The 576,716-nt window shown below is 39.0% G+C and overlaps 5 protein-coding genes and 2 long non-coding RNA genes across 15 annotated transcripts; 4 read left to right on the forward strand and 3 right to left on the reverse strand.

Annotated features, from left to right (window-relative positions):
• The first annotated feature begins 251 nt into the window (after window positions 1-251).
• DSTYK (dual serine/threonine and tyrosine protein kinase) lies at window positions 252-66,528 on the forward strand. Its single transcript, XM_051998542.1, has 13 exons — window positions 252-1,459; window positions 30,772-31,160; window positions 45,125-45,803; window positions 47,363-47,595; window positions 48,018-48,101; window positions 48,992-49,168; window positions 49,755-49,884; window positions 50,205-50,361; window positions 50,763-50,895; window positions 53,837-53,950; window positions 57,960-58,074; window positions 61,468-61,602; window positions 62,043-66,528. Exons 1-13 carry the CDS (start codon window positions 1,183-1,185, stop codon window positions 62,228-62,230), a joined length of 2,811 nt encoding a protein of 936 aa, XP_051854502.1. The 5' UTR covers window positions 252-1,182; the 3' UTR covers window positions 62,231-66,528.
• Window positions 66,529-67,713: 1,185 nt separating this feature from the next.
• On the reverse strand, window positions 67,714-77,934 carry LOC127562661 (uncharacterized). The gene is made up of 3 exons (XR_007953746.1): window positions 77,693-77,934; window positions 71,122-71,222; window positions 67,714-68,930 (listed from the first exon to the last, which is right to left on the reverse strand). It is a non-coding gene; the product is annotated as an uncharacterized LOC127562661 (long non-coding RNA).
• A 354-nt stretch (window positions 77,935-78,288) lies between these two features.
• On the forward strand, window positions 78,289-113,281 carry RBBP5 (RB binding protein 5, histone lysine methyltransferase complex subunit). The gene is made up of 14 exons (XM_051998543.1): window positions 78,289-78,391; window positions 82,932-82,957; window positions 83,270-83,442; window positions 86,313-86,453; window positions 86,825-86,987; window positions 89,621-89,730; window positions 96,475-96,594; window positions 96,863-97,016; window positions 97,124-97,195; window positions 101,133-101,250; window positions 106,748-106,817; window positions 107,137-107,366; window positions 107,854-108,045; window positions 111,112-113,281. The coding sequence occupies exons 1-14, from the start codon at window positions 78,373-78,375 to the stop codon at window positions 111,138-111,140; spliced, it is 1,617 nt and encodes a 538-aa protein (XP_051854503.1). The 5' UTR covers window positions 78,289-78,372; the 3' UTR covers window positions 111,141-113,281.
• Window positions 113,282-115,047: 1,766 nt separating this feature from the next.
• On the forward strand, window positions 115,048-116,198 carry TMEM81 (transmembrane protein 81). Its single transcript, XM_051994119.1, has one exon. The coding sequence runs from the start codon at window positions 115,062-115,064 to the stop codon at window positions 115,848-115,850; it is 789 nt and encodes a 262-aa protein (XP_051850079.1). The 5' UTR covers window positions 115,048-115,061; the 3' UTR covers window positions 115,851-116,198.
• Window positions 116,199-123,612: 7,414 nt separating this feature from the next.
• CNTN2 (contactin 2) lies at window positions 123,613-180,800 on the reverse strand. 3 transcript variants are annotated; one of them, XM_051998546.1, is made up of 23 exons: window positions 180,596-180,800; window positions 161,459-161,605; window positions 154,449-154,593; window positions 154,060-154,235; window positions 152,921-153,016; window positions 151,299-151,508; window positions 150,669-150,768; window positions 149,829-150,004; window positions 148,654-148,790; window positions 147,909-148,038; window positions 146,006-146,156; window positions 145,663-145,790; window positions 145,077-145,252; window positions 143,713-143,833; window positions 143,093-143,251; window positions 140,969-141,118; window positions 136,961-137,031; window positions 135,965-136,199; window positions 135,433-135,548; window positions 132,592-132,778; window positions 132,215-132,327; window positions 129,594-129,762; window positions 123,613-128,617 (listed from the first exon to the last, which is right to left on the reverse strand). In XM_051998546.1, the coding sequence occupies exons 2-23, from the start codon at window positions 161,511-161,513 to the stop codon at window positions 128,508-128,510; spliced, it is 3,111 nt and encodes a 1,036-aa protein (XP_051854506.1). In that variant the 5' UTR covers window positions 161,514-161,605; window positions 180,596-180,800; the 3' UTR covers window positions 123,613-128,507. The 3 variants fall into 3 exon arrangements, with proteins under 3 accessions (XP_051854506.1, XP_051854505.1, XP_051854507.1); XM_051998545.1 differs by lacking the exon at window positions 180,596-180,800 and adding an exon at window positions 162,116-162,318; XM_051998547.1 differs by lacking the exon at window positions 180,596-180,800 and adding an exon at window positions 162,044-162,130.
• Window positions 162,466-177,759, forward strand: LOC127562663 (uncharacterized). The gene is made up of 3 exons (XR_007953747.1): window positions 162,466-162,710; window positions 163,408-163,533; window positions 177,517-177,759. It is a non-coding gene; the product is annotated as an uncharacterized LOC127562663 (long non-coding RNA).
• Window positions 180,801-207,211: 26,411 nt separating the features above from the next.
• On the reverse strand, window positions 207,212-459,403 carry NFASC (neurofascin). Of its 7 annotated transcripts, XM_051998553.1 has the most exons (33): window positions 459,223-459,403; window positions 355,255-355,329; window positions 337,570-337,678; window positions 311,586-311,766; window positions 303,867-303,884; window positions 302,718-302,823; window positions 299,116-299,312; window positions 298,288-298,410; window positions 296,434-296,604; window positions 282,173-282,284; window positions 280,757-280,941; window positions 279,054-279,185; window positions 272,275-272,418; window positions 271,105-271,216; window positions 270,526-270,692; window positions 268,872-269,019; window positions 266,369-266,493; window positions 265,473-265,517; window positions 263,419-263,520; window positions 260,897-261,094; window positions 259,696-259,766; window positions 256,464-256,686; window positions 254,927-255,042; window positions 252,894-253,098; window positions 251,154-251,276; window positions 249,707-249,880; window positions 246,991-247,005; window positions 239,138-239,398; window positions 234,009-234,125; window positions 232,228-232,380; window positions 220,997-221,128; window positions 218,641-218,710; window positions 207,212-213,302 (listed from the first exon to the last, which is right to left on the reverse strand). In XM_051998553.1, the coding sequence occupies exons 1-33, from the start codon at window positions 459,345-459,347 to the stop codon at window positions 213,071-213,073; spliced, it is 4,467 nt and encodes a 1,488-aa protein (XP_051854513.1). In that variant the 5' UTR covers window positions 459,348-459,403; the 3' UTR covers window positions 207,212-213,070. The 7 variants fall into 7 exon arrangements, with proteins under 7 accessions (XP_051854513.1, XP_051854508.1, XP_051854510.1 ...); XM_051998548.1 differs by lacking the exons at window positions 252,894-253,098; window positions 254,927-255,042 and having other exon boundaries at window positions 459,223-459,400; XM_051998550.1 differs by lacking the exons at window positions 252,894-253,098; window positions 254,927-255,042; window positions 459,223-459,403 and adding an exon at window positions 402,655-402,813.
• Between the last annotated feature and the right edge of the window lie 117,313 nt (window positions 459,404-576,716).

Raw genomic sequence — 576,716 nt, forward strand, 5'->3', positions numbered from 1 at the left:
GTAGGTATTTTTATTATTCTCATTTTTCAGTTGAAACTGAGGTAGACAGCTATTATGTGGCTAAGGATCACCAAAATTTGAACTCAAGATTTTTAGACTCCAGATCACTGCATCATCTAGCTTCCATCACTGGGACTCTGATATCCTTAATTACAAACTTCTCTCTATTTTAAATATCTTCAAATATGATTTCTGTGAGTATGGTCCATTTTTGGCTCCGGTCAGATTTCTGAGTTCCCCCTCTTACTAAAAACAAACAAAAAAAAGAGGGAAGAATTTAATTGGATCATGATAATTACTAACATTTATACAATGTTTTATTGCTAAGCATTTTACACATTTGGGCCTCAAAAAATCCTGTGGGAAACTGAGGCTAATAGAGATTAAGTTCAGAATCATACAGCATAAAAAGAAGCATTTGAAACGAGGTCTTTTAATTCAGGACCAACGCCCCATGTCAGCTGTTTGAGGACAAGCACAGTCTTTGTATCCCTTGTGTCTAGGAAAGTGACTTGCATACAGTTGTTGCTTAATAACTGTTTATTTAATTGAGTTGAGATATTGAAGTTTTTGGATTAGAAAAAAAGAACATATTTATAAGCTGGATTCTGTATGCTAGTAAATTGTTTAACGCTTTGTTGTGGGGGGGTGTATGAAGGACACACTTGAATTTCCATTATTAACATTTTTTCCTTCACTTTCTTAAGTCTAGATAATCAACAGAACAACAAATTAAGCTGATTTCCGAGACGTAAATGCTCATACTGAAAATTTAGCAGTCCGCCCAAACTGTCTCCAACCCTCCCTTCTGCAGCCTCTCAGAAATTCTGCGGACTAAGCTTTCACATTTCGGTGTTAGAACTCTCAAAAGACCTCGGCCTACAAGTCCCAGGGTGCCTCGCGAGGCAGCGTCCCTCACATCGCGTCCCCTTCTCTCCTTAGGGCAAGGGAATAAAGGTTCCGTTGTGGGCGCACTGCGGGCTGGTTTGTTATGGTCTGCGGGTGACGGAGGCTCGGGGGTGGGGGGACGGCGTGGAGCCGGTAGGCGGGCGGGCGGGCTGGGGCGTAGCGAGGCTGGGGCTCCCCCTTCTCTCCACATTGGGGGGCGGGCAGAAGGGAGGCGGGAGGCCGGGCAGGCCGGCTGCCTGGGGCCGAGCCGCGAAGACCGAGTGGTCGGAGGAGATGGAGGGCGGCGGCAGCGGGGGTGGGACGGCCCCGCGCGGGAGCGGCCCGGCCTCGGGCCCCGGCGGCTTCGGGCAGGTTCGGGAGCTGAGCCGGGCCTTCGCCCACCACCGCCTCCACCTGAAGCGGCTGCAGCAAAATCTGAGCGAGACCCAGAAGTTCTTCCGCGACATACAGTGCTCCTATGACTGCAGCTTTCCCCCCTTGTCCCCGGCCCGGGGTGGCGGCGGCCCCGAGCAGGGCCCGGCCGACGGCGATGGAAGGATGCTGCACGCGGGTAAGGAGGGACCAGCCGCGGGGGCAGGCAGTGAGAGATGCGCGGGGGGAGGCAAGGAGCGGACGCCGCGGAGTGGCCAAGGGGCGGGGTCCTGCGGAGAGTCTGGGTCGGGGGCGAGGACGGGCCCTAGGGCTGCTCTGTCAGGAGCTTGGGCGGGCCCTTCGAAGTATCATGGGCTAGGGTTGGTGCTGCGGGGTTCCAGGGTCCGGGGCCAGGGAGATCTTGCGGAGAGGCAATAGTCAGAGTCGAAGGTGACCCAGCGGGGTTCCAGTTCAGGGGCCAGATCTGGTTCTGTAGGATGTCAGAGGCTGGTGGGTGGGAAGGGGAAGCCCTAAGGACTGCCAGGTCCGGACCCAGGGCGGGCCCTTCGATCGAAGTGCGAGGAGGAGTGCTCTGAGGAGTGCCAGGGTCAGAGGCGATGGAGGGGAGTTGCTGGGGGTGGATTTGTGGTGTCTGGAGCAGTCGTTTCCCCAAAGACATCGGGATTGCCAAAGGATGGTTTCCTGGGAGGAAGAAGTGTGGGGAAGAGGGATGGTTGAGTTTGGAAAGAAAGGGGCTGGAGTTAGTCCTGCTGTGATTTGGGTGTGGGATGGGGTGGCCTTGCTACAGACTGGAAGAAGTTGGTAGGGTGTGCAAGTTGCCTCCAAGTGAAAAAATGATTCAGTGGTGCAGTCAGCTACATAGCATTTATTAAGTGCCCACTGTGTGCTAGTCAGCTATATAGCATTTGTTAAGCGCCCACTATGTGCTAGACACTTTGCTAAGTGTTGGAGCCAGCAAAACAAGGCAAAAGCCGTCTGAGTGAACTCCCAATTTAATGGGAAGACAGCAGGCAGACCACTCTGAACACAAGGATAACTTGGAAAGAATTAGCTACTAGGGTTACATGTTGCTCTAGAAAGACATCTGGGGAGAGTGGGACTTTGGGACTTGAAGCCCAGAGGTTGGAGAAGATGGAGTGGTGACCCGTACGCATCAGGGAGCCCCAGCATTCATGGAGATGGAAGGGAAGTGGAATGAAGCTGGTAGCCATCAGGCTGTGGGCCGTATTGTCGTGAAGGAATGCGGAGTCTGGTGTTGGCGGAAGGGCATGGATACTTGAGAGAATCCATGATGTTGGGTTCTGCTGGTGCAGATTGAAAGCCTTATCATCACCCCATCCCATGTGATTCTTTTTGGGAGCTTACATAAAAAGGCTGGGCCAAGAAATCAGAGAGCTTCAGTTCTTGGGGTATATAGGTGGCAGAGTGAATAGAGTTGTGGACTTGAAATCTGGAAAACCTTGTTCAGATGTGGTCTCAGGATATTCATTAGCTGGGTGATCCTGGGCAAATCCTTTCATCTCCATTTTCCTCAATTTCTTCCTCTATAAATAGGAATAATAATAGTAACATCCACCTCTCAGGATGATTGTGAGGATCAAATGAAATAATGTGTAAAGTGGAATGTAGAAAGCACTGTGCAAATGTTAGTTATTATTATTGGATTTTAAAAAAATATTTTGTAGATAATTGGTGCATTTGTTATGCTTTGTTCTCTTTATATGACCTGGTTACCTGAAACATTTTAAGAAAGGAGATTTGTTTGGTGCTAGTGAATTGCCAGAAATTATGCCTTTTGTTTTGGAGGAAAGTGTGACCCTACTCTTTTGTATTTGATCCCTTTTTTGGGGTTTTGTCTTCTCCCATTAGAATGTAAGTTCCTTGAGATCATAGACTGTCTTTTTTTTTTTTTTGCTTATACTTTGTATCCTTAGAGCTTAGTACAGTGCTTGGCATGTAATAAGTGATTAATGAAACATCCTTTCTTTTCTTTTTCATTTCCTTCCTTTCCAATCTGACTCCCAAGCTGCTTTCTCAGTCTTTTAGGTATCATTTCTTTTCTGGACAGTACAAAAGATCCCAACGCACTTAAACATGACCAGAGTTTTCAAGGGGGTGGTCTTCAATCTTTTTCTTTTTTGTTTCTTTCAGAATCTGATATTGGGGGAACCAGCCTCCTTTGCCCCCAGGATGTATCAAATATAAAATTTGAATTATGAAATAATTGAATGAGTTCTGTAGATTGAACTTATGTGTACCAAGAATAAGAACAGCCAAGAAGTCTGTGAAGTTAGAGGTTAATAGTATTTTAACACAGAAACAGCCAGATTTTTAGGTGGTATTTCTTAGTAGTATGTCTGCTTTGATGGAATTAAGTTGTACATATGTCATGAATTTGTATACAATAAGGGGTGAAAGTTAGAAGGTACTTAGATTGTCAGATGGCAAAATTTTAAATCAGTCCTGAGTCATCCTCTTTTGTTTGGCTAATGTCAATGATATTTATATTTTATTTTAAAAACTCCCCCCCCCTTAATATTATTTTTTCACCAATTTCATGTAATGATAGTTTTCAACATTCACTTTTTAAGATTTTGAGTTCCAAATTTTTTCTTCCTCTTGCCCTCTCCTCCTCAAGATGACAAGCAATCTGATATAGGTTATACATGTACAATCATATTTAATGTATTTCCACATTAGTCATGGAGAACTTTAGTTTATACATGATGAAGAATATTGTAGAGGAAGAGCTAGTTGTTGTGAGGTTGTAGTTTTGACATCTAATGTTCAGATCTTTACTGATCTGAAAATGAATGTAGAGAGAACTGCCATCCTGCTCTGCTTTATTTAGAGAAGTCAGTATTAAGAAAGACCAGATGAGAATTTTTTTTCTGACACCCCAGAAAAGAAAATTCCACAGCCTTTTTCTTTTACCCTTTTTAAGGTTCTTCTTCACTGACAAATTCTTCCTCATAGCTCATTTAAATCAACAAACATTTATTGTAGTCCTTCAATGTGCCAAGTGCTGGGACTACAAAGACAAAAATATAATGGTTCCTGTTCTCAAGCAATTTACATTCTCATGGGGAGAAATAACCTGTGTGCAGATAAGTGATTATTATAAATACAAAGTCATGGGAGGATGATCACTAACAACTAAAGGATTTGGGGCAGGCCTGGAGCTCAGCTATAAAGGAAGCTTCGGATAGATCCAGACAAACATGATGGGACAGAGACTGTGCAAAGGTGTACTGGGGGCAGGAGATAGTTTTTCTTTAGCGAGAAAGCAAGGAGGCAAGTTTGGCAGGAATGTAGAATATTTAAAGAAGAATAATATGAAATCTATCTGGAAAGGGAGGTTGGAACCAGTTTTCATTCCTATCCAGAAGAATTTATATTTTTTCTTAGAAGCCTTTGGGAACCACTGAAATTCTGTACAGGGGAGTGATAGAGTAGACTTGTGCTTTAGAAATCAGTGTGGCAGCTGTGGAGAATGGATTGGAGAGGGAAGAGATTGGATATAGGATGGCCACTTATTAAAGCTGTTCTCATATTTTGGACCAAAGGGGATGAATGGAGAGAATGGATGGAGAATCAATAAGACTGGGTCTGTGGAGGATTTAGGGAAGATTACATGGTTGCTATTGTGGGTGAATAAGATTGTGATGTCCTACAAAAAAGTGACAGTTGGTTAGAGGAGTGGGTTTAGGGAAAAGATAATTAGTTCTGTTTTGAACATGTTGATATTGACAGATATTGACAGGAAGGAAATGAAAAAGAAAAGAAAGGATGTTTCATTAATCACTTATTACATTATTACTCCTGAGACAGACTCAGGAGAAAGTTAAGGATTGGACAGGGAGTCTTTTGCATAGAGATGATAGTTGAATTAAGAGATCATCTAGTGAGAAGAGTATAGAGAGAAAAGAGAAGGGAGTTCAGGAAAGCTGTGAGGTGTGGATTGATAGGGGACTGGACCTAAATGAAGATCCATCAAAGGAGACTGAGAAGGAGTGATCATCTAGGTAGAAGGAGAGAATCAGAGAGGGTAATGTCAGGAAACATTAAGAAAGAGATAGGATTCAGGAGCCTAGGATCGTGTCCAACTGGATTAAGTGCTGCAGAGAGGTCAAGAAACCTGAGGACTAAGAAAGGCCATTGCATTTAGAGTTGGAGCTCTTTGGTGACCTTTGAGATGGCAGTTACATTAAATTGTGGATCAGAAACTAGAGAGTAAAGTGTTGAGAAGTGAATATGGAGGTGAGGAAGTAGAGACAAGTATGTATATATATTTAGAAGTTTGGCTGTGAAAGGGAAGAGAAATAATGTGATACAGTAGGAATAAATGAAGATTTTTTTTTTTTTAAAGGATGTGGGAGATCAAGGCATATTGGTAGGTAACAGAATAGAAGTGCTCAAATGAGGAGAGATTGAAAATTGAGGTGGGCAAATTCATGTATTTGAAGCCCATTTCCCCATTATTTGGAAAAGTAACTTTAGTTTTGGAAATTGCAATTTAGAAAATAAAATCATCTCTGGGAATAGACGAGGGGAAAGGAGAAGGTGATCAAAGTATCTTGGACCTTTGTTTTTCCTTTTAAAAATACAGTATTAGAGGTAGGAGGTCTCACTAATTTCCTCTAGGGAACTGGATTTGAGCTTTAGACCTCTTTAACCTCTGGAATCTTCCATCTAAATACAAAAGCTTGTGGTATTAGAGAAAAGGCGGGATTGGAGCTATTACGTTTTGTTCCTCCAATAAAGGATATTCATTTCAGTTTGTAGTGTATTAGAATACTAAAAAAATTATGTCAGTCAATTATCAGGGGTTTGTTAAATATCTATTGTATGGCAAATATAGTGCTTGGTGTTGTGGATACAAATAAAATTAATAAAAACAATCCTGACTAGAATGAAGTTTAGAAAGGAAGACCAACAAGCACCCCTATCCCTGAAATGTAACATGACCAGATAGAATTACAGAATGACAGAAATGGAGGAGTTTATTTAGTCCAACTCTTTCATTTTACAACTGAAAAAAAGTTTAAGGCCCAGTGTGGTAAAATAACTTCTGCCATACAGAAGTTAGGCATGGACCCACACTTAACACCATATACCAAGATAAGATCAAAATGGGTCCATGATCTAGGCATAAAGAATGAGATTATAAATAAATTAGAGGATCATAGGATAGTTTATCTCTCAGACTTGTGGAGGAGAAAGAAATTTGTGACCAAAGATGAACTAGAGACCATTATTGAACACAGAATAGAAAATTTTTATTATATTAAATTAAAAAGCCTTTGTACAAACAAAACTAATGCAAACAAGATTAGAAGGGAAGCAACAAACTGGGAAAACATCTTCACAGTTAAAGGTTCTGATAAAGGCCTCATTTCCAAAACATATAGAGAATTGACTCAAATTTATAAGAAATCAAGCCATTCTCCAATTGATAAATGGTCAAAGGATATGAACAATGTTCAGATGATGAAATTGAAACTATTACCATTCATGAAAGAATGTTCCAAATCATTATTGATCAGAGAAATGCAAATTAAGACAACTCTGAGATACCACTACACACTTGTCAGATTGGCTAAGATGACAGGAAAAAATAATGATGAATGTTGGAGGGGATGTGGGAAAACTGGGACAGATGCATTGTTGGTGGAGTTGTGAACGAATCCAACCATTCTGGAGAGCAATCTGGAATTATGTCCCAAAAGTTATCAAACTGGGCATACCCTTTGATCCAACAGTGTTTCTATTGGGCTTATATCCCAAAGAAATACTAAAGAAGGGAAAGGGACCTGTATGTGCCAAAATGTTTGTAGCAGCCCTGTTTGTAGTGACTAGAAACTGGAAATTGAATGGATGCCCATCAATTGGAGAATGGGTGGGTAAATTGTGGTAAATGAATGTTATGGAATATTATTGTTCTGTAAAAAATGACCAGCAGGATGAATACAGAGAGTCTTGGAGAGACTTACATGAACTGATGCTAAGTGAAATGAGCAGAATCAGGAGATCATTATACACTTCAACAACGATATTGTATGAAGATGTATCCTGATGGAAGTGGATTTCTTTGACAAAGGGACCTAACCCAGTTTCAATTGATAAATGATGGACAGAAGCAGCTACACCCAAAGAAAGAACACTGGAAAATGAATGTAAACTACTTGCATTTTTGTTTATCTTTCCAGGTTATTTTACCTTTTGAATCCAATTCTCCCTGTGCAACAAGAGAACTGTTTGGTTCTGCAAACATATATTGTACCTAGGCTATACTGCAACATATTTAACATATATAGGACTGCTTGTCATCTAGGGGAGGGGGTGGAGGGAGGGAGGGGAAAAATCGGAACAGAAACGAGTGCAAGGGATAATGTTGTAAAAAAATCACCCTGGCATGGGTTCTGTCAATAAAAAGTTATTATAAAATTAAATTAAATTTAAAAAAATTTTCCGCCATAGTAATGGTCAGCTAGAACCCGAATCTTGGTTTTCTGAGTCCAAGTTCAGTAGTCATTCTTTTACTGTCTTACTGCAGATAAATGTGGGAATTTGCTGACTCCAAAAAACTATTCGATAAAAAATCTCTGTGAGAGTATTTACGAGATATAATTAGATTTTGTCACCTTTCGAGATCTAGTTCAGCTCATAGTTTTTTCCTCTGAGATCCATGTAGAATAAGAACCTCAGATGTTCAAAGACTCACCATTCAATAATTATCTGGCTGAACTTTGAGAGATTTTACCTATTTTCTCTGGTGTGGAAAAGTGCTTACAAGACACAGTTCTGTATTAAAATTGTTGAGGACAAAGCGCAACTTTGAAATGAAGTGTAATAACAATAGAAATACTATTTACATAGCATGAGATACCTCTCTCTGGGCCTTTTTATTTTAAACTGGTGCCTGTTATAGAGCTTTGCATATTGCTGAGGCATTTACTCAATGACCATGGAGTGAGAGAATGCTAAGGAAGGAACAAAAGATAAGATCACATTATGACATGCTTCAGGGTCTAGGTAGAAAGTTTTGAACATATTGGTCATGTATACTTATTGTATATCTAATTTATACTTTAATATATTTAATATCTATTGGTCATCCTGCCATCTAGGGGAGGGGGTGGGGGGAAGGAGGGGAAAAATTGGAACAAAAGGTTTGGCAATTGTCAATGTTGTAAAATTGCCCATGCATAAAACTTGTAAATAAAAAGCTATGGAAAAAAAAAGTTTAGAACACAGATAGTTTAGGTACAAAAAGTTTATTGGATAGTCAAGTTCTCAGCAATTTGGCTACTAAGTGAGTGAGTAGAAGATGAGATTGGGAGTGGGGAATGGTGGGGCTCTTTTTTATTTTTTCCAGTTTTTTCTTACATCTCTATAAGATAAAGATGGCCTGGGCTACAGTGGACAACCGTGGCATCTTTAATGCCTGACCAAGTTGTAAGCACCCTACAGCACCTGCTTCAGCCGCCTTTATGGTCATTGGAACAAATTGGCCATGAAAATGGCCACAAAATGAACATTGGTGTCCATTTTACTGGACAAAGTCTTCACATGCTTGGGATAGATATCTCTTAGCTCACTACAGGTTTGAGGCCGGTTACGCTTGACCTGATTTAGCCCACTGAATTTTGTTGACTCTGGAAAAGAGGATAAGACTGAGTACTTTGGACAACTCTGCCTCCCTTAAATCCAATTCATGAAACAGTCAAGACATCATTTGTGAGATAACTGGTCCTTTTTGAAATGAAGGACAAATGGTATAAAAGCAGGGCAGTTATCCTCTGTCAGCTCTACTTGCTAGGGTAAGGAGGGAAAGAAGGGGAGTGAAAGTTAGGAGATGGATATTCACAGACTGCTGTGTATTTGAAGAGACCTCAAAGGCAAATCATTAGTTTAAAAACTATATCTGTAGTAGATAAAAGCAAGGGCTTATAGTAGAAAATAATACAAAAGTAGGGTATAGGCTTCTAAGTAGTACAAAGAATGATGAAAGCTAAAATGAACTAGAACCAATGGGGGAGTATTGCTATATGTTGTTTGTTTTTCATGTTTTAGGAATAAAAGGAGGCTCAAAGAAAGAAATGACTGCTGATTAGTGTGGGTGGGATGGTGATAATTGTCAACAAAGAGAAGGCAACACTGTTATCACCTTTATTTTATTTCTCCTACCTTTGTTAAGGCTAATAAAATGGCTGATATAGAGCTGAATTCCAAGATACTCCTAGTAAGGAATCATCTTGTCATTTTTCAGTTCAATCCACCAGTTCTTGTTGCAAATATATTACATTTTCATATGGCTTAGAGTCCAGGAGTCCTCAAACTTTTAAAATAGGGGGCCAGTTCACTGTCCCTCAGACTGTTGGAGGACTGGGCTATAGTAAAAACAAAAACTTTGTTTTGTGAGCCTTTAAATAAAGAAACTTCATGGCCCTGGGTGAGGGGGATAAACGCCCACAGCTGCTGCATCTGGCCCATGGGCCATAGTTTGAGGACCCTGGCTTAGATTGTGGAACTACTATGAATAGTCTCTGAAAGACTGAAGAATAGAGTTGCCACCAGCTCAGAGAAAGGCAAATAGCTCTAGGAATAGAAGACAATGAGATAGTAATAAAAATAGCATTTATAGATCTCTTTAAGTTTTGAAAAGTGCTTTACAAATATTCTTCTATGTACTTTTAAGCCAGTGAGTCTGACTGCTGGCACAATTATGTGACATACCATGAAAGGGAAGGTAGGTAAACATCTAGAAAAGGAAAGAGTGACTGGAAAGAACCATCGTTGTTTTATCAAGAATTTGTCATCCAGACTCATCTCATTTCCTTCTTTGCCAGGGCTAGTAGAGAGATGGATTAGGGGAATGACATTGATATAGTTTATTGGAATTTCAGGAAAGCAGTTGACAAAATTTTTCATGCCATTTTCATGGACCATGTGTAGGTATAGTGATAGTACAGTTAGGCAGATTCAAAGCCTGTTAGATGAACCCAGAGATAACTCATTAATGATTCATTGTCGGTTGGGAGGAAGTCTGTAGTGGAATGACTCGGGGAACTGATCTGTCCTTGGCTTTGGTGTTTAGTATTTGTCTTAGTGTCTCAAACAAAGACATGGCAAGCTTTGCCTGAGGTGGCAAGCTTATCAGATTATCAGATGACATCAAATTGGAGAGGCCTAGTTTGGTATGAAGATCCAGAAATATCTCAATAGCTGAGAATTCTGGGCTAAATTGAATGAGATGAAATTTAATAGGGAGAAGTGTAAAGTCTTACACTTAGACACTTATTTTAAAACAATCCACCTCATGAGTATAAGATAGGGAGATGTGGCTGAACAACAGTTTGCTTTAAGCTCTAAAAGTTTTTACTAAATTGCAAACATAGTATGAGTGAACAGTGATATGACAGTCAAAAAAGCCATTATCATCTTAGGCAGTATCCAGGAAAGTGATGATCCCATTATATGCTTTCCTAATTATATAACATATGGAGTATTGTCTTCAGTTTTAGGCATTACATTTTAGGAAGGACTCTGATAAATTTAGACAGTGCTCAGAGGAGGATGACTTACGGTATTAAAAATTTGTAGGATCATGGGTCCTAAGTCAGTCAACATTTATTAAGCACCTACTATATAATAGGCACTATGCTAAGCCCTCAAGATACAAAGAAAAGTCATGGAGCTAACAGTCTAATGGGAAAGACAGAATGCAAACAACTGTACAGTGTACAGGATAAATCAAAAGTAATCAAGGGAAGGAAGGGACTAGTATTCAGAGGAATCAGGAGGAGTTTCCTATGGAAGGTGGGATTTTTTAGCTGAGACTTGACAGAAGTCAAGGAAGTCAGAAGACAGATGAGGAGAGAAAGTATTGTGACCATAGGAGAGAACCAGAGAAAAAGCCCAAAGTTGGGAAGTGATGGGATTTCCAGGGTCATTGGATCAACAGTGTAGGTTGGTGTAATGGAGCCACTGGGGTATGAGCTAATACGACCATACTTGTGCTTTTAGCAAGATCACTTTGACATCTGAGTAGTGGATGGACTGAGTAGGGAGAAACTTGAGGCACTCAGAACAAACAGCAGGCTATTGCAGTTCTCTTCTTGGATGACATGATTTTTTTTTTTAATTTTTTATTTAATAATTACTTTATATTGACACTCGTTTCTGTTCCGATTTTTTTCCCCTCCCTCCCTCCACCCCCTCCCCTAGATGGCAAGCAGTCCTTTATATGTTGGATATGTTGCAGTATAGCCTAGATACAATATATGTTTGCAGAACCGAACAGTTCTCTTGTTGCATAGGGAGAATTGGATTCAGAAGGTATAAATAACCCGGGAAGAAAAACAAAAATGCAGATAGTTCACATTCGTTTCCCACTTGGATGACATGATTAAGGAGGTTTGGTACCAGCATCTGGCATTTTCACAAGAGGCAGGGTTATATGTGAAAGAGGTTAAAAAGAGAAAGTCAGTAGGACTTAGCTACAGTTTGGCTAGAGGGTGAAGAGTTAAGGATGGCATTTAGGTTGTAAGCCTGAGTGACTGGGAACATGATGGTACCCTCAACTGCAGTAGGGAAGTTAAGAAGAGGAGAGGATTTTACAGGAAAGATAATAAATTCAGTTTTGGACATAGTGAGTGTAAGATGTCTTTTGAGGTGTTTGGTATGGTCATTTGGATATGTGAGATAGGAGATTAACAGAAACGTAAGTACAAGATAAGTAGACCTGAGAATCATCAGCATATTGATGATATTAAATCCATGGAAGCTAATGACATCATCAAGTGAAGTAGTAAAGAAGGAGAAGAAAAGAAGGCCAAGGATATGCACTTTTAGCAGGTCTCATCTGGATGAACATCCAGCAAAAGAGATCGAGAAGGAACAACCAAATGGGTAAGAGAAGAACCAGAAACCTAGAAAAGAGAGAGTGATTGACAGGGTCATAGTCTGAAGAAAGGTCAAGAAGGATGAAGAGTGAGAAAAAGTCCCTCAATTTGGCCATTAAGAGTGTTTTTTTTGGAGAGAGCAATCTCAGTGGAATGATGAGGTCAGAAGCCAGACTTCATCGAATTAAGAAAAGAGTGAGAGGAAAGGAAGTGGAGGCACCTGTTGTAGAAGGACTTTAAAGGGAGGAGAGATATGGGACAAGAGCTAGTAAAAATGGATGGATAAAGTGAGAATTTTTTGAGGATGGAAAAGACATGGGAATGTTTGTAGGTAGTAGAATAGCAACCAGAAGATAGGGAAAGACTGAAGGTAAGTGAAAGAGTACAGATGAAAAAGGGGGCAATCTCCTTGAAAAGACCAAATGGAATGTGATTGCTTGGGCTTGTAGAGGAATAGGCAAGGAGAAGGACTACTTCATTATGTGAGACAAGTATGAAGGAGGAGATAATGGCAGAAGGCATATGGGTTATTGATAAAAGATTAAAAGCAAGGAAGAAAAAATAGTTCTCAAGTGAATAGATGAAGGAATTTGGGAGAAGAAAAAATTTAAGATAGGACTTGATAGTGGATGAAACAAAGCAGATTTTGTAAGAAAAATTTCCCAACAATTAGACTTCTAATGCCAAATAAAAGACATGTGAAAGTAGTGGATTTCTTCTCATCACAGCACTTCTTGGCAAAAGCTGAATGACAATTTGTTGGGTTAAGGATAGATTCTTATTCAGCTACAAGTTAGACTAGATAGCCTTTGAGTTGATTCCTTTTAGTCCAAAGATTCTGTGATTCTTGATAAAGCATTAAGGTAAAAGGGTTGAGCTCTTCTTCAGAAAAAAAGAGATAAGATTTCTAAGTGACAGAGGTAATACTGTTTGTTGTCTTGAGGATCTGTAGGGAATCTTGATTTTGTAGTTTATCTCAATCACGATCTTGGATTGAGGAAATTAGGATGGCTTAAAAGTATAGTCTTAGCCAGGCATTCCATGTGTGTTGTAAAATTTTAAACTATATTATTTATAGAAATCAATCAACTTTTTATTTTTCTTCTAGTGAAATAATTATGATAGTTGTCATTACCTCCATCATCATCATTATCATTGAATATTTAAATGTACATTTCATAAAGAAGCCTAGAAAAACCTAGTCTGTGTTCTCTAAAAGAATCAGACATCAGAAACATGAAGCCAAAACATAATTACATAGTAGAGTTTTTAATACCATGAGATTTTATTTATTAAAAATTGCCTTTGAAGAATTCAATGAAATATGACTTCAATTCAACTAAACTCTTAGTATTGCCACACAGAGTAAAAACTGGACTATAAGATTTGAAATGGATAAAAACTTGTATTTTATTTCCTTAAAATTTGTATATGAAAATATTTTAAAGGAACACACAAAGGTCAAGTGGAAATTGTGATAGTCAGAAAACTTGGGTTTGAATTATTCTTTGCTATTTGTTACGTAGGCCTTCAATAATTATTTGTTCATATTTTGTTCAAATTTCTAAGGCTGCAATAAAAGCTTGGAATTCTCTCCCTGGACAGAAAGATGGAAATAATACTTTCACAAAACTAGAGCAAGGTCCCAATGAACCTTTTGCAGATTTTGTGGGACGTTTACAAACAGCTATAATAAGAACCATTGGAGATAATGCAGCAACAGAAATAATGACTAGACATTTGGCTAAGGAAAATGCCAGTGAGGTTTGCAAAAGAATTATAGGGGGACTAGACAAAGATGCTCCTTTGGGGGAGATCATAAGACGCTGTGCCACAGTGGGCACAAATGCTTATTATGCCCAAACTATGATGAACATGGAAAGACAAGGTCCTTCTTGGCAGAGGAATTCTAGAGAAACTCGTCGATGTTTTCAATGTGGAAAAGTTGGACATTTGAGAGCTCATTGTAGAAATGGAGATAGAATGAGAGGACAGGGTGAGAGAAAACCCAAAACCCCATGTCCAAAATGTAACCGAGGCTTTCACTGGGCCTCTAAATGTATATTGACCCAGAGGAAGGAGAGGCAAGGCCCAGCTCCAAAGTATCAATCAAAGGACAGGTGGGGCATGATAGCAGCTGAGGTTACACCCAGAGAGACTTTAGAAATTCAGGACTCTGATGTCATCAATCAACAGAAAAGCAATCAGGATTACAGTTGGGAAGAATATAGGCCTTTTAAGACAACAAGGCAATATCCAGTGCAAACAGCTCCAATGTCCATATATAACAGACCTTATCTAGTTTCCAAATAAATACCATTTTCTTTTCTTAAATTCAAACCTTTTATCTTTCAAAACATATGCGTGGACAATTCTTTAACATTAGCCCTTGCAAAATCTTGTGTTCCAATTTTCCTTCCCTTCCCCCCAGGCCCCTCCAGATGCTAAGTAGTTCAATATATGTTAAACGTGGTAGAAATATATGTTAAATCCAATATATACATACATATTTATACAATTCTTGTGCTGCACAAGAAAAACCAAATCAAACCAGTTAAAAAAGAGAAACAGAATAAAATGCAAACAAGCAACAATGAAAAGAGTGAAAATGCTATGTTGTGAACCATACTCAGTTCCCAGTCTCTCTGAGTGTAGATGGCTCTCTTCACTGAACAATTGGAATTGGTTTGATCATCTGGTTGTTGAAGAGAGCCGTGTTCATCAGAATTGACCATCGTATAATCTTCTTGTTGCCCTGTATAATGATATCCTCTACTAGTTTTTTTTTTTTTTTTTTTGATAGACTGCAGTGGTTGTATCTTTCAGCCATGGTAGTGATGCAACTAAGAATGATGTTGTAGCCATGACTTTGCTATGAACATAAAAGTAGCTGCTCTGTGCATTGTGATTATTATTCTTATTTATTACTATTATTGCCTTTGATTTATATAGCATCTTTTTTTTTCAAGTTATGTTCCTCTTTTAAAAATGTTTTTTATATATATACATATGTATATATGTATACATATATACATATATGTGTGTGTGTGTGTGTGTGTATATATATATATATATATATATATAGAGAGAGAGAGAGAGAGAGAGAGAGAGAGAGAGAGAGAGAGAGAGAGAGTGTGTTAGTTTTTATGTCATCTTTATTTCTGGAAATCTCACTTCTTCTCTCCCCATCCCTTGTAGCAAGGAATAAAAAAGAAAGAGAAAAAAACCTCATATTTTAGTATAACTTACATGTACATAAACCAAGTTTGAAAATATTCTGTAAATTCAGGAGACTGGACTAGATTTCCTCTGAATTTCTTCCAGCCTTAGAAACAGGGTCTTACGAACTTTGGAGTGGTCAGTCAGTGCTCATTGCCCTTTCTTTACCTTTGCATAGAAAGAAAGCAGGTTGCATTTTCTAATATCTCTTTTGGAGACCAAACTTGGACTTGATGATTACATAACATTCAGTTATATAGCACCTCTAAATATTAAACAGATGGTCCCCTCTCCTCCCTGCCACTCCACTGAGTGTATGCCTTGGGGGAGTGGTAGAAAGAAGTTTATCCAATCTGTAAGTAAACAGAGGTCTAGAAAGATTCTTTCCCACCAAGACTGTCAAATGAGATAGTCTTTGTAAAGCTCTTAGCAGAGCATCTGGCACAAAGTACATATTTATTGATCCTTATTCCACTCTCACTAATCAATAAGAGCCAGAACCAGATCAGCAGTCTCCAATTCTTCTCTGGCAGTGGTTTTTATTTCCTAGTTCTTCCCATCTTTTTTGCTTCCCTAGCTAAAGTAATTATCCCTATATAAAGGCATAAAAATGTTCGCTGGTAGCAGAAAGAATTTGTTAGTAATGAGTATTGAATTTAGAGTCAGAAAGTTGGCTTGGAATCCTGGTTCTACCATTTGCTTTTTAGGTAACCTTGATTGTCAGTTTACCTCTTTGGACCATAGTTCTTCCAACTGTAAATAACTAGATGATGGCTTAGACCCTTTCTAGCCCCAAATTGTATGAAAAAGATATAACCTAGGGCCTAAAAGCTTGCCAGAGGATCATAATTTACTTCAATGGAAAACTTCTTAGATTGCTCTAAGTATAGTATGAGGCTGCTTCTTGGTGTAATTTCCATTTCATACCTTGTAGGGAATTGAAGACTCCATCTTGCTGAGCCTGTTGCATCCTCAAGCTCCCTGTGAGGAAATGACCTACCAAAGCACAATGGCTCTTTGCTGCCAGTTCCTTTCTAATCTTCCTTTCCCAGAGACAATCTATTTCCCATGATTCAGGATAACCTTGATTCCTCCCTTCAAAGGAGATGGGATAATTCCTTCTATTCTCCTGCTACTGCAAGAGAAAAAACCAAACAAACTACCTTTATTAAAAGCTTTGTGAAATGATAGGTTCACCCCTGCAAAATTTTCCAAAGTCATAAGCTACAAAAATTCTACTTGACTCCTAAATTTGCTTTTTTTTTTTTTTTTAATATACATTTGGCAGTTCTGCCTTTTCATATTCTACTGCTTCCTTTCTCCTAAGGCTAAGAGAAACAAAAAATATTGCCTGTTGCAGAATCTTAAACAACCAAACAGATTTTTATGTAGAAACCAAACTTAGAGGGCATTGAAAGTTAAGGTATGAATTTTATATTAAGCTTACTTGTTGCATGTCTTGGGACTACTTATTTGTACTTATTTACATGGTTCATAGAAATTGGAATGAAATTATATATATGAAATGAATCATATTGCTCTTTGATTACAAAAATCACATTCTTTAAAATTTTATTATAAATATAACAGGTATCAACAAAAATAAAGATGTAAATAATGCAAATATAATTCCCATTTCATTTTACAAAGAAGTAACCAGATTAATAGCAAACCAAACATATATTTGCTCTCTATCCTTTTCTAAGTTTATCTGAAAAAAAAATTGTCAGTATGTCGATGATTCTGATTCTGCCATTATTGTTTTGCATAGCTTTATATAGAACTTATTCCCTTGTATTTTTTATATTTACTATTTTTAATGATATTTCAGTGATGGTGTCTACTATTTTTAAATCACATGACTATTCTAAGAATTAATTCATCTTTTCTCTATATTAATGTAGAGATTATTTTCAGATTTTTGCTTTGACAAAACAGTTGTGAATATTTTTGTATAGCTATATAGATCCTTTAGGATGATTTTTAAATGATGAAGCTCTAAGAGTAAAATCACTGGTTCTGAGGGTATAATTAGATAAGTGAAACTTACTATTTTTTGCCATATTCTCTTAAAAATTTGTACTAGTTTATGATCCTACTAACAATGATTCTGTTTTCCTGTAACCCTGCCAAGATTTTGTTCTTTGTGGGACTAGCTTACTATTTTAGGAAGTGGTACAAAAATGCTTTTGACCTGCAATAGTACATAGTTTGATTCATTTTTTGAATAATGAAGATACATTTATGCTAGCCCATACATATACTGCCACTCCTGTTGACCTAGTAACCAATTGTATGATGCAGTGGAATCTAATTAGTTCCTTGTTTGAAAGTAACTGACTTTGTGACCAAGCTATCAATATTAGCCTCATTAGTTCTAGAGCATTTTACAATCGGATCAATCAAAAAGATATTTATCAAATATCTACTATGTGCTAAGAACCATGTTGGTGATAGAAAAAGAGGCAAAAGACAATCCCTGTCCTCAAGGAGCTTACAATCAATGCAGAAGAAAATATAAACAAATATGTACAAAACAAACTACATTCAGGATAAATAGAAAATTATTAAAAGAGAGAAAACACTGAAATTAAGGGTGATTTGAAAAAAGCTTCCTGTAAGTGGATTTCTTTGACAAAGACTCAGTTTCAATTGATAAATGATGGACAGAAGCAGCTACACCCAAAGAAAGAACACTGGAAAACGAATGTGAACTATTTGCATTTTTGTTTTTCTTTCCGAGTTGTTTTTACCTTCTGAATCCAATTCTTCCTGTGCAACAAGAGAACTGCTCAGTTCTGCAAACATATATTGTATCTAGGATATACTGCAACATATCTAACATATATAGGACTGCTTGCCATCTAGGGGAGGGTGGGAGGGGAAAAATCGGAACAGAAGCGAGTGCAAGGGATAATGTTGTAAAAAAATTACCCTGGCATAGATTCTGTCAATATAAAGTTATTATAAAATAAAATAAAATAAAATACTTAAAAAAAAAAAAAAGAAAAAAGCTTCCTGTAAGTAGAGCTTAAAGATAGCCAGGGAAGTTGGTAGTTGGAGCAGAGGAGGGAGAGAGATTTCCTGGAACCAGGGAGAGAGTGTCTTGTTTGTGGAACCACCTGGAAGAGGCCGGTATCACTGGATCAAAGAGTACACATGGGGATAGGAGAAGGTAAGATATAAGAAAAATGAAAAGGTGGGAGGGGATCAGCATTTTGGGTTGGATCATGGAGGCAATAGGGAAGGCCTGGAGTTTATTGATTGGGGGCAAGCTGATGATATGATTGGACCTGCCTTTTTAGGAAATATCATGTTAGTGGCTAACATGGATTGGAGTGGGGAGAGATTGGAATGGCAAGCAGATTTACCAGCATGCTCTTGTAATAATCAAGGTGTGAGGTAATGAGGAGCTGCAAAGAGTGACAGTATCAGAGGCAAGAAGGGGGCATATTTGAGAGATGCTACAAAGGTGAAATTGACTGACCTTGACAATCCTGGGACAACTGCTAGATTGCAGTCCTGAGAGATCGGGAGGATAGTGTTGCCATTTATAGTAATAGGTAAGAGAGGAAGTGGGGGAGGCTGTAGGAGGAAAGATAATGAATTCTGTTTTGATCATGCTGAGTTTTAGATATACACTGGACATTCAGTTAAGTGGCCGTTGGAAATGTGAGATTTGGATATCAGCAAAGAGATTAGAAAGGTAGATTTGGGAATCATTAGTGTAGAGATGGTAATCTATGGAAGCTGATGAGATCACCAAGTGTAACAGAGAGAGAGAAGAGAGCCCAGAGCCAAATTTTGAGAGATACCTCTGGTTAGAGTGAGTGCTCTGAAGGAAGATCCAACAAAGGAAATAGAGAAGGATTTGTGAAGTAATAAATAGGTGGAAAACCAGAAGAGAATGGTTTCTCCAAACCCATTAAGAATCAAGGAGGAGGGAGTGGGCAACAGTGTCAAAGCTTCAGAGAGGTCAAGGAAAGTGAGGATTGAGAAAAGGCCATTGGATTTGGCAACTAAGAGATTATGAGTAACTCTGAAGAGAGCAGTCTAGGTGGAATAATAAGGTTGGAAGTCTGATTATAAAAGAAGAGAGAGAAAGAAGAGAAACTGGAAGCCCCTATGCTAAATGCTTTAGTATGATGGTTAGCAGGGAGGGAAGACTCCAGCGTGAATTACCTTCTCTAGCTGACAGTCTTGGTTGTGGTGAGAAGTAGAGGTGGTGGTGTAAGGGAATCTCTGAGGAACAAGGACCTTTGAGAAGTCAACAAGCCTAGTCTTCCCTCAAGCTTTTAGCTGTTGAGGATTTTCAAGTGTCTTTCCCTTCTTTGCCTAAACAGCTCCACTGGCAGAAAACTTGCTGCCTCCCAAGTTTCTGTAGTTCCACAAATACAGAGTTTGGAGGTTATCCAATCTAACCCTCTTATTTTACAAATGAGGAAATCGAGGCTCAGAGAGTGAGGTCACCTGCCCATGGTCACATTGTAATGATAACTTGCTTTGAGGAAGACTGAGAGATGAAAATACCCAAATGAGAACTGACTTGGAAGCACCACCTGTCATATTAACCTAACCCATTACAAGACAGAGGAATCATTCTAATGATTTTGTTTGTATAATTCAACTATGGTATATACAGGAAGATCATTTTTCTGAAATATTTTATTTTCATGGAGACCGAATGTAAACCAGCACATGCTATGTTCACTTTTTTTTCTTTTTTGTCTGTTTTTTTTTTTTTCTTGTGTTTTTTTCCCTTTTGTTCTGATTTTTCTTTTCCAACATGATTGATAGAAATTGTGTATTAAAAATTAATATACATGTATAACTAGAAAAAAAGAAACAATAAAAAGGGAAAAATATAAGGCAAAAACAAAAAAATTATCTTCAGGTATCTATAAGTTCTTCTCACTATAAGTTGGGGTGCCCATTAAAGAAAGTTGTGTATTTTTCTGTCAACTTCAGCAGGCTCAGTGCTCTAGGCAACTAACTTTAAGATTATGTAAGTTTCAAGAAATTTGCTGATCTATGTTTAGAGAGGAAGTTCTCTAGTGAAATCACAGGTCCATTCCCTATTCTGCCCTTCAGCAGACTTTGTGAGCTAGTTGGATATATCCTATGGCCTTTATACAGATCCATCCCAACCTTATTAAGTTATGTGCTAGCCTCTTTTCTTGGGATATCATTGGAGTTGGGGGATGGACATTAGATTGGGCTTTAGGGTTGTTTTCTTTTTTAATTTATCCAGATTAATAGTGTAACAGCTGGATTGAAAGATGGTGTCTAGTACAGTTAAAGCATTTATAAAAATACCTTGGATTCCTTTTGAAAATTTCACACTTTTAAAAATAGAATTTTATCTCCTATTCCTCAGATTTGAAAAGGATCAGAAGATAACTTAAGCTCCTTAAGACCAAGAGCTTTTGTGTCCATGCAGGCTAGACTGGTTTGAGATTAATCTTCTTTTTCATCCTCTCTGCCTAATGAGGAATGAACTATGAATTCATCGTTTCTGTGAATCTGCTTATCACACCAAGCTTTTCAGAAAAGAAATGAAATCTGTTCAGAGAAGCAGCTTTCTTTTCAAAGTTAGAGGGATTTGGAATAAACCAGTATGGGATTTACTTTTTTTTTTTTTTTTTTTTTTTTTAGGAATATTCCATACAACTTTGGTTCTGGCTTTAACCTCAAAGAACAAGGTAACTTATAGAGGAACAAGCAGGAAAAAGTTAGAAAATCAATCCTTCCTGTTCATTGATGTGCCAGAGTTAAGTAATGTGAGAAAATTGTTCTGAGATACCAGTGTGTTTGATGCACAGGAAACCCCTGGGGGACTTGCTTCAGCTGCTGCTGCCCCAACAAGGGGCCTTCTCTGTTGGTTCTCCCTGTGTTAGTGTGGGAAGGGAAGTGGGGGAAGCCTGAGGCATAGAAGTGGCCCAGTGGTGTGTGGCAAGGAGCCCTTGCCCTGCATTGGGCCTAGAAGGTATATTCTGCTGCTTCTGATTCTGTGAGAATCCCTATAGACCAGTTCAGGGTTAGGCTTTGTATCAGTGAGGATCCACTGTTCAGTTATATAATTGTCAGCATGCATATGGTGCTTTAAAGTTTGCAAAACACTTTACAAACATTATCTCTTTTATCCTCACATAAACCTGGGTGAAATATGTTTTATTATCCCCATTTTACAGATGAGAAAACGGTGGCAGTGAAGTTAAATGATTTGCCCAGCTAGTTAATTCCTGAGGCCATGTTTAAATTCAGGTCTTTCTGACTTTAGGTTCAACGCTTTAACTATAGTGTCTCCTACCTGTCTCAACCAGTTATTGCCTACTAAACACTGACTTGTTTTGGACACTGATGATTGAAGAATGGAGTTACTCTAATCAATTGAGCAGATGTGGAAGTGAGAATCTGGATTCTCAGTCTGACTTGGGGTCAGTTATTTAAATTTTCTATATCTTAGAGCCCTAGATGTGGAAGATGTGGAAACAGCTTTAATAAGGATGTTGAAGACATAGATAATTAGGTTCTTGTTTACTTTCCTTAGTAGGTGATGCTATAATTTTCCTATTTAATAAAATTCCCTATTTTCTTCTTTTCCTGAGCTCCAGATTTTGCTGCACTTTGTTGAGTGATCCTTTGGGTTATTCTTCTGAATTATGGGATAAGATATCTTTGGGAAGCCAATTTACATATTTTTCATGGAAGTTTCCTGGGGCTTATTTCAAGGGAATAGCTTCTTTTACTTTATCGTTTGAAATGCACTCCTATGCCCCATGTGCCATTTTTGGTCCTCTTATTCTGCATCTGCTTCAGTAGCATGGAGGGAGCATCTGGAAACCAGCCTCAGATCATTGTTGCCTGCTGCTTGAATTTTTTCTGAACTCAGATAATTTCTACAGGGTAGGGAGCTTGGGAAGAATCTATCACCTTCCAGATGCTAATAAAGATTTTTGAAAGCCAACTTAAAGAGATACTTGATATATAGATAGAGATGTTAATTACACACACACACACACACACACACACACACACACACACACACACACACAAATATGTGAATATTCTAAAGAACATGTGAAATATATGCATTTTATTTGTTCTTTAGAATATATTTTTTTCCTTACAGGGTTGTACTGATCTAAAATAGAAGATACCAGTGTAACCAGGCTTTCTAATTTCACTGGGCATTGGAAAAATTCAGGGAAAACAAAGTTTTTATGAACTTAGAAGCTCAGTACCCACAGAAAGGGGGCCAGAAAGCTTTACTGATCTCCTACTGGAATGAGCCCTGTGGAAGCAAAGAAAAAAAATGGGTGTTTTGGAATAATCTTTGTGTCTTTTTGCCTGTGAATACTTGGCTCCAGGTAGATTCCTGTGGATAGCCCTGCTACAGCAGATCTGTCAGGTAGTTTCTCTACTATAAAGCAAAGGTGTTTTTGTTAGGAAGCAGTAATATTGAAAGAAGTTAAAACTCAAAAAGGTATTTGATAGAAGTGTTTCTAACATAAACATTGCCTGTTGTAAGTTCAATTCAAACTGTGGTCCACAAAAAACATTTTCTATAATCCATACTATCTGAAAACTTAAGTTTCCTAAAACTTAGGTTATCCTAATTTAGGTCCATTTTTTTGTCCTTCAGAGTTGGCTTACTTTCCTGATAATTCAGGAAACTGTGAAGATAGCATAGCTTAGAGTTCAGAGGGCTTGTTTGAAAATGATAAAGAAATTCATTTCTTAGTAGGATTTCTGCCTACCTCATCTGCCAGGGATTTTGTGACTTGCCCTTTTGAAGTTTGTGTAGGAATGATGACAATAGGTTGTGCTGCCAGCCAGAATAAATGTCTGCATTTTGAAATATTTCTTTTCCTTCTTTTTTGGCACTCTTAGTTCATGAGAAACAAAACATCAAAACTTATATTTTTTTAAATGCTAGGGCCAATTTAGTTCAGTAGGTTAGAAAATGTTACCATTTAGACCAAGATAGCTAGTTCTATCCCTTGTAGGCAGGGTTACTCTCCTCATCGTCATAACCTATGTTAAATTGTCCAGCATCTCACACATTTAGACCATTGATCAGAAGGAGAATGGTACAATAAGAATGATTCAGTGTAGATTAAGTTCCCCTTTTTATAAAAAGTGACTGCTTTATTTGCTGACTTATACCAGTAACTTAAAGGAAATAGGTCATTAGTTATCACATCGGAGGATAGTAGTATGGTTTCTTTCTTTTTGTATTTAACAGGGAAAATGTTAACTTGAAGCTTAAGAGTAACATTCTCTGAGAATTGATATGAAATGCATTTTTTAAAAAAACTTTTTATTGACAGAACCCATGCCAGGGTATTTTTTACACCATTATCCCTTGCACTCACTTCTGTTCCGATTTTTCCCTTCCTTCCCTCTACCCCCTCCCCCAGATGGCAAGCAGTCCTTTACATGTTAAATAGGTTACAGTATATCCTAGATACAATATATGTGTGCAGAACTGAACAGTTCTCTTGTTGCACAGTGAGAATTGGATTCAGAAGGTATAAATAACCCAAGAAAAAAAACAAAAATGCAAGCAGTTTACACTCATTTCCCAGTGTTCTTTCTTTGAGTGTAGCTACTTCTGTCCATCCTTGATCAATTGAAACTGAGTTAGCTCTCTTTATCGAAGAGATCCACTTCCATCAGAATACATCCTCAAACGATATCGTTGTTGAAGTATATAATGATCTCCTGGTTCTGCTCATTTCACTTAGTATCAGTTCATGTAAGTCTCGCCAGTTCTCTCTGTATTCATTCTGCTGGTCATGAAATGCATTTTCTTAAGAAAAATTCTGTAGAATTTCAAGTGGCATTTCAAGGCAATCACAAAGTAGAAATGAGATATTAACCATTGGTGACTGGCAATCCTGGGGGCTCTTTCATGCCCTATTTTTGCTCTTGATTCTTGGTAGCTTTATTTTAGTCCAGAGAGTCAGCCACACTGCTCTGGTTTGCTTTGGGAACTTTTCAAGTATGAAATTGCTGGAGGCCCTAGACTGGGAAATGTAGTTTAGTTATTTTTCCCCCTAAGTATTAGCCTTACCTTCTGAAGTCAATGTAGAGGTCTGTGTAAAACTTGCCTAGACTCAGGAGGCATTTTCTGAATTTTCCACAGCTGTTAGTGCTCTTCTGTAGCCCCTCACTCTCTCCCATCTCTGGAAATAACTTTGAACTTTTCATCTTTTATTTTATTTGCTTAGCTATTTAAATGTTGACTTTTCCCAGCATGCTATAAGTTGTTTGAGGGCAGGGATTGTTTCATTTGTGTTTTGTTGGCCTTGATTGTTGTGTAGTGCCTGGTATTTTGCAAGAACATCCTAAATGTTTGTTGAATTTAATGGAATTTATTATTCCGCTATGTAGATTTTGACAACCAAGGTGTTATTTGGTCCATTTAGAAATAATCCCTTTTGAGATACTCAACTTTTATCTAAACTTTCTTAACAGATCCAATCATGGCTTTCTTTGATCTTCATAACAGCTCTATATAGCAATACTGGGAGTATCAAGTAGACAGAGTCCAAGGCTGAAGTTAGAAGACTTGGCTTCATATATCAGCTTTGCCTCTTAATACCAGTAACTTTGGTCAAATCAGTTAACTCCCTTTAGTCTTATGTTTCTTCATCTGTAAAATGATGGGGTTAGACCAGAGGACTTCTAGGGTTTCTTCCAGCTCTGAATCTTTCATCTAATGAACTCCATTCTACAGATGGGGATATCAAAACTAGGTGGAAAGCAGGATTCAAACTCAGTTCTCCTTATAACTCTCATGCTCTATTATAAGAAGACAGCTTCATAAGTTTCATAAGGCAGCTAGGTTATGTAGTGGATAGAGCACTGAACTTGGAGTTAGAAAGTCCTGAATTCAGATGTAGCCTCAGACAGTTATTAGCTGTGTGATCCTGAAGAAGTTACAACACTGCCGTCTGCCTCAGTCTCCTCATCTGTAAAATGGGGATAATAATAGCACCTACTAGCCAAAATTGTTTTGAGGATAAAATGAGATATATATATTTTTAATTATAACTTTTTATTTACAAGTTATATGCATGGGTAATTTTTTATCACTGACAGTTGCAAGACCTTTTGTTCCAACTTTTCCCCTCATTCTCTCCACCTCTTCCCCCAGTTGGCAGGTTGAACAATACATGTTAAATATGTTGAAATATAAGTTAAGTACAATATAGGTATACATGTCCTAACAGTTATTTTGCTGTACAAAAGGAATCAGACTTTGAAATAGTGTACAATTAGCCTGTGAAGGAAATAAAAAATGCAGGTGGACAAAAATATAGGGAACCACTATGTAGTGGTTCATAGTTGTCTCCCAGAGTTCTTTCGCTGGGTGTAGTTGGCTCAGTTCATTACTGTTGTATTGGAATTTATTTGGTTCATCTCATTGTTGGAGAGCCATGTCCATCAGAATTGATCATCATATAGTATTGTTGTTGAAGCATATAATGATCTTCTGGTCCTGCTCTAAAATGAGATATTTGTAAAGTACTTTACAAATCTGAAAGTACTGTATAATGTTAGCTATTATTATCATTAGGGGACAAAAGTCCAAACTCTGATTTTTTACTCTGAATTTTTGTTAATTTTTCTCTGTGGCTAACAATATGCTTATTGCTTTGATAACCTTTGAAGAGACCTTTAAGCTTTTTCAAATATAAGGAAACTTTGAGAAGATCTAGCCTACTTCTCTCATTTTATACATGGAGAACCTGTATGGCACTTGACTGAGGGACTAGGATGAGAGCTTCCTATTCTGTTGCTTGGATAGCCACAGTTCTGTTCCACTAGCAAGAGAGGTCGGTGGAAAACATTTGGGAGTTGGCAATGTTAACTGGCCCCTAAGAAATCATGCTGTTACCTTCTGGTAGTACCATATGTGGATGCTGTTGTATTAATTATAAAGGAAACCTTATTAACTTGGAAGTTCTTTAACTGTGTGTAAAGCGGTTGTTCCAGGTCAGAAACAGGTTTTGTTCTTCTATTCCACTGCCAGCTTGCTTGAAAGTTTTAAACTGTGTGTCTAAAGTTTTTTCATTTTTATTTTTAATGAATAGGAAAACTCCTTTATTTAATTCAACAGTCCTTTGGTCTGTAGTTATAGTGGGCCAGCAAGGATCCTTAGTATTTTAGGTTTTTAGATAATTTACAAAGTCATTCAAAGCAGTAGTGAAAATCTCTTCCTCTACTAAACTTTTGACCATAGAAGCTGCTAAGGAGCAACTACATTTCTATACTTCTCCCCGATTTCTTATAGTCAAGAGATTTAATATTTTTATATTTATATATATATATATTTTATTGAAGTTTTTCATTTTTAAAACATATAGAAGGATAATTTTTCAACATTGACTCTTGAAAAACCATGTGTTTCCATTTTCCCTCCTTCCCCTTATCTCCTCCCTAGATGGTATGTAATCCAATATTATGTTAAACATGGTAAAACTATATGTTAAATTTCTAGGTTTACATATTTATACAATTATCTTGCTGCACAAGAAAAATCAGACCAAAAAGTTAAAAAAAAAAGAAAGAAAAAATAAAATCCAATCAAACCACAACAAAAAGAGTGAAAATGCTATATTGTGATCCACCTTCAGTTTCCATAGTTCTCTCTGTGGGTGTAAATGCTTTCCATCACAGGTCTATTGGAACTGGCCTAAATCAGCTCATTGTTGAAAAATCCATCGGAATTGATCTTTGTATAATCTTGTTGTTGCCGTGTATAATGATCTCCTGGTTCTGCTCATCAGTTCATGTCAGTCTCTCCAGGCAAGCATCCTGCAGATTGTTTCTTATAGAACAATAATATTCCATAATATTCATATACCACAATTTACTCAGCCATTCTCCAATTGATGGGCATCCATTCAGTTTCCCCAGTTTCTTGCCCCTATAAAGAGGGCTGCCACAAACATTTTTGCACACGTGGGTCCCTTTCCCTCCTTTAAGATCTCTTTGGGATAGAAGCCCAGTAGAAACCCTGCTGAATCAAAGGGTATGCAGTTTGATAGCCCTTTGGGCATAGTTCTAGATTGCTCTTCAGAATGGTTGGATCAGTTCACAGTTCCACCAACAATGTATTAAGTTTTCCCACATCCCCTCCAACATTCATCATTATCTTTTCCTGTCATCTTAGCCAGTCTGAGAGGTGTGTAGTGGTATTTTGTTGTCTTAATTTGCATTTCTCTGATCAATAATAATTTAGAAAATTTTTTCATATGACTAGAAATGGTTTCAATTTCTTCATCTGAAAATTGTCTGTTATTATCCTTTGACCATTTATCATTTGGAGAATGGCTTGAATTCTTATAAATTTGAATATCTTTGTTGCTTCCCAAACTCTTATAAATTCACTTAGTTAAAAAATAATACAAATGAAAGTGGAAATTTCCTTATCAGTAGTCTCTAGTCCGATTCCTCAGTATATTTGTTCACTATGGTATTTCAGTATCAGGAATTTGGGGTGTTAGCTTATGCCAGATGAATAAAATGGGTGTGTCTGCTGTGGTTTTGGCAGATGGACTGTGTTTTTCTGCCTTCCCCATATACTGGACACCGCCTCAGAGAATTTTAGGCCTCTCCCTGATAATCCTGAGCATTAGCATAGTTGTAGTTAGTGTTGGTTTCTTAACTATTCTATATTTTAATACCTTGTAATCACAGATCTCAGTTTTAAACCTATGCTTTTCATACCATGGAATCTTAGGTTGAAATAGACCCTGTAGGTCATCTGGTTTCTCATTAGAAGTCAGTTAGGTGACTAATGTGGAAATATGTTTAATATGATTATACATGTATAAGCTATATCAGTTTGTTGTCTTATGGAGTAGAAGGGGGAGGACAAAAAAAACTGCAATCACAATTTTATAAAACAAAATGTTGAAAAATATCTTTACATGTAATTAGAAAAAATAAAGTACTTTTAAGTGTGTGTGTGTGTGTGTGTGTGTGTGTGTGTGTGTGTGTGTGTGTGTATGGAAAATGAAGTCAGGGTGTGAGTAAAAAGCCCAGACACAAGCGAAAAAAGATTAGGTGAATTACAGCAGTGCTGAAAGCCAAATGGACATCTTGATGGCTCAGGCCGAAGCTTTTGTTGTATTTAAAATTCTGAAATACAAATAAGGGATCACTATTTTCATGCCCTTATTCATCTTCCATTTTGAAATGATAGATAGATTTAGGAGGACTGTCTCTTTTAGATTTTGCTGCCTATTTGGTTGCTTCAAATTGTGTCTCTCTGTCTTGCTGCGTGTAAGACTATTTCTGGCCACAAGCAGGTTCTGATCCAAGGGACTCTTATCCCCACTTGAAATGTGAATATGAGAATAAGTAGGCCTGTATCCTTTCCTCAAGTTTTCAAGGGAGAGACCATATCTTGTCAGGATGTTTTGCTCACCTTACACAGAGTAGGCATTAGCCAATGTTTTTTTGTCTTCCGCAGAGCTTTCCTCTCTGCTGGGCAGTGAGCATGCCTGGTTTTCTTAGTCAAGCTACTCTTTTCATTTCTATTATTGCTGATGAGTTTCTCCCGCCAAAGCTGTGAGCAGATTTATTGAAAGTAGAGCTTTGGCTTTGTGCTCCTAATGTTGTTGCAGAATTATGTGAGAGAGAAGGAGGTGGGGGGATCAGCTAGAATATTTTAGAGCTAGACTATCCTTTGGAAGTGTGACACCTTACGTGAAGCAGACTTTCCTTCACTGTACAAAGTGAATAGTTGGGTATTGGTCCAGTACTATAGCACAGGCCTGATACTCTCAGATGGAGCACCCTGTCAGCCGGCACATTGCAGGCAGGGATCTTGTATCTCTAGAATTGTACTTTTTGTGCGTCTAAAGGCAAAGAAGTTTGCATTTGCCTGTTGGTCCTCACCTTGTGTGACAGTAAGGGAAATGTGGGGTGGAAACTGGGGACCCGACTCAGAGTTAAAGGCCATACCAGTTTTCACAAAGCTGCCCCAACTTGTTTTGGTGTTTAAAGATCTTTCCTCTGTTCTTGTATTGTTTGAACCTATTTGGAAAACAAAACAACTATCCAGAGGAAAAGTGATTTTTTTTTTTTTTAAAGAGAGAAGGATGATGAAGAAGAGGAATTTTTGTTTTGTTTTGAAAATGATTGGAGAGAAAGATCATATTTTCTAGATTTGACTGATTACTGTTTTGGAGGTCACTGCCATCTTGTTCTCATTCAGAGTCTTTGCTAACTCTACGCTGAAGCAATATAATAATCTCATGAAACTGGTTTGATTGTTAATTGGTCTGTTTTTGATTGTAGAAGGGGCTAATGGCTATGTTGCCATCACTGCATGTCCTGGAAAGAACTGGGAAAACCTCCAGAACTTATGTTTCACTAAAATTTATCCTCATTTAAGTGCAATAGGAGTGTATGCACATGCATTTACATATGTGTTTGTATATTATACACGTACAAATACATACATATGCATATACAGGCACATATATGACACATATCTGTCATATAAATGATGACGATAGCATAAACTTTTCAGAAGCAAATTCATAAGGAATGAAGATATTATATGTATTGTATTCATACATTAGGTTATTCCTGTTGAATAGGTCCTTGGTTTTCCCATTGTTGGACTTGAATTCTCCTTAGAAGTTTGCATGTTTTAATCAGTTTATTCTTCTTGAGAAGCTGGATTCTGTTAATTTTGTATTTGTTTATGAATTAATTTTTGTGACAGACTCGCTAGACCATTCATGTATAAGATAAGAGTAGGTTAGCTCAGGGCTTCTTAAACTTTTTCCACTGTGATCTCTTTTTATCCAAGAAAGTTTTATATAGGGTATATAGGTTTATAAAATAGGTACATAGAGCAAACATTTATTGATAATAAATCACAAAGAAGTTTATTTTAAAACAATTCTTTGGTATACTTTTATTTTACCATTTATTAAAGATTAAAGCAAATTTGCATACTAATGAGTTAGATGTGCTTGTTTATTATTAAAGAATTAAACCTTGGTGAAATATTTGATAATTTTAATGTCTCGAAATTTTTTGCTATCCCCACATTGTTTTGTGACTCTATGCGGGATCATGACCCATAGTTTAAGGGGCTTTGGGTTAGCTTATTGTTACTTTATCTTGGATAGAAATCACAAATTATGATCAAGAATAAAAATCCTATGACGTGTTCATGGAATCCCTTTGAAATTTTGATAGGCTAGGTTATTTTCCTGATGGTTTTAAAAACTGATAAAACCCCAGTGGTTTCTCATTCTAAATCCTGGCATCCTAATGGAATGTCTGTTTCTTTTTCCCTCCCTGTTCTCTCCCTGTTGACCCCTAGGGCACCTGAGCTGCATTTCCTTCCCTCCCCGTGAAGAAGAGTTCCTCCAGTTGATGGTGAACTGCCTTCCCTGTATCTTCATCCTGGGCCAGGACTGTAATGCAAAGTGCCAGCTGCTGAACATGTTGCTGGGGGAGCGGATACTGCCCACCCCGAAGCGGGGCAGCGAGGAGGGCTGTAAGCGACGGCGCCTCCGCTTCACCAGTGGGAACCAGACACGGGTCAGCCTGGCGCTGCCCGGCCACTATGAACTAGTGCACACTCTGGCCTCGCACCAGGGCAAGTGGGAAACCGTTCCTGAGGAGGACCTGGAGGCCCACGAAGAGAGTGAGGACCCCACCCACATCTTGGCAGAGCTGGAGGTGACCATGCCCCACGTTTTACTGCAGGTAGAAGATGCTCTCACTGCTCATGTACAGACAGGCACACACACACAGAGCTCCTACAACCAGCCTTCTGGGTCTGGCTTCTTTTTTTGCTTTAATATTTAAAATTTTTTCATGTAACTTCCTTTCCAAATATATCACTTCCCCTTCTCCTATCCAGCAAAGTATTCCTTGTAACAAAAAAAAGGGATACCAAAAGCAGTTGGGCCAACATGCACAATATATCAGTGACCTCTGGCAGCATGCTGCACCTTCTTTCAGTAGCCTGGGGGGTAACGCCGCTTGTTTAACACTATTAATTAATTAATGTATTATGTGTTCTCAAAGACAGCAGTCAGAAGTTGAGGGGAATATGACCTGCTAAATAGAGGAGAATTAAATGGGTAAAGAACCTTGCTTCCATTTTGATTTCAGGATTGCTGTTATGCTAGAAGACCTCCTTTGAACTGCTTAGCCCTTTTGTGCATGTATTCTCTTTACTTTGAAATAAGAGGATGTTTTTCTGGAAACTCTGGAAGAGTAAATTTATGTGTTTTTTTGAAGAAAATGCTGTAAAATTTATTCTTAGCTACCTTTCCAGAAAGAGAGATAAGAAAGGGTGATATTGTTAATGATCACAATTAGAGCTTAAGATTGGGAGCCGGAGTTGGGAATTTTTCCTTGGAACCAATCTTGGATTACTCATGAATTACATAACTTTGACATATCCTCTTCTTTAGAAGGTGTTTTCAGAGGATAGACTTTATATAGCTATGAAGTAAGGGGGGACTATTTGAAAGAGGAGTCTTAAAATTCAGTTAAATTCAGCAGTAATTAATGTCTATTAGATGTGAGACAAAATGAAGATTGACCCAAATTCCTGCTCACAAGGAGCATATATTCAGATGCTTGGACAAGAAAAAATGCACTTGAGGCATATTGGAGGAGAGAGGGAGAACTTGCGAAATAATAATAGATATTTTGTGCAACTGGATGAGGCCAGCTGCCTTCTGAAGGGGGCACAAATCCCTGTCTGCCATGGCTTAGTCTCCAAGAGTTGCCATGTCCATTTGGGTTAGTCTGTACCTATCCCTGGTGTATTTTAAGTACCCAGACCAATATAACAGATGAGAGATTGAATGTGATGGCCTACTAAAATGCAGATTTCTATCAGGATAACTGGAATCTTGGTTTTTCCTTTCTTACCAAGTTTGTTCAAGTCACTCTTGATTTCTATGACTTATCTCTATTGACTCATGTGGTTTGTCAAATTTCATTTTTTAATAATTTTTTCAATCATTTGTATTTATTTTCTTTGCTGATTCAAAAAAAATTACAAACATTTTGTAATAAATATGTATAGTCAAGTAAATCAAATTTCTGAATTGGCCATGTCCACACACGTATATTTCATTAGTATTTCTGTTTGTCAGGAGGTGGCATATAGTTCACCATCAGTTCTCTGGAACTGTGATTTGTAATTGATCAGATCATATTTTATTTTCCAAATACATACAAAAATAATTTTCAACACTCATTTTTGTATGACTTTGTGTTCCAAATTTTTCTCCCTTCCATACTTTCCTCCTCCCCAAGTCAGCAAATAATTTTATATAGATTAAATATGTGCTATTCTTTTAAATATATTTTCACATTTGTCATGTTATGTAAAAAAGATCAAACCAAAAGGGAAAAAAACATGAGAAAGAAAAAACAAACAAACAAAAAACTGAAAATACTATGCTTTAATCCATATTCAGTCTCCATAGTTTTCTCTGGATATGAATGTTATTTTCCAACTCAAATCTATTGAAATTGTTTTGAACCACCACATTGTTGAGAAGAGCCAAGGCTATCACAGTTGATCATCACATAATCTTATTGTTACTGTGTACAATGTTCTCTTGATTCTGCTTGCTTCACTTAATATCAGTTCATGTAATCTGCTCATCATTTTTATAGAACAATAATATTCCATTACATTCATATATCATAATTTATTCAGCCATTAATTGATGGGTATCTACTTAATTTCCAGTTCCTTGCCATTACAAAAAGGGGTCCTACAAACATTTTTGCAACATGAGTCCTTTTCCCTCTTCTATGATTTCTTTGGGATGTAGACCCAGTATTGAGACTACTGAATCAAAGGGAATGTAGTTTTATAGCTCTTTGGGCATAGTTTCAAATTGCTTTTTAAAATGGTTGGATCATTTTACAATTCTACTAACAATATATTAATATCCCAGTTTTCTCATATTCCCTCCAACATTTATCATGATCTTTTCCTGTCAGTCAATCTGAGAAGTGTAAAGTAGGATTATCTTAATTTGTATTGCTCTAATCAAGTGATTCAAAGCATTTTTCATATGACTCGAAATGGCTTTAATTTTTTTCATCTGAAAATTGTGTGTTTATATCTTTTGACCATTTATCAGTTGTAGAATGACTTATATTCTTATAAATTTGAGTCAGTTCTCTATATATCTTAGAAATAAAGCCTTTGTCAGAAACACTATCTTTGAAAAATTTTTCCTAGCTTTCTGCATCCCTTCTACTCTTGGCTGTGTTGGTTTTGTTTGTGTAAAACCTTTTTATAATGTAATCAAAATTATCTATTTTGCATTTCACAATGCAAAATTCCTCTGGTTCTTCTTTGGCCATAAATTCCTCCCTTCTCCACAGGTCTGATAGGTACTCTTTTCCTTGCTCTCCTAAATTTGCTTATAATATCATCCTTTATGTCCAAATCATGAACTCATTTTGACCTTATCTTGGTATAATAGGATGTTAGATGTTGGCCGGTGGCTAGTTTCTGCCACACTATTTTCCAATCTTCCCAGCAATTTGTGTCACATAGTGAGTTGTTATCCCAAAAGCTGGAGTCTTTGGTTTCTCAAACAATAGATTTCTGCCATTATTGACTGTTGTGTCTTGTATACTTAACCTATTCCAGTGATCCACTATTTTTCTTAGCCAATGCAAAATTGCATACAAAATGGTTTTGATGACCACCGCTTTATAATATAATTTTAGGTCTGCTATGGTTAGGCTACTTTCCTTTGTATTTTCCCCCATTAATTCCCTTCATTTTCTTGACCTTTTGTTCTTCCAGCTGTATTTTGTTATTATTTTTTCTAGCTCTATAAAGTAATTTTTTTTGGCAGTTTGATTGGTATGGCACTGAATAAGCAGATTAATTTGGGTAGAATTGTCATTTGTATTATATTAGCTTGGACTAACCATGAGCAATTGATATTCTTCCAGTTGTTTAGATCTAACTTTATTTGTGTGAAAAGTGTTTTGTAATTGTGTTCATGTAGTTCCTGGCTTTGTCTTGTTGATATTGTTTACAGTTATTTTATATTCTACATATATGTGTATATATTATATTGTTATTTTAACTGGGATTTCTCTTTCTATCTCTTAATGCTGAGCTTTCTTGGTAACATATAGAAATGCTGATGATTTATATGGGTTTATTTTATAAAATGCAACATTGCTAAAGTTGTTTCTAAAGTTGCTTCTCTAGGATTCTCTAAAATGCCATCATATCATCCTCAAAGAGTAATAATTTTGTTTCCTCATTACTTACTCTAATCCCTTCAATTTCTTTTTCTTTTATTGCTAAAGCTCATTTCTAGTAAAATATCAAATAATTGTGGTGATACTGGGCAACCTTGTTTTACCTCTGATCTTTTTGGGAATGCTTCTAATTGATCAGAATTCTTAAGTTATTCAGAGGGATTTATCTTTACATTGTTATTATTGCATAAATTATTTTCCTGCTTTTATTCATTTCTCTGAGTCAGTTTATATAAATTTTCCAGCTTTCTCTGAATCCACCCCATTCATTATCAAAATATTGTGGAATTCCATTACGTTCATGTACTATGACAACAAAAACAACAATAATTATGATTAGCACTCTTATAATTCTTTAAAGTCTGCACAGCACATTGCATTTGTTATTTCATTTGATCTTCACAACACCTTTGAGAGGTTAAGTGCTGTTGTCCTTTTTTTATAGATGAGGAGATTGAGGCTGAGGAGTAAGATGACTTGTCCAGTCAGTGAGTGTCAAGGGAAGATTTGGATTCAGATCTCCTTGACTTTTAAGTCTAGGGCTTTTTCAGTCCTACCACTTAATTGCATTCCTCAGTTGATGAGCATCTCATGAAACTTTTTTTTGCCAAGTGCTGCCTGGATATCACTTTGTTCTTCATAACTATTGATGTGGAAGATATCAGAGTGGATTCCCTTTTTTGCTGTTTGATCTGTTGACTGGCTTGGACTACTTAAATAGTTCAGATATATGTGTATCTTCTGCTTCCCCACTCCCAACCCCAAGGATGATGAATGGTTCTTAATCATTTTGTTCAGTGTTCAGGCAGCAGTTTAAATTAGACCAGTCCCTGAAGTTCAGCCTCTGCATAAGGCAGTTAACAGCCCTCTTGCACATTTCTCATGGTAGTGACAGAGATCTCTTTGTTTGGCTTAGTTATATTTAGGACAAATCAGCTCCAAATAGTTCACTTGATTTGGAAAGGGTGGCAAGTCAAGGAAACATTTGATTAAAGGAAGCCAATATTGAATAAGGGGAAATGGGATGTTCATTTTGAACTGTCAAATAATCAAAGCAGAACTTCCCACCACCCTTATCCTCTCATACAATACTCATTCTTCTAATGCCTCACTTTTAAGTCTTCATGAATTAGCAGTAAATGGTTTGTTCTAGACTAAGTCACATGACTAATTTCAGCAGTTTACTTGCAGCTATCTAATAAATTTGAATATTTTATTATATTTGTCAACGTCACTAAGTTTATATTAAATTCTTAATATTAATTAAGATAGCCTTAGCGAAAATTAATTCAGCACATTTACTTAATACCCATTACATGTTTGGAACTTGAGTAGATAGCTGAAATTAGCTATGTGAGTCTAGAATAATCTGATTATAACTATATCTGAAGTTTTTTTTTCATAATTATAACTTTTTATTGACAGAACTCATGCTTGAGTAATTTTTTACAACATTATCTGAAGTCTTTAAGACAAAAAAGAGTGACTAGGTAAACATAAAATATGGAGCAATGTATCCTTAAGGAAACTCTAGACAGGGCATTTAAGAAGTGCTCCAAGTAACTCTTAAAGAAAATTATGCAACAATTATGGATTGGCCTTGGTAGAAGGAGTTTCCTCACTGACCCTTCCCCATACTAATGAAATCACAAGCCTAGACCAAGAGAAAACCTACAAAAGAATCAATAAACAGCTAACACACACAAAAATGCAGTTGTCTTGTGTTTTATTTCAAATCCATCTGCAGTTTAACTGAGACTTCTTACTGGGAAGTTCTGTACCAGAAGGACATAAGAAAGGGGTGGGGGATTTGAAATCTTAGCTGGTGTTTGTTATCAGCAGGATGGGAAAGCACTGCAGGTGGTCTGCAACTTGGACCTGTTCATGCTTTGTTCTTCCAGTTACATCCTGGTTTACTAAGACATTTCTCTACTTGAGAAACCATTTATGAATTGCTCCATTTTGTTCCTTTTCTCATTCTCTTGTCTTAAACCATTTCCCCCCATAGTTTTCTATCTTGAATCCTCCTTCTTCTTCTCCACTCTGAGACTATTTCCTTTCGTAGTGAGATTTCAAATTAGAACTGCCTGATTTTGAGTCTTGGCTCTGCCATTTATTTGGGCAAGTCACTTAAATTTTATCTGCCTCTGTTCCCTTATCTGTAAAATGAGGATAATAACCACCCTGCTATCTCACAGGGTTATTTTAAGAAAAGTCCTTTGCAAACTGGGAAATCCTATAGAAATATGTGAAGGTGCTGGTATTATGGTTATTAAGAGAGCATGAAAGGGGGAGGACCAAAGAGTTAAGCAGAGATTATATTTGCTTGTCTGACTTGGATTTTTGACAAGCTGTTAGTTGGGATTCTTTGATCATTTCTGGGGCAGGCTTATTATGTTATTTTGGTGCATTTGCTTTAGCTGATCTTTTTTTACTTCTCTTGCCACCAACCCATTTATTGGAAGCAGATGCTTTCTGACTAGTAAGCCTGCCATGTTGACTTGGCTGTGAAGTTAAAGTGCAAGATGGGGCATATTAGGATAGTTTAAGGTGGTTCCTAAGCCAAAATATTAGAAAGATCTCAATCAGTATATTAATTTGAATTCCTGTTTACATTAATACTTTCTAATTATATGATTGTTTGGAATAAAAGTTTCTCTCTTCACTAATGTCTCTCAATGAAATTATAATTTTGCATTTCCCAGAAGTCTTTTCATGCACTAATGTCTGTCATTGGGCAACAAGAGATTATATAAGTTAACAATAGATTATTCTTTGTGGAAGAGTTATAAATATACTCTTACTGCTATTTTGTTTTTTTCTGCTAGTAGCCTCTCTGTTAGTCTTATTTTGATCATTTTTAATCCACTGCTAATCAGACAAGCTCAGGAGGTTTTATACTATAATCAGTTAAAGAGTAAATGGGGCAGGGTTGGAACTAGGAATGAGGAAGGTTATAGTATAAAGGAATGGTCTTTCTGGACAAAAGATTTTATAACATTATTATCTTCTATAAGGCTGGCATGTGGGAAAAGGATTTCTTGACTCCACGGTGCAATTTCACTACTGGGTGAAAATTACAGAGAGACATGTTTAAGCTCAATGTAAGAAAGCATTTCCTACAATTTAGGTTATCCTAAAATGTGGCTAATTACACTCTGGAAGCAGTGAATGCCTCATCTTAAATGTTAAGGCATAGGCTGGACCATCAAAAAGGTGTTGTTATTTTGGTAGATTTTTCACTAGGTAACTGCTAAAAACCTTCCCAGCTGGAAAAGTATGGGTTTCTAGAGGGTACCCCACAGTAAAAAAAATAATGTTGGAGAAATAAAGTAAGAGGAGGATATAGAGTTAAAGCTAAGAAGGAATATTACAAGAAAAAAAAGACAAAGGAAGAAATACATATGTAAGAGAGAAGAAAAGAAAAAATATTCAGAAAACATACTTATATAGAGAAACCTTGACTGTGAGAAAAAGTAGAGATGTTTTGAAAAGAGATAGGGAAGTTCAAGCATAGGCTAAATTATAGATTCTTAGAAAGCAGGCACCTGTCTTCTCTGTTTTTCTATTTCCTTCTTTCCTTCCCTCTTTTCCCCAGTGTATAACATTACTATATGACATAGTATAGTAATCTTAGTGAAATATCTTACAAAATTGACCATCTATAGGATTGAAAGAAGAATATTTTTCTTGCTTTATCACAATATTATTCTCTCTCTCTCTCTCTCTCTCTCTCTCTCTCTCTCTCTCTCTCTTTTTTTTTTTTTTTTTTTTTTGGCAAAATGTTAGTAAAACCACTATCACCTAAAGGAAAGGATAAGTTTTCCTAATATGTAAAAGCAAAGAGATTGAAATTTTAGTTTTCATTTTTAAGAGTGATTCTTCTAAAAGATAAACTAAAGAAAGATTTCAATTAATCCAAACCTGCTTGTATGTCCAGTCTCCTTTTGCTACTAATACATTTGTTTTTCTCTCTTAATACTAAGTTCATATCATTCTACATCAGCTTTCTTTTCACCTTTTTGGGGGGGCTGGATCAGTTAAATAGTAGATACCTGCTAGAATCTTGGTATGCAGTACATGTACTTATAGACCGTAGAACCCCTACGCGGGGATCATAAGGTATTAAAGATGCTGTTTTCTCTTTGACTTCCTTTCCTGATTTGCTGGACTCCAAAAAGGAGAAGCCGAAGAGAATGGAGTCTTATTTTATAGGGATGTACTTTGCAGTAATGGTGGCCAACTTATAACTTTTTCATAGATTGTCTTTAAAGATGTTATAAAAAGTAATTTTCCCCAGTATCTCACATCCATTCCCATGTACAGCAATTCACCTTCTTTGAAACATCTCCTTTTTTTCAAACTTGAAGCTTACTTACATTTTTCTCTTGTTCTTTTCTCAAAATAATGAATAAATGAATGATTAAAGCATTTTAAAAGTACTTACTATTATGTACAACACTGTGCTAAGTACTAGACATACAAATAGAAAAATAAGCCCATTGCCTGCCTTCAAGGAAGTACCATTTTAATGGGAAATCAACACAGGGAAAGGCTCAACTGAAAGTCAGATGGAAAGGTCCCTTGATCCTTAGAGTACAGCAACAAAAGAGATGGTAATGCTATGGATATAGTGATGTCAAGATGAAGAATATTGATGATAATAACAAGAGCTAACATTTATATAGAGCTATAAAGTTTACAGAGTGTTTTACCTATGTTAAGAGTGTTAGGATTCATGGGATCTCCAAATGGGATTCTGGAACAGTATCATGGGTGTGTCAAAAGAATTTGGAAGCTTAATTTTTAAGCTAAGAGGCAAAGTTTTATTATAATTTTAATGTCAGTTAAAACAGATTAAATTTCAAAAGAGGAAGATAGCAGAGAGAAAAGAGAAAACAGGTAAATTTATAGGGAAAACTGATAGAGGTGGAATTGGGGAGTGCAGAACAAAGAATAAAGCAGGATAAGTGACATCATGGGATTGGGGCTCCACATGATTGGTGGGAAATTTCTAATGGGAGCTAACAATAACCCCTTTTTTTCTTTCATGAAACTAAGAAGTTCTCTTTATTTGAGTCCAGGTGTAACATAGCCACCCAGGCTTTTGGATAGCAAACCAGAGGTCCTTGAAGGATAGTTTAGTGTCCAAACTCCCTGACTTTCACACACATTTTTCAAGTTTGTGCTACATCATTCCCAATAGCTACACTCCCCTCAAGGCTCATGGCCTAGTTTTTCTTTCCTCTTTTTTTTTTTTTGAGAAAGTTTTGGGGTTTCTTATATTATTAGGGTTTCTACTATGTTGGAATACACGGGAGCCACTTGACAGTGGCTGCTGGAGATCCAACCCAAACCTGTATAATGGATCCCCTCTTGTGAGAGGATGATACAAGGAGACTGAGAGGCAGTTGCTGTTTTCTGACCTCTTTACTGAGAGACCTTTGCATTGTCTGACCTCTCTCCTCTTCCCTCTGCCTCCAATTTATTTCATTCCCAGGCTGCAACACCTGTGTCAGCAAAGGCTGCCCTGCAGCTCCTTCAGATGCTATGATCCACAGCTGTGGAGGCTCTCGAAGAATCGAAGAATTAACCTGTCCCTTAACAATTCCCTGTTTTTTGTTTTTTGCTGTTATTCCCCCTTCCCTCTCCCCCTCCTCCCCCCAGCATGGTCAGCACACAGGAATGCAAGCAGCACTATTGCTTCTGGATGGTTGTAGCAGGTGTTGATCTTATCATGGAGGCAAACTTTCAAACGGAGGAGAGGATTGTAGTCAGAACAAGCATTTCAGTCTCTCATCAGTCTCCAGCTTGACCCTTTGATGTGTTGGCCCACTTAATCACCCCAACTAAAACAGTCTTATCAGGGCTCTTCTTCCCTTTCCTTCCCTGAGGGTTACCGAAGGAATTCTGGAAGGATCTTTCTCGCGAACAGCTCTGGAACACTGCTGGTTCTTCTTGTAATTCTTATGCTTATGCCCCACGTTGGGCCCCATAATGTTATGTTCTGACTAGCTTTCTGGAGGGCCTAAGGACCAGCTTTGGTCTCAGCAAAATAATCACCACAAGAATAGGCAGGAATAAAGTCCAAGTCTTTATTGTGCCCTTCATAGTCTGTGTCTGTCATAGTCTGACCCAGTCTCCTCTGCCAGTCTGCTGATCTCCTCCATAGTGCAGGAGGCAGGAGAGCCACCTCGAGGCTGGTCAAAGATAGAATGTCTGTGGCTGACTTTGTTCTCAGTTTAAATACCCTAATACAATTACATCAACTGAAGAACCATTATATCACCATGCTAAGTATATGTAAACTAGATAACCATCGTCTCATCAATTCCTCTGAGTTAACACCTTGTTTCAAATATACTTCTCCAAAGTTCTGCCCTTTACACTACTATATCAAGAACATTTGATCTTCACAACAACCTTGTGAAGTAGTGGCTGTTATTATCATTTTAAAAGGAAGAAGCTGACTCACAGAGCTTACGGAACTAGCTTCAGACTTATACAGGTAGGAAATGTCTGAGGCAGGATTCAGACTCTGGTATCCTGGACTCCTTGATATACTCTGCTGCCTGATCCTTCAAGATTCACTGGATCTTATAATTCAGAAAAACTTGTTATTGGTGCTGGGAAATGATGGGGTGATTTTGTTATTATGGGTGTCCATTTCTTTTAAAATAATTAGCATAAAGTAATGTGTAATTCTCTGCCCAAAAGAATGCTTGTCTTCCTCCCTGTTAAGTAACTCTATAGAGCAGAACTTATAAGAGATACTGCTTTTTCAAATAGCTGGCAATTATGAGCTCTGTCCAACACCTTTGCATTTGGGTGTTACAAATGTCTATCTGCTTGCATAATGATTTTTATAAAATGCTGAATACTTGACACTTTTACAGATCTTATTTGTGTCCTTCTTTCTGGATTTACATAATTGACTTTTTCCATCACAGGGAGAAAAACTGGCTGTCAGTTCTTTGTGGGCTCTTGGTTGTCTTATGAAGATCTTGGTAAATTATGAATTGAATTAGACAAAAGAAGCCTTTAGTGGGAGTTTTCCAAAGTAATCTTCTCAGGAAGGATTTGTATTAGGAAATGCATATCATTTTTGGGAAAGTACATGGAAAGAGACACTGGTCAGCTACATAAGTAAGACCTAACAAGAGTCAAAGTGTTTTTCTTAAGAGGCTTACAGTTAGCAGATATGGAAGTGGTATTTAAGTGTTGTAGGTAAGTTATAGGAATGAACCAAGTAAAGATTCTTATAATTTCAAATAAATATCAGGGATCACCATTTCACTATATACTTGTAGCAGGTGGAAGGTAGGAGGAGAGTTGGGGTAGAAGGAAACTAGAAATGAGATTGAGAGAGATCAAGTTAAGAAATTGCTCAGGATGAGAGCTGTGCCCTAACAACATTACTTCTACAGATTGGTTATTGTCCCAAGCCTTCAGAAACATTCATAATTCCAAGATATCTGTCATCTACCCACCTCAATCTGAGTCAGTAGGTATCTTCTGTTTATATCATCAGTTAACATAATTACCTTCAATTATATGACTGGTGTCCTAGACAAGAAAACATATGATTGGGATTCTATAAAAGCTGGTGCTTTAAAAAAAAGACACACAATAGTAATTTTTTTCTCATTATTAAAAATGTCCTGTGTCATATTTCTCTTTTTTTCACTTCACTTTGAGGGACAGCTAGGTGGTGCAGTGGATAGAGCTCTAGCCCTGAAGTCAGGAGGACCTGAGTTCAAATCTGCTCTCAGAAACTTAACACTTCCTACTGTGTGACCCTGGGCAAGTCACTTAATCCCAATTGCCTCAGGGAAAAAAAAAGTGAAGTTTGAAGTTTTCTGAATTGTATTTGGCTTATCAGGGTAGGCCTGCCAACAACATTTATAGTTCCATAGCAGCTCCAATAACCTGGGAATTGATTTATCTGTGGGATTAAGAAGGTGAGTTTTAAAAACAATCTTTTCAGGGAATTTGGTTATGACTGTAAATGAAGACTAGAAGATAACCTTATGATACCCTGAATATTGTTTTTCTCTGATCAGGCTAAAGATAAAATCTTTTACTTAATTCTGCTGTTTCATTTGTTTGGACAGAGTACAAATACTAATTTCAGATAAAGAGGGATCTTCTGAATTGATGGGATATGTCAATCTATACATTCTGTTTGGAAGATTAATAGGAAAGAAAGGTTTTAAGATCATATTCCTTTCTCATCTGGACCATCACATAGCCTCGTACCTCTCTGGCTCACTTCTGACTGTATTAATTATTATTTTTCACTCCCGGTCTCCTGGAGACAGCTCTGGCTTCCCCTTTTGTTTACAGCTATTGGCATGAGTCATCCCTTCATGGTGAATATTGCAGAATCACATATCCCATTCCAATCTAATTTGTAAACTTGCCAAGTCAATGCCAGCAGTATGCCTTGTTTTTTGACTTTCATGATAGTCAGAGCAGACAAACTTCACTAAATTAATTTAGGGACTAAGGAGGTAAGAAGGAAATTAAATAACAACCGTTTCCTATACCTTTTGTTACATACTGGATGTGTTTTGAAAGACTTATTAACCTGTACCAAATGATTTAGCCTAGAGGTCACCTGGGGAATTTAGAAATTTCTCTGAGCCCATTTTATGATGAATTTGCACACATGTGGGTATTCAATTAATTTGTTTTGAAGAATTTCTATTCGGAAGATAAAATTTCTGATTCTGATTTACATATACACATATGGTATATGTATATCTTATGAGAAATCTGTAGAAATCGAGAAATTTGTTTTTTTTTTTTTTTCTTTTTTAACTTAGGGTTTTTAATCTTCCCTCCTTTACTTCTGCATTTACCTTGGAAAATATCCCAGTTTGACTCCTATGTGGAAATTCATTTTATTTCTAAACATATAGGGTTTCTTCCCAGGGCATTTATGTATTTGCCCCTTTTTACTATCATTTGAATTTCTTTTACTGAAGCAAATTCGGCACTATTTCAACTCAGGGTGTTGAAAATGGATTTGCACTAAACAAAAGGAAGAAGTGTCAGAATAAGTCTTTTAAGCAGAATAGCATTAATGCATTTTGTGATACATATGGGTCAGCCAGTCTCATTTTGGCATGGCAATGTTGGGTGAAGAGTTGGTGGATTTGTGCTGTTTGGCCCTAGATTCCAAACACTGAGATTGCCAGAGCACATTTCAGCATAAGGAAACTTAGTCAAAATGGCAAGTTGAATAAAACTACCAATTTGAGAACTGAAATAAATTTGCTTGAAGCTTCTTTGGGGTGAACAGAAGGCGAAGACCTTTAGGTTTTATGTGGGGTGAGAAAGATTGCAAAAATTCCAAAGTACCTGTTACATGGAAAGAAGAATGAATGAAAACAATAGCGTGGCATTTCTCCTTGTTAGCAGTCCAGAAAAGAAGCACAAACTTAGGAATAGAGACTTATTTAAGGGGTAGAGGAATAGGAAGTTAAGTCAAAAATATTTACTGCCCAAATAAAGTAAGGGAGAGATACAGTATCTGTCTGAAAGAGAGAGAATATTTGTCTTTGCAAATCCACTTTTATTTGAAATCCAGATATTTAATAACTGCTAGGGATGTGAAGTTTGGACAGTTCATTTCAGACATTGTGATACGCAAGTTTGCAAACCTTGGAAACTTCATGAGCATTACAGTGGGCATCACATTCCGTTGTATGTATGATACAGCCTCCCAAGTTAATGCTCCATAGCTGGAACTTGCCCTTGGCAAGGACTTTGGAAGAATCCTAGGGAATTCAGTCAGCTGTGAAGGAGACAGGAGCTTTGAGATACTAGCAAGAGTAGGAGAATCTGGAACTACCCCAGATAGTCTTTGAAAGTCCTCATAGATGCCTCATTCATCTTTCTGCTTGGCGTCATCTCAGAGTAAAAATAAGAAGCTTGGGTTGAATCTGCTGAAGTTTGAAGTTACCCATAAACTTCCAAAAGAGGCTGGTTTTAATTTCTATAACAAATGCCAAGATCTGTCTGCCTGAGAATTTTCTTTCTTACCTGTCTTTCATCCTGTCCTTTGTGCAGTCTTTTCTTCTTCCTTCAGCCTCATTTGACAGCTGAGGGCACCAGTGGTAGATTAAGTAGGTAGGAGAATTAGAGATTAAATGCTATTTTAGCCTAAAGTGACCAAAGGGGCCTTCTCTCTCCATTTCATCCTGCTTTTTGTTGTTGTTATTTAAACTCTTGATGTGAATGGATACCTAAATGGGCTGTACCAAAAACTGTTCTTACTAGAAGAATGAAGTGAAAAATTGACAGACCGTAAGTTTAGGGCAGCCGGATTCTCGCTTTGGGTTAGGGACATAATTAGGAATAGAGTAGTGTTGATCTGGTCCCCTTCCACTTTCCAGGAAGTAGACATTGTGGTCGTGCCATGCCGTGGATTCCATCCCCCAGTGGATACTCTGAGTGAGTTAGTGAATGGTGTCCTGCCTGTGATGATCTTTGCCATCAACAAGGATGAACTCTCAGAAGGAGATGAGGAGGAATTGAAGGACATCCGGGAACGGCTTGCTCTGCCCATATTCTTTTTCAAAGTGCCGAAACTGGGCTCTGAGCTGATTTCCCCCAACTCATCCCCCAAGAAAAGAGTGGAGACTGAAAGATCATCGCTTCACCGACAGCTGGTGAACCTGAACTACCTGAATGATAGTCACTGTAACTGTGGGACTCCCGCCTTCGATGCCAAAGTGCAGAGTGTGTTGGTGGAACAGAGTGATAAGTTGCGACAATTGAACACATTCACTCACCAGGTGCTGCAAACGCACCTTGTAGATGCAGCCACAGTTCTGAACTTGGTGCATTGCCAGTGCTTGGATATCTTTATCAACCAGGCCTTTGACATGCAGCGTGACCTGCAGATCACACCGAAGCGGCTCGAGTACACTCGGAAGAAGGAAAATGAATTGTATGAATCACTGATGAACATTGCCAACCGCAAGCAGGAGGAGATGAAGGATATGATTGTGGAGACTCTCAATATCATGAAGGAAGAACTTCTTGAAGATGCAGCCAACATGGAGTTCAAAGGTAGGTTTCCAGGTAATTGCCAGGGAATTCGGTAGGCGGCTGGGCATACTACATCTTCAGACCCTTTTGTTGGATTTGTAGAAACAAGGCATATCAATTCATCAAGTCAAAAAGGATTACTAGGACAACTTTCCCTTTCCCTTGCTTGCAGGGATCATCTTGCATTTAATAATTTAGCAAGATGAAAACGTATGCTTTCTGAATGATCTCTCCAGAAAGTTTCATAACTGTGTGAAACATAGACATATATCTGAATATTGGAAAATTCTTCTTAACATCTAGTTTTAATTTGTAATATATGCCTGTTTTTCACAGTTCTCAGTAGAAACAGAAGATAGCTGTTCACTACTCTTTACGTGTTTGAAGATTGTTATTAATTCACTGCTCTAGTATATCCCAAACTTTTATTCCTCCTGCCTTTTGACTTTCAGCTTCATACCCCATAAAGACTTCCTTAAATCCTACCTCAAGAGGGTATCTTCAGACCAGAAGTTCAGACTTCATTTCTTTTCCTATTCTTTTTGAATATTAATCAAATTGGATGACAATTCTAATTCAGTGGGATTATTAAATTTGTTAGTTATATTGGCTATTGGTTTACTATTTATGGAATGCTGGGTTGTAACCCTCAAATAACATAGGCTCTATTTAACCTTAGTTAAAGTAGAATGACACAAAATTCTACTTTGTAATATCTCTTTTGATATCATTTCAATGTAGAAAATTATTCTCATTAAATCCCTATATTGGTTAACTATTTTTGTTATAAAATATTTGTAAAGTTATTTGCAAGCCTTACAAGCACTGTGGAAGTTTTTTTATTTTTATTTATTATCATCACTCTTATTATTCTGGGACCCCAGATTACACCCTTAATTCTAGCTAGGTGTCTTGCCAACATGTCCTGTTATTAATAATAAATGTATCTTGATTGTTAAGAGAATTTGTCAAGGAAAGATGAATAATTTATTACAATCTTTTACCACTATAAGTAAATATACCTATAGGGGAAAATTTCATAGACAATATTTACCAATAATGGATCAGGGATTTTTTTGGGTATGTGGAAAATAGCATGTTATTCTTTCTGTTTCATATAGAGATACCACACTTAGACTTAAGGAATATAGATTAGCAGGCTAGGTTTCCTAAAAGACTCTTCAGAGACATAAAATAGTGGCTCTAATGAATTGCTCTTGTGGAGAAGTGCTGAGGCATGTTTGGGGATATAGGAAGGAAAGCCAAGGTGATTAATAGTAGTTTTCTAAATATTATCCCCCTTTCTTATCAAGATTCTGTCTCCTTTATTTCCTCTATAGAAAGAACTTTGAATATGTGGCCCAGTAAGAGGATATGTGATGTTCACAATTTCATAGCTTTTATTTATGTAAATAATCTTCATGCTTCATGCCTGGAGTTGTTCTGTCTATTACCCATGCGTTCTTGTAACTACTGTCAGTTATAAATTCTTTGGAACTTTTGACACAGGTGACCATTCTATTTAATATGCCCTTGTGTTTCCCCACCTGCTGACTAGCTCTCACCTTTATCTCCTATAGATGTCATCATCCCTGAGAATGGAGAGCCAGTGGGCACCAGAGAAATCAAATGTTGCATCCGTCAGATTCAGGAGCTTATCATCTCTCAGCTCAACCAGGCTGTGGCCAATAAGTTGATCAGCTCAGTGGACTACCTGCGTGAGAGCTTTGTGGGAACCCTGGAACGGTGTCTGCAGAGCCTGGAAAAGTCCCAAGATGTATCGATCCATATCACTAGTAACTATCTCAAACAGGTATCTAAAAGAATGATTTTTAAAAAGAAATATTGGTGACAAATGAAACAGCATTCACACCTAATTCCTAAACTTATAGCTATGGACTTTCTTTCCACCCAATCCATTTCCCCAGAATGACTGATGCCTTCAACTTGAGTGTCATTTTCCCCATCTATCTGTTTACCGCCTAGGGGGAAGGTCTTTATAAGCATTAAAATAGCAGAAAGGTAGAAAAGGGAAGAGCAAAGAAGCCCTGAAGCTGTCAGATCCTTTCATGAGATAATACTCTAGCATTCACCTTGATTTTATTAAAATGGCCTGAAGGACAAACTTAAGGCTTTGCATGGAAGCATGCTTTCGAAGCAAATAGCTTTATTTCCTTTTTGGAAATGGATACTTCATTCACGGAACAGTGACTTGGCAATCTGTGCTCTCTTTAGATCTTGAATGCTGCCTATCATGTTGAAGTGACATTTCACTCAGGGTCAACAGTAACCAGGATGCTGTGGGAGCAGATCAAACAGGTATGGGTGACTGATTGGATCACAGGAGCATTGACTTAAAGTTTGAACTCAGAGGTCATGTGGGCCAAAACCCCTCACTTAACAGGTAAGAAAACTAAGGCTCAGAGAGGACAAATGATCTGCTCAAATTCACTGGTAGCAATTGGTACAGCTAGGATTCAAACTAAGATCATTTTATTCCAGATCCATCTTATTGTTTAGTCATTATTCAGTCATATCTGACTCTTCGTGATCCCATTTGAGGTTTTCTTGGCAAAGATACTGGAGTGGTTTGCCATTTCCTTCTTCAGCTCATTTTACAGATGAGGGAGCAAGGCAAACAGGGGAAGTGAGTTGCCCAGGGTCATCAGGATCTCAGGCTGGATTTGAACTCAGGAAGGTGAGTCTTCCTGCCTCCAGCTCAATGCTCGATGGAGCATCTCCTGCACCTAACTGCTTTCCACTAAATGTCCTCTACTACAGGACTAAGAATTATTGGCCCAGCTCTCCAGGAACTTTCTCCACAGACCTCTACTCTTCCACATTAGATCTCCCTTTTCCACCAACTAAATGTTTCTTACCTGGACCCTGTTATATCACTTGTGATGGTGGGTGTGGTCCTTGCTATAGAATTTAGGCTAACTGAACTCCTGAAAGCCATACCTCTTGCTTCCTGCTACTGAATGGATTTTTCCTGGGACTTATGAGTTTGGAGGCTAACCTCCTACATTCTCTTAATCTTTTCTTGGTTGATGTCCCCAATGTTTATCCCAACTCTTCTATATTATAAAGATTAGAGTCCCAAATGTTATAAAATTCCTCATTTTTGGTGCCCTCTTTTATGGATATTGGGTTTTCCTGTAGTTTCTGCCTGTTATTCATTCTTGATTTCACTGATTATGTCTTGATAGATTATCCAGAGAATCACATGGGTAAGTCCTCCTGCTGTCACTCCAGAATGGAAGAAGAAGGTGGCCCAGGATGCCATTGAGAGTCTCAGTGCCTCCAAGCTGGCCAAGAGCATTTGCAGCCAGTTCCGGACCCGGCTTAATAGCTCTCATGAGGCATTTGCAGCCTCCTTGCAGCAGGTAGGCTATGGAGGAGGTGATGCAGTTGTTTCAGAGATAATGATATCTCTGTTTATCAGTCTTTGTTGACTTGACTTTGTTCTACTCAGAGATTTGTTCATTTGTTTCCTTTAAAATTATGTAAGTGTTCTGTTGATGCACTTTATAAAATATTACTCTTGCTTCTTCATTACTTTTCTAGCTTTTCAGTAGAACTCTTTCTTGTAATAAAAACAAGTTGAAGCAAAACAAGTCAATTCAATGGCTATTTATGATAGCCTGTGTTTCATTCTGCACCAATCACTTGCTATCTTTTTAATCAAGAGACAAGAAGCATGTTTCAATCCTCTGTAATCATGATTGGTCTGCTTATTTTTTACATGTGTATTTATAATGTTTTAACCCAATTCATGGGGAGGGAGAAACTCAAATGATGGCTCTTCTGAGGTTATATATAGCGAGTAGTGTCAGGAGGTCAGCAGCCTGACCCAGGAGTCAAGTATCCGGGTTTGCGTGGTTTTGTGGCCCCTGCTTGTTCTTTCAAGGGGAAGGCTTTGATCAGAGTGGCAGTTAGGTCATGGTCGTGTCTCTGCTATTAACTCTCTAGTTGGAAGCTGGTCATTCGGGTCGTCTGGAGAAAACTGAAGACCTATGGCTGAAGGTTCGCAAAGATCACGCCCCACGCTTGGCCCGCCTGTCTTTGGAGAGCCGGTCCCTGCAGGATGTCTTGTTGCATCGTGAGTCTTTGTCATTTCCCCTGAATAAGATATAAAGAGCTAATCTTGTTTGAACTCTGGCCAAATTACCAACCCCAGGGATCTCAAGGAATTCTTTCCCATTCTTGTGAATCGTAAGCCATTAATTTATTTTTAAACTACCAGTTCCTCATTTGAAAATGCCATTTGTACAATTCATAGGATAGTAATATTTTCAGATAAATCATTTCCAAAGGTCTTGGAATGACACAGTTATGTTTCTCTAATAGACCTGTTTCTCTACTAAGTAGGTACTCAGAGCCCATTGAGCTCTAGCCACTCTTCCTTTCTTTGCCTTTCAGGTAAACCTAAACTGGGCCAGGAGCTAGGCCGGGGGCAGTATGGTGTGGTGTACCTGTGTGACAACTGGGGAGGCCATTTCCCCTGTGCCCTGAAATCAGTTGTCCCTCCAGATGAGAAGCATTGGAATGATTTGGCATTGGAGTTTCATTATATGAGGTGGGTCATAGTTCTATCTATCTGGGCAAAGTTGCATAGAAGCATCCAGAGGTCTGGCATAAATTCCCTACTTAAATGTAGGAGGTGTCTGCTAGTGTCCTTTCTTTGCATTTCTTAATGCTGGGTTGTTGTAGACCAGTAGTTAAAACTGGACTCCCTCCAAGGCCAAGGCTGCTTTGGGAGCCTAAACCCTTCCTGTTCCAATTTCCTTTCCCTATCTTTCTGTGTTACCTTCCTCCTTGGTCATAGAGGCTCAGCTACTTTAAGATGCCTATCCTGGGAAGTGAGTCAGATTTCTGTCCTTTGAACCAATTTAGAGGTCCTTTCTTCCCTGAGTCCTGGCATGCCTTATAGGAATGGGGCATGTGGTTTGCATCCCAGACCCCTCTCCTTCTTACCAGGTCTCTGCCCAAGCATGAGCGTCTGGTGGATCTTCATGGTTCCGTCATCGACTACAACTACGGCGGTGGCTCCAGTATTGCAGTGCTGCTCATCATGGAGCGGCTACACCGGGATCTTTACACAGGGTTGAAGGTGAGGGCAGGGAGATAACAGAGGCTGGCCTGACTACTAAATTCACAGCTCTCCTTCTTACTCTTCTTCCCTTCTTTCTCAGAGCTCCCAGGTTTTTTACAAAATATTGTTGGTTTTCTTGATTCCCCTGTTCCAAGAGACCTCCTTGGATATTTTAACCTCAGAGATGGTTCCTGGCTATAGGGTATATGTAGTATATCAAGACTACTCCATCTATAATTTTAACTTTCAATGGTGGTAGTGAAGCTCAGACTCCTTAATGTAATATACAGGCTTCTTATAACCTTTGCTTCTAAGTCTCTTTGTTCAGTCAAAAAACATTTATTGTTTTACTACATATAAAATACTTTGCTTTGTGTTTACCCATATTTATCCACATCTAGAGATGTGGCTCTATCCACAAAACTTCTGAATGTGTATTGCCAAGAGATATTGGTAAATTCCTAATCACCCTGTCCAGTTATTCTTTCTTCAAATTGTTGATGAGCCTTTTCTTTTCAAACCTTTTTCTTTCCTTTGGCCATTTCATTTCTCTTTATGTTGTTCTTTATGGATCTCTTATAACTTTAGCTGTCGCATTTATGCAGATGATTCTCAGAACTTTTATCTTTAGTCCTGGCAGCTCTGCTGAGCTCTTGTCCTAGTTTTCCAGTGTCTGCAGGACATTTCCTCCTGGATATGTATCTGGTACTTAGTACTTTTAAGCTCAAGACTGACATCATTTTCTTCTGAAAACTAACTCCTCTTCAACTGCTGTTTCTATGTATAGCTATTATCTAAGTTCTTCAAATTCAAAACCTTAGTCATCTTTGACACCTTTCTTGCCTTTATCTTTCACATCAGGTTGTTTGTTAAGTTCCACTGAGTCTGCTGAATCAGTGTCTCTCTTATCCATCTTCATCTTTCCATTCTCAGAACTATCATTGTAGTTGAGGCCCTTGTTACATCTTATCTAAATTATTTCAGTATCCTCCTAACTGACCTTCCTATCTTCAGTCTCTCCCCTTTCCAGTGTAACATGTGTTTTTTAAAAGCAAAGCTCTGATCCTTTGACTTTCCTCAGTGAAAACAAAACCACCCTTTAATATCTCTCCATTGCCTGTTGAATAATATCTAAACTCCTCAGTTTGGCACACAGTTTGCACTTTGATTTTAACCAACCTTGCTGGTCTTCTTTCTCTGTATACCCCTGCCTTTGCCCTCTACATCAGTCAGATTAGACTTTTCACTTTTAACATAAATGTGCTTTGTTTATGCTGCTTCCTCTGTCTAAAATGCTGCTCTATCCCTCACCCTCCCAATTTCACATCTTTTTAAGGCCCATTTCAATGACCACTTCCTGATTCCCTCAGCCAGATGTTGTCTCTCTCTTCTTTGAACGCCCATCTTTGTGTCTTTTTCGTGGAATTAATCTTCTATTCTGCCTTATTTTTCAGTTATCTGTCATCCTCTTTTCTATTTTTTTTAAGCTCCTTCATAAGAGTAGGGATTACACCTTACTTTCCATATTTGTTGCTTATGTTTCTCTGCTCATAGTAGGGTGCTTAATAAATACTTGTATCATTATGGTGCTACAAACAACACAGATCTTATGGTCAAAAAAGCAAAAATCTAATTAAGGAAAAGATATACCATAGGGAAAAACAATAAAAAATATGAACCAGTATATGGTGAGACATTTGAGCATGTGATTTGCAGCTCAAACCCCTCTCCCCTCTACCAGATTTCTACCTGAGCATGAGCTGGGATGGACAAAGAAAACTTCATGTATAGGTAGGTTTAAACTGGCCTTGAAAGGATAGATAAGATTTGAATAGGTAGAGAAGTCTAAGCTCCCAGCAGGAGAAAGAGTGAACAAAGGCATAGTGGAAGAAAAGTCCAAAGTTTGTTGTGGGAAGCAGGGGTGGGGGAAGCTGTTAAGAGATATCTAAATCAACCTGAAGTGGGCATTTATTCAGTGAAATAATAGGAGATTCTCTAGAAAGATAAACTAAGACTCAATTATGGAGGGCCTTGAATGCCATGATAAGGAAGTCTTTTTAGCATTTGAAAGTTTTTGAATGAAAGAGGAGAGTTATAGCTAAAATTGGGGTTAGATGTTGAATTTCCTTTGTCCAGAGCAACAACAATAAAGGGAAGTACATAGCTTTTCTTAGTCTGCCTACAAAGAAGTTCCCTTTCCCACTCTAGTGAGAGCTGTGAGGGAAGAGGAAAGCATTTACCACAGAGCATCTGGGTGGGTCCCCTTCCACTGAATCCACATGGTGCCAGGCTTATGGAGGGCCAGGGGAAATGTACAAATGCTACAAGGGATCAGGAACTTTTCTAACCATGAAGCTGATCTTTGGTTTAATGAGGGAAATAATTTTCCAAGAGCCTTTTTTCTCTCTGTTTCTGAGAAGCTAGAATTAATTCCCATCATTCCTTCTGGTATGAAACAGAGAACTTCATTAGCACCTCATGGTGATGCAACATCTACTACAGAGTAGGGAGTCCTGAGTAGGCAACTGGAAAGTGTTATGTACAGTTTGGACTTTTGTAACTCACAAAACCATATCTGGGTCAGCTGGGGTAAAATGCAGAAATGCTTACAGTTAAAGTTGAAGGGCAGTTCTTGTTGTTGATCTCAGTTCCCTTCTTGATCCAGGTATTTATCAGTGAGACTGTCCCTTCAATCTTTTGATTGTACCTGAGTAAGCCAAACATAGGGACAGCTTACCTTATTGTGACTCCCAAAGGATTTGATTTGTATTTGTCTTTCTTAAAGTTTCCTGTTCCTTGCTGTACTCCTTTCTTTTTCTTATATACCCACCTTTATTTCATATTTCTTTATTAATAGTACATTTGTCTTTGAACCCCACTGAAGGCATCTTCATTTATTTGAACAACCAGGAAGAGAGGAGTTATCCTGAAAGTCACAAGTGAATTTTGTCTTTTACAGGCGGGGCTGATTCTGGAGCTGCGCTTGCAGATAGCCCTGGATGTAGTGGAAGGAATACGCTTTCTGCATAGTCAGGGGCTTGTTCACCGTGATATCAAACTAAAAAATGTGCTGGTAAGGGCTGCTCCCTAGAATACCTGGTCTTGTGGGCTAACGGGCCTGAAAAAAGGATTTGGGTGGGAGAAGTGAAGTAGAAAGGTTGCAGTTGTACTAATCACAAGCTGGATCTTGGATTTGTAGCCAGAGACACCTGGGGAGGGGGATGTGTCTGAGTGGCGAGAATCCAAGGTATTTTCAATGTGCCTCAGGCCTTTCCTGTTCTGCTTTAGCTGAAAATAGAAATTGTGTTCAAAAAGGGAGGAGATGGATCTAGGTAGCTTAACAGACAAAAACAATTATAACTTTGCTTTAACCTTGTTATCCCAATTACAAGAATTATCTTTTGATTCATTCTTTTTTTTAAAGTTTTGATTTTGCATCATCATTGTCATATATTTCTAGTGACTCTTGATATAGAGATAAAGAGCTTTTTGGGGAAGAAAGAGGTCCTCAAAATTCCATAAAGTGTAACCTTATCTCTAAAATTTTCCCAGACAGCTAACTTGTGAGACTTAGTCTTTTTGTATTTTTAAAGGTTAGCTCTGGGACTTTGTCCAAGTGATCAGGAGTTTCCTTTTGCTTTAACTTTGTGGTATATATCTTGGGCTTAAGGAATCAATTAGCATCAGAAATGCTTCTTTAGATAAATTTGTTTTGCAAGTAAGTGAGAAGTTCAGAATAACTGGAAGATAAAAATGACCAATTCTTTCTTTCTTTATTTATTTTTATTATAGCTTTTTATTTACAAGGTATATGCATGGGTAATTTTTCAGCATTGACAATTGCAAAACCTTTTGTTCCAATTTTTCCCTTTTTTCCCCTACTCTCTCCCCCAGATGGCAGATAGATCAATACATGTTAAATATGTTAAAGTGTATGTTAAATACAATATATGTATACATATCCATAGTTATTTTGTTGCACAGGAAGAATCGGACTTTGAAATAATGTACAATTAATCTGTGAAGGAAATCAAAAATGCAAACAGACAAAAACAGAGGGATTGGAAATGTTATATAGTGGTTCACACTCATTTCCCAGAGATTTTTCGCTGGGTGTAGCTGCTTCTATTCATTATTGAACAAATGGAACTGATTTGGTTCATCTCATTGTTAAGAGAGCCACGTCCATCAGAATTGATCATCCATATAGTATTGTTGTTGAAGTGTATAATGATCTCCTGGTCCTGCTCTTTTCACTCAGCATCAGTTCATGTAAGTCTCTCCAGGCCTTTCTAAAATCATCCTGCTGGTCATTTCTTACAGAACAATAATATTCCATAACATTCATATATCACAATTTATTCAGCCATTCTCTAATTGATGGACATCCACTCAGTTTCTAGTTTCTAGCCACTACAAAGAGGGCTGCCACATTCGTGCACATATAGGTCCCTTTCCATTCTTTAAGATTTCTTTAGGATATAAACTCAGTAGAAACACTGCTGGATCAAAGGGTATGTACAGTTTGATAGCTTTTTGAGCATAGTTCCAAATCACTCTCCAGAATGGCTAGATGTATTCACAATTCTACCAACAATGTATTAGTGTCCCAGAAAAATAACCAATTTCAATAAACTAATGTTGTTTTCTTTTTCTTTTTTTTTGGATGGGGTCATGAAACTAGTAGGTCAGAAGAATGCTATAGCTATAGTTCATGCAAATTTTAGCAAAATATTTAATCAATGATAGAGTACCCTAGTGATCTGTGCTTAGTTTGCCCTGCAACATTTCATCTTTAATAAAGGCATAGACAGCATACTTGTTAAATTTCCAAATGATTGTTGGATGGGATAGTTAACACAATGGATGATAGAGTTAGAAAAGATATTAGTAGGCGAGGCTATTGGGTCAGAACAAATAAATCTTAACATTGGGCTCAAAGAACTCACTTCACAAATGAATTGGTTAGACAGCAGTTCATCTGAAAAAGGTCTTGGAATCTTAGTAATTTAAGTTCAATATGAGTCAATAGGGTGAAATATGAATTCTTAGGTTTTACTGAGACACCTGCCTACTAAGAATAAGGAGGTGACCATTTTGCTGTTCCCTACCCTGGTTCAATTACTTTAGTATTACATTAAGACTACTACTGTAAACATAGGATAGTTTATCTCTCAGACTTGTGGAGGAGAAAGAAATTTGTGACCAAAGATGAACTAGAGACCATTACCAATCACAAAATAGAAAATTTTGATTATATCAAATTAAAAAGCCTTTGTACAAACAGAACGAATGCAAACAAGATTAGTAGGGAAGTAACTAACTGGGAAAACATCTTTACAATTAAAGGTTCTGATAAAGGCCTCATTTCCAAAATATATAGAGAACTGACTCAAATTTATAAAAAATCAAGCCATTCTCCAATTGATAAATGGTCAAAGGATATGAACAGACAATTTTCAGATGAAGAAATTGAAACTATTACCACTCACATGAAAGAGTGTTCCAAATCACTATTGATCAGAGAAATGCAAATTAAGACAACTCTGAGATATCACTACACTCCTGTCAGATTGGCTAAGATGACAGGAAAAAACAATGATGAATGTTGGAGGGGATGCGGGAAAACGGGGACATTGATGCATTGTTGGTGGAGTTGTGAACGAATCCAGCCATTCTGGAGAGCGATCTGGAATTATGCCCAAAAAGTTATCAAACTGTGCATACCCTTTGATCCAACAGTGTTTCTATTGGGCTTATACCCCAAAGAGATACTAAAAAAGGGAAGGGGACCTGTATGTGCCAAAATGTTTGTAGCAGCCCTGTTTGTAGTGGCTAGAAACTGGAAAATGAATGGATGCCCATCAATTGGAGAATGGCTGGGTAAATTGTGGTATATGAATGTTATGGAATATTATTGCTCTGTAAGGAATGACCAGCAGGATGAATACAGAGAGCTTGGAGAGACCTACATGGACTGATGCTAAGTGAGATGAGCAGAACCAGGAGATCATTATACACTTCGACAACGATATTGTATGAGGATGTATTCTGATGGAAGTGGATTTCCCTGACAAAGAGACTTAACTGAGTTTCATTGGAGAAATGATGGACAGAAACAGCTACACCCAAAGAAGGAATACTGGGAAATGAATGTGAACTATTTGCATTTTTGATTTTCTTCCCGAGTTATTTTTACCTTCTGAATCCAATTCTCCCTGTGCAACAAGAGAACTGTTTGGTTCTGCAAATATGTATTGTATCTAGGATATACTGCAACATGTTTAGCATATATAGGACTGCTTGCCATCCTGGGGGGGGGAGGAGGGAGGGAGGGGGAAAAAACGAAACATAAGTGATTGCAAGGGATAATGTCATGTAGAAATTATCCTGGCATGGATTCTGTCAATGCGAAATTATTATTAAATAAAATAAAATTTATTATAAAAAAAAAAAAAAAAAAAAAAAAAAAGAAAATGATATGAAAAAAAAAAAAAAAAAAAAAAAAAAAAAAAAAAAAAAAAAAAAAAGACTACTACTGTATTGGGTGTAGGGTACCACATCTTCAGAAGGACATTCCAAAGCTAGAGAGCATCCAAAGAAAAATAATGAGGATGGAGGTGGAGAGCAAGGAGCAGGAAATGATCTTAATTTCACATCATCATGATTGATTGAAAGATTAAATGATGTTTAGCCTGAAAAGGTGGGGGAAACATGAGAGTTATGTTCAAGTATTTGAAGACTTGTTACCTGAAAGAGGAATTATATTTGTTCTCTTTGGCTCTGTGAGCAATGGATAAAAGGGAAAAGCAAATCTGAGCCTGATATAATTGATAACAATTATACCTATACAGAAATGGAATATTGTGGAAGGTAATGAGTTTTCTCTTCATTGGAAGCTTTAAGCAAAGGCTAAATGAACACATTGGGTTTGTTGTAGAGGAAAATTTTTTTTCAGGTATATATTGAAGCAGATGATCATTGTGATCCTTTCTACCTCAGAAATTCTGTGGTAACTCAAAATGTAGAAGCTTAAAGGGGAAGGATATTTTCATTTGACTCTTGCCTTGCTTTGTTTGTAGCTTGACAAGCAGAATCGAGCCAAGATCACTGACCTGGGTTTTTGCAAGCCTGAGGCCATGATGTCTGGTAGCATCGTGGGTACCCCAATCCATATGGCCCCAGAGCTCTTCACAGGTAAGGCTGGTGGAAATAATGGGGTTAAGGATATGGTTCAGCAACTTTCTTAAGTTTGAGTACCACCAAAAGAGCTAATCCATACTCTTGAATAACTGACATGCCATCAACATAGGTAAAGGAGAAGGAAGCAAGGGGAAGAGTAAAAGAGAGAAGAGGAAGAAGCTATAGGAGAAGAGAAAGCATAGTGAGACAGCAAGTGAGAGAGGAATGTCAAGGAGTGGAGAATCATCAGAGCAACAATATACCACAACAGATATTTCATATTCTCAGATATTGGTTTCAGATGCTGCTGATGCATAATCAGTGAATCAAACACCAGCCATTATATTCAGCACACATTCTATGGTTCCAGGATTGTGCAAAGGTGTTGTGGAGGAGAAAATAAAATAAAAGCAATGGTCTTTATCTTCAAGGAGCTTATAATCTGGCAGGAGAGACTGCTAAAATAGGTGAAATAATTAATAACCAATATTAAATGCCACAAATAATTAAATACAAGTTATGTATGTCATATTGTAATTGAGTTATAAGATCAGAGAAGAGAGTGATCATTGAAGCCTAGAACACTGGAAGAGAAGACTTTATGGAGAAGGTAGAATCTGAGATGAACTTTTAAAGGATACATAAGAGATTTCTTAATGACATAGAGGAAAAGGGAAGACATATTTCCAGGGAGTTGGGATTAGGAGAAAACATTAAGGACAGTAAGGTGACGAGGCTGGTTAGAGTAAGAGGTTCATTTTTAGAAAGTCCTGGGAAAACCAGTCTCATTTTGGAAGACCTTGAAATTCAGACAGTGGACTATATTAGGTAGCTTTGTTTGTTTTTGAACAAATAAGTGGCATGATAAACAAGTTGTGGGATAGTGGGGAAAAAATTAGGCCGAGAGAATGCCATCAACCACTTGTATGGCATGGGACAAGTTATCATATCTCCGTTTCATCATCTGTAAAGTGGAAGGGTTAGATTAGATGATCTTTGAGGTTTCATATCCTCATCTCCATTTAAGTTCTAATATTCTCTGTTTTTAGTAATGTATAATGTGGATTAGAAGTTGGAGACTGGTGCAGAGAGACAAGCTAGGGAGGTTATTATAGAAATAAAAATATGGTGATTAGGTTGGTAGTAGTTAGAAGAGAAGAAGGGACAACATCAAGAATAATTTTAAAGGAAAGGACAGGATTTGCTGACTACTGGATGTGAAGAAAGAAGGATGTTTCAAAGCTGACTAAAGTTTTGAGCCTGAATACTATTCAGTATTCAGTAGAGCTAGTAGACAGAAGAACTAGAAGGTGGGGGGCCGCTAGGTGGTGCAGTGGATAGAGCATCAGCCCTGAAGTCAGGAAGACCTGAGTTCAAATCTAGTTTTAGACTTACCATTTCCTAGCTGTGTGACCCTGGGCAAGTCACTTAACCCCAATTGCCTCAGCAAAAAAAAAAAAAAAGAAGAAGAAGAACTGGAAGGGGGATCTAACATTAGAATTTCTTTAGTTGGCGTCTCTTCCAGAATCTCTTCCACAGCCATTTACACAGTGGAATAATCCAAGACTCATCTGTCTAGAACAGGCCTGTATCTTGCCTTGTCATTTCTTCCTTCCAAATTGCCTCTCGAATTGGTCTTTGTACACTAGGTTTCCATTCCATTGTCATTATTTGAATCCAGGCTTTAGTAACAAGATTGTTACTCCTATCTCCTATCGAGCTTTTATCCCTTGAGTAAATTTGCATTTTAGTTTTTTCTGTGGGTTTCTGTCAAAATCTCTCTCTTTTTTTTTTTTTTTTTTTTTGCTGAGGCAGTTGGGGTTAAATGACTTGCCCAGGGTCACACAGTTAGGAAGTATTAAGTTTCTGAGATCAATTCAGGTCCTCCTGACTTCAGGGCTGGTACTCTATCTACTGCACTACCTAGCTGCCCAGAATAACTTAAAAAAAAAAAACATTTTTATGTAATTATTTCTCATTTAACAATTATTTATTTTCTCTCCATCTCATCTTTATCCCTTCTTCTGTGGGGAAAAAAATAAACTTTTATAACAAATGTGCATAGTTAAGCAAAATGAATTAACCATGTCCAGAAATGTATATCTCATTTTGCATCCTAAGTCTGTGACCTTATCTTCTGCCCTCCAAAATCATGGTTAGTCACTGCATTACAGAGTTCTTTTCAAAGCTGTTTGTAATGTCGTATAAAATTGTTCTCCTCAATGTTTCATTTCACAAGATTAAAACTTCTAAAACACCACTTTCATTATGTTATTGTTTTGCTCCAGACATAACAATAAATAGGTTGTTTACTAAATTAAGTCCAAAACTTCTGTGCCTGAATTTTAGTATTCTATGTACTCTGGTCTCTTCCAGCCTAATTTGCCATTACTTCTTAGTATATACTCTTTTTATTTTAGCATGATCTTTCTGTTTTAAAATTCAGTTCAACTTCAGTTCCAGAAAAATGCATACATTTATTTATTCATTTATTTAAAAGAAATGTTCCATTTTATTTTTTCAGTTCTGTAAACTTGATAGAACCACTTTACATGCAACAAATATTTTATTTAATAAAGTTTGTTTCTTTACAAAGAACAAACTCTGTCTCAAAGACATTTCAATTCAGGGCACAAACAGTTAATTTGTTTGAAGAGACAGCAAACTGGTACAGTGGATAGGGTGAGACCTGAAGTCTGGATGATCTGTGCTTAGATCTACTACTAGGTGTGTCACTCCAGAAGGGTGACCCGATCTTTCTGTCTCTCAGCTTTATCATCAGCACCCATCTTCTAAAGTCATTGTGAAGATCCAATGAGAAGATGTATCCACAAATATTTATAATATCTGTTATTTACAGAGAATAGTGTTATATCATGGGAGAAATCTAAGGTTGAGGTAGAAAAGGATTCCTGTCCTCATCAGAGTTTACAACCTATTTTGGGTATAAGACATGTCCTGTAAATTTACTATGTAATACTATAAAAAGTGATCGTAGGTACATAATTATTTTAAAAAAACATTTTGAAATGCTAATTAATAGGTATTTAGACTAATGTTTTTTCTGCTATTCCTTTTTCCCCCATTGTAAGGGGAATATACACTATTGATTCTTTCCTCCATGCTTTTGCTCATTCTGTTGTCTTTATTAAACTTTATTCCTGGCTGTTGCTAATTGTTGGTGTCCTTTTATCATGATCCTTAGTTTCATCAACTATGAAATGTGGATTAAAAAAAAAATCTGCCTTGGCAGTCTTGGCAGGGTTGTTGTGACAACTCAAAGTAACAAATGTGAAAGGATTTCGGGGCGTGGGTGGGGGGAGACAAAGTCCTATATGAATTTGCCATTGTGAGTGTACTGTGCTGCTGCCCCAGTCCCTGGCTTACTCTCATCCTCTCTTAATGTAGGGAAGTATGACAATTCCGTGGACGTGTATGCTTTTGGGATCCTCTTCTGGTATATTTGCTCAGGTTCTGTAAAGCTCCCTGAAGCATTCGAAAGATGTGCCAGCAAGGACCACCTCTGGAACAACGTGCGCAGAGGTAGGATGTCAAGCCCTGACAGTTCATCCTGGTTTCCTTTTGTTGATCAGTGTCTGGGAGGAAGGGCTGCCTTAGATGAGCTTCTCTGTTTCCTGTACACCCTGACACAGGGGTGAGTGGTGGCACCATTCTTAGAATTCCCAAGCTGTGAGAAAATCATTTTCTTTTCTCTAAGACATTTTGTATTTTTCCAGAAAAATGATGGATATTTTTCCCCTGAAACATGCAGAAAAGATAGTTCCTTTTCCTCCAGTAGTATTCTAATTTCTCATTTCCATTATGCAGTTCATATCTAATACAAATCTTACTTTAACTTTAAAAGGCATAACCCTCTTCCTACTGTTTTTTTATCTTAAACTCCATTTGGGCACAGAAACTGATGAGTGTCTGTTGCTTTCCTACATTCTGACTGTTGTCATGTCCACATTTCTTCGTTTCAGGAGCCCGTCCAGAGCGACTCCCAGTGTTTGATGAGGAATGCTGGCAGCTGATGGAAGCCTGCTGGGATGGCGATCCCTCTAGGCGTCCCCTCCTTGGCATTGTTCAGCCCATGCTCCAGGGTATCATGGACCGGTTGTGCAAGTCAAACTCTGAGCAACCAAGCAGAGGACTGGATGATTCTACTTGAAAGGCCCCTTCTCTGTCTCATTCTCCTACCCTCTCTCTTCCTCTTTCTTTTGTTTTTAAACTCCCTGGTCATAGGAAGCACTTGGCATCATAGGAAGCACAGGAGGGAACTGTTTTGGCTGTGTAACCTGAGATAACTTCAGACTATCGTGACTTCAGTCAGCTGTGAGAAGCTGGATTGTTCTCCCAGCATGTTTGTCCATTCTGTATTCACCAGTGATCCAAGCTGTCCCTTTGAGCATAGACAGTCTTGATCACAGATAAAAGCTGAAGAGTGGGAGATTTGGCCATGGGAGCCAGAGCAAATTCCACCTCCTCATTTCTAAGATCTATAAAAATTTTCCAAAGCACTAGATGGGGTATTATGATGTCAGTAATATAGACATTTGGCTGACTTTTGTTGTATCAGAAATTAATTGGTTGGTTCCATCCAGTGGTCAGAACAGATCCTCAGAAATGTCAAGTTTAGGTGATATAATTCGGGGAGAGGAAAGGTGAGAGAAGACCAGAAGGAGAAAGAGAATTCTATAGACATGTGTCTGATTCCTGCTAACTGTAACCAGAGCTTCTTGATTGCAGTAGCATAAAGCCTTGAGTTTGTGTGACTGTAAATAAGGTCGGCAGTGTTCTTTGCACTGCCAGATGTTTACATTTGGGGAGGAGGTGAGATCTTGTTCTTTTGGTTTTGAAGCTAATTTCAGATAATAGTGATACTTGGGGGTTGGAGGGTGGTGATATCCGAGTAGATCTAACCTAGTTTAAAATGTTTGGGTAAGACCCAAGAAATCAGAAACACTTGGAGTTCCTTGGCTCTTATAGGGATTATCTGTGTTCAGACCTCCTGGAAAGATAACCAATTTGTGTTTTTTAAATATTTGAAAAACAAATCTTTATTTTTTGAATTTAACACACTGATATTTTAAAATACTGCTTATTGTCAGATGTTTTAACCAAGCTTTCTTCTATTGCTTCTTCTTCTCTCTCTCTCTTAAATATTATTTGCTATAAGATAAAATAGCCGATGAGAAAGAAAAGAGCCCTGTAGCAGGTTCTTAAGTGTGCACAATTACTGCATAGATCTGTCTGAGTGGGAGGCTCCCTCCTTCCCTCTTTTTGCAGTTAGCAGTAGAACATAGAAATGTCCTTGAGGAGTTTCCACACAGAGATAGTGAAGGGGAAGAGATCTAATTCCTGGTATATGAAGAATGCTGTGGACACTTCAGTTATACTCAAATTTTGGCTTCAAGCTTTTCTGGATCCTAGTGTATCAGCTACCCAATCCTTTCTTTTTTTTAAATAAGAAGAATAAAGAGAAGACAGAATTGACATGATTGGTTGGCTGGAAAAAGCTTCTGTCTGTTACTCAGTCTCTGTTTCCCAGCAGCTGTAATCTGTTTTGCTGTGTTCTGTTCTTTAAATGTCTGGAATACTTTTGCAACTAGGGATCTTTCAAGTTGGCATTTCTTGCTGGAATTTTCTAATTAGAAAGATTGTCTTGATTATTAACAGAGCAAAAAAAAAAGTGTTAGAACCTAGAGTTTAAAGTCTAGTCTGATTGACTCTTTAGCCATCCTGAGCAGGGGCTGTGCAGTTCCTCAGATGTTCCAATTATAAAGAAGACCTTTGAGTTGCAATTGAAGACATTGTCAATCATGTATCTTTGAGTCCTTAGACATCACATTTCTTGTAGTAGACTATCTAGTGCAGCTCCTCTACTTAGGTAAATGACTTGGAACTTCACCATCTGCTGTTATTTCAGGATGTTATTTATATTCTTATCAGTATTAACAAGTATTTTTGGGGGGCTCTGTAGGTACCAGTATCTTTGTGAAAGAGGGAACCTAAGTCTTCAATTAGGGAAGGTGGGGGTTTGTGTTTATTCTCTTGGAAAGTAGAGAATATACAGAAAAAGATAATAGCACAGACATCTGTTTTGTGTAGACTTTCAAAAAAGTCTTGTACAATTTCTGCCTTATAACTATGTTCCATACATTTTAATCACTTGCAATTAGAAGAAAAAAATAAATGTCTAGACTGAGTTTAGCATTCACAGTGCAGACACCCACAGCCTCTTATGTTCTTAGCTCATGGCTACATTCATACATATCAGTGTATTCCTTCTCCATACACCAGATTTTTTGATTCGATCCAGTCTCTGTTGGTTTGGCCTTTTGATTAATGTTTCTTTGCTTGCATACTTCTCTATGTGTCTGTATGAGCATATGAATGAACATATATGGTATATATCTACATAAACTATAAATATGTATACATGCACATACATATAGGTATACATTTCCCCCGCTGGGAGCCAGAATGAGAGTAAGGACAAAAGGAATCTGAGAAAAGCAAGGTGCATACTGTCCAAGCCAGTCAGAATCTTGGATGCTTGGAGGATTACTTTAAACACTCGGCAAGTTTACTATAGGAAGGAATATGTTCGCTTTTGTTTTTTTGTTATTGTCAGCTATATAATTATACTGATTCTCCTTCATCTTCTGATATTACATTGTTGTTGAGATGAATGAACATCATGAATTGTACTGTAGTAGATTATTCAATGACATCTTTTCCTGAATAGTATTTTGGCAGGTTGTAAAGACTTGGGTTACATACATACCCACTCTAGTGAAGACAGTGTTTGTTTGGGCAGGGAAGAGGAGGAAGTCATGGAAAAATTATCCTTTTCTATACTCTCTTCTAAATAAAGTAGCATAGCTAATTAGTTAGCTTCAGCCTGAGAATATTCACCTCACATTAACTGTCAAGGGTCTTCTAAGTCAGTTGAAAATAAGGAACACTAAGAAGTTAGGAATCTCAACTGATAACCTTGCTCTGATTCCTAGAAGCAAATACAGACTACTGAAAGTTGAGGAATGCTTACAGAAGGTGCTACATAGAAATATCTTGCTCTCTTGCTCATAGGACAGAGCAGCCTCCTTTCCTCAATAAACCTTCCACTTTTCTAGAAGCCAGCCTCATTAGGAAGGTGCTAGCTGTTCAGAGACTATCCAAAGATGGAATTATTTTCTAAAAGATTATCTTTTAGGGGACTAAATGCCGTTCCCAAGTTATTTTAAATTTCAGAATCTTAAATGTTTGAGGGATGGAAACGAGAACGTTAGACTTAGAAGTTAGATGAGTCACAGCTGTTGACTATAGTATTCTGCTCTTTGCTACATTTTAATGTCTTTGAATAGACTTTAAGAGAACAAAAGGACCTCACTTAAGCTTTTAGAAAGGCTCTGTTCTCCTTACAGGTAAAACAGGGTGATAACAAGTGCAGAAGGGTGGTAGGGTGCTCAGCATCTGATTGTTCTAAACAATTTTTTGGAACCCAGAGGTTATCAACTGCACAGAGTAAAACTTTCTTCATTGGCTTATTTTTTTACACTTAGAAGCAGAAGAAGAAGTGTTTCTTCTGGCTTTTTCAGGAATATTGATGCCCTTGTAGCCATTTCTTGGAGAGAATGGGTGTTAAATATTTGATTTATATATGGTGATGCCAAAGTCCTGCCTTGTTAGTGTAGGGTCAGCAACCCTTCCCTGGTCACTGAATAGCTGCTTTTCTATCTTTACTGGTTTTCCCCTCCCCCCTTTTTGGAAGCTTAATTTCTAGATTTGCTGGGAAAACAGCCTTTTATCTTTTCTAAAAATAAGAATATTTTTTGCTGATTCCCAGTGGGTCTAGAGTTAGGGCTGGGGGAGAACTGAAGGAATTGAAAATTCCCTCAGGACTTCAAGTAGTACTACTGCTCTTAAAGAGGTTTTATTTTTAAATTCATTTATGTGCTTTGTTAACATTAAGTTCAATTACAGTAATCATAGTGGTTCTGTTCGTATGTGTGTATGTGTGACATGCACCTGGTACTAAAGAAGGGCAACTTACTGAGAGCCGAGGAAAAAAAATGGTCAAAACAGTTTGTTGTATAATGTCTTTGTTTGTGTAATGCTTTTTGTTTGTTTTTGTCTTAATTTTAAAGGACTGATGTTCATTACAGTGTTAAAGGAAAATGTAACAAACTAAGTGTTTAGGATAAAAGTGCAATAACAAAAGAAATTACTTTGGAACAAACTGATTCTTATGACCTACTTTGTGGTATACCAAGTTCTTTTCATAACATTGTTACTGCAGGGCCATATCGTGTGTTTAATTTTTAGAGACGCGACTGTAGGTTAAGACTTCATTTAATGTAATTTTGAATGGTCAGGTTTGGTTTTTATAGATTATTCTGTATACATGTTGGAATACACCAAACACCAGATGTGCTGTATAATAAAGGTTATATTAACGTTTTAGGTTTGCTTCTGTCTTACCCTGATATTTCTTTCTTTCTTGAATCCATTTTGTAACCTTGAATCTACTAGTAGAGTTTGGAGTAGCATCTTTTCTACTATCTTTGCAAAGTCTCTGGTCAATCAAGCAATACCTACTAATCAAGGTAAGTGTTGGGGACACACTCACACACACACACACACACACACACACACACACACACACACACATCCAAGTGAGTTAATCCCTGCCTTTGATAAAATAGATTATCTCTAAACAGAAGACTCAGACAATGTTTCTCATCATCATAAATATCAGCTTACTGCTCTATAATGGGTTTTATTTATTTAGTAAACATTTTGGTACCTACTTTGTGCAAATGATTTCATCTTTAGGGCTAAAAATCACTGAAAATATAGCCACCTCTCTAGCCCAATATTATTGTTTTATGGATAGATAGCCAAATAGAAGCATTGAGTGACTAGGTGCTGTTAGGCCTGATCAGTTCTGGAGGGCAAAAGTGAGTTGTATGAATTTCTTCTCCATTGGCTTCCATGTGTAGTTCCTTCTTCGTGCCAAATTTTTTTATTACTTCACTATACACTCCACTCCTTAGGTTTTTGGAGAAATGGAGTCTTTTTCTGCCAAGGTCTCGTATTCCTCCCTCCACCTCACTTTGATGGGAAACTGCTCTTGGGTAACCCACATGACTTGCTGGCTCAGCTGATGTCTCTAGGCTATAACTAGAGCTAAGGACTAGGGTAGGTATTCCTTTGGACTTTAAAACACATTAAGTGCAACAACTTTTTATGGTCACTTTACTAAATGTGTGTTTAGTGCCAGAAAATTCTTTTCTCCTTGGAATGGAAGCATTTCTCTTATGGTGTCATATTGTATGTTACAGCCAGTTTGCAGCATTTTTTTTAGATGAAAAAAAACTTTGATCATCATGACAGGCCTTTTTAAAAATAAAAAATAATAATTCTTAAAATTTTCATATACTTAAAAACTGACTCTTGATTAAAAAAAAAAAAAGGGAATCTCCCCAATTTAACGTAATCAATATAAAAAGACTATAAATCTCTCTCTGATGATTTCTTGAATGGAAGGACAAGGCAATCAATCACAAACCTGAGTGGAAGAAGAAGTGCTTTTTTATATTTACCCTAATATAAGAGCATAAAATTAAAAAGTTGCCTCAGACAGAATTGGATTTATACATTGTTTATTCACCATGAACACAAAGCAGGAAACAAGTCTCCATGGCTTAATGAAGTTCTTATACAATGTAACCAAGTTGTAAATTTTGTTAAGAGCAATACACTAAATTTGTAAAAGATGAAGTTTAAGCATACAGATTTATCACTTCATACTGGAATTGGATTTCCACTTGAAACTGAAATATTTTAAAATTAAAAGATTTAAATATGGTTAAATATTTTCATGAGGAAGTATATTTATTTGTAAATTGTAGCCTCACTTACATCTGAATTAAATTTGAGTCTTAAAGGTATTATGACCTCAAGTTTGCTATCAAATTGACATTTAAGAAAAGGTTAAAAAAAAAAAAAAGACTACTGACTATAAAATGCTACCTTCACTTTCTGAATTCTTAAAATGAATCAGACTTGGAAAATGAGAAACATCACAAGCATTATTTGTGAACATTTAATGATTTTTTTTTTTGCATATGCAATAATTATTGTCCATTAGGTGTTGGGGAAAATCTGAATTAGATACATTTGTAAATTGCCAAAACGTGATTTCATTTGCATACTACACTTGAGGGTCACTGAAGAAGAAAATTGATGATTTAATAGTAACTTATTTTGATGGTTAGAACTCATTCTGGACTAAAAGTAAAGATAGAATATTCATCTCTCCAAAAAGACAATGCAAATTTTACTCCCTTTTTAACTACATTGTAAAGCAGCATTTTTACTGAACAGTAAGAAAATCAAAGTTTAGAAAGTAACTGGTGTTTGGTCTTGCTTTTGTAGTTACATCTTTAAATCCAAGGGCAGAAAAATTAGTGAGTTCTCATTCAATAACAACAATCACACTGATTATCTTCAAAGATATTTCGCATAACATTTATATATCTCTTTAAATATAGTCTTACTATGAATTGATTTTATTTCAATGATTAAAATGAATGGGAAAAAAATTGCAATTTAATAAAAACACATTCCTGTATGATTTTAGTGGTCGCCAGGAAAAAAGCAGAAACACTTTACAACAGGAATAACTCTGCCACCCTTGGACAATAAACCAAAGGTACAATTTTCAAACTGTCTCCTCTTGGCTGTAGGTCTTGGAATTCTTTATTCAGCCTCTGAACTATGTTTCTGTTTCCATCTGTTCATCCTGAATTTTGACCTCAGCACTTAAATTTTCCAGGTTCTGCACTCCAGCAACGGTTTCACTAGAAAAGCAAACCAAAGACTTAGCTTTTCATACTTATTAATTTCTGAAGAGAAATGGTTCATAACCTTAATATTAAATTTTATAAATTCCCAATACGATAATAACTTTGTTAGCATTTACATCGAAGGAATTCAATGTTGAAAGGAAAATCTTCACCTTTAGCTTTCAGATTAACTGTTGGCTATGGAGCAATTACTATCCTGCATATGGGAAGTTCCAGCACCGTTTCTTACACAATGTTTTCAGATTCCATATTTTTTGTCACATTCACCCTATTCTGGGGGGGAAACATTAATTCATGATCCCTATATTAAAATTTTTTTAACCACAATATCTACAAAGTTTTAAATATTCTGAATTGGGATGCTTAGTTTCATACAGTGACTTTTTTTGGCAGTGGTTAATAAGTTTTAAGAGATAGCTTCCAAAACATACCAGTAACAGAAGGACTGTCATTTGCCCTGGAATGTATGAACTTGGAATATATATATGCATATATACAAACATCTCTTGTTCTCCTTAGGAGAACATATATATATATACACATTTTATTATTTCAAGCTAATCAGAACAAAATTTCAATCCAAGTCCCCAACCCTAAAGTCAATATTCTTTCTATTCTTAGCAAAGATATCTTTCTCCGTGGTTTTTCTCTCCAATTCCTATAGTTGCATACAGAACTATTAAGCAGTTTTAAAAGTTAAATAACGGGAACTATATTTCCCAACAAAGAGAAAGATATCTTTGTTAAGAATAGAAAGAGTTAGAGGACCTGAATTAAAAGCTATTTGTGTAATGGCGGCTGGATAAGAAGGTAATAAATTTCCTGTCAAGAGATCCCCAATCCCAAGATAAGTACCTGTAGATGTATATAAATTTGCTTAGGCATTTAGAGTCAGAAAGATCTGAATTCAAATCTAGCCTGAAGACTAGCTGTGTGGCTCTGGGCAAATCATCTGTGAAATGGAAATAATGATAACTGCAAAATGCTTAGCAGAATGTCTGAAACAAAGTAAGTGCTATACAGATGCTAGCTATTTTTATTATCATTATTGGTTTTTCAAAAGTTTACAAAGCACTTAGCTTCACCCAACTCTATGAAGGGATAGAGCAAATATCACCATTTTATAGATCCCCCCCAATTCCCACCAACTTTTAATTTTATTTTAAACCATTTTTGTCAGTATTTTAAGTACAAGGTTGGTAGTTTATTATTGTTTTACTTTGCATGATTTCTAAAAATTAGAGTTTGTCCGGACAACTTTTCATATTACTAGCATTTCATATTTTCTCTTTAAAATTATTCATAACTTTTGATCATTTAGTCATTGGGAAATAGGTATTTACTCTAATAAATCTATCAGCCCCACAATCATTGATTATATAACCCATTCCAATGCTTAATTATGGTAAGGAACTTGAATCCTTAAAGCTATACCAGAGGAGGACAAACTCTGGCAGATTCTACCAAGTTAGGCTAAGCATATAGTTCAGGTTATCACTAGAATCTTGGCCATTGAGTGAAAATTTTTTTTAGGCCAGAGGATTTTGTGACAATCATCTAACTATATATAAAAGAGGTGATTAAGAAGAGATAGATTCACAGTGCACTGCTAGTGGAGTTATGAATTGGTTTAGGGATGCTGGAGAGCAATTTGGAACTATATACCCAAAGAACAGTACCCTTTAACAAAGACATCCCCAAAAGAGGAAAGAAATTCATCCGCTCAAAAATATTTATAGAAGTCCTTTTCATAGTAGTAAAAAATTAAGGAGATAACCCACCTACTTTAGAATGACTAAATAAATTTGGATATATGAATACAAAGGAGTATTCTATGTTGTGAGAAATAATGAAATGTACAACTTCAAAGGAAACTGAGAACAACTGTATTAACTGATACGCTCAAATAAGCAAAACAACAGTTGGTTGACATTCTACACTCTGAAATCTGAATCACTGATACTACTTTAAATCCATCTATTTGAATATTTATTAAATGCCTAAGTAGAAAACACCTGAAGACAGATAAAAACCTAACTGGGTATTTAATATATTAATTAATATTCAAGTCCTTTCTATCATTATTTGACATCATCCCCACTAAGGACAGTATTGATACCTACTACATATAAGATTTTCCCTGTCTTAATCAATGGCCTCATCATGGGAGATGCAGCAGCATTACCTGGATCACTGAGGGCTGGTTTACTTCTTACTGCAGCGAATTGTAGATCTTGGAGGTGGATGAAAAAGTTGAGAAAAATGCTGAGTATAGAACAATTTTTCCTGTAAAGGACAGACCAAAAATGGAAATAAAATGAAAGAGGTCTTTGTAGTAGGAAACAATAGGGAATATCATTTAAAAAGTATGCATTGTTTGGGAAAAACCAAAGGCAAGAGACTTCTGGGAGCTAATTTGACAGATTGGGAGAAAGCACTGGGCAGGATTAAGATCTTAGTCCTAGACCTGGCTCTGGCACCATTAAGCTATTGTGGTTCTAAGAAGACAACTTTTCCTCTCTGACCCTTAGGTTTCCTGATTTGCAAAATAAGGAGGCCATGAGGTTTCTTCCAGCTCCAAAATCCTGTCTTCTACATTCTACCTATTGCTGTTTACTCACCTAAGTGTCAGCCTACTGGGAATAGGAAATATCACTTGTTAATGAGTCACCAAAAACAAAAAAGCATGAAGAGTAGACAATAAAGGTCCTGAAAGGGATAAAAGTTTTAATCCAAGGAATAAATTATGATGTAAAATTGTAGGAATGCTCCTTCTGCCCTTACTTGTCCTCTCTGCCTCATTTTAATAGTATTTCAGGATGTCAAAGTCAAGTTAGTCCTCTATCCTAAAGTACTTTTCAAAGTTTCACTACAATTGCTGAAATGATGATACTTCACTACTGGAAGGAAGAAGGTGGGTTTCAGGGCAGGCATGGTATTTTTTTCTAGCTTGGTTCCCTCCTCCTGATTTTCTCTTCTCTTCCTGGGTCCCAATGACTCAAAAGACTTTGCAATGGAATAAACTGATTTCTGGAAGTCTTTTCATTTGTTCCTTCTTCTCTAGTCCCACTGCTACTACTCTATTCAAGCTCTAATTATCCTTTCCCTGGATTTTTGCAATCATCTGTTAATTGATGTCACTGACTGGTCTTTTTCTCCTCTATTTTACACTACACAACATTGTGACCAAGTAGTCTTCATTTAGTACCATTTTGTCATTTTCTGGTTTAAAATTTCAGTCAAAGGAAAGCTGAAAAGGACATTATGAGATCATTTAGTCCAAGTCCCTACAGATGAATTAAAAAAACACACGTTAGAGATGGGACCAGGATCCAGCTCTATCTGATCCCCAATCCAAGCCTTTTCAACAATTCATTTTTGTATCACAAACATCTTACTACAGTGTACTATGGGAGTTGATATGCAGATTATTGAATGAATAAACATGCTGTCCCTTCTAAATTTCGGAAGCTGTGCTATTTGACAAGAATAGTTTTAAAGGATGAAGGCCAGACAACATCTGTGCCCAAACCTTAGTCTATTTGATCAGATTCTGTTGGCTAATGTTTGGGAAACTGAGGACTTTTTTATTTAACTTTGTATCAAATGAGTGATTTCATTTTTTTTCTTGGCTGCAGCAGGAAGAACTAGGAATGACATATGAAAATTACTAGGAGGAAAATTTCACCTCAACATAAGGAAAACTTCCTAACACTCACAAGTGTCCAAAAATGGAATATGTTGCCTTAAAGAGGAGTTTTTCATCAGTGGAGGCCTTTAAGTGAAGACTAAATGACCACCTGTAAGGGGTACTATAAATGGGACTCTAGTTCAGCTTAAACTAAATAAGCCAGAAGATTTTTCTTATTGTGATATAATTCTGTAGTTGGCATTGGGTTAATATTCTTTCTTAGTCTCCTTTCCCCCAGATCTTTCTTTCTTTCTCTGTAACTTAGAGTTAAGCTGCTTTTACTGTCCAAATCATTATTCTCTAATTGTTGATAATCTATGACTTATTGCACAATCTAATTAGATACTATGGTGTGAGTTCTCAGAAAGCCTTTTCTCTGATTCAGTTAATGTGTTTTTGGTATCTGTCAGCTCTTTTCAGCACTAAAATTCTGCTGTAGCATTCCTTCCCCCAGACTCATTCACTGTGATTCCTGGCAGCTGCCCGGGAGTGTCCTGGAAATATATATATATATATCTAGTACTTTGAAGTTTACATACACACACATATGGAAAGAGACATTCAACTATATATATATATATATATTATACATATATACATATATGTATGTGTGTGTGTACATATATATATACATATATATAAACTTCAAAGCACTAGATATATATAGTGCTTTGAAGTTAATATGGAAAGAGACATTCAACTATATATATCTAGTGCTTTGACGTTTATACACACATACATATATAAATAGGGAAAGACATATTCAACTCTTTATATATACACACACATACACACATAAAGGTATATATTTTAAGGATATACACACACACACACACACACACACACACAAGAATATACCTACATACATACATATAGGAGAATACTAGGATGTTGAATGATCTTGAAATTATTCCACATGAGGATTGACTGGGGGTGCTTAGCCAGGAAAAGAGAAGAGTAAACATGAAACCTGTCAAATGATTGAAGGGATTAGATTGGTAACCTTGAACAAATCCTTTAACCTCAGTTTCTTCAATTATAAAATAAGGGGATTCGATGATGGATATGGTCTCTCCCAGTTTTAAATTTTAATTCTGTGACTTTTTAGATTAACCAAGGAATATAGGGCTAAAAGCAATTGATGAAAGTTACAAGAAAACAGGTTTCAGAATCTAAATATGAAGCAAAATATCCTTAAAATTAGTAAATTTTCAATTTCTGTTTTTAAAGTTATTTCCCCTAGTAATAGAAAATATCACTAAAGCTAATATAATTAGCTCATAGTTATAGAACACCTCAAAGTTTACAAAATGCTTTCCCACAAAGGAAGGTAGACAGTCTTATTATTATATTTAAAGCTATACAAGTAAGTAGTAGGACTAAAGTCTTTTGACCCTGTGTCCAGGATTTTTTCCCACTCTATTATGGCAGTTTGTGTGGATTTTTTCTTTGATAGATATAAGTTTTAACTACTGGATTGTATGTAAACTTCAAAGATATATTTATATATATATACCTTAAAATATATACCTATACACACACACACACACACACACACACACACACACACACACACACACACACTTCCAGCTTGTTGATGTTCCTTCTGAAAATATGGTGCCTAAAACTGAACTCAATAGTCCAGAAGAGGTCCAAAACAATGTGATTGTGGTAGGATGATTATCTTGCTTGTTGGGCTGCTATATCCTACTGTGGTTGTGGTTGTGATTTCTTAGAATCCCCAAAAGCTTTTCCACAACAGCCATTCTAGTTCCACATCTCTATTATCCTGTATTTGGTTTTTTACCCCCCTCATGCACATCTTTACAATCATCTCTATTAAATGTGATTTTGTTAACTAAAACCCATTGCTCCTGAATACTGAAATCTTTTGGGATTCCAAATTTACCATTCAGTTTATTAGTATATCTGCTTTGTGCTGCACAAATTTGTTAAGTATGCCACCTAGACCTTCATCTTAAATCACAAATAAGAATGTTGAGCAGAACAGAACAGTGAGAGATCCCTGATTGCTGGGAGGCTTCCCTCCATGTTGGCAAGGATCCATTAATCAACTCTCTCTGGGATCAGTTATTTAACCAGTTCTGAACCCAAGCCCATATCTTGTCCATAAGGAAATAAGAAACTTAGTCATGATGGGTTCATGATGTCTTTCCATGTCCAAAAATGGAAAACTGGATAGTCTGGTACAACTTGTTCTTAAGTCAATTCATGCTCACTCTTATGATCACTTTTTCCATTTCTAAATGATCACAAACCATTCTTTTAACAATCTGTTCTAAAAATTTATGCAGAATTAATGTTAACCTCCCAATCTTCCTGCTTCGAACATTCTGCTTATTTCTCTTTTTTTGGCACCCAAGCCTTTTCCTATCATTTTTCAAAGATAATGGATAGCAGATTAGTTATATTTATAAGTTGTTTCAGAATCATGGGGTGTAGTGATCTCAGATGCAGTGACCAAAATATCCATGTGACAAACAATAAGTATTTACTGAAGGCCTGATTATCTCTAGTGTATTTTGTCATCTGTTTCTATATAACACATTCTATTTCTGAAACACATGTAGTATTTGGAACCATACCGGTCTTGGATTTAGGACCTGGATTTGAAGCCCATCTACTAGGAAATGATGGAACAAATTAAAGTATATGAATGTGATTAAATACTATTGTGCTGTAACAGATGATCAAAGGGATAGTTTTAGAGAAATCTCAGAAGAATTGATTCAGAGTAAACTAAACAGAGTAAACTAGGGAGCAATTTATTTAACAATACTGTAAAAAATCTTTGAAAAGATTTGTAAACTCTGATCAATAGGATGATAACCAACCACAATTCCAGAGGACTCATTATGAAACATACTATTCACATCCAGATAGGTGAGAGACTTAGTTATTTGTTTTGTCTTATTTTGGGTACAGACTATCTAGTAACTTACTTTGCTTGACTATTGTTGTTAAGTCATTATCGTTGTATCTGACTTTCAGTTGACCTGTTTTGGGGTTTTCTTGATAAAGTTATTGGAGTGATTTGCCACTGACTAGTTATTTGTTTTGTCTTATTTTGGGTACAGACTATCTAGTAACTTACTTTGCTTGACTATTGTTGTTAAGTCATTATCGTTGTATCTGACTTTCAGTTGACCTGTTTTGGGGTTTTCTTGATAAAGTTATTGGAGTGATTTGCCACTGACTTCTCCAGCTCATTTTACAGAGGAAGAAACTGAGGCAAAGAGGGTTAAGTAACTTGCCCAGGGTCACACAGCTAGTAAGTGTCTGAGTCAGCATTTGAACTCAGATCCTTCTGATTCTATGCAAGATTTATCTGTTATCTTAGCTGCTTGACTATATATGTGTTTATAACAGAGGTTTGGTTTTCCCCCCTTGCTTTCTCAGTGGGAGGGAGAAAACTTGGATCTGAAATTGAATAAAATTGAATTTTAAAAAATTCAAGAAGAAATATCCAAGGGATTATTCAGAGAAACCTGGACCGACTTGTATTAACTGATGCAGAACAAAGTGAGCAGAACTATCCGAACAATTTATATACTGACAACAATCAACTTTTAAAAAGTGTAAAAAAAGGCTACCTATCTCCTGATAGAGAAGAGATAGACTCAGAGTACAGAATGCACCATAGTATTTTTAGAAGTGACTAAGGTAGTAATTTATTTTGCCTATATATGTTTATAACTGAGGAAGGAGAAGAGAAAGTTATTTGGGGAAAAAAAATTAAAAATAATGGCACATACTTTAAAGGGCCCTGTTAAAATCAAATGATATAATGTATAGAAAGCACTTTTTAAATCAAGTAGTATGTAAATGTCAGCAATTAGTAGCAGTACAGACAACACTGCGTTATGACTATTGCATGAGAAGAGCATCTCCTTTGAAAACTGGATCAACAGAAGATACAGTTCTGAAAACGTTTGCTGTACAGGCAGAATTCTCCACAGAAAATCATCAATATATTTTTCATCAATATTCCAAAATGAGGAGGTCCTACTCTTTTTTTTACAACCCTACCTATCTGGTTTAGCCCTCTGATTACTGTAAAAGGGGACACCTAAGACATTCCCTTTTACCCATTAATAGGCTCTTCATGGTTACTACAAACGATATACTACACACATACACATAATTTTCTAACCTCCATCAAAATGCTATTCTGATGGCTACTCAGACCAATGAAGCGCAAGCTCGGGCAGCACGAAGCCCCCTCCTTCCATCTCTCCAGGCTTCTCCAAACCTCCCCCTCTCCCAAGCACCCTCCCAGCCAAGGATACTGGCTTCCTCCAAGTCCTAGTTAAAGGCCTGCCTTCTGCAGTCAAGCTTTCCCGTTGCTTTTCATTCCAGCGCTTTCCCTAAGCTGAGGAGCTTCTACTGACGCTCTAAGTAGCCGGCTAGGGGGTCCCCTCACCCAACTTAATGGTGGCTCCCCAAAGGGCTCTTTCACTCTTCTCTCTACCTCCTCAGCCCACTGCCCGGCACGTAGAAGCGCTCCGACAAGCTCACAGACTGACAAGCGCGGCCAGGTTTATCCCTAGGAAGAGTCCCTACGGGGAGGTCCGTCCGAGACCAGAAATGACACATTTCCTTACTTGTGGCCACCCACGAAGCTCATCCAAGGGCGAAGGGATTCCGAGCCCAAGAAGTCAATGGGCAGGGAACGGGACAAAAACTGTGGGCTCGAATCCCAGCTCCGCTCCTTCGTTGGCGTAGGACCTATGAAGCTCAGTTTCCACATCTACCTAAGGGGGATTCATTCTATCTCCTCGGGAGGACTGAGAACCAAGTGCTTGGTGGGCACACGTTACGGGACCCAGCAGATCCCGGCCTCCCTCTGGTCTACATGAGGACGAGGGAGGGTCGCCCGCCGCCTGTCTCGGATGGGGCAGGGGGGAGCACTTTCCAATCTCTCCCTCCCTAGCTCCCCCTGCCCCCATCGCCTGGGTCCTCCTCCTCTCAAGCTGATCACGGATCTTTCCCTTCTCCTCCCACGTCCAGGACCACCCTCCTCTCCCTCGGACCACTTCCTCACCGTGTGGTCCGCCACTGCAGCGATGCTCGGACAAAGGATACGGTCCTCGAACCTTCGCCTCGGCCGAGAAGTGGCTAGGTGGCCCTCCCTCTCCAGGAATGTAGCAAGAGAGCAAAAAGGAGGCTGAAACGGAGCGCCAACACAGCCTTACTCTCACTCGAGGGGCGGACAGCTATGCGCACACAGGCATTTCCGGCCATCAGTCTGTCACTCGGGAGCTTTTCCGGTTATCCTTCCTCTCTTCTTCTCCCTGCGTCTTTCGGTTCGGAACTGCTGCGATGGGGTCTCACGTTGCTACACGGAACGTTTTCACAAGGCATCTTGTGTGTCTAGATTTTTTGCCCTATTGCTCCAGTCGCTTCTATTAGCTCAGCCACTGATATCTGGAACCTTATATAAAGGTCATGAATTTTATTTTGGCAACTTCTTAAAAACTCTTATTCAGTTTCTCATGCGAAGCCTCTGGGCTTCTTTCCAGTTCAGGCATTGTCTTAGACAGCTCCACTTCTCAGCCCGGGAAAGGAGCAGGAAGCGGAAGCGGGAGCAAGAGCGGCGGGGTCCTTCGACCTGGCGAAGTCCCCAGCGTCTGTGAACATTCGCTGCGTCCGCTCCCTAGACGCGGCCCCAAGCGCGGGGTGGGTGGAGGCGGAGTCCGATCCTGGCCGCGATAGTCCGCCGGGATGAACCTGGAGTTGTTGGGTGAGAAGTGCCAGACCCTTCGGGCTGGGCACCGCGTGTGTAGCCTGCTACTCTCAGCCCGGGGCGAGTGGCCGCCGCCGAGGGGAGGCGATTTGCTTAGTCCTTCCCGAACTCTCGCCCTGTAGGCGGCTGTGGAGTTTGTGCCTCTGCTGGGCGGGATGAACCTAAAGTGTGGCTAGGGGTTTGTCTGGCGCTCTCTGAAGGTGCCCCTCCACTTAGTCTGTGCCTGCGAGTGTTGTGGCTGCTTCGAGTGTCCGCGCTCAGAGAGGCAAAGACGAAGTGGTTCGAGTGCAGTCTGAGAGGGTCGTCCTTGAGACAGACGGGGTGTTGGGTGTGAGAAATCCCTCCGCCCTTACCTCAGTTAGCGAAGCAGGCGTCTGTTAGCGCCCGGGAGTGTACTATGGGCTGGGATACAAGAAAGGCAAAAGCGAGTCCCTACTGTCGGGGAACTCCCAGCAACAGGGAGAGAGAGGCACAGACCACGAACGTGATGCTTCCGGGAGAAAGCGGAGGGACTCTCAGAGCGAAGCCGCTTCAGTAACGGGGCTGGGAGAGGCATCTCGAACCCAGTGCGATTGTCATCGAGATTGGAAGCCAGGGAAAGTTGGGGCTATGAAAATGCAGAGCTGAGAAACGGAGTGTGTTGTGGGAGGAACGGCCAGGATCACTGGATTCCCCAAACAGTCAAATCTCAATAGGAATTTTTTTAAATAAATAGGTTATTTTCCTCTCTTCAAGTTGTCCTTTTCTCTTTTGTCCACTTTTTTTTCACAAAGTTTATTTCCGACGTTTTCATCATTCTGCTTCCCTGTCAGTGTATCCTTACTTATCCTCTTCTTCCTTCTTGTCATCACCCTCCTTGTCTGTAAGAATGGGGAGGAGAGTAAGGTATAAGAAGACTTGAAAGATAGTAAGTTCCGAATTGTGAAGGGCTGTTAAAAGTGATCAGAAGATGTCATATTTGATCCAGAGGCTACAGGGAGTCCCTGGGGTTTATTGAATTGGTGGATGCGACAGAGGGCGAATTACTTGGATTGCTGAATGGGGATGGACTAGATTGGGAGAGATGGAGAGCAGGGAGAGTTGATGAAGGCCTGTTCCGTAGTTTATGGCAGTGTCAGAGGAGAGAAACGGGTATGTATGTAAAATGGACAGACTTGGCAACTGATTGGATGTGGAGGATGAGATATGAAGAGTAACACTTAGGGTGGGAGTCTGGGTGACTGGAAGGATGGTGAAATGGGGATGGGAAGAGAAAAAGGCAAGGTAAAAAATAGGTCTTGCCCTCCTGGAGCTTTATGCTTCGAGATGGCTAAAAGTAGTTTGAACTGCCTCAAGAGGTCATTAGTATTTCCTTTTTGGAGGTCTTTAAGCAGAGATTAATGATTTCCCCCCCCCCCCCCCCACCGTATTTATAATGGAAGAATTTGTTAAAGATGAGACTTGGTCTAAGTAGTTTCTGAAGTTCCTTCCAGCTCATAATTCTGTCACAACTTTTCCAGTTCATATTTAATCTCTCTCTCTCTCTCTCTCTCTCTCTCTCTCTCTCTCTCTCTCTCTCTCTTTCTCTCTCTCTCTCTCCTCTTTCTCTCTCTCCTCTCTCCTTCTCTCCCTCCCTCCTCCCCCCTCTCTCTTTCTCTCTCTCTATCTCTGCAACATCTATTATTCAAGTCTCCTTCTCTCTATTTACCTTCTCTTTTAGATTATTACAGTAGCCTCCTAATTGGCCTTCCCAATTCAAATCTTTCACTACCTTTTATATTCTGCTGCTCAAGTGATTTCCCTTAAGTGTAGGTCTTTCCTTATCCTTATCTCCTCCCTCCCCTTTCCTTATTATTGCAAGGATTAAATATTCCTTTGTTTGGCTACCCTTCATAGTTCTCTAGTCTACTTGCTATTTCTCACACATAGTACTTTATCACTCTTTTTGTACTTTTTTCTATAGCTTGTCCACTATATCTTGAATGCTTTACTTCTGCTACTTAATTTCCCTAGCTTCTTTCTAGACTCACATCTTCTGGTCCCTCCATTTGCTACCACATTCCTCTCTTGTCTACCTTCTATCTAGTTTCACTATATTTTGTGTGTATCTATATCTTTAGATGTTGAGCTTTCAAGTGAAAAGAATGACAATTAATGGATGTTACCTCCAGGAAGGTTAATGGTCTTCCCAAAGACTCATTCCCATGTCTTAAGAGTTTTCCCTGTTTAACATTTTCATCAGTTTTATGAGTAAAGATATTGAAGAAATACTTTTCTTGTTTTTAAATAACCTGTGCTTGTTGAATGACAGAATCTGTATCTAAAAAGATATCAAGACAATGGGCCAAATCTAAATTTTATTTTAGGATTAACTGTAGAATACTAAGTCCTTTTCTTTTCCTTAACTATTTCCTCCCATTACTTATCTTTACTTTGTATATACTTTTAAATTTACTTATTGTTTTCCCTTAGGAAAAAATCCTTAAAATTCTTAGAGATGGGAAAGTTTTCTTTTTGGCTTTGTTTCCCTAATGCTTATTTAGCACAGTGAATAGCATATCTTAATGTTTTTTGATTGGTTATTGTTTAATTCTAAAAATTATATGGAGATATGGCTTTCATGTGGAAAAGATATAAGGGCTTTTGCTAACTGCAAGTTCAATATAAATCAGAAACATAATGTGTGAGACAAAAATGCATTTTTTTTTTCCATTGGAACTTAGAGATAGGATTGGAATGGTAATGGAATCATTAGAGTTTTAGCTAGATGTGAAAGAAGTACGTAGCATTTAGATAAATAGAATTGGGAGTCTAGGATGAATGCTAATGTGGAAATGCAAAGTAGCTATAGGAATATGTAAATTGGTTTGATAAAAAGGTTTTAGGGGGAGATTTTAGGCCGAGAGATGAACGACTTGGATTCCTAAAATTCAGATAAAATTGATGACCTAGATGAAATGTCTTCGCCAATGAGTTCAGGTAAAGATCTGAATACCGTATATACTCGAGTATAAGCCAAGTTTTTCTGCCCAAGTTTTGGGAGAAAATCCCCTCTTCAGCTTATATTCGAGTCACTAGATAAAACATGTGTAAATATCCCTTTGAATGCCCCCCTGCTGTGTAGTATACAGCGCGAGTGCCAACTGTGATACTACAGGGCCGGCCGTTGCTACGGTGATGCGGCTATTCCTGTAGTATCACAATCGGTAACCGCTCTCCTCCTCTGCGGGCACCAGTGCGCTACCTAAACCTACTGATATAATAAGTTTTCTCAGATTTTTGGATTAAAATTAGGGGCCTCGGCTTATATTCGGGTCAGCTTACACTCGAGTATATACGGTAGATCTCCACAGGAAGTAAGTAAATACCCAACAAAAAGGGCAAATCCAGAATTGATGTTAGGAGAAGCTTCCAAACAAGTAGAGTTCTCGAAAAGTATAGCTACTTTGGTAGATAGTTGGGTAGATACTCCCCTTTAAGGATTTTCAAGCAGAGGTTTGGATGCCCACTTGTTGAGTCTTGGTACTTTGGGGATTCATAACCCCTTTTTCTGACATGAATTGGACTAGATGGCAACTGAGGTTTTTTTGCTGTAAAATTCTGTGAATTATTTCATTCATGTGGATGGTTACTTTCAATAATGAAGATTGAGAATTTTTCATATTTTAGTTTTCATGAGTTGCTTAGCTCAAAATTACAGTGCTTTCTGATGATAAACCTTTTAAAACTTAGATTAGTTATTGAATAGATGAACAGTCCATTCCTGATCCTGGCCTTGGATCTTTTCTGACTTAGATTTACCAGATCTTGTTGCTCTACTGAGAATGCTGGATCATCTCTATGCCATGAGAGTTCAGAACAGAACTTTAGCAAAAGGAGGCATACTTTTGAGGCATTATATTATAGTTTCTAGAAAAAGTAATATGTTGTCATGCTATAGTTTGTACTGGATAGACTCTGGAGTATTGCATTAGTCTTTGGGTGCTTTTAGAGCAAGGATTCTTAAGCTGATAACTAGAGAATACTCAGGGAATCTATGAATAGATTGTGGGGCTCCTTGAACTTAGATGGGAAAAAGTTACATTTTTATTTTCACTATATTTTCACTGAATTTTATTATTTTCTTCAGTTATTTAAAAACACTCTCTGAAGGGATGCATTGACTTTTAAACTATTAAATGGTTTCTTGATACACAAAAGGGTTAAGAACTACTATTTTAGAGTAACTTTACAAATTAGTGAGTAGGGAGATTGAAGCATGGTCATATGAGCAGAATCGTAAGGATGTTTGGCTTAGAGAAAAGAAAATCCTGGGGAGACTTAGTAGCATTGATCAAAGATTGAAAGACTGTCATCCAGAAGGGAGGTTAGATGTGTTCTTTGAAGATCAGAAGGTGGGGTTTATAGGGGTAAATTTTTGGGTCAGAACAATAAAAACTTTTTAGTAATTAAAACTAAGTGAAATATACTTCCTCCTGAGAGAGTACTCCTTCACTGGTACTATAAAATATGTTGCTGCTATTTTAAAAGTTAATATACTTTCTTTCCTTTGTTGCAGAGTCCTTTGGACAGAACTACCCAGAGGTAAGCTTTCAATGTCTTCCTTGATCTTTCTTACTATTGATCATATAATGCCAACTTTTGAGGAAAGCACATTTTTAGATTCTTATAACAATATTTTGAAATATCTAGTATCATTATGGTTTTATTCTAACTCTCATTGGGAGCTAAGTTATTTCATTTGAGTGGTAGGGGAAAAAATGGATGGACAGTTTTGGTCGGAATTCTCAAAACTTTTTGTGACTGTTTAGGAAAAAATGTTTAAACTGAATGAGAAGCCAGAGGAATTGAAGTAACTTGCTGTTGCTGTTTATCTATATTTGCATTGTATTTTAGGAAGCTGATGGAACTTTGGATTGCATCAGTATGGCCCTGACCTGTACCTTTAACAGATGGGGCACACTGCTCGCTGTTGGCTGTAATGATGGCCGAATTGTCATCTGGGATTTCTTGACAAGAGGCATTGCTAAAATAATTAGTGCCCACATACATCCTGTCTGTTCCTTATGGTAAAACATCTTTTATTGGCATTTTTAACTGGAGTTGTGTATTCTTCTCCCTGTGACTACAAAGACTATAACTGAGTAGGATTTATGGTACTGATTGAATCCTTCCTGGTTTGGGGAGTTGGGAATGAGGGTAGCCAAGAAGTTTGTGTATAAATGGAAATCACAATTGGTTTGAATGAATCAAGATTAAGCAGACAAGTTGAGGACCTAGAAGGAGCAGAGGTGAGAGGTGATGTTTGCAGTAAAATTGGAATCAAAATCTGAAATCACAAAAAATCTTGAGGGAATCTTATGAGAAGCAGGACTTGCTTATTGGGAGCTAGGAGTTAGTCATGGGATTCTTTACCTGGAGACATGAACTTGCTTTGATAACATTTTGGTAACTGTATTTCCAAGTAATTTCCTTTGTAATCATTCTGAGATGAATTCATTTTTAGTAGGTTACTAAATTGCCAAAGAGATCGATAACAAAAAAAATTAAGAACTCCTGAGAGTTGCAGCGGTTGTGCAGTAGCAAGTAGAAACATCACAAGGGTGTGGCAGTAGCAACATGCTAAGTAGCCTAGCACCCAAGTATGGTAAAGGGACTGAACACTCAGACAGAAAATAGATCCCAAGGGGACCATTGTGCCATCCCTGAGAACAGGAACAAATTCCATCTAACAGCTCTGTCTCCCATTACTTCTATTCAAATCATAGTTCTAGAGCAGAGAGGTATATTTGCAAGGGATCAGATGTTCTAACTATGTAAAGAATAAGGAACAGGTCCAGAAACCATAGCTTTGTGGTTCTGAGCTCAAAAGCAGAGAGGAGACTCAGTTCTAATCTTCACTCCTACATATAAGCCTGTATTGGAATAAACCAGGATCAGGAAATCAAAACCAATGGGGAGCCAACAATAGTTCAGTCAGTCAGAATTTATAGAATCTCTCCTTGGATTAACAGTGACTGAATAGACAGCAGGATATAGAAATTCAACCACACATGAGCCAATAAATCCAAATTATGTCAGGAATTGACAGTGTTGGAGAACAATGAGCAGACCTTTTCCCAGATTGTTGTTGGAAGAACCAAAAGCTTAAAAGCCTCCAGACTGAGTTATGAAAGCAGTAGCAGAACAAAGTAAAAAAAAGTTCAGGACAGACATTCCTTATTTCCCCTTTTCTCTGGAATTGAGCAGGGCTCAGTACTGACATAAAACTCAGTTCAGAAAATGAACAAACTCAAAAAGAGCCTGACTATAAAAATCTGTAGTGGTGATAGTGAAGCTTAAGACAAAAAATAAAACAAAAATAAACAAAGCCTCAAATAAAAATGCAAATTGGACATAAGCCTCAGAAAAATTCCTGGAAGAATTAAAGTTTTATGGTGTTTTTTTTTTTAAATAGAAAAACAAAGATTATTTTTAAAGTCAAATAAGAATGATGGACAGAAGTAGCTACACCTAAAGAAAGAACACTGGGAAACGAATGTGAACTATCTGCATTTTTGTTTTTCTTCCCAGGTTATTTTTACCTTCTGAATCCAATTCTCCCTGTGCAACAAGAGAACTGTTCAGTTCTGCAAACATATATTGTATCTAGGATATACTGCAACATATCTAACATATATAAGACTGCTTACCATCTAGGGAAGGGGGTGGAGGGAGGGAGGGGAAAAAATCGGAACAGAAACGAGTCAAGGGATAATGTTGTAAAAAAATTACCCTGGCATGGATTCTGTCAATATAAAGTAATTATTAAATAAAATAAAATAAAATATTTTTTAAAAAATAAAATAAAAAATAAAAAGCTTTAAAAATTAAAAAAAAATAAAGTCAAATAAGAGCAGTTGAGGAAAAATTGCAAAAAATGAGAGCTGTGCAAGAAAATTTTGAAAAGAAAATTGACAATTTGGTAAATAAAGATGGAAATAACTCCTTAAAAAGCAGAACTGGCCAATTGAAAGCTATTGACTCCATGAGACATCAAGAAACAATAACACAAAATTGAAAGATTGAAAGAAACATGGAGTGTCTGCTCTAATACTCAATACAAAATAGAGTGAGTCTATTGTCTTTGGATGGTCTTAACAGAAGAATAGAATGATGACAAAAGAAGAAAACACTGGGAGAGAAGAATGGGGGAAATCTCATATAAGTGAAGCACATGGATAAGTTTACACAATGCAGAAGAGATTTTGCTAAGGGGATAAGGGTTATGGAAGTGAGTAACATTTAGACCTTGTTTTCTTCTTAATTGATTCAAGGAGGGGAGAATATACATATACACCATTGGATATAGAAATTCATCTTAGAATGAACTGAACAGTTCTGCACACATATATTGTATCTAGGATATACTGTGACATATTTAATATGTATAGGACTGCTTGCCATCTGGGGGAGGGGATGGAGGAAGGGAGGGGAAAAGTCGGAACAGAAGTGAGTGCAAGGGATAAAGTAAAAAATTACCAGGCATGGACTCTGTCAATAAAAAGTTATAATTATTTAAAAAAAAAAGAAAGAAAGAAATTCATCTTACCCAATAGAGAAATGGGAGAGAAAGGGGCTAAAAGAAAGGGGGGAGGTAGGAATAAGAAGAAGGGTAGATTAAAGGAGACAGTGGTCTGAAGTCAAAACAGACTCTTTAAAGTGGAGATAGAGTGAAAAAGAAGGATAATTATAAGAGAATAGGACAGAGGGAAATAGCTGGAAATAACTGAATAGGACAAACTCACCCATAAAATAGAAGAGAATAACGGAATAGATAGTTGGAAATTTTGTGAAAATAAAAAACTGGAAGCTTGTATGGAAGTTACAACAGTAACTTAAATGTAAAAAAAATGCAAAATACATACAATTTAATGTATTAACTTTTTTTTTTTTAAAGCTGGAGTCGAGATGGTCACAAGCTTGTGAGTGCATCAACTGATAACATAGTGTCACAGTGGGATGTCTTATCTGGGGACTGTGATCAGAGATTTCGATTCCCTTCACCTATACTGAAAGTCCAGTATCATCCTCGAGATCAGTAGGTTTGATCAAAATTATCTTTTGGGTTAAGGCTTTATTAATTTATATGGGTTAATTATGGATTGGTGAACATTGATTTGGAATTGACATCTCAAATGTTTCCAGTTGATTTTATTCTATGGACTACTGATGCCTTTAAGAGAAGCAGCTGATGATAATTTGTAGTTTTATAATTAAAATAGACCAGTTTTGAGTTTCGTTTTTTTTTTAACTTGAAAAATGGGCACATAGAAGAAGTAAGCCTGATTCTTAGTTGAGAGTTTTAGATGGTTGGGATATTTGAGGGCTCAGTAATGTTTAAGGAGAAAGGGGAAGGATTAATCTTTAGATACCAAAGCACTAACCTTTTGCATTTGTCTTTTTAAACAGGAACAAAGTTCTTGTATGTCCCATGAAATCAGCTCCTGTTATGTTGACCCTTTCTGATTCCAAACATGTCGTCTTGCCAGTAGACGATGATTCTGATCTGAATGTAGTAGCATCTTTTGATAGACGAGGGGAATATATTTATACAGGGAATGCAAAGGGGAAGGTAAGTATGCAAGGCAAGATCTTCAGAATTGAGACAGCCTTGCAAAAAATATTCAATTGTAGAAATTTGATACTCTGTCTTCAAATCAGCATTGAACATTGACTCCATACTTGCTTGGCTATTTTAGCTCAGCTGTATTTTCTTGTATTCTTGATATCAATGGAACTAATAGCACAGATCTGCTTATCATAGCTATGTTCTGAAATTCCCCTCTCCTATTCAGTTTCTATTGTCTGTTTTCCTGGAAAGAGAGGCAGAGATATAGTAAAACTTCATTAATTCAAATTCCTGGAAGCTGAGCTAAAGATTACCTTTAGATCTTTAGAAAAAGTGTTTGCCAAATAAAATAGTGTAAACAAGATCCAAGAGGATGTGTGTAAATCACCGGAGAATATTATTACTATTTAGAATTAGATTAATAGCATATTTATAGTCTTGTTTAAAGTATGTACATGCTTAAAAAGTATATGAAAATAACACTTTTTTTGGGAATCTGGACCTGTGATTTCATTGGGAATAGCTAGTGAGTACAGTTGCTTGGAGTATTTAGAAAGATATGTAGTGATTTGCCCAGTGTATCAGAGGTGGGACTTCCTGACTCTGAGGTCAGCTGTTTACCCAGTATGCAAATCTAACCAAAAAAATTTATTTTATCTTTAAGCCACTTGTAGTTCAAATAATTTTCCTTCTAATAAAGTAGTGTGTTATTGTGTATAAGGTCCTATGCTAAAAAAAAAAAAAAAGGTCCTATGCTAAGTGATTCTCAACAAATCTTAAACTTAATTTCTCTGAGCCTCCATTTCCACTTCTGTAAAGAGAGATTTATGGAACCTTTGCTATAGCAGAATTTATTGATTTTTTTTTTTTTAAATTCTTCTACCTGGTTTTTTTTTGGGGGGGGAGGGGGAGGCAGGGTGTTGAGGAGGGAGATTTGGACACTTTGACCAGTGATTTCATGGTTTCTTTTGAAAATACCTGTTTTGAAGTTCTGAATTGATCAACAATCTTGCTGATATCTGATACTAATGTTCCTGTTGCTTCTGCTGCTATTATAATGATGATATATAATGTATTTATATAACAAGTTATTTTATTCACCTAGAACAATCCACAGAATCTTAAAATATTAAAAAGCAAGCTAGTTTGCTTCTATCTGTATTCTATCAAAAAATATGAGGATTAGATTGACAGTACAAAATTTTTTTAAAAAGGAAGAAAGGTAGAGCTTTCAAGGAATATTTTTAAAGAAATGTTTCAGAAACTATCTGTGGCAGCTTGAGGAAGTTAATGAAGTCTGCTGAAAGGCTGAAATTCCTGAGAGCTTTAGTCAGTAATTGGAAATAAAATCCAAAACAGATTAGGAATCAAAGCAATACAAAAAAAAATTAAACAATTCCATATCAAACAAAAACTTTATTTGGGAAACTTGAGAAGCAAAAAAGAAATTAAGAGAAGGACATATGGCCCTTGTAGTAGAGGGATGTGGAGAAGTTCTGGTGGAGTGGTTGTAGTCATTACCTAATAGAAACATAGTTTGGAACCATGAAAAACAGCTTGTATACTTGTAATATGAATCCAATGGCATACCTTTATTTAATATGTTTTTAAAGTGTTAGTTCTAGAAATATTCTTTTTTTTTTTGCTGCGGCAATTGGAGTTAAGTGACTTGCCCAGGATCACACAGCCAGGAAGTGTTAAGTGTCTGAGACCAAATTTGAACTCAGGTCCACCTGACTTCAGGGCTGTTGCTCTATTCGTTGTGCCACCTAGCTGCCCCAGAAAAATGAGGGATAGAAGTTTGCCCAAGATCATTTCTAGCTGAACTTCTTTGGGAAAAATGATGATAATTATAATACCTTGAAGGAAAACATGGCATTATGGATAAAGAATTCTCAGAGCCAAGAAGATCTGCACTCAAGTCCCACTTCTGATATTTGCTGGTTGTACTGGGCAAGTTAATTGCACACAGTTCGCTAACATTTAAAATTGGAGAGAAGGGGGCAGATCTGCATTGGTAGAGGAAATACTTCATTGAGAGCTCCCTTTGCCAATGAAACCACAGGTCTGATTAAAAAGCAAAAAAAATATGATCACATTTATCTAGCACTTTAATGTTTGCACATCACTTTTATAACATCCTGAACAAATAGGCAGAAGTATTGTTATCCTGATTTTACAGATGAGATTCAATAATTAGTTATAAGTATAAGAACTGAAATTATAATGTTTCTTGTGACTCATAAATACAGTTTAGGCAAAAAAGAAATGTGCAATGTAGCAGTCTTTCTAGGGTTTTATTCTTTCCTCTCATCTGGAAGCAAAAAGAATGCAATTTAGACAAACCTAATCATTTGGTGCTTGATCGGATTTCACATCTACCTTTGAACATTATTTCTTACATATTAGTAAAAGAAATACTCAAGAATATTATAACTGCCTTTTGAAGAAAGATCATTACAGTGCTAACTGACAAGATTGATATGGTATATATAACTCATAGGATTTAGATTTCTCAATGAATACTGACTGCTAGGTAGATTTTGGGGAAGATGATCCTTGATTTACTAATAAGAGTCAGGTGAGGCTGCCAATAGGTCTTCAGGACTCTGATTTTCTTCTTCTTTAATCTTTAGATCTTGGTCCTAAAAACAGATACCCAGGATCTAGTTGCTTCTTTCAGAGTAACAACTGGGACCAGCAATACCACAGCTATAAAATCAATAGAATTTGCTCGGAAGGGGAGGTGAGTCAGGACCCTGGTTTTACTCAGGGCAGCTTTAGTCTTATCTTTTTATTTTGTTTTTCTTTAGCTTTATTATAAAATGTTGAAGCTCCAGTAGCAAATTATTCATTATGTTATAAATATTTTCATATGGTTTTAGTGGAGACAGTGTGCCAAGGTTTCCTTTTATTACTTTATTTTATATAGACGTTTCCATATTTCTGAGCATTCTTTGTTGTTTTTCTGATAATATGATATTACATTTAGGCTGTTTTTAGTTTTTACATTCTTTATTTTAATGTTGGCTACACTCTGCTTCTTACATTTAAAATAGAGCTAAATAACTTTTCTGGTAAGGTTTTTGTGTTGCTGAGATTTAGGCATACAGTATAGGTCTCTTTTGTTATCATTTAAAGATTCACCTGACCTTTAGATACTCATTATGAGCATAAACTAATCTTCATAGAAACAGGGTTTTTTTTCCCCCTTTAAATTAAAATCCCACTAGTGGACTTAACTAGGTCAAAGGATATACCAGTTTTTGGCCTTTTGTTCTGTCTCAATCACTTTGCTGTCTAGAGTTGGCAGCAGTTTGCTTTGCCTCCAGCAATATATGCATGTGCCTGCTTTGAAGTTCTACAATATTGTTTTACCATTTTAATTTATTTTTAGGATAGTTTTTAAGTTGATAAGTCAGTTACTAAGTGCATGGAACTTATGTAAACATATATAAATAACCTTACTTTATCTCTGGATATTACTTATTTTTGCAAATGAAACTATTATAAGGCCTTTACTCAGTCAAAAATAGATTGTAGAATTGTATTTTCTATTTCAAATTTTTTTTGTAATATAGATGAACAGTTTCATAAAAAGAGTTTTTGTACTCTATTCTTACAAAAATTCCCAACACTTCTTGCTTAACGTTTCCTTACTCTTTATTTTAAAAACTTTATTTTTATTGGTGACATTTTTATATTACATTCATTTCCAAATGTATCTTTCTCCATTCCTTGCCCAATGAGGCAAGCCATTCTCTTGATTAAAGAAGATTTTTAAAATGTTCAGCAGCATTAAATAAAATATTAACCTTGCCTGACAGTATCTATGTAGTAATCCATACTCATAGACCCTCATTTCTGCAACAATAGGAGAGAGGTGTGCTTTATTTTAACTCCTTAGGCACCAAGATTTGTCATCAAAATTACACAGAACTCAATTTGATTTTATTGTTTTTTTATTTGTTTGTTGCATTATTGTGTTATATTGTTTTTCTGGTTCTGTTTGTTTCACTATTCATCTGTTCATATCAATCTTCCTATGCTTCTCTGGATTTTATTCGTATTTCTTTTTTATTAATGGCAAAGTAATATTCCATTTGCTCATAATATCCATTCCCCAGTAGATAGGCTTCTTTTTGTTTTTATATCTTTACTACCGTGTTTCCCCGATAATAAGACACTGTCTTATTATTATTATTGTTGTTGTTGTTGTTGTTGTTGTTGTTATTATTATGGACAGAAAACCACCAGAGGGCTTATTTTCAGGGGAGGGCTTATTTTAACGAACATTGACAGCAATTTTAATAAACAGGTAAATGTGAACCAAAAAAAGTACCTTTATTCAATAATGATCATGTCATCTTCAACAACATCGTCATAAGTGTCCATACCCTGAATTCCGTCCTGGATGTCTTGCGCCTCTATTTCCTTCAGAAGAAGTGGACCCAATCTGTCATGTCCAGCAATATAGCTCTCTTTAAATGAACATGTCTTGTCCAGGTAACCTGCTCGTAGTGCCTTGGCAACACAATTGTCAGTAATTTTATCTCATGACTTCTTCACCCAAGTCACGACTTCTTGCAGACAGGGCTTCACAAAGTTTCCATGCTGATTTCTTTCCATTCTATTTTCAATGTAGTCATTGACTTCCATGCGCAAACGTCCTTGAATGCCTTGTTTATTGCAATATCAAGTGTGTGGAGATAGGCAGTCATTCCTGCAGGAATCATTACTTGATCTATTCCTCTCTCTGCAAGGAAGTTCTTCATTTCTTTAGCGGTGAGTGCTGGCTGAATCCCAGATTATCAGACCTCTTTGGTTACCTCGCATAACAAGTGGCAGCATTAAATCAACCCACTTTCTTATAATGGCTTGTGTATTTCGGTTTCAAGACCATAAATGCCTGATACACATTCAATCTTATCTTTCTTGCCCTTACTGATGATTACAGGTGTGGCTTTCTTTCCATCCAAACGAATTGCCAAAACACAGGTGACCCATGCACTTTCATAGCCAGTGGTGGGAATGGAGATTGACGTTGCACCCCTGTGATGAATTGTTGTTTGAGATCCTTGTCCCGTAAACACTGCAGTTTCATCCACAGCAATCATATTGCAGGTTTGGTACTTGGAAATGTCGATCCTATCAATAAAGGACTTGAATGCAAGTGCACATTTAATAACTTCAGCATCTTCCAGCTTAAACAGTGTTGTTGATCTTCTTAGGGACAGTTCATACCATTGAAGGAAACCGTCCAACCAGTGTTGTGATGCTTTGAATCCTTCTGAGACCATTTCAAACTCTGGTACCATCGAAAGGGCAAATGCTTGAATATCAGCCCTGCGCACAACCAAGGCCTTTGCTCTTCTGTCAGCAATCCATTCACCAATGAGGGTCTCCAAGTCAGGATATAAGGGTTGCCGACCTGATCTAGACCTGCACTTTTTCCCTTTTCCCTCATCCACCTGTTGATTGAGGTTATTATAATCTGCTCTCCATTTTCTGACCATTCAAAGATCCAAAAGTTTTTCTTTACAGAAAACTGCAAGATTCTTGCCATGTGACTCCTCTACAATTGCTTTCTTGTACTCAACAGTGTAGCTCTTCCTTTTGGTACTCATGTCTGGGGGTCAAAACAGACAGAATAATAAAATTATGACCACCAGTCCTTCTTTTCACTCCATCATGCCCCTCAATAATGTTTTAATCCCATCATGCTCCCTGAGTGCTCCTTCTATCCTCCATCATGCCCCCTGAGTTCTTCTTTTATCCTCCATGATGCCTCCTCACTCCCGCTTATATACCGGGTTTTTATGTTGTCCTGCCTCAGCTCTCCTCCACGGCACTGCTCTCAATGGCGCCAGCAAGCAAATCACTGGGGAAGAACAGGATGACGCACTCACTGCTGCAGCTCTGATTGGATGTAGCTCGGAGCGCGGTGTGCGTTTTACCCGGGGGGTTGGGGGGGTGCATACAGAGGGTACTGTAATGTAGCGTGTAGCGCAGGGGATCACCATCACTATAGTAGCAATCTCAATAGGGCTTATTTTTGGGGGAGGGCTTATTTCAGAGGAATCTTACACTTATAAGGGGAGGGCTTATTTTTGGAATAGGTCTTATTATCGGGGAAACATGGTACTACAGAAAGTGTTGTTATGCATATTTTGGTATATATGAAATCTTTCTGTCAGTTATTGGGTTATTATAGACTTAACAGTAGAATCTCTGGGTGAAAGAGTATGGACGTTTTAATCACTTTTTTTTGTATAATTCCAAATTATTTTCTAGCAGGATTGAACTGCTCTCACATTCGACACAGCTCTAAAAATTTAGTTGTCTGTCCCACAGCCTATTAAAAACAATTACCTAAAATGGATAGACAGGCACAGCCACATTAGCAGAATAGTGATGGCTGATCTCTTTACTACATGGATTTCTGGGCCTTTGCTCTTGTTGTTTTTATTATGTTGAGACTCTTGAGCTTGGCCTCTGGGCCCTGACCATTTGATGGACTTGGTGGTCTAAATCTCTAAACTTTATACTTTTCAGGGATTGCTAGACTTTATATAACCATTTGCAACAATCTAGTAATTTATTGCTTGCCTGTGACTCCAAGAAGAAAAATGCTAACAATGTTAATAGCCCAAATGCAAAGGCTACACATCAAAGAAAAAATATTGTAAGGAGCCAGAAGAGCTCAAGTTTCAAGGAACTATACCTAGCAATTATCTAAGACCTGGTCACTACCACAAATAGAAGGACATCTTGAAATACATGGCTAATGAGAAAAGCTTAAACGCAAGAACTCACTCTACAAAGCTGAGTATAATCTTATGGAAAAAACAAAATTGCCTTTAATGGAATAAAGGACTTTCAAGCATTCCTGTTTTCCCATTCAGTTGCTCAAACTGCTCTCTTTTATCACCTGTAGCTCTACTATTAACAATAGTCCCATACTTCTCATGACTACTATATGCTTAAGCTGTATGGCATTTCTTTTAGGAGTTTGATGCATTCTTTATTTTGTTCTCTGGTTTTAATAGATTGCAACAATTTTCATTTGTGTTTTCTTGAAATATATTGAAATATATAACAACATGGTTTTTAAAGGAGTCTGATGAGTTCTAGATTTGAATCTACTCCTTGACCTGTTTTCATGGTCAATTGTTTTTGATAGCAGATATCTTAAATTTTTTCAGTCCTTAGACTTTGTTCTAATATTTCCTGCCATTTCATGGAGTCAGTGATTTCTTTTTAGTCCATTCTGATTTTTAGAGAATCTGTTACATAAATAAGATTTTTGTCATTTTCTCTTTTACACTATTGTTTCAATTCTTTACTTCAGATCTTTTATTTCATTTTATATATGTAGATTTATTTCTTCTAGATAGTCATGTAGTTCTTGTGGAAAATCTACTTATTTCCTTAAATCTCTGCTTGTAATTGTTAGAGAATTTCTTTTTCTAGGGTTGGATTTTTGGATATCTTAGGATTTATTATAGTTATGTATCTTTGTATCTTTTTCAGTTTACTTATCTTTTCAGTCTTCGTTTTGAATAGGAGCTGGGGCTTTGCTTTCCACACTTTTTTTTGGCTGGGAGTTATTATCCTTGCTTGAAATTTTCCTGGGTTACCTAGTTATGCTAGCATCCACCTCATGAGGAAGGACCTCCTGGATCTTTGATTGCTATGACTCCTATAGCTAAGGACTGAGCCCAGGGGTCCAGGTTGTCTCAGTGCTATAAGTACAAGTACCCACCACTGATCACTCCTATTTCTGGTTATTTCAAGATACATACTGAGTTTTTTGTTTTGTTTTTTTTACCACTTTGTGTGATGACCAGTTATTTAAAATCAGCTGGAGTCAGGAATTCAGGTTAAGGGAAAAATCTTCAATCTTTATTCTTTTTGAGGTGAAGGGGGATTGCGATAGCAATGTGGGCAGCTGAGACAGGAAGCCAGCCAGCAGAGGTGAAGGGGGATTGCAGGTAAAGGGGGGTCACCATAGCAATGTAAGCAGCTGTGTCAAGAAACCAGCCAGCAGTCTCTCTTTCCGTTTCCTTTCCACTCCCCTGCCTCTACCCACTAAAATCGTCATTTCCTATATAACACATCAGGACTTGCACAAAGAGTGGGCGGGGGCCATTCTTTCTCCAAGCATATATATTAATAGAGTATGGTTCAATTATTATTTAGCCTCATGTGCTTGGGACCTCAGTGCATCAACTCAAGCCTCAGCCCATTACAACTTTGGGACTTTATTAGAGGAAGCCCTCTATCATTGATACCTTGAATATTTCACATAAAAATTTTAGCACTTATAGGAGTAATGTTTGATTTACTTAGAAAATTATTCTCTATAGAACTTTTTTAGCAATGCCAAAATGACAAAGGTACAACTATTTTTTAATGTATGTTTGTGAATTTAATAAGTAAATATCTAACTTTGGAGGCAATTATATGGTTAGCACATGCATGACATAATGAGATATAGAAGTAGAGGAGCTGAGATTTGACTTTAAGGAGCTTCAAAAATAAGGGGAGATGAGACAAATATATTCACAAGGAGTTCTTGTGACAAATACTGGGGGGTAGGAACTTAACCGGAGAGGAGATTAATATGATTCAATAGTATGATTTGTTTTGTCAGAAAAATAATATAATCTTAAGTAACATTGATCTCCATTGATCAAAACATTTCTGCCATATTGTATGGGGTATCTTGTATCTTAGGAATGATATTGACAAACATCTAGATGAGATTGAACAGAATGATGGAAGGACTTGAAATTTTATCATTTGAGCATAAATTGAAGAAACTCAGAATATTTAGCCTAGAAGAGAAAGGATTTAGTGGGGATCATGAAAGCCATCCTAAAATATTTTAAGAATTGGTATAGAATAACTATTAGATTAGACTGCTTTTTTGGTCCCAAATGACCCGATTAGAACCAGTGGGTGCAAGTTACAAGAAGTCTAGATAAAAAGCTATAGACAAACAGTTGTCTAAAAATGGACTTCTTTATTAAGGTAGTAATACATTTTTGATTATTGGAAGTGTTCAGGCAGAGGTTAAATGTTATAGAAGATGATGTAGGACAGAAGTATCAAACTCATGGCTAGTCTAATCAAATTAAAATGTATTTGGGAAATGTTTAGCAACATAAATAAAAATGTAATACATATTAAATATAATATATTATCAATAGATATATAATAAAAATATAATACAATAACAGTTAATTTGTGATTTTGTAAGTCAATATATGACCTGCAGAAATCCTTTCTTTTAAATTTTGTGGAAACTGTTATAGAAGGAACTTATATTCTGAGAGTAGTTTGATTAGGTGATTTTTAAGGTCCCTTCCATCTGAGATTCTATAATTTTTTTTCTCTAAGTGTTAGTCTCAGGGAATCTTCAAAGTAACTCATTTAGGATCTCTAGCCTTAATTTGTTTTTTTCCTTTCCTTCCTTTTCTTGCAGCTGCTTTCTAATAAATACAGCAGATCGAATAATCCGAGTGTATGATGGCAGGGAAATTTTAACCTGTGGCAGAGATGGAGAACCAGAACCCATGCAGAAATTGCAGGATTTGGTAAACAGGTACATACCTCATATTTAAGAAGAAATGTTGCTAGAGGTAAATTCACATAAAGTAAAAGTATCATGATCAGTGTAAGATCAGTATACCTTGGAGCTGTTCCTAGTAGGGATAAATTCCTTTCTGCTGTGTTTCAGAGCCCTTGAATCTTTTTTTCTTGGCATTTTAGTATTTGTTTCACTTTCCTTATCCTAAGTACAGGAAGAAAAGGCTGGGTATTTTTGTATAGTAACTATATTCCTGTGTAATTTTTCTCCCCTTGACTTCTAGGACACCTTGGAAGAAATGTTGTTTCTCTGGAGATGGAGAATACATAGTTGCAGGCTCTGCCCGACAGCATGCCTTGTATATATGGGAGAAGAGTATTGGTAATTTGGTAAAGATTCTTCATGGAACTAGAGGAGAGCTTCTGTTGGATGTCGCTGTGAGTAAAGTGGAGATTTTTTTGTCTTGCACATTGTCTAGAAAAGTCTTAAGTGTGTTGTTGTTTTTTTTTTAAATGTTGCTTTTTTCCTCTTTATTTAAATACAGTGGCATCCCGTCCGACCTATAATAGCATCCATTTCTAGTGGAGTGGTATCTATCTGGGCACAAAATCAAGTGGTAAGAATTAATTTTTTTTTTGTAATTATTTACTTTAAAGACAGATCTCTTCCAATTCTAGTATGTTAGTTGTATAGTTTTCTTACATACCTCTTTGGCTCCCTTGTTTCTTTTTCTTATTTGAAACTGACTGGTTACATTTTTAGCTTTAGGTAAAATATGTAAATGAAGACAACTTTAAAGTTCAAAAAGTGCTAGGTTTGTAACCAGAGATCTAGGTTTGAATGCTACTTCTCCTGCCTGTGTGATCCTGAGCAAATCATTTAATGACTCAGGATTTTTCAAATGATGGCACTGGACTTTAGAACCCCTGAGGTTCCTTCTAATCCTAGTGAGTTAGCCTGCAGATATTTGTTAAATGCTTATTATGTGCCAGGCACTGTGCTGGGGATGACAAAGGCAAAAACCCTGCTTTCAGGGAGTTCACATTCTAATGAGTGAGATGACATAAATCATCTGGTATAAAACTAGATAAACATAGAGGCAACAGAAAGTCATTATTGAGGAAAGACACTCAAACCTGTGAGGACCAGGAAAGGCCTCTAGCTTAGATTGGGCTGCATTTGGAGAGAAACTCAGAGGCAGTGACAGAAGGCAGAGCATTCCAGGCTGGGAGGACTCAGAGGGAGAGGGGAAGGGACGGGATGACCAGGGCAAAGGCATCAATTTGAAAGATAAGTATTAACTTATAAAGCATATATATTTTTATTTTCATGTATTGAAAATTACTGAAGTAGAAACTTACATATTTTAACTGTTCTTTTTTTTCCTCATGTATGATTTCCTGTTTATGATTTTATCAGGATAGTTTCCACCTTAAAAGGAACTCTCCACCTGTATAACCCTAGCATCTTCTGTGCAGCTGTGTGGTCTTAGGGAGGTTCAAGGAGCTCTAGAAACCTTTAAACTGCATTTGGCCAGGGTCTTACACATCAAGTGTGTAAGAAATAGGACTTGAACATAGCCATTCTTATATGCTGAGTTACTTGTTTCTGCAGAATTCTTTTTTGTGGTGCTTCCTTTAGGAGTAAGTACCCTGGGGAGTTTTGATGTTTAAAGAAATTTATTAAGAAATTTTAAAAGTTTTAAAAAGAAAGAGGGATAATACAGAAGGTTGTGGAAGGAGAATTGACCCACCCTTGGCAATTGATTAAATAGGATCCAAAGACTAGGAAAGAATCTTTCAGAGTTGGGTGAATGGCATGTTAGTCATTGCTTCTATTTGCTCACTTCCCACTCATTTTTCAGGCCTTTTTTGTCTGACTGAACTGAATCTTCAACTAACCTGTTCTCTCCAGATCTATCAGTTATCTCAACTAAATTACACCTTTATGATTTTGGGCAAGTCAGGAGAGCTCTGAGCCTCAGCTTCCTTAGCTCTTTGGACTAGTTGGCCCCTAGGGTTCCTTTGCTAAAAATCTCATGAACTTTTCTTCAGTTTTTCCCTTTTCTACAATTGACCATACTCTTTTCCTGCCTGGCCATTCCTCATTCTCCTTTTTGGAGACCACATTAAGTGTGGCCATCTTCCAAGTGACTATCCTGGGCTCTTCTCTCCTTCGATGATCTCATGGGTTCAGTTGTCATCTTGGACAGATAATCTGCCTAAATCTGCAGATATGACATATTGGATGGTGTGGCTTCAGAGTGAGGATGATTTGGGTACAAATCCTCCCTCTGTCACATACTGAATGACTGAATAAAGCAATTATTCCTCAATGTTATAGGAATTCTGGGTATCTTAAGTTGCAAAACAATTGCTTATGTGCAAGGGAAAGAGAGTTTTTCTCTCTAGGAGTTCCCTACACTTATGAAATCACATATCTATAAACATTTCCCAAATGGAGAAGACTCTCCAAATAGATACATCCAGTCCGTATTTATCTCCTGAAATCCTTCATTACAAATTGTATTGGACATTTCTACCTAAATGTATCATAATCATCTCAAATTCAGCATATCCAAACAGAACTCATATTTCCTCCTAAACCCATTATTTTGTGGATGATGTCATCCTTCTAGGTGGGTTTTTTTTTTTTTTAATCTTTGTTTAAATCTTGAATTTATCCTTGACTTTTCTCTTTTCCTTAATCTTTTTTCTCCACTCGGTTGTCAAGTTTTGTTGATTTTATCCTTACTATATCTTTTGCTTTTCTCTCCACTCACAGATCTCTTTCCTAAGTTTTAGCCCTTACCACCTCTCCCCTGGATTATTGAAATGCTCTCCTAATTTCTCTCCACTCTCTCCTCTTCTCCATTCTGTCTTGCACACAGCTGTCAGGTTGATATTTATAAATACAGATCTGATCATATCACTCCCTTTCTCAGAAAGCTTCAATTGTTCCCTGTTTTAGAATAAGAGACAAACTTCTCAGTCTGGAATTGAAAACTTGCCTGGAATTGAAAAGTCCTGACCTGCCGATAGTCTTATTTCACATTATTACATTGCATTCACTCTCTGCCTTGTTAACTATTCCTTCTAGAAGACATTCTCTTTTTTCAGTGCCCGTCTTAGGTTCCCCTCTTACAGAAATTAATTTGCATTCCCTCCTGAAATAATTTTTCTCTTGTTTTACTTCATATTTGCGATTGGGTAATGCAGTGAGTGGTTCAGCATGCTGCATGTGGAGTCAGAACGACTTGATACCAAGTTTATCTCAGACACTTACTAGCTTTTTGACCCTGGATGAGTCGGTTAACCTTTAATCTCACTTTAACGTTTAATCTCACTCAGCCTCAGTTTTCTCATCTGTAAAATGGGGATAATAATAGACCCTGTCTCACAGGGATGTTATGCGGATCAACATGGGCAGCACATGAGAAATGCTATTAGAAAAGATATAACTTGTGTATATGTTATGTATCTCCTTGCCTCCCCACCCCAATGTTTAGTACAGTTCCTGGCACATAACAGATAATTAATAAATGTTGATGATTTCATTTGAGTCAGTGCAGGAAGCAAGAAGAAGCTATTACAGAACTGTGACTAATTATGACTTTAGGATACTAATAATGAAGCATGACTTTCCACCTCTTGACAGAGAGATCTGGGAATAGAGGGGCAAAAGGAGATAGCTATTTTCACTCCAGTATGATTTATTTTGCTTACTTGTATTTATTTTTTTATGAAGCAAATTTTTGATTTTTTGGCGGGAGGAAAGGGATGAATGAGATGAAAAAAAGCTATCATAAGACAAAAAATACAAAGTTTAGAACAGGGAACAAAACCCAGCAATTTTGTTACTTCCTTGTTATATTTATAATACATGCTTTTAAAAAACTACATAAAAGAAGTTCATAGTTTATTTTTTCTTTGTATATTGTACTGTTTTATTTGTTATTTGTTGAGTTCGTAATAAAAATGAATGTTTCTTTTTTAAAAAGGAATAGTTAGACAGGAAGAGAACCAAGAGAGGAGAACAGTGTTACAGAAGCGAAGAGAGGAGAGTATCTAGGAAGAGGGAATGGTCAATAATGTTTGAAAGCTGCAGAATGATCAAGGAGGATGAAGACTGAGAAAAGGCCATTGAATTTAACAACTAAAAGATTGTTGGCAACTTTTTAGGAAAATTTCGCACAGTGTTTGGCTGACAAAGGATACTTCTCAAACTTTATGCCTTTATTTTGTTCTAAGAATGACTTTAAGTCATGGAGATAAGTAAACTTGTTAGAAAAATCTATTGTAGTTGAACTGGAACTTAATTCTCAAAAGTAGAGAAAAATGGATTTTTGAAGATCAACAATTTTTTAGATGTAAAGTAACTAAAGGGAATAATTAAAAAAACTTTTTTCTTTCAAAACTTGATGGCAGGTTTTGTAACTCTGTAACTAACATAAAATAAGAATTTACAAAGTCAATTTTTGGTTGCAGGCGATATTTTATTTTCAAATTATATAGCAATGTGTCTGAAGAAGGTGCTCTGTGTTTGTGGCATAGGAAAACTGGAGTGCATTTGCACCAGACTTTAAAGAGCTGGACGAAAATGTGGAGTATGAGGAAAGGGAGTCAGAGTTTGACATTGAGGATGAAGATAAGAGCGAGCCAGAACAAACAGGTATTTTCTCAATCCATGTTTAAAATTTATTTTTATTCTTTATGTTTTTTTATAAATTCTACTCTTAGCTCTGATAAGTCAATGATCTGATCAAGTACAGACAGCTGATTCAGGGATAAAATCATTTACCACACCAGTAACAAGTCTTTCCCTTTTAATTAAAACATACTTAGTTTTATTTTTTTATAGTATTGGTGTTTGGCATCTACCAGGGTTTTTTTTTTTTTTTTTTTAAGAAAGTTTTTATAGATCTAATGCTTCATGGTGGTACTGTAACACATGATAACCAAAATGCCCCATGACAGTGTTTCTTGTAGCTTTTGTGTATGCAGTAAAATTCAGTCTTCTACTTCCTTTCTTTGCCTTTTCAGGCAGTACCTGTGAGCCATGCTAGTATTTTGCTTTACTTTATTTCTGATTTTCTTTATATCAGCTAATTTAAGATTGATATGACTCAGCTCTTCCAGCAATATGTTCAGTTTTTGATCATAGGACAAAGGTATCATAGAATGTCAACAGTCAAATGGAAGTTTTTTGATTATCCAGGAACCCTGATTTTCTGTTCCCTTTCCATCTTTCTGCCATTGTCACTACACAAACTAATGTGAGAAAAGGTCAGTGTTAAATGACAAGAGCCATTTAAATTTTTTTCTTTGTTTTTATGGATTGCCATGGCCAAAACAAATTTCAACACAAGAAGACCAGCTGTTGGTGAGGTGATTTTTTGAAATTAGCTACTTTGATACCCAAAAAACAGATTTGAATTATTAGTAGGCCATACTTGAAGCCTTTCCAATTTGATAGAATCTGCCAGAGTTTGTGCTTCTTAGTGGCACCAGGTTTTGAGAACCTCCTATTGTGTGATGAGGCATCAGTGTAGAACTTTACAAAAGTAATAAGTATATGGCAGCTATTAAGATTAACCTTCAATTATTTAGACAAATTATTGAAAATCAGAAATGACATGCACTTTTAACTATACTAATTTCATCCAGAAGGTTAATCATTGTAAATTAATTGCCACAGCAAGCACAAAAAAGCACCTTAGTCAGCAAAGATCAGACTTAACTTACCAGAGTGAGTTGACTACCAGAAACACCACCAGTTTGGAATGTAAATTCCACTGTAAAATTTTATAAATAACGATTGATGATTGTAAGCATTATCATCTCATGAATTAGAGAAAAGTATGGAAAGTTAAACCAGTTTACAGAAAGTATGGCAAAATAACAAACTAAATAAAGTCATCTTAAGGGTATTCAATGATAAAATGAAACAACAACAATTAAGAAAAATGAAAGATATATACAAAAACTATTTCAATAAAGGTTTTATATGAACTAATGCTCATCCTTTTTTTTTTCCCCCAAAGTAAGGGCCAGGGAAATAGTATACACAGGGTCCTCAAACTACGCCCGCGGGCCAGATGCAGCAGCTGAGGACGTTTATCCCCCTCACCCAGGGCTGTGAAGTTTATTTAAAGGCCCAAAAAACAAAGGTTTTGTTTTTACTATAGTCTGGCCCTCCAACAGTCTGAGGGACAGTGAACTGACCCTCTATTTAAAAAGTTTGAGGATCCCTGGACTATACAGAATAACAACATGACAAAGGGTGACTTCATAAACAAAAAGTAGCAAAAAAAAAAAAAAAATCATCTTTCGTATCTGGGGATAGAAAAGAATTCAAAACCAGACAGGACATAAAGGGAATTATAGGATATAAAATTGGTAATTTTGGTATAAGTAAAGCCAGTACAGCTAACTTTGGAAGAAAAATTGATAATTAGGAAAATTTTTTGCCACAAGTTTCACTGATAAAGCTCTCATTGCAGTTTTTGTAAAGATGCCATACACATCTGACAAGTTTGTGTATTTCTTTTCACATTCAATAATTAAGTGGCTATCAAATCTTAACTTTGTTATAATTTAAGTCCTTAACTTCTTTCTTGTTTATTTGATTAGATTTTTGTTGGACTGAAAGGGGGAGGTTGAGGTCTTTTATTATCATAGTTTATCTTGTTTTCCTTATAACTTCTTTTCCTTTTAAGTATTTAGATGCTATGCATTTTATCATGTTGTTGTTTTCTTGTTTTATCTGTTTTAATCAAGTGTCTTATTAGTATCTGACATCATGATTGCTACCTCTGATTTTTTATATTTGGCAAAAGCAAAATAATTTTGCTCCAGCCCCTTATTTTAACTCGGTACATCTTTGCTTCAAGTATTTTTTGTAACCATCATCTTGTTAAACTGCTTTCTGATGTATATTATCATTTTTGTGTTTTATAAATTTATCTCATTCACATTTGGAATGATCATTGTGTATTTCTTTCCTTCCTATTATCTTTGTATACTTTTTTTCTCTCTTTACTTCCATCCCCTCTTTACAAAGAAGAAAAGGGTGGCAAGAGAGAAAGAGTATGCTTAGTGCCAGAGCTCCTTCCTTGATGTAATCTGCTTCTAGGATTCCCCTCATTAGGTTCTTACCCTTCTTTTTTTTCCTTTTAAACTTTACTATCTTTTCTACTATTCTTTACTGAAATTTTACTACTCTTCACTTTTCTAAACTGTTAGAGCTTATTTTGCAGATAACTAAATCCTCCCTGAAACTATTCTGTTATTCCCCCTCTTTGTTTGTATAGTTTTTTTACTTGTATACTTCATTTATGTGAGATAACTTTCTCTATATTTCTCCTTTTCCCCCTAGTATTCTCTTTTCATCTCCCTTTCTTTTCCTTTTTTCTTCCTTCCTTTCCTTTTCTTTGTTTTGGTGATTTTATGGTCACCAAAACATAATAAAACCACTCTGATGTCCTCTGTCTTATTTTACTTTCTCTGTGACCCTATATGATTCTGAGGGAACACTTGTATCATCTATTAGACTGTAAACATTTCACTCTTGTTTAGTTTCTTTTGATTGAGTACAAACTACTTTTATTTGGGGCTTTACTTGTAGATGTTTTGGAGCCATTCTCTTCTTGTTGTAGTGAGATTCTTATTCCTCCAGCCTTCCAGAATTTGGACTTTATGTTCAAGTTAAGCTTTTTACACTTCTGGAGGCAATGTCTGGGTCTGACTTGGTCCTGTTTTGTATTCTCTTAGAACTTGTTGCTTTTTTCTCTATGTATTGAATGAGGGTCAACCCAGACTGGGGATTTTTAAGCTCTCAGTGCACACAAAGTAAGCTATTCTGGGGCAGGGCCTTTTAGCTTGAGAAATTTTTATGTGACCCCAAGTATATAGATATACAAATCAAACATTTACTGATAGTAAATCATAATTTTAACCCCATGTGGGGTCAGATTGCTACTCTCGATCTGAGTCTTGTAACCTTCTCACCCTAGTTTGGGTCTGGGTGACACTACTTTAGACTTGGCCCTGGTTAGAGCTCCAATAAGCTGCTGCTGTGCCTGAACCCCATTAGCTAGCTGGCAGCTTCAGCTTCATGCATGAAACTGCTTGACTTCCCTTAGTATGAGTTCTTTTCCCTTTTTTCTTTTTATTTCTTTTTTTTTTTTGCTGAGGCAGTTGGGATTAAGTGACTTGCCAGGCTCACACAGCTTAACAGATGTGTTAAGTGTCTGAGTACAGATTTGAACTCAAGCCCTCCAGATTTCACGGCCGGTGCTCTATCCATTGTGTCATCTAGCTGCCCCTCCTTGTTTTCTTAACTGTAAGCCTCAGGCCAGGATGGAGGTTGAATCCAACACCCCATTTTGGGATCAGAGCCAAACAGGTGCTGCTCATTTCTTTGCTTCTTGGTCCTGGTCTACCACTCCTAGATTTCAATCTACTTATTCTGCACTGCATTTCCTTGTAGCAGGGTGTTTTCCATTTAAATATCAAGGCCATTCTGGATTTCCTGGAATATTTAAAAGCAGAAAAAATTATTTAATAGCCGTCTGAAAATAAATATTAGGAGGACCATAATATAAGTGTATTCTTCCTAAGGTATTCATCACTGTGATGATGGAAGAGATGCAGTAGAGAGTCTAGGTAAAGGAAAGATTCCTTGTAGATAGTGATAGCTACCAGATACTATTTTCTGATGACATTTTGATGATTACATCAAGCTCTGATACATTGCGGAGTCTTCTGGAAGAGGTCTATAATTATTCAAAGGTCTTGTCTTATCCACACAGCAAAGGCCAAGTGAAGGAAGAAAGGAAGAATTTTATTGGCCACGTTTCAGAATCAATTTAGATAAACACCCCACAGAGCTTGTCCAATTATATGTACATCTGGAACATACTATAAGATGAATAGTAAGTTGAACGGGAAAAGGAAAGCATGTTGTATTACTTTTGGGAAATTGCAAAGCTCTTTTATTGATTGCAATTTTCTGATGAAAACAAAGATCCATTTTTTCAATATGAATATTTTACCATTGTCGCTGTATGGTCACAAATCTTAGAACTCTCTTGCTCTAAAAATCTAAAGGTGAGTTTCACACAGAGGATGATGGAGAGCCATATGGTACTTTTCAACAGGCTGCAATGTATAATCAATAAAGAATTTCAAAGACGACCAGGGATGAATGTTGTCAAGGAAAAAAAGATGGGCTGGTCATGTAATAAGGGCAAATTATAGTATAACAGATAGACAACCAGAGTGCTCTATTGGTATTCTCAGGATGTCGATAGAAATTGAGAATAGCCTTCAACATATTGGGATGAAGTTCTAGGAGAACATGGACAAGAGACATATAGCTTGCCTAGATGGTTTGCATTCCTGTGTCATTGGAGAGAACTCCCAAATGGATGAGATCACAGATCTCTTTGAGTATTAAGGGAAATTATTACTATTTTTTGTTACCTATCTTTTTTCTTTCCCTTTTTTCTCCTAAAGACTCATGCCTTATAACAAAGAATAAAAAGGAGAAAAGTTAAGCAAAACTAACCAGCACACCAACTAACACTGATATCCTGTGCAGAGTTCCACACACCTAGTTCCCTATAACTGTACAAATAAGGTAGAAAGCATGGTCGTTAAAATTTTACAACATTGATTTTCATTTGTTGTTTCTCTTTAGATTATTGTTGATATTGCATCACATTATATTGTCAATTATATTAATGGGTTAAGTGACTTGTACAATACTGTATAGTGCTACAGATTTTCACTTGGTCATCTGGTAGTGCTGGACTAAGGTTCATTTACAAACACCAATCTCAGATTTGCTATACCTTTTACTTTTATAAGAGAAACTATATGGTAATGTCAGTACATGGTGAAAAATTAATCTTAGATTACACAGATTGTGTTTGTAATTATAGCTCATGTTCACGTAGCACTTAGAGCTTATGTCTGTGGAGCTCTCAAGGTTTCTAAAACATTTTCCCCACAACAAACCTAATGTGTACTGTATCATAGTATTTTCATTTTATTGATGAGAACACTGAAGTGTTGTTTTATTTTTTACCTGTTAAACCCTGGATTTTGTCTTTGAAAAGGCATTAGCTTGAATGCTAATTTTTCATTATTTAACTGTATTATAGGTGCTGATGCTGCAGAGGATGAAGAAGTGGATGTCACTAGTGTAGATCCTATAGCTGCTTTTTGTAGCAGGTGAGTCCAAATGGCCTTATATATTTGTTTTCAGAAGTAGAGCATTTTGGACTCCTCCTACTCTTGGTTCTTAGTCAGTTATCGGTATTCTGCCACTGAGCTTCTCTAAGCCATTACTTCCTCTTCATCTCTCATGAGATTTTAGACACTCGGTTTTTTGTTCATCTTCAGGCCTAATAGAGTTGATTCTAACTTAGGGAGGGTCTCTAGCTTATGTCTGAAAAACTAGTTATGTGCCTTGTTCATAGTTGGCACTTAATCAGTATTTATTGGTTAAAACTACAAATGGTTTTAAGTATCTTTTTCCCCCTTCTTGCAGTGATGAGGAGCTGGAAGATTCAAAGGCTTTGTTGTACTTACCCATTGCACCTGAGGTAGAAGACCCAGAGGAAAATCCTTATGGACCCCCACCTGATGCTGTCCAAACTTCACTGATGGAAGAAGGAGCTGGTTCAGAGAAGAAGAGACAGTCCTCAGCTGATGGGCCCCAGCCACCGAAGAAGAAAACCAAAACCACCAACATTGAGCTGCAAGGAGTACCTAGTGATGGTGAGACCCGTTTTTTTTGGTGCTGAAGAGACTGTCCAAGTTGTAAGGAACATGAAGAATTGTTTAGTACAGCATCAGCATTTTCCTGTGGCCTTTATGTATAGTTACATTGCTACTCAGTCAAGACTAATTCCCATTGCATTTTCTTCCCACTCTTAACAGAGCTATTAGAATCAAGCTTGTGACAGCAATGTAATGGTAATGTGGACCCTAGCCTATATTTGAGTTATTATGCTGTGTGAACTTGTTCATGAGAAACTGGTTGGATTTGATTCTTTTTGATGAGCAGCTTTTCCTCAGCTCATGACTGTCTCCTTTTCATAGTTCTGTAAAAAATAATAGTTAAAACAGATTTAGTCTCATCTTTTGAACACAGGCACAAAATTTCTTATTGGCAGTGGCTCTGTGTACAGTATTTTTGGTGGCAGGCTAGAGATTTAGATTGATTTATGTGGACTCCTTCCCTTACCTGTTTGTCCCTTTGCAGAAGTCCATCCGCTACTGGGGGTGAAGGGGGATGGCAAATCGAAGAAGAAGCAAGCAGGCCGGCCTAAAGGATCAAAAGGTAAAGAGAAAGATTCTCCATTTAAACCGAAACTCTACAAAGGGGACAGAGGTTTACCTCTGGAAGGAGCAGCGAAGGGTAGAGTGCAGGCGGAGCCCAGCCAACCCTTGACAGGTAAGGACCCATGGTGGGCATACCCGGCTTGCGCGGCAGCCTTGCTTTGTACAGCCCCCGACGCCTGACCGCAGCTCTTCATTTCTCCCTCCCTTCCTTACCTACCAGTGGCATTCATTCCCCAAAGGTTAAGCTGCTGCCAAGGGCAAGAAAAATCATATTTTGTTTGTTTTTCCTTGTCTTTGTTCACTCCCAAGTTTTTACTCAAGTAAAAAGTAGACAGGGAGCCAAATGGAACCCTCTGCCAAAGTCCCAGTATTGTTTGTTTGTTCTTCCCCCCTAGTAGCCCAGTGCCAATAATGAAGTTGGTGGTTGTACACTCCAGAATGGCTAGGAAGGAAGATGAAGTTTTTGAGGTACATACCATCATGATGTCAGGACCTGAAAATGGGAGGAGAAAACCTGGGAGGAGCTGACCAGAAAAGCAGCTACTGGGATGTAGAAGCTGCAGTGTCTGTGTAAGATCTTAATGCTTAAGCCTTTTAAAACTGGCTTTCTCAATAGAAAGGCCATCTCACTTTCAGGGTATTTGAAATTTGGGAGGGATGGCCCTTTTTTATTAGGAGTGGATCTCTGGATCTAAATTGGGTCTTATATATTAAAGGGAAAATGAATTCATTCTAAATGAAAAGGACTGTTTCAATTTCCTTCTAAATATTAGTAAGGCTACTTTCCCTAAGCCCTCATTTAGGACAGTTTCATTAATTGAAATGCCTGTTGAGACAGTCTCAGGGAATATTCCTGTTTTTGTGACTAGCTGTAGTATCTGTTAATTTGGTGTCATCTTCTCCTCCAATCCAGAGAGCATGTTAACTAAAAACCAAAGTTGCTATTATGAGAACAGTCCTGTGATCTTAATATTTTATGGTCTTTAAAGAAGAAAGGAATAATACTATTATTCAGGCTGGAGAGGTAGCATGGTATAGTGGATAGCCAGCCTTATAGTCAGGAAGGTATGGATTCAAGTCCTGCCTCTGACCCATCCTGGCTGTGTGACCCTGGGCAAGTCACAAACTCACAGGGCCACAGGCACTTCTCTCAAACAGCTTCAGAGCACATGCCCATTTTCATTGGTAGAGGTGAGTTCCTCCCAGCAGAGATGAAGTCTGTTCATTTTAATAGTATCCATGGATCCTTCTGAAATCTGATATTTGGTCGAAAGGGTTTTTTTTTGTTGTTTTGTTTTGTTTTGGTTCTCTGTATCTTTTTCATGGGTACTTGAAGAAAGAGTAAATAAAAAGTTTCAGCCCAGCATAAATTGTACTAGTCTTGAATGATTTGGGAGTCATGTGACAGAGTTGCATGTTCTGAGCTCCACTGCCTTAAGGTTTACTTTATTGTAAAACTTACTTTAAGTTGTACCCTATTGTATATGTCCTTGGGAGCAGCAGCTGCTTTTTTTTTTTCCCCAGAGTTCTCCCTACTTCCATTGCTGGTCTTTTATAACCTGTGTTGCTCATTGCTTGGCTCTGCTTATATGTTTTATTGCTTAATTGTCTCAGTGACTTGTAGTGTGCACTCAGGACAAGAAGAATTTAAAACTCAAACTCAGAATTGGACTTGGCATGAGGTAGTACATTGAGCATCTTAAATGGTTTTAATGCAGTTGGCTTGCCAACCAAATCATTTCTTTAATCAGGAGCTAGCTATAGTGTGATCAGTGAAAACTGAATCTAAATCCAGAGAACTCAGAGATCTAGTAAAGAATATTTGAGAAGAAGGGATCTGAATTTCCTGATTTTCTAAAGGGTTTTTGGTTTATTTGATGGTCTGAAGTTTGGGTTTTGGTTAGATATTTTTTTCATCTTTGAGCAATAATAGCAAAGGGATCCAGAATAGAATGAGCAAAACTATTTTCACAATGACAGGGAGATGGTGTTGAGGCCTTTGGAATCTGTTTTGTTCATTTCAGGGTTTTTTATTCCTGCTTTAAGAGGTACATGACTATTTTCTTCATGTTATGATATATAAGAGAAGATGGTATCAAAACCTTCTGTTCCTACTGAAGTGTAAGAAGTATAAACTGAATTTCTAACAGTGTGACATTCAGCAAGATGACTGAGTTTGAATCTCATTTAAACATCAGCCTATTCTTCAGCAAATGTAAATATAGTCTTTGTTGTCAATATATCCCATATCCTGCTGTGTCCTTCTGTGGCTGAAACTTTTCTTTTTAACTTCCTGAGTCAGTTTTGTAGATGGGTTCCCTTACATCCTAGCATGAATCTTTTTGAAATGACTTTTTCTTCATTGCCTGCTTTTCCATTTCCTCACTAGCGTGTGAAGCAGGGACAAATTGATTTTGTTCTTTTTCTAGACTTCTTTGCCAACATTTTGGCTATCCATTTAAGGTTGTCCTCAGAACTGAACATCAGGGAAATGCTCATTTCATTTGAAGAGTTTGGATTTTGTTTGCTGAGTTATTAGTAAATTTGAGTCGGAACCTTTCAGACACGCTGCTTAGGTGATTAGAGGCCTTGGGAAAGGTTCGCAGCTGGCTCTTGGCTGCTTATTTAGGGAGAGATTATTTGGATGCTAATTGTGAGGCTGCCCAGCTTCTCCTCTCCTTTCTCCCTGCTTGCCTTGGGTCCCATGCCGTCTGTTTATACCCTTTGTCAGTGTGGTTGGGAACTTGGAAGAAAGGGCCACCACCCCGGCGGTACAGCCTTTCTATGGCTGTGGCTCTGGAAGGGCTCTCGGAGGCCTTTGGCCCGACCTTCTACTTTTACAGATGATGGTGGGGAAGTGACTTGCCCAAAGTCACACAGGCAGTGACCCGAGGGGAGAGGATTAGATCCGGGCTCTGAGCCAGAGCCTGGAATGCTTTTTCCTTCTGCCAACGTGACAAACACTCTTAACTTGTAAAATGGCGTTCTGCTTATGGGCAGGTCTCAGTGAAGGGCAACCAAGAAATTAATTCTATTTCTTTTTCTGGATCAGAAAAGTAGTCTTTTGCCTGCTTCTGCTTCAGCTTCTGCTTGTTACACCTCTTCTCTGTTCTCCGTTCTCACCAGGTCCCGAGATGAATGGGTACTAATGGAACTTTTCCTATCTTAATTTTTCCAGCAGGGGGAGCCATCTCAGAGCTGTTGTGAAGACAACCTTTGGAGTTTGCCATTCTTTACCCACTCTGCGGTCCTGCGGCCTCGGACCCTGTGCTTGGACGGATGAGACTGACTTTCATATAAGACCAAGGTTGAATGAAGGGAATTATGAAAGAAGAGTGACTTTCCCCAGCCCTCCCTCTCAAAGCATAACTCTGAATAGACTCAGGAAAAGAGGACTTGCAAAGCCTTGAACGGGAGTCGGGGCTCGTGCAGATGGAATGCTTCTCGGCTTAGTTATGCTGCTGGAACACCATCCACGTTTTCTTTGTGTGACCTCCCTTAACTAAGCGTCACTTGGGTGCGACCTTTCCCATCTTCTGCTGTGTCATCCCTCAGCGCATGTCCTCGAGTGAATTGTTGTTCTGTGTAACTTCTCCCTGTTGTCTCCTAGAAAAGGATGTTGCATACTCTACTCTTTTCTCTCTCTTTTTTTTCCCTAACCCAGTCAACATGTAAAGGCCTGTATTCCAAGATAAATCATCCTTTTTAAGAACAGGCAAGAAAATGAAGTGCTTATAATCCAAAAAGCTCAGGAAAAATATAGAGCCATCAGAAAGGGAAGACAGAGAAGAAACTCAATTTGACTATCATATAACCTTTTCCCCAAGAGATGGGGATGTAAAATGTTCTTTTTAAAAAAAACTTTTTGTTTATTCCATTTTAGCCTTCAGCATCAATTTAATCTATCTAAATCATGTTTTTGAAGACAGGGATTTTCACCTGTCCCAGGCAAAGTAGCACATAAGAGATTTTTTTTTTTTTTTTGGCTGCCATGTGCAGACTTATAGAGAAGAAACCATACAAAGGTGTCTCTGAGCCTCTGAGTATCTATGCAAGGTCTAAAATGGAGCTGTCCAAAATCAGATCAAATCAAAGTTCAAAGTGAAATTTTTTTTCGTTACTCTCCATGCATTTGCCCTTTCCTCAAAACATCAGTGTTGCCCCCTGTTTGTGTCTATGTTGTAAGCAGTTTGTTTCTTCCTTACAGTACCTCTTTTTAACATTTTCTTTTGGTCACTTCCTTTCTGTGAAAGGCTTCTCTGTTTTCTCAGTTTCTCCACCACCATTCATGAAACAAGAGTGGCAGATGAAATGTGTACACACACAAGAAACCTTTATATTTTTAAAAATTGCCCACAGTTCTTTCCCTTTCCATTGCTGGTACTTTGTGAACCTGCGTAGCTCATGATTTCACCTCTTCTGTTTATGTTGTGTTGCTTACTTTCTCAAAAGTTCATTTTAGGGAAGGAAAATATGGAATGAAAAATCCACAAACCTAGGTGCAGTATTCATCTAGCTATATCTATTTTAATTTGAAGGTAGTTATTTCTCTTTACTAATTGAGGAAAGCTTTAGAACAGTTTATGCTATAGCATGAGGAGGAACCCACTGAGCTCATTGATGAACCAAGAAAGAGATGAATCAGGTTATTTGATAGGATGTTTGAGGAATAGTAGGAGAAACAAAATATGTCTGAAAGAGCCTTCCTTAACTTTTCACTTGTTCATGTAAGAGAAAAGTCCATTTCTCAAAGTATGTGACAAAAAGTCCATGTTCTTTGATGTAACTATTCTTTCCAGAACCCCTTGTTACCCAGACTTTTAATGTGAGTTTTTCAGTAGTAAAGGAAATTGTGTAGACTACTGGATAAACTTTTGTTTTACACCATTAGAACCATTGTCATTACTTTGGATTGTATTCTGTAATAGGTTGCAAATTCACATAAATGCTTCTCTACCTTGTCACCATTTACCATGTAATTTGAATTTCCTTGCCAGGGTACTTGGGTATTGAGATATTTCCCTTCCCAAATCTGAGAGTACCAATCTAAGCTCCTTCAAGTTGGCCCTTGACAACATCTTCATGATTTGTTTTTGTGACTCAAACTATTTTCTTCCATTCTTCAGACTTGTCCTTTTCATTTGATTGCTTCTCCGTTTGTACAGTATATGTATATTTTTTTCCTCCTTTTATTTACCTCCCTATATTTGTAATGTGTTTTCCTTCTTGTCACTTTTTTTTTAATTTTCAAATGCTCTGTAGTTTTCTAAAAGATGAAAATTGGTCACTTGAATAGTTCTTACTAAAGTGATGATGCTTTGTAAATAAAGACACTTGTTTTACTTAAATAGTAGTTGTAGTTGTTTACAAAGAACGGTTGCTCTTCAGCATGTCTGCCATTTTGTTTCATTGCACAGAAGACACAGGCTTCAGTTTATGAATGTATGTTAAAATTATAGGTGTGGAAGGTAACATTGTTCGCCTGGATCTGTGGGATGGTCCACTTCACCATTTTGAGCTGACGTATCTGACTCCGGATATCCTCCTCTATGAGCGGGAAGCTTTCCAGTTCATCTGGACCTTTGCCCGGGGCATCATCTCCATCAATGATAACTTATTTAAATCTTTTCGGCACCATGTCCATTTGGTGACGCTCAATCCTGCCCAAGAGGCCGATTCAGGCACCTATAGGTGTGATGTTACATCCTACCTGTAAACAAAAGTTATTCTTTGGTTTTCTAAAACAAATCTTATTTCAATCCTAAAGATCTCCTTGTATGTACTTCTTATCCTTTTCTAAATATAGTGTCAATTTGGGACTAAACTTTCATCTCCTACCTTTACTTTCACCTTCCTTTCAAATAAATTATGTGAACATTCTTTATATCCTTAACACATAGGATTTTTTTTTTTAAACAAAACCAAAAAAACCCAAATTCTTCAATATTTCTTTAAACTGAAGGTTCATTCTGAAATGTTCCTCTTTAACTTTTCCCATTCCCCTGACCCTGGGAGCCTTTCTGTGACATCATAACTGTTTCATAGCAACCATGTCATAAGCATATCCCGTTGGCTGCTGTTCACAGGTTGTAAGAAATGTAGAGAACCAGCAGGAAGTCTGGCAGAAATTAAGTTTATTTTCAAATAGAAAATAACTTCATTACTTTGGGGATAGAACAGTGCCAAGAAAAGAAAATGGCAGCTATGTTAAGTATCCTTGCTTTGCTGATAAACATTTTGATTCATAAGTGGTATTTCAGCCTGTCTCAACCAATTTTTAGTTTTATTTTTAGTAGCCTTTCTGTGTGACCTCAAGCAAATTGCTTCATCTCTCTGGGCATCTGCAAAATGAAGTAGTTGAGCTTATATGATGATCTCAGTTGTCTCTTCTCTGGTCGAGTATTCCTAGTGACATATACTTAACAGAATCTTTTCACATGTGAGATTTGATCCTCAAAAGACTTGTTAAGCAGAGCCAATGGTATTTTTTTCCCTGCTTTGCAAAACAGATTTAAGCGATTGCTAAGGTTTTATAGCTTTTTAGTAGTGGAGCCACATGTAGAACCTAAGGATTTTGACTATTCCAGTGTTCAATACAAGAGAATTTTAGAATCTTTTAACTGTAAGGCTTATTAGTGCTTCTTACAAATTTAATGAGTAAGAATTGTTTGGCTGGAGCTAATTTGGTACCTAGAAACCTATTTATAGATTCTATTCAGAGTTTCAGAGCTACTGAAAAAGAATACTGCTTTCTTTTACACAGTCATAGTAATTTCAGAATGCATTTCAAATTATGAAGCCTTTTGTTGCTTTTCTCCCAAAGAAACCCCATGTAATTGCAAGGATATGAAAGACATATCTGATGCATGGTAAAATGGTCAATAATAATAAGTATCAATATTGCATGTGGTTTATTCTGCCTTATATGCCCTCCTGTTGTTAAAAGATTGGACTTTTGTTTATTAGGCCATATGCTTTTGAAAAAACCCACACTTTTTGCCACCTTTCAAAATTTAGAATGTGAAAATGAAGAGAACTTTAGCAGAAATTTCAGAAATGTTTTTGATGTTTACCCAAAATGTCTTCATAGGCTGTTGACTGAAGGGCTATGAAGATTCTCATTTAAACATGAAGATTCTAGCTACTGGTGGTTTCATCCTTGGAACACTGGTATTTGCTGTCTGCCTACCGATAATAGTGACCTTCAGTCAATCATTCACAATCCCTGAAAAACTGAAGTTGGCTCATGGGAGAGTGATCATCAACACCACAGCCTGTACAGTCACCTGTGGCCTGGGCTACAAGGAGGAGAGCACTTGTGAGGTGGGCCCCGATGGCGTGAGGAGGAAGTGTGAGACTCACCACATAGAGTGCTTGACCAATTGGATCTGTGGGATGGTCCACTTCACCGTCCCCACTGGAAAAAAGTTTGAGCTGACGTGTCTGACTCCGGATATCCTCCTCTATGGGCGGGAAGCTTTTCGGTTCACCTGGACCTATGCCCGGGGCATCATCTCCATCAATGATGACTTGTTTAAACCTTTTCGGCGCCATGTCCATTTGGTGACGCTCAATCCTGCCCACGAGGCTGATTCAGGCACCTATAGGTGTGATGTCCAGCTGCTGAAGAACTTGAAATTTGTTAAGAGAATCTACTTTGCCCTCAGGGTCATTCCTGCTTACTTGGTGAACCTCAACTTTGATCAGTCCCTGACTGAGGTGCAGAGATTAATAGATAAGGGGATGGACCTGGATCTAGATAAAGATATCTATTCCCCACGCCCATCGTGGAATAAAAAGGTCTTGCTAGCGCTGGGGATAGGAATGACAGGGGGGGTTATTATAAGTGTGCTGGTGAGTATCGCTGTTCACTATTGGCTGAAAACTTCCAAAAGAGAGGTCAAGACAAAGATATAACTGGTTGCGATCCTTGAAGCTGATAGCAGTGCTAACCTTTTTTAGAGACCCTTGATTCCACTCATGGAATCCCCCAAGAATCTATGGGAAAATGAAATTTCTGATGTGCTTTGTCTCCTGCCAAATTTCTTCCCAGTATTATGTGACTGGTTGGGTGCCTGAGTCCCCTGTGCCCCAGGGCAAAGTCCAGATCATCACCAAAGTCGCTTTGTTTTTTGCACCTGTTAAAATTTGCTATAATTATCTCCAGTGTTACTGCTTCTTCCCAGTGTTGGATGTTTGAAAAGGATTGTTCATTGGGCTTTTAAGCTGGAAATTTTGTCTCTTTCCACTTTAATAAAACCTCTGCCATGGATGCCTCTATTGGCGTGGATTTGAGCTTTCCTAATCTGAAGGTGGCGACCCTGATCTGCTTAGATCAGTTAACAAGCATTTTTGAAGTGGCTTGCCTCATGCAAGGCACTGGAGATTGGAAGACAAAAGCAGCCCCAGGCCTGGAGGATATTACATTCGGGGGAGAACTTTACAGGAATAGGAACAAACAAGATACAAAGGGTTCCCCTAACAACTGGGGAACTGGAAAAATCCTCCTGCAGGCAGCGGCAGTGTTGAATCTGAAGCAGATGGGATATTCCAAGGAAGGAAACAAACATTTATTAAGGGACATATATGCAGGGGCAGCCAGGTGGTGCACTGGAGTCAGGAAAATCTGAGTTCAATTTCCGCCTCAGACACTGAAATGCTATGGGATTCCGGGCAAATCACTTCACCCTGTTTACCTCAGTTTCCCCATCTGTAAAATGAACAGGAGAAAGAAATGGCAAATTACTCCCTTATCTTGGCCAAGAAAGCCCCAAATAGGATCACAAAAAGTTGGACATAAGTGAAAATGACTGAATAATTGACTAAGTTCCATCTTTCTCACATATATATCACTTAATCCTTTGGAAGGTAGGTGCTATTTCTCCATTTTATAGTTTGAATAGTATCCAGGATCTGGACTGGATTTGAAGTAGCATCTTCCTGATTGTCGGCTTTATCCAGGAGAGAGCATTCCAGATATGGGTGTAGGGGCAAGGTAAGCCTTTGCAAAAAACAAGAGATGCAGCAGTGCAGAGTACTCCAGAGGAATAGTGCATAAGAAGGAAAAGGGAGCAGCAGGCTGTGAAGACCTTTAAGTTTCTAGTTGATCTTAAAGGTAAATAGTGAGCCACTGGGGTTTATTCTGGGAGAAAGAATACAAACCTGAACTTAAGGAAAATGACTATAACTGAATGGAGAGTTGCAGGATGGAGTGGAGACTGCTTAGAAGTCCACTACATTAGTCCAGGCTAAAGATTATGAGGTCCTGTATTAGGACGGTGGCTCTGTGAGTGAAGATAAAGGAGTATAGGGAAAAGGGAAGTAGGAGATTGGACAACTGGGATACTGAGGATGACTGAGATCATCAACCTGAGTGACTGCACTTGGTGCTGCCCTAGACAATGATAGGAAAGAGGGGAGGTTGAGAGGGAAGGATATGGTTGTGGACATATTGAGTTTGAAATCATTTTAGTTTAGTGCCCTTGTAGGGATCCCAATACTGAGGCAAGGCTGGTGTCCCCCCACCCCCAAGCCAAGACCTTATCTGATGTTAGGGGGAATTTCCTCCAAGGACAAACACTTCCTCTGCTACAGATGTCCTGTGGCCACTCAGATTGCCTTGGTTTGCTTTCCCCAATTAATCTCTTCAGCTCTAACTTTTTTAGCCAGAAAAAGGCTTGTGTTGCTCTAAGAGAACAAACATATTGACTTCTTTTTAGCAGGCACAGCCCTTGAGGGTAGTGCAGTACCCATCTCAATCCATTTGGAATCCATTCTTAACAAGGCACTCAAAAATCCAATGTCTCTCCTGAAAGTAATTGGATTGTAGAGCCATGAGAAAGAGAGGCAGGCTTCTGGATGGCCATAGGCTGCTCTAATTCTACTAAGTGAATTACTTTTCTCTCACAGATTTCTCTTGCTAATGTTGGAGGAGGGGGAAGTCTTATGATCTCATCCCCAGTCTAGGGAAGAATGAACTCTAGCGGGAAGGGCGGAAATATGGCGGTTTCCTTGATTAAGGATGAACTTGAAACATCTATCATTATCCACCCTACCTACCCCACCATCTCCACCTGTCTCAAGAAGGAGGAGCTTAATATCGGATTATAGTAATTCAGTCTAGGACAATCTAATGGATGAGAAAGTGACAGCCCTATACTACATTTCAAAGAAAGACCTGGAGGGTGTGACTTGCAGTTTCTCAATATTTCAAGGTGGTAGTGAATTCTAAGAGGGAAGCAATATGGTGCCCAGGGTCAGCAGTCAGGAGAGTCTAGTCCTTGATCTACCATTTATTATGACCTTTTCCTCCTTGCTTTGTATTATTTTTCATTTGGTGATCGGGATTCAATTGTCAATAATTCTAAGGTTTAATTATCCAGCCCTGATCTCCCTGTTGATCTCCATCTTGAACTGGATATTCCATAGATACTTTAAACTCATCATATCTAAAATTAAATTCATTATTTCCCCCCACAAATCCTCCATTAGCTTCCCTTTTATAGTCACCCAGGCTCCCAATATAGGTGGTATCATTGTGCACTCTCAGCCCCTCTCAGTGGGGTTGCACTTTGAATACAGCCCCTTCTCCCCTTTGGCACTGTCACTGGCCTGGTACAGGCCCTCATCACGTCATCTCTGGCCTAACAGGCTGCTGGGCGGCTCTCCCCACCCCAGGCCATCCTCTGCTCAGTGGTCAAAGTGATCTTTCTGAAGTCTGACACATCATTCTCCTCAACAAACTCCACTGGCTCTGTCACCTCTAGGATCACACATTAAATCCTCTGGTGCCTTCCTATTTTTCTAATCTTACAGAGCCTCCTGCTCTTGGTCTGACTAGCCCCACAAACTGGACACCGTGCATTGACCCTGGTATCCTGATGTCATTTTGGTCCTCTGAGTACAAAGGACAACAAGAAGTTCCGTTATACCCACCCACAATCTCTGTGACCCAGTCACACTGGCTTCTTGCCACTTCATAAAAGATCCTGCATCTCCTGACTCTGGGCCTGTTCTCCCATGCTGGAGAATTGGATTGTAGAGCCAAGAGGAGGGAGGAGGCTTCTCCATGGCCATAGGCTGGTCTAATTCCACTAAGATGGAATCTATCCATCTATCCTTTATCACCTATTTGTCTATGTCTGCCAACTGTATATCAATCTATCATCTGTATCATTCATCTATCTAGTCTATATCAATTTATCATCTATCTGTATCATCTATCTCTCAGTCTATCTTATCTATATCATCAGTATCTACCTATCATCTATCTATATATCTCATCCATATCTATCAATCTATTATCTCTCTATCTCTCTATCCTTTATCATCTATCTGTTTGTGTATCTATCCATCTATCTATATCATCTCTGTGTCTACCTTCTATCTGTTTATCAATTTATATCTGTATCTATATCAATTTTATCTATCCTCTATAATCTATCATCTATCTCTATTTCTATCCCTCATCTATCTATGTATCTATCATCTATCTCTATCAATCTAGCATCTATCTGTCTCTACCTATTAATCTGTATTTTGTATCATCTATTTATCCATATCTGTTTATCAATATCCTCTATCTATACTCTATCATGTATTTATCTGTGTATCTATCCATTTATCTATCATCTTTCTGTGTCTATAGTTCTATCAATCTATCTATCCTCTATAATCATCTATCTCTATTTCTATCCATCATCTATCTCTATCAATCTAGCATCTATCTGTATTATCTGTCTCTACCTATCAATCTGTTATCTGTATCTATCTTTCATCTATGTATGTTTATCAATATCCTCTATCTAATCTGTCCATCTATACTCTATCATTTATCTATCTGTGTATCTAACCATTTATTTATATCATCTTTCTGTGTCTATCCTCTATCTCAATCTATCTATCCTCTATAATCTATCATCTATCTATATATCTATCACTCTATCATCTATTATATCAATCTATCATTTGTCTATCCATCCTCTATCTATCAACTATATATCTATCATCTGTATCTATTATCGGTCTCTACCTATCAATCTCTTATCTATCTATATCATCTATCTATATCTACTTATGAATATCATCTATCTATCTATACTCTATCATGTATCTGTCTATGTATCCATATATCTATATCATCTATCTATCAATTATCTATATCAATCTATCAACTGTCTATCATCTATCTATAGTTAGAGCAATCTATTATCTCTCTGTCTATCAATCCATCTGTTTATCTATTTGTTTTGCCTCTTCTAAACTTGGTCTGTTCCCCTGTGCTCCAGTCCCATATCACAGACTGCCTATTGAATCTTTCAGAATGGATGGTACCATTGCATCGCCAGCTCAACAAGTTCAAAACAGAATTTTTCTTCCTCCATAAACACTTCTCTTCTGAACCTCTATATTTGTATTCAAAGGTACCACCATCTTTTACACGGGATCTCAGATTTAGAGCTAGAAAAGTCACCAAAACAACCCCCTAATTTTACAGTGAGAAAATTGAGAACAAGATGTGACTTGTTCAAGGTCACATAGGTAGTACACATATGAGACAAAAATCTCATGTTCTTTACTACAAAGTTGTGTCCAGTTGGGTCACCTAGCTGCTCCCACCCTTGATCTCATCCTCTTCACTATTGCCCCCCCCCATTTTATCTAATTAACTGACAAATCTTATTTCTTCATTTCTTGTATCTATCCCTTTTTCTTAACTTCCACATCTACCATCCTATTTTGAGACCCTTATCTACTCTTAACCCAGACTATGGCAGTAGTATCCAAATTATCCTCTGAATAGCTGCCAAAGTAATTTTCCTAAAGTTCAGGCCTGACTACTTCCTTCTTCAAGGAACTCCATTGGCTCCCTATTACCTGTAGAATAAAAGATACTTTGTAAAATGTAAATTGCTAAATTCCACAGAAAATGATAGTTGTTAAAATGTTATTAGAATTTATTTCTATCAAGAGAAGGTAACAGAAAGCACCAATACTTATAGACCAATATTCCAACTTGCTTATTTATATAAATATTTACTGCCTGGTTCCATCCATCCAAATTTTTAGACTTTATTTTATATTTTGCTTCATCTTTACCTCTTCAATTGGCTTTTTGGCTGTGTCTTATATAACACACTCCATTATCGATCCCAGTTTCTTTGCCCACTACTTGATAGGGAGTCTTGTCTCACCTCAGCCTCTTAGAATATCTAGTTTCAGCTAAAATTCCATCTTCTAAGTGAGGATTTCCTGACTCCCCACCACATCCAGCTGATGACTCTGTAACCCCCCCAAATTATTTCATATTTTGGTGCCTCTATGTGTATATGTTGCTCTCTTGATGAAATTGAAGCTTTCTGTGAGCAGGGATTATTGCATCTCTCTTTAATAACATTATTATATCTTTATTATGTCTCTCCCGAATATAGCAGAGAGCATGGCATGTGATAATGATCAGTAAGATTACTTCTCCATGTGTCTATTATAGCACCTGTAAATAAAAGTATTGCACTAACTATGAATCTCTGACATTCTAGTCATCCTCAATCAGTCTCTGAAAAGGAAAAGGGTAGGGGAGAAAAAAGGGAAACAGAGATTTTCTTTCCATTAAACCGATGGAGAGGTTAAAGTGATTTAATTTGATGCAGCCCAAATAGATGGAACATAGAACTTGAAATCAAAATTCAAATCCTAAGATACTAATTGTGTGGATCCTTGGCTTAATCCCTTCTCAGCTTTAGTTTCCTTAATTGTCAAATGGAGATAATAACAATTCCTAATTTATGGGGCTGGATTCAATGAAACAATAATTGTGAAATACTTTGCAAAACTTAAATTGCTAAATTTCACAGAAAATGATAGGTTATTAAGGTATTATTGGACCTTATTTCTATCAAGAGAAAAAGTAATAGCACCGAACAGCTATATAAATTATTTATATATATAATACATACATATATATATATATATAAATTTCCCATCTATATAAATTATATATGTACAACTTTTCCATCTATATAGATTTTAGTGAGAATTACCTACACATATCTAGATCATCCTTAATGAGGATATTTGTAGGGAGTAGTCAGGCTTTTTGCAAGCTATATTCCCCAATAGATTAAATTTTTTACTATCATACAATTGATTGAAAAATATAATAATGGCTAAATTCATATGGAACTTCAAAGTTTGCATCTCATTTGATCCTCACAACAACCCTGAAATATAGGTTCTTTTATTATCCCCATTTTACTTGGGAAGCCAAGGCAAGCAGAAGCTGAGTGACTTATTTACCCATGGTCACTCAGCTAGTAAGAATCTGAGGCTCAAATTTTCCTGATGCTAGGTCCACGTTCTGTCTACTGTGCCATATATCTGTTTATTGCAAATAATTTCTTATCTATTTCTTATTAACAATTCAGTAGTATAGTTGGTTTATTTAAGTTTAATAACACAATTTATCATTAAAAATGTTCAAGTCAATGCCAGAGTAGGGAAATGGTACAACGCAACTGTCCTACTTTCTTAGTTCTTTGTCTGGGGACCTTGTTTTTGCTTTTTTTTTTTTTTTTTCTAAAAATAACATTTTAGGTTCTTGGCTGGAAAAAAAAAAAAAAAAGGCCCTGATTTGTAATCAACGATTTCCACCCTGAACAAACGCACTTAATCTGTGTCTGGTGCATTGATGGAGAGGCCAGTCTGTCTTGGTTCCCTTATCTTTGCTGCAAAGGAGAGAAGATGAGGTCTTATCTCTGAGGTGGGTTCCCTGCCCCTGACCCAATTTTATCAAGCTAAGCAGGACATGGAGTGGATGGAGGTGAAGAAGAATGAGGGAGGCACTGAAATAGCTCAAGCAGCAATGCTCGAGTTCCTGCAGCTCCCCAAGAATCCTGTATTAGTTTCTCCCTCCTCCTCACCCCCAAGGCATTTTATTTTTCCAGTAGGGAGTAGGCTCTGAACTGAAAACATTAGCCACTCACAGACCTGCATAAGAATAGGGCCTTTCCTTATGTAATAACTGGAAAAATACAGACTTTTGCTGGGCTAAATCTTCGTTTGGTTGCAGAGTGCAGTGTAGCAGGCAGATCTATGTCAGCTGGCTGCCCCGCTCCAGTCCCTTTGGGCTCAGTTTTCCCTTAAGACTTAAAAGCGATGCCTGAAATGCCATTAAAAAAAAAAAGTTTAGAACCTTAGAACTAGTCTTTATGGGGATTGGAGTGTGGAAGTATCAGATATAACATTTCATTATAGTGGTTGCCTTACAAAAGCTCTGGAGGAACTTAAAGTATATTTCCCATTTTAAGTAAGGAAATTGAACTTCTGATGAGAAATGGTGATGAAAATAAGGATACCTACTCTAATTTATATAGAGATTTAAGGTTCAGTCCTTCCAATACTCCCGGAGGTTGGTCCTATCCTTTTTCTCCATTTTACAAATAGGGAAAGTCAGCCCGAAAGAGTGACCCAGGTGGGTTAGTGTCTGAGGCTGCATTCGAACTTATCTTTCCGATTCCAAGTCTGGCACTCTGTCCCCTTTGCTACCTGGCCCCCTAAGGTCACACATTAAGAACTAGGATCTGAACTCCTGCAGTGATTATACCATAGCACAGGGCTCTCTCGTTGGGGCACTGTCAGCTATGTCCACAGGCAAAGGCAAAATAACACCCACAGTGGTAGCTAGTAGCTGCCAAACAGGTTGAGGATCGATCTTTATTTTAAGAACTGTCTGCTAACAGAATCAATAAATAACTTTCATTACAGTCAATAGGAGAGACACACAGTGGTGCAGTGGGAGGGGCCCCCACTTAAACAGAAAAATACCATACAATTAAATAGTCCAGAAGAAGTCACTGCCCCTGCCCTGCAGAGAACTCTGTAGAGAGTAATCCCTGCTGGAAAGTGGGCTCTGACCAGGAAGGGAGGACAGGTAACCTGGGGGGATGAGACAGGGGACCACCCAGGCGTGGGCTTTGAATGCTGCGTTTCCCCCTCAGGCTATCTAGGACTCAGGAAAGGGATTCTTAGACCCATTTCTTCCCCCAGCGGCTCTTTCCTGAAACAAAGGCATGTATCCAGCCCAGAGAGGGAAGGACACAACTTCCTAATAATGCCGTATGTACAAGTGCTTGAGACTCCCTCCCGATTTCCAAAGTGAGATGGGAACACTTTTGCGTGACAGGCCAAGTCGGGGAAGACAAGCCCAATTCCCATTCTGTTCTAACAAAATATATGGACCCATAGGTCCAATGCACTGTTGCAGCACCTGTAGTCCTTTAGGGAATGGAACTCAACAAAGAACCTGCTCCATGATCAGGAAAAGTTGACTTACGAGGCAGGAGCTGGCCCATATTAGAGAATGCTGCAAAATGATGCTGCAGGTAATGAACAACCATGAGCATCCTGGGCCTGAGAAGGAAGGTGTGTATGTGGGGGAGGCAGGAGACCAGCAAAAATGGCACAGAAAATAGGGGGATTGGGAAACGGTGTAAATGGGGAAAGGGAAATGAGAGGGGGAAAAGGAGAAAGGGAAGGGAGAGATGGTGGAAAGGTGGGAATGGAGAGATGGCAAAAAGGGGGAAGGGAAAATGAGAGGGTGGAAAGCAGGAGAAGGGGAATGGAGAGATTGGTGGAAGGGGGGAGGGAAAATGAGAGGATGGAAAGCAGAAGGGGAATAGATGGTGGAAAGGGAGGAATGGAAAGATGGTGAGAAGGGAAAATGAGAGGGTGGAAAGCAGAAGAATGGAGAGGTAATGAAAAAGGGGGAGGGGAAATGAGAAGGTGGGAAGAAGGGAAAGTCGAAGAGGATGAAAGGGAGGGAAAACATGAGAACAATGGAAAAAGTGGGAAGAGGGGAGGTTGGGGAGAGTCCTTGTAGCTGGGGAAGAGATGATAGGAATCAAAAGACTGCCTCAGCCTTCTCAAGCTCTGTGACAAACCAGGGGATCTGGCTGTGGGAATCACTGGATCCTCAGTCTTGGGAATCACTGGATCCTCATCTGAAGGAGACATTGAGAGGACATTATGGGCCTGTTCCTAAGCAGGACTATGGACCGCGTCTTCTTTTCCTAAAGGTCTCTGGAGTAGGACGATTCCATAGCTTTCCCCCAGACATTATTCCAGGGTCCAGCAATTTTACCGTTGTCCATTCTCGCTCCCTCCTGCTGTTTCTTTGCTAGAGAGCCCAGCTAGTCAGCTGGAAGAATTGATCAGCGTAGAAGCTCTCCCCTGAGTTTGTAGAACTGAAGATAGCAGACTGCGGGGACTGTTCTCACCACGCCAACCTTTCAGAAATCAAGGAAACAGCCCAACAAGCAGGTGCTCTCTGCACCCCCAAAGCCCAGATTCTCTTCGTTCCCCTAAGTTTCTTCAGTGCACACCTGGAGAGAGCTGCCCTCCACTCCCAGGAGAGGGAGGTAACATCTGGAATGTTAAAGCAGCAAGGAAACCAGCAGGGACAGAAGGATACCTACCTTTCTTTGCCAAATGTACATAGCTGACATCGGTTCCTTTGGCGCCCTCCCTCCCCTAATCACTCTCCTTGGAGAAATCTTTGCAAGTGGTAGGGGGATCAGAGAGAAAAATCCCCATTTCCCAGTCCACAAGGCACTTGTATAGGCAAACTGCAAGATGGGTGGTTAAAAAAAAAAAAAAAAAAGGGAAAAAGCACCTGTATTTTTTTTTTTTTTTTTTTTTGTCTTCTCTTCCATGGCTGCAAATGGAGTGGGAAGGGGAAACTTCTGACATGGAACAGAACTAGGGCTGGGATTTGTGGAAAACTGAGTGGGAGCTAATAGGCAGCAGGGAGCTGCTGTTCTCCCAAAGTCTGTTGTCCTCAGACTGGCTGGGTAGAAAGTACCAATGGACTCTTCTGACTGAGGGGGCAAGACCCAATACAAGCCATCCCATTTTGTAGGGGTCCTGATGAATGAAGAATCCACAATCTGCCTTAGCCACATCAAACTTTAGGCAGGGGGTCCAACCTGCATCTGCCCTCTGCATCCTAACCTATTTCCTTGGCTTCCTTTGCTCGGTTAAATCCCTTCCCCAGGTCTTCGGAGGCATGGTATCCTGAAGGCAAAAGTCTATTCTTAGGGACTCACCTGGTCTTTTGGTTTAGACATGGTGGGGTCTCCTGGGATGCAGCCCCCAAACACACATACACAAGTTGTCCCTCACAACTGCTTCTCTCCAAATGCCTCCTTACCTGGGAAGGTGGCAGAGCTGCTTGCCTGAAGCAGGCAAAAAGCCCCTGCCCAGCTTTGCCTAACACCTGAGGGCTGAACCTGTTTCCCTCTGGCTTCCTATGTCACAGTCCCTATGGATAGTGAAAAAAAGAGAGGGCCCAAATGAACCTGGGCAGCCCCCACCTCAAGCTCTCTTCAACCCCTAAAGAAACATCTTGCCTCCAGCTTTTTTTCTGAGGGAAAGAGACAAATTTAGCCACTGGCCAAAAGTGAGGGGATTGAGAGGGGAAGCATTCCCCTTGGGGGGCTGGCTACCCCTGCTCTCAGCTGAGAGGCCACACAGAGGTTTCCTCCACCACCTCCTTTTCAGTTGATCTGAAAGATCCACAATCCTTACAGCATTGGTAGGTGGGCTGAGGTGGTGATAGGGAGGTGGGACATCAGATTCTCCATTAATTCTGCCTGGCTCCCAAAGGAGCAGGAAGGGGAGAGGGGGTCAAGTTTACCAAAAGAAAGCTGTCATTAGCAGAAGGAATGCAGACCTGCCCTGAAAATAGAGCAGGATCTAAAAATATATAAAAAGGATACTAAAATAGAAATTTCACTGTAATAACTACAGAATACAAACAAATCCTCAGGGGAAAATGGGCCACAGTGAGTGAACCTCAGAGGGGCAGATGCCTTCCAAAATGGCAGACCCTGTGTATGTATGGGGTGCTCAGGGAGAGGCCTGGGGGGATGCTAGGCTGGGGGAAAATCAGTGTCTTGGTATTGTGCCCCTTTCTCAGCTGACCTCAGAGGAGAAGGTGAGGGGAAAAGGATGGCCCTTCAAAACAGGTCTACAGCTGTGGGGACAGAGGACATTGAAGACCAAGATGTCCTCACGAATCCACCCATATGAGTAGGGGTAGAGAGGCTGAAGCAGCTGTACCCCCCCAGTGACTAGGGACCCATCCTATGATTAGACCCATTCCTTTGCCCATTAACCAGATTTTTAAAAAACAATTGTAACTGTGGAGACTTAGAGGTCATCAAGTTCAAATTACTTGGGATGGGAAAATTGGGGCCCAGAGGAGTTAAACTTTTCTGAGTAGGCTGCAGACTATTAGTCCCCCTTTTCTCACCTTTCCTAACATTCCCTCAAGCACAAGGTAAGCCTTTCCTTTTCATTGGGGCACTCTGAGGCAACACAAAGGTGGAAGGAGGGATGGAGTGAGGCCATTAAAAATACCTCAACAAGTCTGACAAAGGAACTTCTGGCACACAGCTCTCTCTACCCACCAGTCTGGCTTCTGACTCTAGAATCCTGGGAACTAATCCTTCCAAAAATAACCCGGCTGGAGCTCTGGCCCCAGGAGAGGAGAGGAGAGGGGAAAGGATCCTTCTCATTGGACAGGGAACTTCAGATTTGGAAGGAAGGTCCTTAAGAATTACTGGGAAAAAGAAAGAAGCTGAGGCAAAGTTGTCAGTTTTCCATGTCCAACTCCTAGAACAGGACATGGGGTGGGCACCTCACCAAGACACAGCCCTTCAGTCATGCAGTCCCCTCAAGAGAAGCCTGTTTGCTTTGTCTGCATGGATTTGCAAATGTGATAGCTGGGCTGTCGTCCCCGGGGGTAGCTTCATTTTTAATCTGGGGTTGCCTTTTGGCTGAGATCATTCTCCCAGCAGCTGCAACCTTATCTTCCTGCCTCCCTCTTCCCCACATTACCCGGAACTCCCTTTGGATCCCGAAGCTCCTAGAATCCGGGGATCTGCAGTTTTTCTTAGCTGCCTAGAAGGATGAGGAAACACCAAAAGTGATCTCAAGCTCTTCCCCCCATTCAAGGTGGGGGGCGAGCAGTCCTTGGCCCATTGCTTTCCCCTTCAGTTGGCTGGGGAATGTTTGTATCAGGGTCTCCAGGTCCACTTCCCCAGCCCTAGATCCATTTCGGCCTGTATCCAGGGGCCTGGGCGGGCCTGAACCTCTCTGGATTCAGATATATCTAGGGTCCCTAAAGGGTGCCATCTCTATTAGTCCAAAGAACATGTATTAAAAAACCCCATCCTTATGTCCATTTAGTTCTTTCCATCAGAAAGCCCAGTGATCATGTGTCATGTGGACTTTGAGTTCAATATTTATGGGTTTTTGTGCCCGTTTCCTCCTGGTTATAAAGGGAAAAAAATCCTTCCTTGGGTTCCAGTCCCTGGCATATATGAAATGTCCTACCCTCCTACAGAAAAGGTATTGTTTAGAGTTTGCTGTTTAAAACCAATCTTCTTGGGCATATAGTGTATTGAGGTCCTTAGCATCGGGAGAGTGTGCCAGGGGCCAGCTGGCTCTGTTCATCCCGAGGTATCTGTCCTGTTGTCCAGGTCTGGGGTAGGGGAGGGAACGAGGAAGCCAGGATCAGAGCCCCAAGCAGCCAAGGAGGGCCAGCATCGCCAGTGAATGGAAGAGGATGGTACCCAGATGTGGGGCCAGACAGACTGCTGAGTTCTCCACCATCATACTTGTGCCTGAAAGCAGCAGATAGAAATGTTCGGTGAGACAAAGGGGATGTGGACTCTCCAAAAGTCCTGTCACGTTGGGCCAAGGGGAGGACCTCCCCTACCAAATAATCTCCCTAGAGGTAGTCTGGAAAAGCCCTGCTTCGGTACAAGGACACTGGACTTGGAGGGAACATATTCAGACTCCAATATTGGCTTTCTATGGACAGAACTCAACTCCTTGAAGTTGTCTGAAAAGTGGGGATATAATAGTGTTGGTTGTTGAAATAAATCATTCCAGTTGTGAGGATCAAATGAAATGATGTCTATGGTTTGGGGATTAGAAAACTCCAATAGAAACTATTTTTATTACAAGTCTGTCTAAATTTGTGGACAGGATCGGCTGTTTAAACATCTTTCTGTGAATACTAGAATTTTAGAGCTTGAAGGTACCTTAGAGATGATTTAGTCTAGCCCTTTTATTTTAAAGATAACAAAATTAGAAACTCCAATAGAAACTAATTTTATTAGGAGTCTGTTAAACTTGTGGACAGGATTGGCTGTTTAAACATCTTTCTATCTGTGAATATTAGAATTTCAGAGCCTGAAGGTACCTCAGAGATCATCTTATCTAGCCCTTTTTATTTTAAAGATAAGAAAAATGAGATAAGGGCATATGGCCAATTTGTGGCGGGTCTAGAACTGCGCCAGGTAGGTGACTGTAGACTTCAGTCTTCCTTATTATTCTATAAATGGGAAGCCTTATACATTACTCTCAGGCTATTTTATTATTTTTTATGTTTAGATAGGGGAGAAAAGTCTTGAGCTCCTTAGCAGAGGGCAATGTACCAACTGGGCTTTCTCTCTCCCTCACGGGAGACAAGGCTGGGTTGGCCAGCCTGACAGACACACTCTGCTTGGTTTGTAGCCTGGATTGGCCTCTGATGGGTGGAGGAACTGAAGGAAGAGACACAAGGGAAGAAGGGAGAAAAGTGGGTAGCAGCACCTCCATTCCTCACGATGTGAACCTCAGCCGGAATTCCGTCACCTCCTGGTCCCGTGGCCCGAATCTGTACTAGGGCATGGCTGGAATCTTCAGGGACGGAGATCTCTATCCAGTTCTTGTTGGCCAAATGGAGAATGGGGGCTGAGTGTAAATCATTCCGGTACAGCATCTGGCAGGAAAGACCTCAGGGTTGCTCTCTGGCTTCCGGAGCCAAATATTATCTTCAACAACTTAGGAAAATGAGTGCTGTTATTATCCCCATTTTATTGATGAGGAAATCGAGGTAGGTGGCAATTGCCCAGGGTCACAACCTAGGCAAATGTCTGAGGTTGGATTTTAATTCAGATCTTCCTGTCTTTAGGCCCATTGTACCATCTACCTAACATTTAATGGCATAGATTTCTTGAAATCCTTCTCTTTGTCAGGATACCCCAGATTCTGAATTTCTCTTCTCTTATCAAGACTGGGTCCTTCTTCTTAGATGGACTACTCAAAGAGTTGTGGAAAGGATTTCAGAGGTCATCTCTCCTATCCTTCCCTATTTCTACCTATCCCTGACCTTTCAAGGTTATTCAACCTCTTCTTAAAGACTTCTAGCAACAGGGTTCAAGTTATTTCTCTCCAGCCTATCCCACTTTTGGATAGCTTGAAACAGTAGGAATTATTTGGAATAACTTTGCATTTTCAGTATGTTCTTCTTGTCATATATATTTTTAATGCATTATTATTTTTTTTCTTAGACAATTGGGGTTTAAGTGACTTGCCTAGGGTCACACAGCTAGGAAGTGTTAAGTGTCTGAGGACAGATTTGAACTCAGGTCCTCCTGACTTCAGGACTGGTGCTCTATCCACTGTATCACCTAGCTGCCCCCAGTGATGTATTTTAGAAACTTCTTATAACCAGTGAATGGTAGATGGGTGACATGGTAGATAAGAGTATGGAGTATGGAATGTAGAGTCAGGAAGGTGTGATTTCAAATCCAGCCATATACACTTGTTATATGATCATAATTAAGTCATATAACCCTCTGATTGTCTCAGTTTCCTCATCTGTAAAATGAGAACAATAGCACCAACTTAACAGGATTATTGTGAGACTCAAATAAGATTAATATTTGGAAAGTGCCTCAAAAACCTTATAATGTACACATGCGTTTATATACATTCATATATAATAAAGTTTTTTTTAATACATATAGTGGAAGGGCCCAGAGTGACCTACCTTTATTCTATCACCCCCCCAACCCAAGCCATGTTCTTGTGGGTTTTGCTTTCATTCCTTTCCCCATCTTTCAGTTGATTTTTTAAAATTTTATTTTTCCCCAATTACATGTAAAAATAAAATTTCACATTTTTTTCTTTTAAATTTTGAGTTCCAAATTCTATTCCTCCTTCCCTCCTCTCAATTCCCACTCTATGAGACAACAATCTGATATGTTATATGTGTACAATCATATAAAACATTTTCACATTTTCATGTTAGTCATTTTGTGGAAGAAATTTTTTTGTATGTTATCTTCTCTCATTAGAATGTAAATTTGACAGGGATTGCCTTTTTCATATATATTTGTGTCCCCACTACTTAGCATAGTGATAGATATGTAAGTACTTAATAAATGTTTATTTCCTTCCTCCCTTCATGATAGAGGAATATAAATATTCTCTCTCTCTCTGACTCTGTCTCTATGTCTGTCTTTGTCTCTGTCTTTCTCTGTCTCTCTTCCTTCTTTTCCCTTTCTCTGTTTTCTTTCTCTGTCTGACCAGTAATAACTCCCTGACTCAACGCTAGTGGCTTCCTGTTCCCTCTAGTATAAACTCTAAACCCCTCTAATAGTTTGTAAAAGTCCTTCACCCCCCTGGGCCCAAGCTCTCTTTCCAGTCTGGACATTACTCCTTGTCTTGCAGCACTCTGTGTTCCAGTCGACCAGACCTTTCATTTGTTTCTTTGTCTAGCCACCCCAGATTTCCCAGATTACACGATGTCCTCATCTCCACCTCATAGTCCTTCTCTCTTCCTTTAAAATATACTTTAATCATCATTTTCTGAATCCACATTCTTTTGATTTCTCCCAAATACCAGTGGCTTCCTTCCTAAATTATCTTGCTCCTAACTATTTGTCTATATTTGTATGGAATGTATGGTGAATATTCACTTTGTATTTATGCTGTATATTTTTATATATATTTGTCTCATTAGAGACTAACTAGTAAAGAGTGTTTTCCTCCTTTAGTCTTTTATCCCTGTCTGGCACATAACAAGAGCTTAAAAATATTTGATTGCTCCTAGTGCTGCCCACTGAAAGAATTTAAATGAAGAGCATTATCAGTGAATAAGCACGTCCTAGAATTTTCAGGACAACCGCAAACTTCTGGGATACCAGAGCTACTGTCTGCCTGCCTCTAGCTGTTAACCACCCCATGCAGTTACTTTGAGATTTCTTTTCTAATGCAAATTTAACCCCACTCCCAATGATCCATTTTGGTTTCTCGTGACCCTCAGAATCAGTAAATGTTCCCAAATCCCTCTTCCTGTACTAGATAGGTCCTGGTCCTTAGTGGAAGCGCAGAAGAAGCTGGTACTTTCCATCCCTACTCTAGGGGTTCCCTGGTAGGGAACTCACCTTGTAGCCAGTGACCGCAGACTCGTTTCGTTGCGGGATGACTGGATCCCACTTAATGTTGAGACTGGAACTGGAGAGTGTCCAGGAGATATTCCCTGGAGGTCGCCTGGGAGCTGAAACAGATGGGGTGGGAACAGAGAGCGGTCATAGGAGCGGAGAAAGGGGGCACTTTTTTCCTCAGTCACCCTCCCCCAGGCACATCAGCATCTGCCTTCAGCAAAGATGCTCAGAGGCTCCCCTTTCATCAAAAGGGCCCAAGGCCTTGGTCGCTGAGGCTCAATGTCACCATTTGTGGACCAGCACCTGCGCGCTCAGCAGGGATGGGCCCTCCCCAGTCCCTGGGCTCATCCAGGTGAGCGCTCGGGCTATAGACTCACGGGGCTTCATGGTGGTGGCGTTGGTGGAAGGGCTGGCGGGCCCCGTGCCTGCCCTGTTGTAGGCCCGAACTGTCACGTGGTACTTGGTGTTGGGCTGCAGGCCAGTGACCCGGGCAGTGGTGTCCAGCCCGGCCGTCCTGACACGATCGGCTGCTGCCTCTTTATCTCCGTCTTTCCAATAGCGGATCTACAGAAGCCGGAACACCCAGATTATCCCCAAACATTTCCCCAAAAGCCTGGCGCGGGTGACTGAGCGGTGACTCTAGGGCATCCTGGGAGATGGACAACGAATGCTCAGCCTCATGTAATGAAGGTCCCAGGAAATCATGCAATCCCATAATGTTGTAAAAAAATTACCCTGGCATGGATTCTGTCAATATAAAGTTATTATTAAATAAAAGAAAAAAAATCAAGCCTAAAAAAAAAAAAAAAGAAAGAAATCATGCAATCCCAGAGCAGGAAGGAGTCTTAGAAATCAACTTTCTCACAGATGAACAGACAGAGGTCCAGAGCGGTTTCTCCAGGAAGCGTTTCCTAGGAGCCACATCCATATCATGAACTGGACTATGATATACTTGTCAATTATCCCATTACCCCAGTTATCCCACTGCGTTCACTAACACTAACTTTGGGATAGTGCTCAGCACATGCAAACTAATTTTTAAAATGTCTATTTATCATTACTACCATCCATAAGTATTCCATTTTCAAGTTCAAGAACTCTAACCTTCCTTTATCATAATCTTTTCTCTTTTTATCCCTCCTTTCTTTCCATTTTTTTTCTAGACTTACTCTTCACCTTTACCATGACCTCCAGTTCCTCCATCTCTTAGACTCTCAGGCTATTTATCACTTTTGCTCTAGCTACACTTTCTCAAGTGTTCAATTCTATGCCTTATACTTGAAAACCCTTTTTTTCTATCTTATTGTTGATCATTCTTTGCTAAATCTTAACTTTGAATTACTTCACTATTCATCTTCTCTCCTACTATTGAACATTATATTAAATGGAACTAGGGGAAATGAGAAAATTTGAGTGGATCCAAATAATTAATCACAACTAGACTCTTACTGTTGTCAAGCAATTCTTTCAGTTGATTTCCTAATCCCATTCAAATCTCTTCTCCAAGCCTCTCCTACTGTTTTTCTCCCCATCTCTTCTCAGCTAAAGATCTCACCTAATATTTCCTCCAAAATTTGAGCACATATATCTAGAATTCCTTCTTCCTGACATCTCTGATTATCTTCGCCTTCTCAATATGTTTATTCCCATATCCTCCTGTCTTTCCCAAAAGAATGCTCTCTCTCTCTCTCTCTCTCTCTCTCTCTTTCACTCTCCTTCCTCTTCTGTCTCTCCTCTCTCCTCTTCTGTCTCTGTCTCTTTGTCTCTCCTCTCTCTCTTCTGTCTCTCCTCTTTCTTCTCTTCTGTCTCTCTATCTGTCTCTGTCTTTTCTGTCTCTTCTCTCCTCTTGTCTCTCTCTCTTTTTTCTCTTCTGTCTCTGTCTCTCTGTCTCTCTCCAATCCCATATCACCAACAGCATCTTTCTCTGTTTGCAACCTTGGTATTATTCTTAACGCTGCCCTTTTCTCCATACTTGATAAGATCCAGTGGCTTCCTATTACTTCTAGGATTAAATATCAGCTGTTCTGTTCTTAGGCCCCTTTGGATTTTTCCAGTCTCACCCTTTTCTTCCATCTCTGAAAGTCTACAACCCAGACATACTGGCCTGCTTGATGTTCCTCACACAAGACATTTCAACTCTCTTGTCCCTGTGCTTTTGGTCTGGCTGTCTCCATGCCTGGAGTGCTTTCTCCTATGTGCCACCTCCTGAGGAGGTCTTTCTTGTTTATGGTACCCTCGCCTCTGAGTCTATTGTCCATCTATTTTGTAGTCATTTTGCATCCACATATATATTTTTATATGTACATATATGTAGGGAAAAGTGTGTGTGTGTGTGTGAAGAGGGGGTTATCTTTCCTATTAGAATGGAAGCTCCTTGAGGGTAGAGACTGTTTTTGCTTTTTCTTCTATCCACACAGTATTTAGCACTGTATCTACTACAGACTAGGTGCTTAATAAATGCTTGTTGGTTAATTAATATTCAGGAAGAGAAAATCACAGAAAAAAATGACCTTCCCTTATACTGGGCAAGATGCTTTCACATTTTTCATCTTATGGGGCTCATATAACAATGTAAGAAAAATGGGATAGGAATTATGTTCTTTTTACAAATGAGGAAACTAAGGTACCAAAAAAATGAACTTGAATTCTCTCAGGTGCCGGGCGCCAAGTAAGGTAGAAACCAGGACTTGAACGTACTTGTCTCTTGACTTGAAAACCAGTGTTCCTGTTGTATTTTCAAACCAATGGTAACTGACTATTCAACTATATTCAGTTTTGCATTATCCACAACATGGGGCATTAAGAATTAATAGCAGAGTTCAAAATTTGGATGGCTCTTTTATCTCATGGAAAGTAAAGTGGATAGAGCACTGGTCCTGGAGTCAGGAAGACCTGAATTCAAATTCAGCCTCAGACACCTACTGGCTGTGTTATCCTACAGGGCTACAGGGAAGACACCACTGAGTTCTAGAGTTCCCAGGTGCAGCTCTGGCAGAATAAAAATTTTAAGGGGATCATGGTGTTTTTTGAAGGGATCCAAATTCACCTCCTCTCTCCTGTCTGTGTAGGGCCAGAACCTCCTGGGTCTCATCCAGGGATGTGGAGAATTGGATAATTGGGATGCGGGAGTTTCTGGTAATGGCTTCACATCTTGAGGGATAGAGACCTAGCTATTCCTCCTACCTGCCATCTGGTTGAAAGCGGGGAGCAAAGCTTACCTCATAACCTAGGAGGACCCCGTTCATATCGTCCTGATGTACTGGTTCCCACATCACATCCATCTCCGAGGACAAAGTTCCCTTGGCTTTGACTTTGGCTGGGGCTACCCTGGGCTCTGTAGATCAATATGGGAAGTGATTAGGTTGTTGGGGTTACCCAGTGTTGTATATATGAAAGCCCTACACTTAGAACTGGGGTCTTTCCTCTGCTACAGATTTTTCCCTAGGGTCCATTTGTAGGAACCAACCCTTCCCCAGATCCTTGGGGATCCTAAGGTAGAACTCCAAAGCAGCCAGATAGTCACACACTCGCTGTGGAACCAGGGCATTTTCCTGGTAGCCATCTTATATTGCCCAGCCATTCTCACCAGCTGCATACAAACAAGGCCCAGAGCTAATTCCTTTTTGAAGGCTTTAGTGTTTTCTCAGGACTTGACTGATCAGGATGGGAGATTGTTGGGGAAGAAATATCAAATGCTAAATGCAAAGTCAGCTTACAAGAGAAGGTGGGAACCCTGGGGCTGCAGCCTACCTTCCTCAGCAGAGTACACAGTGGTGGTGAGGCTCTCAGGTCCCTCTCCCTGGCGGTTGTATCCCCGGATCTTTACTTCGAAGGGCGTATAGGGCCGGACACTTTCATTACGATAAACAAAGTGTAGGGCGTCAGCGTGGGAGACCTTGGCCTTCTGCCAGTCTGAGCTGCCCTGTCTGCGGAAGGACAGCAGGTAGCCAAAGCCTTCTCCATTCTGGTATTCCCGTAACATCGGCTGCAGAGGTGTAAGAGTATGGGGTTAGAGGGCGCAGGACCTCATGGGGAATTGGGGGCAAAGGACCTGCCTTAAAACCTGGCATTGCTACCTATTATACTTGGGCTCCCTATCTTTGGGATGAGGGAGTGAGATGATGTCTTTGGTTCCTTCCAATTCCAATTAACCCTCAGGATTATTTATATGATTTATATGTCTAGGATGGGCAAGACCAAAGACATTGACAACGAGTTCTGTGACAATGGCAGAGTATAAAAGATAAAAGTATAAAAGTATGTGTACTGAGTAGCCTTCAGCTGTTACTTGGCAATCCCTAGAATTCTCCCTTCTCTCTAGCTCTCATGTCTCCTAAAATTCTGCTTGCATGAGGAGAAGAGGAGGTCAAAGTGCAGTACACTAACTGGCTCTGTATTCATAAGGACTCAATTTCAAATCATTATATTTATTTTTATGTGTATATTTATATTATTTATAAAATAGATGAACCAAGGTTTTGGTTTGAAAGATGGTATACCTATCTAGTTTTATAAAAACTTATAAGACATTTAAGGATTTTCTATAATATCCTATAATATCCTATAATGCCTCTGCTACTGGCTGTGTGATCCTGAGCAAGACACTTAACCTCTGTCTGCTTCAGTTTATTCATTTGCAAAATGAGAGAGGGGTAGACTCAATGACCTCTAAGATTCCTACCAGCTCTAAATCTGTGATCTATGAGCAGGACTTATTCCTAAAGCCAAGGTCTCTCTTCTGCTCACCGTCCAGTTGATAATGAGTTCACCAGGGGCACCGCCTCCTCCACTGAGTCCTGAGGGTGCTACCGTGGGAGCTATAGGGAGCGTTAAGAGACATAAATATGAGCTGTTAATAACACACCACTAGGGGATGCGGGAAAACGGGGACACTGATGCATTGTTGGTGGAGTTGTGAACTGATCCAACCATTCTGGAGAACAATTTGGAACTATGCCCAAAAAGTTATCAAACTGTGCATACCCTTTGATCCAGCAGTGTTTCTATTGGGCTTATACCCCAAAGAGATACTAAAATAGGGAAAGGGACCCGTATGTGCCAAAATGTTTGTAGCAGCCCTGTTTGTAGTGGCTAGAAGCTGGAAAATGAATGGATGCCCATCAATTGGAGAATGGCTGGGTAAATTGTGGTATATGGATGTTATGGAATATTATTGCTCTGTAAGGAATGACCAGCAGGATGAATACAGAGAGGCTTGGAGAGACCTACATGGACTGATGCTAAGTGAGATGAGCAGAACCAGGAGATCATTATATACTTCGACAACGATATTGTATGAGGATGTATTCTGATGGAAGTGGATTTCTATGACAAAGAGACCTAACTGAGTTTCAATGGATAAATGATGGACAGAAACAGCTACACCCAAAGAAGGAATACTGGGAAATGAATGTGAACTATTTGCATTTTTGATTTTCTTCCCGAGTTATTTTTACCTTCTGAATCCAATTCTCCCTGTGCAACAGGAGAACTGTTCAGTTCTGCAAATATGTATTGTATCTAGGATATACTGCAACATATTTAACATATATAGGACTGCTTGCCATCTTGGGGGGTGGTGGAGGGAGGGAGGGGAAAAAATCGAACAGAAGCTAGTGCAAGGGATAATGTTGTAAAAAAAATTATCCTGGCATGGATTCTGTCAATACAAAGTTATTATTAAATAAAATAAAATTTAAATTAAAAAAAAATAACACACCACTTTCTGAACAGCCATATTGAGGAAATCATGTAGAGCCAGCTTTTAAATTGTGGGTGACAATCTCTTATGGGGTCTTGTAATTGAATGTAAGGGTCACAAAATTATGATTTATTTTTCAGTAAATGTTTGATTTGTATACCAATTTTATATACCTATATACCCAGAAGTCACGTAAAAATTTCTTGGTTGAAAAGGGGTCACGAGTTGAAAAAGTTTAAGAAGCTCTGGTATAGAATTCTTAGAGCTCTATAGATAGGATCAACAACTGTTAGTGGGCAAAGAGGGAGCAAAGAAGCTCTACCTGAGCCTTCTAGGATCCAGCTGGACAAATTCTTTGTTTTTCTAATCGGCAGAGGCCAACTAGAATTACCTCTAAGCTAACTAAGAAGAGAGAACAACTTAAATGGCAATTAAATTAAACAAATAAACAAGGAAAACCGTTTAGTTTTGGTCCTAGAGTACATTATTTCCTCCTTTTCTTCTGCTTGAGCCAATGAATTTTTATTCGTTTCTTTTGGTTTTAGATCACATACATTTCTCAGTACATCCCTTTCCTTTCCCTCCCAACAGCCATTTCTTATAAATATATAACCATGAGGGTTGAGTCCATCAATCAAGTTATTCTATCCCATTCTGTGTGGGAACGTGTTTTGCTGTAAATGCTTATTTGTTACAAGTACTTCATTTTCATTTTATTTTTCAAAGGCGAGAGGGAAAGAACATTGATTTTTGTAAATTGAAAAAATGTAATTAAAAAAAAAAAGAAAACCATTCCCAAATCCCTCAGGGTTGACCTCAGACCCTTGATGGAACAAGCACCTGAGCTCTAGGCACCTCCCTGTAGTGAATAAAAAAGACTCAAAAAAAAAGTAGAGGGGAAAGGTCAACAAAACTAATTAACACAATGAAAAAGTCTGATGTTCCATATAATGTTCTATACTGCAAATTTCCACCCCTCCTAAAAAAAAAAAAAAAGGGAGAGTATTTCCCTCCCCATCTTGCCTAGTCTGATATTAAAATGAGACTAAATTTCCTGAGCTAACAGGGGGCAGAGAAAAGGGCAATTAGATGCACATAAAAAACCTATATTTTAAGACTATGGTTTTGGTATCTGTGTAAAGGATGAACTGGAATGGAAAGATACTTGAAGATGGGAAACCTATTAGAAGTCTTGCAATGTACAGGTGAGAGTTAATGAAGGACTGAATTAGTGTGGTCTAACTGTAAGGATGGATTAAAAAGAAGTGGACGGATTTGAGAAAATGGTGAAGACAGAATTAGCAACTTTTGGTAGTGATTACATACATTGGGTAAAGGAAGAGAGAAGAGTTGAGTTAACTCTTAGGTTGCAGGGGTAAGCTGTTGAAGGTAGAAATGGCAATATAAGATAGGGTGGAGGAGCCCAGGACTAAAATGTTTCTTCAGATAAACCACGAAGTGGAAGATAATTTAACATTATAGAGAAAGCTGGTAGAAGAGCTGGAGGGAGAGGTGAATGAAGACAGAGATGGAAGTCTGTGAAATCAAATTGTGCAGAATATGGAATGGATGATCACCAACAGGCTCACCAAGTTCTGGACTACCTCTTCAAAATCTGAAAGCAGTCAACTAAGAATCAGTGAAAGGAAGTCTTGCTTCCAGAAGGTGGCAACTGAAAATGGTAGTACCAGATCAAATAGGAAGATGTTTCAAAACATAGAGAACCACAGAATTACATAATTTCATAGATGGAAATAACTTCAGTGGCTACGTGCTTCATTGTATACATAAACCAAGATGCCCTCTATAGCATACCCCTATCTCCCCCAGTCCCTAAAAGGCTCACTGAGCCTCCACTTGAAGATTTCAACCAGCTCCCCTTGCCCCCCCAAGGCAGTTTCTCCCTTTGGGTGGCTCTAATTTTTAGGAAGATATTTCTTATAAGAAGCAACACTTTGCTTCTTTGCAACTGAATGGCATTTGAGAGTCTGAGAGTTAGAAAAGATCTCAGCAGCTATATAGGCTAGTCCAAACACAAAAATAATCTCTAATGTAGCCTATAGAATATGTAGCCATCTAACCTCTATCTTTTTGTTTTAATTCTGTCCTATAAGGGGCACAAAAAACAAGCTGAGTCTCTTTTATATGAGAGTCCTTCAAAAATATGATAATAGCCATCTTTTTGTTCCTACACACACACATACATACATACACAGTCACTCTCTATCTAGACTATCACTCACATTTTAGGAAAAACACAGATAGGAGAGACATAGCTATTTTCCAATATTCAAAGGCCCATGATAGGAAATACTAGTATGATAATAACACTTAGCATTTACATAGTAATTTAAGATTTGCAAAGTACTGTGCTAATATATTGCATCTGGCAGGAGAATTATTCTTGTTTTGAATAATTAAGAGCAAAGGATGGAAGTGACAGTGGGGTAGATTTCTATGAGGTAAAGAAAAACTTGAGAAAATACAATAAAAAAAACTTCTTAATAATTTAGAGCCATCGTGGATGGAAGTTGGATTCTCCATTACTGGAGGTCTTTCATGCAGAGATGGAATGAGTACTTGTCAAGATATTGAAGAAGGAATTCTTTCCTAGATAAGAGCTCTCTTCTACTGCTGAGATTCTATGACTTATTCTTTCTGTGAATATAGCTGGTAAGGAGTGGATAGTGGAGGGGACAGTGTGATTCTTTATCAAAACATTCTTCTTGGACATTAGCTATCTGAGTGGTGAAAAGTAGGAAAGGGAGATACAGCCTAACCTCCCTCTCTCATCAATTTATTTCAATGTCCCCGGGCTCCCACCAATATTACTGAATCAAAGAATCCAATAGGAGGAGCCCTCACAGATCATCTAGGTCATCAGATCTTCCCCCCAAGACAGGCAAGCCCTTCAGTGAACTCCTCTTTAAATCTACATTCCAAGAGTCCTAACTCATATCCAGGGCTTTTTCCTTTTCACCCCTCCCCTACTGGAGTGCCAATGTCTCTGTCACCACCCTCATATTTCTTTCCAGAAAGTTCAAACCCCAAACCTGATTCTTTAGTCCGGATTTTACTAGAGGGTCCACTGGGCTCTCCTGTGCCTAGGATGTTGCTGGCAAGGACCCGGAACTCATAGTCCATCCAGGGGGTGAGACCCAGAACCTGGGCAGTCTCTGCATTCCCCTCAATATTGGCAGGATCTGTAAGGCAAGCAAACCACAACATTCTAGCTATCCACCATTCTCTGAATATAGCATGATTTAGTGAGAAGATCATTGGACTAGGAATAAGGAGATTCATCTTCTAGTCTGTTTTGCCACAAGTAATGAAAATAATACCAATAATGAATTATGTCAATAAGAATTATAATAATTAACATTATCAATAAATAGCTAGAATTTATATAGTGTTTTAAAGATGCCCAAAACATTTTACACATCATCTCATTAGATGAAGACTGTATCAATGGGAGTGAAAGGGGAAGCAGGAGTAAGATGACTTAGAAATAAAAGTAAAATAAATATTTTTATTAAAATATTGGAAATATGCCAGTATATATTTCACAATCAGCTCTCCAAAAGGCTTTAACTATGACACACTTGAAGTTTATTTTGTATTGTTAACATTTTTTTCTATCACTTTTTTCTTTATTAAATTTATTTTATTTGAAAAAAATGGAGTAAGAAAAAAAAAACAGAAAAGGAATACAAAACAAAATAAAGCAAAACAAAAGAGAACATTATCATGTGCCCAGTAGAACATCAGGGAGGATTCAAAATATATAAAAACAAACTGCTAGATTAAGATGTATGTGTATGTATGTGTATTAGTATAAGAAATTATATTCATGAATGTGCACTTTTTCTTCCTTATAATCCATCACTTTCCATCTAGACATCAGCAAAACAATAAAGACCCAATTTGAAATATTTGCCAATTTGGGGGTATAAATGCTTGAACTTGTCAGTTGGCTGTTGTGAGTATTCAAAATGGTTCCAGTACATCCCAATTGAATTGAGCCTCACAATAATCCTGGGAGATAGATGCCATTATTATTTCCATTTTACAGATGAAGAAATAGAGACTGAGAGGATCTGAGAGTTAGTGAATGAAGTGGGAATTCAAATTCATATCTTCCTGTCTTCCAAGTCTGACACTCTATCCACTACATCGCCCAGCCCCCTAACTTGCTGTGTGAAATTGGATCTTACTTTGCCTTTCTGGTTCTTACTTTCCTTCTCTCTAAACGGAGGACATTGTAGGCAGTTTCTAAGATTCCTTCTAGCATCAATGCTCTAGGTGTCTATAGTTCTAGGTGTTTGCTCTGAAACTTTCCAGATATGCATTTTAGTTCACAACCATTTCCCATTTGAGATACCCTCCTTTCCTCCTGTTCCCTATTTCTACAAACCTCATTCATTCCTTTAAGGTCTAGTTTAAATACTGCTTCTTTCATGAAATCTTCCTTGATTTCCTCCATGAGGATGTGATGGCTCCTCTTATGAAGTTTCATAGCATTCTATTTATAGATACCATGGTAGAGTAGAGAATGCAACTTAGAGTTGAATCACAGGACCAAATCTCTAAAGGTTTTAGGTTATATCTAGCCCAATCTACTCATTTTACAGATGAGGAAAGAGAGGTTCAAAGATATAAAGTAGGTTTTAGTTTTGCTTCTGTTACTTATGGACTTGGACAAACAGCTTTTTCTCTCTGTACCTGAGTGTAACCTCATCTAATCTGCAAAATGGGAATAATGGTATCTGCAATCAATCTATCTTTGAAGGATGGCTGAAAAACAAATAAATAATATTCATGTGAAAAGGAGACAATTATGATCATAAAATTTAGCACTAACTGCTAAAGGAGGAAAGAAGAGGAAAAGGAAGAGGATGAATAAAAGAAGGAGGGGGAGGAAGAGGAGAAACAGAAGGGGCTAGGGAAGGTAGGAGTAGTGCTATTTTCACTAAGTTTCTGAGAGCATAAATAGTGTTTTATTTATCTTTGCATCTCCCTCAGCACTTTCTACAAGTTAATGCACACACTAGGTATTTAATATGTATTTAATGAATGAATGAATGGACTTGATGAATACAGAGAGTTGTGATGGAAGATGGCAGGAAAAAGGCTGCTAGATGGAGCGCTTAGAAGCCCATTTCCAGTGTGATACTTACTGGTGCGGACCTGCTTCCATTTCCCATCAGGCAGGGATCGGGCTTGGAGGGTGTACTTGGCGATCGGACTATGGTTGTCAAAGCCTCGGCTCCAAGTCAGTTGGACAGTGGTGTTGCTGATGTCCCTCACCACCACTCCACCAGGAGGACCTGGTGGACCTGGTATGGAATTGGAAGAGGATTAGGCTTAAAGATCCAGACCCCAGGCTGATTCAGGAGCCCGTCTTGAAGAAGTGCAATATCTTGATGAGTCATCCCTATTAGGATGTTTTAACAGGGGGTGTTTAGGAAGAAGGAAGCAGTCAGTATGTGTTTGTATTGTGTGGTGGGTACATACTCCAGAACAAAAACCTAAAAGGGACTTAGAGATGTCCAGCCAGGATACAAGATTATGGGCAATTTGTCTCCATAAGCTCAACTCCTTAACAAAATAAATTTTAAAAAAATTGTGGCCCCTGAAAAACCAGCCTTCACTCCTTTAGGGGCCATAGGAAAAGTAGCAGGAAACACCCTATTTTTGAGCCTCATTAGGAGAAACCCAGGTAAGAATTGGTGGAGGGAGGAGTGGAGATGGTAGCAGGGAACTGGCTCTGAGGGATAGCCAAATCCAAGTCAGTCACCTCGGACCAGAAGGGTCGCAGTCTCTGATGTGCTGTCTACTACAGTCTGGGCCATACATGTATACTTTCCACCATGGCGCAGCTGGGCATTCAGGATTGTCAGGTCCCCAATAGTTTCCTTCTGCATAGAGAGGAGACAGGGAAAAAATTAAGGTCAGAGGACGGCATTTAAAGGTGGAGGAAGTCCTGGGCTAAGAGGCAGGACACGTGTGGCTTGATTTTCAGTCCAGTGTCTTAGGTGACCCTGGGAAAAGCTCATGAAGCTCTGTAGGACTCAGCTTCCCCATGTGCTCAATGAAGAGATCCATACTAGGATAAACTAAAGTAATATATGGGAAAATATTTAGGATTGCAGTTTCTTAAAAATATATAGCTATTTTCCATTTGTTCACTTTACAAGGGGAAAAAGAAAGCATACAGTGTGGTGGTGAGGCAGAAAATCCCTAACTAACTACAGATAACCAAAACAAACTTAAGTATTTTGATTAGTCATTAGGCTAATAGGGACGGGGCAGGCATGTGGCAGCAGCTAGAAAGACCTTCCTGTTTCTATTTAGTCTAGGGTGGTACTAAAAAATGCACTGATAGTTGCCTGATACTAAGAAAATAGATACAAAAGCATGCTGGGTGGCAGGAGGATTTTGTATTAGATACAAAGAATCCACAGAGTGTTTCATTTACTAGCAGAGCCTTAAGAGATGGCTGGGTGAGAGAAATGGAGATCATTCATAAAAGGAGAATACTAGAAATTGCCTTTTCCTTTTTTAAAAAATGGTTTATTTAGTTTTTAAAAATAAAATCAGCCTCTAGTTTTATTAGTTCAATGGTTTTCTTTTTAAAAAAGAAAAATTATTTAAAAAATAGAAAAAAGGTGGCAGCTAGATGGTGCAGTAGATAGAGCACCTGTCCTGAAGTCAAGAGGACCTGAGTTTAAATATGGCCTCAGACACTTCCTAGCTGTGTGACCCTGGGCAAGTCACTTAACCCCAATTGCTTCAGGGAAAAAAATAGAAAAAAAGAAAAACACAAAAGGAAAACAAAATAAAATGGAACAGAAAAGAACATTATCATGTGCCCAGCAGAACATCAGGGATAGAAACTCCCTTTTCAATATAGCTCACAACAATCCTGTGAGGGAGGCAATAAAAATATTACTAGCCCTTTTTTAGAGATGAGGAAATTGAAACCAGAATTAAGTGACATACCTATGTCATGCAGCTACTAGATGTCAGAACCTGGATTCGAATTTAATCAATCAGGGTGGGATGAGAACAACGGTCAAGGATTAATGCCTCTCCTTGGTCCCTGGTCTTCTCAGTAGTAGGGAGGGGTCATTGAGAATGGCACTTGGCCTTAGGACTCACCAAGCTGGCTCTCCGGTAGTGGCCACCAGATTTATCAAAGTCAATGGGGAAGCCGTCTAGAGCCCAGGTGAAGGTGAGGTCCATGGTGGGGTCATGGGAGGCATGGCACTGCAGAGTCAGGTTCTCACCCAGATTGATGTCAGCGCTGGATGGTGCCAGGGTGATCTTGGTGGCATCTGACAAGGGGAGTGGGGGGGTAGGGGATGCCCAGGCAGAATGGAGTGAGAACATGTCTTAATCTGCATTACTGGGGTAGCCTGGGACAGGGCAAGGTAGGAGAATGTGCCATCAGTCCCAGCAATGGAACAGTTATGAATTGGTGCTCTTGCTTCACACAGCTTGGCAAATCAGGGTTCGGGCTTGGGACAGGATCAAACGTAACCCCTGGGTCAGCCCCCAAACCACCCCAGAAAGACATAAAACCAAGGATAGAAACTGGAAATAGAACTGGATGAAGAGGTGACACCTGATGGTAGCTGTACCAACTTATGTTGGTGCCTTATAATGTTTATTGAAATGAATTGAATCATTAAGGTTAACAGTAGCAGGATTGTCCCTCCTTCCTGACTTTCATTGTAGTCCCTACCTCGAACAGAGAGGATGCCAGTGCTGTTGGCTTTGCCCATGAAATTTTCTGCAAAGCAGGTATATTTTCCTTCATCTGACCGACTGATGTTCCGAAGGATCAAGGTACCATCTGGTGTGATGGTCACTCTGCATCAGAGAAAGAATGAAGAGAGCTAGAGATTGGCCCTTCTAAGGATATCCTGGGCTTGAAAGGGGTAGGACTCACCCCTGAGAACAGGGAGGAGGAAAAAAGATAAGGAGGCAGAGAAGGAAGAGGAGGTGTGAAGAAGGAAGAAGAGGAAGTAGGAGAAGAAGAACTGGGGTGAAGGAAGAGAACAAGGAATGGTCCAGGAAGCTCATACCTGCTACTATTGACTAAGATTTCGGTCCCTTTGCTCCACAGCACAATGGACTTTGGAGCTGACCTGGGCTGACAGGGAATGATAACTTCTCCCCCTCGAGCAGCTGGGATCAGACGCCTCACTGGATTCAGCCGGAAATCAGGGGCAAAAGCTGAAAAAAGAAGGAATTTTAACAGTGAGAACTCCCATAGTGACACTACTTAGAGCAAATAATTTAATTCACTTCATTTCCTAATATAAGAACAAACATCTTAACTAGAGCGCTCCAAAGTGGGATGTGCTGCCTTGGGAGGCTTCCTGTCACTTGAGCTATTCCAGTGAAAGTTGAATGAACACTTGTTGGGAATGCTTCTCAGTCAAGTTCAGATTGGATCTCATGACCTCTCAGAGAGTCTTTGCAAACTCTAAAATTTATGTCCAATGCAGTCACTATTCATTGCTATAGGAGATTTCAAAGAAAGGAGAGATCATTGTTGCCCTTGGGTAATCAGGGAAGACTTTATGGAGGTGATGAGAATTTAGCTGAGCTTCTTAAACTTTTTCCACTTGTGATCCCTTTTCATCCAAGAAATTTTTATATAACTCAGGATATATGTGTATGTGTGTGTGTGTGTGTATATATATATACACACACACACATATATAATATACACATAGAATATATACATTATACAATATATTTATATAATATATAATAGGTATACAAATCAAACATTTACTGATAATTAATCATAAAGAAATTTATTTTAATACAATTTTTGGTATACATAAAATTTTACCATTTATTGAAGATGAAAGTCAATTTGCATACTAATGAGATGATGTGCTTGGTTTTTTGTTTTTTGTTTTTTTTGCTGAGGATTATAGGGATTGTAACCTTGCCCAGCCAGGGTCACATAGCTAAGAAGTGTTAAGTGTCTGAGACCAGATTTGAACTCAGGTCCTTCTGACTTCAGGGCTGGTGTTCTATTTATTGCACCACCTACTTGCCCTGTGCTTGTTTATTTTTACATAAAGAATTAAATCTTGACAGAATATTTGATACATTTTACTGTTGTCAAATTTTTTGTGACCCCCCCACATTCAATTTTTGTGACCCTATACAGTTTAAAAAGCATTGGATTAGAGGATAGTAGTTTAGAGGTAAAAACACCAATTGATCAATCCCCTCACAGACTAGAACATTAGAACTTCATAGACGCTAGTGATGTTTGCATAGTAAAAATCTATAAGACTTATATGGTAGAAGAGGTAAAAATTTTCCTCTTTCCCCACAGCTGCTAAGCCAGTTGAAATCTGTTTTCTATGCTCACCACATCTACAGAAAGAACTATGAAGTCTGAATGCAGATCAAAGCATAGTGTTTTCACTTTTTTGTTGTTTTTCATGATTTCCCCCCTTTGTTCTGAGTCTTCCTTTATAACATGACTAATTTGGAAATAAATTTAACATGATTGTACATGTACAACATAGAGCAGATTGCTTGCCATCTTGGAGAGAGGGGAGGGAAGGGAGAGAGAGAGGGAAAAAAAGGGAGAGAGAGACACAAACTTGGAGTTCAAAATTTTATAAAGATGAAAGTTGAAAACTATCTTTACATGTAATTGATAAAAACAAAATACTATTAAGTAAAAAAAAACTATTTTCTTAACATTCTTACTTTATTTTCTGTGTCTTATTTTTAATAAAATTCACTCAGAAGTGACAAAATTTTAACAAATGATCAGTATTTATATGTATTTAATGAGTTTAAATTCATTTTGTGAAATCACAACTCCTGAAGTCCTAGTCTCTAATGCTGCCTGTACAAACTGTAGAAAAATTATTGCACTTTGACTGGATCATGAAATCTGTGCTTCCTCCCCAGGTGGAAGTGATAAAACTGAGAGATTGCAATTTTTACCTTGTACTGCCAGTTCAGCACTAGCATAGATAGTTCCATGCTTGTTTTCTGCTACACACTGGTACATGCCAGAGTCTTCCAGGACCAGTTTGGAGAATTTCAGATCCCCACCAGAAATCTCCACACGGTTCTATGTATGGATTGGAGAATAAAAAGGAGTAAAAAAGGACATAGTCATACCCATAAAAGAACCAGAGCAAGAGACCAGGGACTGAGATCCTTATGAAAGTTTTTTTTCAAAACCATTAATGTAAATCATTGGAAGATAGTATCAGGCAGTTATTTTTAAGTCATTCTGATTAGTTTATGGAATCAAAGCATAATGTTTAAAATTATAAAGATAACTCAATTCAACCCCTTCATTTTACAGATGAAGAAACTGAGACCCACAGAAACAAAGTGGATTATTCAGATCCACAGAGCTACTTAATGGTAGCTACCTGAGGTAGAACTATAATTTCCAAGCTGGGCATCTTTTCATTACACTGCAGGATGGGCCTTCTTGACCCATTCACTTGCTCATGGCTCTTGGCTCATGCTCACTAGCCAGCCTGAGGGAGTGGGCAAGTAACTATGTGCCAGGAACTCTGGAGCCTGCAGGACATAATCTTGATTTTCTTCCAACCACTCGTTTTGATAGGGTTTAACCCTCTTAGTAAGTGGGATTGCTTTGAATGTATCTCAGGGAGATATCTCCCCTGCTCTTCAGAGCAAAGCTACCTACCCACCTCTAAAACAATCCTACCTGGGAGGACAGGGGATCCCCATTCCGGAGCCACCGAATAGTGGGCCTTGGCTTGCCAGCAGCTGCACAACCCCAGCGCAGATTGGAGCCAATGTCAGCTTCGGTGTCTGAGATGACTTTGAGCCACTCAGGCTGAGCTGTGGGAGGGAGAAATGAGTGAGAGAGAGTTACAGACAGACACACACACACACACACACACACACACACACACACACACACAGACACAGCGAGACACAGAGAGAAAGAGACACACAGAGGGAGTCAGAGACAGAGATACAGAAGGAGGGGAGAGAGAGAGACAAAGAGAAAGAAACAGAGAGACAGACGGGGGGGGGGGAAGAGAGAGAGAGAGAGAGAGAGACAGACAGACAGACAGACAGAGACAGAGACAGAGAGAGCAGGTGCACGCGAGCTTTGTGGAGGTATTTTGAGGCTGTAGTGCCCATACTCGACAGCAGAGGGTATTAGAAGGATATTTAGAGATTAAAATGCAAGCAGACTGCAGGGGGAAGGAGGAAATAGGTATTTTTAGAGTTGGTATTTAGTAGTTGTATCCATAACAAAAAATCAATTTTAATCATTGGGATAGGGTCTATGATTTCATTACTATAAGGAACTCCTTGGTGAGGAGAGTCCTTCTAGGTTGGTACTTCCTCTGAAACTTAACAGTTTTATAAGTATAGAGGAGCTTTGAGCAGGTATTGAGGATATCAATCAACAACATTTATTAAGTGCTTTCTCTATGCCAGGCACTAACACTGGGATCAAACAGCCATTATATGTCAGGGGTAGGGCTTGAACTCGGATCTTTTTGGCTTCAAGGCTGTTTCCATCCACTGATTCTCTCTGCCTCTATAATTGCAATAATAGCTGACATTTATATAGTAGCTAATAACTTGCAAAGCACTATTTACATACTGCAATTTATAACAATTTTGCAAAGATGCTGTTATTTTCCTGACTTGGAACCCTACTGTGAATGCTTTGTGAATTCCTTTCTATGATGTATCAGCTGATGAGACAAGCCTTCTGTGGAGGCCTCTGCTCAACCATGGCCCCAACCCCATAGCCCTGAGCATGAACCACTTTGGGATGAATGGAACCAATCAGCAGCCTCTGAACTGTGGCGGGATAGCCAAGGCTCCTGAGGAAGAAGTCTGCTCCTGGCCCCTTACCTTGCACAATGATCCGGCCTTTGACAGTGTCCCGGCCTTTGGTGTTCTCTGCTTCACACTCATAGGTGCCCTCATCCTCAAAGCTGACGCTGGGGATCTGCAGTGTGGGCTCGGCAGTGGCCCATTGTGGGGGCAGAGAATCATCTAGTTTCCTCCACTTGATCCGAGGGACCGGGCTGGTAGGAGGAAAGAGAGTGGGAGGGAAGGGAATGCCGGGACTAGGAGCTGGACTGAGCTACAGCACAGAGCCTTTTCTCCTTCCCCCTGCACCCAATTCCCTACACCTGTACTCAGAGGACCTGTAAGGTTGGATGTGGAACCTGGGACCTAGGGTTGGGTTGGCAGAAGAAATCCCTTAAGCTAGAGAAACAGAGGGAGAAAGCCTGGCTGGGGGCTCAGGAGAGAATAGGATGCAGGAGAGGGGAGGGCACAGCAAGACCCAGATCCCTATTTAATTTCCCTTCTTTCCTCTCTTCTCTCCTAGGTCCTGACCAGGGATCAGAGAAAGTCTTAGTCAAAGGTAGATTGGTGAAGTTGCCTCCATTGCCACACTCCAACACATGCTCAGTTCCCTTCCCCTTCCCTGGAGTTCCCATTCACAACTCTACTTTATGGCATGTTTTCTTATCCTTTGCCTCCTGTCCCTCATCATCTTGTCCCTCAGGGCCCTGATCTCTAGCTTTCCAGGATGACACTAGCTAACAGAGGGACTAAGGTGTCACTGAGTACGAATAACATAACAGATGGATACAAAGAATAAAGAAATTACACTGAATCCTAAGGGCTGGAAGAGGGGGGCGTTGGTCAGCAAACTCCATATCCCTCTTTGCCATTACTCACTTCCCAAAAGCAAAGCACTCCAGGGTGACCTGCTGTCCAACCAGTGCATAGGTCTCCAAGGGGAATCTGGCCTTGATGCTTGGTGAAGATGGACGGGAGTCTAGACGGAGAAGCCATGCAAATGAGATGCAAATGAGCCCATGAACCAAGAGCTTTGGATCTTAGTGTTTAGAAACCAGCTGAAAGGGTTGTTTATTATTATTATCATCATCATCAATAATAATAACAACAACTAGAGTTTATAAAGGGCTTTATGCTGTACAAAGAACTTTTCATATATTATTTCATTTGTTCTTTTATGTGAGAGTGGAGGGAGGAGTGGAGTGGGTGACCTACTTTAACTCTTAGGCAAGTTAGGTAGCTTTCCAGAGGGAGTCAAGGACTCTATTCAGAGACTTTACCTACTCTCCGAATTCCCCCAGAGGGTAGCCAGACACATGACAAAGGTTTGGGGAGGAACTGGCTCTCTGGGTATTAGCAGAGGAAAGAGAGAGCCGCAGGCAGAGGCCAGACCAGGTCAAGTGGATGATTAGTCTGCTCTGGAGAGTCTCCTTTCCAAGCTCAGTAGTTTCTCCCTGCCCTTCCCCCAACCCATCTTTTCCCACATGTGCCAGGTTCCCTGAGCCTGACCTTCTGCAGCCAGGTTGAGTTGGGCAAACTTGCTAAAGACACTCTTGGTTATGAAGTCCATGTGGCTGGTGGCCAGGCAGGAGTAGTTGCCCAGGTCAGAGGCATTTGTCCGGGCGATGTACAGGTTTCCCGTTGTCTGGGACACAAAGTGCCGCCCATCAGTTGGGATGAAATTGGGGAACTCATTGAGAAGCCAGCGGTAGGATAGACCTGAGGTGGGAGATAGGGAGGGAGTTGTACCTCCGACACACCTAAGCCTCTCTTGACATACAACATATAACACCTGGGTAGGGGAGGGGAGGGGTATGAGGACAAGATTCATTTAATTATTACTCTTGAGTTTTCAGTCTTTCTTAGAGAGGTTGCATTCAACAATTCAAAGCATTTTAGAAATACTTTGTCAACAGGAGCTGTTCTAGGTGCTGAAAACAATAGATTACTAGATTTAGATCTCAAAGGACCCTAGGATACATTTTATATTTGAAGGAACTAAGGAAAAGTAGGAAAGCAACTTGTCCAATTTCACATAATTAATAGACCAGGATTGAAACCTAGCTTTTCTGATATCAAAAACAACATTGCTTAGTATCATCTCTAAAATATAAAACCAAAACAGACTCTGCCCTCAGAACACTCACATGACAAGCATAAGGAACATGGAAGCAAAGAAACAGTGGTAGGAGACCACAATGTGTGTTGGATAAAGATACAAAATAAGGAAAAGTTCCTAATATGTGTCAGGTATTTATGGATACTATTTCGCTTGACTCTCACAACAATCCCGGCATGTAGGTGCTGTTATTAGCCCCATTTTACTGAGGCAAACAGAGGTTAAGTGATATGTCATCCTGATGCTAAGCCCAGCCTTTATCTATCCACCTCCTGCTACTCTGAATCCTAAGCAGGCAAATCAGGTTACTGAGTAGGTCACAAGTAGGCTTCTCAGAGAGGGTAGCAGTTGATTGTCACGCAGAGGATCTATCAATAGGCAAAGAGGGATGGGAGAACACTCTGGGCATAGGGGATGGTATGAGCAAAGGCAGAGAGGTGAAAAACTACTGTGCGAGGCAGTGGCGATGGTAGCAGTTGTGGTGGCAGTGGTAGGGATAGTGATGGTGATGGCAGTGGTGGGGATGCAGAAAGTTGCCAAGTTTGGCTGGAGTAGAGGGTTCATGGAGGGAAGTAGTGAGAGATACAGATGGAAGGGTAGGGTGAAACCCAAATATGGAAGGTCAGTTTATGGAGAAGATATGGTTATTGATAATTATAATAGCTGACATTTATATGTGTTTTTCATATGCTGCCTTATTTGATCCTCACAACCTTGTGAGGCAGATACTATTGTCCCCATTTTACTGATGAAAAAATAGGTTTAGAGGGAAATTAAGGGTGAGTGACAGGATTCAAACCCAGTTTTCTCTAACTCCAAGTCTAAAGATCTACTGTCTGTAGCACATCACGGGGCACTAGAATATGCTCCCACGAGGAACGCCTGAACCTCTGCCACTTCTTTCCTTCTCCTAAAATACACTCTTTCCAAGGATGTTGGCCAGTGAGCTTGGGTTTCAAAAGTGTATCCGGTTTTGTTCTTTGTCTCAGGCCTGAATGACTGGATGACTCACCTGGGTAGTGGGCAGGTGGGTTGCAGGGCAACATCACCCCCCAGCCCTCATGGGTTTTCACAGGATCTCTTTCCTCCTTGGAGAATTCCTGTAAAACTAGAAGACAACATTAGGGGGCTCATTACCATTTTTTAGTAGCCCAGACATCATGATCTCTGACAGGAAATCAGCCCCTGTTAGTGCCTTAAAATGAAAGGCTGTGGGATACAGTAGAAAAAATACTGCTGTTTATTATTTTTAAATATTAATTGATTTCATTAAGTGCTCAAATTTCATGTAAATATTTTAAAATATTCATTTAAAAAAACAAATATTGAGTTCCAAATTCAAGATGATATTATTTAGAGTCAGAGGACTTGAATAGAAATCCCAGCTCTGTCATCTATTGAGAATTTTTGGTCCCTCTTTATTTTTCCTTTTAAGGCTTTTCAGAGAAAAAGATATTAATTTACACTAACGTGTTAGTGACTCAGTATTTTACTCTTTCCAGGAGATAGGTTGACCTCATTCCCCACTTAGTGAAAATCAGTGGAGAGAATAATGTTCCCTGTGCCTGAAGCTAGTTCAGACTTGAACCCCATTCTGTGTTTTCTCACCTATAGGTGATGGAGGTGGGGTGGGGATGGGGAGGAGGTGGGGAAGTGGGATAAGAAGAGGGAAAGGGAGAAGAATTTGCCTAGACTTAAAGAGAAGGCAATACTTAGTCCCAAGGACACACTCATATTTGGTAACAGCTAGCTTTTGCATAAAACTTTTGAGGTTTGCAAATATCTTTACATATATCATCTCATTTTATCCTCATGACAACTTTGTGATAGATACTATTATTGTCCCCATTTTACAAATGAGAAAACCAAGGCTAGAAGAGGTTTATCAACTTGTGCTCAGGATCACACTTCTAGCCTCAGAGCCAAGATTTAAGCTCTGATCTTCTGATTCCAAGTTCAAATGTTATATTCGCCTGAAGGTGATATTTTGGGGCTCACTGCCCTTCACCTCATGCCCTTTAGAACTGATTCTACCAACAAGCGAGGTCGGTCCTAATGAGCACAACTCATCCCAAAGCAGCGCCCTGCTCTCATCACCTCTCTGAGGGCATAACGTCTCCTTGTATCCCTTAGACGTACTACAAGACTTACAGCCAAAGCGGAGCACAGCCTCTCTGCTGACTACGGTGCCCACTGGGTTGGTGGCCAGGCACTGGTACACACCAGCATCCCTGGTCTTGGTGGGATTCATGATGACCAGGTTGCCTCCAACCAGCTGGTAATGGGGATCCTGCTCTAGCTTCATCTCGGTGCCATTCATCTTCCATCTATTGATAATGGAGAAGAGAAAGAATGGGTGGCTAGTTCTGGGTCAGGGGTCACTTTGAGTCCAGGGAACAGGCTGGTTCTGGAGGAGTCTCCAAGGGGTTCTGTGACTTGGACTTGGACCAACTCTCATGAATGGTTGGGATTGTTTTTAAGGAATGAAGTGCCTATTGTCTGGATCAAATCCTGACCCAAACCCAGGGACAGGGTCTCACCTATATGTGGCTGGAGGGCTTGCCCGGGCACGGCAGGCCAGAGCTATCTTCTCTTCTGATGATTCCTCAGGGAATAAGGAGCTGACAGGCTGGTCCTCAAAGATAGGCCCAAAGATGGCAGGAGAGCCCTGGGCTGGATTCCAAGCTGGAAAGGTGGAATAGTAATCACAGAGACTTAGGAGTGGAACCAAAACTCATTTCTCCAAATGAGGTTAGCCCGGTCTGAGAGAGGCAGATTTTGGTTCTCCCTGAAGAACAGCTTCCTAGCAAGAGAAGCTATCTAAAAGTAGAATGAGCTGCCCCAGAATCCCTGGGGATTTTCAATAGAATCTGCTTGACCATTTGTCAGGGATCATAGAATCACCAATCTTGAGTGGTCCTGAGAGACCAACCTGTTCATCCCAAAGAAATGAAATCATTATGTAAACAACAATAATAATCACCAGCTTATACACACATACATAAAGAAACCACTCTGCAATTACAAAAGCACTTTTCTCACTTGAATCCTGTAACAATCTATGGTTTAATAGCATAAGTATTTCCTGTTTCCATTTAACAAATGAGGCAATTGAAGATCAGACTAATCAAGCCCCCTCCCTCCAAGTCCTACAGTTAGCAAGGATTAAAACTTAAGTCATAACATCTCAGAATCTCAGAGTCTGAATAAACTTCAAAGATTCTCCGCCAACTCATCCTCTTTCCTTGAACAAGCTCCCATTGCAACATGACCTCCAGCTGGCCATCCAGCCTTTACTTGAAGACCCCTAGACTGAGGGGAAGCCCACTATTGCCCATTCTGCCTTTGCATGGCTCAAATCATTAGCAAAGTTTTCCTTACATTATATCTGCTTTGTAACTTCTATCCATTCCCACTCCTTCCTTCCACTCTGTGGGTCCAAGCAGATTAAGCTTAAGCCTTATTCCATGTGACAAGTCTTCAAATACTTGATGACAGTTATTGGGTTCCCGTAAATAATCTTTTTTTTCTAGTATCTAAAGAACTTTAGGATCATGAATAACTAAGGCTGAATTATAGCTCTACTAATATTTAGTTACATGACTATAGACAAATTCAAGCCAACAAACATTGATTAAGCACCTCCTCTGCGAATTTTTTACGCTGGTGAAATTATAGGTTTGGATCCCCAAAAATTTATGTCAGCTACTGTGACATAAATACAAAAATTAAATCATCTCTGCTCTTAAACAACTTATATTCTGGGGTGGGAGAGGTGAGTTATAACATGTACACAAGTAAATTCAAAGTGATTTCAAAAGAAAGCGACATGGGAGATCAGTTAATAGCTAACATTTACATAGTGACTATTATATGTTAGATACCATTCTAAGTGCTTTGTGATTATTTCTTTTGATCCTCACAACAACCTGGGAGGTGAATGCTATTATGGTTTACATTTTACATTTGAGGAAACTGAAGTAGAGATTAAGTGCTTGACACAGAAGTAGTAAGTGTCGTATTTAAATTCAGACCTTCCTGATTCCAGACCCACCACTCTATCCAATTAGCCATCTAGCTGCTAATAAACATCCTCAGCTCACTTTGCAAGGAAGCTAAGGATTCTATGAAAAAATGAGGAGAGAGTCCCTAACTTGTGCAAAGGAATGTCGATTGGACACTTAGGAAAGGAAGCAGGTTATTAAGGAAACATCCAGGGCTCTATAGTGCACAGATGCTGATTCTGGAGTCAGAAAGACTTGAATTCAAATTTATTTTTGAGACATACTAGTTGTGTAACCTTGGGCAGCAAGTTGCTTACTTAACCTCTCTCTCAGCCTCGGTTTTCCTCATAAAACAAGAGATGGTCACAGATTCCATCTACCTCTAAATCTATGATCTTATTAACAACATAAGACTAGAAAGGAGGAGCCAATGTTAAATGCTAGGCAATTAAAGATAAAAATTACCTGTCCTATATATTTTTACTCTAAGTTTTGAAGATGAAGTGGAATGCTGGAGGGAGTAGAGATGACCTTAAAACAGCAAACAGGAATTCTTGGGTTCAAATCCCACTTCTACCACATAATATCTATGTGACCCCTTAGCAAATTATTCATGTCAATCTCAGAATCAAGGGTCACTATTTTAAGGCTCACTGCTGGTTGCATTTTGACTTAGAAAATTATGTTCTATTATATTTTTATTTATTTTGTTAAATATTTCCAATGACATTTTAATCTGGTTTAGACCACAGAGTGCTGTGATTGCCGGTTTGATACTTCCCATAGGCTTTTTTTCCCAAACCCTTTTTAAGGAGTTAAAAGGGATACTCTTACACACTGGATTCTCTAACACCACTTCCCTTCTTCCCACTACTCCCCATACCCCTCTCCCCCCCATCTCTCATTGCCTTTTTTTCCCCTAATTCCAAGTCCACAGCTTGTTCTCTCCATGTCATGAATATGGTTCCAATGGATGGGATATTTGCAAAGTGAGAGTCAGATTTAGTTTTATAGTTTTTAGGGTTTGTTTATTTTTTAGTTTTTTATAACTCTGGTCTTCACCTGGATGTGGTTAGGAAAATCGAGTTCTAATTCTGCATTAGACATTTACTAGTTTTAGAAACACCCTAGCTAGTGTGAACCTGGACAAGCCACTGAATCTTTGCCTACTTTGCTTTCCTTAACTACAAAATAGGGACAAAATTATTGTAGCATTCAAATGAGTTAATAGATAGAAAGTGCTTTGTAAGTCTTTAACAACTGAGAAATCAGAATTGACTCTTTTGAACTGTGGTGCTGGCAAAGACTTTTGAGAGTCCCTTGGACAGCAAGAAAATCAAATCAGTCAATACTTAAAGAAACTTAATTCAGGTTATTCCTTGGAAAGTCAAATAACTGAAGCAAAAGCTTAAATACTTTGCCCACTTAAGGAGAAGATTGGACTCATTGGAAAAGCCCCTGGTGTGGGAAAAGATTGAAAGCAAAAGAAGGGGATGGCAGGAGGTGGCAGAGGATGAGATGGAGAGGTAGTGTCATAGAAGCAATGAACATAAAACTTAGATTTTGAGAGATAGAAGACAAACCATGGGGTCACAGAGTCAAGACTGAACAATAAGAAAAGAAATATAAATGCAGCTAGAGCAATTATTATCATTAATAATTTATTAAATGATAATAAATAATAAGAAGTTACAGCTAAAAGAAAAGGTTCCTCATGGAGTGGGAATCACCAGCATTCTGAGATCGGGGAGGAATCAGCTCAGAATTGGGGAGTCCTGCATCTTCTATATCGGGGCTTTCTCCTCTCTGTATTGTTTGGTTGCTTCTCTGGTGTCCGACTCTCGGTGACCTCCTAACTCTGTATTAGTATCCTTCAAAAGCAGTCATTTGCCTTTCCAGCCATCGCTAGCTCTGGATAGTCCAGGCTGCCTCTCCCTTGTGTCAAGATCCCTTCCCTCCTCCCCTCACCCCACCACCATCAAGGGGAGAGGGGAGGCGGCTCCACTAATTGGCTCCCACCCCTCAGAGCAGCTGGTTTCAATGCCTGGATGGCTGAAGGGGGAAGGGGGATCCCTATTAACCAATTAATGCTCCCCCCTTCCAAGCCCACATCCAGCTGTCAACCCAGCTCCAGGGGTGTGGGGCCAGGCTCCCCACTCTCTTGCAGCTGAGACCCAGCCCTAGTCTCTTGGGGAAGAGGGGGGCAGCTGCTTAGTGGCTCTCAGAAGAAGGAAAGAGCCCCTGAAACTCCCTCCCCCAGCTCTTTCGGGGCTGTAGTGCTGGGAGATAGGACTCAATCTCCCGGGCTGGAGAGCACAGCTTAATCCCGAGTTAATGACCGTGGCCCAGGGCAGGGAAAAGGCTGCCCCCGGCCGGAGATGGGAAGAGTCATGGGGGAAAGGGGGGAGTCTGTCAGGCTGCTGAAAGCATCCTAGAATAATAACTACACTCGGGTCTCCAAGGATGGTGAGGAGGGGGTCAATGCTTATGCTTATTAATAGGGTTGGGCTGGGGGAGGGGAGGGAAAGCATGGATGCTTCATTTATGCAAGATCTTACTATTCATTTATTATGAAATATCCCATGCTCACTCACACAGACACCCAATACAGTGACACACATGTGCACAGAAAACACACAGGTACACACATTTGTATAAGCCGCACAATACCCTTTCACAGTCAATGTACACAAACATACTCATGTATGCATGTGCAATGACACATGAACATAAATTTATTTTCCAATTCTCATGAACGTCACAAGTTTGTGATTTCATCAGCGTGGCAGCTTCTTTCACTTTCTCGGGCAGATCACAAACCATAGGAAATTAAAAGGTAAATCTTAGAAGACAGAAGACATTAGAACAAAGTACAAGCTGTGACGCCTCCTGGACAAGTCCCTTAAACTTTCAATATCCCAGGCAGCTAAGACTACGGACTGTGGAATATTTCCTCCTTGGGAATTCTTTTAACAGTGGTTCTCAAAATATGGTCTAGAGAATCCTGGGGATCTCTGAAACTCGTTTAGAGGGTCTACAAATTCAAAAACAGTTTTTATTTCCAATATGGTAAATGTCTATAATATAATCCAGATAAACAAAAACGCTTTGGAGAGATCTTCAATAATTTTTAATAGGATAAAGATCTAAAAACAAAAGTTTGAGAACCACTGCTCTGTACTGATGAAATCATAGGTGAAATCCATCTCCCACCCCTCCAAAAAAAAGTCTTTGCTAGTGGCTGGAAGATGGGCAGTGCAGTCAACAATGGCATTCTTAAAGAAGACCTGAGGTTCAAATGTGGCCTCAGATATTGAGTAACTGTGTGATCACTTCCCTTCTACTTGCCTCAGTTTTCGCATTTGTAAAACGGGGATAATAATAATATAACCTATCTGCCAGAGTTATTGTAGGGATAAAGTGAAATAATATTTGCTCCCTTTGTTTACATACCTGCCCTTCTCCTTATAACACATATGGATGCTCACACTTATTGACTCATATACACAAAGTACGTTCTTCCTAAACTCCAGAGTCTTGCTGCAGTTGATCCTCTGCCGTGTCCGACATGCTGCCCCCTTCCCTATTCCATCCTATAATTCATCCGCAGTTATCTCTGGCAGCCTTGGGCAGTTCTCCACCATATTTATATATAGATTGGAGCTCTCCGCCTCAACCGCAGTCAATGAAAGCTTCAGGGATGCTTGAGGAGAAGAGCATGGGGAATCCACAGATAGGGAGCAAGTCCTTATTTATGATCTGATCTATCTGGAGGATGATGCTGGGAGAGCCCAGGCAGGATTTTCCATTTCCTCCTCACTCCTCCCCCACAGAGATTAGAGAAGATTGCTGGAACTGCCTTCTCTGGTACAGCTAAATCTATGAGATTGGGGAATAGGTCAGAGAGAGAAGCAAGGACCCATCCTTCTGTGTCTCTGGGTTCAATGGGGGTCAATAGAGGGCCCTAGCAATGGATCATGGAGGGGTCCCGGTCAATAGAGGGCCCTAGCAATGGATCATGGAGGGGTCCCTCACATGACTAAACATCTTAAGGTGCTTAGCTCCAAACAGTTCAGCTCTTGTTCCCCTACAGACGAGGCAGCCGAGGAGCCTGATGTTTCCCTCTTGCAGTCTATCATGAGTCTCCAATAGCCTCCTCCATTCTTTCCTAGGGGAAGCTCCTTCTTCCCAATTGAGCCTTGAGCTAGATGGAGCTCAAGGGCAGGATTTAGAATCTAGTTACTTACCAGCTCTTATGAATTCTCATTCTAGCTGCTCTTGGGCTAAGAAGCAGAGAAAGATGGGAGAAGCTGAGAACTCCTACAGATTTGGGTCAATCCCCTTCTTTTCCAACTGACTAACTCTAGCTCCTGAACTTCATTGGAAAAGAAATGAGATTTTCAGAAAACATGGAAATCAGTTTGCTCTAGGGAAAGGAAGTAGGTGGATATAATAAAAAATTCAAAGAGCCTTTAAGGTTCTTAGATATATAACCTAAGCCTTAGGTTGGGGAAGGGTTAGAAGTCTCTATCCTAGAGTGAGAGAGAAGGAACTAAGAGATGGAGGGATCATAGGAGTTGAAGAATATTTCCCATCTCCCATCTTTTTTTTTATGGGAGGGGTCCTTGTCCCCCTTTTACAATGTAAGCAAAAACTCCTGAAAAAGAATGAGATTTTATACTGTCTATTGGGGTACCTTGGCCTAGGTCTCCTAGGAAAGTCTTTCTAAATTTCTTTCATTATAAGAAGACAGATGGGAAATCACCCCAGGAACTAGGGCTTCTCCTTTGGGTTCAGAGACAAAGTACCTTATCTTTCATATCTCATTTTAGGGCAAACTTACCACCAGAGCTCAGCTTAGATATTTTTTCCACTTAATAATATTTTATTTTTTCCAATTACATGTAAAGATAGTTTTCAACATTCAAATTAGTTTTAAGACTATTTTTACTCAGATAGGATCCTTTATATCTATTCCCTTTCCTAGGCCCCTTTGCTATCCTATTTATAATTCTTACACAATCTTGGGTCAAAAAATTCATCCTCTATAGCTTAGTTCATTGTCTAGCCATCATGCTCCTGTTTTTCCACAATTCAAATATTCACATTTCCACACATTCTCCCTATTTATCAAGATGGGAATCTTGTCCTCAAGGATCAAATCTTAGCAGCGTTTTGGTTCTGTGTTCATTTGTTCCTGGTCCACCCCTTCCTCTCCCTCCTCCTCCCCCATAGGGACACAGTAAATTCTAATGGATAGCATTGTAAATCAGGACATCTAGATTCTAACCCTTGAAGTTAACCTCTAAGGTTAAATCACTTAACCTTTCTAGGTTTCAAGGTCCCCATCTATATTATAATATACTATATATGGTATATGGGGAAAAAATATCCTCACTCCTAATCTCATAGGGAATTCATGAGAACAGATAAGATCTTTGGAAAGAAACCTGCTATAGAACTGCAAATTTAGATAACGAATAGCATCATTATTTTGTTATTATTGATAATATCTCTTCACTCTGAGCAGAGATGAAATCTCTTACCTGAAAGAGAGAGCATGGCCAAGCATGCCATCAGCAGCTGCTCAGGGATCCCCATTGCCAGTCTGAGAATGAGGGAGCTGCAGTGTGGAGTGTAGAAAATTTTAGCCAAGGACTGAAGAGGTGTTGGGACCAGAGGAGGAGAGGGACCTGAGAGAAAGGGGAAGAACAAACAGATGAAATGAGTCAAGGAGCTGTCCCAGCCTTTCCACTCACTGGCTGGTGCTCCGGGCCCCTCCTAGCCCCTCTTACTGGTTGAGAATGGGGAACTGGGGAGGGGGCTGGGAAGGGGGAAATAGCTTCATTAATGCTTTTCATTCAGAGCTGGGGGAGAAGGCAGGAATCATAGAAGCACTAAGCCTCCCTGGGGAAAGTGCTTAGGCTATTACCAAGTAGCTCTTTCCTGGACTGAGTGCTTCAGTACACATCCCCTGGGTGTCTGGGCCCTCCCCTTCCTCCCCTCCATCTCTTCCTCTCCTTCCCCCACTCTATTCTTTCTTTCCTAAGGTAGCGGATCGTGCCTTTCCCAAATTCCACTGAATAGTGGTCTGCTCATGAAGTCTATGGGAGTGGAGGAAGGAGGCTCACCCTTCACTCTCTCCTTGCACTAGTCTTCGGCACCCTTGGGGGTGGGGATGGTGGTAGGGAGGGGATTCACACCTGTGTATAAGGAAGGGGTCCCATTCAGTTGCAGGCTTCCTCTGAGACCGTGTCCCAGATCTCAGTTACTCCCTAGCACTAAGACCTCCTTGGAGAGCTGCATTAATGCTTTCAGGCCCCAGGTTAATGCAGGCTTTGTTTTTCTTGTAGTGGGGATGGGTTGCATCAAATGTTCACATCTTCTCATCCAGGAATCCTCACAACCCCTGACCCAGCTCCTCTTATGACCAATAGCATCATTTGTGAGACACCTGCCTCACCTGGCCCCTTATGACTAACAGTGCACATTTGTGAGACAGTTGTCTGCAGAGGTAGTGACCAACATCACCCGTGTGGGAGATGGCAAATGCTTGTGTCTGCACCCAAGTGGGAGGCAGCCAGCAGCCTGAAGCTAAGGAAGAGCTAACTAACTGCCCTCCATAGAAACTTGTGGCCTCTGTATCCTTTGTACCGAGTTCTAACTAGCTGAACAGAAAGAGTGAATGCGAAGTTCAGAGAATCTTGACAAAAGCTAAGAAGAGTTTAAGGACAAAGGGGCCACTGCCAGGAGATGCTGAGAGACTCTTTACCAATGATGTTACATTCTGGAACAAAGGTAGGGGATACTGAGGAACAGAACCTTCTCTCTGTAAGCCAGGCTTTGACTTGAAAATAATGAAAAGGGAGCCATAGGACTCATATTTTGTCTGTTTCCACACTTTTCAGAAGGATCTGGGATCCTACAACTCAAGATGATAACTTCTGGGTCCCTCTAGGGCTTCCCTCTTGAAAAAATTCATTTTCCTGACCTGGGCTTTTGGGATCTAGGCTGCTGAAAAGCCATATAAAGTCCCAAATGGAAATCTTAGCTGATCATAGACCCCATCCCATCCCGCATGTTATCATGAGGAACATCATGAACAGGCGTGAAGTTCTCCATCTTCTATACCTTTCCTGACTTCTTCAGGTGATGTTGACAAACAAAGGCAAAGCTGGCGTCCTGCTGCTAATTAGTTCTATGCTTTGAACACTTAAAAAATTACTTTAAGCATTAGTTTCCTCCTCTTAAAATGAAGGAGTTGGAAGATTCTTTCCAACTCTGCTACCCTATGAATTGGAGCGGGGGGTGGGGGGGAGAACAGTAATAGTAAAGTTGTCTAGAAAAGATGAGGCACCTGGATGAATGAGAGGTGATTACTGATGGGATCTAGAGGCTCATTCTACTCAAAGTTGGGTGAGGAAGGTCCTTAAAGAAGAATGCAATATCAGTGTTTACTAATAGGAAAATGTCTTCTTCTCTGCTCTCTTTCTAGGTGCCCTTTGGAGGAGGTATACATTGAATCCCCATTTTCCAGTTCTCCTAGACCCTTTGATGATAGTTCCTCAGCATCTGCATCTGTGGCCTGGAGGAATCTTGGGAGAAGCCTTGGGGAAATCTGGTAGGAAGGATGTTAAAAGGAAGGAGGGACTGGGAGGAGCTGAGAAGGAGGCCTGGGGGAGATGGGGCTGTGTTACATAGAGCAGATGGGAGCTTCCCAGCCACTCTGGAAAGAATAGTCCAGGTGTTCCTCCCCCAACTCCTTCGGGTTTACTGAGTAAAGAAATGTCCCAGGCAGAGAGAAAGATAAGTGCATATAACTGAGATCCACTTCATCAAATTTTCCTTATTCTCTAACTGTTCTGAATTTTGGATGGAATCCTCAAATATTAGTGCTAGAAGGAAAATTGGGGATCATCCAGTCTATATCCTTTGATTTTTACAAATGGGGAGAGTGAGGCCTGAGGAGAGGGGAAAATTTGGCCAAGATCATCCAATAAGTTAGCATGCCAACCTCAGTTTTTGCTGCCAACATTCTCTACTTCGTCCTCTGGGTGGTATTACCTGGCTTTCCTTACTGAGATTAAGGGAGCAATTAAGTTTTTCATTTAGGCAGAGAGAGGTGGGGAAATCTAGCAGGGGTTTGGGGGGACAAGGGAAGGTAGCAAACTGACTCGATAGATAATGGGGTTCGAGCCTCAAGCAGCCCCTAGCCCATCCCAAGGTGATTCTAGGATACAATTTTCAGGCCTTAGGTATTATATATGATTCCATGTACCTCCCTCTATGTATATCCTCATAATTTCATTCTTGTGTGAACACATCTACTCTAGGATCATAAATACCATCAGCCCTCCATTATCTAGCTCGAACCTCGCTTTCCAGGCATAGGGAACACCATCTCCTTCAGGAATTCTATAATTGCCGCCAAATTAGCTTATTATTAGTTTATATTTCCAATATATGACATTCACTTCTAGTTCACTGACCATATCTCCTTCCTGGTGCTCCCTCCTAACTTCTGTATCTTTGAATGACTAACTTCCTCAAGTCTCAGTTCAAGGGACATTTCTGCCTGACCCTTATTCTGATCCCCTCCATTATTAATGCCTTTTCTTTAAGGGCATTAATCAACTTTGTATATTTTCTCTATATCTATATTATTTTTCTCCTGAGTCCTTCGGGTCTGATTCTGTTTAGTTTCTGTCTTTGAATCCTCATTGGCTAATACAGTGCCTAGCAGACGTATAGCCAGCATTTAAAAATGTTTGTTTAATGTTGCGTTCTGGAAATGGGGACAGTTGAGAGGTTTGGACCCTGTGGAGAGCTTTCTGGCCTAGGGTGCCCAGTAAATAATTGGTTTGCTCTGGACAAAATTTCCAAGGAAAATCTTGGCACGAACAATCAGGCCATCTGCAGAGAGCAGCCCATGCCTGGAGATGATGTCACCAAAACAATGGCCAGTTTGCCCAGGAAGCCCAGCTGGTGGCCTGGCCAGTGCTTACAAATGGTTCATGTGTTTAAGGAGCCAATAGCACCATCTTCCTAACGACTTCTCCGCCTCCAGTCTGAAGAGGTGAGCAGAAGCAGGAAACCTGATTCCCTCCCCCCCCTTTTCATTATCTATACAATTACCTGAATATCATCCACTTTCCGTGAATAATTATAACAATCACAGTAATACCTAACATTTATATAGAGCTTTAAGCTTTGCAAGCACTTTACATATATTATCCTATCTGATCAACAAATTACCAGGGCTCCTGAATAATCCAAACTCAAGGATCATCTTCAAAGTTCATTTAATCAAGGACTTTCTCACACACATTCACTAGAATTTGAAAATTTACAGAGTGCTTTTCTCACAACTACTCTGCAAATTAGGTTATATAATAATGCCTAAAACTCTTGTGAAGCACTTTACAAATATTTAATTTTATCCACACATGTGCCTTGGGATGCAAGTGCTGTTCTTATCTTCATTTTACAGATGAGGAAACTGAGGCAAAAAGGTGAGATGATTTGGGCAGGGTCACTAAGCCACCTAGCTACTTTAATTAGATAAGTGAATAGGGGACTGAACTTGGAGTCAGGAAGAGACTGAGTTTGAATCCTGAACAAATCCTTCTCTTTTTTGGAGGCAGTGTGGGTTAAGGATTACATAGCTAGTAAGTGTCTGAGGCTGGATTTGAACTCGGGATTTTAACAGTTCTCATGAAATTGATCAGAGGACAGCTCCTATGAAATTGGCCAGCATTTATCTATTCCTTGTGGCACAATGAGAATCTCTTACCATAGACCTAGGAAGGTGAGGGCTAAGCAGTGGGCAGTGATTGAAAAGGATGGGGGATTAAGTGGGGAATGGGGATGGAAAGAAGGGAGGAGAGACTTGGAAACATCAATGGCCTGCTTCATTGGGAAAATCAGGGCCTGAGGTTTACTCAACTGTATAAATTATCAGTTTCCTAAGGTGCTGGTCAGGCAATAAATATATATTTTTGTTTATTTTATCCAGCATGCTCATTCCCTGACCCATCCCAATACACACACACACACATACTCTCAGTTGAAATCTGAGTTAATTACAACTTAGACTAGTTTTGCACTTTAAAAAAAAAGGCTTCTTGGGGACTTTTTTTTTAATTACACTCATTTGAAAGTTCCCCTCCTGCTCTCTATCCATAAAACTTTCCCTGCAATCATTACAATGCTTAGGATGGACCAGTTGGACCTGGCAATGCTGGAATACTCTGTTAATGCTCTCTGCATATCTATGCTTGTAAAAAAAAAAATGAAAAGAAAGAAAATGGTTCAGCAAAATCGATCTGCTTGTTGACCACATCTGACAATACATGCAGCATTTCGTTCCCATAGTCACCCACCTCTCCTGCAGAAAGAGAGCGCTTGGACAGACTGAGACCCGGAGAATGCAGAATGGGTGTGTGTCTGTGGGGCAGGAGGAAAGATCTCACTCCGTGGCTCAGGAACTTGGGTCCTGAAGCTTTCAGGGCTGTGCTTTTCAGAGGTGTTATGGAACCACAGAATTTTAGGTCTGGAAGGGACCTCAGCGGCTTCTAGTCCAATACATACCCTGAAAGTAATTCCTATCACATTAATTACGTGGCCATCTAGCCTTTGAGTAGCTGGGTAGTCAATCAATAGAGTCCTGGGCCTGGAATCATGAAGACTCCAAATCTAACCTCAGACACAGCTGTCACCGTGGGCAAATCACTTCAGTGTAAAATGAGCTAGAGAAAGAAACGGCAAAACTGCTCCAATATCTTTGCCTTGAAAACCCCAAATGGGTTCATGAGAGGTGGACAAGACTGAAATGATTGACCAACACCTGGCCTTTACTTGAAGACTTCCAAAGAGGAGGACTCTGCTATTTGCTTGGGGAAGTCTATTCCATTTGAGGGCAGATCTACTCATTAGAAAAATTTCCTTAATGCCTACAATTGCCTTTTTTAATTGGGTACTTTGTTTCTTTAGGGATCAAATTCTGCCTTCTCCTGATAGTATTAAAGATAGAAGACTTATTTCACAATTTCTTCCAACCAGTCTCTTTTCATCTAAAATTGAGAGTTCATATCTTTCATCTTTCTATCTCCAGTCTCTGGCTTTCCCTACAGTCATCCAAGACCAGCTCCTCCCTGGAGGAGTTCTAATTCCTTCAGTACAACCTGTATTTTCCTACATCTGTGCTCACTGTTCCCAGCTGCATTTAGATTCGGCTCTGCTAGCCTAAATTGTTTTCATCCTTCAAAGTCCCAGGCCAAATCTGTCAGTTAATAAATGTTCATTAAGTCCCTACTATGTGTCAGGCACTGTGGTGAGCACTAGGAATAGAAAAGGAGGCAAAGTATAGCCCCTGGTCTTAAGGAACTTACACACTAAGGTGATGGTGGGGGACTGGAGGAGCTTGCCATTTCCTTCTCCAGTTCATTTTACAGGTGAGGAAACTGAGGCAACGAGGGTCACATGGCTAGTAAGTATCTGAGGCCAGATTTGAACTCACGAAGAGGAACCTTCTTGACTTTATCCATTGTTGTCCTACATGAATTAAGAAAAGGCGAAGGTTTCCTGGAGAAAATGGGATTTTTGGGGGGAGCTTGAAGGAAGCCAGTAGGTAGAAAGGAGAAAGGAGGCAGAAGAGAATTTCCATTGGGGGAACAGACAGAGAAAATGTATGGAGCTAAGAGATGGAGTGTCTTGTTCATGGAATAGCCAGGAGGTCAGTATTACTGGGCATACCTGGCTCAGGTATAAGGTGCAAAAGCACAAGAAAAGTACATATGTTGGGAGGGAGGTGTGTGTGGTTTGAAGGGCTTTGAATGTCCAACACGATTTTCTATTTGATCCTAGAGGTGATAGGGAGCCGCTGGAATTCCCTGAGTGTGGGGGGAGGAGAGAGGACGGTGAAGTTCCACATCTTTATGAAGCTTTCCCTAATCACATTTGGCCCTGCTCTGAATTCTTATCCTATTATTGAATACCTATCATTTTACATTTGGCATTCACATATATATATCATCCCTTCAGTTATGATGGGAGCTCCTTGGGGGTCAGGGAATTAGCTTTATACATCTTTGTATCCATCATAATACCTTGTTCTATGCACTTAGTGGGAAGTACAAGGAGCAGCTAGAATGCTAGAGTCAGAAAGGCCTAGATTCAAATCAAGCCTCAGACACTTAACTAGCTATGTGGCCATAAGGAACTCACTTAAAACAGGTCTTCCTCAGTTTCCTCATCTGTAAAATGGGGACATCTACAGCTTCTACCTCTTAGAGTCTAGAGAATAAAATGAAATATGTGTTTGTAAAGCACTCTGCAAACCTTGAAATGCTATTATATTTAACAAATGCTTTTACATTTCACAACTGGTTGGCTGATTCTAGCTAGAAGATCCCACCTAGAAGCTAGGCAGGCAGTGTGTTATAGTTGAGTGAGCATTGGAAGGAGGTACCAAGAAACCTCAGAATCTAAGTCAGAGAGGACTTAGTCTACTCTAATGCATACCTGTGTAGAAATCCAGGCAGTCATTCAGCCCCCACTTAAACAAAGATCTCCAATAATGGAGAAGCTGCCACCTTGGACAGCAGTGATCCACTTTGGGATGGTTTTAGAAGACAGGAAGGGCTTAAGTTCAAATTTTGGCTCTGACTTGGACAGGTCACTTTATCTCAGTTTCCTCACTTGTAAAATGGGGATAATTGAATGAATACTAGCTGTTTTAATGAATATAGGGAGTAGCTTGCAAACTCTGAACACTATGTAAACACGAGAAATTATTATCATCATCTTTGGAATAAGATTCTGGAGCCTTAATTCTTCCAGATGCTTGGAATCGGTTCTGCAGGGAAGTACCTTGGAAAACCCAGATTCTCGACTCTCCGATCTCATAGAAAGATTTGCCTCTGAGGCCAGATTGGGTTCTGCCTCCTATTGCTTCTACACAAGCTGGCGGGGCAGGCCATAGACTCAGAACTGTGTTCTGGAAAGGGCCTGGGGTGCTAGCAGCTGGCCTCGAGACCAGGCTGGCACAGCTGACCTGTAGCAAGGCAGGGTTTGGGCACAGGCTGGCACAGACGGGCACGAGCCAGCCTAGTCAGGAGCCAGGCCTGCTGAGGCAGAGCAGCACAAGGGGGAGAATCTGGTTGAGGGAGCTGTTGCAATTTTTCCTGAGCTCAGGATACAACAGCTTTGGAAGCCAGCTATAGATAAGAGGAAAACATGGTGCATCCATAAAAAGGTGGGGTGGGGGGGCAAGGACCCAGTCTCTTCCTCTCTCTTTCAGAGCCAGATTTAAAGAAAAGGTGAATCCCAACAGGCAGCCCTTAGTCTATCCAGCTCCTGGGCTTGTCTGTGTGCTGGGGCAAGGAAGAAGTGCCTGAGGTCCATAAAGGGAGATTGGGGAGCCAGGGGAGATATAGTGGTCAGGGGCTTCCAAAAACCACTGAATAGTGACAGCAACAGACCAAACAAAGTACCTATTTATTCAGATTTAGAAAGTCACTATGTTCCTCACCAGCTCCCTTAGGGAAAGATGCTCATTGTGGCCCTTCAGGATCTCATAACTTGGTGAAGATGGATCAGATGAGTATGTAGGTATCCAGGAGACAGGACTAGCTGTCATTTTTGAGTATAATCATCCTCCTTTTTGCCCAGAGTTAAGAGGGCTTAACATGGTGGAAAGAATATTGAATAGAGAGTCAGGAGAACCACTACGCTTATCAATGTTCCTAAATCACTGATTGTAATTTGGATAAATCCCTTCCCCTCTATGCTCTCAGTTTTCTTTTCTGTAAAATGGGGTGGTGGAAAGAATACTGGATTTAGAGTTAAAAGACCTAAATCACTTCCCCTCTCTGTTCTCAGTTTTCTTTTCTGTAAAATGGGGTAGTGGAAAGGATACTGGATTTAGAGTTAAAAGACCCAGGTTTAAATCTCAACTTTATTATTTACCTTCTGTGTGATTTTGGACAAGTTGTTCACATCTCTGTGACTGTCAAAATGGGTTGGTCTGGTTAGATTGACCTGTAAGGTCTCTCCCAGTTCTAAATCTATGATCCTAGAGACTAGATGACCTTTTCAGGTCCCTGCTTATGACCTCTTTGGCTTCTTGGCTCTTGACCCACACACTAGCTTCTTGAGACCCCATATATACACATTGTTCCTTCCATTTTCCTTTTTTCTAGTGGATTCACTCCAAAGTTTCCAGCACACATGCAAGATTAGAACAATTAAGAAAATGCATGTTTCTATGCATTCATCTACATGCATGCAAATAAATATTGATTGAGCCCCATTATATGCTTGGTGCAGAGGAAAAGTACTATGAACTTGGAGTCAGCCTGGTTTTGCTGCTCATTAAACGGTCTGATGCGAGTTCCTCAACTTTACTGCACCCTAGCTTCTTCATCTGAACATTATCATTTATTCTTGTACTATCACTGGGGAAGAAACCTTTTTTGTTGAGTATAAATGAATGATTTTGGGGTGGAGGGTGACCTTGTGGTACATGCCCATTAGTGTTCAGTGTGTTTTATTCATGCATTTGTCTGTGGAAATCCATGTGGACTGTGGGGAATCCATGATTAATGTGGTTATACATGCCCTTATCATCTGCATCCATCCATTGTGTGCCAGTGTATCTCCATGTATACCCAGAGATATTGATGGGGGCCTGTCCTTTTGTTTGAGAGTGCAGAAGCCCTTGTTCCAAGAGTTTGTGGACTACATGTGCCTTGATAGGATCATCAACTTAAAAAGAAAGCTACTTTAGAGATCATGTGATCTCCCAATGAAAATACAGAATAAGTGATAATGTCTCACACATGTAGAGCCTTTTATAATTTATAACAAATTTCCTTACCACAGCCTCATTCTGAAAGGAGAAGCAAGAAGGTGTTATAGGGAGGGCACTGCTCTGGAGCTGGAGTTTCAGCTCTGCCTATGTGACCCTAAAGAGGGTAGAAGTGGGAGCAGTTCCTTCATCTGTGAATTTGTAAAATTTTGTCAATGAACAAAAAAATTCAATATTCTCTTTTTCCTACCTCTGCCCCACTGAAAATAAAAATAAAAACACAAATATGCATAGTAAAGCAAAATTAATTCTCCATATTAGCCATGTCCAAAAACATATGTCTCAATCTATCCCGTCAAGTCTTCTACCTCTCTGTCATGGGGTGGGTCATCAAGTCAACCACACATTTATTAAGAGTCTCCTATGTGCCAGGTACTATGCTAAGTTCTGGGATACAGAGGGAGCTAATCAGGGAAACAGCAGACAAATAATTATGTACAAACAAGATTTGGACAGGATAAACTGGAGATTACCTCAGAGGAAAGATACAAAAGAAGGTTCTGTGAAGAAAGGGGACATTAGCTGAGACTTGAAGAAAGCCAAGGGACCCAGGACATGTTTCTGGGAAATCATTCCAGACATAAGGGACAATCAGGGAAATTGCTTTGCTTAAGGAACAGTGGGGAAGGCCAGTGTTAACGGATCATACAGTATTTGTAAGGAGAATAAAGGATAAGACTGAAAAGGTAGGAAGGGGCCAGATGAAAAGCTTTAAAAGCCACTGGCAGCTAGGGTGCCCAAAGCATAGAGCATCATTCACCTCCCTGAGTTCAAATCTGACTTCAGATACTTAACCCTGGTTTGATTCAATTATCTCATCTATAAAATGAGCTGGAGGAGGAAATGACAAACCAGTATCTTTGCCAAGGAAACTCAAAGACCCAAAGAGTCAAACATGACTGAAAAATGACTCAGCTCAACTTAGAAAGCCAAAATATTTGTATCTGATCCTGGAGGTGAGAGGGAGTCACTAGAGTTTATTTGGGTAGCGGGGAATCATGGTCACACATTCACTTTGGGAACATCATTTGGGTAGACAAGTAGAAGACAGGAAATGGAGAGATTTGACACCAGGAATGAGGTGATATGGGTTTTCACTAGCATGGAGGCAGTGTCAGAAGGGCGATTTTATCAAGGTAGAATCAATGAGACTTTGCAATGGGACTTAGGTGGTGAGGGAGAGTGAAGAGCTGAGGATACATCTAGATTGTGAGCCTGGATAACTATTAGTATAATGGTGCCCTTGACAGTAATAGGAAAGCTGTTTTGGGGAAAGATAATGAGATTAGTTTTGGACACGTTGAGTTTAAGAAGTCTCTGGGGCATCCAGTCTGAGATAGCCAATAGGCGGCTGGAGATGTGAGATTACAGGGCAGAAAAGGAGTTAGGATGGATGAGGAGATTTCAGAAACATCATCATAGAGATGATAATTGAATCCTTAGGAGCTGATGAGATCACTAAGGGAAATAGTATAGAGGGAGAAAAAAAGAGCCCTGGGGAATACCCTTGTTTGTTAGCTTTTGAGACTTGGATGAAGGTCCAACAAAGGAGACTGAGAAGAAATGGTGAGATAGGTAGGAGGAAAACCAGAAGAGAGAACAGTATCTGGAAAACCTACAAGGAAAAAGGGTAGCTAGGAGAGGAATGTGATCTCAAAGTCTGCAGAAAGAGGAGGAGGGATGTTTCAGCATGGGTGCTCTGGGATTGTGTGGATGGTCATAGAGTTCTTAAATCTTTCAAAGTCTCTTCCTTTACCTGTAATTTAAAAATTATCAGGCTCCAAGTTTTATTTTAGCTCAAAATCATATGATCCTAAGTAGGTTGGATTGGGATTGTTATCCCATTTTGCAGATGAGCAAAGAGTTACAGACATATTTGGCAGTATTGGGATTGGAATCCAAGTATGATTCCTCTTTCAGTACTCACACCATCATACATAATGCCTATTAGCAAACATTTATAAAATTTTAATTTTATATAAATTTATATAATTTATATAAATATATAAAACCAAAAATAAAAATATAAATAAATGAAAATTTTATATATAAAATTTTATTTTTCCTATTTATGTATAATTTTAACCTTTATTTTTTATAATTTTAAATTTCAAATTTTCACCCACTTTCCTTCCCCCCCCTTCAATTTTGTGAAGGCAAGCAAGTTGATCAAGGTTATTTATATGTGTTTAAAAAGTGTTTTGAAAGAAGTTTTAGTATCTAACCTGCTTGGAAAGGTCAAATAATGAAGTTCAGTAGCTTAAGCAGCAACTTCTCATCTTTTCCTGGAAGGCTTTCCTATTCTCTCTTAATTCTAGTACCTTTCCTTTGTTGTTTATTTGCTATCTTGTATATATAGCTGGTTGTCCTAGCTATCACACTATGTCTCCCCATCATACTATGAGCTTCTTGAGAGGAGAAATTGTCTTACCTTTCTTTGAATCCCCAGTGCTGAGCATAGTGCTTGGCTGCTTAATAAGTGTTTATTGACTGGCTGACATAGTGATATAGTCATGGGAATGTCTGAAGAGAGGATATATGAAAGATATTAGGAAGGTAGAATTGACAGGACTTGACAACTGGACATTGATGATAAATAGGAAAGCGTTTTCAGAGGCAGGGGCCCCAAATAGGCATCTTTTGCTAGACAGAACTTTCTTGGTTCTGTATTAGGTCTTTCAAAGAATAGTTCCAGAGAACTAGAATGGACCTCAGAGGGTGTGATTAATCCAATCTGGGCCAACAACTCCAGTTGGTTGAATAGCAAATACAAAGTGTTGTCTCCTGAGATGAACCCAGTGAGTAACTTGTCCCAAGTCAAGATCTCAGTTGGGTCCTGCAGAGCCCGCTCCAGTCACTGAGATAATTGACTCCAAAGGTTCTGGATATGTATGCTGAGTAGAGTGTCTCTCTTAGAGCTACACTTCTCAGTAAGAGTTTGAATTTCTAGAAGCATTAAGAATTACAAAGTACAGAGACTGCAACAGGTCTGTGAAGTAGATGATGATAGATATGTTGGTGACCACCCAGAGGAGGGAGGCAACCTGGCTGGTGGCCTTGGGTTCAGGCCATATGAGACTGTGCCTTGATAGGATGTGAAGATGTTGGGCCTGGAAAAGGAAAGAGTGGGGGGGGGGACATGGCAGCTGTCATCAGTTATTGGAAGGACTATTAAATACAGAAGGATTAGGCTTATTCTTTTTTGTTCTAAAGAGTAGAATCTTGAGCAATGAAGTTGTCAAGAGGTGAATTTGTGAAATCTTATAAAAGTGAAAGTTGAAAACTATCTTTATGTGTAATTAGAAAAAATAAAATACCATTAAATGGGGGAAAAAGAGGTGAATTTGAACTTGATATTAGGAAAAACTCCCCAATGATCAAAACTAACCAAAAGTAGAAGCTGCTGTCTCCAGAAATGTTGGGTCCCTCATCGTAAGTGATATATAAGCCCAGACTACATAACCACTTGTCAGACAAATTGTGGAAGGTTGTTCAGATTGGGAGAAAGCATTTATTAAGCATCCTACCATGTGCCAGGTGTTGGTCTAGAAACTTTACAAATATCTCATTTGACCCTCACAACCTGGGAGGTAGGGGCTATAACCCCATTTTACAATCAAGGAAGCAGAGGTTAAATGATTTGCCCAGATGGTGAGTTTCTGAGGCTGGATTTGAACTCAAATTTTCTTGACTTGGATCCAAGCCCAACAATCCTGACTTTAAGTGATGATGCACAAAGAAAGCCTATTTGGCAAACTTCTCATCAAAAACCATTATAATAGTAAGAAAAGGACCTCCATTTCATTCAAACTTTACATTTTACAGAAGAGAAAAACTAGGACTTAGAGGACCACAACCAGATAATGATAAAGCAAAGAGTATAGGTCAGTTCTCACGGAACCCAAGTCAGAACTCTGTAAAGTTATGGACTTGGGCCTAAAGTATGCTGGTATAGGTTGTTAACCAATCAATCTATTAATCAATCAGTCTTCAATCAATTAATGAGCATTTGTTGTCAATTAGGTGCCAATCATCATGCTAGCTACCGAGACCAAAAAAACACTCTCTGTCCTAGACAAACTTATATTGTCCTGGAAGAAACAACATTCAAATAAATACACTCACACTCACACATATACCCATGCTTATATATTTTAAAATATGTACACAAGCAAATAGAAAGTAATTTGGGGGAAGACCAGAAAAGCCTTCATGTAGGAAGTGGTGTCTAAGAATTAGAGATGAGAAAGGAATGCCTTCTGGGAACAGCCTGTGCAAAACTGTGGAGGTGGGAGATGGGATTTTTTTTTTTTAACAAAGAATAAGTGGGCTACTTTGACTAGAATGTAGAGTACTTGAAGAACATTGTAATAATAAGCCTAGAAAATAGGTTGGAGCCCATTTATGAAGGACTTTGAATGCCAAGCAGAGGAGTGTAGAGGGTGAATTGGGGTCAGGGGGCGGGGGGATGTCCTGGATCTACTAAGAAGATTTGAACATGCATGGGGCTTATTATCTGAAACATATGTGACATTTGGCTATTTTGTATGAGTTGTGATATGTCTACTCTTCAGCTCTTTATTTAGTACAATTAGAAGAAATTTGTAGAAAGAGAAACTCAGGTTCCTTCTGAGAAAGGACTTCCTTAGTCTTGAATGATGAAATACTGGAACATACTTATGTGTAGTCTCCCATCCCTGGAGAAACTTTAAGTTAGCATAAATCTTCATTGTCCAGTCTTCATAGACATATTTTAGAAGAGGTAAGAAAGGGGAAAGACCAGACTACATCCTTCCTCTTTTTTTTCTTCCTTCCTTCCTTCCTTTCTTTCTCTTTTTCTTTCTTTCTTCTTTTCTCTTTTTTTCTTTCTCCTTTCCTTTCCTTTTTCCTTCCTTTATTTCTCTTTCTCCCTCCCTCCCTCTCTTTCTTTCCTTCCTTGTTTTCTTCTGTATTTTCTTTTTTTAATGCTGTGAACTTTTTTTCTCTCCCTCCCCAATCTGACCTAGAGATGGCTACTATTAGACACAGATATATATACACACATGTAATTATAAATACATATTTACATATACATATATGTAATTATAAATATATGTGTGTATGTGTGTAAACATCTATCAGTTCCTTCTTTGGAGGAAGATATGTCTTCATATGTCCTTTGTAGTTGATTTGAGTTGTTATAATTACTTAGTCATTCAACCTTCTCTTTTCACTATTCATTATTTCATGAACTTTCTTTTTTAAAAAAATTTAATTCATTTAAAAATTTTGAGTTTCAAATTTTCTTCCTTCTTTGAGAGGCAAACAACATAATGTCCAGTATACATGTATATATACATTATATATATTATGCTTTTATTTTCTAACCCTGGCTTTTTAAAAGTTTCAAAGTACCTTTCATGAAAGTTTCTTTTAGTTCCCAAACATTTTATGAATAACATTTATGTCCAAGAGTTATATTTATCTAGTTTATATTAAGGAATAATAATAGTTTACATATTTAAGAATTACAAAATGACTTTCCTTTCAACAAGCCTGCTAGGTAAGGAGCATACAGATATTATTATCTCCATTTTATAGTTGTAGAAACTGGGGAAGGGAAGTCAAATGTCAGCCATTAAGTATTGGAGCTGTCATTTGAACCTCATATCTCATGCCTTTCCGCATGGATTCTGGAGATGTGCAGCTTGCCAGCAATCCTTTCTGAGGGTAATTAAATCCTAGGAACTGGAAAGAACTTTGAGATTAGATATTCCACAATCCCCCAATTCATTCTAGATGGATAGTTTAGTAGCCTATTCTCACACTGACTCTCCCTAAAAAGAGATGTCACTAGCTCCTAAAGTATAACTACCTTTATAGTCAGAAAGCTCTTGCAGTCTTTGGTTCTTCCTCCTACGTTCACAATTTTTGGTTTCTTTGTGACATCTATTATCTCAGTGCTCTAGACAACTCTATAAGAGAAGGGACTTAGTGTGATGCCTGAAATAATTTCATTGTTGTTCAGTCATATCCAACTCTTTGTGATCCCATTTGGAGTTTTCTTGACAAATATACTAGAATAATTGCATTTCCTTCTCCTGCTCATTTTACACTCGAGGAAATCAAGGCAAACAAGTTTAAGTGATTTGTTCAGGGATCACATGGTTGGTAGGTGTCTGAGGCTGGATTTGAACTCAGAGCTTTCTGACTGCAGATCAGTCATTCTATCCACTTTTCCATTTAGCTGCTTCCTACCTCCAGCCCAGCATAAACTAGATGCTTAATAAATGCTCACTGACCACTCTTTATTGGGAGAGTTTCCCATCTGGGTGTTCAATTTTCTATTCCTGCCCCCTAGATGGGACTTTATTGTGCTGGGAGGAGGGCATTGAAGCATGGTCTATTTTGAGTAAAGAAACCTGTTTTCAGATCTGGGCAGCTTTTTTTTTTTTTTTTTTTTGAGGATGGGAATAAGTGAGAAAGGTAGGCAGAGCCCAAGAAAAAGACATCAATCAGAAGTGGGTGGGTCTTTCATGGAATCAGAGTCAGGAAAAGAGATAAGGGGGTACTGAAGCATCATACACATATGTACAAAGACACAAATATAACTGCATCCCTCCTCCCTCCCTCCAGAAATACATCTATTCCTTCTAGTAGTCAGTAGTATCTTGGTGTTGGGTCAAAGCAACACTTCAGAGACACTTCTGCCTCCTTCCCTGTCTGCCTTTGTCTCCTGCCTTCTTTCTTTTTTAGTTCAGACTCTCCAGGGAATGCCAAGCTGAAGATGGGATGAAAGGGGACTGGAATTGCTGGGATTTTATCACAAAACAAAAATAATGCCACCTGAATAAAACTACAGGTAACTTCTAGATGGTGTAAGCAGTAAAAGAATAATATGGAGAATTGTAGAATTAAGGGAAAATAGGGAAAATAGCTAATAATGATATTAAGTCATTTGTATTTAGCATTTTTCATTAGGTTTTCACAACAATCCTGAGAGGTGGTCAGGCAAGTATTTGTCTTCCCCATTTGACAGAAAAGGAAGAATCCCAAAGTGTCAAAAAAAAAAAAAACTTGACTGAAGGTCAAGTCATTAGGAAATGGAAGAACCAAGATCCAGAACTCTTGATCCAAATCCACTGATCTTTTACTATACCATAATGTAACAAATATAAATGCAACTATGGAAGGATGTGTAATAATGCAAAGTGAAGAAAGCAGAGACAATAGAATTTTAAAAGAATCAGTGTGCTTTCAGGCAGACAATGGATTGGAAACCAGAAGTCTTGAATTTGAGTCCCATCTTAACCCCAAATGAGGTGTATCTCTTCATTTATCTGTGACTTAGTTTTTTCCATCTATAAAATGAAGGGATCAGATCAGTCTCTAAAATTCCTCCCAATCCAAATTCTCTTTAAATCTATGATGCCTATGTTTATATACTAACTACACATTGACATTTACAAATCTATATAAAAATATTTTGAAAAGTAAATGAAAGAATCATAGACTAGAGCTGGAGGGAACCCAGAGGAAATAATGGAAAATGTAATTATTGCTAAAAAAAAGTTTAAAGTTTTTTAAACTATTGATTTGTCTGTTAGGTTATGCTAGGAAAGAAAAAAAAAAGAGAGCTTGGGGGATGGGGATGGAGGGTAGGGGTGAGTATATTGCCTCATTGCTGCAGCCTAGCTGTGAAGGGATAACTGACGGGCATTGTAGGGAGAATGGCTATCTGCTTCTTAGAACTAGCTGTCAGACCAGAACTCTCTTCCTCACAGGTACTAGGAAGAAAGAGAGTTGCAAGGTTCTCTGAGTCAACTTTTAATTATTCAGAAGAACCTCAGAAGAACCTTTGTTCTGTTCCTAGGCCTATGAACTGTATTCCTGTCTATTTTCAGAATGGAGTTCTTAGATCTCAAGAGCAGCTCTTTTTAGAGATGAGGAAGAGGAGCCCAAAACTTATGATAATAATAGGATTTGGGCATCATCTCCCTCCCTCTTCTCCTAAAAGAGCATTGATTTGTAGTTGGAAGGAGATCTTAACGATCACTTAATTCAAAGTTCTCATTTTACAGATGAGGAAACTGAGGTTTAGGGTTTTCTTGATGAGGGTTGTGCAGATGGTAAGTGGCAGAGGTCACATCAGAACCTCAGACCTTCTATTCCAAAATCAGAGCTTTCCACAGCATGCCTTGTGCTGCCTCTTCAAGTGCTGAGTAGATTGGGAAACATGTTGGAGGCCTTGGGAAAATAGGGGAACAGAAATAGAGCAGGGGGCAGAACACAAGAACAAAGGGAGTCCTGTTTAGGGGAGCAAGTAGGGCTCCGAGCACATCCTCTCTCTGTGCTCTCTTGCACACAAATGTTCACACGATCCCGTCCCTATCACCCCTCCCCCTTCCTCTGGATTCTCAAACCTCCAAACAACCTTGAATGACATCTCTGGTTCCTAGACCTCAAGCTCACCCCTCCTGTAGCCTGGCTTTGAGTGCTTTCCTGATCCTCCTTCTCTTCCATCCTAGTCCTTTTCAGCACTGGGTTCCTCTCAGATTCTATCATTCTCCCTTACCCCCTTGTTGCCACCCCACAATCGGAGGACCCCATAGTGCCACGACTGTAGGCCCCATACCAGAGTTTCTTTAGAAGGGCTATGGGCATTGGCTGCAGAGGCTAGTATTCATCACTGGCTCTTTTTTACATATAATAACAGCTACTTGCATTTATATAACATTTTAAAGTTTGAAAAGTGTTATTTCATTTGATCCTCACAATAACACAGGATTGCAAATAGCATTATCCCCATTTAAAAGATGATGAAACTGAGGGAACCAGGTTAAGTGGCTTGCCTAGAGTCACACAGCTAGCAAGTATCTGAAGGAAGAATTGAGTGTGCTCTTTTTTTCCCCTGACATATCCCCCTCCCCCACTCGTTTTCCTACCTCTAGCCCCTTCTCTTATAAGGAAGTTGAAGCTTCCTGAAAATCTTTCCTCTTCCCACTAGGTGTGGAAGAAGAGAGAGGCAGGAATGTCGGGCTTCAAGACGCCCCCCCCCCCCAATCCTGTTATACACGTATGTCAAGTGGCTTGGGTTCACTTCTCTTCCTTGGGTCCCTTTCTTTAAAATATTTCTTTCCTTTTTAAAACTTGAACTCCAGTCTGTAGTGGACACCACTTTCCACTCCTTGTCCCGCCCCCACCCCCACCCCACTCCAATCACGATCAACCTTTTCCCCATTTTGCAAAACAAAACTTAACCCACCCCCAAAAGAAAACAAAACAAAGCAAAAAGCCTTAAACCACCACAAAACTAAAAAAGAAAAAAAAAAGACTTTGGAAGGAAGTGCTTAACTAACCAGCTCCAGACCCTCAGAGAAACCTCCTGTTTTTCCCAGGATGTTCTTGGCCAGCCTGGGGTACTAGGCACCTGGAGTTGCTGTTTGCTGGGATACCTGGCATCTCCGGGTATGGAGTGAACCTTAGGGTTCCCCTAGGATAGCTGCCCCTTAGCTGGAGGGCCTCCCTTATCACCGGCTGCCACATTCCGAGACACGCTGCCGGGAACCGGTCCCCAGCCTCCCTCAGTCAGTCCAGGTTACACGAATGAGGATGGAGAGGGACTGGGAAGACCTGAGTATGCTGCTCCCCTCTCGGGGTCCCCCATGGCGGGGATGCAAGGATGCTAAAGGAAGTCAGCCAGGTGCCTGCAACCCCTTCTCTGCCCACGCCCCCTCCCCAGCCCCAAGTTTAACTGAGATTTTTCCGAGTCTGGAGCCCAAGCTAGGACCATCTTCCTGAAGCCCTGGGGGGTACCCAGAGGCCTGGGACGTACCTGGGACGCAGGGTGTGGATCAGAGGCGAGCCGACGCAGCAGCCAGAGTCCTTGAGCCCGGAACCACCTTCTCTCCCCCGCCCTCCTCCCTCAGCTTCTCGCCGTCCTGCCGCCGCCACCGCCGCCGCCGCGGCTTGTGAGTGTGTGTGCGCGCCCCTAGCCACTGCAGCATCTCTGCATCACGATGTGCTCCTCCCTCTCCCTCTCCGTCTCCCTCTCCTTCCCCCCCCCCTCCCCTCCTCCTCCACCTCTCTCCTCTGTCTCCCTCTCTCTCTCTCACATGCTCTGCTCGCCGGCTCTCTCAATTTCTCAGCCAACGTTTCCCTGTCCCCTGAGAGGGCTTTCTCTCTCCCCCACCCCATTGTCCCCCTCCCTGGTCCCACACCCTCTTATCTTTACCTCATTTGCTGTCGTCTAAGGACCAGTGAACGAGCCAGACTCCCCGCATCCTCCATAATTCATGGGCAGCACCAAGCTCGGCAGCGCTGCTCTTGTCTGGTCCTCACTCCATCCCCGCCCTAAGCTTCGCTTCTTGCTCATCCCCAAATTGAGTCTCCCTCTGTCGAAGGACTTGAGACTTCTTCAGTCTAGTTCTCTGAGAGCCTCAGTGTTGGGTAGTGGTGGTGATGGGGGAGGCAGAGGGGAAAGCCCTCCCCACCAGTCTTGGAGTTCTGCAGAGGCAAAGTACCCAGGCTCGTCTTAGAAATGTACCCCCCAAGAAGAAATCACCGAGGGGAGAAGATTCAGGGGTGGGTTGGGGGGACCCGATAGACATCTTCCAGCATCTGAAGGGCTGTTGGATGAAAGAGAAAGGATCAGCCCCATTCTGCTTGATCCCAGAAGATAGAACTAGGGACAATGGGCTCGAGTTGGGGTTGGATGTCAGGAAAAACTCTTAGAGCTAAGCAAAAGTGGAATGTGTTTCTTGCTGCTTTTTCCCCCAGCGGAGGTTTCAGAGATTAGACAAGCCCTGGTGTGGGATATGTCAAAGTGCACATTACTTTGGTTAAATTACAGATTTTAGATGTGGAGAGGCCTTTTCATTTTACAGATGAGGAAACTGAGGCACAGAAAGGGTAACTGACTTTTCTAGGATCATACAGTTAAAAGTATTAGAGATGGGATTTCAACCCAGATTTTTCTAACACCCAAGTCCAGTCTCCTATCCATTACACCCCACTGCTAATGTGGAATAGATGGCTTTTGAGGTTTTTTTCATTTCTTGAGTTCTTTGAAGGCTGTTCTGTATTGGGAAAGTTTGGGGAAGGAGTGACTTGGTTAAGTGAAAGAAACTTTGTATTTAGGAAGGCCGATTCTGCTGAGATCAGTTAGTCGATGAACATGTGTGGTGATTTCATTATGCACCACCACCTCTTGGGGAAATTAATGTGAAGAGTCTGGGACAGAAAGAAAGAAGGGAATATTCCACTCATGTCTGGACTCCTTTAGCTGACTATCAAAGTGTTCTCATTACCCAAGTCTTCCCTGATGGCTTCTGTATTATACTCTGAGCCAAGAGAAGATCAATGATTTGCCAGCCCCAGTAAATTTTATGCCACCCCAGTGTGTTGAGTCTTGAGCAGGATTCTTGCTTCCCCCTTTTTGTTTTATTTTTTTCCCAAATTGAATGCGGCCATCAGTAGGTGGGTGAATAGGGAATGCTTCTCCAAAGTCAAATCTTGAAGACTTGGATTATTTATCTTAATGGTAGTCAAATGGAGTAGGGATTGTCCAGGGCCCATTATGTATGGAGGTGGAGGGAGTGAATTAGGCAGTTTCTAATTTTTGCCCCCAAGAGACAAAGGAAGTCTGTTCCCCAGATCTGTTTTTCATTTTCCCCCTGGTTTCTGAAGAGAACATTATCCTAGTGTTATGTCATTTCTGCCTCTCACTGACTGAGATCAGGGCTTCTGATTTTGCTAACAACTTTTTGCTGAATAATTCTGAAATACCACACTGAAAATCTCCTCTTCTAATAGAATCTTATCCTTCTCTTCTTCTTAGCTATGGATCCGTCTTTTCTGTCTGTTCCTGGGAGTAGACATTTTGGCTCCCAGTCGGCATCATCAGCCTTCTTGATGCCATCCATGCCAACCCAGCCCCTTAGCCCAGAGAGAATCTGGTGATTCCATGGAGCCTGCAGGGCCATGCCAGAAGTGCATGTGGCACTCATGTAGAAAAGTGCCAATGAGGATAACTTGGCTGCAGGACTAATGGCTCTGAATATGTTTATGGATTTTTTTGCCCCCCCCCCCCAAACTCTTACCATTTAAAAGCTAACCTCTTTCCTTGGGTTCTCAAGTTTTAGAACGGGTGCAGGGATATAATCCTTGGGCAGATTTGAGAATGGCCCCTGTGGAACAAAGCTGAGAGGGGGAAAATATGGTTATTGGAACAAAGATAATTTGAGCTTTTGGGATTCTCTCGGGAAGCAGATCACTGGCAGAGGAGACTGTGGCTTTTGACTTGTGCCAGATGACCACATGTGCTTATTTTTTAAAACCATCTTGCCCTATCTCTGGTGATCTTGGTAAGGAAAGTGAAGAAAAGTGAGTAAAATCAAAATTGTTTTTTCCCCCTAAACTGAATCTGGCCATAGGTGGGTGGGTGGGTAGGGAATGCTTCTCCCAAGTCTATCCTCTAAACTGTTTCCTCAGTTCTCTAAATGTCTAGGGAAAGGAGGAGAGGATTTGCTGGGAATCCTGAAGGTCCAAAAACAAGCTTTATAAAATTCCCAAGGAAACAGGAGAGAACTCAGCCTTTCTGATTTACTGCTGGGAAATTGGTTTGCAGTATCATAAAGAAGTTAGTGCACCAGGTACATAGTTGTGGGATTTCAGCCTGGAAAAAGAATATATGCTGTCATCCAGAACAAACATCTTGCTGTGAAGCCCAGAAATGAACATATTTACACTAAATGAAACAACACATTTACACTAAAATCTAGCAAATAGCATAATTATAATTTCAACCCTGATCCTATGGTGAATAGGGCAGTCCACTAATGCATTGTTGGTGGAGCTGTGAATTGGACCAGATCTCCTTCTGGAAGACAATTTAGAATGGTATGCTCAAAGTTACTAAAACTACATATTTCCTTTGACCTAACCTATATCCCAAAGAGATCAAAGTGGAAAAGGTCCTGTATGTACAAAAATATGTGTAGCAGTTGTGTGTGAGTGTCTGTGTGTGTGTGTGTGTGTGTGTGTGTTGGCAAAGAAGATGAAGCCAGGACAGCTAGTTGGTGTAACGGATAAGGCACCAGCCTGGAAGTCAGGAAGAATTGAGTTCAAATTTGACCTCAGGCACTTAACACTTCCTGGCTACATGACCCTGGACAAATCACTTAACCACAATTGCTTCAGAAAAAAAAAAAAAAGAAGAAACCAAGGGAATGCTCATCAATGGAGAATGGTTGAATTAGGGTATTTGATTGTAATGGAATACTACTATGCTGTGAGAAATGATTAAAGGGATGGTTTTAGAGAAACCTGGGAAAACTTGCACGAACTGATGTGGAGTAAAGTGAGCAGCACCAGCAGAACAATTTGCATAACACTGTAGATCAAACAATTTTGAAAAACTCAAGAACTCATCAATTCAATGATCAATCACGACTGGAGAGGACCCATGACACATGCATGCTTACATAGAGGTGATGAACTCAATATTTAAAGTGGAGCACAGATATTTGGACACAGTCAATGTAAAAATTACTTTGCTTGACTCTGCATATTCATTATAAGAGTTTTATCTTTCTTTTTTCTTTTTTTTTTTTTCTAATGGGAGGACAGGAGAGAAAATAAATGTACGTTAACTGAAAAATCATTAAATGAAAAAAAAAAAGTCTAATACCAACCAAGAGAAAAACCTTTCTTGTTTTTTGTCTGTTGGCAGACTGACTACTCAATGAGTATTTTGGGTAAATACTTGGGAGGCTATTTGGCCACTAATGAAATATTTTTGGCATAGAAAGAGAAAAGGACTCTCAGGTCAACTTTTACAGTGACAAGTGGCAGAAAAGAAAGCATAATTGTGGGATCTAGACTTAAATCCTGACTGCTCTTGATTAGCTATATGATCCTAACTAGACAAGTGTTGTTCTCTTTGAGCCTCAGTTTCCTCATCTGTAAAATAAGTTGCACTAGATGGGAAACAACATGATCATAATGATGATAATAATAACAGTTTTAGAATACCTACTATGTGTCAGACAGTATGCTAACTGCTTTATAAATATTTAATTTGATCCTTACAAAAGCCCTCAGAAGTAGCAGCTGTTATTATTCCCACTTTACAAATGGGGCAGACAAGCTCTTTTTTTTTTGTGCTGGCAAAGAATTGGAAATCAATTGGGGAATGACTGAATAAATTATGGTATATGAAAGTAATGGAATATTATTGTTCTATAAAAATGATGAACAAGGTGATTTTAGAAAGGCCAGGAAAGATTTACACAAATGGATGCTGAGCAAAACAAGCAGAACCAGGAATATACTGTACATAGTAATGGTAAGATTGTGCAATGATGAACTATGAAAGACTTGATTCTTTTCTTGGTTCTTTGGTGATTCAAGGCAATCCCAATAAACTTTGGACAGAAAAACATCATCTGTATCTAGAAAGAGAACTAAGGAGATTGAATGTAAATCAACACTTGCTATGCTTTTTTTTTTTTTTTGTATTTTTTTCTCTCATAGTTTTTTGCTTTTGTTCTGATTTTTCTCTCCCAACATGATTCATAAAGAAATGTGTATTTTAAAAGTTAATATACATATATAACAAGCAAAAAATAAAATAATTAAAAAAAAAACAAATGGGGCAGACACTGGTTGTGTTACATGACTAGCCTGGGATCACACAACTATTAAGTATCAGAGGAGGGATTTGAACCCTGGCTCTAGGCCCAGCTAGCTCTCTATCCTCTATGTCACCTAGCTGCTTCAGGGGAAAGAGCAAGTTCTGGAACCAGAGGAGCTGGGTCCTTTGATAACTATGATGTGCTTAACCTTCAAAGACCTCAGTATCCCACTTTTGATGACTATGATGTGCTTAACCTCCAAAGACCTCAGTATCCACATTTGTAAAAAAAAAAAATGAGTTGGATTAGCTGTTCTCTGACATTTTTTCCAGCTTCTGATATCTGATCCTATAATGTGTAATGCTCTGTTCAGTTCTAAATCCTAAGATTCTATGTGTGGGAAGTCAGCTATATAAGAAATCCCTTTGGGAACCTACCACCATTATTAGAAATCCTTCACCTGGGGCAAATTCAGTTGATGAGGGCATGTGGAGGAGGAAGCATGCAAGCAGTCTCTGGGAGGGGATAATTCAACCATAGCTACAGTTGTATTGGGAGAGAGTATGACCTGCACCTTCTTCATTTTCCTCACTTCCTATGTCACTTGGGGACCTCATTAATTTATGTGGATTCATTTATTTCTCTCTAGATCATCAGCACATCCATATCAGCAGCTCTAACTTTTAACTTTCAGTTTCACATCTCCAGCTGTCTATAGGACTGGCTGTCTTTTAGGCATCTTAAAACTCAATTGTCCAAAACAGAACTCTTTTCTTGACTCCCCAAGTCTCCTCTCTTCCAAATTTCTCTATTACTGTTTAGGGCACCACTATATTCCTAATCATCCAGCTTATAAACTTTCATCATCCTCAACTCTTATTCTCTCTCACCTTATTCTGTACCCTCCTATTCCATATTTTGTTGTTTAATTGTTTTTCCAATTGTATCTGATTCTTTGTGATCCCTTTTGAGGTTTTTTTGGCAAAGATACTGAAGTGATTTAGCCATTTTCTTCTCTAGCTCATTTTACAGATGAGGAAACTGAGGCAAAACAGCCATTTTGTTCTCTAGTTCATTTTATAAATGAGGGAATTGAGGTAGTCACTGAAGTTAAGTGATTTGTCCAGGATAACACAAGTAGTTCATGTTTGAGATAAGATTTGAACTCAAGTCTTCCAGCCTCCAGGGCCAGCACTTTATCCACTGTGTCATCTTGCTGTCTTAGTTAGTGCTTATTAAATGCTTATTGATTGACTGGTCTGTCCTTTCCTTCTCCTTCCCTTACCTGTGATGGTCTGTGATCTTAGTACCTCTTCCTTTCCTGGTATCCACAGAGGCTGGTGAAGGACTACAAAGTGTTTAGGGGTTAGTAATCTGTGGACCACTCAAAATGGAATTGTACCCTCACCTCCATCTCCACCTCCATCTCACCACTATTAACACCTAGGACAAAGTTTGAGTCATCCTGCCTTGGTTATAGATAGAACCACAGGATTGTGACCAGGACACCACTTTATACCTGCCCTCTAGAGGTTGAAGCCCTCTAGAGTTGGAAAAACAACTAAACAACAAAATATGGAGTAGGAGGGCACAGAACAAGGTGAGAGAGAGAATAAGGAGTTGAGGATGATGAAAGTTTATAAGCTGGATGACTAGGAATATAGTGGTGCCCTAAATAGTAATAGAAAAAGATGTGCTAGCCTATTCCTCTGAAGTTAATTATTATGTATTCTTGCCATTCAGTCTAAGGACACCTGTTCCTTAGATTTTGTCTACTCTCTTCCCTACTAGTTTCTATACTAAGCAGAAAAAGGCAAGGAGACCATCAGGTGGCTAATCAAATGGGTCACTAATCTGCTTGTAAACATTTGGTGCCCTAGGGCAGGGGACTCAGGAAGGCATCTTGAGGACCACCCAATTCTTCCTTCTCCATCTGCTCCTACTCCCCCTCTCCATCCTCATTCCTCAGAGCCCCAGAGCCACTAGATCAATAATAGCGAAGCCAAATCAATGTCCATAAGGTTAGGGAATAGCCTCTGGGGTCCAATCCCTGGGCAGGGATGATGGTCAAGATAATGTGTTTCAAACATGACTACAATCGACCCCTGAAGCTTGGGGATCCCCTTCTTCCTCTCTTCCTCCCATTCTCAGCCAAGGGGGCAAACAAAGGGCAGTTCTATCAAGTTTCTTAACTCACAAACTCATAGACTCATAGCAGAGACTTCAGTGATTATTCAGTTGAGCTCCCTCATTCAACAAATAAGAAATTTTTAAAAATCGGGGCCCAAATTATGTACAGGAGTCCCAAGAAATGAGCTAATTTTCTAGTGGGGGTTCCTTGCCAGCAGGGAATGGAATCATCTTGGAGACTCTTTCATCATTATTTTCCCTCAGTCTGAGTGGTAGGAATGGGATGGAACATTCCTGGGGCTGCTGTCTTTAGACTGTCTTCCCTTTGTTGATTAGTGCAGAAGGATGTGATCACAATGTATACTTTTCAGTGAATTATACTTTTGTCTAGTCTGGAGGGCCTGGGGTTCCTTTATAAGGAAATACAAGGCTTACAGAGATAGTGATTTACCCCAACCCACAGAATTAGCTGCAAGCTAGCGCCACAAAACTGCCAATGAGATTTTCTTTAAATAGAAATCTGACCATCTCACTTCCTTGCTCCCTAAACCTTAGTTGTTTCCTATTGCTTCTAGAATAAAATAAAAATGACACTGCTCAATTTTTTAAAAAAAATAGATTTTTATTGATATCTTTCTTTCCCCATTGCCAAGATTTTCTCCTCTATTCTTTTCTCTTGTCCCAGAGAATCATCCCATGTATTAAAGATTTTTTTAAAGAAGAAAAGAAAAAAATTCAGTAAACTATGTACGTGTGGAAATGTTCTTTTTTGTCTTTATGTATTTAACTTCCAAATTGAATTTAAAATTTTTTTAATAGAGTAAAAACCGATTTTGTTGTTTTTCAGTCATTTTCAGTCAAGCCCAACTCTTCATAATTCCATTTGGGGCTTTCTTGGCAGAGATACTGATGTGGTTTGCCATTTCTTTCTCAAGCTCATTTTATAGCGAGGAAACTGAGGCAAGTAGAATAAAGTGACTTTTCCAGAGTCAGACAGATTGTAAGTGTCTGAGACCAAATTTGAACTTAGGAAGATGAGCCTTCCTGATTCCAAGTTCAATCTTCTATCCACTGCACCAACTAACTGCCCTGATAAACTGATTAAATTTGATGTCATATCCAATGTTCCATCCTTGTAGACTGTGTAAAGCTTGGGTAGGGAAAGTAAGGGAGGTAAAGGGGGGGTGTCTCTCTATAAAGGAAATTTGTTTTGCTTTGGGTGGGGAAGATGAAGAAGATGAAGCAGGGTGTCTCTCTCTACAAAGGAGATTTGTTTTGCTTTCAAAGTCCTTTAGAACCTGATCCCAAACTATCTTTCCCACTATATCTCTCTCTGTACTCTCCAATTCAGCCAAACTGGCATATTGCTTGTGACCTTGCGTATTCTCCATGCCTAGAATTCACTCCTTCATCTCACTTCAATCACTTCTACATAAAACTTATCCTGTGTCTCCCCCTGTCTTTTGCCCCTCACCCCAACTGCTAATGTCCTTCATCCCTGACTACTCTGAATTGAGCTGTTATGAGTTTATTTTGTGTATATATATATATATATATATATATATATATATATTCTGTATATATTTACAGATTATGTGTTGTCTACTTCAGTAGAAGAATATAGGTCCTTAAGAGCAGGAATTGTGTGTTGTTTTTTTTTTTTTTTTGGTTTTTTTTTTTTTTTTGATCTTTGTATCTCTAGCATTTAATACAGTGCCCCACACGGGGTAGAAACTTAATAGATGTTAGCTGATTGATTGATAGAGCCAGAACTCACATCTGATTCTTTTGAGAACTAGGCTAGTATTCTTTTCATTACATTGGCTGCTGCCTCTTCTGTTAGTTATTACCTGGAAACAATGGGATTCAGCCTGGTACACCAGCCTGGGATGACATTGTGCATCCACCTTCATCCTCACCTCTGATTTTTGTAGTCAGGGTCTCTCATAGCCCTTCTCTCATCTAGAGATTTTGTTTTGTTCTGTCTGTTAAAATTTAAAAAGCAGATGCTTATTGTATTTTTGGCCTCCTGATAGGTATGAGAGGGAATGGAGGGAGGAAAAGAATTTGGAACTGAAAATAAATTTTTTAAAGTACCCACTATTGTGCTACATTGTAGGGGATGAGATATGATCTGCCTTCATTTCTTATCATCTCATTGGGGAAATATAGCATACACAATGTAACATTTAGATAGGAAGAGGAAAGTAATATAAGTGAAGAGCCAAGTTCTTTAACTTATAAACTGATAGACTGTATCAAAGTGTCAAGTGCCAGAACTTTAGAATAGGTAAAGTAACATGGATAGGTTACTCGCCTCAGAGTTGAAAGGTCTGAGTTAAAAGTCCAGCTTCTGACATGTATTCAGTGACGTTTCTCTCTGGAAGCTCCCTATACTGATAAAATCACATTTCTTGTTAAAAACAAACAAAAAAAGAATTATAACAAGTGATTTCTAGGGATTGTAGGCTCATAAGTTTAGAACTGGAATAATGTAGAGTCATCTAGTCCAATTCCCTTCATTTTACAGATTTGTAAACAAGAAGTTAAATAATCCAACCAAGATCATAAAGGTAGTGATTGCAAAGCTGGGGTTTCTTTTCTAAATTTCTATGGCAGCTTGGACTAGGATTGGGAGCACTTCATGGAGGAATTGGGGTTTTGAATTGATCTTTGGGTGATTTGGATGAGTAAATTGGAGGAATAGCTTGGGTAGGAATGAGCCAAGTCCATTCTCCTTTGTAAAAGGTGGGAGTGGAGGACATATCTCCAGGACTCCTGAATGCACTATTTATTTTTTAAAAAGTAGAAGTAGTTGGAGAGATCTTAGTCTTCCCTTGACTATTCTAACCAAAGTCATTTGAGATGTCTCCCATCCCCCAGCTTATAATAGACAATGCTAATGTTATTATTAATATTTAATAATAATGGTGCTAATAATGCCTTGGGTTTATGTGGCCTCTCCAAAGAGCTAAAAAAAATCCGACTCTTGGTTCTATTAAAAAACAAAAAACAAAAAACCCAATATAGCCATAGTAGGAAAGATAGGGAAAAGAACAGGAAGATTCAAATAAACCGAATCCAGTAAAGTTAAATGAATTGACTAACATCACACAGTGCATTAGCATCAGAGCTGGGCTACTAGGATCTAAGCCTTTTCTATTTTTCATTCTGAGTTTCCTGACCATTAAAGTTCTAACCCTTGCCCTATCAGACTTTTTCCTGCCAGATGAGTAGGTCATCATCTTGGAAGGCAATAGCTGCCCAGATGCAGAGTAAATAGAAGTGGGGAAACTATCAGGTTCCAAATAGAAGCTTAAAACTATCACATCTATTAAATTTATTAAGCACTGACTATATGCTAGGCACTGGGGATACAGAAACAATGATGGTATAGTTTCTGCCAGTCATATGCCTGTAAATGTTTAACAACCAGCTTTCTGGGATGGGGCTAGGGATATATAGGCAAGACAACTTTTAAATTTAATCTGAATTAACATTTTCTTCAGCTCTTAAATCTTGATAATTAAGAAAACAATAAAAAAATTAAGAAAAAAAATAACTTGTAGTATGTTCCACTTTTTGAGGTTTAAATGCTAACATTGAAAATTGACTTTCAAAGTAAGAGGTAGCTCCAGCAGCCTCTAGTTTCAGCATTTAAGTAGCTTATAGGGGATAGGATAGGGGAACAGCATGAACATAAGTGCATATAGAATATATGTGAAAGCTACACAAAGTACATTTTTTCTTTTAGACAGAGGAGAGATATTAGTTTGGGGTGGAGGTGTGTGTGTGTGTGTGTGTGTGTGTGTGTGTGTGTGAAAAAGAGAGAGAGAGAGATCCAGAAGGCCATATCTTGAAAATGCTAAACTGAGAACAATCCATTACCTTAGTAAGGGTATTGGGAAGAGGTATCATGGGAAAAGGGAGCTTTGACTTAGGCATTTCCAGGAAGGTGAATGAAACTATAGGGCAATAGATTATCATTCCCTTTTTGTTAGCAATGATAATATTGATCTTGTTATTGTTTCCTGAGCAAGAAAGTAGTAGGACTCATAAGATGAATGGGGAATGGCTAATAATAATAATGTTTATTGTTTATGTAGTACTTTACAAATATCTAATTTTATCCTTACAACATCCCTGGAAGGTAGGCACTATTATTATTTTCCTTTTTATAGCTGTTTAATTATTTTGTCTGACTCTTCAGGACTTTATTTGGGGTTTTCTTGGCAAAGATATTAGAGTTGTTTGTCATTTCCTTTGCTAGTTTATTTTACAGATGAGGAAACTGAGACAAATAGGGTTAAATAACCTGTCCAAGTTGTCTATCTATCTATCGAGAATTTGTAGCAGAAATAGAGTTCTTATCTGGGATCTGTGAACTTGTTTTTTTTTTTTTTAATATGATAATTGTATTTCAATGAAATTGATCTCTTGTAATTCTATATCTTTTATTTTATTCATTTAAAATTTATTCTGAGCAGACATCCTTAGGCTTCACGCAACAGCCAACTGGGTACATGACAATAGGTTGTATTCCTGTCTTTGCAACTAATGATAGTGTAACCTGGAGACAGCTAGTTGCCTAGTGGGTAAAGCAGTAAGTCTAGTCAGGAAGATTAGTATTCAAATTCATCCCCAGTAGAGAATCAAGGATAGAGACAAAGAAATCACTATTTTATTTATTTATTTTTTTATTATAGCTTTTTGTTGACAAAATATATGCATGGATAATTTTTCAATCTTGATCTTTTCAAAAACTTCTGTTCTAACTTTTCCCCTCCTTCCCTCTACCCCCTCTCCTAGATGGCAATCAGTCCCATACATGTTAAATATGTTAAAATATATGTTAAACACAATATATGTATACATATTTATACAGTTGTCTTGGTACACAAGAAAAATCGGATTTAGAAAGAAGGTAACAATAACCTGGGAAGAAAAACAAAAATGCAAACAAACAATTAACAGAAAGAGTATAAACTCTATGTTGTGGTCCACACTCATTTCAGAATGTTCTTTCTCTGGGTTCATTACTGATCAATTGGAACTGATTTGGATCCTCTCACTGTTGAAGATAGCCACTTAGTCCTCATATCAGAATTGGTCCTCATATAATCAGAATTGGTCCTCATATAGTATTGTTGTTGAAGTGTATAATGATCTCCTGGTTCTGCTCAAGAAATCACTATTTTAAAGGAATGATTAGGAAAACAATTAGTTCATACAGTTCTCTTGTTTAACAACTAAAAAATGTTAGTAGCAAGTGAAGATTTATAGTGGACTCTAGAAAACTCATTTATAAGACTGAACCTATTAAGGGAGCCCTTGCAAATATTTCCAAAATGATTGATGAAATGAAAATACATGCTGGACCTTGGTTTTCAGATGTTGATTTAAGTTATATATTCTTTGCAGTACCTATGCTGAAGGAAGCCAGAAATAATTTGCCTTCAATGTGGGAGAGGAGGCATAGTATACATTCTGTATTTTGACACAGAGATATGTTAATAGCTCAGTGCTTTATCATAATTTCGATAGATAAGACTTAGACACATTTGACAAGCTTATTCCAACTCTTGTTAAGATACTAAAACTTACTCTCACAGCAGTAGAGGGTTGTATTGGAACATTTTGTTCCCCCGGTTTTCCCCATAGTGGTGATCCAAATGGCAGGAGGCAGTGGAGGGAGTCCCAAGGGGAAGTCATATGAGAAGATCGGACAGACTGAGAAGTGGCTGCTATACTGCCCTAGGGGAAGGCTGAGTGGCTATAGAATGTGGCTCCCAGGAGGCTGGCTGAGGTCAGCCAGGTTGGTCCTGTAATAAACCGTCCCTGAAGTTATTGGGCCAAGGGACAATTGATCCTTCAGAAGTGGAGGGATCCATTAGCAGCCTCATATCTTGTTAATATGCGTAGTAGAGAGCTCCCAGACTTGGAAACTGAGTCACAGAATCTAAAGTCACAGACTTTAAAGCTGAGAAGTTATCTAGCCCAAACTCCATCTGAAACATGAACTCTGCCTCCAAAATACCCCTTGCCCATGGCCATCTGGTCTCCATTCGAAGACTACCAATTATGGGGAATGCAGAGCTCTTTCCTTCTTTGTACTGGATCTGATTAATAGAAAGTTTTCACCAGCATCATAGAGGCAGTATGTCATAGTGGATAAAGAGCCAGTCTTAGAGTTCAGAGGATCTGCTCTGCGTTCAGATCCTGTCTCTTGATATATACTAATTGGTGACCCCAGGCTTATCCTATCAGTGTTTGGTTAAGTTCCTGCCTGAAACTACCACAATAAGGCCCAGCCTCAATGACAACTTTTCTCTTGAGGTTCAATCTCCAGACTCTTCCATGTCTACATTATCTGGGCTGCCACATAAGCATTCTATTTTCCTCTAACACCCCATGATATTTTATGTGTATGTATAGATCATCTATACCTAGGCAACATTCTAAGACTAAAGGTTCCATTCTATATTAGTAAAAGCAATTTCCTTATCTAAGATTTCCATATACCATTGATATCACAGATTTAGGATACTCTTCAATTGGGCAATGGCTGAATAAGTGATGGTATATGAAAGTAATGGAATGTTATTGTCCTATAAAAATGATGAAAAAATTTATTTTAGAAAGGCCTGGAAAGATTTACATGAACTGATGCTGAGCAAAACAAGCACAACCAGGAATACATTATACACAGTAACAGCAAAATTATGTGACGTCCAACTAAGAAAGACTTGGTTCTTAGCAGTTCAGTGATCCAAGGCAATCTCAATAAACTTAAATAGAAACCATCTGAATCCAGAGAGAGAGAACTATGGAGAATGAATATAAATCAACAGATGCTATGTTCACTTTTTTCCTATTTTTTTCTCTCATGGTTTCTCCCTTTTATTCTGTTTTTTTCTCTCCCAACTTGATTTATAAAGAAATGTGTATTTAAAAATTAATGTATTTGTAAAACCAGAAAAGAGAAAACATTAAAGGAAAAACAAATCATCACAGATTCAGGAACCCTTACTAAAATTAAGTTAATATTGGCAGCTAGCTGGCATGGTGGATAGAGCACCAGCTCTGAAATCAGGAACCTCTCATTTTCATGTATTCAAATCTGGCTTCAGACACTCCCCAGTTGTGTGACTCTAGGCAAGTCACCTAACTCTGTTTGCCTCAGTTTCCTCATCTGTCAAATAAGCCAGAGAAGGAAATGGCAAACCACTCCAGCATCTCTGCCAAAAATTCCAACCCAGATGGGGTCATGAAGAGTTGGGCATGACTGAACACACAAGAACAAATTTGGTCTTTTTTCTGCACAAAGGCAGAGGCTCTAGACCATGTGAACTATACTTTTATTTGTCTCCTAGAGCTTCTGTAATCTAAGGAGGTGAGTTGATCCCAAGGATATATTGGCCTTGGGTTTTCTACTTGTTGGGGGGCAAGGTTGGGGACTGATGGACTTGCCCTAGAGTGGTGGTGGTGAATCAGATCTGACACAGCTTTCTAAAGTAAGGATTCTCAACTGGGAGCTTTGTTTTTAATATATTGGTAACCATGTTTCAGTATAATTGGTTTCTTTGTAGTCTTGTGTATTTCATTTTATATATTTTGAGAAATAGTCTGGAGGCTTCACCATACTGGCCAAGGGGTCCAAGACATGAACAAAAATCTCTGGTCTAAAGGATCTTCTATTGATTGGTTTGGGCCATTTTTTGTTAAACATACTACAAGCCAAGGAGGCTTTAATTGAAATGGAGGTTAGTGTGGTGGAAGTAGACAGAAAAAGATGAAGGTAGAAGAAGAGGAGGAGAAAAGATGAAAAGAGAAAAGAAAAAGAGTTAAGGGCAGAGGGGGAGGGAAGAAGGAAAAGGGAGGGAAGAAGAAAGATAGGAGAGACAGAGAGAAAGAGAGAGACACACAGAGAAAAGACAAACACGGGGTGGGGGAGGGAAACAAAGGGAGAGGAGACAGAGACAGAGAAACAGACACACAGAGAGACAGAGAGAAAAAGAGAGAGACACAGAGAAAAGACAAACATGGGATGGGGGAGGGAAACAAAGGGAGAGGAGACAGAGACCAGAGAAACAGACACACAGAGAGACAGAGAGAAAGAGAGAGAGACACAGAGAGAAGACAGACATGGGGTGGGAGGAGGGAGACAAAGGGAGAGGAGACAGAAAGAGAGAGACAGAGAAAAAGACACACAGAGACAGAGAGAAAGGAGACAGAGACAAAGAGAAGACAGAGAGACAGGCAGAGAGAGAGACACAGAGAGAGAGAAGAAAAAGAAGAAAGAGGAGACAAAGAGACAGAGAGATAGGCACACACACAGAGACAGAGAAATAGAGAAGACAGAGAGATAGGCAGAGAGAGACACACAGAGAGACAGAGACAGGAGAAAAGATAGACAGAAAGAGACATACACACAGAGAAAGAGAGAGAGGAAACAAGATAGACATAGAGAAGAGGGGTAGGAGAGACAGAGAGGAGACAGAAAGGGAAGACAGAGTCAGAGAGAAGACAGAGAGAGACACAGAGACAGAGTGAAAGAGAGAGGAGACACAGAGAGAGACACACAAAAAGAGACACACACAAAGACAGACAGAGAGACACAGAGAGAGGAGGAGGAAAAGAGAGATATCCAGAGAGAGAGAGAGAGAGAGGAGACAGAAATGGATAGACACACACAGAGACAGACAGAGACAGAGAGAAAACAGATGGGCAGACAAGGAGACACACAGAGACAGAGACACAGAGATACAGAATGAGAGGGAGGAAGAGAGGTGGAGGGAGTAAGAATAGTACATGGGGGAGAGGACTGATGTTAAGAGATTATTCACAATTCCCTTCTCTGCCATTCTCTTAAACTAGTATACTGTCAGCGCTGGAAAGGGACCTTAGGGATTATATTCACCCACTCATTTTACAGAGAAATTAAATGAGGCCCAGAGAATGAAAGTGAATTGCTCACAGCAAGTTGGTGGCAAAGCTGGAACTGGGGTCCAAGACTGGTGTTCTTTCCTCTGTACCAGGCTGCCTTTTCCCATCACCGCTCAGTCCTCAGGTCCCTGATGTTGTTTGACAGACCTGAAGAATCACTCTGGGCAGCCATAAAGAAAAGTGTTCCCTCCTTCCTTTGAAACTCTTAAGGAATAAGACAGATGCCCTTCTGTAGTGCTTTGGAGGGGTTCAAAGGCAGAGAGCTGGACAGGATGATGTCCTCTGCTACCTCAAAAATACAGAGCTGTTCCCAGCTTTTTCGGTTTTCCTGGGGTTGGTAGAGAAGAGATGTGGGAGGTATCACATAGGTCCGGTGAATGGGTTGCTGAGCCCTTGGAAAGGGAGCATGAGGGAGCCTCGGGGAAGGGGCTGGCTGTGCTCCCACTCAACCTTCTGGAGGCTGAGAGGAACAGATGCCGCAATCTGCAGATAAGACGCTCCTGGCACTTTAGGAAATCCCAGAATCCACCAAAGGGTTGCTGCTTTCAGGGCAAAGAAGTAGACAGGGCCTGCTCTGTGCAGCTGGGCTGGCCTCTGGGGACAGGGGAAGAGTGATGAGCTGGGGGGCTTCGGAGGCCACCTCTGGCAGGGGAGTGACAAGGAGAGGTCTCGGTGCTGGAGAATGAGCAATCATTTCAGTGAATGTGGGCTCCTGTCTGTTACTCGGAGTCGTTAAAATGATAAGGCTGCCTAGAAGGCATCGCAGCATTTCCCTGCCTCGGGACTGAACCAAACCTAGCCCAAGTGTCTGTGTGGGCTGAGGAGCCGATCAAAACACCTACAGCTCTGGCTCCCTGCGGACTCCTTCACCGAGCTCACACTTTCCCCCTGAGAGAGGTAACAGCAGGTGCTTCAACCCCTGGATACTCTTAGTGACCTGAATGTACCTTGTCTTCTTTAGTGGAAGGGAAATAAGCCTCTCAGAGCTGTAATTGTAATTCTCGTGCAGGAGGCAAGTACCTTCCCTCTTTCTCCATTTTAAATGCAATTGTAAAGACAAATTCAGTTGAGGGTAGGGCTTGGATCTCAGGACACAGGGCCCCATTGTAGGAGATACTGTAGGACACAGGCCCATTATATAGAGACAGAGACCCTGTCTCATGATCAGAGACCCCTGAAAATGTCAAAGCCATGGGAATGGGGGAGCAAATGTGTCGTCTGGTATCTTGAGATATTATATATGTATATATATATATATATATATATATATATATATACACATATATATATATATATTTTGCTGAGGCAATTGGAGTTAAGTGACTTGTTCAGGGTCACAATGTTAAGTGTCTGAGATAACATTTGAACTCAGGTCCTCCTAATTTCAGGACACTACATCATTACACTGTCTACTACACCAAGTAGCTGCCCCTGTAGCTTCTTCTATTAACTAATTATTCTTGCTAACTAAGTGCTGAATTCAGTGATTTTTACTTATCCAAAGGAGCTGTCAGTGCTCTCTGAATTTTAGTGACTTGGGGCAAAGCCCTGATTGCCCCACCTTAGTTATGGTTCTAGATTCTACCATAAGAGCAGACATTCGTAGAGAAGTATGTTCACAGAAATAAGGCTCATGGAAGAAGAAGCGTGTTGTAGAGGAAAAAGGTCAGGGTTGGGAATCGGGAGTCCTGGGGTCTCTACCATTAACTAGCTGTGTGATCTTGGAACATTCCTCTTGTGTCTGTGGGTCTCATTCAGTTAGTTCACCAGTCTCTGTAATGAGAGGGGTTGGAACAGCCGATCTTTAAGTTCTAACATGCTAATTATTCTCAGTCAAAAGGGAAACAGATTAACTTGTGGTTTAAGAGATGGCAAAGAAATCAGACCTAAGGAAAGAATGGAGTTTGTGGAGATTGGAATATCCATGCTGGAAGAGACCCTAGAGACCTACAGGCTGGAGCCAGCTCAGACCAACTCATAAAAGCCTATTGTTAAATTTTCAGTGTGTCCAATTACACCTCCAAAATAAGTAATTGCCACCAATCAGGGCTTGATTGATTGCTTTGTTGATTGTTTAGACTTGGAAAGTTTTACTAATGCAGATTCAAGTTTAAAGTGTGTATTATATGTCCTCTTGTTTTTAAAATAAGTTTTTATTAACATTTTCTGTTCCTTACATTATCATAGTTATCACTACTCCACCTCACAGTCATCCCATATAACAAATAGTATTTTTTTTTAAGAGGAAAAAGAATCAATAGAACTAATCACCCCTCCAACCCCATGTTAAACATTTACTAGCACACTCTTATACTGCTCTATAAACAGTGCTTAAGTGCAGTGAGTAGAAGACTCAGAGAATGAAATCATCACTAGGCTGGAGGTCTGATGACTATATGCTAACAATAATAACTGACATTTTATCTCACTTTAAGGTTTGCAAAATGCTTTACATTCATCATTTCATTTGAACCTAAAACCAGAAGTGATCTTGTCTCATTATCTTTTTTTTTACGGAGAGAAATTACTTTTCTCACCAAGATCATGCTACCATAAAATAGCAAATCCAGGATCGGAGTCATGTCTTCCTACCCCAATGTCAACATATTTTTCACTTGTCAATCTTATGCCCACTTGTCTTTAAAAATTTTTCTAAGTGAGGTTCCTGCTTTTCTTAGAAGGAAGCTGAAAGATGGATGGATATCAGGAAGAGCATTCCCATCCATAGAGACCTGGGATTAGTGATTGTTTCAGTTAAATCTTTCTCGTCCTTAAAAGTAAGCTCTGTTCTTTGTGCCAGGCTGACTTTTTGCCTGTCCCTGGCAGTGGGCCATGGGAGCCTAGGCTGAGATGCATACAGAAAGGGTAGGGAGCATCTAGGGACTTGGAGAACCGGCCAAGATAACCATTTCCCAGAGGAGGAGAGGGCCTGTCCGGGAAGTGAGCTGCATCATCGGTTAAGCTCACGGGTTAGAAGGAAAAGGCAGAACAAAGGGTCAGAGAGCAGTAGACGAATACAGGAGGTCAGGTCTCTAATTTGCTTGAGTGCCATCCTTCTCCCTGTCAAAAACCTCTCTGCTCAGGCTGGACAGATGAGCCAAGGTAGAGTCTCCTAAGGGGGAGGAAGGCTGGAGGAGATGGGAGGGGCTGGCTCTCCCTTCCTCCTCATTGCACGGAGATGTGGTTTTTCTTTCTTTCCTGCCTGGTCTCCCAGGGCCCCATGGTCCATTGTTAGCCAGAAGACCTCAGGGGGGTGACTTCAGATGGAGGGAAGTGTATGTGTGTTTGGGGGAAAAGGGAAATCTATGAACCAAGAACCTATTTGGCTAATGAAGTCGTAATTACTCCCGGGCTCACTAATAGGATGAAAGTAGTGGGTAGAGTTAAAAGCCACTGATGGGTCCGGGGAGAGACTGACAAGACAGCTTTCCCAGAGACCTGAATAGAGAGTTAGAAATGGAAAATGTGTGTTGGGGGATTGGGTTGGGGGATTTAATGGGCAGCCTCATCCTGAGGGTTCCTCTGCTCCTGGGGATTGGGTTTGTGTACATTACAAGCTTCGGGCAGGATTGGATTCTTGGGTCCTACCATTCTTACCTTATCCATTCTATCCACTATTCCCAATACTGTTGAGTCTCAATTATCCACACTAATGGAGGAGAACAGTGCTAGAGAAAGTCCAAAGCAACTGGAAATTCCCAAACCATTTGTTTTCTGAATGAACTAAAAAAAATTTTGCAGCAAAAATTGCAATTTTGCTGAAATTATTTTGTCTCTACATCACATCCAATTGAATGTGCAATTCCCAAGCAATAGTTCATAGAGAATGGGAAGAAGCTTGAGCAAGGTCAAGGGTGATTTTGGGGGGGGGATTGGTAAGGGTTACTGAATTAAACAATTGCCATGAAGGATGACAATTATTATTATTTCTTCTTCTTCTTTTTCTTTTTTCCTTCTTCTTCTTCCTTCTTCTTTTCTTCCTCTTTTTCTTTTCCTTCTTCCTTCTCTTCCTCCTCCACTTCTTTCTTTCTCTTCTTCTTTTCTTCTTCTTTCTTCCTCTTTTTCTTTTCCTTCCTCCTCCTCCTCCTCCTCCTCTTTCTCTTCCTCCTCCTCCTCTTCTTCCTTCTTCCTATTTTCCTTTTCTTCTTCTTTCTTCCTCTTTTTCTTTTCCTTCTTCCTTTTCCTCCTCCTCCTCCACTTCTTCTTTTTCTTTCTGCCTCTTTTTCTTTTCCTTCCTCCTCCTCCTTCTCTTTCTCCTCCTCTTCTTCTTTCTTTCTTTTCTCTTTCTTCTTCCTTCTTTTCTTCTCCTTTAAAAATTTTTTCAATAATATTTTATTTTTCAATTATATGTAGAGATTGTAAGATAGTTTTCATCATTCATTTTTGTAAGACTTTGTGTTCCAAATTTTTCTCATTCCTTTCCTTACCTCCCCCCCCCCCCGACCAAGACAGTAAGTAATCTGATATGGATTAAATATATGCAATTCTTTTAAACATATTTCTATATTTGTCATGATGTGCAAGAAAAATCAGACCTAAAAGGAAAAAACCTTGAAAAAGAAATAAAGAAAAAATGAAAATACTATGTTTCAATCCATTATCAGTCTCCATAGTTCTCTCCTTGGATGCAGACGGCATTTTTCCATCCCAAATATACTGGAATTGCTGAAGGATCTTCTTGTAAGTAATTAGAACTATTAAATTCAATGTATCTGGTATTAATCATTGGGAATTCAAAGGCAACAAAGGCCCAGCCTTTATACTCAGGAAGTTTATAATCTACTATGTCAGATAAAACATGCGCATAGATTTGAGTCGTATAGATTCAATTCAACGAGCATTTATTAGGCACTTACTGTGTCACAATGCAGTCACAAGTGGAGTCCCCCCAAAACCTCAGTCTCATTCTTCATACCCCTTCCTACACTAAGGAGGGGAGCAATATTCATCCAGAAAAGTAAATACAAAATAATAGGGAGTGAGAGAAACATTAGCAATTGAGGGAGACCAGGAAAGACTTTCTGCAGGAAGAGATACTTGGGCGATGCCTTTTGTGAGCTAGAGATTACAAGAGGAAGAAGTGAAATGAAGAGGGAATGTATTCTGGTTACTGGCCACTCAACCTGGAGGCAGCTTGAGATGTGGGTTGTGCTGTGGGAGTCCTCTGTATCGAGGGTTTAGTGAACCCAATGGGATGGATGAGATCACTAAAGAAGCAAGTATACACATGAAAGATGGCCCAGGACAGAACCTAGAGTGACAATCATACCCTGCAGGTAGAAGGAGGATGATGACCCATAGGAAGGAGATGAAGGAAGAGCAGTTAAACAGACAGAAGATCCAAGGAAAAGTACTACTGATCAACAAGATTGGAAGCTGTCAAAAAGGATATAGCATGAGGAGTGAGCAAAGGTCTATGAATTAAGTGATGACATTTGAGAGAACAGTTTCAATAATAGGGTAGTAGGGTTAGAAGCCACATTTTTAGAGCTTGAAGGAAACCTTGGAAATCATCCTGTTGTGCCACAGTTCCCTTTTATTGTCCTGACTCAGTTTCCCTAATTGCCCTGCCTCAGTTTCCCTATATTGTTCTGTCTCAGTTTCCTAAATTGTTCTGCCTCAGTTTCTCTGATTGTTCTCTCTCAGTTTCTCTGGTTGCAACCCCCGCCCCCCTTTTCTGCCCATTAGAACTGAGATAATTAGGGCTGTGGAGAGCTGATATTCCAGAAGATAAGACTCCAGATGTCCTATATCAGATATCTAATTGGCATTGTTTATGATTCTAAATTTCAGACTTTCTGGCTCTAGCTGGACACTTCCTTAACTCCCAGTTTGTGAGAATTTATGGTCCTACCCCCCCCCCCCCAACCTGTCAGAACTGGATTGATGGTCCTTGCCTGGAGATTCCCCATCACCAGAGTTTGGGCTCTACCCCCTGCCTTTGTTTAGCTACCTGAACTAAGAGCTATAAATATGTCATTGAGAACTCACATTCACTGTTGGATGCTTTGGACATCAGCCCTGAGGGCATCAGGCTCCCAGCACAATCTCTCCTTCTCAGAAATACAAATAAAATATTAAAAACTCTCTAATCTCTTATGTTGCCTCAGTTTATCCAGCAAAACATCCAGTCCCATCATCTCATTCTATAGATGAGACCCTCCCAGAAAGCAACAAGGCCCAAGTGCTACAGGTAGCAAGTAGCAGAATCAGAATTTGAATTCAAGTGCTCTTTTGCACTTGAGTCCTGCAAGTCATTTTCAGTAAACAGTAAAATGCCCCTGGATTTTGGTGTAATTTTAGAGGAAAATAGGGGTTCCAAGGGAAAGATTTAAAAAAAATTTAAAATTGTTTAAAATTTTTATTGTTTAAAATTTTAGTGTTAAAAATTGTTTAAATTTATTTTAGTTGTTTTGTGGGGTCTAGCTCTTGACTTACAGGATGACTGACAGGTTTCTATGCAACCGAATCTTAAAAGCTTTGCAGATTAGCAATAGCATTTTCTCAAATCTCCCATTTCAAGGGAATGCTGCTCCTAAGAATTAGGAATATATATATTACCAAACCTTATTCCCAATGGCTGGTAGACATTGTACTATACACAATGTTGTGTTATTATGAGGATCAAATGTCAATATATGTAAAGTATTTAGCGCAGTGCCTGGCCCATAGTAGGCTTTTAATAATTGCTTATCCTCTTCCTCCCTCTCTTCAGTTCAAAGATGATTTGTACCCTAACCACCCTCATCCACCCAGACTCAAAATACCACTACTATAAAGAGACTTTGCAGATCAGCCACTGCCATCATTATTTTTTAGAAACAGAAACTGGTATCAGAGAGGGAATGACTTGTTAATAGCAAAGCTGAGATTACAAACCTAAGCTTGTCATAGGATCATAGGTCCATGGGATGGTCCTCAAGAGTGACTAAGTCCAATCCCCTCATTTTAGAGGTGAAGACCCTTGGGACATGAGACATTAATGAGTCATATAGCTGGGAAGCCACTGTGGCAGGATTTGAATTTGGATCTTCCTGGGTCTGAAGTCCAACATTGTCTATAGCACTGCTGTTTCCCTCTGGCACTTTGTGCTCAATATTACTCTTCAGAAGGATCCCACATAGTGCTTTGAGAGCCATTGGCAGGCTTTTCAGCTAATATTTATTCACATTATTTAACGAAGACACACTGAATACACCTCTTGACTTAATCCCGGACCCTCTCAGCTCCTTTCTTCCTCAAGCCAACAGCCTCATCTATTATAGAGGACTTGGTGAGCCTTCGTTGGGCTGTCTCCCAGTGGGACAGTGGCTAGCATACTGTTAGCTGGGGCTTGTTGGCTTCAGCCCAGCCTCAGCATGCTCTACCCTTGTAAGGTTGGGGCTGCTGTTGACAGCCAATATGGGGGATGGGGGATAATGGTCCCTGTTGGGTCACAGCTGTGGCTCCAAATGGTTTTGAGATCATAGACCAGACGCTGGTCCAGCAGGAGCTCACATCAAACAAAGGAACTCCATTGCATTAAATCGGGGGTGTATGTGTATGAAAAAAATGCCCCCTCCTCTCTCTTCTCTCAGTCTAGTAGAGTGCCTCCTGGGGTAGACAAGGGGGGCTTGATAAGAGAAAGATGGTAATGAATTCTAACACCCTTAGCCCTCTGGGGGAAGCTAAGCAAGAAGGGGCCAAAACCTTAGTTTTAAGAAAGATTGGAAGATGGCTTGCCCCCTCCCACTGGGCCTGCTAATCCTGCTCCATCCCCAAAGTATTTGCATTTCTAATAGGTTGAAAGCCTTGTCTTTAGAATTCTAGGATGATAGATATTCTGAAGGAATCCCTGGGGCCTTGGAGGAAGCCAGCCCGCTCTCAGTCTGATCTCAATGGGATGGAGTTTAGGTTTTTAAACTAGGATGCTAGCTACATTTCATCTCCCTGTTCTTCTCTCTTTCCTATTCCATATCCAGTCTCTTGCCGATTAGATACTCTCAAGGCTGGTTGCGAGAACGTGAATTTCCCTAACCTATTTTATTATAGAGATCGTTCCATGAAGTTAGAACAAGGGATTTGGGATTACTTTTCCCATATTATTATTGGGGAAGCTAGGAATCAGAGTTTTAAAGTCAATAGTAGAAAGAACTCCAAACTGGGGAGTCTATTGTCCTTTCTACTGATATTAGCTCTCAAGATTTTACTCTGTGCAAAAGACTTTTGGAGGGTGATTAAATCCAGGGTGTAGGATCACATAGTGTGTGTATATGTATATACCCATAAAATAGGGATGTATATTTATATAAGCACGCATGTACATATATAGGTATAATAGTGTGGGTATGGAGATACACATATACACATATGAAATATACACACTTAGACATATTCTTTTTTTGGGAGGGGGGAAGAGTGTGAGTCATTAAAGGGAATCTGCTGTTTGTAATCTTAGTTTGTCCAGCATTTCCAATTACCCCTAGTTAAATAGAAATGTAGTTCCAGGCTCTTCCCAGAAACAGTGTAAATCCTTTTCTATCAGTTTACATCACAGGGGAGGAAAGGGAAGAATGTTGCAGAGAATATAATAGGGCTTTTCTCTCCTATCTTAGAATGTCAGGCTTGGAAAGAACCTTAAAGATTATTCACTCAAATCTCCTTATTCTACACGTGGGGAAACTTGATTAGATAAAAGCATAGCAGGCAAGCATCTTGAATTTGAGGATGACCTAAAGGTGGGAAGGATGGCTCGTACTTTAGATGACAAAAATCAGGATCTGATAAGATCCTGACAAGTTAGAACATTGAGCCAAATCCAGTAAGATGAAATTTAATATAACTGTTACAACAATTTGATTTAATATAATGATAATAACTTAATAAGATTTTTAATGTAAAGTCTTGCACTTGAGTTCAAAAATCAATTTTGTCTATTGAGATTGGGGAGGCATGGGTAGAAAACATTTTATTTGAAAAAGATCTGGAGACTTTGGGTGGAGGAAAACTCAATTATCAATCGATGGTGGCCAAAAAGTTTTAATATGTTTTTAGAGACTGCATTTTAAGGAAGGCATTCTGTCCAGAGTTAGGGAGGTGAGGGCTCTCTTGTGGCCTATCCTGCTTAGATTAAGTTTGGAATATTGCATTCAGTTCTGATTCCCTTTTTAAGGGAAGTCCAATTGGTTCTGAGGAGGACAACTCAGACTGAACCATATGCCATATAGGGATTGCCTGACAGAAACAAGGAATGCTTTTTTTAAAATTATTTTTTCACCAAGGGATGTTTTAATTCTTTCTTCCTTTACCTCCTAAATTGTGGGTTAATTTCTTTCTTTTTTTTTTTTATCCAAGACTAGTAGTCTTTTTTGAACTGGAAGGAATTTTAAAGATCAGTTGTCCTTTGACAGATCATGAGCAGAGGCCCGGAGAGAACATCCTTAAGATCCCACAGCAGAGTTACAGGACTATGAACTCTTAATATCGTAGTCTTTCCACATTTGCAGAATGAGAGAGCTCTATTGCTATGTTATGTCGATATGTCTCTCAGCATTGAGATTCCTGCCACAGAGGGGACTCTGACCTTGACAATTAATATATACTAGATCCACAGAGATAGGCAGCAGTCTTAATAAAGCCAGAAAATGGTCCTAAAAGAAACAGATTTGTCTCTGCCTTGACTTTCTCTCCTTTTTCTCATGAGGTGGTGGCCCTCTGTTGTGGGGGAGAAGACTCTTAGTGTGCCTACTTGTAGTAGATGCTTGCCATCTGGGATCAAGGAATGATGGGGAATAGGAAGAGAAGGAGGAAGGTTTGGGCCAGAATGGATGGTTTTTGCAATTGTCCAACTTACTGAGCTTGATACGGTCCCCCCTTCCTCCCACCCAGTCTAGTGTTCACTTGATTGTGTTCACATGTTCATACACACAGAGACTCATGGGATAAGCCTTTATTAACTCATGTCCAGATTTCTTTCCTTTGCAAACACACATATGCATATCACATCAGGGGTGCAGCTTATGCAAATGAAAAATGACTGAAGGGTAAGAGGAGGCACTATGCTGGTCTCCTTGCCCTGAGCTCCAAGGTGGTGGGTGAGGTACTTTTTGTTTTCTTTGAAGGTAAAAGGCTGATGTTCAAAGGACTTTAGATTAGTCTGACCTTCCTCTTGGCTTACTACAAGGGAAAGAATACTGAGCTGAGCCTTTTTTTTTTTTTTTTTTCACTGTTGGGTCTATCTCTCCTGGCCAGATCTCATTGCTGATTGACACAGCAGCCATTTTTGACCAGAACCACCTTATCCAGCCTGCTTCCCCACACAAGCTCACCATATTGGTGCAGGGCTTAGTGACTTATATCTGATTGGTTTTAAATATAAATCTTCCATCTCAGAACTCCAAAGCTCAAGGAATCCACTGGGCTCAGCCTTCCTGATAGCAGAGAACACTGGCGTTCACCATCCCATTGGCCTCTGAAATTAGACTTAAGAAAACCTGGGACTAGATCCTGGTTCTGCTCCTGTGTCTTAACAGGTGACTTCTTTAGGACTTAGTTTTATCTGTCAAATAAGCAGGTTGGATTAAGTCAATCTCTTCCAGCTCTAATATGGTATGATTCAAAAGTCACCTAAAGTCTGAATATTGAAAGTTTGCAAACAAGGGTGCCTTATTCTGCACCATACATGTGGAACATCTTCATTGATTATCTAACATCCCTTCATTAGTTTAAAGAGAGAAAAAAGACAAACTCAATGTAGGGAATTGGTTTTGAACAATTTTTATTATACGTTTAGTGTTCTCTATACAAAAAAAAATCAGTTGGGTTGGTTTGTGTTTTTTGTTGTTTTTGTTTTTTTTTTACAGTGATTCCAAAAAAAGTCTGAATAATTTGGCCTTTTCATTGCTCATGCAGTCAGTTTATAAGTCCATGAATTAAACGGTTCTCCATGGCCCAGAAATCTTCCCTGCTGTAGGTCACTCGTGACAGCCTCTGATACTCATCTACTGCTGACAAATTTGGTTAATGCAAAATAATTCAGAAAAAGGGGGGGGATGTGTATGTGAGAGGTGTTAAAATGAGGTCTGCCATGGAAGGTTAAATATTTAATGAATGAAAAAAAGACCAGACAGATGGGAGAGTGAGAGACTGAAGGAAAATAAGGGGGAAAAACTTCTCCCCTGCAAAGAATCAATGAGAATTTGCGGTGCAAAGGGTGGGGAGAAAAAGAAGCCCAATACGCTTCAATGAGGGAGTAGGAGGGAGAAAGACAAGGGAGAGGGATACTGTGGGCAGAAGTGAGCAATGAGGGTTGCAGGGACCAGTACAGAATAAAACAGGCCCTGTGATAGGTAACTGGTAATCCAAACAAGAGGAGCTCATGGAGAAGTTGGCAAAGAGCTGGGCAGCTGGGCAGAAGGACAACACTGACTGAGGAAATCTTTTTCTGGGAGCAGAAAAAGACATTGGGATGGGTTCATCCATTTTTTGCGTGTGTGTCTGTGTTTGTTTGTGAAAAGAAAAGGGTTGACAGTACACAAAACTCTGAACTTCTTTTCCCAGATTTTTGTGTTTATTGCTTAACTGAAGTCTTTCTGTCTTGTGCTGATTGGCTGGAGTGGCCCAATGCAGAGCATCCCACTGCCCCTACGTTCCCTGTGGCACAAGCCCAGAATGATTGGAGTCCTGTCCTTGAAGTGTAATGTATAACGAGGGCCAGATATGTAACAGAACAAAAGATTCCATCCTGATAGGAGGCACGCTATACTGAAAACCAACGTGGTGGATGAATCAGTCCATGGTGTGCTCTCCCAGCTAAATGACCTTCTTTTCCTCTTTAAGCCATCAGACTTATTCATTCTCTTCTGTTGTCCTGGGAGACTTCTCAAATGCAAGGTTGGGCTAGCCATGAGTCATGAGAGAATAAAATCAAATTCCTATAACCAGAAGACTCCTATCTGCAATCCATCCTCAGGAGGGGAAAGTCCGTTTAAGTAGGAAATAATTGGCCATCGAATCCAACTTGAATAAAGGGCTTCTTTAAATCAAGTGAAGCTGACAACCTTGTCCATCCTTGATAGAATACCCACGTAATACTGATGTGATGTAAGCAGGGCACAGGTCCTAGGGTATGGCTGGGGCCCCAGGGACCTCTCCACTGCCTGAACCTATCTTGGGAAACACTGCTCTTACACAGGAGAAAACATATTAGTCCATGGGCCCTTACTAGATGGTTTATATGAGGGTCACTTTAAAGTCTGGGTACAAATTGACCCTTTTGATGCCTTGGTTTGAACAAGGTGAAAGTTGCCCCAGAGCCAGCCTGGAGTTGAGTGCTATACATCCCTCCTCTCGACATTTCAAGTTCTTGGAGTCATTCATCCCACATGTCACTTATGAATCCTGACCTATAAAGTCTTGCCATGACCTCCTGCTTCTCTCGAAGGCACATTTCCCCTAAACTGGGCTATCTATGTACGTTTTGTGCAAACTCTGTTACCTTCTTCCGCACCTCACAGAGTGCTCTGCACCCAATATAGGCGTTTTTAAAAAGTTTGTGTCCCAATCTGATGGAAAAAAATCCTGAAATTGGAGTCAGAATAACAGGGTCACTCAAATCCTGGATTAGACACATAGAAGTGATGGAATTAGAGACACTGGGAGAATTTAGGCAAGTTGTTTCTCTGGGTCTCAGACTGCTCATCTGAGAAATGAGGCGATCAGATTAAGTGATCTCCCTTCTAAGTGCTAAATGTAACTGACTTTTTTTAGGCTTTCTATGTATCTGTGTTTTTGGAAGAAAAGAGACTTAATAATGCAGCAGTATTGGCTAATGTGTTGGCTGGGTCTGGGGCCCACGGGAAACCTGCACGCCAATTCTAGGGCAAAGATGAACCCCTTGTCCCCAAAGACCTGGGTATTGGCAAAGGATTCTGATCCACAATGGTCAATTCTTACAATGTGGATGCATCTATTCTCCTTGGGTCTTATGGCTCTTCTGGTTCCTACTCTCTCCATGTGGACTGTACGATAGATCCTCCCTTCAGATAGAATATAAAGGGCTCGTCTCAAGACTTAATACTTAGTTGGGACCAGAAAAGGCCTGAAATGAGTTGAAGACCGTTTTTCTTTTCAGCTTGACCTCAATTAAAACACAAGACACAGGAAGGCAGATTCCTCTCCCTTCTTCCTCTCTCACATGTATTCTAGCCAAAAACCCTCAAAGCCTTTCATAGTAAGGCTAGGAGACACAGAGAAGGAACAGATCAGCACCTCCTGCCACAACAGTATCCATGCATTACCTCTGAAATCTCTTGGGCAGAGGGATGAGGTATAAGCAACTCCATCAACCTGACCAAGGTGACAAGGCTTTCCCCTAGGAAGGGAATCCAGGAGTTCCCCTGCAGCCACTCTTCTGGTCACCTTCAAGCTTGCTGTAACATGGAGTTCAGCTTGTCCTCTCTGGCTTTTCCGCGGGGCTTGGAGCCAAAGAGCTATTAAGCTTTCACAAGATGGACTGTGGTCAACAATTAAATATCCACTTTGTTCAAAGACGGAGGAAGTCACAGCTCTTGTGGTGTAAAGGTGAGGGAAAAGAGCCTTCTGAAGGGACTGCAGCACAGACAATTTGGGAAGGGAGGGAACAAGACATTCTGGGTAGCTGAATTTGGCTTTCCTCCCCAAGGGTGAACCTGGTGTCCATACTGCTAAAGCCCTGCAGAGATGGCCTGCATTCTCGCCCCCACCCCACCCCTAATCCCAACCAGATTGGCTGGCTGAAGCACCTGGGTTATATTTTTTGTTTGTTTGTTTTTTGTTTTCTTTTCTTCTAAACTCCTGGCACCTGCTGTAGTTGTGTGTTCTGAGAGACCCAGCCCAGCAGTGAACGCTGGCCAATACTATTTGCCTGCTGACCTGGGGCTGATGCCAGCATGGGATTGTACCTGACCTGGTGATCCCTGATGCTCTGCTTCCCAGAGGCAGCTGCCCACCCTGCAGGTGACCTGGGCTGCCCTTGGTGAGCCCATGTGCTTTATAGATTTGATGAAGCACATGGAGCATGGGTCAGTCAGCTGGGTATGGAGGGAACACTTGCTTCCCCAGTAGCAGGCTAGGCTGAATCCCCAACCTTGAACAGGCCTCTCACAAATGATTTTGAGTGGGACAGCACCTTTATTGCCTCAGCAGTGGGGAAAATTACGGTTGTTGGAACACTAAAACAGGGGACCAAAGGGGACTTTGGTCTTCCCCTCCCTCAAGGTCCTTGCTGTAAAGGTTCATAAATAGTCTCATGGAGGAAGAAAGCCTTCCCTTTGGGCTCCCCCATGCCTCCAATAGAATGGCCTGTTGCCTCTATGTGGGAGCGAGGGTGGCCCTGAACTTGTTTCCCCCAGCCTTTTACCCTGCCCCATTTCAACACTGGAAAGCATCTTCCTTTGGAAATAGATCTGATGCGATACCAGTCCAGTCCATGGGGCACGTGATTGCTCTCAAGTTTGACTAACGCACCCAGCCTAGCTTTCTGACGTGTTTCCCTACCTGCCCTGCGGCACAGGGAAGTTTCAGCTTCCTCTGAATGATTTTCACATCACACAAAGAGCTTTGCTGTAATACCTTTGGGGCTTGGAGATGTGGCAAATGTCGCTGAGAAACCATGGGTCTGGGGGGTTTAGCCCTGTCACCATCACGGCTCTTTCACCAACCAGCGGCTGGTACAAGCTTCAGTATGGTACTGGATCCATGAAGGGCGAAATAGGAAAATCCTCTGGAGATAGGCTACAGCTATGGAACAGGACTGGCTCCCACTTGCCGCCTCTCGCACACGGGCTAGGTAACTTTGGTTTTTTAATAAATGCGCTCGGAGGGGACTAGGAGGCAGCCCCGTGAGTCGGTGCTGCTGGCGGAAACGGCTCCACTCACCGTAGGTCCGGGGACGGGGCTAAGTGGTCGTTTCTGCTGCTGCCGTGAAGCATTGCATAGGTGGCCGGATTCTCCATGAGTCGGATGCCTCAGAGGCAGTGGGGCTTGCAGCGAGGGACTGAGTCCCCAGAACTCCGAGGAAAGCTGGGAGCTGGGTAAGGCATAGGAGGAACTTTGCAATGAGAGGGGTTCCTATCTGGGCGGAGGTGGTAGAGTGCTGTTAGTATTGTTACCTTGGGTTCTTCTGATATGTAAATACCCCAACAGAAGGATAACACCAGTTTGGTCTGGGGGGAGTGGACAGTCTTGTGGCTGAGCCCACCAGTAACCACCGTCCACATGACGAGTCAAATATGAGTCTTGATAGCCTCCTGAGTGGGGAGCATGGAGATGATACCCAGTGCACTGGAGAGGAAATAAGGGAGAGCCTTCTCAAACTGGCAAAACTCAGAGATGTTCTGCTGGGACAAAGTCCAATCTCCCTCAGGATGGCCATGCTGGACTCCTTCTCATCTACTTCCGTGTCATTTCTGGACTCTTTCTCATCTACTTCCCATGTCAGGGATTGATTTATCTAACTTGGATGTTCTTCATCTAATCCGCTGTCAGATTTGGAGCTTTACTGGGGTGGGGGGAGGGAGAGAGGAGGGAGGTCAAAATCCAGAAGCTTCTTCCTTTTTTTTTTCTTCTCCAAGTCCAAACACGCCTACCTTCCTTAGGTACCCAGATTTAGGATTTATATCTGTCTAGAGAGAGCTGGTTGCAGAAGTCCAAGACCTTTCATTCAAGCACCATCTTCTTGTTCCTGCAGTCCAAGACCTCTTGATCAGGATAAAAATAACTCCATGTATTTTGAGGAAGATGGGGAGTTATATCCCCACAGCATAAGGAAGTGCCCAGCTCCCAACATGAGCCAGAAAGAGGAATGAGACCCTGTTCATCCTCTCTCTGTCAAAAATACTGTTGCTTTGCAGAAAGAAGGCAGACCCAGGTCAGTGTGAACAAAGGCAGAAGAGGAAGGGTGAGGGAATGGTGCGCACGTGGCTGGAAAGGCATCCTTTGGAAATAATGGGGCCCAGAAGTGTCTGAATACTAGAGATTCTCTGTCCTATTGCTGATTGATCCTTTTGCCAGTCTCTTGCTGATCTCTGGGGAGAGGCTGTCCCTCCATTCTCTTCCTGGGATTTATCTCCAAAAGAAAAACAAAAGTGGAAACTTTTTTTTTTTAAAGAGAACAAAGGTGAAAGTGGAGAGGTGCAGAGTGTAAAGGGGAGAGATGCCATAACTTCTTAGAAGGAAACTAGAGTGAAATGTTGCCAATAACTTGTGTGCATATTGAGGATGAGGTGGAGGGGACAGGGGTGGTTCGATCCTGGAAGCTCACCGTCAGGTGGCTGAGCCTCAGGAGCCTGTTCCCTTCTGGCTCAGCTCAGGTCTGGTCTCCAGCTCTGTGGTCACCCTGTTGGCACCCGGGGGTGGAGAGGGAGGGAGAGAGGGGAGAGGAAGGGGGGAGGCTTTGCTGTCGGCTGGGCTGTCACAGGTCCACGCGGCTCAGCTGATCTCCCGACACTGGCGTCTCTGATTGCTATGCCCGCCCTCGTCCCTTTGGGTGGTGGTGGTTTAGTAGTCAGTCTGCAGTGGGTTTTTTCCTTCCCGCCTCCCCTCCCCCCATTGACTAGAGTGGCTGCGTCTGTGTGGGTCCCCTATGCCAGGGAGTAGATGGCATTGACGGGCGATGTGGCCTCTGAGCTTTCATTCCCTTCTGTCTCTTCCTTGTCCTTTTTGACTGTGTATTGGCCAATAAAAGATCCATCTTCATTAAACTGTCCTTCTCCCCCCTCGCCATAGTCCACCAGGCTGTCATCGCTCTCTTGCTGTTTGATGGTACCATCCAAGGATGTCTGGCTTCCTTGTAGGGGCTTGTTGTCCTCGTCACTGGTAGGGGTGGGAAAGGGGCAGGCAGAGAGGAAAGGGACGAGAAGGAGACAGAATATTAGAGGGGCAGTCCAAGATGAGAATCCCTTACAAGAATCCATTTCATTAACTGCTTACGTTGTGCCAGGTATGGGAGAGGGGACAGAAAAAAGAGCAAAAACAGTTTCTGCCCCCAAGGAACTTTTTTTTTAAATTAAAGCTTTTTATTTTCAAAACATAGGTATATATAATTTTTCAACATTAATCCTTGCAAAATCTTGTATTCCAATCCCCCCCTTCTCCCTAGATGGCAAGTAATCCAATATATATTAAACATGGTAGAAATATATGTTAAATCCAATATGGGCTTATATATTTATACAATTATCTCACTGCACAAGAAAAATCAAACCAAATAGGAAAAAATGAGAAAGAAAAAAAAATGCAAACAAACAACAAAAGAATGAGAATGTTATGTTGTGAACCACACTCAGTTCCCACAGGCCTCTCTCTGGGTATAGATGGCTCTCTTTATCACAAGATCATTGGAACTGGAATCAATCATCTCACTGTTGAAGAGAACCATGAAGGATCTTATATTTTAATTAATGGGGTAGACAACATGCAAATAATTAAGTATATACAAAATATATGCAGTTAGAGGATCTGCCTCCAGCTGAATACCCATTCTGTATTTGGGAGGGGTGGATGTCAAGCAATTACAATGTGTGAACCCATGGCACCCCATTTCAAATGAGAGGAACCACTGTTTTTTCAGAAAGGGTAAGACAGGAATGAATCCAGCTACAAAAAGAAGCAGGAGCCCAAGGCCTGAAAAAAAATCTTCCTCATCTTTTCCCTTGGAGCATCACACTGCTATCTTTACAGAGTTCTACCTCTGGTAGAGACAGAAGCATCTGTAGACAATGGAAAGTTAGTAGCAAATGTGTCCCAGTTAGACGAGTAACTGTGAAACTATTAATATTAACTAAGTTCATGAATATGAAGGATTTGGCAAAGCAAATTAGCATGATATTAGGGAAACTGGCTGATGGGGCAACATTACAGTTTGTGGGGGAGGGGAGAACTTTCCTCTCCCTAAAACTGTTTCTGATCCTTTCCCTCTCCAATTATGATTTTCCCCCTGACATCTCCTTCCTGAATGGAATGTTGTTTAGAATTGAGTGGAGAATAGGGCAATTCCTAACCCTGATTTCGTTACCCTAAATCCAAAGCATTTGAGGTGATGGATTAGGAGTGGGGAAGGGGAAAGGGAAAGAAAGTTTTTTTTCATGTCTTAGGTTCTTTTAAGTCAGAAAAGAGATTTCAGCCTGGAAAGAACAGACCTCCATCCTGACAAACTCAGATACTGGGAAGGTATCAGATTGAGCTGGTCCTCCAACTGCCTGTCTTTCTACCTTTCAAGTGACTTCCTGATCCATGTGCTCAGACTCCAGAGGGAATAAAGAGATCAGAGAAGCAGAGGGAGATGACATTCCAACTTCCCACAAAAGTGAGATGAAAGGTGAACATCTTTTTCCTCCTTTTGTCTTTCCCTCTGAAGACTCAGTTTGGTCCTGGGGCCCCAACTCTAGTCTGGTCTGCTCCGGAATGACAGATGTGGTCAATGTATGCAGTTAGTAAGGGCAGGGAGGTGTTCTTTCCCCAGCTGGGTCTCAGTTTCCTTATCTGTGGAGTGAGAAAGTTGGACTAGATGGCTTCTGACATCCCCTCCAGCACTAGATGGATGATCCTATGGTCTGGTCGGGGGCTGCCCAAGTTGGTTCTATGGCTGTGATTCAACAGATACCATGTGGGATTGGGGCTGGCAGAAAAAACAAAGCCAGGCAGCAGGCCAGAAAAAACACCCCCTGCACCGTTGAACCGAAAATGGAAAAAACAAAACCTCTCTGTCTTCTTCAGTTGCACCTCGAGGGAGATTGGGTTTCACCAAGGGTGGCTGAGGAACAGCTGGAGCAGGACAGGGAAGAATGGGAAGGCGCCTCCTCCTAGCCTTTGCCTTTCAGGGAACAGGGTTTCCTCGTGGGGTAGATGGATCTGGGCTCAGAATGCCCTGCAGTGGGCGCCTGCCACGATTGTTCTGACTGCCAGGCGCTCCCCTGATGGCAGCTTTGTGCACTAGGACAGCCCAGGGTTGTCTGGGCAGATGAGGCACAGAATAAAAGGTGGGAAGAGGAGGGCAGGGCAGCATCTGGAGTTAGGATCCTAATTAAGAGGATAGGAAAAGGAGAGAGGATGGACTGTCCTAGCTCCACCTCCCCACCCATCCCCCAAGCTGTCTGGGAATGGGATGTCTCTGTCCTCTCCAGCTATTCCATTGTCTCTGTTCTTTAGGTTCAAAGAGGGTATTTTATACCAATAAGGTCCAGGACCTCGAGCTTAGGCACTTGGATAGGTGAGCGGGTACTTTGAGAAAGTCTCTATTTATAGGTTTCATGGGCTCATGGGCTAGAAAAGACGTTTCCAGGTCGCCCAGTCCAATCCTCTCATCTTGCAACTGAGGGAACTGAAAGCCAGACAGGTGACTAACTTGTATCACACAGGTAGGAAGTAGGAGAGCTGGGATTTAAACCTGGATTTTCTGGCTGCAAACCCAGCTGTTTGCAGTCTGGCCAGTTTAGCCCTGGTCAGAACTGAAAGCCATTTAGGGTCATTCCAAAGCTCAATAAGGTATTAACATGTATTTTGAAAGGGGGCTGTTATACAACTGTCCATTTATTCCTCCCTTAGGAAAAGTGTAAATAAGGATTTATTTTATTTGTCTAGAGTCAGACGAATCTCATACTAGTTTTAAATGGGTAGACTGCACACCTGGGTTGTGAAGTACAGCACCAAGGCTAGCTATTTGTGGGGATGACATGTTAGGGCACAGATAAGCACTGAAAGTCTGTACCCCTACGCTATATTTCTCTGTCATTACCTCATGTTGTGACTGCAGGCAATCCATTGTTCCTCAAGTTCTTTATTTATAAAATGAGAAGGTTGGACTAAATGATTTTTTTTAATTTTATTTTTAAGTTACGGAATGAACAAGCATTTCCATAACATAGTTTAATAAAAATGACTGCATATGAAACTATTACATACACTTGCCATTCCTTTTAAATGTGTAATAAAGTTATCGTCGGAATTTCTTTCTTCTTCTTTCCTTTCCTTCCTACCCCATCTAGAGATAGCTACCATTAGGCACCGATATGTATAGATATATAAAATCATTCTATATACACTTCTGTTTACCACTTCTTTCTCTGGACACAAATGATTTCTAAGGCTGCTTCCACCTTCTAAGTTCTATGACTTTATGTCAATATGCTGCAATATGAGTCTCAGATGTTGCCCACTAAGGGCAGATTTGGTTGGCACTCTACTTAAGTTCATTGGACAGTGCAATTCCTCACACAATATTGTAGAATTCTAAGGTTAATGCCTCTACCATAACAAGATATTATTTCCACTTTGCAGATGGGGAAACTGAGGCTCAGAGAAGTCAGGTGACTTAACCTTAGTTCTTCATCTGTAATACAGGGATTATCATGAGGACTGAGTGAAATAGTCTATATAAGGCCCTTTGCAAACCCTCTAGTGTTATATAAATGCTTGTTATTATTACTGTGCTGCCTCCCTCTTTTCCTGCTGCTTAGCTGATGAGGGACACATTAATTGCCAATAATCTGTATTCTAGTCAGACTTGTTTATGTCTTGTCAACCTTGCAGTGGGGTTGGCTGCGGGGTGAGACAATATTCCAAGTCAGAGTTATTTAATCCTAGATTTTTTAAACTAGAAGAAACTTAAGGAAGTTCAACGTCCTCACCTTACAGCTAAGTGAGCAGTAAAAAGGCTTAGACAATGTCACACAGCATGTTACTCTCACGGAAGGGCAAGAACACAGGTTTCCAGAGCTCTTGCTACCACATTATATTTGTAGCCAGCAAGTATGAGTCTTTCCCACATGCTACCCCACAAGGACCATCTGTTCCCAGGATCCAGCCACTGCATACCCTTGTGGGACTAGATGGTCTCCAAGGTTTCACCTACTGTTGAATCCCACAATTCTAGTGGGGATACTATCCCACTATTAGTCAGTGTGTCTGTCTTAGAGGATCTAACCACTGAGGGTAGGTAAGCTCTCCTAAATTATTCTGAACAGCATCACACGTGAGAAGATACTCCTTAATTCAAGCTTTTGGATGAAGATGAGAATAATGTTAACTCATATTTGTATAGGAAGCGATCCTGCTTTCCCAAATCTGGTACTCCACTCAGAGATGTGCTCCCGGAAGAAATTCTAAGGGCTGAGCTCATCATAAAAGATAAATGCTTGAATTGAGGCCAGCTTCTGTGAAACTGCTCTGTTTTTTTTTTTAAGGATATTGGCTCCCAAATGGGGAACTCGTTATCTTTCTAGACCTCAAAAGGCATCATGATACAGTGAAAAGGAAACTAGGGCCACATTTCTATGACTTGCTGGGGCTCTTTAAAATGATTTAATTCAAATCAATCAACATTTATCTCCTGCTATGTCCCTGACACTATACTAAGCCTTGGGAGTAAAATCCCCAAAGCAACAAATAACAGTCTGCTCTGGAGGAGCCTACATTAGCGTCGGCATATAATGTCTAGGCTATACTACAACCTCTCTTAGGGAAGGACTGGGGTTGGTCCTGGAACAGAAGGGCAGGAGTGTTATTATATTATTTATTATAAACTCTATACTCATATAAGGCAGGCAATGTTTGCAAACTCCTTACTTGGATCAAAAGAAAGGACCATAGCATTTTAAAGTTGGAAGGAACTTAGGAGAAGACTGATTGTGGAACTTTATTTGGTTGATCAATCAATCAAAGAAGTATTTTCTGAGTAGGCACTGTGCTAGGCGATGAGGACACAAATATGATTCCTGTTTTTCAGGAATAATAAGGGATTTTTCTCAAAGTCACAAAGGAAGCAAGCTGGGATTCACACTCAGCTCTATTTCCTCCTAGTAGGGTTCATCATTTGTTTATGATTTAAAATGTGGAAGTGTTTCAAGTCTTCCATCTGTGTAGGGGTGAGGTCCTAGGCAGTGTCTCCGAGAGGTGCTTTGTCCTAAGCAGTTAAGATGAGCAGGCTCTCTGAGCAAACTCAGTATCACTTGTCCTTTTCTCAAGGTGTTTTCAGAGAGGACAGAAACAAAAGCCTTATCGGAGAGAAAATCTATTTGGTGGCCTTTTAGCCAATCTGTGCAGTTCTCTTAAAGAGACAAAGGGAGGTTGGGGGAAGAGGAAAGGATAATGAGTGAGGGAGGACAATGAAAGTCATAAAGACGCAGCTTTCATTTTGGGGTAAGAGAAAACATACCTGTAATCAAAGGAACCATCCTCTTCTTTCTGGTCTTCGGGATCAAGGGGAACATCCTTCTTTTCTCGAACTGCAATCAGCAATTGAAGCAGGTCAGATACAATGCATGAAATGTAAATGCTTACCATGCTTCCAGCTACAGTGCATGTAGCTTATCACACATGCATTGTCATACTTTGCCAAGTATTTTTATATATCAGGGATCCCACACGTGTGAATATTCACAATGATCCTTTGAGGCAGGTAAGTTCAAGATTAAAAAAAATTACAGAAGAGGAAATAAATTTAGTAAAGAGAAGTAATAGACCAGGTCTCCTGATTCCTCTCTACTCCTCTTTCAACTCGACTAATCAGTCAATCATTAGACATTTATTGAGCATCTACTGTTTACCAGCCACTGTAGATAAAAAAACAAAAATGAAACAGGGAGCTTGTATTTAATTGGATTTATCCTGCAGCAGAAAAACGGGGAAATTAGTCTTAGGAAGAATTTTCTGAAATGGGAAACTTGTTGAGATCTTTAGATCTTCTTTCTGAGAAATCTTTATTGGAGCTCTCTGAAGAATTTATCTCTGTGTAGGTCCTTTAGATTACCCTAAATCCCATCTTGGGATATGAAAGTGAACTTAGTGATTCCACCTAAGTGATGACACCTTGGTGTCAAACTAACAGCCAGGTTAACTATTCAGTAAGTCAATCAAAGAGCATTTATTAATACATTCTGGCTCACTTTGTGCCAGGCATTATGCCAGGTGCTTGAAAGACATAAAAATGAAATAATCTCTAATCTCAAGCAATTTACACATGTTTTTGAAAGAAGAAAAATGTTCATTGACAAATATTTTCGCCTATTTCACATAATCAAATCTCTTTTGGACTCAATCCACTCCAAAATCAATCCACTCTAAAAAGTACTTATTACATAGTAGATAGAGCAGCAGGCTTGGAATCAGAAGGCTCCTCTTCTTCTAAATCTGCCTTCAGACACTTACTAGTTGTGTGATCCTGTGCAAGTAAGTCACTTAAATCTATTTGCTTTAGTTTTTTTATCTGTAATATAAGCTGGAGAAATGACAAACCACTTCAGTATCTTTGCCAAGAAAATCACCAAATGGGGTCAAGAAAAGTGGGACATAACTGAAAACAACTGAACAATAATAAGCTATTAGCAAGGCACTGGATAAGAACAAAATTAAAACTTTTCCCTCAAGAAGGTAACATTTACTTCTAAGATCAGATATAGAATTCTTTAGAAAGGCAAGCACATATGGAGAATCGGACAGCAGGACTGAAATAAACAGGAGGAGAATCTGCTGCCATTGTCTTAGTTTTCATGGAACACTGGGGAGGGTTCAGTATTTGTTGGAGATGGATGATATTGTGTTCCTGGAGGAGGAGGATGTTGCTACTGGAACACGAGATTAGGATGCTGAAGGAATTCCTACCTTGCTCCCCCTCCAATGCCTACAGCAAGTAATAGTGTATGCTATAGTTAATTGGGTATCCTATCCCCTGTCTAGACTATAAGAACCCCAAGGGTGACAACCATCAAAATCTCAAGTCTAGCACAACACACTTAATAAATATCTGGAATGGAATTCATTTTGCAGCTCATTGGGATTTTTCTGGTCTATGGCATTTCTTACAGGACCACAGGGTCAGAGATTGAGAGCTGGAAGGGACTGTGCAGACTTGTACATCACATCATTCTGGATCTTGCTTGCCCTTCCTCTGATAGATGTCTGTCTCCTGAAGGTAGAATATCATTCTGAAGAGCAAAATCTCTCTCTCTCTCTCTCTCTCTCTCTCTCTCTCTCTCTCTCTCTCTCTCTCTCTCTCTCTCTCTCTCTTTTTCTGCCCTTCCCTTCCACCCCCACCCTTTCTCTCCCCTCCCCACTTCTGTCTGTTTCTCTTCCTCCTCCTCCTCTTCCTTTTTTTCTCTCCCTCCCCTTCCCTTCCCCTCTTAAGTCTTAATGATATTCAGGATGAAATAAAGCTAATTCCCTAACAGATGGGGGTAGGGGGTGGGCAAGAAAGGTCATTCCTAACAGGAGTCAGTCATCTCCCCCAACCCCCCCAGGGCTGCCTGGATCTCTTTGACAGCCCACCTTAGGCGAACTTAATTAACTCAAGTGCTTTCTGACCGCCCTTAGATTTAGAAATTAGACAGGAGGGTCATACTTTCGTATTCAGCAAGGCTGGGCTCATCGAGACAGCTGAGCTCCCCTGGACCTGGCAAGTTGGGGAATCTTGCTCGATTAAGGGAAAGCTTAATTGCTTCCCGTCTAGCCTGCCTTCCCTTTCCCGCCATGGGGAGGGAGTGGAGCTCTGTTGCTTTTTTCCCTGGGTCTCTTACCTGGGTATTTTCCTCCTCTACTCCTTTTGATGAAGCAGACGATGAGTAGGATCAGCACCAGCAAAGCAATCGCACACATGAGCCCGATGAACCATCCTTGGGTGGCGATGTCTACCTGGTTCTTGGTGAAAGCTGGTTGGGAAAAAGGGACAGTAGGGCAGGGGAATATCAAAAGAAAGCAAATCAATAAGCTCTGATAAAAGAGCTTGGGGAGGAAAACAGAGAAGACTCATTCCATAATCCATGTGGATGCTTTCTCTTGGAGACTAAAGCTAGGGGTTGCCCAGTCTGCTGGCCCAAAGTACCCATCAAAGAAAATGTCCATTAAAGGAATAAAAAAAATCCATTAAAGAGCTAAGGTCAAAGGGTGAGGAAATAAGCCAAAAGAAAGGGAAGGGGCCAGGTGAAGGCAGCTGGAATAAGAAGCAGAAAATAAAGCAGGACCTGGGAACAGCATGGGGTTAGAGGTGATATTGTCCAAGAAAATGACAGGTCTGCAGTGGCCAATCAGGGCACTCCATCCTGGTGTGGAGTGAGGAGAGCCAGGGAGAAGAAGGCCAGAGGTGCGCTGATGGCAATGAAGTCTAATGAAGACCCAGGGCAAAGAGCCACAGTTGTAGCAAACTTCCCATTGGGGGTAGTGCTCTTGCAATTCCCATTCATATGGGTCCCCCAGGTTAATGAAATTCTTTCCTCATAACACCCCTGTGAGGTAGGTAGACCAAGCATTGTCAGTCCCATTTTACAGATAAGGAAACTGAGATTTATAGAGATGAAGTGACTTGCTCATGATCATCTATCTAGTCATAATTTTAAAATCCCTTATAGTCATATAAAACTTTAAACTTTACACATCACTTTGACTTAAATCCCACTTGATCCTCACAACAATTTTCTTTGAAGTAATTTTCTCCTATCCATTCTTACATAAGGACCCAAGGCTCAGATACCTGGAGTAAGTTGACCAGGTCAGACAATTGGGCAAATGGCAAAGCTGGAATATGAACTAGATTTCCTGGCTCTAAATTCAGGGCATTTTGAGCACCAGGGAGCCTGTGGGGAATTTGGAGGCTGGGACTCAAAAGCCGACTCCAGCAGAAAAATCATGGCATCCGTGAACAATCTCCCAGAACTAACTGGTCACTCCAGGGAGGGAGAAGATCACAAGCTTTTTCTTACATTCACAATTTTGCCTTCAGAGGCAAGAGGCTTAATTTGGGGGAGTTTCTGTGCCTTTGACAAGCTGATAACTTCCTTGAAGTTAAGAAACCCCTTTAATATAGTGCCTAGAATGGTGCTAGGGGTTCATAGTGGGGACCTGTGAGATTTTCTTAAATGACTGGGCAGGAACTGTCAACCATGGCTTATTGCCATTCATAGAAAGACCTTTCACCAGGCTTCTTTGATTAGCTGATTGAGCCTCCTCCTGCCACAGATCTGGTATGAGGGGAGTTATAATTATTCCTGGTGACCCTGTACCCCAAAACACACTCCTGTGGTTTTCTACAGAAGTCAATTCAAGAGAAGTCCTAACCCATCGTGACCCAACCCTTGCCATACACAAACCCACACCAATGAGTTGGGTTTTGTAAAGGTTCTCTTATTAAGGTTGGCAAGAAATGTTGGATCTGGAGGTAGATAAGATAAGTATGTATCTTAGCTCTGATACATACTACCTGTGTGACCTTAGGCAAGTCACTTAACCTGTATGAGCTGGTTTCCTCCTCTGTACAAAATGAGGGAGTTGGACTAGATGATCTTCCAGCTCCATTTGAAGGCATGAATAAAGGTAGTCACAAGCTTCATGACTTAGGAATTGGTGATTTGGCTGAAAATCAGAGGGCTGATTGGATTAGGATCTGGGGCCATTCATCCCAGTCCCCAGATTAAAACAACTGGTGACCAATTTATCATGGCAATGATGATTTTCTTGAGGCCTGGGAGAACAGAGAGGAAATGAGATAGACACAGAGCCAATCCAGCAGGCAGAGGTTCCCAGGTCAAACTGGTCTCATGCACATAAGGCAACATTTCAGATAAGTGGACGGCTCCAGTCAATATTCCATATTGTCCCCACAATGTAGACTGGGAGTAGACTTGGAGTAGATTGTACCATTTAAGTCACATCACTCAATATCTCCATTCTATCTAACATTTCCTAGTTAAACTAGACTTTTTCCACCTTGAAGTCTACTTTAGTGTTGTTCAATCTAACACTCTAGACTACCCTCCCTCTTACTTAAGACCGCTCATGGAACCATTATCACTACTCAGTCATTTCTCATTGACTTGACAGCACACACAAGCTTCATAGTGATTACTCTACTCCTCTTGAAAAAGCCTTGCCTCCTACTTCCTGGAGAAGAGTAAAACCATCTAGATTAAATTTCCAGGTCTTCACTTCAACACATCACTGTCCCTAAAGAGGAGGAGCTTTTTCTCCTTCCTCACTCCTCTAACTATATTTCTCTTCCCACCTGTTCATGACTTTTTTCACAAATAATCCCATTGCCTCGATTTTCTTTCACCCTTTATATGGCTTTTCCCCTTATGTTTCCCAATATGTCTCTATCATATCTAACATCTTAAATCAAAACAACAAAAAAAATTTCACTTGATTCTCAGTAATAATTACTACTCAGTTTTTTCCATCCTTTTATTGATAAACTTCTTGAATATGTGGACTAAACCCATTGCTTCCATGCTGGCTGCACCACTTTAATGAGGTTTCCAATCACTTTTTCAGTTGTTTCATCTCCTTAGTCATATCTGATGCTATCAACTCTGCCCCCTTCCCCTCCTTCTTGACTTTATGACAGAATACTTTCCTTGTTTTCCTTCTATCTTTGTTTTCTCAATCCTTTTTTGGCTTCTCCTCTCCCCCACTTGGTGCTCTCCCAAGGATCTCTCTTTTTCTCTCTCCAATTCCCTTCCATGAATTCATCCATATTCATGGCACAATGACAGTGGTAGATGACATGGCATAATGAATTGAAAGCTGCCCTGTTCTTGTCTGCCTGTGATTCTGAGCAAATTCTTTAGCCTTTTCCTCAGATGACTCCTTAGAAGTCTTGCAGAGCAGGTGTCCACCCAGTTGATGGGTGGACACCTTCCACAATGAGGGTCCCCAATATCAATGGAATTACAGACCCAGTAAAAAAAATGTAGTGTTTTTAAATCTTGCAAAGGGTTTTTCATCCATTGGCTCATTTGATCTCTATGTGAATGACTAAGATCTGCAATGCAAAATATATCCTTTTACTAATCCCATATTTTTAAAGTCTAGACGCAGGGGTCCTCAAACTACGGCCCGCGGGCCAGATGCAGCAGCTGAGGATGGTTATCCCCCTCACCCAGGACTATGAAGTTTCTTTATTTAAAGGCCCACAAAACAAAGTTTTTGTTTTTCCTATAGTCCGGCCTCCAACAGCCTGAAGGACAGTAACTGGCCCCCTATTTAAAAAGTTTGAAGACCCCTGAGGATCTCCCCATTTGTTATCACCTCAAGCTCAATATATTCAAAAGTGATTTAATGATCTCACTTTCTCCATCCTCTTTTGCTTTCAAATTACCCCATTTTTTTCAGTCATCATTCTCCTGGATTGCTAGTCTAAAAAATTCTTCCCTCTCCTTAATCTACTATTATCTAATCTGTCCCCAGATTCTGTTGTTCCCTATTTCTCCTTTAAAATGTTTCTCAGTGCCTATCTTTTCCCCTATTCATATGAACACTGCCCAAACCTAGACTTTCATCTCTTCATGGCCTTATCTTCTCTTTCTCTTGGGGTAGATTGTACCAGTTAAGCCACATCACTCAATATCTCCACTCTACCTAACATTTCCTAGTTAAACTAGACTTTCCATCTTGAAGTCCACTTTCGTGTTGTTCAATGCATATTCTTGTCAAAATAATCTTTTAAAAATAGCTCCATCATCATATCATGCCCCTTTTCTAGAATCTAAAATGACTCTTTTCAACTTTTTCAACAGACGATTTCCATAATCTGATATTACTCTACTTAGCCAGCCTAATTTCTCACAATATGTCAACAAGCATTTATTCTAACTTCTCAACACAGGCTTACTATACAAGGCAGATTGAGATCCTTGTTTTCCACACATGCCAGATTTATTTCAACTTCTTCCTATTGGTGCTTCTCCAACTGGAATTTGCTCACATTCCCCTACTTCTATCCAAATCCTGTGTATTCTTGAGTTTCAGACCTACGTGAAATCTTTCACTGGCCTCTGAAATTTACAATTACATTTAGCATTGATACCAACCTATTTATCAGCGAATTTTGCTTTTTAATTGTTCCAAGAGTGCTAATTCTATCTTCCTAACTAAATGAAAGACTTTTTAAATTAATGATTTCCCCAAATATAACATGATGTAATGAAAATCTAATATAGTTTATCCCTTAATAGAACATTAATTCTGCCTACCCCTACCCACCTTATAAAAGTGTTTCCACACACTATCAAAGTGAATATGGCTATCTCTCTGCTTAGTGGGAAGAATGATGGTTGACTGCTTCTAATTTCCCAAAGGCTACATGACAAGATTGGTTTAAAGTCAGGACCATAAAGATAATGAAGTGAGGTATAGCTCTGATTTATTTTCAAACTGAATTGGGAAGGAAAGCAGGTCTAAGTTTAAAGAAAGACAATCTTTCCTTCAAAAACTCTGCTTCCTGCAGGGGTGGCCCCTTTCCCTTTGGATATAGTGTCGCTGTGCTTCAGGGATATGAGGGAGACAGAAAAACAGAAGATAGTGTTCTATCTGATTCCTAATCCAGACATATTAATCTAGTTAAAGGGCTAGAGAATCCATTCCTGGATCTGTTCCTGTGCTTGTCTTCTTAAGAAGTAGAAGCTGCTACAAAGTAAGCCTTCCATAGACCATTTATTCAAGTATGAAAAGGGTCTTATTATTAAGATGATCTCACATCTTGGGCTCCAAGAACAATTTTCCCAAGGAAAATCCAGTGTTAAGTAAATCTCAATGCTGACATCAAATTCAATGGATTGATTCCATTTATTTAAATCCAGGAAAGCCAAAGTTTTAAAACTTGGTTGCATCCAATCTTGTCCTATCCTCCAGTTCCAATGGATACAAACTAGGATGCACTCCATACCCTCACACTAAGTGTAAAACATAGCATCTGACAAACTCAAGTATTAACTTCCTCTTGCCACAGAGAAGATGGGACACGATTTTCTAGATTTGCCACACCCTCTGCATTAGGGATGGAAAATTCACTGACAGTTCTAATGGCTTCAATTCTAACTAGATTAAACAATGTACACAAATTTGAGGCCTGTTACTTAAGATTCAAAGAAAAATGCATTTTAGAAATAGGAGAGGGTCCTTTGACTGATGTGGTAAAGCTGAGATTTATTCAAAGAAGTGCTTTGGCTTGGCTGATTTCAACTAAGCATCATTTCACATTTCCTCCTCTCCAACTTGCCCTACCTCACCCTGGGTTGATGCAAATAATAATAATAATAATAATAATAATAATAATAATAATAATAATAATAATAATAATTTCCCCCCAGTTGTAGTGAATGAATGAAAGATGTGGTCAGGCAACCACAGATAACTCTTGACTCCCTCTGCTTTTCTGTGGTCCTGGAACAGTACTTAGGGCGCTCAGCCAATAGAGTGCAAGTATACCCCAATGATGTCCCCTTTGTCCCTCTGCCCAGAAAGAAAGGACAGAAGGGCTTCTGGAGTCAACCAGGGTTATATGTTAATGGCCTCGGGGGGTCCCACTGGCCTCAAGAGTTTTGTGGAGGTGATTAACTTTACATATGGGATCTTTGTGGGATGGGTCAGAGAGTCTGACGCTGTTCTTAGTGGTTTCCTTCTTCTTCCTTGCTGAGCTGCTAAGGGACATTACTATTCATTAAATGAAGGATGTCTTGTGCCTACCTAAATGATCAGTGGCTGGGGCCTGTCAACCTTTGCTCTCTTTTATCTTTATGAGCATATGGAATATAGAAAGCCTGTGCACACCTAAATGTGCAGACAATGCTCCCTTGTGTATGTGGATCTACGTCAGTGGTATATGAAGTGTGTTTAGTCCTTGATATTTTTAACAATAATAATAACAACAACAGCTAGCATTTTTATAATATTTTAAGATTTTCAAAGCATTCCACCAATATCTCATTTAATCTTCACAACAGCCTTTTGAAGAATGTGTTATTATTCCTATCTTAAAGATATGGAAACTGAGGCAAATAGTTTTTTTTTTAAAGTACTTGTCCGGGATCACACAGCTAGTACATATATAAAACAAGATTTGAACTCATATCTTCCTTACTCCAGGTCCAAATACTCTGTTATTATATTATAATTTTCCCAAGGGTAGACACTGTATCTTTTTTTTTAAATAACTTTTTATTGACAGAATGCATACCAGGGTAATTTTTTTGCAACATTATCCCTTGCACTCACTTCTGTTCCAATTTTTACCCTCCCTCCCTCCACCCCCTCCCCCAGATGGCAAGCAGTCCTATATATGTTAAATATGTTGCAGTATATCCTAGATACAATATATGTATGTAGAACCAAACAGTTCTCTTGTTGCACAGGGAGAATTGGATTCAGAAGGTAAAAATAATCCGGGAAGAAAAACAAAAATGCAAATAGTTTACATTCATTTCCCAGCAGACACTGTATCTTACATTAGGTCTGTATCATTCCTATATCCTAATACAGTACCTGACACATACATATTTGATAGATATTATAATCACAGATTTAGAGTGGATTAGAATCTTAGAGATCATTTATTCTAAACCTTTTAATGCAGAAACTGCTCTACTGTTCTTTCTTGGTTTTCTTCTTAACCAGCTCTTCCTTCACTCTGATCTAAGCTTTCTTTCTTGCTTTTTCTCTTTTTTTTCTTTCTCTCTTTTCTCTTTCTTTCTTCCTCTTTTTTCTTCCTTCCTTCCTTCCTTCTTTCCTCTCTCTTTCTGTCTTGGTCTGTCTCTATCTCTCTCTGCCCACCTCCCCACCTCTGTCTCTTTCTCCCTCTCCTTTTCCCCTCTTCCCCCCACCTCTCTCTCCCTCTCCCCCTTTCCCTCCTTTTTTCTTCTATTCTTTTACTTAGTAATCTCAACGTTCCCCCTTATTCTCTTCCCCGCCTAGGTTTAACATCTATATACAGATATATATCTGTCTCTATATCTGGTTCTGGTTCCTCTTCTGTAGGTCTGCATCACTATATGCTTGCCAGACATTTCAAACTGGATGATGGATGTCCCATGGGCATCTCAAACTCAATATGTCTAAAACAGAATTCATCATCTCTTCTCCAAAACTCAATGGGATTTCATAACCTTTTGAACTTTCCTTTTACCACTATCCTTCTATTCTTAGGCTGACAAACTCACTCAGAGTTATTCCCAACTCCGCATTCTCCCTCACCTTTTATATTGACTCAGTTGCTTGTTTTTTCTGTCTCTAGCACCTGTCCCCTTTTCTTTACTCAGTCACCACCTAAATCAGGCTTCATCACCCCCCACAAGGACTGTTGCAATAACCTCCTCATTAGCATTCTCATCTTGAATCTATCTTCACTTTCCTGAATTTTTCACATGGCTTCCAAAATAATTTTTATAAAGCACAATATTCTTTCACAGATGACGTCAGGGAGGCCCAGGGACGTTACCTGATTTGTATATGGTCACACAGGTCTTAAGGATCATAAGCAAGATTTGAACCTTTATCTTTTCTATAGTACAACACAAATTTCTATATCCATGCTTTCAAGGCTCAGAAGATCTAGACACCCAGCTTGTAAGGACTGCTTGTTGATTGATTTTACAAATGAGGAAACTAAGACCCATAGATATTAATAGATAGTCACACAAAGTCCATTTAACCACTCTACTAAATAATGTTCTGTCTCATCTCTAGGATCAAATACAAACCTCTCTGTTTGAATTTAAAGCTTTTCATACTCTGACCCTAACCAACTTTTCTAGCCTTAATATATCTATACCTATCTATCTACACACATGGACATAGATTTACATATTTCTACATATACATGCACACATATAAATATATATTACTTCCATTCCCACATTCTATTCCCGGCCAAACTGGCCTTTATACACTGGTCCCTCTATTGTCAAACCTCAGGTTTGTCCCTCTCTGTCCCCAGAGCCTAGAATGCATTGTGCCTTTACCTCTCATCCTTATCATTTCCTTAAAAACTCAGTGCAAATGCCTTTTACATGAAATCTTTCTTAATTTTCTAGTTTCTAGTGTTCTTTTCCCTTAATTACCTTGAGTATATTTCATATATATATATATATATATATATATATATATATATATATATATATATATATATATATGTTTACACATTGTCTTCTCTGATATAATATAAGCCCCTTGAGGGCAGGGACAGAGTAATTTTTGTCTTTGTGTCCTCATCACCTAGCACAACATTTGGTACACAGCAGGCATGTAAGAACTGTTTGTTGAGTGACTGATTTTACAGATGAGAAAACTAAGGCCCAGAGGTGAAGTCAAGGGTAATAAGTGGCAGAATAAGCTCTGAATCCAAGTCACATCTAACCATTTCTTGTGTGTGATAGCACGCTGCTTAATCTAGATTACACAATAGTCACTGTACTTATAACTGTGGGACAACTGGGCAATAAGTGTTTGTTGCATGGAAACTTCCCTCTCTAGACTACAGAGGCAGGTTTCTGGGAAAACACTGGAAAGGTCTGCTTTCTGTGGTCACTTTGAAAGCAAATTGTGCTTGCATTTACAAGGTAGGCCTCCTCTAGGCAAGGCTAGGTACCATTTTCAAGGATCATTTTTCTGATGTGTCAACCTAGTGTCAAGCAGGTCTGTTTTGGACCCAAACCAAACATATGCAGCAATGAACACAAAGCTGCAAAAAGACCAGAACCCCTGTTGGTTTGGAGTCCAGCCAGCTGCACTGCTGTCAAACAGCCAGATGCCATGCGGGTTTCCCCAAGCCTCTCCTCCACTTCCCCCACTAAACTTTTGAGACAGGACAGGGCCAAAGATATACTCAGGATGGGCCTCCAGGCTACAAGAGCCGTCTAGGTGTTTCGATTTTCTGAGCCTCGAGGGCATGGATATAGAAGTTTGTTTTGTGCTATGGAAAAGATGCTAGCTCTCAAGTTGGAAAATATAGATTCAAACCTTGTCTGTGACCCTTAACATACACACGCTCATTGGACAAATCACTCTGTGTCCCTGGGCCTCCCTGGCCTTATCTATGAAATAGCAGGATTGGATTTAATGGCCTTCTTGAGGTATCTTCTAACTTGAAACTTGCGATTGTATGATTTATGCCTAAATTGGGAGGGATTTGGCAGACATTTATCTCTAATGGACAATGAGCTTCCTTTAGTAGTTAGACCTTTATTTCTCCCAAATGATATCCTGGGATGATCATCTGAGCCAAGAGCATTAGTTATACATGGGAAAAGGGAAAACATTTTGCAAATCAACTTTTTGTCCTATACTGAATTTTTCCTTCTGCTTATGAATCTTTATCTTCATCTGAGAAGGCACTAGAGGACAGGACTGATTCCTCCTCCTTCTGGACTTCTCTGTAATCCCTTACACAAAGATGTCATGTGGACTCTCAGGCTGATTTTGAGTTACCATTAGCTGGAAGTGATCCCATACTAGCCTATCACTTTCTCTTCTCCATTCATGGAGGAGTTGGACACACCATAGTAATACAGTATGAGGACTTTATCTATTCATTGGTTTGGGCAGGCAGGTGCCTCATTACCCTTTTCTACTCCCGAGCTGCAAAAAGTCACTTTTCAGCCATGCTAACTTTGGGGACAAAAGAGACATGCAAAATTAACCACAAAGATGGAGTATTTGGAGAAAGTCAAGAAGTGAGAAGAATAAGAGGATGGCACAGAAACTGGACTTTGTTTCAGCTGATAGGAGAATAAAATATTATCCCGAGAGCCCCAGAATACAAATCCAATAAGCTCTTTGTATTCAATGGGTAGAATTTTCAAGGTGGCAGGATTTCTGAAAATTCTACCCATTGAATATGAAGGACTAACTGGATCCAATGAGCAGAATTTTCAAAGTGGCTGGTTTGCTGAAAATTCTAGCCATTGGATCCAGTTAGCCCTTCATATCCAATGGGCAGAATTTTCAAAGTGGCAGGATTTCTGAAAATTCTACCCATTTAATATGAAGGACTAACAGAATCCAATGGGCAGAATTTTCAAGATGGCGGGACTTCTGAAAATTCTACCCAGTGGATATGAAGGGCTAATTGATACAAAGGGGAGAATTTTCAAGGTGGTGGGTTTCCCTTTGATTTAAGGAAGCTGGTTCTAACTATGAGATTTGTCCAAAAAAGGAATGGGGTTGCCTTGCTATACAATGACTTCCTTGTTACAGGAATTGTTTAAGCAGAGGCTGGATAGTGGGTGTTTATGTAACAAATAAAGAGATTGTGCCAAGTGATCTCCAAGAGCACTTCCAACTCTAATATTTTACAGAAAGGCATTTTGGCACAGTAGAAAGAATATTAACTTAGGAAGGAGATGTCCTGGGTTCAAATCCTATTTCTGACCATTCACCATGTGTGTGATGTTGAACAGATCACATAATTGCCCTGTATCTCAGTTTCCCCAACTATAAAATGAGAGGTGGGGTGGGATTAAATGACAACTGGGACCCAAGATCCATAAGCCTATGACTCTGCACCATAAATAGCAATCAAATATGTGTGCACAAGAAAACAGTGTGGGTACAGCAACCCACAAAACCATACCTGGAGATAGTAAGCAAACATACACATCCTCCTCATACAGGCGCAAATACATACAAAACCTTTTTTTAAAATACAAGTATATATCAATCGTTCTTCTCTGGCTCCATAAGTCAGCTTTTCTTTCCTTTTTCACCTCCAATCATCACTTGCAAGGTCAATACCATCAGTCCCCTTCCAAGTCACACACACTCCCACTGCCTCTTACTCCATCTCTGACTTTATTCGCTCTCTCCAGTTTCTAGGAACCTTTAGATTTTTGTAGGTAGGACAAGAAGAGAAGATAGCCATGCAAGATTGGGGTGGAGAAGTCCTAGTTCTTCTCTCCATGACAAGTCACAGACAGAAAGCCAGAGATGACAATGGAATGCCTCATGCTTGTGGGGGGCAGCTCAGACTGGCCAAATCCCCTCTCACCTGAGTCAGTAGCAGTCTGAATAGTGACGAGGGAACTGGTGATAGCGGGTCTGTTTTGGGAATAAACCCGGAACGAGTAGAAAATCCCGGGATTGAGGTTGGTCACCGAGATAGACTGAGCCTTAACAGAGGAAATTGTTGTTGACTCTTTGCCTGAAGAATAGAAATCTTAAGTCAGCTTAGGGGCTTTGGAACGTGCAGCCAGAGACATGGCGTGGGTCCCTGGCCACCTGTCAAGGATGAGGATAGGGTGCTACTTATAGCTGGGACACTATGGGGCACCTAGATGCTTGGGCCAGCCCCAAATAGACACTGCCAGACTGACCAGATGATCCCTAACTGTCTCAGTATTGGCTCTCTTCAAAAGATCCACAACCATCTCTATCCTGCAGTGAGAATGAAGAGGGACATTGTGTTTTTTCCCAATTTTTTCATATTCCTTTGACTTTTTAATCCCAAATTTTTTGTATGGTATTGGGGGGTGGGATGGGAAGGAGACTGGACCCGGGATTTTACTTATAAAGGGAATTCTTAGTGAGGAAACCTCCTTTACCATTGTCAACTGGCACCTGTTTGGCAACTTAAGAGAGTTGCCTAGTTATCTGAAAGGTAAAGTGACTTGCCGAGGTCACACAGCCAGTATGTGTCAGAGGTGGGTCTTGAACCTGGGTCTTTCCAATTCCATCATGCTGCTTCTCATTACTGTAATTTTAATGATAAAACTTATGGATAATCCCTCATTCTTATTTTGGTAACCAGTTTAAGACAACCAACTCTCCATTATTCAGGGACTGATGAACCTGTGTGGTATAGATTAACTCAGCTTCTCTGCCTTCCCACCTTCTACCTTTTGGCTGCTCAGATGCATTATCTACAAGGATTGTTAGAGAGGCTGATTTTCTAAATACTACCAGGTAAGAGTGTGTGTGTGTGTGTGTGTGTGTGTGTGTGTGTGTGTGTGCTGGGAAGCAATGTTAGTAGAACTTTGAAAACATAAACAAAACTAGGGAATTGGAATCATCCGTAGATTTTAAAGCTCCTCACTATCTTTGACTCTCTATATGGAAAAGTTGACTAATTTATCCTCTGCTTATACCCGGGGTACTCTCTGAGTAGGTTAGAACAGTTAGAGTATGTTGTTATATGTTGTAAATGGGACTATGCTCCCAGAGTTGACCCGCTTTGGACAAATCAGCTTTATATAAAGTTTAAAAGTCTATCTCCTGTTCACAGGTAACAACCCAGAACAGCTGGGACTAGATCAAAAGAGGGGTTAATCCTTTTTCTTTACAAAGCAACTTTTGATCCATTGAGGGCCATTCTTTTTTTCTGTGGGAGATCACTTTCCTTCTCAGGACCAGGAGTCTGCCCTGTAGAAACTTAAGAAAAATCAGACTCCCTGCTCCCTCAGGAGCCCAATACTAAGACAAGATCCAGCTTATTTGGGGCTGATGATCTAAAAGAAAAAGACCTCATCCCTATGCAATGAAGAAACTCTGGGAAGGGTTGGTGGCCATGCATGCTTAGTAGGCTCCTAAAGACTTCATTAGTCTTATAGTTTGTTTTTTTTTTTTCCTTCTGACTACCATTATTATTTCTCCTTCCCCCCTAACCCAAATATATATATATATACATATATATATGTATATATGTATATATATATTTCATGAGGCCATAATTAACCCCAGGTTAAAAGGCCTTTCTGAACCTCAGAGACTTAGAAGCATCTTTTAAATGGCATCCACCACTATCCCCCTGCTGCCATGCAGGCCAATGCTTACTGTCTGAATACTCAATCACAAAGTCAGTTCCTGGCTCGAGATTGTGGTCCCATGTGAGGTTGGCCGATTTACTGTTGGCCTTCACTGTGAAGTTCCATATGGACTGTCCATAGGGGGCTGGTGAATAGGTTAGAAGAGGAGTTAGTAATGATGGGGGGAGGCAGGGCTGGGCACACTCACAGGCCAGGGTCTGCTGGGAAAGAACAGAGAGTCAGAAATTGCCTGGTATTATATACATGGCTCCAACATAGTTCTAAGTCTCAGCCTTGGGTGGCTGAAAACCGTAGTCCCAGTGTGTGTTAGCATGCAGGCTGACCCTGGTGTGGAGGGATAGCTGAGTAACCCTTATGTGATGCAAATGGGGATTAAACTCAAAGCCTGGTTTCTTATCCAAACCTCCCTATAGTGCCTGGGTTTGCTATGGAAAGGTTTGGAATCTCCAAACAGGTTCCATTTTTCAGAGGAAAGGAGAAAAAGCCCCCCCCCCCTTGCTTGGGTTGGGCATAGAAGGGTTGGGTTGATAATTCTTTGTCCATAAAACTACTAAAGTTTTTTTTTTTTTTAATGATGATCAGAGTGGCTGTTTCGATAGCAAATGTAAGTCATGACCTGTGATGGGGTGGGAAGTGACAAGGTAAAAGATAATTTCTTAGACTGGGATTGTGAATATGTGTGTATGAAGGGAGACAGGGCATGAAGGGAAATGAAAAGCTTTTCTGGAGTACAATTTGGCAGCATGAAAAGTTACCCAAGTAATCACATCCTTTGACCCAATAATTCCATTACTCGGGAAACCCCCGACAGTAAAATTGAACACAGCAGCAGCAGCAGTAGCAATAAAAGATCTTGTTTTTTCAAAGATTTTCATTGTAGGCAACTGCAAACAATAAGACACAACCTAAACATACAACAATAGGGAAATGGTCAAAAGAATTTCAGTATGTTAATGGAATGGGATGTCTCAATGCCATTAAGATGGACAGGCAGGAGGAATGTAGGGAAATCTGGAATGGCCTTTATGAAATAAGGCAAAGAGGAAAAAAAGCAGATGCAGAAGATGGAGGATGTGATCATAGCTTTATAATCATACGGGGAGAATGAGGCTGGACAAAGAATCCTGTTGGGGATTTGGAGGAAAGGATTGACAAAGTGTCATGATGCTACTTTATGGCTGGAGAGTAATTCATTTATATGCAAATAGCAAAGTTAGTTTATATTGATGTATGATAGTTGTAATAAGACATTTAAAGCTATTTTTATAGGGAAAAATCCAGAGAAACACTGGGAGAAAGTCCAAACCAGATAGGCTTGAGAGAGGCTTTCGGATCACCTTAGGAGATCATACCTGCTCAGAAAAAGCTTAGCCATGAATTCTGTTCCCTTCCTCATCATCACCCAAAGGTTTTCTAATGATCTGGGACTGCACTTTGAAAGATCTTAAACTCATCAGAAATTCCTTCAAGTTGGGGTGAATAAGATGAGACCCTTCCTCCTGGCAGATCACCTCCACACTAGCCCAGAACATTTCGCTGGAATACTTTCCTCTACATTGGATTCTCCCCACTCTTGCTTCTTAAGACAAGGATGGGTATGAGTGGGTATGCTCACTATGCATTGGACAAGGCATCAATTACCCAGCTCCTAATAGCTGGGAGCTCCACTATCAAAGCCATTGCATCTAAGACATCGCTAATCTTCAAACACAGTCATTTTTCAGGAGACCTGGCAGTCTGATTACCCCATTTCCCAGCAAAGATTTAATAGTGGAATGCTAGCATGAAGTCTCATATTTCAAAGACTTTACAAGCGTGGCTCCTGTATATTTTATTAGCATGCAAGGGGGTACTGTCACCTACTCACTTTTCAAAAATAAATGAACCGAGTGCACTCAGTACAGTCTGTGTGGCACATAACTCAGCTTGCAGGGTTCAGAAGTTACAACGGGCTTCCTGGTCTTTGCTAAAGTAATACCCTTCCCCCGAAGCCTCCAGGATAGCATTTGTCCAAGGTGAACAGTGGTTGATGCTGGGCAAATCATCAGAAATTTGGTTTCATAGATAGAACTGCCTGGAACTCTCCAATGGGATTGTCAGGCTGGTTAACATTCCATACTTCTCTTCAAGACTTTCTGCCTGAAGTGGTTGTGTTGGACAGTTTCTAACTCTGAATTGCATGCTTTGAGGAAGTCAAAGTAAGAACCTATTCTTATTTCTGGTGACAGCAAGAAAGGAGTGGTTTCTGTGGTTGGGGTAAGGATGTACATTTGACTACATTTGACTAAATGCCTCCAGGTATTTAGACCTGGAATGGGTCTAGAGACAGGAAATGAAAATATAAACCAGAATTTGGAGGACCGGAGGAGAAGTCCAGGTCTGGAAAGATGGAGGTGGATGGGGTGGTGGGGAAAAAAATATCATCAACATTTACGGATTACAGAGAGTGATGATAATAAAGTGAACTCAGACCAGTTCACCAAATCCAGAATACCAGAACCAGAGGGTCCCCTTTGGAAGTCTGAAAGGAAGTTTAGGACAAATGAAAGAAAAATCTTTCAAACAAGTCTATAGAACTTGTTGTCCCTCAAGCAATAGTATAGGATGAAAGTGAAAATAGCTTCCCAAAAGGCTGAGATGAATTGGTAGATGAAAGAGCCAGATTGGGGTATGAAGAGAGGTTAGTCTAATTGAAGGACATTTCTAATGTCTGAGGTTAGGTGGAGGGGAGAATAGTCATGGATCAGTCATAGACAGAACCTGTACCTTTCCACAGTATTGGTCCATTATGGCAGTTCAGTACTGATTTTCTGATGTCACCAGAGGGTAAGGTTCTTCCTTGTTCACTCTCTGTGAGCCTTTTCTGAGAGTGCAAGGTAATTGAATGATATCAGGCTCAACCTCAGCAACTGAACACTTTTTGCTATCACTCAAAAAGCACACTAATCCACCAATTAGCAGATGGCAGCTCCCAGTGATCTTTCAATCACTATGGCTATCACAGTAATTATCACTAGGGCTTTCCCTAGTCAATTGTGTGTTCTGAAAACCAACATTATTTCAACACTTAAGTGCTACCCTTCTATAGAGACAGCCTTTTCAAGGTCAAAGAAATGGTTAGTATTGTAAACTGATTTTGAGCTAATATTTTACCTGTCTTCTGAGAGCATAAAGCATTTTATTTGCCTAGTCCTGACTCACCAAAATCCTCAAAAATAAGGCAGTGTGGTACAATAATTAGAAAGTTGGTTTGCAGTCAAGGTCCTGTGGGGTCCAAACCCTACTCTGGACACCTTCCTAGCACTGTGACCCTGAGTGAGTGCTTTAAGCAAATTCTTCTGTTTCCTTAGACTTAGCATAGTGTCTGGCACACCAACAATGCTTGTTGACTGAGTTCCACACATTGGCAAAATCAGATTGTTCACATGTGGCACGATGGCTGCCCTTAGTCTACCAAATGGGGTCTGGGAGCAGGACAGAGATTCCCTGAAAGGTGAAGACACCTTTGCCCCAGGTCTGACAGCTGGCGAAGATTGCAGTTGGGACCAGAACAGGCAAATTTGCTTCCTTTTTCTTTGGCTGCCCCCTACCCCTTCTCTCCCACTAGCATCACTGTCTCTCTCATGCTGACTTTCCAGCTGGCACATTGGCTCCATGAGAGACCCTTCCTTTTGAGGTAATAGAAGGCTGTTTGATGCTCAGTTAGAAGTATTGCTGAATTCCCCAAGGAGTTTCCTCATACTGGAAAAACAAAGCTTCCCGTCCTGACTCCTTTATGTTTCATCCGAGCAGGCTGGGTCTTAGATTGATTTTTATGAGCAGCCACTAAAATGGCCATCATTTTACTTCCACACATTACAGAGTATAGGGAATATCAATGGAAACAGCAGCTTAGCACTGTTGGTCATTACTAGATGCTTTGATGGTAGTACCATTTCCTGGCACTCCTATGATTGATTCTTTTTAAAAGGAAAGGGAGGGGAAATGAGAGCCAGGGATAGCTCTACGAGGGGCACAAATCAGGTGCTCTGGGTGGGGCTTGTCTTTTGGGGACACCTTTATACATAGCTCCACTCTTGCTACAGAGACACGGCTGCTGGTGGTGAGATACGGCAGCAGAGAGCCTCTCAGGCTCTCCAGGATGAGACCCCCAGCTCATGCATTGAGAGGGTTACTCCTTGCCTAGGAGTCCTACAACTGGGATGCAGGATCCTATCTGTGTTTCACTACATCTTGTGCCCAATGCAAACTCTGTGGCTTAAGACAGTCTGGGCATGTCATTAGTTCACTTTGGGCAGGACTAAAAAAATCATTCCTCTCTGTATGGTAAAATTTCACCAACATGTTTTACTGTTGCATCACAAAATAAATACTTAGGGCCCACAGAGTATGGCTTTTTATGCCATTAAGAGAAGGCCTATTTAAAAGAGACTTATAGGACTTACAGCTGGAAAGTACCTTAGAAATAAAGAATCTAGTTTTTTATTTTACAGATGAAGTCCAGAAAGCAAGTGATTTACCTCAGATCATATGGGAAATAAGCAGCAGAAGTGAGATTTGAACCTGGGGCCTCTGCCTTCTGCTACATCTCACTGCTCCCATTAAACCCCGAATGGATTGGGCTCCAAGTGGCTGCTTTTCTTGCCCACCCCTCGGTCCAGCTTTGCTCTGGACAACTGGGAATCTCTGGGTAAGGACCTGAGCCTGTTATATATCTGAGGTGGAAGGATCCTACCCATCTGTCTTTCATCAGCTAGAGAAACTAATGATGATGATTGATTGATGATGATGATAATAAAAAATAATGATAGCTCAGGTTTATACAGTGCTTTAAGGTTTTGCAAAAGGGCCAGGAAGAGCGAGGGATTATGATGCAGATTAGGCAGTAAGCCTAGGAACAGAATTCAGGTTCTAGGCCTTTGAGACATTTTCAGGCCAGGAATTCTGGGGCTCCCTGGACACGGGGACATGAATCGGTCTTTATATACATGATTCCTTGGACTAGAACCACTAAGGGGTGTCCACATACATCATTCCAGCTCAAAGACTATGTATGTATTTCTACTAAAGAGTAGAGTGAAGGGATGGGAAGGGGCAGAGGCTACAGGGGAAAGAGAAGTGTGTGCTCAGCAATACCAGTGTCCTGTATCTTAGTCACGGCGGATGGAGGGCTCTCCGTGGTAGTGGTGGCAGCGGTAGTGGTAGTAGAAGCAGTTGTAGCGACGGTGGTGGTGGTGGTGGTGGTGGTGGTGGTGGTGGCGGCGGCAGTGGTGATAGTAGTGGTAGGTGCAACAGTGGGGACTGCCGTGGCCGCGGCGGTGATGGCTATGGCAGTAACATCAGTACTGCTCACCGCACTCGTCGCACTGACTGTAGTTGGAGGCAACATGGTGGGAGCTGAGAGGGAAACGTAAAACAGCCGGGTCTGGTTGGTTTGGTAGTCTCCAGTCTGAACACACCCCCACAACTCTGCCCCAAGAGGCAGGAAGCCCCAGGGGAGAAGATGTGGCTTCTGGTGCTAAGATCCCCCAAGTGAAACAAAGGGTATGTTGGATGAACCATGATGGCTGAGAACACAACCATGTGGAATGATGAAAATGAAGCTCAAGAGTGTGTTTCATTTTCTTCTCGATGATCTGCATTGGCTCAAAGCACCCAGCATGCACCCAGCCAAGACGGGAAAGGGGGTAAAGGATGCACAGAATCTTGTAGACCCAGGGGAATGTGAGAAATCACAGGAAAGAGCAGCCAGGAAGACACAAGACCAAACCCAAGCAGGAGCCACATCCCAATCCAAGCTCACTCAGCCAGTACCAAGGGATAGGAAGGTAAGGGGATCCTCAGTTGGGTGGCCCCTGGGGCACACAGTCTGCCATGCCCAGGGTACAGTCCCTTGGACTTTACCGCCTCTGTTCCCCAAAATACACTCTACAGGATCTCTTTTGGACAAAACACAGCCTCAAAAAATTGAGACTTTCTTCTCCATTCTCAGAAATGGGCTAAGTTCAAAATCCTGCTTACATAAATTGTATTACATTTGATGATTTTTGGCCTCTCCCAGCTATTTTCCTTGATCCAAGGCAGTCCAAAATCACATTACCTTTCTAGGCTTCCACATTTCCTCTGCTGACTCAGGCTGAGCTTGCAACCCACTAAAACTCGAAGATCTGTTTCAGAACAACTGCTGCTGTTTATCCATGTCCTACTTCCCACCCCAATCTCATATTCATGAAGCTGATTTTCTTCATACTTTGTACATTTCTGCCTCTAGAATTTCACCTTATTAGACTCAATCCAATGTCCTTCCCTGCCAACATCCTGGCTGTCATCCATTCTGTGATAGAGCCCTTCAAAAACTCAGTGGAAACTGGTCAGGACCACTGTGGTCAACAGGTCTGGGGACACTTTGAGGAACTGTCCCCCCCATATGAATGATTTTAGTTCCTGCTGCAAATGGATGAGAAGTATCTGCAGTTGGAAACAATACTGTTCAATGGCCATCTCCCTGTCTCCCTTTTAAGAGAATTCACTCAGGAGTGATGTCACATGTAAAGTTTCTACAGACCGTTCTCCCAGCCCTGCCTGCTCCACAATGAGTACTGGAGAGCAGCACTAGGCTGTGGAAGAAGGTAAAGAGCTAATACTTTGCTTCTTTTCTAGTTACTTGAGGCAACTGAAGGCTTGGGAATATTACAATATTCACTTCTTGCGGTCTCTGATCTAGTATTTATCATTTATGCCTTCAGGTGACCAGGAGTGAGAGATCCACAGAAGCTGGGCGGCTCTCATCTTACCATATGCCCAAATAACTCCAAAGGACCAAAAAGACAAAAACATGTGGATTGCCTCCTCCTACCTCATACCCCCAGCATCACACTGTCCTTCAGCAGAGAGGAAAAGAGTAGGCAAACCTCCCAGCTGGGGCTTTTCCATGTTGGGAAAGAAGAATTTAGGGATCCCAAACTTTCTTTTCTTAACCCCACTCTACACAAAGATCTCTTTCATTTGCCCAGGTCACCAAACTACAAAACTTGCATAGAGAAAATAGAGGCGGTTCCTGGGCCCTGGAAGGCCTGGCCCCAATTGGGAAGATCAGAAGTGTTTATTGGGCCCTGGGGGTGCAGACCACAAAAGGCACACTGGGAGGCCAGCCAGTGATGTGAGAGTCCATAGAGTCTTCCTGAGGCTCAAAGCTATGTCATTACACTCTCCTCTGCCCCAAATAACCCTCAGCCAGTAAGAAAGTCTTAAAAACACACACACACACATATATACATACACATATATTTCATATATGTATATACACATACACACATATATATAAAAGACACATATGCATATGTAATTTATATATACACACACATATGTATATAATACACACACATAAATGATTTCAAACCCCATTCCTCCACTCTCGCGCTATTTTTTTTTTTAAAGACTGAATGAATAGCTACTCTTTGCCAAAGTCTGAAATTATAAAATGTTTCACGTATATTTTATCAGAGTAGCAATGTCAGGATACATAGTGTATCACCTTCCTTCATCTTTGAAAATAGATACAATGACTGGAGACTGGAAAACAAGATTAGCCCTGCTCCAAGTTTAGTAGGGGCTGACAATTTTATCATGAGCTAGGAGGTTAGTTGGGTATTCGAGTAGTCATTTTGAACAACTTCCCTAGCCTCCAAATAAAACTGCCTCAAAAACCTTATATTTTTAATGCTGGGATGAAAAAGCTTTTACAACCATCTGTCCCCAGGTCGGATGTCACAGAACAAAGGTCATCTAGTTCAGTCTACACATCTGAGAAAAGATGAAATGACTGGGGACCTGGGGAAAGCGGAGGGTCAGTCCTTCAGGTCTACACTTAATAGAGTCCTGCCACACAAAGAGTCAGTCTCGAATACATCTGTGACCTCTGCATCATGAGGCTGGGGGCGGGGGTTGGTGTTAAGTCTAACTCATACAGAGGCAGAACCAAAGAATTTCAGAGTTGGAAGGAACCTCAGTGGTCATCCAGTGTGGTGATGTTAAACTCAGCTCCTTGCCAGCCCACGTATTTACTGAGAAAATTACAACTCAGCATTATCTATGTCATACTGTATTTTTTAAATTTTGTTCAACATTTCCCAATGACACAGCCTTGCAGGTGCTGAGTCTGCCACCTTTGCTTAGCATTATGCTTGGTGAAACTTCCCAGTCCTTACAAGAAGGAAAACCTCACCAGACAAAGCTGACAAGTGTGCTTGAAGACTTCTAAAGAGGAGAAGCCCATCACCTTTCAAGGCAGACCATTACACCTTTAGGCATCTCTAAGTATTAGGATGTTTTTCCTGATGCTTAAAATATGATTTTAAAACCGACTGACATTAAACTTAAATGTTCTCTTTGTAACTTCTACTCATTAGTCTCAGTTCTATCTTCTGGAGCCAAACAGAACAAATCTAATCATTCTCCATATGACAACCCTTCAAATACCTGAACACAGCTATCTTGTTTCTCAACTCAGTCTTTTCTCTTCAGACTGAACATAGCAGTTCTTTCAATTACTCCTCCTATGAGATATTTTCAGGGTCCTTCCCTAGCCCCTCCACTAGGGCCCTCTTCAGCTTATTAATGTCTTTCTGAAACTATGGATGAGGTCTGATGAGAGTGCAGTACAATGGGGTTATCCTATCTCAGTTTCTAGAAACTAGGCCCCTCTTAATGGAGTTCAGTATCATTTTACCTTTTTTGACTTCCATAGCTCAGAAGGTGAGTTTGCAACCCACTAAACACCCATCTTTTTTTTTTTTTTTTAACGAATTACTGCTGTCTACCCATGATCTATCCCTTTGATTTTATTATACTCATGAAACTGATTTTTTTGTACCTATGTTTGAAATTTTACATTTATCCCTACTGAATTTCACCTTATTAGATTCAGTCCAATGCTAACCTTGTCTAGATATCAGCTGTCATCCACTATGTGATTCAGGGATAGAACCCTTCAAAAACTCAGTGGGAACATGACCGGGATCATTGTAATTAGCAGCTATGGACCTGATTTTTATGAGATGTTGATCAGAAGTCATCATTATTCTAATGGGTCCAATTTGGGAAGGAAATAATTCTCCCAAGACAGGGGCTAGAACAGGCATTCTTAATTTGGATCCATGAACTTATTTGTTTAATATTCTGATAACTATATTTAGTATAAAATTTAATCAATTTGATTTTTTCCCTAATAACATTGATAATTGTATTTAAGAATAGCTGGTTTCTTTTATAATCCTGTACATTTATTTTGTATTTAAAAGCATTATACTCAAAAGAAAATCATAAGCTTCATCACATTGAGAAGGGATCATGACACAAAATGTTTAAGAACTCATGGCTTGGAGAAAAACAGAAAAAACAAAAAAAAGGATAAAGGTTTCAAACACAGACTCACATAGAACCTCAGAATGGGGAGGGAGCTCAGAATGCACTCAGTTCAACCTGTAATTAAAAATCAATCCCCTTTATTCTATCCTTTTTCAAGTGGTCATTTACCCTCCTCTTGTCAATTGGCAGTGAGTAATCCTTGCCTAAAGGTAGCCAGGTAGTACCATGCTTAGAGAACTGAATCTGGAATCAGGAACACCTGAGTTTAAATCCAGCCTCAGATAATTATTAGCTATGTGACTCTGGGCAAATCAAACTTCAACTCTGTTTCAGTTTCCTCACTGTAAACTGTAAACTGCTTCAGTTTCGTCACCTGTAAAACAGGAATAATGGTAGCACCTTACTTTTCATGGATGTTATGAGGATAAAATAAGATATTTGTAAATCATTTAGCACAGTACTTGGAACATAGTAAGCATTTAATAAATGCTGATTTCTTCCTTCCTTCCTTCCTTTCTTTCCTTCTCTCTTTCATTCATTCATTCATTCCTTCCTTCTTTTCTTCCTTCTTTCTTTTCCTTCCCTTCCTTTCCTTCTTTCCCTTTCTTTCTCTGTTATAGAATCAAAGAATTTCAGAGTTAGAATGAACCTCAATTCATTGGTTCATTAAATCCATGTGCCTCCCTCCCCCAACCTATGAGTGTACCACAAGGCACCATCCTGGGCCTTCTCTCTCAGTCTCAATGGCTGCCATGTCTATGCAGATGACTCCAAGACTTGATTTCTCTTCTGGGCTCTAGGATCACATTGCCAAGTATTTACTGCCTATGTCACTACTTGTACCACAGGCAGCTCAAACTCAACATAGCTTTCTCCCCAAACCTCCCTCCCTCCCTAATTTCCCTACTTCTACTGAGGATACATCATTTTTTCCAGTCATCCAGATTCAAACCTTCCACTTCATAACTCAATTCTTTACTTTCTCTTACCTTCCCTCTCAGTCAATCAGTTACTAAGTCTTTTTTATTTTATTTCCATGACATTTCTTCCATCCCCTTCCCCCTATGTAGCCACATTTCTACTTCAGTTCTCATTACATCTCACCTGACTACTGAAATAACCTTCTAATTAGTCTCTTCTTACCAGTCCACACAGCTTCCAAATTAATACAGGTCTGAACATGTTATTCTCCTGCTCAAAAAGTTCTACTGGTTCCCTACTTTTTCGAGGATAAAAAACAACTTCATTTCATCGGCATTTGAAGTCTTTCTCCAGCCTATCTTTCCTAGCTTTTTTAAAAATGTCTTTTCCAGTCGCACACATTATGTTTTCACCAACACAGTTTTCTTTTGGTCCCTTGTATAGGAGACTTTTCTTCCCTGTGCCTTTGCATAGATTATTTCCTTGCACCGTCTATTTCTCATTTTTGGAAAGTCCTCCTTCCTAATTCACCTCCCTAGGAATTCTAGTTTGCTTCAAATCTCAGCTCAACTATCTCCTCTTATATGCGTCTTTTTGTGATCCCACAAGATGCTCCCACTCTCCTAAATCACTTTGTATTTATTTCCCAAATATTTTGTACTTGCTTGATATGTACAATTTACATCCCCCAATAGAATTCAAGCTCCTTAAGAGCAAGGAGTGTTTTATTTATGACTTTATATTTTCAGTCCCTAACACAATGCTTGGCACATAGTAGGCTTGCAGGTTGAGCAAAGTGAATCGAAACTTAGATACATCAATGATGAGCTTCTCTCTGGCCTACAAATTCATAAAATATCATAAAAAATTAGACAAGGATCTCTATCTAGTCCAACTTGGTCATTTTACAGATGACAAAACTAAGCAGAGTGAGCGAGTGACTTCTCTAAAATCACATAGCAAGAAAGTAATTGCAGTTAAAGCACAAACACATTGTGATTTCTGGTTTAGTGCTCTTGCTGTTGGAACTCACTGCCTCTTTAGTTTCCTCTGCTTTCTCTTCTTTTGCACAGCCTTCCCTCACATAAATGCAGTTTACTTGCATATCTAACATGGCATCACCTCTTTGATGTCATGCTCCTCTTGGAGAATGAAGGACAAACAACAACCATAAGAAGGATGCTCCCTTAGACTGGTGCTGGTATTGAATGGCCACCAGTGCCCTATGCAGACTTTGGTAGAAGTTGAGCTCTCTGGGAAAGCTCTGGGTAGGAAGGGTGCATGGTAGCAGAGGCACCAATCATGGCCTTCAACCCTGCTCTTTTATTCCCAATTGCCTCAGTTCAAGAACTTCCTGACTATGTCTGTCTGTGCACAGATCCTGGTTGGTTCTAGGGATTGGTGGAAGGAACAATTCCAGGAGGAGATGAATCTCTAGCTGACAAAGAACAAGACTAGAATACAAACAGAAGGAAGCAGGGAGATGCAAAAGCAAAGAGAATCAACCCAAATGAAGGTGGGGAAAGGGAGAAGGATAGGAACTAACCCAGTGGTAAAAGGTCTAATTTTTCTTTCTGAGTGGAGTAAAAAATAATCTCTTTAAGAAAACTCTATTCCTGGCTTCCCAGTCTGCTCTTTCAGGGTTACTTCCTAGTGATCTATACTCCCACTGAACTGCTAAGCCCTTTTCCCAGCCCTCATATACTGTCAGTTCTAGATCCATTTCCCTGATCCAGACCAATTCCCATTTCCTACATGGTAAAACTGAGATTCAAATGGGAATTCAGGCTAAAGCAAGGAAGGGACCTTAGGAGACATTTGCCTTATTTTTTTTAAGTCAGAGTTTAGTGGAAGACTCTTGAATAGCTCTCAAAATCCCAGAGATAAGAATTTGTAGGGAGGAATTGAAATTTGGCCACTCTGGCTATCATTTTGACCAGATACCATCCTTACTCCCACTTTTTATTCCCTCCCATTCAAAAGCTGCCTTTCAGTTTTCTAGACTGGGGGCTTTCGTTAAAGCAGTTTGGCTTCCTTGGGAGGCAGAGAGCAGTTATCACTCAGGGGCCAATAGGATTAGAGCCCCCATTAAGACAGGCAGGGAAGGCCCTATTCAAGACTGCATTCAAGGAGGCCTCCATGAGGCAGCCCCTCATCTAGCAGCAGAACCAGCACTGGGCACCCATGCAGCATGCACACTACTCTTACCCCATTTCCCCATTTCAGTGGCTGGGAACAAGACCAGGTGGGAAGGGCCAGGGATGGCCTAGTCCCTAATACTATCTGTGACCCTGGAGGGCATTTCTCCTCCACACTCTAAGACTGCCTTCTTGGACAAATTCACTAGTTGCTCAGCCAGACCTCCACAATTGATGGTCAGTAATCTCCAAGGTATAAAGTAGAGCAGTCAGCAGTCCTAAGGTCAAAGGTTTGGGGGAAGAGATCTGTTCCCTTCAAAGCTGTCCTCTTCTCTGTGTGGTCTCCGGGACACTGATCCATGGCTTAAGTAAGTGTTGGGTGGCTTTGAATGCTCCCCTGGACAAGGCCCTTTCCTCTGGGCTTTGTCTCCAGCCACTGAACAGGACAATTGTAATCCATGCTTTGGCATTAGATCCTCCCTGGCCTCCCCCACCCTGGATCATCCTGGGCTCCTCCTGCACCACCCCATGCCATGCTGGTTACCTCCTTGGCTGGTACGATACCTGGGGTTGGAGTAGCTTCAGAAACAGCACCCAAGTGGGGGGGAGGAAGGAGAGAGAAGGGCAAGGGAAGGAAGAGAAAACAGAGGCACAGGTGAAATCACAGGACAAGCACATGGAGAAGGTCTGGGGTTAAACACTGCATGGTGAGACTGAGGGGGACAGTGGTCTGTGGCCCCTCTTCCTTCGGGCCCATATGCCAGTCCACTTCAATACCAGCTAACACTTGGCAAATACTTCCAGCTTCCCCCAATTGGTCTGAATGGTCGCGCCAGCTCTGAACATGTTTGAACAGAATTTTTTTCCTCTCGGGTTATGGGGCTATTTCATGAATTAGGAGTTGAGGTGGGGTATCTATCTATTCTAATGTTCTCCCAGCAGATCTTAGAGCTCAGAAAGTCACAAGAATGGGTCAAGAAGCCCCTTATCCTCCTGTTCCTATTACCCATAAAAGTGCCGACCTTGTCAAGGTGTGATTTAGAGGACTGGGAAAGTACCCCATGATATTAGAGATAGAGAGCCTCACCATAAGAATGGATCTTACAGCACTAAGTGGAATAGATTGGGTTTGGGGGAGGGAGAGAGAGGAGCACAGCTGGCTTGGGCTATTCCCAGATCATCCTTGGGACTTTTGGTAGGACAGAGATGCTGACAGTGGCTCTGGAGTGCCTTTGCTTGTCCTTTGCCCCTGAGTTTTTTCTCAAACCCATTAGATTGAGGGCCCTAAGTTACAATCCAGGATTCATGGCAAAAACCCAAGCCTGAGAGAAGGTCTTGCTTTGTCCTTTTATCCCCTAGAGCTGGTGAACTTTTTCTTTGCTAGCCACAATGGAGCTTTATCTGCTTTTCTGCATCTGATCTGGGGGTGGGCTGGGCAGGCAGAGGAGGAGGAGGAATGTTTATCTCCTCCTGGGTCCTTCTCTGATGTGGGCCATCAAGCCTGCATGTAGTCTCCACCTCCTCCAGGAAACGTGCCTGCCAATGCTCAGGGGCAGAATGACCCAGCCTTCTGATGATTACTCTCTCCAGACCAGGGAGAGCATTCCTCCATCAGCTTATTTCCAAGTTATCTGTGTCCTTTGTCTACCTCATCTCCTGCCACCGCCAGAGCTGAACTGTTGAACTTTGAACATGATTGAACAGATTTTTTTCCTCCTGGATTCTGATGCTATTTCATGAATTAGCTAGTTATCTTTCTAGGAGTTGAGGTGCAGTATTGGTCTATCTCAGTGTTCGCCCCGCAGATCTTAGAGGTCAAAAAGTAACAAGGATGGGTCAAGAAGCCCATTTCACTCCTGTTCCTATTACCTATAAAAGTGCTGACCTAGTTAAGATGGTATGACTGTGATTTAGTGGGCTGGGAAAGTACCCCATGATATTAGAAAGATGGAGAGCCTCACCATAGGAGAAAGGGGTGTGGGTCCTATCCGGTATCTAGGGCCAGGCAAGTAAGGGAGTCAAAAAGCTCTTTAGGGTTGGAAATTTAAGGGATTTCAAGGAGTCCTTTCAGATGAATTTGTGGGATGTCTAGATAAGTCCAAGGACACTGATAAGGGAGGCTGGAAGCTTCCTTGAGCTTTTGGAACAGTCCTGGATGTTAGTCTCTGGAGGTACATAAGGATTTTCTTCCTCTATAAACTGGATCAGACAATTTGGTGGCTTTCAGGACCTCACATAAACCCTATTCTTCTCCTGGATAAGACCTTTTTGGCAACAGAGAGTGGCAGCTCTGAGTCTGAGATCCTTGGCGGACAGCTAAGCAGCAGCTGCCCCTAGTGAATTTCCCCTCAAGACACAGCTTGGATCTTGGTGTTCAGCCAGACTCATCCTGTAGGGTAACAAAACCAACGTTGGTACCTTACACTACTAAATGATTTGGGCTCTTAGGGAAGTTGGCTTGGGAGATGCCCATCCCCCAGCCCACTTCCTCCTCCTGCTTTTTTTTGCCCATTATAATGTGACCTTGGAGACCAGAGACTATGTTTTTTCCTTTCTTTGGCTCCCCACTGCTTAGTACAGTACCTGAGATATAGTTAGCATTTAATAAATGCTACTTCCTCTCACTCAGGTTGCAGAACTGCCTTCACCCATTTTTTTCCTGAAGAGCAGCTACAGAAGATCACTTGCAACCTAGACCTTCAATCTAAGCCCATCACTGCTTCCTATCCATCCAATTCCAAGAAGTCCCATACTAAGGCCAGAGTTGATCCTGGCTAAGTACTGGATCCTATGAAAAAGTTTGGGGTCTCAGGATCCACACGAATATTATTATCACTATTGTTATTTCCTTAGATTAGTGAGCACACACATTACTCATGGTATTCCTGTAAGAGATTTATTTCCAAAGCAACTTCCCTCGCCTATCAATTCCTTTCATCCTCCTCTTATCCCTATGAGAAAGAATAGACATTAAAGGACCTTTCTAAAGATCTACATCAGAACTTAAGAGTTGTTCTAGAAGCCAAGTAGCCTAACTCAGGCCCAGTATGGAGTACTCTTTAACAGGTTGAGCAGATATAATCTCTTTAGCTGAGAAGAAATCTTCTGGGATCTTGTTACCAAGGATGTAGTAGAGATGCTACATGTGGATGTAGGAGAAAAAAATGGTTTGGTTCATGTCAATAGACAACTAATTAAGTCAGGATCATTAGCTTCTGCTTCTTGCTGTATCATCCCCTTCAGATGCTCATCCAACCTCAAGTTGGATCACCAAACTTACCTTCATTTGGTGGAGCTGGAGACTCCTCCGTGACCACTTCTCCGGGACCCACTTGGGTCCTGGCACTGAGTGAGAAGCGGTATCGGGACACAGGGTCTGCTCTCTGTATTGAGAACTTAGTCTGATTGGGAGAGAAGGTCTCAATCACAGCCTTCCCTGTCTTGGTTCCATTAACTGGAGAGAAAAAAACAGAGCAGAGTGTTTTTCACTTTGAGGGTCCTTTAAAAGAAAACTGTGGAAGTTGGCAAGTGACTATGGGGACTAGAAGAACTGTCCAGCTTCAAGGCAGTTGGGTTTAAAGGCAGGGGCTTGGCCACAATGGTTTCTTGAGTTCTCCGAAGCCACACAGTTCCCATTTTCACCCTGCTACCATCATCCCTAGTAAGCAACTGCTCCTATTTAGACTAAGTCTTAAAGTCTCTCTGGACATTTAAGCATTATAGAGGATACATCTAAGTTCTGAATTTATCGGTTTCTAAAAAAAAAAAACCCAACAAAACTTAATACAAAGTCATTGGGCTTGATTTCAAGGATTACTGGCTTCTTTCTTAAAGGGCCCATTCAATGTACTTTAAAGGATTCAGGGGTCAGACTTAAAAGTCCCATTCTGAACAGTACAAAAAGTCTATTGTTAGACAACTGTAATGATCAAGAAAGTAAAGGAGCCTTTAAGCTTCCTGAAGAACTACTGTACCACCTATTTTTAGTTCTTAGAAACTCTGGAGATCTCAAAAATAATGAACTCTTCTGATACTTTGGTACCCCAGGGAGGTAACTTCGATGGAGGGCAAGAGAAGCTAATCCCAGATTTCTTCTCATTCCACTTTTCCTCGGCACCTGGGTTTAGATCACTTTCCTTTGCTGTGATCTCTCTCCTGCCCCCCATTTATCTGTCTGTCTCTCTTTCTCTCTGCTTCTCTATTTCTCTGCTCTGTATTTCTCTTGTCTGCCTGCTCTGTCTTTCTGTCTCTGACTGTGTGTCTGTCTCCACCTCTCTCTGTCTCTATATCTCTCTGTATGTCTCTGTTTCTATATCTCAGTGTATCTATTTCTGTCTCTTCCTCCTTCCCTCCTTCCCAACCCTTCCCCCGCCCCTTCATCCCTCCCTTTCTACTTGTTTGTATGTTTCTTTGAAAGCCCTTGAGTCTTGGGAGCCTGGATCTACTATAAGTCCTTTTCTCTTCCATTCCATCAGTCTGGGAGTTTTCCCAAGTCAGGCACTATTTATTTTTAGACTGGGAGTTTCTCGTGGGTGCAATCGTTTCTTCTATCAGACTGAGCCCTTTGAAGTATCTTTCTTTTAAATCAAAGAAAGTGGTACTGGCTCTTTCACAAAGAGGCTACTCAGTACATGGGCTTCAGTCTGATTCCTTGGCAGTGAGAGGTTAGAATGGGGATGGTCTTTTCCAGATAAGGAGGAGGCATGGGGAGGATGAACCATACATACAGGCAAGATATTTAAGATTGTATCCTGTCAGGATCCCATTGGGGTGTTCAGGGTGATCCCATTCCAGGTTGATTGTCTCCAGGTTGGGCTGTCGGACTCGGAAACGTCTGGGGGCACTGGGTACTTGGGGAAGGAGGAGAGAGCAGGGGAGAGGAGTGGAGGGGCAGAAGGGCAAAGGGAAAGACAGGAAAAATAAAACACAAGCATGAAGGTAACTGAAACTGCCCAGTTTCTAGATCAATATATGTTGGATTAACTACTATAGGAATGAAGAATTAAAAACTAGATGACCACGAATTGGAGGCAGGGGCCCCAGGCTTGGGAGTGGTGTTTTGGGACACATATAACTTTGAATCTTTGCCACTAAGCTCAGGGATCCTTAAGAATCAATAACCAACTTGCAAACACTTAAATGAGGATTGACTGAGTGTTGATCATGCCCCTAGAAGGATACTAAGTTACTAGAGAATTCTTTTGAGATTGAGTAGGGTAGCTGTTCCTTTTTTTTTTTTTTTTTTTTTTTTAGCAATTCGGTGTGAATTTACAGTGAAGATCTGTCACTGGACAGAAACATGAGATGTGATTACTGGGAGACAAGAAGCTCATGGCGGCGTCTTTTGAAATTAAGAGGAAAAAGGGAAGTGAAGGGATGGGAGATCCAAGATGGAAAAAAGAAGGGAAAGAAAAAAGGAAGAGAGAAGAAAAGGAAAGGAAGAAAAGAAGAAGTGAAAAATCAGGAAAGTATGGCAAACAGAAAGAAAACAGAAGAGGTGAGAAATCAATGACTATGAGCATGTTCTCAGATAAATTCTAGTCTCCTAAACAAAGCTGGTCCCATTAACTAATAGGCTCAATCTGGAGCATAATGTAATATAACATAATATATCATCATATATTAAGAATATGGGTTCAAGAGCATAGTATAATATAACATAATATATCATATCATGTATCAAGAATCTGGGTTCAAATTTCAGCCCTACCATTTGTTAACAAATTACTTAATTTCCTTGTGCTTTAGGTTTGTCATCCACTTATAAAATGGAGATATATGATAGACATCATTTCTCTCAAAAAGGTGCTTTTGAGCATCAAGTGAGATAACATAAATAACTGATTTGTAAACAAAGTGTTAACACAAACATGAGTGATGTTCTGACTAGTTCTGACAAGGGTTTGTTATGTGATGTTGGACAAATCAACTGAATCTCTCAGTTTCCTTATCTATAAATTGGACAAGTGGCTTCTAAGATTCCTTCCAGCTCTAATAGGTTGTATCTTGCTACACGATCCCTGTGCAGGGAAGCGCAAATTAAAGGCTTTCTGGTGATGGGAGAGAGTTCAGGAGATTGTGTTCTTATGATACTGACAAAGCTGCTGTATCTCTTTTGAATTGGGGTCCTTCAGGGATTCATGGTTGAATGAGCTGTTTGTCTCTGGTCATAGAGAGCCTGGGAGCCAGTTGAGGATCTGGGTGGTTCCCTTGGGAGTCAGTCTGTAATCTCAGATCTGGAATTGTCCCATCCAGTCCCGAGCAGCTTTCCTCTCTACGGCCCTTCTGCTGGAGGTCACCCAGACCAGTCAAGGAGATTCCAGAGGGTCACGGGTTCCCCCAAAGTCACGTGGATATCGGCTTGCATTGTCCCGTGCCAGCTGATACGGAAGCAATACCGACTTGACCAGGGCTGGTCAGGGTGGTCGCCCTGCTCCTGCCCGAGTGGTATTGCCATGGAGACCTACCTCCTTCTGGGGTGGTGAACTCCTTGACTTCACTGCGAGGCCCATCGCCTCTCCCATTGACCACAACCATCTCCAGTTTGTAGTTGCTGTAGGGGAACAGGCTTGACACTACACCCCGGGCTCGGTCACTGGAGAAACTGGCAAATTGTCTCTTTTGAGACACCCAGAGGCCCTTCAGCAAGCTGCTCTCCCTCCAGAAATAAGCCTTGGGGACAAAGGCAGACCAATGAGAGGCCTGCCGTCCCAGCTTTCTGGTTAGTTGTTAGTGGTTGGCATTGGCTGCCTTTTAATTTGACTCAGAATTGTCTCCAAATCCCAGAATCTTCCGCACAGCCTCAGCACCCAAACTTGAGGGTGGAGGTATAGCCGTGAAAAGGCTGAGTGAGCACACGTTTATGGCAGATACGTGAAATATCTTGTTGGTCTCATTCATTTTCCGATCCATGTCACCTCCTGGGAACGGTGGGGAGGCAGGATGGCTAAATGTGTGCCTCTGCTCGTCCACACTGGGGACATATCTATAAGGCTCTGTCAAGCTCTGTTCAGTGAGTCAGCCACAGAGTCATAAATAAAACCCAGGAGTCCAGAGCAGAAGGAACTCTGCCTTGTGCTCGAAGATCACACCTCAAACTAGCTAAGAAACAAGTGGAGGATTTTAGCTGAAAATCTGAATTTAGGAAGATACCAACTTAATCCCTCGACACCAAATGGTTTCTATTGAAACCCTTTGGTGATATTTAGGAATAGGCTAGACAACCGCCTATCTGGGATAGGTTAGATAATATTCTTTCTAGAGACAGGGAGATGGACAGGAAGATTATTAAACAGAATCTTCCTTTATTGGGGTTACTGTGGATATATCAGACATAGGATTCAACTGAATGACTTCCTAAGGTTTTTTCCCCTAATTCTAGGATTCTGTAATATGATATTGTAATAAGGGAAAGTGAATGTTCTAGATTTACAACAAGTGGTGGAAAGTAGTGATCACCACTCCCTGTCTCCATACCTTGTCCTCCCTCCTTCCTCCCTTGCCAGTGTTATTTGCAGCTTTCAGGGCTCATTAGGGAGCAAGTTCAGGCTTAAGTGGGAAGGAGGTCAGAGTTAGGAAACTTTTAATGCTCTCTCAACTCTGGGCAGAAAATCACCAAGAGAAATGGATTGGGTGAGTATGTGAGCAAACAAGCTTTGAGTTAAGAATTTCTCTCAATGTCTTTTCTTACCCTACTTACCTACTTTATTTCCCAGGAATGGAAAATAAATTCATTCCCACCCCGGCTTGCCCAACAGCCAACTCTGAATGATCCCACTGATCACACACCAGACAATGGGAGTCCAAGGTTGGTCTCCACTAACCTTTAGTTATAAACCTTCCCCACCCCATGCCCACCCCTACTTTCACCTGAGCTATACAAGAGGACTCATTTGAGAGTTTGCCCCTCTTCCCTACTCTGCAGAAGGACTGGCTAATGAGCAGAGGTGTTGCAAGAAGTCTTGGACCTGGGTTCTACATACTCCACCCAATCAGTCCCTGGATAATTGAGAGTTGGCTGTGATTATACCAAGGAGTTGGAGATCTTTTAGCTGCGTTCTCAGTTAGTTTGGGATTTAAAAACATTTATGTTGGGGGAGGAGAGGGAGGTGGGGAAAGTAGTCCAGAAGCAATTACAGAGATGGGGTGAGGAGTGTCTCAGAGGTAGCACAGCATCATTTTCACACCTATATGAGGGCTTACACATACCCCGTGTATAACATGTGATAAACTATGCTATGCCAATCCAAACTGACTCCTCGTCACCCTCTGCTAGATAAATCCATCCCTCACGAGAAGCCTTAAAGGAGACTGGTGATGACCTGGATAGTGGTCTGAAAAAAGAATCCCAGGTACCCATTTTTGCTAAGATTAGCTCTCCCAGCTGGGTTGGCAAACCTGCCCACCCCATCCAGAATTAGTGTACCAGCCATCTGCTGCCCCCCAGTCCCTGGTTAGTCAGCAGGGCAGTTAGGCAGGGCCAGAAGGCTGGCTTGCTCACTCGATACTCTCTAAGCTGACCCTGGACCGTGTCCAGGTAGACTCGGTTCCACTGAAGGCCGATGGCTGTGCTGTTCAGGACTCGAACTTTTACGTCAGTGGGTGCGGCCCTGGGATCTGAAATGTGGGGGAAGAGAGATGAGCCCTTGATTACGCAGATGGAGTCACAGTGACTGCCTGTGGCCCCTTGAAATCCTTTCTGGACTGTTTTTTCCCACAGTGACTCCCCACAAGCCTCCAGCAAACTGTGAAAAAGAATCCTGATGTCAGAGAACGGGCTCCCCCAATTAAACCAGGAGGTCATCAAGGGCAGGGAATATCTCTTCTTTCTCAGGGTTTCTTCCCCAGTACCCATCCCTGGCATCCGAATGTAGTAAACTGCAGGATATGTGTGTGTGGGTAAACTTCCTGATGGAAGAGCTTCTTTCCTACCTGTTGAAGATTTCCTTACCTTTCCCACAGTGTCTATAGCCTTCAAACATCTCATCATGGCCAAGGCTACCCTGGAAAGGAACCCAAACCTCCCATCCCCTCCAATGGAGATAATGGCCTTGGAGGATCTCTTTCCTCCTAGTAAGAAGGTTAAGTTATTCCCACTGGGCTCTAAATGGCAATCTCTGCCTCATCTCCCCATTTAAAAACAAGCATGAACAGAGATCTTGGTGGGTAACAGGTTCATGCCTTTCGACAGAGACCTATGTTTTTCTATCTGGAGACTGTTGGCCAAGAAGGCAGAGAAGAACAAAATGGATCCCTACCTGTTGATTTTCTCTATTTGTGTTCTCAGATGGTCTCTAGAAGCTCAGTCCTGAGTCAAGCTTTTCCAAGAAGTATGAGCCTCTTCTCCATTCCATTTTGTCAGTGTGGACATTCCAATAGCCACCTCCCAGATCAGACCTAGTCCCAACTTTAAATCCCTCTCTAAAGAGAGACATCCATCACAGGATGGGGGAGACAGCTCATCTCTCTATATGACACCAGATGATACTCTGGAGACCTTAATATTTCCCTACATCTAACATTGGGGTTAATCCATGAGGTCCCAACTTTAAATCTCTCTTTAAAGAGAGATGTCCAAGATAAGAGGGGGAGACAGCTCACTCTCCTTATGATACCAGATGATACTCTGGAGACCTTAATATTTTCTGGGATTAATCCATTGAAAGACCAACAAGTCATCCTGGGGGAGAGTTCAGGGGCACAAAGGCAAACACACAAGTGCTCAGGATCCTGATGCTTTCTTTGCAGATCATCTGTAAGACCTGGATAGACCCTAGCTTAGTGCTAGCCCTCAACTGTCTCTGCTCTCATTTCTGCTTTGATTTGCAAGCTCTTGGCTTGAAGTCATGATGGCATGCACATAGGTGCCCGGACCATGGCTGGAAGCAAGCCTGGCCACCATGCTCTTAGACGGCCTTCATTTGGGTCTCCGTGGCTAAAAATCTGAGGGTACTTCCTCTAACCAGTGGCTTCCCCCTGGAGAACAGGAGGTGGGGTCTGAGGGGTTTTGGTGGGAGAAGACAGAGGAGAGAACTCACAATCTTCCCCAGAGTAGCCAATGACGGTGTCTGGCTCGGGTCCCTTTCCAAAATCATTCTCCGCCTGCACTCGGATCTCATAAGGCACGTAGACAGGGGTCGGCGACACCGTGTAACGGGAGCCCCATACCGTGGCGTTGTTCCAGCTCTCCCTTCCTTCTCGCCGCCGCCACTTAACAATATAGCGGAGGTTGGGTCCGAATGCAGACGTGGCGTTCATGGGCTGAGCAAGAAAGAAACAGAGCAGACAGAAAGGGATAGGGAGGAATCTGGATCACACAACTACCCCCTGTCCTGCTGCCTGTGGCCAATACTCTTCCCTCCCCAAGTCTCCGACTTATAAAATAAAATAGGAGCCAGTGGCCCCTTCCCTCAATGAAAGCCAAGAATTCAATATGGACCTTAGTTAGCACTCATCTCAACAGGAAAGACAAGACAGTGGCTCATGGTCAGGAAGACCTGGTTCAAATCCTCCTAATAATAATCCGTACTGGCAAAAGGAGTTTCTTGAGTTGGACATTCTCTAATCCATGAAATCTTATCTTGAAGTCCTATTCCACTGCAGGGGCAGTTAGGTAGTCCAATGGGCAAGTTCAAATTCAGCCTCAGATACCTATTGATTAGGTGACTCTAGGCACGTCCCTTCACTGTTCCCAAGCTGATGAGAATTAAATAAAATAATGAATCATAAAGTATTTAGCATAGTGCTTGTTACATAGTAAACACTATATAAATATTAAGTATTATTAGCTATTATTATCTGTGGCAAAATTTTAACATAAGTTTACCTTTTTTTTTTTTTAACCACCAAGAATACTTTCTTTTCATTTGTGTTTAGGAAATGTAAACTTGTTCTTAACAGGAGTCTAAGCAATTCTGACTTTAACAGGTAATATTAAAAGCTAGGATGTGTCATGGTAGATAGAGTATTGGGCTTAGGTAGGTCTGGAATCAGGAAGATTCATCTTCCTGAATTCTGAGTTCAAATCTAGCCTCTAACAATTACTAGCTGTGGGAGCCTAGGCAAGTCACCTAACCCTGTTTGCCTCAGTTTTCTCATCTGTAACATGGGGCTGGAGAAGGAAAAGTCAAACCATTCCAGAATCTTTGTCAAGAAAACCCCAAATGGGTCTCAAAGGGTTGGACTTGAATGAAATAACAACACCACCATGGAGGAGCACAAAGAACTTTGGATTTGGAGCTACCTGGCCAGGATTCTAGGTGACTCTCATTTACTGGCCACATCACTTAATTTCTCTGAGAATTAGTCTTTTTCTCTACAAAATGAAAATAAGATTTAAGCTACCTGCCTCTCAGGTGTGTCTTAAGTATCCAGGGAGATGATGTAGGTAGTGCTTTGTAGCCATTTGGAGAAGATTTGGATCTGGGGTTTCACTGGTTCTTAAGAAAGTCTTTGATGAGAAAACTCTCTTTATCAACAACTCATAGTCTCAGAGAGTTATTTTGGGGACAGAGTCACCCAGCCAGTGTGTTAGAAAGGAGACTCAAACTCAGGTCTTCTTGACTCAGAAGCTTACCTCTTAATATGGTCCTTTATAGATATATTCTTTTAATGATATTAACTCAATTTTGAACTACTAAAAGGCCTATTCAAGAGCCCTATCAATATTATAAGTATCATCCTTATTTAACAGATGAGGAAACTGTGTCCCATGGAGAAAGAGTCAAATGGTGGAGCCAGTATCCAACTCCAATTTTCCTGCTTTTACTAAACTGTGCTGTCTTTTTCTATCTATACATTTAAGATGTTATTATTACTATGATAAGGAAAATTCATCTGCTACCTACCAAAAGCAAAAACATGAACCCAAAGGCCAAAAAAAAATACTTTGGATTATTCACTGTTTTGGTTTAACCATGCTATTTTGTGGTGGTTATTATTTAAATCATGTCTCACTCTTCATATTCCCATTTGGGGTTTAATTGACAGAGATATTAGAATTGTTTTCCATTTTCTTCTCCAGCTCATTTTATAGAGGAGAAAACTGAGGCATACAGGGTTAAGTGACTTGCCTAGGGCCACACAACTAATATATATCTGAGGCTGGATGTGAACTCAGCTATTTCTGACTCCAAACCAAGAGTTCTATTCCCTGCATATCACTGCCCTAAGTATGGATGTTAGTACATCACCCATTAGTATGGATGACAGATAAATATTTTTGTTGGTTCCTTTTCTATCTTCCTGGCCATTCTCTTGTCATACTTTTTAAACTCTAGCCATTATCTTCATGTCTCTATATCCCATTCTCCTTAAACACAAACTTGGACTCTGTCTTTGGGTCTCCTGGCTCTAAGACGTGATCTTCCATCATATTTTGTGGGGAATCAGGTCTCCATGCTACAACTCCACCCTGTATCTCGGCACACAAAGCCCACTGCCATCCCCCTTTCCAGATTTCCTTTACGTATAGTCTTTCCCCATGTCTTTTTGTATTTCTACTTCTTAGCACAGTGCCCCACACATAGTAAGAGCTTAATAAATGCTCTCTGTGTATATGCCTTTCTTATCTCCCCCGAAAAGATATCAGCTCCTGGAAAATAAGGGCTCATTGTTTATTCTGTATTCCAAACTCTGGGTCTTGCCTTTAGGGGTAAGGCTGACAATTAAGATTCAGAAGCCATATTATTCTTTTGGGGGCCTTAGAGAATAGGTTGCAGGTCTCTTGAACTATATTTTGTTAGATTTTCTTATCTTAAACATGACCAATGGGAACCAAATGTTGAATGTGATATCAAGCACAGGTGGATGGGATTTTGTGATTCTTTGCTTAGAAGGAATCTTGTGAGGTTATCTGGGTTATCTTCTGCCTCTGGGCAGGCTTCTCTTGAAACCATTCCAGAGAACTGCTTTTATTTTGTTCCTAAAATCTTCCCAGAAAAATATTCCAGACATGTTATGGAAATAGGTCCACTGTCATATTCCAAACAACGACAGAACATCCTTCTCGATATCTAACCTGAAACCCTCTTGGTATATTGGAACACAATTCCCTTGGGTCTTACTACGTGGAGTTCTTCTTGGCCACATCTTTTCATCAGGGACCTTTGTCCCTTCTCCTTTCTATTACTGTTAATTGTTTGTTCTCTGAAATCTCATTCTGCCTTTTCTCTTGCTCAATAAGGAGAGAAGGTAACATTCTCTGGAGAGGGGCTGATGGTCTGGACTACATTGGGTATGGGAGAGGCTACAATGAAAAGAAAATCTTACCGTCCATGTGATTTCCATGTTGTTCTTTCTAGACCCGGCTCCCTTTACATCACCCGGATTGGACTCTGGGGCTGAAATCCAAATAGATATAGTTTACATCTAATGAATACCTCTCTCACTTTGTTACCCAATTCAAAACTCATTCGCCCCAGGAAAGTTCTCTGGATTGCTCTCATAATTGTTTCTCTGTTTTTCTTTTGTATAGATATCCTGCATTACTGTGCACCGGTTCAGATGTTGCCTTGTAAATGAATATTAACTTTCTTTCCTGAGCACATTCTTTGTTTCCCCAATTAAAGCTGGCTATAGCTAGGGGCTCTGTCATTTTCCACATTATTGTCAATCTTTTTCTCTTTCAGTTCTTCACTTTAAAGACTGAAGGAGTGCACACTGTGGGGCATGTTTTGTTCACTGTACAACCAACTCTTCAATGTCCATTTAGGGTCTATCCATCTTTCTGCTTTATTTATTGGAAATGTTTAAGTGCAGACTGGCTTCCTCCTGACACCTGGGATGTTCTGAGGAAATTCAAATTCACTGAAATAAAATATTTAGAATACATAGTGCTTAGCGCATTGCCTGACACAAAATAGGTGTTCAATCAATGTTGGCTGATTGTTATTCAAAATAATTTAAATCACTTATGTATGGTGTCACAAATCATTTGATACAAGGAATTAGAATTAAATTGGATCTCAGAAATCATCTAACACAAACTCCTCATTTACCGAGGCCTCAAGATGATTTGCTCAAAGACACAGAGCTAATAAGTAGTTGGCTTGCTGGGTTTGGGGAATTCTAAGTTCAGTGCTCTTTCCATCATACAGTGGGCCCCACTTCTATTTCCACCAAACATGATTAATCTCTCTCCTTTCCCTTCCTCCTCCCACAACAGAATGTCTCAATCTGATCATTGTTTGGCTAAAGGTAGGGACATAGAATGCCCTGTAATATGCCAGATGCTAGAGAAGGCTACAGACCTGGAGGCAGGTAAGGTAGGGGAAAAGAAGGACTCCACACAGACCTACCCAGTTTATAATCAATTATACCTAGTTGTGAATTTTCAGTGCTATTTTTCATTAGTGCAGTTATTAAGTGTGCATATTGTTGTCCCACCAAATAGCTGACCTTTGCACAATGGCCGCTCAGATATTAGGGTTCTGTTGGGCTGGGAGGGGGAAGGCGAGCTTCAAGCACTCACGTGCACCACTGGTCCTGTATCGCTCCGATGGGAGGCTAGGATGACTGCTTCCAACATCATTGACAGCGATGACGCGGAACTGGTAGTTGACATACGGGGACAGCTGGAGGACTGCTGAATTGACGCTGCCTGGGTGTTTTGAATGGCTATGCCAGACACCGGGCTGGAACTGGTCTTCTTCAAACTGTACAATGTACTCTGAGAGAGGAACGGTAGAGAGGGGAGCTACTGCTGGGGGCGGAACCAGAACTCTTCCTCTCCAAGGAACTATTTATATTACATGCATTTATCACACCCCCAGGAGAACAAGAGTAGGCAAGAAGGATTGTTCCCGAGATAGAGAAGGAGAGACTGAGACTCAGTTATATAAATTAGAGTCTCTGAGTAAGGAGGAACTTTTGAAATCATCTAATCCAACCCAGTCTTGAATTGGAATTCTTTCTATTTTCATTGAAGCTTTTTATTTTCAAAACATATGCAAGGATAATTTTTCACCAGTGACCCTTGCAAAATCTTGTGTTTCAACTTCCTCCCTTCCCCCATTCCCTTTCCTAGAAAGCAAGTAATCCAATATATGTTAAACATGGTAAAAATATGTGTGTGTGTATATATATATATTTATGAATCCAATATAGAAAAATATATATATATATTTATGAATCCAATATAGACATACATATTTATACAAGTATCTTGCTGCACAATAAAAGTCAGATCAAAAAGGAAAAAAAATGAGAAAGAAAATAAAATTCAAGGAAACAACAACAAAAGAAATGAAAATGCTATGTTGTGATCCACAGTCAGTTTCCACAGTTCTCTCTCTGGGTTTTCTTATCATCACAATATTCTTGGAACTGGTCTGAATCATCTCATTGTTGAGAATTGCATCCATCAGAATTGATCATCCTATAATCTGTTATTTTACCGTGTACAATGATCTCCTGGTTCTGCTCTCTTCACTTAGCATCAGTTCATGTAAGTCTCTCCAGGCCTCTCTAAAATCATCTTCCTGATTATTTCTTATAGAATAATCTATTCCATAATAATGAATAGGAATTCTTCCTAAGACATGCCCATTAAGGGAGCTGTCCAATGATGAACAGGGCTGCCTCAGGTAAGGAATGGGTTCTTTATCAATGAGAGCATAAGAGAGGTAGCCGGGCATGTTATTGAGGTCACTTACCCATTAGACTAAATAACTCGAGCATCCTTCCTATTCTGAACTTCCAGTCACCCAAACTCATTTGAAAATTTACAGTGATGGAGATGATTCATTCTAATTCTAAAGAGCCCTGATCACAAGGGAGTTTTTCTTCCTCTCTTTAACCTTTACATATTGCTTCTATTTCTGTCCTTTGGAGCCAAGTAAAATAGTTCTAATCTCTCTTCAACATATTGTTGTTCAGTCATGTCCAGCTCTTTGTGATCTCATTTGAGGTTTTCTTGGCAGAGTCACTTCTCCAGCTCATTTATAGATGAGGAAACTGAGGCAGACAGGGTGAAGTGACAGGCCCAGGGTCACACAAGATTAAGTATCTGAGGCAAAATTTGAACTCAGAAAGATGAGTCTCTCTGACTTTAGGTTGGGCACTGTACCACCTAGCTGCTCCTCTTCCACCTGACAGCTTTTCATATGACTGAGTCTTCTTTTCTCTAAATAAATGAGCATAGTTTCTTCAACTGTTCTATATATGGCATGGCTTCTAGCTTTGAATTTCAAGATTAGTTAGCTATCTTTCAAATCACAAGAGTCTTCTAACCTAATATGGGCTGAGGGTTTTTAAAATTTCTGGACTTCGCATTCTTGACAAATTATTGTCAATATATTATTATATATTTTTTGTTTTATTTTATTTTATGGATTTTTTATTTTTGAATAATATTTTTTGTTTATTTTTATATATTATTATATATGTTATATAATATTATACCTTATATATTAATAATAATATTATATTGTCAATAAAGTTTTTGTTTATGTGGATTATAGCTATTGATATTCACCTTATTAGATACAAAAAATCTTAATGTTATTATGAAAATAATGTTGTCCTTGCAGATCCTCTGAAAGGTATCAGGGATGCACCGATTGTACTATGAAGACTGCTGGTCTAGGAAATGGACTAATCCATTCAATTCTGCCACCGAGTAGCTTTAGACTCACAGAATACCCAGAATATCTGTTAGTGGCAGAATATTGTATTTGCTGGATTTTGCTGGAAGACTTACAGCTTGGAGGATGTCTGAGTAAAGAACTGAGTAGGGGGACTAGGTGCAATGAGTTAGGGGGATCCTAAAAAAAAACTTCATTCATAACAAAGGCTTTCACCTGCCATTCCTGAATAACTCAAAGTGCTCCACATAGGTGTGGCAGCTAGTCCACATACAAAGCAATTGTCCTCAATGTACTAATAGGGTATAGACTGTGGAGATGATTTGCCTGAGTTCATGAAGCAAGGGAGAGACCGGACTGGTTTTGGAAATCCCAAGTTCAGATGTCCAGCCTCCCTCTGTGCACTGACCTGTGATGGGGCTGTTGTTGTCATCCCCAGGGATCCAGGTCAGTCTCACACTTCTTTCCTCAAGGTCAGTCAGCTCTAGGTCTCGAGGAGGATCTGGTCGCTCTGCCAGCAGAGAGAAAGCATACCTATGGATCTCAGAATTAGTGGGATGATCTCCCACCCCCACCCTCCTCCTTAGTCTGTCCCCAGTCCCAATACTGGTGCATGCAGAATGGTCCATCACTGGCCTAAGGCCATCACCCCCAAGCTCAAATTGCTACTTGGTTGTTCTCCTGGGTCAAAGGAGGAATTGAGAAAGACTCCAGCTTCTTCCCAGCCCTTCTCCATTAAGAACTAAAGCCACAGAATAAAAACGGGTAAGATAATGCTCCAACCAGGGATGAAGGCAAAGAAGGGGGACAGTGCTATGTGGGGGCAGATGAGAGTGTTAGGTGCCTTGTGAAGAGGAAGACAATGAGAACATCTCTCTCCCCACCCCCGATGAATGTTTTTAGAGACTACCTCTGTAAGGTGTTAAGAACTGCTGCATCTGACCCTTTTCACAGGTAAAACTGGGCCAGGGGAATGAATGAAGAAAGGGGGGAGTATGGATGGTGGTGCTGGGATGTAACGTGACTCTCCCTATGGGGAAAAATCACTCTTCCTGGCTACATAACACCAGCCCTCTGCAGAATTTGGACAGTACAGGAGAGCCAGTAAACTAAGCACCTGGCAAGAGATCCAGAGATTGGTAAGGCACTGGGAGGATGGTGCAGAGAGGGAGAAAGGAGACAGTCACACAAGGGAGTTCTGAGGCTGCTCAGCAGGGGATACTCAGCACAACCCATCAGTGGAAGTCTACACTGGGGACACATTCATTCTAAGGGTGCAGGAGGGTGATGATTCCCTGAGGTTCTTGTTCTTTGCTCTGCAAGGTTTGAAGGAATCGTGCTTGGGCAGAAGCAGGTGTTAATGGTAGCCCCTGGTTAAAACAATGTAGGTCCCCCAGATGCTTCCTTCCCTTTAACTGTTAGTTATAATAGGTGATATTTATACGGCTTTAAGCTTTGCAAAGCACTTAAGGAGGTTGGGGAAGATAATATTATCTCATCTGATTGATATTATTACTCTCCCCTTTGATTACTATTATTCTAATATTACTATCACTCTCTCTTCCCCATTTTATTAGATAGGGAAACTAAGTCTCAGAGAGATTAATAAACTTGCAGCACATACCACTAGTGGAGTCAGGTTTGGAACCTGTCTTCTTGTCCGTAAATTCCCCCTTTCCCTGCCTTATGTGCAACCAGTGTGATTTGGAGGTAGGTGTGGGGAAGCTAAAGTGAAGTGGTCAAAAGACTTTCACCTACTCTCTGTCTTGTCTCCAATGCCTATTTTAGTTAGATATGAATATGTGTATATATATAAGTATATAAATACATCTATGTGTACAGAATATATGTATGTGTGTATTTAATACATATATGTATTATATATGATTTAAACTTGAATATAAATATTTTATTCCATACATATTACATATATAAGTTTATTTTATAAACATAAATTGTCCCCATTAGACTATAAGGTCTAAGGAAGGCAGGAATCACACCTTTCTAGCTTTGCACCTCCTTTACTGCCTCATATAATATCTGTACAAGTGATCTTTCATTAATGATTGTAGAATAGAATGACCCTGAATGAGAAGTTGGGGAGAAGAGGAGATAGGGTTCACCTAAGAGATATGGTCAGGGTGGGGAAAGTCCTTTGGAGTGAGGGGCTTTGGAGAGAGGATAAAGGATCGCTTCTAAAAATGATCTGAAGCTTATGGAGGGCTTACAGCTAAGGGTTAGGGACAAGGATAACCTGGAATAGACAGGTGATCATATGGAGAGAAAGAGAGAAACGGAAGCTTAAAAAGAGATGAGAATGAGAAGTTGCCTTCCTGAAAGTAGGATAAATCAAATCTCCTCCCGAATCTCCCATCTTCCCACTTCTTCCTCCCACCAGGCCCACTTTCCCCTTCTCTTAGTGAGGGCTACAGTGAGGAGTCTACTGAGGTTACTACCAGTTACCTTTGGGCAGGGGAGCCATACGGTTAGTTGGAGCAACCTGAGCAGCTGCAAAGGTAAGACAGGTTAACCAGGTTAGTGGTATTGTTTAAGTCGATCTTAACAAGTGGATCTTGTCTCTTGCTTGATTGGGCAGAATGTCTTCATGTTGAAAGCCTCAGGGCCTTCATCATCTCTGCAGGGAGGGTTAATGACAGTTTTAAAAACCCACTTCCACCAAAACTCAAGGGGCTTGGCAGAGGTGACCATTAATTCCATTTTACAGATGAGGATAATGAGACTGAGGACCCTACGACTATTCAACTTTTAGTCACCTCCATTAGGTTGTGATGGAAGAATTCAGGCTCAGCTGGAAAAAAGACCACCATCAGGCATTATCCGTGAAGAAAATTTGGAAGACAATATAATTGGTGACTGCCTTTCCAGGGGGATTTTTCCCCAAGAGAACATATCCCATCAACATAGTTGAAAGGATGGGGCAGAGATTAGTTCCATGGGACTTTAGGAAGTTCCAACAAAAAACAGGATAGAAATGGGAGGGCAAGCTCTATGGACAAACCCAGAGTTCATTCTTCCTTTAGTCAAAGGCTGTTTAATAGTTAATCAGCTTAGTTGTGTAGGGTTAGCTGTAAGAGGGAGGAAACAAAACAAAATGCAACAACCCAAAGCAAGAAAATCTTCCCCACTTCTCTGCACAGTCAGGCATTGCTTAGATAATTATTTTGGGTTTTGTAAATTCCCTTAGATGCTCTGAAAATGTTGCTAGATCAAACAATTCTCATATTGAATTAGACCTTATTGAATGTGGGCACAGCACTCTGAAATTGGCCCATGTGTGTGGGTATACAATGGGGGAAGGGGAAGGTTGGCCAGTGACCTACAAACACAGGGGCAGTTACCTAGCACGGTGAGATAGGCCTTGGCTATGTCCCGGTCAAGCTCGGTGCTGGCCATACAGGTGTAGCTTCCTTGGTCCCGGTCAGCCACACCAAAGATGGTGAGGGTGTCCTCTTCCTTCTTCATCCTGAAAAGGAGAAGAGATAGTAGAGTGACCAGGGAGGGAGGAAAGTAAACAGGTACTGAGGGGTTGATTTTAAGGGGAAAGCCTCTTTTTTAACTTCTTTTATGGAGAGAGCACTAAAAACTAAGCTCAAATTATAATTTTCTTTTAGGCGTTGAATTCAGATCTTTGAATCTTTTTTGGAGGAGGGAGGGAAGGGAGAAGTGGTAAAAAAAATATTTAATTGTTTAAGCTCAAAATATAAAAGGAAACCAAGATGGTTTTTCCTCCTTTATAACTACTCTGATCTTGTTCCCCAAATCCCACCTTTATTTTCACTTCTTTGCCTGTCATCATGGTCCTACACAATGAAATGACACCCTCCTGATCCTTCAATGCTCCAAACCCAAGTGTTGAGGACCTATTCAAAGGATCACTTCCCCCTCCCCCATGAAGTTCTTTTCTAATTAGTTAAACTCAAACAGCTCTCCTCTGAACCCCCATGGCCGCTATGGTCTGCATCTTATCCAGTACTGTTCTCTGCTATGTTTCATGACTTTCTGGGGGGAGGACTATTCTATACCAAGCATACAGTAGGCCTGCAATAAATACTTGTTGATTCATCATTGAGAGGCAATGTGGTACAGTGGAACATGCTGAATTTGGAGTCAAAGGACCTGAGTTCTAGTCCCGGCTCTGCTATTTATTACCTGTGTGACAGTGAGTAAGTTATTTTTGGAGCCTCATTTACAACGAGGAGGTTGAATTTGATGATCTCTGAGGTTCCTTCCAATTCTAAAATTATGATCCTATGATCTCACTTCTTCCCACACCTCCAGCCCACAATAAGCCTTAAGGATTTTTTTCAGGCCTGCATCTCCTCTCAGCCCTTAGGTAGAGTCAGGTCTAGCTCTGAGTTGCGTATATAATTACCTCTAGATCTAAGAATATTTACCATTGATGTCTTTGGGAAAAGGACACTAGAGATATTTTAAGGCAATAATTATCATGATCAATTAAGTGTCTGCAAAGGATCTGAGTATCGTACAATAATAAGAGGCTTGGTGCAGAGGGATGGTTAGTTGAGGAGGAAAAAAAAATATTTTTTTTCAGTTACCAGTAGAAGCTAACAAGAACAATTAAAAAACAAACAAACAAAAAACCCTTCAGGATACCCTGGCTGATCACTTAAGACTCAGTAGTCATTGAGGTTCCTGACTCCAAGATGGTTAAGAAGAGAAAAGTTGCAATGATAAATTACAGACTCTCTTCACTATTAAGAGGTCCCGATAATTAAACAAATCAAATAAGCCAAGGATGGCTTGAATATTCATTCTACAAGATGACTTTGTGGGAGATGACTCAGGTCAACCCTGCCCTCTACTGGAGAATAGGGGCATTGCTAGTGGGTCTAGGGATACTGCTAGTGGGTCTGAGAGATGCTGGAAACACTGGCCCTATGGAACCACCAGATAATGTTAAGTAATGCAAATGAGGATCGGAGATTCACTGACAGGAGACAAAAGGAGAAAAGTGACAAGGGAGAACATGAGAAAAACAAACAGGAAGAAAATAAGGGCAAGATAGAAGAATACAGGAGAAAAAGAGGGAGGAACAAGAGAAAGGGGAGAGTGAGAAATATGGTGAAAGAGGGAGATGGGAAAAGAAAAGGAATAAAGGGAGAGGCAAGGAAAAGAGAGGCAAGAGAGAGCAAAGAGTGAAGGATAAAGGAAAAAAGAGGAGGAACAAGAGAAATAGGAGAGTGAGAAATGTGGAGGAGAAAAGGGAGGATGGGGAAAGAAAAGGAAAAGAAGGATGGACAGGGAGGAGAAAGGGGCAAGAGAGAACAAAATGAAAGATAAAGGAGAAGAGAGGGAGGGGCAAGAGAAAGATAAAAAGAAAGGGAAGGAATGAGGAGGGAGAAACAGAGAAAGAGGGAGAGGAGGCCGTGGTTCATAGGTACAATAGAATGAATCCAACAATATTCATCCTACCAGCCCTTCAGTGAAACCTATGACACTGCATGTCCATCACTGAGTTATATACCATGTATCCCTTGACAGAAACCTCAACATTTCAGAGAGCCATGATATTTTCAGGGGAAGGCTTCCTCTCCTACTGTGGAAATAGCAACCATTTTATACTTTAGTAAATGGCCCAATCTTTTGCTGATGAATATTTCTGACCATAGTTAGACTGACCCTCAGGAAATAGATACTGAAGGTTGTCATTAGACCTATAGTTGAAGATTTTCCAGCATAGTTGAACCTGTTGGAGTTTGTACTCTGCTAGCATGTCCTTGGAGAACCTACAATGAGGTCTCAATAAAAATTTAGTGGAAAGTTAGGTGGGGAGAAGGCCATCCAATCTGGCCCAAGAGGCAGGAGGGAGGAATGGGGGACCTGTTTCCAATGTAGAGCGGCTCATCATCCTTCAGCCAGTTGACTGTAAGCTTCAGAGTGGGGTCATGCTTCACTCGACACTCCAACACGACGTTTGAACCTCTCTTGACCACCTGGTCCTCAGGCACCCGAATTATCCGGGTGGGGTCTGTGGGGAAGTACAAGAAGCCCATTGACCCACCATCTTCAGGATCACAAACTGCCCTAAAGCCTCAGGCCTGTCACATAGATTGAAAGAAATCAAATTTAGGCAATTTCTGAATGTCTGTATTAATAGAGGCGAATCACAGTATTGTTCAGAACAGTGGGCAATCCAAAAATAATGTTTGGCTTTCTCTCTCTTTTTGGAAGTTCAGTTGGAAATAGCAAATTTTTTTCCTAATTTTATTTGGCCCACAATATCATCATGAGTCTGCATTCCTGGAACCCCTGCCATAAGTTAAAGGAGGGAGCTCAGGCTTGTTTCAGGGTGGGAGAAGGTGGCCTAGGATTAAACATTTGCAATGAGGAATCCCCAAGTGGATCATCCACACATGGGCATTGGAGAGCCAGTAGATATATCTCTAATTTGGTCTTGATTCAATTCAACAAGCATTTATTAAGTATCTACTATTTGCCGGGCGCTGTTCTAGGTACTCAAAATAAAACAGAAATGAAACTGTCCCTGGCTTCAATAAACTTACAAGTTAATGGGTGATGTAACATGTACACATATAAATATAAAATACATGCAAAACCATTTCCCTGGGAGGGCACTAGCACCTGGGGGTGGAGGGTGGGAATCAGAGTAGCCTTCCTCAAGGTTCTACAGTGTAGGAGGTGGCACTTGACTGGAACTTTGAAGTAATCTTGGAATTCTTTGAGGCTGAGATAAGGGCATTCTGGGCATGGGAGACAGGCAAAGGCATGACTTAGGAGATGAATGTCATATTCAAGGAATGGTAAATAGATCAGAGTGTCTGAAATTTCATGTGCATGGAGCAGAAACTGTGTAATAAGCCTGGAAAGTAGGCTAGAACAAGAAAGTTAAAGACTTTTAAAGGAAAACATGTTATCCTAGAGGTAAGAGAACCATAGAGATTCTTGAGTGACATGGGAAGATCTGTATTTAGGGACTGTCATTTTGGTGGCTGGGTGGAGCAGTAGCAGAAATTAAAGATAGGAAGTACAATTAGGAGCCTATTGTATGGTTTAGGTGAAAGGTGATGGCTGGGTGAGTGGAGAAAGGGGGACAGATGTGGGATATATTGAGGAGATAAAACTGTCAAGACTTGGCAACTGATTTAAAAAAAAATGAGAGGTAAGGGAGAGAAGTAAGGGAGAGACTTGATGTCTCTGAGTCTGCCAATTCTGGTGACTTAAAGTATAGTTGCACACTCAATAGAAATGGGGAAATTTGGAAGAGATTCTGGGTAAAGATAATGAGTTCTATTTTGGAAATGTTGAGTTTGATAAGCCTATGTGACATCCAGTTAGAAATGCTTAAAAAAAGCAGTTGGTGAAGAGATGAGAATTGCTCTAAAGACCTCAGTCATCTGCAGGGGTAGCACCTGAATTTGATGAGTTGGCAAGATAGACAGTGTGGAGGGAGGGATCTCTGGGGTGCTCTCATCAGCAGGGGGTGAGTGAGACTGATGTTCCCTAGTGCCTCTACCTTTGACCTCCAGGCGGACTTGGTTCTCTGCTTTGCCCAGGATGTTGGTGGCCACACAAGTATAGATGCCCTGGTCTTCTTTTCGGGCCATGGTCATCTCCAAGCTGCCGTTCTCATGGACTTGGTAGTTGCCACCATCCAGGTTGCTCCCCTGCCCATTCTTAAACCTCGCAACACAGCAAAAGAGACCACAGCATAATGAGGCAGGAGATGAAAAGGGCAGCTAAGGACAGGGAAGGGAGAAACAAGTAACCAGCCCACAGGGGAATCATTACAGGGCAACAGAAAGAACAGCTCTCAGAGGAGTAACTGGGAGTCTAGAGACCTAAGTCTTTTGTCACTAACTCACTGTGTAATCTTGAAAAAATTATTTCTCTTCTCTGGATCTCAGCTTTCTCCTCTGTACAACAAAATTAGTGGTCACTAAGACTTTTCCAGTTCTAAAATTCAATTTTTAAAAATTTTTCAGTATTTGCTGAGACTTACACTAGTCCCATGCAAAGTTTTGTGGGTTACAAAGGAGACATACATGGCAGGTGCTGCCCACAGAAGGTGGGGCCAGACATGACCAGAGCTTACCATCGGAGGGTGGGGATTGGGGAGCCAAAGAAAGGACAGTCCAGCCGAGTCCGGTTATAATGGATCACCTTGATGAGCTGGTTCCGAGGGGACAACATCCGAGGAGGTACATCTGAAACCCATATTGTACCTGTTTGAGACTACTGGGCTAACTGGCTCCTTCCTTCTTACATGCTTTTTTGGGAGGCAGGGGAACAACCCTTGATCTTGGACCATTTTCCTATCTCCCATTTATCCATGTACCCTCTTCCATCAATTTCACCAACCCTAAGGAGCCTTTCAGGATTGGGTGAGAATGGGATAGGGTGCTATCATGGTATTTGAAACAATTTTTCAAAATTAGGACTAGGGAGTAGACTTATGATTTCATTGGTATAGAGGATGCTCAGGTGAGGAAATTTCCTCTACCAATGCAGGTTAGATTTTCTTTCCAAGTTATGTATAAGGTGAGGTGACTTGCCCAGGATCCCAAAGCTAATACATGTCAAAAGGTGAGACTTAAAACTAGGTCTTCTGGCTTCATAGCCATCTCTCCATTCACTGCTTCTGGTTTTCCAAAATTATTCAGTAGTAAATACTGGATGAAATACCCCCTACACATTCTTTCTGAAGTCCATGAACTCTTCTAGCTATTTTTTCCTTTCTTCCTCTCACTGCTTTTAATTTCTGCACTGAGTACAGAAAACATATTCAGTCCATCTCTAATCCTGGGTTCTGGCACCAATACTCAGATTAAGAAATTCAACTCACAAAAACTTAAAATGGCAAGATACATCCACTATCCCATATTCATATGAGTGGACAGTAGACCAATGCTTATTTTCATGGCTGAAGTAATTCTGCATCCATCTGTCTACTCAAGTCTCCCTTTAGTAGAAATGCACAATTCTCTCCCTACTCCAGAAAAATCTCACACACACTCCCACATTCAGCCCTGTTCCAACCCAATCACCAAATAGCCAGGATCTATGCTGGTCTGGTGCCCTCCCCTTAGAACACAAAGGACCATCTTTTTCTCTTCTATGAAATAGCTAATCACAAGCATGCTATTGCTGTAACTGAAAAAGAAGAAAAGGAGCTAGTCTTTCTTGGATTGGATCACCCAATTCTCCCTCTTTCCCCACTGCTTTCACATGTCCCCAAGTACCAAGTTACCTGTTGCATACTTACCCAGAACACTGACGAAGGCATTGGCTAGAAGGTAACCATGATCGTTGGATGCATTACATTGATACACTGCGCTGCTGCCAATCTGAGTGTCCCGGAATATGATGGTGTCTCCAGCTACCTCACGACTTGGGTTGGGCGGTGCCACTAGAGATGAAGGAGAGAGATTCTGCAAGTTGTGATATATGGATGCAATGGAATACTATTGTGCTATGAGAAATATTGAGCAGGTGGATTTCAGAAAGACCTGAAAAGATTTACATGAACTGATGCTGAGTGAAGTGAGCAGAACCAGGAGAACATTGTACACAAAAACAGCCACACTGTGTGAGGATCAACTGTGATTGACTTAGCTCTTCTTAGTAATATAATGATCCAAGAAATTCCAAAAGACTCATGATGAAAAATGCTATCCACATCCAAAGAAAGAACTATGGAAGCCGACTGCAGATTGAAGCATACTATTTTCACTTTTTTGTTTTTTGTTATTGTTTTCCCCTTCTGTTCTGTTTCTTCTTTCACAACATGACTAATGTGGGTATATATTTACATGATTGCACATGTAAAATCTATATCAGATTGCTTGTAGTTTTGGAGAGGGAGAAAAAAGTTGAAATTCAAAATCTTATTTAAAATGAATGTCTGAAAATTAGCTTTATATGTAATTGGAAAAAATAAAATACTACGCTGAAGACCATGGGTTTACCTGTTAGGACCTCATGGTATGGGGACCTCTGTGTGGATTAGACTGGGACTCAGAGCACCCAGATTCTGGCCCCGATTCTGCTAACCCTCTGTGATCTTGGGCACTCAGTCCAAACTTTAGTTCCTTAATCTGTCAAGTGAGAATAATAATCCCAATCAGCCTTTATTAGAAGGTGACTGTAAGAATTCAGTGAGATAATATAATTTAAAAACTATGAAAAGTAACTAAAATGAGACAGTGTGAGGCAGTACAAGGATGGATTTGGAAACATAGGGTCCAGATTTGAATTCTGACTCTGACACAAGCTACTGCAGAGCCATCGACAATTTATGTTACCTTTGTAGTCTCAGTTTCCTCATCTAGCAAATGAGGAGGCCAGATCAGATGGCTGATGAGATCCCTTCCAATGCTAGGTTTATGGTTCTATTAGCAGACTGGTGATGAGATGAAAGCCTTGGATTACTTGCGATATTTTCAGAGCATTCAGTCTTATACTGAAAGGAAGAGGGATGCTGGAACTGGGATGTTAGACTTTGAACTAGGAGACCCAAACTCAGGTCTCCTCTCAGAAACACCTGGCAATATGATCTTGGACAAGTCACTTAAAATACCAGTGATTTTTGAACAGTGGAGTGTTATCTTACTTGTTGTTGTTCCATTTCAGTCATGTCTGACTCTTCCTGACCCTATTTGGGGTTTTCTTGGCAGAGAAACTAGAAGGGTCTGCCATTTCCTTCTCCAACTAATTTGACAGATGAGGAAACTGAGACAGATAGGGTTAAGGGACTTGCTCAGGGTCACACAGCTACTCAGCATTTGGGGCTGACTTTGAACTCAAGAAGATGAGTCTTCCTGACTCCAGATTGATCACTCTCTGCACTAAGGTATCACTTAGCTGCCCACATACCTCATAGAGTAGTGAGAAAAGCATCCTACTGACCTTAAGGCATTATATAAGTATGAACCATTATCATTACGATTATTCTTCACTTCATTTTTCCTCATATTGATTGGAGTTCATAGAGAAATGGTCCAAGGAAAAATTGTTCTCTAGCTCTATTATTATGTAATTTTTCTCAATCTATTTGATAGGGCTCAGACAGAAGCAGTCCTGAGACAAGTTGTCTTCCTGCTGATTATCTTTCATATTCCATGTTCTATGAACCACTGCACAGATGGAGAAAAATAACTGCTTTTTGTAGTTGAATAAAAGTATTCTGTAGGCTCATAAAAAGCCTGCAGTAGCAGGCAGGATGTACCTCCATCTACTCACCCCTTGATTTTGATTTTATCCCCTTTATATTTTAATATAGAGTCCTGGAATCTAGTCCAAAGTCCAACACCACGTTAAATTTGAAAACATTTTGTTCACATAGCTTGGAGACTGAGGATTGGTAGTGACAATGAATAATAATAACATTAGTTGGCATTTATATAGCATTTAGGCTTACAGGGGATCCTCATGAACCCTGGGATTGGGTATTATTATTATTCTCACTTGATTCATGAACAAATGGAGGAAACAATTTCTTCTTTAAGTTTTCATAGATCAATGATACATATAGGAGGAGATTGTGGGCGATAGTTGGGTCTGTAATAATGCTCCAGTTTTAGTATAGTTTATTGGTTGAGCCCACAAGAGGGTTTTGAGGTCTGTATTTGTTGTATGGGGGTTTGTCACATATCGATTCATGAAAAAGTGAGCTTCTAATGCATAATTCTAGCTAGCAAGTCATGTCTTGGTGGATAGTTAGTGTTGATGTGTCCCACAGTTTCTTCAGCTTTCTTTCAATAATTCCCTTGATCATGAATGAATACAGCTAGTAGATAAAGCACTGGAGTTAGGAAGATTTGAATTCAAATCTGGTTTTAGACTAGCTGTGTAATACTGGGGAGATTATTTAATTTGTCTACCTCAGTTTCCTCATCTGTAAAATGGGGATCTTAATAACATCTATCTCTCTGGGTTGTTGATGATCAATTCAGATAATATCTGTAAAATGCTATGGAAACCTTAAAATTAATATGCTCAGTCATTTTCAGTCATGTCTACCTCTTCATGACACCGCTGGAGGTTTTCTTGGCAAAGAAATTGGAGTGGTTTGCCATTTCCATTTCCAATTCATTTTACAGATGAGAAAACTGAGGCAAACATATTAAGTGACTTGCTCAGGGTCACTAGATGCTAGTAAGTATCTAAGGCTGGATTTGAATATGGGAAGATGATTTTTTCTGATTCCAGGTCCAGAACTCTATTTCATTACCTAGTTGCCCCAGAGTGTTATATAAATCACTATGATGATAATGATGATTAAATCTGGGCTTCTTAAGAATAGCAATTCTGGGGCAGCTAGGTGGTATAGTGGATAGAGCACTAGCCCTGAAGTCAGGAAGACCCGAGTTCAAATGTGGCCTCAGACACTTAACACTTGCTAGCTGTGTGACCCTGGGCAAGTCACTGAAACCCAATTGCCTCAGCAAAATATATATATATATATATCTCACTTCTGGGATAGCAAAATTTAAGATTCCATAGTTAAAGAGTGATCCGAGCACACGGGGTTTCATAACTCAGGTGCTACATTGGCGGGTTTTTGTAATTATGTGTCTATTCTCCCCAGTTGATACTGAGTTCATTAATGGAAGTGTGACATATATTTATGTGTGAATTGTGAGGTATATATTATTTATATATTTGTTTTAATATAGGAATACCTGTGGTGACATTTCTTTTGCCTTGCTGTCAAGTAAGTGGCTAAAAAAAAAGAATAACCCTTTTGTGACATTATTATTATATCTGCTTACTTTGATCTATAGAAAAGCAGCAGTGTGGAGTGGGTGGCAGGAAGAAAATCTGGGGCTCAGCTATATCCCTAACTCAGTATATTACTTTATAGGGACAAGTCTCTTATTTCTAATTTCCTTCAACTAGAGGAATGGGGAAAAATCCCCTTTTGGGGATTCTATGAAGAGAGAATGGAGTACTCATTTCCAAAATAAAAGTTCTATAGAAACTTTTGAGACTGTTGGTATTAAATTTTTTTTAGCATTTATGAGGTGGTATCCCCCATAATGACCTGAGTTAACCCACACAGCCACTCAAGACTTTTAAACACAAAAATTCACAATTGCTGGAAGACTTGGTACTTGGGATCAGATAACTTGCCTGGGATTTGACACAGACCTGGATGGAAGTAAAGCTGTGTGCAGGGACCCAGGAGTCTGGCCTCCCAGGCGCCGCTCTCCAGACAGCTATTTTGAGCCTAGAGACTAGAGAATCAGCAAAAGCTGAATTCAGACCAGGTCAGCATCTCCATCTCCCCCTCCTCCTATCACTAAAAGGCTCCAATGCCATCAATTCCTTGCCTGCCAGCTCTAGAAGATCCATAGAATTGATTTTTCCTCTCATCAATCTCCCCCAATACTCAGAGCTATCTGCTTCCTCAGTGAGAGTGGTAGGTGACATTTCTAAAGCTGACCCTTCATCACAGTCCCTGGGTGTGGGATTTATTTATCAGTAAAGCAGAGGGTCAGAGATATTTGCAGCCTTCAACAATAAAGTGCATGAGGATGTGGGAAATTGGGGAGAGGGGGCACTTTCCATGGCTGAGAGCTGTACTTGTTTTTTTTTAGATCTAGAGTCCACTATAGGGCTCTGAAGTCTAAATTTGGCTCCTGTAGCAAAAAGAATCTGTTCAAGTAGGGTTGTTTTTATAGCTTACTTGCTCAGAAAAAATGAACAATGATTTCTCAGGAAATGCTATGACACCATAGCATCTAGCTGTGAGGAATCCTGAAGGTCATTTGGTGTGATGGACTAGGGCATTAGGAAGACCAAAATTCATTGGATTATGCCTCAGACTTCTCAGTGTTTGTTTGTCTCCTCATTTGTAAAACGATAAGATTTGCCTCTGAGTTTCCTTACAGCTTTCCCGAAGATGGGGGAAATCAATGACTGCCAACCAACTTTTCCAGGAAAGTTCTTCCCTAAATTCAGCCCTAAACATGGGGTTTATAACCTGGGGTCTGTGAGTCTTTTTTTTAAATTAACATCTGTATTTTCATATAATTGTTTTTCTCTGTTATCCTATTTATTTTATTCAGTTAAAAAGAAGTCCATAGAACTATGTCCAAAGTGCTATCAAACTGTGTACACCATTTGATCCAGCAGTGTCTCTACTGTATCTCTATTCCAAAGAGGGAAAAGGACTCACATGTGCAAAAATGTTTGTTAATAGCCTTTTTTATAGGGGAAAGGAACAAGGAAACTGGAAACTGCCCATCAGATGGGGAATGACTGAATAAGTTATGGTATATGAAGGTAATGGAATATTATTGTTCTCTAAGAAATGATCAGCAGGATGATTTCAGAAAAGCCTGGGAAAAGTCACATGAACTGATGCTGAGTGAAGTGAGTAGAACCAAGAGAACATTGTACATAGCAACAGCAAGCTTATATGATGACCAACTGTGATGGACTTGGCTCTTCAACGATGAGGTGATTCAGTCCAATTCCAATAGATTATGATAGCCATCTGCATCCAAAGAACTATGGGGACTGAATGTGGATTACAGCATAGTATTTTCACCTCTTTTGTTATTGTTATTGTTTGCTTGCTTGTTTTTTCTTTCTCATTTCCTCCCTTTTTGATCTGATTTTTCTTGTGCAGGATGATGAATGTGGAAATATGTATAATTTGACCTATATTGGATTACTTGCTGTCTAGGGGAGGGGAAAAGAGGGATGGAGGGAGAAAAATTTGGAACCCAGGGTTTTGTATTTTTTTGAAATTTGACATTTATCTCTTTGCATATATTTTGAAAAATAAAAAAACTATTATTATTTTTTAAAAGTCCATAGGCTTCATCAGATTACCAAAGGGGTCAAATTCAAGACTAATACTTTTGCAGTGCAGAATATCATTTTCTCTCTTATTCTGCCCTCATGAAAAAATGGAAATCAGTCACTCACTCTTCCCAGTATGTTATGTGAAGAAATGGAATTTCTTGATGAACTTTAGGGGGAAAACTGGTCATGGTTATGTTTTGAATAGTCTCTGTTAGGTTTAGTGTAGTTATGGGAGCTTCATCACATGGTGTGTGTGTGTGGGTGATATATGAGACCATTCTGGCTTGGGGAATGGAAGAATTTGTTTGGCAGTCTTTAAGTTTCTAATTAAGATATTTTAGATGCCATGTGCCAGGGGATAGAGGTAGAGCATTACAGTGCTAAATGCAACTAAGTCTTAATCTGTCAATCAGCATTTATTAATTGTTCACTACTTGTCATACAATGTGAAGATAAAAGACAAATAATGTCTGCCCTTAAGGAACCTGATTTTTTTTAAGGGAGAAGAAATAATACATGCACATATTAATATATACAAATGGATACTGGGGAATATGGGATAGAGGAGGACCTTAGCAGTTGGAAAAATTAGGAAAGGATTCATATAGGAGATAATTCTTGATTTGGGTATTTAAGGAAATTAAGGATTCTAAGAAGAGAAGTCAGAAAGGAATGCACTGCAGCCAGAAGGGACCTCCAAGGAAAAGACAAGCAGATAGGAAATAGATTATTGTGTATGAGGAACATTTCCTACTACTGGTCAACCAGCCTTGGCTTGAAGACCTCTAAATAAGAAGGGATATACTACTTCTAAAGAAAGGACAGAATAGTTTTGATTCAAATTCTGTTGGGAACCCAAGGGGAGAGGACTGGAGAATGGGACAAGTGTACTTGTTAGGAAGCTTTTCTTTAAATTAAACTAAAATCTGCCTCTATCCACCATTCCTAGTTTTTGACTCTAGGACCAAACATTACAAGTCTAATCCCTTTTCTATATGACAAATCTAACATGTTTGCCAGACTACACTCAATTCCTTCAAAAAATTTTCCTATGGCACAATCTTTCATTCCCTCAATATTCCAGTGGCTCTCCTCTCTGACTTGTTAAAAATTAAAATAAAAAATGTGGTACCTAAAACTGAACACAATATTGCAGATGTGATCCATCAAGGACAAAATATAGTTCTTTTGAGCACCCAGTCTGGGAAAAACATCATATCGCCTTACCTTCCAAAGGATCCCCATTCACCAGCCATTGGACAGTGGGCTTGGGATTCCCATTGGCCCGACACACCAGCCTTCCATCTTCACCGGGGGCCAGGATAAGGTTCTTGGGTTCATCTAGCCAATAAGGGGCGGCTGAAAGACAAGGACAGCCATGGGCCAGCCAGTCAGATGGGATGGGGAAGGAATAAGAAAACCAAATCAATGGCTCCTCTAGGGAGAAGCCCCAGACCTGGGAGCACTGCTACTTAAACTACAGCCCAGGTCTCCCTATAATAACCTGGTATTCCTTTTATTGACAACAATCAGCCTGCAAACAGACCGTTGGTCAGGGCTCTAGATGGCACAGAATAGTAGTTTATCATGTCTACGTAGGTTAGCGAATGGGGGAACATGCATTAAGCTGGACAGTCTGGGTCTTTATTTGCAAGGCCATTTTGCCCCTCCCCAGCTAGCTCCTTAGCTGCCTGTGGGTAGAGCCTCAGCTGGTTTTTTTTTTTGCTAATTCCTTTCACCTTTGAATTTTGCTTGTGGTGCTTGTGGCACTAATGAGACTAAGATCACAAGGCCAATTACCTTCAAACCAAGAAATGCCATGCCATGATTAATGGACTACCTTCCCCACCCTGGCCAGCCAACTTTGCAGATGTGATCTCTAAGAGATGCTGGATAAGGAAGTGTGGATGACTCAGTACAACGATAAGTACCAAATAACTACATAATACAACTGAGTACTACTTTAAGAAATATTCCAAGCCCACGTCTTCCTGAGAACGGAGAATTCCCCGTGTTTGTATGTGAAGTGAAATCTTGCCCCTTTCTTTTATTAGCTGAGTTATCAGTGACATTTCCTTTATTTATTTCCTAAAAGAAGCATAGCACTCACCCATAAACACAGAGAAAATACCAAGAGACAGCACACCAAGGAACAGGAACGCAAAATGAAAAAAAATACCAACACAACATGCCAACAGGCTTTGTGGTTGTGATTCAAATGGTGATGGTGGGGTAGAAGGATGGTGGAGGGAAATCTGCCTTAGAGGAGGAGCCACAGTCAATATGGAGAAGTGGGTATAGATATCTCCCTCCCTCTCCCTCTCTGTAGTCTTTCTCTGTGTCTCTCTGTCTTTTTCTGTCTCTGTCTGCCTCTCATCTCTCTCTCATCTCTCTTTCCACCTGTCTCTGTCTCTCTGTATATCATTTTCTTTGTCTCTCTCCACCTCTTTCTTTCTCTGTATTTGCTCTCTCTGTCTCTCTCTCTCTCTTTGTTTCTGTCTCTTTCTACCTCTCTTTCTGTGTCTCTCTGTCTCTTTGTCTCTTCTCTCTTTCTATCTTTCATCTCTGTCTCTTTCTATCTCTCATCTTATCTTTTCCACCTTTCTGTCCCTGTTTCTCTCTCTCCACCTCTCTTTTTCTGTGTCTCTCTGTCTCTTTGTCTGTCTGTCTATCTCTGTCTCTGTCACACACACACACACACACACACACACACACACACACACACACACTGCATCCCCTCCATCCACTCAGTGGTGGGCAATGGTGACTGCTGGTGGATGGATGCTCCACAGCTCATGGGGTGTTGGGTGGCTCCTCCTGCCCTTCTCTCTCAGGAAGAGGAGGGATGGTGGTAGTAGTGGTGACAAGGCTGGGGGGAAGGAGTTGTTGGACAGGCAAAATAATCATAATGAGAAATACACACAACGTACCCTTTACTCTCACCGAGATCGTGTGCCGGATGCTGCCCATCTTGTTGGAGGCCAGACAGAAATACTCCCCAGAGTCCTCCTCTGAGACATTGGTGATACGCAGGGCCTTATTAAAGTTTTCAAATTTGACCTTGCCGGCTGGAAGGTCCCCACCTTTCTTGTACCATGCGATGTCTGGTGCTGGTCTAGGAGGGTCAGATGCATCGGGAAATAAAAAGTGGACATGTTAAGCTCTTGCTGGGATTCTATAGAAAGCTAGACTAGCTACCCCTACAGTTTCTTCCAAAGCTCCAGTTCTATAACGTTAGGAACCTATAACAGGGGCCCCTAAGCAGCTGGATCGATGAAATGACCTTTCCCTTTATCTTTTTTTTGGAGGGAAATTAGGTGTTTATTACTCTAGGTGGAGTATTGGAAACCCCCAAAATAGCTTAGGTGAACACTTTGTTAGGAGGAATCAGGTGACATTGGGCATCATGCATCTAACCTGGGAGGAAGAGGGTGGGGTGAAATATTTAACAAGGTGCAGGCTTGCCAAGGTGTAGGACTCATGGGACTGGGAAGCCTTGACCCCATGAACTAGTGGGAAAGAACTGGACTTGAGATCCAGTCAGGGAGTCACATATTGTAGCTAAGCCCCATGTGCTCAAGGAGAGACCTCCAGACTAGTTAAGCTGTTCTAAGAACATTAATCTAAAGCTGTTGCAACAGAAGTCTGCACAGATAATGGGCGTCTTAGGATAATATTCTCGGGCTCTAAAACTTGAGAATTTTGGACTTCAAAAGAACATATTATTTTAATTTCTTTCCCTTAGTGACTAATGATATCTTTCTGGAAAAACTCAACTTGTTTCTTGGACGGTCTAGGAGAGAAAGGGAGCATTTATGTGTGAAGGTTGGGAGAATGCAGAATGGAAGGAAACTTGAAATCCCCAGAGATTAAATAAAGATTGATGCTTAACAGTAAAAACATAAGAGGCCCCAATCTCCAATTCAGAGGTACTAGTCTGGTATTGAGTTTATAAAGAAAAAAGAAAAAAAGAGAAAACTCTAAGTAGGATTGGAGCTAAGCACTCTTCTGCCTGATGTTTTCTTTGTAAATGAGTCTCCAGTTTTTGTTTTCCTTGGGGTGCTTCTAATTTCAATTCCAAGGACTAGATCTCCATTTATCAGGGTACATCAGGGCAGAGATTGAGTTACATATACAAGGTAACCAGCAAATTGGCACCAAAACAAGGCAGAATTTCTGACCCTTCTTTCTCTCTTTACTCAAATAACAGGGTCATTAGGATGGGTTTGGTGGGCTAGCTCAAGCATTTCACTTCAATAACACTAGAGAATGAAACCTGGTTAAAGCCCCTTTCTCAGATCTCTGAACAGAGCCAGAAAGAAGGTACAGACACAAATGGTACATACACCCCTGAGGCGATGCACTCCAGCAGCAAGTCCATGCCCCTCAGAACCATCTGGCTGCTTGACGTGCCCAGGGGATACATGAAGCTGGGCGTCCTCTCTGCGACTCCTCGGGCTGAAAGGGGACAAAATATGCTCTTATGAGTAAAGTCCTTGGAAATTTAAGTAGGTGGTATACTTTGGCTGGAGAGAAATCATTATTGTGCCTGTATCTTCTCCCATCTTAAGAAACTTTGCTCTGGATCTTATCCCATTGAACCCTTTTCCTAGATGTAGGATACCAAAGGAAGAATGAGACTCGCTAGTCGGCTAGGTCCCATCTGCTCTTCCTTCTCAAAAAAGACTCTCCATTCGGATGAGACATTTTGTGAAGAATCATCCTCTCATCATCCAAAATACACCTTTACTCTTCCAAAGAGCATGAGAGCAAGGAGTAAGGGGGTGTTGTATAGTAAGACCCTACCACCAAGAAGCCAAGCCATGTTTTGCCCATTAGAAATTGTTGTGATATATCCTCATCCCTGCGGCTTGCCCTTCCACTAGAGAAAGGAAATGGTAACGGAAAAGCTAGCACACAGATTACACAAAGCATACATGCTTAACATGCTCTTTGGGACCCTGGAGACACAGGGCAAGGATAGAGCTTCAAGGACACAGACATAATCTGAGACATCAGGCAAGAGTTATTAATGGTTTAGTGTAGAAGTGGAGAGTTAATAGGCAGGAATGGCAGGCATTGCATCCGCTCTGGGACCAGAACCAGTCTGTACTTTTACTAATGGCTTTGAAAGGGGGTGGAGGTGAGAGAGGAGAGTGTTAATTAGAAGTAAGATGATGAGGAGGGGATGTAAGGGGAGATAGCCATTCCTTTGGAGAATATGATTTACTATTCCTCTAGGCTTGGAAACAGCTTCCATATTAAAAAGCTCTGAAATTAATGAAATGACTTTTTGTTGTGCTGCTATTTTAAGGACCAAAGTCTCAAAGGCTTCAGTGCTGCTTTCAGGCTATAGAAAGGATGGTGAGATGAATGGAAGGAGACCTCAGAAGTGGATCCTCAAGTCAGGAGAGTCCACATAGCTCCACCTGGGCTGGGTCTTTCTGGCCATTGCTTTTTGCAAAGGATGATATTGAGAAAATTTGTAAAATAAGTTTTGCAAAGAGAACTTTGCAAAAGGAAGAATGGTATAAAAACACCTCCTGATAAGGAGCCACAGATAACAAGATAAAAACTAGGGGAATTTCAGATCACTCAGAGAAGGCTAGCTTGGAGTTATGGCATTAGGGAGGGGGTTTCAGGAAAAGCTATTTTCTTGGTGGGAGATACAGCTTAATGGGCCCCATCCTGAGCTGCCAGCGGCTGTTAAGTCCCTCAGAGATGTGTGAGGCGAAGAACAAAGTTGTTCATTGAGAAGGATTTAATCATTTCTGTCATGGAGAGGGGGCAGGGTGGTCTGCAGGGACCCTCTGCATCTGGGTAATTGGCATTCCCCAATCAGAAAAGTGACTCAAGTAATTTGTTATCCTGGGCTGTCCCTGTCCAGAACCAGTGGGGGATCCCAGCCAAAGAAGCCCCAAGCCCATCCTGAGCCCTGTTTGAGGGGAAGGATCATGGGCACACTAAGAGGTGAACTGTCCTGGTATAAGCAATGAAACCTTCCAAAGTAAGGAGGGGGGAGGGAAATAAACCCACAATGGTGGAAGAATTCCATGGCACTCGTTTTGTTTCTCCCTTTGTCAAGAGGACAAAGGAAGATAATTATTCAAGTTTACATCAATTGCTATCTTCTTCCATATTCCCATAGCACCTCACAATTTGAGGTGTCTAAGAATACATCACAGAGGCTCTGAAAGAGACCAAATTAAACCAGGTTTGTAGGTAAAGAAGAAATCTGTATTTTATACTAGAAGTGTGATTCCTCTTTTGGCTATGGGTGATTTGTGGCCATAAACCGTGAGGTCAGGAATGGTCTTGGGAAAAGCTGAGGCACATTTGTAGGGGAGGGGATATATTTCACACTTGGTGGGTTAGTGAACTTCTGGACCTTCTGAAAGACTGTTAGTAAAAATAATAGGAAACACTAAAATGTTGTCTTATGGACACTTCTTAGCTGCCTCCAACTCATATAGGATGGATTATCCTCACTTAAGTCAACTGTTCCCCCCTTCCCTGGACCTCTTCAATGAGTTAATTCATTATGTTGCTAATTGGTTATTACATACACACTATCTTGATTTTCATCATCTGTCCCTTTGGATCTAGGGGATGTTAAGACCTAAAGGAAGCTCTCACTCCTGCTCACTGCACTGGATCGGAAGTCCCTTCATCATGATGGTGTAAAATCAAAGGTGTTCAGGAATGTAATGGGCTGAGGCTTGAGTTGATGCCCTGAGGTCCCAAGCACATGAGGCTAAATAGTAATTGTCCATACTCTATTAATATATATGCTTGGAGAAAGAATGGCCCCCGCCCACTCTTTGTGCAAGTCCTGATGTGTTGTATAGGAAATGACGATTCTGGTGGGTGGAGGCAGGGGAGTGAAAAGGGAAGCAGAAGGAGAGACTCCTGGCTGGCGTCTTGACACAGCTGCTCACCTTGCTATTGTGACCCCCCTTCACCTCCAATCCCCTTTTCACCTCCGATCCCCTTTTCACCTGCAATCCTCCTTCATCTCTGCTAGCTGGCTTCCTGTCGCAGCTGCCCATATTGCTAGCGCAATCCTTCTTCACCTCTACTGAGAATAAAGATTGAAGATTTTTCCCTTAACCTGAATTCCTGACTCCAGCTGATTTTAAATTCATGGTCACCACATAGGAACAGCAGAATTTTAGAGCAGAGGCTCTTGCTTCATGGTCTGGGAGTTCTCAGATGATAGGATTATAGGATTGTAGAGCTAGGCTGAAAGGATCCTCAAAGGCAAGATTGGAAATTGTCTTCAGGTAAGAGTCTGTAACCATCAAACCTAATTTGTGACTGTCTAATGATGACTATGAAATGGTGATAGACATACATTTGACCACTAAGGCATTAAAAATGGGAAAAAGAAACTATGACCTGTGGTTATGTGCAGCAGGAGAGATTAGGGGAGATTCCAGGAAGCATGACCCATTTGATAATCTTGGAAGCCATTGGGAACCAAGAATGTTTGTTTCAAGTGCCCTCTAGGTGAGGGGCTGCTGCTAATTGTCTCATAATTCAATATTTCTCCTACCTGAGAGCAAAATTCTCTCTAAGTCTCAGGAGATGGTTTTCTGAATTTCTGGGCCAATACTTAATGTCTTAACCTTCATTGACAAAGCTGAGGTGTTTTGATTCTCAAAGAATCAAGGTCCCATACTTGGGGCCTTTTTAGCCTTTAAGACCCCAGGGTTCTCATCATACTACCATAAGGCATCAGAAAGGGACTTGGGTGGAAGTATCATCACATAAACTTTAAAAGACACAATAATACTCAGAAAACAATTGGAGTTCTGGTGAGAAAAAACAAACATTTACATCTGACCAGTTCACCTGTGTTAAAGGACCTGAAAACATGGTAACATATTAGTCACCAATACTACCTATGTAACTCTACCAGACTTCCTCTTCTCTCTGGTCCCCATCTCAATAGCAATATGACTGGTATTAGTGCCAGAAAATCCACAAAAATATGCAGAAACACAGGGGGGAAAGAGCTTGGTGAAGTAAATGGCTTTTTTTTTTTTTTTTTAAATAACAGAGGCACATTTTCAGAGCAAAGTGATGCTGAAGGAGGCAGCTGACATACCCTGATCAGGCCTATTTTGCAGCAACTTCCCAAATCAGAGATATCTTGCAACCCAAAGCAAAAGACCAAGTAGGAGAACCTGCTGAACTTAATGAGCCAAACTGCACACGATTCCTTGCAAGTCTTCTTTAACCACTCAGAATTCTCATTCCCTTGGCTAAGATTCACTTAGTACTTGCTGGTTCTAAAACAAATTGGGAGAATTGAGTTGGAAAGAAGAGCCCTGTGGATTAAAAAGCCCTCCAGTGTGTGAAAGGGCATCTTTATTTTGCCCTTAAGGGATATAGAGGAGCTAGAGAAGAAATGTGAAGATAATTAAGATTTGAGAGGAGGAGATGCTGGAGAGCTAGACCAAGAGCTAAAAAGACCTTCGAGGTCATCTGGTCTAAGGGTCTCATTTTACAGAGGATAAAATGTGAGCAATTACAACTGGAGGGATTCGGATGAAACTCTAGCATCAGAGTCGATGGTCTTGGAAGCCAATGGATGGACCCAGTGGAGGGAGGGTACATGATCTCCCTCCCTGGAAAAGTCAGTATATTCTGAGGGAGTTACAATATATATGATTAATATCTTCTTGAGAGAAAATGGCAAACCACTTCAGTATCTTTGCAGAGAAAACTTCAAATGGGGTCACAAAAAATCGAACACAGCTGAAATAATTGAACAACAACAATCTGCTTGAGAGGAAGAGTGATGTTCAAGACACCCTCTCTTTTGTTAGGGGTATTAAAGCTCCCTGTACAACAATGATTGGGGATGGTCTAGCAGTAAGAGGAGAATCCAGTGATTCCCAGAGGCACAAGATTGCATCATATCACTTTTCCTGATTTTCAGGGTTCGAGTGCTTTTGCTACTAAAGTCTTTGGCTTATCAAATAGTTCAATATCAGAACCCAATAATGATTTTATTAGTGGAAGTAATATTAAAGAAGAAGCAGAAAATGGTCTGTTTTACTGCTGTGCCCATCTACTTTGCAGCTGAAACCTTCTCCATATGTTGTTGTTCCATTAGATTACAATCTCCTTGAGGACAGGAGCTGCCTTTTAAAAAATTTGTATCTTTAGCATTAACACAGTGCCTGGTACACAGTAGGAACTTAATAAATGTTTATTAAATTGAATGCTTGTCTCCTCCATTAGAATGGGAGCTTCTTGAGTGCAAAGATTCTTTTTGGATTTGTATCTCCAGCACTTTTGAATTTGTATGTCTAGCACTTGGTAGGGTCCTTTGCACATATATAATTAATAAATACTTCATTCATTCATTCATTCAATGACATCTAACTCACCACCTCAGAGGATCCTGATCCTGAGCTACAGCATGTCTATGACTTGAGAGAGATGATCCTATATAAGTACATCTGATGTCCTGCCTATTCCTATATTTGGTTAATGACCTTCAAGTTCTACAGAGGGGACCTGGACTATCATCAGGTAGATGTCCTTTCCACACTTCCTTAGCTCTTAACAATTGATAAGCAATTAAGAATTAAGCAATACCCCTTCTGCTGCAGAGGGATGACCCTGATTGCCTCAATCTCTATTTACACCATGGAAAACTGATTCAGGTAACACATTTGGAAACCAAAAGGATAGAGCTTAAGGAATCTGAAGGACAGACAACTAGCAAGAATTCTGGATTCAATCCATCTCTACAGCTTTTGAGTCTTTAGACAGTATCTGAGTCACAGGGCGAGAAAGGACCTTCAGGTGCTATTTCAAGTATCCCTCCTCTCCATTCCAACTACTACTTTTAAATTTCCCTAAAGAAGAGAAGGCTACAACCACATTTTTGCTTGTTCCCTCCAATGTCCAATATCCCTCACTGACAGGAAGTTCATGCCCAACTAAAATCCCTCATACTGTGGCTTAGGTCTACATCATCTTATCTAGTTCTAAGTGAGAAGGAATTAGGCAAGATCCTCTGCACAGCAACAAGAAGGTCACTCTCCGTCTTTTCTCTTCCAGTTGTCTTAATCTTTCTATCCTCCACAGATCTGCCCCCTTGCATCTCTTGTATCTGTTTCCTTTCTTTGACTCCTCAAGCGCCTCACCTCCTCCTTAAATGATTGGATTTCAGAGCTGCACATAAAAGGCTCAGTCACCAATCTCTGAGTGAATTATATATTTGTTAAAATCTCCATAGGCAGTCAGGAATAATTATAACTATTTTATAAAATGCTTTATAGTATAAAGTACTTTTATATTTATACAGTACTTTACATATATATTACTTTAAATTTTCAAAGCATTTTATCCATTTGAGCCTTATAATTACTCTGTAATAGAGTTCCTACAGATATTATCTCCATCATATGGAGGAATAATAGGCTCAGAGAGGTTAGATAATTTACCACAGTTAGTAACTAGGCAGAACTCAGCTCTTCTCAGATAATCCAGTACTCCTAGGACAACTTCCTCCAGATGACACCTAGGAGTAATTTCTGGTCCCTCTTTGATCATTGTCAGTTGGCACATGGCACCTATTTGGGGAGAAAATTTACTACTACTGCAAATAAAGAACAGATTTTTTTTTCTAGGTAAGCAGAGAGGATTTAGGAGTTTCTGTACCACTGCCTTTTTTGATAACAGTCAAATAATCATGAGTTCCCTATACTCCAGTATGCATCTGACCATCAGAAAGAATGCAAGTCCTTTCTATACCTTGTACCTGATACTATAATCATTGTTTCTTACCTCACCAGTGTCTTTTGTGGTTGGATTCACTCTTAAGCATCTTGTATCAAACAAAGAAGTTCAATCTCTATGTTGATACCTGTGAGTGAGTGAGTTTTGTACTATCCCACCCCAGAGCAGACTGTGGTCCTTTTTCCTTTTTGTTTCCTGTGCATGCTATTGATCCCAACGGGGTATAGATCAAAGTATGCAGATGAATTGATGCAAGCTTATAACAGCTACTAACAACATTTGGGACATATGCCCAGTTGATGTGATTAGTAAGTTAGTAATATCATATTTGAAGGAAAAAATGTATCTTTGGGAAGATTCTGATTTGTAAAAATGAAAGGACTAGATTGGATGATATCTTAGGTCCTTCCATTCCTATAATCCTATGTTTCAACTATCAAGTGTAATGCATTATACTAGGTCCTTTTCAGAAAGAACCCTATTATAAGCCAATGTCCAAAGAGCTTCTAAGACAATAGCCATTGATCTCATCATCTCTAAATGCTCAGGCTTCTGCAAACAAAAGTCTTGACCAGTATATTCCCTGCTTCCTCCTGCAGTGTTATAATTTTCTTGGGCAGAACCTCAATAGAGCTGGAACTATTTGGTGCTAAGCCAGAGCTGCTACCTTTCCTTCCTCCATTCCAGACCCCCAACCACTGTTTATATTAGCACATCACAGTCCTGACACTTCCAATCTACTCCAAGTCCACAATGACACCCCCAGGGAGTCTGCAGCTTGAATCGAGCTTCTGAGCTATAATTGATGAGTGGGAGCCAGCTGCTTCCCCCCAGACCTCAAAGAAATGCTCTTCCTTTGCCCACTCAAGGCAAAGAAGAAATTGCTCACCCTCAGGGTGAGTGCTTTATAAGTGAAGATAGTTAATCACCTATTTTCCCAGATTGGGTAATCATTTATATATTGAAATAAAATGTATTGTATTTATACATATCACAGAATATTTGAGTCTATGAGACTTAGATATTATACAATCTAAGGCTTTTTAACCTGGGGTCTTTGAATTTTTTTCTGTGATAAACATATTTCAATATAATTATTTCCTTTAAAAATTTGTATGCTTTATTTTAAGCATTTAATTAGCCATAATTCTGAGAAGGGATCTATACTTTACCAGACCACCCAAGGGGTTCATGACACAAAAAAGGTTAAGAACTCCTGATCTAATTCAACTCTCTCACCTTTCAAATAAGAAGTCTGAGACCCAGAAAAGAGAAGTAAATTGTTTAGTGTCTCACAGATAACAAATGGCAGAGGTGCCCTTAAAATCCAGATCTACCCCAAGCTCAGTGCCCTTATCCCTATAGCACTCTTGCTCCCTAGAGTACCTGCTTCTTACATGGAGTATGTGTGGAGTATGGGGAGACTTGAGTTCTGAGTACTTACCCTTAATTCTCTATTATTTACACTAAAGAAAGAAGAAACATGGATAATAGAAAAGAATGAAATTTTTAACTTCATCCCATTTTTAACTTGAAAGTGAACTCAGAAGTAGATCTGAGATCTGAATACATTCTCCCTACTGGTCTTACTCTAAACAGGCATGGGACCTAGCTATGAGATGGTGATGAATTGGTCCCAAGACACTAAAGTAATCAGCAAAGTAAATCCATTTTCAAATAATGAAAGACTGACTTCATATATACTACAAAACTCCCAGTGCTCTCTCAACACCAGCAAAAATCAATTTCCTCTTCTTTCTTTTGACTTAATGAGACTGGCAAGCTCTCAGGTCTTTCCAAAGAAAGATGGCAAGCACTTGCCACAAATACCCAAGATTTTGCTGAATTCTACAAACTTGTGCAGACATTGCCCTGATTTGAAGCACTCCTAAAGCACAACCCTTTGCTCTGATGTAGGAGACACTAAGTTGCGAGGCATCTTGCCATCCGATACTATCTGTTCTCACCCCACTAAAAAAAAGATACAAATGAATTTTCCAAAAGGAAACAATTAAGAGTAGGCAGCTGAGTGCCCTTATTCTGTAACCCAATGGACTCTTGGACTGGTTAGCCCACAGATGTTCCAGAGTCGTCAGTGAGGTTAGAAAACCCAAGTTAGCAAAGGTGTAGTTACATACAGCACAGGTGTATGGTTACAGTCTCTTGGACTCACCACTGTATATGTCAGTATGATTTCTTAAGGACGAATCATTATGGGGATGGTCTGTAATAAACAAAAGAACATGAGCAAACAGGAGGCAACAGAAAAATCAAGGGCAGCATAAACAGTAAGAGGCAGAATAGAAAGGAGAAGCCACAAAAAACAACCATTTTTGAAGACCAAAGCAAAGGTCTCTTGCAAAAAAAAAAAAAAAAGATATGAAAAGAAATTCAGAAAAGAAAGTCTGGGATTTTTTTGGTACTGAACAAGCAACACAGCCCAGCTCCAAATGGGGTGAAGGAAGACGAAATCATGCAAGAGATGAAGATAAGGAAAAATGACAAAAAAGTGGAAAGAACATTTCTGAACATTGAGGGCAACTGTCACCACTACCATCATACCAGACATCTGCATAGGACTTTATGTTTTCTGAAATGGTTTACACAAAGTTGATGTGTGTTGCACAATAGGTCAGTGGGCAGGAGCTATTATATCCATTTCACAGATGAGAAAGCTTGGGTTCAAAAGAATTAAGCCTGCTAATGGATGTGGATTTTAAAGCCTTAGGTTGGAGGTCTAGCTTTGCTACTTATTAAGAAGAAATCCTCGGAGAAGTACTTAAACTGTGCCTGAGTACAAGAAAGCTCATACATCATAGCATCATTGTGTGAGAGCATATGAAATATATGTGAAAGTGCATCATAGGACTGTAGGTGGAAGGAAGCTCAGGCTAAATCATCGAGTTAAAACTGTCTCACTTTATAAATGAGAAACATGCCCAGGGTCATACAGCTCATAAATATCTGCGGCAGGATTTGAATTCAGGTCTTCTTGACCTCAAATCCACCACTCTATCCATTAACCACCTTGTATGTTTTATAATTAAGTTATTATGATTGTTATTATTAGTCAGACTATTTTAAAGTCAATAAATGTTGATTTTTTATTAAATTTTATTAAATATTAAAATTAAATATTGACAATAAATAAGTCAATAAAGAACTACCTTCTTTTTAAAATGTGATAACGATAGCTAGCATTCATGTAGCACTTTTAGCTTTGCAAAGCTCCTTACATGTGTTGTGATCCTCACAACAATCCTATGGAGTAAGGTAATATTGTCATTATTTTAGAGACTGAGACTGAGAGAGATGATGACTTTGCTCAGAGTCACAGCTAGGAAGCGTGTGAGGCAGGGTATGAATGAGCATTTTTCTGACTCTACTGGGCTACCCCTAAGAACAGTTCATTATTTATAAAGTCCTCCAGTTCCTGGGAAAGTGGGTTGGTCACCTCGTTGAAGGTAGCCAGAGATAAAAGATGGCCTAAATAGGAGAAGTATTGATGGGAAGAGACACCCAAATCCTATCAGATGAAGATTAAGACCACAGGGAGCAGGAAAGTGTCGATGGTAGTAGTGGAGAAATCCTTTTTTAAATAAGAAGAGATCAAGAGTAGCCAGCATCAGCAGTGGGACTGAGATCCCTTAGAAACATACTCCAACTATGGGCTGATGGAGAACTCACGAATAGCACCCCAGTTCTCCTCTGGGTTTAGCTGCTGCCTAACAGAAGACTCTCAGCAGAAAGATGTCCCCATTAAGAGGATGTCTACTATTTCACAGACAGTTTTCCCAATAGCTGCGAGATTTGAGCTTTAAAAATGGGGAGAAACTTAGGGAAGGTTGGAAGTAGGAAAGTTCTGGTCTGAGAAATGTTTGCAAATGAAGTCCTGGATCCAAGAGCCGAGAGTAAAAAGAGATTTATTTAGGATAAATCAAGCACAAAGACTTGGTTTCCAATGAACAAACCAACCCAGTTTGCTTTTATTTGAAACTAGGATGCCTTTCTGGCCCTAAGGCTCCAGACAGGCTCCCAATCTCTCCTCAAAGACAGGGCCACACTGGTCCTTTGGAAGAGGGGAGGAGAGTCATACAAATGACCCTAAATGTCCTTTTTTTTTTTAACCACTAACTCTTTCTTGGACACTGGTTTCAAGTTCTGACAGTGGCCAGTGTAATTGGGAAAGAGTAGGGGTGGTGATGCTGATGTTAGCCAAACCATCATCTCAGAGAATCCAGGAACACAGTCTGCTGCCAGAAGGGGCAGATGGATGTGCCAGAAAATTTGCATATTTGGATTGAGATCAAAATCTTATTACAATTAACTTCAATGGAGGTGTCTCAACGCCTTCATTATCCTGAGATTTTGTTGTATTGAAATATTCTTCAGAAATATAAGGGTCAGACTCCTGGCTTTGAAGGCTTTGCACTATTTGAAGTTATTTAGTTGAGCAAAATTTGTGATAAAGGATTAGGTCCTATTAATTAGTCTGCCCTGGAAGAAGTTACTGAACCTTAATGGGGAAAACTCAGACCCATTTTTTCCCTGAGCTTCAGGTTCCTTTAAGTATTCATTCAACAACTATTTATTAAATTTATTACTGTGTGCAAAGCAATGTGCTAGACACAGTGGGAGATAGATCACAAAGTTTAGATGAGACAGTCCTGCCTTTCTGCAGCTTCCAGTCTAGTTGTTAACATTATCTAATGTGACCCAGAAAAGGGGAATACAGAAAAGTCAGGACTGAGAGGCAGGGCAGTGTGTAGTATGGTGAGAGCTGAGATTTGGTGACTATACTGGGAAGGAAGGTTATCTAAAAGCCCTCATTTCTAGCTATGAGAACTTTTCTCTTTTTAGGGCTCCATCAAAAGTTCTTAAGGAGAACATAGCTCGGCACCCGTTGTTCAGCACATAACATACAATCCCAGAAACCAGTCTGAGAGCATCCTTGCCAGAAAGCTAGACAGAAGCGTGTCCTTGGAAAGACCTAGGGCTGACTAGGGACTGGGCCAAGAACAAACTCGTACGCATCTTTTTGAGAAATTGGTTCCCTTTAACCTTTCTTCAATCCAAAGTCAAATAAAAGTTGTATTTAGACAAGCCATGCCCTTTCTCCTTTTCTAAGCTGCAGGTAACTAAATATTGGCTGAGATGAAATATTCTCTGTACAAATACAAATCTGAGCCAGTGGGTTGAGAAATGGTCCCTTTGAGCACTTCCTTTCTACTTTGCCAACCCCATACTCCCAGCCTTTGTTTTTAAAGATCTGAGAAAAACTCTGTGCTTTCAAAATTTCTTTAACTTTCATGTACAAAGAAGGCAGAATGGTGATGTTCTGGATAATGGCACTCAGAACTGGGTTGTCTGAGAAGGTCAAAGCTACTTCCCAGCCAGGTCTGTCCCTAAGAACACACTAGGAAGCTGCAAGAGTCTCATAGCCAAAGTGGGAGGGAAGAAATACCAATGCTCTCTTCTGTGGAACAGGGGTACCTCCCTTCTAGTTCTAAAGAACAGTTATTCTAAGCTCCACTTCTAAGCTAAGTCACCCATTTCTGGTTGTATTCTACATTCTTCTTTTCTCCTTTTCTTGCCTTCTTAACTTGATTAAGCAGGGGGATTTCTTAGCACTACTAAGTTCATTCCCTCATATCCCTCCTTCCAGCAGAATAGCTCCCTCCCACTTTCTCTGAAACCTTGGTGGGCAATATAAAGAAAGTTTTAAAAGACAAAAGAAAAAAAGGTATTCTTATTGAATACATACAGCCCATCATGCATTTTCTTTTCATGTGCTCAAACCAAGGTCATTATCCTCCATCATCCCAGTAGTTTGAGGAGTGCATGGATATTCTTATTGAATACATACAGTCCATCATATATTTTCTTTTCATATGCTCAAAATAAAGCCATTACCTTCCATCATCCCAGTAGTTTGAGGAGTGCATGGGTATTCTTATTGAATACAAACAATCCATCATGCATTTTCTTTTCATGGGCTCAAACCAAGGCCATTATAGATGAATACATCCTTTTTCTACCTCATGGTCCCATGGCTTCAAGGCTGACTCCTGCCTCACTGGGGATGCTCCCATGTCCTAGGCCTATACTGCATTGTCCTTCAATCTGCCAATTGGTGGGCCCCTGTCCTGGCTTGGATTGCAGAGGCATTTTGGACAACCTAGATTTCTTCTCTGGGAAGAGGTTTCTTCCTGGACTTGGCAAAAGTAGGAGGAAACTAGGGAGGGATGAGTGTGTGAGGAATGGGGAATGAGGCTGGAAAATGAACCCAAAGAGTCCCCACAGCTATTCTTAGATCATGGCAATTACAAGGACTCTCCAGTTTCCCAACCTGCTCCAGCTGTTTTAACAAATCCCCATGAAAATTGGACCTGAGCCCTTCCAATGCTACTGTCCCCAGAGCACACATTACAGAGTGACATGTCTGTCTCTCTCAGAACAGAGTGATTGATTAAGGATTGACTAACCCAGCATCACAGAGTAATGTACACAAGGACAAAAAGAAAAGATAGAAAGAGACAGAAACAGGCAGAAGAGGATGGGACAGAGTAGTGGACAGCAGAGAGAAGGAGGAGAAGGAAGAACAGATAAAGGGCAGCATGAAGAGGAGACAGAAAAGCAGGGTCTGAAAGCAGAAGGACATGGACAAGTGGCAGGCAGAGCAGGAGGATGAACTAGAGCAAGGACGCCATCAGTTCTGGGTTCTCACTTAAGGTCCCCTAGTACAATCTTCTTTGTTGTTTTTGTTTCCAGGCAACAAAGAAATAAAAAAAAATGAAATAAGAGCCCCAGACTATGGGTTCTCCAAGTCTAGTCAGGAGGGTGCTTTAGCAGACAGTCTCTCACCCACCCCCTATCTTGGCAGCCCCACAAGCAACCATGGTGACTTCAGAAAGCAGGGAGAAAAAACATCACTCTTCTAGAAACCTGTTTAAGTCAACCCTGCTTCTTTATTCTGCTTCCTTTCCTGCCTCCCCCAGGTCCCCTTAGAAGGGGATTGTTTAGACATAGAATAGAATGTTCGCGATCTGAAGCTGTGGATCTTGCAGCTTAAGTATTTCGGGGACATCCAATCTTGGATGGACAGACAGGGGAGGCAGGCCTTTGAAGGTCCCTGTGGCAAAGGTTTGATAGGAGCCCAACTTTTCCTTGCTACTCAGCACATCTCCAGGCTGTCTGCCCTCAGGCAGCGTGGGCTCAAGGAACGCAGTGTTTTATATCAGTCAGATAGAACTGGGAAGGAAACACCATAACGACCAGGGTAGTCACGGGGAGAATGATGATGCATTCTAAAGCCATATACAAAAGGACTTTTGAGGAGAGATCATTAAAAATTGGCTAATCCTATTTTTGGCTAGACATGAAGCATGTGATAATGATGCTAGGCGACAATTTAGGAAAAGGTTAAAGGCCAACTTCAGCATCAGGTCTTGGAATATGCCATTCTCTGGGCAAAAAAAGCAGTTCCAGGAACTATGACCATGGGAAGCCTGAGGAAGACCCATTGCATCCAAAATAATCCCGATCGACTTTGGACAGAAAGTACCATCTGCATGCAGAAAAAGAACTATGGAGACTAAATGTAAATCAACACATGCTATGTTCATTTCTTTTTCTTTTTTTAATCTCTCTCATGGTTTCTCCATTTTGATCTGATTTTTCTCTCCCAACATGATTCATAAAGCAATGTATTAAAAATAAATAAATTTAAAAAAAGAAAGATTAATTACAAAGAACTAGGGGACTAGGGAGCTCCAGCTTGATTGAAGCCTTATCCCTTCTCCTCCCGCCTCCTCAAGTCTCTTTCCAGGCTTTGGGTCACACTTACTGGTAAGGACCTTGAGCGTGAATGGATTTTTCTGCTGGATGGTATGCGTAAAGTGGAAGCGGGCATTGCAGCTGTAGTCAGTCTTGGCATCCTGAAGCATCACATTAGAGAAGTACAGATCCCCATTCTGGCCTTGGGAGACACGCTTGTCCTGATTAATAGGCTCCATGGCTGAAATAAGGAAGCACTTGGTTAGAAGGTACTTAGCCCAGATTCTTTCCATCGTACATAGGCAGCCATGGAACCAGGGGCTCAGAGGATCATGGCTCCCTGGACCAATGGCAAGATCATGTGGAACTGAATTGATTCTAGGATTTCAGAACTGGAAAGGACATAGAAGTCATCTAGTCTAAATTCCTCGTGTTCTGATTCAGAGAGGTTACACAAGTTAAAACCAAGATTGGAACCCAGGCCCTCAGACTGTAAATTAAAACAACATTTTGTTGACTTTTATTGTTGTCGTTTAGTCATTATTCAGTCATGTCTGACTCTTTGTGACCCCATTTGGGGTTTTCTTGGCAGAGATACTGGCATGGTATGCCATTTCCTACTCCAGCTCATTTTACAGATGAGAAAACTGAGGTAAATAGGATTAAGTGACTTGTCCAAGGTCACAGAGCTAGTAAGTATTTGAGGTTAGATTTGAACTCAGGAAGGTAGATCTTCTTGAACTCTTTATATTTAAATCTCAAAACTGATCAAGAGTTATCCATTTGGGTGAGTAATAACTGATTTAATAGTTAAAGAATGCTAATTCCATTCATATTTATGAAATGAATGAATGTTATTCCCTTTTCCCTTTTAGCTCCCCCACCCCCATCACAAGTGATATGTCTTCCAGGAGAAAATAAGATTCAAAAAACAATGCTCTTGGTGAGACTATATATGTAAGGTTGCAGTCTCCTAATTTTCTAATAGTTCTTTCCAAGTATTTTGTTCTCAATTAATAATGATAAAAATAACATCTAGCATTTAGTTGATGCTTTAAATTAAAGTATTTTGTATAGGTTGTCTTATTTGATTCTTACAACTACTCCATGAGGTAGGTACTATTATTATTTTCATTTTATAGGTGAGTAAACTGAGACCAAGAGAAGATGTCACTTGCCCAAGGCCACACAATTAATGTCTGAGCTAGGTTTAGAACTCCTCTTCCTCTTTTCAAATTCAACAATCTATCCCTTGCCTCACCTATGCTGCTAATGATGCCATGGGAGTGAAGTGTGATCCCCCGCATGGGCCTGTTAATTCTACACAGAGAATAATGCTGGCTCACAGCCACAGATTTTGCCTCAAGACCAGGTAATGTCATGGTCACAGGGGAAACAGAAGAGAGAGGGAAAAAATAACTCAGAATCTGTGCTCCTTCATCATTTGTCATTAGCAGGTCTTCAAATAAGGATATTTTCCCATTCTCTCTACAAAACATATCTTCAACATACATCTCTGTATCTTACTAGACTCACTTTAGTGGGGAGGAGGAACCAAGGGATTAAATAAATCATTCACTGCTGAAACAAAGCAATAGCTGAGGCATAAATAGCTCCCAGAATGATAATTCCACATCCCTCTGCTCTCAACATGTCCCTCCCATTATTCCTCTATAGAAAGTAGGAATATCTCCACCTCTACCACAGTATGTCACAGGATGGCCAAGCCCAGCATTGAATGTCTTGCTATTCATTGAATGTGGTGATTTACTATTAACTCATCTCTTGCCATCTTATTCATTGGACTCTGTTTCCCATAAGAGTCTTCCCACCTGGAGGACCATGAGGTGACTTAGATCCTCCTAATTCACTCCAAACTACCTCCCCTCTTTCCTCTGCATCTTCCTCTCCCAGTGAGACTTACAGCTGCTCATCCAGAAGATGACAGGAGATGGCAGTCCAGGAGGGGGGTTGCACTGGAGGGTCAGGGGGGCTCCCTCTTGAACCACTACAGGATCCAGGTTTTCCTTGGGCCACAGGGGTGACTCTGTGGGGAATAGAAGGTGGTTGATGAGAACAGGATGGGAACGGGGGAGAGAGAAAAGGTTAAAAGAAGAGGTGAGAGGGGGTAAGAACTGGAAGAGAGAGGAGAGAAATGAGGCAGGGAAACAAGGAGGGTGAGAGAAGGGCAGAGTGGGAGGGCAATGAGGGCAGGATGAAGCAAATGAGACAGAGTAAGAGTAAAACTGATCTTAACTCTGAGTTGAATTTCTTCTAGATTATCCCATCTCTTATCCATTTGCCACTTAACACCCAGTATCAGTCAGAGTAGGGTATCAAGATGTTTTTATATTGACTTCTGAAACTTTTTTCTTCCTCTTAGCATTCCATCCCCCTGAATCTCCCTGTCTCTCTCCCTCTCCCTGTCTTTTTCTCTCCCTCCCTTCTTTTCTTTCTCCCTCCCTCCCTCCCTTCTTCTCCCCCTCTCTATTTTACTCTCACTCTCACACATACACACACACAATGGTACACAGAAAGTGAGGGTCTACTGTCTGGAGGCAGGGGAATGGGTGAGATGGCCTCAGTGATGCTAAGAATTAGAATTGTATAATTAGTTAGGAAAGCTAGATAAAGGGTGGAGACCATTTTTCTTGGCCAGAATGATCTTTCCCAAACCATCTCTCCATGGTTTTCCCAAGGAGCCACATAACCTAACTTTATCTCTGCCAGATGCTACCCCAAAGTAACTCACTTGACACCTGCAGAAAGATCCTGTTAGATAGGGCCGTCCCAAACTTGTTGCGTGCAAAGCACTGGTATTCTCCCTCATACTCTTCGGGTCGTCCACCACTCCGGAAGTCAATCACCAGTGTCCCTGACCGGCGAAACATTGACACCCGAGGGTCCTTGGCCACGTTGAAGAACCGGCTATTTCGTGTCCATTGGAAACTGTGGAGTGAAAGGAGACAGTGGCAGAAGAACAAGGAAGGGACCAAGGCTCTAGACTGAGAACACTGGGCATCACTTCATCATTCTTGATGCTCTTCTTCTAATGTCAGTTCTTTGAACCACAAAGCTACTTAATCTACTTCCTCTTTAAAACAGGGAGCCATCAAGTTAATGATGAACTTGAATGGGGAAAAATTTACATCTTTTATTTTCACTAACTTTTCACTAAAATTAATTATTAATAGGACAACAATTAATTACAAATTATTAATTATTCATATTCCACATTTATATTATCTATCATGTACGTGAATTATGAATGGATAAACCACTCTTCTGAAAAGGGTTCATAGATTTTTCCAGATTGTCAAAAGAGTTTATGTCACCAAAAAAAAAAAAAAAAAAAGATGAAGAATCCCTGCATTAGAGAGGCAATCAGACATAGTTTCACTTGCCTTGAATTAGGGCCATCAAAACTAATGCCAGAAGCAAGATCACCTTTGTCAGTATTCCTGCTGGGGCCTCTCCCCCTTCCTGGGAGGAATAATTTTTCTTTGCTTGAGGTTATTGAAGAAATAACCTGGATCCTCCAAACATTCAGCAAGCCCCTTATTTGACCTGTCCAATGGCCTTCTGATCTTAAATGAACCCCCAAAGAGTCACAGATTGTCAGAATTGAAAGGCGCCTAGAAGACCATCTAGTTTAATTCAGAGAAGAGGCTAAAAGAAACTAAGTGAAGTCACACAGCCAGACAGTGGCAAAGCTAGAACTCTGGACTTATCTTCATCATCCTATGACTGTAAGCTCGTTAAGCACAGGTTCTGTCTTTTGCTTCTTTTTGTATCCCTAGCACCTAGCACAGTGCCTAATACATAGGCGACACTTAATAAATGTTTATTTATTAGTTAATTTTAGATGACAAAAATGTATTGGGCAAGACAGGGTGGAATTCACCAATGGAGATTTCCCTCTAGATTGACATTAATCTATGGGTATTTTTACTTCCCCATAGTATTTGATATTTTCTTCTCTTTCCTTGACTCAAAATACCACACTCCCTTAGATTTAGAGTCAGAAGGCTTATATTCAAATCCTACTACTTACTATCTTCAATTTATCCTGAATATATTTTATTTGTACTGTTGGCAAGTTGTTTTTCTCATTAGACTGCAATCTCCTTGACCAAGGGCATAACCACTCTGACCTTCCGTTTCCTCATCTGTAAAACGAGAGAGCTGGACTAGGTAATTTCTAAGGTGCCTTCTATTTCTCCATCTATGGTCCTATGATCTCTTACTTCGCTGCGTTTCCTACTTATGCAATGCTAAATGAAGCTGAAGAAAATCATGAGACCATGCTAACTAGGTCCACTACAAATTTATATTACATAATCTCAACTTGGCTGTCAGTGCAGTAAGGCAATCCTTTCCCACCTCCCAAACCCTTCTCTTTACTAAGGCCAGCTTTTCTTCCTGCACAAGTGATCCCTTTCCTTTCTGTCTTCTTTCTCTCCAGAAGATTGTCTCCTCTATTATCCCCATTCTCTTACTTTCCCTGTCTACTGGCTGCTTTCCCACTGCCTATGTATGCTCAAAAAACTCTCCCTTGACCATCTATCCCCATTAGCTATCATCTTCTCGTCTTTCCCTTTCTTGTCCTTGAGAAGGCCTTCTACAATTGGTATTTCCACTTCCATTCCTCTCAATCTCTTTCTGAAGTCTGATTTCTGACTTCAATTCGATTCAAACAGTTCTAAACAAAGTTTCTTTGCTCTCCTAATTGCCAGATCTAATAGTCTTTTCTCAATCTTCATCATTCTTGACCTTTCTTCAGTTTTGGACACCATCAATCATTCTCTTCTCCTTAGTTTTTCATACTTCTTTCTCCAGATTCTCCTCCTCCTCCCTTTCTGACTACTACTCCATCTCTTTTGATAAATCTATCCAAGTTGTACCCATTAAGCATGGGTAGTCCCTAAAGCTCATTCCTGGGCCCTTTCCTCTTCTCTCTCTACATTATTTTCACTTGATGATCTCTTCAGCTCCCATAGATTCAACTATCAGCTTTATGCTCATTATTTTTTGATCAATTTATCCAACCCCAAGCTCTCTCATGAGCCTCTAGACTTATATGTCCAACTGAATACTGAACATCTTGAACAAGATGTTCCTTAGACATCTTAAACTCAACATATCCAAAATGGAACTCATTATCTTCCTCACCTCCCAAAGCCATCATCTATTCCTAATTTTCCTGTTACTATCACCAACTTTTCTGTCACCCAGATTTACCACCCAGATGTCACCCTAGAAACTTTTTTTGACATATCCCCCATGTGTGGGAAGCCCCCTGGCTTCCCTGGCTTCCTTCAAGAACCAGCTTAAAACTCATCTTTTTCAAGAAGCCTTTCCCAATTCCCCTTAATTCTAGTGTCTAGTGCCTTCTTTCTGGGGATATCTCCAATTTGTTCTGCATATAGTTTATTTGTACTCAAATATTTTCATGTTTTCTCTCTCATTGTTCTCTGAGCTCCTTGAGCAAAAAATATAGATTTTTTTTGTCTTTCTCTGTGTCCTTAGCACTTATTATAGTGTCATATAAAATTCTATGTATTATTGTGTAGATACTTAATGCTTGCACAGAGCAGGTACTTAATTAATGCTTATTGGTCTGACTTTTTATTTCATCACTTCCTTCTCCTTCTCTTAACTCCTTAGTAAGGATATACTTACTATATAAAGATAAACTTGGCTCTTTTTCTCTTATTTGCTCTCCCTTAACATATATTCAACCCTGACTCATCTTTGGAATTATAGATTTATACTGCAATTGCTTTGATGAGACCACAGTAAAAAGAAATGAGTTCTATCATAAGAGCCTTCATTTATAAGTTAGGAAGAATTATTTGCTGGTTAAATGAAAATGACTGATGAAAGATAATAGAGTATCTATAATAATGATAGTCAATATTTATATAGGATTTTTAAGGTTTACAAAGCCCTTTATAGACTCTCCAGGTTTCATAGCTCCCCTAGGAAGCCATTTTTTTGGATGAGAAAACTAAGGGATGTGGGAGGCCTTAATCCAAGGTCATGTGGCTAGTGAATGGCAGGGCCAGAACTCAAAACCAAGTCCTTCAGATGCTAAATACATAACAGAAAGGAGAAGGTTCTGCAAATCAAGAACCCTGGATTCTAAGATGAACCTTGCTACCTGTATAACCTGTTTAAGCTTCATTCCCTCATTGGTAAAATTAAAGAGCTGAATTAAATAAATGATTTCTAAGTCCGTTCTAGGTCTAAGCTCTCATCTAGATAGTATGGAAAATCCCCCTTTCAAGGTCCCTTTGGTCCATTCTCCCCATCCCCTCCAGACCTTCAGACTTTACCTGTCAATGAACTTACCTGGGGGCAGGGTTTCCTTTAGCTTCACACTCAATGAGGATGTTATCCCGAGGGTCCACGATGTAATTTTTCACTGACTGCTTGGTGATGGTTGGGGGCTGAGATACTGTAATAGTACACATAAGAAAAAGAATGGGCTGTAGTGGTGGAATCTCTGACTACTTCTGGGCGGGGATGTGAGAGCTACTGACAGAGGAATTGGTGTTTATACTGAGGGATGTCTGGTGGTGTACTTCAGAGTCTTCTCTGAAGTCAGGTTCACAGATGGGAATTCAAGGAAGGGGAATACAAGGACCTAACAGATACTCCCTCTAGGAAGGAACAAGTCCTCTCAGAGCTTTGCAAACTTAACAGGCATCTCTGGCACTGAAGTCTCCATTCAGCTGTCAGCTAATTCTAGATTATGGAATTCAATCATTAATATGGAGTTGGAAGTGACCTTGGAGGTCATCTCAATTTATTGATAAGGGCCTGTGAGTTACCTAAAGTCATGCAGACCATGAGTGCTGGGGGTACCATTTGAACCCAACTCCTTTGAATTCAAAGCTGATATTCTACCATATTGTCTCTGTCAGATAGTTACCAAGTGGTAACTGCTCCATAACTGAGGATAGAGCCAGAGCTGCCTTAAGTGTCCCAAAGAACTTGCTGAGAGGACACTCCCTGTTTCTGTGAAGCTAAAGCTAGTTCCTCTCTCTGGGTCCTTGGATGCTGGAGCTCCCACATACTACTCTATGATTCTTGTACCATGTCTCCCAGACTCACCAACTTGAGCCTTTACCTAAATCCCATTTTTTTCTTTCCTTGCTTACAACAGGATGATTGCATCATAGTCTTTCTTTTCCTTTCTATCACAGGAAGAAAGGGGTCCACTGTGACTGTCTATGTGTCTTGCTTTTCCACTTCCCCACAACCCATGTAGGGACTTTGACCAAAGTGACCCTAGCCCAGGGGAGGAATCCCTGCCCAACCCTGAAAGTAGATACAACTTATGGGAGCTTTTAGCAGATAGTATTTTTAGGAGTCAGGATGCTCGGAGGGTTCCAGAGGATACTTGCCCAAGAAAGTGGACCCTCCTTCCCTCCACCCCCAGCAGGCAGCAAGCAGTGACCAATAGTTCAGACCCAGAAGACCAAGGGTGGAACTTACGCTCATTTTGAATGTTTGCTGTTAGTTCCGATGGGTTAGCATTGTAGGGGTAGGGGAGAAAAGAAGAACAATGGTTATCATAATGTCTTACATTTCTACTCAATCCCAGCATGCAGGGACATGGGGTGGGGGTGGGATGGGAACAGAAGGACAAGAAAGAGCTGGATTTTTCTCTTTTCCCAACACAAGGATCAGTGAAGGAACCAGGGAGGATACACAGGGAAGAGAAGGTTGATACACTGTGTTATAATTCTACTGCTCACATCCTATAATGAGGGGTAGGGAGAGCTGTAGAAAGTTCTTTGGTGCTGGAAGTCCAAAGTCTGACAAAGTAGGAAAAGCTGACATTCTCAATGAAGTGTGGATGCTAAATTGAACAAAATCTCTGAGACAGCTGGAATCTATTATAGACACCCAAATGACAAAGATTTTATCAGTTGATCAGAGAATGGATGCCACCATGGTGTAAGAGAGGGTGGGAGTTGAGCAATGTCAAAGTGAGGGAAGGTTGGTGGTACCAGGTTGAAGATGAGACATCCCAAGAAGACTGAGGTCTCAAGGACCTCAAGGGTCCATCTTCTCTCCTACATTTCTTTCTTCTCTCCCAGAGGAACTCAGGAAGAGTTCCAGAACTCCCTTCCTCCCACCAACCTTCATAAACAACCTCTAAAGACCAGGTGAATTGTGGTAATGTAATGTAATTTTGTTCTAATGAATAGTGTGTCATGGATATTTTATTTCTGTTTGGAAAGACCTGGAAATAAAACAAAACTGATACCCAATTTTTTGTAGGGCTCTGATCCCATTCAAAATAAGGGAGGGGTCCCAGTTCCTTAATCTTTTTGGGTTTAGTTTTGAATCAGCACATTAATTTGGAAATTTTGTTTTGTTTGACTGTCTGGGATGTTGGAAGTAGTCAGCAATTAGGGGTGATATGCTTATATTTATCACTTCTGCTAGGTGAATGCAACATAACACTTTTATTTACTTTTGACACGTTGTTTAAAAGTTGTGATACTATGCTAAGGTTTTAATTTTTTTCTAAGAGGGATTATGGTAGAAGCTAGAAAGGCTGTTAGAGTATATGGAACAGCTGTCAGGATATTTCTGTTGTCAGATTGTGTCCTAGCTTGATTTGAAGGAAAATTATCAAGAACTCAGAAAATATGGGATGGAGGGGTCAGTAAGGACCAACAAAAGATAGAGAAGCGGGAAGAAGTCATGGAAAGAGGGAAGAAAGAGGAGATACCCAGGATGATTAACATAAAGCCAAACTAGAAATAACAAAAGAAAGATTTCTAATAATGAGAATTACTTGAAGGTGGAATGGTTGTGAAGTCTTAAATTCCCTGTCTCTGGAAGTATTCACAGAGAGGCTATATAGCAAAGATTTTCATAGAATGAAAGAATGTCTGAGATGGAAGGGATCACCCACAAGGAAGAGATGCCATTCAAGCCCCATCCATTGCTCTTTCTGTTCCATTATAGTGCTTCTCCCCTTGTGATGGAGGTGATTCCTGCATGAGGTAGGGGAATCAAACAGATGACCTGCGTCTGAAATTTTATGAGTTTATAAGGAGATAGAAAAGTGAAAAAGGAGGATTAGTGAGAGGAGTGAAGGGTTTGTTACTACACCATATACTGTAAGAAGTATGATCACATAAGGAAAAATTTAAAATATTAATTTTTCCATCATAAAAGGCCAGAAAGGGTGAACTTAGGTTACAGAAGAGAGACTTTGCCATATTTTACGTTTTGCCTAGGGTTAGTCCTGGAGGAAGAAAGACAGAGATAAAATAAAGACTTTGGGGAGAGAAACAAGCCTCCACCATTACTGAATGAATAGTCCAAAGAGGTCTTTTTGGGGGAATCGACAAAGTCTGTGGACTTCATGCTAGAGAATAAACTAGAAGAATTAGGAAAATGTCAAAAGCCAAAGAGAGTTAGGTATAAGAGGGTGAGGTGGAAAAATGGCAATATTTCCTAGAGAATTATGGCTGAGATGGGAATGAGGCCATTGACTTTTCCTTTCCCTGAACTTTTCCTTTCCCTGTCTGATTTACTCTTGAAGGGACAGTATTTTCCTGGATCTGAACATTTTTTGTGATTGTTTAAGAGTGGTAACTAGCTCAATTTCTAGATAGAAATCCAAGAAAGAAGGAAACTGATCTCTCAGTAGCTAGCATTTATATAGCACTTTGAGGTCTCACAGAGCACTTTGTAACAACCCTGTGAGGTTATATTATGATTCATGTTTTACAAATAGGAAACTGAGGCTGAAATTGGTTAAGTTATCTGCCCAAGATCATACAACTGGTGAATTTCTGCAGTACTCTTATCAAGTTACCAGCAAGCTGTTTCATCTGTCAAAATGGGAGAATTGGACTTAAATCAGTCAGAAGAGTGCTGGACCCAAGTTCAAATCTTAATGCAGAGACTTACCAGCTGTGTGACCATGAGCAAGTAATTGAACCATTCTCAGCCTCAGTTTCCCTATCTGTGAAATGGGCATAATAATAGCACTTACCTCACAGGGTTGTTATAAAATACCTAACGTCACACGACAAATAACTAATAACAGGACCAACGTAGGACTCACTCAAGTTTAGGTCTCCAAATTGTTCTTTCCACCACTCTGCACTTCCTCCCTGCCAGGGATTCTGGTTTCTAGAGAACATATATCTTCCATTGCTACAGGTATCACAAAGAATGATTTCAAGGTCTGGAAATTCTGTGTTATCCCTTTTCTTCTATATGTTCATTAAGAAGGAACTAAGTGTCAAGCTTTTACTTTATATATGCATAAGAGACCAGAGTTAGAAGGGACCCTAGACATCATTTAATTCAACCTTATTTTCTCATAAATGAAGAAGCTAAGGCCTATGGGCTTAAATGGGCTTCACCAAGGTCACATAGCTAATTAAAGCACAATTGTCCAGTGATCTTTTCATTCCATCTTGCTGCCTCTTCTGGAGCCAATCAGGACATCAGGCAGCCTCTCTCTCTTCCCCCGATATTCAGGGACCAGAGAAGCAGGGGATGGCTGGAAGGCCTGAAAGCACTATTATTTTTCTGATTATACTACCTACAAAAACATCCATGGGGCAGCAAAGAATACCAAGACATCCAGGGCAGGGGGAGGAAGAACAGCTGGCTGGGGGCTTCTTGCTCCACAGGGGAATGACATCTGGAGTCACTGAAGTATAATTAAAGAATTAATTACCAGGGCTGAATGGACCCCAAAGAAAGGCCTGCACTTAATCTACCATGTGAAAGCTGTCTGACCAGAAGATGAGGATTATAAATAAATTCACACATTCTGTACAGCCAAACTCCTTCCTACGTGTGATTTGGAGACTCCAAGGCCATACCACCTGCCCCTCTCTCTTGCCATTGGGGTTCCTTTATGGTCACGTCAAGAAAAGAATGCCTTTGCCCTTGGAATTCCCAAAGGGGAGGAAGAGTTCTCCAATCGGGCTCTGTGGGGCAGGGGGGTAAAGACAGATGCAAGGGAGACCCATGTTTGATTTCTTTTGTTCAAATGCCTCCTTTCTTTTCCTGAGTTAGGAGTCTGCTCTGATGTGGACAGTGTCTTAGGCTGTTGCTCAGTGGGAGCCCATTTCTGAAGGTCAGGCTTGGGGTTAGGGCACAAAGTGAGCCTCCTGCCTGGACCGCCCTCTCCGTGAGGACCTAAGAGAAAAATGCTGAGTCTCCGGAGGGAGTAGGGGGAGGAAATGGGGGAAGGACGCCAGCGGACTCGCTTCTTGGCAAACTACCCTGACTGGCCAGACCATTCTTTGCTTTCTGCAAAGGTCACACTGTTCTGCTTGAGGTTGGTGAGGGAGGAAAGACAGTAGGATTGGGGAGCTGACTCAGTGGGCTAATGCAGAGCAGGGCATTGCATGCATCAATGGGGATTTGTGTGGAGACCCTGGGCTCCGTGACAGTGGAAAACTCTGGATCCTTGGGCCAGACAAGGAGCAAAAACATTACATCGTCAAGAAATGGGGAAAATGGAACTGCTAGCGGCAGGCTCTGGGGTTCTCTGGGGCCATGTCACTCCAGAGCCCCTGTAAGCCAGCAGAGATCACAAGGCAAGATTGATACTAGATCCCAAGCACATTCTATTATGTCTGAGGCACATAGGGTGGCTGATGGACGGACTCGGCTAACTCTGGGATGACATCTGTTGTTTAAGGTCCAGAAGGAGGAAAAAAAGGGGGGCCTCCTCAGAAAGGTTTTGGGTCTTATCTGGGGGATCAGGTTTCTGTTGCCTTGCATGGTTTTGCAGCTGCCAATTTCTTTTGTGTGGAGGTATCTCTCTGGCTGATGGCCGAGGTCTCTCTGTAGGACTGCAAATGATAGACACCGAGTATATGGGACTGCCCACGTTTAGGACCTGTGGTTTGCCTTGCAGTGGGGCACAGGCTCAGCTAGACCAGTCTCTGGAGCAGAAAGGGCCTAGTCACTTATCTAAGGGCTCCCCCAGACATCAAGAAGGATGAAATAAAACCAGTAGGAGACATGACAGTCCAAGTAGAAGGCCAACACTAGATGGAGAGAACAGTGTTGTTCATCCTGACCCTTTACTAATTTTCTACATGAGCCATTTACTTTCTCTGGGTCTTGGTTTTTCTCTGTGTTATTTTACTTTGAATAAAACATTATAAGGAACCTTGGGTAAAGGGGCAGGTAGAGAAGGGATCTATCATCCTTTCCTCTTACCCAAGCTTCCTTAGAATATTTTATTTAAAGTAAAATAACAGAATGAGATTATTCCAAATATAAGGAAACTCGAGATTTAGCTATAATAACCCTGTCATTAATTTATTTGACCTTGGACAAGTCATTCAAAACTTTTCTGGGCCTCAATTTATAGCATGGACACCTTTTGAGAATAACATTTTTGAATGTATAAAATGAAACATATAAGAATACAAAAGAAATTGAAAGTTAGTTTTAAAAAATCAAGATGTCTTTTTTTCCCCATCCAAATTCATGGAGCACCTGAAATCTTCACCCCTTACATTAAGAATTATTACTGGATGACCTTGAAAGTGCCTTCAGCCTTATGATTTGGGTGTTCTTTGTCAGAAAGGTGCTACTATGGAGATTGCCCGTGGTTGTATTGGCTGCCTCTACAGAGATCCAGCTGTTTTAGCAGATTCTGGAGCAATTTATTTATAGATTTGGAGGCTCTGTGCCCACAGGCCCCAGGGAAGAAGAAGGTGGCAGGTGAGAGCAGAGATGGGGAGGGGGGAGATGCAGAAGAGAAATGAGCCTTCACTACTTTCTAGATAACCTAATTTCCTTTGCTCCCCAGAGACATGGCCTCATCGAGAGCCTTATTATACTGTCTGCCTAGGTCTGTTAATGAGAAACTCTCCTTGAGCCACTAGCATCCACACGTTATGGGAAGAGCCTCTCATTAAAACCACCAGAAGTACAGAAAGAGACACTGGGATTTGGTGGATAGAGTGCTGAACTTGGACCAAAAGAATCCTGGAGTCAAATTCAACCTCTGACACTTATTAATTGTATGATCATAGGTAAATCACGTAATTTCACATAATCCTTCTGAGTCTCAATTTCCCATTGTGTAAAATACCACATTCTGTAAAAAATACCACAGGGTTCTTGTGAGGATTAATTAATGGGCCATGTAAAGCATTATATAAATGGCAACTATCATTATTTTAAGAATAGTGGCAAAGAGAACCCGCCTTAGAATTAAGAAGAACTGAGTTCAAATACAGGCCTTGACATATACTGGGTATGTGACTCTTAATAATCAATTAATCTATAATCAACTCTCAAAGATAAGTTACAATATAATTATCTATGAATGTTTCTCACTAGAGGTTCCCTAATAATAATAATAATAATGATAATGTAGCTAGCATTTATTTGTATAGCACTTCAAGGATTTACATATGATCTTAATAAAACCCTGTGAGGTAGAGAATATTATTACCCTTATTTTTACAGATGAGGAAATTGAAGCTGGCATAGGCTAAATGGACTTGCCTAAGGACACACTGCTTATACATGTCTGAGGCAGGACTTAGACTAATTCCAAGTTGATAACTCTACCTGATGTACCAAGCTAACCAACTAACTTTAAAAGTTAAACCTAACTTTAAAAAACTTGTCCTAAGTCTGGGCAAGAAAAATAATTCAAGACTCTAGGTCTGCCCTAGAACCATAGACAGTCTTTTACCAACAGAACTCACCCCTTAAGTGGAGTCTCTGAGGCTGGAAATTTGAAGAAATGGTTCTTATCCTTTTAATGGATAATGAATTACTAATATGGCTGGCTTATGTGAGGATGTGGACTCTGGAAATTGGTGGATAGGGCAGAATGGGGAAAAAATGATGATGATGATGGAGAAGATGACAACTTCAATTCAGTTAAGGAAAAGTCAGGGAGGGGTCAAGAATATGGGCCTCTGCTGAGACATCTTGGTGGCTAATTGTGCAGAAAGGCCAGAGACCAAGGAAGAATTCTGACAGCAGGTTTCCTTTCTTTCCCATGAGTAAATCTTTTTTCTGCCTGATACCCTTTCAGCTACAGGTGGAGAAGGAAAGGTTGACATTTTAGGTATTGTGCCTTACCATCTTCTGATAGATGCAGACTTTTGGGCAAAATGGCTGAGAATCCTGGCATTGAAGAGCTAGAAAGGATCTTGAGGTTTCTTTCATCATGACCTGATTCCCCCCTCCCACTCCCAGCATGCACACCCCCCCCAACACAAAATAAAACAAAATTCAACAACACTTAATTAACAACTGGTATCATAGCGAAAGAAGCTCAACAGGCAAGGTTAGTCTGGGTATACAGTACAAAATACTTAGGAGGAGTCACCAAGTTCCAATATGGGTAGCATTTCTATTATGTTGCTGTTTGAACCATCAACCTTAGGCAACTGTTGGGAAGAGGATGAGTAACTGCCAAATAAGCCCCTTGCCACTATAAACACTGGCTTGATTACACTGAGGAAACAATTACATCCTCTGAGGATACAGTAAAATGTGGTTCACTTCTACGGTTATCACAGAGCTGATAAGAAAGAAGCTCTTGTTCTCCTGATATCAGTATTATAACTTGGCTCTCTTGTAATGTCCCATCTGGTGGCAGTTGTTAGCCAAGACAAACCCCTTCCCAGTTGTCCCTGCCCTCCTCTTCTGACTCCTTAGGAGCCCAGATCCTTTAGTTTGAGCTTCAATGATCTCAGGAACAGGGAAGGCACCTTCTCTCCCAAAGCACCAGTGAGACGATGTGTGGGAGCTAGCTGAATGTGCTGAAATGTTACTTGAAAATTCCGCTTTGATAGCCGAGCCAAGAATATTTGTAGGACTGGGGAGGGTAAAGTAGGACCTGGCTCAAGCCTCTGGGTACTTTCTCCTGGGCTTGTCCAATTCAATGCCTTCCTTCAGGGCCAATGATCAATGTGCTCATCCATAATATTTGGGAGGCTACATTTTCATAACTTCTGTTACACAATAATTTTTCTGATAGGCTAACTACTAATTGGTCTAAGAGAAAACCAAGCTTATGTCCTGACTATCCCTGTAATTACTACCCCGTACTGTCACAGCTCATTTTCTCCCCAAATCCCCCTTCCTTCCTTTTTATCTCAGGTCCCCCATGTTTCCCTTTCCCCCATGCATGCATAACAAAATCACTGGGAGAAGAGAAGAGGAAAGATCAGGACTCACGATCCAGAGGCACCTCAATGGCCCCAACGAAGCTGAAGAGCCAGAGGCTGAAGGTCGCATGGATCCAGAGAAATGTCCACACAGCCATTCTGGGTGCTGGGCCCCGATCCCAGCTCCCCTTTCCTCTGGACCTCGCCGTCTCTTGCTGCTGCTCGAGCTGGACTGCCTGGAGAGAGCTCAGCTGGAGAAGGAAACACATCCATAAGTGACTGTGTGTCATCCCTCCAACAGAGTGGGGAGGGGCACCAAGAACCCCCCCCCCCATGTTCTTGGGCTGGTCCCAGAAAACAGCATCTTCACGCTGAATGGTCACGGAAAAAGCCCTGGCCCAGACAAGAAATCGGGCTTGCTGAAGCAGCGCTACCTGTTGCTTCTCCTGCTTTCAAAGTTGGTTTACTTGGAACTCTGTGCCTTAGGAAGGAGAACAGGAGTCCTAAGGATGTCTGAGCTAAGAGTGTGAAAAGGAGGATGATGAGTAGGCAGAATAAAGAAGAGAAACTCAAAATGTCAGCTGCCTCAGGCTGGTGCAAACTTGAATGTGGAATGAGTTTTTTTTTTTTTTTTTGCCAATGAGCAGAGGTTTTTGCAAATGCTTTGACCAGCTGCAGTAGGTATTCCTTGGAGCTTGCTTTAGGAAGTTTGGAAAACTCTGTGCTGACTCAGCATGTATAAGCCTGAATGGATGGAGGTAGCACTCCCAAATAGTTGGATATTCCAGTTCCTAGACCCTAGAGGCCATCCTCAGGCTAGGTGCAGCTAGATCTGGGGCACAGGGTCACCCCTGGAATGGATGTACTAGAGAATCCCTTTGCCCTTGCCCTGCTGGATGCAGCTAATTTGCTGTTCCATTAGAATGGGACAAGAATGGAGGTCGAGAGGCAGCTCCCCAGCTCCATCCTGAGAATGGAAACCTTTTCCCCAGTCCTATTCCACTCAGCAGCTACCCAGGGCTGAAGTCTACAGATTGCCCTTACTTTTATACCCACCATTTTCCCCAAGGAGTCAGTGGTACAGGACAGGCAAAAGGGAGGGAAGGATTTGTGGATCTCATCTGCTGATAGGGAGGTAGGAAGGAAGCCCAAGACTTGGAATTAGAAGACCTGAATTGGAATCATGGCTCTGCCATCTCATACTATCTATGTGGCTTTGGGCAACTCCAATTCTCTTTGGCATCAGTTTTCTCCTCTCCAAAATGAGGAGGGTCCAGTATGGTCTTTTTCAGGTCTAAATCTCTGCTTCCATGTCCACAGAGTGCCTGGGTAGCAGAGAGAGATGTCCTGCTTCTGGTTCATTCTGGCCAAATGACCCTAAATCCTTTCAGACAAATCCAGACCACCATAAGTTGTAGAGCAGGGGCCAATCTCCGTTGCTGGAGGGAGACACCGGAGAACCATAGGTACAGTTTTTCTACCTTCTATCCCCCTCCCCCAAAAGGTCCTTCAAGGAAATCTACTTCCTGATCTTCTAGATTAGGATGGATCACAGAGAGAGGTGCGAGGAATCTCAGAAATCACCTAACACTTCTAATTTTATGATGAAACAACCAAGACCAGGAAGGTTAAGAGGCAAATACCCATGGTCAAATGGCTACCCAGAGGTGGGATTCGATCTCAAGTCCTCTGATTCAAGAGTCAATGCACTTGGGACTGTGTTAAGCCACTTCCTTCCAAAACAGTTGATGGTTAGCGTGATGGGAATCGCTGAATAGACCTCTGTCACTTTGCAGATGAGGACATAGGTCCACAGAGCAAACTTACAGAGGCAGCAAAACAGAAGGGAAAGGAACGAGCAGGTACATGGCACATACTATATGCTGAGCATTTTTTACAACTATGTAAAAAATAGTTTGTAAAAATGTAAAAAAAGTAAAAAAAAAAACCTATGTATGTTTGATCCTCGTAACAACCCAGAGAGGTTTTTACAGGTGAGGAAACTGAGGCAGAATAAATGACCTACCCAGGGTCACACAGCTTGTGAGTGTCTAAGGTCATATTTGAATTTGGGTCCAGCATCCTTATCCACAGAGCCCCTGCTACAGGAGATCAGGAGAACATATTTATTTAGCTTTGGACCTTTGGGGCTGGCCATTCACTCTTTCTTACTAAGTGCTATATCAATGATTGTTATTATTATTGTTGTTGTTATTGTTGTTGTAGGAAGTCTGGCAAAAACAGCAATTCTCCCCAGCACAATACCCTTGTCTAGAATTTTTTCTCAATATTGTACTACTCCAGATGGCCACCAGGGGGCACAGGAATTTAGGAGCCACCAGCCTGGCCAACTCGATCCAGATGGTTCCCTCAAGGTGACCAGAAAGTGCCAGTTCTGAGTCACAGGCTGGTGTCTTGGAGCTTAGAGCCTCAGAGGTGACTGCAGAGAGTGGCAAGCACCCAGGCCAGTCAACCCTTCCTTTCTCACTAGCCAAACTCCCCTGGACACCATCATCCCCTTTCCCCCATTCTTTTCCCTCCACTTCTTTACTTTCTAGCTTGTCTTTCCCCTTAGATTATAAATTCCCACGAGGATAGAGATTGCTTCTTGCCTTTCTTTGCATCCCCAGGACAGTACATAGCACACAGTAGGCACTTAAAATGTTTATTCACTGATTAACCTAGTCCTGGCTGGTCATTTTACAAATGAAAGCATAATTAGTGAGGGTTCCCCAAATCAGGAAATTTTGGTCTGAAGGATACTTGTCCAATTCTCCTGACTGTCAGGTCAGGGATAACCTCAAGCCATCTCACAAAAAGAAGAAGTGGTCCTCTATAAAACACTTCTCCAAAAGAAAAGCCAGCATTTGCCTGAATTCTTAGCGAACATCCTTCTCCATCTACTTTACTTCTATATCCTGTGAACCACGTTAATGAGGAACCTTTGTAAAAGACTTAGAGGGAACATTCTTAGGAAAGGGAAGAAAGGCAGGGGGCAAGGTGCAACTCAAGTTTGAGTATTTTTTGGGGAAAAAGAAAAACAAAATTTAAATTTTGGCTGTCGCTCTATGAAGGCACTGCCATGGGGCTACAAAGTCAGGAGGTATGTCTTCTTGGGAGAACCCTTGGCAGAAATCAGAATTCTGGAATTGTTTAAAGAGAAGAAACACATGAGTAAGAGTCAAAGTGAAGCCCAGTTATTTCTGATCTTTCTGATCGTACGGGGTTGGAAAAACACTTGTGGGAGGCTGGAGAGGGCAAGTAGGGAAACTTCCTGTAACTTCCCTGGCACAGAGGAGATCATATCTAGATGTTCAGTTTTCTTTCTTCTACTGAGTAAGTCCTTAACAGTCACTTAGGGCAGTCTTGTCTTTTCTTTTTTAACAGATGAAGAAACTGGGTCCCAGACAGGCAAAGGGACTTGTCTCTGACAGAGTTGAGGCTATAATAACACAGACCTTATGATGCCCACCTGCCTACTTATTGACTGGGGGATTACAGCCTCTGCCTGGTCCTTCTGGTGCTTTGTGCTCTCTTACAGTGTTGGAAGGTTTAGGAATAAGTCAAGAGAGCAGCCTGGACATGTAATCACCAAATCCATGGGAAGGGCAGTTTGGAAACAGCCATGGCACCCAGAGGCACAGGACATCTCCACTTGGGCAGCCCCTCTACCTGAGTAAAGAGAAGAAGCAAATCTACCTGAAAGTAAATAACAAATTCTCAAAGTAGCAGCAGAGGTTAGATGAGGAGACTATGGGAGAGCATGTCCCCAAGAAATGGACCATCCAGGCCACCCATCTTTCCAGATGAGGCAATAGGGCCAAAAGAAGTTATGTTACCTTCCTGAACTCACAGGGAAAGCAAAATATAAGGGAAGGGAATAAACATTATGTAGCACTTACTATGTAACAGGTACTATGTTAATAGCTTTTTACAAATATTATCCCATTTGATCTTCACCACAATACCACAAAGAAGATGTTATTATCCTCATTTTTGTATCAGTGGATACTGATTCTTATTTAACCCAGGGCGGATTATCTGTTCTTAAACTGGTTACTTCAAATGTTCAATCCCATAATACTTTCCTTTTGCATCCTCACATAACTTGGCCCTTTGCCTTGGTTGACAGTGTGGGTTCTGGGAACAAAGACTCATTATGGTGTTAGCTTAGGCCAAATAATTCCTGGCTGACACTACCCTAGATTGATCTGGCTGCAGCCTCCATCTGGATGGTGGATATCAGGTAAAGGAAGTGAATCCTTGGGAAGTTATTTGATATTCTGAGGGAACATTCTTGGGCAAGAAGGAGTTTGTGTCAGGAATGAGTCAAGAGTTGGAGATGGGGTAGGAAATGTGTTCTGGATTCCAATCGACTCCACACTTAATGTGTTGCAGTGTTCAGGACAGCTGTGGGGTGGAAGACTGTCTTTTTTAGAGGTTCTTGATGGAAACCAGAACCTTGGACTGTTTATAAAGGGAAACAACTGGATGAGAGCCAGAGATAAGCCTCATGAAGTTTTTGACTTGTAGCGTCATTAAACGGTGGTAGAGAAAGGAGAATAGTTCCTAATAACCTACCAGAACACAAGGTTGTCCAAATGTTTATCAGCCACCTCTCCCATCCCCATTTTCTCATAGGGAACAAAATCTACCATTCAGAAGGAGCCTTTAGAGAGCCAGCCCAGCTTCCCTCATCCATAGTTCTCGCTTCATTTTATACAGAAAGAAGTCTCATCCCAGGGAAGTTAGATGATTTGCTCAGGATCAAACAGCTCTTCAGTAGCAGAGTTGGGACCAAACCAGAAGCCTTCCATCTTGATGCTTAAAAAACCCAATACAGTGTGGTATCCCCATATACAAGAAAATTTCAAAGTGCACATGCAATTTTAAAGAGAAAGAAATCTGGTCTCTGAGCTAGACATGTTGAAGTAATACAGTGGATAGAGTGCTGGACAGGGAGTAAGGAAGACCTAAATTCAAGATCTCAGGTATTTATTACCTGTGTGACCTTGGTCAAGTCCCTTAACCTCTATCTTAGTTTCCTCATCTGTAAAATGGAGATAATTTACAAATATTATCTCATTTGATTTTCACCACAATACTACAAAGAAGGCATCATTAGTCTTATTTTTGTGTAGATTGCTACTAATTCTTATTTATCCCAAGTGTGCATTATCTGTTCTTAGATTGGTTACTGCAAATCTTCAGTCCCATAATGCTTTCATTTTACCTTTTCCTATAGTACATATTTCCTAGGATTGTTGTGAGGATCAGATAATATTTGTGAGATCTGTCAAACAATAAACATTTATTAAGCATCTACTATTTGCCAAGTGCTATGCTAAGTGCTGGGAATACAAAGAAAGGCAAAAAACAGTTCCTGCTCTCAAGAAAACCCCAGTCTAATGGGGAAGACAATAGGCAAACAATTATATCTAAACAGGGTATATGTGGGAAAATTGGAAATAATCTACAATGTTCAAAACACTACATAAGTGCTAGTGGTGATGATGATGGTGACGGCGATGATGATGATGATGATAATGCTTTCTCATAAATGAAGAGGAGAGTAGATTCCTTGGATATCAGCTCTTGGACTCTGGGCTACAGATTCTGGGCTACAGATGCTTGTAACATCTCCTTAGTAACAGGTCAGTTATAGGGTACTCAGAACAAAGGGGAATCTGACTCAAAAGTTTCCTGCTCTGAGGAATTTCCAAGCTCAGGCGATTGTAATGAGAAGTAAAAAACAAACAAAAATCATCTGGGTCCCAGAGTATAGGTGGTGTCCCATCCCTGTGAAGAGGATCAACCTGGAGAACAGGATGTATCCATGATGAGAATCACCCATTTCTATAACTGTGCTAACTAGAGAAGGGAAAAGCTTCATTTAGTGAAAGAAATAAAGCTTACCTTTCGATTTAAGTTCCAGATCTACTACCATCTTCTCCTATAATTTCAGTCTTTTAGATCTCTCAGAATCCCTTTTAAACAACTGAGAGACTCCTCCCTGTCCACTCCTATAATTCAGAGATGGGACTGTGATTATTTCCAGGATTGGATGCTACATTTTGGGAGGACCATGAAGAAAATGAAAGCAGCCAAAAGAGGCTGACAATATCATCAGGGAACTAAGTCTAGGGATGTTTAGCTAGAGAAGAAAAATGTGGAGGAAGGGAAGAGGAAGACAGACACATGATACGCATGTAGAGTTGTCATTAAAAAGACTTAATCTAGATTGCTCCAGATGACAGAACCAGGACTAATGTTTTCCTCAGACAGCTCATTATTCACCTCAAAGCACTCATTTTGAATTTCTCTGGCTTTTCCATCATGTTCCCAGTAAACTCATCAATGGGAAATCTCACCAACTTGCAAGACCCAATCAGCTTCATTATTGACATGTCAACATTATTCTCTGCCCCTCCATTTAAGGAGAGGGAGCAGGACCATTTCTCAAACATCTCATCATTTCTTACCCCACTGTACTTGTTTGGGCCTTTGATCAAGACCCTGTACTGTTCTCCCCCTTTCTGCTTTCTTTTGTGATTCCCCCCCACCACTAGATTGTAAACTTTTAAAACTCTTTCCTCAGCACTCTACACAATGCCTGATACATACTAGGTACTCAATGGGTATTTACTGACTATTGACTCATTAAATCAATAAACAAGTCAATCAAATCAACTCATTAGGGAGGGGAAGGAGTTATAGGAAAGCAGATTTGAGAACTTAATATGCGAAAAAATTTATTTATGAGATCACAAGCTTTAGAACTTATCTTGCCCAGGTTCACTTTTCTAATGAGTGTCTGATGCAGAATTTTAACTCAGATCTTTTGTATCTCATGAACACATCATTTCTGCCTCTGTGTATACTGATAATTTGAATTGTCCAACAATATAATGAATGGACTGGTGAGGTAGTGAGCACTGGAGGTATTCAGGAATACTCTGGATAACCCATTAGGGACATTGTAGGGAGGATTCTAGCACTGACTGGAAGGTAAGATTAGATTTCTAAAGTTTCATCTGTTTTTATAATTCTAGGTAAAAGGGCTTTATACTCTCTTGGAAGCTCTGTGGGAGACATTGGTTTGATGATAATAATAATGATAGTTATTATTATTAATTATGATCATAATGATAACAGCAATAGTAATACTAATAACAACAATTTATTTTTCTATTTTTTTTTACAGTTGGTTTGATTTTCTTTTCCCAGATTGTGGGGCCTGGGTGTTGACTTCACAAGCTGTCCCTGGCAGACTGATAGAGAGTCCTACAACACCCACAAGCTGTTACCACTCCCTGGGAGCTCCCAGTGTCCCCCCAGCCTCCCAAGCAGCTCTTTTCCTCCCAGCTATGTTTAGCAAATTGTGCCATAGGCTACAGTACATCTGAAGTGATGATGGGATGAAAACTGGTCAGGAGGAAGCATATAACACACTAGCAACATGTCATTCCCCCATGCCTGGGGCTGTCCTAGACTTCGGGAAAGAAAGCCAGCCAGGTCAGCTCCTCAGCTTCTGTGATCTAGGCTCCTGATGCTTTACACTAGGGTTTTCTGACATAAATATCCTAACCAGGTCATACCAGAGGCAGAACACAAAATACATTTATCTAGAAATCTAACATCACTAACACTGTGTGTGTGTGTGTGTGTGTGTGTGTGTGTGTGTGTGTGTGTGTGTTGGGAGTGTGGAGATGGAGAGATTCCATAACTTGCTACAGCAATAGGTAGGGGATGGGGGGGAGAGAGTTGGGAAGGATGTCAAAGCTAATGTACCAGGTTTGAAATCCGAGGCTTGTACCTAGACAGCCTCTAATTAGTAATGTATTTATGGATCAACAAAATTAATGTCTTTGAGCCTCAGTTTCTAAATTTGTCAAATGTATATAAAACTTAAACTTACAAGGTTTTTTTTTTTTTTTTACAACTTTTACAAGGTTGTTATAAGGAAAATTTTTTTAAACCTTATGATGCTGCATAAACACCATCTATTTGTTTACAGGAGGAAGAAGATTACTCATGGGAATTTCAAAATGTCTCTAAGTTAACACAGCTCCAAACCATGAGACAACACGTTAACAGCTCTAAGGCGCTGTCCTAGCTGAGACATCTGAGGCTTGGCTTCAATCTAGAACAACGCTATTCTTCAGACTTCCATTCCAGGCTAGGATGGCTTTATTCCATCCCATGTCACCCATTCCACAAAGTCCATCTTGGCTGACAGCTTGCTTTCAGCCTCATGTTAAAGTGACAGTCAAACACAGGGCTAGATTGGGATCCAATTCAGGAGAGAAAGTAATTCACAGGACTTGTTTAAAAGGGATTCAGATGCAAAAAAATTCTACCCTAAAGCTTGGATTTGGGGATACTTGGGGTTTCTCTGCCTGAATCTGTGCCTAGAATCATTCACGGTACCTTAAATGAATTCTATGCCTTTTTTCTATGAATATGAGGATAAGGGTGGGGTTGTATTTGGAAGAAGAACAAAGTATATGAAATGGAATTTACACCTTTCCATTCTTTCTGAGGGTCTAAAACCATACAACTGCTCTTGTCTCTCAAGCACATTTGTATAGCAAGTTTGCCTCCTCTCTAGTCTAGACAATGCCAGGAAATGACAGTAATGAATTGAATTTGTTATCAGAGGTAGGGAGAAGTTTGGGATGGATAGGCATTCTTACCTAAATCACTGCAGTTCATTTTGCCCTTCCATCCCCATTCTTTCCCGTTATATTTACTGTAGAGATCCTGGGTCACTTGAACTCTATGACATTTCTTGCATCTCACTCCTTTGCTCTATTTCCTCTCTGATATAATCCCTCACAACCACCATCTGAACAACCAGGATGGCTTTTTAAAACAAGTTTTCCCATTTCTCTTCTCTTTTCTACTTGAATTCATTCTTCATACCACTGCCAGAATAAGCAATCATCTTTAGGGTTTGATATCTAAAACCTTTCAGTGAGTGGGATCAATAAACATCTCTAAATGTTCACTATTACCAGGCACTGTGCTAAGAACTGGAGATACAAAGAGAGGCAAAAGCAAATAAAATCCATCATTGTTCATACCCTCAAGGAGCTCACATTTTAATGATAGAGACAATATATCACTAGGTATATATTTGAAAGTAACTTGAAAGGGGGACGCATTCGCATTTGGTGGGGGAGACCAGGAATGCTTCCCACTGAAGAAAATGAGATTTTAGTTGATACTTTAAGGAAGTTAGAGAACCTAAGAGACAGAGATAAAAAGGGAATTCTAAGCATGAAAGTGGCCAGTGCGAAGGTTTAGAGATTCAGTGACATGTAAAAGGAACTGCAATTAGCAAAGATAGATGATAAAGTTTGTGGAGGGGAGCAAAGTAAATGAAAATTGGAATTGTAGACCAGGTTGTTAAGGCTTTAAGTGACAAAGAATTATGGAGATAATAGGGACCCACTTATCACTTTGGTAGTGTGTGTGTGTGTGTGTGTGTGTGTGTGTGTGTTAAAGAGAGAGAGACAGACAGACAGACAGACAGGAGACAGAGAGAGACACAGAGAGAAACAGAGACACACAGAGAGAAACAGAGAGAGAGAGAGAGAGAGAGAGAGAGAGAGAGAGACTGAGACTGGAGGCAGTGAGCACAATTAGAAGGCTATTAAAATTAGGTGAGAGGTGATGGCTTGAATTAGGATTGTGTCTCTGTGAACAGAGAGAAGGAAACACATACAAGATATGTTGTGAAAGTAGAAATGAAGATTGAGCGATGGATTGGCTCTATAGGGTGAGCTAGATTGAAGAACTGAGGAAGTGAGCTTGGATGGTGAGAAAGATGGTGGTATCTTTAATAGTAATAGTGAAATTTGGAAAAGAGAAGGATTGAGGGGAAAGAAAAACCCGAGTTCTATTTTGGACATATTTAATGAGTTGCCTTTGGCATATCCAGTTAAAGATTTCTATAAGGTAGTTCACAGATGGTGAAGATCTAGAACTCATGAGAGAGAAGGGCTAGACAGAGATACAGATGTGGAAAATAACTACATTGAGATGATAGCGGAATTTATGGGAGCTGATGAGATCACCAAATGAAATAGTAGAAGGTAAAGAAAAAGGGACTCAAGACAACTTATGCTAGCGGCATGAATGAATAAAAATCCAGCAAAGGGGGCTGAGGAGTGATGAGGCAGGCAGGGAGAAATCAAGAGAGAGAAATATCAAGAAAACCTCGATAAAAAAAATGTTCAGGAAGAGATTCTCTGCACTGAAAAATGCTGTAGAAGGGTCAAGACTGATAAGACTTGAGGAAAAGCCATTGGATTTGGCAATTAAGAGATCACTGATAACAGGAGAAGGCAGTTTTAGTTGAATATTGAGGTCAGAAGCCAGATTAAAGAGACTTTAGAAGAGAATGTCAGGAGAGGAAGTGGGAGCACCGATTGTGGAAGGTTTTCTCAAAGAGTTTGGAAAGGGAGGAAAAAAAATAGATTACATCTAGCAGCTCTGGTCAGATCAAGTGAGGTTTTTTAAAGTATGGAGCAGTATATAAAAAAGGAATGAAGGAGGCAGACGGTAGTAACTGAGGCTTGTGGGGTTGGCAAGCAGGATTGCGATAGACCCTGGGAACAGTGGGTTCAACAGAATTCTCCTGTCATTAAGAGAATGTAACTATAAACAGTGCAGCATTGATGGCCTGATAAAGAACTAGTGGAATGGAAAGCACACTAAGGAAGAGAATAGAGTTAGGAGTTGTAAGGTCTAGGGAAAGATGGGATGATGAAAGGTTATTATCAGCAAAGGAATTTCAGAGTTCATGGACATGGAAGTGGAATACTTGTGAGTGATGGCAAGAAAAGGGTATGACTATGTGAATGTAGCTGAGGTAGACCAGAGGAGATGGTCATGGGAATTAAGTGGATGAGAAACTGTAAGTTTTTGAGGAAGGCACAATATTTGAGGAAGCATCAATATATAAGTTAAATTATCCTAGTATGAAGGCAAGATTTGGGGTAGAGAGAAAGTCTGTGAGTCAGGAACTGAACTCAGTAACAAAGGAAGGAGAATGTGTTGGGCTGAGGAGAAGGGGAGAGCCATTGGACAATGGCCACCAGGATCTGGTTTGGGTGATAAACTTGGATAAGATGGACTTTAAGTAAGAAGAGACTGCTGGGTGTTGGTTAATAGAAGGAAAATTAGGAAGTATCAATGATTATCAAAGCCTATTCTTGCTCTCCCACCATTGAGTTAGGAGTATGAAAAAATATAGTCAGTGCTGGATGAAGTGGCCAAGGGCTCACTGAATGCCAGAAGATGGCAGGAGAGAGAAAAATAAAGGTTTAAGGTGGAAGGAAGTTTGTTAGTTATGAAACAGGCATTTGAGAGGATAGAATGGAAAGGGTGGGAAGATCTGGGACTAGAGATTGGGGGAAAGCATTGAGGGAATGGGAGTATGGGAGAAGGCAGTTAGAAAAGGAAAAATGGTGTTTATACATCTACAGCTGGATATTCAGCATCACTGAGGAAGAACACAGGGCATGGGAGCATGCTAATTATTAAGAAATAAGACCAGGAAGAGTATGAAGAAAGCTTCGTTGAGGGAGGTAGCTCATTATATTATTCAAGGTCCTCACTAAAGATCCAAAGCCATGGCAGGTGGTATCTTGTGAGGTCCAAATAGAAAAGGTTCTGGGAGTAAAGACAGAAGATAGAACCACCATACTTTTTTTAGCCTTTGCCCATGCTATTACCTATAGTCTTCTATCTCCCCTATTCACCTATTTACTTCTTACCTATTCTTTCAAGTCCATTTCAAGAGCTACTTCCTTTATGAAACCTTCCTGATAAGTGTCACTAACCACTTATCTTTCTTAATCCACATAGGTCTTTGTTGTGTAACTGTCACATATGTGCCATGCAATATTATGTTTAACAGTTATCTATGTCTATTTATTATAATCCATCAGACTGATTGCTCCATGACAGAAAGGACTGAGTTTTAACCAAACTTTATATCTCTAGAGTACCTAGCACAGTGAGCTGTACTCGGTAAGTGTTTTAGTAAATATTTGTTAAATGACCACATAAAAGGTAGAATCTAGGTAAAAAAATCAAGAAATGAACTTCTGGGCAACAATTCATCATTTAAACTTTAAATATAACTGGAGAACTTAGCACATGATAAATACAAGTGTGTGTAATTCATACATGCCAATGAAAAAGAGTTCCTCTTAAAACTTTTCTGCTCTTGAATGTGGTCCCTTGGGAAATGCCAGTGAAGCACCCTGAACTAGAATCACGAAACAACCCATAAATCTTCAAAGCAACAAATGATAAGATCCCAAGGCTCCAAAGAGAGTGAAGAACAGGTAACTTTTGCTTTTCCTGGTGCTCTTAGCACCCGCTTACAAAAGTCTAGACAGACATGCTCAAAACTTCTATTCCAAGATGTAATTTTCAGGGAGGTACTTAAATTATGATGAAAAAAAGATGAGCCTCCAAGAGTACAGAATCTGTGTCTCTGGAGTTCTGATAGTTCTAATTTTGCCGCAAATATGATTTAACAATAAAGATAAATCCACTCTTAATTCTATATAGATTAGCATTACTTTTGTGCTATCTTTATTTATCTTTCCAGTTCTTTTTCCCCTCAATTCAATTTACATTCCAATCTAAATAAGCTCCAATCTATTCCCTGAACTTAACATGTCAATGTCCATTCTCCTCTTCTATGCATTGACTCAGGCTGGCACCTGCCTGAAATACAGTCTCCTTTTTTCCACCAACAAAATCTTTTTTTCCCTGTAGGTTCAGCTCCAGTATTTTTGCCAGGAAGCTTCTCTGATTCTCCTAGATGAAAGTGTTTTCTCCCACTTCACCTTTTCCTAGAGTGCTTTGCCCGGATCTCTCCTTTGCCCCATTGCCCTCTATCTTGTATTAATACTTATTTGGGTGCATTCCCCCTCATTCTCAGTAGAACAGAAGATCCTTGAAGGCAGGGAATGTCCCAGTTTTGTCTCTGTACTCTCAGTGTCTAGTACAGTGCCTGGCATATAGGAGGCACTTAATATATATTTATTGATTGATTACATTTGAAATAAAAATTTATATCTGCACAACTATGGTCATCACTCATTCTTTGGTGAGTCAGAAAGGGAATACTGACTGGAGAGAGCATGAATCTCTTACTCTCAGAAACCCATTCAGAATTTCTAAGATCTCCAGTGTCCATAAAGGGCTGCAGCTAAGAAAGTCTCCCTCCCCAATCCCCACCTTATCCCCTACCACTGTCCTTCATGTCCATCACTGTTTCACAGCCATCTGCTTAAGCAGCTGGGGACAGGGGAAGCTGGGACCCATGCTCTACAGCCTAGAGACATCAAGGATCACACTTGGGAGCTCAGAATGACCCTCCTCCTCAACTCCTCAGTCTGCCCATGGATAGCGACTGGACCTTAGCCACGGTACTTCCAAAGAGACAGAGACACTTTTGTCCACTACTAATCCCCAAACAGAAAAGACAAAAAGAAAGGAGAGAGATAGGGACCTGCTGTGCCATAGATAACAGTGATTGTATTTCTGTGGGGGAGTGGCACTCCTCCCCCATTCCCATTCTTTACAAGAGGATGTTAGCCCAAGAGTCATACCAATTTCCATTCTGTGCCTTAGAGATTTCCCCCAGAATCTCAAGAATATTATAATTTTCTTATAATAAATTCTGTTTTGATTAAGAACCTCAGAACTGGACAGCTGTGGCACAAATCCCCTGTACAAGTGATTATCCAATCTTTATTTGAACACCTTAGAGTTTAACATCACCTAAAGTCATCTATTCCATTTTGGGATATCTCTAATTGTTAAGCAGTTTTCTCCTATACTTGAGCCAAGATCTACTAGCTGCCTACTTGTTCCCCTATTCTCAGCATTTTTCTAGTGGGGACGAGAGGCTTAGCATCCCAAGACAATACTCACCACAGCTGCTAGCTGACCTTGCCTCTCTTCATAATCAGTAAGAGAGAGACAGTGACTTCAGAACAGGGAGCCCCTTCTGTCTGCATGGAGTAGAAGGAAACACTTTTCTGGGATTTTCACGTAGCCAGAGACATCTTACAGTTGCCTTTTTGAAGTGGATCTCCTTTTCTTCCGTCCTTCTTCTCCTCCCTACTTCCTCCTGATTGGGGGCTGGGAGTGGGGAAGGGGTTCCATCTGCTCTGTGTTTGGCTTCTTTTCATAGGCAGGGAAGTAGGGAGGGAGGGGCTCTGGTGCAAGGGAGGGGAAGCCTACGTATTTAACCATCTCTATCGATCTGTTTGGTACAATGATGTCTATCATTCCCAAGCCTTTCTCCTTGCAGGTGTTTTGGTCACAGATATCCTGGGGTCTTAGAGACAGGACAAAGGGAAGGCACCAAATACTCCCAATTTCCTGCCAAATAAGAGATGTGTAGATATGAGAGGTCTATTTGAAAAATCATTGTTTTCTGGTCAAAGCCCAGGAGTAATCTACACATTGAAATGGAAAAGTCACTATTCATTAGGGTGACAGGATGGGGAAGAGAAGGGAAGAAATGAGTTTGCTCCTCCCTCAATGGGATCTGAAAAAATATCTGTCTTTTGTTCACCCTGGGAACCCATGGAGAAAGTCAAAATTTTGTTTTGTTTTTTAATAAATACTATTTAGCCATCCCAAATAAATTGGAAGGCCTGTAAGATAATACGTGAACATCACTATCCCAATCAGAAAAGCCTGATTCCTATACCAAAATGCAATCACTTCTAAAGTGGGATTGAATAGCCATATAACAATCAATTGGACTGAAAAAGCAAAAACAGATGATGCTTCTCCCAAGGGGTTATGGGAAAAGAATTTAACTGTGTGAGTTGGGGGTCTAGTTAGGATTGCAGTTAGCTATCTCCCAAAAGGGATGTCAGGTCCTAGTAGACTCCTAAAGGAGACAGCTTCAATTGGATAAGGAACCCAAGACACTCATTCTGAGAGTCCCACCTCAGTTAAGAAGCTCTGATTGAGTTCCAACTTCCTCATTTTATTTTTATTCTTTTCAAAAGTATTTTATTTTTCCAAATACACATAAAGATAATTTTCAACCTTCATTTTTGCAATATTTTGTGTTCCAAATTTTTCTACCTTCTCCCCAACTCCCCAACAAGCAATCCAATATACAACTTCCTCATTTTAAAGATGAGGCAACTGAGATTCATAGAGTTCCTCCAACTTCATCTCAGGTCACCTAAGACAATGTAGTTCTTCTCAGGTGGGTAAATAACTTGAGATGGCTACAAAGAGTATAGGGATCAGTATCACCAAATAGACTGGCTGATCCCTGCAACATGCTAAGGAACACAAGGACATCACAGAGGTTATGATTCAGTCAACTCTCTCTGGTACTGCAGCTCTCTCTCATCACTGGTCATTCATACCTCAACTAGGGTGTGAGGGCAGATTAGCATTCCTGGCATAAGATAGGAAAGATGTCACAATCACAATAAACATACATTATATCTATATATTTTTTACCCTTTACAAAAGGTTTTCTATATTGTCTCATTCGATTCTTAAATAATTTTGTATTTATTAGCATTATTTCCCCCATATTACACAGAGAGAAAAAAAAAAACAGAGACAGAGAGAGGAGAGACAGAGACAGATAATCAGACAGAGACAGAGAGAGACATACAAAGAGACAGAGAAACAGAAATAGAGACAGAAAGAGAGTATTTATTAAGTGTTTCCTATATATCAAAGCAGCTAGATGGCTCAGTGGATAGAGCGTTTGATCTGAAGTCTGGAAAACCTGAGTTCAAATCTGGTCTCTTAGACACTTACTAGCTACATGACCTTATAGGATCCTAGGTGCTCCCACTGTGACTCTATGCATTGTGCTATCAGCTAAGTGGAACAGTATATATAGAGTGCCAGATCTAGAGTCATGAAGACTCAACTTTAAATCTGGCTTCAAACACTAGCTGGATGACCCTGAATGAGTCACTTCACCTTGTTTGCCTCAGTTTCCTCATCTGTAAAAAGAGGTGGAGAAAGAAAAGGCAAACCATTCCAGCCTCTTTGTCAAGAAAACCCCAAATGGAGTCATGAAGGGTTAGACACAAGTGAAACGACAAAATGACAACAACAAAAACTAGCTGTCTATCAAATCTAACCTATGTAACCATTTGTTTGCTGCAATATATTTGGTGTGTGGGTATAGCTTGGGAAGTTTTAGGGGAAAGGGAGATAAGAAGGGGAAACCTAAAGTGATGGGCTTAAAATGACCTTTTGGAACTTACTGATAGATTTCCCTTATCCAGGTTCTCCCACATCTCACTTCTGTCTTACTACCAGTTGACATTGGAAAAAGCATTTTACCTCCCAGACCTCAGTTTCCCCATCTGTTAAATAAGATGAACTTCCAGCTCTAGAGATGACCCTATAACTTTTTTTCCATTGAAAGATCTATTAATAAATAATAATGACTGACATTTTTATAGCCCTTTAAAGTTTTGCAAAGCACTTTATACATAGTACCTAACTGAGCCTCACAACAACCTGAGGTAGGTAATTCCAATATCATTGTCCCCATTTTACAAGCAGACTTAAGGTTCACAGAAATGAAGTGATTTGCTCATGTCACACCCAGCTAGTATGAATCAAAAGTAGAATTGAAACTCCAGGTCCATCACTCTAAGGTTTTTTCTCATTCCCAGCAAGATTACAAAGGAGATATTCAAAGTATCTCTAATGGGCTCACCCTCAGGAACTAGAAGGACCTGCTTATTTGTAATCCTGTTTTGGTACCATAATTGGAAGCCAATGGAACAAGAATCTGGGAGAAAAGGGGAGAGAACAAATGCCTCTTTCTTTGAAAGAGTTTGAAAATATCATAATGAAAGAAAAGCCCCCCAACAATAAAGATGATCCCTTAGTATTTTAGCAAAATAGCAATGGAGGGCTTCTTCCTTCACACCGTAGGCTCGCTCCCCCTCCCTTCTCTAATCACAGTGGAGAAAATGTTCACAGCAATTAGACATCTTCACAGATGGGGAAGGAGTGAAACCCCAGAGACCTTCAGGAGGAGGGACACCTTCAACGTACCCCTTGGCAGTGTTGGTGACGGCAGCAGGTTTCCTCCCTGGCCCTATTTTTCAAGGGAAGGAACTTCAGAAGGAAAGATAAAAATCTTGGGGGAGAGGGGAGAAAGGAAGGGATGCTGAGTGACCAGATAGTGTGACATGTATACACTGGCTCTAAATTTCCCTGAATCTCCAGGATATATTGCTGAAAAGGAGAATAAAAATGGAATCCAGGATGGATTCAATCTCTGTAGCAGTGTTTAGAGGCTGTATTTGAATGGGAAGATAGAGTAAATGAAAAGTAAAGAGCCCTGGCTCTTTAGATGGAAGAGCGGGGCTCAAAGCACTTCTAATGTTTCCTACCTATGTGACTTTGGGCAAATTTTATTTTAATTTCTGTAAAATGAGGAAGTTGGACTATATCTTTTCTAGGTATGAGATGGGAAGACAACTTTTTTTCTGGTCAACCCAAGCCCTCCCACTTTTGGAAATTCTCTTGTTTTGAACTTTAGAGACTCTATGCTTGTGGAGAACCACTCCCCAGCTCACTCTTCTCTTGGCATTAAGCATGGCCAGTGTGGGCTATGAATGAAACCTCTTACTGTTATCTTGGGCTATCATCCATTTGTATCATTTTAAAGGTAGGAGCCATCTGCTGAGAACATTATTCAATTTATATTCTTCATTTTGGAATGCTGAGCCCCAAAGTCTTACTGGAAAACTCATCTGAAAAATCTCTGTAGAGAGAAGTTCTTTAGAGAGAAGCTCAGAGGTCAGGATGTCAAAAGCAAGAAACCCTCCTTTACTAGACATGTTGTTCATTAGCTTCTTGAGCTTGTTTTTGTGGCCCTGGAGAAATTATTTAGATTCTCTTAAACTTGGTCTTTGGAGAATACACAAAAACTAGATGATACATATGGATAAAAAATCATGTAAACATATTTATATTATATGACATACTTACATATTCCATAATATACTTGTTATATAATACAATATATTTATGTAAAACATAGTTATATGTTACATTTTTATACATAATATAAATAATACATTTATATATAATTAGACATAATATATTCATATATAATATAAATCTATGTATTATGTATTATATTACATATATCATAATATATACATATGAATATAAAAGAATGTTGACTTGAATAAATAATAATTTAAAAAGGCTTCTCTGGACAAGGAAAAAGTCTAGATTTCTAATCTGCAGTATCTTTTGCTTTAACTGGGACATTCTGACACATCCCAAGAATGGCTTATGCTTCTCATTTCTGTTTAAAGAATCCCACTCAAATAAACTTGCCATTAAAGTTTCAACCCCTTACTTCTATCAACCCCTTTCTCCAATGCTCTCTGTCTTCTGACATCATCTGCTTCCAGATGGGAAGCGGCTGAAAGTAGTCCAAGCACAGGGAGCCAAGAGCCAGATCAACGCTCCCAATGTAATGACCCTCCATCAATATTGGTTTAGCTGCTGAAATTCCAAGGGCGGTGTAGAGCACAATTGCATTTTTCAGATTCCTGTGTGACATGTGATGGGGAGGAGGGGAACATGGGGAGGAGAAGGAAGAGGATGGCAGGAGGTAGAAGCATCTGTTCCTCCCTCCCTTCAACCCTTTAAATTTACATCAGATACAGACATTAGTCTGGAAAATTGTTATCGGAGGCTAAAGTTCCACAGGGATAGAGAGGTGAAAATTCATAGGAGTTAGAAGAAGATGGTGGCAGGAAAAAGGGGACGCATGGAAGGGCCTTTTTCAGGATAAGATGTAGAATATTAGCTGGAAATCAAATTTCCAAATACCTACATCCATGAATACGGTACTTTATTAAGAGAAATTTTGGAAAGAACTCTATTAGCATCTTGTATTCTGAGCTCTTTCATATATCAGTAAATATGATAAATTCTGAGTCATCACAAGAATTGTACCTTTGTATGAAGGGAAAACCCCGGGAGGAGGAGGGCAATATCAACAAACACTTGAGCCTCTGAGGAAGGGAGAAGATTATTTAGGGGTCAATAGAGAGAAGTGGAAAGGGGACCAAAAGAGGTCATGTCAGTATTTAACATAGTGGCTGGTGCATAATGAATGTTTAATAAATTTGTTCTCATTCTCTCTTTTCTCTTGGTCTCTCTGTGTGTGTCTGTCTGTCTCTCTTGAGTCTCAGAAGAACTGTAATGAAAAGCAGGGGCACTTGAGTTGAGGTTTTATACCTTTGTGCCTCATAGAAATGGAAAGTACTTTGGCTTTAGATTTAGAGGACCAACTTAGATCCAAAGTCCACCTCTGAAATTGATACCTATATACCTGACCTTTTCGCTGGATGTCAGTTTTCTGTATAATGGGAGGGTTGGACTACATCATTTCTGAGGTCTCTTGCAGTTCTAACTCTAGGATCCTATGATCTCACTGCTATACCAATTTCTGCAGTTATCTGTGACCCCAGCAAAAAAGTGGTAAGCCAGCACTTAGAGGGAGTGCCTGGAGAAGGCATTGGTCCTTTGAATTCAGGATCAATGTGCCTTCCACTAGACAAGGTTGCTATTCAGTCCTGTCTCATTGTGACTCCATTTGGAATTTTCTTGGCAAAGACACTGAAGTGATTTGCCATCTCCTGCTTCAGCTCCTTTTACAGATGTTGAAAATGAGGCAAAATTTGAACTCACAAAGATAAGTCTTTCTGACTCCGGGCTCTATCTAATAAATCATCTAATGGCTTCTAGGCAAGGTACAAAAGTACAAAAACTCTACCCAGGTACATTGCCTCTTAGGTTACACAGAAAGAAATGATGATATTAGACAATATATTTCCTGAGAACTGTCCCTGGAAAAAGTCTGACGATCCAGAGATTGGGGGAGGCTGAACGAAGAGGGTGTTGTGGTCAAAGTTCAGCAGATCCCCTTTTCTAATCCCCCAATCATTTCCCACAGAGCTTTCTGTGGTCTCCTTCACCCATAATTATATATCCTTAGTTCTCCACAGTACCCTGTCCCTAAAGGAGATGGAGTGGGGCACATGGGAGGAAAAACAGAGCAGGAGCAGGGGTAGATAGAGAACTAACAAGCATGAAAACAATTAATCAAATAGATCCATTTGGATAATTGGGGTTCTGGAGAAACTGGGTGACTTCTAGGCCATGCGTCAGAGGACAGGTGTCTGCCCCCTTGACCGAAACTGGTAAGCCAGAGTGTGAGGCCGGGTGAGCTGGGGGGAGGTGGGGATTAAGTCCAAGCAAGTGACAGAGGCACTCTGCTGCTTCCAGGGAGGGGGCTGGAAAGCAGGAGCAGATGCCATAAGGCAGCTCCAGATGGCTGCGACTTTGGAAACAAAAGGCAAAGAGCCAGAGGGAACAGCGGAAAGGGACATGAGGGAGCCTCTCCTTTACCAGGGCTCATTGTCAGAACAACCTGGACAGAGAGAATTAGATCCACACCTGGATACCGACTATAGGCAAATGCAACAGAGATAGTTTGACTTCCATGTTCCAGGAAACATTTCATCGCCATGAAGTCAGCACCATTCCCAGAACAGAAGATGTAAATTAAACCAAGAATGGACCTAATGAAAACTAGATAAATTCCACTTTAGCCAAGTTTTATTATTATTTTATTTTTTATATTTATTTATTATATTATATAAATATTTATATTTATTATTTATTATATTATTATTTTATTATTGACCCTGCTTGGGAGTTCTCAGTTTACACCTTCAACTTTCCTAATGGACTTTTGATGTTTCTATGTCCGCATCTATGACAATAGGGAAGAAGAGTTACTGCCTTAAGGAACAAGGAGATCCAGTTCCTGAAAAATGAGAGATTTTAGATTACCTCTACAATCCCTTCCAGTGTTTTCAATGCCTGACACACAGTAGGCATTTAATAAATGTTTATTGATTGACTTTCAGTTTTATTACCTTTGATGGTAGTACTGTATATTAACTCTGTGAAGCTGTATGATATTGGGAAAGTCATCTGGACTCTCATATTCTATTTTATTAATCTCCCCTTTTATTTTTAGAATTTGAAATATGGTATTTAATTGGTAGTTTTTAATTTGTTCTTTTTATAGCTTTTTAAGTTGCAAACCCAATTCATTGATCTTTTCTTTCTCTATTTTATGCAAGTAAGCTTCTAAAGAAATAGAATTTCCCCTAATTATCACTTTGGCTACATCCCACAAATTTTGGTATGTTGTCTCATTATTATCTTGGATGAAATTATTGATTGTGTCTATGATTTTTGTTTCATCCATTTATTCTTTAGGCTTAGATTATTTAGTCTCCAATTAATTTTTGGTCTATTTTCCCCTGGTCTTTTATTGCATGTAATTTTTATTGCATTATTAGATCTCATATTCTAAATAGTAAGGAAAACTGTTCACATGATTATTGTGTAGATCTTTGTGTCTTTGTGCCTTTCCTTGGCAAAAAAAAAAAAAAAAGAAGGTTTCAATCTGGAGGAGTCCGAGATATCCCCTCAGAAATGGCTATAATATAAAGCCATGATATATTTTTGTTGTTTTGTAGTTTTCCAGTCAAGTCTGACTCTTTGTGACCCTATTTGGGGTTTTCTTGGCAAATATACTAGAATGCTTTGTCATTTCCTTCTCCAGCTTATTTTATAGACGAGGAAACTGAGACAAACAGGTTAAGTGATTTGTCTAGGGACACATAGTTCCTGCTACTTCCTGGCTTCAAGCTCAGAGCTCTATGCACTGTGCCACCTTAGTTATCCTTCCATATTGTACATACAAATGCTTTGAAAACTTTAAAAGGGCCACTTCTTATGGGAGCAAAAATTGTTTACAATGGGGGCTCAATGATTGGCTGAACAAGCCATATATATGAAAATGTGGTCATAATTGTATCTACCAATTGTGAGAATCAAATGAGATTATATTTGTATAGTGCTTAGCACATAGTAAGGACTTAATGTTTGTTTCCTTCCTTTCTTCCTTTGTTGCACTCCAAGAAAAGGTGAACAGAAGGAATTCAGAAAAACAGGGAGATGTCAAATAATCAAAGTCAGGAAAAAATATTCACAAAGACTACAGTAACATAAACAAAAAGGACCCTGAAAGAAAACTGAATAGTGTGTAATTGTCATTAATAGTCATGGGGAGATGCACCTTTTTCCTTTCCTTGTATAAATGGGGGACCATAGATACAGAACATTACATTTTCTGTCAGATATAATCACTATATTGGTTTTGCTCAATTGCTTTTTCTTTGTTACAAGGGTGGAGGGAAGATGAAATAGGAGACTAAGTACTGTCATGTATAGAAATAACCAAATACAAATTGTACCCATAAAACTTTTAACTTTTAAAAAAGAAATATTAAAATTATTATGTAAATAATATGATCTGTAATCAATGAAGCTAAAATAAGAGAAATTACAGAGAAATATATTTGCATCAAATATCAACTATAAGAGTCAGATACTTATGATACATAGATAATTGACACAATTATGATTGCTTTTAAAATAAGGATTTCAAGTCATAAATGACATTTTAAAAACATTCTCACTATCATTAATAGTAAGATAAATGCAAATTAGAACAACACTAAGTTTTCACTTCTTATCTCGCAAATTGGCAAAGATAATGAAACACAAGAATAATTAATGTTAGAGAGATTGTGAGAAGTCAGGCATATTAATCTACTCTTGGTGGAGCTGTAAATTAGTCCAACAGCTCTGGATATTAATGTGCAATTATGCAAGAAAATAACTAAACTGTCCATAATATCTTTTGAGCAGCAATTTCACCACTGTCATCTTCTTTATGGAAATCCAAGTTAGAAACAAAGATCGCATGTATCCAAAGTATTCATAGCATCACCCATTGTGGGAACAAAGAACTAAAAACAAAGTGGTGCCTACTAGTTAAGGGAAAGCTGAAAAACATGTGGTATGTGAATGTGATGGAATATTATAGTATAAGAAATGACAAATACAAGAAATACAAAGAAGCACAACAAGATTTATGTGACTCATGTTAGAGTGAAATCAGTAGGATTATATATATATACACATATTTATAAATGTATGTGTGTATATATTAAATGACTACAACTGCATAAATGAAAATTTTACAAATGAAAAACTAAATAAAATAAAACTAGACTTGTGATTTCAATTTGGTACGGGAAGCTTCTGGTAAAACAATTTCTAACAACCTGTTCTGTGTAAAGTTGCTTGGAGCATGGAGAACTTGTATGATTAGAGTCACACAAATGGAATGGGTCAAAGGTGGGACTTGAATCCAGGACTTCCTGATTCTGAGGCTAGATTTTTATCCATACTGCCTTCTTTGGAAAAAAAAAGAAGTTTTCAATCTGGAGGAGAGGAAAAGTTTTTGTCTTCCCAGAAATGGCTATAAGGCCAATGGCATCAATAAAAATGTATTTAAAAAAATAAATGTATGGAATTATTATTAAGTTAGAAATGTTCAGAGGATAGAGGCTATACCTAATTTGCCTTCCATGGTGCTCAGCAACAACAATACTGAAGTAGGTTTGGGTTGACAGAGAGGATGTTTTCCTTTTATTGGGGGAACTTAGGTCATAGCCTTAGGGCTTCCTAATCTTTTAGCCCCAGATATAGGTAGAAGAAAAAAAGGTGTGGGCCCTGGAAACCCAAGACAAAACAGAGCAGTGGTTCAGAAATGGATTTCACCTCCCAGTGAACCACTCCATGCTAGTTTATGTCATTTATGGATTCATTTACAAAAATCTTCATCCCATTATCTAAAATGAGTGAGCTCAAAATAACATAAGAAAAAGATGGTGGGAACAGAGTAATATTCTCATTCAATAGTCAGGGCCACTGCAGAAGGAAATGGTCCAGCAGGCAATAAATTGGATTTCCTAATCTGGTTGATGAATCCTGGCAAAAATTTGGAGAAGCACATTCAGAAGGGTCAAGATTAGAAAAGCAGGAGCTTTTCAGAGACCATTCCTGAGAACTACTTACATCCTATTTAAAAGACAAAAATAATTTAAAGGCTTACCAAACATGCCATATGCTTTATCGCCCTACTCCCTAGCTGGGCCCTATTCATGAGAGAACAGAAAGCATCTGGGGAGAAACCTGTGGTGAGGAAGAAAAACTGAACGGAGAGATGTCAAACCCAAGGAATTAAGAGATCCGTTCTGGCTTCTGAGCTCTCTGTCAGGTCTACCCCAGTTCTGAAGCTCAAGCAATAAGCTCATGATAAATTGCCAATTATTTTACTATTAAAATTTCATACCTCACTTCTTTCATTTCCTTCTCTTACTACCCAAGGGGGCTGAGGCTAAAACTAGTGTTGCTTCAGGGCAAAAGGAAGTTTGAATCCCAGATGGGACAATGCACATCTCAGAAACAGTGAGTTGCTCTAGTTAGATCTCCCCCTGTGGCTACTCACTGTGCCCTTAGACAGCTGCTCATCTGCCAAGGGCCAATTGTTCTCCACCTCCTAACCTTCCCGAGAGGGTCCTTACATAACCTCTGGAGATCCTCCTCTGATGATCCCCCATATGCCCAGAGCTGTCACTCACAATGCTCACAAAAGACCATGAGGAGCCATAAGCTTGGGGGTGGGGGAAGAGGGTCAGAGGCTAGGCTGTTTGCTGATTCTTCAGTAAAGGTGGTCATCCTGGACAATAACATAATACTCATGTCTAATGATTGCATCTGCTTAGTAAGGGAAAGCCAACATTGGCTCCATGCTTTTTAAAGAAGGATCCACTCTGCAGCTGAAAACACGGGGCTTTTTACAGGCAATCCTACAAAACAACCTTCCTTGGACAAAAGCACGGGCAGCAGAGGACCCTGGTTTAACATACTTTTTTATTCTTTATATGATGTTTTTCTACCCTTCTTATGTAGAGCAAATAGAAATCAGAGGGAAGGAACTTCAATTGCCAAAGAAAACTTTTAGGTAATATGTAAAGAAATATTTCCTTCTGAAGATAAGGAATTTGGGGATTGTTATGGGGTAAATAAAAGTTCATTGATTTAATATTTAAATACTTCCACACTTCTCAGTAAAATACTGTCAGGAAGTTTCCTAATGTCTAACCTAAAAAAATCCATTTTGAAATTTCAATGTAATTTCTTCATTTTGAGATACTTTGAAGAAGAAAAAGAATAGCTAACTTCACTCTCACCCACTCCTCATAATTCTTCAGAGACCCTTAAACATTTATAAATGTCTTCCAGCTTTCTTTTCTCCAGGAAAAAAAATGAATGAATTGCAAGAACAAAAACTTCAGAGAGGGAAGATTTTATTTATATATCCTTGGGAACCAAGGAATTCTAAGATAAAATTCTGAGAGTCCCTATGACTCAAGGTAACAGACATTTATGTGTAGGTCAGGGTATGTGTGCATATATGTGTATATAAATATATATATTATATACACATACATACACACATATGTGTTTATACATACACATCTAAACCCAACTAGATTTCTCATGGTACTGATTTAGACTTATTTGTCTCTGACATACCATGTTTAGAATACCTGAATGACTTGTTAAAATATTGCAGAATTTCAGATTTGGAAAGGACTTCAAAGTTCATCCAATTCAAATCATACCAGAAATTTAACTCACTCTCACTATATCCTGGACAAGTAGCCATCCAGATTAGGAAAATCTTCAATGACCAGGAACTCAATAAGTGTGGAGGTAGCCTTTACACTCATTCCTTACATTGAGTCTAAATCTGCCAATTTCTACTTTTTTTCTCCTAGTTCTATCTTTTGGGGCCAAGCAGAACAACTCAATTCAACCTCTATATGAAGTCCTACAAATATTTGAAGAGTATTATTTCTGACCATAAAGATATTTCTGTTCCTAAGACAATACTTGCAAATGTTTCCCCAGTCAAATAACTCAAATTTCCTTTAGGATTTTGGTTCCTTAAACACGTCCCTCACAATCCAGAATTCACTTACCTTCTCTGTTTCATTCACCCTCCTGTTCGAAACAGTATTGGAGACACTGTCCTGGCCAGCGGAGGGATGGAAAACTCCACTTTCCCAAACTGCACATAAGTCAAGTAACCTATCACAAAACACAAAGGAAATTCCTATAGTTATTCTAGGAGAAAGCTCTGTGGTTTAGGGCTGGGATATTTCCATGGAAGTTTATGTATTTAGGGGACAATTTACCCATAATGATTTCATTAATTTTTACAATATCACTAGGAAAGCTATTTAATGTCTATTGTTGAGTTTAACTATCCATACAATTAAAAGATGTTCTGTGGGGACTTGGATGAGAGTCACCAGGGATAAGAGGTGGGTGGATTATAATCTGCAGTGTTGGAGAAAGCATTCATATCAATGAGATATCAGATCTATCAAATTAACAGGCTTGGTTTTCTTCTGGCTATCATTATTCTTCCTTTTCTATTGGTAAGAAAACAGAGGCCCAGGGAGGTTTCTTGGAAAGTAAAGAAACTACTAGAGGTGAAAATAAAAAACAGGTTCTAGCCTTAATTTTGCATCAAGCTAGTCACTTGCCTTTTTCTATTGCTCAAGCTCCTCATTTGTCAAATGGAAAAAATAATTTCTGCCTCTAGGGCAGAGGTTCTTAATTTGAGATCCATGAACTTGTTTTAAAAAACATTTTGATGATTGTATATAATTAGTTTCTTTTGTAATCCTATGCCTTTTGCATCATGCATTTAAAAGCATTATTCTGAAAGTAAGTCTCTAGGCATTGCCACATTGACAAAAGGATCCCTGCCACAAATAAGTCCACAGTATTTTTAAATAGATGGTTACTGCATGTCAGGCACTGAGTTAAGCACTGGGAATACAAATATAAGCAGAAAGAAAGAAATCTTTGCCCTTAAGGAGTTTACATTCTAATGGGTTAAGACAACACATAAAAGGAAAATTGAAAGGAAGAGTCAAACTCACAAAGGAATGAGGGTAAAGAAAAGAAAAGTTCCAGAATCTTTGTTCTAGAGGACTGAGATAAAATATGCAAAAACATATTGGAAAAAATATAAAGCTCTATAAAACATATAAGGCTTTATTATTGTAATTATTCCATGAACACGTGTTAAGAAAGGTAACTCCCAATATGAGTCAGAATCATTATCTTTATTATTTTAGGTTTTGATGATCTCAGAGGGAAAAAAAAGCAAGAGGAGACCTGATCCCTAGAAGTTTATAAGAAGAATTACTCTGACCTACAGACTAAATGAAACCATTGCCAATTTTCTCGTCATATTGGGGCACCATATTCTGATTCTGGAAAGCTCAGAAAGAGATACTCAGGCAGAAAGCACCTATGGGGATTATCTAAATGATATTAGTGGAAAGATGAAGCTTTTTTCTAGTTATAGGAAATAGTGGGGGGGAGAAGGGAAGAAAAAGCAGATTGGGGGAATAATGGCATCTGATGATGTTCCCCTTCAGAAGCGTCTGGATGTCTTTGTTATTTCCCAAATGCCTATTTTTTTGTATTTCTCCACAGAAAAATTTTAATCTCAGGCAAATTTCTTCATTTCATCTTGTAAATTACCAGCTTTTTTCTCTCCCAGAAAGTTTGTATGGGCACAGGATATAGAGATACATTTTATTATTTTTTAAATAATATTTTTATTGACAACTATCTATCTATTCATTTTGAAACTAAGTTTTCCTATTTTGCCCACAATGAAAATGCAGGGACCATTTATAGGCTTAATCCCATTACTGATCAACAGGAGATCTTTGATTTGCTCTGTTTTTAACCTGGGTAATTTTATTCTCCTAGGTAGCTTGACAATTCTCTGGGAGTTCACCATATAAGTGCCAGACTTAATAAAGACAGTTTATCAGTTGTGGCCTCAGTCCTATTGGTAGTTGAGATTACCTACTGGTATATGTCACCATATCTGTAGATAACTTTACTTTTACATCCCTTTTAATTCTTATATATCTCTCCTCTTCCCCTACCCAATGATGCATCCCTAGTATCAAAGTTTGGAAACAAAAAAAAGTAGGAAATCAGAAGACAGGGGGAAGGGAAAGAGAAAAAAGTAAGAAATTTCTTCCATTTAAATTGTTATCATCATATCTCTTGTTTTTTGGTTCTGCTACTTTAATCTACCCCAGCTCATATAAATCTTCTCATACTCATGTTTCTTTCATTTGTTGGTTATTTCTTATGTCACAGAAATATTCTTCTTTCCCCCATCCCCTAAAAGTGGGTTTTATTATTTCACCCAGGCTAGAAATGTACAGCCATTCATGGGCTCAGTTCCAATACTGATTGGCATGGAATCTTTAACCTGCTCTATTTTTCCAAACTGGAATGATTCACCTCTCCTTAGGCAGTCTGCTGGCTTCTTGCTCCTAGGGACTCACCATATTGGTTCAAGACTTACTGTCTAGAATCAGACAGTGTCTGATTAGTGTCTATAGATTCATGTCTACAGTCAGAACTCAGAGCTCCCCAAATCTAGCAATCCACTTGTCTCAGCCTCCTCAACAGCAGGGACTACAGGAGTATGCTACCATGTGTGGCCTACAATAATATTCTATTACACTCATGTCCCACAATTTATTCAGCTATTGTCTAGTCAATGGATATCTACCACTTAAAAATGCTACTGTGAGCATTTCAGTGTATATAGGACATTTATTTCTGTGAAGATGTATTTTAACATTATTCAAAGCAAAATCCAACTAGCAAGATGTATTTCCTGCTACTACCAAAAAAAAAACACAAATAGAAATACTCTTTTAAAAATATGCTTTGGACTTTCTGTATCATTAGAATGATAAACAGAATATTAATTCTATTTCCAAACACTAAAATATACTAGATGGGATTTTGTCTAAAACTGAGGAAATTTATTCCCTAGGAAATCTAGGGAAATGTGGATCTTAGAACAAATTAGTAAATGATTATAAATGTAGATGTACACATACCTGTTTATGAGAATTATGTACATTTACTTGTTTACGTACAAATATGAGTTCAAATCCAGCCCAGACACTAGCTGTGTGACTTTGGCCAACTCAATCTCTGTTGTCTTAATCCACTAGAGAAGGAAATGGCAAATCACTCCAGTGTCTTTGCCAAGAATTATGGCAATTATATGGATTGATCTCCATATGAAATGTGGACGGTATGATCCACAAGGCCATGAAAAGTCAGATACCACTGAATAAGTGGAGAGGTCCACTTGGGAATTTAGTATGGCATAGAGGAGAGGTGAAAGCATCTCACACAGGAAAAATGGCATGAAAGTAGCCACAGAAGTGGGGAGAGTTCAAAGCATGTTTGGGGGACTACTGAATAGTTCAGTCTAACTAAAGTGGAAGATTGATTTAGTAGAAGGAGCAGAAAGAGAGTAAGAGAAGAAGCATATTCCAGAAGTCTATGTATAAGAAGAAGCAGGACTTTTCCTACAGGAAATAGGGAAAACATTACAAGTTTATAAGTAGATGACTGACATGGCCAAAGTGATACTTTAGGAAACATTAAGCTTTTATCACTGTGTAGAATGAACTGAATGGGGCAAAGAGCTAAGACCTACCTGGAAGGAAAGACTGAGTTATTCAAGAATAGATGATAGTATTTGGTGACTAGCTTTTTGTGGAGAGTAAGGATAATGTTTTAAGTTTTATAGAGAGAAAATGAGCCTGAGGGGATTATAAGATTCTGAGTAGGAGAAATTTTGGGATTCTCTCCTTAAACCCCTGTAACAAAATCTAGACAGTAGAATGATTTGCCTAAAGCACCATGAGGAATACATTGTCAGCATTAATTTCATTTTCAAACATTTATTCCATATCAAGATAGCTGGGAGAAACTGGGGAAACTGAGACCCTTCTCATTGGGCAGTGCCCTTTTCAAACCTCTTTGGAGTTGAGTCTTACTGCCTTTTTTTTTTGGTGGCGAGGGTGGGGTGAGATGAGATAGGGTGGTGGTAGGTGCTAGTCTTCCTTTTTCCTGTCTATAACTGAATTCCAGAACTTTAGTCTGTCAAATCTTCTCCCTTAACTTTTTTTTTTTTTTTTAAATTTATTTATTTATTTATTTATTTATTTATTTTTATTTTTAAAATTTTTTTATTTAATAATTACATTATATTGACACTCATTTCTGTTCCGATTTTTTTTCCCCTCCCTCCCTCCACCCCCTCCCCTAGATGGCAAGCAGTCCTTTATATGTTGGATATGTTGCAGTATATCCTAGATACAATATATGTTTGCAGAACCGAACAGTTCTCTTGTTGCGTAGGGAGAATTGGATTCAGAAGGTATAAATAATCCGGGAAGAAAAACAAAAATGCAGATAGTTCACATTCGTTTCCCAGTGTTCTTTCTTTGGGTGTAGCTGCTTTTGTCCGTCATTTATCAATTGAAACTCAGGTCTCTTTGTCAAAGAAATCCACTTCCATCAAAATATGTCCTCATACAATATCGTTGTCGAAGTGTATAATGATCTCCTGGTTCTGCTCATTTCACTTAGCATCAGTTCATGTAGGTCTCTCCAGCCTCTCTGTATTCATCCTGCTGGTCATTTCTTACAGAACAATAATATTCCATAACATTCATATACCACAATTTACCCAGCCATTCTCCAATTGATGGGCATCCATTCATTTTCCAGTTTCTAGCCACTACAAACAGGGCTGCTACAAACATTTTGGCACATACAGGTCCCTTTCCCTTCTTTAGTATTTCTTTGGGATATAAGCCCAATAGAAACACTGCTGGATCAAAGGATATGCACATTTTAATAATTTTTTGGGCATAATTCCAGATTGCTCTCCAGAATGGTTGGATTCGTTCACAGCTCCACCAACAATGCATTAGTGTCCCAGTTTTCCCGCATCCCCTCCAACATTCATCATTATTTTTTCCTGTCATCTTAGCCAATCTGACAGGTGTGTAGTGGTATCTCAGAGTTGTCTTAATTTGCATTTCTCTGATCAATAATGATTTGGAACACTCTTTCATATGAGTGGTAATAGTTTCAATCTCATCCTCTGAAAATTGTCTGTTCATATCCTTTGACCATTTATCAATTGGAGAATGGCTTGATTTCTTATAAATTTGAGTCAGTTCTCTATATATTTTGGAAATGAGGCCTTTATCAGAACCTTTAACTGTGAAAATGTTTTCCCAGTTTGTTGCTTCCCTTCTAATCTTGTTTGCATTAGTTTTATTTGTACAAAAGCTTTTTAATTTGATGTAATCGAAATTTTCTATTCTGTGATCAGTAATGGTCTCTAGTTCATCTTTGGTCACAAATTTCTTTCTCCTCCACAAGTCTGAGAGATAAACTATTCTATGTTCCTCTAATTTATTTATAGTCTCGTTCTTTATGCCTAGGTCATAGACCCATTTTGATCTTATCTTGGTATATGGTGTTAAGTGTGGGTCCATGCCTAATTTCTGCCATACTAATTTCCAATTATCCCAGCAGTTTTTATCAAATAATGAATTCTTTTCCCAGAAGTTAGGGGCTTTGGGTTTGTCAAACACTAGATTGCTATAATTGACTATTCTGTCTTGTGAGCCTAGCCTTTTCCACTGATCCACTAATCTATTTCTTAGCCAATACCAAATGGTTTTGGTGACTGCTGCTTTATAATATAATTTTAGATCAGGTACAGCTAGGCCACCTTCATTTGATTTTTTTTTCATTAATTCCCTTGAGATTCTCGACTTTTTATTGTTCCATATGAATTTTGTTGTTATTTTTTCTAGATCAATAAAATATTTTCTTGGAAGTCTGATTGGTATAGCACTAAATAAATAGATTAGTTTAGGGAGTATTGTCATCTTTATTATGTTCGCTCGGCCGATCCAAGAGCACTTAATATTTTTCCAATTATTTAAGTCTGACTTTATTTGTGTGGAGACTTTTTTATAATTTTGCTCATATAATTCCTGACTTTCCTTTGGTAGATAGATTCCCAAATATTTTATGGTATCAACAGTTATTCTGAATGGAATTTCTCTTTGTATCTCTTGCTGTTGGGTTTTGTTGGTGATGTATAAAAATGCTGAGGATTTATGGGGATTTATTTTGTAGCCAGCTACTTTGCTAAAATTATGAATTATTTCCAATAGCTTTTTGGTAGAATCTCTGGGGTTCTCTAGGTATACCATCATATCATCTGCAAAGAGTGATAGTTTGGTTTCCTCATTGCCTACTCTAATTCCTTTTATATCTTTCTCGACTCTTATTGCCGAGGCTAGTGTTTCTAATACGATATTAAATAATAATGGTGATAGTGGGCAACCTTGCTTCACTCCAGATCTTACTGGGAAAGGTTCCAGTTTTTCCCCATTGCATATGATGCTTACTGATGGTTTTAAATATATGCTCCTGACTATTTTAAGGAAAAGTCCATTTATTCCTATGCTCTCAAGTGTTTTTATTAGGAATGGATGTTGGATTTTATCAAATGCTTTTTCTGCATCTATTGAGATGATCATGTGGTTTTTGTTTGTTTGGTTATTGATATAGTCAATTATGCTAATAGTTTTCCTAATATTGAACCAGCCCTGCATTCCTGGTATAAATCCTACTTGGTCATAGTGTATTATCCTGGTGACAATTTTCTGTAATCTTTTTGCTAATATTTTATTTAAGATTTTAGCATCAATATTCATTAGGGAGATTGGTCTATAATTTTCTTTCTCTGTTTTCAGCCTACCTGGTTTAGGTATCAGTACCATATCTGTGTCATAAAAGGAGTTTGGTAGGACTCCTTCAATCCCTATTTTTTCAAATAGTTTATATAACATTGGAGTTAATTGTTCTTTAAATGTTTGGTAGAATTCACATGTAAATCCATCTGGTCCTGGGGATTTTTTCTTAGGGAGTTGATTGATAGTTTGTTCTATTTCTTTTTCTGAGATGGGACTGTTTAGGATATTTACTTCTTCCTCTGTTAGTTTGGGCAAGCTGTATTTTTGGAGGTATTTTTCTATTTCATTTAAGTTGTCGAATTTATTGGCATAAAGTTGGGCAAAGTAACTCCTAATTATTGCTCTAATTTCCTCTTCGTTAGTGGTGAGTTCTCCCTTTTCATTTTTAAGACTAACAATTTGATTTTCCTCTTTCCTTTTTTTAATCAGATTTACTAAGGGTTTGTCTATTTTGTTGGTTTTTTCATAGAACCAACTCTTAGTTTTATTAATCAATTCAATAGTTTTTTTACTTTCAATTTTATTGATCTCACCTTTTACTTTTAGAATTTCAAGTTTAGTGTTTGACTGGGGGTTTTTAATTTGTTCCTTTTCTAGCATTTTTAATTGCAAACCCAATTCATTGACCTTCTCTTTCTCTATTTTATACAAATAGGCCTCTAGAGATATGAAATTTCCCCTTATTACCGCTTTGGCTGCATCCCATACATTTTGGTATGATGTCTCATTATTATCGTTTTCTTGGGTGAAGTTATTAATTATGTCTATGATTTGCTGTTTTACCCAATCATTCTTTAGTATGAGATTATTTAGTTTCCAATTATTTTTTGGTCTACTTCCCCCTGCTTTTTTGTTGAATGTAATTTTCATTGCATCGTGGTCTGAAAAGGATGCATTTACTATTTCTGCCTTACTACATTTGAGTTTGAGGTTTTTATGTCCTAATATATGGTCAATTTTTGTATAGGTTCCATGAACTGCTGAAAAGAAAGTGTATTCCTTTCTGTCTCCATTACATTTTCTCCAGAGATCTATCATATCTAGCTTTTCTAGTATTCTGTTTACCTCTTTGACTTCTTTCTTATTTATTTTCTGGTTTGATTTATCTAATTCTGAGAGTGCAAGGTTAAGATCTCCCACTATTATAGTTTTACTGTCTATTTCTTCTTGCAGCTCTCTTAGTTTCTCTTTTAAGAATTTAGATGCTACCCCACTTGGTGCATATATGTTTAATATAGATAGTGCTTCATTATCCATGCTACCCTTTAGCAAGATATAGTGTCCTTCCTTATCTCTTTTAATTAGGTCAATTTTTGCTTTAGCTTGATCTGAGATCAGGATGGCTACCCTGCTTTTTTGACTTCACCTGAAGCATAGTAGATTTTGCTCCAACCTTTTACCTTTAACCTGCATGTATCTCCCCGCTTCAGGTGTGTTTCCTGTAAACAACATATTGTAGGATTCTGGCTTTTAATCCATTCTGCTAACCGCTTCCTCTTTATGGGGGAGTTTACCCCGTTCACGTTTATGGTTAGAATGACCAATTCTGTATTACTTGCCATCTTGTTAACCCCGGTTTATGCTTTCCTCCCTTCTTTCCCCTTTCCCCCCCCTTCCAAGTATTAAGCTTGTGAGCACCCTTGCTTCTCACAGCCCTCCCTTTTTAGTGTCCCTCCCCCCACCTTAGAGTTCCTCCCCCTATCTTACCCCTTTCCCTCCCAGTTCCCGTATTCCCTTCCGCTTAGCTTATTCCTTCCCTTTCCACTTTTCCCTTCTCACTTTTCAATGAGATGGGAGAAGTTTCACCATAGATTGAATATGTCTTAAGATTTTTCACTTAAAGCCAATTCTGAAGGCAGTAAGATACCCACTATATTCATCCCCCTCCATTCTTTCTCTCAGATATAATAGGTTTCCTATGCCTCTTCATGAGATGTACTACCCCCACTTTACCCTTTTTCTGGTACAATGTCCTTTCCACATCAATTTCTAGAACAAGGTATACATGTATTCTTTATACATCTATATAGTCAAAATATAGTTCCCAAGATTAATCTTTACCTTTTTAGATTTCTCTTGAGTTCTATATTTGTAGATCAAACTTTTTGTTAAGTTCTGGTTTTTTCATCAGAAATAGATGAAATTCGCTTACTTCGTTGAATGTCCATCTTCTTCCCTGGAAAAAGATGCTCATTCTCGCTGGGTAAGTTATTTTTGGTTGCATACCAAGTTCCTTAGCCTTTCGGAATATCATATTCCAGGCCCTTCGATCTTTTAATGTGGATGCTGCCAGATCCTGGGTGATCCTTATTGTGGCTCCTTGATACTTGAATTGGGTTTTTCTAGCCGCTTGCAATATTTTTTCTTTCATCTGAGGGTTCTGGCATTTGGCCACTATATTCCTTGGTGTTTTGATTTTAGGATCCCTTTCAGTGGGTGATCGATGAATCCTTTCAATGTTTATTTTTTCCTCTGTTCCTATGACTTCTGGGCAGTTCTCTTTGATAATTTCCTGGAAGACAGTGTCCAGGCTCTTTTTTTCATCATGTTTTTCTGGGAGTCCAATGATTCTCAGATTGTCTCTCCTGGATCTGTTTTCCAGGTCTGTTGTCTTCCCCAGAAGGTATTTCACATTTTTCTCCATTGTTTGATTTTTTTGGATTTGCTTGACTGATTCTTCTTGTCTCCTCGAGTCATTCAATTCCACTTGTTCAATTCTGATTTTCAGTGAAGTATTCTCTTCACTCACTTTTTTAAAATCTTTCTCTAATTGTCCCATTGAGTTCTTTTGTTCTGTGGAATTTTTTTCCATTTCGCCAATTTTGTTTTTTAGAGAGCTGTTTTCTGTTTCCAGTTCACTAATCCTATTTTTCAAGGATTTTACTTCTTTATCCACTCTCTCTTTAACTTTCTCCAGGCTCTTTTGCCAAGCCTCCCTCTCCTTTTCCCAAGCCTCACTCTGCTTTCCCCATTTTTCTTCTAGCTCCCTTGTGAGAGCCTTTTTAATCACTTCTATGAGGTTCATCTGTGCTGAGGAACAGACAATCTCCTCCTTTGGGGAATCACCTGGGGACTGCCTGTTTTTAGTCTCCTCAGGATTTAGAGTCTGCTCTCTATCTGTGTAGAAGCTGTCAAGGGTTAAAGTCCTCTTCAGCTTCTTGCTCATTCTGTCTATTAATCAGAGACAAACTACCAAAGAAAAACAGAAAAAACTGGAGTCTTTCTTTGGGGGGGGGCTGGGTGTGTTATCGAGCTTCCTCTACAAACTGCAGGGGGCAGCAGTGAGGCACTAGCAGGACTGTGCTGCGCCTGCGCTCTGAGATCCCAGAGCGTGCTGAATCACTGAGGGGGGCAAGGGGGGGCGGCCAGGTCCTGAGAGACTCCAGCTGTTTGGGGTTGTGTTCTTCAGCCCCGGTGTTTTTAGCTTCTCTGCTGGGCTGTTGATTTGCTGCTGGAGGAAAGTATCCAAACCTGTAGCGAAGCTCTCCCCGCAGAAACGGCTACGATCACTCTCCACCCCCTCTCCAGTCTGCTCCCGTGCTCTCACTGCCGCTGCCCTCAGCCTGCGCCCGATCTAAAATCGCCCCAGCCCTCCAGTAAAGACAGACCTTTCTTGGCGGATCTCAAGGATGGCTTCTCTTGGTAACTATTTGTGGGTTTTTTTCAGTCAAGCATTGATTCAGAGGCTTGTAATGAAGTGGATAGTGAGAGAAAGCGCGGAGCTTATGCAACTGTGAGCCTCCTCTCCGCCATCTTAACCGGAAGTCCCCTCCCTTAACTTTTAAAAAAAATCTCATCTCCTCTTGAAGCTTTGCTGAGTTGGCTGAAGAACAACTTCTTTTTACCTTGCCAAGATGGGACACAGAGCTTCCAAGGATGATTCTCTTCCATTATAAACTCTATACTCCAGTAGAAGTGGATTCTTTAGTGATCTCTGTAAGTGACATTTTGTGTGTCACCTTCACACCTTTGTGCAGGCTGTCCTTCATACCTGGACTGTTCTCTATCCTTGGGAACCCCTTGTTCTCTTCAAGGTCCACTTCTAATGACCACTAAAGGCATCCAGAAAGAAGAGTAGATAGAAAACTTGCCCTGGAGTCAGAAATTTAAGTTCAAATCCAGCCTCAGTCTTTTACTAGCTGTGTGACTAGCAAGTCACTTGTTTGCCTCATTTTCCTCAACGTTAAGATGGGGACAATAACAGCACCTACCTCATAGAGTTGGTATGAGGATCAAATGAATTAATATATAGAGTGCTTAGTACAGTAACTGGCACATAGTGTTTACTATATAAACATCTCTTTCCTTTCCCTGTAAAAAGGCCTTTCCTGATTTCTTCACTTATTAGTGCTTTCTTCTCCCCAAATTAACTTTATATTTATTCATCTGGGTATCTGTTGTTACCCTTCAGTAGGATGTAAACTCCTTGAGGTCCCCAAAGTCCTGAGATGTCCGGCTCCGTATCCAGTTCTATTTAGCTTCGTATCAGTTCTAAAAGGCACTTCCTATATACCTGCCAATATATTTAATTGTCCCTTCAAGGAACTAAGGGAAGAGAGTCTTTTCTTCCCTTCTTTTACAAATGCTACCATCTGGTTATCTTAGTCAGTGTGTCTATCTTTAATTACAAGCTCCCAGTTCATGGAGGAGTCTATAAGTGTCAGATGCTTAATACTTAAAAAAAATTACAATAACCAAAGTGAAAGCCATCATCCCAAAAGTGTAGGAGATAGCACACACAACATTCCACAAATTTTAAAAAATGAAGAGGTTTAAAATTCATGGGATACATTACCTAGCCACAGAAGCTTATCTTCCTTCATCTAAAATGTCCCTTACTTCCTCCAACCCTATGCAGAGGGAGGGAGTGCCTGTCTTTTTTGGGATTAGGATATTACTCATTATAGGGCAATGACTTTATAGGTTTTCACTTTAGGCAGGGCAAGTCCTCTCTGGAAAGACTTGGTAGCCAAGTCTTCATCCTTTCCTGAAAGGACATAAAAAATGGAAGTTTCATTGATATGAACATCTTAGTGAATGGGAAACTTTCCACTCATAAATAAAACTAAAAAAGATGGGTCAAATTAAGTAAACATATTAAATGCCTATTATGTGCAAGAATTGAGAGATTGTGGATAGAGAACTAGCCTCAGGAACACTGAGTTCATGTCCTCTGACACATCCTGGGTGTGTCTGGTCTTGGGACAGTCCCTTCATCTGACGTAACTCCAGAGAACTCTTTGATTAGAAGAGGCAGAATTATTCCTAATTTACATAGATATAAGGAATTACCAGTACTAATGAAATTACAGGTGGTAGAGATATAGAGGTAAAAAACAAGGCAGTCCTTGTCCTCAAAGAAGACATTACTACTGGAAAGAGAAGATGTTATAGTATATATTTAAGTAAATAAATTACAATGTCATTTCAAAAAGGAATCCCCTCTTTTCTCCTTTCTGCCTATCTAGATCCTACCTATTCTCTATGGATACATGATTCCCCTCTATGAAGAAATCTTTTTTTCCACTGATGTCATTCTCCTAAGTTACCCCTGTGAGAATTTATAGTTTGTGCAATTTAGCACTGAATTAAACCCTTCCTTGTATTCCTTGCTGCTGCTTCCTTGTTACCCTTGTCTTTCTCACTAGATTGGAAACTCTTCAAGGCTAGGATTCCACTTTATGCTTCTGTAGTTCACCACCTAGAATGCTATCAAGGACTGCATCGCAAATATTTATTCCGTTTTTGTCATTTCCCTCCTGCTTCACCTATCAAGAATGGACTCAGGGTAATTTGGGGGACACTATTAATCCTTTGCATTTTTAATATACTCACTTTTAAAAGCCTGTTTGGGTCTGTTGTGTCATGTTAATCTTTTCACAAACCCAGTGAGATTGAAGGGTAAATATGGAAATTTGGGCCTGGAAAGTTTTAGATGACTTGCTTGAGTCAGACAGAAAGTCAGGGGTAGAGATAAAGTCTCTTCACCTCAGAAACCTCCTTGTCTCTCCCATTACTTCTCTCCCTCTTCCTTGCCATGACATTGACAGTCACACTTTCTTGCCTGAGATGGCTTTGGGGAGAAAGGGCACAGAGACAGAAGGAGCTTCTATCTGTCAAAACCAGACAGCTATTTTCTAAACCAGACAGAGCTTGGGGAGCCCATCTAGAAGGCACTCCAAAGGCTGAATTTGATATGTATATCACTTGCTGATGCTGCTCACTTCACATAATACTAGGGATGAGAACCACAAGCAATCCTGGATCAAGGTGGGGGACAAGCAGGCAGAAATGGATAGTTTCTCTCAGTAAATAGGCCTTGGTCCCAAGATTTCCTTCCTTAGTTCATGCCAAAGGGTTAAAAACAGCAACTTGAAACTAATCTCCAGGCAGAGAAAATCATCTTAATTAAAATGAGAAGCATTAGCTGGGGGAAATGTTAACTATCCTCACCAGCTGTTTATCTGGCAGATTAAATGAGCAAATAATGTGACTTCAGTCCTGTCCAGGGGGGTGAGAAGAAAAACAAAACATTCCAGAGTCCTGTGGTTGTCATTTTGAGCTATTCCAGCTAAAACTGGTTTTGATTATGTCTATTTCTATTATCTGTAGTCCCAATTATTCTGATCTTACTGTAAACCTTATCTCTGCCTTCAGATTAGGAGTTCATGTGGACAAAGGTTGTGTCTTTCCCATCAGATTGGAAGATCCTAGAGATCAGGAATATTATGTGTTACCCTCATTTAGCTTGGAAACTCTTTCAAATCAAGGACTGTGTTTTTCCCACCAGAAAAAAAGCTCCCTGAGGGCAGGTACTATGTCCACCTAATATGACTATAACCTCTTTCCTTTCATGGCTTCTGTGACATACCTAGCTTTTCCCAGTTCTCCTCCTATCTATATTACCAGTTTTTCACCACCACCTTTGTTGGAACATCATTCTATCTTTAGATATCCCACCAGGACTTTGTTCTAGGCTCTCTTCTAGTCTCTCTCTCTATTCCTTTTCCCTTTGTGACCCAATCTGCTCCCAGGGATTCAAGTATTGTCAAAGATGACTTCCAAATGGATTCATCTAGTCCTAATTTCTCTCTTGAATTGTAGTCATATTTGAAGAGCTTTCTGTTTCCAAAACAGAATAGGTTCTTCCCCCTCTACTCCAAAATCCTTATACTTGTCAAAAGATCACTTCTAGTCCCCGAAGTTTATAACCTCACCATTCTTGATTCTTCCCTCTATGTCATCTCTTATTTACAATCATTTTTCAACTTTATGATCCAGTGACATTGGTCCCTTTATTGTTCCTCATAAAAATATATGTATACATATACAAATATATTTGTTATACATATATGTGTGTATATACATACATATAGTAAAGCAATATACTACATGTAGTATACATATACACACATACACATTAATATGGGAATAATATAACAGAAACTGTAGGTTACCAAGAAAGAAAAAATACTTTTGACCCTGTAATCTCATCACTCTCTTCTTTTCTGGGTTTCTTTCAATTTCCTTCTGTTCTCTTCTGTGTAGTTTTAAATGTTCTACCAAACATTTAAAGAACAATTCATTCCAGTGCTTATAAATGATTTGAAAAATTATATGAAAAAGACATACATATATATGGTGTTGCTACTTAAGCCAGGAAGAGCAAAAATAGAGGAAGAAAACTATAGACCAATTTTGCTAATGAATATTGATGCAAAAATTTTAAATGAAATGCTAACAAGGAGATTACAGCAATATAGCACAAAGATGATACTCTATGACTAGGTGGGATTTACACCAGGAATGCAGCACAGGAAAACATATCAATAAAGAAAACAACAAAAATCACAACATTATCTTAATAGATGCAGAAAAAAAGCTTTTGATAAAACACAAGACTCATTTCTATTAAAAACACTGGAAAGCATAGGAATAAATGGAGCATTCCTTAAGATGATAAAAAGTATCTATTTAAAACCATAAGCAAGCATTATCTATAATGAGGATAAGCTAGAAGCCTTCTAAATAAGATGAGGGGTGAAGCAAGGTTGTCCATTAGCACCATTATTATTCAATATTGTACTAGAAATGCTGGCTATCGCAATTAGAGAATAAAAAGAAATTAAAGAAATCAGAACAAGTAATGAAGAAACAAAACTATCACTTTTGGCAGATGATAAAATGGTATTTTTAAAGAATCCTAGAAAATCAACTAAAAAACTTGTTGAAATAATAATGTCAGCAAAGTGACAGGATATAAAATAAACCCACATAAATCTATATTTTACCAACAAAATATAGCAAGAAGAATTAAAAAAAGAAATTCCATTTAAAATAATAGTAGACAATATAAAATACTTGGAAGTTTACCTGCCAAGAAAAACCTCAGAACTATATAGGCACAATTACAAAATACTTTTTCACATAAAGTCAGATCTAGGAGAAATATCAATTGTCCATGGGTAGACTGAACCAATATAATAAAAATAACAATTCCACCAAAATAAATTTATTTATTCATACCAATGAAACTACCAAAATTATTTTTATAGAATTAGAAAAAATAATAACAAAAACATCTGGAAAAGTCAAGAATATCAAGGGAATCAATGAAAAAACAATATGAAGGAAGGTAGCCTAACTCTATCAGATCTCAAACTGTTTTTAAAAATGGCAATAATCAAAACAATCTGGTACTGACTAAAAAATAGAATGAAGAGTAAGTGGGAAAGTTTAGGAACACAACTTACAGGAATAAATGACCAGAGTAATCTAGTATTTGATAAATATAAAAACACAGGCTTTAGGGTCAAGAATTCATTATTTGACAAAATTTGACAAAAAAATTGGGAAAACTGGAAAGCAGTGCTAGAAATATCCCACACTGTATATTAAGCTAAGTTAAAATGGGTACATGATTTAGATACAAAGGGTGATACTATAAGCAAATTAGGGAAGCATAGAAAATTTTACCTGTCAGATCTACAGATAAGAGAAGAATATATGACCAAACAAAATAGAGAGCATTATGGGTTATAAAATAGATAATTTTATTACATTAAAATTAAAAGATTTTACACAAACTAGGAAAACATTTTCTAATAGATTTCTTTAATTAAGACCTCATTTCTCAAATGTATAGAGAATTGAGCCACATTTATCAGAATACAAATCATTCTCAACTGATAAATGGTCAAAGGATATGAACAGGCAATTTTCAGAAGAAGAACTCAAAGCTATCTATGGTCATATGAAAAAATGCTCTAAATTATTAATTATTAGAGAAATGCAAATTAGAACAACTCTAAGGTACCACCTCACACCTATCAGATTGGCTAATATGACAGAAAAAGAAAATAACAAATGTTAGAGAGAATATGGGAAAATTTCAATGTTGGTGGAGTTGTGAACTGATTTAATCATTATGGAGATTAATTTGAAACTGGACTATATTCAAAGGAACACAAAAACCATGCATTCTCTTTGGCCAAGTTCTATATCTCAAAGAGATTTTTTTTGAAAAATGAAAGGAATCTGTAGAACAAAATGATTTCTAGTAGGTCTTTTTGTGATGACAAAGAAATGAAATTGATGAGATGTCCATCATTTGGGGAATGGCTAAACAAGTTGTGGTATATAATTGTGATGGAATACTATTGTCCTATAAGAAAAGATAAGCAGAATGCTCTCAGAAAAACATGAAAAGATTTAGGACTGATGGAGAGTGAAGGAAGCAGAACCAGAAAAACATTATACAGAGTAACAGCAATATTGTATGATGATCAACTGTGAATGGCTTTGCTATTCTCAGTACTAGAATGATCTAAGACAATTCCAAAAGACTCATGATGGAAAATGCTATCCACAATGAGAAAAAAAATGAAATCTGAATGGAGATTGAAGCACACTTTTTAAAAAAACTTTATTTTTGTTGGGTTTTTTTTGGGTTGTTTTGATTTTCTTTCACTACTTGACTAATATGGAAATAAGTTTTGCAAGATTGCTCGTATATAACTTAGATAAAATTGCTTGCCTTCCCAAGAAGGGGAGAAGAGGGAGGGAGAGACTTTAGAACTTAGAATTTAAAAAACTTATTATTAAAAATGTTTTTACATGTGATTAGAAAAAAAATTCTAAAAAAAGCCACTGCATAAATGATATTGCACAGGAAGCTTTTACTAGACTGACTGAAGAAATGTGGTTACATCTTATGGATAGTCTATCAAAACAGCAGATTAAAATGTTATCATCACTTGGGGTAGGATAAGGAAAAAACTCTGAATTAAGTCTTGGTCTCTCATCCTCCCTTTCTATCTCTGGATGGAGCATGACCATATGAATTTCAGAAGGTTAGAGGATTTGGATTTTTCATCATTGTTCTAATAACATCCTTAGAATGGGTGATGACATTATCTGCCAAGGACAGACTAAACGTGATAAGGAAAGGCAGATTCAAGATTTTACAAAGTCTGTTCCTTTCAGTTGTTAGAGATCTTTGTCATTCTTCAAAATAAGTTTAAATAAGACACTTCTTTGCTTTCTGTTATACCATTCCCCCACACCTCAGTAGCATGTAAGCTACGTTAAGGTGGGGTTTGTTATAATTTAACCTTTGCAGACCCAGCATCAAGCACAATGTCTTGCATGCAAATTGTGCTTAATAAAGTATTGTCTCTCCCATCATAGTGAAAATTTCTGAAAGGCATGCACCATTTCCTCCTTCTTTGGGATACCCCAATACTCATTCCAATATTCCATAAAGGGTTGTGCTTATCAGAGGTGCATAATTGGCACAAGGTTAAACAATTCCAGCTCAACTAAGCCTTAAAGTTATATCTGAGGTGGTAAGTCTCTTGTGTATGAATGCATGTCAGTAAAGAAAGGGAAAAAAGAAAGGGAGAAAGAGCATGAGTTTTGGCTCTTAGAATCCATGAAACTAAACCAAAAATGATAGAATCTTACCTCTTTGGTGGGTTTGTTTGCTCCTTTCTAGATTCTCTCTTCTGGGTTCCTGCCTTCTGATTGCTATTGCTCACTCTGTGAATCAAGGGGAAGATAAGAAAAAAATCAAGCATTTTTGAAGAAATACTGGATAAGTTTGTTCGCTCCTCAACTAGCCTATAGCCTTAACCTTTTGTTCTTCACTGTCACTTCAGAGACTTTGCACTCTGCTTCTGGCTGTTCTAGACAAGATATCAAGCAAAACAACCAGAGACTCAGGGCTTCTCTTCAAGTGTATACATTCTCAAAATGGTCTGAGATAGACAGATGCTGATTTTTTTCCTTCAAAATCAGAAGTCTTTATTCTAATACTTCCTCATGAAATGGAGGTTACCCTGGGTTCCCAAAGACTATGCCAGCACAGTACAAGTTCTGGCAGGGCACATTGGAAAAGTTTCAAGAACAGTCTTGGCAATAAACTAAGTCTGCTTTTCGAGGACCAGCCTAGCCAGCCTAGCTAAACACCGAAATGCTCATCACCAGTAGGCTGGTCACTTGGTGATGAATTCTTCGAGCACAGCAACCCATGAAACAAAGAAAAATCCAAAAGGGCTTTTAGGTCCATGGCAAACCTTTCTGCTTCCTCAGTAATGGTGGCAGGGTGATAAAGTGGTACAGATATAAATTGGGAAATGATTGAACAAATTATGATAGATAAATACCATGGAAAAAACCATGTAGGAAATGATGAAGAGGATGACTTCAGAGAAACTTGGGAAGATTTGTATGTAATGATAAACAAAAGAGCAGAACCAGTAGAACAATTTATAGACTGATGCAACATTGTAAAGGCAAACAACTTTGAAAGATGTAAAAACATTGATCAACCAAAAACAATTACAGAAGACCCTTGATGAAACATACTACTCAATTCCTGATAGAGACATGACAAGTTCAGTAAGAAGATATATCTATATCCATATACGTATACACACATCTATGTACATACACACATATACAAAGCCAATGCAGGAATTTATTTTGCTCTACATATGTGTTTGTTACAAAAGCTTTGTTTTAATTTTCTTTTCCCCTCTAAGAGGGAAAGGGAAATGAATTTTTAATTGGAAAAAATATATTAAAAAATTAAAATAAAGGCAAAAAAGAAACTTGGATAGAATATTAAGAATTATAATTTCTGGATCATTCATAAACTTTAATTTAGCTGTTAATATGCTGAAAAATAACTAACCAAAAAACATACTATAGAAGAAAGTGAAGCATATGAATCATAGTCTTAACAACAGAAAAAATTAAGTGAAATGAAAGGTAATTCTCAGTTTCTACTGGAAGACAATAAAGAATATGGCAGAGTTGGTTTTATTATGAATGAATAAAACATTTATTAAGTGTTTACTATGGCCTAAGACAGCTAGAAATATCATTATTCATGTAATATTATAGAATTCATGCTACCCATTTGCAAAAAGACTACCATGAAAATAATTGCAACTATTGTTATCTTTTACAGAAAATAAAATGTAGCATTTCTGCAAAGAATTTGGTAAGTTAAATTAACAAACATTATGATACTTAGTAACTTCAATACAAAGTGGGAATAGATAAAGGCAGCATATATAGACAAGATATATAGTACATTGCCTATATATGTGTTGGCTGTGTGTGTGTGTGTGTGTGTGTGTAGGATTTCCCTCCTTAAAACATGTAGAATATTCAGATGTCTCATACTTGCATGACATGAATACTTTCTTTGAGAAAATAATTAGAATGCACTTGACATGATAAGCACCAAATAAAATTCAATCCATTTATTTTTTGGTGTGATGTTAACAGAGAGGAAATGACTCATTACTGATGTGAAAGGCATTTCTGAATCGGTTCCACGGTCACACCACTGACTTGTGAGAGTAAGGACTAAAACGAATACAATAATAGAAAAAGGAATAAAGATGAGACAAAGATATAGAGTGTAATTAAAACAACTAGATCCTGACCTATTTTAAACAAATTATTAATGATGAAAAATGGGATATGCCTGAAGAAAAGGCAAAGGAAAGATTACAATACTTTCCGACAATTTTAACCAATGTAAATCAATGCCATTACAAGAAAATGAAAAATCCTAAAGACTATCTTAGGGAGCAGATAGCTGTCTTTCTCACTTAGTGAGTAGTGAGAAAAGGCTTGGAATATAAATTCATTTGTCAACTCTTATGGAGAAGGATGGTTGGAGATCATAAGCAATATTGCTTCATCAATGGAATGTAAAAAAACAGTTTAAATAAAAGTTGGTGAAAAACTCAAGTAAGCTAAGTTAGCTTGAGACCATTTAACAGAAGAAAACTGGAAAAGGTTTACAAAGATTTTGTAAAAGAACAAACTTTTTTTCACCATATTAAGGCTAAAGTGACACCAGAACTCTAAGATCAAAGTCTCAGACAGCTTATATAGAGAAGGTAGAAATACATGGAAGAGAACAAAGAGAAGCTGGACTAGACCAAATGAACATAGAAGAAATCTGTGTCAGAACTAGATACTGTTGTAAAAGTATGGAGGGATCAGTTTACAAGATATATGAAAGAGAGAAAGCATAATCTACATACATGGAGAGTATTTTCTATACAAGTAGTAGTAAGAAGTAGGGAGATCTACACAAGTGATATTCCACAGGAAACCACCTATTGACCAATATACAATCAAAGGAAAGATGTAAAGAATATAAGATTGCACTAGGCTTATTGTTCAATGATTATTAAAAATATTTGATTTTTATAGAACAATACACCACCTGAAATTCTTTCTCCTATCAAGGAATCTCTGATTCACATATCAAAATTATTTGTGATTCTCTGAAAGAGCAACAGAGATAATCTTTTTTACATAACTGTCTGACAACTGCCTGACAACTGCCTTTAGGAAAAGCATAAAATACAAATGTCTGCTTGCCAAATGAGTGTCAAGGAGGAGATATAGGATGAATTCAGGTTGAAGAAAGATTCTATATAGCTGATGAGATTCTGCAGATTCCTGTCTGAAGATGAATCAAGACTACTGGTGTTAAAATTGTAGAGGCTATTGGAAGAAACCTATTACAATTTAAAAAGAGTGGCTTAGCCATCTACACAAGAAAAACCAAGTGGAGAAAGAATGCCTATTGTCCATAATACAATATACAGTTAGACTAACAATCTACAGAGCTCATCTACCAGTGTATGTATATAACTAATGCAAATGTATAATGACTTGGCCCCAGATCTAAAATGAAAGAGAAACAGTTTGGAATACTTCTGAAAAATTGCAAAGTTACCCCAATCTTCTACCAGAAACAGAAGTGTCATATATTTAATACCAATGTTTTGCGAGTGCTGATGGATGACTGAGTCATGGAACAAGACAGCTTCTGAAAAATTAAAAATGGGTCCCATTCAGGAGTGAATGGAGAAATGTATGCTGGATGAGAGCAAGCTACATCATATCACAAGAAAGGAACTATGGATAACATCCAGAGTAAAAGATGGCATTAAGGAGATGTATGATTGAAAAAAAATTGGGATAGTCAAATGGCAAGATAGTAATCATCAGGAGACAGCTCATGTAGGCATCCTTGCAATGCTGGGTGAAAGCAAGGAAAGCCCATAGCATGTTGAATAAATCCCTGTTCTGGGAGAATGAGGACAAGAATCAAACAGAAGGAGCAGGTCTGGATGGACCAAGATTTGAGTTGTGATGGGATCATAGATTTGAGTATCAAAAGCTAGTCACTTGTGTCTGATGCCAAGTGGAACATGGCAGTGATTAATGATATGTACCTACTAGGCTAAGTGTAAAAAGAGTTGCACAGATTCAATCAATCTCAGGCTAGAATCTCCTCCCTACTTTTCCCAGTCAAAAGCAGTGGAAAGAACTCCGAGTTTGGAGTCAGAGGACTTGGGTTCAAATCAAGCATTGATGTTTACTACTTAAATACTATCTTGGGCAAAACACTGACTATTTCTCGATCTTAGTTTCATCATATCTAAAATGAAGTGTAGACAGGATGTAAAATGATCTCTAAAGGAGTTACCATCTCCTAATCCATGATCTATATGCCCTTAGGATTTCAAAGTTACAAATCTTTTCTATACTAATGTCCTTACATCTCATCACTTAATCATAGACTGTCTTACACCAGAGGCACCAAATTTGAAGGCTGCAAAACTCCCAAGTGGTAGGAACTAGATTAAAATGTATTGGGAAGTGTTGAATAAAATAAATAAAAATACAGTACAACATAGATGATGTGAATGTGTGGTTTTCAAAAGTCAACAGGTACCAAACAAATCCATTTCTATTTGAGTTTGGCACCACAGCCTTACTTTGTAATAACTAACATTTAAAGAAATTTAAGGCCTATAGAATGCTTAATGTTTACTATTGCATTTAATCCTCAAAACAATCCTTATAAGGTAAGCAAGTGATATTTTTTTTGTGGTAGTGCATGGCCAAGAATCATTTTGGATGAAAAGGCAAGGATGTTTGAGATAAATTGAGGCTATAAATTGAGATAAAGTGAGCTGAGTGACTTGCCTAGAGTTGTACAACTAATAAATATTGGAATCAGAGCCATTTTCTTTATATTCTGCTAGCTAGAGGATATAGAGAGTTTAAACTGTGCATTCTTTTACAAATGGGGAAACTGAGACACAGTGTGACACAGCTAGTATCTGAAGCAAGATCTGAATTCATGTTTCCCTCCTGAGTCCAAAACTTTATTCGCAACTGTTTTATTTGTTGAATTCCTTGAATAAAGGGACCATAAGTCATATCTCTCTGTATTCTCAGCAGCAGGATATAATGAAAATAGCTCTGAATCTACCACTTATTGGTTTCATGACTCTAGGTAAGTCACTTAGCCTCACTCAGTTTCAGTTTCTTCATCTAGAAAATGCTTTCTGGAGTTGGGAAGATTTGAGTTCAAATCTGGACTCAGATGCTTTCTAGCTCTGTTAACCCTGTTTGCCTCAATTTTCCTCATCTGTAAAATGAGCTGGAGAAGGAAATGGCAAACCATGCCAGTATCTCTCCAAAGAAAACCCCAAATGGGGATAAAGAATCAGATAGGACTGACTGAAATGATTGAAGAAAAAAAACCATATGCTTCAAACAATCCATCCACAACTTCTCATCTAATGTGATTTTTTGCTATGTACTTTCCATAGCTCCTCCACCACAGCTGTCTACCTCTGGGTATGTGCCTATAGTCTTTCACCTAAGTCTATGACATTTATGGCTACTTTTTGACCACTTGGGCTGTCTGCCTATTATTATCTCTCTCCCTCACCACATGACCACTTCATCTCTTTTTCTGATCCCACATTTCTCTGATACTATGCTTTATGCCAATTCTCATACACAGATCATCAGTGGAAACTTGCATCCACCAGATATCTTTCTGTTTCATTCTAAGTCATCCCCAACTTTGATTTAAAAGGCATTTCAATGTAATAAGATTTATGATTGTACAGTATCATGGAAAGAATTTTTATGTTGACAAGATGATACTAGAATGCTACTTGGGATTTGAAAAAGCATCATTCAGTTTCCCAAATTCAATCCAGGCTGTTCCATTTGCAATGCTATCTCAGTTAGTGGGTAACTTAATGGACTAGCATCAGAACAGCATGTCACAGTCAACAAATACTTTTCATCCATTTAGTCTTTCCTATATGTATTATTAAGCTGATCCCTTTTGAGTAATCATGGATCTTATTGAGAAGAACCTACAATGTACTTGATGCAATCAGCAGAATATCATTTGCAAAAAAGAGATTCTATAATGTCCCATTTCTTTTTAGACTTTATGGGACATACTTAATGTCCATGGACAAACATCTCAGTCAAATAATAATAATAATAAATATCTATCTAATAATAATAACTAACAGTTATATAGTACCTACTAAATGCCAGGTACTGTTCCAGATACTTTATAAATGTCTCATTTGATCCTCACAACAATCATGTGAGGTAAGTGCCCTATATTACAGATGAGAGAATCGAGACAGAGATTAAATAATTATGTCTTCCTGTTTTGTGCCTTATAATAAGCATTTTTTTTATTTACCAAGAAATCTAATATGATCTTAATGATCTCAAAAAGGAAAAATAATACATTTCTACATTTTCACAAAATTCTTATGAGGGGCAAATCAGATGTCCATAAAAAGACTTGGAAAATTGAAAAGCATTAAAGCAGTATAATGTCAGTGTTGTTATGTCTTCCACAGCAGCTAGTTTAGCCCTTGGCACACGAATACTGAGTGAATCACTGAACTCTGTCTCTGCACTTTATGGACTACACTGTACATGCCATAGGATTCCCGGAAGTTATTGATTTTCAGCATGAATGTGGCTCTGATCACACTACTGCTTCTAACCACTTTTGAGTATATAGATTAAACTCCCCAAACAGATAAGAAAGAGTTACTCGGCTGCACCGAGTGGAAATCAGCAACTTCAGTTCAGAGGAGAGAGTTATTGTTTTTAAATTATTTTCTTGATTCTGAAAGAGCTGGAACAAAGCAGAATTGTGCAGGCTGCCTCCCCTGCAGGAATTCACATTCTAGGACCTTTGAAATGCCAGACTGAAACACAGAATATAATTACCATCAAGCTCAAGCAGGCGGGCAGGCGAGTGGACCCGCCAGCAGATAAGTAGAAATATTGGGTCATACTGTCTTGTTCCCCTTTTCACCCCACCCTCCCCCACTCTCAAAGCTATCTATAAAGCAGTGTTACTTGGGTCTCTGCACATTTTCTCAGCTTTCCTAGATCATCTGTTTTTCTCTCTTCTTCTTAGTCCTCCTAGGATAGCTCTTGGCTTCTCAGCTTTATATTTAGTGAGTAGGCAAAAGAAACCTTTCAACTAACAGATTATGTTCCTTGTTGCCATTTCTGGCAAGTAATGAAGGTAGGAAAGGAAGGTCACCATGAGATCCCATTTTCCTTTTTCTGTGGAGGACTCTCAGAGATCCCTTGTCCCTCAAATCTTTCCAAGCTGCCCAGATTTCAGCACCAAGCTTTTTGCCAATGCCTAACCCATCGCCACATCTAAATCTTTGCTCTTCTCTGACCATTAGGCTCACTCCTTGCTTCCCAGTTTTGGTGGCTAGTCGTCTCCAGACTTCCCTCTCTTCGGGGCAGATAACCAAATTTACCTTAAGGACTCTTGGGCCTGGTCATCTACCTGTCCTGCAGGTGAATTCTCCAATCTATCTTGTCCCCTCCCTGTATGATAGTCTTCACCTTGAGAGCAGTCCGTTTTTTTTGTGTTTATAATCCCAGGGTTTAGCACATACCTAGCATACAATAAGCACTTACTAAATGCTGGTTGATCAATTGAAGTGACCTTAGAGACTATCATATAATCGAGGAGTTCTTAATCTGAGATCCATGAACTTAAAACAAAACATGATGATCGTTGTATTTTAATATAATTGGTTGTCTTTGTAACCTTCCGTATTTTATTTTATTAATATAAATAAATTTATATATTATTCCATAATATATAATTATATTAAATAGATATCATATATAATATATTATACATTTTAAATATCCCCTTCTAAAGGGGTTCATAGACTTCTCCACTCTGTGAAAGGAGTTCATGCACACGCACACACACACACACACACACGTTAAGAAGCCTTAGATTAATCCAACTCCTCATTTTATAGATGAAGAACTGAGGCCCAGATGGTTGAAAAGATCTAATCAAGACCACAAGTATTAACAAATAGATCTGACAGTTGACCCCAGGCCCTCAGTTATCCAATATGGTGTAGAAGTTATGGGCAGATTTCAATTAGGGATGGAGTGATGCTGAGGTTGGAGAGAAAAAGAACTGGTATAGAAAGGTGGCAAGCTAGGAGAGAAGCACAGTGACTCCAAGAGAGTGGATTTAAATTCTAACATGAGACGGGGAATCTTGAATTTGTCTTCCATTATCAAATATGCGAAGAGTTTTCCTCAGAGCAGTCTTGTGTGGTAAATCTTACAGTGATGTGGAAATACTTTCCTCTAAGGCAGATCACACTCCTTTTATAACTTACTAGATCTTAAAAAGCCTCCTAAGGCACAGAAAGATTAAATCTAAAGTCACACATCATAGTGCAATGGGAAAAGAGGACTATACCCGGGAGTAGAAGATCTTCTTCTGCCTCTTACTATTTATGTTTTCTTAGACAAGTCACTAACCTCTAACCTCAGTCTTCTCATCTGTAAAATAGAAGGGTCAGACTGAAGTATCTTCCAATTTTAAATCTATTAAACTATAAGTCTCTGAGATGGAATTTGAACATGAAGCCACCTAGTGAGGAAGTAGGTGAGTTGGTAGTGCCCAAAATATCATCCTATCTCCCCCTATCTTATAGGGAGCTGTAAACTTGTCCAAGATCACAAAAGATTAATAGGTTTAGCCCACTATAACATGCCATCTGCCTCAACAATAGTATTCCCAAGATGTCCTTTCTCCTAGAGTCCATTTGGTCTACAAGTCCAGCTCTTCATGGATACCAACTACAACCTTCCATCCTTCCTCCACCAGTCATCTCAGTCTTGATCACACACATCTGGTATCTTCATGCTAGAAAACACCTGCCATTTAATTCTCAACCCCAGGCAAAGAGAGACATCAACAGAAGCAGAGAATTTCGGCATGTTGACATTTCATCCATGAGCTGTCAATGTTCACTCACCCAGCCTGGGCCAGGGACCAGCAGAAACTGGGATAAAAGGAGTGAGAACAAGGCAAAAATACCAAATCTGTGCCAAAAAAGGAAATTCTGAGGATGAGACTACTAGACTCAGCCAAATGACAGCCAGCTGTTTGGCCCAAATGCTTTAAATAAGGAAATTAGGCCGGCTGGTTTCTAAAGTTCTTTCCAATGCCAACATTCTTTGAATCTACAAAATCATAAAGAAAATATCTATCCAAAGAATCTAAGAAGAATCTAAAAAACATCATATACCTAGTGGACACAAATGATTATCAACATTATTTAATCATCAATATTATTAAAATATTTGAAATTTCCTAGATTTTTTTCTTACAGAGATTTCAAAGCCCTTTCATCATCTTTGTTCCCCCCCACACATACCTAATATCCCTGTGAAGAAAGGAGTAGTCATTACTGCCCAGTATACATGCCCTATTTTTCAGAAGAGAAAGCTGAGGTTAAGGAAGATTGGGATCACTTGTTCATAAAGCTGGTTAAATATGAGTAGATTCACTTGAGCACCAGACTCAAAGCCAGAACACCCAATTCAATCTCGTTTTATTAATTCATATACTCAACAAATTATGATGGAGCAGATAGCAATGGGCATGGTACAATGCTGAGACATTGAGATAATCTGTCCTTTATGATATGTAAATACAAACATGGAGTCTCCAGGAGACTCCCAGATGGCTTGTACCTCAATGGATCTGCTCATCAGCCTGGCAACCTTCCAAAGGCAATAACAAGAGATACTGTTTTCTTCTATAGGTAATAAGTACCATGTGTCTGATACAGTGTTAAAGGGATATAAAGACAAGCCAAACAATCTCTGCTCAAAAGAAGCTCACAGTCTAATGAGTAAAACCATGCAAACAAGTGTGAACAAATAAGATATTTACAGAATATATTGATGGTAATCCCAGAGGCAAGGCACTGAGATTATGGGGGATCAGGAAAGAAGCAAGAAGTAGGGATTCATAGCTGTGACTTAAAGAAGCCAGGGAAACCAGGATGCAGGAGAAGAGGAGGGAAAGAATTCTGGGCATGGAGGAGAGCCAGTGAAAATACAGTGATGAAGTGCTTTGTGAAAGGAACAGCAGAGGCCATTGGTCTGCAGAGTACATGGAATGGAATAAGGATTAACAAGACTGGAAAAGTCTTCTTCAATGTCAACAACCCAATTTCTTTCAACAGATACTCATATGGCCTGACATCAAGGTCTTTCACTACCCTTGTCCCATCTATTCACCTTAGTAATATCAATGATGCCCAATTTGCTTCATCCTTGACTGCTGATCTTTTGCTTATTTTGCTTGAGTTTTATTTCCATTCTTTCTTTCCTTCCTTCCTTCCTTTCTGACCTCTTCCTTCCTTCCTTCCTTCATGCCTTTCTCCTTTCCTTTGTTCCTCCCTCCCTTCTTTCATTCCTCTCTCCCTTCTTTCCTTTCTTCCTTCCTTCTTTCCTTCCTTCTTTTCTTTTTTTTTCTGTCTGTGGTGAATTCCTGGCTGTTTACTGTGATTCTTTCTATACTGCTGGAAGGCAGGTAGGGGAGTCAAGTAGGTCTAGATTCATATTCCACTCTGACAAGTTATTAATTGTGTGATCCTGGCAAAGTCATTTGACAGGTAACTTTTTAAGATTGATGTAGGTTTTGGATAGGTTATAAACTGTGGTGGTGATAGAAATTTGAATTTGTAGAAGTTCTTGGTCTGGCATTTCCTACCTCCCCAAACCCCTCAATACTCCATCTCTGTCTTTCTCTGTGTGTTTCTTTCTCTGTCTCTGTATGTATGTGTGTCTGTCTCAGCCCCCCTCTCTCTCCTCTCTCTGTCTCTGTCTCTCTAATCTGTCTCTCTCTCTATCTCTGTCTTTCTGTCTCTCAGTCTCTCTGTCTGTCTGTCTTTTTCTCTCTCGTTTCTCTCTGTCTCTATCTGTCCTTCTGTCTGTCTGTCTGTCTCTCTCTTTCTCTATCTCTCTCTCTCTCTCTCTCCCTTTCTCTCTCTCTCTCTCTCTCTCTCTTCTCTCTCTCTCTTTCTCTCTCTCTCTTTCTCTCTCTCTCCCTTTCTCTCTCTCTCTCTCTCTCTCTCTCTCTCTCTCTCTCCCTTTCTCTCTCTCTCCCTTTCTCTCTCTCTCTCTCTTCTCTCTCTCTCTCTCTCCCTTTCTCTCTCTCTCTCTCTCTCTCTCTTTCTCTCTCTCTCTCTCTCTCACACACACACACACACACTTCTTTCTTGCCTTGTCTTTTACTGTGCAGATAAAGGTTCCTTTGTCTATGCCAGGTTAGGATGATCACTGGCCCCTGCCAAGCACAGTATGTTCCTTGTGCCAAGTGGGAACATTCATTCACAGCAGTCATGCAGAGAGACTCTCCCCAGCTGGATAAGCAGCAAGATGATGTGGCAAATGGGCCCCAACATGAGAACAGCAATCAGCTACTCTGAGTGAGAAGGTAAGCAAAAGGGTCCATGGGCAGAACCCAGCAGGAATCTCCCAATCAACAGGGATATGTAGCAACCCATAAATTCCTGGATCACTTCTAAGCATCATCAGATGCTTAAGTGTTATCCCATACTGTTATTTAACTTTTCATATATTACAAGTGTGGCGTGCTAATAGGCTCTTTGGGGTTTCACACGGAAGAATACGCAGGAGAGACATATGAAAGCATTGTTTATAGCATTTCTTCCTGGGCATCAGCAACCTACAGAGAGTCCAACAGAGGAGATGGAAATCTGAACTCCACTGTAAAAACTGAACAGGGCCAGACATTACTTTTCCAGCCTTTTGCCCTTTTCTTGCCCAGAGGACAGGACTGGGATTGGCACTGCTTCCTAAATCAAGAAGCCATAATATGTCTAGAGGAAAAATCCAATGGGAACATTTACTCCAAAACCCCAAGGTTACAAACACTCTATCTCCTAATGAATTCCTCAATCATCTCCCCAATCCTAGGATTTAGCCTCCTCACTCTAAGTGCTGAACATATGGTAGCCACTTAACAAATATTTGTTGATTGTGGATTTGATTCCCCTTAATGCTCCAGAAGCTCCTCAAAGTTCCAAAGCTCCTCAACTTCTTTTTTTTCCCTTTCTATATCTCCCAAGCTATTTACTCCTGTATTGCCCGAAATGAGACCTCATTAAATACTGAATAAATGAAGAAAAAACAAAGGAATAAATAGTATCACTAATAAGGAATCTCTGGGAACTTTTAAGGATAGATGTTATCTCCCCAGTATGGTTACTCATGGAGTCAAATATTTTATTTAATACTTCTATGCCAGAGGCCATAGGACCATAGCTGTCAGGGACCTCTGAGACTATCAAACTCACTCCCCTCTTTTGTTGAATAAAGTGCAGCCCAGGAGGTTTAGTGGTTTGCCCAAGATAATACAGGTAGCAAGTGTCTGAATAGGAGTGGAACTTAAGTGATGTCAGACTCTGATATTAGAACCAATATACTCGTCAGCTTTGGCCAGTTCTGAATGGAGGGCAGGGTCCTACATGCCTCTGATGGTTCCTTTTGTTTTCAGATCCATTAATTAAACAACAAGGGACCATTAACAAAATGACCTAATTGGGGAAAGAAACTATTTATTAATACTGTGTATTTAAAGTGTTTGGAATGATGTAAAGATGATAATGATGCATTTAGTGTAGTGCATGGAGAACTGATATCATCACAAGGTATTTTCTCACTGGTAATTCCCTAGACCAATGAAAGTACAGATATGGTTTTAAAAAGAGTATAGAGTCAAACAGAGAGAAAGCCAGACAGAAAGATAGGAGACAGAGATAGAAAGATAAAAACAGAAGAGGAGAGACAAAGAGATAAAGACAAAGAAAACACAGAGATAAAGACAGAGACAGAGACAAAAAGATAGAAATAGAAATACTTAAAGACAAAGACAGAGACAGAAAGACCAAGACAGAGAGAGAGATAGAAGGACAGCACAGTAGCATTGTATTGAGTCAGAGTATCTGTCTCAATCTCAGCTGTTACTCTACTACCTATATAAAAGTCACTTTCCCTTTAAGCCTCAGTTTCCTCATTTGTAAACGGAAATTTGTATGCCTGCAAAGTTATTCCTTGAGAGATGAAGAATGTGTGTGTGTGTGTGTGTGTGTGTGTGTGTATGTGTGGTTTAAATTGTCACAAAATCTAACCTGGACTTCAATTATGCCTGTATCCCTTATTGGTTGGATGGTCCTGGACATAACTAGCCCTCTAACCCCAGGCAAGTTATTTAATTCTGTTTGCCTAAGTGATATCAGGGAAAGACTCTGAGAACTTGGATCCAAAATCCTGGCTCTTGACATGTGTGATCTTCATTTTCTTGGATTCAGTTTCCTTATACATAAAAGAAACTGGATGGACTAGATTCTTTCTAAGATAACTTCCACTTCAAATCTTATGACCTCTAGGAACCTCTCCTTAGTGGAAATGAGGTACTCAGGGCAGTGCACAGGAACAATCACTTACAAAAACATTCATTGGGCAATGACAATTAACCACAGTTGTCCCTCAGAAACTAGAATTCAGTAGGGGCTCCAACAGGGGATTTGCATTTTAAAGCCACAAAGAAAGTTTTGGATTTTTTTTTATTAGACCTATGATTTCATTGGCTTAGATCAATGGTTTCCAATGTTATTTGTGCTACAAATCCCTTTCAACAACAATACATGATAAAGATTAAATGGCAATTTAATCTATTACTCATAATGTTCTTTTAGATTTATTCATTAAGTACTTATAATAACTACAATAACTTTTGCTCCCAAGAGCTCTAAATTAAAATTTACATTATATAATTATAATTTCATAATGTAAAATTGCATTCTAGCTATAATTACAAAAATTCTAAATATAAACTCACAAAACTCTAATTTTAAAATAATTATGAATAATTTTATGTGGGATATTCTATAAAAATTAAAAGAAGTAATTCAGCAAAACCTCATATGTTTACTATTGGAATCAATGCAGAAACAATGCTTCAAGCATATACATACTTATCACTGAGGACAAATAGATACATAATGCATTTGGGTAATTATTTACTGCTTAAGGAACTATTTAAGATTTTTTTTTATTGAGGATCCTTTCGATCTTTGTAGTAAACCACTAATCGTAGTAAACCCCTGGTATAGATAATTCTTTCTATTAATGTAACCTGTTTTGTAATTTAAGAGAGTTAAAGGCTCACTGTTGTTATTCAGTCATTTCAGTTGTGTCCAACTCTATGTGATCCCATTTAGGGTTTTTTTGGCAAAGATACTGGGAAGAGATAATTGTAGTTATTGGAATTAATGTGGTAGGTTTTATTGAGTTGCTATATCATTGTATTTTAGAGTTGTTAGTGGAGGGAAATATGGTAAGGCTAGATGCATAAGTAATTCGTATATAGAAAAATAGATTTAGTAGGGCTGAAAGGGCTATTGTTGTGGCGATTATAAAATTGTCATTGGCAATTAGTTCTTGTAGGATGAGCCGGTGAGAGGTGATAGTCCTCCTAGGGAAAGGAGTGTGAGAAGAAGAATAATGGTTGTTGGTACAGATTTGTTTCATAGGCCTCCTAGGGATTTGATTTTGGTAATATTTGAGAAGTTAAGGATTAGAAATGTGGTAATGGTGGCTATGATATAGATAGTAAGGTTAAGGATAGTTATAGTGGGGTTAATGTGGACAATAATTGCTATTCAGCCTATGTGAGCAATGGATGAGTAGGCTAGGATTTTTCGTAGGTGGATCTGGTTGAGTTCCCCTCAGCCTCCTAGGATGGTAGATAAGAGCCATTTCCTTCTCCAGCTTATTTTTACAGATGAGAAAATTGAGGCAAACAGATTTAAGTGATTTGCTTAGGGCTAGAGGGCTAGTACATCTAAAACTGGATTTAAACTTGAGTTTTCCTAACTTTAGGCTGTGCCACTTAGCTACACCAAAAGTGTAAGTAAGGCTGTCAAATTTAAATTTCCTCCACTGTAAAATGAAAGGAATGGATTAGCTGTTTTGTAATGTCCTTTCCAGGCTTTTATATGGATTTACAATTCTATGAATTGAAGGATTCAAAATACCCAACAACCCTGAGCATTGTTTGCAGCAAAAATAACAGATTTTTGTGCAGCCAGATGGTGCAGTGGATAAAGTATCAACCCTGAAGTCAGGAGTACATGAGTTCAAATCTGACCTCAAACACTTAATACTTACTAGCTGTATGACCCTGGGCAAGTCACTTAGCCCCAATTGCCTCACCAACCTTCCCCCCAAAAAACCCCAAATTTGTTCCCAGGCAGAAATAGAGTGCTGAACCTTTAAGAGAGATGTAAACTGGAGCAAGGAACTTGGGGAACAGCAAAAGAGCAGGACCTTCATGACAAGAAAAGGCTTATTTTTCTTTCCGACAAGTTCAGGAAGGGAGGTTAGCAGCCAGAAAGCCCCACCCCTGAAGATCATCCTCCTGTTCTTTCTATATTTTGGGGGTTCTAATGTATAGCCCATCTTGTGTCATTTTATTATAGGATTCGGCAGTCTTTTTTTCCCCAGTCATATATATTTTCAATAATACATTTTAAACCATTTGGGAATCTGGGGACTTAGCACAGAAGATAAGATAAGGTGTGAAATCAGGAAGAGATGAGTTCAAGTCTAGTCATAGATATTTACTAGCTATGTGACCCAGGGAAAATGACAATCCTGTTTGCCTCAGTTTCCTTATCTGTAGAAAGTGAGCTGGAAAATAAAAGTCAGACATGACTAAAAATGACTAAATAACAAAATGTGCAAGTCAACATTAATACCCTACTACAGTCATCTGATTCCCCAATCTTCACGATATCTTTCCACTGTCATTTTAGTTATTGAAATAGTTGTATGATGAATGTCTGTGAATGTCATGAAGGAAAGAACTATGTTTATCTAAACTTTTTTTTAAACTTTATTTTAAAAATAGATAAAAAAATTCTGTACAAAACAATGCAAAGTGAAAAAAGGCAGAGCCAGAAGAATTATATAAAATGACTATGTAAAAGCATATAGATACAGCCAGAATAATGGGAAGAGGTTTTTTAAGTCAGTTATTGAAGTTTTCATTGATCTCTAAAAGTTTATTTAATTTTAATGACTTCAAAGAGATTTAATAGCTTAAATTTATGATCCTATGATCCTAGCCATTGCTGCTCACAGACATTAATCCTCTGGCCAAATAAGAATACTTAATTAACCAGATTAATGCTCATCCTGTTCCCTGTGTCCAGAATGTATCCCCTTCCTCTCCTCCACCCACTCTTATTGAATTCCTAGTCATCTTCTAAGCCCCACATAAATATAACTTTCTCCAAAAAGTCTTTCTTGATTCCCTAGAGAGAAATGACCTTTATCCCTTCATATCTCTTAATTATTATAATAGAACTTTGTGGTTTACAGAATGCTGGGAATATGTTGATTCATTTGATTTTTTTTTTTCCTGGAGGCAATCAGGGTTAAGTGACTTGCCCAGAGTCACACACCTACTAAGTATCTGAGAACCGATTTAAACTCAGGTCCTCCTGACTCCATTGTTGTGTTCTATCCACTATGCCACCTAGTTTCCCCTAATTCATTTGATTATTATGATAACTTCGTGAGCTAGGTGCTCTCATTATGTCTATTTTACAGACAAGGAAACTGAGGTAATTCAGATCTTTCTGGACTGCAAGTACCACTGTGACACCTTACTGCTTGGATTTAGGAAGACTCAGTTAAAATTCTGCCTCAGATACTTCCTATGTGACTTGCCCACTGTCTGCCTCAGTTTCTTCAAATGTAAAATGTTTATAAAGTACTTAGCACAATGCCTGACACATAGAAACGTATATAAGTGTCAAGTAGTAGTAGTGGTTGTGGCAAGAATAAATGTAGCAGTGGTAGTAATGGTAGTAGCAGTAGTAGTAGTAGTAGTGACTCTTGTACTCATCATATATTATTGTATATTACAGCTCTGCTCACAAATATCCCTTCCCTTTACTAAAGTAGAGTTAGGGGAAGGGTTACTAATCTGTGAATGTCATGAAGGAAAGAATTATGTCTTATCTAAACTTTTTTCCTAGCCCTCTAGCACAGTGTTCTGCACACAGTAAATGCTTCAAGGTGTCTAAAAAATGTTTGCTCAATTGAATAAGTGGAAAGGAATAGCAAACAGGTTAATCTCATATCAAAGAGTATTAATATAATTTCTATTGAGCTCTGGGAAGTACTGGAAACCAATCTGGAAAAGAACTATCTTCATGGTTTTGAGTTTAGGGATAGATCTGAGAAGGGATTATTGCCCAGGAGTAACTTGGATAGAAGAGGAGAGGAGAATCAATTTGGTTTAAAAAATCTGATAGGGAGGAAGGGAAAGAGAATTTGGAACTGAAAATTTAAAAAAGAAAAGCATGTGTATAATAAATAAATTTTAAGAAAGGAAAAAAATCTTGTCTGTTATTAGGTTCTTGCTATGGTATGAAACAGTGTGAATCTGAAATATTCCTATGGAAGTTTACAAACATTATGATTTAATAGTAGTCACTAAGAATTAAAAATTACTAGGATGTAAATGTAAGTATAAACAGAAATCTAATAAAATCCATTTGTTCATTTTTATTTCCTATTATGAATATTAAGTTAAAAATCTGTATGTACATTTTTGTAGTTTCTAATTACTTTATATCTCTTTTGCATACTTAAAAAATTCTTACATCTCCAGTACTCCAACAAATCTATGATCTTATTTGAGGACTTCTTCTAAGAATATAGACTTCTAAGAATATAGCTATTGCTTTTGTGTGAATCTCATCACATATGTTACATAAAGTCATTCACCTGGATTTTTCCTGTTTTATAGGTTAAAACTCACTTGAGTGAATTTTAACTAGGTGATTTTAACAACATTCTGATGGTTGATTCAATCAGGACAATGTCATCTGCCAACAGGATGCATCTTGGGGATTTCAATATCCATAGATAATTCCTTCTAAGGACTCTATTTTGGAACCCCACTCTTCACAATAACAGTATTCAATACTTTCAAGTGAGTACACATCTTCCTGTTTTATGTCTTATATGATACTAATAATCAGAGAATCAATGGATAATGTTATCTTGATTGCTATATCCTTTAAGGTATTGTGTGTGATTTGGACATTAGCTTGTGTTTTTGTTTCATTTTTAGTCAACAAATACACCTCAGGATATTTCATTGACTGCATGTTTTAGTCAAATATGTCATTTTAAAGATTTAGTCTACTAGAGAATGTTGCTTATGAAAGTCTTCTTGTTTCCTTCTGATTATTTACATAAATTTTAATAGGAAAAATCTAAAAACAAATAAATCTATAAAATGAATAATTTTCACATCAGAAGAAGAGTCTACAGTCTTTTGCAAAGTTGACCCCACAAAATTCTATTAAGTAGTGCTCTAAGCCTTTGTAGAGTAGGGGAGAGAGAGTTCTGGAAAGAAGGCAGGAGTCCATGATGGGGTGAGCTTGGGCTCACTCAATCTCAGTTACATATAATGAAAAGTTTGTAGCTGCAGCTTACTGATTCAACAATTATTTATTAGGAACATACCCCACACTTTCATAGTAAACCTATCCCCAGCTGTGTGGTCCAATTATACAATGTGGTCCAAGTCAAGAATTCCAGTAGCAAAGTGGGAATATGGTAGACTTGGGTTCTAGTGGTTCCAATGGCTGTTGGTCAATCCAGGTTATTTTGGGGGGCAAATGTGGCCTGAACAAAGGTCAAGTACCCAAAGGATGTAGTTGGAGTTAAGGAAAACAGTAATAGGAAAGAAGGAACCAGGAGGGACAAGAACATTGTGGAGGTCATTTCCTGCTGCCTCTCATGAATTACTGAATAACAGGATTGGGTCAAAGTGAGGCCGTAGGGTAGAGGCTAACCATCCATCAAATATTAGCACCAGATGGATGAGACTCATGGATGGTTTGAATTCTGTCTGTTCATTGATTTGTTAATAGCAGGCCTCCATTCTCAACTCGTCTCCCCAAAGCCAAAAACCAGGACTATTTCCCACCAAGAAATAATCAATAACGATGCAGTGTGCCCTGCTTTAAATAAACCAAATATATGAAAATGCAGACTTAACAAAAGAGATCTATTAGAGATTGGATTTCTGCAATGTAAAAGCATCTACCTTAAGATTCCTTCCTAAATTATGACTGCTCTCGTGAAAAAAATCAGATGTATATATAATATATATATACATCTAAATGTTTCATTAATAATTAAACATACACATGAGTATGTCTAATCAAATACTCCCTGGCCACATTCTCCACAATATTCCTTTGCTATACCAGAAACTATGGCCTAAAAACGTTCATCTTGCTGTCCTAATTGCTTGAATATCAGACTAATACATCAGGAAACCCTGGCTATGTTTCACTTCCACTCCCCCAAAGTTTCAACAACTTCCCACCCCTCACTTCACCTCTAACCCTGAACCTCTGAAACTATGAGTCAAAATCAAATAGACTCTGCAATTCTTCTTGGACGGTGTATGTCAATTTACTCATTTCACCATTTCTGTAACTTTCTGGACCAAAGTGTCCCTCCATGGCTGCCATCCCTCTACCTGTATTGGCTGAAAGCAGGGCCTATCTTTGTTTCTATATTTGTTTGCTCAGAACTTATCACAGTGCTTGGCACAAAATAAGTACTTAAAAATCACTTTCCATTCATTCATTCAATAAATGAGCATTTATTAAGTATTGTTTAAAATGCTTGAGCTATAAAGGTAAAAAACCAAACCAAACCCCAGTTCCTATCATCAAAGAGTTTGCATTCTACTGAATAGTTTTGCTCTTCAAAGTAAAGGCTATATATTTATTTCAAAGAACACACACTGCTCAGAATATGGATGGAATTCCTCCCTAGGAAAGGACTCAAAAAAGAACTCCTTGGAAATCAGCTCAAAGACCAAGAAAACTAATCCAGTTATTTTATGGTTAACAACAACAAATATAATGTCTCCTCGAGACTAGTAGCTGACTCATACTTTCAGAGCTCGGGCCACAGGCGGGTAACTACATCCAAATTTAAGATATTCTGTGTGTCCAAACTTTTAATGAGTTCCCACCATTGTGTTAATGTAATGATCAATAAGTAGACACACCTTGATGCAAAAATATCTAACTAAGATAGCTAGGTAGTACAGTGGGTAGAACACTGGGCTTGGAATAAGGAAGAATCATTTTCATGAATTCAACTATGGCCTCAGACATTTACTACCTATGTGACCTTGAGCAAAACACAACCCTATTTGCCTTAGTTTTCTCATATGTAAAATGAGCTGGAGAAGGAAATGACAAAGGACAATAATCTTTGCTAAGAAAACTCCAAAATTGGGTCATGAAGAGTCAGTTATTGTTGGAATCCTAGTGTTAACTCAACTTGAAACAAGGTGATAACTCAAGGGAGATGTTAGAATCCTAGTGTTAACTCAATGGAATTGATACAATGCTTATGTTCACACCTTTAGAGAGTTCATAGAAGCAAGAAGTATTTAAGTACTCATTGGAGTTCACACGTTTGGGAGATTTCAGGGTTTAGTATGAGATATCCGAATTCACACCTCCTTTGAAGATCTTAGGGCCAGAGAGCACTATGGGAGAAAATCCATAATCCCACTCTCTCAGAGGAGATCTTATATAAGAAGCAGACAGAGGCTCTCTTGGGGAGTTCAGCTGAAAAGATTGAGAGGGGAGCATCAAGTCAGTTTAGGAGAAGCCCTCTCTTGGAGACGCAACCAGATTCACTTCATCTCACACCACTGTGGTAGCTGGGCTCCTGCACTTACTTCCGCCACTGAGACCAAGCTAGTCTGAAAGGCTCTCCAGAAAGCTAGCTGAGCTCCAAGTGAAGGAGACAAGAGATCCATTGCATCTTCCACCTTGGTGCTGGCTGGAGGCTGAAGGACAAACCTTTGGATTTGAAGATATTCGGAGGGAGCTCTTAGAACCAAGGAGAGAGAGAAAACTAACCGGGCTATATTGGAGACAATAAAAGATCTGAACTTTTAGCAACTGGCTGCATTTGGTTTTAACTGAAACTAAGGCTGCCTCCAGAAAACCTCCCCAAGAAACCTGTTCCCAGAGAGAACCATTATTATTTTAAAGAAGAAAAACACCACAAGTTATGATTGAACAACAACAACAAAAACACAATGTATTTAACAGATTGGTGTAGCAAGAAAGATAGTAACAAAACATTCTTGCCATAAATCTGGGGCACACTCTCCCACAATTACACAAACTATACAAAGAGTCATTGAGAATCGTGGGCATACACATAGGGAGTGGGTACCTGAGCAGAGAGGTACACATTTAGGGATGCATGTGGTTTAACCAAATTATACTGTCAGCATGGTATAGCCCCTATGTCCTTCTCAAGCTGCGCTTGTGGGTGTGGGATTTCTGTTGGGCAATTCACCTGGCTGGGATGCTTGGCCCATTCCTCTCTACAACTCAATTCAAGATAAAAGCTACTCTTTTCTTGACCGCCAAAGATCACACTCTTAAGAACTGTCTTGCTTTGCAGTAGACTTATGGCTTATGAGGGAGGAGCAGAGGAAAGAGAAAACTTCTTTCCCTCCTTCCTCTCCTCCCCACATGGATAAAGAGCAATTCATTATTTAGGGTTTGGCCCTTCTTCCATTGCTAGCTTCAATCTCCAAGAGAGCTAATCCTCAGAGCTGTCTCCAGTGTGGTGACCAATATTCCAATGGCCAATGGCAAGCTGCTTTCTAATCTTATCTGTTTTCATCAGATAAATGCTTTATAATGTAAAAGTGAAACAGAGTGTAAACATCTCTTCACACTTCATTTAAAACTTTAACACTACATTGCCCATGTTACCTTGGTATCTGCTAGGTGACTCAGTGAATTGAATATAGGATCTGGAGTCAGGAAAAACTGAATTTAAATCTGCCCTCAAATACTTACTATTTGTGTGACCCTGGTGAGCAAGTCACTTAACCTCTATTTGTCTCAGTTTCCTCATCTGCAAAATGAGGAGAATGAAAGCATCTATTTCTTAGGGTTATAAAAAACCAAAGGAGATATTTGTAAAGTGCTTTGAAAATCTTAAAGTGCTCTAACAGGCTATTATTATTATCATTATCATCAGTACTATTATTATTGCCTTATTACCTTCAAAGATTTCATCTACACTGGAGGAAGGGGGAGCAGTATCTGTCCCAATTCTCACTTGCTCCATTACTAAATTCAATATTCTCTAACTCAGCCAGCCACTTTATTCACTAGGCTTGGCTCAAACTGAAATTCATCCTCAAAGGAACCCAGCTTGCTACAGCTGAATTTATTCAAAAGACTGCACCATAATAACCTGAAGGTCATTTTCAATGAGACCTTTCCAATGCATTTGGAGGAATAGCAAAGGCATTGGAATAAGTATAGTACCTCAAAGAGGATAACAAAGAATTATAGTTCTCAGGGATGAAAAGGACTTTAAAAACTATCTAGTCCGATCCCTTTATCTTACAAAGGAGGAAACTGAGACCCAAAGAAGACAAGGGAGAAGAGACCATAATATCTAAGATCACACAGGTAAGGAACAAAGTCAGGATTTGAATTCAGGTCCTTTCATTCCGATTCATCATTGAATTGAATTCTCTAAGCATGTAATAAGTGCCAGATAGTTGCTAGCCCTTACTAGTATTTACTAGCCCCTGGGCAAATCACTTAACTCTGCCTGAATTTATTTCTCTGTAAAATGAGGCAGAGAAGGAAATCCAAAGCTTTGCAATATCTTTGTTAAGAAAACCCCAAATGGGGTCATAAAGAGTAGGACATAACTGAAAAATGGCTCAACAACAATAACAGGTATACTAAGTATATAAGGCCAAAAACAGAAAACAAAGAGAGTACTTGCCTTCAAAGAGTTTACATTCTACAAGAGGAAACAAGGAGATAAGAAAGTAAGTACAAAATATATGAAAATTAAATAAAATGACATTTCACAGTGAGTCCATATCTGATACATATATTGCTTTTCAAGAGATCATATGGTCCAGTGCACTGTCTTTAAACCTGTAATATTCCATTTTATGGAGGAGGAAAACTGCCTCCTAAGACAGATCTCTTTCCATTATTATACACTGCATTGGCTCCTTTAAGAGGAACTATTATAAAATGAATAAAAAAAAAAACCAGCACAAAAAGTTACATTACTTTAAAACCATACTCTGTATAAAATCCTTCCAATCTTCAATTTAAAATGGTTTAATTTACAAAAATTAAGCTGACCCATGACTCATTGGGAGTTTATATGCCCATTCTCTAGAGTGTTTCTATATAAATAGCAATCATAGGTCTGGATTGTGCTTAAAGTCGTTTACATAAGTTCTTATTTACACACACCCCCTAGAATCTCCTGAGATTGAGGTTTCATCTCCCTTGTGTCACTGATGTCACCTGTGACCCAAGGAGGATGAAATGATTGGAAGGGACTCTCCTTCCTGAGCGAAGCCACATGGTAATATTAATTTTAGAATCAGGATTAGAACTCAGGTTTCCTGAACCACCACACCACAAGCCCTACTTGCACGCTTCAGCCAGAGAGACCAGGGAATCTGCCTGGTCACCAGGTCTATGAGTAGAATAGCTGTTTGCTGATCTCAGTTTTACTGTTTAAATGTCTGTTTTTGATGGTATTGTTATGGGGTCATCAACTTAACAGAATTCCCCAAATGCCCAGGGAGTCAAGTGCTTAACTTAGGTTGGAAGACACTCTAACTCAGAGGGATGGACATGATGACCTCAAGAAGGATCTGCCTCCCCAAAGTGTCCATGATGTCATATCAGAAGAGGAGGCAGCCGACATCCCCACCACTTTCCCCATAATACAAAAGGCTATTTTGACTCTCCTGAATACTTCATAAGTTCTGGTCCATTCTTGTTCTTGCTGTGGGTTGAAAAATATTCCTAGCATCCCACAGGCTTTGGGCTGTGTCCTGAAGGCGGGAGATTCCTTTACAATCCTGTCCCGTTGACTCTATGCTGAAGGTGGAACCAAATATACTGCTTATCCAAGGACGTTAGAATATCTAATTGCTGGGACTACCTGATACTCAAAACTCTTTCAAGTCCCTGAAATTTCAGACTTCCTGAGGCTCTACTTCATAGCAAGCCATATTGAGAGTTTAATAAATGCTTGATATTAATTTGACTTGCTATGGTAGATATTCAGCAAACATGAAATAGTAGGCAAAAAGTCACTCTTGAAACTTTATCTCTTCTACCTGCTAGATTCCAAAATTAGAGAGATCTAGTAGAATAAGCCCTGGCTAGAGTCCAGTAGTCACTCGATTAAGTTCCATTAACAATTACTTATTAAGAGATCTGTTAAAGACTTGAGCTTAAAAAGACTAAGGTCTCCCATTTCATCCAGGGCCAAGATCTCCAGTCCTCTTGATCTATATCTGGCCACTGGACTCAGATGACTCTGGAGGGGAAAGTGAGGCAGGTGACTTTGCACAGCCCTCCCTCACTTAAATCCAATTCACTTGCATGTCATGGTACCACCTCCCTAGTGCCATAATCCTCATCCAGAATAGACAAACAACATGCTCTGTGAGCCTACTGTGTGTAAGACATTGTTCTAGAGGATGGAGATATAAAGAGGAAACAAGATATACATCCTTCAACCAAAGAGCATGCAATCTAATGGGAGTAGGAAGGAGCAGAACGGGATGTTAGGGAGAGAGGAATTTTAACCCACAGATATGGAAAAGAAGAATCCATTTCCATCCATCATAAGTAAATTATGATTCAAGACAAGAATAGGGGGAGAACAGAACTAGAACAAAGGACAATGTGGACAGTTCACTTTGTCTAGAACAGAGCCTATAAAGGATTCTGTATAGTGTTATATATAGGGGACCAGAGGATCACAAGATCATGGACAGAGGTTGGAAGAGACCTTATAAAGCTTCTTCTACTTTAATCAATCAATGAAACAATAAACATTCATTAAAGTAACCGTGGGTCAGGCACAGTGCTAAAGCTTTGGGGATACAACAATATACAAAAGATTGTCTTTGTCATCAAGGAGCTTACAGTCTAATGGAGGAGACAACATGGCAAGAAATATATACAAAGCAAGCTATCTATGAGATAGGAAACCATTAATAGAGGGAAGGCATTGGGATTAATAGAGATTGGGGAAGGCTTCTTGTTGAAGGTGAGCTCTTAGTTAGGATTTAAAGGAAACAGTCAGCAATTGGAGTGGAGGAGGCAGAGAATTCCAAATATGAGCAAAGCTGGGACTAGAAAAGGGAGTGATATGCTCCAATTTCTATAGATCATTAAGTGGTAAAGCAGAATTTGGGTCCTGGTACTCTGATTACAAATATAGTTCTCTTTCTGATATTCCAAGCTGGCCAAACAAAACAAATCTGATCAGCTCTGCCTTAGCCCCTCATCCCCATTCTCCAGATAACTATTGCCACACCCTTTAACCCATGACAAGGATCATGTCGTTTCCCCAACAATCATCTTGTTAGTTGATACAAGAGAACCTCAAAATCTCAATGCAGTTTTAAGTCATTAAAAAAGCCCAAGTAAGATTTCTGAGATACCTTGTACTTATTTGATAGATAAGAGAGTTACTGAAAGAAATTTCAGTTCAATTTGATAAACTTTTATGAAGTACCTGCTTTGTTGGAGAACACTGAACTAGCCAGGGTTGTAGGGGAGGGATTAGGGAAGAGATAAAGGCAAAATGAACAAAATTGATTGTGATAGCCTAGATGAGAAGTGCTTGAATTATGGTGGGAGTTGGAAGAGGGGAAAGATAAGAATAAACACTATAGAAGGCACTGTGATACAGTGGAAAGATCACAGACTTTAGACACCACAAGTTCAAATCTTGTCTCTGATACTGCCTAAGTGAATTTTGGCAAATCACTTCCACTCCCTAGGAACCTTCTTTATCTGCAGAATGAGAAAATTTTCATCAGACAGTCTCTGAGATTCCTTTCTGCATGAGGTACAGTGGAGATAGTAAGGATCTACCTCAATCACCAAGATCTCTTTTGTTCTCCATCCTTCCTCTCCAACCCTGCTTTCCCTTCCCCCCAAAAAAAATCCACACCCACCCAGCAGCCCCTCTCAGCTCTAAGGATATATGAGGCATGACCTTCATTTGATTTTCATTTGACCAAAAACCAAGGGGATGAACTGATGATTCCAAATAAACTCACTGGCCCCTGAATGACTGAATGGGACCCCAGGCTTCCTGTTTCCCAATGATTGGCAAAAGAACAGAGAGGAAGCTATCAGAGAAGAAGTCAGGGTTTCCAAGGTCAGGCAAACAAATTCCCCACTTCTCAGGCAGGCTAGTATTCTGACACTGGAAACTGTACACACACACACACACACACACACACACACACACACACACACACACAAATGGAGCCCTTTAAATAACATAAGTAACTTCTATAAACCACTGGATTATAGCTAGGTAACAGTAGATAGAGCACTGGAGTTAGCATCAGGAAAACCAGAATGTGAATCTTGCCTCAAACTAACCGTGAGACCCTGGGCAATAATCTCTCAGCCTGCTTCCTTATCTGTAAAATGGAGGTAACAATAATAGTACTTAACTCCCAGGGTTGTTGTGAAGATAAAATAAAATACTGATGAAGAACTTGGCAAGCCTTAAAGTATTATATAAATGCTAATTATTATCATTAATTGTTATTATTGTTGTTCATATCATCTAAAAGAGGATGTACCAATATAGCCATTTATTGTGGAAGAAGTATGTATTTATGGAGATAAAGGGAACTCTCTATGGTCACATAGCCAACAGGATTCTAAACCAGGTCTCCAGATTCCAGGTCTTTCTCTGCATTATACCACATTGCCTTTTTCCTGGGAGGGGGAATCAAGAGTTGGAACCCAACAGCTGGCTTTCTCCCTTGCTGCACTGTCTCCAATCAAATTAATCCCATACCCAGCTCTGAAAGCATGCACACTAACAATATGGGCAAGAAACCTCATAGGACAGTAACTGTTTATCATCATCTGGTAGGATTCAGCCTCACAAAGCTGGAATGGACCTGAGAGATGATCTAGTCCAAGTAATTCATTTTACAGATGAGGAAACTGAGAGCAAGAAAAGTCATATGACTTATCCAAGATCACAAAGCTAGTGGCAAAGCTAAGACTGAAACTCAGAGACTTTCTCAGTCCAATGTTTTTTCCACCATATCCCAACTGTTTACTTGGGAGACAATGGGATATTCCTGAAGCAGGGCTCAACATTTCAAAGAAGCACCAGTTCCTTTTAAATATCTGGACATTTGAAAGTTTGACAAAAATGATAGACACTAAATATTTGTCACACTGAACTAAATGAGAACTAAAAAGAAGGAAAAAATTATTAGGTAAGTTAACCAGGAGGATAAACAAAAGGAACAGCTGACAGGGGGACCTTCTCTGAAATTAGCACAATATGATAGAATAATGTAGGAGAAACAACAGTGGACCTGGGCTAAACAAATTAAGGTATATGATTGTGATGAAATATTACTATGCTGTAAAATGAAATAAGTAGAACCAAGGGAACACTGTTTATAGTAACAATAAAATTGTTTGAAGAACAACTGTGAATGACTAAGTTATTCTGTATATTATAAATACTCAAATCAACTACAAAGGACTCATGAAGAAAGATGCTATCCACCTCCACCTCCACCTCCACCTCCAGAGGAAGAACTGATAAATAGAAATATACATAATATGGTTTTACATATATGTGTATGTATGTGTGTATACATATATACACACACATACATAGATATATGACACAGATATAGCTAGATGTCCATGTCAAATGGTGGCCTTCTGTATTGCAGGGTGGAGAGGAAAGGAAGCAAAACTTTAAAAAGAACCAAAAAATAATTTCATTCAATTAGGAAAAAACTGGATCTGGAATCAAGATATCCAATTTTAGTGGCTTTGTGACTTTAAGAAATCACTTTACTCCCCTGAACCTCAATTTTATCATTTGAAAAAAGATTTTTAAGTCTTCATATTCTGGCATCAGAGAGCAAAGAAATGGGGAGACTGTAGTATTATGATAATTTCTTTAGAACTAAGGTTTACAAAACACATTTTCTTACAAAGCACTCCCACAGCAACTTTATGAGGTTCATAGTACAAGCATTTTCATTCCTATGTTACAGATGAGGTTCAGAGTACAGAATAGTGAAAAAAATCCTGTATATTGGAATACCTGAATTCAAATTATAGCTTTGCTACTGATATATCAACATACCCTTTTTTCAAATGAAATAATATTTGTGAAATCCTTAGCATAGTTCTTGGCACATAGCAGAGGTGATATAAGTGCTGGCTATGATGATAATGATGATGATGATGATGATGATGATAAGTAATCTCTCAGGTCTTTTTTGCTGTTATTGAACCATTTCAGTTATATTCTACTCTTTATGACTCCATTTGGGGTTTTCTTAGCAAAGATACTGGAGAGATTCACCATTTCCTTCTTCAACTCATTTTACAGATGAGGAAACTGAAGTAAACAGGGTGAAGTCACACAGTTATTAAGTCTGAGGCCAGATTCAAACTCAAGGAAAATAAATCTTCCTGACTCCAGACCCAGTGCTCTATCCACTGTACCATCCAGCTACCCTTTTATGTAACATGAAGTTATTTTTCAACAAACATTTATAAAAACTTATTATGTGCCTAGCACTATAGTTGTGCTATATGTTGGAGATACAAAGAAAGAGCAAAAAAAAAAAAATGGACTACTAATGATCCACAGTGATCCTCTGGAAGAATTCAAAAGATCTATCCCTTAATAGCTAGTAAGTTTCAGAGAGGGAATTTGAACCCAAGGCTCCCGACTCCAAGCTCAATGCTCTTTCTACTATTTCACGTTCTCTTTCAGTAACAATGCACATTTATAGGATATCCTCAAATCTACAAAGAGCTTTTCTCACAAATCTCACAAAGATCACTATTTTCTTCCTAAAGATGATAAGGTTCTCAGATTAAATGATTTGCCCAAGAACGCACTGCTAGTGAATATCAGAGCCAGGATTCAAACCTCTTCCCACTAAATAGTGATATCTAAAGCACAACCATTTCCTTCTCCTTTTAATTTAGCCTTATTACGCTTCATTAACAGCAGATAGCATAGGCAATCTTCCAAGAAAAATGTCGACCCCTGCCCCCGTTACCTCGCTCTGCTTTAGACAAAGGACAGCAGGCTGGTAAGCTGGGAACCAACCTTTCTATTTAGGGATGGTTTGTTTTCCACCTGCCAGCTGACTATGGACCACATGCACACTGCCTGTCACAGCTACTAAACCCCACTGGAGGGAAGGCTGAAGGGGCCATCACCCACCGAGGAGGAATCATACCGATGTGACTCCAGTAAGAATGAAGTGACAGGGAAGGAGCATAGAGGAGATGCTCTGCTGTTCTGCCAGGCCAAAGTGGACTCTGAACAATGAGAATTCCAAAGAGACAAGCCCACCCCTCCTGGGCCTCCTCCCCCAGTACCCTCAGTCACTGAACAGCTTTCATCTAGCTGTGTATCTTGGCTTTCTTATCCATTGTATTTAAGCAAGTCAGCTCTCTGCCCATCCTCCCAGCCCTGCTCTCCCTGTCCTATGTCTGTCTTGCTCTAGCCCATTTTTTTTTTTGGTAAAGCTTCCTCCCAATCTGTGCTTAAAGACCTGCCTCCTTCCTGAAACCCTGACAGACTGATTCTGTCTTCAACAATACCTTTGTTGTCCACTATATGCCCACCCCACCCTCTGTAAGTTTGTGTGTTTGGGGTGTGCTTGTTTTTTTTTTTTCTGCCAGTGTCTTATGAGATTTATCATGGAGTTGGTCTAAGTTAGAAGTTCTGGATCCTTTATATGTCAGTGACACTTCAGATATCCTGAAAAAGCTTATGGATCCCTTCTCAGAATAATGATTTTACTGGTATAATAATAATAATAGTTTAATGATAATATTAATAATGAATTTAATAAAATTTATTTTAAAAAAATTAATAAAAAAGATTGAGTAAGTTAAAGTACAATTATCTAACTATTTAAAATACAAGTATATATATAGATATAGATATAATATAAATATATATATTTTAAGAACCCTGGACTAAGTGATCTTTATGTCTTTCCAGTTCTACATCCTATGAGCTATTCCCTCACTACCCAACCATCACCCAGGACTGGGAGCTCCTTAGGGCTCCAGACAAGTTTCTTATCTGTTAAATGTCCCCTCTCAAGACAAAACTCTCCACTCATCAGGTCCTGCCTTCCTGAATAGAACCACCTTTGAGTAGAAGTGCCCCTCAAAAGGAAAGGCCAGGTGGGGAGAACTGGACCAGGTTTTGCTTCTGAATCAAAAGAAGCAAAGAGACTCCAGGGAGTTTGTGAGTTCCTAGAATCCCAGTCTCCAAGGTTTTTCTTTTCTTCCCCTCCCCCAACACCCCACCCTTCTCTCACTCAGAATATTGAGGCAGGAGTGACCTACCTCAGGCTCGGGCAGGAACATCCCTGAGGATGGACGGGCATGGGCAGAAGCACTTCATGGGACCACGGGCCGCTGGGGGTGTGAGATATGTGAGAAGGTCCCAGCCCCAGAACTGGCAGGGGGGCCATTCTGGGGAACACCCCAACCCCCAGCCCCACATCACCTCTGTGACAAACAGCCTCAGCACAGCCTGCTCCTGGCAAGTCGGCTGCTGTTACTGCCTCCTTGGGCCCCAGGGGAGCCTCAGTTGCTTGTATCCATAGCAACCAGCATTGGTGAAGAGCTTTTCCTTCCCGGTGGGGAGAAAAGGGGATGGGATGGGATAGGAGGCCCTACAAGTGCTCCCTGCTCAGTCCCAGATGAAAGCCAGATCCCCTTCTTCTATAGAGAAGCCCCAGTGCCTGGGTCCCTTCTTAGTTTCACTTCCTCACCAAGACACAAACAAAAAATGAAATAGATGCAAAGAGGAAGCTCCCATTTTCTCCTGCATCCCGATCCTTCTCACTTCCTTCTTCCTTCCATACATCTCTGGCTGCCAAAACACCTGAGGGCTGCACAAGTGGGAAAACACCTCCTGGAACTAAAGGGAGCCTTGGAAAACTGTCTGAAATCCCATCTAGTTCTGAGATTCTGTAATTCTGAAGCAGTGCCTGGCATAGTGAATACACAGCAAATTCTGGTTGACTTGATTCAGTATATAATAGGGACAAGGAGAAAAAAACATAAATTGCCCGAAAGCAAGAATTCTACTTTTCATATAGGTACACATAATAACATGTATATATACACAAAAATAAAGCATACTTAAATTCATGAATATAAATACATATATATATACATATATACCAACTAGATAAGCATAAACTAGTTTTTTAAATTCTCAATGCCCAATGAAAATGTCTAAGATTATAAGTGTAGCTGTTGATTTCTATTGGTCTGGGGAATTTCTTTCTACACTAGGGAGGTCCCCACACCTGTGAAATTAGAGGGAAAAAATGGGGTGAGGTTCAAATAAAGTACTCAAAGAAAATTGAAAAAGGAGAGAATTGGGGAGATGGGAGGTAGGAAGTAGAGCAGAACCAGGAATGATTTTTTTGAAGAAGGGGTTCTTGAGCTGATCCCCAATGGAATAAAAGGATTACAATAGGCAAAGGTGAGTAAGTAGCATGGTCTAAATGTAGAGGAAAGCCTGTGCACATACAGGAAGCAAATAGGAAACAGAAGTTGAGTTCTTTTTGTTGAAAGATGGACCATAGCAAGGAAGTGTTGTATAAATTTAAGCTAGAAAGATAAGTAGAAAATAAATTGTGAAGGAACTGTATTGCCAGGCTGAGAAATTTATCTCCAGAGATAGAACCCTTTCCAATATACTGCACTGCTTCCTGAGGAGTCAAAGAATAGACACAAGATTATGAACCTGAGGGAATGGTAGAACAGTAGTGCTATCAATGAACAAGAAAGGCACAGATATAAAAAGCATGACTTCACACTGGGATCTCAATGTAACTTCAAGCAGTGGGAGAACAAGGAAGAAGGGAATTATCTTTTTAAAATATTTAATTTAATTCATTTTTTCTTATATTTTAAGTTCCAAACTATGTCTCTATCTATCTCCCTCCCCACCCCACACTAGAGAAGGATACCATTTAAGAGAGAGAGACAGAGACAGAGACAGAGAGAGATACAGAGACAGAGAGAACAAACTATTCTCTGGAAGTAAATAGCATCATCCTCCAGTCTTTGCAATTGATCTGAATATTTATAATAATGAGAATAACTTAATTGTTCATAGTTGTCTTTTGAACAATATTGCTATTACTATATACAACATTCCCTTGGTTCTGCTCATTTCACTCTTCATTATTTCATGCCTATCTTTCCATATTTTTCTAAAATCAAGCTACTCATCATTTCTTACAGCACAGAAGTATTCCATCACAGAGAAGATCTTGAACTGACCTCCCACCTCTGTTTTTGTCTCACTCCTGGGCTGGCCTTGGAGAATGATCTGCTATTTGTCAAAACCATCTTCTTTTTCCCTACTCAGCAGAACCTTCAAGCAAAATGTAGTGCACAGAGGGAAAACACTTTCAGAATGGGAAACCTCCCCCCTTCTGCCAATTCCACTCCCCACCCACTGCCAACTTTCTGGATTTTGTTCAATAAAACAGAGGGGAATAACAAGCCATCAGAACACAATCCAAGCAGGACAACAATGACCAGGCTCCCAGCTGGGGATGAATTTCACTCCATGTTGCCCAGATTGGTGGATTCCCTTGTTCTCAACTCTGGAGAAACACAAAATCCATATGTCTCTCTCTCTCTCTCTCTCTCTCTCTCTCTCTCTCTCTCTCTCTCTCTCTCTCTCTCTCTCTCTCTTTCTCTCTCTCTGTGTGCATGTATGTGTGTGTGCATGTGTGTGTGTGTGTGTGTGTGCTTGCAAAGGTGAAAGACCCAGACCCAGATCTGCACTCCTTCCTCATCTCATTCAAAGGAGAGTAGGAGAGTTTCTTTGCTTTATTTGAACAGTTAGAGCCAGGAATATCCCTTGCCCACCATCTCCACTTGTTGACATCTTCCATAACTTTTAAGATTCAACATGAAATCTTCCATGATTCAATCTTGTATTGCCCACAACTAAAATCAGAAACAAAAATTCCCCTTGGATTTCACAAAGCACTTGGTTTGTACCTCTTCTGTAAGAGCCTTGCATTGGAAATCAGAAGCCCTAGATACTACTACTTCCTAACTACTTGTGTGATCTTGAGTGAGTCACTCAACTTAGACCTCCATTTTCTTATCTATAAAAGGGGGGAATTGAATTTAGTCACATTTAAGGTCCCTCTTACCTCCAAATCTGTAACCTTATAATTCTATCATGACTTTGTTTTATTGATTTCATTGAGAATAGGAATATTCTTGTACCTTGTACCAAGACAGATTATGTACAGACATGTAACCTTTATAGTTTAAGAGAGCTGTCTGCGGGGTAAGGATGGATGGATTAGACACTAAAATGTTAAGTGACCCATACAGAGTCACACAGCCAATATGGTAAGAGGCAGAACTCAAACCAAGATCTTCCTGACTACAATATTCCACACTGCCTCTTTTGTCATCCCATAGTAGCTCACATTTATATAGTGCTTTATAAATGTTTATGTGTTTTCTTTACCATGCCTTTGTGAGATAAATAGATAGTGTGACTAGTATTAATATCGAGAAGAAACTAAAGCCTAGAGGGAATAAGTGATTTGATGAAGGTTACATAGCTAGAAAAGGTCAAGGGATCAAATGTAGGCCTCCTGACTCTAAATTCAGCACCATTTCCCTTCTCTTTAAATATCTCTAGGAAATCAGATTGAGAGCTGGAAGTGACCTCCCAGGCCATCAAATTCAATCTCTTCATTTATACACAAAGCAGAGTCTAAGAGGGATTAAACCTTCTGCTTTGGATACATAGTGAGCCTTTGTGGTAGCATTTGAACCCAGTTCTTTCTGACATGGAGTCTATCACTCTATTCCTCATAAAAGCACTAATCTATACAGAGGAGCATCTTAATTTAGTCTTAAAACATATTACCTATTTAAAAACTATTTTTTATTTATGTTATTAAATATTTCCCAGTTCTATTTTAATCTGTTTCTGGAGGTACCAAGGAGTTTTTGTGGGCTGCCTGCAGTCTGTGGGCCATGAGTATGACACATCAACACTATACTTTGTTGGCCCTCTATACACCACCTATGCATTATGTATTATGTCTATATTAGGTATTATCACTCAGAGAGGATTACTCTAGTAGTTCTAAAGTACTAAAGATTAAATTCAGTGGGGAGGGAGACTGTCTGACCTAATCATTGTATTTTCCCTTTTTGTGGCATAACATACTGGTATAAGAGCTTGCAAAGACCTTTTCAAGGCTGCTTACCCACCTCTGGTGTCCACCTGAGTCACCAAACTCTCACCTGTGGCTCCAAGAAGTTATAGTATGAACAGTGATCACATCCCATTAAAAACCATCTCAGCAGATAGGCTAAACCAGGTTGAGTGTAATTGCTGGGCCTCAAACCCATCGGTGAGTTGAGGAATGTCTACCCCAAGCACGTGAAGACTTTCCCCAGTAGAATGGGCAGATGAGAACAATTTGTTCCAATGGCCATGAAGGTGAAGGAAGCAGGTGCTATGGAGTACTTAGAGCTTGGTGAGGCATCAAAGACACCAAGGTCATCCACTGCATCCTGTGCCATTTCCAGTCATCTTCAGTTTTGTCCTGCTATTCAACTTCAATGACTTGGGAACAAAGAATGAGACTGATGACTTTGTGCAATTCTGTCTCCCTTAAATCCAGTTCAGGCATGAGTCAAGACATTACTCTGTGATGTCATTGATCCTCTTCTAAAATGAAGGATGAACAACAATGAATAAACAATAAATTTAAAAAAACAAAGCATTTCAGCTTCAGCTTCAGTATGTAACCTTCCAATGAGGAGTCTGAATTGATTTCTTTAAGGGATTAGACCCACAATTTAATTAATATAAAGAACTCTTAGGTAAGGAAATTCCCTCCATCAAGGCAGGTGCAACACCTTGTCTGAACCTTAGCAGAGAGCTGCCTCGACATGGAGAATTTACTTGCCCAGAATAACATAGCCAGTGTGTCAAATATGGGGTCTGAACTCAGGCTTTCTTGCCTTTAAGCCCAATTTCTTTTTGTTATACCTACTGTTCCTTATTTGTATAATAAATATTTGTTGAAATTGAAGTGTTGTTGCCCTAAGAATATGGGGGTGTCCAGATGTAATGATCTCCTGAAATTTGATTTCAGAAACCTCAAGAAGCTAAATGGCTCAGCAATTAGTGACTAAACTGAAAAAGAAAAAAAAATTCTCAAGAAAAAACAACTCCTAACTTCATTTTCCAAGGAACTTTAAACACAAGATTGCCTGATATTGAGCTGAGGATGTCTGAAGATGTAATTTTCTATAGGCAACTGGCAGGAAAAAGAGTTATATCCCATTCCCATATCAGAACACAGAGGCAGAAAAACAGAAGCAAATGCTTCCATGAGTTTGAAGGGTACCTTCCTTCCAAAGGGCTAAATGTACTTTTGCAGCAGTATCTCATCCTGGAAATAATGCAGTTTTAGAAGAAAACCTGATTTTTTTCCTACTATGAGACTGGGAATTTGAAGCATAGCAAAGTGAAGCAACCTGCCCAAAATTACCCCCAAATTAATCAATCTTCAAGCATTTGTTGTTGTTCAGTTATTCAGAAATATCCGACTCTTCAGGACACCATGTACGATAGCATTCCAGTTTCCTGCATCTTCCACTATCTCTCAGAGAATCAAGCTCTTGCTCATTGTTTCTATGATACTATCTCTCCATCTCACTCTCTGCTATTCCTTTTCCTTTTGCCTTCAATCTTTCCCAGCATTAAGGTCTTTTACAGTGAATCGCATCTTCTTATTATGTGACCAAAGCATTTAAGCTTCAGTATATGACCTTTCAGTAAACAATCTGAATTAACTTCTTTAAGTATTGACTGACTTGACCTCCTTGCTGTCCAAAGAACTCTTAAGAGTTCTAACTCACTTTTCTAGCACCACAATTCTAATCTATTGATTCTTTGGACACTCAGCTTTCTTTGTGACCCAACTCTCATAGCCGTCCATCGCTACTAGAAAGCCCATAATTTTGACTATATAGACCTTTGTTGGCAAAGTGGTGTCTCTGCTTTTGGTATTGTCCAGATCTGCCACTGCTTTTCTTCCAAAGGGCAAGTATAATGGCTACGTAATCTTTGAGACCAAAAATATAAAACCTGATACTGTTTCCATTTCTTCTCCCTCTATTGGCAGGAAGTGATGAGACCAATTGTCAAGATCTTAGTTTTCTTTTATGTTAAGCTTCAACCCAGCTTTTACACTATCCTTTTTCACCCTTTTTTCACAGTAAGCATTAATTGTGTGTTTACTGTGTGCCAAATATAATTTTAGGCACCAAAAATGCAAAGAAAAATCAAAAATCATCCTTCCCCTCAAGAGACTTAATTTCTAATGGGGAGAAACAATGTGTACATATGTACACAATATGTATACACAAGATGCATACAGAGTAAACACAAGGTACATCTAAAACTCAAGCCTAAGTCTTCAGCTAAACCACTTTAGATGATTCCTTTCTTCATACTGTAAGAAGTTGGAGAAGTTTCCAAAAGAAGAGGACCAAGTGACTTATCCTACATACAGTCTCAACCACATACCCACTGCATCTGGTCCAAGCTTAATCTCACAAAACAAATTCACAAGGTCATAGGATTTGGAAAAATAAATGTACCCAAGAGATTATCTTTTGCAAAAGAGAAGAAGGAAACTACAAAGGAAGAAAGCAATGATTCCAAGAACTAAGTGTCCAAGGTCATACAGATAGCAAACAAAAGAGCTGACTTTGAACCCAGATTTTCTGGCTCCAGATCTATAACTCTTTCCAATACAAGAATTTTTTTCTTTGATGCATTTTTAAAATATTTCCCATTGGAAATGAAGCAACCCATATTTCCCCAGCTATAATCCAAACCCCAGATTCTTAAATGTGGGTCATGACTCCATATGGAATCTACTCACTCAATGTAGGGGGTCACAAAATTATAATTTGCTATCAGTAAATCAAATCAGTAAAAATTATCAGTAAAATATTATCAGTATTATATACTTATTTTATATATTTATATATCTAGGGACATATAAAAGGCAAAAGAAGTCATAAATAGAAAAAGTTTAAGAAATTCTGATCTAAACTACAACTGGAGTTGTGAAATGCACTGGTTACAGATAAGTTGTTTTCACCCAAAGCTGCTCTGTCAGCCTCCTTAATCTATGCAGCCTGGGTGAGTCACTCTTCTAAATCCAGTTTGCTTCCTCAGTCCCAATTCACTGTGTTCTCCCCAAGACAGGTTAAAGAGATATGGGTCTTAGAACTTAACTCTCCCCAGTCCAGGATACATTGGTCCTGATGAAAATATCTCTGGCCTTCATGCTGGGAAATAAAGGGATGGAAGGGAGGAAATTTGTTGAAAAGATTAAAAAAAGAAGGTCACCTTCTTGTTCCACTTGCCTCTACCTTTGAAAATAAATAGGGTTTCCCTCTCAAAAATACCTCATACATTTCTCATACCAAAGAGTAACTGTGTCTACAATCTTTATATCCTTTCTCAATGGCAAAACACCTCTCTCTTTTTTCCCTCTCCCTCAAAATTCCATTGACACCTCTGAATTCTTTATCCCTCAAATTCTCCTAGAAGCCAGAAACCCAGAAGTGACTACAAAGAATGGGACCCAGAGGAGGAGAGCCAAGCCTGGTCTAGGAAAAAGCAAGGTGGGCAGCCAACTAGAAGACATTACAAAAACTTTTTTTTCACAAGCCTTTTCCTAAATGAAAGAGATTTTATATATGTATTTACATATTATATATTTATTTTCATTCATAATGTTATATATTTATATTTGCATGCATAAATGTATAGAGTCTGATTTTGTAAAACAATGACTATGACAAAGGCTCCAAGCCACCAGCTGACAGGTGTAATTTTCAAACCTTGCCTCCTGCATATGAAAGCATTACATCAGCTTTGGTAAGGACAGAGGTTCATTGATGCTGAAAACCCAGTGCCCAAAGCCATTCATGAGTGATTGCAGGAAATCAGGAGAATGTCACAAAGACTCATAGATTTAATATTTGAACAGGCTCTTAAAGGTTACTTAATATATAATCTCATTTTACAGATGAGAAAACTAAAGGTTCAAGAATGATGATTTAAAGCCCCGTCTACTGATTCCATTCCCATCACTCTTTCCATTGTAGTGCCGTAAGCTACAGAGAGGAAAAATTATTTGTCCAACATCACATAGGTGACTAAGCTGGGATTTGAATCCTGATCTTGTGATTTTTAAATCTAGAAGGCATTCTATTATATTACACAGTTTCAGGATGCTAAGCATGGCTTGGTGTGGATCTCCCTTTTGATGCAATGACTGTGTCTTTAAGTGATGAGATAGGACTCAGAAATTGAGACAGGAACTTCTGAAGTCTAGGCCAATTGTATGCTGTTGTCCAGTTGAGTCTTTTCAACTCTTTTTGACCCAATTTGGGATTTTTTTGGCAGAGATACAGACAACAAGAGATTCACTGTTTCCTTTAACAGATCATTTTACAGATGAGGAAACTGAGGCAAACAGTATTAAGTCACTTCCCTGATTCTAAGCCTGATATTTTATCCACTTCACTATCTAGCTGTCCTTCCTAAGAACTGAGAGCAAAATGAGGATTCAAGACTTCTGAATTTCCTTTGGAGCATAATTCTGAACTTAGCCCAAGAGAGGTATACCACGTGAGCCTTCCCCCACCTCTCCCCACCACCTTCAGAACAGCAAACAAAGGCCCACCAGGGGTTCCCCTTCTCAGGTTGGTGGAAACCAGTTCAATACGTATCCCTCTGAATGCTCCCTTCCAATCGCAGTTAATAACATCCTGTCACATTTGGAGGATTTGGGGTGTGTGTGAGTGGGGCGGATACCACCTGCTATTGGTTGAGGTGGGTTGTAAGACACATTACAATGTCATTTACCATAAGTCCCCCTACAAAGGACCCACAGCAGGGGAGCCTTCAGGGCTGGGGAGTGTGTGTGTGTCTAAGCTGTTGTAAGAAGAGAAAGCTAGGAAGGGAGCAGGGTAGCCTGTGCAGGCTGGGACTGCAAGCTCTTAACCTGAGGTCACAGGCCCCACGGGCAGTCTGGTAAGGTCTCTGGACCCCTTTTCACAATAGTGCTTCTAAATGCTGAAAACAAGAGACAAAGGATTACAAAGGAAACCAAAGATAGTAAAAAGAAAGATGTAAATTTTCTTTTTCTATCTAGGTTCAAGTTACCTAAATATTATCCATGACTCTCTGGGGCTCTCTGCACCCAAGGTTAAGAACACTTATTCTAGTTGGTATGCTTTTCCTAGAGAAGAGAATGAACTGTTTAACTTGTAATAGGGATGGCTTTTTCCCAGGCTTTATTCCCAAAGGAAGGAAAAAGAAAGCACCCTCACTTTTCAAAGCCTAGATTCATTTAGGTATTAAAATGACAGTATATCTTCTCTCTAACACACCACACACACACATACACACACACACACACACACACACACACACACACACACACCCCATACAAAGAACAGCTATCTCCCACATTTGTTGTGAAGATAAAATGAAATTTATTAAGCAATTTGCAAAATTCAAAATGCTATATAAATGCTTTCTGTTAACATTATTATTACCTCATAGGATATTGTGAGAAACAAATGAGATAATATATGTAAAAAGCTTTGCATATTTTAACTATTATTACTAATATACCAGCTACCTACAGCTAGAATATTTTACATATCTGAAAATTCACATTGAGAAATTGAAAGTTAAATATATATACATCCATATGTACATACATATATATACACATGTATAGACATATATACATATGTAATCATGTGTGAATAATACATATATAAAATATATTTTATAAATATATAATGTAGAAGATATTATATATGTATGTATGTATACACATATAGGAATATATATGTTTTCACTTTTTCTATCCTTTAGTTTCTTCCAGAGGTCAGAAACAAACCTAAATGTCATCACAGAATAGCATTCTTTTCCCTCAAAAAGTGATTATGAACTTGGCAGTGATATTACTTTCAGTCAACCCACAAAAGAAGAGCCAGGTTCCTATCTAGGAAAATGCAGGTGTTGGGTCTCAAGGATTTGCAAATGCTTAATGTGAAGAAGGCAGCCAAAAATTGCCTTTGAATCCAACAACGTCTGTTGAATGAGAATAGTGTAAATGGAGATGATGATCATATTGAGGGAAGGAGCTGACCCTTAGCTCAGTAAGAGGGAGTGGAGAGGGGGCATAGAAGCAGATTGTGTATAAAGAGGCAGAGAGAGAATGGTTGTTGAAAAAGGGGTGGTCCAGAGAAACAACAGCAGAATATTTAGGCCAGAAGGACCAAAAGCTAAGAACTAGCTACCAGCTGAGTTGATGAGGGTTGCAGCCATAGAATCAGTAGAATTTTAATCAGAAACCAAAGGGGATAGATCAAGAGCCCACAAAACAAAAGAAGAACCTATCCCATCAAAGCCAGGGGTCTGAGATTGTAAGAGGGTAGATGGAAAGAATTATGGTGAAAGGAGTTACTTCCAAAGAGGCCTTTAGAGAAGGGACCAACAGACTTACAGAATAATAATGGGAAGTAGCAAGAAGTAGTATGAGGTGTTTGCTATGTTCAGGAAGATATATCAGCTGTATATAGTTTGTGCCCCTGGTCTCCTTTACACTTTATCGAATAAGGTTCAATCATGTTCCTGAATCATCTGCATGTGTCAGATAAGAGTGACTGGTAGAGGGAACCAGCACCACTGGAGAAACTAAGAAAGACAAGAGAAAGTCTGAGCACCTTCTCTGACAGACAAATCTTTCTCCTTATTCCCTGTGGGTGCACTGGAGACAGCAAGATCCACCCATCAAAAGCAAAGAACAGTCAGCTGGATATGCCTTTCACAAGCAAAACTTTTCCCTACAGAAGCAACATTTCCTTGCATCCTCAAACATTCCAAGATTGAGGAGAGGTGGGCTGAGACCTTCTTACGAGGAAACAAGAGAAGTTTTACTAAGAGGCAAGTACAGTCTTGATAAAAGAGAAAACTTCCTAACCATTAGAACTAACCCAAAATGGAATGAGATGCCTTCAGGGATCTGTTAGAGCCTTTTCAAATTTAGCTCCCTTGTAAATTTACAGTGTGAACATTTACACTTTGAAAATCAACCAACATTATATATCAGGGCTTGATTTACTGTCTTGTTGATTGTTTAGAGCTCAGAAAATGCTGGAGAAAAAAAGCTGGATAATTCAGCTTAAAGTTAACTGTGTCATGCATGCCTTTGGAGGGCTGGAAATCCAATTGTCAATTTACTAGTGGAAGCTGTGGGTTCCCCCTTTCAAGCAGAGGGTACAACCATGTTGGGGTAAGATGTCGAGAAGCTTCCTTTTCAGATATGATATGGACACTCTGAAGGGCTCTTCCAAATGTGAGATTCTGTGCAGTTCCACGTCCCTCCAGGCCATCCCTCAGAACACAAGTAAAGGCTACAAGATTCCACCAGCCTTTCAGAGACATTCCTTTTAAAAAGAGGAACATCCCTCTAATGGGCAGGTTGATCCTATTCCCTAGGAAATGGGACCCCTTCCACACGTTAGCTCTAGCAACCCACACCCGGCAAAGCTCCCAGCCAGACACAGAGCCCAGGGACACCAAATAGGAGGGGAAGGGAATGCGGGGAAGATAACTCCCATTAGGCTCCCTGCCAGATTTCTAGCACGGGGAGCCATGCTCTGTGGCCTGCCTGGCAGGAAGCGCCTCCTGCTGTGTTAACAATGCCAGGCTGAGCTTTGAGGCACTAATGGGGGGTACATTAAAAACCAGAATTGTATCAATATTCCCTGTGGTGTTTTTTCATAGACAACCACAAAAGTGGGAAGAAGGAGGCTTGAATGAGTTGAAACCTTCTCAAAGGGCAGAGACTTCTCTGTAGAATCATCCTTCCTTAATTCCCTAGCCAGTGACCAGGATTCTGCCTCTATTTGGTATACAAAGTGCTTTCTGCTGCCTAGACTCCTAGAGCAGGATACTCCTTTAGGGTGCTAGAAAGACAAGCTTCTGAATCCCAGAATGCAAAGGTGAGAGGGATCATCAAAAAATCATCAATTTCTGTATTCCTCTTGTTATTACAGAATTCAAGGTCAACCTCACTGCCAGGAAGTACTTCCTGAAGTCTGACCTAAATCCTTTCTGCTGCAGTCAGCATTCATTTTGCTCTGGCCTCAATGGGGACAGGTCATCTTGCCAATTCCCCTGGCAGCAGGGCAGCTGAGGGTAAAGCAGTCTGAATGTCGCTCTCTAAAGCTTTCTACTTTCACAACTCTGGGAGTCTTTCACCAAGGCACACAGAGAGAAGAGAGACCCAAGGAACATTTAACAGAATGCAGGCTCACTCCTTCTGAGCAGGCTCTCTGGGAGAAGGAACTATTTGGCCAATGTGTCTCTCAGGTTAAAGAGAGTTTCTGCAAATAGATCACAGTGAAAGGTGCTCTGAGGAGCTTGCTGGCACTTCCCAAAATAGTCACCATGTTGGATAGGGCGGAAGCAAGATCAAAATCAGTGAATCTGCAGCATCTGTGAGAAGCCAAGGGGCCAAGAAGGGAGCTATGGTTCTGAGAATAATCTCATCATCCCCTGTATTAGTCAGTACTGTGGCTCAAGGTGAGAGATGGGTTCCCCAAGAAAATATTTTCTCTCTCTTTTTTTACTTAATAGTATTTTTTAAAATTACACATAAAAAGTAGTTCTCAACATTCATTTTTATGATTTTGAGTTCCATTTTTGTTGCTCCCTCCCTTCTTTCCTTCCCTGTTCCCCAAGACAATCTGATATAAGTTATACATGTGCAATCATTTTAAACATATTTCCAAATCAGTTATGTTGTGAAATAAAAAGCAAAGCAAAACAGAAAAACCATAAGAAAGAAAAAACAGGGAGAAAAAAAGTGCAAATACTATCCTTTGATCTACATTTGGACTCTGTAGTTCTCTTTCTTGATATAGATAGCATTTTCCATCCCAAGTCTACTGGAATTATCTTGGATCCCAGTATTGCTGAGAAGAGGTAACTCTATCAAAGTTTATCATCATACAATGTTGCTGTTACTGTGTAAAATATTCTCCTGGTTCTGCTTGCTTCACTTAGCATCGTCCATGTAAGTCTTTCCAAGCTTTTCTGAAATCAATCTGCTCATCATTTTTTATGGCATTGCCCTCCTCATCAACTCATGACTCTCCAGTGTCAGCAACCTGCTCTCTTCTGGCACAGAAGAAATATCTCTCCTTGTTTAAGATAAGCCTGAAACTTATATCCTTGATTTCATATCCTACTGTGACCTTCAGGACCTGATCACACTCCTTCATGCTTTTCTTCTGGTGGGCCCTACCTACTCCCCTACTACCATGGTCAGTTCTTTACAATCCTTAAAAAATAAAAAAAGTCCTCCCTTTGACCCTTCTGCTCCACCTAACTCCTGCCACATCTCTCTCTTCCTCTTCATTTTCTAACTTCTTTTTAAAAATCATTGCCAATAGTTCTTCACTACCCACTCACTTTCCACCCCATGGCAATCTGGCTTCCATCCCCATCACTTTTCTGAAACTTCTCTTTCAAAGGTCACCGAGAATATAACTGCCAAAATCAGTGGCCTTTTCCCAGTCCTTGTTCTAACCATCTCCTATTTCTGAAGACTCTCTCCTCCCTTAGCTTCAACTGAATTCAATAAACAGGGATGGTATCATTGAGAATCAAGTCTGGTCAAGCTGAGATACTACCTTCTGTAGGAAGTTGTTTTCTTCTCTCTTAATTCTACTATCTTTAATCTTAATAATTTCCTTTTTTTTTCCTGTATATGGCTTGCTTGGTGTATATTGGTTTGCACATTATCTCCCCAATTAGACTGTAAACTCCTTGAGGACAGGGACTGTCTTTTGTCTCTTTATATCCCCAGTGCTTAGCACAGTGCCTGGAATAGAGCAGTCACTTAATAAATGTTGATTGATAGATTGGTCGAGTTCAATAAATATTTATTAAATACTATGTTAAGAGATTTATATAAAATTATGGTTTATAAAGTTTAGGTAAAACTCATAAAATAAACAATTTAATAAGAGGATAAGGCCACATATAAATATTTTAAAAATTATATGCACTAATTGTGATGCCTTTGGTGAACATATGTAAGGACAGACCATAGTCCTTGTTGGAGGCAAGAAGTTTGAGTCCTTCATTGAGTCCTGCATTGCCCTGGACAAGGCATGTGGTCTTTAAGTTCTTATAAGCAAAATATGGACAATAACACCTATTTCACAGAATTATCACAAGGCTTAAGCTAGATAATATGTATAAAGCACTTGCCAGATCTTGAAGTGCTATGCACATATTAGGTAGGATTATCATCATCATCATCATCATCATCATCATCATGGGTCCCACAGGATGGGAAGTCATGAATGGGTTATGATTTGCATTACTGGAGTGAACATCCACATTGGTGAGACTGCATATCCACTGGAATATTGGTTTAGTGGAGGTACATTTAGGAGATGCTAAACAAAGTTTCATGAAAGGTCCAAGGGAGAAGATCACTCATTATCTCTTCAGAGACATCTCAACTCCCATCACCCAACTCTCCTACATTTTTCACTGGACTTTTTCTGACTCTTTCATTACCTTTTTGTTTTCCCTCAGTTCCTCAAAAGTAGGTGACTCTGAGGGTCTGATCCAGGACCTCTTCTCTCAATTCTCTCCTTTGACAATTTCGTCTACTACCTGGTTTCAAATATCACCTCTCTGGAGATGATGTCCTCTGGAGTTCTATTCTCTCTTCCAAGCTCACATATCCAATGGCCTCAGGATACCTCCACTAGAATATGTCTGCCTCATACTTAATGTGATCCAAACCAACTTGTTTCTATTTCTCCCCTAAAGTTATTTCTCCTTCTGATTTTACTTCATTAACCTTTATCATTAACACCTTCAACACCTTGGTTTTGTCTTCAATTTTCCCATTTCTCTTAATTCTAATATCCTATCATTTACCAAATCTGGTCAATTCTACCTCCTCCATTATTCACATTGCTTGTTTCCTCTTCTATTATCACTGCCATTGCTTTGGGGCAGACTTCTTCTAGAAATCCTTGAAAAGGACTCAACAGTTATTTTGGAAATCCTGGTTTTCTCCTCCTTTAGTATATATATATATACACACACATACTTTACAAGACTTTTCACAGCTGGACATTCAATATGTCCAAAACGGAACTCATTATCTTTTCCCCAAGACCTTTCTCTTTTCCTAAGTTCCCTATTAATGTCAAGGGCACCACTATCCTCCCAATTACCTAGATTTAAAACCTAGATATAATCTTATGTATGATTGGTGAGGTCCCATCCAAATCTCAGATTCTATGATTCTGTGAAATATTGGTTGGAATGAATTGTTCTTCTTGATTTGAGGGAAGGTATCTCTGGCCTAGGCCCAACATTTCAAGAATAAGAACACCTTAACATTTCTTCCTTAAATTAGACACACCCCAAATATCTCAATTATGACAAGATGTTATTCACTGGTATAGAAAGAAACATTCAAAAGGACAATCTGAGAAAGAATTTCTAGGAGGACCTTTCCTTCCTGGGACCTTCACTCTAGATGTGGTGGATAGAGGTGAAGGAAAGCATATATGTAGTTCTCTTAAATTCAGCTCAGAATTGGTATCCCATAATGGAGCTTCCAAACATCAACTAGAGTTATGTACAGAACTAAGAGATCCCTTAGTCTGTCTGCTCATTTCTTAGCAGGATTGTACAAAGAGGCACAGTCTAACCTGTATTCTACATCTATGCCATAGCCAACTCTTATTCATTTGGGACTACCTCCCAGGTAAAGGGAAGATTTCCTAACTTCTCCTAAACTTCCAAATACACAAAAAATATCCATATTAATGTGTCAAAGCAATTAGCACAGAGGTGATCTAGTCTTTCTGGGAGGTTTTCTGATCTGCTGCCTCACTTTTCCCTTTCAGCACTGGGTGAGAGAATTCCAACAAGTCTATTAGGGCAAGGATTTCATTTCGTCACTCCTCCTCATGCCCATGCCCTTGCCTTAAGTTATCCCCTGTTGGACTTTCTCTCTACCACACTCAAAATCATTTTCCTTCAAAAACCTAGCTCAAATGCTATCCTCTACATGAAGCCTCTCCTCAGCTCCAAAATTATCTCATCCATATATATGGACAAAATTTTTCCTCCTATAGAAAATAAACTACTTTGAGGGCTTTTTGTTTCTGCATTTCCACTATGCTAGAATACAGACTGGCACATAGTAGATAGTAAATGTTTCTCAATTGAACCACTATCCCTCTTCAGAACTCATCATACTGAAAAAGATTTTTTTCTCTCCACCCAAGGCCCTGTCATGTGTGTCCCTAGAAGATTTTCCCCTTCCTTCTTCCTATTCAAAAAAGGAAGAACGAAATAAATTGCCCCTCAAAATCCTTCTATCCATCATCCCATTCTGTTATCTTATCTTCCATATTCCTCTAAATGTGAGAATTACTCCTTGTGAACAAAACTCTCTATCACTCAAATAATAAAGCTCCAAGGGGCATGAATTAGCATGTTCTTCTCTCACCATTCCACCTTCATCCATCCCAACTTTCCCTCTCACCCACAGTTCCAGCTGTGTTATCCTGCCTAAACTCTGCCCCTAACCTAAGCCAGCCTCTATTTCAACAGGGATAATGAGACAGAGATTATTCAAAGGAGAGATTTGATGCAGGATCCTTGCATGGAAGACAAACAAGATATCCAAATCAAAGTATCACCCAAGAGACGGGAGCTTCTAGCTGAGACATTTCAAATGGCTCCTCAATAAGAAAACCACAGAAAGCCAGGAGGGTCATAGCAGTAAGGGCAGGCAGAGAGAGAAAAAAGGAACCCCTTCCACACTCCCAGGCCAAAGAAACGTAACTGAATCAGACCCAAGTCTCTCTGGATTTAAGTCTGAACAATATTTACAGCACTAGGGAAATGATATGAAGGGTTGGGAGAATGAGAACAAAGTACAGATTAACCCTAGCCCTTCTTGTTGTTATACAAGTCCCTCGATATAAAACAGTTCAGTTCCATGGGCTAGGTAAAGTCAAACAAGTGGACACACACACACACACACACACACACACACACACACACACACACAGCCAACCCTCACACAGCACCCTCTGGTTTGCCTTCCTTTCTTCCCAGATCTCTTAATTCACTAATGGAGACTTGGAGGAAAGGGCAAAGCCATGAGAAGCCATTGTGTATATATATATATTAGGGTATAGGATGAAAGATTTCCCATCCTACCTACTCTCTGCAGGTAGCATGCTCCTGTACTTTCGGATCTTCTCAGTCTCCTTTGTCCCACTCCAGAGTGTCCTCCATGGAGAAGCAGAGAGGAAGGTGGGGGGAGAAGTGAAAAACTAGGACTCTTTCGAGCCCCCTACCATCCCAGCAAAGAGACAATCTCAGAACAAAATATTTAGATCTGATGCTTCTTCCCTTAAGCTCTGACCACAGAGCAAATGCTGCAGCCCTGCCCAGTGAGGAGTCAGAATAATTAAAGATTCCTCCCCACTACCAGCCAACCTCCTCAGCCCTCACTGGCGTAAACAGAGCATTATTATTATCTCAAGCCCACCGCATCCTCTGAGACTCCAGTGAATGGAACCCTACACAATACCACTTGTTTATTAATAACCACTCTCCCCCTCCCTTCCTCCCTCTCAGCTCTCCTCCCTCTCTCACCCTGCTCCATCCCTCCCTTCCTCACCACTGGGTCCCCCTCATGCATAATGGAGGAGTTGTCTGACCCATGACACAAGCTAGGCTGTGCTTCTCCAGCACCGAAGTGGAGGCCAGGCAGAGAGAGGTACCAGGCTGAGCCAGGCTCCCGGGATTGGGGATGAAGACCCCAGCTCAGGGACCCAAGACATAACTTTTTGTTGTATGGGAGACAGCAGTGGGTCATGAGAGGTAGTGACTACAATTCTTAGCATGAGTCACCTTTATGCATTCAAATTCATTCGACAAATATGAATCAAGTGCTCGCCACATAGTGAGGTGAATGGCAACTGGCTTTAGAGCCAGAAAGAGATGGGTTCAAGTCTGCCTTCTGACACATGCTGGCTATGTGATCCTGAGGAATTAGCTTAACCTTTTGGTCTTCAAGCCAGAAGTATCAAACACCAGATATGTTCAACACTGGGACAATACAACATGACCCAGGTTAAAATGTAATTGTAAAATACTTTTTAAAATATGATAAATACATATGTACATAAATATATCATACATACACATAAATATAATAATACACTAATACATATGTATACAAAATACAATATATACAATACAATATACATAAAACATAGATTATATTTAAAAAGAAGCAAATATGTAGCCAGCAGGCATTATGTGGATGATACCCTGCCCCCTTTTTTCTATTTGAGTGTAATACTATTGCTTTAAACTTATTTTCTAAAACTCTAAGTTATAGAAAAAAAGTTGATCTGAATTATAGAGTTTCCTGTATCTTCTTCTCTCCTATCCAGCATTGGCAAATTATTAGGTTTTATGTGGATATAAAGATGTCTAAGACATAGGGCCCACCCACAAAGAGTTAGGGATTAGTAACATAAAACACAAATATAAGTAATTTGGATACAAAGTAAAATATGACAAGTGCCATTAAAAAATGTTAAGGGATCTCAGTATAAGGAAAACATGTTTCTAGCAAGGGGCAATTATTCATATCACATCTTCCTTGGGCAGCATTTCTATAGACAGAAATCACATACAAATAATTATGTATATTCATGCTATCTATATTATAAATGGGAGGTAACCTCAGAGGGAAGGTACTGAGGGGGAGGGTAGAGAGAAGAACTATCAGTAACTTTCTGCAGAAATTGGGATTTGATCCCAGTCTTGAAGAAAGCCAGGAGGGAGAAGTGAGGAGGGAAGAATAATATAGACAGGCAGCCAGTGCACATAGAATTGCCACTAATGACTAAAAGGATAAAGTAGAATTTGTTGAAAGTCACAATGATATTTAGTAGTTGAGCTGAAACTAAAAACCACATCTCCCGATCCAGTACTCTCTCCATGTTTTAGGCCAAAATAATGGTTAAAATAAAAAAACAAAGGTTGGGAGATAGAAGAGTTCAGGGTGTGTTTGGGGAATTAGAAGTAGTCTAAATTTAGTGGGAGAATGCTATAGAAAGGTAAGCTAGAACCAAAAAACCAAAAAAATGGAATGCCAGATTAAGGAATTGAATTTTGTTCAGTTGGCAATGGGGAGCCATTGAAGATTTTTATGCATGAGTGATATAATTATGACTGATCTACAAGTACATTAATCTATAAGTAGTTTTGAAGTCAGATTGAGAGGAAGCCAAGAATGATGGAGACCCTGAGACTACATCGATAGCTCTGTAATAGTCAAGGTAAGAAGTGATAAGGACCTGAACCAGGATGGTGTGAATGAAAAAAGAAAGAAGGGGATGCATTAAAAAGGTAAAAATCACTAAGAATTAAACAAATGGTAGTACATATATATAATGGAATATAACAGAGCCATAAGGAAAGCCATAAGGAAATTAGAATAAATACCATAGATTATAAGGATAAAGACTAGCTTGGAAAAGAATTGAGATAATGTACTACTTCTCACCCCCATTTGAAGAAGATGTAGAATACTCTGTAGGATATGGCCTGGCTGACATGTTGTTAGTTTTGCTAAACTGGTTTTTTCTATCTTTTAAAAAATTTCTTTTACAAGTGATGTCTTGATGGATGGGAAGGGGGACATATTGAGAAATAAATGCTATATATAAAAATGAATTCAATAAAAATAGGAAACAAATTATTTAAAAGAAAAAAATCTTTTTTTAAAAGAACCAGCAGGAATTCACAATAAACATGTTCTGTATGTGAGGTGGGGATGGGGTATATAATGTTAGCTACATTCATTCTTAAAGTTGTGGAAGCCTGATTTGTCTTGTGGGACCTCTGTTAGAAGTTCCTCGGAGGCAGAGTCTTAAGACTTGGCACTTTGTAAAAGCTTAATAGATATCTATCTATCTGGTCTCTTAGGTTTTTTCCAAATCTAAGACTCTGTAATCCCAAATAGTTCATCACCTTTGCATCTCATGTATCTTCATCATGCCTTTGCTCATAGTAGGAATTTTTAAAAATTGGGTTTGGATTGAACTGGTAAAGAAAAGGGAAGGCACCCCAAGAACGGGGCAAGGACTAGTACAAATGTACAGGAGCATGTAGAGAAACAAAAGACTGTAAAATCCCATCTCAGAGCAAAGGGTTAAGGAATTGGAATTCATCAGAGATCAGGCATCCTGCATTTGATACCATCTTCTCACTCTCTGGTCATACCTGCTAGGTAAGGATGGCTCCTCAGAATCACCCTCACAATCACCAGAGCTGGGATTTTTCCAGTTTCTCTCTTCTCCACAGTGACAGGAGCGGGAATTAGGAAGATCTGAATTTTAAATCCCATCTTCTCCAAGTTATAATTAAGACTTACTATCTCTGAGACCCTGGGAAAAACATTTGACATTTCAGAACCTCAGCTGCCTCATTGGTAAAATGAGATAGTTGCTCTAGGTGATATCTAAAGGCTGTTCCAGTTCTAAACCCAAATTCTCAGAGTGATTTTGAAAGCAGCAACAGTTCCTCTAGCAATTAGGAAGTCTCTAGATCCTCACAAGAGAGTGGATTTAGGAGAAAAGCAGACTAAAGCAAGGGAAGAAAAAGGCAGAGGCGGAATGAAGGAGGGGCACGGGCAGGAGAGGGCTGGCAGCCAGACTGAATGTGGGTCACATTTGCAAAGCCCAAGTGGCCATCTTCAAATGGCCGACACACAGCCAGCTGCAACAGCTGGCACACCCTTGAGGAAAGTTTCTGTCCAAAGCAGAAAGTCATACAACTCCAGCCAGCCCCCAAATAACCCTGGATTGTCCCCATTTCAATCCATTGCTCATCCCTGAGGCCAACCTGATTCCAGATTTCCCCAAGCGACTAGTCCATTCTCTAAAACTCATCACTGAGTGAAATGCTTATTGATTTGGGGGAGAACAAAATTATTTCTAAAGGACTTTGGCCTCTGATTCCTAAAATGAAGCATTTGGACTCAGTCTCACTTTCAGCTCTAAATCTATGAACATTATGACTAGAAAGAGATAAATGAAGCAAATCATCTAGAAATGTAACCAGTAAACTAAAGAGAAAGATCTTTGAACAGACAGGACTGGAGCTCCATAGTAGGATTTTCAATGGAGACAAGGGAGGAGTCTATGTTGCGGGGCAGAATGGAGAAGAGTGGAATTCTTGAGTTGATTCTATCCTGTATCTATTTAACAGCGAAGAAAGTAAAGTCTAGAGAGGCGAGATGGCTTACCTGAGCTCAAATAGTAATTTGGATGTGGGGAAAGTTGGGTCAGAATTCACTGACCTATGTATATAAAGAGTTCAAAGTACAAATACTGAAATGTGAATCCAGATACCCAGCTTCTTTCCCTTTATATGCTATGCATTCTAAGCAGAAGCAAGGTTAGCTTCTCTGGAACTCCTTTTATCAATTCCAAGATTTCTCTCTACCCATCCTACCTCCCTTTTCCTTGCTTTTCAGGAATGCTAAGAGTTTTTTTAAGTGATGCTTTTGAAATTATAGGAACCATCCAGATCAGGCTCATAAGTGTTTGGGGCTGGATAGGGGCAGCTCTGCCATCCTTCTCTTGTTATGGGGGGATAAATGGGTCTGGGTGAAAAAGTACTGACATACATACATACATATATATATATATATGATATATGTTGATATATATATATATATATCAACTAGCTACCATTGGCAGGAGCACTTCCTGCCTTGGGGTAAAATTAAAGGAGAATATTTTCTTGACTTTTCCGACCTCCCTGGCCCTTTCTCTGGGGTTCACCTCCTTCTTAGAAAAAATTCTTCCTTCCTCTGGCAGCCTATAAGGGCAGAACCAGGAGGGGATCTCAAAGCTCAAATATGTATTTCCACTTTAGCCAGTGTTTTCTCTTCTTTCTTCAAGAGGTAATTTGACTGATCTACAGGTACATTAATCTATAAGTAGTTTTGAAGTCAGATTGAAAGGAAGCCAAGAATGATGGAGACCCTGAGACTACATCGATTTGCACCTAAGGATGTGACTTGGTGTATTCATTGTATTAATCAACTCTTAGCTCCCCTTATTGGACTAGAATTGGTCCTATTGGACTAATATTGGTCACAGAATTATAGAATTTTCATTGTAAAGGTAAATAGAAGTTATTTAATCCTATCCATATAGTAGTAAAATAGAATAGCTTCAATGATGCTGATGGAAAGAAAAGACAATTAGCCCTCACCAATACCCAGTGAGATGGCAACATACCCAAGCCAAGGATAGTATGGGTCTTCTGTCCCTAAGTCATTCAAAAAGTGTTTGTGCTTCTTGGACTAAGCATTTATTAAGCATCTACTAATTGATTCTCACAATAACCCTGGAAGGTAGGTGCTATTATTATCATCCCCATTTTACAGTTGAGGAAACCAAGGCACAGAGGCAGACAAAAGTTAAATGACATGTCAAGGGTCAAGACACTAGGAAGTGTCTAAAGCTAGATTCCTAACCCTAGGAGCAATGGTCTATTCACTGTACCAATTCAGTGATCACTTTCAGCCCTATAAAATTTCCATGACTCACAGATTCACTGATGGAGAGGCTATGGGGAACCAGGCACACTGTTAGTAGAGTTGTGAATTGTTCCAACTATTCTCGAAAACAATTTCAAATTTTTCAAGAAAAGTGACTTTGCTATTCATACTCTTTGACCCAGTGATCTTACTAACTGGGCTTATATCCCAAGGAGGTCAAAGACAGAAACAAAGATCCAGTGTTTACCAAAATATTCATACCAAGACCTTTTGTGGTAGCAAGAACTGGATGCAAAGTAAATGCCCATCAATTGGGGAATGGCTAAACAAACTGTTTGTCTATGCATGTAATAAAATATTGTGATATTGTAAGACATAATGAGTGAATTCAGAAAAACATGTGAAGAATTATGTGAATAAATTCTGAGCAAAATAAGCAGAAACAGAACAATATATACAATGTAAATGAGAAACCATCGAAAGGAAACAAAACTGAATAAATTGAAAAAATTAAGGTTTTAGGGAACCAATAATGAAACATTTCATTAAAAATAAAACAAACCTCTCTCCAGAGAGGTGGGAAAAAAATCTGCTGTCAAATGGGAGGATTGGTATCCAGATGACCTCCAAAGCTAATAATCCATTATTATGATTTTGTTTGTCAACTATGATGTTTGTTTTTTCCCAGATACTAAGATTTTATAACTGAAAGATACATTAAAAGCAATTTAATCCAATCTCTTCATTTTGCAAATGAGAAAACTGAGTCAGAAAAGTGAAGTCCGAGGGAATGGCTATGTTTAAAATTTTGAAAGGTTGTCATACGGAAGAGAAATTAAGTTTATTCTGTTTGTTTTCAAAGGGCAGAATTTTAGAAGTAATAATTGAAAGCTGCAGAGATGAAAGGTGGAAAACATTTTTGTAACAGAGCTTTCTAAAAGTAAAATAAGCTGCCTTGGGAAGTAACAAGTTTCCTTTCATTGGGGATTTTCAAGCATAAGTTGATTGACCATTCATGATCATGTTCGGTTTTTCAAATGTTATTTGAACAAAATGGCCTTTGAAGTCCCTGAAATTCTGTGATTTGAAATGATTTATCCAAGCTCATAAAATTAGCAAAAGATAGAGTTGGTATTCAAACTCAGAGGTCTTCTTCTGACTTCTGAAGAGGTTTTATATAGATAATACTTTAACTTTCCAGGGGCTCAGGAGCAGGTTTTCTTAACCTATTGTAAGTGAATTTGTTTTAACATTTTGATACTTTGTATTTTAGTATAATTAGACTTCCTTTGTAATTCTATGTATAACATTCTATGCATTTAAGGTTACAGCTCTGAAAAGGAATCTATAGGATTTCCCAGGTTGTCAAAGGGGTTCAGGACACAAAAAAAGGTAAAGAATCCCCGCTAAGATCCCTCTCTGAAGTTTCTTTTCTCTATGGCCTTTTTCTCTTTAGTTTCTTTTATGACAAAAAATCTGGGACCAAGGAATAAATGGGAAACAAAGAACTGAAAGTTTGAAAGCTTAAACAACTTCTTTCCTTTTCCCTTTTCCCAACTCTACCAGGATCCTTAGCATTCCTATGAGAAGGACACCCATTCTCTTATAGCTGCTCAGATGCCTTAATGAGACCCAGAATACATGATTACTGTACTCACTGACATAAAGATATGGAACAGTTTTCAGAAGTACAATTTCCCCAAAGGCCACTTTTCTTTAAATATTAGAATCAATGTGCCATTGCTGTGCTGCGGGTAAAAAAAAATCCATTTTTAGCTCTAAATTTCTGTGTGACCTTGGACAAGTCATCTATCTTTGCAAATCTTTATCCTACTGGGCCCCAGTTCTGATAAAATGGGGGCATAACTGCCAATTTCCAGTGTTCTTCCCCCGAAATGTGCTCCATCTATAACCTATATTAGATAACTTACTGTCTCAAGGAGTGAAAAGGGGAAGAAAGGAGAAAGCAGAGGCAAGAAGAATGGGAGTAACAGAATTTGACACTCCGAAACTTAAGAAAATTTTAAAATTGTTTTAACATGTAATTGGAGAAAAATTATTTTTAAAGAGGAATGAATGTACTCATATCACTCCCCCAACTATTTTCATACTCTCTAGCCCATTCCTCATCTTATCTCCTTGGTATCTAATGTCTCTGTTGTTTCTTCTATCTCCCCCGGAAGGAAAGAGAAAATATAAAGCCAGGCAAGAGCAGCACTGTAGTCTGTGCCACCAACCCAACGCCTCTCACTCAGTCATGTGTTTGCAGTCCAGGCTGTTTCACCTTTGGAGAGAAGCCCAGGCCTCAAAGGAAGCCTGACACATTCATTTTTTTAAAACAGCTTAATCCAGACCTGAAAACATGTCCTTCAAGACACTGATCCACAAACAATAGCAATAAGCATTTATATCACTTAAAAGATGGTATAGCACTTTACCTAATTCATTTATTATTTTCCCCATTTTAAAGATGAGGAAACTGACATCTAACAATTATATCCACCTGGTTTTCTGGGGAATATACAAACCAGCTACCATTGGTAAGAGCATTTTGTGCCCTGGGGGAAAAGCAGAAATGAATTCCTTTTTGGTCTTTTAAAGTTTTCATACAGAAACAAACCTTGACCTTCCTATAGTGGAAATTTAGAAAGATATAGGAACTGGTAGAAAATGTTAGGAGACCATTAAAAAGTATTTTCTCTTTACTATGCCTGTGTATTTCTGTCTCTAATTCTGGCTTTCAGGCCTTTTAAGTTGGATAAGCTAAGGTCTTCAACAGGTTTCCCATTTCATCCAGGGCCAAATCCAATCATCTTGATCTATATCTGGCCACTAGACCCAGATGGCTCTGAAAGGGAACGTGAGGCAGGTGACCTTGCACAGCTCTCTTTCACTTAAATCCAATTCACTGCATGTCATGACATTACCTCCCTGATGTCATGGTCCTCTTCAAGAACAAAGGATTAACAACAATTCTTTCCATGCTAATGTGCTGTCTCTATGTCTCACCAATCTGTCCTTCCCCTTCTGCCAGTCCCCATAAGATCAATTAGCAATTTTCCTGCAGATGCTATTACTAAAACCATAGGATCTTAAGATCTGGAATGGATGTTGGAAGCCACTTGTCTTGTTTCTTATTAAATGCTCCTGTGTGTGATTCAGAAATGGTGAGGGGTCACCATTTAATAGAAAAAAAAGCTGGAGAGATCTCTGGAAGCAAAGCAAAGTTTATTATACATTCTCGTGAGAAGGGCATCCCACTTCGAGCAGACAATCTGACCCTCATCTTTATTGGCTGAGGATCTTACATTCTAAACGCAGGAACTACCCAAGAAATTGAACTTGACCGATAAGTACATAGTTGCCCATATTTGACTGAAATAGGGAGACACTGATGTCATGGGAGGAGAGCAGGAAGGGGACTTAAGTACACCCTTGACTCAATGCTTAAAGTCCTTCAGGCCTACTCAAACTCTGAAGCAGATGTAGCCTTACTCGATTTTCACAACTGTCTTGAAAGATCTCACCTCATCTCGTTCAGTCCCTCCTCTTGTCCTTGTAACACCATCAATCTAATAGACCCTTCAGCTTTCTCTTCCAACCTAATCATTCTAGATAATGAATTTTGGACTATTCTGGTTATCAATCGTATCAAACAAGGTATGCAGATAGGGAGTAATATAACACTAGTGAGAGCTTTAAGGCCAAACCAAAGGAGCTGTTTCCACCAGCTTTCCCCAAGCCAGGACCATCAGGAAGTATTGAATGGTGAGGTCCAGGTCTGAACAAGTTTCCTAATATTCTTAGTAACTTCTTTTACTAGATTTCCATTGTCATCAATCTTTATACAACAAATATACAAATTTAGTTTTGCACAAACTCCCCCTTACTCAGCCAACAAATAATCCAGCACAAGTCTATGCTATAAAACAGCCTCTCTGGTTTGAGTAGCTTGGTCAGCCAAAAGATCTAGTGCCTCAGCAGTCTGATTGGTGATAATCTCTACAACTGCTTGAAGTTTAATTATTCTGTTCAACATATATATTGGGGTTTTTAATCCCCAACTTCCATCTTGAGTCCAAGTAGCTGGCCCATACTCTTTAACTATTCTTTCTGGAGGCCAGACATCACCCCAACCATTTGCATCTCCAATCTGAGTAATAGGAGGTATTTAACCCCATTTCCCTCTTCCCAAATCATTGTAAAACTGAATCCCTAAATACTGGTTTGCCTGTTCAGGAAGAAAGAAAAATTTTGGCCTTCTTAGTCCAATATAGCAAATCCCTGTCCAATTAAGAGGTAGGTGAGTATAAGCAATTAAGCTACAGACCCAATAATGACCCATTAGAATAGGTAGTTCCCTTGAAAATAGGTCTGAACTATTCCTTGTAAAAGGGTAATATTGCTGGTCTCTCGTCCCTAGGGGACCTCTCCCTACAGAGGTGACATACTGACATTTCCATAAAACTTGCTCCTTCCTCCAACTACAATTGGCAACTGGCCATTGACCTGTTAGGTTAGAGGTATTCTAAAATGTAGGAAACAGAGTCCCATGTTTCCCAGATGTCGCTGGGGTGACATTGTACCAACCCCATTAATGTCTAGACAGGTAAAAACTTTTAGTTTTCCAAATCTTTGCAGCCTCTCTCGTATCTCTTAGAGACAGAGAGCCAGACAAAAGAAGGCCTTTTGTCAATCCGCAGCAATTCGGAAAGAATTGTGCCAGAGCTTAGAACTCCAACAATGACCTGAGGGCTTGGGTGTCCACTGCAAGATAAGGAAAGAAAAAGTCTTTTACCTTGTCCAGAGTTAAGTCCACTCACATACACTATTTCCCAGCTTCAAACTTTGCCCTGTTTAACAAATCCTATCTTCTGCCAATGGCCATTGATATTTCTTTTCTAAGTTCCAGAAATCAGTCCCATTATGAATTTGGGATCAGTTACTAAGGATCCAGGCTGGGCTTAAGGGGATAGGTACCCATGGCCATTAGCTCAATTGTTGGGATCCACCACAGATCTAACAATTTGATAAGTTAAAAGTTCTCCCTATATTCTGCATGAGCAGGAGGAGCTGGTTCTCATCTCTGGAAGATAAAAGTCTGGTTTCTATGGTTATCATGAGGAAATAGGCAGACCCAAAGCTCAGGAAAAGCCCCATGAGAGTTTCCCAAAGTAATTAATGTAAGACAAGTCATACAGTTACAATGCACTGGATTCAGAATTTGTGTCCCATTCAGTGGAAGTCCCCTCCTCAAATATAATTTGAGGTCGCCCCATCTTCAGCTGTCCACTCGGATAAAGGTGGCGCCACAGGTCTTTTTGTTCTGGTGTGCTGTGTCCAGCCTCGTTCCTGGGTGTGAATTGCAGTGTCCGAGAGGTCAGTATCACCTGGTAGGGTCTGTCCCAGCTTCTCATCCTTCCAGGAATGGATCAACACCCAATCTCCACCTGAATTCTATGAACAGGGAAACCTAGAGGAGTCTGAGCTATTAACCCTTTTGTTGAAGTCCTTGTACATGTCTTAGAAATGATTTAACATCGCTTAAGAAATAAATCCTCTGTCTCTAAGATAGGGTCCTAGTTTCCCATAGGACAAGCCTAGAGATGATGATCATACAATAATTCCTAAGGTGAAAGCTCATTGGTTCTGATTCTGACCAGAGCAAGAGGAAGACATTTAGTCCAAGATAGCTGGGTCTCTAAAGATAATTTAGTCAGTTGCTGTTTTATTTCTTGATTCATCTTTTCTACTTTCCCAGAAGAGGGCGGATACCAAAGGGTATGGAGATCCCAAGTGATTTCTAAAGCCCCAGTGACATTCTGCAACACCTGGGCAGAAAAATGTGTTCCCTGATCCAAGTCTATCCTCTCCACTATTCCGTATCTGGGAATAATTTGTTCTAATAAGACCTTACTGTCGAGGCAGTTGCTCAGTCTGAGGGGAATGCCTCCATCCATGAGGTCAGATGGTCCACTATAACCAGCAAGTATTTGAGGGGACCCACTGGTGGCAGCTCAGTGAAGTCCACCTGGATGCTTTGGAATGGTCTGATTCCCGGAGGTCGTCCCCCTTTTGGGATCTGGCATTGAGCAGCCTTGTAAGCCCTTTGACAAACAAGACAGCCGTCCACCAGTTGTCGGGCCATTGTATAGGCCAGGGGAAACATACCTTGTCAGCACAGCATCACACAGGTTTTGGACATCCCAGAGACTGCCCTGGTGCAGTTGCTGAAGGACCTGCCTCATACTTGCTTTGGTCAGTACCTCTCTGCCATCAGGTAAGAGCCATTATACTTCTGAGTTCCCAACTGCTCCGGGGGTCGAGGCCTTCTCTTTTTCCTTCTGGGTAAAACTGGGAGAGGGCAGACTCGGGGCAAGTACAGGTATCAAGGTCATTATATGAGAAATCTCCTGGTCTCCAGCTCCCTCGGCCTTCTCATCTGCTAATCTATTTTCCCTTGTCTCAAAAGAATTTCCCATCTACCACTCAAGAAGATCCATCTATAAACCAGTTTACTCCCCCAGGCATTGGGGATTCTGGTAAATCCTCTTACTTTCATTTGAAAATCAATTAACTCTAAACAACAATATCCCTCTCCAAGGGTGGTTCTGTTCCAGGGGACAAAAAGGAGGCAGGATTAAGATTATCAGCATTCTGTAATCTGTGAGCCATCTCCCAGTCCTCTGATTTAATATTGTTCTTACTTGGTGTGGGACACTTATTATAACACTGCCTCCAAAGGCGAGCTTCCTACTCTCTTCTACCAAGAGAGTGGTAGCAGCTACTGCCTGTACACAGGTCAGCCATCCTCTGGCTACCGGATCTAATACTTTAGAAAGGAAAGCCACTGGTCAGGAACAAAGGATCAGCAATGCAACATGGGCAGCTGATCCTATAATCTTCCTTCCCTTCACCTGGAGTGAATTTCCCTTCATTTCATTTTCTCTGCGTATTTAATGGGGAATTGTTTGGGTGTCAAAAGTTCTATTTCCATATAGCCCTGCCATGATCATGCAAAACATGAAAAACTGCATCTGAAGACAATATAGATCTTTGATAAGTAAGTCAGGGGCCTAGGATTAGGGTTCCAGAGATAGCCCTGCCTTCCACCAACACACAGTGTAAAAGGCTGTAGGCCTAAACCTTCCAGGGGTCCTCAAACTACAGTCCATGGGCCAGATGCAGCAGCTGAGGACGTTTATCCCCCTTACCCAGGGTTATGAAGTTTCTTTATTTAAAGGCCCACAAAACAAAGTTTTTGGCCCTCTAACAGTCTGAGGAACAGTGAACTGGCCCCCTATTAAAAAAGTTTGAGGACCCCTGTCTTAGGCTAATCAGGGCATGATGAGATTCCCAGCTTTCAAAGAACAAAAGGCAAAGTGGGAGTGGCTCCAAGTATTTGGGCGAAGTAAGCCTTTAGATAAAGAAACTAGCGTCAGGAAGTTAAAAAGTTAAAAGATTAATAGCAGCAACCAAAGTCTGGCAAATTAAAATATTTAAGGTAGTTTTACTTCAGGTAACTGTCCTTAAGTTTTAACCCTTGCACCTTATGACCTATACATATAGTCATACCTGAATTCAAAACTCCCAGTAATTAGCTGCAGTCCCAAAGATTTAATCTCCTACAGCAATTATCATTAATCAAGGCTTCAGATGAATCTAGTTCTCACAGTAAAGGGTTCATCCTAGAAAGTTCACAGCTTATACAGCTTATCTTTCTTATCTAAGTAGATACTTCTAAGTTTAACATTACACAGATCATTTTGCCTTTAAAATACTCAAATACAAAGAAAAAATTCTAAATCACATGCTGTCCATCCCGTTTCCACCTAAAAGAAACTTTCAGATCTTTCAGATTTAACATTAATACTCTCTTCATTCTAAAAAAAAGAATTAAATTTTTGGAAATAACACTATCACATTATCAGATCAGATTAAAATCCTGCTCTAGATTTTTTACCATATTCCTTAAACAAGGAGACAATCATGCATGTAAATAAACATTAAAGAATTTGCTTTAGACAGATGGGATCTTAGTAGAAATAAAATCACTTTCAGATAACTTACAGTTCCAACAAACTTCTTAGAGCAGCTATAGACTTGAAAAATAAAAATAAAACATTCAGTTATTAACACCATATAAATGTAGGCTGTTCCTTTAAACAGTAGAAGCAATTGATGTCCGAAACCAGCAAGGTGTTGCAGTTATTAAAAAGCCACCATACTTAATGGGGCCAGGGGGATTAGATCACCTGACAAGGTCCCTCTCCACGTGGCCACCCTTCCCCCACTCCACCATGCTTCCTGACCCTAACTTATCACAGCTAACTTTTTAGGGTGCCATTTCCCCAGGATCCAATCTGCCAGCTCAAGACAGGCCCCAGCCTTATGGGATATATCTCCTTTTCCCATGGCAAATGGCAGATTCACTAGGGAATTGTGCCTTTTTCTTCCCCATTTCTGGAAAGCTATTTTCCTCTCTCTTTTTTTTTTTTTTTTTACACCATCTCTTCCTGTCCTATCTCTCTTTCTCCTTCCAAAGCTTATTTGCTCAAACTTTCTCCAACATATGTTAAACACTCCCAAACCAATACTAGATGCTCCATTTAAACTATTAATTGCTTTTGCAAATCAATCTTTCTTGTCCTTTGTCTTTAAGTCAAAGAAAAAGAATTTTTTTTTAAACTTTAAACTTCAAGGTTTGGAAATAACTGAACCAAATTTCATAAAACTTATACATGCCCAACAGAGCTGACAAATTTTAAGGCATAACTCAGTTACAAATTATCCAATACCTCTAGAAAACAACACATCATCTAAGTAGGGAGATACAACCCCAACCTCCCCTCCCCTAAGGTAAGCTACCGGCATTTTGTTTTAATAACCTATATTTTAACTTAAAATTCCAAACACAGCTTTAAATTCCCAATAATATAAAACCACTTTCGCTATCATATTTAAAATAATAAATTTCACCAAATTGCAGTTTCTTTCCCTTGGTCCCACGTGGCCCTACTGCAGGTCAGGACACTTGGGAGGGAAAGGAAAGAAGCCACCATCTTCACTCTCTTGATCCCACATACTTCCCCGATATATAGGGTGATTGTGATCCCAATTGGGATCTGCTAAAGGGTATTTCTGGTCAGCTGAAACTACTCTTGCAGCTGGAGGGTTTCTCCTGTCCCACTCCTTCATAGCTGCACCTCAAAGAGTCCCCTCTCTTCTGGTGAGGAGAATTCAAAATAGACCTAAGTTCTCCTCCCGGCCCCAAAGGCCCTTGGAGGGGCTGATGGAATTAAATCCTTTCCTTCTCTTTCAGGTACAAATTCAGGCTTTGGCACCCCAGTTTTCAATAGTGCCTTCACCAATATCTTTGTCACCCCAGACAAAACAGCAATACCTTATCATCTTTTTCTTTTTCCTTGCTTTTTCCTTATATATTTTGGCAGTTCGTTCCAATTACTTAATTTATCTCCCAAGAGACTATCTACCGGTATTTTCTGATCATTTTTCTCATTTCTCTCCGCGAGGGCTGGCTAGGACTGGGCCACACCCATTGAATTTGGACAGAATCTAAATTCCAAAATACCCAAACCTGCCAATTGTCGCCAATTGACTCCAGTTACTCTAGAAAGCCTAGCCAAGCCTGTTCTGTCCAGAAACCCCTCCAGAATCTCAACTCAACTCAAGGGCCTCACAGGAGGCTTATCTTATCCTGTCCAGAAACCCAGAGTTTAAGACTCAAGGGCCTCACAGGGTCCTGTTCAGAGTTTAAGACTCAGGGACCTCAGAGGGGGCTTACCTCTGGGTTGCTGTGCAGCAAATTACTTGACTGGTCTGTCCTCCACCGAACCGGTCGGGATTTTACCGTGGAGTTTCTCCCTTTGCTTTGCTCTAAGTTTCTCCACTTGGGAAGTAAGGAGACGCCCTGGACGCTGGTGGGCTGCCTAAATCAGGGCAGGGCGCCACCCCACTAGCACCCCAAAGGTTCACTCACTCACCACAAGTAGTGTGATCCAGACTAGCCCCCCAAACTGTGTGGTTCAGAAATGGTGAGGGATCATCATTTAATTAAAAAAAAAAGCTGGAGAAATCTCTAGAAGCAAAGCAAAGTTTATTATATGTTCTCGTGAGAATCGGTAGGTCATCCTACCCATCAAGCAGACAATCAAAAGGGAGGAAGCACCATAGGGGGCAGGGTCAACACTTTTAATCCCTAATGCAAATACCACCACTGACCCTCATCCTTATTGGCTGAGGATCTTACATTCTAAACTCGTACCCTTATTTGACTGAAATAGGGAGACACTGATGTCATGGGAGGATAGCAGGAAGGGGATTTAGGTATGCCCTTGACTCAATCTTCAAAGTCCTTCAGGTTTACTCAAACCCTAAAGTAGATGAAGCCTTACTTGATTTTCACAACTGTCTCACCTCATCTCGTTTACTCCCCTAAAGAGCAACCATTCCAGCTTCTGTCTACACACTTCCAGTGACAACGAAATATTCAATTCCTTCAACAAACTTAATTTAATGAGACATTTTTTCCAATGGATTGCATAGAAGAGTGACAGGGACTTTGGAGGTCATCTGGTTTCCCCTCTCCTTTTTGCAGATGTGGAAGCTGAGGCATCAAAGCTGTTTAACTCATATTCAGTTCTAAGTTCTTATTCTTTTCACTGTACCATGCTTCTCCTGGTTGTCCCACAAATTTTCCTTAAATGTGTTCAAAATTTAGGAGAAAGCAAGTCCTAGACACATCTCATAGATCTTATTCATGGATCTGTTAGTACATGTGTCTTACAAAAATTGTCAAGGACTATTTCAGAATAAAACACAGTTGTTTTTGAGCCTAGGAGCAGGGAAAAGAGCATGGATCACCATCTCTGATACAAAAGGGATGGATAAAATGTCAACTTTGGATGGCAGGGAAGGTAGTGTTAGCTGGTGACAAAGATTGGTGACAATGGCTTATGGCAAGAGATACCCCAAGAAGAAAGTAAGCTCCTTGCAGGCAGGGTCTGCTTCATTTCTTTTTCTTTTTCTTTTTTTTTCTTTTTCATCTGTATTCCCAGTGACTACATAGTGCCTGGCATATATTAAGAGTGAAACAGTAATTACTTCCTGAATTTAATTGAAAAGCAATAGTAGCAGAAAGGGAGTCATGGTTGCAGGGATCAGTCCACCAGCTGCTAAAAACCCAGCTGTTAACCTCCCCCTCTATTGTTTTTACTATGTTCTTGGGGGAGGACCCAGGTCTGTGTAACTCCCTATGCAGCTTCCAGCCCCACATCATGAGCAATTTGTCCCTTAGTGAATCTTCACTTTTGATTTCTAATATCTCTTTCAGATCTAAACCCTGCTAGAAGGATAGGATGTACAAAGATGGACTCTTTGAAGAAAGAGGAGCAAGAGGATTTAAATACTCAAAAGAAAGTTAAAGGAATATATTTCTAATAAGTCAGTTCTGTTATCAAGTTCAATAACTCCTTGCATGCAGTCCCATCTGATGAAATATCACTATTATTTCTCTCTTGAGTTGGGTGTATGCACATGCATTTATTTGGGGAAGGAGCTCTTCTGTCCTGGAGATCAAGCGACTTAGCCTATGGCAGCAGGTGACTGTTTTTCATGATTAGGAGCAGGAAGGGAGGAGGAAGGCAACCTCTAATAGACTCTCTTACAAAATACTCCATCTCTTCTCTCCCTAACTCCCATGAAAGGTCACTAATGCTCCCAAGGCAATCTGCATCCCTATTCCAAATTATCATCAGGAACTCAATAGGCCAATCCAGGACAGAGCTGGGAGGGGAAGAGGTGGGAAAAGGATACTGATCCCACAATCTCAGCTCTCACCAGCCTAGTTCAGTCTCCTGAAGTCACCTGCTTAGGGGTATGTTTTTCTAATCTTTCTAAGTGAGAATTTATAGACTAGAAGATGAGAAAAGACCCTTAGCAGCAATTACCAAGCTAATAACATTAAGTCTTAAACAGATGATTATAGGCCCAGATCTGTTATTAGTTGTGACAGCTAAGTTGAATGGAGGGAGCCATGAATTTTGGTGCATATGAAAAATAACTAAAGCAATTTCAAACAGTTTGGTCTCTGAGGCACTGGTACAAGTGTCAGGCTCAAATCTCTACTTTAGTGTTGTTGTAGAGAGCACCCAGAGATGCTCTGTCAGTCAATAAACATTTATTAAAGACCTACTAGGTGCCAGGCACTGTGCTAAGTGTTGGGGAAACAAATAAAGGGTAAACTCCATGTCTGTTCTCAAGGAAAATGTGCCACGTATAAACAAGTTCTACACAGGATTAATTGGAGATAATCTGAGAGGAAAAGCACTAAGATTAAAAAGGACTGGAAAAAGCATCTCAAAACCCTGCCATCCTGAGAGGAGGGGAAACATACTGAAAGAAAGTTAGATAATGTAAAAACAAAAGTGATCAATGAAAAAAAATTAAGGTAAACTCATGAATAAGGATTGTTTATTGTATTTATATAACCGGTGCCCAGCACACAGTGGGTGCTTATTAAGTACTTGTTGATTGATTGAGCAGTAGAGTTATAAAGAGATACTGAAGGGATGACATCCCAATAGCGCTGGTGTGCTAGCTATTAAGGGATGGTAAGTGAGGCAGAGAGTAGGAAAAAAGACAGACTAACTTGGATATGATCAACCTTCTTCTTGAGGTCCTGTTTTCTGTTTGGGGGAGGAGGGAATGGGTCACATCCTCAATTGCTAATACCAACCCAGGATGGCATAGTCCAAGGTTAAAGGAGGAACAAGCTCAATGAAAGGGATGTTTTGGCTCCTTCTATCTCAGCTCTCAGGGAATCCTTAAAGAATGGGCTCCTACTTTGGTGCAGGCTTGACATAAAAGACATGGGTGGCAAGAAAATGAAATTAGGTGCCTTGGAGGAGAGGATAGAATTGTGCTTTCTTTCAAGCTACAAGACAGAACAAACCTCTTCTCTCCCTGTAACCTGTGTTGCTGGGACAAAATGCCTGGAGTATGGAGGAGGAAGGAGATTGAATGGCTGTGAATTCTGCGAAAATTGGGCCAGTCTGAGACGTCTAGAATTTTTGGATAAATTGGTTGTCTTTGGCTCCAACTTAACATACGATTAGGAAGTGAGTATAGTGATAACATGACTTCAAAAATTCCACTACATTAGGACAAAATTGTCCCTACATTAATCAGGAAGAGAATTCAGAAGAATACCTCTGTATCCTCCAAAATACCTACAGAGATACGAAAGGTATCCCAGGGAAGGATAGGGATGGGGACAATAGGTAATAGGTAGGAGAATAGGGAGATTAGGGGATAGATAAATGATAAACAGAGAGTGAGGAAGGGGAATAGGAACTGGAAAGGGAGAGAAGTGCATCTAGGAATAACTATTGAGGCAGCGACAGAGAACAGATTTGTTGCCATAGCAATGCCCTCTTGCATGGAATAAAGGAATAAATTATTGATTGTGAATGCCACTTCTTCCCACTCTCCACTAGTGTCTCAGTGGAACAGAAAGGTTCAACAAACATCCTTTCCTGTCAGAGCCCAAGGCCTGCCTAAGACCCCCTCAGCCTTCTTTGTGGATTCTGAGTCAACACGGTAGGCTGAAATGAGCGATGGATTTGACATAGGAAATATGGATTTGAATTCTAGCTTTGAGACATTTCTATCTATGTGACTACAGAAACTTTAGATTAAAAAACTGAGCTTCCCTAAAGGGTCAGCTCAGAAGTCACCTCCTCCCAGAGATCTTCCCATGCTATAATGGAAGAAGAACTGGCTCTCAAGCCAGAGGGCCTGTGTTCATCCCCTCCTTGGGTCTCAGTTTCCTCATATGTAAAATAAGGAAGTTGAACTAGATGACTTCTTAGGCTCCTTCAAGATCTAAGATCTTATGATGTCTCCAATAGTCAATGTTTTCCCCTACTGAAAAAAAGTTCATATTTACTAGTCAGTGTATATGTTGTATCCTACTACCACCACTGCCTGAGAATATAAGCTCCTCGAAGTTAAGCACTGCTCTGTTTGGTTTTTGTATCTCTAAAAGTGAATGTTGCAAAATTACAAAGAACAAGCATGGACCCCAAGAAAAGATATGAGAAGACATCCCCACCTGTTTCTTTGCAATGAATGGGAGAGGGAGTCAAGTGATGTGGAATATTGCATGTATTTTTTCTTTTTCTTTTTTTTTTTTAATAAAAAATTCTTTCTTATATGGAATGACTCATATGGAAAGGGAGAAAGTAAAACAAACAAACAAAAAAAAGCAATGAACATGTATTTTTAAAAAAGAAACCAAATTAAGTATTCCAATCAAGGATTCCAAATAGCATTATCACAGTAGTGCAGGAAGTCTTTTGGTTCCCTTTGCATTTCTGCAATTAGCTCCAGTGGAGTAAAGGAGAAAAGATCTTGAACAAGAGAGCTCAGCTCATTGTAATCTTATCCCAATCTACCTATTTTAGTTTTGTATCTCAAGTTTCTCCATATATTCTCTCTACTCCCATGAAGCTGGTGCCCTCATTACTCACTGGCATGTCTTCTCACTTCAAGGCACTTCCTTTTTTAAAATGGCTCCCTCTTCAGCTTTGTCTATCTCAATCTTACCTTCCACCCTGCACAGTTCCAATAATAATTTCTATGATGAGAACAGCCTAAAGTGATTTCTCCAACCTCTGACCTATAGCATCTGAAAGTATTCCTCATTTAGCATTTATTATATACTGACATATCGCCTACCTGTCTTGACTCCCCAGTAGATTATGATTCCTTTGAGGGCAGGATTATAGATTATACTTTTTTTGGATCCTTCATGAAACTTTAAGGACCCATGAATTGACTGATTAAAACCAATACTGATCATTTCTTCCTCCTTCTCTCAGGAGCTAATTAGATGAGTAAGTAGGGATCCAAGTTCCTCACCTCTGCTTTTATATCACAATCCCAGCCACAAATTTTTTCTCTTGGCCTTAATCTCTCAAGTGCTCCCAAACCATTTGGCTTGATTTCTGTCTATGCCAATAAGTATATGTCCAGAGTTGAGGACTTGGCTAGAAATTTTGGGTTTTATTCCAAGGAACCTGCTATATAAAATCACATGTTTTCTCCTATCACTGTCCTAGATCTTGAGTTTAATTGTATTCAATGGATAGAAAGCAGGTCAAGAAGTCCTGAGTTCTAAACTAGCTTCAGACACTTACTAGATGTGTGACTATAGCTGTCAATTAACCTTTTTCTGTAAAATGAGGACAATAACAGCACAAATTTTGCAGGATTTTGTGAGGATCAAATGAGATAACAGTTGTAAAATGCTCATCAAAATGCCTGGTACACAATAGGTGCTTTATACATACTTAGTCTATCCATCCCCCTATCTATCAAAACCCTCTATGATTTGGATCTATTTTACTCATTTAACTTGACAATTCAGCATTGCCTAACATGCATACCTCCACTCCAATTGGGCCACTCTTTTACTTATTTTTCCTTTACATACTAATCTCATTTCTGTTTCTATGACCTTACTCATCGTTTCCCAGCTTGTGGGAAATATATCCTCTTCATCTCCACTTGTTAAAATTTTTGCAATTCCAACAACATTGCCCACTTCTTAAAAACATTCAGAACAATTTCTGATCACATTAATATCTCTCCCTTTTGACTGTGTTAATTTTCTGTTGCTACAATACTGATTTGTGATTATTGACAATGTAGCACTTGGCTAGATAATGGTATTTTGTTTTTGTAATGGTTTCATCTGAAAAGTCTATCTTCCCAACAAGATTGCAGGTTTGAGAACAAGGCTTAACAATGTCCTTTTATCTACTACAGCACTAGACAGAGTTAGAGAGAAAGAGGAAGTTTGGAAGTTCTAGGCTCAAACCCTGCCTTGGATTTTTCCAAGCTGAGTGACCCTGGACAAGTGACTTAATCTCTTTGTATCCTAACTTTATATAACCATAAATTATAGACTGAATATAATATATCCCTAAATAGATCTTGAGAGTGAATGAATTAAGTAGGTTGCTGGTCACTTTACAGTCTAGATTAGATTACTTAGTTTTCAAGTACCTTGTGATTTTTTACCCATAGCGCTCTGCTCTTCCCCACACACATACACACATTCACCTTTCCCTTACTAATTTTCTTGGTACCAAAACTACATTCCCTGAATCTAAGACTGGTAAGAGGATCAAAAATCTGCTGCTAAAATGGGGTACTGCACATGCAGATAATTAAGAAATGACTCTAGTCACAGGAGAGTTCTTTTTCCTAACAAGTACAACAACCAAAGGGTTAACTACCACCTTGTGCTCAGGAAACAACCAGCCAGCCCAAAGTCCCCTCCCTTCCAGCTACAACATCTGCTGGGAATCAATATGCTTTCACCCACAGTAGGTAATTAGAGCAGATTAGAGGATTTCTTCAGGTCAGAGGAGGCCAACCAGCAGGGCTCCATTGTCACCCAGCTAGTTCACAGGTGCTGAAATCCCTGCTCTCTCTACTCCTTCTACATACACCTTTTAAGTTCACGAACTTTCAGGTCTACTGGGGCAGGCATTCTATTCTCTTGAGTTGAGTATAAATAAATAAAGTTTAGTTATACCAAAAAGAAAGTAGGTGAAAGTTCCCAACATGGCACAGTTCACATAGATGGCTAGATGGTGCAGTGGGTAGAATTCAGTGGGCCTAGAGAGAAAGGCTTGAGTTCAAATCTAACCTTAGACACTTACTAGATATGTGATCCTAGGTTAGTCACATCCTCTGCCTCAATTTACTCAACTATAAAATGGAACAGCAGAGTTGTTGTGAAGATCAAATGAGATAATGAAATAATATTTGTGCTTAGCACAGTGCCTGGCACAGACTAGTAGCTACACAAACGTGTATTTCCTTCCCCTTTATGAGTTCCTAGCAACACTCTTAACTCTTTTGAGTCTCAGAAATAATTGAGTTTTATGGCTTTCACTGAAAGGCTTGGGAATAGGATTAGGAAGAGGACCCATAAAAACATGAGCCAGGTGGTAGATGTGGATTGAGGTTAATTTAATGGTCCAGTCTGAGTTTAAGAGGAGTTTGGTCTGGGACAGAAAAAACTCTTATATGAGAAGGGCAGAACAAAGAAAATTCCCCATGATTAAATCCCAGCCCTTTGGGGACTCTTCCTTCTTTCCAGTTCTTTTTACTATGGCCAAGACCAAGATTTTCTTCTCTGCTAGATCACCAGGAGTGCTGCTGGAGGGTCCCAGATGAGTTAGGGAGCCAGACAGGAAGGTCCTGCCCCTGAGGAGTATAGACAAGAAACTCATTAGCACCACAGCACACCAGCTGCCTCATGCTCACATCCATCAGGGAAATCCTTTCCCGTCACTGAGAAAGGATAGCCCAAGAGTCTTAGAAACTCATCCCAACATGTCTAGATAGACAATGAGCCAGTGAGAGGGAGATAGAGTTCCTGCCTTTCTCTGCCATCTTGGCTCTGCCTCCCTAGAGAGGGAGATAGGGAAGAGGGGAATCCCTAGGAGGTAAAAATGTGGCATATTTCAGTGAAAAATGAGTTTTATCCTAACATGTTTAGATAGACAATGAGCCAGTGATAGGGAGAGAGAATAGGGGAATCCCAGAGAAGTAAAAATGGGACACAGTCCAACTAAAAGTGGGCTGGGTTCAAATTTAGGCTCTATTACTTCCTATGTCACCTTGGACAAGTCAATTAACTTCTCTAAATCTTGGTTCCTCATCTATAAACTGAGAGAATTGAACTAGATAATCTAAGTTATCTTCCATCTCAAAATCTATAATTTTGTTTCTCTGTATAATGTATATGCATGCATGCATGCGTGTATACACACACACACACACACACACAAAGCAAAAGCAAATCCTTCTTCTATGCAGGATAATTCATTGAACTGGTCTGGGAATCTAAATTTGGTGTTAAAATGATGTTCCACCCAAACTAAAGCTATTTTAACATACATTTACTTAGTGCCTTTAATGTGTGAGACTGATAAGCCATGAGTTGATCACCCATGGACTAGAGAGAAATCCAGGGTAAGGGGAAAAAATTAGCTTCTAGACTGAAAATTTTAGATCTAATGGAATAAAGGAACATGGGAATCTGAAAGCTCTCAGCTCTCATGGGGGAAACACAATGTATATTCTTAAACAGATGGAGATATTAAATGATAGAGATAATAGAAAGTAAGATCCTTGAAGGAAGGGGTTATTTCCTTTTGTCTTCATCTTTGCATATTTTGCACTTTTAACACAGTGCCTGTATGTTAATTTCTGACATTGTCCCTGACTTGGGAAAGCTGCTTCCAGTCTGGGAGATTCTAGCCCATTCCCATCATCATTCATACAAAAACAAAAGTCCCAAAGTTCAGCGACAATGTCACAATCTGTGGAAAATGGTTTAATCCTAGACCAATTTCTTTTCGACACCAGCAGGTTGTGGGACACCTCTCCCCATGGACTATGAGTGACTGCTCAGAAATAACAAGCTCATTTCATAATCATCCTCTAGGAAAAGCAATGTTATTAGGAAGATAAATATATTAGGGAGTTTGGAAATCTTATATAATATCCTAAAATCAAACCTAAGTTTTGAATTATCTACATTATTTCTCCTATTAATGCAGATAATCAGGAATGACCAGCCATGATTCCAGAAGACCAGTGATGAAGCCCCCACCTCCTGATAGAGAGGATGGGCTCAATGCTGAATGAAACACATTTTTAAAACTGGATAATGCAACAATTTGTTTCTTCTGAATTGTATATTCATTAAAAGGGTTTTATTTTTATTTTTCTCTTAAATGGAAAGGCAGTGACTTGGTAGGTAGGCAAACTAGATTGTTATTTGTTGAAAATAATTAAAAAATAAATACAAAAAAGTGATTATATATTCACAGAAAGTCCTGAAACCCAGCATGCAGGAGAAAGAAATTCATGCTATACAAGACAGAAGGAATTTTGTGTTAAATCTAGACCTGAGTATCTTACCTTTAAATTCCAGGGTCCTAGCACCAAATCACTTTGATCCCAAGGAATTCCTGCATTTAACACTCACTGACCATAATTCTAATACTATAGAAGACACTTATTCAATTACACTGAGGGTGAATTCTCTGGGTAGAAATGTCTTTTTCTGATAGTGAGTATGAGCTCAGATTGGACAAATGAAATCTGAAAGCACACTGCTAGGGAGCTACAACCTTATCCATTATGTATGATCAATTATATTCAATCTCTAGCAAAATTCTAGCAAAAAAAAAAGGACTAAGTTCAAATTTTGAGGATGGAGTTATATCTGAAAAAATGAATAGGTCTCCTCACCATGGGGCTTAAGAGCCCCACTCTGCTCCTGACTACTGTATAAGATCTCAGGTGTTATTTAGGCCCCTCTGTGGATTTCCATTTTCTTATTTGTACCAAAAAACATACCATTCATGTCTTTCCCTACTTAGCATCCCTAAGGATGCTAAGAAAAATAAATATGGCATCACACGAGAATGTGCTTTGAGTCTTTGAAGAAAGAAGTTAGAGAGGAAATTCAAATGAATGTTCTCTTCCTACTGTACCACCCAGCAGCTGTTAAAGCACATGTCAAGTGTAAAGTCATTGAGAAAGGAAAATGGAATAAGGCAGGTGAACAGATATGGAAAACTGTTCTTAGATTCTAAACTCTTTGAAAGCCGGGACCATATCTTATTCATTTTTATATCTCCTAGAGTTCATCCACTAGTGTCCAGGCCATGAAAAACAAGAAATGTCACAGAATTTAGACTTGGAAGGGCCTTGGAAATCAGTCAGGAAACAGTAATAAGTAACAAGCATTTATTAAATGCTTACTATGTTCCAGGTCCTATGCTAAGCATTAGGGATACAAATACTAGCAAAAAGAAAAACAATACCTGCTCACAAAGCAGCCTATATTCTAATGACAAAAAAATAAAAAGAAGATGAAAGGGGTGGTATAGGAATTACCCTGATGGGCGATGGGGGCAAAATCCAAAGAAAGACTGAAGCACAACTTTGAGGGGACTGAAGCATGGCTAGCCGGGCCATGTCCTCAAAATGGAGGCTCAGGATGGAACTCATCAATAGGAGAAGAGGGCTGCCATACCAGAGAAATGGTGAGGGATGAGAAAAAAGGTATATTGGGGAATGTTCCAGAGTCAAAAAATGGTGGAATTGGGGTAACATAGTCTGGAGATAGAAGCAAAGCTGAAAAAGGAATCTAGTCTGATACCCAGAGAAGCTAAGCATTTTGTCCAAGGTCTGCAAGGGTAGTAAGACTTAATTTTAGGATTCAGGTCTTCTGATTCAAATTCCAGGCCTTGCCATTGGCCTTTCTCTCCTTATTAGTGACTGTGCCAAACATAACTGATCCAAACTACCTGATGATGCTTCACTATCTCAAATGAACACCACAATTTCTGTTAATCATTTGCCCCCTGGCCCTACTTATCATCCCTATGAAGATTTAAAGAAAAACTGCCTCCCGTGGCCACCATTTCCCTATCTATTTTGTCTTTCCCCATTAGAATGTAAGTTTCTTGGGGATAAAAACAATTTCTTTTTTTAAGATTTGTAATGAGAGTGTTTAGCATTATATGTGGCACAAAGTTCTAAATAAATGCTTTTAAATCCATTCATTCTTTCAACTTCAGGTTCCCAACTGCTCCGCATTATCTTCTCAAGAATAATGAATCACTTGTCCTAAGGTCACTGCAGGAAGGTTGCAGCAGCGTTGGGTCTTGAACAACATGTGCCAGGAATTTTTTCTCTTTGTGGTTCTTCAATGCTAGACAATTTAATTTGAACTAGTCTCAGGACAGGTACCAAAAGATACGGCTACTCCCCACTCTCATCTGGATAGCTTTTAGGACAAACAGAACATGGTAGGGAAGGAAAGAGAGTGCAACAGGTCACCTTTAAGAATTGGGTTTCTTCGAATGTGAACTATTTGCATTTTTGTTTTTCTTTCCGAGTTGTTTTTACCTTCTGAATCCAATTCTCCCTGTGCAACAAGAGAACTGCTCGGTTCTGCACACATATATTGTATCTAGGATATACTGCAACATATTTAACATATATAGGACTGCTTGCCATCTAGGGGAGAGGGTGGAGGGAGGGAGTGGAAAAATTGGAACAGAAGCGAGTGCAAGGGATAATGTTGTAAAAAAAATTACCCTGGCATGGGTTCTGTCAATATAAAGTTATTATAAAATAAAATAAAATATTAAAAAAAAAAGAATTGGGTTTCTTCACTTCCAGAGGCACCAGTGTCTGCAGCCCTCCAAGCATAGCCACATACCCCAAGAGAGAAGCAGAGTGGAACCATACAATGATTCAGGCATGTAAATAGACATACACACAGACCCCAACTGGTCTCCCTGGGGATGAGCCCAGCCCCTCAACTCTCCAGAGCATTATATTTCATTCTGACTATCTATCTTAACTTCAGCATTTTACACAATGCAGGTTGCTTAATAAATAATGCTTGCCAGGGTATTATCTCTGATTAGTCAGCTAATTAGCTGTTGGGGCAAGAGTGATAATGGACATTTTACTGCTTGGTTGCTGGAGGAGGGCTGGGAAGCTTCCTGATGCAAGGACTGAAAAAATGGGGCTCTGGGTGTCCATGGAGTCAGTGTAAGATGAGGTAAGACCTCATTCTGTTCGGTATTATCTCCTTTTCTTCATATCAAATCCTGCCAGCAATGCTCAATTAAACAAGCATTTATTAAGTATCTACAGGATACAGAGAACATACTAAATATCTTCTTAGTAAAGATACAAAGTTTAACTAAGACAGGCTCCTTTCTTAGAGAGTTTATATCTAGTGAGGAGATATGTTATTCAAGTAACTAATACAAAATAACATGATAAATGTATTTTAAAAGTGTAAAGTGGCATATAAGGTCTGAAAAGACCTTATTTCATTCATATGAGCAGGAAAGGCTTCCTGGAAGAGGTGGTGCCTAAAGTAGGTTTTAAAGGATGTGTAGAAATTCAATAGGCAGATAAAATATACTCCATGAATAGATAACAGGGAGAGCAAAGACACGGAAGAAAGATTGGAATAGTTAGTTACAAGAAGTAAGAAGGAGTTTCACAAAACAGATGAGAGAAATCTGACTGTACTTAGATAGGGTCACTTTTTCAGGATTAATAAAATCTGTGCATATCTGTAAATAGATGAAGAAACACTGAAAATGAATGAGAAAGGAACAGGATGGTTGCTGAAGCAAGATGTAAGATGAGAAAAAGGTACAGTGGAAGAATTATGGAACATCACTTCTATTTTTCTATTCTAGGCTCCCTTCCACATCGTGACTTTCCTCAACACAGTTTCGATCTATCACAGATTAGTATAACAAATCAAAAGGGAATTTTTCAGAAGCCACAGATGATAAACAAAGTCCAGCAGATGACATAGGAAAAGTTGAAAAATGCAGAAATGCAAAAAATATGTATGTAATATTGTATAATATTAACATAGTTTATTCTCTACTACCAAAATAATTCAGAATTCTTTTTTCATACGAAGGGAAAAGCAAAAATTTTTACATGGATTTTCCAGATCTCGTGGGGGCACCATGTCCCTAGGCCCCATGATGGGGAAGGGATAACGTACAGTCAGCCTGGAATTAGCCTCTCTGAGGCTTGGGGAGGAAAACAGTGGAATGCTTTGGGAATCATGACTCCTTCCAAATAAAAAAAGATAATCAAAGAACAAATAACAAGAACAATATATGCCTTCAGAGTCAGGATGAAAGGTTAAGTGACTTGGTCCCAGTCATATAGCCAGTAGGTATCAGAGGCAAAATTCAAATCTAGGTCTCTTCTGTCTTCAAGACCAGAACTCTTTCTGCCACCCATACTGCCTCAACATGAGCATGAGACAAGTAAACCCCACTAGTTTCTGAACACTGTTTTCCCTGTGTATCCCATTTTTTGATTCATGCTCCTCTTACTGTCAGCTGTTAATAGTGAAATTGAATAGTCTCTTCTCCTAAAAGTATTGTTCAAATCTATAGAAAGAAAACAGATGGATTCTGTGGCTAATAGCTTTTCTGGAGAATTACACTGTCACCTATTTTTGGGCAAGAGCTTAGTACTTTCTATACTGAAGGTTCCAAATGAAATTGTAATCTCCTGGAGGGGCAGAGCAGAAGATCAAACATTTGGGCTTGGAAGAGGAGATGGAGGCTGTAACAAATACAGAAGAGCCACTTTGGTATATGGAAGCTGGTTCGGAAGAAAGAAGAAAGCTGGAGGAGGTCTCTGGATGGAGCCCAGTCCTCTCCAGTCTTGTGATTTTTCTGCTTTCACAGTCAAAGTGAAAGGAAAAATAGTAACAGAAAAGGCAGGCTGTATTACTTACACTGGGGGAAAAACAAGGGTCTGGGTAAGTACTCCAATTGGCTGTGGGATACTTAAATCTCTACTCTTCCCCCTCCATAAAATAAGATGAATAATCAATAATCCCATCAAAAAAAGTGCCTTACAGATTATAAAAACAGCCTTACAAAACCTCCATGAGGCAAAGTGAAGTGGAAAGCTAACTTTAGACAGAAACACAGACTCAAATCCCACCTCTCACACAATGGCTGAGACCTTGGATCTCAACCTCTCAGTTTCCCCAAACTCTCCAAGATCAAGATCAACTGAAAAATAGTTGTTAATCTGTGTTGGTAGAGAGGGTTTTTCATGGAGTTTCCTACCACAATTAGTTTACAGGGAAGAAAAACTTGAGGTAGATATTACAATTATTAGTCATATCAATGTATTTGTTAAATGTTTGCTTGCTATATGCAATGTAAATAGAAAAGCAAGTCAGTCTTCACTCTCAAGAAACTCATATTCTGCTAGAGATCTAAAAGGTTTGCACTTCAAGGTTTCACCCTAAGGATCATGGAGCTGTTCCTTGGATGATGGCTGGGGTAAGTGGGATTAGTGGTACTGGGTTACAAGTTCAAAGAGATTCAATAGTTTGTCCACTTTCTCAAGCTAGTAAATATTGGATCCAGGTCAGTCTCTTTGTTCCAAACACAATTCTCTATTTATTCCCTCTCTTCCCCATAAGGGTCTTGAAAACTACTATGCTCTGAATGTCTTGGATCATACATTTAGAATTAGAAGAAATGTCAGGCCATGTAGTTCAACCCCCTGATTTTAGTAATGAGGGATGAAGTCTAGAAAAATTGTGCCTTGACCAAGGTCTTCTCTAAGCCTCAGTATTCTCTACTAAATGAGGGGTTTGGATCAGATGATCATGATCCCTCCAGGTTCTAAGAGATACAAACTCCTCATTATCAGAGAGCTTCTCTGCTTGGGAATGGCTAGCTAACATTGTTGTTCTGAAGAAGGCCCAAACTGCTGTTTTTCCCAATATGGCTATGGTCATGAGGACCTTTGTTGGCAACTTCAAATCCAGAAGACTGTCAAAGCAAATCATGACCAGAGGACCTCATACTGGTCTTCTTGCATTTTTTTACACTGTATGTCCCCCATGCTTGGAATGAACTCCATCTTTACCTCTGCCTCATCTCAAATGTCATCTCCTACATGAAGTTCTCCCTATCTCTCTGTCTGTCTGTCTCTCTCTTTGATTCTGTCTCTCCCTGTTTGTCTGTCTGTCTGTCTGTCTGTCTCTCTCTCTCTCTCTCTCTCTCTCTCTCTATATATATATATATATATATATATACATACACACACACACACACTTATCCACATATATATACATATATACATGTGTGTATATATACTACATAGACATATACAATTATATATGCATACATACATATGTAATGTGTATATATACATTTTAATAATGTATGTTGTATATACACATATATACTTATGTATGTAAATGTCTTCTCCAATAGAATGTAAACTCAACACGGGCAGGTAAAGTTTTGTTTTTGCCTAGCACAATACTTGGCACAAAATAAGTGCTTGGTAAATGTTAATTGATCAGATTGGTTTTCACTGAATTGTGCTTATCTTAAGAAAAGGTCCTGATGGAAACACAAAGCTTCCTCTGAAAATTTTGACATTCTCAGGTCTCAGCACCCGTAGAACTTCTCTTAGGCCAGAGATCAGGCTGGCACCAACTGTATTTAGATAATACCCTGAAGATTTAGCCAGCATAAATGAATTAATAAATGACTACCCAGTTCATGGTCAATGGGGAAAGAAAATTGACTCCTAGGCTTGCTTGACAACTGAATCCTATGCCTCTTGACATCAGAACTTGGAACATATTCAACTGGGCTTATAGTTGTAGTGAAGGTCATGTGTTACATAGTGTCCTAGGGCTACCTGACCTGGAATACATCAATCTGGAGGATAGGGAGCCCCTCCAGTCAGGAATGTAGTGCTTAACTCTTATTTTTATATTTCATTACACTTTGAGTTCTAAGTTGTCTCCCTCTCTCCCTTCCTACTGTGTATTAGAAAAGACAACATCTGATATATATATAAAAGAGATGGAACCATACAATACACACTTCCACATTTCAGTTCTTTCTCTAGAAATGGATAGCATTTTCTTTCATAAATCTTTTATGGCTGATATGAATGATCCCATTACTCAGAATAGCTCAGCCATTCATAGTTACAACAATATTACTGTTACTGTATACAGCATTCTTTTGGATCTGTTCATTTCATTCTCCATTGTTTCATGCAACTCTTTCCATGTTTTTTTTCCTAAACCCATTCATCATGTCTTACAACACGAAAGTATTCCATCACAATCATATATCATAACTTATTCAACCATTCCCTAGTTAATAGGCATTCCCTCAATTTCCAATTAGTTGACACTACAAAGAGAGCTGTCATAAATATTTTAGAACATATCAATTTCCTTTCCTTTCCCCCCAATCCCTTTGGGAAACAGACCTAATAGTGGTATAGTTGGAATAAAGTATTTTTATAGTTTTAGAATTCTTTGGGCATAGTTCCAAATTGTTCTCCAAAATGTTTGGGTCAATTCATAATTCTACCAACAGTGTGTGAGTGTCCCAGTTTTTCCACATGCCTTTCATCGTTGGCCATCTCCCTCTTTTATCATTTTAGCTAATCTGATAGGTATGGGATGGTATCTCAGAGTTCTTTTAATTTACATTTTTCTGATCAATAACGATTTAGAGCATTTTTCATATTGTTATAAATAGCTTTATTTTCTTCTTCCAAAAACTGCCTATTTGTATTCTTTGACCATTTATCAATTGAGGAATGGCTCACATTTTTATAAATTTGACTCAGTTCTCTAAGTATTTGAGATATGGGCCTTTATCCAAGAAACTAATTATAAAAATTTCCCCTAATTTTTGGTTTTTCTTCTAATCTTGGCTACATTGTATGCATTTTTTAGAAAAAAAGTCCTTCTTGGAAAGGGACCTGCATATGCAAAAATGTTTGTAGCAGAACTTTTTGTAGTGGCTAGAAACTGGAAATTGAATGGATGCCCATCAATTAGAAAATGGCTGAATAAGTTATGGTATATGAATATTATGGAATATTATTGTTCTGTAAGAAATAACCAGCAGAATGATTTCAGAGAGGCTTGAAGAGACTTACATGAACTGATGCTAAATTAAATGAGCAGGACCAGGAGATCATTATATAGTTCAACAACAATACTATATGAGGATCAATTCTGATGGAAGTGGCTCTCTTCAACAATGAGATGATCCAAATCAGTTTCAACTGTTCAATAATGAAGAGAACCAGCTACACCCCCAGTGAAAGAACTACAGGAAATGAGTGTGGCCACAACATAGCATTTCCACTCCTGTTATTGTCTTCTTACATTTTTGTTTTCCTTCTCAGGTTATTTTCACCTTATTTTTAAATCTGATTTTTCTTGTGCAGCAAGATAACTGTATAAATATGTGTACATATATTGTACTTAACATCTACTTTAACATATTTAACATGTATTGGACTACCTACCATCTAGGGGATGGGGTGGGGGGAGGAGGAGAAAAGTTGGAACAGAAGATTTTGCAAGGGTCAGTGTTGAAAAATTACCCATACATATGTCTTATAAATAAAAAGTAATAATAATAATAAAAAAGAAAAAACCCTTTTTAAAATAATCAAAATCCATTTCACATCCCACAATATTTTCTGTCTCTTGTTTATTCATAAATTTTTCTCTTATCCATAAGTCTGATAGCTAGTATGTTCCATTGTTCCTTTAATTTACTTATGGTACTTTTTTTTATGTCTAGGTCATGTATTCATTTTGACCTTATCTTTGTAAACAGTATAAGGTGCTGGTCTTACTTAGTTTATACTGGAGTGATTTCCAGTTCTCCTAGTCATTTTTTTTTAACCAAGTAGTGAGTTCTTATCCCCAAAGCTTAGATCTTTGCATTTATCAAACATGAGGTAACTACAGCCATTTACTACTATGTATTCTATACTTACTCTATTCCACTGATCCACTGTTCTATTTTTTACCCAGTACCAGATAGATTTAATAATTACTGCCTTATCGTACAGTTTAAGATTTGGAAGTGGAAACTACTTCCTTTACATTTTTTACACTTAAATTTTAATTGCTTTATTCTTGGTTAGTGCCCATTTAAGACCTAAAATAGAAGGTCTGGGAGATATATTGAAATTTGCTGGAACTCCAGAGAAGGCAGCAGTGAATGTAGAAAATAGCACTAATAAAAACACATGTTTTTTTTTCTCTAGATTTATTTTCTATATTCTGTTTATTTGTAGTCAATAAAAATTACTAAACTTATGATTTAAAGAAACTTTTTAAGAAAACAATACTTCAAAATAAAAACAATCACTAGATTTGAAATCAAAAGATTTATATTTGAATCCTAGCTCTTTAAGTCATTAGCTATATGACCCAACTCAAGTTCTACCTCTGAAAATTTTTCTCTGAGCATTTCAGTCAATGATACTCTTTCCTTGCCCAAATTCCAGTAGTTCTCATATCATTATGATTTTATATACTACTCATCAGCTGCTTTGTATTGCTTTCTATCTCTGTGAAATAAAAACTAGACTATAAACTTCTTGAGAGCGAGGACTACATTTTACTCTGTTTTATATCACTAATACTGAGCAGGGTATTTATTTTTAGAATTTTTACCCCTCCCTCTACCAAATGAGTTCAAATTCATTTGCCTTTACTAACTATGATGGCTAACATTTACATAGTACTTTGAAACTTGTAAAACACATTACAAACATATCGTTTGATCAACAAGCTTGTGAGATAGGTATAATTATTATCCTTACTTTAGACATAAGGAAATTTAAATTCCAAGTAATATACCCATGACTACACACATAAAAGGCAGGATTTGAACCTCGGTGCTCCTGACTCTAAGTTCCATGCTTCCTCAGTTACATTAAATCTATAGTTTGAAGACTTATCCTTTTCTTTCTCAATAAAACAGAACATCATGTGCCATCCTCCATTCCACAAAGGTCTTTCCTACATCCTCTTCTTTTCTTTCTTTACACCACTTCACTTGGTGATCTCATCTGCTCCAATGAATTCAATTATTCTCTCTATGTTGATGACTTTCAAATCAGTTAACTCAGCCATAATCCTTCTGCTAATCTCTAGTCTCCTATCTCTAGGATGTCATATAGACTCTTAAACGAAACATTTGAACTCATTATATTTCCCCCAAAACTCTCTTCCCTTCTAAATTTCTCTATTACTGTCAAGGACACCACCATTCTATCAATTCCCAAGGCTGCTATTTAAGTGTCAACTCTTTATTATTTCTCACCCCCTCGTATCTAATCTTTTGCCAAGCCCATTGATTTCACCTTTGCAACATTTCTTGAATATGCTTCTTTCTCTCCTCTGATACTGCCCCCACCTTCTCATAGTTCAAAGACTGCAACAGCCTGTCACAAATCTTTCTCACTTTAGTACACCTTCTACTCAGTTACAAAAGCATTTTCTTAAAGCACAAGTCTAACTATGTTATCTCTCTGCTCAACAAACTCTAACAGTTCTCTATCACTCACAGGATCAAATATAAAATTTTTTCTTTGGTATTCAAAATTCTTCCTTGCACTGTAAGTTTTTTTACTCTTTACCTCCCCAACATATATCTTTTCATCTAGTAATACTAGCTTCCTTACTATTCCTTGAACAACACTTTATCTTTTAGCTCCAGACATTTTCACTAGCTGCTCCTCTTGCCTGGAAGAATATTTAAGCTCAAAAGGAGGAAGAACTACCCAACAATTAAAATCATGTAACACTGAAATTAGTTACCTGAGAATATAGTGAGTTTTTCTTCAGTGGATCTATTTAAATAAAAATTATACTCTGAGGTACTATCTCACATCTCTCAGATTGGCTAAAATGATAGGAAAAGATAATGATAAATATTGGAGGGGATGTGGGAAAACTGGGATGCCAATACATTGTTGGTGAAGTTGTGAAATGATCCAACCATTCTGGAGAACAATTTGGAGCTATGCTCAAAGGGCTGTCAAACTGTGCATATCCTTTGACCCAGCAGTACCATTACTGAACCCCAAGATCATAAAGGAGGGAAAAGAACCCACATATACAAAAATGTTGTAGCAGCTCTTTTCGTGGTGGCAAAGAACTGGAAAAGGAATAGGTGCCCATCAATTGGGGAATGGCTGAACAAGTTGTGGCATGTGGAAGCAATGTAATTATTATTATTCTATGAAAAGTGAAGAACAAGCACATTTTAGAAAGGCCTGGAAAGATTTACATGAACTGATATTAGCAAAATAAGCAGAATCAGTAATACACTGTACACAATAAGAGCAAGAATGTACGATGACCAACTATAAAAAATTTGGTTCTTCTCAATGGTTCAAAGCAATCCTAATAGACTTTGGACAGAAAATGTCATCTGCATCCAGAAAGAGAACTAAAAACACATGCTATGTTTACTTCTTTTTTCTTTTTTTTTTTAATCTCTCTCAAGGCTTTTCCCTTTTGCTCTGATTTTTCTCTCCCGACATGATTCATAAAAGCAATGTGTATTAAAAACAAATACATTTACTAGAAAAATAGATGTTATATGGACACATAAGGCATATGGTAGAAGAAATTTCTATCTTGAATTTTATAAATTGGGGAAGTTTCACTAGTGAAGACTATCAATTCTTTACAACTCATTGGCTATAGTTCTTTAACATAAAGGTAAACATAAAATGACTCTCCAAACTCTTCTCAAAGGTTTTTAAGCCAAATGATCATAAAATACACAACCACAAAGGCATGGAAAGTTCTATACCAAGACCAAAAATCTGCCTGCTTCGAAAGGAACTAAGACTCCACTGGTTAATCTGTCAGTTGTAAGAAATAATGAGATCTCAGCAGAGTCTGTTATCTTAAGGATTTCCATGCAAAATGACTGACAAATTATATGGAATTTAGTCTCCAATTTACAGGTCCATATATAAAATTGGCATTCCTTCCACTTACAAAGACAAGAATCATCAAGATTTTTTCGTGAGTTGCTCTAGAAATGGAATTTTGCTATACAAAACTATCCCCATGCTTTCCTCAACTTTCCCTTGTGAGAAGGCTAGCCAGAGCTAAGAATATTCAGTGTAGCATTTGCATCCAATTATTTTCATAAGAGAGCAAAATGACCCATTTATGAAGCCAAATCCATGACCTAACTTTTCTTCTAGCCATGTTGCAACCACCGAACCACTGAACTAACCAGACCAAATGTCAGTCAATTAAGAAACATTTATTGAGTTACTGAATGTCTGTGATATGCAAAGCACCCATGCTATGAGTGCTATGGAGTGTAGTGAGGAGAAGTTGCACAAAGACAACACAGTCTCTATCCTCAAGTTATTTATAATCTGGTTGAATCAACAAGATTAAAGGCAAAAGATAATTAATAATTTAATCAGGCAGATAAATGAGGGAGGAACATCAGTCTGAAAATGCAGATAAGAGATAAACTTCTCTAAGATGTTCCATTTGCAGCCTTTCTAAGGAATATCCCTTAGGAACCCCAACACAGAAGTCCAGCTTGCCTACTCTTTGCCAGGTGGGTTGCACCTTGAGATCATGGCCAAGACAATGATGTGTAATGAGATGTCTTGCCACAAAGCTCTCCTCTTTTCTCCCCCATGACTGCATCCATCTGGGCCCACGTCACCAGGCCCTTGGTACAAAAGCTGCTAGAGTCTCAACAAGCCCCTTTTGTGGCTGACTCTGCGAGGAAAGTTGAAGTAAGACTCTGGAGTCCTGGCACCATTTAAGTAATGGAAAGAAAAAGGAGCTTCTTCCCGTCCCTTCCCCTCCCCCCAGAAGTCCTTAGCCACATATTCTCCTCCCATTCCTCTATTTGCACTTGGCCCTGCAGGAAACCAGCTCAGCACAATCTCAGCTTCAGCATAGCCCCACTGGGACAGCAAGATGCCTGACTAACCATAAAAGAAGGCACTGTCACTGCAGACATGGAGGTGGCTGGTACTAGCTAAGCCCCATATAGACGCCTTAAAGAGAAGACAAAGATTAAACATACACCTGCCCCAGAATCTTCTCCAAACACTTATGTATACAGTTTTATACAACTGTTCCCATTTTTGTCCTTATTTAATCTTATTGACTCCAAGTGTTTTTCACCTTGCTAACTTTTTTCCTCCCTTTACACTAGGACTGATCTATAAAAGCTCCTTCATTTCTAATTTATTGTATCTAATACATTTATTGTATTTTATTGTATCTAATACAAAACCAAGAGTGTAGCTGATGCTCAGTTAATGTTAAAAAGACATACCTCATAGGTATCAAGACCAATAATCAATATACTAACAAATATTTATTAAGTCAAATCAAGTTGATGTAATAAATTGACAGTCTATTCTTAGGTCAATTTTGAAGTGTTGTATAGTATTACTACAGTCATAAAAATTGGAGGAGGTGAAATGTTTAAATTCCAGCTCTGCTATTTCCTAGAGATGGACTCAGTTTCCTCAAAATGAATACTATGTGGACTATATGATCCCAATATGGCTTTAAGCTCTAGAATCATTTTCACTGCTCCTCTCATTCACCCAGCATCCTTCATATAATAGTGAAGGCAGATATGCCCAGAACTGGCAAATTGGATAAAGGATATTACAAGGACCACCCAGAGCCTCCTCTGGAAGAACATACCTGGTGGGCCACAGACTTATGCACTCTGTCTCTGTCTCACTGCAAAGTCAGTGTTTCTATTATGTATAAGTACTTACTCTTCTATTTAATCAGGGCCCCAAGTCTCCCTGAAGAAAGTCACTGGGACCCTAGCCAGCCACTGAGGAGGCCTCTCTCTGTCCTTGAAAGAACGCTGCAGTGCTGCGCACACTGAGCTCCTAATTGTGAGGACAAGAGAACCAGGGCAAAAATCAGAGCCAGGCAGGAATTTCCAAACAGGCATCAGCAGGGGTCTTGCTGCCTTAGACCTGCCAAACATGTGCCATTTAAAACTCTACTCCACAACAAAGAGAAAAAAGTTTGAGGGGAAAAAGATGTGTATCTAAAAGGAAAAGGACAAGGATTTAATTATAAAGTGGATAGTGCATATTCCACATAAGCCAAAGTGAAGAGTTGACTTCAGCTACTGTCCTTCTTTTGAGACTTAGCTGAAAAATTCTCATTTTCTCTAAGGGTATGAAGAACTGAACAATATAATTACAACTGATAGATAGATAGATAGATAGATAGATAGATAGATAGATAGATATGTTGGAGTTAACTCCCAAGACTTCAGATTTCAGTGTTTTTTCAACTATGTCCTACTACCTGAATAAATTGTGAGATTGTAACCTTGGAAAAACCAAGAATTTAAGTCAGGAATCTTAGTGTGCATGTTTACATATACTAAGCTTCTCCCTAATGACTTCCTTCCAAGTTTTTCCTTCTTCCTCACAAACAAATCTTAAAACTATCCCTTGAATCATCACAATAAAAATAATTATTTATTGTAACTTTATCATCTAGTCCAACACCCTCATTTTACAGATGAAGGAATTGCAAATTATCTACTTTTTCCCTAGTAATAGAATATCAGACAGAGTCTGAATGCAGATCAAAGTATATTATTTTCACTTTTTTATTTTTGCATGTTTTTTTTCCTTTTGGTCTGTTTTTTCTTTCACCACATGACTAATTGGAAATATATTTTACATGTCTGCACATATATAATCTATATTAAATTGCTTACTGTTTTAGAGATGGGGAAGGTGAGGGAGGGAGAAAATTTGGAACTCCATTTTTAAAGTAATTAATGTTATAATCAGTCATTACATATAATTGAAAAAATAAAACATTACTTTAAAAAGTAATAGAATATCAAAGATTTTCTATCACAATCCAAACCTGAACAGGTTCCCCTTCCACAGTATCCCTTTCAAGTGGTCATCCGGCCTCCACTTGAAGACTATTAGAGCTGGAAGAATCTCACTACTTTTCAATACTTGAAGATTTAAAGCTATTGAAGGACTTTAAAGATCTTCTAGTCTAATACACTCATATTATAAATGAGAAAAATGAGGTCAAAAGATGTGAAGTGACTTATATAAAGTAATTTTAAAACAATTCTGATTGTTGATTTTTCCTCATAATGAGCTGAAATCTGCCTCTTTACAATGGTTATTCTGACCTCTGGAGCTAAGCAAAACAAATCTTATCCATGAAAGCCCTTTCAGATACTTGAAGACAGCTCAAAATCTGCCTCCAAACCCTAACCCTCTGCCCTTAACACTGTACAAAGCTGGGGGGGAAGGCTTTCACACTGGGTCTATTTCAGAACCTTGGACAGCAACCAAGCTCCCCTCCGGAGCCTTGAAAAGCTCCAACCCACCAACCTCCCAAATTCACCCACTAGTTTTGTTTTCAGTTCCCAGGAGGTGCCTGTGCAGAGGTTTCCTAATCAACTTGACTTAATACCAAGGACTCTGATTTCAAAGGGAGGGCATATCCAGCAAGGGAAAAAACCTCACTAATAGACAAAAAGAATGAAATCAATATTCCTAAAAACCACTTTTATACTGTGAAAGATAAAGCAATCTTCAGCTGAATTAAAAGAGGCACAGTGTCCTGGAATATGATGGAGATGAAAGCTTTACTGTATTCTATCTTGGTCTGATCATATTTGAAATATTTTCAACCCTATACTTAAGGACACTGATAAATCAGAGAAGAGCAACCGGGATGAAGGATATTGAGTTCATATGTATCAACTGAGGATCAATTGAAGGAAATGAAGAAGAAAAGACAGGGGAAAAGAAATTTGGGGTGGGTACATGGAGCATGACAGCTAGCTTCAAGTATTTGAAGAGTTATTCAAAAGAGAGATCATACTTGTTTTGCTCAATTCCAAATGAGAAAACTAGAAGTGATAGATATAGGCTACAAAGAAGAAAACTTAGTTTTGGTATAATGGAGGGCAGGAAATCACACAATATGCATCACAAAAAAACGGAATGGTCAAATTTATTACATGATAAGTAATAAATTCTCTTTCACTGGAATCCTTCAAGCAAAAACTAGTTTGATTTCTGAAGAAGGCATTTTTCTTCAGGTATATATTAGAATAAAATGTCCACTAAAGTTCTTTGAAACCCTAAACTCTGTGATGTCATGCTTATACTCAAACAAGTTACTGGCTCTCCACTTCAGGTGCTTTATAAATGCTTATCAGTTGCCTTGTTTTCTGATGATACAAGCCATTGCTCAAGTTAGGACAGTTCCCTTACTGTTCCCTAAATATGCCATATTGTTTTATTGCTTCAAGACTACATTTATATTCCCTTTATTTCAAATGTCTAACCCATCCAATTTAGTCTTCAAGATAATGCTTAAGAACCACTTTCTTCATGTAGTTTGCTATTACAGCTTATATTTAACTTTCTCTTTTCCAACTTTCTTATGTTCATCCAAAGAATTTAGCACTTTTGGGCTACTTTATGATCCATAAGGTTCATATGTAGCAATCTGCCTCTGCTCAGGCTTGCCTCCCCTCTCTAACACTCTGCCCTGAATTTTTTCTGGAAACTTGTATATTTTGTGAGTTTGTTCATTATTTGGTTCATCTGAGATCTCTTCAATTAATATCTAATACCTTACTGCCTGTGACATCAGAGATAGGAAATTAATCAGTTTCATGGAAGAGAAAGACTATCTCTTCCATGTAAAACCCAAATTCTTTGACAGCCCTATTCAGGTAAGCTGGTAGAAAGAAAACAGTGACTTTAGTATTCTACGCTAACTAAGAGGAGTGATGGAAAATTTAACAGAATTGGGTCACTGAATCTAAGGTCATTCTCTCCAAAAGACCCTTCTTCTTTCTTTGATGGCCCCAAATTCAGCCCACTTAAGATTCCAGAGACTTTTCTGATTATAGTCTTACTTTTTTGGTTCCACTCCTGCCATGTTTCCCACCCCTCAGTGTTTTATTTTATCCTCTTGTGTGAGTTAATACATATTATGAAATAGTTATAATTTATATAGTATCTTATTGATTCCAAAGCACTTTATAAATAAATATCATCACATTTTATCTTCACAACATTGCTGGGAAGGAGGTATTATTGTTATCCCATTTTATAGATAAGGAAACTGAAGTGACTAACACAAGGTCACACAGCTAAATGTGAAGCTGGATTTGAATTCATATCTTCCTGACTCTAGGTCCAATACTTTACCATCTACTTTACCATCTACTCCCTACAATTAAAACTTATTACTCTACTTTATTACATTATTGGTAGTCTGTCTTATAATTATATATAGCTACTCTAAGTTCCATAACTCCTAATAAGGACTAGTATAATCTTAAGAGTATTCTTTGTCTATATTCCTTTATTTAAAATAAATTATTTTTATATATATGCTGTTGGATGAGATTTGTCTCCATGCAAATACATTGTTATATGAGACTAATCTGGATGTAATCAGTAGAGGCACTTAGTGGTAGAAGCAGGGAAAAGCAGGAAAGGTCAGAGGGAAAAAGAGAAATAGGAGCGAACATACAAAAGGTATTCATGTAGTTGTGATAATCTTAAGAAAAAAAAGAAACCCAGAGAGAGAGAGGGTAGAAAGTGGATGAGGCACTAAACTCTTAAGAGCTTCAAGATACCAGGATGGATTAAAACTAAAAAGAGGGGATGGAATGGTCCCCAGGGCTGATGTGGAGGTTGATATGACACCCTGGATAGGGAATTATGTTTTCCAAAGTATTTTAGACAAAACTTTATCTGTTTAATAATAGTTTTATGAATTTGTATCATTGTTCCAATTAGACTATAAGCTTCTCAAGGGCATGAATTTAATTTAACATTTTTTCTAGCCTCCTTCAGCATAGAACGTAGTGCTGAACACAGAAAGCATTAAAGAGCATTCAAACAAAGGAAGAAAGGAGTGATAGAACAAAAAAAGAATAATGAAACATAGAAAACAAAGCAAGATGGAAATCAATCAATTAACAAGCATTTATTATACCTTCTGAATCCAATTCTCCCTGTGCAACAAGAGAACTGTTCGGTTCTGCACATATACATTATATCTAGGCTATACTGTAACCTATTTAATATGTAAAGGACTGCTTGCCATCTGAGGGAGGGGAAAAATCAGAACAGAAGTGAGTGCAAGGGATAATGCTGTAAAAAAATTACCCTGGCATGGGTTCTCTCAATAAAAAGTTATTTTTAAAAAATTAATAAGCATTTATTAAGTGCTTACTATGTGCTAAGCACTAAAGATACAAAGACAAAAGTAAAACTATTTCTACCCACAAAGGAACTTGAATTCTCATGTGGAGGCCTTCTGCAGAAACTAGGAGCTTAACTACTTGGCTTATACCTCAAAAAGATACTAAAGAAGGGAAAGGGACCTGTATGTGCCAAAATGTTTGTGGCAGCCCTGTTTGTAGTGGCTAGAAACTGGGAAATGAATGGATGCCCATCAATTGGAGAATGGCTGGGTAAATTGTGGTATATGAATGTTATGGAATATTATTGTTCTGTAAGGAATGACCAGCAGGATGAATACAGAGAGGCTTGGAGAGACTTACATGAACTGATGCTAAGTGAAATGAGCAGAACCAGGAGATCATTATACACTTCAACAACGATACTGTATGAGGATGTATTCTGATGAAAGTGGATTTCTTTGACAAAGAGACCTAACTGAGTTTCAATGAATAAATGATGGACAGAAGCAGCTACACCCAGAGAAAGAACACTGGGAAACGAATATGAACTATTTGCATTTTTGATTTTCTTCCTGGGTTATTTTTACCTTCTGAATCCAATTCTCCCTGTGCAACAAGAGAACTGTTCGGTTCTGCAAACATTGTATCTAGGATATACTGCAACATATCTAACATATATAGGACTGCTTGCCATCTAGGGGAGGGGGTGGAGGAAGGGAGGGGAAAAATCAAAACAGAAGCAAGTGCAAGGGATAATGTTGTAAAAAATTACCCTGGCATGGATTCTGTCAATATAAAGTTATTATTAAATAAAATAAAATTAAAACTAAAAAAAAAAAAGAAAGAAACTAGGAGCATAGTATATTTGAACAGAGAGCCTTCAGGTTTTTCTCTACATTCCTAGATATAAATATACAGTATTAAAGTGAACATATATGTTCATATATGTGTATATACACATAAAAGATAAATACAAGATAGATTTTGAAGGGATACCACAAGTAAAGAAAAGTTACTTAAACTATTCATATCCAGCAATCCCACTAATGCTCAAAAAAGATGGGGCACAAAGTAAGCATTTAATAAATGCATTTTGACTGTTAAGAAATATTCATAAAAGTACGAGTTGTGGTATCAAAGAACTAGAAACAAAATGGATAGATATCAATTTGGGAAATGGCTAAAAAAAGATGGTGAATATAACTGAATATTATTGTGCAGTAAAAAAATTTATGCATATGAAGCTTTAGGGGGAAAGGAGATCTGTGTGAACTGCTGCAAACTACAATAAGAACAAAAAGAACAATACGCCAAGTATCCATAAGAACATAAATAAAAAGAACACAAAAATGAAACTGAACACTAAGTAGTAGAAAAACAGTAATGATCATTAAGAAGACATTAAAATATATTTGCCTCTTTTCAACAGAGAAGCAAGAAGGAAGACTATTGCATGAGTATCATATATAGTCATCATATTTGATGTTGTTATATGTATGTCTGTATATGTAACTATTTTTCTTTGTTTCAAGGATTCAGTTATCCTTCAGAAAGATGAGTATTTGGGGAAGCAACTATGGTGTAAAACAAAAGTCATCAATAAAACTTAAGAAAAAAAAAAGAAACCCAAAGAAAAAAGAAAGAAACTGATAGAAAGATGATGGAGAGAAAGAAATCAAAATCAGACAATAAGCTCAGCCATAGGGCTCCAGATGAACTCCTGTCATAATTTCTCTCTCAAACTATGGTAGAATTTATCTTTACAACAGCAAATTCTCCCCCAGGTCTAAAGACATAATCTTTCAAAAAGTTTAGGTCACTGGAAAATCATACACTGCAGATAAGTATTCCCAGATCTCTCTCTCTCTCTCTCTCTCTCTCTCTCTCTCTCTCTCTCTCTCTCTCTCTCTCTCTCTCTCTCTCTCTCTCGTCTCTCTATCCCTCTGTGTGTGTGTGTCTCTCATACTCACAGAAAGAGGAGAGACAGAGAGATAGAGACAAAGACACGGAGATAGAGACACAGAGAGAGATACTGCCTCTTTACCTTTTAATGGACATAATCTAAAGTTCACTACTTAGCTAGTATACGTCAGGTCAGGAAAGCTATAGAATTAAAAACAGATTCACAGTCCATGACTGTACCAAATAATAAGAATCAGGCTGTTCTCACAAGTCAGAATACTCGAAGGAAAAATATACTTGAAATTTCAACCCAAATCTAGGTTCCCTGCCACAAATAAAATCTAAGCTGACACCAGCACCTGGACTTTATATTTGTTTGGCCTCCTTGTACGTTTACCCATCGATCTCATTTGTCCTCACAACATCACCATGAAGTACAAAAGAAGGGATAGAGATGATTCCTTCTCAAGTGAGGAAGTTGAGTTCTATAGTCTTTGCCCTGATCATAGGACAAGTGAGGATGCATCTTGCATGGAACTCTATACATATAATAGTCATATATGCTTATTCTGAGTAGCAACATACCTTTCTTATTACGAGTAGCAACATACCATAGCAACTAAATTACTGGACAGTGTCTTTACAGAATTTTTTTCTTCCACATTTAAGAGAAACAAAAAGTCTAAAATCTTCAGGGGAATAATAGAAGCAAAGCAATAATGAAAAAGACATAGCATTACCTCACCTCAAGCTATATAATCAAGCAACGATCTTCAAAACTACTTGGTATGGATTTTAAAAAATATAAAAGTAAATCAATGGAACATACTGATAAGACAGATGGAGATGCAACTGAATATAGTAGCCCAGCATTTGATAAACTCAAGTTCATAAGCTACTGGGGGAAAGAGTTCCCTATTTGATGAAAACTGATGGGGGAAAATTCTGGCAATTTGGGGCAGAAATTAGGTTTAGACTAGTATCTCATACCAGGCATCACAACATAGTAGATATAGTAGAACATCCTGGGCTGAAATCTGGCTTCTGATACTTGTGCTTTTTATTTGACCTTCACTAGGTCACTTAGGCTCTCTGATCCTCAGTGTCCACATCTATAAAGGAGGAGGGTATACTTTCTAGTTCAAAATAAAGTTTATGGAGCTATGATGGGAGATGAAGATGTCTTCTCATATATGTATCATTGTCAACATGTAAAGGGTGATAGGAATGAAGATTTTTAAGTTGGTCCAAGTGCTGACTCTAACAGAGGTTAACTGTATAGCCAGAGGCAAGTTATTTCAGTACTAAAAGTACCTCTCTAGGACTAAAAGTTGTGGGGAAATAGTTATTCTGCATTGTATTGGAGGAGAGTGCTTCCATACCAGAAGTACCCTCAAGCCAATGAAATTAAAAGTCCAGACCTCCCCCAAATTATTATTATTTCTGTAAGTTAAAAATATTATTGGATGACTTCAAAGGTCCTATTCTTGGTCTAAATTCTATGATCCTATAATAATTGTAACAGTAAAATATTTATAACAGTAATTTTGAAATCCTCAACTTCTGTTTCAGGTAAACTAGATGGAAAAAAAGTTGGGGGCTCTACAGTAAAGACAAAAAGAAGAAGTAGTAGGAGAGGAAAAAATCAGAATCCCTTTTCTACCAGAGATGGGCTAGTGGCAGAAGTACAGTGATGAAAGAGGCTGCTTACCAGTAGCTCTGTAGTTCAGATCTTATAAAAAGAAATTGAGTCAAAGAAAAAATGCTTCAAATGGAATATCATTGTGCTAGAAGGAATTAATATGAAAAATAAAGAGAAATGCTGAAAGATTGAAAGGGAAGTAAGGAAAAAACAAACAGGGAAACATCAGACAATGCTATACCAACACTCAGTGAAAACAATAACATTGAATCTGAGTGCTATGAAATTGTGACTAAGATAAAAGAAGTCACTCCCTTTGTCTCTTTGCAGAGGTAAGGGTCTACAGGTGTGGCATATTGAACAAAGACAAGATGTTGGACTTTGTTGATGTGCTTATTAGTGATGCTGAATTGTGTTTTTCTCTTTTCTTTTTATTCAAGATGATGATGGATAAAAATGATATTGATTTTTTAAAAAGAATGTCCCTGTTAGTTCTACAACTAAGATGCATCTATGAAACCCTGTACCCTTCCTGCCTGGGGTCATTTCTAAACAACTTAATATATTTTTTAAAAATTTAATTGAGTTGGAACTAGGACCATCTTTGTTACCAGACTCCCTCAGGACTTTCATGAGTACACACTGAGTGAAAGAAAGGCATGAAAACTATTGACTTCAGATCTGGGAATTCCCACAGACTGTTCCAAGAAATTTAAGATTGAAGGAAAATGCAGCCCTGGAGTCAAGACTTGAGTTCAAATCTAGCCTCAGATACTTGACACTTAGTAGCTGTGTGATCTTTGCAAGTCACTTAACTAGGATTCACACAGACACACAAACACACAACTAAAGAAAACTAGCTAGTGTTAGCAAGGAACAGTGTTTGTACTTAAACTAGGAACTCACCTTGGAGAAGGCTCTGAGGATTACTCTTTCTCATCTTGGCCATTTTAGTAACCACTAATGCCAAAAGCAAGATTCCTCTTTAGGAAACCACAGATATGGATTTGGAAGGGGCATTGGATCCAACATATTCATCTTACAGATGAGGCCATTGAGACCCAGGGAAATTAAGTGTAGGGAGGTAGGATTAAAACCCCACATTTTCTTGCATCCAAGTCCAGTGCTCCTGGCACCTCTCTTTGAGGATCACTGTGTAAAGTACAGTAGGAATTCAGAGTTATGGTTCTAGAGTCAAAGGACATAGGTTCAAGTTCTATCTCAGTCATTTACTCCCAATGCATCCTGGATGCATTGATCCTTCTCATTCTCAGTTTCTTCTTCTGCAAAATAAGATGGCTAGACTAGATGACTTCTGAACTCTAAATCTATGATCTTACACGTGTTTCCTAAACTTGGTCTACACTAACTGACCTGTCAATCAGTTGGTCAATAAGCATTTATTAAACACTTATTGTATATTAATTTTTGTACTTAGCCCTGGGGATACAAAGAAAGGCAAAAACAGTCCCTCAAGGAATTCAAATTCTAACAACAGTATGAAGACAACATGATATATTCAGAATACCTCCAGAGTAGATGCAAGGCAATCTTAGAGGCAATGTTGGGGATTAAGGGGGAGGGGAGACAAAAAAAGCTTTACAATCCATGACTTCATTAATATCATTTCCCTTTCCAAAAATATTTCCCTACTTCTTTCTTAATGGATGTCAAGTCCCACCTTCTACAGAAAGCCTCCCCCACCCACTTCAGATCACAATGTCCCTTCTGTTCCCTTTATTTTTATAGTAAAAGACCTTAGCTGAAAAAGGCCAAAGTCTCCCACTGCATCTGGGGCCATCTCCAGTCATCCCAATCCGTATCTTACCACTAGATCCAGCCACAAGGCTCCAGAGGAGACAGTGAGGTTGGTGATTTTTCACTGCTCTCCCTCACTTAAATCTGATTCTAGCATCACTTCCCTGATGTCATGATCCCTCTTCGAGAATGAAAGGCAAGCAACAATTACTCTCTATACCATTTTTGGGTACTTAAGTTTTATATTGCTTTATATTACTATTATGCTTTATGTTCCTATATTTTTTCCCCACTGAAAATGACACTGTCATTCCTCCCCCAGCAGCTAGAACTTTATCCACAGTAGGTACTCAATAAATATTTGTTGGTAGTGGTAAGGATAACTGAAAACAAGTTTGCTTAGAAGGCCCACCATGGTCCTTCCTCTTCATCACCAGAGAGCTGGTCTGGGAATAAGACATAAAACAGAGGTGGAAGATCTAGAACATGAGGCTAGATGGGATCATGTACAAGATAGACACCAATCTGAAGAAAGATATTAAACCTCGGTTCAACACAGGGCCAGGATCCTCTTTTCCCAGGAGACAAATCAGCTAGCCCAGAAACTCTGGCAGCTTGGCCCTGATGGGGTTGGAGGGAACTGGGGGAGAAAGAGGGAGGGCGCCTGTTTATCTCTTTAGCTCTGTTTATTGTGATCCTGGTAAGAGGTTCTGAGGACCTCCAAGCCCCTCTCTAATTAAATTCATTAGAACAGATTGGGGCTTTCTTTCCAGGATCTGGAAAAATCAACAACACAATTAGCATCATAATGATAAAGAGAGGGGCTGCCAGGGTGGCTGTGGGGAGGGGCGGATTCAGGGAGGGGCAGCGGAAGAGAAGTAAAAAGGAGCAGGTGAAGGAAGAGGAGACAGATGCTAAAGCAGCTGCTTCCTGAAGGAGGGGATTGGGGGAGGGAATGATGTCACCAGGACCCTTACTATAATATCCCAGGGCACTTTTATCTTCTTTTTTTGAATGAAAGAGAAGAAAAGAGAAATAAGGATTATCATGGAATACAATGTGTAGAATGGAATAGGGGATAGAAAATATTTTTAAATCATAGAACTATTTTAGGTCAGAGGTTTCTAACTTTAGATCTAGGACAGATTTCAAGAATTCCATAAACTGGGATGGGAAAACAAAAAACAAAGAAAAATACTACATCTTTATTTTCATTAATTTTTAACTGAAATTTAGCATTTCATTCAATCATTTTAAATTTTAAATAAATTTAAATTGAATTTTAAAATCAATCAAATTAAACCATTTTAAGCCATTAATCTGGCTTAATCAGACTGCCCAATGCCTCATGACATATTTGGACTATGCTTTTTGGAAAATATGATTTCCTCCCTCAGATCTCTGAGAAGTGGCCACCCACTTGCTTGAAAATTTTCGATGACAAAGAAATCATTACTTACAAAGAAATCATTACTGTTTTTATTGTACAAAAGGAAAGCCTGAAACTCATACAGAGTCAGGAACTTTCCTAAGATCCATCAAAGGTGGAAATGATTTAATTAGAGATAAAATACGAATGTAGCCTCCAAGACCTAGAATAAAGTTCTTTCCCTGTATGCCACAGTGAATAGGAAAAATTGGGAGAAGGAATATGGTGATATGGAGTGAAACAGAATCATAAGTTAGACTACTTCTTTTCAATAAGTCACAAAACCACCCCAATAAGTGGAGACCTGGCTAACCAATCACACTTTGGGTGAAAAAAGAACTTGGAGAGTTTGCTGACTTCAGATTCAGCATGAGCCAACAGTGTGGCTTGACTGGAAAGCAAACAAACAAACAAAAAAAGTGAATACAATATTGGGTTACATTATAGGGAATGTAATCCTTGGATCCCGGGAAGTGGTGGGTTGATCCCTCTGTTCTCTGTTCTCAGAACATTCAAAATACTGTATATCATTATTAGGAGGGGTAACCTCCTAAACCTTTTATAAGGGTTTCAACCTTTCATGAGAAGGGAAATTAAGCCCAAAGGTGGGTAACTAGGATTGTGATAGATAGGTCAAAATAAGAATTGAGGATGTTGAATTATACTAAAGGAAGACTTTTTAGGTGGGGGAAAGAGTTAGTAGGATAAGAGCAATGCTTTCAAATAGCCAAAGTGGTTTCATGTGCAAGATGAATATTCTGTGTAGCTCAAGAGGAATTGAGACCAGATTTTTGGCTCAATATACAGAAGATCTAACAATGAGAATTGTCAAACAATTAAATAAACTGCTTTATGTGGTAGTGATCTCCTTGTAACCGTTAATATTTGAAGAGATAGGACTATATGGCCATCCATCAGTGATATTGTAGAAAAAATGCCTGCATTTGGTGTGAGATTGGACTAACTCCTAAGATCTCTTTCAAAGCTGAGATCCTATATTCAAAGATTTTTTTCTTTCTCATCTCTAGACCTAGCTTCAGAGTGTTTGCCTTTACTAGGAATGCCCTCCTCTCTACCGGTATAAATGCTACCCACCATCGTCCCAACTCCTCCATGAAGCCTTCTCTTTACATTTCCTAAAACTCTAATAACCCTTGTAGGCAGTTCCTCCCAATTCAGCATTCCATTCTTTTCTGTTCTCTGTGGTCTCTTGTTTCAGAAAGGTCAAGGGCCTTCTTCATTCAGGTACCCTTCAGGAAAATGTTTCAATGCATCTTCTCCAATTAGATTATAACTCGGATCAAGGGGACTAATTTTGTATCCCCACATGGAGGGACACTTAGAATTCACTCCATAATAAAAGCAAGCATTTAAATAGCATGTTAAGATTTGCAAAATTTAGATTTTCTCATTTTATCTTCATAATCCTGTGGGATATTTTCTATTATTATCACCATTTCACAGATGAGGAAACTGAGGATAAAAAAAGTTAAATAACTTGTGCAGGGTCACAGAGCTAATAAGTACCAGAGGCTGGATTTGAACTCATCTGACTCTAAATTCACTCTATTCAGTCAGTACATATGCATATTTTACATCATAGCCAAAGTCAATTATTCTAATTCCCACATTCCTGTCCTATTCACAGCTTTCCCCAGACCTAGAAAGAACTCCCCCACCCCAATTCTCTCTATCTACTGAAGTCTTTCCATTCTGTCAAGGTCCAATTCAGTTAGTACTTCTTCCATGACACCTTCCCTAGATCCCTTTTTACTCACTGCCAGGTGAAAGAAAGTATGCTCTTTCTTTACATTTTCCATAGTACTCTGTGTGGATTGCTCCTTTATCTTTCTATAGCACTTTCTACCAGTTATTCATATATTTATCTTATTTTCTTTTAGATTGTAAGGCCCTAAAGAGCTATATTTGTGAATTCCTGCCATCTAGAATAATTGAATCCTACCAGACTTGACTAAAGGATATTGTACTGAGTCCTTGCTTACTTAGCTAGTCTGACCCTTACACTTTTCCATTTCCCTATTCCTTCAAGCAGAGGCAGGACAGTGTAAAGAAGAGGGCTCTAAAATCCTATCTCCAGTACTTACTAGCTATATGAGCGTGGGTAGATCACCTTGCTGAGCTTCAGGCAACTAAGACCTTTACTAAGTAATAGATGTTCCTTCAAACATATAACCACAGAAAGAGCCAAGATCAGCCTAGAAGGTTCCCAACCAAAACTTGGCCAACGAATGCAGCCATGGAGAAGAACAAAGGATCTAGCATTGTGCCTGCCCAAACACCGGGTTAATAAGCCTCTTATTTTTGCCTCTTTATGTGAACTTCTATAATTTGTTCATCTGTCAGAATTCTGACAGATTCAATCAATCAATATTTATTAAGTGCCTACTATGTACCTCGAGATCATAATACTGAACCATGTGTTCCAAGAGCAAATGACAAAGAGTTTGACATCAAACATCCCTGGCTTGGAGTACGTTTCTATCCACCTGGCCTAGGATCATAGCAAACTCCTACTGTAGCAAGGAAGAGTCCAGTCTATTCAGAGAGCAGAAAGATAGCTTGAACTTAACTTCTCAAAGAATTATGTGAACCATCCACAGAGATGAAATGAGATGGGATGAGATGAAATGTCTACTGGGTTGTTCTCCCAACTCAGTTAGGATAGCTTAGAGCCAGGCACTTAGACCAAGTCTTAACCAGATAAAAAGAGGGAAAGTAACCTATAGCCAACTTTCTGATAATCCATGTTCTTCCCTTTCCAAATGAACCCTGTTCTTCAATTAGGTTTTCTTTGATTGCTCCCACTTAACTATGACTATTATCATTAAACTACATCCTCTAAACATTTATATTGAGAACCAATTCTACATTAATTCTCCATTACATTGTCTAGAAGTGTAGACAGTGGAAAAAGTCAGAAGATATAGATTCAAATCTCAACTCTCTCAGCTTTGCCACATACTTCCAATGTGATCTTGCACCAGTCATTGACCTCTCTGGACCTCAGTTTCCTTATGTTAAAATGAAAAAGCTGAGATAAGAGACTTCTCAGATCCATTTCACCTCTAAACTGATAACCTTTTGTCTCCTGTTTCTTCCTATTCTGCCTCTTTTCTGCAAGAGCTCTGTGAAAACAAAGAATGGTCTTCTCAACCAGACTAGAAGCTTCTTGAGGATGGGAACTGTCTCTCCTTCCTTGAAGTCTCTGTTACAACCAGGGTCTGTGGTCTTAATAAGAAATTCAGAACAGAAAAATGACTGACTGATCCTATGGGCTATTAAAGAGAGAAGGAGGGAGTTAAAGAGGAAATGTGGACCCCTCTGGAGAAGGATACTGAACATATTAATTGTGAAAATTTTGTCCTAAAAACCTACTACTTGAGGAGGTAGCAGATGCTGATGTCCAGAACTGATATATCTAAGAAACTAAGATAGTGCCTGAAAATGACTGCAAGAAGCAGCTGCACTATCCCAATAGTAGAAAACCTAGGCTCCTGCCAAGAAACGTATCCTGGGTTTATGTGTGCTCCCTTAGACAAGCTTACCAATAAAATCTCTGCTTCATCAACCACTGAATGCCTAACCCAAGAATCGGCCAAGCTCAGGGGTCTGGTAGCACCTCAAATTTAACCTGATTACTGCACACACCTCCAACCCACATTTCCAGACAACATCAACCATACCAGAACCTAAGAGGGAGATAGAAGCATTGATTTAATGCCAGAATCTAAGAGGGAGGTGGAAGCATTGATTTACTGGCATCCTAAGTTCCAGTGCCCAACAACGCCTTCAGCTATTCTGTCTAAAGCAAAGGAATCTCGGGAAACTGCTGAATGCAGCTGACAAGATTAAAATGCAATTGGGAAATGTTTAACAAAATAAATAAAAATAAAATACAGCATAGGTAGTGTTAATTTGTCTCACAGGGATATGTTTTTATTTCAGTTTGCCCCTACTGCCTAAAGGTAGGGAATAAACAATGAATCTGTACCTCCCTCCCCCAACAGAATGGGATCTGGCTAACTCACCCATTCTTTATTTTCTAAGCATCTTTTTATTCCACAGGACAGAGTTCTCTGCTTCCCACCCATCTCTTTTATGTTATTCAAAGTTATAAACTATAGGAACTCCAATTCTAAGACAGAAGCTATATACTCCATATGTCAGCAAAACTTCAAGCTAAACTCAGTGCAGCCTACCCCCGCAAAAATAAACTAATTTGTGAAGCTGACAAAACAAGGTTCTCTTTCTGTGTCCTGACTTCTCAGTGGGTTTGGAGAGCAGTCTCTGAGCACTAAAGGAGATGGGTCAATGACATAAGTAAGGAAGCTGGGACTCAGGACAGATGATGACAGGTTACACAATAAAATTTCAATTAAATGGAACTGAAATATTTAATCATTTCACCATCAGAATCATGACAATCAACCAGACCAAGTAAGCAAGCCACTTAACCATTCTATAGGATTTGGTTTCCTCATAAGTAAAATTAGAGGGCTGAAACAAATGATCTGATGATTGTTTAGTTCCTGGGATTGTTGTCCTCATTATCTCCCCAGCGAGTCATTCTGTTTTTGGATAACTCAGATGGTTAGTAAACTTTTTGCCAAATTGAATGGGAATTCTTCATGATTTGTAAGCTACAAAAACTTTCAGTTTCTAAGAGGAAGCGGAGCCACTTGTTGGAGACACTATCAAAGAAATTCATGCTTTGGGTCTTTGCAGAACTAAATAAATTTAAAGATCTCTGCCAGTTTTGAGATTCTGCATTCAGGAAAATTCCTCATTTCTCTATCTATACAAAGCAGGAGGCAGTCAGCCCTCCCTACTCCTCCACCAGACATAAAGGGAGACTTCCTAAGTTTGAGGAGTTCAGCTATTTCAGTCTAATACAGGTGAGCTGTACATAGAGAGTTGTGGGTTTGCAGTTTGCTCTCATAGGACCCGGGATTTAAAACTGGGAGAAAACTGAGAGGCCATTTAGTTAAACTCCCTCATGCTACAAATATGGAAATAGGGACTCAGAAAAGTTAAGCGTTGCCTCAAAGGTCATGCTAAATCCTCCATTTATAGCCCTAGAATTGTCCAAAAATCTGTTCAAAAGAGGGCAAGCCTAGTTTTTAAGGCCTAAGATTAAGGTCAGGTCCTGTCTCTTTCTCTCCCCTCTTCCCCCCACACCAAGCACCAGTTCTATCCAAAAGGGGTGGGAGTAGAAATGGATGTTAAGAGGCCAGAAGACATAGTCTAAAGAGGGATGCTGGGGAGATCAAAACAAAAAGACATATGAGTCAGACTTCTCATCACCTCTAAAACTCCCTTGGATTCCCTGACTCTGTCCCCATAGAGGCCTTCTATATCATCAGTTGGTCCCTTGACTTTTGTGGGTCTGGAGCTTTATAATTAAAGCAAATAATTCAACTCTTGAGTGTCTGACCACCATCACCCCAAGACCTCAAAATTCCAAATCTTGGTCTCCTCTAAGGTCTTGTTGATACTTTCCCTCCCTCCCCTAATATAGTTATCTAGGACTACAAGAATAGATAAGATATATTTTCTATGTATAGGAAAGACAAGAGGGGATGAAGAAGAGAGAATTATGGTCATTTCTTCCATGGTGAAAGGTTGGGGTCTTTCACCCTCCCTTCAATCTTTCTTTCACACACACACACACACAAACACACACTCACACACACACACACACAATGTACTTCTGGGGAGGCTGTAAAATCTTGTAGTTGATCTTGCCCAAAGTATGGAGATAATATACAGCAAGAGACTGCATATGATGAAAGTCCAAATGATTCAGCACTCTGTCTACTCCCAGCCCTAAGAACCATACAAAGCATCATGGTTCTATTTGGAGTTGGGGAAACAATCCTGTTCCAAAAATCCTAAATACACCAAACCAATTGTGAAACCTTTATACCATCATTTCCAGGTCAGGACTCAGAACCAGAATTCGGTATAATCTACAAAGTCATTATGGTCTTCCTTGCCTCCCAATGCATTCATATATATATATATATATATTCAACTTTATTCCACCACGAAGTCCAACCAGGAAACATAACAGCCTTCTAAGGCAACCAAAGCAGCTGGCATAGAGAGCCTGGAGGCAGGGAAGCATATTCCACATCCTATACCCCAAGGAAGGCACAAGGCACTGGGAAGGGGCTATAGCCAAAAGCTCTAACAAAGCAAACTCAGTCTTCCTCAGTCCAGGCCCAAGAACGGGGAAAAAGAAGGAAGAGAAACTTTAAGGAAGGGATGGAGCAATAGGATAAGAAAATTAAGTGACCGCAATCTGCTTTTGAAGAGAGTGCTGGAGAGAATGGATGAAAATGGTTGGAATCAGCTGAGAGAGTTGAGAGGGTCTTCACTGGGAAAGAATAACATAGATAAGAGAGAGATGGATTAGAAAGGGTAATAGTAGACTGGAATAGAGTATAGAAAGAAATGGGAGAGCGATGTCATAAACAGTGAGGTCAAAGTGGGAGAGAGACAGGACTGTTAAAGGCAGGTCATGGAGAGCTATGAGTGAGAAGACTAGAAGGTGACAGATAGGGCAAGGGGTGAGGCTGGTATAATTGGGGAATAAGATTTAAGAAATGTTTGAGAGGTAAATAGAGGGAGGATTGTGGACTAGAACCTGAGAGGTGAGGTAGCAGGAGAGAGATAAGAAATAGAAGAAGTAATAAAGAAATATATAGAAAAGGATAGGGCAAAAGAAAGGGGTGGGAAGGTGAAGAGCAACGAGTAGAATCAGAAAAAACAGTGGAATCATAGAGGGAGGATTGTGGATTGGAAACTGAAATTGAAAGACAGGAGAGAAATAAAAAATAGAAGTAGTAATAAAGAAATATATAGAGAAGGGTAGAGTTAAAGAAGGAAATGGGAAGGTAAAGAGAACAGAGTGGAATTAGAGAGAACAGTGGAATCATAGAGGGAGGATTGTGGGTTGGGACCTGAGATAGGAGATAGACAGGAGAGAGACAAGGAATAGAAGTAGTAATAAAGAAATGTATAGAGAAGGATAGGGCAAAAGAAGGAGATGGGAAGGTGAAGAGAACAGAGTGGAATCATAGAGAACAGTGGAATCATAGAGGGAGGAGTGTGGATTGGGACCTGAGATAGGAGGTAGAGAGGAGAGAGATAAGGAATAGAAGTAGTAATAAAAAAGAGAGGAGGATAGGGCAAAAGAAGGGGGTGGGAAGGTGAAGAGAACAGTGGAATCAGAGAAAACACCGGAATCATAGAGGGAAGAAGGATGGGAAGGGTGATGGAGATCCAGATAGGAGGGGGATGGGGGGATGGATAGGGAGGAGTATAAGAAGGGGGATGGGGAGGAGAGAAAGAGGGATGGGAGATGGATAGGAAGGAGGATGGAAAGACGAATAGGAAGGGGGATGGGGAGACATCTAAGAAGGGGGATGGGGAGATTATAGGAAGGGGATGAGGAGACAAGATAGGAAGGGGGATGGAAACAGTATAGATGATGGTGAAGAAGGCAGACTTCATAGGGGACGGAAGGATGGGGAAGTGGTCATGTGGGAAGTGCAGACTAACCAGGCTGATGGAGAGGTGGACGACAGCGGGATGGAGGAGGAAGGATGATGGGGAAGAGCTCGGAGGTGGGCTGTCTCTGTCCAGCATTCCATCCCTTACTCCCGCCCCTCCAGGGCCCGAGCTCCCTTACCTCTCCACGTCCAGGGCTTCAAACTCCGGCTCCAGTTCAGGTCCAGGAGCGGTCAGGGTCCTCGGTTGCCGGGGCCACCGCTTGTCCCCTTCTACGCCTGCAGCGCCTCTCGCCGCCAGCCGCATTAGGGCAGAGACCAGCCCGTGCGCGTCCCCGGAGCCCGGCTGGCGCGCTCCCGACAGCCTGCGTGCGCGCCCCCTCCCCCTCCCTCGTCTCTTTCCTTCCTTCTCCTCCTGGGGCACGCGCTGAAGCGGGACCGAACGGAGCAGGAGCGCGCGCACCTCCCGGGGAGGGAAAGGATGCTCCAGGCCTGGCCCTGGCTCTGGCCCCGCCCCTGCCACCTGGGCTACGGCCCTGCCCCCAGCCCAATGGCGGCTCCGGCAGAACGGAGACCCTTGCAAAGCCCGTCCTCCTCCTCTGGACCCCACGGAGCTGCTGTGAATAGAGGCTTAGGGTCACCAGCTGTCCGCCTCTCCCGCCCAGACGGAGCAGGAGGAAATGGACCAGGGTTACGGGAGGAGCTAGAGCAGACCCAAGGAAGAACGCCCCAGGAAAACCCTGTGAAAACGGTGGAAATCTTTAAAAATTCATTCTCTCATTAACAAGTATTTATGGAATACCTACTATACATCGTGCACTTTGCTGAGAGGGAGGGAGCCAGATATAAAGATGAATAAGCGTAAAGGAGAGATTTTAAAAAATGTAAACAGATACAAAACAAATTAGAATATGTCAACTGTGTACCTGGAATTAAAAATGAACATGTGAATGGATGGAAGAACACCTTATGCACACGCATATATGCCATCAAAGTTTTGTTTTGTTTTTAGTTGTTTTCAATCATGTCCAACTCTTTGTGACCTCTTTGGATTTGGGGGGAGCAGAGATACTGGAATGGTTTTCCATTTCCTTCTCCAGCTCATTTTAGAGATATAGATTTAAACCCCTCAAACAGGGTTAAGTGATTCAGAGTCACACAGCTAATAAGTGTCTGAGGCTGGATTTGAACTCCGGAAGATAAAAGGTGTCACCAACTATCATCATGCCTGGTGATCCAGGCTTCTCCAAAGCTGTGCCAGTAACACTCTGACATCTCAGCGAAAAGCTTTCTCATCAAATGAGGGCCCAGTGACGGACTGTCATCTGAAGACAAAGGTCCACGATTCAAATCCTGGCTCTTCCTGTATCCCCCCTCCAAAAACACACATAAGAACACCAGCCTACAGATGATTCCCCTTTCCTCCACCTTGGCCAGTGAGGGATAATGACTCAGTTCAGAACTATCTGCCTTGATCTACGTAGGGATCAATACAGCATAATGCTTACTAGGTGCTGGACAAGATTCTCAAGACCCTGGCCCTGAGATTTGATGGAATGGGAAGCCTACTCTGAAGAGTAGGAAAAGGAAGGATTGGGGAAAGGGAGAGGAGGGAAGAGGACGCGGTTTCAGGCTGAAAAGTGACAAGCAAGAAACTGCAGTGCGGGAAAGAGCTTTAGAGATCATTTAGTCCAATCCTACGATGTGTGGGGAAGCCAAAGCTCACAGAGATCAAGTTGGTTTCCTAAGGTTCCACAGTTTTTATGTTGTTATTGTTGTTTTTCCTGAGGCAATTGAGGTTAAGTGATTTACGCAGGGTGCACAGTTAGGCAGTGTTAATTTGTCTGAGATCAGATTTGAACTCATTTTCCTGACTTCAGGGCTCTATCAACTGCTCCACCTAGCTGCCCCTGATTCCACAGTTTTTAAATGGTAGAATTCAAATTCAAATTTTCTGATTCCAATCAAACGTGCCTAAGTAGTAGTAATTAGATGAGATCAAGGAGTAGAATTGCAAATAATCTATTTTGAAAGTTAGAAGGAACCTGAAAGATAATTAGCTCTGAATCAGAGGTTTCCAGTTTAAATGCCATTTTTGATTCTTACTATCTGTGTAGCCTCCTTCATTTATACCCGACTCTCAGTCTGAATGCCTCCTTACCCAGGGTATGGCCATCCTGGAAATAACTCTGTCCTAAGGCAGGCTGGTGACTTCTTGACTAGTAAAGTCAGTAATTTCCTCCTGATTCCTCCCATATTTGCCTTTTTAGGAAGGACCCCGGCCATCCTACCTCTTGCTCATTTCTGGATTCTGCCTTCTTTGGACTCCTCCTCCTCTTATTCTGATGTGTGGTACTCCCACCTTTCTAGCTTCCTTTTTGTGTTATTCCCCCCCTTTAGAATGTAAGCTCCTTGAAGGTAGGATCTACCTTGTTTGTATTTGTGTCACCAGCACTTAAAATGCTGTCTGGCACAGAGTAAGTGTTTAATAAATATTCTTCCTTTATCTTTCTAAATAAATAAATATATTTCTTTCTAAATGTTTCTTTATCTCTATCATTTTAGTTTTCTATCTTTCTATGTCTTTATCTAACTTTGGCCTCAGTTTCCTCATCTGTAAAATGGGTATGTTCATTTAAATGTATTCTGATATCCCTTATAGATCCGTGACCCTTAAACTATATCTTAGTTAGTCCTTCTATTTGACAGCTGATGAAATTGAGTTCCAAGGTGAAATAACTTGCTCAAGGTCAAGTTATTGGCAAGCACACAGAATTGGGAATTGGGAGACCTGGGTTCAAATCCCAATTCTGCTGTGAACTACCTTTGTGACTTTGAACAAATCACTTCACTTTCTGGTCTTCACTTTCCTTATGTGTTGCCGAAAAGGCACCTATCTGAATGACGTCTTCATATAGGAACACATCACCGCTTTCTTTTTTTTCCTACTTTTCATTCAGTTGATGATTCTGCTTTCTTCTGAATATGGAGTTGAAGCATTTCTCAAATTTTTCCTTATTTTATAAAGTCCATTTGTTTAGTTTCAAAGACTCAATGAAGTCTTTGGTGGGCATCATATAAATACTATCTTGTATATCTTGGTATATATGCAGCCAATGATAGGCATAGCACTTTGTACAGCAAATAATATTTATTGGATGATGCTGTATTTGGGTCCTCTGTCCTCTTTCTACTTCTTATCAGTTCTGATAGGGGATGAGGTTGAATGTAAGGGTGAAGTAGATTGATCCTTCTCCAGGCTGGTCACCAATAATTTCTGCCTAGGGCACCTGGAAGGAATGAAGGTGGGAACTGTGTCATTTTATTTTCTCTTTATCTCTGTTGCTGATCTAAATGCTTGGCACATAGTAGGCACTTAACAAATGTTTTTTGGATGCTGAATGAATGGAATGATGGCTGGCAGAAGAGCAAAGAATGAATTCATGTTTCTCTAAATGAGGTCTCAGTTCTGGAGATGGAATACCTGTGCTCAAAGTGGATCTTTAATGCTTAGCCATGTGACTGTGATTTAATATCTACGAGACTCATTTTCTTCAGCTGTAAGTTAAGGGGATGAATTAGAAGACATTTCAGATCTAAATCTTGAAATTCTGAGAAGATTACACCCAGACAACAGAAGCTAAAATACCTAAATCGAACTGCCCCCTATCTATTAAGAAAAGGAAAGAGATGAGACAGACAGACAGACAGACAGACACAGACATAGAGAGACAGACAGACAGACAGAGAAAGGAGGAGGGGGAAAAAAGGGGAGAGAGAGGGAGGGGGAGAGAGAGGAAGGAGACAGAAAGGGAGGGAGGAAGAAAGAGGAAGGGAGGGAAGGAAGAGAGAGGGAGGGGAAGAAAGGGGGAAAGGGAGAGAAGGAGAGAGAAAGAAAGAGAGGGAGGGAGGAGAAGGAGAGGGGGAGAGAAAGAGAGGGAGAATGAGAGGAAGAAGGAGAGGGAGAGGGAGAAATAGAAGGAGAAGAGAGGGAGAGAGATCCTCTTCTGCCACTGTGTATATGGGAGGGGGGGGAGTCAATAATGATAAGGATATGTATAATTCCGATTTAGACCATATGGAGACTTTTAAGATATAAAAAATTTTCCCAGTGTCCTTTTGGAAGTTCCCAGGACTAATTCTGAGAAAGGACAAAGTTCATAAGGAAGTGTGCCAAAACAACATGTTCCTGCAAATTCCAGTCAAGGCAATTAGGCTCCTAAGAGAGCTCCAGGAATCCAAGGGGAAGAAGCTGCTGGAGAAACTGAGATTTTAACTAAGGCTATTCAAAGAAAGCTAGAAGCTAAGGGTTTGGTTGCCAGATACTGATTGTAGAAGTTACTTATATATTTGTCATATTCTCCTCACCAGACTATATATTCCTTGAAAACAGGCGTCATATTTCGTTTAGTCCTACATTACTCAGTGAGGTAAGGAGTTGTCTTTCGTGAACTTCAGGGGTGACCTTTATGTTCAAAAAAGGAAAGAAGGAAGGAAGGAAGGAAGGAAGGAAGGAAGGAAGGAAGGAAGGAAGGAAGGAAGGAAGGAAGGAAGGAAGGAAGGAAGGAAGGAAGGAAGAAAATTTAAAAGAATGCTTCCAATAATCTTTCCAAAGTGGGAATGGAGGTACAAAGACCCAATTTCTCTTCAGTGTTTGATGTCTCTTGCTTTGCAGAAATTTTGGGTTTTTCTTTGGGTCAAAGACGTTTTTTCTCTCAATAATTTCAATAAGACCATGCAATATACTTAATCAGTAAGGGGTTGTTTCCTGTCTAAACAAGCTGAACAGTTTATTTGTTTACTACTAAATAATTGACTGAGTGGGTGGGTGGCTCAATGTGTTCTCCAATTGACCAAATTATGAAATAGTTGTTCTAGCTCTCTTAGCCAATTTAACAATTTTATGTCTCCCCAATGGAATGTAAACACTTTAAGGTCAGGGACCATTTCATTCTTCTCTGTGTCTCCAGTGCCTGGTCTGCAATAGGTACTTAAGAAGTGCTTACTGATTAATTGAATAAAACTGTTAAAAGTAGCTATGTAACTGACTGCTTATAGTTAGCTGTAACATCAAATATTCAGACTGGGGAATTAGTGTCAATAATTTCTAACATTTGTATTTCCCTTTTGCAACTTAGTGGCGTTAATGGGATAGTCATAGAATCATAAGATAATGAATTTAGAAATGAATGAAACCATAAGGGCTATCTAATAACAACAATTACAACAATAGTTCAGACATATATAACACTTACAATACACTATACTAAGCACTTTCTATTAGGATCTCATTAGATGTTCACAGCAACCCTACAAAGTACTTAGTATTATTATCCCCACAAATGAGGAAACTGAGGCAACTTAGGTTAAGTGATTTACCCAGGCTCAAACAGCTCATAACTGTTTGACACAATTTGAACTCAAATCTTCTTTACTCCAAGCCCAGCACTCTATCTACTATGGCACTGAGCTGCATCTAGTTCACCTTATACATTTTTCAGATGAGGAAACTGAGAGCCGCAATTTTAGAGAGATAAGGTGAATTACCTCAGGTCACACAAGAGGTCTTGGGTTGAACCCAGATTTTCTGATTTCAAATCCATTACTCTTTCCACCATACTCTGTTATGCACTTAATGTGGTTAGTGAATAATTTATGTAATACCATGGGCAGAGCTTGGGATCATTAAAAGAACTGGGCAATTTCTCAAAAGAAATCTAACTTACTCCTGTCCTTCTATTCAGTTTGGGACTAAGTGCTTTGTCCATTTGCAATGTCTACCCAAAATGCATGTTTTGATGGACCAATTCCATCAATTGTCCTTACAACTTCATATTATTATATGGATAATTGACTTTCTTCAATCATTTTGTCATCCCAAATTTGTGTCCCTCATGATGAGATACAGGCAGGTAGGTGGTGCATCATTGTCTAGAATTTAGAATTATGAAGATCTGAGTTCAGATCCTGACTCAGATACTTCCCACCTGTGTGACCTTGAGCAAATTATGTCCCCCCTGTCAATCTCAACTTCATCATCTACAAAATGAAGGACTGGTGGACTAGATCACTTTAATCCTATGTGATAGTATGGCCTTTTAGATTTGTATGTAATGTGAACTGAGGCTAAGTGAAATGAGCAGAACCAGAGATCATTATATATTTCAACAACTATACTGTATGAGGATGTATCTGATGGAAGTGGATTTCTTTGACAAAGAGACCTAACTCAGTTTCAATTGATCAATGATGGACAGAAGCAGCTACACCCAAAGAAAGAACACTGGGAAATGAATGTAAACTATTTGCATATTTGTTTTTCTTCCCGGGTTATTTTTACTTTCTGAATCCAATTCTCCCTGTGCAACGAGAGAACTGTTAGGTTCTGCATACATATATTGTATCTAGGATATACTGCAACATATTTAACATATATAGAACTGCTTGCCAAATGGGGAGGGGGTGGAGGGAGGGAGGGGAAAAATCGGAACAGAAGTGAGTACAAAGGATAATGTTGTAAAAAATTTACCCTGGCGTGAGTTCTGTCAATAAAAAGTTATTACAAAAAAAAAAAAAGATTTGTATGTAATGACTGCCTGAGAAAAACTGGAGGAACTTAGAAAAAATAAGTTTTTGGCTAAAAAAAGGGAACCAATGATCAGACTTATCCCTCCAAGAGATCTGAGCAAATAACTTTCTGAGGTAGCAATGTCACCCTGAGACAGATGAGATCACTATTCAGGTTTATGCACCTGACAAGAGAAACCAGAATGAAAACAGAATCCTTTCCTTTTAAAATAAACACATTCTTTCTTTTGAGGAAATCGATGATGTTGACTTCTCTCGATATCATTTATGTTCAAGAATATGTGTGGAGCCCTTTACTCAAAGGAGTAAACCATAGAGTAAAATATTTCACATTTTTTCCTAAAATGCAGATTTTTCTTCCCCCAATTTTATTTTATTTGAAGAAAGAGAATGAGAAAAAAGAAAAAACAGAAAATTAATACAAAACAAAATGAAACAAAAGAAAAGAGAGCATTATCATGTGCCCAGCAGAACATCAGGGAGGATTCAAAATATATAACAACAAATAACAATTTAAGAAATTATATATATTAGCAGAAGAAATTGTATTCACAGATGTCCTTCTTTTCTTTACTTCCTTGTAAATTATTCTTTTGTTCTCTGATGCTTTTTACTTTATCCTTTTCTCCCCTTTTCATCTTCCCTACCCCCCCCAAGCAAGTTATACTTAAGAAAAGGTATACACACACACACACACACACACACATACATACACATATACAGAGACACACACATATCTCCCTTTCATCCCCCTACCACTCCCAATCAAACTATAGTTAAGAAAAGACATATTTTTTTAAAATTTTTATTTAATAATTACTTTATATTGACAGAATCCATGCCAAGGTAATTTTTTTTTACAACATTATCCTTTGCACTCGTTTCTGTTCCAATTTTTTTCCCTTCCCTCCCTCCACCCCCTCCCCTAGATGGCAAGCAGTCCTTTATATGTTGGATATGTTGCAGTATATCCTAGATACAATATATGTTTGCAGAACCGAACAGTTCTCTTGTTGCATGGGGAGAATTGGATTCAGAAGGTATAAATAACCCGGGAAGAAAAACAAAAATGAAGATAGTTCACATTCGTTTCCCGTGTTCTTTCTTTGGGTGTAGCTGCTTTTGTCCGTCATTTATCAATTGAAACTCAGTTAGGTCTCTTTGTCAAAGAAATCCACTTCCATCAAAATATGTCCTCATACAATATCGTTGTCGAAGTGTATAATGATCTCCTGGTTCTGCTCATTTCACTTAGCATCAGTTCATGTAAGTCTCGCCAGTCCTCTCTGTATTCATCCTGCTGGTCATTTCTTACAGAACAATAATATTCCATAACATTCATATACCACAATTTACCTAGCCATTCTCCAATTGATGGGCATCCATTCATTTTCCAGTTTCTAGCCACTACAAATAGGGCTGCTACAAACATTTTGGCACATACAGGTCCCTTTCCCTTCTTTAGTATTTCTTTGGGATATAAGCCCAATAGAAACACTGCTGGATCAAAGGGTATGCACAATTTGATAATTTTTGGGCATAATTCCAGATTGCTCTCCAGAATGGTTGGATTCGTTCACAACTCCACCAACAATGCATTAGTGTCCCAGTTTTCCCGCATCCCCTCCAACAGTCATCATTATTTTTTCCTGTCATCTTAGCCAATCTGACAGGTGTGTAGTGGTATCTCAGAGTTGTCTTAATTTGCATTTCTCTGATCAATAATGATTTGGAATACTCTTTCATATGAGTGGTAATAGTTTCAATTTCATCCTCTGAAAATTGTCTGTTCATATCCTTTGAGAGAAAAGACATATTTATGTATATCTATGTAGATATATACGATATACACAAATTCAAACATACACATACCTCACATACACATGTCTTTCCTATCCCTGCTGACTCTTTCATTAAATTCTGCTCCATAACTTGGCTTATTATTACTTAACCTCCTCCTACTCAGGGATCCTTCCCTTGTCTTGTTACCTCACCTTTTGCTTCCCCACCCTCCTATCCCTCTCCCATTATTTCTTTATAGATTTTGGAGGGTGTTATACCTTTCATATAATATGTAGCCTATTGAACCCATTCCCAATGTGAGTAAGTTTTCAGAACTACTAGCCCTTCTCCCCCTTCTAATGCCTCTGTCTATTTTTCCTCTGCATCTCATTTGTATAACATGATTACTATTTTTACCTTTATTTTGTCAGTCTTTCTTTTGAGCTTATCCTATTGTTGATGTAAATCTTAAACATAAAGTATACATTTCCCATGTAAAAAAAAAACCAATCTATTCATGTTTAAATAGTTTGTTCATGTTGAGCTCCTTAAAATTGCTTTTTGATATTGGCTCTTTTATTTAAATTATCTGTTAAATTCAGATTTGGTTGATAGAAAGTCCTGAAAATCTGAAAGTTCGTTGAATGTCTATTTTTTCTCATTCAAAATTATAGATAATTTTGTTGGATAGGATATTTTTGGATACAGACCTAGTTCTTTTGCTTGTTTGCTTGTTTTATTTGTTTGTGGTCTTTTATTGTAGCTGCTAGTAAGTCTTATACAATTCTAATTATAGCTCCAGCATATTTGAAATTTTTTTTCTTGTTTCTTGCAAAATTTTCTCTTTGATCTGGGGGTTTCCAAATTTGGCAATAATATTCCTATGTGTTTTCCACAATGGATCTCTTTGAGCTAGTGATCAGTGTATTTTTCCTACTTCTATTTCCCCCATGTTCTATCACTCCAGGACAATTTTCTAAGATTATTTCCTGCATTATTATGTCAGGTTCTCTTTTAGGTCACAACTTTCTGGCAGTCCAATTATTCTTATATTTTCTTTTCTTGATCTGTTCTCCAGATCTGTTGTTTTTCTTATGAGATGCTTCACATTCTGTTCTATTTTCTCATTCTTTATATATATATATATAGAGAGAGAGAGAGAGTTATTTCTTGGTCTCTTATAGTTTCACTGGCTTTCCCTTGCCAAATTCTAATTTTCAAAGAGTTATTTTCATCTTTGAAACTGTGTACCTCCTTTTCTTATTAACTTTTTTTCACAATCTTCTTGTTTTTCCTGGATAGTTTTATTTTTTTCTTTAGTTTTTCCTCAGTGTCTCTTATTTGATTTGATTTTTGAATTATTTTTTGAGTTTTTCTATAAATTCTCTATGAGTAGGGAGCCATTTCACATTACTCTTTGAGGTAAAAGGTGTTTTTTTTTTTTTTTTTTTTAGTTAAAGTGTCTCTGAAGATGAATCCTGGTCTTCCCTGTTCCCATTATATGTTTCAGCGCTGGGGTTCTTTCTTCTTTGCCAGTTCATTTTTTAAAATAAGAGGTAATAGTGTAAGCACCTTTAATTGGAGAGTGGGGGGATGGTGCCTCAAGCTTCCCTTCAGCTCTCCACTCTGACCAGGAACCCCAACCAAGAGCTCCACCCTCCTATAAGTGCCTACAGACAGCAATGCCCCTGCCTCTGTGCTTCTGCACTCACCAGGTGCTTGGCATTCCCAATCAGCCTAGATTTACTTGGTCTTCTCCAATTCAACAATTCTCTATATATTTTAGAAATGAAACCTTTCTAACATTAGAAATTCTAAAATTAGAAACATTTCTAAAATATGAAACCTTTATCAGAACGTTTAATTTGAAAATGATTTTCCCTTGCTTCCCTTCTGCTCTTATCTGCATTAGTTTTGTTTGTACAAAAACTTTTTAACTTAATATAATAAAAATTATCTATCTGGTATTCAATTATGAGCTCCAATTCTTCTTTGGACACAAATTTCTTCTTTCCCCACAGATCTGAGAGGTAAACTATCCTATGTTCTTCTAATTTGCTTATAATATCATGCTTTATGTGTAAATCATGAACCCATTTAGATCTTATCTTGGTATGTGGTGTTAGATGTGAGTCAAGCCCTAATTTATTCCATTCTAGTTTCCAATTTTCCCAGTAGTTTTTGCAAATAGTGAATTCTTAATCAAAAGCTGGGATCTTTGAGTTTGTCAAACACTAGATTGCTATAGTTATTACCTATTTTGTCCTGTGATTCTAACCTATTCCACTGATCAACTACTTTTTTTCTTAGCCTGTACCAAATGGTTTTGATGACTGCTGCTTTATAATATAGCTTTAGATCTGATGCAGCTTGGCCACCTTCATTAGGATTTTTTTCATTAATTCCCTTGAAATTCTTGACCTTTGTTCTTCCAGATGAACTTTATTACAATTTTTCCAAGATCTATAAAATAATTTCTTGGAGTTTGATTGATTGGTGTGGCACTAAATAAGTAGATTAATTTCAATAGTATTGTCATTTTTATTATATTTGCTCAGCCTACCCATGAGCACTTGATATTTTTCCAACAGATTGGGTCTGACTTAATTTGTGTGGAAAGCATTTTGTAGTTGTGTTCATATAGTTCCTGACTTTTCCTTGGCAGATAGATTCCCTAATATTTTATACTATGGACAGTTATTTTGATTGGAATTTCTTTTTGTATCTCTTGCTGCTAGACTTTGTTGGTAATATATTAAAATGCTGATGACTATGTGGATTTATTTCATATCCTGCAACTTTGCTAAAGTTGTGCATTGTTTCTAGTAGTTTTTAGTTGATTTTCTAGAGTTCTCTAAGTATACCATCATACCATCATCAAAGAATGATAATTTGGTTTTCTTATGACCTACTCTAATTCCTTTAATCTCCTTTTCTTCTCTTATTGCCAAAGCTAACATTTCTAATACAATATTGAATAGTAATGGTTATAGTGAGCAGCCTGGTTTCACTCTTGAGCTTATTGGGAATAATACTAGTTTGTCCCCATTACATATGATGCTTGCTGATGGTTTTAAATAGATGCTACTGATCATTTTAAGGAAAACTCCATTTATTCCTAAATTCTCTAGTGTTTTTAATAGGAATTTTTATCAAATACTTTTTGTGCATTGATAGAGATAATCATATGATTTTTGTTAGTTAGGTTATTGATATAGTTCATTATGCTGATAGTTTTCCTAATATTGAACCAGCCCTGCATTCCTGATATAAATTCTACTTGGTCATAGTGTATTATCCTGGGGATGACTTTATGTAATCTCATTGCTAATATTTTATTTAAGATTTTTGCATCAACATATCTAACATATATAGGACTGCTTGCCATCTAGGGGAGGGGGTGGAGGGAGGGAGGGGAAAATTGGAACAGAAATGAGTGCAAGGGATAATGTTGTAAAAAAAAAAATTACCCTGGCATGGGTTCTGTCAATATAAAGTTATTATTAAATAAAATAAAATAAAATATTTTTAAAAAAGATTTTGCATCAATACTCATTGGGGAAATTGGTCTATAATTTTCTTTCTCTGTTTTCACCCTACCTGGTTTAGCTATCAGTACCATATCTGTATCATAAAAGGAATTAGGTTGGATTCCTTTTTTTCTGGGTATATTTTTAATATCAAATTACCCTAGCTGGTATATTTTTTTTTCTGAATGTGAGCACTACTGTTTTCATGTTGCTTGAGGCAGGAAAAAAAATTGAACATTGTTGAAGTTCTATAAAGTATATGCAGAAAAAACTATATTTTAATTTACAAACACCAGAAAATGCATATATTCTGAAGTGAGAAGGTAGAAGGCAGAAAGGAAAAAGTTAAATGGGAGCTAGAAAAGTCACATAGAGATAGTAAAATTGTCAGCTGTGGGAGGATAGGTATATAGAGATCAGAAGGGGACAAATCTCTGAACTCAAAGAAAAGACTTAAGCCTCGGAGGTTTGAGATCTTTAATAGAACATAAGGAATCAGAGAAGTTTTTTGCTAGTTAAAAGCCTAGGGTCTGATTCATTGGACAAGATCTGAGTAATAGTGATAATTCTTGGATACTGACTTTGGATGTAAGGATTCTAGAATTGTCCAAACTGTAGGAAAAAACCCTTAGCAGAGTTCTGACCTAACAGAGTTTCATTAAAAGGTCCATGTCCTCCTCTAATAAAATGGATCTCAGAGCCTCCTCACAATCCCCCTTTACAATACCTCCTTCCTCTAGAACCTTAGTTTTATAGTGCTTGATACCTGGACAATATCCATGAAGCAAACCAAAAATATCAAAAATACAGAATCTCATTAGTTAATAGACTTTGCCCTTGTCCTGCTAGGAGGGTTTATACAAATACAGAATTTCACTGTTTGCCACAAAAGGGCTATTGAGCAGACCTTGATAGACATCTTGACCTTTCTGGAATTTTTACCAAGTTGATGAGCACAACATTAGACTGGGCTGATAAACAGATGTCAAAACATCTACGTGAGCCCATGAGCTAATAGAAAGGCAGGCCACAAGCCAGCAAACAGGGTCACGCATTGTTATTGACTTAGCATACTTGTATTGCAGCAAGAGATTTGATAGAATCTTTCCTGTCATTCTTGTAGACAAGATGGAAAGATGTGGGCTAGGTAACTGTGAATTTGAAACTAGTTGGATGACTGGACTTGAGGAAAAATAACTTGGACTTACTTTTATACAGTTTCTTTAAGATTTACAAAGTGCTTTCCTCCCAAAAATTCTGTGAGATAGATATTGCTAGTCTTATTATTCTCATTAAACAAAAAGAGAAGTAGATTCTGTGGGATTGAGTGATTTGCCTATAGTCAACAACTATTGTTGGGGCCAGGATTCAAACCCAGATGTTTTAAAAAAAATTAATAGCTTTTTATTTACAAGTTATATGCATGGGTAATTTTACAGCATTGACAATTGCCAAACCTTTTGTTCCAATTTTTCCCCTCCTTCCTCCCACTCCTTCCTCTAGATGGCAGGATGACCAATACATGTTAAATATGTTAAAGTATAAATTAAATACAAAATAAGTATACATGTCCAAACCATTATTTTGTTGTACAAGAAGAATTGGACTCTGAAATATTGTACAATTAGCCTGTGAAGGAAATCAAAAATGCAAGTGGGCAAAAATATAGGGATTGGGAATTCTATGTAATTCTTAATTATCTCCCAGAGTTCTTTCATTGGATATAGCTGGTTCAGTTCATTACTGCTCCATTGGACCTGATTTGGTTCATCTCATTGCTGAAGGTGGCCAGGTCCATCAGAATCGATCATCATATAGTATTGTTGTTGAGGTATATAATGATCTCCTGGTCCTGCTCATTTCACTCAGCATCAGTTCATGTAAGTCTCTCCAGGCCTTTCTGAAATCATCCTGTTGGTCATTTCTTACCGACCAATAATATTCCATAATATTCATATACCACAATTTATTCAGCCATTCTCCAATTGATGGGCATCTACTCAGTTTCCAGTTTCTGGCCACTACAAAGAGGGCTGCCACAAACATTCATGCACATACAGGATACAGGTCCCTTTCCCTTCTTTAATATCTCTTTGGGATATAAGCCCAGTAGTAACACTGTTGGATCAAAGCATATGCACAGTTTGATAACTTTTTGAGCATAATTCCAAATTGCTCTGCAGAATGGTTGGATGTATTCACAATTCCACCAACAATATATTAGTGTCCCTGTTTTCCCACATCCCCTCCAACATTCCGCATTATCTTTCCCTGTCATTCTAGCCAGTCTGACAGGTGTGTAGTGGTATCTCAGAGTTGTCTTAATTTGCATTTCTCTGATTAATAATGACTTGGAACATCTTTTCATATGGCTAGAAATAGTTTCAATTTCTTCATCTGAGAATTGTCTATTCATATCCTTTGACCATTTATCAATTGGAGAATGGCTTGATTTCTTATAAAGTAGCCTCAATTCTCTATATATTTTGGAAATTGGGCCTTTATCAGAACCTTTGACTGTAAAAATGTTTTCCAGTTTATTGCTTCCCTTCTAATCTTGTCTGCATTAGTTTTCTTTGTATAAAAACTTTTCAATTTGATATAATCAAAATTTTCTATTTTGTGATCAGTAATGATCTCTAGTTCTTCTTTGGTCATAAATTCCTTCCTCTTCCACAGGTCTGAGAGGTAAACCATCCTATGTTCTTCTAATTTATTAATAATTGCATTCTTTATGCCTAGCTCATGAATCCATTTTGACCTTATCTTGGTGTACAGTGTTAAGTGTGGGTCTATACCTAGTTTCTGCCATACTAGTTTCCAATCTTTTTTTTGTCAAACAGTGAGTTCTTATCCCAAAAGCTGGGGTCTTTAGCAAACTCAAATCTTTAAAGTTTCAGATAAAGTGCCAAGTGGAAGACATGTTGCCCAGACACTGGTGAAAGGATAAAATTGGAATATTATAAGCTGATAACAACTTAGAAAGAGGTTTCTAGTGTTATGCTACCTGGGATCTGTCCTTGGTCCTGTGTTAGTTAACATTTTTCTCAGATACTAGCAACTTGAGATGACATGCTCACACAGTTAAGTATCTGAGGTCAGATTTGAACTCAAGTCTTTCTGGCTGCAGACCTAATGCTCTATCCACTGCACCTAGCTGTCCCCATACTATATTATGGAAGGACTGTATTCTGCCACAGGAATTAGACAAACTGGACATTGGTCACTGGTCATTGCTCCCAAAGAACAGAGCCCATCCTCAAAGCAGTATCTGCTACAGCCCTAAGGTGATTTAGTAGGATGTGGCTGGGCATGGAAAGAGAGAAGGAGAGAGAGAGAGAGAGAGAGAGAGAGAGAGAGAGAGAGAGAGAGAAAGGAAAAGGAGGAGGAGGAAGAGAGGAGGAAGAAAAAAAGGGAGGAAGGGAGGGAGAGAGTTACATACAATTTTCCCAGGGGCCTCTGTGCAGGTATGGTTGTGGGTGCCTGGCTAGCAGATAATATATACCTTCTTCAAAGGGTAGAGTCCCTGTTCCCTTTGGAGACCATTGCCCTGATAAACTGAAGCTATGATGGCTTTCCTGATCTTGAAGAAGTGATCCCAGAGATAGCTGCAGCAAGTATCTTCCAATAGAGATTATGCCCAAATAGAGATAATAGTAAGATGTAATAGATGTAACTAGACCAGTAAAGAACAGTCAGTGACTACGTCCATCAGGGAATAGGATCTATGAGCCCCGTCAAAAAATGCAAAGAAATGGGACAACCAGATGGGACCATACCCAGTGAGAACACAGCACAATGATGTCACTAGATGTTAGAGATCCCTCAGCTTTGGGAAAGTGAGTTATTTCATCATGTATATGAGATGTTCCAAAAGTCTTAGAGCGGTGTTAAGCTTTAATAGCCCTATTCACTATGTATGAACTCTTCATTTGTAATCCTTATGTACAACCATCATCCCCCCCCCCCATTAGTGATGTGTTATGTCTGTGGCAGAATATGCCCTAGGTTTATGCAGTAAATGAGGGATATTCTGTTGGGAATCTCAATATACAATTTTATCAAATGCTTTTAATTAATTCAAATCATTTTAGTCCTGTGATGAACTGGAAAAAAACCACAAATATGATGGGCACTCATGAATTGTGTGTCACTGATTATCTTGCATTTGGATTGGCCATTCTGGCAGCCTTGTTTGTGATAAGAGGGGCTTAGGGGGTTCTAAGGAAGTTACCCTTCACTGGAGAACTTCAGATAGAAATTGTACAATCACTCATAGAGGATGTAGTGGAAGGTAACCTTTATGGGATTCCTTTTAAATATGTCCTTGAAATTCCATCTAGATTATATAGCTTTGTGAAGAGGGTCCAGGTTTCCTGTGATATGGACTTGCTCATGGTGAAAAATATAATTGTTCCCAATTGATCTAAGCAAGATGGTTTCCATAATCACCTGAGGAGATCCTCTCTCTGGAAGGAGAGGGCTATGGAATATAAGAGAAAGAAATGAAACTTTTCAAAGGCTTAGAGGAATTTCAGTCCTAGGCTTACTTGAAGAAAAGGTTCAACTAGCTGGCCAAGGCTCCTAATCTCTCAGGATTGTTGTGGAGATAAAATGAGATAATTTACAAAGTGTTTGGAGAGTGGGCTTTGTCCTTTGGAGGCAGTAACCAGTGAGAAATGGCCCTGATCTCCCTTTTGTTTTTTTTTTTAAACTTATATTAAATATTTGCTTCCTTCCTTTTAAAAAATATTTTATTTTTAATTTGTGGAATAAAACAATGTGTTTGCTTCTTCTTTTATTTTTCTTCTTTTCTCCCTCCCTTCCTTTCTTTCCCTCTTTCTTCCATATAGTCCAATCCCCTCATTTTGTTAGATGAGAAATTGAGAGAAATCAACGAATTTAAGAGATTTGTGTGAATCACATATTAAGTTTCAAAGATATTATTTGAACTCAGGCCTTCCTGATTCTAAGTCAATGAATGATACCACATCATGATACCTGGTACAATGATGTTGGTCTAAATCTATTTTCAGCCATACACCTTGCCAATTTTCCCCAGCATTTATGTTAAATATAGTTAATGTCCTTGGGTTTATCAGACATGGAGAAGTCTATATTTGATTATATCTAGATTTAACTTAGTCTGTTCCACTGATCTACTTTTATATTTTTTAATGAATAGAAAGTAGTTTTTGATAATTACTGCTTGAAGTCTAGTAATGCTATGCCTCTTCATTTACTCTTTATTTCCCTCAAAATTTTAGACCTTATTTTCTTCTAATTATGGAAGAAAAAACTTCTAAACACTTGGTTTTAGGCTCAAACCTTCCAGGGACAAATTTGCTAAAGAAATTATTCTCATTCTCTGTACCTCTGGTTAGAGGAAGAAAAATCCAAAAAAGGACAATATTTCCACAGGGCTTTTAAAATTGCTTTGGCAAGGCTATTTCCACTGAAAATTTATAGCCCTCACAAACAAAAGCTATTTCATAGTAATATGTAATAGAATTCAAGTTAATGTTCAGCTGATATTTTTTGTTAATTAAACAGAACAATATTAATTTATCTTTTGGGACCTTGAAGAATCAGTTTCCTAAAAGCATTCCATTCCTCTTTAACCACTTCCTCTAGGATTCTATTAATTTCCATGGTCAAATATGAACTCAAGAGATACTTTCTTTAATTGGGATAATAAAATATTTCTTCTTTCTCTTAGTGTGATCATTATCCTGACATTTTGGGAGAAGTCTTTGGGCTACATAGGTCTCTCCTTTTAGAAAATGGATTCAGTGACTGACATGGTTTCAGAGTTAATAGTTAAATATAGATAAGGGTTTCTCATTCAGGGTTAAACCAAAGACTTAAGAACTGTCCTGATATTTTTATTCTATAGAGCCTAAAGAAACAGCTAAAGGAAATAATGGGTAGAGTATCTGGTCTGGAGTCAGGAAAACTCATCTTTCTGAGTTCAAACTTGACCTCAGATATTTATTAGCTGTGTGACCTTCCCCAAGTTCCTTAACCCTATTGATTTCAGTTTTCTCAGCTTTAAATTGAACTGGAGAAGGAAATGGCAAACCATTCCTTTGCCAAGTATCTTTGACAAGAAAACCCCAAATGGGGTCATAAGTCAGACACAAATGAAATGACTAAACAACAGCAACAACAAAAAAGAGGAAATAGAGAGAGGGATGGGTTTAATATGCAAAACAAATTTTAGTTTGATTTTTCTTGAGACTTATAAAATATTCCCATTGGGAGTTGGTTTGGTACTCCACTAAATTTCTATATTAATGTAGCCAGCATTGTCATTTTGTTTCTATTGGCAGTGATACCAAAGTGATACCAAAGAATAGCTTTCTTGTTATTTGTCATCTTTAATCTCCATAGTGTTCTGTAGTTTTATTTATGTGAGTCCCATGAGTGTCTTGGTAGCTTAACTCTCAAATATTTTATGTATTTTATAGTTACTTTGGATGAAATTTTTATTATTATTTCTTTCTGTTTTTTTGATGGTACTATGGGGAAATGCTAATGATTTTTACAGAAATCTTGTGTATTCTTCTATTGGATTTGGAAGTAGAGAACTAATGCTTAAGTCCTTGCTATGCTACTTCAAGTGACTTTGGACAAATGACTTAACTTCTTTAGCCTAGGTTTCCTCATCTTTAAATTGATGATGTCTCAAGTCTTTCCAGTTCTTCATTTATGAAATTTTGTTATTGTTAATTGGTTTTAAAAAAAAAATTTACTAGCATTTTTTAAGTAAACCATCAGGTCATCCCCAAATAATGATGGTAGTCTACTCTTTGCCATCATTTAGATCTTTACTTTCTCTTTTCTTACTGCTCTAGTTAGTATCTCTAGAACATCAAATGATAAGTGGGGGCTGATCATTTTGTTCTGAAAGAGCTGTTACATTTTCCTGAAGGTGAAAGAAGGTGTCCCAGTAAGGAACCAGAGGAGAAAAGCCAAGTCAAAGAAAGCAGCAGAGTTCAAGAGTGTCCATAAGGAAAGAAACCAAGAACAATAAAAGGGAGAACATCAAGGCTAGGGACAGGTGTGAATAAGGAACTGAAAGACATAGCTGTGATCCAGTCCAATCCAATAGATATTCAGTAAGTCCTTAGTAGGTACAAGGCACTGTACTTGATGTTATAAATATGAAACCAATCATGTGTCTGCTCTCAAGAAGCTTACATTATATTGGAAGAACTGTTTTTTTTTTTAAAACCAGACTGTTAACCAGTTCAAATGAGGTCTGTCTACCAATGTGTTACTCATCAGAAACTGGCTGAATTCAAGCCAGTTCCTATAGACGTGATGGAAAGAGCCATCCACAACCAGATAGAAGACTATGAAAACTGAGTGTGGATCCCAGTGTGGTATTTTCACTTTTTTATTATTGTTTGCTTGCTTGGTTGTTGGTTTTTTTTTTCTTTCTCATTTTTTTTTCTGTTTTGATCTGATTTTTCTTATGCAGCAAGATAAATGTGGAAATACGTTTAGAAGAATTGCACATTTCACCTATATTGGATTGCTTGCTGTCTAGGGGAGGGAGGGAGAAAAATTTGGAACATAAGGTTTTTCAAGGGTGAATACTGAAAACTACCTTTGCATGTATTTTGAAAAATAAAAGGCTGTTATAACATTTTTAAAAATAAACATGTCGTTGGAACCAAATTGCTTTAGATCTTGAAAAACTTTTCAATCATCTGTTAAATCCCTTATTTTAATACAGATAATCCCTGGGAAGGGGCTCTTATTTTGAGTTGCAATTAATTAATACATTAACTGAGTATTCTTGGGACCTAATCCTCTCTACTTCCCCCTTCCTAACCAAGGGAACTATTGAGCTATTGTAATGGTCTAAATGATCACCCCTGCCTTTACCTCTAAGAAGCCTCAGTTTTTTCATATATAGAAGGAGATAGTAATATTTTTTGTACTATAGGTTCATAGGGTTGTTGTGAAAATCAAATGAAATCATATCTATAAAGTTTTTTTCTAACCTTTATTCAAATTCCAGCTATTGTAGGAACACAATATCATAGATTTAAGCAAAAAAGGACTTTTAGAGTTACTGATTCGACCACCCTCAAATTATATGTGAGGAAACTGAAACCCAGAAAATTTGAGTGACTTTCCGAATTTCCTCCTAGAACTAAGTGATAAAACTGAGATTTGAAATTAGATTTTTAAAATCTAAATCCAGCACCCATTCCACTGTGGAATTATTATTATTGCTCAATGATGGATTATTTGCATTTTTCTAATGCATTTGCTATAATGATCTGTGTTTGTGACTTTTTCCTTTATTAATCTATTAACTCCATGAGAACAGAGACTGGCTCTTATCTAGATATTGTGTCTTTTTCTTGCCCAGCACAATGTTCTCTTCAATGAGTACAGTGAGTGCTTAATTATAAATCTATTTCAAGTTGAATAATAGCTAACATTTCTGTAAGAATTTGTAGCTTTAAAGAACTTTAAAAATATTGATTCATGTAACAACAACAACTAGCATGTATATATAGTGCTTTGAGATTTGCTAAGTATTTTACAGATATTATCTCAATTTTTCCTCATTTAATTTCACAATTTGGGTGAGGAATTAGGTGATTCCAATACAATTATCATCATTTTAAACATGCTGTTCATAGTGATGACATGATCTCTCCAAGGTCACAGAGCTAGTGAGGGCTGGAACTTAAACCTAGGCTTTCCAACACTAGATCCAAAGATTTAGCCAGTAGACCACAATAGCTTCACTGCACTACAAATAGATTGTAAGCCCCTGAAGACAGGGACAGTGGCAAAAACTTTTTCATATTACTAGTTCCTAGTGAAGTATTGGGTATGCTTTATTTTTCAGATCTTCCAAAGAGTACTAATGGGTGCTCCCTTCACCAAGTAAGATCTCAGCCTATGTGCTCAATAAAAATTTGTTTTTCTTTCTGCTAATATTGATGAGAACTTACTTATAATTGGAAAGCCTAGACAGCAAAAGCTTTTGGTAATGGCACACAGGGCAGATCATAGTAATATACATTCCAAATTTAGTATTTTTCCCTGGCATCATACTGTCTCCCTCATTAAGACTATAAATTACTGAGTTTCCTACAATAGTGGATTTTTTTTAATGAGCAAGAAAAATATATACTGGGCAAGAAATATGTAAATATAAAAATTATTTTTCTAAAAAAAGGAAGGAAGAGATCTTGTCTTCAAGGAGCTTATATCCTTTATATTTATCCTGCAAAATTATTGGATTTAAATTTCTATTGTATCCATTGTATGTTGCAGTTATTTATTTTTCTGTTCTGCTCCCCCTAATAGAGAAATATCGTCTACCTGAATTGGTAGTTGGAATTACCTCATCAGGAAATTCTCCATACCATTGAAATTACAGGTCCACTTTGCAGCAAGTTTCTTTGATAAAGGTCTCATTTCTAAGACACATCCATCATATGGGAGTGAGGTGGGGAGAATGGAGTCATGTTTATAAGAATAAGAGCCAAAGTTGACAAATAGTCAAAGGATATGAATAGACATTTTACAAGGAAGAAATCCAAGCTATCAGTAGCCACATAAAAATACTCTAAATCACTAATAATTGGAGAAATGCAAATTAAAACAACTCTGAGATACAACCTCACCACTATAAGAATGGCCAACTTGACATAAAAGGAAATTGACAAATACTTGAGGGGCTATAGGAAAATTGATAAATTAATGCATTATTGTTGGAACTGTGAAATGGTCCAGCCATTCTGGAAAGTAATAGAAAACAAACGCCTTTAAAGTTATTGAACTGTGTATACAGACTTTGACACAGTAATATCATTGCAAGGTCTATACGAGATCAAAGAAAAAAGAAAAAGTCCAAAGGTACAGAGTAATTCTTGATGACAAAGAAATGGAAACTAAGGGAGCATCTACCAATTGAGGAAATTGCTGATCAAATTATGATTTGTGAATATTGTGATGGAATTCAATTATGCTATGAGAGAATAACTTTAGAGAAAACTGGAAAGACATGTATAACTTGATAAAAAGAGAATAAGCAAAATGAATCCATCAGAGCCAGGAGAACATATTATTATAATGTAAAGACAAGCAACTTTGCAAGATTTAGGAACTTTGAGCAACATAATGACCAATCACTATTCCAAAGGACTAAAGAATGAAACATGTTATCTATCTCCAAAGAGAGAGCCAATGGGCTCAGTGTGCAAAATGTATTGTGTGTGTGTGTGTGTGTGTGTGTGTGTGTGTGTGTAACCTGGGCTTCTCTGGACAAACCCAATTCTAAAATGGATATGCCCTGGAGGAGCTTTTTGATTGGCTGTTGAGTCTTTAACTGATGGAAGTAGCTGTTCATTCTCTTTCTGCTGTGCTCTTTTTAATGTGTCCAGAGAGTGAAGATCCCAGTTCACTCATAGAAAAGACCATAAACTAAACCTGAATATCCTTCCCCGAACCCTCTCTTTTACTACTCCCCTCACCCCAGAAATGGGTCTTGGGGTATTTATTTCTATTTCTTTTTTGTTATTTGTCCTCCTGAGTTTCATGTGCCTTACAGAACTAGGAGTTTGAGATAAAGCAATCTTGAAGACTAGGCTGCAGGAGGTTATTGATCAGCCAGTCAGCTCAGAAGCCTGGATACCTGGGCTTCAAGTCCACTTCAGACCCCCAGGGATTTTGGACTTGAAACTAAGACTAAACTCTATGGGAAATAAGCTAAACTACAAACCTAATCTCCTTCCCCTCCCTGGGGACTCAAGCATAAAGGAGAAAAGGTATTTTGCCTCCCATGTGTTAGAAAGTGAATTTATATAGTTTTTATCTTTTGAAGTAAACATTTGTTTGTAAAAGTTCCCGTGATACATATGTATGCATATACATGCACATGTAAATTATGTGTGCATGCATGTAATGGATGACTGTGGCTGACCAGAATATGAGAAATCTGTGTCTCAGAACTGACATTTTCAAATTGTGGTGCTGGAGAAGACTTCAGAGAGTTTCTTGGACAATAAGGGGATCAGATCAATCAATATTTAAAGAAATGAGAAGAAACAAGAGAAAGGTGTATATTGTAACAGTAATATTGTTTTTAAAACAACTTAGAATAAATAAATCACTTAGACGATTATACATACCAAAATAAATTATAAAAGACATATGAAGAAAGTTGCTCTCTGCATCCAGAAAGAAGTGATAAGCAGAATTATACATAGAATATATATATATATATATATACACACATACACATACACACATACACAATTCTTTGTGTTTACTGGAAGCCATCTCTTATAGTGGGTTGAAAGGGAAGAAAAAAAAGGAGAGGGAAAAAATTTTCATGAAAACTATTATATATTTAAAAGGATTAGCAAGTTTGTAGTTTCAAATGTAATCATCTTTATTATACAACATTATGAAAATGCTTATTTTGTTCCATAAATTAAAAAGAAAAAATAAATTAACTGAGTATTTATTGGAAGGACAAATACTGAAGCTGAAGCATAAATGTTTTGGTCAAATATTGAGAAGAAAAGACTGCTGTTGTCAAAAGCTGAAAGCAGAAGGAAAAGAGGATGACAACAGATGAAGGTAGTATCATGGAAGCAAAATGAGCTTGGACAGACTTTAGGAGATGGTGAAGTATAGAAGGGTCTGACATGCTGTGGTTCATGGGATCGCAGTTGGACACAACAACTGAACTATAACAACAACAACAAGATATGGCATATATGTCCATATACCTATAATACATATGTATTATATATGTCTAATGCGGGAATTTATTTTGTTTCACTATGAATACTTTTAGCAGTTTTGTTTTTATTGCTTTCTAAGTGAGTGGGGAGAGGGGGAAGTGAGAGATAGACAATTTGGAACTAAAAATAAAACAAAAACGAATACTTAAAATTCCTAAATCTAGTCTCTGTTCCTCTACTAGACTATAAGCTATGTGAATATAGAACTGTATCTTATCTAAACTTTTTATCTTTCTAGCTTTAATACTATGTTGTAAACTCTTAAATACTTAATCAACATTTGTAGATTGTAATTGAATTGTTATATGACCTTCCCTAAGTTACTTGATCTCTCCACTCAGAATCTTCTTTCTCCTGCAGCTAATTATTATAATGCCTGCCCCACTTGCAGGGTGCCTTGAAAGCAAAATATCCTGATGGGATTTTCAAGAATAAAATCCCCTTTTGTGAATTTGGAAGCTTTTAGTAAGTAGATTAAGGGGCATTTGTCAAATTTCATAGACATATTCCTAGCCTAGTTTCTGAGTGTCCTGGTTCCTACTAAATTTATGGGTAATTGAAAACAAGAAGAATGTATGTATTAAATAACAATGGCCTTCTAAAACAACTGCATTCAGTAATTGTGTGCTGCCCTTTCTCAGTTCTTCAATTACAACTGTTCTCCATTCTAGCCAGCCCTGCTAATTGTTAACAACAGGGGGAAATGCCATAGTCTTTATCCAAGGCAGCTGCTAGCCTGAGATTTGACTTCATAATTCACTACCTTAATGCAGCCCAGGTGAAGATCAATATTATGCCCAAGTTGTTGTTGTTTGTCATTGGTCAGTCATTTTTGGTTATGTCTGACTCTTCATGACCTCATTTGGGATTTTCTTAGCAAAAACACTGCAGCAGTTTGTCATTTCCTTCTTCCACTCATTTTACAGATAAATAAATTGAGGTAAACAGGATTAAGTGGCTTACTCAAGATCATACAGCAATTAAGTGTCTAGGGTTGGTTTTGAACTCAAGTCTTCCTGACTTCAGGCACAGGGCTCTTTCCATTGGGCCAATTAGCTTCCCATTTATCTCCATATCTACCAACAACTTGAAATTAATTTTGCTTCCCCATTGTTGATCAGGGTAAAGAGAGAAATGTGGCTTAGGAAATAAGTTTGGGAATATTCAGGCAACCCCACTCCTTCCTCCTTGGGTTCTAGATTCTTTGGATTCTGATTCCAACTTTGCTGAAATGCTATACTGTTCTACTCTGGTATATGGTTTGGGGCAAATCACCTCTTCTTGCTAGGAACCAGTTTCCTTGATTGTAAATTGGAGAAATAGAATTAGATGGTCTCTGAGGTTTCTTCCAGCTAAAATGCTCTGGAAGTTTTCTGTACAAAATGATGTGATCTATGATGTGGGCAGGCATGAAAAGTTGGGGTTCAGAATTGTGAAGAATTCACAATGGCCATTCTCTTTGGCAAAAGTAGATTTATTTAGGGAAGACATTACAGACAAAATAAAGGAATACAACAGACGCCTAGAATGGTAAATATGAAATGGAGTTGGGAGAGCATATGAAAGACAAATTCATAGTGTCCCCAAAGAGTTAGCTAGCTGTAAGAAGGAAAAGTGGGGTTAGGAAGCATAGTGGAGTTAGGAGAAATATAATGTGGCATGGGGGAAGAGAAGGGGAAAGACACCACAAAGCAGAGTACCTGACATGGTGGACTGACCCAAAGGAGAGCAGCAACCATGGGATGGCTCACAAGTAGATTTTATAGGGAAAATGCAACCTCAGGGACATGACTGGGATTTCTGACAAGGTAGTAAGACTGCTTGAGACTTCTACAGAGGATGGGTCCCAAGGGTTTGATATAACATAACAGGATTTTAGACTGGACAACCTCCCCAAAGGGTGGGACCATGAAGGTAAATTGATCTCTATCAGAACCTTCTGCCTGCTTGCCTCAGAGACCAATTCTTTAGTTTCTCTTGGTCCAAAACAATATTCAAGATCTTATCATTCCCCACTCTTTTAATTGGTTAAAGAAATCTTTTGAAAAGTGAGTTGGAGGTTGCTAAACAAATGGGGTCTCTCAGACCAACCTTGAAGTTTTAGGGGCCAGATCCTAGCACTCTTGTTAAATAGTTTCCAGAAACTAGGAGTGAAATACCATGTTCTATGGGGTTAGAGTGTTATAAAGATGAACCGAATCCAAAATGTGGTGATATCATAGGGGTACAGAGTTATTTACCAGGGCACAATAGCAAAGATTAACACAAAGTCAGTTTACATCTTACTGGAGGCCCAAGCAGACACTGCTTAGCATTTTGCTGGGGTTCATTTACTCCAACAATTAGTTTCTCTATAAACAAAAAGGGCCAAAAGTCCTTTGGGATATGGGGCAATGATCTCATCTTCTGAAACTACTTCCAGCTAGGAATAGATGTAGAGCCCATTTGGAGGGATGAGCCACGAGGTGATTGAAGTGAATTATCCAGTGAATTCTGAATCAGATCGCCTAAGTTGGTCAATAAGCTATCAAGTGCTGGTCATTTGAAGATGAACAAAGCCTAAAACAAACCTAAGAAGCAGAGGCTAGTAGCTTTGCAAATAGCAAAGGGGTCAGTTGGGTGGAAGGACACATGTGCCAAAGTGTTCAAAATGATGTTGGGTAGAGAGGATAATAGATTGAGATCAGGCATTTTCCTAGTCTGACTAAAAGTTCTCCTATCCTGAATTGACAGGAGCCACAAGGTGGGGTAGGGATAGCTTGAGAGAGAACTAAAAGCAGAGATCTCATCCCTGGAAGGTGTATTTAAAAGGAATAGAATTTTCTCCACCTTTTCTGTAGATAGAATCTGCCAAACAGAATTGGAGATAATAATTTTAACTGACTTAGCCACAGTTTGGGTGACCTAAAGGCTACTCACTCTGTAAAGATCTGGGTAGAACAAAACAAAGTGTGATCTCTCAATAGAGACTTTGATGTTCTTGTGATGGCTATTCCTTCTCAGGAATTTTCTCTGCATCGGGAGAAGAAACAGGCTTAATTGGGTGATATGACACCAGCAGAGAAATATAACCCTGGGGTTTGACATGATAAAATGGCTTTCTGTTTGGATATAGTAAAGGTGGGGTTTCCAGTTCTTCCTACTTGGGATGGGACTTTAATCAAAAGTCTATTGATTGGAGAACTAGGAGAGTAAGGAGGCCAAAATCATAGCAGTCTCTTTTGTGGCTGCATCAACAAACCAATTTCCTATGACTTGGTCTGTGTATATCAAATAAGTTTTGAAAAAGCCGTGCTTGTATCATAGATACACAGGACAAACACACAGGTTATTCTTAACTTAAATAGAATTGACTTTTTGCATGGATGCAACAAAACCTCTAAGTTACAATTTTAAAAACTGCACTAAAATTCTCTAAATCACTGCATGAGAATAGCAGCTGGGTCTCACAAATGGTTGCATCAGTAGCTAAATATTCTTACAATTTGAAAGATATAGAGACCTTATACAAACATATTTCTAATTACATAATAGCTCTAGTAACAGGCAGATGACTAATAATTATTCACCTACTCAATCATGGAAAACAGTCATTTATGACAACCCATTTTCACATAGAAAATAGGAAGATTTTATATTTTCATTTTTTCTCATGGGTTTTAATGGTCCTGGTCAGCTTAAAGCTTAAAGTTCACTTGCTGTGAATATAGAGATATACTACAAGAGAAAAATCAGGAACAGGACAAATCATTCTTAGCTGTTTGACTTCAGATATGAAGAACATGGATGATTATTTCTATAGAAAAGAATAAGACTAGGGGAATCAAGTTAGAAGGGTCTGACCTCAAGTAAAGCTCAAAAAGCCATGCTTCTAATTCCTTTTGCCCAGATTAACAAATCTCCACTTTTTGAAGTTCTGTGACACTTCTCTGGGAGAATGAGTTTTCTAATTTCTTGGTCTTCATCCTTATATGGACTCAATCTTGAGAAATACTAGTTAAAGTTTCCTCCCAATTTTTTCTCTCAAACAGCCCAATCTCATATGATAGATCACATGAAAAAGGCTTCACCATACAATGTCAGGTGTAGAAGAGTTGAACAGAGATTTCCCTTAGTTCAACAAGCAGCTACCACTACAAATAGAAGGTGGGATCAGAGGATAGAACTGGGAAAAATCATGGAGTTAAGATATATTCTCAGGGATCCCAATACTGAATGATGGTAAATTGCTTCAAAATAATATTGTTATTGTGCATGGAGCTAAAATAGTAGTTTGTTGCCCTTCATTTTTTTAATGTTTCCAGACGTTGCTTTTGAAATTACAAATTACTGGAGTTACTAATCTAACTCCCTAAGAGAGGAAGTTTCCACACTGATAAATCACAGCTCTGGATTCCTTGTTATATAATAAATGGAAAAAATGTCATATTTCTTCAACTATCTTGTGAATTGCTTAGTTAATAGTCCAGAAGACCAGAGTTCAAATCTAGCCTTTGTTACAAGAACTGTGAGATCACAGCTAAGTAATTTAACCTCTCTAGTCATTTGGCACTAAAACAATAATTCACAGTCCTTAGAAGAGAGAGGATAGTCTGTGAGATAAACAAAATTTTCTCCAGCTAGCCCAGAAACCTATCCATTTTTTATAGCATCATTTCTATGTACAATGTATTTTCAGTTTCATTCTAGTGACTTTTTTGGAATTTTTTGGTGCACAATTCATTTGTAAGTTAAGAACTGCCTGTGAATAATAACTATTAGTGCTTTACAAAACATTGTTATTACTGATTTTAATGGATTTTTCTAAAGGCCAAGTAGGAGGGGAAAGATTCATAACCAAATGAATTTTTAGTTTCCTAATATTCTCATTTTCTCTTAGAATTATCACTTATTGAGCTTGTACCCAGCTGGCCACTGTGAAGGATACAAATAATGCAGAAGCAAATACCTTGGAAGGGAGACAAGACTAACACATGAAACAAGCAGAAAAAGAAAAGAATCTATCTTTAATAAAGTGTTAAATTAAAGAATAGAAATGCAGCTCTGTGGTTCTAAGTCCATTTGAGGAAGGTTTCATGGAAGAGGTAGACCTTAAAGGATGAAGAAAAGAGGACATTTTATATCAGGAAACAATGTCAACAAAGACAAGAAGGCAGAAATCATGAGAATTATTTGTGTAAGAAGTCAGGTAGGAGACCAGCATGACTAGAATAGTAAATAAGAGTTGAAGAGAGTAGCATGGGATTGAAAATGTAAAACAGAGAAGCAGCATGGGATTAGGGGTTTGGGTTGGAGAGGAGTTGGCCTTGATATTAGTAAAATCTAGTTCAAGTCTGGCTTTTGACATACTGACTGTCCATGCATAAGTCTCAGTATTCTAAGACCATAAAGTTTTTATTTTTGTTATTTTTTTCCATTCCTTATCTCCCTCAAATCGACAAATAAAATGAAAAAGAAAAAGAAAAAGAAAACTCTTACAACAAATATGTATAACCAAAAACCTATTTGCAACAATTAACAATTTTATCAAAGTTAATAAACCCCCACAAATCATTAGCATTTTTATATGTTGCTAACAAAGCCTAGCAGCAAGTGTTAGAAAGAGAAGTTCCACTTAAAAATAACTGTTGATAAAATAAAATATTTGGGTGTCTACCTGCCAAGACAACCCATGAACTATATGAACACAATTACAAAATAATTTCCACACAAATAAAGTCAGATCTAAATAATGGAAAAGTATCAATTGCTCATGGGTAGGCCAAGCTAATATAATAAAAATGGCAATTTAACCTAAATTTGTCTACTTGCTCAGTGCAAAAATATTTCATAGAGCTAGAGAAAATAACAACTTTACGTAGAAAAAAATGAAAGGTCAAGAATATCAAAGGAATTAATGAAAAAAAAAAACCCTCAAATTTCAGTGGCTGGCAGTACAAGATCTAAAGTTATATTATACAGCAACAGTCATCAAAATCATCTAGTATTGGCTAAGAATGGTAGACTAAGTGGTAGATCAATAGAATAGGTTAGATACATATGACAGACAAATCCAAAGACTCCAGCTTCTGGGATAAGAATTCACTATTTGACAAAAATGACTGGGAAAATTAGAAAATAATATGTCAGAAACTGAGCATAGACCTACATCTTACATCTCATACCTAACTAATGTTAAAATGAGTATATTATTTAGGCATAAAGGGTGATACCTAAGCAAATTAGGAAAGCAAGGGATAGTTTACCTATTACATCTTTGGAGAAGGAAGAAATTTATGGTCAAAAAAGAACTAGAGAACAATATGCAATACAAAATGGATAACTTTAATTATATGAAGTTAAAAAGCTTTTGCACAAACAAAAACAATGCAGCAAGATTAGAAAAGAAGCAATAAGTTGGGGGGTGGATCTCATAGCCAGAGTTTCTGATAAAGGCCTCATTTCTAAGATATATAAAGAATTAAGTCAAATTTATAAGAATAGAAGCCATTCTCCAATTGATAAATGGTCAAAGGATATGAACACAATTTTCATGAAGAAATTAAAGCTATTTATACTCATATGAAAAAATGCTCTAAGTTTCTATTGATTGAAAATTGAAAGAACTATGAGGTACTACCTCACACCTCTCAGATTGACTAAAATGAAAGGAAAAGATAATAATAAATGTTGGAAGGGATATGGGAAAACTGGAACACAAATGCATTGTTGGTGTAGCTGTGAAATGATCTAGTCATTCTAGAAAGCAATTTTGAACTATTCCCAAAGGGATATAAAACTGCATACCCATTCATTAGTCTAACAGTGCCACTATTGAGTTTATATCTCAAAGAAATCATAAAAAGTGGAATAGGACCTATGTATGCAAAAATATTTGTAGCAGCTCTTTTTGTGGTGGCAAAGAATTGACAAATGAACAGATGCCCATCAATTGGGGAATGGCTGAGCAAGTTGCGGTATATGAAGGTAATGGAATATTTTGTTCTATGAAAAGTGATGAACAAGCTGATTTTAGAAAGGTCTTGAAAAATTTACATGAAATGATGCTGAGCAAAACAAGCAGAATTAGAAAAATATTGTACACAGCAACAGCAAGATTGTACAGTGATCAGCTATGACAGACTTGGTTCTTCTGAGCAGTTCAGTGATCCAAGGCAATTCCAATAAACTTTGGATGGAAAACACCATCCACATTCAGAGAGTGAATTATGGATGTAAATCAATATGTGTTATGTTCCCTTTTTTTTTCCTTCTCTTTTTTTCTTCATGGTTTTTGTTCTGATTTTTTTCTCTCCCAACATAGTTCATGTGGAAATATGTAAAAAATGAATATGCTTAACCCCAAAAATGTTGTTTTATATATAACTGGGGAAAATTAAAAAAAAAATTTAAATGATGGATGAACATCAATAACAACGTTACCTGAACAAGAACTGCATATAATAAATTTTCTAAAAGAGGTTATTTAGCCTCTTTGCAAAGACCTTCAATAATGGGAGGGGAAAACCCACAAAAAACAAAATATGCGTAGTTAAATGAAAACAATTTCCCACACTGCCCGTGGGCATCAAAAACATTTCTTATTCTGCCCCCTAATCCATCATCTCTCTTAAGAGTACTGTGGGTAAAATTGTCGGTGGTGCAAAAACCAGAATCAGAACCACAACTCCAAAACCAAAATCATACCCCAAGTGTTTTATCATAAATTTAAGAACCAATGAGAATTTATTGAATGTAGACTCTGAAAGAACAAAAGGACAAAGCTTATACAGGTTTCAATTTAAGTAGGAGTTGAATGGGGTATCGAGTAGCTCAGGATGGGACTGCTGGAAGCCTTGCAGAATGAGAATATGCAGTGCAATATCCTTTAATTGAACAGGTCTATTCCTGTGGGCCAGTAACAGAAAAAGCTCTTCTTCACATGAGCTATCACTTATAACCCAACCCTAACAGACAGGACCATTTTTGCTGTTTCAGCAATAATGAAGATCACAGACATGGTGGGAGTTCCAATACAGAGCTGGGGCAAAACAGAGGAACTACATACAAAATGGATTTGCTTTAGTCTTCTTACATATAAACAGTTGCATGTTTTATTATTAGATCTTTGGAATTATGTTAAGTCATTATCTTAATCATAGTTATTAAGTCTTTGAAAATTGTATTTGTTTACAATGTTTTCCTGGTTCTGCTCCCTTCACTTTGTATCAGTTCATATATGCCTAAGACTGTGGGCTACAGATGTGTTATCTTTGGTCTTCATCAATGGAGTATTAAATCATAGGTTCAGACTCTCAAAAAGTTAAAGTCAGGGAGGAGCTAAGGCGGTAAATGATTGATGGTTCTTCATATGTATTGGAGACCTCCAAAATTAAAAGTATCAGCTGGGAGGGTCATGAATGCTAGGCAGAGGACTCCTAAGCAGTAGAAAATGGGGCACCAGTCAACTTAAACAACACAACATAAAGGGAAGCAACAAGATTGAGTATCTTCCCTGACTGCTTTGCATTCAAATCAGTTTTCCTAGCCTTTGATTTCCTAGTCTCATTTGTGTAGGAGAGGGAAAACTGAAGAGAAGGGCAAAAAGCCAGAATTCCTGAAGAACACACCCCCTCATATACATATTTATGAAGCTCATTCTCATTATTTTCCCAGATTATTATATACATCAGAACCTCAGTCTGTGGCTTTCCTACTAGGTCAGCAAAGCAATGATTCTCTACATGTTACATGCTTGGACAGGAAGAAAAGATCTGCTTTCTTTTGTTGCAGGCTGTGGTTGCATCCAGGATGGATTTTCCAATTTCTTTACCAATAGGCAGACTTTTAGTCAGTACTGACTGAAGGAGGTGAACAATGAAATGGCCAAATCAATTACTTTCCTGGGCCTCAGTTGTCTAATCTGTAAGTGAGAGGATTGGACTAAATGGTCTCTATGGTTCCAGTAAAAGGCAATAGGTACAAAGCTAATTACATGCCCACACTGAGTCTAGCACAGTATGGTAAGTCTCCAGAAACAAGGAGGCTCCCTAGTTATCTAAGGAAGGACAAATTGGTCTAATTTGGAAACAGAGCCTATCAAAATTCCCTGGAGATCAGCTGTAGGGTTGGACCCAAAAGTGACCTTTGTAGCCTGAGTGTGATAGGGAGACACAGTCTAAAACAAAAGAAAAGAAAAGAATTGCTTTTAACCTACTTAATAAATAATTGATATTTGCATAACACTTTCTATATTATCTCATATACTGTTTCCTTATCAGGAAGAACATTCTTAAGGTTTCTCAAAATTTATTTAGAATAAATTTTAAAATTTCTTTAGAATTTATTATATGACATGAAAAGACACTGACAGAGGACCACCCACCATGGCATGCCTTCACTGGAGAAGATGCTCTTTGACCAAAGCAGAAATGAAGTAGATCAAGAAAAATCTGAGATGGACAAAGTCAGAGAATCCACCTCAAATATTCATGTAGACTTTTTGTGCCAACCTGTGGCAGAGTATTCTGAGGTTATATTAGTCTGATAAACCACAGTCAGACACACTGTAACTTGACTCAGACAGCAGGGTCATTTTGATCTTCTTGAAAATTAAGGAAATCAACCAACCTTTAGGGAAATGTACATTGTATAATGACCCCAACATAGTAATATCATTTTTGGTCTTCTTTAAGTACTGACAATAACAGCCATTAGGAAGATGGAGCTGCAGTTCACAGTCACATTTACATCTAATCAGGAAAAGGAATCAGAGATGTCGAAGCTGGTTCAGAGATGGTAGGCAGAGCCCATTATGCACAACCCCCTACTAACAAGATGGTACTAACCCTTACACTACAGAAGAATAATTTTGATAATAATATCTCACATTTTGATTGTAGGTTTGCAGAATATATGTACTTTATAGCAACCCCTATTCATTCAGATAATTCTGTTTAAAATGTTCTTTTTGTACATCTTTGTTTTTAAAAGAATGCTATATTATTAAATTATTCCATTTATCAGAGGTACTGTTTCTCCATCCAGAAAATAACCATAGCAGAGAGCTATTCACTTAAACTCAATACAAAAACAACCTACAATCTCAAAATAAAGGGGGGATTTAGAGATGAATGCAATTTTTCTTTATTAAAAAATTAAGCATAAAAAGTAAATAACAAATGATTTTTTAAAATAAAATAAAAGATGGGCAGAAACTCAGTAGTGAAAGAATGCAGGAGTTACAGTATAGGCTGTGTATCCCAAGGATCTATGCTTGGCCCTGTGCTAGCTGACATTTTTATTAGCAACTTGGAGAAAAGAACAGCTTATAATCATGAGTATACACTGTGCAAATGACAAGAAGCTGGGAAGGAGAGCTAGCATGTTGTTTGACAATGTCATAATCCAAAAAGACCTTAGGTGAGAACATTTCTCTAAATCTAATATGATGACACTTAACTGGGATAAATATAAAGTCTTACAATTGGATTTTTAAAAGCAGCTCTGTAAGTATAAGATGGAATCACCATGGCTCAAGAGCAGTCCATCTTTAAAAGACTTAGGTTTAGTTTGGGTTTTTAATGGAGTGAAAGTTCAATTGAAGTTATAATTTAAAAAAGTCATAATCTGCCCAAAAAGTTATCAAATGTGCATACCCTTTGATCCAGTAGTGTTTCTATTGGGCTTATATCCCAAAGAAATACTAAAGAAGGGAAAGGGACCTGTATGTGCCAAAATGTTTGTGGCAGCCCTGTTTGTAGTGGCTAGAAACTGGAAATTGAATGGATGCCCATCAATTGGAGAATGGCTGGATAAATTGTGGTATATGAATGTTATGGAATATTATTGTTCTGTAAGAAATGACCAGCAGGATGAATACAGAGAGGTTTGGAGAGACTTACATGAACTGATACTAAGTGAAATGAGCAGAACCAGAGATCATTATATATTTCAACAACTATACTGTATGAGGATGTATCTGATGGAAGTGGATTTCTTTGACAAAGAGACCTAACTCAGTTTCAATTGATCAATGATGGACAGAAGCAGCTACTCCCAAAGAAAGAACACTGGGAAACGAATGTGAACTATTTGCATTTTTGTTTTTCTCTCCGAGTTGATTTTACCTTCTGAATCCAATTCTCCCTGTGCAACAAGAGAACTGCTCGGTTCTACAAACATATATTGTATCTAGGATATACTGCAACATATCCAACATATATAGGACTGCTTGCCATCTAGGGGAGGGAGTGGAGGGAGGGAAGGGAAAAATCGGAACGGAAGTGAGTGCAAGGGATAATATTGTAAAAAAATTACCCTGGCATGGATTTTGTCAATATAAAGTTATTATAAAATAAAATAAAATATTTTAAAAAATAAAAATAAAAAAGTCATAATCATAGCTACTTTGGTAGCTTAAAAACGAAGTCAGTTTTAGGCTGTATTCAAAGAAGTGTGTCCAGGTATCCAGAATTCATGGCAGGAATAGTTCCAATGAAGCAATAAAATAGTTAAACTTTTGGTTAATTTGATTAGAAAAAAATAAAGAAAAAAAAAACCAGCATCAAGAATTAAAAGGATGAATTTATCATTAATGACAAAGAAATTAAATAATCTAGTAATCAGGAACTATTTTGCCCAACTATACAGCATCAACTCTGACAGACTCACTGAAATGGATGAATATTTACAAAAATACAAACTGCCCAGATTAACAGAAGAAAAAATAAATTGCTTAAGTAGACCCATTTTAGAAAAAAGAAATTGAACAAGCCATTAATGAATTCCCTAAGAAAAAATCTCCAGGGCCAGATGGATTCACAAGTGAATTCTACCAAACATTTAAAGAACAATTAACTCCAAAACTATATAAACTATTTGGAAAAAATAGGTAAAGAAGTATTGCCAAATTCCTTCTATGACACAGATATGATACTGATACCTAAACCAGGACGAATCAAAACAGAAAAAGAAAACTACAGACCAAATTCCCTAATGAATATTGATTCAAAAATTTTAAGTGAAATATTAGCAAAAAGATTACAACAATTTACCAGCAGGATAACACACTATGACAAAGTAGGATTTATGCTGGGAATGCAGGGCTGGTTCAATATCAGGAAAACTATTATGATAACTGACGATATCAATAACAAAACCAACAGAAATTGTGTGATAATCTCAATAGATGCAGAAAAACAATTTTGACAAAATATAACATGCATTCCTATTAAGAAAGAACACTAGAGAGCATAGGGATAAAGAAAACTTTCCTTAAAATAATAAGCAGCATTTATCTAAAACCAACAGCAAACATTATGCGAAATGGAGAGAAGCTGGACACATTACCAATAAGATTAGGAATGAAACAAAGGTATCCATTATCACCACTATTATTAAACATTATACTAGAAATGTTGGCTTTAGCAATAAGAAAAGAAAAAAGGAATTAAAATAACAATGAAGAAATAAAACTATCATTCTTTGCAGAGGATATGATGATATATTTAGAGAATACTAAAAAACATCCAAAAATCTACTGGAAAAAATTAATAGCTATAACAAAGTTGCAAGATATAAAATAACTCACACAAATCATCAGCATTTCTATATATTACTGACCCATAAGCAAGAGATAGAAAGAGAAATTCCATTTAAAATTACTGTGGACAAAATAAAATACTTGAGAGTCTGCCAAGATAAACTCAAGAACTATATGAATACAATTACAAAAAACTTCTCACACAAAGTCAGATCTAAACAATTGGAAAAATATCAATTGCTCGTGGGTAGGCTGAGCTAATTAATAAAAATAATAACTGTGCCTAAATTGTCTTTTTGTTCAGTGCCATATCAATCAAACTGCCAAAAAATTATTTTATAGAACCAGAAAAAATAATAACAATTCATCTGGAAGAACAAAAGATCAAGAACGTCAAAGGAATTAATGAAAAAAATTACAAAGGATGGTGGCTTAGCAGTACCAAACCTAAAAATATATTATATTATAAAGCAGCAGTCATCAAAACTATTTGGTACTGGCCAATAGAGTGGTGGATCAGTGGAATAGATTAGTTACGTATGACCTACACAATAATCAAGACCTATAATAATCCAGTATTTGATAAAGCCCCAAACTCCCCTTTTGAGATAAGAATTCACTATTTGACAAAAATTGCTGAGAAAACTGGAAAATAATATGTCAAAAACTCATACATCTCACACCTTTTAGCAAAATAAGGTCCAAATGGATATTTGATTTGGGCATAAGGGATAATATCATAAACAAATTAGGAGAGGAAGGGAATAATTTACCTATCAGATCTTTGGAGAAGGGAGGAATTTATGACCAAAGAAGAACTAGAGAATATTATGAAAGGCAAAATGGACAACTTTGATTACATTAAGTTAAAAAGGTTTTGTACAAACAAAACCATCAGAAACAAGATTAAAAGGTAAATGCAAACTTGGGAAAAAATCTTTACAACCCGTGTTTCTGATAAAGGTCTCATTTCTAAAATATATAAAGAACTGTGTCAAATTGATAGGAATACAAGTCATTCCCCAATTGATAAATGGTCAAAGGATATAAGACAATTTTCAGATTATGAAAGTTATCTGTAGTTATATGAAAAATGCTCTAAATCACTATTGATTAGAGAAAGGGGAATTAAAACAATTCTGAGGTACCACCTCACACATCTCAGATTGGCTAAGATGACAGGAAAAGATAATGATAAACATTGGAGGTGATGTGGGAAAACTGGTACTCTAATATATTGTTGGTGGAATTGTGAAATGATTCAATCATTCTGAAGAGCAATTTGGAACTATGCCCAAAGAGCTATAAACTGTGCACATAATCTTTGACCCTGCAATATCTCTACTAAGTCTGTATTCCAAAGAGATCATAAAAAGGCAAAGGACAAAAATATTTATAGCAGCTCTTTTTGTGATGGCAAAGATTTGGAAATTGAGGGAATGTCCATCAATTGGGTAATAGATGAACAAGTTGTGGTATATGAATATAAGGGAATACTTGATCTATAATGATGAACAGGCAGATTTCAGAAAAATCTGGAAAGACTAATATGAACTGATGCTGAGTGAAATGAGCAGAACCAGGAGAACATTATACACATTAATAGCAACATTGTAAAATGATCAACTTTGACAGTGATAAAAGACAATTCTAAAAGACCCATGATATAAAATGCTACCCATTTCCAGAGAAAGACCTATGGAGTCTGTATGCAAATCATGTTTTCACTTTTTTTTCTTTCTCATAGTTTTTCCCTTTTGTTCTGATTTTTTTTTACAACAATGACCAATGTGGAAATATGCTTGATATGATTATACCTATATAAGTTCTTTCAGATTGCTTCAGACAGAAGGGAAGGAGAAAGAGAAAAATATGGAATTCAAAATCTTATAAAAGTGTATGTTGAAAACTATCTTTACATGTAATTAGAAAAAATAAAATACTATTTTAAAAAGGATCTTCTCATATAGAGTATTGTGTTTGGTTCTGAGTACTACATTTGAGTTTGGACATTGGTGCCAGAGGGTGGGTAATCAGGATAGTTAAGAATTTAGAGACCTTACCATATGAGCCCTCATTGAAGGAATTGGGGTGTTTATTTAGCCTGGAAAAAGAAAAGATTTAGCAAAGACATTAGAATCATTTTCTTGTACTATCAGGAAGCCAGATTGCATTTATTTTAATTGATTAAAAAGGGAAAATCAGAGCAATGGGTAGAAAATAAAGAGAGACATCTGCTGAATGAAAGGACAATTTCCCATAGTTTTACCAAAGTGAAATGGACTGCCTTTGAAGGCAGTAGGCTCCCCTCAATAAAAGTCTCCAGTACAATCTGCACGATCTTATCAGGGTACATATGAAATTGAATTATATAGCCTTTAAGATTCCTTTCAACTATTTGATTCCATGATTGCACATGAGCAAAGTCAATCAGATAGGAAAACTCAGAGCCCCCATACATTATCAATGAGGAGTCCAGATTGCCTGTGCTTTTGCTACCAGGACTTAGCACTGTCACTCTCTAAATCAACCACCAGATGGCGTTCTAAGATCTAGTAACTACCTATGTAGCTAAGATCAATTTCATCCTGGCATCTACTTAATTTTTGCCCATTTTTTTGTTTTATTTTGTTTCTGTACCTTTCCAGATTCCTATCTAAACTAGGGATGTAAATTCTCTTAATGCTAAGTGCAATGTCTCTTTAAGACCTCTTTTTAAAATAAAGAGCAATCAATGAAAAAGAGCAGGAAAAATGAGTTGTGTAAAGCAAGAAATTTATACTGATTGTCAAATAATGTGGGCTATTGCCCTTTTATGGATGAGCATTATGAATAGAAAAGGAACTTTTCTACTAATATATATATATATGTGAAAAAATACAACTTTGGGATGGTATTTAGACAATTTTGCAAGGGAAATGATCTGTGCTACAGATTTAAAAATTAGATCTCTATCAACAAGGTAGAGTGATGATTCACATGTTAACATTTTAAAAATGCAAAGAATTAATTTAATCGATTAAAAACTAGATGTGAATCTAAAGAAAAATAATGTAAAGAACTCGAGAGACGAAAGAGCTTATTGAAAACCTCAGAGCCACAAGTATGATGAAGATCTTGACTAATTTTCATATATGTTTTATGACTAAAGAGAATAAAACTAAGAAAATGACAAACCATATAAACATTTAGACACTGAAGTATGATTTTTAAAAGGACTATCAATCGGATTAGGGAAATTGTGGAATTACAACTTTCAAGTAAAAAATAGGTGACAGATAGTCAGGAAACTTTCATTTCAACCATTAAAGGGAGATTACATATTAGTTGGAGAGCAAATGAACAAGTGACAGCTTTTGCTCTTTTGCACCATCTACAGATGGAAAAGATAAAACTCTTCATAAAAGCAAGCTTGTTTCTCTCTGCTGCCATCTCTGGCTTGAAAAGAAAAAGCAAAGGGGACATTGAAACAGCTTTGATATGCAAAATTGTCTTAAAGATTAACCTGAAGTGTTTGTATCTACCAAATAAATTATCATATGACTCTCGACACCATTCTCTTGTCTTTAAAATAAGGAATTTTCAAGAAAAACATGAATCTACTTGCCAAAAAAATATGCTGTCATAGAAGGTATTACATGAAGTTGGATAAAAAACTATAAAACTCTTCCATAACTAGATGTATCTTGGACACACACTATAAATGGACAATTGATTAGTTCTAATACAATCTAGATCTAACATAGTCTAAAAAAGGAGGAAAATGGATCAGGTGGGCTTTAGGAAATTGCAGAATTCTCTTAGTTATGCCATTATTATCCCCAAAAATATTTTAATATTAATATGCTCAGATATACTTGGATGAGGAATTCTAGTAAGTGAAAAACTGACAAGGTGGGCCTCTAGTGCTCAAAAATAGACAGTTTGATTAGATTGCAGTTTTCAAGATCAAAAGAAACTGTCCACCAATACAATAATGGAACACTTGTCCAATACCCTTTAAAGAGTGGCTAAATTTTGAAAGATTTTGTAAATGTTATTTGAGCATTCTTGATTTGAGAATAGAACAGAAGAGGATTTGCCCAGGAGGAGTACTGATAGCAGTTAAATAAGAAAGAAGTAGCAGAATGGTTCAGATGCTACAAAACTAACCAATAACATCTGGACCTATAGTCCAAAACAGCAAATTACTCTGAATTTTTTCTCCTTCGTGTCTTTCTTACCTAATTTATGTAAGCAGTTGCTTCCTCTCCTCAATGGATACTAAGTCCATTGATTAGAAGTGACCCAGTATATGGAAGGTAATGTGTTAATTATTCTTGTATTTGTATATGCATATCTATGCTATTATTTATTTTAATTTATTGTAAGAGTTTTATTTAAGGTCCTAAAAAGTCATCACTGTGAATGACTGATTGTGGTCATAGACTCCCCCCAATGGGAGCACACAAGCTAAAATGATTTGTGGAGATAGGGAGGGTAGTGTAGTAGTGTATTCCCCATATCAGGGATATTCCTAAAATCCCGAGAGAATTAGAATGTAAACAATTGTTGGTTCTTCTCCGGGAAGGGTAAGAGTATATAGAAGTAAGTGATCCAGCTCAGAGACTGAGTATGTGATCACACACCTAGATGAGAGAAATGTGCTCCATTAATGTGGAGAGCTCTGTGCAAATAAGAACTTTATCAAAGAAATGTAAGCACAAAAATAATGGGCTACTCTTACGTCAAGAGTCAAGGATAATGGATAGATAGTTACTGTGCTCTATTTGTATGCTATATATATGTATATAGCATATATATATATATACACACACAAATGTCATATAGCCTCTGGTTTCCTCCTGGCAAGTTAGGATATGAAATAGGATCTGATGAAGATTAACTTGAACTAATAAGAACAAACTCTTCTACCTCAACTCATCTTATCAATTCTGTAGAGCCTTTTTGATTATCCCACCCTAGTTCCTACTTTGAATTTTTCCAAGGTACATTTTTATATCTAATCAGATATGTGATTGTGTACAAACATATACATCTATGTGTAATATGTACATATAGACACATATTTATGTAAAAAAATACACATGTTATACACATATTTTTCAAGTTTGTATATAAAATCATCGGTTTAAGGAAGGACCATAAAGAGAGGTTAAGTGACTATAGATTATAGCTTGGATTTGATTGGGCTTCAAGGCCAGTGTTCTACCCACTGGGATGCCCGACTACTTGTTTCCATAAGCAAACTATGAAGTCCTTAAGGGCAGTGGGTTGGTTAGCTTTTACAACTTCTATTTGCCTCACAATTTCACACCTCCTGGGTGCTCAGTAGGAGTTTATTAGATTGAACTCACCAATAATTTTTTTAAAGCATCTCTAGGTAGTGATCCTGCTGGGACTATTCGAATGAAGAGAAAAGACTCTTTTATAAGGAGCAGCATCATTTGCATAATATGATAAAGTCTTCTCAAACTGCTTATTCTCTTAGGGAGGTTAAATTTCAAATTTTCCAAATATTTTTCCAACACCTACAATGTACAGGGAACTCTGTGCCAAGATTAATTTAGATAAAAAAGGTCCTCCCCCCAACTTCTCCAATTTTCTCATTCTTGGTCTTCTCTATAAAAGAATAGAGTTTTTAAAAGCTTTTTCATATATAGTGTGGTAATTATAAAGGTTTGAGAGACATAGTTTCTGGATAATTTAATCTTTTTATTAATAAGGCCAATACATTTATTAATAAAGGATGGTCATTTGGCTACTTCTCTTAGACCAAAGACAATCATAAGGGTGTTCTCAGTTTATACACCCTTTAAAGAGTAGGTGTTCCCCACTTCCTTAGGGAATCAGCTCTGATTAACAATTAAGAGAATAAATATAGCAATGAGGGGCTGAGACTGACATCCTGCCACCCTTGGATAGAGGACTATTTTGATACCCAGACAACCCTAGTCTTGGGCAATCTATTCAAAGGATTTATGTCTTCCCCATGCCTGAGCAGAACTGGAGTGGGGTTTCAAAACAAGAGTCCAAATCTCATCATCAGCAATGTCCTTCAAGAGACTGAATTTTTTTTTAAATAATAGCTTCCCATTTTCAAAACACATGCAAATATAGCCTCCAGCATCCACCCCTGGAAAAACCTTGGTCTTCAAACTCTTCTCCCTCCTCTCCCCCAACTCTCTCCCAAACAGCAAGCAATCCAATATTTGCCAGACATGTGCAATTCACACACACACACACACACACACACACACACACTCACTCACTATGTTGCACAAGAAAAACCAGGCCAAAAAAAACACAAAAAACAGAAAAAAGCAAGCAAACAACAACAACAACATCAACAAATATTATGCTGCGATCTGCATTCGGTCCCCATAGATCTTTTTCTGGAGGAAGATGGCTCTCTCCCTCATAAGTCTATTGGAATTGCCCCAAATTACTTCATTGCCGAAAAGAGCCACATCCATCAGCATTGATTATCACATAATCTTGTTGATGCTGGGTACAATGATCTCCTGGTTCTGCTCATTTCACTCAGCATCAGTTCATGTCAGTCTCTCCAAGCCTCTCTGTATTCATCCTGCTGGTCATTCCTTACAGAACAATAATATTCCATCACATTCATATACCACAACTTATTCAACCATTCTCCAATTAATGGGCATCCATTCATTTTCCAGTTTCTTGCCACTACAGAAAGGATTGCCACAAACATTTTTATACATGTGGGTCTATTTTCTTCTTTTAAGATCTCTTCGAGATACAGGCCCAGTAGAGATGCTGCTGTATCAAAGGGTATACACAGTTTGATGCTTTTTGGGCATAGTTCCAAATTACTCTATAGAATGGTTGGATCCAGGGACTAAACTTTTTAAAATCAGGACTTTAGAAGAAGGAGAGAACTCTGGATCTTCCTGAATAATAATCTTTTTTTTCAATAGCCAATATAAAAGTGGAGCAGTCCAGTTTGTCTTGAATTCTGACACATTCCAAATGAATAGATTCTGAAGGAATAAAGTCTTACTGAAGTATCTCAGGGAGTTGGCAATATTTTAGCATCAACATTTCTTCCTCACCTCCCTAGGAAGCAGGCAGGAGCAAGGATGACTTTCTCCTTAGAAGATTCTAAGTCTTGGAAATTGAGACCTGTGTGAAGTCACCTGGAGACTTAGGAGACAGTCCTTTTAATTTCAAAATTCTGTCCTGATCATAGAGCTAATTTCATACATAGATAGAATCCTAGAGAATACACTTCAACCTTTGCAAGTGGGTGCCAAAGGTCATTAACAGCTTCATGCTATGGTTTTAACACAGACAAGTCAGCAGCAGTTACTGTATTTTAAAATGAAGCTCCCCAGAGTCCAATTCTCCTCTGGCTTCATTATTCACAAGCAGCTTGTTCTTTTTTGCTGTCCTCCCTATGCCTGCAGCCAAAATGTCCATCATGACAGCAGGTAAAGGCAACCACCACCCCAAAGTTCCCAAGAGGGCCAAAGAGAGATGGAGGAGAATGACACAAATTAAATAAAACCTGAAAGTCCAGTGCCTGTGAGTCTCCATCCCCTATGACTATAGACCTAAGGTTGATCCAGGAAATGAGGACCTAGGGATTATAGAGTCTTCAAGGTCAAAATAAAACATCTTTGTGGGTTTGTGTGATAGAGGAAACACTGGAATGAGAACCAGAAGGCATGGTTCTGTTCCCAACTGCCACCAAATGTGTGGCCTTAAATAAAAATGCCCCAAATAGTCTGAACTCTCAATGAAGTTTCCTCCATTGTACAATGAAGGAATTCAACGACTCATCAAGGATTGTCCTGCTCAAATTCAGATAATCCCAGGTTTCCAACCCCCTAAATCACAAGTTGTTAATCTTTTTTTTTCCTGTTACAGATTCCTTTGGTAATTTAGTGAAGTCTATGGACTGCTTCTCAGAAATATATAAAAAACTAAATATATACAATATAGTTACATAATAAATTATATGATACAATATACAAATATATATTTGGATAATATTATATACTATATATACTAATATTTCATAATTGAAAGAAATGCTAAATTTCAGTTAAAAGTTAGTAGAAAATAAGAACTTTTTTTCCTATCTGAATTCAGTTACTGCTTTCCTGAAATCTATCAGTGGATTCCAGGTTAAGAGCCCTTACCCTAGATGATATAGGTAAAAATATCTTGTAAGACTCAATGAGGTACCCCACTGTCTCAGTTCCCATTTTGCTTTGGTTAGGAATAGGTCTGAAAATTTAAAAAAATTTCTTGATTTCCATTTTAAGTTGCTGGTAAAAGTATCCCAGGAAAACTAGGAAGGTTTCCTTTAGGAACCCTCAAAAACAAACTGGAAACAGTCATTCTCCAAAGTTCCAGGGATAGGCTGTGGAACTTAAGCTTCTCATCCATTTCTCTAGAGGACATTCAGTCAAGTCTAGACTCAAAAAAAGCAGATTTGTCTTTTCTCTCTTCTGGAACAGCACATTTCAGATATGCCACAGGACAATGGAGTCAGGATCCAGTTAATCAACTATTATCTTTTTGGAATTTGGGAAGAAGGGAGTAACCTAGCTCCAGACTTTGATGCCATGGCTTTAACTCCTGGGAATATACTCACTGTCTCTTCTGCTCCAGGTTCCTTTGGATTTGCCACCCATGAAATAAAAAACAAAACAAAACAAAACATTGGGTTTAGAGTTAGAAGACCTGGGAAAATTGGAATGAGCATTAGAAGTTTAGGTTCTCTCATCCAATTCCCTAATTTTAAAGATGAGGAAACTGAGGCACAAAGAATTAGCATACTTAAGCCACCCAATTAGTAAATAGCAGAGTCAGGATTTGAACTCAGATGTCTGCCCATCCCTAACACACTCCATCTGATTTATTCACTAGATCTTTTTTAGTCTCAGTTTCCTCATCTACAAAGTAGATTGGTACTGTCTACTCACTTCATAGAGCTGTTGAGCTGATCAAATAAAGTAATGGATGTAAAGTGTTTTGTGGACCCTAACATGGAACATAAAAGTCAGCTGTGGTTATTACTGCTGTAGGTAAAAGGAATGAACGTGGTACGGGAAGAGTTGAAAAAAGAAGCCACTAGAGGGCAATAAAGCATCAATGTTTGTGGTCCTCAGTCCAGTCTCCAGGTGTTAACAGGATGAGGAGAGGGAGCCCAGAATGCATTCGTACTACATGAGATGGGAGGTGGTCCCCCACCTCCATGGAAAGGATGGTCTTGCCCTCTCTCAGGTCTAAGAGTCCCTGGGACTGGTAACTGCAGGAGAATGCTTTCTCAACTTTCAGAATAGGATGTAATACCAACTTGTACAAGGAGCCTTTCTTAATGCTGGTACCTCTCTTCTGAAAAAAATTCCAAATTATCCTGCTTATATCTTATTTTGCATATAGTTGTTTTCAAGGTGTCTCTATCATTACACTCTGAGCTCCTTGGCAGCAAAAACTGATATTTTTTGTTTGATTATCTGCCTCTCGTCATATCCCAGGCACTTGGCACAGTACCAAGCACAGGGTTAAATGTTTAATGAATACTCACTGACTAATAAATATTTGCTAACTGAGAATCCTTTTACTTCCCGGGTCTTCATCCATTGTATTTGTTTTCCCAGTTTAGCGTGGTTATAGGAAGGTCTACCCAGCAATACAAGGATGGATATAATGATCCTAGGTCCTACGACTCTATGAGAGACAAGAACTTTGCCCAGAACTGCAGATTTAGATTGGACTCAAGGTCAGGGGAGGAAGGTATATATGTAGGTTAACATGCAATTGTACATCCCTTTGCAAAGAGGGAGTCAAAACAGATGCCTCCTTGGCCCTCATGATATTTGCTGAGTCTCCCTTTGCTTTCCCCAACTCCTTCTCTCCTACTCAATCAAGCTATTCTTCTCACTGAGATAAGCTATGTTTCCAGACCCAAACAAAATATATCCAAGTCACTAAAAAATCAGTGTGATTGTGAAATCGGTGTCAGAGATCTCTGGAAGACTATGGAAAATAGAAGAAGAGTCATATGATTGGAATGTGGCCAATGTTGATTATTTTTTATTTTTTTTAATTCCAAACTCAGCTAAACCAAATAAAGTGGGCATTTCTATTTCCAAAGTAGTATTCTGTGAAGTTATATTACATATAACTTCCCTTTCCTCGTAAGTAGAAAATAAAGTTAAAAGAATATTTTCAAAGCTATCCTGCTTGTCTGTATTTCCTTCTGATCTTCCTGTTGATGTTGCAGCGGCATCTTTTTTCTCTTTTTTTAAAACAATGCTATTGCTACCCCACAATGAAAAAAAAGTAAAAACAAAATTCATATCAAAGAGGCATAGTCAAGCAAAATAAATCCATATACTTGGCCATGTCTGACAATGTAGGTGTCATTTCGCAATCTGAGACTATCACCTGTTAGGAAATAGGTATGATGCTTTATCATCAGTTCTCTGGAGTCATGTTGTCATTTCACTGATAAAATTTTTGAAGTCTTATAAAATTGTTTTTTTTTTTTACAATGCTGTCATTATGGTAGGAATAGATCTACTTCTCACTTTCATTCTCATATTTCCCAGGCTTCCCTGAAACTATTCTTTTTCCTACTTCTTACAATTCAACAAATTTAATTCCACTAATTCTGCTAATTTAAATAGAGGCACATGGTACAATTGGTCCAAAGTTAAGAAGACCTAATTTTTTTTCTTTTTTTATTATAGCTTTTTATTTACAAGATACATGCATGGGTAATTTTTTAGCATTAACCCTTTCAAAACCTTCTGTTCCAACTTTTCCCCTTCTTCCTCCCACTCCCTTCCCCAGATGGCAGGTAGAACAATACATGTTAAATATGTTAAAATATATGTTAAATAGAATAGATGTATACATATCCATACAGTTATTTTGCTGCACAAGAAGAATAGGACTTTGAAATAAGGTAAAATTAACCTGAGAAAGAAAGAAGACCTAATTTTAAGATCTGCCTCTGACCTGCAGTAGTGTGTTACCTCAGACAAACTCCTTCCCTTATGTATGGCTTAAAGGCTGGTTTCTGTTGAGCTTGACATCATTGACTCAGAGCACTGAAAAGTGAAGGAGTTTGCCCAAAAATAACAAACAATATTGTTGATCAGCTTCTGTCTCTCCTCTTTCTGGAGTAACCCTAAAGGTTTGAAGTAGATTTTTCTTATACTGTAGCTCACAAACCCCTACAGATATACTTCTTTCTATACGTGTCAATTGATATCAATTAGTCTAACAGCCTTAATTAGCTACTGGAATGTTCTAATACTATATATAATAATACTATAAAATAATATAATAATATGCTATATAATAATGTGATATTGTAAAAGCAATTGGTACAAAAGTTTCCCTAAAAGTCTATATACAAAGCCCCAGCTTAAAATGTATGTAGCAAAGGGGAATAACTCATATATAGTTCCTAGAAACCTTTTTGCTGGAAAAATTCAAATTTTTCCCCTGAGGCAAAGTCTACCTCTCTACCTCTTTGTTGGGCTTTCTGCAGTGTCCTCAAGCTGCGTGTTTGTTTACTTTATCTTTGGCCACCAGTGCAGATACCACTATCAGAGATGCAATTAGATTACTGATAGGAAGTCCAAATCCTCCAACCTTCTGCAGTTTAAAAGTTCCTCCTCTGGTCATGAGAGTTAGGGAGAGAGATTCTCCCTTCCTCTCCATCCTTAGAGCAATTTTTTCTGCAGGGCTATGCTAGGACCAAGTGCTTCTACTATTCACCAGCCAGATAATAGAATCTCTGATTCCAAACTAGCTTGTTGGTTTTATACAAAATCTACATGGCATAACTGTGCTTTTTTTCAACCAACAAAATATAATTCCTCTGTTCTACTTCCTCCCATTTTTTATCACCTAGTTTACTGCCATTGATTGATTAGTTAGGTCTGATTCACACCAAGTTCACACTTCTAATTGTCTGATTAAATTGAGATAGCTAGAAACTCTCAATCTTATTCTTATCTGAGTATATAGTATAAGATGTTGATAGAGACTTAATCTCTCCCAGACCAATTTCCATTTTTCTCAGTATTTTTTATTACGGAACAGTGAGCCCCCATCCCCAAAGTTGAGGCCTTTAAATTTATTAAGCATTTTTTTGTTTTTGCTTTTCATTTTTTGTTCATTTTTTGCATACCTAATCTGTTCCTCTTATTGACTTTTCTGTTTTTTAACCAATATCTAATGATTTTGATGATTATTGCTGTGTTATATAGTTTAAGATCCAGTATTTTGAAGATCCCTTCCTTCCCACTTTTCTTCATTTTTTGTTATTCAGTCATTTCAGTCATGTCTGACTCTTTTTGACTCTATTTGGGATTTTCTTGGTAAAGATATTGGAGTGGTTTGCCATTTCTGAGTGGTTTGCCATTTCCTTCTTCATTAATTCCCTTTAAATTCTTGATCTTGTGTTCCTCCAAATAAATGTTGTTATTTTTCTACTACCATAAATTTATTTAAAATGCTGGTTTTCAGCACTAAGTATGAGTCTGTGATTGGGCTTTATAGAGAAGGCCATATTTAAACTGAGCCATGAAAGAAAAGTAGCATTTCAATAAGCAGAGATGGGGAAGAAATCTTTTCCAGTCATGGGAATGACTTTCAAAACTGTATGGTGGCAAAACAGACTAGTAGTTCACTTTGGCTGTAATGCAGAACAAAGCTTCTTAAACTGTGGGTCTTGATCCCATATGTGTGGGGTCACAAAAGTATGATTTATTATCAGTAAATGTTTTATTTGTATACCTGTATACCCAGGGTCACATAAAATTGCTCAGTCAAAAAAGGGGTTGTGAGTGGAAAAAACTTAAGTTCTAATATAGAATATATAAAGGGACATGGCATGAAATAAAGCCCAAAAATGAAGTTACATATAAATTGTCTAGTGACTTCAATATGAGGTCGGGGCATTTATATTTTATCTCATGGGTAATGGGGAGACAGCAATTGTTTTTGAGTAGAAGAAAACATTTTGGTCAGTTCAGGATTTTAAGAATCACAAAATCTCAGAAGTAGAAATTATCTCAAAAGCTATTTGAGCTAATTGAGCTCAAAAGTTCAACTCATATCTGAAATAGGAATTCCATTTACAGTACCCTTGAAAGGGGGCTATTCAGCCTTTGCTTATGAAGACCTTTAGTGATATAGAACCCTCTTCCTTTCAGGACTGCTTCTTCCACTTTAGAACAACTCTGATAATTAGGAAGGTCTTTTCCCCATATTATAACAATATGTGTCTCCCTGTAACTTTTACCAATTGGTTCCAGTTCTGCATTCTGGGTTCAAGTATCTATTCCTTCTTTCATATGACAGCCCTTCAAATAATTGAAAACAGGTAATCATATTTCCCATAACTCTTCTCTTCTCCAGGCTAAACATTCACAGTTCTTTTAACTGATTCTTGTTGAACATTATTTGAAGTCCCTTCACCATCTGCTCTGACTCATCAATGTGCTAACTAAAATGTCGTGCCCAATACTGCACACAGTACTCCAGTGGTGATCTGAACAGAGCAACGTATGGTAGGATTTTCCACTTTTTATTTGGACTATTATGCTTCTAGGAAGATTTAATGTGGTCTAAAGATTAGTTTTTGTTGGCTCCAGTATCACACTATTCAGGTAAATGAAAATTTGGCTTCAAATTCTGCTTTACATGCATATTAATTGTATGACCCTGGGCAAGTCACTTAATGACTTTTAAACTCAGTTTCCTAATTTGTAAAATGAGAATAATGATAAATATAACATACCTCATAGATCTATTTATTTTTAGTATCACATAATGTAATTGGTAAGTCTTTATATTCATGCCTATGAAAATTCATCTTATTTGATGGATTAAATCTTTGTTTCCATTGTAAATATTTGCTCTTGTAACATTTATTAGCTATTCAGTCAGCCAATAAACATTTATTAAGCACTTACTATGTGTTTAGCATTGTACTAAGCACTGGGGATACAAAAAGAAGCAAAAACAGTCTCTTCCCTCAAGAAGCTCACAATCTAAGCTAGTTATTCCTTAGCTTCATGTTTTCTTCATTTTTAAAAACACTCCTTTGGTCATTGGTACTTCACCATGATAACTGATGAAAAATGTTAAATATAAAAAGATTAAGAGTTTTGCAGTGTTCCACTAGTGCTTGCCTCCAAGATCAGGTCAATCCATTAGTCATCACTTTTTAAATTATTTCCTTCAGCCCATCTGAGTGAACTATCCACAGTCCACATATTTCTGTCTTGTTCAAAAGATTATAATTAACCAGCCAACAGACATTTATTAAGTACCTTCTATGGGTCAGCAAAAATGAAAATTAAACAGTCCCTGCCTTTAGGGTGCTTACATTGTATGGGAGAAGTTGATGAATACAAATACCATGAAGAATTGTGTCAAATGCTTTCCTGAAAACCAGGTGTATCCTGTTTATAGGATTGCCTTTGATCCATCCGCCTGATAATCTTGTTAAAAAATAAAGTGCAATTAGTTTGGCATGTTCTATCCATTGGCTCAAAATAATCTTAGCTCTCTTTTCCAATTACTCACATACCATTAGTAAAATACTCTTAAAATTTTGCCAGGAATTGAGCTCACTGACTCACAATTTGGAATGTCTACCTTGAACCCCTTTTTGAAAATTTCTAATACTGTGATACATTCATTCTCAAGAATTTTCAAAGATATAGACAACATGCAATAACTGTTGAATTGAAATTTAAAAATTTATGCTATTTCCTCTAGAGACAAAATTATGGTCTCATTTAGCAATAGTACTTGATGGGTAATTTTCATGTTGTATTTTTGAAAGTCAATTAATTGGGGGCAGCTAGATGGCACAGTGGATAGAGCACTAGTCTTGAAATTAGGAAGACTCCAGGTAAGTCACTTAACCCCAACTGCTTCCAAAAAAAAAGTCAATCAAAAAGTATTTGTTGAATGGCTACTATATGCTGGGCACTGAGATTTAAGTCTAAAGACTAAAACAATCTCTTTTTTGTGGGAGGAGTGAATTTGAAATGCTGCAATTCTAAGAACTCTTCAGAACAAAAGTTTTGTAGTTTCTTAGCTGATGATAATGATTGAATAAACTTCACCCTCTAATATCTCCTCCTGAAAGTTCTTAGAACACTTTGTTTAAAGGTTTCCTTTCTCTTGCTACATTCTGTCTTTATATTTATAGATTAAACAGCTTCAGGGCAGGAATGACATCCTTTTTCACCCTTTTTTATACAGTGTCCTGTACACATCTGAATATATGAAGTACTTGTGATTTTCCCAGCATGGCAAACTCCCAAGAGTGGATACTTGATTCACCAATATAGACTATAACTTAGTTTTACAAGCCCTGTAGAAATGCTTAAGACACACAGAGGTTAAATCATACAACTCCTTAAACGGGACAAATAATAGGATTTGAATTTAGGTTTTCCTAATTCCAAGATCTGTACTATATTTACTAAGCCAGGCTACTTCTACTTCTTATACATATCAGATCCTTAATAAATGGTAGTTGAGTTGAATCAAATGATGATGAGTGATCTCTAATCAATAAAACAAATATTTTTATCCTATATATCATTTTTCCCCCTTCTCTTTTAATGTAACTTTATCTTGTCTTCAATCTTTTTTGAATTTGCCACAGTACTTCTGATGGTTCTGAACCCATAGTATTAATGATTAATGTAGAATTTTAAGTGTATGTTGTACAATGAAAATGGTGCTGGATTTGGAGTCAGATAACTTGAGTTTAAACCCAAGTTTTATTCCCATTCTGGTTGGGAATACAAGAACTAAATATTGGAAATGCAAATACAAAAGCAATATAGTCTTTGCCCTCAAGGAAGTTATATTCCAATAGGGATAATGGAGTATGGTAGTTAGGAAGTTGGTCTGGGGACTCACAGGAATAGTGAATGGAGCCATATGTCAGTCATTTGTCATGCCTTCTCCAAAAGCCATAGTAATATTGACTTGATTTGCATTGTGAGACCAAAAATTGAAAAGGATTATGGAAGAAGAGGGTTACATATGATTGGGGTAGACATCTAGATGGAATATGAAGCATGGTCTGACTTGGGACTAGTTGAATCTCACGATCTATGAATAGACCCTCACTCAATCAAGAAGGTTTAACTGAGTGAATTAGAGTTTTGTTTATGATTAAAAAAAAGCTCTTTGTCGTCCTTTAAAAAGCGCTATGTAAATATCAATTGTTAATTATTAGAATTTATAAGAATCCTCCAGATAGCCATGCCATTTAAACTATGTGTAAAGAGGCTTTAGCCAAACAATTGGAAGTGAGTTTAAATGTCCTTGAGACTAAGATGAGTTCTAGGAATGGGATGGGTTTATGTATCACTACTATGGCTAAGTTGCAAGGAATCTAAAAGAGCATTCATGCCTTCGAATCAGGACTATCCACATAGGTACAGCTTACAGATACTAACCTGATAATGAATCTAGAAGGATGCTCTATGGGGGAAATGAACCCCAGGGTTTCTTAAACTTTTTTTACTTGTAACCCCTTTTTACCCAAGAAATTTTTACATGACCCTGGATATATAGGCATATAAAGTAGATATACAATTCAAACACTGATAACAAATTATAAAGAAAATTTTTTTAAAACAATTCTTTGTTACACATATAATTTTGCCATTTATTAAAGACAAAAGCAAATTTGCAAACTAAGATAGATGCGCTTGTTTATTTTTACATAAAGAATTACATCTTGGTAGAATATTTAATATCTTTTATAATTGCCAAATTTTTCTCAACTTCTACATTGTTATATGATCCCATATAGGTTAACAACCCACAGTTTAAATTTTGTTCTAAAGAAATGAGCCCCACAGTAAGAAGTTCAAATGTCTCATGGTTTTCTGGTTTTCATTGCTATAGTACACTCATCCTGGAATCATAAAATAATAGAACAGGAGAGTACCTTAAAGTTCATCTAATTTAATCTTATTTTATCACTGAGTCAGCTAAGCTCCTAGAGGGAAAGCAGAAGCTGGAGGATCTCTCTGCAGGGATATATTAGAAGAGATCTGTCCACCATGTGCATTGCACTAGGTCACACAGATAATTAACATTTACTAGGTGCCTACTATGTGACAGGCACTGTGCTAAATGCTGGGGATAAAATTAAGGATAAAATAACCCTTGGCCTTGAGGGATTTACAGTCAAATGGGGAACAATAATAACTTAAATGCAAATAACACTTTAAAAATGACAAAGAATTGTTGCCTACAATCTCCATCTTACGGATAAAAAAAACAGAGTCTCAGAGATTTACTGGCTTTGATATATAAGCTTCTGGAGAGCAAGGATTGTTTAATTTTGTGTCTTTGTATCTCCAAATCAACACCTGACACATGGTAGGCTCTGAGTGCCTATGGTTATACAACTGCTGAGTATCTAAAGCAGGATGTGAATATAGATATTCTGCTCCCAAATTAGATCCCAGCTTCTTAAACTGTGGTTTAAGATCCCATATGGGGTCTCATAACTGAAGGTGGGAGTCACAAAATGATGATTTATTATCAGTAGATATTTGATTTGTACAGCTATTTCATACACCTATATACCTAAGATCACATAAAAATTTCTCATGCAAAAAGGGGGCATGAGTGAAAAAAGTTTAAGAACCCTGATCAAGAGTTCTTACTGCTACCTGATGGTTAATTCTTTGATTAGAAGTCAGGAAAAGAGACTGCTTAAGGCTAACAATTTCAGATACTAATTCAAGCAGCAGAAATTTACTTCTCACAGACAACTCCTCCCTTCTGCCTTTTATTCAGTCGGAGGCACTAGGAATGGGCTTTCCAGAGCCCTCAGTGAAATGAAAAGACTTGGTTCTGCTCCACCACCACCCCCACATGCACATAAGCCTCTCCACCACCCTGTTATGCATCTTGCTCCAGATGGAGAGTTTCTCATACAAAGACTCCCATCTGAAGCTCCAGACATCCTCTAAGCTGACTGCATTAGCTACATGTCATCAATATTTATGTCTCCACTGACGTGTTGAGGGTGGGGGGAGTGAGGGAGGTGGGATTTTGTGTGAAGGGCCTGCTGATGGACACAAAGGCAAATTTCTGTCCATGTTAAGGAAGAACTTAGCCCAGATCTGTATAACCTGGGAGGCAGATATTTCTGTGTCATCAGAGGTGTTCGAGCAGAGGCCAGGGGGACCACTTAGCAGGGATCTATTGTCCTCAGATAGGGGAATGGACTGAAATCAAAGGTATGAAACTCATGACTCTGGGGACCCAAACATCACCCAAATTTCCCCATTCCTGCCAAACCAGATCAAAATGTAATTGATTTGTTTAACAAAATAAATAAAAATGCAATTTAATGTAGATAATGTTAATTTGTGGTTTTCTAAGTCAATCTGAAGCCTGCAGGGATCTTTTTTCTATTTGCTTGATACCACTGGGCTAGATGATGGCCAAAGAATCTTCCAGCCCAAAGATTCTATGATTCTGTAAGATACAAATTTGTGATTTATTTACTCCAGTGCTCAGGTCCAGCTCCCCATTAAAAGTGTTGCACATCTGGAATACAACTGGGTCTGAAATTCTGGGGTTGTTGTCAGCCTGATTTCTCCCTTCCTCTTGCCCCCAATCTCTTCTGATTCCTCTAAGGCATGCTCTGTTTTGCTAACTTTATTCATATGTGGTTTCATGTGTGATTTGTGTAATTAATTTCTCCCTGGGGGCATAGTTATTGTATCCTGGTGAGATATCACTCAAGATGATTTCTCTATCTGTCCTAGTACCATTCATTTAATGGAAACGGTGATTTCCTAAGAGCATGGTACTATGTCTATTGAGTGTTCCAATTACAGTCCTTACCCAAGGAACAGGCAAGGAAAAGACAGCTCTGTTTGGAAGGGTATCTGGGTGAGACTAGGTAGAACTAGGTGGGAAGGATGTTCTCCCCTTTAGAGTAGGCGTGAGTACAGACTCACTTATACAGCATCCAAAGGCTCCACAACCATAGAAGGGGTGGGACAGATCAAGAGGCTGCAGATGGAGAGAAGTCTTTGAGTTCCTGTTTACCTCTAATAAGACCATCCTACCACTATTTCCAAGAACTGGCTCTCTTTTACCTGTTCCTATCTATTTATCTATTTATCCTATCCATTTACCTATTCTTGTTATTAGGGGGCAAATCTGACTTTGAGTTTCCTCCTTTGAAAATAATACTGCTGCCTAACTCAGGAAGTTGTTGAAAGGAAAACACTCTAAACTTTGGAAAGTTATGTAAACATGAGTAGCAGTCATCATTATCATGATTATTATTCAGAATTATCTCTCCTTTCACCCCAACATAGATCTCCTTATTTAAATAAGCCTTGCTGCATCTCTTCTTCTTTTATCTAATTCCCACAAATTCTTCAAGCTCACTTGCTTCATGGTGCCTTCCTTGACAAATCCAGTTGACCCAATTGTCACTATCCTATGCACTTCTAAAACAGTTTTAGCATGAATTAAATAATATCCCATTGGAGTATTCTTTTACATTTTTCCCCCAAGTAGAATTTTAGTTCCCAGAGGGAAAACAAAAGGTCTTATAATTCTCCTGAATCATTCCAATAACACAGTCTTAAATACACAGCAGGTATGCAATAGATGCTTGTTAAATTATATAGTTCCCTCCTACAACCAAGACAGCAGTTCATTTCTTACTTCTGCCTTCTCAGAAACACAAGAAAAATCAGCAGATTTATAGATACTGAAGAGTCTGTAACATTTGTTTACTGACCTCACTGTTCTTATTCTTTTCCAAGTGTGACTGAGGCAAATCCCCGTGTCATTTGGCAAAGTCCATAGTCCTTTGCACATTTTTCTCTCAAGAGAGAAAGGGATACTCTTGATGCTTATCCCATAAACCCTCTGTCATGTGCCTCTGAGGTGGTCCCACCTTACCAAGCTCCTGGAATCTATGTACCAAAAGGTAGTGATTTAAGCGTCTCTTCTTAGGGTGCACTGCCTCTCTAACCCATCTCTTTCTTGGGAGATTCCACGCCCTTATTAAGGAAATAGCTCCTGTGCAATGGTCCTTGAGAGACTGAAGAGCTCTTCACAGATTAGCAGCAGCAGCAGTTAGGAGCTCCTACCTTTCTCCTCTTTCCTCTTCTGCCATAACTATGACTCCAGGTTCAGAGGCTAACTTCCTTAAATTTCAAAAGAGGGCAAAGAACCAGATTCCCAGGATTTCTTGCAAAATTTGGCATACAATGTAGTGCAGTAGTATAGCTGGGTAGAATGTAAGCTCTCTTTTCATTTCAGTAATGGGAGGATATCCGATACTGAAGCAGTTTTCCATAGGGGGAAAATATGGTTCTGCAATTATCTTATACTAAAACTTCCCAGAGTTCCTGGAACCTCCTCACCTTGAAATATCCAACCATCCTTGTGACTTTTTCTCATCCAGGAACAATCCTCTGGAAGGCCCACACCTTTCAATGAATTTTTCCAAGTACCTTCATTTTGTAGCTTGTTCCTCTTAGGGCCCCATCTTACCTACAAGCAGCTTATTCGTACAATCCCTTCCAGTTCTCTTGTGTGTAGCCTTTTTCCATCACAGAGTAAGTATCTTGAGGGCAGGGACTGCCTTTTTTTTGTTTGTTTGTATTTGTAGGCTCAGCACTTAGTATAGTATTTGGAATGTATTAATGGATACTGGTTTCCTTCCTTTTTTAGTGAGAGTTGGGGACCTTTGTCATTGTTGCTCAGTCATTTTAGTAATATCTGACTCTCCAACTCTTCACAATCCCATTTCCTTCTCTAGTTCATTTAACAGATGAGGAAACTGAGGGGAAGCAGGACTTTTCATGATCCCATTTGAGGTTTTCTTGGCAAAGATACTGGAGTGGTTTGCCACTTCCTTTTCCAGCTCATTTGACAGATGAGAAAACTGAAGGAAACAGGATTAAGTGATTTGCTCCTGTTGCTTAGTGCCTGAGGTTGAATTATGAACTTTAGGAAGATGAGTCTTCATGATTTCAGGCTTAGAGTTCTATCCACTGCACCATCCCATCTAGCTGCCTCTGTGGGACTTTATAATAGATATAATCTGTATAATCTATAATAATTATAGAAAATGCTTATCCAGTCCCAGGGAAGATGAATCCTGTGATAAAAGGAACTCAGAGCTGAGATTTTTATGACAAATTCAAACAAAATGACTGTGGGAGGGCAAAGGGTAGAAATGAACCGCATAGTCAGGGACAAAGGAAAACTCCTACTATAGAACAATACTTCTATTCTCTCTATCATCTGCAGAAAATAGTAGTTCTAAGAATGAGACACAACAGAAGAAGGGTACCAGGGGACAAGATCTACAAGTCAAAAGCATGGAAATTGTTTAGAAGAAACTCAAAATAAGCACTTTATAAACTTTAATTCCAATAGGAGTATAGAGACCAAAAAAGGATAAATAACTGTAAGGGCTATAAAACAAAGAATCAAAAGTCTAGAATAGAAAGTACTGGAAAAAAACCATGAAGAGAATTACAGAAGGAAATCCTATTTTAGGAAAAGGAGTAGAAAACAAAATATAAAAACAAACAAAAGTTGAAGGGAAGGAGATGGAAATTTTAAATGAGGGGACGAGAGGGGAAGAATTAGATAATAATAGACAAAAATAAATAATAAATAATAAGAAGAAAGCAAAACAAAAAATATATAAGTTAAAAATGGAAGCTCATTGGAGGCAGGATTGTTTCATAATTGTCTTTGTATCTTTAGCAAATATAGCAATGAAAGGCACACTGTAAGTTTAAGTGCTTAAGGGTAGTTAGGTGGATCAGTAGATAGATATCTGACCCTGGAGTCATGAGGACACATTTTCTTGAGTTCAAATCCCAGCCTCAGACACTTAGAAGCTATGTGAACCTAGGCAACTTACTTAATCCTCTTTGTCTCGGTTTCTTCATCTGTAAAATGAGCTGGAGAAGGAAATGACAAGCTACTCCAGTATCTTTGCCAAGAAAATCTCAAATGGGGTCATGAAGAGTGCTGTTTCCCTCAGTTTCCTCATCTGTAAAAAGAGGTAGAGAAGGAAATGACAAATCATTCCAGCTTCTTTGCCAAGAAAACTCCAAATGGGATCACAAAAAAAGAAGGAATAACTGAATTACAACTAACAAAGTGCTTAATAGGTAGTTGTTTCTTGATTGAGTGATTGATTGATGTAGAAAAAGTGCCAGATTTGAGATCAGAAAACATAAGTGTAAATCTTGTCTCCGACATTTGTTAGCTGTGTGGCTCTAAGCAACATCTTTCTGAACCTATTTACTCATGTATAAAATGTAAATAATAATACTCATAAAACTTCCTCACAAGTTGTTTTTTTTTTGGGGGGGGGAGAAAGTACTCTGCAAACCTTCCAGCATTCTCAAGAACACCATCATTATTTGTAAAGTTATGGCTATTCACCCATTCTGTAATTGGCCTTATTGGTCTCTTCCTGTGTGCCCAGACAAGGGGAGGCTGGCAAGATGCCTTGCCACCGCCAGTTAAGTGAATGGACTGACCATTGACTAGCCATCCTTGAGAGGATGTTCTATCCTCTCTAAAGTTCTATCCAACTCTAAATATCAGAGTCCAAAGCTCTATCCAAAATATTTCCTAAACAGCTCTCCAGTGATTTCTCTCAGGGACTGGGAAAAAAATTCTAGACTCAGGCTTTTTGTTTCTACTTTTACCACCTAGTGATTTTAGCTCATCTTTTTACTAAGGTTTTGGTAGTAGAGCTCTGTTCCTTCTCCTTTTTTTACCTTCCCCCTTCTCAGAAGTAAGTCACTAAGAGCATGATTTGAATACTAGACTCCATCTCCGATCATTTCTTGGGTTTTACTAGCTCTTAGTCCTGTTAGCTGCAGCTGCTACTATCTTTTCCCGTAAATTTTCTCATACTTATTTTGTACAAATTTCTCATATACACTTATAAAGTTAGTTGGTTGGTTGTTGTCCTTCATTCTTGAAGAGGACCAAAATGATATTATGTTACAGTTGAGTTATAGTGTGTCCAACTGTGACTGATCAAACCGATACAAGCTTGGAATGCTTTACGACAGTTCAGACACAAATAGTCCCTCTGAACATCTGGAGTGACTTCTCTAACTTTATGTATTTCCTATTTCTTTTGGGCTAATTCAATTCTTCTTTGCTCATAGAGCACAGCACCTTCTTGGATGAGGGCACACCATGCTAGGTGGTCCTGTGCCAGTGAATACCATGTCACACAAGCAATTCCAAAGTTCTTAAGATAGACCTCAAGAGTGTCCTTGTAGTGCTTTTTCTTAACACCTTGTGAGTGCTTGCCCTGTCTTTTTGGCAAACAAACATTTGGCATTCATGCTATATACATGTTGTCTCACCCAATATAACATAAACTTCTTGAGGACAGGAATTATTTCACTTTGAATCCCTAGCTCCTGGAATAAAGTCGGTGATTAATAAATGCTTTTTCATTGATTAATAGTCCTCTTGCCCCTCTTCCAGACAGAGAAGAAAGATCTACAGAAGTTTAGTGTCCTGCCCCGGTGACACAGCTAGTTGACACTGAAATGGGAATCAAGCCAAACCCAGGTGTTGAGGTAAATTCAGGGAATTTCATGCTAGCACATAATGCAAGGTTCGGAATGGAAATTTGGTTCTCTGCAGGAACTAAAGGTATATCAGTGTATAAAGTGCTAGATAATGATTGAGTGAATCAATAGCACATGAATAAAAATGTGCATATAGCACAGGGAGAGGTGACACTGGTGATAATGGTTAAGAGCTGGGTCTAGAGCAGGGAAGCAGCTAGAGTCATAGAAGGCACACTTACCAGTATGTATCAGAGGAGGAATTTTAAACTAGGTCTTTCTGAGTTTGCCTCTGCTCTCCCTATGAGATTATCTCCCATTTGCACTGTATGTTTCTTACATAATTATTTGCTTGTTGTCTCCTCCATTAAATTGTAAGATCCTTGAGGGCAGGAACTATTTTTACTTTTCTTATATCTTCTGCACCTAGCATACAGTAGACACTTAATAAATAATTGCTGCTGATGGTGTTCCTAGCTTTAGGGTCAGCTCTTTATCTACCATGCCATATGGTCTTTCATATTTTTTACATAATCAATGCTTAACATTTCTTGATTAAAAAGAGTAAAGGCTGGTAAAAGACAAGGGAAATAACCTGAGGCATTGTAAAATCCTATCAGATCAATGATCCTTCTCCCTTTTTTTTTTGGAATCTGAAGATAATATATAAAAGAATTAAAGAAGTTTCCAAAGTTTGTACATCAGCCCTGATACATTCTCATCATCATTGTAGCTAATATTTATATAACACCATGTACAGGCACCATGCTAGATACTTTACAATTATTATCTCATTTGATCCTCACAACAATTCTGGAAAGTAGTTGCTATTATTATTTCCATTTACAGATGACAAAACTTGTATAAATGGATTAAGTCATGTGTAGAGGTTAAGTGCAACTTTGTGGACTGGTTTGGGTTCAAATCCTAGATCTGACATGTGATACCTATATGAACTTAAGCCAATCTTATTTCTTATTTATGAAATTCAGTTTCCACATCTATCAATTGAGGGGGTTGAATTAAATGATCTCTAAGGCCCCTTCTAGCTGTAAATCTAGAATCCTTTGGAACCCCAAGGTGAAGGGCCTGATTGAGCATTGAGGGGTGTGTGTGAGATAAATCAAGAAACCCTGAATTGGTTTCTGTTGGGGAACCCAGAGCTCCTCATTGTAGGAAGCAAATATAGTCATTTCAAGTAGTGTGTGACAAAGTTTAATTTATATCTATTCCCAGCTTTGTCTTTCCCCAAGATGCTTCTCTCAGGGACTGGGAAAAAAATTCTAGGCTCAGGCTGTTTGTTTCTACTTTTACCACCCAGTGATTTTAGCTCATTTTTTTTTTACTAAGGTTTTGGGAGTAGAGCCCTGTTCCCTCTACTTTTTCTACCTGCCTGCCTTCTCAGAAATCACTAAGAATTATATCCTCTCAGGCTGACCACTTTAAGTACTATATGAATACCTTAACCCAGACAGAAGTGTTTTTTAGACTATAAGCTCCATATAGTTGGAGCATTGCAGGGGAAGAATGATTTTATCAAACCCTGCTCTGTATGGATTAGGGAATGTTTTACTTAGATATTCTTCAGTCCTAGACATCTCTGAGATAGAAGAGTTTAAGGCACCTGATAGCATTACAGAATTTTTGAGTTAGATGTACTCTTAAAGGTAATCTGGTCCAAACAAATTTATTTATTTAAAAATTATGAAAGTTCTGAGGTATCTGAGTTCTGAATAGAATCTCCTGTGTCTAACCCCTTCATGGCCTAGGTTTGTCTTCTTTCAGGTATCCAAGGAATTTGTTTTCCTTAAAGATTCCCATATTTCCCTTTCTCCCCAAGCTGATGGTCCTGTTAAGCTCTCATGCTCACTGAATAAACAAAGCACTTTTTCTTGATCTTCTAGAACTCCCCCTCACAATTTAAGCAGGTATCCTCTACTATTATCTGGGTTTGTAGTTTTCAACTTATATTATATTTGACATTCTTCTTTCATTTCTGGTCTTCCTTATAGCCTAATTCATCCTCAAATGGAAGCATCATGATGCACAGTGGAAAGAGGGTTTTGCAATCAGGACTTGAACTCAAACCCCAACCCACACAATTTTAGATGATTTTTACCTGTGTGACATTGGGAAAATTACTTTTCTTTCTTGCACCTCAGTTTACTCAATTGTAAAATGAAAGGAATGGACTAAATGGTTTCTAAGGTTCCCTTCAGCTCTGTATCTATTTTATAATCATGTGACCTTTTACCTTTGCATTCTAATATCTGAGTATTCAACTTTCATATTGACTTTCTCTGTTTGGTTGGTGAGGCTGTTAAAATACTACCTTCTACCTATGTATCCATGAACTCCTTAATCCAATTCTTTATATTTGAGTCAGTTAAATAAACATATCGTGCTAATTTGTTGAGATTAGGAGGAGGTCTACCACCCTCATTCAATTTATATATTGGAATGGGGATAAGACACAAAACTTTAATTCACAATTGTTGTTGCTCAGTCATTTTCAGTCATGTCTGAATTTTCATGGTCCCATTTGGGGTTTTCTTGGCTAAGAAACTGGAGTAATTTTGCCATTTCCTTCTCCAGCTCATTTTACAGATGAGAAAAATGAGGGAAATGGGGTTAAGTGATTTGCTCAGTCACACAGCTAGTAAATATCTATGGCTGTATTTGAACACAGGAAAATGAATCTTCCTGACTCCAGCCCCAATACTTCAGTCACTACACTACTAAGCTGTCAGTAACTAACAATATTATATGATAAACAGAATACTCAAGCATCATAGATTTAGAATGAGAAGGGTCAAAGATTATCTAGCCCAATACTCTCATTTTATAGATGAGGCTTGGAGGTCAAATGACTTGTAAAAGGTCTGCCAGATAGTAAATGCCAAGAATTTGAACACAAGTCCAATGACTCCAAAGCCATTCTTTCAAACATATCCTGCTGACCCCACAGAAAAATTGCTACACTACAAAAAAAAATGGTGCTATATGAGGTCCAAGAAGAAAGGTTTTTGGTAGTTTGTTTGTTTGTTTGTATACCAAGAGTTAAGATCAGGTAAGCCTTTATAAAAGAGGCAGCATTTAAGCCTGGGATTTAAAGGATGAATAGAATATGAGGAGAGAAAAAGGACATTACAGGTATGGGGGAAATAGTGAGCAAATGCACAGAGATGGAGAGTTTGGGCATATTCAGGGGATAGCTAAGAGTAGAAAATAGGTAGAGGGAAGATTTTCCAGCCACAAAGTGACATGAGCAAATCAATGCATGTGGAAGATTATTCTGGTATTTAATTAGCAGACACAAACACAGCCAATTTCAAAAACTCCCCCAGAGTAATTTTCAGTGAAGGGTTATAATATATGTATACAATGTTGTTCTGGGATTTTAAGACTTAGGTGAATGGGAAGCTATTGCAATGGCTGAAACAATTTTAAGTCTTGAGAGTGTTTTCATTGCTATTTTCATTGTTAATCTCTATAACAGGGTTACTGCCACAGATCCCAATGAGATAAGTTGTAATAGCAGTAGTAGCAGCAGCAGCAGCAGCAGCAGCAGCAGCAGCAGCAGCAGCAGTAGTAGTAATTGTTGTTATAGTAATAGTAGTAGTATTTGTTGTTGTAGTAATAGTAGCAGTAGTAGTAGTAATAGTAGTAGTAGTAGCAACAGCAGCAGCAGCAGTAGTAGTAGTAATTGTTGTTGTTATAGTAATAGTAGTAGTATTTGTTGTTGTAGTAATAGTAGTAGTAGTAGTAGTAATAGTAGTAGTAGTAGTAGTAGTAATAGTAGTAGTAGTAGTGCTTCTATCATACACAGGGAGCTTTTTATTGCATAGATTTGTTGGCCAGCTGCAATGGAAAGTCAAAAGTGGAAAAACCAGAGGGTACTTTGTTTCTTATGTCCTTTTCCTAGTAGGATGGATTTCTAGCTCAAGGGGTTCTATAAGTCAAGTGAACAGGCAACAAACAATTTATAGGCACCTACTATGTGCCAGGCACTAGGAATACAAAGTCAAAATTGAAACAACCCTTTCTTTCAAGGAACTTGCATTCTATTGGGGGTGACATCACATATACCTATATGTCTATACATATAAACATATTTACATACCTACACACATATAATATATATTTTGTGGGTATTTGCAAGCTTGTGCATAATAAATATAAATATATGTAAGGGAATAGTGAGAGTCCCTGATATCTGGGAGGGAGGAATAAAGAACATCAAAGGTAACAACTCTGAAGGAAAATTAAGATTCTAAGAGACTCCTTTGACTAATTTCATTAAAGAATAAAGGGAACAGTCCAGAGGGAGTCATTGTGAATTGTGGCATTCACAGAGATGCCTAGAAAATGTCATTGACTGTGATTAGAAACCCGAATTCTAATCTTGACTTTTCTTCCATGCATCAGGCTAAAGTGGGTAATTCACTGAAAGGATGGGTCTCAGTTTTCCCATTTCTTCAATGGGAACAATAATCTTAGCTCTCTTCTTTCAGGGTTTGTGTGAGGGAAAAGAGATTTTACATGAGAAAAGATTTTAGAAATAAAGGTGTCACAATATGATGGAGAATGTTTCTCTTTGAAGACCTAAGCTCTTCTATTCTCATATCCTGATTCCCAGTTACCTTTTCTCTCTTGTCAGGGACTCTTCTCTCTAGGAATCATAATGTTACCTCTGTTACCTCAGCAGGCTGCAAAATCCAATCCAATCCAATAAACATCTGTAGAGAAAGCAAATGGACTCCATAGAGAAAACATAAGATGTTGTCTGAGTTAATAAGATAACAATTTAATATGTTTCTTCCCCCCCCCCCCATCACCTCCATCTTAACCAGACTAGCAAATGTGCACAGTTTTCCTTTAAGTAATTTAGGGAAAGGCATTTCAAATTCCCATCTGCCCTGCTCCCCATCCAGCGATGTTTCTTGTCACCAGCTAACAATATTTAAAATATTTACAACCCTTTCTTTGCCCTAGGGGAGTATCAGAATAAATCATTGTTACCGCCAATAAATCAAAAATTAATCTCCAGAAAGCTCAATGCCTGTCCGATCCCTCAAATAACAAGTAGCAGAATCCATCAAGTGAATTGGCATTAGTGTTTCCCCAGTGGCCCTGGCTGGGTGAAGGAGGTACAGTAAGTAGTATCTCAGAGGAACTGGCAACTCCCCCAAAACCTGAGGTGGAAGGGCAATGAGCTGTCATGGAAACTGGCACTAATGAGCCATTTCAAGTGCCCCCAACCACAGCTGGGCCAAACTGACTCTTTGGCACAGGGACTGGGGATTCCAGGAGGTCCCTTTTGCTTCCTTTGTCCCTTTTCTCCTCTCTTTGCTTGTTTTCCTCCTTTTCTACCTTCCTTCTCCTTTGCCCCTTTCCCCCACTTTTTCCTCTCCCAAATCTTTCTTCTCTCAACTCTTTATCCTTTTTACTCTTTTACTCCCTAATTTCTCTTCCTTCTCCTTCTTATAACATGACTCCATTTTCTAGCATCTTCCTTTCCTTCTCCCCATCTCCCATCCCATGGTTCTATGGAAAGAATACTGAAGTAGGAATTCTAATCCTCCTAAGCCATTCATTAACTAGCTTTATGACTTTGGGCAGGTTCCTTTCCCCTTTCTAGAATTTGTTTTTCTCTTTTGTAAAATAAGGTTATTATACTAAATAATTTCTAATGTTCTTCAAGTTCTAACATTTTTATGAATTTTCTCTGTGTCTTTCTCCATCTCTGTGTCACTGTTTTGTCTTTGTCTCTCTTTTTCTCTTTCCATGTTTTTTATTTCTATTTTCCCCTGCTGTATTGCCTTTTTTCTCTATCTTCCCCCTCCCCTACATCCTTGTCTCTTAACTAATCTCTCTATCAGGGATCTTGGGGAATGAATTGAATCAGAGAAATCAAGAAGGGAAATGATTGAATCATACCAATAAACTAAAGAAAGTCCATAGTATTCAATAAGTAGAACAAATGGACTCATAATTGATGCCAGAACCAATGCTCAGCAGATGGCCATCTGTGATGTTCTAGAATGATGGCCAGCAGGATTCATAGCCAAGATGTCAGCTCAATTGATATTCATTCCTGTCAGGTCAAGGTCATCAGTTCCATTTTATGGGATAACAGAAATAATGGAGACCTGGAAAAATTCGGGCGCTTGTGCAAAAGCAAAATAATACAATGAGGTAGAGTTGGATGTAAACTCACGAATCCAGTCTATTAGTTCCTAGTCCATTTACCCCTGTTATTCACATATATTTATGAATACATACATAATGTATTCATATATACATAGAGAAACATATATGTATACATATGTATGCTACATATAATTGTATACATAAATGTGTGTGTGTGTGTGTGTGTGTGTGTGTGTGTGTGTGTAATATGTGTGTACAGCCAGAGAGGGTCTGGTAATCTCTAATAGTTGCATTCTTTCTCTACACAAGTGCTTGTATTTGGACAACAGCTTCCTCGGGCACTGAAGTTTGTCTCAGAACTTTGTGCCTTGGCTAGGAGCTTAGACAATAACTTCTGATCCATACTTCTACTAGCCCAGAACCTGTCCCTAATTCTCTAGGCTCTCAGAATTTCAGAGGATAAAATTCAAAAGTCATCAGATCTGGCTTTCACATAAACAAGAATTCCTTCTTTTGGTTGGAACTCAGCTGAAAAGCCAAATAAGGGAGTATCTATCTATCCTTGAAACAAAAGAGACCCACTGAAGTTTCTTGAACAGTGAGGCAACATGATCAGACATGTGTTTGAGGACTATCAATTTGGCGACTGTGGAGAGAGAAGCATGCTTCTCACTAGGATATCACAAGAGGCAGGATGATGCATTGGTGTTGGCAACAGGGAAACATGATTTGAATCTTGCCTAGGATATTAATTGTGTGACCATGAGCAAATTATATAACTTCAATAAACCTCAGTTTCCTCACCTATAAAATGGGAAACTATAATACTTTAGTGCTTGTCTCATAGGCTGTTATGAGGTTCAAATGAAATGGTACAAGTAAAGGGCTTGGCAAACTTTAAAGTGCTATAGAAATAATAGCTATTAGCACTGCCAGAGACTTTGCTCAATGCCTTACTGAATACCGGCAATCTGGCTACAACATTGCTCTGATCAGTAAACCCTGTTAGAAAGGGAAATGAAGTTATTCTTGCATGACCTATTCTTGATGAGCCCATGCTGGCTCTTAGTCATCACCATTTCCCTTTCTAAGTGCTCACAGACCATCCTTTTAATAATATGTTCTAGAATTTTGCCAAGAATCAAAGACAAGTACATAAGCCTAGTGTTTGAGTAATACACCCTCTTCCTTTAAAAAACACGTTGGGACAATAATTGCCCTTTGTTAGTCCTGCAGCATTTCTTTCTCCCATTATCTGCAATTTTTAAAAGATCACTGACAATGACTCAGCAATCACATTCGCCAGTACTTTCCATACCCTGGGATGTAGTTATTTTAGATCTGGAGACTTGAACTTAGGATATTTAAGAGCTCATTTACCACTTTCTCAATTATCTTGGGCTTCAGCTTTATGTTAAGCATTTATTTCTCTCAATTCTCTCAAAAATTGTTTTCAGAAGCAAAAAAAAAAGAGTAGTTCTGCCTTCTTTCTCTCATTTATTATTATCATTTCCTTCCATTTTAAGCAGTGGTCTTCTTCTTACAATAATATAGCTTCTTTCAGAAATAATTTAATTGACAGTATTTATGTTTTATGTTTGCTCTGGGCAAAATGCTTTATACACATATTAAATCATTTGATCCTTACAACAGTCCTGGGAGGTAGATGCTATTATTGCCCCCATTTTAGAGTTGAGAATCTGAGACAATCAGAAGTTAAGCCACTTGCCCAAGGATTACAGAACTAGTAAGTATCCAAAGTGGAATTTGAATTCTGGTCTTCCTAATTCCAACACCAGTGCCCTATCCACTATGCCATCTATTTGCCCTTTGTCTTAGAACTATTCACCTAAAGTCTAAGTTCAATTTGAGAGTTATTTGGAAGTTTATTAACATGTATTTTGGAGAGCATATTTCTCCCCAATTACATGTACAAACAATTTTAACTTTTTTTGAGTTCCAAATTCTCCTCCTTTTTTTTCCTCTTCCCTCCTTGATGAGGTAAGCAATTTAATATAGATTATACTTGGGCAGTCATGCAAAACACATTTCCTTATTAGTCGTGATATGAAACAAAACAGACAAAATATGAGAAAACAAAGAAAGTTTTTAAAAGTATGCTTCAATCTGCCTTCAGATTTCAGAAGTTTTTTCTGGAGACATGGATAGCATGTTTTATCACAAATCCTTAGGCATTGTTTTAGATTATTGTATTGCTGAGAATAGATAAACCATTCACAATTGATCATCACACAGTCTTGCTATCACTAAGTACAGTGTTCTCCAGGTTGCTCATTTCACTTTGTATCAGTTCATGTGAGTATTTCCAGGTTTTGCTGAGGCTTGTCATTTCTTAGAGTACAATTGTATTTCATCACAACCATATTCCACAACTTGTTCACCAATTTCCCACTTGATGGGCAGTCCCTCGATTTTCGATTCTTAGCCACCACAAAGAGAGCTGCTATAAATATTTTTGTATTTATAAGTCCTTTTCCTTTTTATGACCTCTTTAGGATACAGACCTACTAGTGGTATTACCAAAGGGCATGCACATTTTATAGCCTTTTGGCCATAGTCCCATATCACTCTCTATAATGATTCGATCAGTTCACAACTCTACCAACACCATATTAGTGACATGTACTGTGGTACCATTGGTTTGATTAGGGTTGGCAAAGGGAAAAATGAAATGCATGATATGAGAGGGGGCAACAGAGCAAATTGTTAGAATCAAGTGTGAGGAATACCATCTGGATGATCAAATTGCAATTCTGGAATCGATGAAAAATGTAGAAAAAACAAAGGAAGGCATCCAATGCATTGGGTGATTCTTCTATTGAAAAGAATCATAAGTGATCATAAGTTGAGAAATCATTTTTAGGCTGAGATCTGCACCAGTGGAAGGCATGCCCACATCAATGAATGTAACTCTTCAAGAGTCAATTTATTTCAAAGTGAATTAATGGTGACTACAATACTTGCACTACCTACCTCAAAAGATTGAAAAAAGTATTTTGCAAATTTAAAAGTTTCATAGAAATCTTAGCTATAAGCTATAAAAAGTAGTGGTATATAAAAGTGACACTAAGTGGATGCCTCTTGTTGGTTCTTACAGTCAGCGCCTGCCTATTCGTTGGCTGTGATAGACAAGATTGGGTCATATAAAGGATCAGTCACCACTTCTTGGAGGCTCAAATACTTTCTTTGAACCAATCCAAAGGATCTTTCCTTTAGTTTCAAGGATTTCTTTTTTACTATATTCTTGGCTTCATTGGTCACAAAACCCCAGCTGAGAGAGAGAATGCTTCTTAATCTTCTAAGTCCCTGTTTGGTTCCCTGGGTTTAGAGATACTACATATTTCTTCCTTTTCTTTTACCACTACTCTGTAATTGGATGCCCAACCTGGCTACCATTCTTTCTTTTTATCCTTATCTGCAATAGACACCAGCCCACAAGGATTCTAGGGTTTGTTTTCTAAGGAAAAGAGAATATTAAAAATTCACAAATAATTCATGTTGTTTCCTCCCCACTAGGATGTAAGTAAACTTTATGATAGCAGGGATTGTTTTATTTTTGGTTTTGTATCTTTAATGTCTAACACAATACTGAATACAATACAATTGCTCAAAGAATAGTAGCTGATTGATTAATTGGCAGAAAAACCCAATCCTACATTGAGTGGTACCTAAAATATCTAACCTATTCAATTATTGTTTCTAAACATTTCTCAGCCACCACAGAATTATGAGAGGTCTAAAAAATAATCTATTCAAATCTCTCTTTTACAGGAGAGGAAATTGAGGTCCAGATGTTTCTCTTTAGTTTGGGAGCTCGTGTTAGAGAATGCTAATCCCCTTTGTGGAGAATGGTGTTCTTTGCTCTTCCTTCTGCTTTGTCACAATTCCTCCTGCACTTTTACAGATTTGATATTTGCCCATTTAGATACTCTGGCTCAACCTCATTTCCTCAGTGTGCAATTTCAGTTTCGTTCTCAGCCACACATGATATTTTTTTAGTTTCCTACACTATCCCTAATTATATAATTTCTTGTTTTATCCAAATGAGAAGATGATGATAAGGAAATTTTAAAAATTCAATTAGTGTTCTATTGCCTTAAACCAAGTGCAACTTTACCCCTAAACTTCCCAATAGACTATCCCTTTTTTATACTGGCACTACCTCAGTAAGTCTCTGTAGATCTCAGTAATAATAGATTGACTACAGGATGTGTGTAGGTGTGTGATAGGGGAAGGGATAGTTTTTCTTTGGAAAGATTTCTTAGAGGCCTAGTGTATCAGCACCATGGCCAGCGGTCTGCTTGGTGGCTTGCCTGCTGGCTAGGCCAGCTTATTTCCCAACAGGTTTAGGGTGAAGGATAAAGCACAGTGGAAAGACTTCAAGTATTTTATTTTAAAGTATTGTGACAGCTAAGAAATTGGGTTACTGTCAAAAGAAACCACAATGGCTGTTTCCTTTTTTTTGTAAGCAATTTTGATCTTTTAAGCCGTAAAGAAAAAAAAAAAAAAACTTGACTAAATATACCTCTGTGGGTGTGGGTGTGTATGTATGTTGACTTTGATGTTTATCTCCCTATCCATTCCCTAGAGAAGAAATCCCTTTATACATGTCCCTTCCTCCTTCAGTACCTCACTTATCTTTCCTGTCTTGATTGGGTATGAAGGAAACCTAGTTCCCACACAACAGAATATGGGGGAAGGAGGGGAGAAGAGATTGCAGTCTTGTGAAGATGTTCTGGTTAATTCCCTGCCCTATCCCATTTGCCTTAAGGTTGGTCTGGTCTAGAGAGGAAATAAAGTCACTATGCCTCCCATAATCTTCCTCGGAACAAAAAGAAACCCATATTTATCATTATAATAACCACAAACTGTAGATTGGTACTTATATGATCTTATCACTACTCTAGACAACATCCCAATCACCTAAATAGAATCTAGATCTCCCTACTTCTTGAGGTAGAACTCTTGAACTTTTGTTCAGGGAATCTATAGGGACCCAAAAGGGGATAAAATGAAATAGCTTTTCATAATCAGTAGCACTAAAAAGAAAGAATCTATCAATCAAAATAAAGGAGACAGAAAATAAGTTGGGATTTGAAGAAGGAGAAGAGATAGGAAAAGGAGTTCCCTCAGCATGCCTGAACCTGTAAAGAGAAGAGGAGCTAAAATTGGCTGGTACCTGCTGCACAGCCCAGGGCCCTGGGCAGCGGGTGGTACAATTACCATACCCTGAACACTATAGCAATTTTCTATAATTATACTGACAGTCCCTGACGTTCCTGGATCATTGGCAGGAGAACAAAGTTGGAGATAGCAGAGGGATCCTGGGCTCTGGAGCTGAGAGGAGTTAGAGATTAGATTCCTGTCCTCTGGGCTTTTCTTCCCCACAACTACTGGTTCTCTTAATACTGTTCTCTCCAACTCAGTAGATGCCCCTGATTTGGGAAAGGGATTATAATTGCAAAAAAATTTTTATTTTGTCTTTGGCTTCTTCTATGACTTTTCTTGATTCCTAAAATGAGCTTTCTTTCTAGAAAAAGGTATTTCTTGTTAGGAAAGCAGGAGATAAAGTGGGGAAGAGATGGAGAATGAGAAGTCTTGAGTTCCCGTTCTAACTGCTTTCTTGCCCAAGGTGAGATTAAAGATTTGACTAAGGGTTGGTTAAATGATTTAAGAGATTCTTTCCAGTTCTGGCATGTCATGATTGTCTGCTGTTGGTGTGTTGGTGTGTCATATAACTGTACTTAATTATATATTTGAAGTCTGTGCTTCAAATATGCAACACAACCTAGCTAATTAGCTTTTATTTGGTTACAGGAAGATAGATGGTACAATCATTGGACTTGGAATCAAGAAATCCCAAGTTGAAATCAGGTCATAGACTTTTACTAGCTATGTGACCTTGAGAAAATTCCCTAATCTGTCAGTGCCTCAGTTTCTTACTCTGTATAATGGGAATAATAATAATAATAATAGTACCTACTTCCTTCCCAGTGTTTTTGTGAGGACAAAGCACTTTGTAACCATTCAAACACTACATAAACAGTACCTATTACTATTACTAGCTATTATTACATCCATCAGAGGCAAGCAACAGAAACTCTGTCCTTCCCTGACACACTTTTGTATGGTAGAGAAATTTTGTTGTATGGAACCCCAAGCATTTCCATAACAAATTTAGAGAACTTTTGAGAGCCTGGAATAACCTGAATGCTGATTTAGAAGGATTGTCTCTTTCCTGGTCATATATTCATCCCCTTCCTTCTTGCTGTGGCCCAATTATCTCACTGAAAGCACAGATTTTACCATGAGCTGCGTTGCTTGTCCTTTCCAGAAATCTGGAAATAAAGGTTTCTTTCAGATGATATGATCCAGATCTGCCCTTGCCTTCTCTTCCTCTGCCCCTATCCTTGTGCCCTTGTGTTTCCGAAGTTAAAGCTTAAATCTTCTCTTGTGTGAGTTAAAATTTGGCAAATAAAAACCTATTGCTTTTAGCATCTACCAAATGTTCTGCCTCTTCTGAAGAAATCTCTAAGTCCCCAAAAGCTGCAATAGCCTGGGACACTGAATTAATGTTGATTTTGTTGCAATTAAGAAAACTGACCCGAGGCTATGTGCTTTCAGGATGACTTTCAGGATGATTGCCTGATATAGGCAATCAGAGAATAGTATACCTGAGTACCCTGAGTGTTCCATTGGTTCTGTTACCCAGCTGGCTACTAGAAAGTCAACAAAAGGCCAGAGGTTAGCCGAGGCTTTGATTTGGAAACGCAGAGGCTAAGTGTGTGCATGTGTATGTGTATATATATGTATGTGAATTTTAGCACAATTCCAGTAAACCACAGAAGCAAGGAAGAAAAGGTTAAAGAATCAAGTCTAGAACTTTTTAGCCTAGAAAACTTAAAGTTCTCATTTAGAATTTTCCAGAAGGAAATTTGGAGGTCATATAGTCTAACATTTATATTTAGGAAAACTGAGGCCCAAAAAGGCTAAATGACTTAAAGTTTAAAAATAACAACATCACCAGAACATAACATATAAGCAGGATGGATTTATTATATACAATATTACAGTATAAATTCCTTGAGGGCGGGGATTTTTAACATTTTAAACATCTTTGTATTCCCAATGTTCATCACAGTGATTTGCATAGTAGATGATTTAAAAATATCTGTTGTGTTACAATGGTCTTGGAATGAAGAGAGCCATCTACACCCAGAGAGAGAACTGTGGGAACTGAGTGTGGATCACAATATAGCATTTTCACTCTTTTTGATGTTGTTCACTTGCATTTTGTTTTCTTACTCATTTTCTTTCCTTTTTGATCTGATTTTTCTTGTTTGGCAAGAGAATTGTATAAATATGTTCACACATATTGGATTTAACATATATTTTAACATGTAAAACACACGTTGGATTGCTTGCCATCTAGGGGAGGGGAAAGAGGGAAGGAAGGGAAAATCTAAAACACAAGGCTATGCAAGGGTCAATGTTGAAAAATTATCCATGCATAATTTTATTTTTTGAAAGTAAAAAGCTTAAAAAATATTTGTTGTATGAACAAATGAAGAGAAAGGAAGTATTTCATACAGTATGGAATAAGAAGCAAGAGTTTTAAGGTACTAAAATGAGAAATTCAGGAAAGTTATAGAATGTTTTACTTTTTGGTAGTGAAAAAAACTTTTTACCTTTGCTTAACTCTCATTTGATTGGTTGTTTTCAAGTTAGTCAAAAGGAATAAGGGTCTGGCCTCTTAGGAGGCCAGGTAATAAATAAAGGCTTCATTTTTCTAAAGGGTGTGCCCTGAGTAAAGAGTTGAGGGCATTCATTCTTTCAACACAATTCCTGAGAACCTACTATGTACCAAAAGTGCAAATGTAAATATTACATGTCGATATATTAAGCACCTGGGATTTTGTTAGAAACCATCTACTGGCACAGATTGTGAATGCTCTATAAGTTATAGTATTAGAGAATTGCTTGAGTCTCTTAAGAATTAAAGAACTTGCCTATAGTCACACAATGTTAGAGACAACATATGTGAACTCAAGTCTTCCTGATTCTGAATCCAGCATTCTGTCATGTTGCCCTAAGAATGTGACAAGAACTTCATGGATGGGGCAGCGAGGTGGTGCAGTGGATAGAGCCAGTTAGGAAGACCTGAGTTCAAATTTGGCCTCAGATACTTAACACTTCCCAGCTGTGTGACCCTGGGCAAATCACTTAACCCCAATTGCCTCTCCCCCCCCAAAAAAAAAAAAAGAAAAAAAGAACTTCATGGATAATGCAGATAATAATGATGATGACAATAATGATTCCTTATATTCACAGAATGAGAGAATTTATGAGTTGGAAGGTACCTCAGCGAACATCTTGTCCAACCCATATAGGACTGGAATGTCCAATATCACATCTCCAAACAAGTGGTTTCCAATCTCTGACTGAAGATCTCCAATGAGGGGAAATTCATCACCCCTCCATGCAACCCAGCCCACTCATTGTTAAGAAGCTTTTCCTGACATTGAACTTCAATTAACTTCTTTGCAGCTTCTTTCCATCACTCCTGGCTCTGTCTTCTGAGGACAAATGGAACAAGTAACACCCTTTTCTCCAATGACTATCCTTCAAACACTTAAACACAATTATTCTGAGTCTTCTCATTTTTAAAAGTTGAGCTCTGCTCCTGTGGCATAGGAGAGATTGCCCCAACCTTCTTTTGTAAGGGAAAAGGGACCGCTTACTGACTGCATTGAGGCTGGAGGTGCTGCAGGCTTTCCCACTGAGCTGGGTTGGTCTGGCCAAGCCCGGGCTGTTATGCTGGGGTTCGGGAGCTCACAATTTGCCTTCTGTGGTTGCCTTGGAGGTCTCACAGCTGGCCTTCTAAATCAGAACAGAATAGCCAACACTGCTTTGGCCAAGAGCTTCTAGGCCTGCACTGGACTACGTTCCCCTCTGCCCAATTCAGACAGACCTTTCCTGAAGTCCTTCCCAGATACTTAAGCTGGAAAATTTTTACACTCCAAATATCTGTGAGTTCTGTCACTCCAAAATCCATTCAGAAGCTTGATCTAACATTGATTCTGAGGAAGCCAGGGAGAACTCAGGCAATATCTTCCACCATCTTGGCTCTGCCCTCTGCTAAGCCTCTCTCAATGCAGCCCAAGGTCACATTAGATTGGGATTTGGTTTTTTTGGTTTGTTTGGCTGCTATATTACACTGCTGGCTCATATTAAGTTTGTGGTCCACTAAAAATCTGAAATTTCCCCCCCTACCCCCTTTCCTTGTTTTTTAATATAGTTAAAAAATTTTATTCTCAATTTAAATTCACTCACTCCCACCTTCCCATTTCTCCCCACTGAGAAAGCAAGACAAGCTATTACAAACTTGTAAAATCAAAAAACCAAATTCCTGCATAGGTCATGTCTTCATTTCTACATAAATACACATAAATATATGCACATGTGCACACACAAACATATATATAACATATACTTATATATATATATATATTATATAAATAAATGTGTGTCTATGGATTATATATGTGTGTGTACATATATATATCTGTGTTGGGAAATACCATTTGTCAATGAAGTTAAAGTATTCTTAACTCCCTGATCTTTTCTTCAGAACACCTGATCTCTCTTTCCATGCTTCCCCCATCTTTCATTATTGGAGTTGACTTTTTATACCAAAGGGGAAGATTTGACATCCATCTTTATCCAGATTCATTTTGATAGATTCCCCTGAAGCACTTGATACTTACAAAGTTGTTTCATATCCTTTTTTTCCCATTTGTGCCCCCATAATAACCCCTATATTCTAACAGGAGAAACAAATGGGGAAGGAGAGTATTACATACTTTAACTTCATTGACAAATGGTATTTCCCAACACAGATCAGAAATCACCCTGAAATTTATGATATAAAAAGTTACCTGGGAAAATGAAGACCTAGGAAAGCAACATTCACAATGATTACAATAATATAAATGGAAAGGACAAGATCAAAATAACTGAAGCTGAATATTATGAAACTGTTGTGACCAAAGTTACCTCCCCTCAAGAAAATATGGAAAGGAACTTCTCTCTCCTCCTTGGAAGAGCTGGGAGACTATATGAATACTACTTATAATGTCAGACTTTTTCCAATGTGTTGATTAGTTTTGTTGACCTGTTTTTCTATCACCCCTCACCCCCTCTTCCCCCAGCCTTTTAATTCTTTGTTTTAATGGAGGATTCTCTGATAAGGAGAAAAGGAGAATACGTTTGGAAATGTAGGTCAGGAAAAAAAAATTGTATATGTAGGTTGCCTGGAGGCACTGAGAGGTTAGGAGTGCTCAGGATCACACAGTCAGTAAGTATCAAACAACTTGAACTTAAACCTAGTTTTCCTGACCCCAGCTCTCTACTTTGCCATGTCGTCTCATGTCCACTAATAACAACAAACAAGACAGAATGTACTCAGTGCCATAAAAGAGTTAGCTACAAAGTGCCCCGGAACCATGGAGGAGGGAAAGATTCCTTATTGACGGGAAAGGGAATCAAGGAGACTGTATTTAAGCCATCTCCCTAAGGATCAATATGAGCATCCTCGGTCACTTCTTTCTAAGTCTTAGTTTCCTCATCCAAAAAACAAACAAACAAACAAAAAACCCCACCTATTTGTACTTAATAAGCTCTAAATCGTAGCTCCGAGATTCTATGATTCTATCCTGGTTGGGCACCACTGGGGGTAAGCACTGTGGGTTCTGCTGGCTTGGGACCTAAAAAATGCAAGTCTCTTTAGGACTTTATTACACCTTCAAGGCATGATCCTAGAGTGGAATGGATACCGATCTTAGATCCAAGAAGACAATGGGTTTAAATCCTGCCTCAGACACTTACTAGCTGTATGATCTTGGGCAAAAAAATAAAACTTAATCACTTTTAACCCTGGTTTCTTCATCCAAAAAAAAAAAGGGCTTAATAATAGCACTTACTTTCCAGTGTTGTGAGAATCATCTGAGATAATAAAAGCAAAATAGCTAGCACAGTGCCGGGCACATCACAACCACTAAAGAAACAGTTGCTACTGTTGTGGCAGTGGTGGTGGTGGTGGTGATGATGGTGGTTGTGGTTGGGCATTTAACATCTCTGTGCCTCAATTATCCCATCTATAAGGTAAGGGGGGGTGGGCTCAGTGGCTTTTAAGATCCCATCAAGCTCAAAATTTTTCATCTTATGATCTTGGAGAAACTTTTGACTCTAAAGAACCATTAATTTTCTTGCCTAAATAATCTTTAACTTAGTTCTTCAGTTTTTTTATATGGGTGAAAACATGACTTGAAGGGCAGCGGTGGGGATCTAAGACTAGGAGACATTTTAAAGAAGAAGGGTTAGTGCTGGTAGGATCCTACTTAATTTGAGCTTGGACAAAAGAAAGAGGTTTTTTTTGTTGTTGTTGTTGTTGTTGTTTTTTTAAGAAACTCACCAAAGGGCAAAGAACTGCTCGTTCAGGTATACAGGAGATTTCAGATTTGAAAACAACACAACTCCCAGGGTTGGTAAATGATCAGTGGGTGAGTGTTCCAAGTTCTAACAATTGTTATTTCTATTCTTACCCAGATTCTCTGGCCTTAATCACTGGAGCACAAGCAGCTTGATTATGGGAGATAAATAAATTCTGGGAATGCAAATATTTTAGGAGCAAGAATGAGGAGAGAAGAAGAAGTGCAGGGAAAGACAATACATACCCGAGATGGCTGAGCTCATCTGGGGTAATTTTATACAAAAAGGAGAAGAGGCAAGGATTTTGGAATCTGTACTATAAGAGCAGCTGAACTTTCCTAGAACTGAGGTCCCTACCAACTCTGAGATTCTCTATCTGTAAGAAGGTTTCTCTCCTTCCCTCTCCCTCTCCCTTTCTATCCCTTCCTCCCCTCCCCTTCCCTCTCTCCCCCCTTGCCTACCTTCCTCTCCTTCCCTCCCTCTCCTCCTTTTCTCCCTCCTTTCTCTCCCCTCTTTCTTCCCCTTTCTTTCTTCCCTCTCTTCCTCCCCCAACTCTCTTTTTATCTTTCTCTCTCTTTGTGTGTCTGTCTCTCCATGTCTGTCTATAAAAGGTTCTCCTTCCTTCTCTCTCTCCTTCTTCCTCTTCCTCTCCTCCTCTCATTCTCTGCCTCTCTCTCTGTTTTTCTTTCTGTCTTTCTGTCTCTGCCTCTCTTTCTGTGTGTCTGTGTGTGTGTGTGTGAGAGAGAGAGAGAGAGAGAGAGAGAGAGAGAGAGAGAGAGAGAGAGAGAGAGAGAGAGAGACCGACCCACTATGAAACAATGAGACAATGACAAATGCTGGTCATTTGAGAGTTGGCTAAGGCAGGAGGTTTCTCTGGTGCCTCTGGTTCATAATAATGAGCCTCCCTCAGGCCACTATAGAGTTAAAAAAAACCCAGAGAGGTATAGAGGGGGATATCTTTTAGTCAAAAGTACACTGGACTTGCAGTTATGAGATCCAGGTTTGAGTCCAGACATTGCCACCTACTAGCTGTGTAGCATTGGAAAAGTAATTTCAATTCTCTGAAGATCCTTCAACTTCTCTGTACAATGGGGGTCAACATGGTATAGTGGGAAGAAGCCTAGTTCTGCAGGTAGCAATACTGAGTCTGATTCACCTTGCTAATATATATTTTTTTCCCCTGGGTGACCTTGGGCAAGGTAATTAATTGCGCTGGGTTTTAGTTTCCTCACCCATAAAATGAGGAAGTCTGACTAATGGCCCAACGTCACCATTTGACTTTAGAACTGTGATTCTGTGTTACTGCTCATTTCTTTCCTACCAGCTACATTCCTTTGGATTCATGCCTCCAGGAAATCTCATTATTAGAAACTCATCCTTCAAGATTCATCAGCCTTGGTACTCAAGGCTGCCCCCCTAATGGAGAGCTAAGGACTCCTCCCAAAAGCTCCATTTAGAGTCATCTCTTCCTTTCCCATCAGCTCTACTCCTTGGATTGGACTCCATCATACTGTCCCTTCCCCCACCCCTCCCCCTCTCCCCTTTTAGCTTTTTTTAGTGTTTTGCTTCTCTCATTAGACTGTAAGGTCACTGAGGGCAGAAGCCTTTCTTTTCTTTCTTGTATTTGTATCCCCAGTGCTTAGCAGAGTGCCTGGCACACAGAAGACATTTAATAAATGTTAATTGACTGACTCACTATACTTTCACTGTCTTCTCAGTGTTTGAACAAAGTATTTTTGAAAACCTTTTAAAAATTATAGAAATGTGAACTATTATCATTAGATCTAAGTGCTAATAGTAGAAGGAATGCTGGAGGGCATACATCCCCTCTATGTCTCTCTCACTTTTTTAATTCACCCTATGGTGGCCTGAGGGAGGCTTATTATTATGAACCAGAGGCACCAGAGAAGCTTCCTGCCTTAGCCAACTCCCAAATAACCAGCATTTGTCTTTGTCTCATTGTTTCATAGCATCCCTGCTATGTTTGTGTGTGTGTGTGTGTGTGTGTGTGTGTGTGTGTGAAACAGAGAGACAGACAGACACAGACAGAAACAGAGAGATACAGAGAAAGACAGAGACAGAGACAAAGAGATAAGGGGAAAGAGACCAGACGGAGGAAGAGAGAGGGAAGAAGGGGGGAGAGAGATAGAGACAGAGCAGATAGAAAAACAGAGACTTAGATTGAGAGATAGAGACAGAGAGATAGACTAACAAAGACAGAGAAAGAGAGAGACATAGAGAAAGAAACAGGGAGACAAAGAGAGTCAGCGAGACAGTCAGAGAAGGGGGAAGGGAGAAAGAGAAAGACAAAGAGAGACAGAGTCACAGAGATGGGGGAAGGAAAGACAGAGAGGAGAGAGAAAGAGAAAGAGAGAGAGAAAAAAAGAAAGAGGGGAAGGAAGAGAGAGAAGTGAGTTTCCCAAATATACATGGTATTGAAGTAGATCTGAATTCAGATTTTCAGATTCTAACTTGATTTTAACTACTTTTGATGTTGATGAAAGGCACTTTCCCCCAGTGAAAGAACCTGTCTGGATGATGGGCCTAGAGCCATAAATAGAATGGACCTTAAAAGTCATCTAGTTCAACCTCAGCATGCCACAAATGAGGTCACTGAGATCAAGAGAAGTAACTTGTCCAAGTTCACACAGATAATAAGTAGCCAGAATCCAAATCTTTAAGGAAAGTCACCTTCTTCCAGCAAATCGCTTCTTGTTCCATCATGTCAGTTATGTCCTACTCTTCATGACCCCATTTCAGGTTTTCTTGGCAAAGATACTGCAGCGGTTTTGCCATTCCCTTCTCCGGCTCATTTTACAGATGAGGAAACGGAGGCAACTGTGGTTAAGGGACTTGTCCAATATCATACGGCTATTCAGGCTGGATTTGCACTGAAAAAGGTGGATTTTCCAGACTTGACTCTGTCCACTTGGCCACTTTGCTGCCCCAATACTTTTCTTAATGACAATTGTGTAGATCTTGGCCATACACATGTTGTTGAGACACCTCTGATGATGGGATAAGTATCCAGTCTTGCCTTCTGAACTGAGACCAAAGAATTTTATAATAACCAGATAAAAAATCACTAGAATCATAGCATTTATATAGCATGTTACACATATTATCTCATTTATTCCTCAAAACATCCTTTTGAGAGGTAGGTGCTATTCTTATTTCTATTTTACAGGTGAGGAAACTGAGGTTGAGAGAGACTAAGTTTTTTGCCCAGGGTCAAACAGCTAGTATCTAAGGCAGGATGTGAACTCAGATTTGAAAGATTTGGACTTCCTGACTCCCAACCCATCATTCCATGGACGGTGCTTCACAAGAACCTCTTCCATTCAATCTGGATAGGCAGGATTTGCTACCATTTTAGGCAGCAGAGTCAGATTGATCCAAAAAGACAAATTTTGTGGGCCTAGCTCTTCTTAAGCAGCTGCTTCTGCTGTACACATTCTCCTTCCTCTTGGCCCCTTCACTCTTCCATTTTGTCTGGAATCCACCTCAGCCCCCGGACAGGATCATAGATTTAGAGATCCTGGATTGAATCCATTTCTCAGTTGAGGAGAAGTTGTTAATAAAGTGAAGTAGTTTGCTCAGAGCCCCATAGCTAGTATCTGTCAGGATTTGAACCCAGTTTCCTACATTTAAGTCTAGCGGTCTATCTTTTAACACTGCTGCCTCTTAAGGAATCTTTCATACTATAAGCTTCCATTCCCTTGTAATATCTTACTAATTTGCAACCCCTTCTCTATGACATTAAAGGTGGGAAACTAATCAGATACTCATGCACAAGACTCTCCCTCCCAGTGAAATACCTGACACCTGTATTAGAAAACTATCTTATGGGAATCACAATGAAAAATGCTATCCACATCTAGAGAATAAAGTATGGAAGAGTACTATTTTTCACTTTCTCCATTTTTTATATTTTTTTAGTCTGTATCTTTTTTCACAATATGACTAATATGGAAATGTTTTGTAAAATTGCACATGTATAACCTATATCAAATTGCCTACCCTCCCAGGTAAGGGGGACATGAGGGAAAGAGACAATTTAGAACTCAATTTTAAAAAATGAATGTTAAAATTCTTTTTACATGTCATTGGAATAAATAAAATATGAAAGGAAGGAAGGAAGGAAGGAAGGAAGGAAGGAAGGAAGGAAGGAAGAAGGAAGGAAGGAAGGAAGAAAGAAAGAAAGAAAGAAAGAAAGAAAGAGAAAGAAAAGAAAAGAAAAAAAAGAAAAGAAAGAAAGAAAGAAAGAAAGAAAGAAAAGAAAGAAAAGAAAGAAAAGAAAGAAAGAAAGAAAAGAAAAGAAAAAAAAGAAAAGAAAGAAAAGAAAGAAAGAAAGAAAGAAAGAAAGAAAGAAAGAAAGAAAGAAAGAAAAGAAAAGAAAGAAAGAGAAAGAAAAGAAAAGGAGAGAGAGAAGGAGGGAGGAGGGAGGGAGGAAAGAAGGAAGAAAAGAAAAGAAAAGAAAAGAAAAGAAAGAAAGAGAAAGAAAAGAAAAGAAAAGAAAAGAAAAGAAAAGAAAAAAAAGAAAACCATCTTGGACTCTAGGTGTTTTTGCACTTTCAAACGGGGAGGAAGGACAAAATTAGCTTAACCAGCTTAACTGGATGCCTCTTGTTGGATCATCAATCCTCTTTCTGAATATCATCTCATCTGAAGTCTTGACACCCCATGTCTTTTTTTTTCCAAAAAAAAAAAAAAAAACCAAAACAGTTAAATCCTTGTGTCTCCAAAGATTGTGATCTGAAAGTATTCTTTGCCTCCTCATTCATGTTTAGCCATAAGCCTTCCCATATATAAATTATAATAGTGTGAATAAATAAAGGTCTATTGCTTTCAGCATAGTTGGTCTATTGTGGAATTGTGGCTCTATTGTGGAAACCCCCAAGTCCTCCCAAAGGAGCTACAATATATTATAATAATGATGGGGAGGGACAAAAGATAGAAGAAAGAAGAAACAATGTGGTCCAAGTTAACATTCTAGTCTGCAAATAGAAAGCCACATCTTCCAGATGTGGCTCCTACTCCTTAATCCCACTTCCCTCACTCCCTGGTAGGGAGAGAACTACACTTGAAGTCAGTGATTGTTTCACTTGGACTATGTGTCTGAACTGTTTTAGACCATTCCAAGCTCGTATTTGTCTGATAAGTCACAGTCGGACACATTGTAACTTGTCTCTAACATAGTGATGCCATTTTGGTCCTCTTCAAGAATGAGGAATAATGGGGAACAATAACTATTTCATAGCATCAAAGATGTATAGATAAATATAATAATCATAATGATGAAGATTATTATGAAAATAATGATAGCTAGAATTTATTATAGGGCTTAAAGTTTGCAAAGTGCTTTACCGGAGTACTCTCCTTTCATTTCACTATCATCTTATGAGAGAGATGCTATTATTATCCCCTCTTACAAAAAAAGGAAACTGAGACTGGAAGGAGGTGAAGTAATTTTCTCAGGATCACAAGCTAAACAGGTATCTGAAGAAGAATTCAAAATCAGGTTTCCCTGACTTCAAGCCCAACACTTTCTCCACTGCCTTACCTAACCACCTCTAATTTAGACCAGGGAGTAACAAGACTTTAGAATCTTTTTGTCTAATCTTGTTTTCCTAATGCAGAAACTAATGCCCAAGTGTCTTTCCCAAAGTCACAAAGGTAGTAAATAACAAAATTTAAACAGATTATCTGATTACAAGTTCAACATTCTTTACACTTCTTATCCCTCACATGTAGTAAGTATTTAATAAATTTTGAATTGAAGACCATTACGAGGGCAAAACTAGGAGATCCCAAAGTCCACTGATCTAAAGGGCTAATGATAGATTTTAAATATACAACACTTACACCCTGTGAGCTAGTGCTGGATTTTCATCCTCATTTTAAAGAGGCTAGGATATGATTTGTCCAGGGTCACGCATGGAGTGTTAAAGTTGGCATTCTCATCTAGATCTCTGATGTCTCCAAGCTGCATTACCATTAGACCTTGCTGCAGGGAAATGATTAATTGACCCTGAGAATAAGAAAGTCAGAGAGAGGTACAGAGTAAAGCCAAGAAAATACGAGGGAATAGGGAGCAATCGGTGAGCGAGAGTTGAGCTCACACCAGGAACTGGATAATAATCATTTCTTTTCATGGCCATGGCATGTGACTGTGCCCCTTCTTACTCAGTTGTGACTATGCAGCTGTGGGCCAATCCATAGAGAATAAGTGAGTAAGTCAATCAGCAAGAATTTCATAAGTGCTCAGATTTTACTAAGTACTAGGAAAATACAGAAAGGCAAAAAATATAGTTCTTGCCCTCATGGAACTTACATTCTAAGAAAGGAGAGAGTGTGTCATAAGTACATACAAGATAAATTCGGATTATATGGAGAGCAATCTCAGAGGTAATGCACTAGCTCTGAGGCTGGAGAGCACCATGAAAAGCCTCCTGCAGAAAGAGGAATTTGAGCTGATTCTTGAAGTAATCTAGGGAAATCTACAGGAAGAGTGAGGAAGAGGATGAATCTAGGAATCAGAGATATCCAGTGCAAAATCATGAAATGGGAAATGGAATGACTTGTGTGAGGAACAGAAAACAGACCAGTATAGCTGACCATGAACATGTGTGATAAACACAAACAATATGAAAGAAGATTAAAAAGGCCAAAAAGGGTGAGGTTATAAAGAACTTTAAATGCTAAATAGGAGATTTAATATGTTATCTTTCAGGTACTATAGAATAACTAGTTTATTGAGTATAAGGATAGGGTCACATGAGCAAATCTACACTTTTGGAAGATCAATTTGTCAAGGAGACCAAATTAAAGATTTTTGCAAAAGGCAAGGGATGATAACTTATACTGGGTGGTTGGGGGGGAGGAGAGGGGTTAATATGAGAGGAGAGTAGGGGACATGTAGGACAGCTATTTAAACATAGGAATGACAAGATTTGGGAAAGGATTGAATGTGTGGGGTGAGCAAAAGTAAGAAATTGGTATTTCTTGGATCTTACTAATCTTCTCAGAGACTAATAGAATTGAGGGTTAAAAGAGATCTCAGAGGTCATCTAATTTATTATTGTTCAATCATTTCAGCCATGTCTGATTCCTTGTGACACTATTTGAGTTTTTCTTGGCAAAAATACCGGAGAGGCTTGACATTCCCTTCTCCAGCTCACTTTAATGATGAGAAAACTGAGGCAAACAGGGATGAGTGGCTCATCTAGGGTCACATAAATAGTATCTGAGGCCAGATTTGAACTCAGGAAGATGAGTCATCTTAACTCCAGCCCCAGGACTCTATCCACTGAACCGCCTAGCTACTCATCTAGCATATTCCATGCCCAAAAGAAAGTCCCACTATTACATTAATAAGAAAGTTATCTGTAGGATCTTTCATAATGATGAAAAGACAACTTAAAAGTTACATTTAGGTGCTTTTTCAGTCTCTGCCTGAAGACCTCCAGTTGTTGAGCCTAAATAAGTCTTTTTGCAACATTGATGCTGAGGATGATGATGATGATAGCTAGCATTTATATAATATTTTTAAATTGGCAGGTCATTTCACATATTGTTATCTCACTTGATCCTTCTAATCATAGTTGGTTTTTTTTTATTATGTCCTCTCAAACAGAGAAAGTCTAATCCCTTCTTCAAATGACAATCCTTCAAATACTTAAAGTCACTTATCATGTCCTCCCTCCTACACTTCCCTAGGCCACCATTCTCTGTTCCTTCAACCGATACTCATATGGCATAGACTCAAAGCCCTTCACCATTTTGATTGCTCTCCTTTGGATGCTCTCCCACTTATCAATGTCCTTCCAAAAGGACACATCAACTGTTCTTTAGCTGTGTTCCCCATCCTGTCCTCGTTACATCTTACAGCCTAAACAGGAGTGACAGCCAGGAAGAACCATTAGGAAATTAGAGTCCTATTGTGAAGGATAAGTATTTGTTAGCTTAAGTGAGGCAAAGGGTCACAGCTCTTCATGGGAAATGATTACTTGAGCCTAAGTCTACAGAGTGAAATTGCCATTCTCTTGTGGAAATTATTATCACTCACTGGCAAGCATTCACTAACGATTCTAATACAGACCAGACACTTTAGTTCAGGCAAATGATTAGAATTGCCAGTGGGACTCTAAATCATTAATTTCCTAATTGATCTTCCTTGTTTGATGGAGATAGGTTCCTTCAGTCTTTAGCCTTGACAAGCACAGACTAGCTGCATACATACTCATTCTTTCCACTGTTGGAGGGTAAGACCAACCAGAAATTAAAGCTTAAATGGGTGAATTCCTGAAGGATGTGATTTGAAGGGCACAGGAAGGTCATTGTGCCCTCCAAATATTTTCCCCTAGCATGCCTAAATTTTACCATTAGAGTGTCATTCAGAAGGTTTCTTTTTTAAATGCTCCTTAAAAGATGATTTTTTTTTTGAGAGGGGAGCTGAGGAATCTGTGATTTCATCTGTGTAAGGAATATTTCATTGTGAGAAGGAAGGAAAGAAGGAAGGAAGGAAGGAAGGAAGAAAGGAAGGAAGGAAGGAAGGAAGGAAGGAAGGAAATATTTATTAAGCATTTACTATTTGCTTCTTATTGTTGTTCAGTTGTTTCCAATCATGTCTGACTCTTTGTGAGCTATTTGGAGTTGTCTTGGCAAAGATACTGAAGTGGTTTGCCATTTACTTCTCCAACTCTTCAGATGAGGAAATGAGACAAATTGGAGTAAGTGATTTATTCAGGATCACACAGCTAGTAAGTATCTAAGGCCAGATTTGAATTCAGGAAGAGTCTTCCTGATTCCAGGCTCAGCACTCTCCCCAGTGTGCTACCTAGCTGCCCGCTATGTGCTAGATACTATGCTAATAGTATCTCATTTGATTCTCACAACAAGGCTTCGAGGTAGGTGCTATTATTATAGCCACTGGCTAGATGAGAAAACTGAGGCAAACAGAGGTAAATGATTTGCCCAAGATCACACAGTTAGTAAATGAGGTCAGATTTAAATTCAGGTCTTCCTGACAACACTTCCAGTGCTCCATTCTCTGTACAACCAGCTTTCTCTATTCTGTTAATTTATATTAATGCACATGAGCATCTTTTTTACAAGTTACAGTTGCCCACATTAAAAGTGAAACTTGAACCCAGGTCCTTCTAACTCTGAGGTCAGCTATCCATCATAGCTTAGGGAGGATATCACAATTAATACCTCATATCTTAGTGTAAATCAATAGATCAAATGCTTTCTTTCAGAACAGGTGAAAGTGGAACTTCTCTAGGACATAATTTAAGAGTAAAATAAGGTAGATTTGGGCAGGAGTCAGGAATACTCATCTTCACAACTTCAAATCTGGCCTCAGACACTTACTAGCCGTGGCTAGTCTGGGGCAGTCACTTAACCCTATCCACCTTAGCTAAATCATCCACAAAATAAACTGGAGAAGAAAATGGCAAACCATTCCAGTTTTTACCAAGAAAACCTCAAATAGGGTCATGGAGAGTCAGACATGATTGAAACAACTGCACAACAAGTAGATTTAGCTAGAGGAGAGTAACCCAGATGGTAAGAGGTTAGTAACCAAACCAAATGAAAGATAAGCAAAGGAACTGGAGCTGGTCATCTTGGAGAAGAAAAGACTCAGAGGTTAGATAATTATTGTCTTCAAACATTTTCAAGGGCCCCCACAGCCCAAATGGGCATGGAATGCCTTGATGCATTTCATGGAGCTCCAAAGACTAGGACTAGTATTTGGGTTTTTTTATTGTTGTTTTTAATAACTTTTTATTGACAGAACCCATGCCAGGGTAATTTTTTACAGCATTATCCCTTGTACTCACTTCTGTTCCGATTTTACCCCTCCCTCCCTCCACCCCCTCCCCCAGATGGTAAGCAGGCCTATACATGTTAAATAGGTTACAGTATATCCTGGATACAATATATTTGTGCAGAACTGAACAGTTCTCTTGTTGCACAGGGAGAATTGGATTCAGGGGGTATAAATAACCTGGGAAGAAAAACAAATATGCAAGCAGTTTATATTCATTTCCCAGTGTTCTTTCTTTGGGTGTAGCTGCTTCTGTCCATCATTGATCAATTGAAACTGAATTAGCTCTCTTTATCGAAGAGATCCCCTTCCATCAGAACACATCCTCAAACAGTATCGTTGTTGAGGAATATAATGATCTCCTGGTTCTGCTCATTTCACTTAGCATCAGTTCATGTAAGTCTCGCCAGTCCTCTCTGTATTCATCCTGCTGGTCATTTCTTACAGAACAATAATATTCCATAACATTCATATACCATAATTTACCCAGCCATTCTCCAATTGATGGGCATCCATTCATTTTCCAGCTTCTAGACACTACAAACAGGGCTGCCACAAACATTTTGGCCCATACAGGTCCCTTTCCCTTCTTTAGTATCTCTTTGGGTTATAAGCCCAGTAGTAACGCTGCTGGATCAAAGGGTATGCACAGTTTGATAACTTTTTGAGCATGGTTCCAAATTGCTCTCCAGAATGGCTGGATGTGTTCACAATTCCACCAACAATGTATCAGTGTAGGACTAGTATTTGTAAGTTGGAGTTACAGGAAGGCAGGCTTTGGTTCTCTGTGAAGAAAAACTTACTAACAATTAAAACTGTTGGTAAATAGAATGAGTAGCTTTTCAAGGTAGTAAATTTGCCATGACTGAAAGTATTGAAGGAAGAAGGAGAAGAAGAAGAAAGAGAAAGAGAAGAAGGAGGAGGAGGAAGAAGAGGAGGAGGAGGAAGAGGAGGAGGAAGAGGAGGAGGAGAAAAGAAGTTCATTATTTTGTAATATGTACCTCACTTTAAATCTATGAAAAGGTAGTATTAGAATTATTAATGACAATTTATAAAAGAAACTACCACCCAAACTTACTCAAGTTCAAATACAGACTCCGATACTTACTAGCTGTATGACTCTGGTCAAGTCATTTAACTTCTATTCATCTGTAAAAAGAGGATAATAAAAATCTATTTCACAGGGTTGTGGGGCAAATCAAATGAGATAATATTTGTAAGTGGTTAGTACGGTGTCGAGACACAGTAGATGTTTAATAAATGTTTGTTTCCTTCCTTTCAAGTTCTTATACCTAGTAAATGTCAAAGCTGTCTTGATTCTATTTCCTGTGTTCTTTCCTCTGAGCCAGTGGTTCACAATTAGCAGTTGGAGGACTCCCAGAATGAGAGTGGAGATGAAATGAAAAGTTACTGCAAGGGATTCACTATGTATTCATTCATAGAGCAATCATTTTGATCTATTGAGGAGGATGGGAAATCCAGATTTGTTATTTTGTCAGGATAGGGAATTCCCAGAGTGGAAATTCATTCCACTGATTCAGATAAACAACTTTATAACTTACAGTATCAGAGAAATATCTGGAACACAAAGAACTTAATTGACTTGCCCAGGGTCACATAGTAAAGCAAGTAGGTATCAGAAGCAAGCCTTGAACTTTGATCATTTTTACTCTAAGGTCTTTCTTTGATCTTCTACTAAAAACTAATGTTTTTTTTTTTTAACTCTGACAAAATATGCAGTGTGATTCATTATAATAAACAAACAGACATACATTCTGTAGATAATAAACAATGTCTCGCACATATTCTATGTATTGGTATTTTCAAATATATATATAAATGCTGTTGTGATTTGTAATATAATACAAATTTACTTAAAAGTATTACTGAAATCATAGACACATTTTGTCATCATGTGTTTGCATCTTTTTGCAAATATAATGTTTTATTAAAAACAAAACATAAATGGATTTTTTAAACATCTGCTTACAAATTTTGGTCTAAGTTGCTTTCATAGAAAATGCTATGGCCAGACATCAAGTCGTACAACTGGATACATGATGTATCCTTTTGTACTGCCTAAACCTTTCCCAGATTTTCCTACTGAATCATCAGGATGCTCTGCCCTCCCCTAAAATTCCAAAATAATCATGTAAGGCCTTGTGGTAGTTTAAGCATAATGTAAGTCCATGTAATTATAAAAATGAGTTCACCAAAGCCTCTAACACACAAATCTATAATGGGGGCCAATTTTGTTTGAGTTAAAGAGGAAGACAGAGAGAAAATCCCCTCCCATCCCAGAGAAGCTAATAGTGTTTATTTTAGGGCCTGGCATAGAATAAGCACTTAATAAATATTTGTTGACTGGTTGATTGGCTGACAGATGTGACTCTCCCCAAAGGACACAAGATAGATAGTTGGGAGGGGTAGCAGACTTTGGAGTATTAACCTCATATGGAACAAAGAGCCTCCTGTGGTAGCAAATAATTGTACATAAACACATTGGAATTTTCTTCTGTAGTAAGATGTTGGCTAAAAGGAATTCAGAGAAATTTAGGACGATTGCAGGCACTGATGCAGAGTGAAGTAGTCAAGCGGAGAGAAAAAGAGAACAGGTGACTATAATCTTGTAAATGAAGAGAACATAACAAGAAAGCTAAATTAAGTCCCTCAAATAACCAATCTTCAGAAAAGATAATGAAATACCTCCTTTCTCTAGCAGACCAGGAGGATGGAGCAGTTTGACTCTGGAAGCAAGTGAAACTGAGTCCAGATTTTTGTTCCATGACTTATGGACAAATATCTCAGCTTTTTCCACTGTCCAAAATATCTGGAGGAAGGGCTCCAGTGGGTGCCCTTCCCTTCCCACTGAGAATTTCTTTTCTACCTTGTCATGAGTGTCAAGCTGGCCGGGCCTTCCTGGGATACCACCTTCTTCCAACTCCACAGTAATGCTTTCATGATGACATTAGCCTCCTACACACTGAAAGAGGTCAGAAAGCTGAAAAAGCTTCCTTTGTAGGTTTCCATTGAAGTACCCAGTGAACAAACTTAATGGGAGTCTGTAGTGTGATATGACTACCAAGAAAGTGAATGACAGCTTGAGTTGAATTAGCTTCCAGATATAAGAAGGTGATACTCCCTCTGTACTCTGCCCTGATCAGACTACATTTGGAGAACTGTGTTCAATTCTAGGAACTATAATTTAAGGAAGATATGGTTAACCTGGAGAGCACCGAAGGAGACCAAGGATGGTGAAGGGTCTTGTGTCCATGTCACGTAAGTCTAAACTGAAAGAGCTGAGGGTGTTTAGTCAGGAGAGGAGAAGAACTAGGGAAAACATCATAGTCCAAGTATTTGAAGAGTTGCCTTTTGGCAAAAGGATTTGACTTGTCGTGTTTGGCACCAGAGGGCAGACCCACAAACGATGGGTGGAAGCTGTAACAGATAAGACTTCCCAATACTTAGAACCAAAAGGGGAATGGGTTGCCTCTTGAAGTGATGGTTTCCCTTCATTACAGAACTTCAAGTAGAGACTGGATAGACAGTTGGATGTGCTATAGCAGGGATTCCTTTCAGATGTTGGTTAGACTAAAGTTTGCTTATTGGGTGCTTCAATAGAAATTCACAAAGTAAATTGTTTCAGATAGTAAGATCTTTGAAGGCAAGGACTTTCTTTTGCCTCTTTTTGTATCTCCAGCACTTAGTGCAGTTCTTGGCATATAATAACTGCTTAATAAATATCGATTGATTGATTGACCTGTTCTGGTGTGCAGGAGGCTGATACCAACATGAAAAACATTACTGTGGAGCTGAAGCTGGTGGTTTGCCTATTCCATTCTAGCTCAAAAATTCTATAAACAGCTTGCTCTTCTCAAAGGCCTTAGCCTTCCTTTCCCAAACCAAGCAAGCATGGCAGATTTGTTACTTTACTTTGGCTGTGCTGGCAGAGGAACTATGGGGGGAAACAGCCAAAGCAGTCACTTATGCTCCTCCACCTCCATTTCTAAGTTCCAATACAATAGTCATCCTGGTTTTTATTTTTTTAATTTATGTTTTTTATTTCCCCCAAAAAGGAATGCTAATAACACAATTATAAACATGTTGGGGGTGGAAGGGAGCTCAGAGAAATTTTCTGACTTTTAAAAAAGATTTTAGAAGTAAAATGGATTAGTGAATAGAGGGATGGCCTTGAAATTAGATAGACTTGTCTTCTGACACATACCAGCTATGTGACAAAAAGGCAAGTAACTGTGTAGTTTTTTTCTTTTTCTTTATTTTTTGGTGAAGCAAGTGGGGTTAAGTGACTTGCCTAGGGTCACACAACTACTAAGTGTTATGTGTCTGAGGTCAGATTTGAAATCAGGTCCTTCTGACTTCAGAGCTGATACTCTTATTTACTGGTGCCCTATCTACTGTGCCATCTAGCTGCCTCAGCAACTATGTAGTTTGGTGGAGAGATTTGTAGTGCTGGAGACAGAGAATGTGGGTTAAATCCTACTTGTGATTATTTCTAGCTATATGGCTTTGGAGAAACCATTGAACTTTCCTGGCTCTTGTCTTGATGTACTTATCTATAAAAGGAGTTAGAGTTTCTGAGGTCCCTTCTAGAGCTATGATTCTATGGCCTATATTCAAATCCCAGTTCTTCTACTTGTTATCTTTCTGACTCTCAGCAAGTCATTCTCCCTCTGTAGAGGTCCCATAGTTGCCCCATCTATAAAATGGGCTAGACAATATGAAATCCCAGTCTTCTTCTGGTTTTTTGATAGGAAATTAGGCTACAAATTACAGGTGAATTGCCTATCTGTAACCATGGAGGGAGCTTTTTCACAGAGATTTCTCCATAGTAATGAAATCACAGATTCAAATCAATATAAAGGAGGTTTGGGGACTGAAATGTGGCCCAGAAAGGAAGTGTTGCAGCCTGGAATTTCTAACTGACCACTAGATGGCACAAGTTTCAGCACTGGCTGTACCTCAGATCGGAGTCTACAGATGGAGGGACCCAGAACAGTGGCAGCCCATCTGAGATGTAACAGGGATTGTGACTGGTGCCCCTGTCCTGACAGCTGTCAAGTTCCAGCACAGAATCATCTTCGGCTAGGAGTCCTGCTGTTTATGACCCAGCTCCCAACTCCCAACATAATCACAAGACCATTAATTAATTGTCTGTGGGCATTTAAAAGCAGCATGTAGAGCTCAGGGGATGGGATTACCAGATCCTGATGTAGAGAAGTCTCTGCTGGCTGTCTCCCTGCACAGATTAACTATATGGTATGACATGGAGTATTGGACCTGTATTCAGGAAAGTCAGAGTCCAGATCCTGTCTCAGACACATTTACCAGCTGTGAGATCCGGGGCAAATCACTTAATTTCTGCCTCAGTTTTCTCACTATAGAAGGGGGATAATAATTGCACTTATAAAAAAAGGTTTATTGTAAGAGCCTCACTAGATAATGCACATAAAGCACTTTGCAAACCTCAATAGTACAGAAATGCTGACTAGCTAGATATTATCGTTTTATTTTGAAGAAGCTAGAAAAATGGTTTTTTGCTATCACCTTTCACAAACATGAGGCCTCAGCTTTATTGTCAACCATAGCTTACTTCCCCCAACCTGGGTTTTTTTTCCCCTTTTGGTCTGATTTTTCTTGCATAACATGACAATTATGGAAATAAGTTTGAAGGAATTGTACATATTTAAGCTATATCAAGTTAATTGTTGTCTTGGGGGGAAGAGGAAGAAAATTTAGAACACAAAATCTTACAAAAACAAATGTTGAAAGTTATCTTTATATGTATTTGGAAAATAAAATTAAAAATTGAAAGTTGTTTAAAAAGGTTAATGACTTGTTCAATGTCACCTAGCTGCTCCAGGAAAGAAGAGAGGGTTGGAGAAGGAGGAGGAAGTCAGTAGCTTTGGAGTGCTTAAGACTCCATCAGACATCAAAGACACCTAGGTTGTCCATTGCACCCCCGGGTCATCTTAACTTTTGGGACTTTGATGACTCTGGAAGAGAGAGTGAGGTTGACCATTTTGTGCAGGCTCTGTCTCACTTAAATCCAATTCACGCACAAGTCTTTGCCCCAGGATATCATTGGTCCTCTTTGAAAATGAGAACAAATAACAACAACAAACAGTAGAGACTGTGGCAAAGGGAGCTTTCTGTCCAATCCTGATACTCTCCCTGTCTTGTTGTGTGACAGAATTAGATCATTCAACCTCTCAGACTTTATTTCCCTGCTGAAACCCAGGAACATTCCACTTGGTAAGAATGAGACAATACAGAGACAATCTCTGTAAAAAACTGTTAGGAACTCCTTTGGGGGTAGCATTAACCAAACACAAGGAATTACCCACTTGACATTGAATTTTCACAGATTTATAAAAGTTGCTTGAATGCAAGCATAGAATTGTCTCCAAATGTAACTTCTCCTTGTCATAACCTAAAGTAAGCCAATAGAATTTTTTTGCTTCACCTTTGCTTTAAGGAGATTCCAGGGGGAGACTGTGGACATTCCCCTGTTGAATCCCTAGCCACCTTTTCCTCCCCATGAGACTCTGGATCATATATCTGCTGCGGGTCACTGATAGGAAAAAGGAAGTACTACTTCTTTCCAAAACGAAATACATTTAAAATACATTTTCTTATTAGATAAAGAATTTCCCCTGAATAAAGAGCATGAAATTTCCCTGTTTCTTCAGCCATATCCACCATTTAGATGATCATTTCTCCTTCTTCCACACCCATAACTCGGACCCTATTGGTGTTCCCTCAGATCTGGTAGGTTAGCTTTGTCTTTCTTTGGGGAGCCCCATCCTCTAACTCATTCTGTCCCTAGCTACATTAAGTATTCTCCATCTTCCCTTTGTGCATGTCTTGCCTTGTTACAATGTCATCTCCTTGAATGTGAGAATTGTTTCTGTTTCTTGTGTCTGTACCCCCAGAGCTTAGTGTAGTGTCTGTTACACATTGTTGTTCAGTCACTTCAATTTTTTTCTGACTCTTGGGGTTTCCTTGGCAAAGCTACTGAAAGTGTTTGCCGTTTCTTTCTCCAGATCATTTTAAAGATGAGGAAACAAGTAAGCAGGTTAGGTGACTTGTCCAAGGTCTAGAAGTGTCTGACACCAGATTTGAAGTTGGGTCCTCTTGATTCCTGACTCTGTCTACTGTGCCACCTGACTGCCTATGGACCACATAGTAAGGATTTAATAAGTGTTTAAATAGTTTCTATGATTCTAGGTATAGTTCTCTGCTTAACACACTAGGAGGGCTAAACTAATCCTCATTAAGGATGAAGACAGAATCATACAACCAAGATAAAATGTGGCAGAGTGTTACATGAGCATGGAACAGTCACTTAGTTTCTCTGAATCTCACTTTCCTCATCTGTTAAGCAGATTGGGAGGAGGTGGAGGTGATAGTCTGAATAGAGGTCATGGCTAAAACAACAGGGATATTTCATGCTCTTTAAGGGAAATTATTTAATGAGAAAATGTATTTTAAGTTAGTTTTTACAAATACAATCATTTTCTTCAGCATTCTTACTGAATACTTAGGGATAAATATATATCCCTATATTTATATAAATATATAAATAAATAAAAGATTAGCTAGAAAGATAGATAGAAAAATGATATCAAAATAGATATATGACGGGGAGAAAGACAAAAAGATATAGATAGGCAAAAAGATAGACAGGCATATAGACAGGCAAAAAGAAAGTTAGATAGACAGGTAGATGATAGGTAAAAAGATAGACAAAAAGATAGATAAATAGAAATACATATAGATAGAAAGATAGACATAGATGAAAAGATAGACAGAAAGATAGATGATAGATGATAGATAAATGGATGGGTAGGCAGATAGATATAGATAGATAGATAGATAGATAGATAGATAGATAGATAGATGATAGATAGGTATCATAACATGTGCCACACAGTGTTGTTGTAGGATCAAATTAGATATAATATCTTCAAATATTCCTGTGATCAAAGTGATGTGGAGGTTCCTTCCCTCCCCCATCCCTGCCAATAATGAAACTTACAACCCATTCAGGGCTGCCCATACCATATAACCCTTTTCCATGTCCTTCCCTAAGTTTAGCACAGGGGAAGCATCAAGATCTTCCTACATTTCTTCTGAAAAGAGTCATCAATGTTCCAGCAGAGTATTCTGGTCTTCTGCCTGTCACCCCCTACCCTCACCACATAACCAGACCTTCTCTTGCAAGACAATTTCTCCAAGATTTCTTTTACTTGCATTTTTTTCCAGATTCTTCCTACATTTTATGCTGCAGCCTGCTTATCTCATTCAAGAATTTCTCCTTGCCCTCAGTATGATCTTAATTTTTTATTATTTGGAGACTTTTAAGCTTTTTCTCTTTGCTCTATGACAAATCTATATGCAAACCTTAAAGTGTTACATAAATGTTAGCTATTGTTGTTATTGTTGTTATGCCAATCTTGACTACTCTCCAACCATATTCCCAGCCATCTCTGATTCTGGCTTGTTTTCCCAGAGCACTCTACTTTATTTTTTCTTTCTAATCAATGTAGAATTCAACACAACAAGAATTTATTAAATGATTACTATATTAAAGACTCTATGCTAAGTGCGAAACATATACTCAATAACAACAAAATTCTTGCCCTCCAGAAGCTTACTTTCTATTGGGAATCAAAAGGCTCTGAGTTAGATGGGACTTCAGATAACCTAATACAAGCGTTGAGAATATCACTGACACCTGAGGTAATTCATTCCATTGGTGGACATCTCAAACTGATAGAAATTTTCTCTTTTCTCTGGTTTCCTTCCTCAATTTTTACCTATTGCTTTTTTTCCCTGATCTTTGGAGCTAAGAATAAGTCTAGTTTCCTACTGATAGTCTTTCAAATGCATAAAATAATTACTCATTCTTTTTAAACCTTTTAATAATAATAATAATTGATATTTATATTATACTTTAAAGTTTGCAAAACATTTTTCCTACATTATTTCATGTGAGCTCCACAATTCTTTTGTGGGTAAATGCTATAGATGATATTTCCATTTTACAGATGAAGAAATGGGGATTCTAAATGACTAAGTGTCTTATCTTGGGTTATATAGTTAGTTGATATCAAAGAAGAAGTTTGAATCAGGTCTTCCTTATGCCAAGTCCTGTACTCTAAACATCCTTCTAATTATATCTTTAAAAGGCCAAAATTCTAATTCTTTCAGTCTCCTATGGTATGATTTTGCTTCCTTTCATTATACTGTCTTTCTAATTCTAATTCTAACATTCTAATCCATCTATGTCTCTTTTGAAATGTGATGTCCATTCCCCTCTGCAAGCTTCCTTTCATCAACCTTCTACTTAAAAATGTTTTTGGGACATCCAGGGTTAAGTGACTTGCTCAGGGTTACATAACAATCAGATATCTGAGACTGGATTTGAATGCTGGTCTTCCTAGCTCCAGCTCTAGTGTTATATCCACTTTGTCATCTTGCTGACCCTCCATCAACCCTCTTTGGAGATGTGGAAACTATAGGGACAATCTACAAAAAATATCTGATTTTTTTCAGTTTTGCTGACTTCCCCCCCTTTAAAAATTATTTGTGTAAGGTTCAGAGTAGGGGGAGGTGGTGCAAATATTATGGGACGTGTAGAGTGATGGGAAAATCAAAATCATCAATAAAACATGATCAAATAAAAAAAAAACAGAATGTAGTTCCCAGAACTGAACACTGTATTGCAGATATGGTTGATCAGAGCAGAGGATGATGGAACCATCACCATTCTTATGCCTCCCTTAATGCAGCTGAAGATTGAACCAATTTGGGCTGCCAGAAACATTGTTGACTTATAATGAGCTTGCCACTGACACAAAGTAGCCATATTGCTTTCCCTCATCCTGTGCCCTGGCAAAGATTGGTCTCTCATTCCCTCCAACCCCCAGCACCTTCCCTAGGAGATTACCTCCCACGTATACAGGATATGTCTTGTATGTACAGTTATTTATAAGTTGTCTTCTCCACCAGAATGGGAGATCCTTGAAAATGGAGCCTGTGTTTTTGTCTTTCTTTGTAGCGACAGGACTTAGCGCAGTGTCTGACTCAGGAGATGCTGAATAAATGGCCGTAGACTGATTGCCCTCAACTTTTCTGCAAATGCCGCATTTAGCCAGCTCTGTTCATGGTGACTCTTCCCGGTGTGTTTCCCACCTACATTGCCCTCTTCACTCAGACAAACTGCATTTCCACCAGAAATTCCTTTTTTGCAACTAGTATGTTCCAATGTGTAGATGAACCGATCTGTGCCTCCTGGCTTTCATGCATCTCCTAATAGCCATTTGCAACACCAGCCCATCTGTACCTCAGATGAAAACTTTATCCCATAGGCAATAACTGTTTTGAGCAGACATGGGAGTTTCAGGAAGACTGTCTATCACCTCCACGATCCGGGGAGAGTACAGTGAATGTGAACGGATCTAACATGTGTTTTAAGAGGAATTCAAGGAAAAGCTCCAGGGTGGAGTGGGGGTAGGGATTCTGGAAACTACAATATGTTCCATATCGATGGGTGGGCAGGTGGACAATCCAGTTCAGGGCTCTGGGGCCCTGCCCCTAGGATCCTCATTTCTCCTGGGAACAACGGCCAGGTCTGTAGCTCTGGCTGTGATAACATGATTGCAAGACTCTTCATTTCCACTTCTCAACCTCTATTTCTTTATCACTAAAATGAGAGGGTGAGATTAGCTGATCTATTAAATTATATGAACCTTTGACCTCTGTCTCTGATGGAATAAAAAGATGGTACCAGCTGCTACTGCCCCTACTTTTCTCCCTGTCTTCCTAAATCCCCCCAGCAGTTTACATTCTGCTCAGCAATAGTTAGATGATTTATACAAATCTTCTTATTCCTCCTGAAGGCAACAGCCCAGATGAACCTTTATTATCCTGGCAGACACAGGAAATTTGATGCTGGCACTGATGGCAGATTCTGTACCCTCCCTCCTGCCCCCCACCTGCTCCTTCTGAATGGCATCTCAGAGCTGAGACTGAGGAAGCTTCCTGCTAGGGAAGATCCAAATCTGGCTGCGAACAAAACACAGCCCACCCCGGAGAGAAGGTTCTAGGTGAAATCAGGAATAGTAATAAACTTCCAACAAAGTGATCTGAAGCCCCGAAGTTCCCAGTATGAGGATGGTTCTTTACCATATGGTTGCCTTAGCACTCCAAACCTAGAATAAATTTTTCTTCACTTATCCTTCTTAATATTCCTAGTTTCCTTCAAGACCCCCAAAGTGCCACACACACACACACACACAGAGTCCCCCCCTTTTTAAGGGGGAAGGAATATTTTCCTTTTTATTTGCATCTTCATTGCCTAACTCAACACTTGAAATCTAGCAGGTGCTTAATAAATACTAGTGGATTGATTGACCCATTCCTAGATCAGATACCCCAATAAAAGGGGGCTTACTACTTTGCAGCAAGGGGGACTCCTGAAAACCAACACAAGGAAACCTAATCTTTTCTCCTCACCACTGAACAGTCATGTCCCAGATAGCAAGAAAGCCTGTCTTGAAGGGAACAGATGGTCCAGCTTTTTGCTTCCCTGGGGACCTTGGGGAAAGGTGTTTTCTTGTTGGCCTGAGAGGTCCTGTAGAACCTAAGGGAGGTGTGATCTAACACATCTTCTGGGAGAACCCAGAGGGCCCCCTCCACCTCCGGCTCTAGGGCTATTCCCATCCACTCTTTAACTTGGGTGCTACTTATAGAAGACGGGGTGGTCATGGTAACCAGTTTAACTAGAATGTGGTGGAGCTGGGGGCGATGATGAGGGGGAGGTCTGACACCGTAAAAAGCCAGGCTCTATCATTGCCTCACGTGCAGCTTTTTTTGGCACTTCCATCAGGATCCTCAGATTCCATCTGGGGAACAGTTACAGCATTAGTTACTACTCATAGGCAAGGGGATGATTCCGTAGATAAAGCACTGAAGTGAAGACAATTGCTCAAATCTGGCCTTAGACACAATTTGTGTGACCCTGAGAAAACCTCAGTTTTCTCACCTGAAAAATGGAGATAATAATAGTACCTGTCCCCTAGAGTTGTTGTGAGGATCAAATGAGATATTTGTAAGTATGTGCCTGGCATATGTTAGGTACTTAATAAATGCTTTTTTTCCTTCCTTCTTAACTGTCTATAGCATCTCTCACAAGCAAATACTCAGTTTTTGAAGACATCAAAATTAATCAATCAAAAAGTGCCTACTGTTGGCCCAGCTCTAGACTAGGTGCTAATTGAGGAGGAGGGAGGATACAAAAATATATATTCCACAATGTCTCTTTTTTCACAACTGGAAATCTCAGTGAGAAGCAAGGTCTAGAATTGAGAATATAAAATTACAAAAAATATGAGGCACATAGAAAATCAAGAACCACTATATACCTCTCAGATTGACTAAGATGACAGGAAAAGATAATGATAAATGTTGAAGGGGATATGGGAAAACTGGGAGGGACACTAATACATTGTTGGTGTTGTGAACTAATCCAACCATTCTGGAGAGCAATTTGGAACAATTCCCAAAGGGCTACCAAACTGTATATACCCTTTGATCTGGCAGTGTCTTCACTGGGCAACAACAAATTTATGTGACAATCAATTCTGATGAACGTGACTCTTTTCAACAATGAGGTAATTCAGTCCAGTTCCAATAGACTTGTGATGGAGAGAGCCATCTGCATCCAGAGAGAGGGTTATAGGGATTAAATGTGGATTATAACGTAGTGTTTTCATCTTTTTGTTATTGTTTGCTTGCTTTTTTTTCTTTCTCATTTTTCCCCTTTTTGATCTGATTTTTCTTGTGCTGCATAATAAAGGTGGAAATATGTATAGAAGAATTGAAGGTATTTAACACATATTGGATTACTTGTCAAGGAAAAGGGGTGGGGAGAAGAAAGGGAGAAAAAAAAATTTGGAACACAAGATTTTGCAAGGGTGAATGTTGAAAACTATCTCTGCATATATTTTGAAAATGAAAAGTTATTATTTAAAAAAGAAAAGGGGGAAAAAGGTGTGCAAAAAAGATCAAAAGAACAATTTACAAGAAAGTAAAGATGTACACTCATAAATATAATTTCTTCTACTGATATATGTGTTTGTGTGTGTGTGTTTTCTTAAACTGGTAATTTGTTATGTATTTTGAATCCTCCTTGATATTCTGCTGGGCACATGCCAATGTTGTCTTTCATTTTGTATTCTTTTTCTATTTTTCTTATTCTTTTTAAAAAATAAAATAAATTCTAAATTTAAAAAGAGCTGACCATGGCCTTCATGATGAGTTAGTCCACAAGTATTTATTAAGTATTTGCTATGTGCCAAAAACATGTTAAATGGTTGGGTTACAAAGAAAGGAAAAAAACATTATCCTTGACCTCAAGAAAATGATATCCTATATCTAAGACAATCCCACAGGACTTGTGATGAAAAATACTATCCATGTTCAGAGAAAGAACTGACAGAGTCTGAATGCAGGTTGAAGCCTACTTTTTTTACTTTATTTTTTTCTTAGTTTGGATTTTTTTATCTATATTTTCTTTTGCAACATGCTACATGGAAATATGTTGTGTATGACTGTGCATGTGTAGTCTGGATCAAATTGCTTGCCTTCTCAGGGAGGGGTAAGGGGAGGAGAGAGGGAAAGAATTTTTAAAAACCAAATGTTAAAAATTATTTTTACATGTAATTGGAAAAAAATAAAATATTTTTAAAAGAAAATAATGTTCTAATGAAGAACTCAGCATGTAAATTACTATAAACCTATATGATATATATGGAAGCTAATCTCAAAGGAAAGACATTGGAATCTGGACACCAAAAAAGGTAGAGAATGATGAAGGCAGATGAACTAGAACAGCTGGGGAAAGGAGACAACATTAGAAAGGGCCTGGAATTGCCACTAGTGAGGCACTGAGTAGAGAGACACATATTCATGCATCTACAAACATTGTCTATACAGAGAATGTGTGTGGTCAGAGCATACAAGTGGAGAGGAAATTTCACTGACAATATAAAGTTTTAATGTCTTAAGATAATGTCATTGATCTGCTTTCTGCTGGGACTATTCTTTACACCTCTTCTGCACACCTTTTCTACAATCTATTATTGGTGCTGTGGTTAATAAGCCTCTCACCTGCAGGAAAGGATTACTACTCTTTCAGTCACTTTTTTAGCCTCCTACCATTTCTCATTTATAATCTTTAGCTGGGTTGCTCTCTTCAAGTTCACCTGATATTCTGTCCATCTACAGTAGAATACTACAGAAGAAGAACTTCAGTTCAGCCCAACAGAGGAGGGCTGCAGCTCTATTCAGTTGTTTCTCTCATCCAACTCTCAGCTAATGGTTGTCAAGCTCTCTCTCTCTCTTGGCCAAGCTACTTACAGAAAATATTACATACATACCTCAGTTAAGATCATATCTATTCCTTGAATTATTTGTTCAACTGTTTCCTTTGAATTTGTTAGTTTAATTCCCATCTGACTTATGGTCAGAAACACATTTTATATCTTAATCTTATTTTAAGTCTCAACCGGAGCAAGTATTCTCATGGCCCAACTTCCTTGAACATAAAAAAAACCTACGAAATTTAGGTGAGGAAACTTCTATTTTCCAGTTAAACTCCCACCCCATCATGCTTTTCTGTTTTATGAAATTTGAAAAACCTGGATTGATGAGAGAAGACTGAAAAGACTTACTGGCTTTTGTCCTACCTTGATTCCTCACCTCCACTCCTTGAAACAAATCATAGCCTGGTCTGTTTGTTTTTTTTTTTTTCAAAATATACACTAGTGGAAAGAGAGGAACACAGCAAAGTTATCTGGATACAATGAAAAATTAAGAACACCCCCGTTCATCTGTGGCCTTTTCTATTGCCATTTCCCAAGACACATTTTTGCTCAATAATGAAGATTGTATTAATTTTTCACTTACATACCCTTCCTCCATTGCTGACCATAATCAAAGCTATTTGCTAGTAACCTAAAGAAATCTTGAAGGTGAAAACTACCATAATGATCTGAATTCTAGACATCTTTGAACATAGACCACACCCTACTATATGATGTCTTTGAAAGAAAAAACATACATAGCTATATACTGAAAATAACTGCAAAATAACCATATAAAAATAATTTACTATGAAAAGTGTCTTGCATTTTTTCAATTTAATAAAGGTGTTTTATTCATTTTATCATCATTTCTCTCTTCATCATCACTTTCAATATTGTTTTCTTATGAAGAATGTGATTAAGAGCCCCTTCAGGTTCTATATAAACAATATGGAGGGAGGGCAGGGAAAGGAGAGTCATATATTTGAATAAATAAAAAGTATATGCAGCTGACATAAATAAGAGCTGTGAGAAAATACTCCCTCCCTACCCACTTTGCAGAAGAGGAAGTCTGCAAATGTTGCACATTGCATTTATTCTCATTTTTTTGATGTATTGATCAGTTATGTTGATTTTTTTTCCTCTTCTTTTTCTTTTTTTGTCTTAAAATACTATTTATTATATGAGATGACTTTTTGGAAGGAGGAGGAGGAGAGACACTTGGGGAAACTATGATGCTGTTTTTTTTAAGACATTGATTAAAAACTCATTTCAAAAAAGTATATGTAAAAAGTCACCATATCCAACTTGACTAGGTTAAATTAACATGGTGTTTAGAGTCTAATCCATTTCTTTCTTTAAGCCATTTTTAATAATTTGTAATCCTGTTCTTATTCCTTGAATATATTTTTTCTTGCTGGACTCCAGATATGTATCAATAAGCAAATCATCAACAAGCATTTTAAGTGTCTCCTTTGTGCCTACTGTGTTACAGGCACACTGCTTAAGCACAGAGAATATAAAGAAGCTTAAAGACAGGACCTTCTCTCAGAGAGCTCACCATCTACTGGGAAAATTTTCTTGACATCATTTGAAAAGGCTTTTTCTATGACCATCTAACCATTGAAAGCCACTCTAGTGCCACTGGAAGCAGGTATCTCTTCCTTAGTCCTTCCTTCCTTCCTTCCTGCTCTTAAGCAGTGTGGTATGAAAAAGAACTCTGGAGTAAAGATCAGGAGGCACATTTCAAGTCCTGACTCTCTCACTTACTAGCTGAAAGACTTTGGCCAAGTAATTTTTCCCCTTTGGACCTCATTTTCCTCATTTATAAAATGAGGAAAGAATGAATTAGATGGGCTCTTGGGTCTTTCCTAGTCCTAATATTCTATGAAGAGACCCTTCCAATGACTGCTCTGTCATTGAGCAGCTATCTTGACCAATTTCACTCTGGACAAAAGATTTCCTCACTGGTGTTCATTATAGCCTCAACCTAATTTTAAATCTGAATTAAATTCTCTCTGTCTCCGTCTCTCTCTCTCTTTTTTCCCCTTCTCCCTTCCTTTCTCTATCTTCTCTCTCTCATTTCTCTCCTCTCTTCCTTCTTCTCTCTGCATTCTCTTTCTTTTCCCTTCTCTCTCTTTTTCTCTTTCACATTTATCTGTCTCTGTTTCTGTCTCTCTATGTGTATCTCTCTCCCTCTTTTCCTCTCTTTCTGTCTTTCTCTTATCTCTCTTCTCTCTCTCTCAACCCTCTCTTTCCTCTTCCATCTTTCTCCTTTCTGTCTCCTCTCTCTTCTCTTTCTAATTCTCAATATTAATAACAGTTATAACTGGCATTTATCCATTTATTTTTGCATTAAGATCTGCAAAACACTTTAACTATGTGATCTCACTTTACAATCCTGTAAAAAAAAAAAAAAGCACAGCAGGGGTTTTTATCCCTTTTTTTCATAAAGGACCTGAGGCTCCAAGATGTTATACAATGAATAAGTTTCAGAGCCAGTATCTGAATCTCAGATTTCATGACTTTTCAGTTCTGTGCTCTTCCCACCAACCTGGAAGGTCCAACAGTCACCATGTTTTGAAAGGTAACATCTGCTCTTTTTGCTACATATAATAAGAATATATTTATATTTATTTATTTATATATTTATATACACATATAAGATTGTACATATAGAATCATAATGGTCTAGTGCACAAAATAGTAGAGATGATCAGGAGCATCGAGATTCAAACCCTGCCTCAGACACTTATTGATGGACTAGTTCTATGTGTGATGTTGGGTAGTCATTTAACTTCTCTCAACCTTGATTTCTCCCTCTGTAAAATGAGAAGGTTGAACTCAGTGACCTCTAAGACTAAATCGATTATCCCATCCTCGTAGGAAATGGCATTTGTCAGAAGGAAGAGAACATTTAGGGTTTGCAGGAGTTGCACAAAGAAAAGTCTTGAATCAGGAATCAGTGAGAAAGAGTTGGAATATATTAGATTCACGGGTCTTAAGACCCATAAGAACCTAAAAGATCAGTTGGTCCAGAGGTTCTTAACCAACATTCTATGAATTTTTTATTACTCTATTTCAGCATCATTGATTTCCTTTATAAGACCATGTTTTTCATCTTATTTATTTAAAAGTATTATTCAGAGAGGGGGTCCATAGACTTCACTGTCAAGGATGTTCATGACACCAAAAAGGTTAAGAAGCTCCTTATCTAGTCCAACTCTTTCATTTAACAGGGGATGGGGAAACTAAGGCACAGAAAGATACAGTGAGTCTGGACTGAACTTAATAGAAGATTTTAGAGCCTAGTGAGAGAATAAGTCAGATAAATTGAAGGGGGGAACAAACTGTGTTTAATAATATCATCATCATCATCTTTCTTTGCTCACCTGCTCCCAATTCTAACTCTCTTCAGGCAAATGAATAAAAGAGGATTAATCCAGATTTTTGAAAGTGAGAAACTCTGTTATAGACTGATGATTCTCTGAATTCCTGGGAAATACAGAAATGGAGCTAAGCCTGAGAAACTAGAAACATCCACATGAAAGGAGACACTAGTATTTCTACTGTCCTTAAACTTCTGTGATGTCATCTATTATTAGAGAGAGAATTGTCTTTACTAGTAATGTGAATATATTTTTAAAATTTAAATAGTTTTTTATTGATTTCTTTTGTTTCCACATCACTTACAATTCCCCCTGTATTCTTCCTCAACCCCTCGCAGACAACCATCCCTTACAACAAAGAATACAAAATAAGAAAGAAAAAAATGAGCAAAACCAAATGGCACTTTGAAAAAATCATACATTATATACAATGTTCCATACCCATGGGATATTCACCTCTGTTTTGGAGAAAAGCTTGGGTTATTTTGCTATTGTTTTTTCCCATTTATAGTGTTATAGTTATTGCATATATTGTTTTCCTGGCACAGCTTACTTCATTTAACATCAAATCAATCAAATCAAACATTAATTAAGTGCCTATTATAAGCTAAGTACTGTTCTATGCTCTGGAGATAGAAAGTTTTAACAAAACAGTCTTTGCTCTCAAAAACCTCAGTCTAATGGAAGAGACAACATACCAAAAAAGCCAACGTGCAAAAAAATCCAAAACCCAACAACCGATGTACAAACAACACATATATAGGATAACTTGGAGTTAATCTCAGAGGGAAGGCATTAACATTAATGGCTGAGAAAGGCTTCTTGCTGTCATTAGGATTATACCTGAGACTTCAAGGAAACCAGGAGATAGAAACAAAAAGGGAGAAATTTTCAGATTTGTTGTTATTTTTAAGTTATTTCCATATGTCTGATTCCTCATTTGAGATTTTCTTGGCAGGAATACTGGAGTGGTTTGCATTTCCTTCTGCATCTCATTTTACAAATGAGGAAACTGAGACAAACAGGCTTAAGTCATTTGCCTAGGGTCACAAGCTAGGAAGTGTATGAAGTTGAACTCAGGTCTTCCTGATTCCAGGGTCGGCACTGTATCAATTGCATGATCCAGCTGCCCCAGGTATGAGAGATATTTAGCAAAAATGCACTGATTCAGGAGATGGTATATTGTCCGATGAACATCAAGGAAGCCAGTGTCACTGCATCATAAATTACATAAAAAGGAGGAAAATGTAAGAAGACTGGAAAGGTAAGAAAGTGCCAGCTTATGAAGGACATTTTATGTCTTTCCAGCTTCTCTGTACTTATTATTTTCTTTCTTTCTTATAATGCCATAATATTTCATTACATTCATGTATCCACAATTTATTTAGCCATGGGGAAAAAATTTCTTTACCAAACAAAGCATAGAGGCAATTATAGAAGATAAAATAGATAATTTCTATTATGTGAAATTTAAAGGCTTTTTATACTAACAAAATCAATGTAACCAGGATGAGAAGGGAAATAGTCAATTGAAAAAGAAATTGCATCAAGTATCTCTGAAAAGGGACTGCTATATGTGATAGATAGGAAAATAACATAAATATATAAGACTAAAAGACATTCCACAACACAGAAGTGGTCTAAGGATATGAACAAACAATTCTCAAAGGAAGAACTATAAACTATTAATGACCATTTGGAACATAGATCCAAACTCTTAACAATAAGAGAAATGAAAATCAAAACCATTCTGAGCTTTTACTTCATATACAGTGAACTTGTAAAAAAAAAATATATATATGTATGTATATATATATAAAAGGATTTGGATGAAGGCAGGCTCCCTAATACACTACTAGGGTAGTCATATGTGATTCGGAGCAATCATTCTGGAAAGCAATTTGGAAATATTTAAGACAATGGTAAAATTGCCATAACTTTTGACACAGAGATTCTAATGTTAGGCTTTAAGAAAGGTGATGTGATGAGAAGAATGGTCTTGTGTATAACAGAATACTCATAGCATAGAAACTCATGTTTTATAGTAGCAAAGAACTAGAAATGAAATAGGTATTTGTTAATGGGAGAATAAATAAATTGTAGTATTTCACTATAATGGAATAGTATTACTATAGTTTAAGAAATGATGAGTGAGAAGAATTCAGAGAAGTATGGGAAGGCAAATAAGAACTGAGGCAATGTCAGCAAAACCAGGAAAGCAATGTATACAATAATTACAATAAAATAAATGGGAAGATAATAAAGAGAGATTTTATGAAATTATAATGATTTTGACCCCAATGAAGAACTTTGAGAAAGTACTCTTCTTTCTTTATTGCAGAGGTGGAGAACTTTGGTTGTGGACATGTCTTGGTTGATTTGTTAGTTCTGATGATTTATTTTCCCCTCACTCCTTTTCCTCCTTTATTTTAAGGGACATAGTTTTCTGAGGGGGATTGGTTGGTTGGTTGGTTGTTGTCCTTTGTTCTTGGAGAGGACCAAAATGACATCCCTGTGTTGGGTGAAGATACAATATGTCCTACTGTGGCTGAGCAGAACTATATGAACTTGGAAGGCTCTACCACAGGTTGGGCACAAATAGTCAATATGAACATTTAGAGTAGAGATGTCTCCAAATTTGCACATCTCAGATTTCTTTTGAGCTACTGTAATTCTACTTTGCTTGTAGAGCACAGTGTCTTTTTTAATGGGAACATGACATGCTGGGTACTCCTGTGCCAGTGTCTCCCAAAGTTCTTCTGAGAGACCTTAAGAGTGTCCTTGGACCACTTCTTCTGACTTCCGTGTGAGCACTTGCCTTATGAGAGTTCTCCAAAAAATAGTCTCTTTGGCAAATGTATATTTGGCATTTGGATAACATTGCCAGTACAGTAGACTTGCATTCTCTGCAGTGGAGATTGAATGCTTGGTAGTTTAGTTTTAAAAAAAAAACCCTCAGTGTCTAGTATCTTTTGTTGCTAAATGAGCTTCAGAATCTTCCTAAGACAATTCAAATGAAGCTATTCAGTTTCCTGGCATGGCATTGGGTACTACCCAGCCTACACTGGCATACAACAATTAAGTCAGCACAACAGCTCTCTAGACCTTCAGATTGGTAGTCAGTCTGATACCTTTTCTCCCCCTCACTTCCCTTCAGAGCCTCCCAAATATTGAGCCAGCTTTGGCAATGTATGTGTCAACCTCATTATCAATGTGTACAGCTCTGAAAAGTATATTGCCAAAGTAAGTGATTTATTGCCAAACTGTAACTGATGGTTCCATATATGGATAGTGTATACTGACTGGTGGAGGACCTGTGTGTTTTTTTGGCATTAATTATTAGACCAAAATTAGCACAAGTTGCAGAGAATCAAGCCATACTTTGGTGAGTGCAGATGCAGAGGCTGTATTAGTGCACAATCATCTGTGAACAACAACAAAAAAATCATTTACCAATTCTCCCTCCATTTTAGTCTTGGCTTGTAGCCTTTTCAAATTAAATAATTTATCAAGGGTATGGTAGCTGACTTTCTGGGAGGGAAAGGAAGTGATGGGTAGATACATTAAAAAATTCAGGTATAATAAAAGCAAAATATATTGATAATTTTTTCCTCAGTCTTCTGGGGTACACCAGGTTACAATTTCACTGGAATAAGATTAGTGAGAAGAAAGATCGCTGTATTGTGAAAAACTTCCAGAGAAGATTTTTTAATCACCTTAAAATAAAAGGACCTTCATCCAAAGTCTACAGCTGAAAAACATATATGCATACTTAATTAGAGAGAGAGACACTAGACTGATAGACAGAGACAGAAACTGAAAAATAGACAGAAAGAGGGAGAGAAAGAGAATAGGAGTAAGAGATGGAGAGAGATAGAAAGAGAGCCAGAGAGAGAGAGAGAGAGAGAGAGAGAGAGAGAGAGAGAGAGAGAGAGAGAAAGAGAGAGAGAGAGAAGAGAAGAAGAAGAAGAAGAAGAAGAAGAAGAAGAAGAAGAAGAAGAAGAAGAAGAAGAAGAAGAAGAGAGAGAAAATAAGAGAGAGAGAGAAGAGAAGAAGAGAGAGAGAGAGAGAAAAGAGGAAGAGAGAGAGAGAAAGAGAGAGAGAGAAAGAGAGAGAGAGAGAGGAGAAGAAGAAGAAGAAGAGAGAGAGGAAAAGAGGAAGAGAGAGAGACAAAGAGAGAGGAAGAGAGAGAGAGAGAAAGAGAAAATTTGGCCATCATTTTTCAGAAGCAGAGCTAATTTATAAGAGTATGATGTTATAAATGGATCAATTGAAAGAGTTGGAGAAGAGAAGATAATATCAATATGCTAAAGTTATCTTTTAAGTATTTGGAGGGCTGTTACATGAAATTAGACTTGTTCTACTTGGACCCAGAGGGCAAGGCTAGAAGTAATAGATAGAAGTTGCTTGTAGGAGGATAAAGAAAAAACTTGACAGAAGGAAAAATTTAAGAAAATTAAGAATTTGGGGCAGCTAAGTGGTGTAGTGGATAGAGCACCAGCCCTGAAGTCAGGAGAACCTGAGTTCTAATGTAGCTTCAGACACTTAACACTTCCTAGCTGTGTGACCCTGGGAAAGTCACTTAACCCCAATTGCCTCAGCAAAAAAAAAAAAATTAAGAAATTTCAAAAAATATCATACATTCCCTTAATTTGGAGTTTTCAGCTAGAGAATGGGTAATCATTTCTTTTCAAGGTGGTAGAGGACATTCTTTTTAAAATATGGGTTGGATTAGATGGTCTCCAAGGTCCCTGCTACCCCTGAATTCTTGCTTGCTTGCTTTTTTTCTTTTTTCCTTCCTTCCCTCTTTTTTTCTTTCCTTTTCTTCCTTTCTTGCTTTCTTCTTTCTTTTCTTTTTTTTTCCTATTTCCTCCATTTCTTCTTTCTTTCCTGTTTTCCTTCTTTCCTTCCTCCTTCTTTCCTTCCTTTTCCTCTCTTTCATTCTCTCTTCCTCTTTTTCTCTATCTTTCCTTCCTCTCAATACACACATATACATATATGTTCACACACATTTATATACAAACACACAAAAAGGTAAACTTTCACAGCAATACCAGATTAAATATTTTCAATTAAGCGACTAAGCATTAATTAAGCTTCTACTATATTTCAAAAGTTGAGAATAGAAAGATAAAAACAAGAGTATCCCAATTTTCAAAAAGCTTATATTTTGTCAGGAGAGACAACATGTATTTAAATAAGCACTAGGAAAACACATATATTGGTATATATAAATTCAGTCAAAAATTGTTTTGACTGATATTTTCCCACAGAATCACAGACTCCCCTATTTAATTGATGGAATCAACTCATTATTTTGATTTTGTGTAGCTATAGCCATACATAAGTACACATCCACAAATGCCCACTCACTAGTGACACACCTAAACATATTTGAGTTCACACATACACCCACAACCAAGAGTAGTAGCAGAGTTGCTTACATTTACATAATTAGAAAGTTTTAGTTATGAAACATTCACACATACTATTCTATCTGATCCTCATTATAACCCTGCTGAGGTGGGTAGTAGATATAGCTTTTGAGAAGTTGTGGGATGAACTAGATATTTACTTAAATTCCCTTTCTGGGAAATGGGAAAAACTATAATAATATTTCACAATATCCCTCACACCTAATTCCATGCCTTTTAGGGACTTGGAGGATACTCTGAATTCTGGGGGAATATGCTGAAACAGCACAATATTGGACAGATTCTGCCATGCCAAAAAGACTTCAGATAATGGTCTAGCAACAGATTATGTTTGTTTTCCAAGGACCAGCCTGGATAAATATGGAGGGGATTCATCACTGGTAGGGTAACCACTTAGGGTAATGAATTTCTTAGTCATGGCAATCCACGGAAAAAGAAAAAACAGAATGACTTTCGGTCATTTGAGGCCCCTTTCTATTTCTGTAGTGATGGTGAAAGAAAATACAGAAAAGAAAGAGGATCCAGAGCAGAGCCTTGTGGAACCCCCACCCATGTAGCCAACAAGGATGACTGAGGAAAGGTCAGACCACAGGAGGAGAAGCAGGAAGCCAAAGTATCACGAAAACTCAGTTGACTCTTAGATCTATAATCCAGCCCTAGTCTTTCTTCTGAGCTCCTGTCCTGTATTAACAGCTAACCCTTGGAAATCTATAATTGGATGTTCCAAAGGCATCTCAAACTCTTGAAGGACAAAACATGACTCATTATCTTCCTCCTAGACCCACCTATTTTTATTGAGGTTGCCCTGACCCTTTCAGTTAGTTACGCTCACAAAATGGGAATCACTCTACTCTTCCCTCTCCTTTCACCCCCATACCCAATCAATTGTCATCTTGATTCCATATCCCTTAGATCAGCTTACATGGTCATCACCCTGATTTAGGCCTTCATTTGCTCTTGCCTGGCCTGTTGAAAAAAACCTCCTAATTGGACTGCTGGCTTCCACATTCTCTTCTCTATAGACCATCCTCCACATTGCTGCAAAGATAATTTCCCTAAAATATAAGGTTTACTATATCAGGTCCTGTTTAAGAAACTCGTGGTTCCCTATTGCTTCTGGAAAAACTACAAACTCTGCAGCTAGTCATTTAAAACCTCGACAATTCCAACCAGATTTTCTAGACTAATTCTTCTTTGGTCCTCCTTACTCATTCTAAGACTTAGCCAAACTCACCTATGTGCTGTTCCTCAATCTCCCTCTCTCTCCCTCCCTCTTTCCATGCTTTCCTTCCCCACCCCCCCACCTCCCCGTTTCTCTTTTTGTGTCTCTTTCTCTGCTTTTCTTACTGTTTCTGTGTCTCTGTCTCTCTTTGTGATTCAATCTGTCTGTCTCTATCAGTCTGTCTCTGTCTTTTTCTCTCTGTTTCTATGTGTCTCTGTCTTTTTCTCTCTGTTTCTATGTGTCTCTGTCTCTATCTCTCTGTATCTCTTTATCTCTATGTCTCTGTCTCTCTCTCTTTTTCCTCTCTTTTTCTCTCTCTCTCTGTCTCTCCTTATTTCTTTTTGTTTCTGCTTCTGTCTGTCTTTATCTCTCTTCTCTCTCTGAATCTGTCTTTCTCTGTTTCCTCTGTTTCTGTTTCTGTCTCTCTCTGTGTGTCTCAATATGTTGTCTGTCTCTTTCTCAGCCTTTCTCTCTCTCCCTCTTTCTCTCCCTTTTCCTCTCCTCCTCCTCCTCCTCCTCCTTCTCTTCCTCCTCCTCCTCCTCCTCCTTCTTCTTTTCTCTCTTTCTCTTTTTCTTTCTCTCTCTCCATCTCTCTCTTTATCTCTTTGTCTCTGTTTTTGTCTGTCTTTCTCTATTTCTCGGTGTCTGTCCCTGTGTCTCAATCTGTCTGTCTATCAATCTTTCTGTCTTTCTCTGTCTCTTTCTTTGTCTCCCTCTCTTCTCTCTCTCTCTCTCTCTCTCTCTCTCTCTCTCTCTCTCTCTCTCTCTCTCTCTCTCTCTTTTTCCCCTCCCTCCCTCCTATAATTTCATATATTTCCCTTTATGCCTGGAATATATTCCCTCCTCACCTCTCCGTTTTAGAATCCTGAGCTTCTTTCAAGACTCAGCTCATGTATCATCTACAAACAACCTTTCCTTTTGTTCTTTCAGTTATTAATACTTTCTTTCTCTTCTTCATATTATAATATAGTTAAACAAATATGGGGGCAGTCAGGTGGCTTACCAGAGAGAGCACTGGACCTGGAATCAGGAAGATTCATTTTCCTGATTTTAAATCTGACCTCAGATATTTACTAGTTGTTTGACCATATTTTGCCTCAGTTTTCTCATCTGTAAAATAAACTGGAGAAGAATGGCAAGCCACTTCAATATCTTTGCCAAAAAAACTCAAAATGAAGTCATGAAAAGTTGGCTATATCTAAAAATCACCTAATAGCAAAAATCAAATATGGATAGAGAGGCACCTGAGGAGGAAGGCATATATTCAAATCCTACCTGTGAATCATACTGTCTATTTTATTCTAACAAATCACTTCATCCCTCAGTACCCTAGGAAACTCTCTTGAAACTAAATTCCAAAGCCAAGGCTGATTTGCATGGGTAGAATAGGATTCTATATCAATAAAATCACAGCTCTGGTCCCCACAAAATTGTCTTTTTAAATATCATATGCCCTCTCTCCTCATCTCCATTCACCAATAGATGAGAAGTTCCTTGAACACAGGGACTTTTTTATTTTGCCTATGTATCCCAAAACATAATATGGTTCCTTGAGTATAGTAGATGCTTAATAAATTCATGTTGGATTGGATTGAGAAAAGGAGAACAAAAGAAGTTAGAAACTTTCTCACTCATGAACACATGATATTCTTGCCAAGTAGATATAGAAGCCAAAGACAACATCAGTAGGATGTAAACTTGTTTATAAAATCTTGTAGGAGGTATAGTAGAAGACTATGAATAATTATAATGGCTAGTACTTATTTACTAATTTATATAGTGTTTTACTTACATAGTGCTTTGTGACTGGCAAAACATTTCACAAATATCTCATTTTATCCTCACAACAATCCTATGAGGTACATGTTATTATCTCCATTTTATGGATGAGAAAACTGAGGCAGTCAGAGATTAAGTGATTAGTAAGTGTCCAAGACATAATTAAAACTTGTCTTCTGAATTCCAAGTCCAGGACCCTATTTCCTAGTATTTCCTCAGAAAATAGCATAAAGTAGTGGAAGAAACACTGAATGCAAAGAAAGTTTAGCAAGCGATCCAAATAAGCAAAGTTTTTCCAGAGACATCTAAAAATGAAAATAGAAAGATGATAATCAATCATTTATTAAGCACTTACTGTATGTTAAGAACTAAGTATACAAATATAAAACCAAGAATCTCAAATTTTAAGAGAGGGGGAACTGAAAGATGAATATTGGGAAAGCTCTGTGAAGATTTTTTAAAACAAGCTCCTCTTTTTTTTAACCATTCAGCATAATGGGCCCATCACATATGGATATTACAGTTCCAGATGTGCAGCATAAAGACTTGTACATGGCACAGAAATAAGGGGAAATGGGGGAAAGCAGCTGGACTAAACTAATACACACAACATGAGGGGGTCATGCTGATGGATACTGAGCATCACTTCTCAAGATACATGAAAAATGAGAGTGTACCAACATCATGAAAACAACGTTGTACTTTATTATTTAAAAATAAAAGAGTGGAGTGAGGGAATATTGATAATCACTAAACTATAGGTGCACTTTCCCATCACTACAAAAAATTTTATGAGAATAATCACACATGCACAGAGGGTATTCTTCATGAGAATATTTAGAAGAGAATAAACAGGATTTTGCAAGCAATATTGCACTGGAGGCTACAATTTTACCATAATACAATTGAATGAAAGGTATAGAGAATAAAACATCCCAATGTACTTATTGCTTATTGACTATAAAAATCCACTTGATTCAATAGAATAAACTGCTGCCTTAAAGGCTTTCTTCCAACAAGGTATTTCCTTTGCATAATAGAAAATCGTGCAAGATGATTACCCTTTGATGCAGCAATACCACCAGTAAGGCCACTAGATTTGTATCCTAAAGACATCCAAAAGAAGAGAAAAGAACTTTTTTATACAAAAATATTATAACAGTTCTTTTTGTGGTGGCTAGGAGTTAGAAATCAAAGGGATGCTCATCAACTGGGGAATGGCTAAGCAAGCTGTAGTATATGATAGTAATGGAATATTATTGTGCTATAAGAAATGAAAAACCTGGAAATACTTACATGAACTGATGTATAATGAAGTAAAAAGAACCAGGAGAATGTTGTACAGCAATATTGTTCAATGAAGAATTGTGAATGACTTTGCTATTCTTAGCAATACAATGACCCCAAGACCATTCCAAAGGATTAATGATGAAACATACTGTCTGCCTCCAGTGAAAGAACTAATATTGATTGTATACAGACTGAAACATGCTATTTTTCACTTTTCTTCTATCAATTTTTCCTTGTATTTGAATCTTGTACAAAATGGACTAATATGGAAATATTTTACATAATTGTACATGTATAACCTACATCTGATTGCTTACCATCTCAGCGACGGGAAGAGGCAGGAAGGAATAGAATTTGGAACTCAAAATTTTAAATAAAAAATGTTTTTAAAAATTAAAAAAAATAAAATCTATAAAATGGGCTAGATGTGGTGGTGCAAGCTTATAATATCACTATTAGAGAGAATAAAGCTACTGGATCACTGAGCATAGAAGTATTGAAATGAGTATCAGCACTAAATCTGGCACCAAAATGATGAGCTCCTAAAGAATTGGGAGGGAGGACAAACTTCCTAAAGATGAGTAGAAATGGAGAAGTTCAAAGTTCTTTTAACAGTTTCTAGTTGAATTAGGTCCCAGAGTGATCACTGCAACACTTCCAGTCTGAGTGTCATAGAGCAATTCAGAAGAAAAAGGGAGAGTGGAAAAGGGAGAGGGAGAAAGAATAAGGGAAATGAGGGAGGGAGAGAGGGAGGGAGGGAGAAAAAGAGAGAGGAAGGGAAAAAGAAAGAGAAAAAAAAGAAAAAATCATGCAAGATACTTTGAAAGATATAAGAAGAGAGAGAACTTAATCTGGTGATCCTCTGATGGTTAAATATCATATGAAGCAGATTCTTCAAAGGTGTTCGCCACAGTGATAGAGGATACTGAACAACAAATTGAAGAGAAATTCCCTATATGTGGTGAGGTTGTCCACTATTTTCAGGTGCTATTGTGCTGACTGCATCAAGCCCTGGAACACTGGAGAGCCTCATAGAAAGGGTTCATAAGCACTTCTTTTAATTTGACCTAAATATATACATAGGAAAAACCAAATGGATCAGAATGCCTCTAGTTGAGACTATGATGTAGAGTAACATGGACAACTTGTGGAGCTCATTTATCAGGACAAATATCTGGGACAGACATCACGAATGAACAATGATCTGGGAACAGAACTGAACAGAAGGAGGAGAGCCGGCCAGATTGCCATTTGGAAATTGCAGCATTCTTTAATGATACTACACTTTGTCCTGAAACAAAGCCCCTCCCTTTAACACCAGTACACTCCTGATGATGTTTTTAGTGACAAGTCTTGGAATAGTTAATCCCGTGGATTAAAATTGATATTCACCCAAAGGACAATGAAGAGGTGGATGTTGGATGTAAGCAAGTTTCAAAGCATGAATAATGAGGAATTATGTGGGAGAAGTAGTACGAAGGATATCACTAGGGAAATGTATGAAAGGAGAAAAGATAGATCAAATATAAAGAGGAAGGGACAACTGATGATGGTGAATTTATGGGCAGAGATGGACAAGAATCACAGAATGGATAAATTGCAATTTGCATTATTGGACAGAATACTCATAACATTCAATTAAATTGTAAATCCACAGGAGCACAGGGCCATCTCTTAAGAAGTCCTTTTAGCTCCTCTCTGAAACTGGCCAAGAAAGGAAATGGTTATCTTGATTGTGATTAAATAGAAATGTACATTTGTAACATAAGAAGTCTTCCCAAATGGTTGGGAGTAAATAAATAAACCCTGTCTGGGACGCTGCATTGGGCCAATTCCAAATCTGCAGAGGGTGTTTTGGGGAAAGTAGGACATTCTCATTTTGAAGCAGGAATTAGGGAATGGATAGTCCATGGGGTTAAGGGAATTATGGGGCCTAGAAGAGTTTTGGAAGCCAAGGATCTCATGAGCATTTTAGTTGGTCATTATATTGTGAGCTCCTTGAGATCAAATACTGCTTTTTTCCCCTTTTGTATTTCCTGAAGTAGCAAGGTATCTAGCATATAGTAAGAACTTAATAAATGTTTATTGATTGATTTGTTAGTATGCTTAAAGTCACTTAGTTTGTCCAGGAGTGTATTCTTTTATAGCCATGTGTTAGATCTTTATATTTATATTCTCTTTTCTTTACAAATAATTCCCTAGAATTATTCAGCATATTGGCAGAGAAGAAAAAGGAGAAAAGGAATGTACCTGTATCGGTAGCAGCACAATAATTATCATTCACATTTCAACAGTTCTTTAAGGCTTACAAAACACATTCCTTATAACAAACTTATGAGGGATATAATATAAGGAAGTTATATCCCCATTGAAAAGATGAGGAAACAGACTGCAAGAAGTTAAATCTCATGCCCAGGGTTGCACTAATAACAACAGACATGTGAAATAATCCTTCCGTTAATTTTTACCAGACAGAATAACCGAGGAGGTAAGGAAAGCATGTAATTAGCTAGGGCAGCTCTCTAAACCCAAGGAATCAAGAGTGCTCAGGAAATAGTCAATAAGTGTTTATTAAATGCTAGTCTGTGCCAGGCACTGTACTAAGTGCTAGGGATACAAAAAGAAGGAAAAGAAAGTCCCTAACCACCTGCCATCTGGGGGAGGGGATGGGGGGAAGAAGGGGAAAAATTGGAACAAAAGGTTTGGCAATTGTCAATGCTGTAAAATTACCCATGCATATAACTTGTAAATAAAAAGCTATTAAAAAAAAAAAAAGAAAGTCCCTGACCTTAAGGAGTTTGTG

Source organism: Antechinus flavipes, chromosome 4 (genome assembly GCF_016432865.1).
Source record: "Antechinus flavipes isolate AdamAnt ecotype Samford, QLD, Australia chromosome 4, AdamAnt_v2, whole genome shotgun sequence".
Taxonomy (NCBI): Eukaryota; Metazoa; Chordata; class Mammalia; order Dasyuromorphia; family Dasyuridae; genus Antechinus; species Antechinus flavipes.

Coding starts and splice junctions, on each gene's coding strand:
- DSTYK (XM_051998542.1), top strand. CDS start 1,183: ATGGAGGGCGGCGGCAGCGGGGGTGGGACGGCCCCGCGCGGGAGCGGC. Junction 50,896..53,836: donor ATCTTTACACAGGGTTGAAG/GTGAGGGCAGGG, acceptor TGTCTTTTACAG/GCGGGGCTGATTCTGGAGCT. Junction 58,075..61,467: donor GGCCCCAGAGCTCTTCACAG/GTAAGGCTGGTG, acceptor CTCTTAATGTAG/GGAAGTATGACAATTCCGTG.
- RBBP5 (XM_051998543.1), top strand. Junction 97,196..101,132: donor TCTGGGCACAAAATCAAGTG/GTAAGAATTAAT, acceptor TTTGTGGCATAG/GAAAACTGGAGTGCATTTGC. Junction 108,046..111,111: donor GCCCAGCCAACCCTTGACAG/GTAAGGACCCAT, acceptor TAATTTTTCCAG/CAGGGGGAGCCATCTCAGAG.
- TMEM81 (XM_051994119.1), top strand. CDS start 115,062: ATGAAGATTCTAGCTACTGGTGGTTTCATCCTTGGAACACTGGTATTT.
- CNTN2 (XM_051998546.1), bottom strand. CDS start 161,513: ATGGGGATCCCTGAGCAGCTGCTGATGGCATGCTTGGCCATGCTCTCT. Junction 150,005..150,668: donor GAGTGCTTTGCTTTTGGGAA/GTGAGTAATGGC, acceptor TCCTCCTACCAG/CCCGGTCCCTCGGATCAAGT. Junction 132,779..135,432: donor GGGTCCTCCTAGGTTATGAG/GTAAGCTTTGCT, acceptor CGGCTTCTGTAG/ATCCGCTATTGGAAAGACGG.
- NFASC (XM_051998553.1), bottom strand. CDS start 459,347: ATGCGGCTGGCGGCGAGAGGCGCTGCAGGCGTAGAAGGGGACAAGCGG. Junction 279,186..280,756: donor GATCTCGGTGAGAGTAAAGG/GTACGTTGTGTG, acceptor CTTGTCTTTCAG/CCGCCCCTTATTGGCTAGAT. Junction 213,303..218,640: donor GATGGTTCCTTTGATTACAG/GTATGTTTTCTC, acceptor CACCCCTACCAG/TGACGAGGACAACAAGCCCC.